The 448,990-nt window shown below is 42.9% G+C and overlaps 1 protein-coding gene and 2 long non-coding RNA genes across 4 annotated transcripts; 1 reads left to right on the forward strand and 2 right to left on the reverse strand.

Annotated features, from left to right (window-relative positions):
* Positions 1–9,813: 9,813 nt before the first annotated feature.
* On the reverse strand, positions 9,814–21,971 carry LOC141990685 (uncharacterized). The gene is made up of 4 exons (XR_012640236.1): positions 21,845–21,971; positions 16,656–16,870; positions 15,591–15,617; positions 9,814–11,034 (listed from the first exon to the last, which is right to left on the reverse strand). It is a non-coding gene; the product is annotated as an uncharacterized LOC141990685 (long non-coding RNA).
* A 140,915-nt stretch (positions 21,972–162,886) lies between these two features.
* On the forward strand, positions 162,887–165,205 carry LOC141990686 (uncharacterized). The gene is made up of 3 exons (XR_012640237.1): positions 162,887–163,252; positions 164,345–164,405; positions 164,945–165,205. It is a non-coding gene; the product is annotated as an uncharacterized LOC141990686 (long non-coding RNA).
* A 3,921-nt stretch (positions 165,206–169,126) lies between these two features.
* On the reverse strand, positions 169,127–445,944 carry SLC6A11 (solute carrier family 6 member 11). Of its 2 annotated transcripts, XM_074958192.1 has the most exons (16): positions 445,789–445,944; positions 442,927–443,039; positions 349,797–350,029; positions 345,425–345,559; positions 345,133–345,273; positions 343,413–343,503; positions 307,509–307,641; positions 279,778–279,912; positions 217,986–218,089; positions 198,775–198,899; positions 195,442–195,554; positions 193,275–193,412; positions 177,831–177,933; positions 176,934–177,034; positions 176,049–176,219; positions 169,127–169,341 (listed from the first exon to the last, which is right to left on the reverse strand). In XM_074958192.1, the coding sequence occupies exons 2-16, from the start codon at positions 442,953–442,955 to the stop codon at positions 169,189–169,191; spliced, it is 1,905 nt and encodes a 634-aa protein (XP_074814293.1). In that variant the 5' UTR covers positions 442,956–443,039; positions 445,789–445,944; the 3' UTR covers positions 169,127–169,188. The 2 variants fall into 2 exon arrangements, with proteins under 2 accessions (XP_074814293.1, XP_074814294.1); XM_074958193.1 differs by lacking the exons at positions 442,927–443,039; positions 445,789–445,944 and adding an exon at positions 350,461–350,816.
* Between the last annotated feature and the right edge of the window lie 3,046 nt (positions 445,945–448,990).

A 448,990-nucleotide genomic window follows, 5' to 3' on the forward strand; every position in this document is an offset into this window, starting at 1 on the left:
AAGTACTCCTTTTCTTTTTGCGAATACAGACTAACACAGCTGCTACTCTGAAACCTGTCATATTTTTCATGGCATCTATAGTTATAACTAACTTTTTTTTTTTTAAATTCTCAGTACAAAGTAAACACAAACCCTCAAACCCCCTTCCTGTTATTCATGCTCTGCAATCCCCCGCCGAAGGCCTTCACACAGATGTTCCAGAAATGGTTTTTCCAGCTCATGAAAATTTCCTAATTTCAAAATTTTTTCCCCATCCTGCATTGGGACAAAAAGATGAATTCTTGAAAAATTTTTAAAAAATTGTGATTCATTAAAGTCGTTTTGATCAACTGAAACATTGTTAAAACAATTTCAAAACGTTCAATTTAGATTGTTTTTACTAGTTAGCTTAAATTTCTAAATGAAAAGTTGGTCCAAACCCCACAACCAAAATTTTTCATTTAAAAATATCAAAACAGACCTCTCCACAATTAAAAAAAAATTCTTTCCAGCCTTTTTTAGAGTTGAAAAATTCATTGACGCTGACAGTTTTCCACAAAAAGTTTCAGTTTCAACAAATCAGCATTTCCCAATGATAAAACGTTTTAGTTACTGAAAAATTCCTAACCAGCTCTATTTATAAGGCATGTATAAATGCATAAAGTGGTGGTAAGTCACTGATGTAGTACCTGATAGTATCAAAAACACATTCTTCCTTGTCAGAAATGTCTGAGTTAAAAGCCAAAATGTTCTGCTATGTAACTGAATTTCACAAACTACAGTTAGACTATAGCTATTTGTGAGAAGTGACATCTAGAGAAAAAAAAATGTGTTGACTCCCAAAGGGTCCATTTGAAATGAGTGGAAGATGTGACAACTAGTAACAGGATTTCAGCAAGAGAAATGGAGGACATCTTCCAGGGGTTTTTCCAAGATAAGTCAGTTTGTGTTATTTCAGATAAGGTCCTACTTTTGCTAATCTTTGGGAAAGCTGCTTTCTTTCTGCAGCTGTGTCAGCTTTGTTTTTGACCAAGCTGCCAAAATAGGCACATTTTAATGAGTACCTCAACCATGATTTCTCTATTCTGCTGATCCTTCAAAAAGAAGCAAGCAAGCAATTGAAGTGTGTGTCTAAACATCATAGAGGTGTTTACTCACCATTTACTATATGATGGTATTTTCTGATCCTCTGAATTCAGCGCTAAGAAAATGTAGGGTAAATAGCATACCAGATTAATGCCGCAGTGCTGGAAGAAGTTACTAACATGGTAGCCTCTTTCAATATCTTTAATCACTGGTGCTGAATGTTTCTTGTGTTGCAACCTGTCAAAAGAGAGATGAAGGTTTGGGAAACTAGTCAAAATGCAGTGATGGAGATACAACCAACCATGGGGCCATATACACTAAAGTTCTTACAGTGGGCCAAAATCTGCCTTGAAGTATGTATGAGTAATTCCTATTGATTTCAGAAAGTATCACCTGCAACTATCTGAGGACAGAATACTGAATGATAAGACCATGGGAGTTTTGCATGAATAAGTACTGAGTAAGGGCTTCAGTATATGGCCCTAATCCCTTTTCCCCTCCCCATACACATTTCTACAGTGACAAAATGAATTTTTAGTTTTCTTGAGCAAGTAGTTTTACTAGCCCCCCCAAAAAAAGTATGGCAGATACTATGTTTGTACGGTATTTAGCCTGTCCAGGGCAGCAACCTTCTTTTACTGGGCTTACACACTGGATCCCTGATCCTGACTGTCCTCTTGGCACAACCATCATACACCTAACTTGTTATGGATGCTACTGGGAAAAAATAATGTTAATATGCTTTAGAAGGACTTCTAAAGAGGAAGACATTCATGCATGTCAGTTCTAGTCATGAACTTCCTTGACATTTGCTGGAAAGGACAGCAAATGTATCCATACATTAGCTCGGCTCTTCAAGACCACATAGCTGCAAGATTGGATTATTATTGCCAATTTAGACCACTGATTTATGTGGAGTCAGCTGCTTCTTACCTTAGAACAATAGTGAATTAGTCTCCATTTTTATATGTTTACATTCCACAGCCTTCTCAGTACATTTACTGGAGGAAGGTGGGGGAAGTAAAAGAAATTTGATCTGGAGGTGGTGTCTTCGCAAAATGTTTGTCCATATCTATTGGATTCCAATAGCAATTCAGAGGGCTGATTAGACCTACAAGGTAGACAGGTCTCAAACCATTAAGACTTTAGATACCTTTGGGCATATCAGCCAGGCAACTGCTTCCCTCTATGGGTCCTTTAAGGAGACACAAAGGCCAAATTCTCTGCTCGTGTAAATTGGTGCAACTGCATTGAAGCCAGTGGAGAAATGCCTGTTTACACCAGAAGAGATTGTGGTCCAGAACATTTAATTCAGTTTTTCCAGAGCAGATCTCTCCTTTTATAGGAGTTCGTGGGAGATTCAGCCCACATGAATTCTTACCACCACTCAGCACCCTTCAGTCTCAAAAGTGAAATATCCCTTGATCTTATTACAGCCTATCCAAAAGAAAGACACGAAGATGGCATGCTCAAGCTAGCCTCAGTGGAACAGTGGTTGGCTGCTGTCTGGAGGAGCCTTTTGTATGTCAAGAGTAATACCTTCAACATTGCTCTGTCTAAAAACTGTTAACATTCAAAATTGAGACCTTTGTTTCTAGCAGTCATCCCTGGTCCTCCTTTCTACTAGGCTATGTGAAGCTCTCTTAAGAGGGTTAGTGTTTGAGCTCTACAACAGTGTTTCTTCACTACAGAGCTTCTCCATCTTTCTCCACAACACAGGAGGGGATTGCTTGGGCTGTAATTAGATGGCATGTAGGGCCCTATTCTCCTCCTGAGGGATTAAAGTAATTCCCATTGCAGTGGAAGAGTAAGTCCCATATGTTATATGCTGATGCTCAGGGCATCATTGCAATGTTCTGAAGGTCAAACAATGTTCACAGTGCCTTCTAACATTAATGAATCAGTGATATACAATCTGTAACAGCTGAAGAGAAACTAATATCCATTGCATTGTTGTAGATTTGTCAGTAAAAGGAAGACTGCATGCCTTTTTCCTATATTCTTGTTCCTTAATGGATTCCCCAAAGCAGAAGGCATAGGTGGGTGGATTGATAGGCTATTGTTTGTCCTATCCCTGGGCAACAAATCCACCCAGCATTTGTGAACCATCTGGCCATAATCTATCTTCTAAACGTTTTTTTCCCTCTCCGTAGACTCTCAAGATTTTTGGAGAATCAGTGTTTAAAACATGTTCAAACAGCAATGTAAACACTGATGTTCAAGACTAGGGAATGTAGATAGAGGGGCTCTCTCATAAAATTGCCTAGTTACTATGATACACAAGTAGTTATGCACGGGCTGACAGATTGCTCAGAATCATCAGTGACTTGCTTATGAGTTTTGATCTAGTAACTACATTAACTGAATGTTTAATATTGTTGCCCATTAATTGTGGTGTTCATGTTGTGAGTAATAATCGGATTGTCCTGTTATTCTCTAATAGGCTGTTTTCCTTTCTATGTGGTCTCAGATGATATTAATATTTTAGTTGATGTCTACTTCCTCTAATTATACCAGGGAACTAATAACACTGGTTTGTTGACATATTTGTTACTTCAGGGGCATATAGGGTCAGATTCTTCCATGGATCAGAACCTTACTCCATGGCTAGCCCAATTGCCTTGTGTGGTTCTAGGCTGAATTCAAGCTATTCTGGTTGACTTAGTTTTTTTTATTAATTTGGGAGCATATTCTGATAATCTTACTCAAGCTGAGTGGTCCTTTACTCCTTGAACAGTTTTAACAGCCAATAGCTGAATTCTAGTTATTCTCAGCAGATCCCCTGCAGAAACCTTCAGAATATGCAAGGCACAAAGGTGGCTATAACAGTGTAAATGTCTCTACCACCACCCCTCATGACCCAGGATGGTGCTGCAGGCACTCTCCCTCAGTTTCTCTCTGAGGTTCCTGGAAAGAGTCTACTCACAGCAAAAGTCTAATAAAATATTGTCCCTCAGTGGAGAGAGAATTTATTCAACAGTTAAGCTCCCAGAGTGAGCCCCCTTTCACTCAGCTGTAAATTCAAGTTAAACAGCCCTTCTTCCTGGGACTATGTAGTTCCAGTCCTGCCTTCCCTGATAGCAAGTTCACCCCTTTAGACCAGAGTTTCACAGTCCTCCTTCTGGGACTGCCTCCTTTCAGTCCTGGCCTTCCTTGGCTTACAAATTCACTGCTTTATACCAGGGTTTCACAGCTGTCCTCCTAGGGACTATGGCCTGGACCCACAAAGGACATAGGAGCTATGACACTTTGTTTCAATGCCTAACTTTTAGGACACTTAAAAAATCATCACAGAAACACTATGATCCACAAAGCCTGAGTTAGGCACCAAGGCTCACTATACAAATAGGGAGAGACAGGTGATTTAGAATGCGAGCCACAAAGCCAGCATGCTAGGCAGGGAGCCATCTAAGCTAACCAGTGGGAGATGCTGACAAGAAGAGTGTGTCTTAAGTCTCTCCCCTCTCACAGAGATAGGCAGGGAGGCACCTGGTGTTACTTAGCAAGCCACGAACAGGAACCCATTACGTGGAGTCAGCCAACTTAGGCACCTAGGCAGTGTCTTGTGTGACTGATCTCATTAATGATCTGGAGGATGGTATGGACTGCACCCTCAGCAAGTTTGCATAGGACATTAAACTTGGAGGAGTGGTAGATATGCTGGAGGGTAGGGATAGGATACAGAGGGACCTTGACAATTAGAGGACTGGGCCAAAAGAAATCTGATGAGGTTCAACAAAGACAAGTGCAGAGTCCTGCACTTAAGACGGAAGAATCCCATGCACTGCTACAGGCTGGGAACCGAATGGCTAAGCAGTAGTTCTGCAGAAAAGGACCTACTGGTTACAGTGGACAAGAAGATGGATATGAGTCAACAGTGTGCCCTTGTTGCCAAGAAGGCTAACGGCATTTTGGGATGTATAAGTAGGGGCATTGCCAGCAGTTTGAGGGATGTGATCGTTCCCCTCTGTTTGACATTGGTGAGGCCTCATCTGGAGTACTGTGTCCAGGCTACAAGAAGGTTGTGGAAAAATTGGAAAGTGTCCAGGGGGGCAAAACAAAGTTATTAGGGGACTGGAACACATGACTTATGAGGAGAGGCTGAGGGAACTGGGATTGTTTAGTCTGCAGAAGAGAAGAATGAGGGGGGATTTGATAGCTGCTTTCAACTCCCTGAAAGGGGATTCCAAAAAGGATGGATCTAGACTGTTCAGTGGTAGCAGGTGACAGAACGAGGAGTAATGGTCTCAAGTTGCAGTGGGGGAGGTTTAGGTTGGATATTAGGAAAAACTTTCACTAGAAGGATGGTGAAGCACTGGAATGCGTTACCTAGGGAGGTGGTGGAATCTCCTTCCTTTGAGGTTTTTAAGGCCAGGCTTGACAAAGCCCTGGCTGGGATGATTTAGTTGGGGATTGGTCCTGCTTTGAGCAGGGGGTTGGACTAGATGACCTCCTGAGGTCCCTTCCAACCCTGATATTCTATGATTCTATGAATGGGTCAGGTGCCAGCCTCACACTACACAAAATGGCTGGAGGAGGAGGAGGAAGAGATGGCAGTGGCAACCACCCTATAAAACTTTTAGCCCAGAGATAGGAGCACTCACCTGGAATATAGGAGAGACAGGTTCAATTCTCCCCTCTGCCTAGAACAGATTCAACAGGAGAGAGTGAGGGAGCCCCACATCAGAATATTCCATAGTTCAGTAGTGAGAGCACTGCCATGAAGGGTGTGGGAGACGCATGTTCAAATCCTCTCCCTTCCTCTGGCAGATAATGAAAACTCTTACTTAGAGACCTTGAAAGAAATTATATTGCAGCAAAACAAGAAATAAGTATGTTACATAGGGTTGCAAAAAAAAAAAAAAAAAAGCTCACAGCAATCATCCAGGGAGAAGATAGTCCTCACCCATTGAAACACCCAAGAGTTATGTGGGAGGAAAACTGAGTTTTTATCTCCTTGCTGAGCTTTCCTGAATGATGTAGGAATGCAGCAGGGTTCATCCTCATGCAGAAGACCTGATGGTTCCGTCCCAGAAACCATAGCTCTCACAGGATCTGCTGGAGGCACAGGGTCTTTGCACTGGTTCCCTACTCCAGCTCCTTAGTAGAACAGCTCTATTGGAACTGCATTGCCAGGAACTTTCCATCTGGTTGCTGTTCCAGAATCTCCGTATAAGCAGGAGAGTTAGGATGGATTTCCCAGGGTAGGGTAGGAGGCATGAAAAAGCTAATATGACAGGAAGCTGCATGAACTTTTCTGCACTGATCCCAGACAGGGAACCACACAGATCTCACCCACTCCTGTCCCTGGATGATGCCAAGATGATGGCTGACCTCCTTTTCCCTGTGGGACAAGGGCGATTTGGATACGGATAAGACTCAGTCTTCACTCCCCAGGGATTTATTTTCACTCTGTTCATTTAACCAGAGTATGCAGTAATGTGCATTTAATATAAAATGTTCCTGGGCACTAAGCAATACAAAGAGGGAAATATGTTAGAATGCTCTTTGCACCAACACTATGGATACTCTCAAGATCTGTGACAGTTCCATTGTGGAAGCTGAAAATCGGTTTAAACTGGAAGCTGTTAGCTGTAGGCCTAAAGGAAAAAAAAAAAACAGTTGTTTTGTTAAGTACAAAGCAAACTAGTACTTGTGAATACAGTGACATCAAGGGTTTTGATAGCAGCCAACACACCACTTTTAATACTGTTAAACACTACAAGCTACAGCATTACATTTTTAACAGTTCTCTACACAACAACATGATCGAATGATCAAAGCAACAATCTGTTTCCCCTAATTGTGAACTGTGCAAACAGCGCCAGCATGCAGTTTGACACAAAATAAACTGCTGGAAACAGAAAACTAACTCCTTTGACAAACAGATGGGAATCATGCTTCCATAAACAACTGAATATTTGGATCAGGCCTCTGTGGCTGTATTTCTAAAAACAACTAGCCATGGTTTCCGACAACATAGTTGCATGTCAAGGCTTTGAGCCACAACAATTTGGACTATACCTCAATAGATCTCAGCTCAGCAGAATTAAATCTGGTCAGTACTAGGACAGAAGCTATGAAAACAGGTGCTATACTATGTGGTGCTAATAATTCAACAGGTGGTCCTGAATCCCTACCCCAGGCTGAGGGGAGGTGTGCCAGCTGAGTCAAGATCCTGATCACCTGCATTCATTCAAAATCCCATGGCAATCTCATGTCCTCCTGCCCAATGTGGGTTATAGTATTCCACCTGCCTAAATATCCCATCATTTCTACTGGATTTGGCATTTTTCATCACCTGCTGCCCTACCTTGCTGCATAGTTTATTCTGTTCTGATAAGCAGCTGCTGTGTTCCTCCCCAGAGGTGTCTGCATTTCAGTGATTGAAGAAAGGAGACACAGATTTGAACATGATTGTATGAATATAATTAAGAGCAACATTTGGCCAACTTTTTGTAAAGAGCTTTTTGAACCCTTGGGATGAAAGACACTATTATAAGTAATTTGTTTTTAATTATCTTGTGATTAAAAACAGCATGAATATGGGTCACCCTTGTAGCTATTTTCTTTCCCCCTCTGAAGCACAGTAACACAGGGTCACACTGTAAAGAAATCTTTACATCAGTTAAACTTGGTTTTTGACTTGGAAATATTGAGAAGTTATAATTTAATGTGGTGTTTCCTAGGCCTTATTTTATTCAAGCACAAAATGGGAAAGCTGGAAAAATACCCAGTGGCCCCTATCCCCATTACTCATTCAATTGGTGCCAAAGGTGGTTGCAGTACATTACTGGCTCAGTAACTGAATAGAGATTGAACTGAAATTAGACTTTGGTCAGAGGATTCTTAAAGCATAAATCATGATGTGATGACCGACCAGCTTCATCTCAGCAGCACTTTATATTATTTGACCTCTTTTCCCCACTCTACACCATAGGCTGAATTTGTAAGGGACACAGTGCATATGAGTATGGGAACAGGGCAGGAAGAGTGCTAATTTGGAGGACAGCTGGATGAACCTTCCCTCCCTTTGAACCCACTGGAGTTTTGAGGATTACTGCAGCCCTAAGTTCCTCCTGAAAGTTCCTCATTCGGACCACCTGTGCTGTGAAGCCTAGCTTTGGTGGACACTACTGGAACCCAGGTTTGGTTTGAATAGATTAACAAATATTTGGGGTCTGAGCAAATCCCACTGAAGTCAATAGAAAGCCACCCACCAACTTCAGTGGGCTTTGGATCAGGTCCCTAATGATAATTGCATTGGAGCCCAACAATGATGGATGCTACTGGAGCCAGCATTTGGCCTTAATAGATTATAACAAATAATCTAATGATTATCACAATAGCTCTTTTTGCATTTCTATAGCATACAAGTGCATTCATAATGTTTCATTACATTTTCACATCCCAGAAAGAGAGAGTTGGCTAGAGTTTTAAAAAATAACTCATTTTAAAAAATAACTCACAACAGTCTTGGCTCTCCCTTAAGGAGAGCTATTTGACTTTAATATGTGGAAGGGAAAGAGAAATTATTGTATATAGAAATGTATGAGCAATGCTAACTATAGCAGAGACAAGAAGAGATGCAAGAATATCATCATCATGAGATCAGAGTCTCAAACAATGGCGACTAGAGAGTATCCAGGGACTATTAAGAGATTTGCATGCTGAGGAAGCAGCAAGAGACTGTTCTGTCAAGCGCACTGGCTAGGAACGTGATGGCAAAGCTAAAATTAGCAGCTTGTCTATTTCCTGTCTGTCATAAAAATAGGTTCTCAAAGCAGACGATCCCTTTCCCAACTCCACTCTGGTGAAAACCATCCAGATGTCCTTACCACAAAAAAGCAGACCTTTGCGGATAGGGAAAAATCAATCCATAAGAATTGGATAAAGAAATTATCGTCAAAAGCAAATATTACCATTTACAATCACTATGTAAAAACCCAGTGCCAAGTTCACCCCAGGGTCAACTGCGGCTTTGTGGAACAGTGTGTAGTGCTTCCACTCCTCCCAAAGATCAGTAACAGAATGTGACTCAAAGGTTCCCCCATTCCAAAGGGGACGTACCCTCTGCCAGCCATATACATAGTGGGACATACATCCCCCAGCATAACTACACAGATGTCACAGAGAAGGCACTCAGGTGCTACAGTGACAGGGAGCAGTATAAAGCCCCCAGATAGATGTACTGGCTGGCACAGAGACAAGGGTCCACCCATTCCCCACTCCTTCACCTGCAGTCCCTGTCCACCTGCACAGGGAGGGGTGTAGCAGCTCCCCAAAAGCCATTCCCTCTCCATACTGCTATTCGCCTTCTGGATGGTCAGTACAAAAGGAATAATAGGGGGCACCTTTTGCTTTACTCTGCTTCCTAGACACACAGGATGGGCTGCTATCTGCTCCACAGAGCATACCTCCATTGACTGAAGTGGACTTACCCCAGAATTTCATTTGGCCCATTGTGAAAGGCATGTTCCACTCCCACCCCCACTCCTTGCAGCCCAGTGGTGGCACTATAGGTGTGTCCCACCATGGCTTCCACCCCTCTCCCCAACTGGGGTATCAGTAAGTTCACTTTGAAGGATCTGTGAAGGGAAGTCAAAATAAACCAAATAGCAGGTCCCTTTAACAAGGTCTCAGAGAAGGTGCATTTGTTATGCAGTTCATAAGGCCCTTACCTCAGGATCCTGGTTCAGAGCTTCCAAACTTAGAGAGGGCTGAAATCAAAGATTCCGATCTCCTCGGCATTGCCAACCCCAAGTGTTCAAAAATCATGAGCCAGGCTCACCAAAAATCATGTGACTGGCTTTAAAATGATGAGATTATGTACAAATAACAGGTTTTGTGTTTTTTTAATTTCCTTTCTACTTTTTGAACCAGTAGGCTGCACTGGGGTCACATTTTGAAGCTTTCTCTACAGTCACAAGGGCTAGAAACTTACCTTTTCTTCAGGAATGAAAGCTGAAATCACCACATCTCCACTTGACTTCAGGAGCTGGGGCCTTAACAATAATTAGCTTGAGACTCATGACAAAATAATGAGTTAGCAACACTGTCTCCTCAAGCTAATCTCCTAGCATCTGAAGGCTCACCACCCCCTTACAACCTGCATGGCTACTAGTCTCCTCTCTTGCGCAACTGCTTGTTCTTATTTAAATAGCCCGAGGGCAGGGAAGGGGTTGATTACCCTTGATTACGTCAGGCTGTCTAGATTGTAAGTAAGCACCAGTCAGTCCATTCAAGGGGTAGCACACTCCTTCAAACCCATGTACTGTACTTCATTCAACTGTATTGCAAATTCTCCTATTTCCCTTTTTCAAAAGGTCAGCTTTGTAATTGATTATTTCACTTTCTAATAGCTTGGAAAAAACCCCGGGAGAAGCTGGTTTTGGTTCATTGATCATTGTGCTCTTGGGTGTTATTGGATCATGCTAATGGCAGATCTGCTGAAAAATCCACTTCCTCAATTTACCAAGATTCTTATACTGTTTAATTGAATAAAACCCATTTATGTCTTGCTGTTTTGAATCTATATGAGTATATGTGAGTCTATATGAATTCAGTGCATAACCATTAGCATCAGTAAGAGTCCCACATTCACACAGTGTGAAATTTACCCTTGTGCAGATACCTAGCACACTTAAATCTCACGTAAGCTCTCAAATGAATTTAAATGGGATGTAAGTGATGCATAAGCTTTGTTCTGCCCTTCAGAGAAGGAATGAATTTCACTCAGTCAGAGAAAAGTACATCTCTGAATATGAGTGCTTCTGCCCTATGCAATTGAGCCCTAAATATTTTATAGCTTTCCATACCAATAACCAGTATATGCCTGATGTGTAACCATCTTCCATGTCAGGTCTTCCTCTGGATGTCAGACATCGAGAACACAAACATCACTGCCAGGGGAAGGAGGGCAGGAGATCTTCTTTCAATGAATTGTTTCAGAGTAACAGCCATGTTAGTCTGTATTCGCAAAAAGAAAAGGAGTACTTGTGGCACCTTAGAGACTAACCAATTTATTTGAGCATAAGCTTTCGTGAGCTACAGCTCACTTCATCACATGCATACGTAAGAATATCCAGAACTGTAACAGTTAATACAAAAAAAAGTTTTGGAAGGTATAAAAAACTCAGAATTCAGGGTTTACACTGACCTTGAATATTAGGCAATAAAATTAGTCCTTCTTGGGAGGCAGATTATCCCACTGTGACACCAGGGTACAATCTAGACTAATGAGTAGCTATGTCACCCCTGCACTGTGACCTGGGGTGCCCTTTACAATGCCTTCCTGTTCACAGACAGCCTCTAGCATGTCTGTGTGTGTGCGCTGCAGCCAGCCAGCCACACTGTGGCTCTTACCAGCCTTAAAATTACTGCAGTGTGACCCCAATTCACTCCCAATCCTAGATTTTCCCCCAGAAATGTATGTCCTGTACTGCCCAGCCCTCTCAGTGACAGTACAAATATATTGTCTCTTATTCCTTGAATGGAATAATATGCACACAACTTGTTACCCAAAACTGAATTACCCAGACACTTCAACTTGAACACATTGATTATAGTTAATAAACTTGTTTTATCTAAAGAGAGAGATTTGAAGTCACTACAAGTAATGAGGCATAAGTCAGAAATGGTTACAAGAAAAATAAAAAGTAAATGCTTACTAGTGCCTAATTTAACAAATGATATTAGATTCACAGCTAAGTTTTCTCACCACATGCTTCCAGCAGTCTTACTGACCAAACTCTTTAGGTCAGGGCCCCTCCTGCAGAGTTCATTGTCTGCTTCCTTTGTCTCTTCAGGGAATGTGATGGGCAGAGATAGAAAGGGGTGCTTTGGGGGTGTTTCTCCCTCCTTTTTATACTTTCAGTCCCTCTCTTGAGAAACATTTCCAGGTGAGAACCAGAAGCCAAAGATTCTATGTGGAAGGATATTTCCTGAGGTTTTTTTCACCTGTTTGAACTTCCTTTGTCTTCCCTTCCTGCTTAATGACTCTGTTTACTGCTTAAATGTAAATTAAGGCAAGCACACATTCCTTTGTTTAGGATAGACCTTGTGATAAATATAAAGGAAAGGGTAAACCCCTTTAAAATCCCTCCTGGCCAGAGGAAAAATCCTCTCACCTGTAAAGGGTTAAGAAGCTAAAGGTAACCTCGCTGGCACCTGACCAAAATGACCAATGAGGAGACAAGATACTTTCAAAAGCTGGGAGGAGGGAGAGAAACAAAGGGTCTATGTCTGTCTGCTGCTTTTGCCAGGGATAGACCAGGAATGGAGTCTTAGAACTTTAATAAGTAATCTAGCTAGGTATGTGTTAGATTATGATTTCTTTAAATGGCTGAGAAAAGAACTGTGTTGAATAGAATGACTATTCCTGTCTGTGTGTCTTTTTTGTAACTTAAGGTTTTGCCTAGAGGGATTCTCTATGTTTTGAATCTAATTACCCTGTAAGGTATCTACCATCCTGATTTTACAGAGGTGACTTCTTTACTTCTATTAAAAGTCTTCTTGTAAGAAAACTGAATGCTTTTTCATTGTTCTCAGATCCAAGGGTTTGGGTCTGTGGTCACCTATGCAAATTGGTGAGGATTTTTACCAAATCTTCCCCAGGAAGTGGGGTGCAAGGGTTGGGAGGATTTTGGGGGGAAAGATGTGTCCAAACTACGTTTCCCAGTAAACCCAGTTAGAGTTTGGTAGTGGCAGTGGAGATCCAGGGACAAAGGATAAAATTAATTTGTACCTTGGTGAAGTTTTAACCTAAGCTGGTGAAAGTAAGCTTAGGAGGTTTTCATGCAGGTCCCCACATCTGTACCCTAGAGTTCAGAGTGGGGGAGGAACCTTGACAGACCTGTTTGCCAGAAGCTGGAAATGGGTGACAGGGGATCACTTGATGATTACCTGTTCTGTTCATTCCCTCTAAAGCACGTGGCATTGGCCACTGTCAGAAGACAGGATACTGGCCTAGATGGACCATTGGTCTGATGCAGTATGGCCATTCTTATGTTCTTTGTATGCCAACTTTTATTTCGGCAGCTCTGTGGGGTTTGGAACATGTATTAACACCACCATACAGGGGAATCTTACAACTTCACATGCAATGTTGCCAAATGTACTCGATTACTGACCAGCAAATTATGAGTTTTCAAATGATACTTTATAAGGCATACTTTGTACAAAGATTTTTACAATAGTGTGCACAGCATGAACACAGGGGTATACTGTCACACTCACATCTGCCTATTATAGGGTTCTTGCACCTTTCTCTGAAGCATCTGGTACTGGCCACTTTCAGAGAAGGGATATTGGACTAGATGAACTGTGGGTCTGATCCAGGCTGGAAATTCCCATGTTCTAGTGTCAAGACAAATGCTGGGTAAAAAAGCAAGTGTGTTTTCAAATTTCCTTAACTTCTTCGCTTATTAAAACAAAACCTCTTGGTGTAGTTAGCACCATTTTGCTCTTCGTTAGCATTTTGTGTTTCCTTGTCAGGTTTTCCTGCACTAGTGCAGTGCTGCAATGTTGAGGCTGCAAATGCTGCAAGGGAGCATTCAAAGACAAATAATATCGTTTTCAGTATTTTTAAAAAAAAAACCCTGACACCCTTTTAATATTTGTTTTTCTGATATATTTAATCTGAAAAAAATCTAAATTACATCAGAGGGTAAACGCCAGAGAGGGAGAAGAGCTATGGTAGCTGAAGGATAAGTTGGCACAAGAACAAAGCGGGGTAAACTGGTCATGAATAAATTTAGGTTGGAAATTAGAAGAAGGTTTCTAACCATCCGAGGAGTGAGGTTGTGCAAGAATCTCTCAGTTGGAGTAATGAGGGCAAACTTAACTAGTTTTAAGATGTAACTTGCTAAATTTACAAATGGGATTATAAAACAGGATTGCTGATAGCAGGGGACTGGACTAGGTGACCCCATGTAGTCCCATTGACTAGAGGGCCCATCTAGGGGGTCCCAGCTAGACCCATGTCCTGTGTAACATACATTTTGGATTGATAGGCTATTTTCAAAACCTCCTGAGGGATTTGAAATCCTAATTCCCATTAATTTCAATGGGCACTGAGCTTTGCAAATCTCATTCATATGCTCTGACATTGTCCCTCTTTAAATCACCCAGAAGGCTTACATTTCATGGCTGAGCATGTCTTGCTCATTTCTCAGCCTTAGCACCCTAACACGGTAAATGTCGAAAGGCGGTGTGGAATGCCTCCTTCTGAGCCAGTACTGAGCCAATACCCAGCATTGTGTTTTGGGAACTCTGCTGTGGGAGGTGTCATTCACATACAGCAAAGACTAAGAACCTGACCAATTATGGTCAGTGTGTTTTCCTTTCCATTGCTCTTTTCACCAGAGAAAGAATGTTAAGCTCCAGCATTCTGGCCAAACTCCAGTTTGGGTAATTACATGCGGTCTACCTATATATTCTCTGAAGCTGTGATTGTTCTTCAGTTCCTGCCCTAAAATCTTGCTAGCTATAGGCAGATGAGGCAACTGCTACAGCAGCAGCTGCCCAAGGTGGTGGATTTCTGGGAGAAGCAATTTTTTTAAAATGCTCAAACAACAAAATTTATTATTGTCTACATGGCTCTGCAGATGGGTCTATGGGGGTATGAATTGCAGGTCACACTAACTGCTCCATGTAGTCCCCTGCTGGCGTGAACTAAAAAGTACCTAGTTCACACTGATGTAGTCCACAGGGCTGTGTTAACGTACAGTAGGTACCCTTTAGTTTGCACCAGCAAGGTCTACATGGAGCATTGAGAATGCTACACATTAGAGTGCTCTGCAGTTCAGAGCCCTGTAGACAGCCTGTGGCACTAATGGAAGTGTGACGGGGGGGTAACACAGTGAAGTTTTGCCTGGAGCAGCAGATTGCCTTGAGAGGCCTCTGTGCATAGGGTTGCTTTATCATATTGAATAGTTGTTTCATTTCACCCCCAGGTTTGGCTGTCTTGCTGCAGTGGATAAAGTGATTCATATATGTATTGGAAGTAGATTGTAAACCACTGTGGGATCCTTCAAGATGAGAAGTCTTATCGATAAGGTATTCATTACTCAGGGTGGATTGCTCCCTCCTGAGTAAAATCCAGAAGAGAAGGTTACAAGAGAGTAAATAGCCTGGCAGATCTCAGATCTGTATATTCCATGCACATAGTTTATTATGCCTGGGTGCCAAACAATGATCAGTTAGTTACTAATACATGTGTTAAATTGGAAAATATTCTTCATGCAACATAGGAGCTATGTCCAGGGCCTTTCATCAGAGGAGCATGAAACAAATGGACAGATTAGCCACACCTGCACATATGAATTTTGAGATTATCAGAGCAGCGCATGCCTTTAGTCTTTTAGCGCTAATACAGTATTGTTCTATTTCAATCTAAGGTTGTCAATACTATTAGAAACTGCATTCCAATACGGCACACCATGAAAAAACTATACATGTAGTTTTAGTAAAACAACAACATATAGGACAGACTCCCTCAATGTAAGTCTTTAGAAATGACTCACCAAGCTGATCTGCATTATGAACTGATTCTAGGAAACAGGCAATACAAAGTAAAAATCTGAACAAATACACCCACCAATTAAGACGTATTAATGTGATTAAGTTGCAATATGAATGAGACAAAAATAGTATCTTGCCCCTAGAAAATATCACACAGATTGATGGATGAGATAAGATTGACATGAGAGGAAGTCCTGCCCTGTCAGTGCCATTGGAAAGCTCCCCCACCCCCCTTAACTGGCAGTGATGAACTCACAGGAAATGACACTACTTATTAGATGCTGAAGAAGGGATTTGGGCCATATACTAAATCCTATTGACTCCCTTCTTGGGTAAGGCAGGCCTTCCTATTGGGGGTCGGAGGTCAAAAGGTGATAAGCCACTCCCCAGAGGGTAAAATTTTAGAGCATAACACCATTTCCTGTGACGACATCATTGCCAGTTAAGGTGGGACTTCTGATGGCACTGAGGAGGGTGGGACTTCTTGTTAAAGGGGAACTTTCTTTGAACACTTCCAGTGAAGGGCAGGATTGCCTGTCATCCTTATCTCACCCATCAATCTTCATGACACTTGCTGGTTGCAAGATACTGCTGATCAAAAGGGATTATACAAAAACAATAATTTCACCAAGTTATCATTCCCAGCTAGTCAAAGGGAGAAGGCTAGAACCGATAAGGAAATGCTTTCTATACAGCTTAATTCACAACACTAATTACATTCCTTTAAGCTTTGCTGAGTTGCTGTGAATTTAGTCAATACTTATTTTTAAATACCTTTTTTTAAATCAACATCTCCCTAAACAAACATGCTAAACCAGTGCAAGAGGAAGGATTATCTTGTGGTTAGAAACAGTAGCATTGGCAATTCCATATGGACTCCATGAAGCTGGACCAAAATCCTGAAGCAAAGACCGTGGATTAAGCTTTATAATTAACTAGATAGGAAAAATTAATAATACAATCAGTACAATAGTCCCAGTGTTATTTTGAAAAGCAAGCCAATGGTTTTCACACTGCCTCTACATTTTCATTGTTTAATGTATCATGGTGTAACTGGGTTCACTCACCGCTTTAGCGCCTTCTTGTGGCCGATATGGGAATTAGCTTTGGTAGCCAGTGCGCCCCCTCCAATGGTGCTCTGCCCATCACCTCTTCTGCTCCTGGACTCATGTCCCTCCAAGGACCATGGTATCCTCTTCAGTGACACAGCCCTCTGGCCGTGCCATGCTTGATGTTCCACAGGTGTAGCTAATTATCTGAGGTGCAAGGCCCCTAGTGCTCACTAAAGGGAAGGACAAATAGCACGATCTTAATGTTCGATCCTGAGAGCAGTAAGACTCTTCATGGACAGTTGGCATGCCCAGGAGGAGCTCACTGCAGGATCAGAGCCTTAGGCAGGTGTAGTGTTGGCAGATATCAAGTAAGCCTCCTCCCCACAGCTCTGTCATACATGTCACACTCCTGTTATTCCAATTCTCATTCCATTTTACGAATAGGGAGGTTTCATCTTATGTACAAAAGGGGCATTGGGATGAGAGTAAGTCAATTTTCTCTTAGACCTAATGTGGACATGGACTTCAGACTAGGATACATATTTTGTAAGATCAGCTGATACTAGGTGAAGGAAGAGTGTTAACAGTAGACTACTAGATCTTGCTGCAGTATGCTGCTCTGTGTTAAAAAACTGTGTTTACCATTCAGCTGAGGCAGAGAAAAAAATATCCAAAAACATTTTAAATGTTAAAAGAAAAAATAAGTTACAGTAGATGTTAAATTGCACTGCCTTCCAATGGTGTTTCCCATGCACTTGCTAATACAAGGAATGGGGGAAATCAACGGGGGATCCTTACCCTGTAATTTACTAATGGCTGCACACCGGAGTACTGCAGCATTTTGGAAAAGAAAGAACAACCTGCTTTGACATCCTGACTCAGGAGCAAGTTGGTGGTACAGAAAATGTATACACACAGAGCAAGAAGTCAAGTATACAGAGAGTTGGTATGAAATCTCAGAAAAGCCAGGCACAAAGCAGCTGCAATATCTCAGACTAACTTCCTTTTCTGGGCATGGAGCACAGTTGAATTTGCTAAGCAATCAGCACAAATGCACAGTAGACATCTCCAGGGGGTGGTAGCACCTGCCTTTTCCTTGCTCTTTTGACTTCGCTCTGCTTAGCCATCTGTAGAAATGCACCTTCCAGGTCTACCAACTTTTTTGTCCTGTATAAACCTATAATATATCTAAACACATCACTAAACACCTTGGTTGTGCTCCTATGCAATGGAATATGCAAGTACTATCTAAGCAACTTTATCAGCACCCCCCACTATTAGAGTTCAAGTCCCACGCAAGCACCTCCAAGCTAGTGTCCAAGTCTCATGTGAGCAACAACACATGGCAGCATTCAGGTCTAAAGAAAACACGCAGCACATTGTAGCATCTGACTTTTTGACTGGCTTAAGGGATAACACCAGCCATACAGCTAGTCAGTTTGGGTTTAAAGGTGCATCCTAACTTATCTCCTGCCACCAGGATCAGTTGAACAGGAGTCAGCTCTTCCCCCGTCCTCCAGACACTATTTCCTTAACTGTCTCCACAAACACATGCACCAATTCAGAATGCATTGCTTATTCTCTCCCTCACCCACTGCAGGACTCAGTCCCAAGAAATTTACAGGGCATAGGAGTTTGTGACAGATGGAGGAGAGAGGTCAGTAACTGAATCTAGGGGCCCCAAGCAATTGTTTTCACAGGCATCCCCATGTTTGTCTAAACTGGTCTTGATCACGGCTGCGCTTTATACTCGACTTGTCCCTGCAGCTGGCCATGTCTCCCTGTATTGTGGTGTTCTCTACTTGGGTGAATACAGAGGATCATTCTTTCATCACCAGGGAGTATTTGGCCTCATCTAAACTACTCATGTGACACTACATGATAGTAAGAGAAATGTGGCAGTGGGCAGATATTTTAACATATGCCAATTATTTTGCTGTACTGAATATATAGTAAATTCAAGTTTTAAACACTATTATAATCCTTAATTAACCAATAAACGATCCAGCAACTTAATCTGCATCCATTCTTCTTCTTATCTGAACTACATTAATAGTGCACTAGTTATGATGCAAATTGTCTTAGTATGATGCATAACAGTAGGCCAAGACTTTTGAAAGTGACTCAAGATTTTTGGTGCCCAACTTTAGAAAACTTAAAGTGGCCTGATTTTCAGAAAGTGCTGAGCACCAACTTTCTGAAATTCAGGCTCCTTTAAAGCATCTCAGGTTGAACACCCAAAGTCACTATTCACTTGCGAAAATCTTGGCCATGGTATTTTAGAAAAGGCAGCAAAAAGACAGTTGATCTACGTAGCATATGGCTTTGAAATAATGCTTCTAAAATTCCCTATTACTGGTCTGATGGCCTTTTAAAGGTTTAGATTCAAAACTGGTCTTGCAAATTATTTGGAGAAGTCAAAAGAGCTGCTTGTTAGAATGGTGCATGTTTGGGAAATCCACATGAAATTCTATAAATCAATAATTTGAAAATAGTGCTCATTAAGGCATCTGCCCATATGAAGATAATCTCTCATTTGCTGTCATAAGAGAAATAGTTTTTTTTAAAATGCCCCTAATGTCCTGAAGATATGACCTAGCTTGAAACAGAGGGCTGATAATATTTACTAGCTGTTTACATGAAGAAAAATAAACCAAAAAATATAAGCATAGAAATTTGCTTTGGATTCCAAACTGCTTTCAGCCTTTGTGGATTTGGAACTAACTTTCTCACACACTACCACTTTCTTTGAACAACAATGAAAACAAAACTAAAAGTGAACAGTGTGATCCTATTCTATAATCCTAGTCCTGGAAGCCAAATATTTGAGGACTAAACCTGTCCTCAGATATGCACATGTGTATCTCAAACAATAATTAATTGTATTTTTTTTTTAAAGGAGGAACAGGAATGCACAGAAGCCAATGGTACATATCCACTGTCACACAGACCTTGCAACTACACTTGCTTCTTTGAAAGAACAAGTGGGTGGGACTGGAGGCCTGATTCTCATTGATGCTAAGGGCCCTTTACTCCAAGAATGCAAAGGGATCTCAAAGTGAGTTGTAAAGTAGGTAATAATTTATTGATACCTAGCTTTTCTACAGTGCATGTCATCAATAGATCTCAAGGCACTTTACAATCTATATGTAATGTTCTAGCTTCTGGGAGTTTTGTAGGTAGAAGAATTGTAGGTGTGGTTCCTAAATCTCTTGTTTCTCTTGCTATATTCATTTTTCCAGTAGCTTCCCCTGGTTATTCTGCTCCATCAGTCTCAAAAGCAACAGTTGGCAAATTTTACTGCTTTCTGACAAGATTAAATAATGCTAAGCACCTGCTCCTCTTGTTTACTGTCTGCAGGAGTTTATTACCACTTCATGAATGGACTCAGGATCCGTATTGCATGATTAATAGATGATGTCTAACACACACCGCTCAGATTCCTAGTCCAATAAAATAAAAATGAAGGATCATATTTAATATCCTATTTAAAAAACCCCCAAACCAGCCATCTTTGTCTCATTTTTGCATATTAACAGAAACTAATTCAGAGAGGGGTGAGTTTATGTCACAGGCTATAGGAATTAATGGTATTTTTTCTCTCTCTTTTGGGGGGTGATTTTCAAAAGCACTCAGTACTCACCACACACTTTTCATGTCGATGGGAGTTTTAGCATTATCTTCAGTGGTAGCAGCATTAGGCCAAAGAGTGCTTTTGAAAACGATTCTTGGGTTTGGCATTCCTCCCTAGTAGAGCAGTGTGAAATCTCCTTCCCTTTGCACAGCCAGGACTCATGGTCCTCAGTACAGCTGGTTGGGAATTTTTCTCTGAATCATTTATTCACCAAAAATGCCTATTCGTCAAAAATGAAACTGTTCATGAAACAAGCGACAAAACTTCCAACTCAAATTTTCCAACTCACAGTTTATTCGATGAGGAACATATTAATTTTCCACATTACCAAAAGTAGACGATGATCTTTGGAAACCCTAAAGACACTTGAATAAGGAAAGTGTTTGGGAGACGTATGTAGGTAAGCTGGAAATGTTTCCAAATCCCAGTTAGCGCAAGATGCTGAAATAAATATTTTCTCTTGTGCCTAAGTGTGTACTGTTTAGATTGTGGATCACGGCAATTTGAAGTGTCAAAATGGGATTTTTAGGTTTAATAGTTAAGAAGCATGAAAAGCTATTTTCCATCATAATGAAACATGCAGCCATTCTCAGAGCTGTGTTGGGCATGGACCCATGTCAGGTGGCTGTTACTGCTGGAGATAAACTGTGGTGGTGGGACCATGAGGCATCTGGTGTCACCAAAGATTGTGAAATACTCCTCGACTGTATGAGTAGGGCTGTATATCACCCCTAGTGCCACCCAAGATCCCCTGTGGAGTAGCCCATGAAGGAGAGTTATTCCCCGTAGGCTCAGCGAGTGAAGCCTGCTAAGAATGGCCTAGATATTAATTCCACAACCACAAAGCATCAAAGCAATGCACCTGCTATTTTATCATTATCCATGTTAGCTACCTTCTACTTGCCTCCATATTGATTAGCTATCTTTGGGAAACGAGGCTGGTGCTGGAGGGATTTGGCTAGAACTGTTTATTATTGCTTTTTTCTTCCATTTGGACAGAAATGTGTGTGAGGAAAAAACCCAACAAATGCTTTTTGAAAAAATGTGGTCATGGTTGATAGTGTCTGCGCTGCTTGTCAGATGCCTGTGATTACATGTCCAGGTGACTTAGAGCTTAGAAACAAGGATGTAAATTAGCTGGCAGATAAGGAATGTTTAAAGCAAAACAAAATGTCAGAACAGCAAGCCACGAGGACAGTAGCAGAAAGAAAAGGGTTATGGTATGTGGTGCTAACATGTCATGAGGGAAAGCAGCAAACAAAAACTGGGGAATATTAAAATACTTAAAATTATCATAGTAAGGAAATATCATTTGGAGGAGTCGAGAGAGAATCGTAAGACAATAATAAAGAGTGATTATACAGAACTGACAGGCACTGTCATAGGAAACAATAGCAATCAGAAGCATTGCTGCAGAGATGTTTTAATAATGCAAAGGTCATGGTTATATTAGAGGTACATTATGTACTACACTGGCCAACTGGTCTTGGAAAACTTCCTAACAATGTTGTTTTGGCAATATTATCAAAGTCAGGATGAATGCACAAGCTCGTCCGATGCCTGCACTTACCTGATCCTGAGGATAGGCTACTTCTGATTATAATGAATATTGTATAGAGATGCTTCATGTTCCAGATGCTTCATACAACAGCATTGCATTGCTTCCTTTGAGGGACCTCCTCTTTATTAGCATACCCTGGAAAATTTACAAGAATATAGCTGAAGAATATATACCTAAATGCTGGGTGAAAACAGTTTACAAGGGTGAAAATCCCTAATGGAGCAAGCACAGATAAATTAATTTGCTGCAAATTACATTTTTTTTGAGCTTTTCACTTAAAACATATGCTGAAGACAAAGGTGGGATTTTTCAAAGCCCCTGAGAGGTCCTGATGCCCAATTTCTACTAAAATTAATGGGAAACTATTATCCAAATCCCCTATACAGTTTTGAAAATCTCAGCCAAAGTCGATCACATCATAAAGTAATGAAGTTAGCAATATTTCTTATTTTTCTCTGTTTTCTTGTTTACTCCTTGATTCGTCCCTTTTAATATTTGTTTAGGTGCCTATATGCCACTGGCATTCCAGGAGTTTGAAAAGAATTCAGATCCCCATTAATATATCATATTTAAACCATGCTATTAAAATACTAAAAGCAGCTCAATGAGCAGGGAGGAAGTATTTCTGAAATAGGAGGCTTTTAAAGCTCTGTTTCAAACAGGGCAGGTCTGGGTTCCTTCTTATGTTTCAAGGTCAGCATTCCTCAGGCTCAGTGCTATGGAGGTGTAGATCTGAATGAAACTCTCAGTTCTCAGGGTCCTAGGACTTCCGATATTAGGAAGTGAAGCAGTACATACCAGCAGGGGCCAAAACTCTTGAAGGTGTTTACCACTCAGAACCTGCCCCAGTGCTGACAGTCTTCCAAAGCAGTACTTCCATTAAAGTTGATAAGAGTGCTGAGTGCAACTCTGTGGCAGGATCAGGCACAATTATAAGCTGCTCAGTTAGTAACTAAACTACAACAAGCTGGGCTACAGCAATCTAGACCAGCAGGAACCTGCCAGTCACCACTTTTCCAATGACTCGTGTTGAGCCATCTTTTGGGATAACTTAGGAAACATTTTCCTTAAGATGTTTCTCTCCCTATGAGCTGTTCTTATGAAAAAGTGTAGCTTCTTCCTTACATGCTAAGAGTGGGTAAGCCCTTGGCAGGCACTAGATTTACATTACCAGACCTGATTGCCTATGCCGTACTGGGAATGAACATGGAATACTACACAGAGGGGAACTGGCTTCTCAGAATGCCATGGCTGACCTATCATTAGACATGCAGAGCTGCCAGGAAGCAGCCAACAAATCATGAGCAATAGCCCCTCTCAGAGTGTGAGCAGTCCATTGAAACCACCACGGACAAAACTGCCCTTCGGGGAGGGAGAATGGATATGTGTGAGCTGCAAAACTCATTTTTAGTTTTAACAAGCATTTTAAAAAGTTCTGACAAGGAAGAGAATGTAGACTCTTCCCCCAGAGACGGGCACCATATATGCACTAATTATAGATAAAACTAAAAAATGAACTTTCATGTTATTCTTGTTAACTACTTCATATAATCAGTATTTATGTCTGCAACCACTGGGCCAAGTTTATCTGGCAGCAGGAGATCTGCTTGAGAGGACAGCGGAATCTGGCTCTTAGAGATGGGATTTATGAACCTGTAGAAAGAAGGATTTTAAATCAGTATGCATCTTTGTTTCATGTTTGTGTACCAGGGCTTTTCCTTAATAAAGGGGGAAGCTTTAGAGCATCTACACCAGAAATTCTTTCAGTTTTCCTACATCAGACCAACTTGGGACATTCCTAGAAAACATTATTTTCTTCTGAAATTTTTTTCTTGTAATACAAATCATATCTAATGTCTAGTATCTCATGAAAACACCTAATCTTAATTTTGGGCTGGTATTCTTTCTATTACTGTTCTACTAGAAGCAGTTAGCAGGATGTTCAATAGTGCTCTAGGGAGTTTTATTGGTTCATTTCCTTTTCTAAACCTAGTCTGATGTTGTCAGCATTGCCTTGCAGTTCTTCAGAAAAATGTGCATACAGCGTACCAGGTATTTGGGTTTTTTTGAGCAAGAGATCTGATTATCTCTTCATTTCCTTATACAGTCAACATTAAGAGATAATGAAAGACTTGATGCCTGTATTAGATTAACAGTTGAACTATTTAAGGAAAGGTGGAGGAAGCAGGAGTAAGTGACTGAAATGAAATCTTCGAGCTATATGCTTACTGTAACCACTATGCTCTACTGTCTCATCTCTGTTCTCATTTCTTCTCTTGGGGGGGTCTATAATGCCCTAATTCACTGCCTATGTAAGGGAATAATTGGACATGTCAACTCTTATGCATACCTTCACTTACAGTGCAAGGGTAGAGCATGCTTGCCGTTGTGTGGCCATTTGAGGCCTCTCTGCATGGCCCAGGTAAGGATTGCCCAGAAGCTCAGCCTTTGCATTTGGGGAACAAACAGCTGCTGCTAGTGAGTAGGGCTGCCTTCCCCACCCTCACACACATCCTTCGAAGCAACTAGTCAGACCATATCTCCGACCCATTCCCTAGGAGCAGGCTCCCAGAGCTGGCCCGTCACACAGGAGGAGGAGAGGAGAGTACACTCTACCTTTTAAATGGGTTTAGTAAGTTATTCTCCCCCTCAACGCAATGGGGACATCCATCCAGCAAAGCCCACACGGCTCCTGATGCTGCCTCTGGAGTGCTCTGCCTCAGGGAAAATTATTTGGTGGCCTCAGAGTGTGGCCACGAATTCTAGCTGGTGGCTGCTGTCACATTTTTTCCTAAAATACTTCATTAGCTTCAGGAAAAACAAATAAATATGCATGCATACACATCCAAATCATATTTATTTATTGCTAGCTAGTAAGTCTGCTGAGAAAAGTAATATTAACAAACATACAAGTATAACTTTTCACAGCAGACTTACTCAGCTCTGGCAAGCCTGGGGGCAAATTAAGCCCTGGATGGGTGGTCAGGGGAGGCACCAGGGGGCCGGAGCCTGAAGCCTCATGGCCTGGGGATGGGCCCTGAATCCACGTGGATGGAGCCTGGTGCTGGAGCCAAAAGCCCCGTTGCCAGAGCCTGCCATCCCAGGGGTGAAGCCCAGAGCCTGAGCCCTGTTAGGATATAGATATTCAGGCCTGTCTGTAAAGGCCTGTACTCTAAGAATTTAGGTGTATTCTTATCACTTGGCTAGTTAGGGGTATAAAAGAAAGAATCAAAATCACTGTCTGCCAGTGTAAGGGCCTTCTCTCACTGTGACAGGCTCAGGCCCTGGTCTTAGGCTAAGGCCTCTGGCTAAGCAGCAGAGGCAGCCATAAGCTGGGAAGCAACCGGTCACAGCCTCACATTCCAAACTGGTCACACTGAAAGAAGGTGCTATTGGGCTGTTAGGAATTCAATCCTGTCCTGATAATGCCTGTCGCCTCCAGAGAAAGGGAAGTGCCTAGAAAACGTAAAAGGAAACTTAGTTTGATAGCATCCTGTCTGGCAAGAACTCACTTATCAATACTGGGATGCGAAATCCTCACTTCTGTATTGTTTTGTCATTATAGTTCCCACTTTGCTATTGTTTGTCTGTATAATCTCTGTCTGGTGCTGTGATTGTTCCTGTCTGCTGTATAATTAATTTTGCTGGGTGTAAACTAATTAAGGTGGTGGGATATAATCATGTTACAATATGTTAGGATTGGTTAGTTAAATTTCAGGAAAATGATTGGTTAAGGTATAGTAAGCAGAACTCAAGTTTTACTATATAGTCTGCAGTCAATCGGGAAGTGGGTGGGTGAAATGGGAACAGGGAATGGGGGTAAGCAAATTGGAATCATGTTTTGCTAAAGGGGGAAATGGGAGTGGGGAAATTGGAATTATGTTTGGCTAAGGGCAGGAATGGGAACAGGGACACCGGTGTAAGGCTCTGTGGTGTCAGAGCTGGGAAGGGGGACACTAAGGAAGGAAACTGGAATCATGCTTGCTGGAAGTTCACCCCAATAAACATCGAATTGTTTGCACCTTTTGGACTTTGGGTATTGTTGCTCTCTGTTCATGCGAGAAGGACCAGGGAAGTAAGTGGGTAAAGAAATAAGCCCCCTAACAAGCCCCACCGCCTCTGGGAAGGTGGGGAACTCCCCGGCTGCCTGCTCCTCCAGTTGTGCCCCAGGTGTCTCCAGAGGGGGGCAGGGCCCAACCCCTGCTGGCAGCCTCAGCAACCAACACCAAGGTGGTGCATCCAGGAGCAACAGGGAGGGGAGGGGCCGCTGCTTTGCTCCCCTTTTCCCCCTCCCCCCCCTTCCCCCCACAGCCCAGGAGGCTGTGGCCGCAAGAAAAGACCCTGGTGGTCGCATGCGGCCATGGTGGCCACATTTGAGAAACACTGCTCTACGCCATCCTTTACAACAGACTGTACCTGACGGGATTAGTGACTAACACAGCTCGTTGAGCTTTAATTAGACTGGGACAAAATTTAACTTTCACTGAATCTAATGAAACGTTTCACCACCGTTCAATTGGATGATGTTTCTGAAACCCCCCCCCCCCACCTTAATCCAAAAGAAAGCACCCCCTTTAGGGTCGGAGAACATGTGAGCACCGAGAATGCGTATAACTGAGCACCATGCAGTACAGCTGGGAGGAACAAGGAAAGAAGCCCAGGAAGGCCAACAAGAGAGGCAGCACTCAAGTCAGTACCAACATAGGAGGGTAAAGCATAGCCTCCAGCCAAGCTAGAATCACAGTGCCTTGGCCATATCATTATCGCACAATGCAGTGAAGTAGCACAACAGACAGAACAACACCTTTATTATCTCTTTAGCACCTGGTCCTGAGAGATGCTGAGTATTCACAAATCCCATTGAACTCAACAGGATTTGAGGGTGCCCAGAACCTTTCAGGACCTAGCTTTTAGCATGGCAGGTAATGGCAGCTACTGCAGGAATCAGCAGCAGTGCCGAAAATGACTATGCTCTTGCAGGAGCCAGACTAACCAGGGAGGAATGAAGAATGCCAGGGCCCCTTACAGCTTCCAAGAAAAGAGCAATTCCTACAGCAGTCAGAGTAACAGCCGTGTTAATCTGTATTCGCAAAAAGAAAAGGAGTACTTGTGGCACCTTAGAGACTAACCAATTTATTTGAGCATAAGCTTTCGTGAGCTACAGCTCACTTCATCGGATGCTTCACTTCACATCGATGAAGTGAGCTGTAGCTCACGAAAGCTTATGCTCAAATAAATTGGTTAGTCTCTAAGGTGCCACAAGTACTCCTTTTCTTCTTCCTACAGCAGTGTAATATATATGGTAATGTTGGGTGAACAATAAGGGAAAGTCAGATGACAGTCTCACAGCTTTAGTAAGCAGGAAGACAAACTGAATGCCCACTCTCTTGACAGTCTATTAACACGGGAAAAAATTGTAAACACAATGGAATTGAAGAAAACCAACCAATCAGAGTATAGATAAGTTACATGCTGAGGTGGGCTATCAGGTCTTGGACAGCGGCACAGACTGCTGTTATAGTATGCAGAATCAAAAACAAAGTAAAAACAAACAGGTATTGGTTTGGGTCCCTTCCAGTGCACAATTAGAAGCTGAATAAGTAGGTATTTTGGTCCCTTTGAAGGCTTGAGCTATCAGACCCCAGGAAAAAAATAAAATGACCTTAGAATTTTCTATAATCTTTAGTCACAAAATCAGAATCCAACATACAAATGGACTGAGCTGAAAAAAAGCCTGTAACAGCCTCCACTTTGCGAGTGGAAGCCTGCAGCTGACAGATGAGATGATGAGACACAAAGCCTCATTCCCACTCTAAGTTTTGTCTATTAAAGAAATTTGGGTTGCATTTCTTTCACGCTTAGCAACGTGCAACAATAGAACCACGTGGTCGAGTGTCCTTACGATAACCAATGCTGGGTACTTCAGAGGAAAGGGTAAAAGCCCCCTAAATGAAACCAATAGTGCAGCATTGTATCTGACCCCAGCTGATGATTAGTCTATCTTCTAAAATTCATTGATAGCCCTTTTAATTTTTATCCTGCCGGGATGTTTTCCGTGTTCACTAATTATAAATCCTTATTTGAAAGCATTTGTCTCCATAATATCCTGTGGCTGTAAGGATTTCCCAACTAATGCCTCTGCCATATCTACTTTTTTTCTTCATTCCAAACTGAAAAGTCCTAGTCCGTTTAGTCTCTCCCTTTATGGGAGCTAACATGCCTCTCTAATCATTTGGGTACCTTTTTTCTGGACCTCCCCCATTTTTGCTAATGAAGTGGCCTAAATTACAGTGCAGTACTCCAAAGACATGCTGCTGATTTATATAATGAAACTGAAATATTTTCCATCCCCTTCTTAATGTAGCCTACCCTCTAATCTGTTTCTTTGACCATTACTGCACATTGCGTAAACATCTTCACTGAGTTATCCACAACAACTTTTTCCAGAGTTGACAGCAAAGTCAGATTGTCCTTAGCCTAGTGCGCATTCACCATGCTCCTCCTGTTTAAGAATGACCCTTTGGTGCACAAGTTAGATGAGCCAGTACTTGACACAGGAAAATAACTGACAAAAGGAAAGCGTTTGCTGAAGATTCCATTTTCCTCACTCATCTCCTTTAAGGAGGTTCTTGTGGTGTGTGTGTTAAGAACTTGATCCAAAGCCTTTCCATTTGATCCAAAATCATTATCGTTACTAGAGTTGGTTGGAGACAGATCAACAAAACCATTTTCTGCTGGAATATGCAGTTCAGTTGAAATCAAAATGCTTTGAGAACTGGGTCAATTTTTCAATTTTGTTTTGGAAGAAGAATGGGGGAAAACATTGGGTCAGTGTTGAAGTGTCCCATTTTGACACATTCAGAACAAAACATTTCCATTTTGAAATGACTTTTCATTTTGAATGTTTAAATTTTTGTTATGTTTTATAATGCAAAATACAAGAAGTCAGAATTGAAAGAAAACATTTCAATCAACCCAAAACAGAATTTATATATACATTTTTTGAATGTTCCTTTTTGGAGAATTTTGAAATTTTTGGTTTTTGCTCAGATTGAGAATAAAGGCAAATGTCAGTAGTCATGTGAGCCTTCGTGAAACAGGACTTCCATCCACCGCACAGCTCTAATCGTTCCCTTCTCTCTCAGTGGGAGAGTCTCTTGTCACTGTCTCTTTGGGCATGTCTACACTCGGCATTTAAAGCGGAAAATGTCCCTTTTTTGCGCAAAAAATGTGGGAATGTCTACACTTGCCAATGACTTTTTGCAGTGAAACTCAGAAGTTTCACCGCAAAAAGAAAACCACCTCCATGAGAGGCGTACCGCTCTTACCGGTGATGCTTTTGCAGTGATGTGCAAGTGAACACACGTTCTTCCTGTTTACAGCTTTTAGCATCTGCAGGATATCCCATAGTGCCTAGGTGACCACTCTGGCCAGCAGCTCTGCTACTCTGATGCCAGATAATCCAGACATCCACCCCTCCCCCTGTAAAGTCCAGGAACTTTGAAACTCCCCTTCCTGTTTTCTTGGCAAGTGCTCACTTATCATCAGGTGACAATGCCTGCTCCAGGGAGCAAATGGTCCCTTACCCTCTGGAGCAATGCTGAGCTACTGGAGCTGATCAGTGTTTGGAGAGAGGAGGCTGTGCAGGTACCCAGGATGCCCCACAATCACCCCCCTTTGCACAAGACCTATAGTCAAAATGGCGAGAGCTGCCCTGTGGGATAGCTGCCCTCAGTGCGATGGAAGTGCTGCAAATGTAAACACACCCTGATGCCTGTGGAAGTGAGTGAGTACACAAACCAGTGCTTTTCTTTCACTGGTTCACTATCACCGTTGAAACTGACAGTGGGAAAACTCTGCAAGTGTAGCCTTAGGCTATGCCTACACTACTGTGGTAAGTCGACCTGCGCTATGCAACTCCAGCTATGTGAATAACGTAGCTGGAATCGACGTACCTTAGGTTGAGTCACCGTGGGGTCTACACCGTGGGGGGTCGACAGGAGAAACTCTCCCGTCAACTTACCTTACTCTTCTCATTAGGGGGTAGAGTACAGAGGTCGACTGGAGAGCAATATGCTATTGATCTAGCGGGTCTTCACTAGACCCGCTAAATCGACTGCTGGTGGATTGAACTCAGAGCATCGATCCCGGCTGTAACGTAGATGTAGCCTTAGACTTAAACTCCTTTATACATACCCCTTTGCTGAACACTGTAATGGAATACACAAGCCAGGGCCAAGCTTAAGGTGAATAACACTGGCTCTTCTAACAGGAGGAGGGGGCGGTGACCAAAGTGGCACTTTGGGAGTAATAATCCTCACCAATCTGTAATGCAGGACCCATGCAGGGAGATCAGAATGACCTTGGAGAGACTCACCCTACAGATGAAAAAGAAACATTAAGCCTTGAATTTTGACATTACCAACGTCTCTGTTAACAATTTTTGACACAATGAACCAGATTAATCTCTGCTGTAACTCCACGAAATGGAGACAATCAGGTATCCACCTGGCCTCTTTGTGCTTTGAAGATATTGAAAGACAGCAGGAAGACAAAGGAAGTCATAAGTAGACGAAAGGAAAGGATACCTAGCAGGCCTGTTTGTTTCTTGTTTAGTTCAGTAACACTTATTTGAACTTACCATTCAAAGAAACAGAGAGAGGAGGGTTGTTGTAATGCGGAGCTGTCCTGCAGTAGTGGATGCTGTGTTTGAAATGGGACTGGGAAGTGAGGGGATGTTTACACTGTAGCAGGATGCTGTTTATACTGTGGCAGGACAGTGGGGATGCTGTTTTTATAGTGGCAGGATGCTGCCTTTGTAGCGGTGTGACACTCTTGGTAACAGGCACGTGCTGAGAGTTGGCACCAGCTGAGACATCCCAGCTGCCAAGTGGTTTTGTTGTTGTTCTTATTCTTTGCAGTGAGCCATGGAGGGAGAAGGCCTAACCTTTTGTTCCAGTTATATATCTTGCATTTCATGTTGTTTTGTTTTATGGTTAACAAATTGCTGGCATCTGGAGTCACAGCAGTCCTTGGCCCTGGAGTGATGTTTCCATCAGTGCTCCTCTTCCTCTTTGCATAATAATACAAGCCCCAAATTCTGCATCCCTAAATGCTGTGTCTTACCGTCATAAACTGTGATTATTTTATGTCCTAGCCAGTCCTCTGCTTCTTTAATTTATTTTGCCACATGTATGATATATTGACCAGTTATTCTACTAAGTTCTATCACTTCAGAAGCTTTGTTTCAGTTTTGTCTGCAAAAGTATGTTATCGGAGAGTTCAAAAGCACAGAAGGAAGACATCCACTTTGCCCATGTTGAGTCATTATATTACCACATAGCACTCACCAAGCTTAAGCCATTCTGTACCATTCGTTATATCAAGACATATGATGGCCTTTTCTTGGTACTCATCAGTACAGTAACCTCTGTGAGCTAGGAAAATATAATCCATATTGAACAGATGGGGAAACTGAGGCACAGAGCGATTCAGAGACATGTCCAAGGTCAGTCAGAACATCTGTGGCAGAGGTAGGAATTGACTGTAAGTTTTCTGAGTCCCTGTTCAGTGTCTTACTCACAAGACCATCCATCTGTCCCCACTAGCATCAGCTCACAATGAGTTATTTTACTTGATCCACTATGACATTCAAGGCAGAATCATCACTTAGTAACATGAGCCCACTAACACCTAGCTACGTACTCAGCCTCTTTATTTTCTCATCTATCTGGCTCAAAACCTTCACACAGGAGAAATGACCACATAATTCATTTTAAAATAATGAGCTCCTCCGGTCAGATAGAGTGCATGTGTATTTTCAGAATGTAATTAACATTTTTAGTATCATGGAATTAGATTTAAAAAGACAGAAAACTATTCATTACATTTACATTGTTTAGAGCCAGAGAGTTGGCTGCAAACACTAAGTGCTGAGCACACTTGGGAAAGGAGAACAAGGAAACCTCTTCGTCTCCCCACTCCCAGAACCCTTTTTATGCAAGACTGGCCTTGGCAAAGTATAGCATGGCCTTAGTGGCACTGTAAATTCTGCTGGCTAATAAGGCCCACAGTGGATGTTCTGGTAGTCAGGGACTGCCAAAGTATAGGGATGCCCTGGCTATGCCCCCTTTCTCCCAGCCATGCTGGGGGTAAAAAGGAGGTGGTGACCATGTGCCACTGGAGACTCACCTCCATGGGTAGCATCCTCCACTGGCCAGATCTTCTGGGCTCAAGTGTTCTTTGTGCCAATGGACCTGCCCATTGCAGACAAAACAGACCTGAAACCCAGGTCAATAACCACCAGGAAGTGAATTTATCCTTCTCCTGACACCTATTGTACCTAGTCCCAGAGTGTGTCAAAGCACTGGGGCTGATTGAAAGAAGAGGCTAACTAAGCAAAGTAATGATTTTTAATTTCACTGAGAACATGTAAAATACAGGCCCTTGGAGCTAAATTCTCCTTGCAGCTGACCTGGTGCAATGGAGAGAAGGATTTTGCCCTTAGTATGAAGGGAAGGTATTAGTTCTGCCCATTAATTCCTTTGGAAAGAAGAACTCATCAGACCTTTCACACTGACAAACTGATGCATGACAACTTTATGCCTTTAGCAGTTAGAGCTGGGTTTTAATAAGGAAATCCAGCACTTTGATTTTTCTTCATTTTAATAGCAGGTATTAATTTCAGTTTGAGGGATTGGGGGATATGTGCAGTATTTACAGTGCATAGTAAATCAAATCTGTTCTAAATATGAGACAAAGAGGTGGAGCTTAGCTACTACTGTCCCCAGTTTGGTACTGGTCACAGAGACAGCTAATCCAGGTGGCTCCAACCAGTGGCACATTTTCCAGTGAGAGATCAGGCAGCATGCACTACACCTAGACCCTGTCAGTGGTATTTACAGGTGTGCTCTCCTAAAGGCACCGTCCACTACAGATATTTCCAAACCCAAAACTGTTCATCAAAGAGATTAGGCCACAGGACTCTGCTGCTTCTTACTCCATTTCCCTCCCCTTTACATTTCACCTGCAATTCTGAATCAGCTCTTCCACTCGTCACCTGTCACTCTCAGTGATACAATTAGAGCTGTGTGAATAATGCATTTTTCAGTTCACTAGCAATTCCAAATCATAAGTAAATAGAATTCATTTCAGGTCAACTCAAAACCTAAATTTTCAAAATTTTTAGTGAGTCAAAAAGTTTTTAAAAAAATTGTTCAGCAAAATGTTGTTTCTTTTTTAAGTTTTCTAAAAGAAATAAAAGTGAGGTAATTTCAAAACAAAGGCCATTTTGAATCAAGAAGTTGAATTTTTTTTTTGAAATGTTGAAATGAAATATTTTGACTCCTCCCTCCTCCCCCCCCCACTGGAACAATTTGCCAAAATTGACACAAATTCGCAAAATGTTTTGAGGGACCCAAATCTGCATTTTTCATTAAAAATAAAAGGTTTGGTCGTAAAATTTTGCCCAGCACAATTTACTGGCAGAAATGCTTGCAAAGTGAATTTCATACCAAAGCATTTGAACGTTTTCTGTGTCAGGAAACAGATATAATACCATGAGATTTAGGATACTGGTTAAGTGGTAACTAGACCATTGTCTACACTCTACAAGTATCTATATGGGAAGAACTTTCTGATAATGGAGAGCTCTGTAATACAGCAAAGGCAAAGCAAGATCCAAAGACTAAATCTAAAGCTAGACAAAGTCATGCCAGAAATAAGATGCAATTTTTCTTTTAACCATTGGAACAATTTATCTAGCTCTGTGGCACATTTTCTGTAAACTGAAGTTTTTAAATTGAGACAGGATGTTTTTCTAAAAGATGTGCTCTAGTTCAGATAGAAGTTATGGGCTTGATGCAAGAATTATGGTGTGAATATCTCTGGCCTATGGTATGCAGGACTTCAGACTGGAAGCACAATGGAGTCCTGGTCCACGACTAAGTGCTACCGTAATACAAATAAACCATCATAATAGTCCATACTGTTCATAAAATCTATTACTACAATAATGTAACACCACTCATTAGAATTTTCACAATCAATCCACAGAACAAAAGAAGTGAAAAGATATTTGTCAAATTCTGAGAACAAGAAATTGTGATCTGCTCATGGTTGCATCAAGTCTATTCAATGATTCACATACACGCCACCCCAAAAATGGCAGACACAGAAATTAACTCCTTCCCCTCCAAAACAAACAAACAAACAAACAAACAAAAAACGGATAATGCACCAGGGCCAATGGGGCAAATTTTCAGCCATGGTTTGTTTGTGTGACCATTATTGTGCGTTCATTTTGGCACCAATCTGTTCACAACACATGGTCACCCATTTGTGCAAAATAGATGTACGTCCACAAGCAGTTTTGTTCACAGAAACACAAACCAGAGCTGCAACTGTGGCCATAACTTTATCAAGCAAGTCTTCAAACAGAATTTCCCCAAACTGGGTCTTTATCATTTGTAATTTTTTTTTTAAATTGCACCTTACAATGAATGCCTTGGGTTTGGGATAGCAAGTCCTTTCTGGTTTCATCGGCTTACGAATGACAAGCATTTCTGCCAGAATACTGAAATAGTGACAGATGGCAAGTAAATGAGGGATAAACTAACCTGCTAAATAATATGACATGAAATTTAGCGATTAAATTCCCATCTGGAATGCCTTTACACTTAACTTCGGGGGGTTGGGTCTGACTTTACACAATGTGCTGCACGTTTCAGAGTCTGCAATGTGATTTCAAGCACTTGGCAATGGACTAAGGCACACATGACTGCTCGCCTGATATTAGAACCTCAGGGACCACATAAGGTAGCAATTACATATCCTCACAGGGTGCTCATTGCTTTTGGGTTTTAGGCACTATTACTGCAGGAAGCTGAACAGCCATGCTGCCTAAGAGATGTCTCCTGAAGAATATCAACACTAGTATTATTCTTCCATCCTGATTCCAGTGTTTCTTGGCATTTCACATCTTGATTACATTTTCATTTACTGTAGGTGATTTAAATCTATTTTATGACCATCTTAAAACTGCACAGGTTCTAGTTAGTTTTCTCATGAATCTGTAATACAGCATGCGGATGCTAATAAACCTGACAGACACAAAGGTTGACATATGCACTTGTGTTTTATAGCTTGTAAGAAGATCAACATCCAGTGCTGTTTATTTCAAGGAGAAGCAGCATTCTCCAGTGGTTAGGGCAGGTAATTGGATTCCTAGTTGGATTTCTTTCCTGACTCTGCCACAGAGTAACTCTATGACTGCAGACATGTCACTTGACCTCTCTGTGCCACCATTCCCCACCTCTAAAATGTCGTTTATAAAACCCAGTTTTGTAAAGCATCATATATATGCAAGACGATAACCACTGCGTGTATTCTGGCTGTAACCAACAACATACATAATTTCCTAAAACAAACAGCATTGGCCAGCTTCCTTGGGCAACCATGCAGCAAGCACACAGCTGTGAGAAAAAGCAGAGTCTGTCAAGAAGCAGGTGAAATGGGAGCCAAGATAAAAGTCACTATAAAGGTAAATGGAGTGATATAGCAAAAGTCATGCATTGTAGGGTTCTCCTAAACTGGAATCCTGGTTTAAAAGTCTTGTACCTTAAAGCAACATATTAATAATCACTAATGGGTTTGGACTTTGCCAGTATCATCATATATTAGACTACTTCTGACTTCTTCATCTGTATCCACATCCTAATACGTGTGCTGCTTCAACCCACCAGTTAAAGATTCTTGCCACTGAAGATGCAACATATTTTGGCCCAGGCCTTCTGGGAGCACTCATTTTTGTAGTCTCTGCAGTGGTGGGAAAGAGTACAAAGCATGTAGGAGCACCGATTCAGAACCACTTTAAAGAGGTTTGTGTGGTTGACTGTGCTCCTTTTCTTATGGTCCAGTGCTGCAGGCAAAACTTCTGTTGAAGCCTTGTGGAGAGTCGCAAGGAGCTACTGACACACAAAAAGTTTGGCAGGAGAAGGGAGGGAGTTGGAGCCGATAGCTGAATGTATCCAAATTTTAGGAGAGGTGAGGATTTGTATCAAAGGATGAACAGAGATTCAAGCTAGTTTTATTTTTCAGGCTGCTCTGCCATATCTAGCAAATATAGTAATAATAGAACAAGACATACATAAATCAGCCATGATTAAGGTGGCTTGAAAAATTTCTTACAAAATTCCCATGTTAGCAACATGTACTGAATATACCCAATAGCCAGGATCAGAGGGGTCACTCAATACTCCAGTCATTGGCTCGGGCCAAGGTCTGGTTTCTTTGCATGCAATGTGATAGGAACAGCCAACAGTGCTGGTGCTGGAAAACTGGATCAGGCTTATAGACCAGTAAAGTCAATGGGAGCCTTTTCATAGACTTCAATGAACTTTGGATCAGACAATAGGGCCCTGGTCTATCAATCAAATGAAACCACGGGACTACTCATGGTAGTAAAGTTTAGCATGTGCATAAGTGTTTGCAGGATGAGAGTCTATGTGATGGACACAGTTTGAGCACAGGACTGGGAGCCAGGAACTCCTGAGTTTCTAAATCCAGCATTGACATGGTCCCCAATCTGTGCCTCATTTTCATCATTTGCACAATGAGGGTAACATCATCTAACATACATCAGCAGGGCTTTGTGAAGACTGAGCTCATGAGGCCTCTGACTCACACAGTGTGCATTAGGAGTAAGTCCATTGAAATCAGTGGAGTTAAATGAGCATACAATATGTGAAGGCAAGAAGAGAAACACTCCCTGAGCTTTTAAAGCAAGTACAAAATATTCTTATATTTAAGGTATTACCCCTGCAATTGCTAATTACTAGTGCTACTATTGAGGGGCAGGATGATTTGTTTTAGAGAATTTTGAAGTTCTAAATATTTTATATATCAACATTTGATTGCTCATCTCCTTCACATTCTTATAAACTAGTATGGGTCTTCTGATGGGAACATTATGGAGCCATTGTGTTTAGATCCCCCAGTATTTTCATTAACCAATGACACTAGCTTTTCCACGAGCACTTTACTTGTCATAGGGGCACACTGTTTAGAGAATGATCTTGGTATGTGTTATTTAACACACCTTGTGTCTTACTAATGCTTAGCTTAGACAGCTGTCCTTGCAACTAAAAGGTTGAAAAATCAAACAATACGTATTGTGGACTGGAATCCAATGAAGAAAAGTGTGTTTTAATAACTGAATTATATTACTCCAATCAGCCTGTAAATTGTGTTTATTTTCCAGGGTGTAAATTTATGTAGTACTCAAAAAGGTTGCTTTTCATATTGACATAGTTGGTTCAGAAGAACCAAAACTATTTTGTTAAACATCAGCTCAAATACAACTGTTAGGAAAGGTATTATAGGATCCTATTATAAGTCAAGAATGGGCTTTAGAAATAATTTATTTTCTAAATATAATTGGCTTAACATTAGTTTATACCCAAAATGTTACATGATCAATTATTACAGATAAGTGCATTATCTTAAATAGGATTTTGTCTTGTACCATTGAACCATATGTTTCCAATGTGGCCTTGTACACAGATAGATACATTTGCATAGACAAATGCACCTAATCTGGAAACTCTTGACAAGATGTAGAATTATCTTAATTGTTATTAATAATAGTGAGGGGCTAACAAATGGTGAGCAGCTCCAACAAGATAACACGGCACCTCCTCTTACACAGTAATTTTATATACAATACTGTGATCATGAAAATGAAACTCTACTGCACACTTAAGCTGGCTATTGTGTGATCACCCAGCAGAGGATTCCACTGAAGGGCTAATGGCCATAAACCTCATTACCTGCTTGTATCTCAGGTAACCCTCAAAAACAGAACACATGCCCTCCAAGTACAACCACAATGGAATATCTGTATTTGCCACAGCACGCCCAGAAGTGTCACTATCAGCAGAAAGAGCATCCAAAAGCCTGGTTATGCAAATTGTTACTTTTGATTAGTTCTTACTCAGGTGAATACTCCCAGTCATTGGATCTACCAGCCTGATTAAAAACTACGTGTGAGAGCAAGTGTTTGCAGGGTCCGGCCCCTTGTCAGATGTTTTCTTTAATAAGGTCAGTAATTCATAACTGTCTCTGAAAAGATACTAGGCTCTAGGTTCTCCTCTGCTCAGTGCATGTGCAGGGAGGGGGTGCCAGACTGCCAGCTCCCTGATTTGGGTCGCTAGTTTGCAGCAGCCTCAGCATAAGGGCAAACAGCCTAGAGGCTGATCTAACATACACCATGCCTTCTACTCACACTCTTCTTCCCTGAACATGCCCCCACCCCACAATACACTCAGCAAGGGTGTAAAGGCCATTGGTGCAGGAGATAGCTCTACCATCTTTGTTGGCTAAGAACTCCCTTGTGCCAATGGCATTCTGTGCTGACCCCTGGGGGCAGAACTTGGTCCTCTATTTGCTTAGAAATACCTACTTTGTCCGCGGTAGTAAATGGAAATCTAATGTTTGTTTTCCACAAATCAATATATTTTACTAATAATTTTAGGATAATAAAGCTGCTCTGTTGAGTGAATACAGCAGACTCCTTCACATCATGGAGTTCAAATTATTGACAAATAGAGTCCTACACCATTAGGTAATGTCTGCACAGCAAAAGCTGTGCACGGGCTAGCCTACCTAGCCACCTTGAATCCAGCTGGCCCGGGTAACAATAGCAATGAAGAGATCTCGGCACAGGCTTCGCTGTGTGCTGTACAAGCCCAGCACAGCTTGCTAATTAACTCTGATGCCGGTGCTGTGCTGTCTTCACTGCTCCTGTTTCCTGAGCCAGCTGGGGTTTACTAGTCCATGCACAGACCCATAGAGAGGCAGTGTAGTCCAATGTATTGAACACAGGACTGGAAGTCAGGAGCTATTCAGGCTGAGCTAATTGCATCTAGCCACACAAGCAAGTCTTTGAGACTCAGCTTTATAACTGGTTTCAGAGTAACAGCCGTGTTAGTCTGTATTTGCAAAAAGAAAAGGAGTATTTTAAATAAATTGGTTAGTCTCTAAGGTGCCACAAATACTCCTTAGTTTTATAACTGTAAAATAAGGGTTATAATACTTGTTTTCCTCTCTCCTGCCAGGAGCGGGGAGACTGAGGAGTACAGGCCTTCATTAGTTAAATGTCCGTAAAGTGCTTCAAAGCTGCAAAAAGGTGCTTCCTAAGTGCTAAGTCTTATTGTTATAAATGGGGATGAATAAAGTTATTAATGGGATGTTTGATTTCCTCAGTCAGCTCCAATAGCGAGAGTAACATAAGATTAATAAGCTCCCGCAAAACAACTGACTAAGTGTCCCATCCTAATTAACTCCAATGTACACCTGCTGCTGAGCCCCAGGAAAGGGTCACACACAGTTCCTTGCTGTGGTGAATGTAGCCTGCTTTGCTCATGCATCAAATAAGCCCCATTGATTCCTGTTTATTCTCACTGGGGACATTTGGTGATTTGTGCTGCGTATAATTGTCTAATCACTATTAAATACTTTGGGTGTCAACTCGCATGGATCCAATGACTCCAAGAGTCCTGGGCCAGTTTACAGAAGCCAAGGAGCTGGCCCTGGATCTCAAAGCCTAAAACACAAAAGTTTATTCAAATGTTGTTTCTTTCGGGGGAAATTCCTCCCGTGCAGAAAGCCAGTGAAAGGTCTGTGCACAACTAAGGCACTTAATTCCACCCATAAGAAGCCTATCATCCTCCATCTAATTCCTGACTGCTCTAAATAAGTGAGTCAGTAGCAGTGCACTGCTTTCACCTACGTGTCCTCCAGCAAGTCACTTTGCTTGTCTATTTCTTCCCACCCACCCCCTTTAAAATGGGAGTAATATTGTGACTATTGCACAGAGCGGTTGAGAGGGTTAATCAGGTAATACTTTATAGAGCATGGTGAGATCCCCAAATGAAAGTGAGGTTGTTTGTATTATAATTAGCAGCATGTGCTCCATTTGGAAACAAAGAGTTGATTGGCTGGCGCCTCACTGTGGTGAAAAAAGCAAATTGCCGCTTTGTAACTGTTTATGGGCTGGTACCTTCTGTTCGCTCCTTCAGTGGCTTCCAGAAATTCTGTTAAAATGAAACAAGCCACATTTCCATTTAAATCACTATTTTACCACACAAGTTCAACAAGGAAAATAACTACATCAGTTGACAATAAGCAGAGATTTAATTGCTGTGAGCACTGGTTTCTTAATAGATATAAGTGGCCTTCCATTTGCTGTTTAGGTGACAGGACTGTGGAATTCAAGTTGACCTACTAAATGTAAGTGAAATCAGAACATTAACACTTTCATAGAATTATAACACTTTTGCCCAATGACTTGCAGCCTGATACATTGTTTGATTAGCTGAAAATTCCAGGACAATTTTTTTAAGGAGAGAGACTATAGTTCTCTATGTTTAAATGAAAATTGTTTTTTTTTCCTAAAAGATATGCTCTGGGAATTATTTTGTGGAAGTTCTATGGCCTGTGTAATGCAGGAGATCAGACTTCTGGCCTTAGAATTTATGGGGAAAATGTCATTGTTATCTTGGTCATAAAATGAAGCTCTTTTCAGTAATGCATACAGTTACAAGGAGGACTTCAGAGTATAAAATAATGTGTTAGATAGAATAAGTGGAAAAAAGTGCCATGGAATTCATATAACTTGCTTATTAGTAAGCAAATGCCCATCTAGCGTGCAGCATATTATATACAAAGAAGAATAAAGGAGACAGATCATCATCAAGAGGACTCAGAATATGGATTTTGCCACTTGCAGAGAACCCGTGACTGAATGGTAGATGAACATAATTACAGGATTCTTTTAGAAATGTAGTTACGTATTTAATTTACTGCTTACCCTAGATATGTGTTTTTGTCCCACAGAGGAACAATGCTTGTAGAGTTTGGTAATATAGCACCACTCACATAAAACATTTCCCCAATTGTTTCAGAATGGAACTACTATTTTAAAATAAAAGTGCAGGGCAAGGAGGAAAAATGTAATATTATAAAGAAGTCCAATTACAGATCAAACAACAGACAAGATTCCAAAGGCAGCTGCAGTGGGGTCACTATACCACTGAAGATGTGTTCAGTATTTATTAACACATACAGCTGTTGGTAACATCTTGCCTCTTTGAATTTCACCATTCTTGGATTTATTTGGGCTGTGCTTTTGGGCCTTCTTCTTGGCTCCAGGATCTGACTTCAGGCCTCAGTTTAGCAAGGGACTTAAGTACATGTCAGTCTTTAATGGACTACTCATATGCTCAAAAGTAGGTAAGTACTTAAGCATCTTCCTGAATCGGGGCCTCAATTATTTGAATGATCTTGTTTCAGGAATGTTATTGACACAAGTGAGCACTGGTCAGCGGGCCACCTGAAAGAGTTAATTCTTGCATTACCTTTCAAGTCACCCTGGGGTACTTCAGTACTATACAAAATCTTTCTCTCTCTTTTGTCTGCTGGTGTTTGTCACTGAACTCTAGAGCATGTGAGCAGCACATATCATAAACTTGTATGATTAGTCTTACATTTCTTTTTCCCTTGCCCAATTTCATAACTTTCTCAGTGGAGGTTTCCTTCTATTTTCAGAGGGGCGGCTGACTGATGTCTGTAAGCTTAAGTATTTTTTTATTCTTATGGTACTCAGAACTGAGACAGACACCATGCTTCCTGTTCCTACTTGTGTCATTAGCTATCACACACAGTTTTCAGATTGCGTGAAGTATACAATACAGTGCTGCAGTGAATGCTGGGGTTTGTTACGGAGTTTCCAACAGTGACTGAGGAGCATAACTTTCTTTAAAAGTCATATGTGTCCCTAAGTCACGTCTAATAATAGCTATTATATTAGCTTTTATAACAGCATAATAGGGCAAATCCACACCCCAGCACTAATATTTTGGATGGGTGCTAGGGAGATCCATGGGGGAGAGGGGTCAATTATTACAATGATGAGAGCTATAGAAATCCCTCAGATAGACACAATGAGAAAAAGAAGGAATTCTCCTCCTGATACCTCGGTCTGACAGAGGAGCTACTATGTTGAGGCTTCTCCATCCCACTGACTAGCGCAGACCTAACTCATTCCTGCCCCTCTCCAAATATGCCGTCTGATGAATTTACTGCTCAGCGAACCCGCACTGAACCGAGCTCTGTGCCGCATTGGGGTGTACACCACCAACACTGTTTGGGCAAATCACATTCCCAGCTTGTGCAGGGGAAAGACCCCTGCACACACCTCCCAGGTTGCAGTGCAGGATTTACCCCAATGTGCACAATTAACAGAATGCATCCCAATCTGAATCAAACAGGGCAACTGCTTGCATTGGGTCTAGCTATTTGGATTTGAGTTAGGAATTTCCTTAACAAAAACCTAGTTCTGGAATTATTATTTAAATAAAAAGCTCTAATCCTTCAATATGAAAACATTCCCCCTCCCCCCCACTGGTTCCTCCATCTCCAGAATCAATATGAAGGCAACAATTTTTGTGGCTTTGTTGTCATGGAAACCATTTCTCCAGTCTGATATGCCTTAAAGGGTTTTCAGACCTCTTCTTGTCAGCAATTATCATTCTGTCCTACATGCCGAATATTCTGCCTTTTAATTTCATGCTGTGAACCTTACTCCATTTGTGAATGAAGTCTGCCCGAATACAGCCAAAACAAAATGCCAGACCGCTCTAGTCAGACCACTGAAATAAAAGGTACACACACTGCTTCCTCTGAGTAAACACTGAACCAAATGGCCCAGAACGGTGGCAAGAGGCCTCATGCTGCTGCAGGTGCTGTCTTCCAGATAAGACGTAAAACTGCAGACCCTGACATACTTGGAGTACTGTGAGTAAACAACATTTGTTAGCTACTACTTCTACTTGCATTTTCTTTCTCTTCCTGTCCTATGGTTTGTTGTTGTTGCTGTACTACAGAGAAAGGCTGGTTTTGAGTTTAAGGCACAGGATTAGGGTCCCGAGCCAGCAAGGATTACGCACATAAACAAAGGCGGCAGAATCTGGCCCAGGAGTCGGGAGATCTGCATTCTGGGAAAAAGACTTCTTGGGTGACCTTGGGTAAGTTTCTGATCTTCTCTGTGCCTCAGTTTCTCCCCATATCACCTGGGGATAATACTTTACATAGCTACCTAACAGAGATGGTAAAGGTAGAGCTGGACAAATAATGGCTTTTTTTGGTTTGTTGACTATTTAGAAAAGTAAAGAAAAATATCATTTCAGGGCAATTAAAACATTTAGTTTTGAATAAATCCACGTTGACCATTTTCAGACATGTTTGGTTTTGTTAAAAATAAAACGAAAGAAATTTTGAAATGAAAAGTTCTTTCAAACTGAAAAAATCAAAATATTTTGATTTTTGTAAGCATTGGTTTTTGCTTGTTTGTTTTCTAAACAAACAATTCAGTGACACTGACATGAATTCGTTAAACATTTCAATGTTACTGAATTTGCATTTTTGCCAAAATTTGCCCAAAATAACTTCAGCCAAAAAATCCACTCAGTTCTAGTTGAAAGGCTGAGACAATGTGAAACACTGTGACATCAGATGGAACGTTTTATTTAGATGTCAGTGTGTTATTAGCTATTATTGGTATTATAATATTGCAGTGCATTAAGCAGCTGTCATGTCAGAGGTAACTGTACATTTTATTGGTAGTTGGTATGATTCCTTTTTAAGTCATAGGGCCAAATTCAGAGGTAATGTGGCAGGTGCCTAAAGGATTTAGGAGCACAAGTGTCATTGAAAGTGTCAATAGGACTTTTGCAAGTTTCCCTATAAATGGCAGTAAACATCAGAAAGGCAGCTCACAGCAGTGTAAGTCAATGTAAGTGGGTATTAGTTACGTATCAAGAGGGCAAAAATAAGAGTTATTACTAGAAAAAGTAACCAGCAGGAGGATATAAGAAGTTGCCAGATGTTGTAAGATGAAATGGGGAAGGGGGAAGAGGGCTCCTTTATCTTTTAGTCTCCTTTGGTTTCTTTTCATGCTAATGCCCCACTTTCCCTCAAGACTAACCTACTAATTATCAATACTAATTTACATACAGATGAATCTGGTAAAATGCATTATCTTCCAACATGACAGGTGCCATATACATGCAATATAAATGCAAGAAGATTCCTTTATTACCTCATTAGTAATGTGTGCCTGACAGGTTGTGGATTCAAAGAGCTTGTCTGATAGAAAAATATATTGTGTACATTGCATATTACACTGAGAACTTTGTTGTACAGCAGTGACCATATAAGAAAATGAACAGTGACTTTTAATTCTTTCCCTTTTTGCTTAGATTGCATAATTGTCAATTACATTTTTCTATAGCTTGTCCAGTAATTGGCAGCATACACCAGTCTAAACTTATGTGTTCCTGTGAACAGAACTGATGTTTGAGGAACAAAATACCTGATTATTCAATGTGCTTTTGCTCCACACTCCTGGAGGAAACTCATATACACATTGGTAGTTTCTGTGTAATTAAAAGTCAGCTAATAAGGCCAGCTCTGTAATTTGTGTCTCCTTTTTTAAGTTGAAGTCAAACTGTCAAAAATGCCTAATTGATTTAGGAGCCTAAATCTCATTGAAGGTCAATTACATAAGTAACTTTTGAAAATAGGTCTTAGGGGTTTTGAAAAATTTACCCTGGCTCTTTGCTATACAGTACAAGTTAATCAAACAGGCATGGCTAACCAAAGGGAGGGTAGCAGAGTGTGAACAGGGAATGAGCAAGCTAGCATTTCTACTGAATACACACTATTTCATTTCACCAGGATGTCTTTTAAAGCTCCCAATGATGCTTTTTAATTTTAAAATGTCAGATTAGGCACCTCTCTTTTTTCCAATGAGTGCCTTGATTTACAGAATGGTTTTATAATCAGAAATCCTATACTTTTATATAAACATTGATCACTGTACATCCCCAAAGCTGAATTCCCATTGAAGAACCTTTCACAGTCCCATGTTACTATTTGGTATCATGAAGATGCCTATTCTCCTAGGCCTGGGAGGCCATTTACCACAGTAAGTGATGGCCCTAGCTGCTAAGTCCCAATTCAGCAAACCATCCTTATCCAGAAAAGCACGTAACCATGTGTTTGTCTTGAAGTACATGCTTAACTCCCACTGAGGTGCTTAAGTTTGTTCCTGAATGGGGATGGATTGAAGTATGTGCCTAAGGGCTTTGCTGAATCAGTGCCCTAGTGACTAGAGCCCTACAAGAGGATGCTACTACAGTATTCCTATTACTGTCCCACAGCAAATGCTGCTTTTAAAATGATTACTAGTGCTCAGTTCCTGTCCCACCAAGAAGCAGGTTTCTCATAAATTCCCATGTAATTAAACAGTGTTTTTAATTTAACAGAAAAGAAAATTAGCTTTTCCTTAAAGGTAATTGCCAATGAGTAATGGCTGGTTTGAAAGCTATCTAAGCTGCAATGTTTCTCATGGATGAAAGAGTGGCACCGACAGCATTCCACACACCCGGTCCCTAGCAGCACTGAGCAAAAGCCATGGGGCTTCACAAAACTGGGCAGCTATGGCTGATGTCGGTGAATGCTGGGATGATTGGGGATTCTGGGTTACATGGGTGGGTGCTAGATTGGTGCTAGAAGGTGGTTGGGGTGGATGGTTAGGTGGTTGGGTGCCAGGATATCTGGAGAACTGTTGCTGGGCGCCTAGGAGGATGAGAAAGAAGATGGCAATCAGCTGGGCACAGGACAGGTATAGGAGCTTGAGGCCAGTAGTGTGCCCTCCTCTGCCCTGCTTCCATCAGTACTGTGCCCTGCCTCTGCCTCCTCTGCTCTGCTGCTGTCTCCTCCTCCCCGGGCTGCCTGCAGAGCAGGCACTGCAATGGGGAGAAGTAGCCACAGGGCCATTCTTGCAGCCCAGCCTGATGCAGGAGGATTCAGCTGGGCTGTGGGGAGGCAAGACGCATTGTCAGATGAATGAGTGTCAGGCAAGATTCATGAAACTTGGCTGCTGTGAAACCATCCTAGAGAGAAGCCTACAGCACTCCCTGTGCAGCAACTGGAATCCTTCCTATCATATCCTTCTCCTGAGGATGAGATAGACACACACCGCTGTAATTTACAGACAACAAGGACTCAGGAAACCTTGTTGTTAGGACAATGCACCATTTGGTGAGTGCCTCAGATATACCCGCAGTGCAGGATGTGGGACATAATAATGCGCACCTTAATGTGAAAGATTCATTTGCTTGCTAATCCACCATTTCATGCTTATGTTGGGAGTATCGTACATCTGCTCTCCATGAATTTCAGATAACTACATGCAGCAGATGGATTTTGGAAGTTCATCCCTACAGGATGAATTCCACTGGGTATTCAAATTCCTTTAAAAAATACTAAGTCCAAGGCTCCAGGAATGTAATTTGAGAGTCCCAGAGGGGGAGTATTACACTGCACTACATACCATGTATAGATAACCGAAGCCTGATTCCCTTTAGCCTGCATTCACACCACTGCACAGGGAGGGCATTCTGAGCGAGTAGCATTTGCATTGGTGTAAACAATTGCCTGAAATGCAACTGAATGGGGAACTGGGCCCATGAATGCAGTACTCCAGCAGAGCAATGTTGGTGGAGGGGGATGGTAGTTTTGATTTTTTGCAGAGACTGCTGCTAGCATCTAAAAACATACATTATTCCACTTAGGACCCAGTAACTAGAGTCGATGGGAGTTTCACCCATGTTGGATGCATGATAGGCCCTCATTTATGCTATGCATGTGGCCTTCAGATAGCAGGGCAAATAGAATAGCTCAGTTAAAGCATTGACTGCAACAACAGTCCCTAAGGTGATGACGGAAACACTCGCAAGCCACGATCTTTCGGAGTTATTGGCAAGTGCTAGTTAGTCTTTTTTAATTTTTTGGCTGTTGGTGCCTTTTTCTCCCATTTGTTTAAAAAATAGTGTTACTTGCGGAAAACTCGTAGGCCCCGGTCCTACAAACCCCTTGTGCCTGTACTTCTCTTTACAGACAGGAACAGTGCCCTTGACTTCAACAGAACTCACTGCATCCATGCATGTGCATTGGTGTTTGCAAGAGCAGGGCTTGAGTCTCTTTAAAGTGAAATCTCTCTCTGTACTTTTATTAATTTTGTTCATTTCTTACGTTTCTTATGACACAAAAATCAACAAAACTTTTCCAGTGTACTATGTTGTTCCCCTCCTGCTGTGGGATGGCCTGCCCTTGCAGCAGAAGAATGAACCACTGCATTCTCCAGTGCTGACAGGACATATATCACAAGTTTCCTCATGGAAGAGACCAGGCGGGGGAGGTAATATCTTTCATTGTACCAACATCTGTTGAGAGACAAGCTTTCAAGCTTACCCAGAGTATTAACTCACCCTCCTGGTCTTGCTAATACCCTGACACCAACAGAGTTACAACAACTCCGCGTATAATTTTTCTCAGTGACAGTCTGATGGCTTTTGTGTACCATGCCTTTCGGGAATTACATTCTGCCTTCCCAAATTTCTGCTATGCTTTCAGCTGCATTGGAAGTTTTTCCCTCCCGTTCTTAAAACAGTTGCTTGACATTGACAGGCATTATTAAATAGCTGCTGTATTCCATCCCGGTCATGGGTGAAGTATTCCCTTTTCATATCATCATTATTTATAGTGCCTAAGGTATGCATAATCCCTCCATAAAATTGTAAAAAAGCCTTGAGGCCTGCTAAAAGGTGTATCATCAATGTCTATTTAAAACAATAAGAAGTCACTCTGGAGGACATTTGCACCCAAGACTGATACCTTTTTATAGGAGGTCATTTTGGGCCAAAACTACATGATAATCCCCTAATTAATGCTTTGATAGGAAAGAAAAGATCCTTGAAGTTGCTATGAGCTGGACAGTACTTTAATTGTATAAAAAACATGGCCCCAAAATATAGAAAATCAGGAATTTCCCATTAATTAATTTATTTATTATAATAAATAAGGTTGACGTTCTCCCCTATGTTTTTTTCTCTGAATGCTTAAAACACATTTTATGTCCCTTTGCATGGAACTAATTATAGGAATGGGGCTTTAATTATGCACAAGAGTTTGGGGTTTCTTTGGTTTCAAACTCTGATTTATTTTCAATCTAATTTCTTCGTACTTCGCTTGAGAGAATGGGCCTGATTGGATCTCCCTTACAGTGATATAAATGAGGAATTACTCCATTGAAGTTCATAGAGATACACTGGTATAAAACCAGTGTGAGATCTACATTGGGCCCATTAACTTCCCCACTAGCTTCATCTCTCTGAGACTTACAGACAATGAGAGCAAGAAAACTTAGGATAGATGAAAGGTTAGCCTCTGGATCAGCATATGACCGCTAGGTTATGGAATGCTTTGAAATACAAACACTGTCATGAGAGACGTAAAACATGCCACTTCCCAGGAGGAAAAGGAGAGGAGATGGCAAACATAGGTGGCTAGTGCTCCACAGAGAAGATAAAGTCTGTGTGGCTCACATCCCCTGTTATTTTCAGGGAGAGGATGATTACAATTTGCATTCTGCTCAGCCAACATCTGCTGCCAGCACTGCTCAACAGTCCTTGTATTTACTTTGTATTTTACCTCTGAATGTTGCTTGATGACATTTCCTTCCCAAAGCCTTGCATTAGCGAATCCATTCCCAAGCCAAGAAGTATGCTGACTTGTAGCTTTTGAATCTACCCCTCACACAGCTAGTGTCAGATCATTTCCTTGGGCAGGCACCCTTGCATCATCATGCTCATGGAACTGATACCTCTGCCTATGTGGGGTTCTCTAGGTCAGAAAATATATTCACCTGCGTGTCATGCTGTCCGGAGTAGTTCATGACCGAGAATGCCAGCCTCAGGGCAGACTGTGAAGAAGCAGGGCAGAGAACCCAAACTGATGGTGTGTTCTATAATTAGATGTCATCAACCCAAATACAAGTGTGAACTCCTAAATTAGATGGTGAAGGAACAGGCCTAGAGACAGCGGGACCAGCACTGTCCACCAAGCTGGTCAGAAAAGGAAGGCACATTTGGAAATCAACCTAGCAATGTCCTGGCCAAGGGCCCATTTCCTATCTTTCCCCAGCCTTCTCCTCCAAAGGGCTCCCTGTCCCAGGATTGGGCCTCACCCCTGGAGGGCATCAGCCCTTAGGGAACACTGTGGCCACTGGCTGCTCCCCCTAAACTAGGTTGTGCATGTGGGATTCCATTGCATTTGGCTGGAGGCTGCTCCAGGGAACCAACACCAGTGATGGTGCCCAGGCACAGGGCTCTCTTAAGCCTCTGAACTAAGGGGAAAGCACAAGTGCTGGGTCCCCCATGCTCAGTTTCTCTTGTTAGGAACAAAAGGATTCCTAGAAAGGGTGTCGGTCCACTACTAAATGGAAATGGCAGAACTCTCAATAAAATGCAGATAAGGCAGATGTGTTGAATAATACTTCTGTCTTGTATTTGGGGAAAAGCCAGCTGATGTAAAAGTTTCAATTCCAACAGTCCCTCAGGAGGTTGTTAAACAAGAGCTACTCTAAGTTAGACATTTTAAAATCAGCATCCAAAAGTTTTAAAAGAGCCAGCTGGGGAACTCTCTGGACCATTCACGCTGATTCCCAATAAGTCTTTGAAGACTTGAAAATTCCAGAGGACTGGAGGAAAGCCAATATTGGTCCAATATTTAAAAAGGGTAAACAAGGTGACCTGGGTCATCATGGGCCTGTCAGTCTGACATTGATCCAGGGGAAAATAATGAAATGGCTGATACTAGACTCTATTAAAAAGGAATTAAAGAAAGTGATATAATTAATGACAAATCACATGGCTTTATAGAACACAGATCTTGTCAAACTATTTTTTTGGCTGATAGAGGTAATATTGTTTATTTAATATAGTGAGACTCCTGTAAGATATTTGACTTGGTACCACTTGACATTTTGATTAAGAAACTAGAATGATAGAAAAATCAACACCGTGCATATTATGTGGATTAAAAACTGATTAATCGAAAGGCCTTAAGATGTAATTGCAAACAAATGCCATGAAGCCCCTCTCTTCCCCCTCTTCCACACTTCCTGACTAGTGCATGAGTTAGTGGAGAAGAGCACATATTGTAGGTTTACATGAATAAAATACTTTGAGATCCTCCAGGACATAAAGGTGTTCTATAGATTCAAGGCTGTGTGTTTTGTTGTTCTTTTAAATGGTGATTGATATATTTCCATTGAAATAGTCTTATTTCCATTCAAACTGCATTTTTGTTGGTCTAATCTGTGGACATAAATTTTGCATTTTCTGTTGGCAGCTGAAGACATGTTCCGGGGGACTAATCTATGTTCTTCCCTCATTTACTTAAACTAGCAGCAGATTCTGGAATGTTGAGATCAAATCTCTGCTTCTAGGGCAAGGGGCTGAGAAGCCGGGCAAGGGGCCGAGAAGCCAGGCAAGGCTGCTGGAGCTTTTGTTTTTGTGCATTGTTTTCCATACCCACCCTTAATACTTCTTGCTTGCATAGGGTAATTAGATACAGATGTTGTTTGTTTATCCATTTGCCTTTTATTTTTTGCTCAGTATGTTCTGATGAACTTCCTTTTGTTAGTCACATTTTCTCAGTCATTAAGCATCAGTTTCCAAGCTAGCCTGGAATTTATTTACTTACACACTCAAACACAAATGAAGAAATGTAGAAAGAGCTTCCTTGCACACCTTTCCAGGAGTGCAAGTGATTTCACCTTATGATTGTTTGGTATTTATGCTGCTGCCGAGAACCGAGATATTGAGGTTACACAGGAGCACACTGCTACTGAAATGCCCAGTGACCTCTGTTCCTCAGACATTTTCAATCACAGGGCACCACAATGGATAGGAAAGTTAGGTTAGTTGAAGTATACAACAAAAATCAATAATGAATAATGCTCTGGGATTACTGGACTAGTGTCTGGCCAACCACTCCAGCTGCATTGCATGGCTCATGAAATGCAAAGAAGCCAAAAAGACTCCCTAATGTGGCAGCGGAGGATTTGTCCACATTAGGGAGCTCTCAGCTGCTGCACAGCCAGTGTAGATGACTGTACACAAACACCCTCCTTACTCCACCCAAGCATAGGGGGCATGTCAGGGAAGGAAGGGATTGTAGACAACAGAGCAAACTGTCCCCTGGTAATCCATGGCTGACATACTAGTCCCTGGGTGGCAGGTACAAGCAGGGGTGTCTTAGAGCAGCCCTGAGGGTTTGGGGTGGGTCTAGATACCATGCCTCTCACAGGACAAGTTTTACAAGCACTAAGGGTTGATACAAAGCTTACGGAATTCTATGCAAATCAATGGGCACCGGATCAAGCCCTTAGCAACTCTATTAGAAAAAGGGCACCATCAAATTACTTCAAACACTGGAAGCTGAACAGAGGAGATGTAATGTAATCTATGTGTATATGTTGTAGATCTCTATTGGTGACTGGGTTTTGTTCCTCACACCACAAAGCAAGTGGTCATCCAACAAATATAGGCTGGGAGACAATCCTTGCAGTCATTGGTTACAGGCAGTACTGAAAAAGAGTGATGGGTGTACAGACACTGGAACATCATAGATAAACTAGCTGCAAACATTTAATATCATGTGAGTGTTTGATTTCCTTTACGAACAGTGGCTGGAAATGGGAAGAATACAAAGGTTCTACCCACTCAAAGGAAATCAGCTGGCAGGCAAATATTGTGATACTTGAAAGGAAGAGCGGAAAAAAGCAGGAGGCTGCATTTCAGAAAGAATGATAACTGGTTGAAAAGGCTGCATTTTTTTTTTTTTGGCTAATGTAAACAGCACACTGTGTATGAAGAAGATAGATAGTAGGAATCTGTACGCAAACCTGCAGCATGGCTAAGTGCAAGCACATGTAGTAACAGATTCAATTTAACTATGGCTGCCACGTTTTGGCAGCAGCAGGCAACTATGTGGAATGCTAAATAGCAAAGCAAAGAGTTTATGAAAAGGAAAATTCAAAAGGACAGAACAAATTGCAGCTTGATGAGGAAGGACATGATGGGGGTAAACTTTCCATTAGCAAAAATGGGAACTGCTTGTCTAAATCTGCACACACTGAGCCAGAAGTGTCTGAGGAAAGAAATGCTATTTATAATCGTGTTTTCCCAGAAGAGGTAAATACACTGAGGTGGGAAAAAACAGTAAAAAAGAAAAGTCAAAAGAGAACCTGCTTAATTTCCTGTGTGACATATTCTTCCAAAAGAAGAGAAAGCCTCAAAAGATGGGAGAAGAATCTTGAACTGTAAATCTAAGTAAGGAAAACTTGTTAGCCTAAAGATTCAAATCATCCACTTGCTGGAAAATTCTGATGTACAAGACAAAACAAAAAAGACTTCACTCTTATGAAATAGAACTTACTTTAAACATGTTTCAACTGGATAGTGCGCCAACAGCACACCCCATTTGTGAACTAGCACATCATTTGGCTTGCAAATGGTTCATTAGAGTAGTGGCAAAGAGATGCAAAAGAAGTGGCATTCAGCACTGTGCAATGGTTTAAAGCTATGCTGGGAATAGCTAGCACCCTATGTTGCTAAAACAAAGCTCAACAAGGGCACTTGAAGTCCTGTTTAAGGCCCTGATTCAGGAAAGCATCTCTATTCAGCACAGTGCTTAAGCACATGCTTAAAGTTAAGCATATGCTTAAGTACTATCCTGAATCTGGGCCTAATTCTACCACAGTGGGGTAGCACACTGGCAAAAGCACACTGTAGATGGAGCAAAACTGGGTTAGACTATGGCTTTAATTTCTCCAATAAAGTTACATATATAGAATCATTGAATTCCTTTGTGAAACCTGACTTGGTCTTTGTTTCTTTCAGTACACAAGAATCTATGGCTTTGTCTCTATTCGCTTATCTCTATGCATATTGCTGTTGGAGATTCCCCAAACTACTATATCTCCTTTCTCCATTCCTTATCCCAGGGTGGTTCAAATACGGTGTATTTATAAAGAGTGAATAATAGGTTAATGTGCTACTTTGTGTTCCCTTTAGTGTCACTCACTATTACATGTGACTGTTAGTACTGTTAGCAACCTAATACGGTTCAGGTCAATGAGCCATTTAGTGAAAGCCAGTTTTCCCATTTGCTGAATTGATGAATTAGTCTCCACCATTTAGCGCTCCTTGTTTGCGTTGGAAGCATGCCGGTTCGGGATCCAGGTCCTGATAGTTTCTTTGGCATATGTATTTTATGGCTTAGAAAACATATTCCAGTGAGAAGTGCATTTAAGATGTCAAGGCAAGCACTGTTATAACTGTCAAATACCATTCAGTATCCTGGGAAATTTTGCTTGCTGATCCAAGCTGGTTCTCCGCCTAGAAAACTTCTCAAACTACCATGCAAAGTCATTTTATAATTAATATCCAATATATGCCTTCTCCTCAATTCAACTCTCCTCCATTTTTGCCCCTTGCACTTCTCCTTTCCCTAGGACACTCTTTCCCTTTCTTCTGCTTCTCTGCCTCACCAGTGGAAATACAACTCCCTCTGGGGGGAGGGAGGGGAAGAACATTCCTTAATATCAGTTTTAGAGGAAATCTTCAAAAATGTTTTGTTTTTTTTTAAAAGGGCTCTTACTAATAAATTATCAAAAGAATTCTCCACACTGAAGATTAATACCAGCTTGGTGTCAAGGGGAAGGAGAAAAGTCTATTATATTAAATAAACTCTTGGGAAATATCGAACAGCCAAATTGCCACACATGAAATTTTTTTTTCCAAGCTAGACAGAAGCTGATATTTGAGAATTCTGAAGTGGCATTGCTGGACTCCCAACTGGAATCAGATTTAAAAATTTTGAATCATCTCTCTCATAAAGACATCAAACACTTACAAAATGTTTTGACCTACAGGCTGGAGCTGTAGTGACCCCAGTGTCCTACCAACCCATCCAGTCACAGGGTGTATTATTGGTGGGACCTTTTTATTAAAATAATTTGTTTTCATTGCCAAAAAACCTGACCTTTATTTTAAGTGGTTTAAATTCACCAAGTCTAAAGGTAATCTCCCTGAATTCCTCTTTAATTCCCAGTTAAACATTATGGGCTAATAGCAGTAAGGTAGAGAGTACATATCTGCAATTGAGAGTAAAACACATTACAGAGCTGTGATAATTATCAAAAAATCAAGCATATTAAACCTAATCTAGTCAGAGTTAAGGTCAAAATTAAAATAAATCCAAACATGTTAGGGTATGAAAATGCTATATTAAGGCACCCAAACATCTTTAACTTCACCCTATATCTTTTAAGTCATATTAGCTTTGCTTTTTGGTTCTCTTTTCATATTTCCCTTCCCTCCTCACTACAGACTAGCCATCTGCATATTCATCTTCCCAGTAATTTTAATACAAGGAGAGGTACCAAAAGTGAAACAATTTCAAGCTAACTTAAATAAACAAGACTAACACCAACTTTCTGCCCTCCCCCTCCATTTCCCTCCACCCCCCAAAAAACCCCAAAACAAAAAACCCACCAGGAGCGTCTTTATTCTCTGGGATATGAATAAGATTTTGTCTGATCTATTATCCTGAAAGACATAAAAATTTGGCCCTATATGTCTTAACATGCTTATTTTGTCTACATTTAATGCCAAATTTGTAAATTATTTTTAAAAGGTATTTAGGTATCTAGTGGGATTTTCACAAATGCCTAGCTGCCTAACTGCCATTGAAATCTGTCTTATTCTTCTTTATGCTTAATTCTGGAGAATGAGAAATGAGATAAGAAGTCAAAGAGATGGGACACTGCCCTAAACTTTCCCTGGATTTGGTTTCTATCTTTCACAAAAAGCTTCCCATTCTGTATTTGTAACTCATTGCAACTTGTCAGAAATCCTACTGCAAGTACCCAAGAATCAGTGAAATGTAGATTGAGTGAAACAAAACAATTTGTTTCATATGCATTGACTTATACCCAGAGTTTCATGGATTACATTCACCTATCCATCCTGCATATCACTGCACTGCAGACATATGGACCTCTGTCTCCTCTCCACATATACTTCTAGTTCCAGACCTTCCACACACCCACACATTTGTTCTACATGCCCTACAGACTCACTGTTGCACCCCATGCCATCTATAGACCCCGGAGTTAAAGTAGACAGGAATGGAGGGGTAAAAGAGAAGAGAAAACAGATTCCCCCTTCTCTGGTAAAAGCCTTGGCTGCTGTGGTATGAAACCCACCCCTCCTCCTGCTTTAAACTCTGGACAAACCCTATACCCATCCCCATGTTTTCTGGACCATGTATTCCATACCCCTCTTCAGATCCTCTCTGCAAACGTCCTATGCATGAAAATGGCAAGGGGAAATGTCCTGCCTGTCCCATGTCACCATGTCAAATCTCTGCTAAAGGCCTGTTTCTTATCATAGAATCATAGAATATCAGGGTTGGAAGGAGGTGATCATCGAGTCCAACCCCCTACTCAAAGCAGGACCAATCCCCAACTAAATCATCCCAGCCAGGGCTTTGTCAAGCCTGACCTTAAAAATATCTAAGGAAGGAGATTCCACCACCTCCCTAGGTAACGAATTCCAGTGTTTCACCACCCTCCTAATGAAAAAGTTTTTCCTAATATCCAACCTAAACCTCCCCCACTGCAACTTGAGACCATTACTCCTCGTTCTGTCATCAGCTCCCACTGAGAACAGTCTAGATCCATCCTCTTTGGAACCCCCTTTCAGGTAGTTGAAAGCAGCTATCAAATCCCCCCTCATTCTTTTCTTTCGCAGACTAAACAATCCCAGTTCCCTCAGCCTCTCCTCATAAGTCATGTGTTCCAGTCCCCTAATTATTTTTGTTGCCCTCCGCTGGACTCTTTCCAATTTTTCCACATCCTTCTTGTAGTGTGGGGCCCAAAACTGGACACAGTACTCCAGATGAGGCCTCACCAATATCGAATAGAGTGGAACGATCACATCCCTCGATTTGCTGGCAATGTCCCTACATATACATCCCAAAATGTCATTGGCCTTCTTGGCAACAAGGGCACACTGTTATGTGATATCCATAAGAAGGCAACTGGGTATAAATTATGGGGGAGAATTATAACAAACAAAGGGTGGGGGCAAAACCCAAAGCTTTTGCCATTCTGGATTTTCCTGTATATCCTATCTACAGCTGGTTGGAAAACACTCATTTCTTCTACAGAAAATTGAGAGGAAAAAATCCTAAAACATTTTTCATTTTGGTTGAAACATACAGTGAAAAACGTTAAATTTTTCAGCTGAAAAACAAAACATTTTCAATTTTCTGTCAAAATTCAGTTTTCTGACAAAAAAGTGACTTTTTTCAAGCAAAGCAGGTATTTTCTATAATTTTGATTTTGCTGAAAGCCCAACTTTCTGCCAAGAAAAAAAGTTGATGAAAAACCAGCCCTAATCTTGTCTTCTGTGTCTTTTACGTACATTTTCTGGAGCAAGGCTATGTTTATTCTGTAGCATTGTAGAGCACTACCCCAATGATGCTAAGCAAACGCTTAATCCTTAAGACAAAAATGATCCTCTATCATGTATATCCCTCTCTGTAGACCCTGCGGCTACCCACAGACTTCTTCACCCATTTGCAAATCAAGAAATACATGCCACTTTGAACATGTGTCCAAATGTTAACTCTAGTGCAAGGGTAGAGAAAAAATGATGGCACTCATCTGACATAAGAACAAGCTTTGGGACACAGATACGTCAGCTATTAGCAGCAGCCATTTCTTATTGGAGGGTACTCACACACACACACCCTTAAACAATGTCTGCGTTTTTGACTTATCTGTGAATTCACTGAGTTACTTGCTTCATTATTTCCAACATCATACCAGTTAAAGGTTGTGTGCCCACTTGATTTAGAACTGGATGTTGGCAAGTTCTGTGAGACTCTCCCCCCACAAACGATCTAGCCAGGAGCTACCCTTCCCACCACTTTGATGGTAGTTAGAGGGGCTAAATTAGCACTGAGCTGGAATGGACTATCACTGCTTCCGGCAGCAGGACTGAGGCAGGCCTTGAAAGCTCTAGGCATGACCACCAATCTTTTCTGGATATACTGTATTGTTGGTACAAAAAAAAAATCACTGTAAATTACTCGAGAGATAGAAAAATTCCTGCTTTCTTATGGCTATTATTTTCTTACCATTACCTATGCTCTATCCGGAGGTTTGTATGGGGTAGGGATGTGGAGAAGTAAGCAAGAAATGACTACACATTTCCCATTATTTAGACGCAAGACAGAAACAGAGTGCCCAAGTAAAATGAAGGTTTTGGGCTCCCCATGCACAAGGCTATATCGTCTGACCATTGTGCCCCCCACCCCACAAGGTGGGATGCCATATTGAAATGTCTGCACAAAAGGAGTATGTGTACATTTAGCTCAAGTCACTGTGTGTCTCTAAAGCCCTGTGCTACTATAAGCAGTTACCTTTCATTTAATCCTAGAAGCTGCCGTCCTAGATGCACTCTTGTTCAGCCTGTGTGTGTCTGGGGTGGGGAGGCAGGAATTCACACTGGCGAATAACGTCCCCTTCGTTGTTTTTGTTTTAAATGTTTGTTCCATAATTCATCCAGTTTTTGAGTTACACGTAGAATCAACATCCTGGCCACCTGCTGTCTGCAAACATCCCTGGGAACTTTTAGTAAGTGCAGGTTCCAAACTGACTGTGCTAGCCCAAATGCCAGCATAGGGTCCCAGTGCTGCAACAGGCTCCACAGAATGGACACCTGGCACCCACACAGACCCCTCCCCTTCTAAAAGGCTCTGTGCGGGTGCAGGGATCCATCCATGTGGAATCCATTGAAGGGTGAGGACCTTTATTAGCGATGACTGAAATCCTGATTCCATTGCATGGGCCTATCCAGCTTCCCCCTGAAGTTTCAGTGCAATATAGTATTCTTCTGCACATCTTGTCCCAAACGATCAAGCAGTGTTTCTTTGCACTGAAAACCATCTGCTGCTATGGACCTGGATGCATTTCAGCAGAAAGTGAAGTGTCATGTATAGATGTCATAGTAACATCTATCGCACAGCTGGGTGCCTTAATACCCCAAGCTAACATTTGTAATGAATGCACATTGAGAGGCTCAGATAAAAGGTGGGGTGGAAATGTAAAGTATTAGTTGTTATATTCAAACCAGCTTTTAAAATTAGATCAGTTTTAGCAATTAAAAAGTTACAAATCAGACTGGAATCTAATTTTGCAATAAAAAAAAAGATGAACTTGGACTGAGGGCTTTTACTCTAATTTTCATAGCTGAGCTAAAAACCCTTGTTTATGAAGGAAATTCTGGCAGTCAGAACGTGTGCATGTGTGTGGCACCAAAAATGTATTTGATTTGACACTTGCTTTAAGTTGTTGAATGTCCCTAACTGGCACTGAATTCAAGAGGGGGTTAAAAATGCTCAGCAGCACCATGCAGAATGCAGCCCTCTGTCACTACACCACAGAGCTAGAAGCCCCATTGCTCATACACAGAGCTCTCACATTTTCTTCTTCAAAGTGGTGAGAGACTAAATCCTAGACCAAAAGGGCCAGTGGCACTGGGGTGAGATGAGATGCGACTGGCAGAGTGACAGTGACCACTAATGGGCAGCCAAGTGGAAGAGTAAAAGCACACAGGAATATTAGAAGCACGAGACTTTGGTTTTAATTGGGAGGGGAAGCAAAGGGCAATTCTGATGCTCAAGGCAGCCTCTGTTGATGAATACAACTAAGCCTGCAATTTAAGTTCTAGTTTAAAGCCAAAACATGCATTTTTGCAGGGTTTATTGTATCTAATATGGTGCCACAGAAAAGTTGGACTAGGATTTCCAGTGACACTAGGCTGCTAAATCAAGGGGCAGGGGAAGAGGCAGCAGGGAAATATTACTCTGCTTTTTTGTGGTGAGGATGCTCTGTTTGATGTCTGGTGCTTCTGCTCCTCACCAGTATGTTTCATAGGATCTGCCCATCATTTGTGCTCTTCAGTACAATAATATTGTACGTCCCACCCCACTCTTAAAACCAAACCAAAAACACTTAAAGTGTTAGGCTTCCTCTCTCCATCTCCACAACCATTTGTGTGTGTGCTCTGCTGAGGACTGAAAGGGTTATTAATGGAGTTAGGGTGTAGAGCTGGGACCTGGAACTCATGAGTAAAATTCCCATCCCCACAGGTGGCTTTCTATATGAACTTCGCTGCCCCCATTTGCCCATTTGTAAAATGTATAGTCTACTGCTTCACCAGAGGGACATGAATGTATGTAAGGTGCTTTGACATCTTTGGCTGAAAAAAAGAATCACTCCATAATTGTAAATTATTGTGAGAATTAGAATGAAAGTATTAAGAAATCATGTGAGTTCAAAACTTTCTTCTTCTCCAGCATCTGCCAGTGAGAGCCAACCCAGGAAAGAGAGTGGGAGACAAAGACATAACTAACTCATAAGAGACAGTAACTTCTATACGCCAACCAAAGTATTAAGCAGCAGCAAGCTAGGGCAAGAGACAAATATTCTACCCTGTGTGGTAGAAAGTTATCCATCATGCTTGAGATACCATACCTTGGTTAGCTGAGATCAGAATAAGGGAGTAGGAAAGAGACCATTATGGATACAAGATAGGAAGTGCTGGGAGCAAGCCAGCACTGGTTAGAACAGGGCAGCCAGAGGTTGGAACAAGCTCTGGAAGCAAGTTCTATTAGGTCTTACAGTGCGAGCAATGGCCCTTTGCATAGATGTGAGAGATGGGCAATGCCTCTTAAGTCACCCCAAGGTGGCTCTCTACAGCAATGCTCTCAAGTCTATTTCAAACATGTCAAATGATGTCCGATTCCACCACCACATGCAACTCCCATGGAGCCAGTTAGTCTAGAGAGACTCCAAAAAGTCCTGTACTGATTTAGTACAGAAGAGATGTTCTGTGAGTAACCATTGCTTGTTGTGGTAAGACAATCAGCAACATATCGAGAGCTTCTTGCCTCCATGAGATGTACTATCCTACAGAGGTCCCCAGTCACAGTAGAGAGTTTGGTAGGTCTGCTATCAAAAGGGAAACATCTGAGAATCCCAAATATATTTTAGATCTGGGCCAAATACTGAATTTGCCACACACCACAGCGGAGCTACGGTTTCATGCAAGTGTGCCCAGTGATATTACTAAGATGTATGGCACAGCTGACACTCATCAGTTAAAGGGTCATCAGAAGATCCTAGATAGTTCCATGAATTACCTAGATTCAGCTGTGATGCTCAAAAGTTACATACATCATTTCCAGTAAAAGGAGTAACTTCCAGCAACTCTAGTTCACAATTTCACCTATTAACTGCCTGGCATTATCTATGGATAAAACACTTCTAACCAAAGTCAGTTCTTCATGTGTGCCAGGCTTGGTAGTTCATTGCCTCGGTGTCTCTGGGCTTGGGGCGTCAATTATGAAAGTAAAAAAATTTGCTTCAGCCCCGGTACCTCTTTCATCTCTCAAGAGAGAGGACTACTTTATACAGTATGGGCCCAATCCAGTTCCTAATCAAGGATTCCCATTGACTTCAGTGGAATAGAATTGGTCCCTATAAGCCATATGTACATCAGTAAGTTAAACTTTTCAGACTGTCAACTTCTAAAGAGTGGATCCAAGTGCAAATTCTTTTCCAATAGTACCGCTGGTGGTTTGTTCCATACTACTGGGATTGCATCCACTCTGAGAATGGGGCTCATTCTGGAGCCATAGGAAGTACTGAACACATGCTTGCGGAAGACACGGCATGGAGGCGAGGTCTAAGTACAGAGGTGATTTCTGTAATGATGATTGTGATGTTACATTCCATATTCTTTATGGAAATATGCTTATAATATGAATATGGCATAACAGATATACTTTATGCAAGATGGGTCTTTTAAGGTATCATTGGAAAGGTTATGATTTACTGAATGTGATTATCCAATTTGTATGCATGTATCATTTCTGTATCTAAAGTTAGGAATATGGACTATGTAACAATTACAACTGGGTGTGTATAGGGAAGACACCCACCAGACGCTAGGCCATCAGATTTGATAGACCATCAGGAAGGATCAACAAGACCATGAATCTCTCTCCCTCCTCGGAGGCATCCGGGGACATAACCGTGACACTACTAGGTCAGGTGGTCTTGTCACCTGATACTAAGCATTATCTGGGACTTCTTGTAACTTTCCACTGAAAGGGAAGAGGGGGTCAAGTTTGGAAAACAAAAGATTTACATAAGGTGGGAATCCTATTTAAGGGTGCGGAGAAAGGAAAACAGGACTCCTCTTCTCCATGGCCTGTCTGCCCAAGAAGAAAGGCTGCAAAAGACACCTGAAGGGATGGCAAGGGGGGAGTCCAGACTGAGACAGGGGTCCAGTCTGAAAAGAAATATAACTGGAACTCTAAACCACAGAAACTTTGCAACCTACCTAAAATAACATTTAGGGTAAGAAATTATATTTCGGAACCTGTTTCTTAAGTATATTGAGCTTAGCTTGTGTATTTTGTTTTGTTTGCTCAGTAATCTGCTTTGTTCTGTCCTTTATCACTTATACTCACTTAAAATTCACCTTTTATAGTTAATAAACGTATTTCTTGTTTATAACATAACCCCGTGTGTACAATTCATAATTGGGGGTGAGTGGGTAAGAGGCTGTGTGTACCTTCCTCCACATTGAGGGAGGAGGTGGATTTCATAATATATCTTTGGGTCTGCACTCCAAGAGAGGTGGGCACCTGTGTACTGGGGCAAGTCTCTTAAGCTGAGCCTTCCCAGAACTGATCTCAGCGTCTGTTTTGTTCTGCAGTTGGATGTGACCCTGCCTGTTTGTGTGCGTGCACTGGAGGAGGCTTAATAGCTTGGCTCAGCAAGACAGGTAAAAAGGGTGCCCACGGTGGCATAACTGACAGGGTCAGTGGTATCTCAGCACATCAGGTGACATCCTAAGGGGGCAATTTGTCACAATGATGATTATTAATTACTGGGTATTTTGGTAGGGGTCCAAGAGCCCAAAGACTGCACCCCGCTATACAAACATAAATCAATGAGGAGGGAGACATTAGCAAGGTTAATGTTTGGGATGCATTGATATAAGCTCCTTTCAGCAGGGCAAATAGTGGTGAAAAGGCCACCCACAAGAAATTAAGTCCCAGATGGAGGGCTATCACCTAGCAGTAAAAGTAGAGCCCCAGTAAAAGTGGGGTAGGGTTGAGTCTACTACTATACACACAGCATAAGGCAAAAGGGCAAAGAAAAAGAGCGGAGCATTAAGTAGATACACAGGTGTAACGGCATGAAATATTAACAACATGCATCAACTTCACACGTATTAAAGCATACCTCCAGGTGCATACCCCAGTTCAACAGTGATGCCACTCAGGCACAGCCCTGCACTGGTGCTGTGAGGAGCTGCAGTCCTGCCTGGCACACAGGGAGCATATCCATCGGTACACCCTTAACCGGGCATGACTTAATTCCTGCTGTACCTTGGCTGCTCCACAGGCGGGTGCTGAGAGGGGCTGAGCAGGATTATACCTACTCACCACCCCTGAGGTGGCACTGCCCGCTGCAAGGATAGTAGGAAAGGAGCAGCCTCTGTGCTGCCTTGTGCACAGGAACTGCAATTGTGCCTGCCCCTTATGTAAGCTGTGCAAGGATTATGTAAGGGCCATGTACACTCTGATCCCTTAGTAAAATGGAGTTACTACATAAAACAGCTAATATGGTAACTTCTGAAAATCACTAGAGTCAGCACCATGTATGCTTCATGAAGGGTAAGTGGATATTTTCTTGCCCACCCACAGGCAAGCTTTGATTTTAGAACCTATGAAGTGTGTTTACGCCAAATATTATTGAGTAATTCTTGCTTTTCTTTACCACATGCTTGTAATGCTGTGCTCCCTCATCCTTAGATCCAGGATTGCACAGATTGGGAATGCTTGGGAGAGGTGGGAAGTCTGGGGGCATGTGTATGTGTTTAAGTTAAATAGCAGGGCATCTAACAAATCCAGTCCCATGTTATTGGAAAACCACCACAGGAAACTCCAAATGTGACTGGAATTTACATACTCGGAAGGAGAGCTAGTAATGTAGGTGCAGAAGAGGAGTTATTCAATAAATCCCACGGTGACATTTTTCTTTTTTTGCAAAGAGCGGGTGTTCACCCCAGTGTCCTACCCAACTTCCAGCCTGAATAATTACATTCCTACCCAGCTAAGTCTCCTCCTGCTATTTCAACTGGATGGTGTAAGTGTTACTCTGTTCTGAATGGTTCTCAGCAGACCTCTTGATGAATGGGGATATGTACATATCAATTATTACTGCTGTGGTTATCAGAGGGCTTGTTCTGAGGCTAAAGACTCTGCAGGGTAATGGACTGTTAATAAGCGAGTGGGTGCACATAATTTGAAGCAGAGAGTTGCAGGGCTCTGGGGATAAAATAGGGTGGATGTGGAGCTGTATAATCCAAACAGAAGTCAAACGAAATATTATTGCTCTCTGCTGAAGGCCTCCTTGAATGGCCAGGTTTTCAGTAAGTGCTCACCGTGGAGAATGGGATAATCCTAAATGCTCTCTCTCTTCCGCAGTGACTGAATTTGGTAGCTCACAGAGGAGAAAGTCAGCAATGTGAACACAGCCGTGGATTATAGCGCATAAAGTACAAAGGAAGGACTGGGCTAGGAAGATAAATCAGGGTGTTATAAAACTTGGATAACGCTTTTTAAAGTAGTGGTCTGGAACTCCATTAAGGCTCCGACAGCTGAGAAGTCACCTGATTAAATTGTCAAATGGTCACACTATTAAAGAGCAAGGGGCTTGATTGCCAAGTTAGTTTGTGTACAATTTGACAGTTTCCATGACAGTCCATGTAAATTGGGGAATGATACATGCAGATACCCAGTCAGACATTTACATCTCACCTATGTCATCTTAACTTCTCCAGCAAAACTGCCTCCTATTAGTAGTTTGAAGAGAAAGGTGGATGGGTATAAAAGATGAGCCACCATCTCACCCATAGACACTCTCTAGGCACACTGTGTGAGGCTGAAGGGGTTCTGTGAGTGTTCTGTGGCTAAAGAGAAATAGGCTGCAGAACTGACAGTAATGTGAATGCTTACTACTGATATAGCTCGTTTCCTCCAAAGATCTCAAAACACATTAACAAAGAGGGCAAGGACTATCGCTATTTTAGGATGAGTAAACTGAGGCACAAGCAAGTGAGGCGGTCTCCCCAGTGTCTCACAGCAAGTCAGTGGCTGAGCCAAGAACAGAACCAAGTCTTCTGATGCCTAGACCCACTGCCATGTGCACTGGACTCCACTGCCTCCAAGGGCTCTTTTATAGATAATGACAAAAGATGAATCCTTGCTAAGATTTGAGTCAATCACCATGACTCTCTGAGATCTGGACCAAACACAAACTGGGACAAAAGGTCCTATTAAGCCAGTACTGATAGTAAAAGGGGAAATGGCTCCAATTCTTATTTTCCCTGGAGCTGTAATGGTACCATTGCCATGTGGAAATCTAAATTAGCCACTGGACCAAATTACACTCATATGCACAATTACACTGACTGCAGTGAGGTTTCAAGTGTGTAACAGTGAACAGAATTTCTTGTTTTCTCTCCCTCCCCAGCTTAGACCATAGTGCATGCTTAGCTAGCTATTTGCACTTGCTGACAGAGTGATTTCCAAGCAGGCATCACTTGAAGAGAAAAGAAACCTGGAGATTTCCATGTATGCTTTAAATTAGGAATACAGCTAGTTGTCCAAGAGAACACAAAGGCGACGACAGACACAAATATTACCTTGTCCTGGCCAGCTAACCTCTCTCAGCCATAGTAACTGTTCTGTAATATATTGGTCTGAATGGTGCACACAGCTGTACTAGCAACAAGGACAAATGTCTGAAAAAAGAAAACAAACACAACACGATCACGCTGGATAAAAATGCAACTGACACCACATGAAGCTAATCACCCACTGCAGCTGTTGTGCCTTGGAAGAAAACCAAATGAAGAGTTCTCTTAAGAGGCCTTTTGTTGTCATTTTCCTTCTAATGTTAACCTGCTTTTGAAAGCAGGGGGCATTTTCGGTCAATCACATTAGAAAAGTCCTGAACGTGGTTTGACACGAAAAAAATTGCCAACTACATTTTGAGTGAACTAAGAATGGGCCTGTTAAAAAAATCAGGCATCCAAGTGTGTGTGCAAGATGGGTACCTAATTTGCAGGCATAATTGTGATTGCACATGCAAATTGAGTCATTGCTGCTGCAGATAGCTGATTTTAGCTGTAGGCATGCACAGCTGCCTGGTTTGTGCGGTCACAATAACTGTATTGATATTTTGAACAAAACCTGTGCACCTCCAACTCCCACACAGCTGCACACCCATGCCCTGAATCTCTTCTTGCTTCTACATTTTACTCCATTGACTTTACTGTAAATACTCCTGATTTACAACTAAGTCAGTGAGAGGAGAATCAGGTCCCTGAAATTAAAAACAAAACCCCCACACCACAGAAACAGGCCCACAATATAGGAGCAGTTTGAAAAAAAAAATGGAGGCTAGGACAATTCACCAGGAAAATAAATCCCTTTTTCTTGATCTACCTAAGATCCAAATAGTTTGGATCCTATGGATCCATAAGATCCATCCAGTAGTTTTCCTTACCAAAATTAAAAAGAGCAAATAGGCAGCCAGTTCTTACAAAAGGTGATGCGCATTCTATTTCTAGAGTGACCCTTTAAAACAGTGCAGTCTCAGGACCATAGGCATGAAACAGCAGTGCACTGGTCTTTTCAGATTCTTTGTGATATGGTCACATACGCACTTCTGTTTCGCACAGAGATTGTGCCCTCTACTAATGCCATAGCAATGATATTTGTTGTTTGATGGTATGAGTTATACGATGATACTGTGTTGCTCTTAAGTCGGATTTCTCTGGAGTCATTAGGAATCTCCCCTAGCACCACTGTCAGAGAAATCCATTCTGCAACATAGTTAAAGTGATATCAACACTAAAATTCCTCTTACTCTCCATTAGGAGCACTGATGGGAGGAAACAGAACACACTATATTATTTAATACCTTTCAGACCCAGTAAACTGCTAATTAGTGGAGGGCAGATTAATAGTTCTCATGAATACTGAATTACTGTAAAGTTGCTTTGGGTCAGCAAATTCTCTAGTTAACCTGACACAGAAAACCAGACTTCAATACCCGTAGATTAGACTTTAACAGAATCCATTTCTATGGCATCAGCTTAATACTCCTCCTTCCCCAATAAAACTTTTTATATTTGCTGTTTTGTAGGTAAAATGGATTTGTTTACATTAAATTCAAGAAATTATCTCGGGTGGGGGAGGAGAAAAATAAACTTTCCTTCAGTGGTTTTATCTGGTGGTTAAAAGTTTAGGAGTCAGATTTTTCTGAGGCCGCTTCATGTCTTCTGGGCATGATTTCACATCGATCAATAATTCTAACCATGTTTTTGCATCCAGTGTAAATTGTGGGTTCAGGTAGTAGGGAGATATGTAACTGCCTAATGCACAAGTTAGGTACCTTTAGGAATCAAGTATGGATGGGATATAGGCTTCCACAGATCACCATGAGCACCATAATTGCACCTGTAACACTACACAGCAAGATGAAAACTTTTCTTGTTTTTATTGACAATTTTCTGAGCACTCAGATGATAGAGCAAAGGGTGCTGATAAATGCAGAGATCAGTGAGACAGCTAAGATTGGATAAAACTGTGACCCCGTAGTTTGGTAGTGACTTCCTTAGATAATATCTCCCATCTAATAGATGTGTGGACTGAGTTTTGAAGAACTTCAGACATTTGCCCAGTTCAATCAATCAAGGAAGTCATCATCTGAGGTGGGATTAGTTCCCGCCTCCTAGCACTGTGCCTAACCCATTAGACCGGATTGTCTGTCATATTTCCAACGGTCAGATCCTCATCTAACAATCTAGCCTGAGGATGGGGCAGTGCATATCTGGGCTGCCCCAAGAGAGGTGTTGCTCCCTTGCTTTAGAGGGGTAGTGAACTGGGTCAGGCTGTTCACTTCCCTGATCACCGTGCCAGCTCTAGGGGGCGAGCTGGCACATTTTGGGGGAAGGGGAGGGAGGCAGAACAGAAAATGTGCTTGCTCCCTACCCCAACCCTGTCCCTCAGAGCAGCAGCTGTTCTCCCCTCCTATGCAGGTTCTGGCGATGAGGGTAAGCTGTGCAGGCTACGAAGGAGATGCTGACAGCCTTTGGCTCCCCGGTCAGGGCTCACAATTGAGCCCATTGCAGTTAGGAAAGATCCACATGAAATCATGCTGTGGCTTTATGGATTTTTGCTTTCAAGTTACTCAGTAGATATAGGATATAGCAGAGGAAACATCCACAAAGTCAAACCGAGTAACCAACAGGACTCATGTTGGAAATGTAAAATCATTTCTATTTGCACCTAACAGATGCACCCAGGGCAGCGTGTTAGCGGGTCTTTAGATATTGATCATGACGTTAAATCACACACAGTGCACAGGTTACAGACACATTCAGCCACACTGGTTAGCACCACAGTTGGAATTGCTGCTGCTTTGCAAGTGGTTTGTTAAATTCTGTCCACCCGGGTCTGAGAGAGAGAGAGATTTGCATCTGTTTAGTAGAGGCAGTACCTTACAGAAGCTGACTCATGGGTGGGGTAAAATGTACAGGGGGAAGAGTAGGAGGAGGAGGAAAGCAACAGTGTAGGTGAGTGAACCAGGTGCCCATGTTGCAGGTTTTATTGCACAGAGGAGACCAGCTAGTGTAGGCTTGAAACTCAGCTTGTTTGCAGGGCCAGATGTAAAGAACAAGAGGACTGTGTGGGCTTCCCTCCCCTGTGAAAATTATGCAGATGACAGTCGATTTGAAAATGAAAACACAAACAAACCTAGAAGACAGATTAAACCCCCAGCTCCCCCAACAACCCACATGCAGCTTAACAAATCAAACTGCCAGCTAGCTCTGGAGCTGCCTTTTCTGGGGTTAATTGCTTGCCCCCTAACAAAACTTTTATTAGCCGCTGTTAACTAAGCACTGCAGAATCACTTATTTCCTAGACAGAATCAGCTAACTAGTGATGGCTGGTCAGCAACCTGTGTGAAGTGAACTGGTGATGGCAGTCGCATGCCAAACAGACATATGTCCACATCACTGCTGGATTTATGAAGTGACACCCTGGCTAGCAGTCTGCGTAGAGAAGCCAGAGACAGAGAGGCCTGAGGGGGCATACAGATGAGCTACTCCATCACCCTTAATACATGGCTCAAGTTGAGGCATGCTGGGTGGGGTACGTCCCAAGATCTTGTTGCACTTCTTGGACTAAATACAGGCAATCCTGCAGTCCTGTGTCAGATAAAACTCACTGAAGCCAGTGGAAGTTCTCCCTCGAGTAAGGACTGAGTCCCAGATCCTGCAGTTAGTTCTGCATGGGCAGACTCCTGTGCCCCACATGGAGCCCCACTGAGTTCACTGGGGCTCTGCCTGAATGCAGGGACGAATCTGTGCAGTGTCAATTCCAAGTGTGGAGCTTTGACCCAATACTGTTAGTTATTTCTACTGTGCCATGTGAGCTCAGTGGATAAACACGAGGACTTCAGCCTACTAGGCTGTTGTTCCAGGACTTTCCCTAAACACTCCATTCACTGTTAAAGAGGAAGAGGGGCTATTTTCTGAAACCTTGTCAACTGATACATGAAAACTAATTTTTATAAAAAACTTAGTGACTGATAAATTAACTGAAAACAACATAAGTCCAGCACAAATCACTCGGTAGAATGGATGGGAGTGATTGGTATAAATTGATCTATGAATTGGGGAGAGTGGCATAAATCAGAGACAACATCAAACCCTGCTACTAGTGGAAAGTAACCATTCAACCCACATAGAAAGTAGAAGAGAAAACAGACGTCGTTCCTTACTTCATTCCCATGTAGCTAAATACCGTTAACTTCTGACATACTGGTATTTCACTCAGAAGTGTCACAGTGAGATCAGTATTTCAGGTACTCACGTATTTCTGGTTTTGGCTAACAAATAGCATTTTGCAATAACACAGTAGGATTCAGTTTTGCAGGTTACCTGGATATTCTCATTAATAAGGTGAAAATATCCTCTGAAAACATTCAACAATGCTCCTGAATACAAATTATTTCATGAATATGTAAATCCTGCCTCAGTGTGACACTTTGCTTGCCTGGAAAACACTGATAGACTAAAGAAATTAAACTCCATCAAGGATGATGAAAATTTAATTTAATATTTTTCTAGCATTAAAGAGGGAAGCCTGAATTTTAATAGCCATATAACATGCTTCAATACATAGTTCAACCAAAATATCCATAATGTTCAAACAAACTTGGACAAATACTTTGCAAAATAAAATGAAGGAGCTGAGGGTATGTCTACACTACGAAATTAGGTCGAATTTATAGAAGTCGTTTTTTTAGAAATCAGTTTTATATATTCGATTGTGTGTGTCCCCACAGAAAATGCTCTAAGTGTATTAACTCGGCGGAGTGCTTCCACAGTACCGAGGCAAGCGTCGACTTCCGGAGTGTTGCACTGTGGGTAGCTATCCCACAATTCGCGCAGTCTCCACTGCCCATTGGAATTCTGGGTTGAGATCCCAGTGCCTGATGGGGTAAAAAACATTGTCGCGGGTGGTTCTGTGTATATGTAATCAGGCCCTCCCTCCCGCTGTGAAAGCAACGGCAGACAATCATTTTGCGCCTTTTTTCCCGAGTTACCTGTGGAGACGCCATACCACGGCAAGCATGGAGCCCGCTAAGCTCACGGTCACCGTATGTCTCCTGGGTGCTAGCAGACACGGTACTGCATTGCTACACAGTAGCAGCATCCCATTGCCTTGTGGCAGCAGACTGTGCAATAGGACTGGTAGCCATCATTGTTGTGTCCGAGGTGCTGCTGGTCACCTCTGTGAGGTCGATCAGGAGCGCCTGGGCAGACATGGGCACAGGGACTAAATTTGGAGTGACTCAACCAGGTCATTCTCTTTAGTCCTGCAGTCAGTCCTATTGAACCATCTTATGGTGAGCAGGCAGGTGATTCAGATGGCTAGCAGTCCTATTGCACCATCTTATGCTGGGCAGGCAAGAGATGAGGATGGCTACCAGTCCTATTGCAACATCTTCTGCCGAGCAGCCATGAGATGTGGATGGCTTGGAGTCCTGCACTGTCTGCTGCCAGCCAAAGATGTAAAAGAGAGATGGAGTGGATCAAAACAAGAAATAGACTAGATTTGTTTTGTACTTATTTGCTCCCCCCCACCCCGTCTAGGGGACTCATTCCTCTGGGTCACACTGCAGTCACTCACAGAGAAGGTGCAGCAAGGTAAATCTAGCCATGTATCAATCAGAGGCCAGACAAACCTGCTTGTTCCAAAAAGAACAATTACTTAGGTGCACCCTTTCTTATTGGAACCCTCTGTGAAGTCCTGCCTGAAATACTCCTTGATGTAAAGCCACCCCCTTTGTTGATTTTAATTCCCTGTATGCCAACCCTGTAAGCCATGTTGTCAGTCGCCCCTCCCTCCGTCAGAGCAATGGCAGACAATCGTTCCGCGCCTTTTTTCTGTGCGGACACCATACCACGGCAAGCATGGAGCCCACTCAGCTCACTTTGGCAATTAGGAGCACATTAAACAGCACACACATTATCCAGCAATATATGCAGCACCAGAACCTGGCAAAGCGATACCGGACGAGTAGGCGATGTCAGCGCGGTGACGTGAGTGATGAGGACATGGACACAGACTTCTCTGAAAGCATGGGCCCTGCCAATGCAGGCATCATGGTGCTAATGGGGCAGGTTCATGCGGTGGAACGCCGATTCTGGGCTCGGGAAACAAGCACAGACTGGTGGGACCGCATAGTGTTGCAGGTCTGGGACGATTCCCAGTGGCTGCGAAACTTTCGCATGCGTAAGAGCACTTTCATGGAACTTTGTGACTTCCTTTCCCCTGCCCTGAAGTGCATGAATACCAAGATGAGAGCAGCCCTCACAGTTGAGAAGCGAGTGGCAATAGCCCTGTGGAAGCTTGCAATGCCAGACAGCTACCGGTCAGTCAGGAATCAATTTGGAGTAGGCAAATCTACTGTGGGGGCTGCTGTGATGCAAGTAGCCCACGCAATCAAAGATCTGCTGATATCAAGGGTAGTGACCCCGGGAAATGTGCAGGTCATAGTGGATGGCTTTGCTGCAATGGGATTCCCTAACTGTGGTGGGGTCATAGACGGAACCCATATCCCTATCTTGGCACCGGAGCACCAAGCCGGCGAGTACATAAACCGCAAGGGGTACTTTTCAATAGTGCTGCAAGCTCTGGTGGATCACAAGGGACATTTCACCAACATCAACGTGGGATGGCCGGGAATGGTACATGACGCTCCCATCTTCAGGAACTCTGGTCTCTTTCAAAAGCTGCAGGAAGGGACTTTATTCCCAGACCAGAAAATAACCGTTGGGGATGTTGAAATGCCTATAGTTATCCTTGGGGACCCAGCCTACCCCTTAATGCCATGGCTCATGAAGCCATACACAGGCAGCCTGTACAGTAGTCAGGTGGTGTTCAACTACAAGCTGAGCAAGTGCAGAATGGTGGTAGAATGTGCATTTGGACATTTAAAAGTGCGCTGGCGCAGTTTACTGACTCGCTTAGACCTCAGCGAAACCAATATTCCCACTGTTATTACTGCTTCCTGTGCGCTCCACAATATCTGTGAGAGTAAGGGGGAGACATTTATGGCGGGGTGGGAGCTTGAGGCAAATCACCTGGCTGCTGGTTACACGCAGCCAGACACCAGGGCGGTTAAAAGAGCACAGGAGGGTGCGGTGCACATCAGAGAAGCTTTGAAAACTAGTTTCATGACTGGACAGGCTACGGTGTGAAAGTTCTGTTTGTTTCTCCTTGATGAAACCCCCCGCCCCTTGGTTCACTCTACTTCCTTGTAAGCTAACCACCCTCCCCTCCTCCCTTTGATCACCTCTTGCAGAGGCAATAAAGTCATTGTTGCTTCACATTCATGCATTCTTTATTCATTCATCACACAAATAGGGGAATGACTACCAAGGTAGCCCAGGAGGGGTGGTGGAGGAGGGAAGGAAAATGCCACACAGCACTTTAAAAGTTTACAACTTTAAAACTTATTGAATGCCAGCCTTCTGTTTTTTGGGCAATCCTCTGTGGTGGAGTGGCTGGGTAGCCGGAGGGCCCCCCCGCCACGTTCTTGGGCATCTGGGTGAGGAGGCTATGGAACTTGGAGAGAAGGGTGGTTGGTTCCACAGGGGCTTTAGCGGCAGTCTGTGCTCCAGCTGCCTTTCCTACAGCTCAACCATACACTGGAACATATTGGTTTGATCCTTCAGCAGCCTCAGCATTGAATCCTGCCTCCTCTCATCACACTGCAGCCACATTTGAGCTTCAGCCCTGTCTTCAGCCCGTCACTTACTCTCTTCAGCCCGCCACCTCTCCTCCCGGTCATTTTGTGCTTTCCTGCACTTTGACATTGTCTGCCTCCATGCATTCGTCTGTGCTCTGTCAGTGTGGACGGACAGCATGAGCTCAGAGAACATTTCATCACAAGTGCGTTTTTTTCTCTTTCTAATCTTCACTAGCCTCTGGGAAGGAGAAGATCCTGTGATCACTGAAACACATGCAACTGGTGGAGAAAAAAAAAGGGACAGTGGTATTTAAAAAGACACATTTTATAGAACAATGGGTACACTCTTTCACGGTAAACCTTGCTGTTAACATTACATACATAGCACATGTGCTTTCGTTACAAGGTCGCATTTTGCCTCCCCCCACCGTGTGGCTAACCCCTCCCCCCTCCCCATGGCTAATAGTGGGGAACATTTCTGTTCAGCCACAGGCAAACAGCCCAGCAGGAACGGGCACCTCTGAGTGTCCCCTGAAGAAAAGCACCCTATTTCAACCAGGGGACCATGAATGATATCTCTCTCCTGAGGATAACACACAGAGATAAAGAACGGATGTTGTTTGAACGCCAGCAAACATACACTGCAATGCTTTGTTGCACAATGATTCCTGAGTATGTGTTACTGGCCTGGAGTGGTAAAGTGTCCTACCATGGTGGATGGAATAAGGCTGCCCTCCCCAGAAACCTTTTGCAAAGGCTTTGGGAGTACATCCAGGAGAGCCCGAATGCCAGGGCAAATTATTCATTACACATGCTTGCTTTTAAACCATGTATAGTATTTTAAAAGGTACACTCACCAGAGGTCCCTTCTCCGCCTGCCGGGTCCAGGAGGCAGCCTTGGGTGAGTTCGGGGGGTACTGGCTCCAGGTCCAGGGTGAGAAACAGTTCCTGGCTGTCGGGAAAACCGTTTCTCCGCTTGCTTGCTTGCTGTGAGCTATCTACAACCTCCTCCTCCTCATCATCATCATCCCCAAAACCTGCTTCCGTGCTGCCTCCATCTCCACTGAAGGAGTCAAACAACACGGCTGGGGTAGTGGTGGCTAAACCCCCTAAAATGGCATGCAGCTCATCATAGAAGCAGCATGTTTGGGGCTCTGACCCGGAGCAGCCATTTGCCTCTCTGGTTTTCTGGTAGGCTTGCCTCAACTCCTTAAGTTTCATGCGGCACTGCTTCGGGTCCCTGTTATGGCCTCTGTCCTTCATGCCCTGGGAGATTCTGACAAATGTTTTGGCATTTCGAAAACTGGAACGTAGTTCTGATAGCACGGATTCCTCTCCCCATACAGCGATCAGATCCCGTACCTCCCGTTCGGTCCATGCTGGAGCTCTTTTGCGATTCTGGGACTCCATCATGCTCACCTCTGCTGATGAGCTCTGCATGGTCACCTGCAGCTTGCCACGCTGGCCAAACAGGAAATGGAAATTCAAAAGTTCGCGGGCCTTTTCCTGTCTACCTGGCCAGTGCATCTGAGTTGAGAGTGCTGTCCAGAGCGGTCACAATGGAGCACTCTGGGATAGCTCCTGGAGGCCAATACAATCTAATTGTGTCCACAGTACCCCAAATTCGACCTGGCATGGCCGATTTAAGCGCTAATCCACTTATCAGGGGTGGAGTAAGGAAATGGATTTTAAGAGCCCTTTAAGTCGAAAAAAAGGGCTTCATCGTGTGGACGGGTGCAGGTTTACATCGATTTTAACGCTGCTAAATTCAACCTAAACTCCTAGTGTAGACCAGGGCTGAGTGAACTTTGCCAGTTTCGCTCCACACACAGATACTGACTAACAGAAGACAGTTCGGCCTAGAGTTTGAAGCACTTGCCTTTGATCCTGCAGTACACCTAGTACTTTGTCAGGCATCCAGCACTCAGGGCAACCCCATTTGGGTAGGCTCAGTCATAGCCTGAATCACATGGCTCTACAGAGCGGTTCCACTTTAAGCAGACTGAAATTCCACCACACTGCCAAGTCCTGCTTTAACAGTTGGCAGGGAAGACCATTCGGCTCCCGCATATGCTTCAGGACCTTTAGGAGCAGCTAATGTGGCCCCAGATTATACAGGTATTATAATCAGTACCCTGCCTCCCGTCTCATTCTTTCCTCACATAATTACAATCAGGTAGCTTGCAAAGCACAAGACAGGGATAAACTGCACAATTATCCAATGGAGAAAGAGAAGCTAAATTCCTAACTGGTCTATGTACTTGTGGATTATTTCTGACCTCACAGATGTTTGCATCTCCTTCCAGTTTAGTGCCATCTGCAGATTTCTTTAACTCCTTGTTCACTCCCTCTTGTAGATTATTAATGAAGAAATTGAACAGCAAATAGAAATGGTTGCTAGAATTGGAAGGAATTTCAGATAATGCCCATCACAAAGTCAGTGACTGATAAAGCAAAGGGATGGATTTCTTAATCTGCTGCAAACCAAATTGAGCCTTGCCTACAATGGAAAATTAATCCAGATTAACTAAAACGTATGAATTTAAACCAGATTTGGCCCCTATTAGACACTCATTCATAATAAAAGTGGCTGTTGTTCTGTTTAGTTCAATCCTAAATGAATTAAGATAAATCAATTCAGACAAGGGCTTAATCTTGTTTAACTAATCCGGTATAATTATTCTGGTATAGTAAAGCTGGTACATTTCCTCACATCAACAAGGCCTGAGAAAGGTAGTCTAAATACCTAAACCTTCAGTGGAAAATAGATGATTAGGTAGTAACATGGTTGCCCTATCTCCGGGTGAGCAGGTAATTCTAAACATATCACATTTTTTCATAACTATATTAACCTCTGTAGATTAGGAATTTGTCACACAAAGTGAATGCTGTGAAATCAGGGGAAGTGATACTGAAGCACCACTGACCTAGGAATAGGCCTGAGACAATAGTCTGCAGCAAAAACTTTTCAGTATCTGGAGAATAAACACACATTAACATTTTCAGAGTAGCAGCCGTGTTAGTCTCTGTCGTGGCACCTTAGAGACTAAGGTGCCACAAGCACTCCTTTTCTTTTTGCAGACATTAACATTGTTGTTTTTATTTCAAGGAATGTGTTATTAGAGAGAGTGCTCAACTGATGGGAGCAAAATAGACGATTTACATTACTGTAAATGCCTTGAAGCATTTGCCACTCTTGTGCTCAGAGCTTGCAATAGGTCATGGGAAAGTAATGCACCACAAAGCATAATGTTAGCATGAAAGGAAAGGCCTCTGCATGCAAGACTTTTTTTTTTTTAAATATGATTTTTTTTTCTTTTCTGTTTTTTCTCACTATAAATTGCTGGGTGGTTTTCCTAGATTAAAATGTAACTATATTGTGAGCACAAATGTTCTGGAGAAAGAGCCAGCAAGCTAGGGGTGGTACTGTGATCAAGCTAATTAATTAAGCAGGATGCACCACCGCTGCCACATTTCTTGCAAAACAGAAACTCCTAATGGCATAAAGGCAGTTTCTTACACACAAATCTCCAAACCATGCAAGATTGTCACTGATGGGCATGTGCCCCCTAATGTCAGGGAATTCTGGCTAGTCCTCTTTTAACTTTAAAATGAATGGTAACTGACTGGTGATCTATCACAGCAGCTTCCCTCTTGCTTCTACTTCCAGCTTTTGTGATGGCTTGCCTACCTTACCTCTAGCCTGGGCCCTAGGCTACCTGCATTATAGTCAGGTGTGTATGTGCCAATCTACAGAGGTGTTTGGGGGCACTGTAAACTCCACAGTTGCTGGCAATAGGTGCTGGTAAAGAAGAGTCTAGTGGGATTTTCCCAAGTGCCTAGGTGCCTAACTCCCACGGGAGTTTAATGAGATTTAGGGAGAATGGCACCTGGGTGCTTTTGAAATTCCTACCAGGCTCCTAGCTGCATCTTTAGGTACCTAAATACCTTAGTAAAGCCAGCCCTAAATCTCTCGAATCCTGTGCAGTTGATAGCAGAGAATGAAAGGCTGCTATGCTGCTGTGTGAAGTTAAAGTTGGGGGAGGAACCCTCCTAACACCTCCTGTGCACTTGCCCCTTTGCTCTCAAGGGAACAGACTGCAGGCGCACTGGAAGCTGGGTGGAGAACAGGCATGCCAGAGGAGACAGGGCCTTCAGGGCAAAACTCATCGTGTGAAGCAGTGCTAAGCTACATGCTCCGGGACCTATTCCACCTAGGAGACAGGGGGGATGTGGTGACCAAACAGCAGGGTTTCCATTAATACAGAATCAGGTCCCCTGGGATCCTGTGGCCTGCTCATTACTTTTTATCTTATGCTTCTACATGTGCAACATCCCATACTTGAATGGTGGAGGATAAAGTCCCAAGTGGTTCAGCAGAGGACTTAGTCTGCATATTGGTACCACCGCTTGAGAACAGTAGCATTTGTAGCCATTGCATTAGCAAAGCATGAAAATTCAACTTCAGCATACGTGGTAGATCACAAAACCTCCCTTTCGCAGGCATGTTATATTGAATTATTTTAAAATTCTAAAACAAGAATGCATTTGTCTGGAAATCATGTGGCACTAGAGATTTTCAAAAAGCTCAGCATGCAGCACCTCCCAGGAGACAAGTATGGCCAATGTACTAACTTTTTTGAAAACTTGCTCATTATTTACATGCCTTTATAGGAGCAGCATTCCTTTGGAAATCTAGCCCTAATGTGAGTGCTGAGCTTGTTTACAAAGCTGGAGCCTAGGGCTCAATTCTCCATTACTCTGTACTGTATGCAGTCCACTACCACTATGAAGAGTAGGTGTCAAACACTAACCTTCTGCTATAGCAATGTATTACACTCACCTTGTACCAGTATAAGTCACTGTATGAGGTGCAGAGCAACAATGAATCAGTCCTATATTGTACATGCAGGATGCAGCGCGGGCTAGATCGTTACATTAGACTATTACATAAGTCACAGGTGATTTAACATTCTGAAGATCTCACAGAACATTGTAATGCTGCTAATTAGAGAGGGCAATTGTTAATGTTCCTTGTCTTGTCTTGAATGGTCAACAGGTTTTCATGTGGCTGCTGGAAAGTGGAAATCCAGTTTATCAATGAAATCTTCACACTGGAACTCTTCATTTAAGCTGTGGTAATTCATCACCTTAGTGCAACAGCCTTCCTGGGGATGGCTGGGACTCAAACTGCAGGCAACAGTAGTGCCAAGAGAGTCAATAACAGTCCCATTATACTTGCTATTTCAAGCTTTAATTTTTGACAGGGTTAACAGTATTTCCCTCTTCCTGGCAGCATTTGAACCTGGTTTGGTGTTAGACTGAAGATGAACAGATGTTCTTGTTTCTGTCCCATCCTGTTTGTTTTAACTGTAAACTCTGTTTATTGAGGTTTGTGTGATACACTAAGCATGGGGCGCGGACAAAGTTTAAAGTGCTAAGTTAAAAATACAAAGTGTAATGGCACGGTTTCCCTTTAATAATATACAAGTTGTTTATACTGAGAGAGAGAACTTTAAAGCCAAAACATCTGGAACAATGAACAGAGTTAACATCATAGCATGGGACTTTCTTAATCAAATAAGCTCTTCCTGCTTCAAGAACGTTTCAACTACAGTTCGTGTGTGTTCAGGGGGGAATGAATCCTGCTGATTAAATCTGAAATCAGAGCAACGTAATGTCAGGGCAGGAGGGATTTGTGTCAGAAAATCCCTAAGGGAAAAGTAGTCGCAGCTTCTCAGCACCTCCTACAGTGGGAATTTTATTGTGCCCCTTTTTGCTACATTGCAATAAGTAAAGCAGCCTCTTAGAAAGTAAGACCTCAGATCCCAATCCAGCAAAGCTTGTGCATAAATTTAAGCATGCACATAACCCCACTGGAGTTGAGCACTTTGCTAGGTCAGGGCTGCAGTGCAAGGTTTCTACAGGTAGGCCACGTAAGGTGAAGCCTGCGTGTAATACATCGTGATAAATGTTAAAGAAAATCATCATACGTATGCCCTGGAAGGCAGGGGGATATTTTTCATCTTCAGAACCCTACGTGCAGTACCTGTAATTTTTCTTTGCAAACCTGTATGATGTCACTTGCAAATTGACTTGGCCCATTATGCATCCTATTAATTCCATAGGATCGGCAATTGTATTTTTCACTTTCTATAATCAAAAGCACAGATAGGGCATTGAAAATTAATACAAGAGCTATATATAATATATACACATACACACACATACATTTACACACACACATATACTTGCTATTCTCAGCTGGCTTCAGTCATATGGTAATTTTACTTTTTGTGAAAAGATTGGGCCAGGAGCCTTAAAGGCCAATTGAAATAGAAGATTTTTCCAATTGATAAATTACCACAGAAATTTTCTTTTACATTCATTCAAATTAAAGTGTAATAGGAAAAGAATTTTGTATGGTTTGTTTTCTTAATCTTGCTGACCAGAAAGGTCACTTTGATGAAAGCTCTTTGCATAAAACTTGTAGTTCAGTAGCGTCGTATGATGTATATGTGGATTTGTTGCATTGTGTTTAGTTTAGCTCTCTCTTTGGCCTGCTTTTAGCCTTGCAATGGAACATCTTAAAGGAAAAGAAAATGTAAATGTCATCTCTAAATTACACAGGGTCACCGGTGACCCTTGTTGATAGAAATTATTTATGAAGCAGTTAAGGTGAGAAGTCAAACATCATAACTTATATTGATGCACAAAAGGTTAAAGCAGCAAGCAAAAATGCAGAGGCATGAGACAAGTGGACATGCCATATTTGTGGTGAAAGCCATATTGAGGGCATATATGCAACAATCCAAACCATCTCTGGGATGAAGAGATTACTGCCTTCGCTTGGGCACAAAAAGCCCTTCCAGAGCTGGATAAAAATGAACTGGAGAAATAGAAAAATGTAAATTTCCAGGATCAATACAATTAGGCATAAAAACCAGCATTCAGAACAGAGTTGTTTAACATGCATGGCTATGAAACAATCAACTGATGAGATACTGCAAAGAGCTAGTCACTGGATGTGACAAGCTGCTGTAGACCAAACCAAACAGGCTAAATTCTCTGCCAGGCAGAAGAATATGACTACTGCTACTTTTAGGAGATTGAGATATCTGTTTTGGAAGAGCTACTAAGAGTATATTAGTCAAAATGCTTATGCATCATATTTTCTTTAAACTTTAGTAGTAAAGAAAACCTTTAAGAACCAAAATTCCTTGTGACTGGATACTTTCGCTTCATCTCTGAACGGCTGTAAAACTTTCATGTATATTTAAAAAAATATACTGCACTGATTACTAGCTCTAAAACCCCTATCAATGTGTGACCCTCAAAAAGGTATAATTATAAGGAACCCCAAAGCTTATTAAAAGCATTTCCAAATTTTCCTGGAGCTCTTTGGTCTGCATATCTCATAGGAACAGACTTATGGTGTTTGGTTTGGTTCTTGTTCTGGGGGGAAGATACTAGCTGCTGTACATTTCATCCAAAATAGTTTACTTGGACCAGATTTTGATTCATTTACAGTAGTACAAATATGGGGTAACTGACTTCAATTGAGTTTGTCTGCAATTACACCCATGTGTTAGCAACACCAGAATCTGGCACTTAGTATTTAGTGAGTTTAGTTCTATATCAAATAATATTTTGCAGTCCTAATTATATTGAAAATTATACAACTACACAGTAGTTTAGAATTACTAATACAGCATTTCATGGTAAATTGGTATATATAATTTGAGTCACCAAATTATAGTGTTGATAAAATAGACTAAGTTCTGTGCAAGGTATATTAAATATCAGCCAACTTTCAGTCCAAAGTGAAGTTTTCTTAGTCATCCATGCAGCATCTTGCACCATTCAATGAGGCAAAAGGCTGCTTAAATAGCCTCAGAAAAAACAGCAAAGTGTGGTACACTTATCACTAAAGGGATACACGTATCTCTGGGGGCAGGTAGAGGTTGTCCAGCGGGTATATTAACTCATCTAGCTATTTGCCTAGTTTTACAACAGGCTACATAAAAAGCACTATCGAAGTCAGTACAAACTAAAATTTGATACTGTGTGGTGTTTAGATGTTGCTTGTAATTATTAGAATTAATACTACAACATTTTGGCAACGAGGATGGATCTTCTGCCTCTGAACCCACCTGCACCCTTTCTACAAAGCCCAGGTGAGCCTCCAATTGCTTTTACTGCCTGGATCCATATGTTTGAGACTTATCTGCTTGCAATCAGTGCTACAGAGATTTCTGAAGTAAGAAAGCATGCTCTGCTAATCCACTGCCTTGGAGCAGAAGGACAGCATATATTTTACACTTTTCCCCTTGCAGACGATAAATATGAGACTGCACTCACTGCATTAAAGAACCTTTTTGTACCAAAAGTGAATGTAGTAGCTAATTGCTACAGATTTCGCCAGCGTGAGCAGAAACCACGGGAGACTATAATGTAGTATATTGCTTCCCTGAGGAGTCTGATTGTAACTTGTGACTTTGGGAATATGGCAGATGAGATGATTAGAGACCAGCTCATTGAGAAAACAACCATGCTTCATGTAAGAGAATGTTTACTTCTAGAACCACAACTTACACTAGAAAAAGCAATAACCATTGCTACTCAGATTGAGTCAGCTACAGCTGAAGCCAAAATAATGAGCATGGATACAGGAGGCACAGTCCAAGCCGTGACACTTTGCAGAAAAGTTTCAGAGTAGGAGCCGTGTTAGTCTGTATCCACAAAAAGAAAGGGAGTACTTGTTGCACCTTAGAGACTAACAAATTTATTTGAGCATAAGCTTTCATGAGCTACAGCTCACTTCTTCGGATGCATGCAGTGGAAAATAAAGTGGAAAGATTTTATATACACAGAGAATATGAAACAATAGGTGTTACCATACAGACTGTAACAAGAGTGATCAGGTAAGGTGAGCTATTACCAGCAGGAGAGCGGGGGGACCTTTTGTAATGATAATCAAGGTGGGCCATTTCTAGCAGTTGACAAGAACGTGTGAGGAACAGCAGGGGGGGGAAATAAACAAGGGGAAATAGTTTTACTTTGTGTAATGACACATCCACTCCCAGTCTTTATTCAAGCCTAAGTTAATTGTATCCAGTTTGCAAACTAATTCCAATTCAGCAGTCTCTCATTGGAGTCTGTTTTTGAAGGTTTTTTGTTGAAGAATTGCCACTTTTAGGTCTCTTTGGTCACTCGATTACAGACCTAAAATCACTACTGCACATATTCCAAAACAGATAAAGTGCATGGTAAATGTTTCCGCCATACCCTCAGGCAAATCACATTCTATTCAGCTAATGTTGGACACTGGCTCAGCAGTATCTATACTACCTGATTCCATCTATCTGCATTACTTTAAAGATGTGCCTCTTACTGAACCCAAGCTTCACTTGGTGTGCTATTTGAAAAACCATATTCCAGTACGTGGCTGCTTGTCAGTAATAGTTACTTTTGGTGATTACTGTGTAACTGCAGAGTTCTACACTGTTCACAAAGGCACTCCTATCCTTGGCAGAGATTTATTGGCTGCTTTAAATCTCAGGGTAGTTAATGGACGAATTGATCTTCATCAGCAAAGCACTCTTGCAGTACACACACCTGTTTCAGCTGGGACCCAACACCAGGTTGAGGAGAAACTTGGCTGTGCTTATGGGTTTCTGCATAAAGTTAAAATGCAGAATAATGTGATGCCTGTACAACAGAAATTATGGTGCTTACCATTTTCAGTCAGGGAAGCTGTTTCAGAGGAACTTAGAAAACTTGTTCAAAAGGACATTATTGAAGAGATCGACTCCTCGGAATGGGTTTCACCTATAGTAATGATGCAGAAGAAGGGTGGAGGCATTCGCCCTTGTGTGGACGTAAGGGAGCAAAATAAAGCTATTGTGATTGACAGCCATCCTCTTCCTCACATAGAAGAAGTATTTGCAGAACTCCGTGGAGCAAAGATGTTTTCTACTCTTGATTTGCAGAGCGCATACCACCAGGTTATGTTGCATGAAGATAGCAGAGGCCTCACAGCTTTTATTACACATGAGGGATTATTCCATTTTAAATGTGTTCCATACGGTCTCGCATCAGCCCCAAGTGCCTTCCAAAAATGATGTAATTGATTCTGAAGAATCAACATGGAGTTCACTGCTATTTGGATGATATTATCGTGTTTGGAAATACTTCGGAGCAGCATGACAATAACCTGCAGTCTGTACTAACTGCATCACCACAGCAGGCCTCCAGCTCAATAGGTCCAAATGCAAATGTAGACAAACTGAACTCTCCTTTCTGGGGCATACAATTTCACAGGCTGGACTAAAACCTGATCTGGCTCATATCCTGGCAATTTCAAATGCTCCTCCTCCAATGATTTGCAAACCTTACGTTCCTTCTTGGGTCTTACCTCCTGGTATGCAAAATTCATTCCCAATTATGCTTCTGTCGTTGAACCATTATGAGAATTACTACGGGGAAGTTCAACCTTAGTGTGGACAATGGATGCACAAGCTAGTTTCGAAACGGTGGAAGACATAGTCCAGTACTTGCACTATTCAGTCCTTCATTGCCCACAATTGTAACGACTGATGCTTCTGATTAAGGAGTTGGGGCTGTCCTCACACAATTTCATGAGGACAACACAGAGAGGACTGTTGCATTTGCTTCAAGGACACTAAGTAATGCTGAGAGAAAATATTCTACAGTCAAAAAAGAAGCACTTGCTTGTGTCTGGGCTACTGAAAAATGGACAACTTACCTGTGGGGCCGCACGTTCAAGTTGCACACAGACCACAGCCCTTTGACGACGTTGCTTACCATGAAAGGACTGGGAAGAGCAGGATATCGTATTGTTAGATGGTCTGCAAGACTACTCTCTTTCAATTATGAACTGGAATATAAGCCTGGAAACCAAAATGTGGTAGCAGATTGCCTCTCTCGCCTGCCTTTGCCTTCACCAGATGGTCCACCGGAGGATGAGGATGTAGTAGTTGCGCTTATTACAAGCACTCTTACTTCAGTTACAAGAGAACAATTTCAAGCTGCTTGTTCAGCGAGTCCAATTCAATAAAAACTACAGGAATTTCTGGCAAAGAGATGGCCCAGTAACCCTAAAAATCTTGACCCAATTTTGCTGCCTTATTTTAGAGTTCAGGATGCACTTTCTTTGCTCGATGGCTGTGTGCTACGAGGTACACACCGGCTACTTGTGCCAGAATTACAGTCAAAACTCATACACCTGGCACACGATATTCATCAAGCAATTGTCAGAACCAAACAACGACTACGGGATCTGTATTGGTGGCCAGGGATGGACTCTCAAACTGAAGCACTCATAAAATCCTGTGTCACTTGCCAAATGCATGATAAGACAGCAGTGACATATACCCCGCCATTACAGCCTGTTCCTCTTCCTGAATCTGCATGGGAAAAAGTGGCAATTGACATTGTAGGACCCTTTAATACTGCTCCAATTGACTGTCGTTATGCCATCACCTTAATAGACTATTTCAATAAATGGCCTGAAGTAGCATTTACATCGCAAATCTCTTCTGCTACAGTAATTAAGTTCCTCTCCAGTTTTTAGCAGGGAAGGTAACCCCAAAGAACTGGTTTCAGATAATGGTAGTCAATTTACTTCCCTGGAGTTTGAAACTTTTCTAGCAGAGAGGAACATTTTACACAGAAGGTCATCCCTTTAAAGGTTTGCATTTTAAAAAATAAATTCCTGTTGAAGTTTGTTAGTACCTTGCCTGGCCACTATAACATACAGACAATGACTTGTTTATTATTTCTCTATATACTATACACTGAAATGTAAGTACAATATTTATATTCCAATAGATTTATTTTATAATTATATAGTAAAAATGAGAAAGTCAAAAAATTTTCAGTAATAGAGTACTATGACACTTCTGTATTTTTATGTCTGATTTGATAAGCGAGTAGTTTTTAAGTGAGGTGAAAGCTGGGGTAAACAAGAAAAAGAAGTCTCCTGAAAGAGGTACAGTAGTCTGGAAAGGTTGAGAACAACTGTCTAGAGACACTGGCAGAGCAACTACAAGCATGATATTTACATAAAGCGTGTGGTCATATAGCTCAGGCCTTGATCCTGCAATGAACTCCATCTTTGCAGAGCTCTGAACATTGCAACACTGGGACTTGAGAGAGTTCTGTGTGTACTTGAAATTTTACACTTCGACAGAAAGTGATCCTGTCATAAATATAAAGGGAAGGGTAATCACCTTTAAAATCCCTCCTGGCCAGAGGAAAAATCCTTTCACCTATAAAGGGTTAAGAAGCTAAAGGTAACCTCGCTGGCACCTGACCAAAATGACCAATGAGGAAACAAGATACTTTCAAAAGCTGGGAGGAGGGAGAAAAACAAAGGGTCTGTGTCTGTCTGTGTGATGCTTTTGCCGGGGACAGAACAGGAATGGAGTCTTAGAACTTAGTAAGTAATCTAGCTAGGTATGTGTTAGATCATGATTTCTTTAAATGGCTGAGAAAATAGCTGTGCTGAATAGAATGAATATTCCTGTCTGTGTGTCTTTTTGTAACCTAAGGTTTTGCTTAGAGGGATTCTCTGTGTTTTGAATCTAATTACCCTGTAAGGTATTTACCATCCTGATTTTACAGAGGTGATTCTTTTTACTGTTTCTTCTATTAAAATGTTTCTTTTCAAGAACTGAATGTTTTTTCATTGTTCTAAGATCCAAGGGTTTGGGTCTGTGGTCACCTATGCAAATTGGTGAGGATTTTTACCAAACCTTCCTGAGGAAGTGGGGTGCAAGGGTTGGGAGGATTTTGGTGGGAAAGACGTTTCCAAACGACGCTTTCCAAATAAAAATAAGCCCAGATAAATGTTTGCTGGTGGCAGTGGAAGTCCAAGGGCAAAGGATAAAATAGTTTGTACCTTGGGGAAGTTTTAACCTAAGCCGGTAAAAGTAAGTTTAGGAGGTTTTCATGCAGGTCCCCACATCTGTATCCTAGAGTTCAGAGTGGGGAAGGAATCTTGACAGATCCTAATTTCAGTTCAAACAAAATACAGGTGATCAAAGAAACAATAAAATACAAACAGCACTCAAATATTAATGCAAACAGATACTTTATCCAGTGATTTCAAGGGGAATAAATATATGATCTCACTATGTTTAAAGTGGCTCATTTGGAAATATGGTGTTTTTCAGAATGAATATACAGTGGAATATATCTACCTTTCCCCTTTAAATCTTCAGACATTACAAATGGGTAATCTGCACATGCTGGATAATGCTTACAAAGGGCCTTGACTTCCTCAACTCGAATCCAAACTCTTAAGGAAATGAATTATATAAAATATCCTATGAAGGTGGTCAGAGATGATAGCTTAGTGGTACTTGAGGGATATTTATAGAATATAAATAGAATTTATAGAATGCTTCCTATTCAGCAATTTACAGAGATGGTTCTTGTAGAGAGTTTGGTTTCATTTGTAGTCATGCCAGGTTGTTATCTTAGTAGAAACAATGCCTCATATGTCTAGCTTAGCTGCCCCAATAATAAAACTTAAAATTTGTTGCAAACAATACTGCTTCTGTAAAATGTTGCATTTAAACTTCAGAGGTGACCTTGGGAGCACAGCCTCCCTCTTTGTTATTGGCAGCAGAATGGCTGTGCAGAATTAGAAAGCGTCCAAGAAGAACTAAGGAGGACTTTATGTGTGGGGATAAAGGGCCTTAGGATCAGGGCCATACACACAGATGTGTCTCTTTCCTCATTCTTGACCAGCAGCAGCAGGATTCTGACCACTACAGTTGGCCATGTGGACCTATTCTTCTGAGGCAAATTTTCACATAGTAAATGAAACTCTAAGACCACGTGTGACTTTCATTGAAGGCCCAATATCTAATGTGTAAGAATGAAGGAATTTGATTGCGGGCAGCTATGATAACAAAGCTATGATGCACTCCACCACCGAGAAAAAGAAGAATTGAAGGAGTGGCAGGACAGCAAGAAGAGAGACCGAAAGGAGAACGTGGCGCACCAGAAAGAAGCCATGGAGCAGCTCTTAACAGTTATGGAGCGCCAAGCGGACATGCTGCAGGCGATACCAACACTTCAAACCTAGCAGTTTTGTGCCCACCCTCCCCTGCAGCCTCTGCTGCAAAACTTTTTCCCATGCGTTCCCCCCTCACACTGCCAACACACTGTTATCAACCTCCTGGCTCCAGTCTCTACTCGCAGCATTCCACTCCTCCCCCGTCACAGTCCAGCAGTGTGGACTCCCACTACCCACTGCACTCAACACCCATCCCTCTGCAGTTTGGCCCTGCTGAAATCCAGCACCCACCGCATCGTACTCCAAAGGAGAAAGTTGGGTATGATCCCTGGACATACACAAATCTGTAGCTGTCCCGGGACCCCTCCTTCTCTTGATACCTTCCCCTCCCCCATACTCCTCCCTGCTGATGATTTTTTTTCGTTTGACTCTCTCCTCTGGTTGTTGTCTTTCAATAAAAGAATTGTGTTTGTTTGAAAGCAATCTTTATTCTATTAAATGAAAGCAAAAAGGAGCACTGCAAAGCAACATACAATTATGTTAAGGTCTCTTCTTGCATCATGTGCACCAATCACCTCCTAGCATTATCTCTGAAAACTCATGGCGATCGGGGGAAGTCCCGGACAACTGGAAAAAGGCTAATGTAGTGCCCATCTTTAAAAAAGGGAAGGAGGAGGATCCTGGGAACTACAGGCCAGTCAGCCTCACCTCAGTCCCTGGAAAAATCATGGAGCAGGTCCTCAAGGAATCAATTCTGAAGCACTTAGAGGAGAGGAAAGTGATCAGGAACAGTCAGCATGGATTCACCACTGGCAAGTCATGCCTGATTAATCTAATTGCCTTCTAAGACGAGATAATTGGCTCTGTGGATGAAGGGAAAGCAGTGGACGTGTTGTTCCTTGACTTTAGCAAAGCTTTTGACACTGTCTCCCACAGTATTCTTGCCAGCAAGTTAAAGAAGTATGGGCCGGATGAATGGACTATAAGGTAGATAGAAAGCTGGCTAGATTGTTGGGCTCAACAGGTAGTGATCAATGGCTCCATGTCTAGTTGGCAGCCGGTATCAAGTGGAGTGCCCCAAGGGTCGGTCCTGGGGCTGGTTTTGTTCAATATCTTCAATATCAATATCAAATGATCTGGAGGATGGTGTGGATTGCACCCTCAGCAAGTTTGCAGATGACACTAAACTGGGAGGAGAGGTACATACGCTGGAGGGTAGGGATAGGATACAGAGGGACCTAGACAAATTGGAGGATTGGGCCAAAAGCAATCTGATGAGGTTCAATAAGGACAAGTGCAGAATCCTGCACTTAGGACGGAAGAATCCCATGCACCGCTACAGACTAGGGACCGAATGGCTAGGCAGCAGTTCTGCAGAAAAGGACCTAGGGGTTACAGTGGACTAGAAGCTGGATATGAGTCAACAGTGTGCCCTTGTTGCCAAGAAGGCCAATGGCATTTTGGGATGTATAAGTAGGGGCACTGCCAGCAGATCAAGGGACTTGATCGTTCCCCTCTATTCGACACTGGTGAGGCCTCATCTGGAGTACTGTGTCCAGTTTTGGGCCCCACACTATAAGAAGGATGTGGAAAAATTGGAAAGAGTCCAGCAGAGGGCAACAAAAATGATTAGGGGACAGGAACACATGAGTTATGAGGACAGGCTGAGGGAACTGGGGATGTTTAGTCTACGGAAGAGAAGAATGAGGGGGGATTTGATAGCTGCTTTCAACTACCTGAAAGGGGGTTCCAAAGAGGATGGCTCTAGACTGTTCTCAGTGGTAGCAGATGACAGAACAAGGTGTAATGGTCTCAAGTTGCAGTGGGGGAGATTTAGGTTGGATATTAGGAAAAACTTTTTCACTAGAAGGGTGGTGAAGCACTGGAATGCGTTACCTAGGGAGGTGGTGGAATCTCCTTCCTTAGAAGTTTTCAAGGTCAGGCTTGACAAAGCCCTGGCTGGGATGATTTAATTGGGGATTGGTTCTGCTTTGAGCAGGGGGTTGGACTAGATGCCCTCCTGAGGTCCCTTCCAACCCTGATATTCTATGATTCTATGAAGCATTGCAACAAATATTAGTGGCTTTCAGCTTCAAATTGCTGCTTCAAAGCATCCCTGATTCTTTTGGCCCCGCGCTGTGCCCCTCTAATAGCCCTGGTCTGTGACTGTTCAAACTCAGCCTCCAGGTGCTGAGCTTCTGCGGTCCAGCCCTGAGTGAAGCTTTCACCCTTCCCTTCACAAATATTATGGAGTGTAAAGCACGCAGCTATAAGCATAGGAATATTGTCATCAGGCAAGTCCAGCTTCCCATACAGGCATCCTCAGTGGGCTTTTAAATGGCCAAATGCACACTCCAGTCATTCTGCAGTTGCTCAGCTTGCTGTTGTCAAGTTTTCCCGTGTATGGCTTCATGAGCCATGGCATTAAGGGGCAGGCGAGGTCTCCCAGGATCACAATGGGCATTTCTACTTCCCCTATGGTGATCTTCTGGTCAGGGAAGAAAGTCCCTGCTTGCAGCTTCTTGAACAGGTCACTGTTCTGAAAGATGCGTGTGTCATTCATCTTTCCCGACCGGCCTGCATTAATGTCTGTGAAACGCCCACAGTGATCCACAAGTGCCTGGAGAACCATTGAGAAATACCCCCTTGCGATTAATGTACTCGGTGACTAAGTGATCTGGTGCCAGAGTTGGAATGTGCGTGCCATCGGTCGCCCCTCCACAGTTAAGGAAACCCAATCGTGCAAAGCCATCCACAATGTCACGCACATTGCCCAGAGTCATGGTCTTTCGGAGAAGGATGCGATTAATGGCCCTGCACACTTTCATCAGCACAACTCCAACGGTTGACTTTCCCACTCTGAACTGGTTAGTGACTGATCGGTAGCAGCCTGGAGTAGCCAGCTTCCACAGTGCAATCGCCAAGCGCTTCTCCAGCAACAGGGCAGCTCTCATTCTCGTGTCCTTGCGCCATAGGGCTGGGGTGAGCTCATCACACAGTCCCATGAATGTGGCTTTCCTCATGCGAAAGTTCTGCAGTCACTGCTTGTCATCCCAGACATGCATCACAATGTAATCCCACCACTCACTGCTTGTTTCCTGAGCCCAAAAGTGGCGTTCCACTGTGGTTAGCACCTCCATGAATGCCACAAGCAATCTCGTGTCATAGCTACTATGTGCGGCGAGATCAACATCGCACTTCTCTTGACTTTGTAGTTTAAGGAATAACTCCACTGCCACTCACATAAGTCACATAGCTTGCTTTGTTCAGAGGTGGTGGAATAAGCTATACCAATAAAAGCACAGGTTTGCCAATATAAGCTACCTCCACATCCCAAGCACTTTGCTGGTATTGAATACTGGTTTTCCTATACTGGCAAAGCACTCCTAGTGTACGCATGGCCTCAGCGGAGGCCTGTAGGTGCTACCATAATAATAATTACTACAAATTAATCATACTATTGCTTCCAGGAGCTGAGCCTCTCTGCCCCTTGTGCAATGCAGAGACCCCTAGCAATAACTGCTTTAAAGGGAAGACAGAGAGCTGAGTGATGGTGAGGATACTACAGCCACCTTTCCTCTCCCTAAGCCAAGTTGTGAGGTTTGCTATGGGCATACAGCAGAAGGGATCGTTTGTTCCATACACTTAGGACATTTTCTACACAGCACCCACATTTCAAGTTTAAATACTCTAACATTTCTTTCTCTCTTTTTTTTTTTAAATTAAATAAAGAGGGAGATTGTTTCTCAGTGAGAGAAGGACAGCATGGCCTGGAGCAGATGCTCTCTAAGCAGCCCTGTCAATACACTTCAGCCCTGACTTGCAACACACCTGCTCCATGCGTTTCTTTCCTTCCATTTGGCTTTTCCAGAAATTAATTGCAGAAAGAAATTGCAAAGATTATGAGAACATTGGCAAATGGACAGCAAATGAACTCAAAAAACTTGAACAAAGGACTACACACAGGAAGTTTGTGGTTAAATCTGTAAAACTGAAGGCCAAAGTTATAACTAAATTAGATAAGTTAACAGAATGTAGGTCCACCAATGGCTGTTAGCCAAGATGGCCGGGGATGCAACCCCATGTTGGAGGTTTACTTTCCCTAAATCTCCAACTGCCAGAAGCTGGGACTGGACGACAGGGGATGGATCACTTGAAATTGTCCTGTTCTGTTCATTCCCTCTGAAGCATCTGGCACTGGCCACTATCAGAAAAAAACAACAGGGCTGGATGGACCATTGGTCTGATCCAGTATAGTCATTCCTATGTCATGACAACTCATATGCTCTTAAAGAGAGTCACTATCACTTTAGCATCTTTCCATTGCTCTGTTTTATGCACTGTGGAAGTGACAACTTGGTAGTTTACAGATGTCCTAGGTCAGGTGCTAATATTGCAGATACTATTTAGAGCATCTTGTAGATCTACACATTCCTATACAATGCCCTGCTATACCCTTATGTCCTTGAATAATTAGTTTTGTATAATAGCATGAAGGACCAAGCTTTGCATCAGACCCCTGATTCCACATGGAATTCCCTGACTTCCACGACACTCCATAGGTTTAGGGTGTCCATGTGAGTAAATTCTGATGCAGCACCATAGCCCATGGTTGTAATTTGGCCAAGACACCAGGTCTCGTAAATTGGTATCAGGTTGGAAGTTAACACATAGGGCATATATATGCATAATGTACCATGGTATGTATTTTATTTGACAGAATAATATTATAGCCGCTATCTCAGCAAAGCTAACCTTCCTTTGCTGATGTCAGTGCAACTAAATGATTGGGCCCAGACCAAAAAGGTATTTAGGTTCCTAACACTCATTGATTTCAAGGGGAATTAGGAGCCTCAATATCTTTGTGGATCTGGGCCCTGCTGCCTTTTCACCACCGAGGGAGCTGAAGCTGTGAAGCAAGGATCCCAATGTTAATTAGGTAAAGTTTTTTGTGATTGGTGGGAGGATGAAATGAACACAAGGTCATTTGTTCCATTTACTGTTCCTTTTACACAATTTTAAATGTTTCTCTATTACTCAAAGGCCTGTAAGAGGGGGAACATTGTTATCTGGTTTATTCCAAGCAGACTCAAGCAATAGTCAGCAGGAGGAAAAGAAAGAAAACCCCCTTGTCTAATTATTAAAGCCGTTCACCAAGCTTGGAAGATGTTAGTTTTCTTAAACAGCCTCCATTGTAACAGCAGTGCTATAATTAGGGGGTTCCTATAAGAATCAGAAAGGAAGACAATCACAGATGTTAGTGATGAAAAAGTCCTAGGAGATTATCTAGTTCGTCTACCAGATCTCCTCACGAAGGGCCTCAAACTGCCTAGAGCAGTGATTGGAATAGAGGAGTATACATGCAAGCAAAGAGGTATAGAAGCCAGAAGGACCTTGGCGAAGAGAAGAGAACATTCACTTGGAACCCAGTCAACCTCCCTGCCCCCTCCTCAACCACTGAAATCAATGGGTGGTTTTCCTTGGGCTCCAAAGAGAGTTGAATCTAGTCCAAAGAGACATTGGATCAAATTCACCACTGGTGAAAGAAGCAGCAATTCCACTGAACTCAAAGTGGCACCCGCTTACACCAGTGGTGGATTTCCCCCAGTCTTGGGAGCAAAGGAAAGAGAATCACATAAGTAGTGAAAATGAGACAACAAGGCAAAGATCATCACTACAGCATTCATCTTTGAGATAAGTCCCCACCTCTCACCAGCTCTTGGGATTTTATCAAGAGTGTGCTGACGTTTGGCGATTCTTAAAACCTCAGCTCCTGGAATCGTCACTGTGAGAGAATGTCAGTTTTCATATTTAAAAAGTAGATTGCTAGCCCTCATAGTTGCAAAGAGGAAAATATGAACCTTAAAGATTCCACCTTCAAAAGTGAAATACTAATTTGAGGGGTTTAACGAGGGGTCTTATTTTTAAGACATTCACATTTTTGGAGGGGCCTTAGTCATGATTTTTAAATGCTTGTGGTTGGCAATTCTGGTCCCCTTTGGCTGGATGCACCACCTGAGAAAATCTAATTTTTCACAGCACATAAGTGATCAATTGAATTAGAGAAGCACATTTTTTTAATTTCAAAAGGAAATTTAATCTAAATGAAACAAAGTTTGTAATCCTATTTCCACACGATACTATGTTTATGAAGACTTCTGCTTCAAGTGAAGACCCTCTTTCCAGCACTCTGCACACTGGATTACAGTAATCTGTGTACTCTCAGAAGTGGAGATTCTCCCGATTTGCATTATAAAATACACCTGATCTTCTAAAGAATACACCCATGCAAATACATATTTAGGCCATTAAGGCGTTAGACTGGGATTCAGGAGGTCTGGGTTCAGTTTCCAGCTCTGCCAAAGACTCCCTGTCTGACCTTGGCCAAGTGGCTTCATTTAACAGGGATAATACTCCTGTCTGTATTTTTGCCTATCTTGTATTTTTAGATGAAGTTCTTGGGGGCGCGTGGGGGGGGGGGTTCTTACTATGTGTATGGACAGCACTCAGCACAACTGGCCTCTTCATACTCCCATAACACAAGTACTAAATATAAATTTGTGAGCCTCTGGATGTTTATGGAAGTGTTTTATTCTTAGATCCAGAATCCAAGATCCAGAGTCACAGATTACTTTCCAAAAGAAAAAAGAATCCCATGGAGAAAAAAAGTTATCCCATGGAGGAAAGCAAATATTGACTTGAAGACATTTCATAAGAACTAACCATGATTTGGAATCATGTTTTTACAATATCCCAGAACTTTGTTCTCTGCCTTTGGAGCAAATGTTTACACAAATAATATGACTCCAGAAGAAGGAGGAACGTCTTCAGAGCATTTTTGTATGTACCTCCAACTTGGGAGGGTTTCTTTACACTTGAAACTGACTCATTTATGATTTAATGAAGATTCATTGTACACAAGGCAATATGCGGGAAAGTATTTAGCTTTTTAATTGGAAGATGACTTCTCTCTAAGCACCTGGGGCAGGATTCCATGCTGACTTTCTCAGAGTGGCAGTCCAGAAGACAGTGAAGGTAGATGGGGAGTTGCACCCTTCTGATCCTGCACTGCTCTGGGGGCTGGAGTGGCCTCTGGTATAACTTAGAGATGGGGTTGTCTGATGAGCAACCGAACTGCACAAGATTTCCACAGCACTTGCCCCCAACAAGCCCAGGCCCCATTCCTGGCAAATTCCCCTACCCCAGGGGATAAGAGGAGTCCCCAAAGGTCAGCACAGAAAGGCTGAGCCAAGAGTTGAATGCTATCCAGTAGACCATCCTCCTTGGGCAGGGGCTAAAGCAGGGGCCGCAAACTCAAATGACCACGAGGGCCACATGAGGACTAGTACGTTGGCCCGAGGGCCGCACCACTGACCACCCCACACCCCGCTGCCCCGGCCCTACCCCCACTCCACCCTTCTGTGAGGTCCCACCCCTGCCCCACCTCTTCCCACCCCTTCCCTGCCCCCATTCCAACCCCGACCCTGAAATTGCTTTGAGGTAGGGGTCAAAGTAAGTTAGAGGACTTACTGGTACGCCGGAGTCCTGAGCAGGGGGCATGGCCTCAACCGGAAGAGGTGTGGTCTTAACCGGAAGAGGCCAGGCCTTACATCCCCGGGGTCTTTAAATCTTGATTTAAAGGGCCAAGGTTCCAGCTGCAGTAGTGGCGGCTGGGAGCCCGGCACCCTTTAAATCACCCCCGAGCTACCAGCTGTGGAGGCGGCTGGGAACCCCAGGGCTTGGGGATGATTTAAAGGGCCCAGGGCTCCAGCTACCACTACCGCAGCGGAGCCCCGGGCCCTTTAAATCACTGAGGAGCCCTGGGGGCTCCTGGCTGCCACCACTACCCCGGGGCTCTGGGCTCTGGCAGAGCTTTAAAGGGCCTGGGGCTCCACTGTGGTAGCAGCTGCCAGAGTCCCGAGCCCTTTAAATCCCCACCTGAGCCCTGCTGCCTGAGCCCTGGGGTAGCGGCGGCCGGGCTCCGTCGGGGATTTACCGCCCCGACCCTTTAAATCCACTCCGGAGCCCCACCGCCGCTACCCCAGGGCTTTAAATTGCTGTCTGGGAAAGCCGATCCCAGTACGGCGCACCGGCTCTTACCTGCTTACTTTCACCTCCGCTTTGAGGCCAACCAAATGATTACCACCACAAATTAAGTCACTTTCACAAGCTCATGCCGCACAGGAGGCTCAGGCCTGCTGGTTTCAGTTACATGAGTGCAGTTTTCTCAGCATGTACCTCATCTACAGCAATATCCCAGCTCCAAGTGTATAGTTCTGAGCACACACTCTCCTAGCCACATAAACCTCTTTACACCTAGATGCTGTGGCCAAGATTTTCCAAAGCAACCTGCAATTTTGCATTCCTCAGCTAGGACCCCTTAAAGGAGGCTGATTTTCAGAGGATGAGGGCTCACTTTGAATACCAGGCCATTGTAAGCTGGGCACCCCCCAAAAAAAGATCACATTGAAAATCTTAGCCTGAGATATTAACAAGCAACTCAAAGGTGATTTAAGTTTACCATATCTTACACACATGCATGATCCATCTTACCTGAGATGCAGTCATAGGCCAATATGACAGAACACCTGCTCCTGACCAGTGCTGCCTGAAGATAATTAGCCTTCAATTTTCACTTGTTACATTTCCACCTGCCCCTTCTTGCAAATCTCAGAATTTGCAGTTTGTTCACATAGCTTGCTTTGAACCCTACCCACCTCCCACACACACCAGGGAAAGCAGTAATTCTGCTAAATAATTAACTCTTCACTTGCTAGCCTTTTCATTTGTGTCTCAGTCAGATTTAGACCACTACAGAACACAGCATATGAAGTAAGCATGCTGAAGGTACATGGAGCTTTTCCATGACCCTTTCATGATACTCCTTGGTGCCTTTGGAATGTACAGGGATACCTTCTGCATTACCAGAACTCTGTAGCTCTTCGAAGTGGCAAATCAGCACAAGGGCTTCAGAGATGCAAACACAGCCATCGTACAAATTACAAGTAACACTACCTTGACAATGTAGAAAAATGAATTCATATTCATCTCTCTCAAAGTGGTAAAGACTATTGGGCCCATTATGCACTGATTATAATATGCTACAGTGAAGGGTTTTTTTTTATTATTTAAGACAATGATTACCTTGAGTTTGACAGTTTCTAACTTCATTAGAAGTCACAGATGCTGGCATCATTATTCTGATTAGTTACCTTGAATTGCTTTTTAAAAAGAGAATCATCATCAGGGATCCATCATCAGAAGAAGGAAGTGGCTCCTTGTAGCAGAGCCAGATTTAGAAAACAAACTGGAGCATGAAATGGGGGGAGAGAGAGAGACAGGGCATCGGATGCTGGAGAGGAGATGATCCCACCTTCCTGAAACATGTTAAATAGAGGCTATTACATTGAAAGGCAGGAAATGGTGGAGCAGCTGGAGCAAGTAACTGCTAATAGATGCTAATGCTTAGCAAGCCAAATGATCCTGTAGCTGCAGAGAAGGATTTATTTATGGTAAATTACCCCTCCTGCTTTCAAAGCCCTCCAACTGGCAGGTGGCTTTAGGGCCACAATAGCACGAGCTGGTGATGTGTGCAATTCGTGTGCATTCTGCCCACTAAGGATAAAGATGATTCTAAGCTCTGGCATTTGTTAATGTTTGTGGGTTGATGTTTTGTCACCCGTGCCTCTGTAGTGAGGAATCAGGAAATCTGTGGAAAGCCAGGACAGAGAAATGTAGGAGGGATGGGGATGCCTCAAGGGAGGCAGGGCAGTGCACTGTGCTGTCAGTAGCAAAACCATTCTCCCCACCTTGGAGTTTAATTGCTTTGTCCTTGCATTCAAGGGCCCATTCGACCATGCTCTCTGGCTTCTTCCTGTAGTATGCTGTGGCACTGTTCTGTAAAATTAGTCATGCACAAATCACCAGAGGGCCTCCCAATGTAAGGGGTCTCTCACATGATGCAGGCACACTCAGGGCCCGCAGGCTCAGAGGGCTGGGAAGTTAGAAGTGTAAATATCTTTGTGGATCTGGGTCAGGCTCTGTATCTAATAAAGGGTCTTGTGGTTTAAACTCCATATCCCTGGTCTCACTCTGGGTACCTGAAGTACAGAGGCAGCAGTGCACTCACAAAGACGATACTCTTGGCTGCATGAGTGTGCTAAAAGGCTGACCCTTTCACTCCGCTAAAGTTGCTGGTGCCAGCCTGCCTCCGCTCCCCCGATTTGTCTCCTGCTCTTACTCCCATGGATGGGATTTGGCTTAAGGACAGGCATGGAAGAAGGAAACGCAGGGGTGTCAATGCTGGCAGCGTTGGCAGAATGAAGAGGGTAGGGGATTATTCACATAAGTGATAAGTTACAGGCCAGAGCAGAGCTATGTAGGGTTTAAAAAGACTTGATTCTCATTGGTCTAAAGCTCATTTATGCCACCCTGGTGATTCAAAGTGTTTGTAAAGGCAAAACTGCCCACTGGTGAATACCCAACATAGAAGCTTCCCAGGATGGTCATGACCAGGCATAGCCAGCTCTATGCCATTCTCCTCTCCCTTTGCACTCCCTGGGGACACATATGACCCGAGTTCCCTTGTGCTCCTGCAACTGTGGGCTGCTGCAATGGTCCCAAAGGGTTCTAGACAGCCGAGTATAAATTAGAGCTGCTCCAGTTTATGCCAGGGGCTTTGCAGGACCATTTCTGCACTACAGGTAGCTTGGCCTGAATGGAGAATTTGACCCAATAGTTTTAAACCGGATGCAGGGGAAACAGTGAGCAGTAGAGAGGCACAAAAAGGGTGTGCTCTGAGCATTGGGCATGGATTATAATCCTACTGGCCATATTTTTATATGGGGCCCTAGTGGTGATGGTGGTAATTGACGTGGCAGATGAATATAGCATGGACCAGTGTTTGTATTGTTGGGAAAGAAAGGAAGGATCAGATTTTGCATAAATTGTGGAGGAAGAAGCTGCAAGATTTGGACATGGAGGAGACAAAAAGAATATGTCCACACAGCAAAAGCTGCGCATGGGCTAACCTACCTGAGTTAGCTTGAATCCAGCTGGCCTGCCGAATGCTAGCAGTGAAGACAGCACAGCGTGGGCATCAGAGGAGGCTAGTGATCCATGTAGGTACTCAGAGTCTGTGCCAGGCTTGTATTACCCACACTGAAGCCTGTGCTGTGCTGTCTTTGTCAGTATTGTTAGCCATGGTAGCTGGATGCAAGCTTGGGTCGGCTAGCTGCTGCACAGTTTTGACCGGGTAGACATACCCAAAGATGACCGCTCAGTGGTGAGCCTGGGAAGGTAGTAGGCTTACCAAGTGTGACATGAAGGGGGGTAGTGGAGAAGGTGCAGGAGACCGTTAATTGGCCCAGCATAGCCACTTATTCATCCCTGTGGTAGGTATTTATGCCACCCTGACAATGCAGTGGGGATGGGGGAGTTGTGTCAATACTTTAAGAGTGATCTAAAGAGGGAAAATAAAAAGTTACGGCTGTAAGCACCTTTCATAGCTATTTATGTCACAGTGAATTACAGTGGTTGACTACCCACCTGCTGGGTGTGAAATAAGAACGGTCGACCTTTAACCTTGACCATAGCACTGCTGTCATTGAGATTGAAATACACAGAAAAGATGTCCATAAAGACAGGAAACTCATTAAGCACAATGTTAAATAATGTGACAGGTTTCAGAGTAACAGCCGTGTTAGTCTGTATTCGCAAAAAGAAAAAGAGTACTTGTGGCACCTTAGAGACTAACCAATTTATTCTCTAAGGTGCCACAAGTACTCTTTTTCTTTTTGCGAATACAGACTAACACGGCTGTTACTCTGAAACCTGTCACATTATTTAACATTGTGCTTACTGAGTTCCCTGTCTTTACGGACATCTTTTCTGTGTATTTCAATCTCAACGACAGCAGTGCTATGGTTGAGATTAAAGGTCGACCGTTCTTATTTCACACCCAGGTTAAATAATGTGAACAACCATCCTACATGAGCTATGGCTTTGCCTCTCAGAGCAGCCAATCAAAGAGCAATATAGCATTCAGCCTTTGTTCTCTGGCCGATAGCTCCTCTCCACATAGTTCTCGTCCTCTATATGCAGAGAGATGAGAAGAACAGGAAGAGCTAAGTGTTTGACTCTTACTGTAGTTCTCTGAGAATACATCCCGATTCTGCACCCTGCAGCCCTCTAACACTGGGGCTGGCTCAGAGCACATTCAGCCCTCAGTGTAAGGGCTGCTCTAACTTGCATCCACCTACCCACAACTCCTGTGGAAGAGGCGACTCACTGCTGTGCAACCCTCTCAGCTGGTTATGGCATAGCAGGCTCTTTCTCAAGTGGCCCCTGCTGATTGCTGCTTCCGCCTGGCAGTGTTCTTCCTCTTCTCCTGACTTGGCCCTCTGTAGATCACACTTTAGTCCCATCCCTTCTAGGGTAAAAGAAAGTCCAACACAACCAAGCATCCAATCAGTCTACCACCCCCAATTCTGGGCCCAGTGGCCCATACACCATTTTCCTCAGGGCTTCCAGTAACTTATATTCTCTTCTCAGGGGTTTCATGCCACCCTACCAGGGGCTGGTAGGGGGTTCCCAGGGCTGCTATCTACACTGGGTTCTAGTCCTAGGACAGGAAATCAAGGTTCACTCTGCTTGTCTCCTTGCTACCACCTCCATGGGCTTCTTCCTATTAAAACCTTCCCTGGGTGTTCTCCTCACCTGGCAAGAGCCTTCCTGTTCTCTACAGCTCCGTTCATCCCTCACTATCAGGAGAGTAACAGCAAAGTTTCTCCCTACAGCCCCTCTGCTCCAAACCCGCAGTCTCTCCCAGCTGGGTTTCACCTTGAATTAGGCCTGGCCAACTCTCCCAGGTGCAACCAGGTGGGTTAATTCGCCTCTTTCACCATGTGTGGTTAGGCATCCCATCACAGCCCCGAAGAGCTGTTCCAGCATTCAGTGTTAGCCAGGGTCCAGTGGGACTCCGGCAAAACCTGTATGCCAGTGGGTGCAGGAGATTAGGTGGCACAGAGCTACAACAGCTCTATACCAGTCAGAAATTGCCACTACATGGGTAGAATCCTGAGGGGGAGCCAGACCTAGATTTCCAGTTGCTTTGCACCACCGGAGCAGACTCAGGAATAGGGTCCATACATTCTTAGGTCAGACTCCCATGGACCTAACATTTTAAGCTGTTAAAGCCAGTAGAGTGCAACAAAAATTGAAACCTATGGGTCAAGTGTTGCTAGTGGGTCCATAAATGCAAACCCCTATTAGCCGGAAACGATGTACTTTCAAAAGGCAACTCCTTTTCAGCCACGTGGCTCACTTTACATTTCTTTTTAAACTGACTTCGTTTCAGCTCCCAGTGTTCAGCTTCATTATCCTTCCTTAGCAGCAACCCCAATCATCTTTTATCAAACATATTCCAGAGAAGCAGCCTCAATAACCTTCCCATCAAGACATCTATTAATTCTAGCAATTTGGTTTCAGCCTGTCAAGGTTCCTCCCCCACTCAGAACTCTAGGTTACAGATGTGGGGACCTGCATGAAAAACCTCCTAAGCTTATCTTTACCAGCTTAGGTCAAAACTTCCCCAAGGTACAAAATATTCCACCCTTTTGTCCTTGGATTGGCCGCTACCACCACCAAACAAATACTGGTTACTGGGGAAGAGCTGTTTGGACACGTCTTTCCCCCCAAAATACTTCCCAAAACCTTGCACCCCACTTCCTGGACAAGGTTTGGTAAAAAGCCTCACCAATTTGCCTAGGTGACTACAGACCCAGACCCTTGGATCTTAAGAACGATGAACAATCCTCCCAACACTTGCACCCCCCCTTTCCAGGGAAATGTTGGATAAAAAGCCTCACCAATTTGCATAGGTGACCACAGACCCAAACCCTTGGATCTGAGAACAATGAAAAAGCATTCAGTTTTCTTACAAAAAGACTTTTAATAGAAATAGAAGTAAATAGAAATAAAAAAAAATCCCCCCTGTAAAATCAGGATGGTAAATACCTTACAGGGTAATTAGATTCAAAACATAGAGAACCCCTCTAGGCAAAAACCTTAAGTTACAAAAAAGATACACAGACAGAAATAGTTATTCTAGTCAGCACAATTCTTTTCTCAGCCATTTAAAGAAATCATAATCTAACACGTACCTAGCTAGATTACTTACTAAAAGTTCTAAGGCTTCATTCCTGGTCTATCCCCGGCAAAGACAGAATATAGACAGACACACATACCCTTTGTTTCTCTCCCTCCTCCCAGCTTTTGAAAGTATCTTGTCTCCTCATTGGTCATTTTGGTCAGGTGCCAGCGAGGTTACCTTTAGCTTCTTAACCCTTTACAGGTGAGAGGAGATTTCCTCTGGCCAGGAGGGATTTTAAAGGGGTTTACTCTTCCCTTTATATTTATGACACGCCCCCCAAATCTCAGCTAGGGTGAAACACTGGCTGGGATTTCTTCCTGGAGCTCTAGGAAAAACAGAGTTAATAAGACACATGCATCTCTAAATATACTACCAAGTACATAAAGACTAACAATATTTTCCACATCTCAAGGACGATTTTAACCAGTTGATTCCGGGAAACTTTCACGGGAGAGTGCATCAGCCACTTTGTTAGAAGCTCCTGAGATGTGTTGGATGTCGAAATCAAAATCTTGGAGAGCTAAACTCCACCGAAGAAGTTTTTTGTTAGTTTCTTTGACAGTGTGAAGCCACTTCAGTGCAGCATGGTCGGTTTGCAGGTGGAAACGCCGTCCCCAAACATATGGGCGTAGCTTTTCCAGAGCATAGACAATGGCGTAACATTCTTTTTCAGTGATTGACCAGTTGCTTTCCCTCTCAGACAGTTTTTTGCTGAGGAACACTACAGGGTGGAATTCTTGATCAGGTCCTTTCTGCATTAAAACTGCTCCCACACCACGCTCGGACGCATCTGTGGTTACTAGGAACGGTTTGTCAAAGTCTGGGGCCCTTAGTACAGGGTCAGACATGAGTGTCGCTTTAAGCTTGTTAAAGGCCTTCTGACACTTTTCGGTCCACTGAACAGCATTTGGCTGTTTCTTTTTGGTTAGGTCTGTCAGTGGGGCGGCGATTTGGCTGTAGTGCGGTATAAATCACCTGTAATAACCGGCCAAGCCTAAGAAGGATTGAACCTGTTTCTTTGACTTTGGGACAGGCCACTTTTGGATAGCATCCACTTTGGCCTGTAGGGGGCTGATAGTTCCTTGACCCACCTGGTGTCCAAGGTAAGTCACTCTGTTTAGGCCTATTTGACACTTCTTAGCCTTAACAGTTAGTCCTGCCTCCCTTATGTGCTCAAGGACTTTTTGTAGATGTTCCAGGTGGTCTGCCCAGGAATCCGAAAATATGGCCACATCGTCAAGGTAGGCGACTGCATATTCTCCTAATCCCGCTAGGAGACCATCTACAAGTCTTTGGAAGGTGGCGGGTGCATTTCGCAGCCCGAAAGGGAGTACATTAAATTCATACAGCCCGAGATGTGTGGTGAAGGCTGACCTTTCCTTGGCAGATTCATCTAGCGGTACCTGCCAGTACCCCTTGGTTAAGTCCAAGGTAGAGATGAACTGGGCCCGTCCCAGTTTCTCTAATAGTTCATCTGTGCGTGGCATTGGATAGTTGTCTGGGCGAGTTACAGCATTTAGCTTACGGTAGTCCACGCAAAAACGTATTTCCCCATCTGGTTTGGGAACTAGAACCACTGGAGATGCCCATGCACTTTCAGAGGGGCGGATTACACCCATCTGTAACATATCCTGGATCTCCCGTTCTACAGCAGTTTAGTTTGAGGAGACACCCGGTAAGGTTGGACTCTAATTGGGCGAGCATTACCTGTGTCAATGGAGTGGTATGCCCGTTCAGTCAGTCCTGGGGTGGCTGAGAATGTTGGCGCGTAGCTAGTGCACAGCTCCTGGATCTGCTGTTGCTGCATACGCCCAAGGGTCATGGAGAGGTTCACCGCTTCCACACCACCAGCACATTTCCCTTCGTAGTAGACACCTTCAGGCCACTCAGCGTCGTCTCCTCCCTGGGCTGTAAACTGACAAACCTTTAAGTCTCTGGAATAAAAGGGCTTTAGAGAATTAATATGGTACACCTTAGGCTTTCGGTTGGAGGTGGGGAATGCTATGAGATAATTAACAGCTCCCAGGCACTCCTGGACCGTGAATGGCCCTTCCCATGATGCTTCCATTTTATGGGCCTGGAGCGCCTTTAAGACCATGACCTGGTCCCCTACTTTGAAGGAACGCTCTCTGGTATGTTTATCATACCAGGATTTTAGCTCTTTTTGAGCATCCTGTAAGTTTTCTTTAGCAAGGGCTAAAGAGGTTCGGAGGGTGTTTTGTAGGTTGGTTACAAAGTCCAGAATGTTAGTTCCTGGAGAAGGTGTAAATCCCTCCCATTGCTGCTTCACCAACTGCAATGGCCCCTTAACCTCACGGCCATATACAAGTTCAAATGGGGAAAACCCTAAACTGGGGTGTGGCACAGCTCTGTAGGCAAAGAGCAACTGCTGCAACACTAGGTCCCAATCATTGGAGTGCTCATTTACGAATTTACATATCATGGCCCCCAAAGTTCCATTAAACTTCTCCACCATGCCATTTGTTTGATGGTGGTAAGGAGTGGCAACCAAGTGATTTACCCCATGAGCTTCCCAAAGGTTTTTCATAGTTCCTGCCAGGAAATTAGTCCCTGCATCTGTGAGGATGTCGGAGGGCCAACCTACCCTGGCAAAAATGTCTGCTAGTGCCTGGCACACACTTTTAGCCCTGGTGTTGCTTAGAGCTACTGCTTCCGGCCATCGGGTGGCAAAATCCATGAAAGTCAGTATGTACTGCTTTCCTCTGGGTGTCTTTTTCGGAAAAGGACCCAGAATATCCACAGCTACTCGCTGAAATGGAACTTCAATGATGGGGAGTGGCTGGAGAGGGGCTTTGACCTGGTCTTGGGGCTTTCCCACTCTTTGGCACACCTCACAAGACTGGACATAGGTAGAAACATCCTTGCCCATTCCCTCCCAGTGGAATGACCCCCCCAAATGGTCTTTGGTCCTGTTCACCCCAGCATGGCCACTAGGGTGATCATGGGCTAAGCTCAAGAGCTTGGCCTGGTATTTAGTTGGAACTACCAACTGTCTCTGAGGATGCCAGTCTTCCTGGTGTCCACCAGAAAGAGTTTCCTTGTATAAAAGTCCTCTTTCTACAACAAACCTGGATCGATTAGAAGAGCTGAGAGGCGGTGGGTTGCTCTGTGCCACCGTCCAAGCTCTCTGGAGGCTTTCATCTGCTTCCTGTTCGGTCTGGAACTGTTCCCTTGATGCTGGAGACATCAGTTCCTCATTGGATTGTGGACCTAGGCTTGGTCCCTCTGGAAGCGATATAGGGGATGGAGCTGTTTCTGTTGACTGTGAACCGCTCTCCGCTGGTGCACTACGTTGGGATTCAGGCTCCGGCTGAGCCTCTTGTGTCGGGTTATCGGCTGCTGCCAGTTCAGGGTCGGTGGAGCCCTCTGGTGTTGAGGTTGCAAGTACTGGATTCAGTGCTGGCAATGGGTCTGGTGTTGGTTGTTCAGCTGGTTCCGGTTCTGGGACTGGTTCCGTCTGGGTCTCTGGGACTGGATCCACTACTGCTGTTGCAGACATTGGTCTGGGGTCCGGGTCCATCACCTCTGACCGAGTCCTGATAGAAGTTTCCAGAACAGAGCTAGGCCTCACGGCTTGTTTAGCCTGGCTGCGGGTGACCGTTCCCACCCTCTTGGCCTGCTTCACATGATTGGCCAAGTCTTCCCCCAACAGCATGGGGATGGGATAATCATCATAGACTGCAAAAGTCCACATTCCTGACCAGCCCTTGTACTGGACAGGCAACATGGCTGTAGGCAAATCGAAAGAGTTGGACTTGAAGGGTTGAATCGTCACTTGGATCTCTGGGTTGATTAAATTGGGGTCCACTAAGGAAGCATGGATAGCTGACACTTGTGCTCCGGTGTCCCTCCACACGGTGACCTTCTTCCCGCCCACACTCACAGTTTCCCTCCGCTCCAAGGGTATCTGGGAGGTATCTGGGCCTGTGGACCTCTGGTGTGATTCCGGTGCAATGAACTGTAATCTGTTGGGGTTCTTGGGGCAGTTGGCCTTTACATGCCCCAGCTCGTTACATTTAAAACATCGTCGAGCTGACGGGTCACTGGGGCGAGGAGGGTTGCTGGAGAATGGGGTGGTGGGACGATAAGGGGTCTGGAGGGTTCTTTGGGAGGTAGGTGGGGCTTTGGGCGGCCCCCGGTAATAGGGTGTGGTCTGGGGTTGTCCCTTCTGGTCTCCGCTCCAACTGCGACCAGTTTTTTTTCTTCTCTGCCACCTCCACCCATCTGGCTCCAATCTCTCCTGCCTCGATTACAGTTTTGGGCGTCCCATCTAGGATGTACCTTTCTATTTCTTCAGGAACACCCTCTAAGAATTGTTCCATTTGCATTAGGAAGGGCAAATTTACGGGCGATTCAACACTTGCTCCGGATATCCAGGCATCCCAATGTTTCACAATGTGGTAGGCATGTCGGGTAAATGACATGTCTGGTTTCCACCTTAGGGCTCTGAACCTCCGACGAGAATGCTCGGGTGTTATCCCCATTCTGACTCTCGCCTTGGATTTAAACAGTTCATACTCGTTCATGTGTTCTTTAGGCATTTCAGCTGCCACCTCAGCTAAGGGTCCACTGAGCTGCGGCCTCCGCTCTACCCGCTCTGTATTGGTCAGTAGAGATGTTGTACCCAAGGCAGGCCCTTTTGAAGTTTTCTAGGAAGGCCTCAGTATCATCGCCTGCCTTGTAGGTGGGGAACTTTCTGGGATGGGAAGTGGTACTTGGAGAAGGATTGCTAGGGTTTGTTGGGATATTCTGCTGAGCCTTTATCTTCTCCATCTCCTCCACATACTTCCTCTCTTTTTCCTTCTCCTCCAGTTCTTTGTCCCTTGCTTCCATAGCTCTCCTGTGAGCAGCCGCTTGGTGTTGTTCTGCCTCTTTCACTGCCTCCCTTTCTTGTTCCTTCTCCTCCTTCTTCAGCCGCATGAGTTCTATCTGTCTTTCATGTTCCCTTTGTCTTTCCTCAGCCTGAAATCTGGCTAATTCCAGCTGTAGTCGAGCCGCGGATTTTGTCATTCTAACCTCTCTGTTTTTAACTAACTTTACACCCGAAGTTTAGAAATAAACAAACAAAACTTGGCTGTAAAATTTTGCTGTGCTGGAATAGAATACCTATTCTCTGATAGTGATTGTCAGCCTACAGAAAAAGACAATTCCCTTGTCTCTGCTCTGGGCCCAAATCAAAGCAAAAAACTTCCAACTACTTGGAAACCTGTTTACCCAGCCCAAAGAAAAAACAAGTTTCCTTTTTAAACTTGTGCTCCTTGTAAAAAATCAAAATCCAAAAAAAAAAAAACCCCTGCCACTTTTGTCTCCAGGCAAATGGGTAGAACACCCCCCCTTCTATTTACTTTTAGGGAAGAAAAAAAAAAAAACTCTGGGTTGGAAGACTGTGAATTTCCCTGCAGGAGTTAAGTACCCTGCCTCCAGGCAAAGAAAACCTGCAATTCACAAAGATAATCCCCTTTTGTCTCTGCTTGGCCACAAAGCAGAGAAAAACAAGCTGCTTTCTGGACTTCCTTTCCAAAGGAAAAAAAAAATCTCCTTTTTAAAAATCTGTATTTCTAGTTCAAAAAATCTCAACTGGATCTCAAAATGATTTCAGGTTAATCCCACCACTATGCCACCATGTCAAGGTTCCTCCCCCACTCAGAACTCTAGGGTACAGATGTGGGGACCTGCATGAAAAACCTCCTAAGCTTATCTTTACCAGCTTAGGTCAAAACTTCCCCAAGGTACAAAATATTCCACCCTTTTGTCCTTGGATTGGCCGCTACCACCACCAAACAAATACTGGTTACTGGGGAAGAGCTGTTTGGACACGTCTTTCCCCCCAAAATACTTCCCAAAACCTTGCACCCAACTTCCTGGACAAGGTTTGGTAAAAAGCCTCACCAATTTGCCTAGGTGACTACAGACCCAGACCCTTGGATCTTAAGAACGATGAACAATCCTCCCAACACTTGCACCCCCCCTTTCCAGGGAAATGTTGGATAAAAAGCCTCACCAATTTGCATAGGTGACCACAGACCCAAACCCTTGGATCTGAGAACAATGAAAAAGCATTCAGTTTTCTTACAAAAAGACTTTTAATAGAAATAGAAGTAAATAGAAATAAAAAAAAAATCCCCCCTGTAAAATCAGGATGGTAAATACCTTACAGGGTAATTAGATTCAAAACATAGAGAACCCCTCTAGGCAAAAACCTTAAGTTACAAAAAAGATACACAGACAGAAATAGTTATTCTATTCAGCACAATTCTTTTCTCAGCCATTTAAAGAAATCATAATCTAACACGTACCTAGCTAGATTACTAACTAAGAGTTCTAAGGCTTCATTCCTGGTCTATCCCCGGCAAAGACAGAATATAGACAGACACACATACCCTTTGTTTCTCTCCCTCCTCCCAGCTTTTGAAAGTATCTTGTCTCCTCATTGGTCATTTTGGTCAGGTGCCAGCGAGGTTACCTTTAGCTTCTTAACCCTTTACAGGTGAGAGGAGATTTCCTCTGGCCAGGAGGGATTTTAAAGGGGTTTACCCTTCCCTTTATATTTATGACACAGCCTCTATTATACAGTGTTGTGGAGTTAGTTTTCCCAGTGAGCTCACATATACCTCTGTAGTCCTCAATCAATTTCATCTTATCTTCTACCTCCCTAGTCAACCTATGTTAGATTTACATGTTTATTTTATTTTATTTTAGGCAGCTCCCTCTTAATGTTCTGCCTCCACTCAAGTCACACAGTTTATATTTTCCTGTATTTCACACATCACATTTCTGTATCTCAGTTTAAATTACATCAATATTTTGTATACTGGTAGCACCTAAAAGTCCCCAAGCAAAATTTGAGCCCCAGTGCATTAGGCACTGTACAAAGAGAACAGTTAACAGTCCTTGCCTCAGAGAGCTTAGAATCCAACAGACATGTCAGATAAAATGTGGCAGGGGAAGTGGAGGCACAGAAAGGCAAAACCTCTTGCCAATGGTTATACAGCTGCTAAGTGGGAACAGAACCCATGTCTCCTGACTCACAGTCCACTGTCCCATCTGCTAGGCCCCGCTACATCTCACCTATACACATCAAAAACCTGATGTTAACACATCATCATTAAGGCTGCGATCTAGTCACGGGTATTTTTAGTAAAAGTCATGGACAGGTCACGGGCAATAAACAAAAATTCATGGCCTGTGACCTGTCTATGACTTTTACTATAAATACCCCTGACTAAATTGGGGGGGGGCAGGGAAGGGTGCTGCTGCTGCGGGGGGCATGCCCGAGAGAGGGTTGCTGGGGGGGAGGGGGCAGGACCAGCGGGACCAGCTGCCAGGGGCCCTGGAGCTGCTGCGGCCACCCTGGGAACCGCTGCTCAGGTGGTCACTAGGGCCAGCAGCCAGTGTGGCTGTCCACGGGGCCAGCTGCTTTGGTGGCTCTGGGGTCAGCCACACTGGCTGGTGCAGAAGTCATGGAGGTCACGGAAAGTCATAGAATCTGTGACTTCCATGACCTCCGTGATAGACACAGAGCCTAATCATTATTAAGGTTGCAAAGTCAAGCACTGAAAAGTAAGGAAATACCAGAGTTAAGGCAGCTTGGGCAAATGATATTCCAGACATTGCCTTGGACCGAAATACAATTTTTTGAGTTTTTTGTTTCGGTGAAGGAGGATTCAGGAAAGATTACAATCCATATTCAGTGGAGACCTCATCTGAAAGAAATCTTTCCTGAAACCCCTATTCTGGCCTTCAAACAACTCCCCAACCTCATCATCAGAAGCAAACTCCCCACAGACCAGGACATACCTACTCAAAAGCAGCACCAGACCCTGCTAGCACAACAGATGTAAAACCTGCAGACATCTCTCCACTGCTTCAGTCAGGGCTGTTCTTAGGTATATGCAGCATACACAGCTGCATAGGGCACCATGAAATTTGGGGCCCCAAATTGCCCCAAATTTTATGGTGCCCTAGGCAGCTGCGTGCTGCATACGCGGCAGCACCAGCCCTAGCCCTAGCCCTTGGCCGGCCCCCCTGTGGGCTGCGCCCACTGCAAGGGGCAGGTCCGTCCCTAGAGGGGCGTGGGGCCCCGGACAACTCCCTCTGCCCCACCTCTTACCCTTCCCCCTGCTCCACCCCCATTCCACCTCTTCCCCCAGCGACCCTGCACTCACCGGCAGTGGCAGGAAGCAGAGCAATCCGGCTCCAGCCCGCTCTACTCCGCCAGCTCCCGGCCGCATTGCTCCGCTTCCTGCTGCTACCAGTAGTGCGGCGGGGGGACCCCTTCCCCCAAGTCCCGTTCCCTGAGCGACATGGCTGAGGCTGGGCAGGGGAAGCGGAGCGGGCTGCTCCTGGCCCCCCACTAATCCCCTGGGTCACTCTGGGCCTGTGGGGCCCCCAAAAGTGCCCCCCCACAGCTTCTGCCTCCCAGACCCTGGGGGGGGAGGGAAGGCCTAGGGCCCCACACAGCCCTCCCATGGCGGGGGGCGGGGCTGCGTAGGGCACCCAAATGGCTAGGGATGGCCCTGGCTACATTGATCAACACTCCACCACAACATACCTTTCAAGATCCATGGATCCTACACATGCCTATCACAACACGTGGTGTACCTCATCCAGTGCACTAGATGCTCCAACAACTACGCGGGTGAAACCAGACAATCACTACGCTTTCAAATGAACTCACACAGCAATGATAAAAGACAAAAAAACACCCTATCACATGTGGGTGAACACTTTTCACAAAGTGATCACTCTAAGTCCTCATTTTCAAAGGAAACCTGCACAAAACACTTTCAAAACACAAGACTGGGAGCTTAAATTCATAACTCTGCTAGACACTAAAAGTCATGGACTGAACAGAAATACTGGATTTATGGCTTATTACAACAGCCTGTAACCCACTTCCCCTCCTCCCCCTTTTTTTGTCCTATAACTGCAGAGGTAGTAATGAGCCACTCAACCTTGAATAGTCCCTTAGAATATGTGCTAACTACCTATGCTAAACAATCTGTTCCACCTTGCATTTCCCTGTGACACCTGGAGTACCTTTCCCAGAGCTGAAGGAGAGCTCTGTGTAGCTCAAAAGTTGGTCTCTCCCATGAACAGAAGTTGATCCAATAAAAGATATTATCTCGCCCATGTTGTCTCGCTAATTGTCCCAGTGGTGATTTGTGATAAGAGGCAGTGTAGCCTAGTCTTGATATTAGCAAATCCTCATTCAGAAATATTGACCAGAATTGCGCTAATTCTCCTAGTAAACATATAGTTAGTATGTCTCTGGTTTATTCACCTATCAGAAGGGTTCATGTGAATCACTGGTAGAGGTATATAAGCCATATCCTCCCCTACCGTGTTCCATGTATATCAGAAATAAAGGGCCCGATTCACCATTGTCCTTCACCATGTGCAGTAATTTGCACTAGCACATATTCAGGTTGAATTGCTATTGCTCTGCAGTTGCTTTTCACACACATTTTGCACTGATGTAAATGACTTCATGCAGAGGTAAGGAGCCAAGCCCCAGAAAACATGTGCTCCTATAACTTCAGTGGTGTGATGCCAGTTTATGTATGCTGAGGATCTGGCCCATCTCATATCATTCTCTATCATTGTGACTGACATACACATAGGGCCAGATCTCCAGCCATTGTAAATCATTATTGTCCCACAGACTTCCATGGAGCCACAATGATTTATCTAGCTGAGACTTTAACAGCATCTATCTGATCCAGACATTTCAGGCCAGAGGTTAAACCCACTGGCATAAGTGCATTCAGAATCAGGCCCATAGCTTCCATATGGAAAGTATTATATACTATGTGATCCCTAAAAAATTCAAAATATGTTCAGCTAAACTGATGATCCTAATGCCCTTAAAAATCCCAAGGGCATTTATTTAGTAAGAAAGAATTACTGGAAGCAAAGGAAAGAAACATCTTTGAAATCACAGCACAAAATTCATCCAGAAAATTAGATCAACAGCTAAATGCACGGATGTGCAAATTCTCAAGTGGTCTACTTGATTACAAGTGTCAGTAGCATCAAAGTTCAATAGACTATTAATAGACTGCAAAAGTTCCAAATATTCATTGCTGCAGCTGACTATATTAGGATGCCATGCCAAAAGCTGAACAATTCGAATCAGAGTACTTTAGATTTCAGAGGAGGGATAGCTCAGTGGTTTGAGCATTGGCCTGCTAAACCCAGGGTTGTGAGTTCAATCCTTGAGAGGTCCATGTGGGATTTGGGGCAAAAATTGGGGATTGGTCCTGCTTTGAGCAGTGGGATAAAATTGGGGATTGGTCCTGTTTTGACCAGGGGATTGGACTAGATGACGTCCTGAGGTCCCTTCCAACCCTGGTATTCTAATGAAAGAGAAATGTTTTCAATGAATACAGAATACCTGTTCTGAAAAAGGAATAGTATTAAGGCACAGAATCTCTGCATCAGTGGAGCTATATCAATTTAGGGGGGAAGGATAGCAGTGGGGCAAAAACTGGGGATTGGTCCTGCTTTGAGCAGGGGGTTGGACTAGATGACCTCCTGAGGTCCCTTCCAACCCTGATATTCTATAATTTCTATAAAAAAGGAATAAATAGGAAGATACACACACACACACAAAAATAAAAGGATCCTGAAAAAGAAAATCTTGGTAAATACTACACCATTCCACTGGGTTCAACTGATATGAGACACAGAACTAATACTTTAATAACCAAAGCAAGTGCGTTAATCTCTCATCTGGCTCAGTGAAAGACACTACTTAGCACAGTGGCCACTCTGGATTTGATAACTCTAAGGACTCAAAAATAAAAATGGGATCAAAGTATATGTTTGAAATACACACACTAAAATAAGAGGTGACATCTCAGCAGTTAGGCTTTCTTCAGGCTGCAGAAAAAAAATAGAAAAAGGTTAATTTCAAGGTTAGAACTAACCTTGTTCTATTTTTTTCCAAAGCCCAAAGCGGAGCTTATGGCCAACATGTCACCTCTAATCTTCTTTACTATCCACACTGTTGGTTTTGTATTAACCTTTTCCCTTAAGTTTTGCAGTCAGAATTCTAATGCAGAGTGGATTGTGTTACTGTGTTAAGCAGCTTTGGCTTGATTTTTTTAAATCATTAGTCAACCAGGCATAGAGAGTTGGAAATGTTAATGACAATATTATCACCCACTTACCTGCAAGTGATAAAGAAACAAACACAAATAAAAAACAGAGGGAGTCACAGCAGATTTGCACTGATGAACCACTTCGGTCATTAGTGAAAAGCAGAGATGAGGACAGTATTGGAGAGAGTGGGCATGACTGTAGTTCACAGGGAATAAATAACCTAGGGTACAGTAATTGTGGGCCATGTATCTGAAATGTAAATGCTGTACCACATAACTGCATTTTCATACAGCTGGTCTTCAGTCTAAAGGAAACATCTGGAGATCAAGAAGTCCTTCAAGTTACAAATATACAAGGAAGGAGAATTGTTTTGGAACTTGATAACAAGTTGTTCATTGATCATACATCTATTACAGTAAAGTTACACCTTGTTGCTGATGGCTAAATTCAGAAGCCCTTACTCAGAAAACTCCCTCTAAATTCAAGATTGACCTTCTGTGGGATTTTCCTGAGTAGAGACTGATTAAATAGTGAGTAAAGATCTCAGGATTTGGCCTGGGAATTTACTATGCAATTGCAAACTTATTACAGTGCATACTACAGAGTTTACAGTCATTTTGCTACCGGTGAATAAGATGGATTGAACTTCAGCCCTCAACTCTAAGATTCAGAATAGATCCATTTATTATTAAATTAAGCTACCCTCCTCAGCTGCCCCTCCTCCTTTCTTCCCTCACTGGTCCAAGACTGAGTTTATTCCAGTCATCTCAGCATATTTCACTCTCCACACCACTTCCCTACCTTCCCAAGAGGTTTTCTGCATTCAGTAAGGATTTCCGCAGAGTCCAGGATTCTTTGGATAGGATGACATTACAATGTGGCTATTTGAGAAACCTAGGGGATGTAAAAAGAACAGGAGTACTTGTAGCACCTTAGAGAGACTAGCAAATTTATTTGAGCATAAGCTTTTGTGGGCTAAAGCCCACTTCATCAGATGCATTCAGTGGAAAATACAGTGGGAAGATATATATATACAAACACACAGAGAACGTGAAAAAATGGGGGCTGCCATACCAACTCTAACAAAAATAATCAATTAAGGTGGGCTATTATCAGCAGGAGAAAAAAATCTTTTGTAGTGATAATCAGGATGGCTCATTTCAAACAGTTGACAAGAAGGTGTAACAGTATTTCCCCATGCTAATTTTCCCCCTACTGTTACTCACACCTTCTTGTCAACTGTTTGAATGGGCCATCCTGATTATCATTACTAAAGTTTTTTTCTCCTGCTGATAATAGCCCACCTTAATCAATTAGTTTCATTACAGTTGGCATGGCAACCCTCATTTTTTCATGTTCTCTGTGTTTGTGTGTATATATATATATATATATATATATATATACACACACACACACACTATACACACACACACACACACTATATATATATATTTTTTTCATGTTCTCTGTATCTATCTTCCTACTGTATTTTCCACTGCTTGCATCTGATGAAGTGGGCTTTAGCCCACAAAAGCTTATGCTCAAATAAATTTGTTAGTCTCTAAATGTATGTCTTCACTACCTGCTGGATTGGCAGGCAGCAATCGATCCAGTGGGGATTGATTTATCGCGTCTAGTCTACACGCGATAAATCGACCCCTGAGCGCTCTCCCATCGACTCCTGTACTCCAGCGCCACGAGAGGCACAGGCAGAGTCAACAGGGGAGTGGCAGCAGTCGACTCACCGCGGTGGAGACACCACAGTAAGTTGATCTAAGTAGGTCGACTTCAGCTACATTATTGACATAGCTGAAGTTTCATAACTTAGATCGATTCCCCTCCCCCCCCCGCCCCCGGAAGACTAGGGCTAAGGTGCCACAAGTACTCCTTGTTTGTTTTGTTGATACAGACTAACACGGCTACCACTCTGAAACCTAGGGGATGTAGGCATGCTGGGATTTTGGAAGCGTTGGTGAATAGTTTATTGATGCTGAATGATTGCACCAGGGGTAGAAGATGGTGATGCCTGGAGGAGGCTCTTCCCAGACAGAAGTTTCGAAGGATGAATGAAGGTGCACAGCAGAGTCTGCCTGCACTAGAGTAGATGCATGAGAGTGTAGAGCAGGGAAGGATGTCTGCTGCATTGGGAGAATATGGAGAAGATGGCTGGGCAGAGCAGGGTTTGTACTGATGGGGAGAAGATGGTAGGTGAGAGCTATGTGTGGTATATGATTCTAGTACAGTACCTTAACTTCTGACCCAGCTGGCCAGTCTGTCCCTGCTCATGGCTGAAACCCATCTCTAAGTACATTGGAGCAAATGTAGGAGCGCTTTAGTGAAGACCCTCCTACCCGAAGGGGACAGCTTTTCCTGTTGGAGTAGTTAATCCATCTCCCTGTGAGGCAGTAGCTGTGCTGGCAGGAGAAGCTCTCCCGTTGTCATAATACTGTCTACACAGGGGGTTAGATCAGTGTAACTGATCAGTGTAACTATGTCCAGAGCCCTAAGCGATGTAGTTATACCAATATAGGTCTGTAGTGTAGACCTGGCCTAAGAACTTAAAGATTTCAGGAACTGTATTTCACCTACGGCTGCATATACACGCTGCACGTTCATGTTAGATATGTTGGTAAACCACTATGTCTGTTGCCTATGTCTGTTTTTTATATCATTCACAGACTTTCCCTCCACCACACCTCATTCATAATGCTGACATACAGAACAGTTAGGTGGTCAGCTTTTAAAAAGGCATTTGTCATTGAACCTTTAGGTATGGCAATATTGTCTTTAACATTCATCACATCATTTTACATTATGTCATATGGCAGGGCATGCGGTGTCCTGTGATGACTCTATACAATACAGCTCTAATGACATAATGCAATGTTTCACATTAGAAATGTACTGCAATACAGTGCAAAATGAGATAAATAGTTAGAGATTCAAGTCATTGCCTACATTACTCTTCCTATGGTGGCCCACACGAGATGCAGACTGTACTGCAGATTATTTACTTCAGTCCTTTGCTAATTATTGTGTTTTATGAGGAAGTCAAGAAGAATTCTATTTTGCAAATGCTTCTCATAGCTCCCAGGCCAGGGTATATAAATATAGTCTGCAGACAAAAAACCTAGAGGGCAAAACTGTCAAAAGCAGCATCACTACACTGCTACTAATGTAGCCATGCAAGGGGATTGCCCAGAAGCATATCTGGGCCTCTGTGTGCTGCTGAAGGATTTTATCTTGTGCAATATAATTGAGTGAGAAAAAGATGAAGGTCAGAAAAGAACAATATCTCTAGCTACCTAACATCATTCCCATCTTGTACAGAAACCGTTTCCTTGTTGTTCTCATGCAGTCCTATGGCGAGGCTCTAGTTTGCAGTGGGGATGTGCAGAACTGCTGATAGATCAGCATAAATGAGCTACTGCATCTCAAGACATAGCAAGCTGGATTCTCCTCTTACTTACAGGGGTGTAAATCAAAAATAGCTCTGTTGAGGTCAATGGGAGGAGAATCAGGCCCAGGGAATTCATCTGCCCACGCCTAGTTTTACCACATATGCACCAGAGAGATGCCACCAATGGATACAGTTGATTTGAACCCTCTCTTCAGTGACCCTGGAAGGACCTATTCAGCTAAAGGAGTTTCCTGGCAATGTAAACTAAAGCTGCTCCTTTATATTTTTAGAAGGAAAAGGTTTTAAAGATTTTCTTAAAGTTATTAGGGACTGGATGGCTCCAGGTCTTCATAACAGGCAACAAGATTCTTCAAACCTGTTAGAGTAGTGGTTCTCAAACTTTTTTTTTCGCGCATCACTTGGAAATTGCTGAGGGTCTTGGCAAACCACCTAATGATCTTTCCAAATGTTAGCTAACTATTGTAAAGCACATTGGATAAAAGCGCTCTATATATAAAAAAAACTTAATAAACATTATTTGTTCTACAAATAGAAGCACACAACTCAAATTTTAATATCAATAGTCTTACCTTTTTAATGCGATGGATGTGCCCTCTCTCCCACACCGCATCAGCCCCCGAGCTGGGGCTAGGAAGGAGGGGGGTCTCTCCCCCGCTACAGCAGCCACAGAGCTGAGGCTGGGAAGGAGAGCCATCTCTCCCCGGCAGCCCTGGAGCTGGGGAAAATCACCTCTTTCTCTGGCCACTGGAGCCCTGCACATCCCAAATTCCCCCCACCCCCTCTTCTCACCCCCCTGCCCCCTCCCACCTACCCCTAATTCCCCCCAAGGCCACCACCTCATATGTGCATCTTCTCCAGGGTCCAGGCACCTAATTAGTGGAGCCATGCCTGCGCAACTCCACTAATTAGGTGGGTGGCCCTTCATTCTCTGGTGTGCAGCCGCCCAGGCACGCACCTTTGAGGGAACTGTCTGCGGGCCATCTGAATGGAGCTCGTGGACCACAGTTTGAGACTCTGTGTTAGAGAATGGCTCAAGTCGAGGATAGGTTGACAGTGACTGAAAGTTCTCAACAATTAATGGATCTTCCAAGTGAAATGGATTGTTACAGTTCAATTAATAGCAGACAGGTGTCTCCAACTGAAGACTATCATTGAAACTGGCATTATGTTGGCAGTTTCATTAAAGACACCAAGGCTCAAATAGAATTCTGTTTCCATGCCTCTCCCCTTAGAGGTGGGCACTCAACTCAGGGTGGAGGGATGGGGAAATTTCGATCACAGCAGCCCATGGAAAGATGGTTCAGTGGATAAATAAATGGCTTCAATCTTCTAGCTTGTCAAACTAACACGTCCACCAATTTCATGATCTGTTTGAGGATTGCTGGGTTTCAACCACTACACTATTTAAAATACATATGAACGAAGGACAAATAGCTACAGCCTACAGCTAAAACTACATTGCACTGTAACCAAACAGGGCATATTTGCATTGAATACTCTCCTGAACCAACCATACAAATAGCCACAGCACACAATTCCTACAGCCTCTGTTTGTGTACCCAGTCTTGCAACATGCCAAGAGGTAACAGTGTCACAATGAATACCTGAAGAAGCTACACTGAAAACATGCTTTTCACTGAGTTACAACCACATTGCACCAATTACCCAGATTATGTCCCAAACTACATGTTAAGATGCTGGACCAAAAGCAGCAGTGTGTCATTTATAACATTTACCTGGGTATCTACCATGTGTTACTGATCAGCAATTTTCCTATTTTCCTCATGGGAAATATGTAAAGAAAGCAAGCAGGGAGCTTGAATCCAACTTCCCTTCTGTCAGTGTAAATCAGAAGTAACTCCACTGAGCTCAGTGGAGTAAGGGAGTAGGGAGAGGAGAGCTAGGCCCACGGTCAAAGAATTATTTTACCTGTACCGTGAGCCCTTTTATTTAGCTGCTGTATTACATGTCATCAAAAAACTTTGCTTGAGCCATTTTTTTGAAAAAAGAGGCAGTAGCTACAGTGTCTTTGCCAGTCATGTCACAGCACAAACATCTTAAAGCTAGTGTGAAGGGTTGCCTAGCAACAGCACTAAGCCTGCTGGGACGATCTTGCTCCTGATTCTAACTATTATATTTTGGAGCCTAAGAATGCTTGTTCTTAATAATAAAGGACACCCTCCCAAGCATACTTTTACACTGTATGCTTTAATTACTGCTTTGCTGGTATAAAAGTCACTCCTTTTCAAAATGTATAACTATTTTGTCAGTGCTCTCAGGAGCAATGTCTAGTGATGGGCCCATGAAAATAACCAGATGCCTCATTGCTCCTCCTAAATCCAGATAAGAGTCACTGCTAACAATGAAGCCATTGCTGAGTGTAGCTTCCAAGATCACAGACAAGGGAACAGTTAAATATAATCTTTACTTCTGCTTTCTAGAAAGCCAGTCCCACTATATAGTATCAGACCTATGTCCTACATCTACAGAACAGGGTAAATTATTATTAATTTATTTTTAAATCCTGACTTTCAGACTGCAAAGAACTAAAATGATCAGGCAGCGAACAATAAGGCCAGTCGACGGAGGAAGAACTACTCACATTAGTAAGGATTTCAGGGTCTGGAGTACACTCCTGCGTCCACTGAAGTCAATTGCAATTGCATTGTCAGTAATATGGCATAGTGTCAGCAGCGTTACAACGGGCATGCGAAACAGTGAACGCATATTCAGATACAGAAAAATCAAACAAAAGGATTTAGCTCAAATCTAAACAAGAGGTGGGGACAGAAATAGTCTTTATTCTTTAAGAATGAACAACATTGTTTCTGGCCTAGAAAGCTGTGTATTCAAGTTCCACTGTATTCTAGTGAGGATATTACTCCAGATTCAAAGGCACAAACACAGTGCCTTCATGAGGAAATTGCTGCTCAGCTGGAGGTATCATTGGGATGAGAAACTGATTTCACTTCTGTTTGTTTCTGCTGGGAGCTAACAATGCTGCGGACTTTGGGGGAAAATAGAAGACAGAGCTCGTGACAATTTTTCTATTACTGAAAGGTCAATGAAAAAGGTTAACATTTGGAATTTCAACAAAAAGTGCCAACAAAATGTTGACTACATCTTTGCATCTTTTTTGTTGCATGTTTTAGCCAGCTCTGCTAGGTAAAAAACCCAGTAATCATGGCCAACGTTCCCCTGGAAAAGCTGCAATTCATTGTTTTGAGCAACCTTGCATATTAAACAGAATTTAGTACAAAGCAATTCCCGTCTCTGTGGAATAATAATGATAAAAACAATACAATGAGGCATTTGTGAGGATGATGAATTAGTGTCAGCACTGAATACGGAGATGTGGGTTGAGACTCCAGTTCATCACTGCAAGCTCAGCAGTTTCTTAGGCTATGTCTTCACTATGAAAAGAGGTGTGTTTTTTTACATCAAGACACCTAATGATGTAAAATCCTAACAGAAGCAAGGCACAAGTAGTTTTCCCCTTGACTAGCCACATCAAGGGAAACCTTAGGAGGACGGCATAAAGTTGACCTTGACTCCCTACCCCAGGTAAAATCTACCTGTACCTTGTCTCCACTAGGATTTTACATCAAGATAGTTATCTTTATGGAAAGAAAACACACTTTTTTTTTCAGTGAAGACAGCCTTGATGAGATTGACATTTTCAACTGGTCAAAGGGCTTGTCTATGCAGGGAAGTTAATTTGGATTCAGGTAGGGCATGAATTTAAAGCAGAATAGCTATCCCTGAGTAACTCCTTGTGCTGATACTTTTATTCCAGAATAAGTGTGCCTTTTGTGTGGATTAAGCTAGTTCAGAATAAAGCACTCTGATTCTGGAATAAGAAAATCCACAAAGTTAGTCAGGGAGAGTTAACCAGGAATAGCTATTCTGTAATTACTCTCTATGTAGATAAGCCCTTAGTGATCTGTTACAGTACAACCTGAAAAGATCAGACAATTCTCCTCCCTATGTATAGGATTCCAGTGTCTTTTTAAAGGCTTTTAAGTGTGGTCAGTAGATTACTCCTCAGTCATTGTGCTGGGTGAGTAGTCACCACACAAGCAGATAAACCAGCACTGTCTCTAGGAGATCAGACCATTTTGCTGAAGATAAGACAGGACTGTGTGCCTTTCAGCCTATAAAGGGAAGATGCTCACTATGGAAGCAGCTATGTTGAGGACAAGGCTTTGTGAAGCAGTCAAAGAAATGCCATCAGCACTTCACAGCACACTTTAGAACTCCTGCGTTTGCCATGCAGTGGCTCATGGCTGCATATTGCCAGGTTTTCATAACTGGACATCTTTCAAAGGTTTGTACTTGCCACAGGGAGAAAGAGGCCTTCAGGGGTGCCCTGATGGCAGAGAGGGAGGTAGTAAAGTTGCCAGGACTTACTGCTTATTGTCAAAATTGATGCTTATTTGGGGATCACTTGAGAGCTTTACCACCCATCCACGGTTACCATGACAACATTGGTGTCAGTGGCTTCTATCAAGTTCTTTGGTGACTCCCCCAAAGAAAATGCACTGGAATTTGATTGGAAGCTGGATTTGATTGACAGTTAAACTGTCTGCACTGATGTCATAGCTAGCATCCTGACAGGGATCTAAGTACCCAGTTTTGCAACATGCTAAGTGCCTTCAACTCCCACTGAAATCAAGGGGAGCTGAGGCTGGTCACCAGCTTCTTGGAGGAGCTCAGCACCTTGCAGGATTGGATCCTAAACCAGTAACATAACTCCCATCCAGAGCCAAAGCCTGTTTGACAAATTCAGAGAGAGAGGATAGGTGAGGTAGTATCTTTTATTGGACCACCTCCTGTTGGTGAGAAAAAAGCTTTCGAGCTCCCCAGACCTGAAGAAGAGCTCTGTGTAAGTATGAAATCTTGTCTCTCTCATCAACAGAAGTTAGTCCAATAAAATATATTACCTCACTCACCTTGTCTCTCTAATATCCTGGGACTAACATGGCTACAACAACACTGCATACATCAAACTCAGTAGTCATTTGTGGTTTAGCCCTTCAGTGGGCTTTGGATCAGGCCCATGAAGTGTTACTTATCATCCAACATGACTTTCCAATATGTAATTTGCAGATATCCAACCTGTAGGGTGCTCTGGTTCCATTTGGGGAATGATGAAATGTGAGGCAGCTGCATCCTAACCAAAACACATTAAACCCTTTGCTGAGTGGTTCAAGTGGACACAGATTTCTCACATGCAGCCTGACAGGTTTTCTGAACTACAGTCTCTACAAAGGAAACCATGAATCAAGAAACACAACCCCTTCAGAAAAATAGGGAACAAGGGTGCCAGAAATCAGACTGGAACCAACCAACCTTCTTCCACACTGTGTGCTGGTCTTACCTCACCCAGCGTCAGACTCTGCCACTGCCTCAGTTTCCCTAGCCTGGTTCACTAGTGCTTCCTCCTCATGACCCTCTGTTAGGAGTAAGGCTCTGCAGCTGCACCTGATCAGTTTCCTGACAGCCTAATGAGCACAGCTAGATAGCCCGACAGAACAGCCCACCTGATTGGCTGAGCAAGATAACAGGCTGGCTCTTAAGCACACCAGCAGCTCACTGGCTGCTCAGAGTATTTGCCCAGGGCTGCAGTAGCTCCTGTGCCTGCTTGTGACCAGCCCTGACCCACTCCAGCTAACCACAGAATCATAGAACCATACCTCCTATAACCCCCGGCCAAGATCCAGGATTTGTTGTGTCTAAGGCATCTAAGTAGCTTCCATGACTTCCCTAGGCCATCTGTTCTATTGTCAGGAAGTTTTTCCTCAGATTTAATCTAAGCTCTGCTACTCTGTAGTTTGTCTCTTTGTCTCTTCTCCCATTGTCTCTTCTCCTGCCCTCAGCTCTGATTCCTGAGTTCAGCTCTGACCCTTGTCTTTGGCATCTGGGCTCCAACCAGTAGGCATGACCACCCATGTCCCAGTTTCTGACACCTGACATCTTCTGGTCTTTCAGCCACCTGTTCTTGCATGTGTTGATTCTCATGCCTTCTATCAACTTACCCCTCTAGCCACACCAGGATGCGCACTCGCTATGTTCTCGCCCTCAGTGCTAGGCAGTCCATTTGCCCTGTTGACCCAGGACCAGAGAAGCGAGACTTCCTCCCCGCCTTGCTGGGTGTCCCAGCCCAGACCCCTAAGCAAACGTGTGCGTTAACTCCCTTCCACACTCATCCGCAATATTCTGTCCAGGCTGCTGCTGCTTTCTACAGATACAAAGGGAATTAGGAGACCCTGCTGAAGAGAATTAGAGCTCCTTCAGCCACCTTTGTATCATGGTGGAAGGCCTGGTGCTTGTTCTCTCTCTGTCATAGGGGGAGAAAAAGATTGGTAAAGACTTCCTCTCACCATGTTTTCTCGAAAGCATTAGCGGGACAAGTATTAAACATTCCCCTAATGGGAGCTCTGAGCCCACAGACCCTCTAAGATTTCCCAGAAACCAGGCCTTCTTCACAGACACACATTTGGCTCTGGAGTCCACTGCTCCTACTCCAGCATCCAGGGAACATGGCTCCTCCTGGCAACGCCTCTCAAACCCCAATGAAATGATCGGCAAAGGGAAATATTCCACAAGGGGGGTGGGGGTGAAATCTCTCACTGCATTAAGTCCCTCGCACACTCCCTGTGGGGCATGGGGTCAGTAAATGTGCATTGTACTTCTCCTATTACCTTCTCTTCTTCTTGCCCCGGCCAACCCCCAAGAGGACTCTCTAGAGGGTTCAGAGCAGAGGCAGATGGTGCTCACAGAGATGGCTGATTTCCCCCTCTGCCCTTCACAAGCAAAGCGTGACATCTGCACCTGGAGGGTCCCTTCAGCACCTAAATCCCATGAGGCAATGGGAGCTTACGTCCTGCAGAGGCAGGTTCTTAGGCATGAGAATTCCTTTCATATGCTGGGTGGATATAAACCTGAGGAATGGTAAATAACCACTACACGCTGAGACAAAGATCAGAAGCCTCCTCAGATTTACACTTATAGCTGTTCACATGGCAAACTCAGAGCAGGGGAAAAGACAAGAACAGCATTTCAGTCAAAGGTGCCTTTTTGTTACAGCTGAGCAATTAATTGGTTTGGCGGCTAACAAAACAAAACCAAAATCTGTAAAAAAAATAAAAATAAAAAATTGTTTCAAGTCAAAGATTTTTTGGGTTTTTTTCTTGCCAAAACAAAAGCTGCAAGAATTTCATTTCAGGCCAAAAGAAACATTTCATCTGACCCAAAACAAGATTGGTGTTTGTTTGTTTTTTTGCCCATTTCATTTTGTTTTCATATGTTTTACTCTTTTGTTGTTTTGTTTTTAAAATAATCTAGCAAAATCCCAAAATATGACTTTTTGTTTCAAAATGTTTCAACATCTCCATTAGAAAAAGCTGAACCAAAATATTAAAAAAAAAAAATTCCCCCATATCTTTTTGGCCAAAACTATTTGCTGAACTCAACATGAATAGTTTTGATCAACCAGAAATTGCATTTTTCAGTGACTAAACTATTTGGCTGAAAAATTTCACCCAGCTCTACTTTTTAAAATTGACCTGCTTTCTGCCCCCTGCCCCCAGTCACTCTTATTCTTTCCTTTGTCCACTTCCAGTGTCTCTCTCTCAGCCTCTGGTGCCAACAGTAAGAAGAACTATTCCGTGGGACAGAGCCAGAGTTATCCATTCCTATTCCTAGCCCTCTCCCTCCTCATTATCTGATCCTCGTACACATCCTGGTTTAAGCACTGAGGCAAGATGTCTTTCCAGTTTTGGAGATGCAGGTGGCAATATCGAGGCCTACATCCAAGTAGATTCCACTGTACAGGAGACTTCATTTAGAAACTGTTCCTCACCAGGAGATTTTTCATTCAGGTTAATTGTGGACAGCAGCATAGCTGCAGCACTGGACGGTCCTGCAGCTCCCTCAGTTACAGTCTGTGCTGTCCCACTACTCAGTCATGAATTTTGACTGAAATCAAAATTGGTTTCTGAAGGGCCAACTGGCTCCAAATGTGGCTTCTCTAAATAGCAGCAATCAATCAAAACAGAGATGGGAGGGTTGGTTTGGGTTTTTGTCAGTTTTTCAATGAGGTACTAGAGAAACATACTGCTCATTAGTACTATACACTTGTAAGTGATGTCCTGAAAGGTGAACTGTTCCAAACAGGCCTAGGTGTGTAAAGACAGATGAGTTACAGCTGCAGGAGGAGTGTCTGACAGATGTGAGATAGACCTATAGATTTTGTGGTGTACTCACACCTGAATGAGGTGTTGGAATACATTCCCTCAGTGAGCACTGCTTCAGCTTCCCTTAGGGAGTGTTCAGATCAATGGGAGGCCCATCTTGATAGCCCAGCATCACTAGCCTCTCTGTTTCTTTTTCTGTTTGTCTCTGTCAAAATGCAGCCTTCCCTTAAGTGGTATTTTTCAGACCTCCTAGTTCACACTGGGAGCAGCTCCACCATGGTAACACAACGTTTCCCTGAGTGTAGACACGGCCCAAGAGGTGCGGCAGTGACAGAACGTGAACACAGAGGGCCAGATTCCGAGCCCTGTTAGAGTTACCTTGTGCTACTCTGGCAACACAAAGCGGCCTTGAAGGTGGCAGACTGAGCAGGATGGGTCTAGTATAGTGACTTCTACGTTGCCCCTTCCTGACTGGCCCAACCTAGCAGATATGACTGGGGAAAAAAGGTGTCATGGCTGGCATTTCCCCATGTGCTCTGACAATCTCCAGCTGCCAGAGCCACCCCCCCGAGAACATAATTTAGAACCACCCTGAAGACCAGATCAATGTGATTTAAAGCACTTATCCCACCCTGAGCTGAACTGGGAGCCAAATAGCCAGTCCCAAGGACCTGACCCAAAGGTCATTTGCAGTGATGATGTAAACACTTGGAAACTGAGATGAGACCAACTAAATTTTGCATAGGAACAAAACTGCCATCTGATGTGAATAACTTTCAGTTATTACACCCTTGGATTTAATCCCGAACATTAGCAGTATAAGGCTTTACAGCCTATTTGCAATCTCCTCAATCATCCAGTCCACTGTAACCTTCATTTTCAGTCCTGAACAAATCAGGGCAAGCAATAATTACCCAAACTGATTTCCCTTTCCATCATCAAGTGGACTTTGTATTCTCCTTGGATACCCACTACTCCCAGAAAAGCGTATATACTCCTTACCTGAAGTATTCGCCCATTGGGCGTGCAACCCTTACCACAAGTGAATTAGTTATCCGTGCTGCATGTGTCACCAAAAAGAGTTCTTTTCCACATAAATTCCAAAGTAAGCTGGTGGACAATTATCACTTTGAACAAATATTTCCATCCAGGCACAAAACATTGTGGAAAAAAGCAAACTTCCAATAAACAGAAAATAGATGATTGTTGCAAAATGACAGCTTTCACGCTGTTTATCCCAAAAAAGGATCCTTAGAGCTTATGTAGTATTAAATAAATTGGCCACTGGTTAAAAATGTAAATTCTTTAAATACATAAAAGTCTAATGAAAAGGCTAACATTTTCCTTTTCCTGCTTCCCACTTTCCCTTTTTATCTCCTTAGAAGAAGGCGTTGATTATAATTACAGTGGAGACAGAAATGTATGCTTGATTTTATATATATTATATATGGGGGGGGGGGTGAATTGTTTTCTAGCATCAAAAGGTTTTTTTTTTTTTTAAATGTACTGAATATATTTGGAATTTAAATGCACACAATTTAGAGACACACAGACTCTGGAGATGAGGAAAAGGCTCATTTGAGATTCCATCACCTCTTTCATGCTCTTAAGATGAAGACTAAAATAATCACATTAAGGGCCCAATCCTGCAGCCCCTGTGCCTACAAAGTTCCTATTGAAGCCAGCCTGCATGGGGACTGCTGTGGGTAATTTTCTGCTTTTCATTGTCATGAACTTGCCAGTCTGACTGCAGGGTGATCAGCTGGTTTCCAAGTGCTACAGCGAATGCTCAGTCTCTTTATTACCCTGAAAGCATTGTATGTGAGCCCACCTATTAATGCACTTGCTGCACTGCAAACATCTGACTTGGTACAAGAGCAATTAATTTCTGGCTGAACACTCTTATACTTCCAAATCTAGATCTTATTTTTTTCCTAACACGTCTGATTCAGTTTGTTACTCATGAATGTGAGGCACTAGTAGTACTAGCACAGCCAGTCATTTATTTGTGTGGAAGGTGGATTGAGAGGGACCAGCCAGGGAAAATTCAGCCTTTGAACTATCTGCTCCCTACATACAAGGCCGGATTCTCCACTGCCTTCCAGAGTCATGTACTCTATATTATTCTGATGTTGTGAGAGTGTAGTGAATAGGGCACTGGATTAGGCACAGGAGGTCTGGGTTATGTTCCCAGCTCTACCTCCAAACATGCTATATGACCTTGGGAGCATCACTTCGCCTCTCAGGGCATGACTCCCAGCCTGGACAGACAGACATGCACTAGCTCTGCTCCTGCTAGCATGCTAAAACCAGCAGTATGGCTGCTGTAGCATGGGCGCATCTGTCTACGCCGTCTGGGAGGCATGCTCCCAGCTGCACCATAGACATATCTTCAGAGTCTGTGCTGACACAAGGACAACATTCCACTCAAATGCCCCAAGAGGAAATCCCCCCTTTTCATTAGTATTTCTATGCAATGTATTCAGCCAGGAAAAAATGTAAGATGTTTCTGTGAAGATATGCATTTCTGGGAACAAACCTCAGTTATGACCCTGACTGTTCCAATCTAGGGCTTATCCTCAGAATACAAAGTGCTAAATGTGGTTTTAAGTTATATACAAAAGAGGAGGATTAGGATGAAGACGCCAAAAAAAGTCTCTTGGGATTCTAACTGTTCGAAACACCCCATTTTCAATTTACAAAAATTCTATTCACAGATCATACTACTACTTTTGTTTATGCTTTATAATGCAGTGATTAATTACACTAGTTTATAATACAGCATCTATTACTAATTGCAGTGTGGTGTAATTAGACTGTGGTTATACTTTGATACCTATAATTACTACTAGTTCATATAACCAGACATTTAATTGGATGAATGCATTATTTAGAAGTATTATTCTGTTTGTTTCATAATTAATACATTCTACTACAATTACTCAGTAATAATAATTGTTCACTATGGGGCTTCTTGCACCTTACTATGAAGCGTCTGGTTCTGGCCACTGTCAAAGACTTGATACTAGATGGACCACTGATCTGGTAGAGCAGATCCAATGTTCCTGTGCTGTACTTTTTGATAAGCATAGCTGGTACAAAATCCTATAATCAGACATTTAACTGCACTTATAGTTTGTGAGTATGGTGTCACTGCAGTGTAAATAGTATCCAATGTATTATACACTTGTGCCCCTGCTTTCTCTAGTGGTGGGACAAAAATCAGTTGCCCGGCTCCCAACACACCTCTACTCTAAATTCAGATTCTAGGTTAGGAGCTCAGGTCCTTCTTTAACCTTCTTATTCAAGACAGTATGGCAAGAATGTTATTTTAATCTCTATCACACACTCGTCCACTTTTTCTGCAAAGCACTTCATCCTATTTCCTCTGCTTTAAATTATTATTCATTTTTAATCAGATGTATGAGAGCAAATAGTCCAACAATGAAAGACAAGGGTATTGACAACTTCAGCTATATGCACAGCTCTACCTCTTACAATTCATGGCAAAGGAATCTCAAATATTCAAAATGGGTCTTGGCTCAGGTCTGAGGTATGTAGATTTTAACCCTACAGTGGTTTGGGTTCATTAGAAATGTTTTGCATCTGTGAATTGCACATTGATTCTGTCTATGAGCATGTTGGGCTTATTTGGATGTCCGCAAATACTCTGAATCTACTCTTCACTCAACTTGGATTTTGACTGGAATAGGTCACCTGAGGGAAGTTAAAGGGTATTTTCTAATATTTCTGGTTCTAGTGAACCCTGTAGAAACATATACCCACACACCCTAATGAAAACCCAGCCCTTAGATATTTCCGATGAGCTTCAACAACAGGAAAACCAAGTTCATGCAAACCCAAACTTTAATATTTTAGTGCCTGGTAACACAGAAAACACTTCTGTCATAAAAAATAGTAATTACAGTCATTTTGAACATTTGTCCAGCTCCATATATGTCCCTTCTGTATTAGAGAAAGGAAAATGCCAACTGAGGCAAAATATTCTATAACAATTAACCCAGATACTGGACAGGGACGAAACATCATTCCATGGGAGATGAGACGACTGACTATACATCAATATTAAAGGGCCTCCTGCTGGAATAAAGGGGCACTACCACACCTGGGGATGATACTTAGCTTGACAAACACAGGCTCTTAGGAGGAAACTCTTGATAAAGGATTTTCAAAAAGAAGGAGAGTAATTTTATTACTACCTGACACTCTTAAATATTTTAGGAAGTTTCTTTTAAAAAACAAACATACATTTTCAATTTATTTCCCATGAATTTAACTTGAAAATGGATTCTGAAAACATTGCATTGCACACTGAATTCCTTCTCAGTAAGTTTTGGAGTTTGGGCAAAGTAGCATGAAAAGCCAGGCATTTTGATCCCAGCACAACAAGGCATGATGCCAGAGGCATTTGTGGAAGAGAGCCTCAAATTTCTACACCCTGGAGTAAAGTGTATATGTCATACAGGGCATGTTTACTTGCTGGCTGGGATGGAGCAGTGCAAGCTCCTAAAACTACACCTTACTTATCCTTGGAATAAACCACACAAACTAAAAGAAAGACATCCTGATACATTTTTGGAAATTAAGGATTTCTGGGATACATTGAACAAAAGGCAATTTAGAAAATGCTCACCTTGCTGGCTGAGTTATGACTTTAGAGAGGCAGAGTGTGATGGAGACACCTTTTGGAGTTGTGGGGGCAAAGAGATCTCAACTTGGAGCAGCTGATGCAGTGTTCTGCATGGCCCCTATCCCGCATCTCATTGGTTCTGTGTCCACATGAAAGAATAGGAAATTTTAATATATTAGGCCATACTATCTAATTGTATCTATGATCTTCTTAGATGTGCTGTATGGGCCTGATTTTCAGGTTGCAGGCACCAAAATCAGTACACAAAAAGTATCATCACAATGGGAACTGCTGGGTTCTGAACACTTTTTGAAAGGCTGGCTGCAATAGTGAGTGCTGAGCGCTTGCAAATTTGGCTTCAGTGCCAGCCTTGCAGCAAAATGGTTAGCAGCAGCAGGAGGATTCTATTGTATCCATCACTGCTCACATGTAGAAGTGGTCTGCAGTGCTTATTATCATCTATGGCTGGCCTGGAGGTGTAACCATTCCTCACTAATCCAAACCAGGCATTTTGCATCTGCTGTTGAACTGAGGGTGCAAAGCTGGCTATGTGCATCTCTAACTGCTTGGTGCCGGGTCACACAAGATACACAGAAGCGCACATCTTTGGGTGCAATTCATTTTATGGGTGGGGGGTGAGGAAAGGCAAGTGTGCAGTTTGGAGCTGACTGGAATTTAGAATTTCAATGATGTTTCTTGAAAATAATGTAATCAACAATAAATGCAATTTATTATGGAAATCCCTGGGAGTTTAGCCTGAGTTTTTAAAAAAACACACACTGAGAAAGAACTCTGCATTTGGCATTGTAATAAATAAGTGTCACACTGATTGAAATTAAACACGTGCTTAAGTGCTTCGCTGGATTGGGGCCAGAGTGTTCAACTCCATGAAGGATGATCTCATCCTTACTACCCAGTACAAAATTGGTTACAAAAACTACTCCACTCACACAATGTCCAATATCAGACTGAATTTTTATTACTAGCCAATAATTGTATTGCTGGTATTCTCACAAAAGACCTATTCAAACCATATTGTGTGGCTTCCCACCCCCCTTTTAATACACAAGATCCTAAGAAATTTTATCAGTATTGTTAGGGGCTAGGGAGAGGAGGGGAACAAATTGTATGCGAGTGAATGCGCTGAAGTGTCCTTGGAGCAATAAACTCAATCAAATTATAGCTTGCAGGTTTTGTACACTTCCATGCATGGTGTCTGAGTGAGCAGGCTTCTGTGTAGATTCAGAACGATGGCAAGAGCTGCTCCTGTTTAGCTGCCAAACAAAGGCTACAACTAAACATCAATTTTTCCTCTTTCTGAAGGCGAAGAAAGATAAAGATCCTCCATGCCAAAGGAAAGTATAGATTATTTGTAAGCAAGGCAAGGCAGAGTCAATGGAAGCTTTTTCTATGTAGCTCCTGTTCTGTGGAATTCTGTCCAAGCACTGAGCAATCCCAACTTTCCACAGTCCCTTTTGTAGAATGCTAAGTGTGTGTGGGGGGGGGGGGGGAGGAGGGGGGCGAAATCTTGTAGATACAATAGGATACAATCAAAAGTGTTTATTTTCAAGAAGTTCCCCCCCCCACCCCTCTTGATTTTATTTTGAAAATACTTTCTGCCACCATTCACTGGTGTGTAGAAGGCAGCAATGGGCTCCCATAGAGACAGTTAGATGGAGACAATATTGAAAGATGATATGGAAGGGTGTGCAACTTTTATGTGGGTCCGAGTGACTGAGTGCCTGTGGGCTTGAGATAAATTTTAGCACTCTGGAAGGACTCCCATTCATTTCACTGACTTCCAGGGGCTGTAGAGCAGACCCTAGGAATCAAAAGGAAGCATGCACTGGTGTAGCTTACATGCTGGACTAGAAGATGATGTAAGATGTCCCAACTTACACTCCCTTAAATTCAGCTCTCAATTTGGCTCTATGTGTCCACTCTTCCAGTGTCTGTATTTGCTTTTTACCTTCTCTAGCTCTGGCTCTAATTCAGTAAAGCACATGTATCTGACTCCAACAGAACTTAAATGTGTGTATAAGTGCTTTGCTGAATAGGGATGCACAGGTAAGCATCTGCTTGAGTGCTTTACAAAAGTGGTACCCTAATGAAGAGCATATGAAAATAAATAGCTCAACACTTAAATGTGGCTTACAGTGAGAAGTAAAAATAGAGAACCATATATGCAAACATGTATATAAATAAAAAGTTTAAAGTCACCTAATGCATTTGATTAGGGCACATTCCCATTTAGCAAACACAAAAGGAGGCTGTAGCTCAAGAATGCTACATTTCGTAGTAAACGGAGTAATGTCCCCTTTACTGTTCAGCAACTATACACACACATTCCACTGCAAAAAATGCCAGGCTTGTACTATAGGACAAAAAACAAAATTCCCAGTCTAAGGACTAAGATAAAAATAATCTTTATTTCTTTTAAGAAAAATCCAGTACGGTATTCCATGTGATTTCATTTCCTGTGAAATCAGGAAATAAAAGGTTTTTCCATCTTTGTATTGGAGGCCCTCACCCCCAGGAGCACCCCCTGGTGGCCTTATGCAACATTGCAATTATGCCCAGGTCCCTTACCAATGAGGTCCTCTTGATCCAGAGTCAGGCCTCTTAGGGTCTCTCCCTTTAGGCCAAGGTCACCACAGAGATCAAACCATGACAACCTTTCCTCAAAACAGGATATAATTATTTTGATCTACAGCTTCTGCTGCTGCCTGGTAAAGTCTGTCCATTGGAAGGTGGTTTTGCTAATCTCTTCTCTTTCAGAGCCTTTCCTACCTAGGAACGTTCTTCCTTGGTTTCCTTTCCTGGTGAGTTCCCTCACCACCTCCCACTGAGAAGCTTTCACCCTAGGAGCTCTCTTTGTGTCCTGGGGACTGTTCCTAGAGAACAGAGGCTCCTGGAGAGAGGGAGACCCCCACTGGGAGTAGCTTCCTAGCCAACTCCACTGAGCACGTATAACCCTTTATAAAGCCCAGCTCTTCCTTGACTAATTACTTCACAGTCACTCAGTGGGTTAACTACTTCCAGGTCAACCTGAACTGCCTCATTGCCCCTTGTGGAGCATGTCACAGGTAGGCTGAGCTCCTGACCCCTTCGGAGGGCCAGCAACTCTGACAATGTTCTTTACTGCTTTCTGTTTTGGGTTGAAAATGATGTTGCTTTTCAGCAAAGTGGCTGTCCTCTGAAGTAACCTCAGAAATACTAGTTTTGAGTTGAGAAATGGGGTGGGTGAGGTAATCTCTTGTCTTGGACCAACTTCTGTTGGTGAAAGAGACAATCTGTCAAACTACACCCCGCTCTTCTTCAGATCTCTCTAATATCCTGGGCCCAACACAACTACAGCATCACTGCAAACAGTTTTGAGTTAAAGCTTTCTTGATTACAAAGATTACTTGTGTAATCTATGCATCAAGTCCTGTCATCACTCTTTGGGGACGTGGAAGATCTTAAGAAGCTGATCCAATGCCTTTTGGATTCAACTGAAGGACTCCCACGGACATCAGTGGGCATTAGATCAGACTCTAAATGTAACAACTGCTTTTCAAAGGAAGAGGGTGAAGACTGCAGAGGCCATACAAGAAAAGTCAACACCCCATATCCATCATTCTATATGGTGGCGAACAGGCAGCCTTTCCCATTTCCTCTGGCCAAAGATATTTAGACTGGTGGTAGTTGTAATTTTTTTTAGGTTCAGCCTAAGTCAAAGGAGAGGACTAAGGAAAAGGGACATATCTGAAGAATGATGGTTCCTGGATCTTTATGACCAGGGAGATTTACCAGAAAAACAAAACAAAAACAAACAAAAAACTACACATGCTTATCCCTAGGTAAACCAACACCCTCGCCAAATTTTGAAAGCACTGGGCAGCTTAGAGCGTGTGCCTTAATTAGCCAGCCCCTCAGCATGGTGAAGGGAGGGCCAGCTTGACAAGAACTGCCCACATATTCTAGGTCTTCAAACACAGAGCTCTATGGAAAAATGCCAGCCAGCCAACTTTGAAGAGCCCATGCCCTGTACCTCCCTGAACATGGCATCCTAAGCAGCCTCATGCATCTCTTCTACATGAAGGTTGCCCTAAAGAGTTGTGTGCACACCTGCCACTGTGGTTAATGGTGGATGTAATGCCCAGCCCCTTGGCTGAAAACAGCCTCCTCAGTAAGCACCATAGCTAGGTTTGCCAGCTGCTAAAAAGGCAGGTTTGGTTGTTTTATTTCAGCCTACTTAAATAATATGTAATGATACTGTAGATAAAGTGCAGGCAAGTTATTACTGTAGAGCAGCAGACAGTTCTCTCCCCTTCAGTAAGCCCTATGGAAGACAGGTCTAAGTATAGTGTGCACTGGTCAGTAATTTCCTTCAGCCAGACAATCAAACTGCTTCCAGCCACTTGGGCTCTGAACAGCTGTTCCCTAGCAACTGGGGAGTCAATCCAGGAACATATGCTGTGCTTGCCACTCTCTTCATGCAGCCCAGTCATGGACTCACAGGCTCTATGGAGGGCAGAAGACTAGAGTGAGAAGAGCTCACATTCCCAGGAATAAAACATTCCAATGCTCTACTTTTGCTTAGAATTGAAGGTAGGGCATGCGTATCACACACCATTCCAATAGATGAGGATTATAACTGCATCCTCCTTAGGAAAGGTCATTTGACCATCTCTCTAGGCCACATACCCAGCTGGGCTAAAACAAAGCATCATTGGACCAGCTTCTTGGCCCAGACTAAGGCTGTTTCGCTCTGTAACAGCCACCCTATGAGTGCTCTTAGGGGAGAAATCCCTGAGTAGCACGGAGCCAGCAGTGACAATTCTATGTCACAGTCGTCCCCCCGACCCCTCCCCACAGTCTGTACTAAATGAGGCTGGGGCCATTTCAGCTCTCAGCTGCCCAAGACCTGGGCCAGAAAGATGGTTTAGATCTTACTGGCTTTCCTCAGTGGCACTGAGCACAAGTTCAGTGAGGCTGAGCAGCTGATCCATTCAATGGACTAGCTAAGAATCTGGCCTTTGATGCCCACACTAGGCCCCATAGCACTCAGCTGATCTTTCTACATGTACACATACAGTTACCTTTAACTTGCTCTACTTCTCCCCCACCCCCCAAAAAAGCTGGAGATAAGTTTGCCCTTAAAAACAACCCCATATAGCTCTGATACCCACTTCAGTTTGCTTTGGCAGAAGGGGACCCTGACTGGTCATTTTACAGAGGAGAGAAAAAACTTGAAACAAAAGAGTTAAACACAAATGCCTAGGAGACTATGGCAAAAAGCATCACTCAGCTAGTACGATATTGCAGTTTATCAGCTGATGTAAGTCAGCATGACTTAATTTACACCAGCTGTTGGACAATAATGCAAAACTGCTACAGTTTATGGCAGCATAGAAACCTACCTAATCTTCAGTTCCCACCAGAGCAAACAGTAATGAAAGTGTAACTGGAAGACAGAGTGTATGTGTTGCCCCAGTCATATAGGTACAGAACCCCCCTCCTGCCTGCCTCTGCCAAAAAGGGTTATTGGTTTGGTATGCTAACACATTAACAGTATGATCAAGTATATTCTACTTCAGTATAATTTTATGCTAAACAGTTCCCCTGTTACCAGTATACATGGCCATTTGAAGTCTTCATGGAATCTGAGAAAAATTATTAAAGATTATAGTTTTAAAATTTACAGACAATTGGAACAGCTGTACAAGTTGGCATTGTTTTTACATTCCTTATAGACACCATTTCTAGACTGGGCTCTTGTTCAATTCAAGATGATCTTGAAAGCCCTGAATATGGCTATGTATTATTTATACGCAAGTGTCTAGCACACAGCTGATGCTGAACCTGGTTTTCAGGGACTGTATCTCACTCTGTATCCCTGATACCACTTAAGTTGGGTTGAGAGTCTTGTTATTAATTTGAACTCCTGCTGACCAACAGGTTCCTTCAGCTAGGGCACCGGCCTTTGGAATTGCCCCTCATGAAATACATCACAGCCCATGTCCAGCAGTGGCCTCGGGGCAGGATGTAAGGTTCATTTATTTAAATTACAAGTTTTACTGACTTGTTTGGTTCTTGGTTTCTGTTGTTGCAAGAAGAATATATAATTTTTGTTTTGATCTTGATAATTGTGGCTCTCTTTCCATGGTGAGAGCCACTATAGACATTAGTGACATCATTTTCTGTTCTTGTTACAGTTGCTAATAACTGTATTATTTTAATTTTTTCTCTCACTTGTCATGACGAATATTTTGCCTAGAACTAAAAATGCACAATTTTGTTTGGCAATTTTAGATGCCATTTTTTCAGAAGTAGCTCTCCATCAAAATGTTGGTAAACTATTTTGACCAATACAAAGCTGAGATTTAGTGCGGTTGACTTTATAACGGATTTGAGTTCTTTAGTAAACAAGCAAATCATTTTGACAAAAGGCTTTCCATCAAACAAGCCATTTTCTAAGAGTTCAATATCATTATTTGTGATGATACCTGCCTAGCAATACTCTTACAGTATTGACAATACCAGCTGGAGAGTACACACACACACACACACACACTTGTTTACTTCATATCCAGGAAAATTCAGAAATAATTTCTTTTCAAATTGCTTATCATTTTTCCAGTATCATCCATCTGGAGAGAATTGGGAAAGTATAAAACATCTCTCAAGCTTTCTGTTTAATTGCCTTAGGAAAAAAAAACTAATGAAACAAGCATTGGAAACGTGTGGTGGGAAAATGAACATCTCTAGGTTTTAAAATAAGCTCTTAACATTTAAAACAAAACAAAACAAACAAACAAGGCACTACAGTCATGGTCCTTGCCACCATGCCAGAAGGAAGCAAGCTAGAAGCAAAGCTTCTTTTTTTAGTTCAGTGTTTAACTTCAGTGGAACTATGGCAAATTTATACCAGCTGAGGAACTTTCCTTATACCTGAAGTGGGGACAGCAGGTCAGGGGGACAGAGAAAGGGTCTGCCTGCGATAGCAAGAGAGGATGAGAAGGGTGGGAGAATATGTCCAACGTTTGTATCATTTATACAGACGCTCATTTGCATGGGCTTCTGGACCAAACTTCCAAGCTTTTTGAAGTTCTGACATATGGATGAGTCAGAAGTGATTACTAGCCACCCTAGAAGCATTTAGTTTTTACACCTTAGAAAAACAGAGGGCAATGCTACATTGTAAAAGTGTTGTAAAGATTATTATCTCAGAGAAAGAGGCTGCAATAAGCTTAATACAATGATCGTTCAAATGGAAGCATTACATACATTAACTCTATTTCACATAATAGTGGGTTTTCCCAGGGGATCTCAGGGGTTATCCTTTTTGAAGACTATTCTGATGAGAAGATCTGGAGTGTATACCAACATCCGTGCACGGACATACATCCATGCTAAAAGTGTGCTCGGTTAATATGGACCTCCATGCCCTAGTATTCTGCTGTATGCCACTCCTCCCTTACCATCTATGGATGTAATGCTATCAGGTACAAGGGAACCAAAACAATCTTTGGTCTAATACAAAGAAAGATTCATTGTCCATCAGCACCAAAAGAAAGGGTTATACACGAATGGAGATACAAATGTCCAAGAGACCTGGAATTCCTACTGAAATTCCAAAATAACTTAGAAACATGACAAAAGAAAGATTCAAGGCACTGACTTACAGAGAAAACTTGGAAGAAACATGCCTTAATGACGGGAAAGATCCACATCCAGTTCCAGTCTCTTCTTCTGATTTCAGTATGTTGCCTTTGAGTTTCTAAGGTTATGTCTATAGCAAAGAAGATGGGGGGGGGGAGAGGTTTAACAAGGGCTGTTTGCTGAAAGCTGCTGCAGCAGCAAGAAAAAGAACATTTGTAGAGATATCCATAAAAACTGAGACTAACAAGAGGGCTGCCAGCATGGGAATCTTGTGACTTGAAGTCTTTCCTGCCATCCAACAACTGCTGCCACACCAATTCTGTCTCTATTTACCTATATTTGGGTGCTTCTCCAGCATCCAGTAAGAGGTTCCAAATGTGGATGGTTGTTGGAGGAGAGGAGTGGGGACAGCTGCCAACCTAGGTATTTCCTGGGTTTGCCTTACAAGGAAAAGGATGTGAGCAATATGTACCCAACTCCAATAGCATATAGGGTTTTGGGGTTTTTTGTACCACTACACTCCTGTACAACCAGTACAAGAAGAGTGGTGTTGGCAAGGGGAAATTTTTGCAGTGATCATTAGGACTCACCACGCTCCTTCTTGGCCAAAAAGCATCTGGAAGGTTGTGCTTTGGTTCCTCTGACTTTAGCTGCCTACCTATCACAAGTGTTGTGTCAGTGACCAGCTAGTCTATTGGCATCTGCCAACTGTCAATGGAAAGAATGTTGCCGAACCAATCACATTGTTTTAGTCACACCCACTGTGCCTGGCATTTACAGCTGCCTTGATTTGTACGATACACACTACAGAATTCAGACTAGAATTTAAAAGCCTTAAAACAGTTACTTTACAAGTGTGGACCTAGTTTACTTTGTAGTCCATGGCCCAGCCATCCCATGCCCTACTTTCCAGTGGGAGGTCAGGATTCAGTTCCCCTTCCATCTCTTATTCCTCCCACGAGAAAATCCCTTTTCACTTCAGGAGGCAGTGTTGTCTGGGATGAGGATTGTTTCTCATTAAGAGCGTGTAGAAGACATGGCATAATGAGCTTCTAGGCATTCCTGTAATAATAATTTTTATTTCATTTGTGGACTTAGGATGGGTTTAAAGGAGAAATGGTTGCAGGACACCTTGTGAAGCAAGTGGTTAAAAACTTTGCAGAGTGTGCAGTAAAACGTGCAGAATAAAGTGCAAACATCCTTTTGAAAGGGCTTCTTGGCAACCCTGCTATTTTAGCTATCATGCGTCTCCTCTGGAAAATGGAATCTGCTTGCCGGCAGAGCCAGCAGTAACGGAGGTGGGGGAAAAAAAAAGAAAATATAGGATTAGAAAATGTATTTCTTTGCTTTTATGCTGCCACTTTGAATCCTCTCACAAATCCTGAAAGCTTGTCTTGCATGTAATGAACTGGATGGATGATAGTTCACCAAGAGTAATGCTTTGAGTCCTTTAAACACATTATTAACAGTTAATGATTTCTAATTAAGGTTGATGTAGCAATTAAATGATTGACTCTCTTTCAAATAGCAAGTCAGGATTTTTCCTTCTCTTGTCCATATGATCAACATAAATTTGGCATTTTGGTTGATGGCTTGACTATTGCGGTGGTAGTGAGAGCATTATTAATGTGCAAAATGGTTCATGGTAGAATCTTAAATTACAGCAGGGATGTATTGATTAAATGAAAATAATTGTTGTTGTTGAAAATGAGCAATGGTAGCTTTCTCTGAGACCTATCATGAGGTAGGTAATTTAATCTCCTGAAGCTAATTGCAATCTGAAGTCTTATTGATTGAGAATCTATACTTCAAATGGCAAAGAAATCATCTATTTGAAAAGGACTTGGAGATGCTGTGACAGTCCCTTAAAGTATAATCCAACTAAATTATACTTTAACTCAAGAATAGAAAATGCAAAATTTTAACAGCGAGGGTAATTATTGGAACAGCTTAGCAAAGGATGCGGTAAATTCATTGTGATTTGGAGCCTCTAAATCAAGCCAGGATGTTTTTTCAAATATATGCTCTAGTCCAACCACAAGTTATTGAGTTTGATGTCAGAAACTGGGTGAAATCTTCTGTATGTGTTATGCAGGAGGCCAGACCAGCTAAACATAATGGTCCCAGCTGGACATCTCTATAAACCTAAGAAAAATTACAAGGCGGGGGGGGGGGGGAGAGAAGAGAGAGAGAGAGAAAACACTTTAAATGGTGCTGATGAGGACCAAATAGCTCACGGCTTATAAACACACTATACCTCATACCGTCCCACTGAGCAGGGCTGTGGCATCTCACTAAACAGATGGGGGACCTATTGTATTATTTCAATGGAATATATTGGACAAGAGAGTCAGAAAGTGTCAACATTAAATAGTGTTAAACAAGGTTCAGTGTTTGGCACACCAAAGCCGCAGCCTGCTTAGTACCATGGCAAACACTAGTAAATACACAAAAGAAAAAACAGTTAAAATCTTTAAAAAGTATAAAGACTTACTTTCAAAACCTCCCTTTTCCCTCTAGCTGGAGGGTTTTTAGAAGGAAAATCCCTATTTGACTGTCTTAGCTAGTAATAACTAACACTCTTTTTGGGGAAACAAGAGAAAAGGCTAGTTGAGATGGGCTGAGTCCTAGTTATTGCTCTTGCTGTCAATCTGACCCTGTTTCCTAGAAGGCAAAAAAAAAAAAAAAGACACACAGAACAGCAAAGACAGAAAATGCAGCTTTTGTCTCTGGTGTTGACTTTCACTGCAGCCTCATTGCTGGAGAAACGCAGGCACAGCAGATGGTCTGATCAGCAACTCCGCGACCTGGCAACTTGTACCAGCGTTGAGCTGTGATGAGCATTGCTGTAAGCCTGTGACCAGAAATGTAGCTAAGAAGCGGAGTCGCAAAATATGCAGTTTTGACTGGCTAAGCCAGACTCTTATTAGATAGCACTGGAAAAAGGAGAGAGAGAGAGAGGGGTAAGAGAAGACAAGGAAGGAAAAGGACACATTGTAGGAGGGCTCGGGGAAAAGACAGTCTCATGTCCCAGGTGGTGTTTGGGATTTAGCTGGAGTCAATGGAGGTGATGGCATCATCTGGGTCCCTCTCTCTGGCCCAGTTTGGTCAGGATGATGAAGGCACAATGGGGTCACTGGGGATCCTGAGGTCCCAGAAGATGGTGGGGTGACTGCCATGATAGTAAAGTTTGCTTCTTCCCATTCTCGTCTTTCAGGCAGCCAGCATTTGCATCCACCCGCCCCCCCCCCCTCAAATTCTCTTTTTGAATAGCTCATCCCTTCCTTATTTTGTCCAGTGAGGTCTAATTTCCAGCACACCAGTGGTGGTTCACTGATTTCTGGTCCCACATTACTGTTTACCAGGCATCATCTGAACACAGTCCTGGAATTATATCAGTAGGCCTTTTTATTTAGCTTAATTCAGTCTGTCTCCCTTTTGCCCCTTTTCCCCATCAACATTTCTTATTAGAAGTTGTTGTGACATTTTATAAATATTCTAGCAACTGAGCTCACATTAAGGTAAGTTTGTAGGCCCAGTTATTGCAACAGACCTTACAGCCCTCTAAAAGGCTGCCACATTAATGCTGAGGTGATGCAGAATGTGGAGCTCTTCCATTTGAGTTAGAACTGATGTCATAGGGCACTGCAAGATGCCATCTTCTGGATGAGGGAAACCAAGCTCCTAATTACTTGAGGTCATCAAAAGAACCACCACCACCAAGCTTTTAGCACTAGATCTCTAAGCACCTTAAAAGGATGGTCAGTGTCATTATCCCCATTTTACACATGGAGAAACTGAAGCACAGAGGGGAAATTGACGTGCCCAACATTTTCCAAGAACAGAACAGAACCCAGGTCTCTCAAGTGCCAGTCCAATACTTGAACCACTCACCTACGCTACCTCTCAGGCATAGGGACCATTTCACCCAACAGTGAAATACAGCCGTCTCTAGTATAGAGGGTGGGAGCAAAAGAAAAACAACAACAACAGTGACAGCAACATTATTTGATCAAGTTCTCATGGACAAGGGAACAGCATCTTATCTAGTCATCGCTACAGGAGACAGACAAGATGAGGGGTAGAGCCAGACCTTGGCCTTACACCTCGCATTGCAAAACGTGCCAATGGATTGAAGATGTGGCTTTAGATCTCACGTAAAAGATGGCGACATAGCAATTAAAGATACCTGTATACATATACTGCAGGTGGGATGTAGAAATTACATTTGGGTTGCTGTATTATGGACACAGGAGCATCACCACAGTTTATCTACTGTCATGCACATGAAGATGGAATTGGGTCGATGCACTCCAAAGAATGCCCGTGAGATAACTATATTATATTACTAGCCTCTCTTGTGCCCCTGTTCCCCTTCACACCCAGGGGAATTTGGCACTGGTGAAAGGAGCCAGCTTGGCACATGATGGCTGAAATTATCCATTTGTGTGTAAAGGATAAAATCCCCACCCGACCCCAGAGTCTCAGCAAGAGACCTATGCACCATTAAAGGCATCAGGGCTGAAGTGGTGAATTAGTCCCATATTGACCTTCTGCACCGAGTTGAATGTCAGCTAGAGTCTAGTCAGTGCTCTCTACAGCCATGACCCTCTGGGAATCTGATCCCCAATCAGACCTTCACTTTAACTTTGCAAGCGTTCTCATGCTTATCTTCCCATACAAGCCATCACATTCCCTCCCATCACCCATCAACTGGGAAAGTGTGGGAACAACAGTGTCCCACCAAGGATGCCCATGGCCCAGCACATCATGGTATCACATCCATCTTCACCAACTGCACTAGATGAAGGAAGACGTTAAAAAAATGACACAGAGGAGTTTAAAGGTCAGCTCCTCAGCTGATGTAAGTCACTTCATTGCCTTTACTGAAGGCCTGTGTCTGCAGACCTAGCTTTTAATGCTTCAAACTATAAAGAGGGGTCTAAATGCTGTACCTCTACTGCCAGATATTACCTGTCAGGGCAAGCACCCAATGAAAGATGTTTCAATTAGGCAAGCTAAGGCAGAAATAAATTAAAGATTGAGATTTCACTTCCATGAGTGACAGGTTATTCAAAGTGTCACAAAAAGTTCAATGCGAAAAAAGGCTTATCCAATTTGATTTCTTAGCTGGAGAGTAGGCCTCATTTGAAACGTAACCAATACAGGGTGTCTTACAAAAACAATGGTAATGCACTGGGCAGTGCATGCCGTGAGGTATCTGTGCCTGCAAACCTCTTGCTGCTGAAGCGTTGTATGTGCCCTGTAACAAGAATACAGTGACTGAAAATATGGGGCAGGCGGGGGGGTGGGGGGGAAAATCAGGCTTAAAACCCTACTCTCTGATCCAACAGCAGGCATTCAGTCCCCAGATTCGCATTGTCTGCAGTTTAGACTTCATGCTGCATTACCTCAAGCTGAATAAGCTGTGTCCCATAGCATTTCCAATCGTGCCATAGCAAAGTGACTGAGCAAACCAGTTCCAGTAAAACTGGCCCAAACTTTTCCTTTGTTCTCAAACTTAATTGATCCAGAAACTTGGAGATTCATAAAGATTTGGTTAACTTTTACTGGGGGGGGGGAAATGAGGAGGAGGCAAATATGGAGTATTTAAATTCCATGCACCTCTTTACTTCCTGGTTTGACCTAGAAATGGGCCCTCTGGACAGGAATGAGTTCGCCCTGAGAAGTGAAAAGGAGCAGGGAAGGAGATACTGCAAACAAATAGGAGCACCAGTAATATGACAGGTTGGCACATGGCACAGAGGCACTGCTGTTGTACAGGTGCAATGCTTTTGAGCTCCCCAGTGACCTTGTCTAGGGAACTGGGAGCAGCAGGTATAGAACAAGTTTCCTCCTGTAACTCACATTCCATTGATGAAAAAAATCCTTTGTGGACGGTCCCATGGAAAAGACTGTGGCCAAACCACACATATTATAATGGAGTATGGAGATTACCATTGTGTCTAGAGGTTGCATTCCGCTAAGCACTGTAGAAACACAGTCCCAAAGAGCTTGCAGTCCAAGGCCCAGGTTGAGAGCAGCTCCTGCATGCCTGCACAGAGGAGGAGCAGGTAAGACATCTCCCACCCAGCATGGCTGTGCAAGGGCCACTCACAATAACACTGAGGAGCGCAGGGACTGTTTGCTCCTACTCTAAAAAGCGAGCAGGGAGGAGGTGGGGCTTTGCCCCTTCCTTCTCTTGGCTCCATCCAGTGACAGTAGGGCCGGTGGGCTGGGAGGGAGGAGCAGCAGTCTGCCAACCTAACGAATGGAGCAGATTGCTCACTTTGTGCACAGAGCTGCCCTGAAGAGGTTGTGCCTGCTTGAGGCACAATTACTCCAGTGCTTCTCCTGGGACAGTTGGGCTTCACACAGCGTGGTGTCAGAACCCCTCAAACTAGCGCTAAGTCTTTGCATGGCAGATATGCTATAATACTGTATACAGATGAACCCCCATCAGAGAGACTGCTAAAGTAGTAGATAAAAAGGTATTAAGCAGATATTAATCTGACTATAAATGGAGGCTGCTTATTCATTCATCATTCTTGACCATCAGTTTCTGGCCCACATGCAGTTTACAATAATGCAGTTAAATCTACTGATCAGCCAATACAATCAAGCTTCTAATCAAGAGAGTAATCAGAATGCTCTTGAAATAGACCAACTTCATGTAAGAAATTAACAGGAGAACTTTTTATAGTTTAATCAAACTATGGCACTATTTCGATTTAATGAAAGCTAAAGTCCTTGTAAGTGAGCTTAGCAGACAAACTCATATTCATTTCCTAGGTTTCAGAGTAACAGCCGTGTTAGTCTGTATTCGTAAAAAGAAAAAAGAAAAGGAGTACTTGTGGCACCTTAGAGACTAACCAGTTTATTTGAGCATGAGCTTTCGTGAGCTACAGCTCACTTCATCATCCGATGAAGTGAGCTGTAGCTCACGAAAGCTCATGCTCAAATAAACTGGTTAGTCTCTAAGGTGCCACAAGTATTCATTTCCTATTAAACATATGCACAAAAGGAATTGCCACCCTTTGTGAATATAGTAGTAAAACAAGCCAACAAAATCAGGACACTTGCAGTTGCAACATACTGAAACAAGTGACAAATGCACTTCTTAAAAAATGCCTGCTGGTGTCAATGCTGCCTCAACTTTGACTCAACTTCTGAGTTAGCAGCAACATGTGCTTATTTCCCAGAGATGAGAACTTTTTACCCCAACTTAGTATTTGAAGGAGTTTATAAAACACAAGGAGTGGCATTGACATTCAATCTAACCAAAAGAACAGCTCCAATAACTGCTCATTCCACACCCTGATCACTCATTCCACTGGATTGTTTGCTCCTGATAAACACGAAACAAATTCTACTCAGTGCAGCAACAGGTCTCAAACTTTTTGTAGATATAAACAAAACACAAATGTGATTAAACAAAAAAATGGCACATTTCAAGAGCTTGGAAGGAGGACATTCCCAGAACACAGGGCCATCGTATGAAAACCAGAGTGTGTACTTTTTTTTTTTTTTATGATTGGAGGCTGTTGGGGATGGATTGAGAGAGCAAGTCTCTGCACTGAATACTGTATGAAGGTGTTGAATGCCTATGCCGGTGAGAAGAAAGCAGATGGATGAAGAGCAGCTGGCATAAGGTGGGAGTGGTGACGGTAGGGAAAAGAAAGCACTTCAAGGAGCTTCCTAACACACAGTCACCATCATCGATCTAGGCAATGTGAAGCCTTGGGTTAGGTGCACCAGGGCCTTACACTAGTCCTGAACCTCCAGATTGTAGCCCTTGCTATTTCTGCATTTATCTTTCTTCAGCTGGACAGGAGATTGCAGCTGTTCCTCTCAGGTGAGAAGCTTCCCATTGAAAACCACGCTTTCAGCCCCTCCACATTCAATTACTGCATCTCACTCTCCCTGGGGCCTCAAGGAAAATGTAATTCAGAGCACCCAACAGCTGCCCTCAATTTATGAAGGCCATCATGAGCTTGTCACGCATTGCTCAGCGCTTTCCACTCTCTCCTCATTCATCTCCAGACCCAATTCAAAACTCTAACCCTAATCTACTCAGCCAGGAACGGGCACAGACGTTGCCATCTCAGACACTACCTTCCCCTCGGAGACCACCAAGGTGGCTACTCCTCATAGGATCATTGCGGCTCGGGCCACTCAGAATAAGGCTCCCATGGACCCAGGTTGGGTTGGTAGGATCCCGGCTACTGAAGGTCAGACTGAGCCCAAGCCTGAACGTATTCAGAACAAATTGCAAGATTCTCTTTTTGACAGGAGCCTTTGCTCCAGTAACAGCAGCCTTCCTGCACTCCGTATGTGGGAGGAGGAACTGGGATTCTGCTGCGGGAGAGAGAGGCGATCTCTCCCTTGTACAAGTGATGTTAGGAGGATAGACACGGGTAAGATGGAAAATAAAGAGAGAGATACCTAAAAGCATCCACTTAAATGAATGGAGTGATTTTGTGGAAATTGAGCAGCCTTCTTGGCATTTATCAAGGAGCCCATCTATTTATATGCCACAGAGAACGCTCATTGATTTTACTGAGATGAGCTTGGTAATGGGATCCAGAGCCTTTCCTCTCGATCACTGGTTCAATTGCAGGTCAGTAATTACCAAAAATTGTATTCCGATGGCTGTTCAGCTGCCTGGGTGAAATAAGTGTCCACTGGACACTGTTGCATCATGCTGTGCCTGCTCAGTGAATAAGCAGAAAATTGCAGTCTTTTGGGTGATCAGTCAGGGATTGTTCCACCAGCAGCAAAGTTCACTATTGAGAATAAAACTGAAATAAAGAGTTACCCCAGCATGCAGAATACCTACTAGCCTGGTATGTTATAGGGCTTACATGAATTCAGAGTATTTTGTGTGTCATATGCGGGCTACCTGGGGTCTCTGTTTCACATATTTAGGTAATGAAACTACAAGCCCTGAAGTTGTTTTGGCAGAACGGGAAAAACACCGGCCAGATAATTGTATTTCCCATGAACACCCAGCTAAGTATTGGTGTCCCTGGAAGGACACCGATGATCTCAGAAAAGTTTGATGCAGAGAGTCAGTTCCTAGAGTGCAGCCGAACTGCGCCAAGCATTGATCAAGGATTGATTTCCAAAGAGTGCTTAAAGCTCACTTTTGCATTCCCCTGAACTTGATGCTGCCATTGTGTGCACCATGTTAGAATAATCTGGGGACTGCTCTAGGGAAGTGTTTCATAGGGGCATCCCAGGCATGCCCCTTTTCCTCTATTTATATCTGCTGGGAAAAAGGGAGAGAGGAATGGGGTGAAAAAATCCTAGATAGGCTCCCCATTAGAGGGGGAGCCTCCAGTGGTGTGGAGTTTAGGGCCAGATTACTCTGGCCTTGGGACTCAGAGCACCTCCCCGACCCCAGAACATGACAGACTATGTTGTTTAGAGAGAATTCCCCTATTAATTGCAATATGACACTTCTGATAATAGAGCCCCTATGACGAAGGCTACAATTCAGTCATGGATTCTGTAACTTTCTGGGGCCTCCGTGACTTCTTTTGGGGCAGGGCCAGAACAGGGGTTGGGTCAGTCCCTCTGGGGCTAGAGCAGCAGCAGCCAGACCTTGCCGCAGGAGCAGTAGCGGGGCTGGAGTAGCCCCAAGTCCCCCTGCTCCCCATGGTATTTCTAATAAAAGTCAGGGACAAGTCTCAAAGGCTTCCATGAATTTTTGCCCATGACCTGCCTGTGACTTTTACTAAAAATACCCATGACAGAAACGTAGCCTTACCTATGAGAAAGGTATCTCTTAATTTAGTTCTGTGATAGATATCAGTTCTATGCCAGGTGTTAACATCTAGAGTAACAGGACTTGGACCTCTCTAGAGGGCAATGTTTCTAAGGTGTCTGAAGATGTGTTAGGAATGCATCAAAACAATTTTTGTGACTTGGTTGTTACCTAGAGTTGCTTTTATGCTGAAATATTCCCAATTAATCAAAGATTATTAAAGATAAGGGAGCAGTAAAACCCAATTTAGTTTTTAGGTTCAAGCAGCTAGGTCAGTTACAGAAAAAAATATATTTAGTAGAGGACCACTAGCAACACTTTGAATGATAAACCAAACTTTATTCAAAAGGAAAATTACCATTTATACAACACTACAGTCACACTTACCTATTTCATCTTTGAGTGTAACAGGTGATCAGTCCACTGACGGAGTGAAATACACCTTATAATCCTGGAACCTAACAGTATCTTTTTGATGTTAATTGGAACTCTCCTGCAATTTAGCAGAACTATGCCTTTTATAACAGGAGTTAACATTAAACTGCCCCTTATCAGAATTATATTTCTTCCACCTCCTTACTAGCTCTTTATATTACACATTTACGTTAACATCCCATATCCTCCCCATACAGTTAATATAGATAATATTTTAATAAGACATTTCATAATTCTTAAAAGCCCTGCAAAAGCCAGTTAAAACCAAATCATAGGTTTCAGAGTAGCAGCCGTGTTAGTCTCTATCTGCAAAAAGAAAAGGAGTACTTGTTGCACCTTAGAGACTAACAAATTTACTTGAGCATAAGCTTTCGCGAGCAACAGCTCACTTCATCGGATCATAGGGTATTTTATGGCTTAGTCCAGGTCCTTGTTAACTTCAGTTTTCCCCATCTTATCGTCTCTCATTTAGCTCTAACTTTCTCACACTAGCAACCTCAGTATCCCATATTCCTCTACAGTTAGGCTAACTGTAGGCCAAAACCTAATTTCTATTAAAAATTGGCTTCAAGGGGGATGCACCTCCTGGTTCAGACACTATGCAAAGATACTAAAGACCACATTTCAATGTGATTTGGGTACCTAACTCCCTTTAGGCTCCTTTGAGAGTCCAGCTTTAGATGGAGTCATACACCAGACACAAACAGTAATGAAGTCACATTGGCATTTATATTGCCTTTCATTCCAGGCTACGGACTAAGACAGAAATCTTGAGAAAGGCCAGGGAATGACTGAAATGTAAATTTGTCATCCTGAAGGGTTCTTTTCAGTAAATGAATTTCTCTTTATCCTTTCTTTGTGGTTAATAAGGAACAGATCCAATAACTAGGGCCCTACCAAATTCACAGTCCATTTCGGTAAATTTCACAGTCATAAGAGTTCATAAATTTCATAATTTCAGCTATTTAAATCTGAAATTTTATGAGGTTGTAATTGTAGGTGTATGGACCCAAAAAGGAGTTGTGGGTTGGTTGCAACGTTATTGTAGGGGAGGGGGGTTGCGGTACTGCTACCCTTACTTCTGTGCTGCTACTGGTGGCCAGGGGCAGCAGGTTTGTATAATTTTTGGTGGTGCCCAGGACAGGTCCAAGTTCCCACCCCCATATATTGGCTTACACGGCAGATGTATTTTTTAAAATAACGTAAAAATGTGAGGGCTCTGGAGTGGGGCTGGGGATGAGGGGTTTGGGAGGGGCTCAGGCAGAGGGTTGGAGTGCAGGGGTGACGGCTGCAGGGTGGGGCCGGGAATAAGGGGTTCATGGTATGGTAATGCCACCCTTAGTTCTGCGCTGCTGCCTGCAGAGCTGGGCCCTCAGTCAGCAGCTGCTGCTCTCCAGCTGTCCAGCTCTGAAGGCAGCACAGAAGTAAGGGTGGCAATAACCTTGTGACCCCCCCCCGCAACTCCCTTTTGAGTCAAGACCCCCCAGTATGAGAAATGCTGGTCTCCCCTGTGAAATCTGTATTGTATAGGGTAAAAGCACACAAAAGACTAGATTTCATGGGGGGGAGGAGGGGGAAGAGACCAGATTTCATGGTCCATGATGTGTTTTTCATGGCTGTTAATTCGGTAGGGCCCTACCAATAACAATGGAGACAACAAAGACACAACAAACAGCAGCCATACATTTCCTAAAGAATATCTGATGCTTTGAGAGCACATGCAAGTCCGGCCTGATTTAGTCCTCCTGGCACTCAGGAATACTAAGCCTAATGTGCTGGATACACTTTCACGACAACAAACTAGAGTAACATATTGTACTTCCAATATACTTTACGTTTCATTTTAGTGACATCCAGTGGCTGGTTAAATGGATCCTGCTTGTGGGATCCCTCAAGATATGGCAGATAATGTTCAAACACTTTTTATACTTCGAGCTTTTAAAAAAATGCTTTGCAAGATCCCTTAGTAACATAGCTTGAGATCAGAAGGAAAAGCAACAAACTAAAATGTTCAGAATTGGGAGCCTGAAGTTATATACTTAAATCCATATTTATGGCCTTAAATAAATGGCCTGATTTTCAGAGTTGCTGAATGCTCAGAGCTACCATTTAGTCACCTGGATTTGCAGATGCTTAAAACCGCTGAAAAAAGATACGGATTTTGGTGCCCAACTTGAAGCACTCAAGTGTGCAAATGTTGGCCTGATGGCTTCAATAGCCATGTTTATGTATTTGTCTTCCCAAATGCATAAACTCAAGAATTTGGTAAGACATGAAAGCTATATTTCTGATTTGTGGATGGCAATCAGCAGAGATCTGCTCCAGAATTCATTAACATAGGCCAAGCACTTTTACATCAGAGTCCAAAACTATCACTCTGTCATACTTTGGGATCTTTTTGCAACCTTCATGGTCTTGAGTAAGGGAATGTCTATACTTAGAATGCTACAGCAGAACAGCTGCACTACAGTAGTGCTTTAGTGTAGACACTACCTATGGGATTTTCTGGTCAGTGTTGGTAATCCACCTCACTGAAAAACAGTAGCTAGGTTCACAGAAGAATTCTTCCACTGACCTAGTATTGTCTATACTTGGAATTAGGGCAACTTAACTAGACCGCTTAGAGTTGTGCATTAACCTGATTTAATTTTCTAGTGTAGACCAGGCCTAGAAACCTGCTTCCATATATCTGATTATTAAACAAATTAATTCTTAATAGATTTTAGGATAAAATCCACCCCAGTGCAATTGCCACTGAATGGAAAATGATTTAGGGGGAGAATTAAATTTCTCCCATAGAAGTTTGCAAGAATGAATGTTACCACTGTACTGTCTACAGTAAGTTCAGTGAAGACTTCAATAGCATTAATGAGGCAAAATGTAAAACCTGTAATAATCTTGGGCCTGAGTCCCTATCACATTATTTTAGTTAACACCAATGTAATTTGGTGTAACAGTGATAAATCAGACCCAGTTAGGGTAGGTCATCCTGTACCTTCCCCACCAACAATTCCCATATAATACAGAAACCTTATTGCAGGGGATGTGCCAGGGCAGGAAAGGCATATCAGAAATAGGAAGGGGTGAGGCCACACAGCATTGCAGGAATTTCAGCCAGAGCTACTTCTCATAGGCACCTGGAAAAAGGCGACCTAAATTAATCCTCTGGAGCCACCCAAAAGCCATAAGGGCACAAAGTTGGCTTAAAGCCACCTTTACCTCCCTCTGTGGCCTCTTAAAGGTACAACACAAGAGCTTACCCTGGAGGCTTCAAAGATGATCTAAAGAAATGCTTCATAGATGAGGCAAAAGAGGTCACGCAGTGATTTGAGAAATGTTATTAATTCACTGAGGCAATTGACATAAAAGGCTCATGTCCCTTGAAACTGGGAATCTGGAACATTGTAACCAATAACAAAGCCCTGGCGAATGTTGACTGCGGATGGTAACGCTGAAGATATAAGAGGTTAGCAGTGAACTGCCCATAAAATATTCATTCCAGCAATCCTAAATGCGTTTGTGTGCGCTTTGGATTATTGGGATGTCATTTTGATAGAGCTCAGAGAGACATGGAGAAATGTGAGCATATAATAACTAGCTTTAAGGACAAAGACAAGACGTGTCCAAATGAAAATGCAGGTACCCAAATACACTGTTGCTCTTATGAAAGATTAGGCTCTGTCTCTCCTATGAGTGATACTGTTATATCCACTGAGAGGTCAGAGAAATAGTGGACATGTAAAGAGATAGGAATTCACTTATGACTCATCCTATGCACAGTAATATACAAATATAACTGAAGGCTGCTCCTCTTGAACTTCTGGAAAATAGCCTTAAAGTCTTGCATAGAAATTATAATTCCTGGAATTCATTTATCTGTTCTAAGGGCTTGTCTACAGAGGGGAGTTATGGAATTAATCAGAAATAGTTATTCTGGAATATGTGGACACACTTATTCCGGAAGAAGAGTGCCTTATTCCATGGACTAAACTAATTCAGATTAAGGCACTCTTATCCCAGAATCAGAGCATCCACACATGCAGTTAATCAGGATTAGTTAAGATGCTTTAGATTCATGCCCTATATTCCAGTTTAATGTTCATGACTAGACAAGCCTGAAGCTTCCAACCACCTATTGTTTATCCATCTCAACTACAGAGATGCAATTTATAGCCTCCTTAGAAATTCAGTTACTTAATTTTAATTTTCAAAACCCGCTTTGTGATGTTGATGGAAGTTTGACAGATCACTGCCTATTTTATAACAGCACATACTTGGCCAATCCATTAGAATAAGAGTCATAGCTCACATTACTGTACAGGATTAGTCACCGCAGGTGGTGCATCCTTCTGGACATTCTGGGAATTAGCTCTTTCCTGGTCTGAATCCCACTTTGGCTGCTTGCTACACACATGGCTGTCTCTCCAAATCAGGGTGCTCCCTCTTCACAACTTGGCCCTGCAGCCAAGTCACTACATGTTTCCCCCTTCCCAGGGATTCAAAGTCTTTCCTTTCCAGCAGTCTTCCCATTCACTTCCCTATAGAGCCACTTCCCCAGTGGCTAGTAGGAGATCCCAGGCCTGCCCTCTAATCTGGGTTCCAGCTCAAGGACCCTCTAACCAGCAGCCAAGGTCTGTGGCATCTTGGATCTTACTGCCTTTCCTTATCTGCTGGCTCCCCTCTTCTCTGGGTTTGCCAGCCCCAAAACACCCCTCCTCTCAGGAAGTAACTAGAGACTACTTTCCTCTGTAGCCCCAAACATACCTCCCTTCACTCAGGGAGTCTCTGCAAACTACTTCCCTGCAGCCCCTTTCAACTATCAGCTCCCTGGCTTTATAAAAACCCCACCTGTTCTTGCCCAGCTGAGCTTCCCCTAACTAAGGTGTTCCTCTCAGCCTTACTTCCCCTGGTTTGCAGCCTAATTGGTTAATTGGCCCCTCTGGCCCACCCTAACCCCTTGAGGGCAAGTGTGGGGAAGACACCCTATCACAAGGCCTGAATTCCTTTTGCACATAGATTTAATGCTATATTTCTAGAATTGGCATATATGCTAGAGGTCATTACCAAATTGCAAGTAATTGAATAGTGGTGTTCATAAAGATGAATTGGGGTTTGGGGGTGAGGGGAAGGACTGTGAGCCATCTAGCACATGTAATCATTTTGGAAGGCTATTTTCCTTAACAACCAACATCAGCTGTTCCTACTTGTCCAAATCCTCAGCTGGTGTAAATTGGCATCATTGCATTGTGGCCAACGGAGCAACACTACTTTACAGAAGTGTGTGTTTTCAATTTGTAGAGAATCCAGTTGCCCCACTTCATGTGTTATCAACTGCACAACCTTCAAAGCTAGTATTTTACATTAAGAGTGTGTTAAAATACATAAGCTACAGCCTCCCTAAAACTTCAAAGCCAGTTGCTGGTCTGAGCTCCAGGGGCCTTGAACATCTGTGGTGCAAAGCAGCCAGAGGGTGGGATTAGCCATCTGAGTGAGGCCTCCCCTTGGCTAAAAAGCAGCCTTGGGTGAGGAGCTTCTATAGCAGCTCCTCTACTCATGGGAGGTGGGGATGTGGAGGAGAGGAGTATCTCCATATGACTGAAGAGCCTCAGGTGACAGAATGACTCCTTGGTTATGGGGATTTTGAATTAGCTCCAGAGAGTCTAGGAGAATGTTTTAGGGTCATGATATAATCTCAGATTAAACAAATCCAATGACACCATGGTGTCAACTGGAGATTCAGTCTACCATACTGAAGAACAAATAGATCTGCTGAACTGTATGGTATATTGAGAAGGAGATCAGTGAGGATCTAACGCTTAATGTGATTTCTTTCAGAGGGGGGAGTACATGTGAATGAAGTGAGCCTGAGGCAGATCTACTGTGCGTCAGTGAAGCTGCCTCTGCTAAGCATTGAACAGCAGAGAAGTGCACATCAACTTTTCAACATCAACTAGGGGAACGGAAAGACTGAGCTCAGGCCTGAACGTTTGAAAGCGAGCATGTGTGTGAGGACAGAACAATCAGATTCTGATAAAGCAACGCAAGAAAAAACAGATATTGGATTATAGATTTTCCACTTGTTCTCTATAGTTAATTCATGTTGCATGAGCCCCACAACAGGACGAGTTAACAGCCTGCAGTTTTTCAGTACACAAATTCACTATGACTTCAATGGGTATTTAGTGTGTTCAAAGAATCCAGGATCTAGCCCTTGATGCTGCTCACTTTACTGCTCCGTCTTATTCTCCACCCGCTTTCACTAAGCCTAGCCAAGAGTTGCAAACGTGAAAGAAAATCAGTCTGGGCTTCCCGGTTGCTTTTCTCAAGCAGATGTGTAAAGTTGTTTTTCTCGTTGTGCTGCTGGGCTTTTTCTCCCGTGTCTGCTCTCAGAAAAAATGGAGGCCAAACTAGCTGAGGTTCAGAGAAGTGTAATAGAGCTAATCTCTGCAGACCTAAAACCTTTGAAAGTGGACAGGAGTCACTGTGTTAACTCCTGGAACACTCTTCTCTTGACTTTCATAGTGGGGAGATGGATTGGGAAAAGGGTTAAATACTTTGGGGCTAATGTTCAAAACGGTGTGCACTCATCTATACCCACTCATTTGTGTGCCTAAGCTGCACACACAATTGCCATGCTAGCATGTGCAAATTAGGTTTGGCTCATGTAAATATTTGATTTGCACATGCAGTCACAGTGCAGCTAAATGTATTAAAGCAGTTACACCTGTGGGAGGGGGCTCAGGACTGGGGCAGGGAGTTGGGGTGTCGGAGAGGGTGGGGGCTGCGGTGGAAGGTGTTGGCTCTGGTATGGGGTCAGGGATAAGGGGCTTGGGGTGCAGGAGGGGACTCTGGGTTGGGGCTGAGGGGATTGGAGTGTGGGAGGGGGCGCAGGCTCTGGATGGGGGTGTGGGCTCTGGTATGGGGTCAGGGATGAGGAGTTTGGGGTGTAGGAGGGGGCTCTGGGAGGGAGTTAGGGTGCGGGATGGGGCTCTGACCTGGGGCAGGGGGTTAGAGTGTGGGCTCTGGCCGGGCGATGCTTACCTCAGGCAGCTCCCGGTCCATGGCGCAGTGGGGCTAAGGCAGACTCCCTGCCTGCCCTGGCTACTCATGGCTCCCAGAAGCAGCCAGCATATCCAGCTCCTAGGTGGAGGGGTCAGGGGGCTCTGCATGCTGCCCACGCCCACAGGCGCCAACCCCGGCCAATGGGAGCTGCAGAGCCAGCCCTTGGGTGGGGGCAGCGCACAGAGTCCCCATAGCCACCCCTGAGCCTAGGAGCTGGACATGCCAGCCGCTTCTGGGAGCCACATAGAGCCAGGGAGCCTGCCTTAGCCCTGCTGCGCCGCCGACCAGACTTTTAGTGGCTCGGTCAACACCGGCTGCCAGGGTCCCTTTTTGACCAGGCATGCCGCTTGAAAACCAGAGTGCAGCCAAAAATCTGTTTGTGGAACATTCATGAATAGCGAACATCTGTTTTGCAGTATTCACTAGTTCTATTTGGGTTCTTATATTGCACCACAATCATGGAATCTAAACATGTAAGGAGGGTTATTATCCCCATTTTATAGATGGGGAACTGAGGCACAAAGAGACTGAGTCAGTTGACCAAAATGCAGTCGGGATGAGAAACCTCACACCAGCAGGAAAAGGGTTCAAGAGAGCCTATGGATCCAGCTAGCCCTGCCCCGCTATACCGGCGGCCAACACCAGCCCTGGAGGGGAAGAAAAGGAGGGAGCCTGGCTCAGTTCAGGTCTGACTGGTGAAGAGACAGTAGCTAGCTGCCTCTCAGCATGAGGGAAGCATCTCAAGGAGCCTGACAGCCAGGAGAGTTACTGAGACAGAAGTACTGCATCCCTGACTGAGGAGCACCCAGCAGTGGGGAAAGTGTGTGTTTGAACTGCAGAGAAATTGTGGGGTTAGGCCCTTCCACTCTTATGCTTGCCCTGCCAAGAGGGACCTGAGGCTGTGGCAGGATACCACAAAAGGTCCACAAGAGGGCACTCCTTGAGTTGAGCCACTACAGACTGGGCTATAAGGACCATGCCCCAAACTGAAGAAACAGGTAAGGAGTAGGCCAGCGCAGCAGATAGAGGAGAAGGAGGGCCTAGCTCCCCCTACCACACCTCTGTAATGACTGAGGCACCTCTGCCAGGGAAGCAAGAGGCTGGAAGTCAGGTGTGCCAACCACTAGTCTGCCAGGCCCAGCCATCCGAGCACCCTATTACACAAGATCACACAGAGAGTCTGTGGCGGGGTTGGGAACTGAACCTAAATCTCCAGAGTCCCAGTCCAATGTCTTAACCACAAGGCTGGGTTGTTTTTTTTTTGCTACTGTTTGGTACAGCTTTTATTATATATGCTTATGTACAGCTCAGGTTATGTGATAGTATTGGCTTGTATTATATGTTCATGTCAGATATATATATATATACACACAAATTTTTACTTCAGGGCTCTTTCAGTTTTCTGTAGCACATTCTGCTTATTGTACAGCACTATGCTGTCCAATGTCAGTATGTATAATAATAATAAACACAATCTATTTACTAGTGACAGCTGACCTGATGTTCAATTTCCATCACTCTGTGATGATGCGTTTTCCTTCCATTCTGCATCTGGGAAAATAGATATGGCGCAATGTCTTAACGCAGATGTTTGTGAAACATCAAATGTGTCACCTTTTATTCTTCCACAAGTCCAGCTAATGACTTCTGGGATGTGAATTTCCAATACAAATGTAATTACTGAAAAAAATGCAAGATTTGCTTTAAAGAAAAAAAAAGTTTTAGCAATATCTTACATTTTCGAAAACAAACACTGCCCAGATTTAGACAAATCTAGTTTTGACAAGGCCCCAAAATAACCCATGTCAGACTCAGAACTTACATCTACATAAAGATGGTTAATGAACCAGGAAAACTGCAATGCACAGGAAACAAATGCCAAATATTGCTCTCAGCTCTTTCTTGTGAGAGTCAGTGGCTGCTGTAGGAAGGGAGTTCTAAAATAAATAGGACCACATATTTACTGCAGTTGGAACATTCCAAAATGCCAGAAAGTTGTCAATCTGCATGTTGGAGTCAATGTGCAACCTTGTCAAGAGAAATACAGGGTAGATTTGGAGCTTTAAATAGCTTCCATCTTTTACAGTTGTTTATAAGCAGTAATGAAAGGAGGGCCTCTTTATGATTGCAAATCAGGCTCTTTATTCAGAGCTGCACTGTAATTACCATTCCATGTGAAATTTGTAAGGAATACATATTTATGTCTCACAAAGACAAAATATCTTACTCAGAGGTGACAAAACAATTCAGATTAGTTAAAGATTTTCAGGGCCCTGTTCCAAGATTAAACTTGGAAACATTCTGAGATTGTGTGTGTGTATGGTTTCCATCAAAAATTGATGAATGTAAGTGATGCAATGCAGTGTTGATATTTATCCTACAATATGGTGCACTGCTTGGGAAATGTGCTTATCTAATCAACTACAGAATTCCCAGGGCAAACTCGGAGGGCCTTACTCTGTTTTTAATTATTTACTCAGAGGAATGACCTCACAATGTGGCTTATACAAATTAGCAATGAAACAGAACAGAACAGGGCACCAAAGACCTAATCCAATGCCTGTTCTAATGGGAGACATTCGGTTGACTTCAATAGGATTTGCTTTAAGCCCCAATACAGGACTTCTGCTTACAGTATATTTCCTAGTGCATTGTCCAACCCAATTGTAAATGGCCAACGTGATGGACCTCCCACAATTTCTTTTGGGAGGGTATATCACAGTTCAATTTTGTTGGGAAGTTGCTGACATTTAGGAATTAAAAAAAAAATTTGCTTAGTTTCATCCCATTACACCAGCCATACATACACGGCGAGTTATATGAGCCCTTTGTGCCCATGTTCCACCAATATTTATGAACCTGGGCCCGGCTCCCTCAATGTTTGGGCTTACTGCGCTTTGGGGGGCCCGGTGCTTTGGGGGACACAGGGACCAGGGTGGCCTAGGGGATTAGCAGGGGGCCTGGCAACAGCAGCAGCAAGCAACCCGGCCCCAGCCCGCCCCGCTCCACTCCACTGGCTCCCGGTGTCACTCGTGGGAGGGGGTAGAAGCCGGAAAGAGGCGGGGCAGGAGTTTGGAGGGGAAGGGGCTTGGGGTGGAATGGGGGTGGGGAGGGAGCAAAGCAGGGGTGGGCTGGGGCTGGGTCGCTCGCTGCTGCTAAGCCCCCCGCTAGCCCTCCAGGCCACCCTGGAACCCAAATCCCCCTGAAGTGCAGGGCCCCCCAAAGCATGGGGCACTTGCTTAGACCCGTTCTGAACACCACCAAAACTTATACAAACCTGGAGCCCATGGAGCCATAGCCCTGTGCTTGACCCTAAACAATTCATACATATCCCAGCCATCCCTGATAAAACACAAGAGTCAGCAAAATGAGATACATAACATTCATTTCACCTATAATTGTGCTTTGGGAGCTAAACTGATCCATTGAGTCAGTCTTTGAAACGTTTCAAGTTTGACCTAGCGGACCATAACTGCTTTCTCTGAGCTCCCTAACGTCGCTGTCTCTAATGACTCTCTGTAAATCGCTATATTCCACTGGGTAATATCGGTAGAAACATTTTAGCTTTCAGTTCACGCTAGCCATATAGCTGTGGTAAAGTCAATATTGGCACCATGTATGTACAATTAGTCACTGCATAAAAAATTTAGCTGCATTTCAGTGGTGCTTTATGAAGGGGTTACAGTAAGGGGGAAAAGGGTGGCAGAGCTCCCCCTCTCCCTTACTTGAGGGAATGTTCCCTACAACACCCCCTATTCCTTGGCTGGTGCAGTGAGGGCTCTTGGTTCAAATCTACTTTTCTACCAGGTGTATGCATATGATCCTGCAATAAGAGTCCACCTGCATGGAGTTCCACTGGTGTTCATGGGACTTGACAAACACACAGGGTCCACCAGTGTGGATCCAATTACAGCATTGGTGCCTTCACTTATAAAGTGCTTAGGGATCATTTTGGATAAAACCGCATATATATGATGCGCCTATGTTATTTTATATTCCCTATGAAGTATAGAGTTTCTGGGTGCTACAGTTAATTATGTTGAGACATTTAGCCCATGTTCATTTTTGACTTATTTGGGGTTGGGGGGAGAGGGGAAACATCTCATATAGTCCTAATGAAGGCTTGACCCATTTGACATTTGTCACCATTCTTGGTTTGAGCACACACAAGAGCTAGCATTTTTTCTGAAGCTGCATGCTGTGAAGCCTGAGTTTTAGAACAGGTGAGAAATACCAGACATCCCTCCACCACAATAGTAAGCACAGGTATTTTCCAGGCAATGCTGAGCACCTCACTAATACTTACAAATGCCTCTTTATTGATATGTTAAACACTCTTGAATGTGATAATATGATTGTGGCTTCAAAAATTAGTTATGATAACTACTGCTCCATAATTAAGATGGGTATTAGCTACATTCTGATACAGGGTCTTCTCCACTGTCAGACAGTAGGAGGGAATGTGAAGATAACAGGAGTATTTCTGCTTTGGAAAAATATCGCATTTTATTTATTTTTTTCCTCTTAACTAAGATCCTCGGCTTGATATGCTGTTTAGTTGCAGAATGTAGCAGTTTCTTTGCAAAGAAGCTACATTCTTTATTTACCTCTTCTATCTTATGGAGAAAGTATCAGTGCTCTGCTCCACAGAAATGCTGCTAAAATTCTCTATCTGGAGGAAATTACAGCATCAGCTTAAAATAAAAGATTCAGAAGCGGTTTCCACCGAAGCTTAGCTGCTCTGAAGGGCCTCCAAGAACATGTTTTTTGTGCATGTTCTTCATCTCTGTCCTTGGTATTTTTACTGGTTTTCGTAAACTTACAAGAATGATTTTATATGAGCGTGTCACTCTGTTCACGCTGAAAATGCCTCTTTAGCAAGGCCATGCCAATCTGATCCTGATGCCTCAATGAGTTGCTGGTGAACAATGATGAATTTTTTTATACCACATGCTGTCAAGAAGAAAATCTGAATGTAACTCAAGCATGCAGTTTGAAATATAAGAAAGCCTGCTTGCTCTCCCCTCAGTCCTGAGTCATTTGTTCGGCGGTAGAACAAATGATTTTCTGCTGGCCTGTGCTGCCACCTAATGCTATGGAAAACAAGCCTTTTGACAATATGGCTCACGCTAATACACCATACATCGGGCACGCAAGGCCAGATTTATATCTTGCACACTCCTAGATGCCCCCAGTGGGTGGGCAGTTGGGGGGACCCCGGCTCCAAGCTCCCCCCCTCACCCCCCTGCAGGGGCTCAGAGCTCCAGGGACCCCCACCCACGGTTCGGAGCTCCAGGGGCCTCCTACCACCAAGCTGTGGAGGGCCCCGCCACCACAGCAGCTCAGAGCCCCCCCACCAGCCAAGGGGTCTGGGAGCTGTGGGGTACCCCTGCTGCCCATAGCAGCTCAGAGCTCTGGGGGCCCCCTGTGGCCTGCAGCAGCTGGGAGCTGTGAGGGACCCCTGCCAGTTTTAGGTGCCCCGCTGCACAGCCCCACCACCACAACTGCCCAGTGCCCCATCTAGACACCTCACTGCCCAGCACCCTACCACACAGACCTCCCCCACAACCCGCCCCACTGCCCAACATCCCCCACCCCGTGACTGCCCAGAGACCCCCCCACAAGCTCCCTGGCTGCACTCACTGGCCACACTGGGAGGTGACCTTGTCAGCTGGGCTGTGTGGGGCAGTCTCCCCCTCAGCCAGCCTGGCCCCCTGCCGGGATCAGCAAACTTCTAATGTTTAGGTGCCCCTAGGCATGTTCCTACTCTGCCTAATTAGAAATCCATCCTTGCAGGCACTTGTAAGTACTAGAAATAATTGGTGATGGATTTGACTCCAGATTGACCCCTTTAAGCAGCAGGTGTGGAGAATGGCTATACACAGTTGCATGGGGATGTCAGGTTTAGGCTGAGCTTAACCAACCATCAAGTGTCCCAGTTTCTCCCCAGAAATGGTGCTGAAAGGATATTGGTCTGGAAGAAATTTCAGTGTCTGCTTCACATGAGAACGGGTAATCACTGGTGCTCCCCATTCCACACCTGCCTGGAATGGTGTATAACATTTCGCTTCTGTCAGGAGCTATATTAGTTTTCTTAAGACAGATACAAAAAACACTTCCCAAAAGATAGAAGAGAAGGTGGGAGAAGGAAGTGGAGGAGTCTCTGATATGTACAGGGTTTGCCTGGAAATACCAGGAAGAAGGCCCAAGGGAGCTGCAGTTCCCTCTTCGCTATGAGGGGTCCTACAGAGGTGACAACCCTGCCGACTTACTCTTGATTGACCTGGCTGCAAAGCCGGTCTCTGTGTTGGCCAGCCTGACTCCATGCTGGCCATAAGAACTAGCAAAAAAGGGGTCTGGGCTCTTAATCGTGCCCTAAAGCTGACTGAGCCATTGACCTCTCTGCTGGGCCTGAGAAAGCTTCCCAGACTGCATATGCTCATCTCCTGCACGTTCCCAAGAGACATCTGCTCCATTAGGACAGGCTGTTGTCATGGTAAGCCCCAGGGGTGCTGCAGCACCCCCTGGCTTTAAGTGGTTTCCATTATATGCAGGGCTTACAGTTTGGTTCAATGGCTCGCAGCACCCCCACTATAAAAATTGTTCTAACACCCCTGGTTAACCCTTGAGGTATCACCTACAGCAGAGCGTGGGAGGAGCCATTTTGAAGGACAGAGGCCTCAGAGTTCCTTGTGGGGGGGAAGAGGGGGCGAATGGCATGGAAGGGAGTTGTGGTGATAGATGATGCAGTTGTCTTGGTAACAACAGCTGCCATTTCACCTAGACAGATGTTTCTTGGGTTGGGTCCCTCAAGACAGGGATAGAGAAACAGGAAACAGCCACCGGTGAAATGGTAGCAGCTGCTAACACAGTTACTGCCATTACAACCTCCCTCCCCACTCACCAAACAAAACAAAACCCTTCAGGGTGAGTCCCTGCACTTTACTGGTGGGGGAGAGGGGAGACTGGGGTGGGCAAGGAGGCGATTTTCACTGAGCGCATAGCAACTGAATTCATTCCCCATCTCTCCTCTAAAAAACACAAAAGTGGGGAGAGCCCAGTTTTTAAGCCACAGGACCCTCAACAGACTTAACCGATGACATGACAAAAACTCATTGACCTAATTTATTCCTCAGTCTTAATAGCGATTTTAAATGGGATAATGGCAGGTGTTCCCTATGCTCTAGAATGCATGTTTCTTGGAACTCCTGGTTTGGTTAGTCTGATCGTTTGCTAAATATCAAATGTAAAAATCATAGTTGTTTTTATCTGGCTGCCAGTTATGAGGTGTTGCTTAATACCTTTGCTACCAGATAGGTTACATTCTTGTTCCAATGTCTAGTTTTCACAATTGTTACTTCCTGAGACTCTTGCATTTTTTGCTGACTAGGATCAATAATTTCCAATACAATACAGTCTATTTTAGCATCCAGTCAATCTGCAGACCTTACTAACCCTCTTGGGCTTCAAAATCATTCCACTAAATAGACTAGTGTTTGAGATTCTACACTGCATTGTGTGAAAAGACAAAATATCAGAGTGCAGGAATCAGGGTGTCTCATTTTCTTAACATTCACCACTCTTGAGAAGCAGTTAAAGGGACATGTAATTTTATAAAAAAAAAATACTAGTTTACAAAATACTTCCTCAGTTAATAACACCACTCTAGATCGTATGCTGTACCTGCCAATATTTAAACACTAAAATCCAAAGACAACTTCAGAAGCAAACCTGCAGTCTGACTGTTGAAAGCACTGAAGATGAGATCAGTGTAAGCTTGTCTCTCTCACCAACAGAGTTGATCCAATAAAAGAGGTTACTTCACCCACCTTGTCTCTCTATTGAAAGCACCGGCATTCTGGTGAATTCTAGGTTGTTTGACATGGCTGTCTTAATTACTTGGCCCTTTGAAGTAAAGCATGCAGATGTGGCAAAGGCTTACTCGCATGCTTAACTTTTAAAGACTTATGACTAGTTGTACTGAACCTAATGAAACCACTCATTTCCTGACCATTTATCCCATGTGTAAGTCTTTGTGTAAGGGGCTGTCCCCTTACTAACATTCAGTGGGGGTGTTTTGGTTGGCTAGCTCCCAGTACCAAAAGGGGAGAGGCCAATGCTCCAGGTCAGCCTGATTGACAGACAGGCAGGCTAATCAGGGAGTCAGGCGGGTCCTGCCCTCCATGTGAGCTGGAATTGCCTGGGTCAGACAAAGTGGGGCTCAGCTAGGGAGACAGCAGGGGCCCAGCTGAGCCGGGGAGCAGAGCCGTGCCAGATCCAGAGGGGCCACAAAAGCAGCCCAGGAAACAAGTCAGAGTTGGAGCAGATCCTGTGCTGGGAGCAGAGGTGCAGCCACAGAGCCAGGTGTGGTGAGCAACTGGGGCCAGCCAAGGGGGGACCTTGGCCAAAGGGCCCAGAGCAGAGAGACACCCCCAGCCAAGGGTCCTTGCAGGCCAGACTGGGAGGGGGATCTTAAACCAACGGGGGGGCTGACACTGGGAAGAAGGGTCCCACCGCCCAAAGCCCAGAGGTGTGTGGCCACCACCATTGTAAGTGTCCAACCTGCAGCACCCCTGCAGCACAGCCAGGGCCTGAGAAGAAAGCCTGGGACCTACAAGGAACAGACTGTGAAATGCCTGACATTCCAGAGACACTGTTTGTAATGTTCCCTGCCACAGAGCAGGGTGATGTTTTCCTTTAACCTTTCCTTGTTCTTTTTTAAAATTAATTGTTAATTAAACAACTTGTATTTGCTTTAAATTGTATAAAATGATCAGTTGGTAAGGGAAATGCCAGGTGCAGAGAGAGAACCCCAGAGTGGGGACACCCTAGCCTGTCCTAGGTGACCACAGCAGGGTTGGGGATCGAGCCCCCCAGGAATCCCAGGCCCAGCCTTGTCAGGGTTACGGGGACTCTGCCAGACAGGAGAGTGGAAGGGGAGTCCTCAAGGGCAGGGAGGCCTCTGGATAAAGGAAGTGGGAGCAAGGACTCAGATCCTTTCACTAGCCCACTTCACTGGGGTAGTGCAGAAGCCAGGAAAGTTCCCCACAATAGCGGGACCATTTCCCCACTTACATTTGCGGGATCAGGACCTAATGCCATTTTCAGGCTGTTAGCTATTTCCCCATCCTCTCACTCACTGAGCCAAACCACCCCTAACCCCTGCATTCTCTACCCCATTTACTGTACTAAGATGTTCCATTGGCACATGCAGACATCTGTATGGCAAACCACATGCATAATGCAAAAGTACCGAGGGAGTGCAACGGGGTCAGTACCCACCTCTCGTGAATGCCCTTCTGATTGGGTGTATCTGTGTTCTTTCAGTGGTTTGCGGTGGGGAGGGGGTTCAGCAACTCAGCCCTCTGGCTGAGTCACACACACTGTGAACAACAACAGACCCCTTCCAGGGTATATAGTCCACCTGGGCCTCTCTCTCTAGCCCTCCCTGGGCTCAGTCTTTAGTAGTCCTGACCCTGGTATAGGGCCATATCCCCAGGGCTTCCTCACGGGAAACACTATCTTCCTGCAACCCTCGCTGGGCTCAGTACCTACTCAATCCCCAAAGCCAGCCAGGAGCTCCCTCGATGCTCCCCCAGACCCTGCCAGAAAACTGTCTGTGGTCCTGCTGCTCTTTCAGCCAGGCACCCAGTCCTTTCTTCTCCAGCTCCTTTTATATGGCCCTCCTAGCCCTCTGATTGGCCATTCCAGCAGCCCCTCTGATTGCTTCCTCACAACCACTCTAGGGCACTTGGAGGACCTCTCCACTCCTCCTTATCTGGGATGCATGTGGCAGAACCCTGCGGCCTCCAGTAGGGGGCCTTTGGGCCTAGTCCACCCCATCACAGGGAGGCACAGATTAAGCCTAAGAATGGGAGAAACCGGAGAAATCAGCATTTGGGAACAGATCTGGATGGAGACCCTCTCTTCCCCAGCAGGTCCTCACTCCCCTTATATGTTGTTTCGTTGGTGGGGAGAGAGAAGCCCAGGGATCAGTAGGCCCATTTACTCCTCCAGCAACTTGTAGCAGGCCTGTTCCTCCTCCAACATTTTCATGGTGCATCTCCCTCTTCTCTTTTTTCCCTCTCTCTCTCCCACTGTGCCTTCCCAAAGGTCCCAACTTCTTCTTTCCATTCTTCTGTGGGATCTTCCCCTTCCTTGACCTTACCTCCCTTGGCATCCTCCTCCCAATCAGTGCCTCCTCTCTTTCCTTCCCCTTCGCCAAACAGGACGGCGGCGGCTGCTCATTAAGTCTGACGAATCCATTCACGCAGCTGGTGGCTGTCTCCGCCTGCTGCAGAAGCAGGGATGATGCAGTGAGCAGAGCAACTTCTACAGGAAGAGCAGCAAGATGCTGCATGGGGAGAAAGAAGAGAAGCAGCCACAGGAGCAGCAGCCCCTAGAAGCTGGGAGGAGATGCAGGAGGAACACTGCCTCAAGACAGGTTGGCATCTCCATGGGACCCAGGCCAGAATTCTGGGGCTCAGGCAGGGATGGTTGGCAAATATGCCTTGGGTTATTAAAATGGAAAAAGAAAAGGAGTACTTGTGGCACCTTAGAGACTAACAAATTTATTTGAGCATAAGCTTTCGTGAGCTACAACTCACTTCAAATGGAAGGTTTTTTTTAAAGCCCAGTTCAATGCCATTCATTCCTTGCTGTATTTCTCTCTGCTTAGACAATGAAAACAGAGCAGTCTACTTCCATTATCATCATGAGTCTGTTTCCCCCTTCGAGGTTTTCATGCATTAGCTCAATGCTGCAATGTTTGCAAATTCTGCAAGGGGCTATTTAAATCCTAGCAACAAAACCAATTCTACAGGAAAACAAACTAAAATTAAAAGAGAATTCATGGGCAGTTTTCTGTTGATGTTCAGATGTTTCTTTTTTCAAACCTAATTTTGGGAAGATATTTAAGCAGATTGACCCCCTATTAAAAAGAATCACTATATTTCTATAAGGCACACTAAAAAACACTGCAGGAGCTCTTTGTGATGCTCTGCAGCAACAGAATGACCCACTAATCCCACAACTGAATTTGTTCCTACTAAGAGCTCTTGTGCTGATTCACAGATGGGGTAAGTAAACCCCAAAGCAGCCACATTGACTCCTTCCACATTAGAATAAGCTGCAGGATACAGTGTTTTCCAAATGGAGAAGACCTTAGATAATGCAACTAATACAAGGCCATTTAGATGGAATATAGGTCTGCTCTGATCACTAACCACCATCGTTAAGCATGGCATCCACTGAATCACATGGAGGCACATGTGCAAAATCAGAACTAGAAGTAGGCGAGACAACAAAATAGAATGTTAGCATTGTCTTGCCTTTTTCTAGGTCTGGTTTTGCACATGTGCCTGCATATGATTCAGTGGATGCCGTGCTTAATGATGGTGGTTAGTGATCAGAGCAGACCTATATTCCAAACAAATGGCATGAACCCAAGCTGGAACTGCCCCTGGGGTTGTCTGTGTGAATATGTGTCGCTTGCTCTTTTGAGCATGGCGTGCCGCTAATTCTGCCTTCTTTGCAGACTGTTCACCCTTTGGGAGAGAAGGGAAGAGCGAGCCATCCATGCACAGGATAAGAGAACAGTGGGTGTTTTTATTAAAATAATGATGGATTAACCCAGGCTTTTCACTAAAAGGTTATAATTTACAATAACATTTGGGAAAAGCTGCCAAACGTGCAGCACAACTCCATAGTGAGTAAGAGCCTAGGAACGGATGGGATGGATAGATGGTTAACTACATTGACTAACTTAATATCCATTGGCAACTCTTAGAGGAAGGCAGGCCCAGTTATACTGCAACAGACCCACTCCTACAACCTGCTGGTTGTCACTATGCTGCACACTCCCTCCACAAGAGCAACAGGGATCCTCTTAGTCAAAAAGCACAGATCCCTATCCCTTGGGCAGAAGGAGACTCATCATTAGGCGTTACAAGTATAGGTCCTCTGACATGCAGTCATTCAGTTTAATCTCTATGTAGTAGAAGGCATACTTAGCCTGTACATTATGCATGATAATATCATGAGGAACAATTATTGGCTAGAACATGTTCCTGGCTTTTAAACCAGATTTTTGTTCCTCCTATGAGAAAATGTATGAGATTTTGGTTTCTGTTAATAGGTGATGGCAAACAAGCTCAAGTCCTTCTTTTCCATGGAATGGACAACCATCATGACAATGGTGGTGTCCACTAAGAGAGGAGGGCAGAGATGCAGAAAAAAAGAATGGAAGACCAAGAAGCAATGACTGTACTTAGTACCCAACCAGTAATACCACCTAGCAAGGAAGTGGAAATGGCAGGCCACACAGTGAGTTTGTTGTAGGAATTTTAAGAGAAATCAAGGAGTGGTCACAGTCCATAGGGTAATAAGATGAAACAATTGGGGAAACTGACATAAAGAGTGTTGGGGAAGAAAATCTTTAGGCACATCACCCATCCTCTTGCTTCAAGTGTGGAGCCCAGCTGTTTGGTCTTTTTAGCTGTGGTAAATAGTTTATACTGGTTTATGTTTTCAACTTCATGAGGAAATGGGCTAGAGACTGACTTTTCTTTGTAAATAAAAGCATTTCTATTGCTAGCTCCCACACATCCGTGCAGACCACAGGGTTAGGAATGCCAACAGCTGGCTCAGCATCCATCCCTCAAAATGAGTCCCAACCAACCCCTTTTAAGGATTCAAAGAACTATAACCAACATTGTTTTCTCTGTATTTTCATGCAGCTTTACGCTTCCATTTTCCAGCCATGCCTGGAAGTGTAAGTGTCCATAAGCCACCAAAAAGGATGTTCCCATGGAATTTCTGGTCCAGGCAGACCTTTTGGGCTTTGCAGAACATAACTATAAGATTCAGGTAATCCTCTGACCATGTGGGTTATTACCCAACCCAACCCAACCTTCCCACTCTTTTGACACTTGCCCATGGCACAGTATATGTGCACAGAACATATCAACCTCTGAGGATGGGGAGCAGCTTATCTATCAGAACTTTTAATCAGCCTGACATGCAAAATTATCAGCCTGTGCTAAATTATCATCTCAGCAGGAATGTGGGACAGTGATGCAGGAAAAATTCTCAGGATAGAGGAAGTTATATTTGGAGTAGAAAGGACAATCGAGTGGATGGGGCACAAGACTGGGACTAAGGAGACCTGGACTCACCCACAGACTTTCTGGGTGAGTTTGGGCAAGTCAGTCAACCAATCTTGTGTCTCATCTGTAAAACACATACCTGACAGGGGTGTTGTGAGGATAAAATACATCAGTGACTGATTCTGAGGGCCATATAAATACCTAGTGAGAGACATTGATATAAACCAAGGACATCAGATACAGTTTTGCCCGTTTCCTTTAATTTTAAAAAATGAATAAGGAGACAAAACTTTGTGCCATTCGAATACCAAATAGATTTTTTTTGTGTGTAAAACAATACATAAACCTTGGTGGTTGTTCGGTTTCTGGGTTTTGTTTTGTTTTTTCCTCCATAATACAGCAAATACTCAGAAAAGGGCAATATTGTTTCTACTGCATATAAAAAAAAAAGTCATCCCTATGACATAATTGCTTTTTTTCCTTCATATTTTGTTTAAAAAAAAAGTTCACAAATACGAGTAGGAAATTTGCCCCCCACCCCTCCAAAAAAACAAATGAAACAAAAAAACCCCAACCCCACACATCTTAAAAAACAAATCAGTAAATTGTTAAATGGGTCAGGTATTACAAGCACACATTTACAAGCACATCACATTAGTAACACTGTATAATGCTTTAGACCATGCCGAACCATATGTATGTGTATAAAGCTATTGGTGAAATGGTTCGTAGCAGCAGAGTAGGAAGGTTCCACAGTACCTGTAGAGAGATTTGGATGAGTATGACAGTCCAAAGTGGATTAACAAGCTAAAATGCATGGCTCAGTCAACAGCCCTGAAATGTGCTTTGATTTAAATGGCTACCCTAAATTACCTGGAATTATCATCTCATTTCTATGGGATGGACAGTTGGTGTAGTGGCTAACTTACAAACTGGCACATTTCAACAGTTACTCTTGCAAACTCACATAAGTAATCTTGACTTCCATGAGTAGCTCCATTGAAGTTATTGGGTCTCATGAGAGTAAGGACTCTTTACACAATTAAGGGTTTGCAGAGTCAGGCCCTAGCAAAGCAGTGGACTTGGGTTTCTACACCCTTCACCACTATTAGGAAATGAGTAGAGACTAGACAGGATCATTTGGAGATGCTAGATACAGAATGCCTTCCTAGGCAAGGTGACCCACAGATTGCCGGTTGTTTTTGATGAGCTAGTTGTCTGGTCCCTTCAGTGGGGGAACAAGAATGAGGATCAGAGAAGGATGCTGGACAGACTGTGTTTCTCATGACCTGCTAGTACTGCAGAGAGGCACTAATTTCTGAACTCTGGGGTGTACATATTTCCAACATCAAGCAGTAGGATGGACACGCATGTCAATATTTTCTACAACTAGCTCTAGCTGCAATTTTAATTTTGATGACATTTCTCTTCAGTAAATATCACAGCCAAGGGTTTCAAAAGTAACTAGTGATTTTGGCCACCTCAATTTTTGTTTGCCCAGCTGGAGCTTCTTAAAGGAACCTGATGTTCACAAGGTACGTGCTCAGCACTCTCTGAAAGTCAGGCCCCTTTAAGATGTCTCTAGTTGAGCACCCAAAAATTAAGGCATCCAAAGTCACCAGTCCCACAAAAAATTTTGGACTACAGTTTTAGGCTGATACAAGAACCGTTTTCTCTTCAATTCTCAGTCCCCCTGCCCCTGCAAAAAAGGCCATTAAAGTATATAGATTACATAATCTGATTTGAGGATATATGATTCTACTGAATATCTTACAGGAGCTATACAAATTATCTTAAGATCACAATAAATTGTCAAATCTATGCTATACATCTCTATGTAATGTTAAAATGAACTAGAAACTATGAGTGAAATCCACCCTTGTGCAGTGGGCTCGCATGAAGCCTCTGTACCACGAGTCCCAGTTAAGCTTTCCCTAATAGTTCCCTGTGCTGGGCTTCCGGGCATGGGTGAATTTCAACCCGTCTGAGCAGGAGATGCTGTGACATTGCTCCAATATTCTGTTATGCTGTTGCTTGCACATTAGGTGAGGCACGCCTATGTGACACAGTAAACTCACCAGTTTCCCACCCAGCCACTGAGTCAGATGTATCCTGTCAGCCTGAGGGGAGAGGGAAAAGAAATTGTATAGTAGTGGTGTTTGCAATATTGACAGAGGGAGAGAGCACAAGATAGTCTAGTGGTTTGATCTCGGGACTGTTAATTGGACACCCCTGTGGCCCAATCATCATTTCAAAATGCAGTTCCTACTCCCTTTGTAGTTTTGGGCAAGTCACATCCCCTGTCTCAATTTCCCCATCTGCAAAATATGTCCTATATAACTTACCTCACAGGGCTGTTGTGCAGGTAAGGAGCCAACTGCTCCAGTTGTGTTCAGTACTGTTTCAAAAGTGCTTTGAAGATTAAAAGAGCCATATAAGTGCTCTATATTGTCATAATTTATTTCTGGATTTCATCTGAAGGGGGAAATCTCTATAAAATGAGTTCCATTTCTCCTCAGATCCTCTCCAGCTAAGGAAACTGTCCTAGGGACTCCCTTTCTGTTTTGCAAGCAAAGACAAACACATTTCAGCTCAGGGAATGGGAGAAGTACAACAAAATGTAGGGAATTTTAGCTAGCCAGAGACAACATGGAATAGCTTCAGATGTTCCAGGAAGCAGCATAGGTGAGATCAGACACCACTCACTTCACAACACAATTCAGAGCTCTTTAAAAAATAGCCTCTAGATGTCTCCAGGAACTCCCATTGACTTCAGTGGGCTTTGGGTCAATCCCACATTCAGATAGAAAGATGATGCAGCTGAGTTACTAGTCCCCCAAAACTCCCTCCAATATAAACAAAAGGTCATTGTGACCCCCTTTATAGACATACATTAGTAGCTGAAATGGTCTGAAATGCTTACAGATTAGAACAGATATATTTATACAATACCATGCTTTCCAAAAATCCAAGTAGAAAAGTTTTACAGCACATTATACAGGTCCTTCTAACGTCTATAAAACATTTACTGAAATCACCATATTACAAGTCATCACTAACATACAGTACTATGCTAGTTCTTTTTTCTTTTATATAATCATTACTTATAATAATAATAATAATAATTAAAAAATCATTTAAAACGAGTGTACAATGTTCACTTTAAAATTAACTGGTTAATAAATTTTGTGCAAAACAAGCAGCCTCTATAATTAAGTGAAGTATTTATTTATTTATTTATACAAAAAACAACACACACAAAAAGAGAGTTCTTTCAGAAATGTGTCTCCTTTTCTGTGATGGCTGAAATGTTGCCATCGCCTTTCAGTTTGGCATCACAATCATTTACTGTAGCCGCGTATGCCCCTGCTCCAAGCTTTCCTCTCATCTTCAGATCTGGGCAAGGTATGACCAGCTTCCTGAATCTCTGAAACATTGGAGAAAATGGAAGACATTATCTCTCTCTCTCTCTCTCAGACAGAAACACACACGCATGCAGCCAGAATCATCATCATCTCCTCATAGCAGGAATGTCTATAGAATCTCTTTTCTCTGCAGGCCCATTTCATTCCACTGGAACCCTGTGTGAACCACTTAATCGGTGTAACAGGCTACACATCACACCACTCGCTTCCACAGCATTCCAATCCAAGGGTTCGAAGATGACAGCAAACCCTCACATGCTTGATCAAAAGCTTAGTTTCACAATAGATGCAGTGCAATATTCATTCCTCTGCAGAGGGTGAGCACAAAGATGAAGGCTCCACTTATGCAGGTGAATTTGATGCAGTCCAGCAAGATGCAGTGAGAAAAGTATTAGATCAGATCTGCAAGAGCCTTTCATAGGGAGTCTGAATATTGAACAGAAGCTACAGTTGAAAATGTATCTGTGTTTACCTAAAAATATCCTTTCTTTAAGAAATAAGGTCCACAGATCGGTTACAATGGTACTTCAGCCTGCTTGCAGCTTTGGGACAGAGTCAGACCTGTCACTCATTGGCAGCAAAGGAATGCCCTGCCTCCTAAGTTGCCTTCAGGTGAGAGAGTTTCCACAGCCAAGATAATTCCAATCTGCTTTACTGAATTACTGATAGTGCTAAATATACTTTGAGGAAAAGCACAACAATTTCTCATAATGCAAAGCATGATAAGTCGCACCTAATGATATGTCAAATTCCATCTCTATTCTGAATGACCCGTTTGTTTCAGGGTGGGCCAGATCGATGGATTTTATTACTCAAAGAGAGGACATTTTTCAGGTTGGCATGGATACATTTTGCATGCTAAGATTCCCAGATCCATTACAATGCGATTTCATTAAGTATGGCTCCAGGAAGGGAAGCAGGATTATTCTATAAATATGGACATCTGAGACAAGATGGATTGTATATAACTCTCCTCCGTCTTCCCCCGAGCACTAAGCTATGAGGAAGACTTCTGCCACCGAAAAAAAAAAGGAAATGACGAAATGACATTGGCTAAGATTGGATGATCAATACACAGAATTCAGTGAAACAATGACCATCTAATAGATCTCAGTACAGGAGACATGACTTCTTTGCCCTGAGATTGTCAGTGCTATTAACGACTGGACTTTGATGCTTAACCAAAGAAGGAATATTTCTTGAATTCACTTAGGAAATGAATGCTACGATAGCTATGAAGATTAGCTGTCTGAATTAAAGAACAATGCTGGGTCAGTCTTGTTAGTGAAAACTCCCAACTTCAAATAAAAAAAAAAAGTAGCCATCGGGGGCCTACTCTAATGGATAGGAAGTATAACACCACCTTCTGCTTGGTAAAATCTGGATAGTGCTGTAAGGAGTAGAATGGGGTTCCATGATCGTCCTCTATGATCTTGTTAGAATAAGGCTGATGCCGTAAGGAAGCATTTCATGTGGGATTGGTACAGAGCTACCTTTTCTTGAACATACTGAGAACATTATTCAACAGAGACTTGACCCTTTTGCTTGGACACTCTTATGACCCACAATAAAGCCCTCCTGGGGGAACTCAAGGCTCCATTTCATTGATTTAACATGGTATTAAACTATGGACTTTGCACCAGCCATTAGAATCAGTTCTATTTGTTGCCTTCTCTTTGGGGTGCACAACAGCAATAATCTCTTTATCCAAGTATATGTTGTAAAGCTGTCTGGTCCAGGAAAGAGCACTGGGTTTTGCAAAAGTACACCTTCTCTGTGAGACAGAAACATCCAACGATCCAATGCTAGGTTAATCAGGCCTGAAAGCCATAACCTCCACAGCCAGTATAACTCTTTGTAAGTATCACTGCCACTCGCTCCCATCTTTTGGATTCTCCTGGGCAGTCATGGAAAAGGTGTGAAGACATATAGCAGGGATCTTGCCCAGCTTTGCAAATGTCACCTCACATCTTGAGTCCTGACACAGAGAGGCCACAGGACACTTAATTTGCTGTTCCAGATGCAGAGAGGTCAAACACCAGCCCACCAAACTGACCTACAAAGAGTGAGATGTTTCTGGGTGTAGCCGTCACTCTGTTAATCTGACTTCTGCCATATAAGTCTTGGTGTTAATCTTCCCCTTGATGGGCAGTGCACACAGAGATAAGAAACTACTCCCCGCAAACAGGAAAATTTCTCTCTGGGGTAGAGCTGATTATGGTCTTCCCAATTATTATGAGAACCCTCTCAGACACGTTGACTGTCATGACCAGAATAGGCCTGTTACCCCTGGACAGAGCAGTGATTTCAGACCTCAGTTAATCATTGCCTTCTAGCTGGTGGATGCTGTGCTCCCTCTTCCTAGTACCCGTTCCCAAAACTGAATTGGGAAGATCCCTTTAAAAAAGTAAAAATCTGATTGTCTGCATTCACCATTTGGGGGATGGGAGAATATACAGCTGGAGCTGGATCTTTGCCAACAGATGAGATGGAGTCAGATGGCAAGGTGATACTCAGATTTACTGCATAGGTATCATATGAACCCTGAAATTTTGAAGCATGCTTATGTATGAGAACAGAATTCCCAATAGCTCCAAGAATTGGATTTTTGTTTCTGTAACACCACTTGTTTTCCATTATGCATATCTTCACCTTCTGATAGCATTCTTCTGAGATGAGACCTTGTACATGAAGATAGTCATCTCTTGCCCAGGCCTATTACTGCCTTTCATGGCACCACATGTCTGTTTGTTTGTCCTGAATCCAAGATACTCCAGGAACGGTATCAGTCTGGGGTTTTGCCTCAGCATTCTAGCTGTACAGAACCCTGATCGTAAAAATTGTCTGGGAGGTGATATGTGAATTTCCTTCTTCCCTAAAGTCAACATTATTACTACCAAGATCCTGGGGAGAGACCCTGGGAGCACATGTAAAATCAAACAGTTAACGATCAAAGTTGGGAAAAGAAAAAGGCTACCATCCACCAGCAAAACATAAGAATTGTCCAAGGATGGTAAATGGAAATTCTTTGAAGACAAACTTTCATGAGGAAGTTATTTAGATGTTTTAAATCAGGTCCTTTTCTGCTTGTCTCTGATTCTCTGAGTCTAGAAATAGGATCGGGAATGGGTTGCAATGTTCTGTTCTGAAATAGACGATGGATGATTTCATTGATGGTGTCTCCTGTCCATGGGTTGCTGAGACTGGGACTGGGGCAAAGTGGTTCCTGAAATTCTTGCACAGCTCCATAGGATAACCTCTATGGACCAGGTCCTTATTTGATCAAAGCTATAAGTAACCCTTTTGCTCTCAGACTGAGAGAGACTCCCAATTGATGCCTGGCTAACTTGACACAGCCGGTTTAGAGACATGCTGACCCTGACAGGGTGAGGCAACAGAAGGCCGCTGCTGACCCTGTGCTTGTTCTAGCTACCACTTGCAAAGAAGTAGTTCATGGACTGCTTCAACTTGCCATACAACCTGTATATTCCTTTCTATAGTCTCAGGCAAGAGTCAGGAGTATAAGTTGACTTTTCTGATTATTCTGAATAGCCTCAGCTCTCTATAAAGTTTCCCATTGTATCAGTAAAATAGCTGTGAGTCTGATCCCAAGGAACAATGCCCCACATATGTGAATGAAACCGACCTGAATCCCACTTTTCCCCCCTTTCAAGGGAGAAGCCCTAAAGCATACAGTTTTTAGGTTGCAAGGGATCATGCTTGTAGTACTGGCTGCCCATGTTAGCACTGCTTGGGAAAGCAGGTGGGGGCACTTAGGGTGTCCAAAGACCATTCATATTTGTTGTTTATTTCTCATTGTTGGTCTGATGCCCCCAGAGAGTTTTCATGCCGAAAGGAGGGGACTAGACTTGACTCCCAATGTGAACTACCATATCGTGAGGCCACTCTTTCAGATAACAATCTCTCCCAGTTAGAACCACCAAGTCCCTGATTGCCAGGAAAACTAACCACATCAATCTGTGATAGTAAATTTTGACTGGCACACACTAAGGAATCATCTGGACTTACAAAATGGTGGCCAGGGTAGAAAGAATCCCCTTACTGCCTCCTGGTTCTTCCACCCCCAGGTTGTTATCCCTCTCATCAGTCCACAGCGACATGCTGGGGAGGGAGAAGCAGAGGTGGAGGCAACCTTCAACACAGGCTGGGAACAATAATCTCGACATTAGGGCCTGGTTATCCAGAGCAGCAGCTGGGCATTATAGCCCAATAATGATGACTGCAGCAGCAGCTGGGGATGACAGCCTTAAACTTTCCCAGTTTTTCAGATGTGGCAGGAAATGCCTATCCCATTATTCTACCCTCTTAGGGGCATGGAGGGACATATAGCCAGTGATGAGCTGCCAAAATCTTAACAACTGGTTCCCTTCTCACTCCACAAGGGGGTCGTTGCCCACCCCCGCCCCCTGGGACTCCTGCCCCATCCACCCCCCTCCCCTGTCCCCTGACTGCCCCCAGAACTGGGCAGGAGGGTCTCGTGGGCCACCGTAGTGGGTGCCCACCCCTCCCCTAAGAGCAAGAGGGACCTGCCGGGGGGCAAAGTGGGGAGTCCTGGCGATGCTTACCTGGGGCAGCTCCCAGGAAGCATCCGGCAGGTCCCTCTGGCTCCTAGGGGTGGGGGAGCGTAGCTAGGGGGGTAGCAGGGGGAGCGGCCACTCCCCCACTGATCACATCAAAAGTGGCGCCTTAGGCGCCGACTCCATGGGTGCTCCGGGGCTGGAGCATCCATGGGGAAAATTTGGTGGGTGCAGAGCACCCACCGGCAGCTCCCCCCCCGCCCGGCCCCAGCTCTCCTCTGCTCCGCCTCCGCCTCCTCCCCTGAACGCCCCACCCGGCTCTGCTTCTCCACGCCCCCTCCACCCCCCGGTTTCCTGCGAATCAGCTGTTCGGCGGGAAGCCTGGGAGGGCTAAGAAGCAGGCTGTGGCTTCCCGCTCAGGCCAAGCGTGGTGGAGGTGAGCTGGGGTGGGGAAGCCTGGGGGGGGCGGCAGAGAAGCAGGGCGCGGTGGCACGGTCGGGGGAGGAGGCGGAGGCAGACCGGAGGTGAGCGGGGGCCGCGGGTGGGGTGGGGCGGGGCGGGGTGGGGAGCTGCCGGTGGGTGTTCTGCACCCACCAAATTTTCCCCTTGGGTGCTCAGTCAGCTCCTAAGGCGCCACTTTTGGCCGGTTAAATTTAGAAGCCCTTTTAGAACCGGTTGTCCCTCGCGGAACAACCGGTTCTAAAAGGGCTCCTAAATTTAACAACCGGTTCCAGCGAACCGGTGGGAACCGGCTCCAGCTCACCACTGCATACAGCTTTGTCTCAGGCAGGAGCACACCTCCGAAGTGCCGTTTACAATGCACAGAGCACTGTTCTCTGAAAGTGTCTAATCTTCTCTTGTTCTTTCTTTGAATGTATATTACAGTCTGATTCTCTAATGCCGATGTGCACTATTGGTCTTCCTCCCCTAAGGAGGAAGACTTTCCTTTGGAGGACATGGGAGGGTGTGAACACCCTGAGGAATCAGCACAAGTATAGGGCCTGCTTTATTCTGCATGAATCTGCTGTGCTGCACTCTGTGCGGGTGAGCAGGGAACCAAGCGTTGAGGATTATCCCCAGGCTGCACTCCGTGCAGGTGAGCAGGAAACCGAGCGTTGAGGATTATCCCCAGGCTGCACTCCCTGTGGGTGAGCAGGGAACCAGGCGCTGAGGATTATCCCCAGGCTGCACTCCGTGCGGGTGAACAGGGAACCGGGCGCTGAGGATTATCCCCAGGCTGCACTCCGTGTGGGTGAGCAGGGAACTGGGTGCTGAGGATTATCCTCAGGCTGCACTCTGTGCGGGTGAGCAGGGAACCAGGCACTGAGGATTATCCCCAGGCTGCACTCCATACGGGTGAGCTGGGAACCAGGCACTGAGGATTATCCCCAGGCTGCACTCCCTGTGGGTGAGCAGGGAACCGGGCGCTGAGGATTATCCCCAGGCTGCACTCCGTACGGGTGAGCTGGGAACCAGGCACTGAGGATTATCCCCAGGCTGCACTCCCTGTGGGTGAGCAGGGAACCGGGCGCTGAGGATTATCCCCAGGCTGAGGCCAAGGGGTCCCCAGCCAGACTGGCTGTGAGAGAACTGCTCTCTGCCCACAGAGCCAGCCAAGCTGCCCTAGTAGAGACACAATACAATGGGGAGCAGGAAACACACACTGTTCCTTTTGTCACTGGCTTTTTTCAGCATCACTCTGTCCCTAAAGCCCGTAAGGGCACCAGATACTACAAACACCTCAGAGGGGGAGGCGGAGCTGACAGGATCATCTCCCTGAAACCAAATGCAGCCCTCAGACACAGCTGGGAATTAGATAGACACATTATTGAGCTGAATTGTTAGTATAAAAACATGAAATAAAGTTTGGGATTTCCCTTAGACAAGCTCTGCAGCAGGGAGGGCTCAGTGAGCCACCAGCCGCTGTGGAGGGAGAGAAAACTGGAGGGAACTTCAGGGGATGGGGCATAACCCTTGAGCCAGTGACCACCAAATATATTTCTGCCCCCAGCCTGCAAAGAGGTGGACATACCATTATGATGGATCTGTGGACCATAGCACGAAGAATGCTCCTTTTTTGTCTGAGCTGTGCTTAGTCATCAGAAGAGAAGGGTTCATGCTCCTTTACCCACTTCTGCATAAATAAATGTCATTCCAAAAATATGTCTCACCTCTAGAATGGTTCCCTCTGTCTTCCACAACTTAATGCAGATCCACAAAGGAATACAAACCATGGATGAGAGGGCCATCATCCAGCCTATCCCATAGCCCCAGTCTGGGTACGTATACACGTTGTTGTATTTCAAAGGCTTATATTTCACCAGGAAAAAGATGAAGATTCCCTGAAATAAAGTGAGAAATACATTAGGTATGTTTGAAGCCACACTGTCTAGGGCAAAAATAAAATTACTGCACAGGCAGTCTACTGTCCTCCGGGAATCTGAAGTAGTGTAAGCTTTGAAGTCAGAGAGAGACAGACACCAATATTCTTTTTTTATGTCCATCTCAAATAATTTACATCTCAGTTCCTTCCACAGAAGCGAGCCACCTTTCAAGTTTAAATCCTATTTAACTTTCACTTGACAATAAAACTTGCACTTTGATGGCAAAGCATAACTGCAGACCAGAGATTAAGTTTTGGGTCTGGTAATCTAGGGTGTTAGGAGAAATGAGCAAGATGGTTTCAAATCTATCACTATTAGAAAATAAGGGCAACAGTACTGGTCTTGAGCCAGTCTCTACATTTGCACCCACAGTTTTGCATGTGAAATCTTTTGCATGTGAAAAAGCTCATATTTGTATGCACAAATCTCAGATGTCCAACTGAGGAGTTTGCTTTTTCCTGTTACGGGAAGCATTAGAATTATGTGCACAGGGAAAATTAAGTTAACATTGATTCTTACCAAATCTACTGTAAGCTTCTTCAATTAAAATATATGCCAAATGCCATAATAATTACTTTACTATTTCTGAAATTCATTAGCCTCAGACATCTGGAAAAATAATCTGCAGAAAACCTACATATTCCCGACCAATTTATTCAGATTAATACTTACAGCACAAATACCAGGAGTTAGGACCATCCAACACCATTTAATTAATGACAATGGTCTGTACCCGATCATATCTTCAATGTTATCATAAAAGCGATTGCTGCCTGCCCAAAAAAAAAACCAAACCAAAACTGAATATAGAATGTTTCTGTGAGCGATTGCAAAGACTAGGATTATTTAGCCTGGAAATGAGAAGAGTTAGAAGGGACATGCCTGTGACGAGGCCCTTCCCGGGATGGACATACATTACATTCAGTGTGCTCCCTGAATACCGGGATGCCAAGGCTGGAAAGGAAGGGCAGTGACAGGGATATGCGTCTGCCCAGTGGGAAATAAGGACCAACCAGCTGCCAAATCCTAATGGCTTCTGGTCAGTATCAGTCTGAGCAGGGCCCATTTAAGACATAGAGGGTGCAGCCTCATGCCTAAGGCCCCTGGTCCTGGGGACGTGTGACATCAGAACCTCAGCTTTCATTTTACAAAAGTACTTTTCTAGCCCTTGTCGCTGCAAAGAGAAGCTTAAGAAGGTGGCTTGCATGCAACCAAGGCAACCGTGTCTGCCTGAGTCTGCAGGCAGCCAGAAACAAGAGCTGGGACCCTGCTATTGACACTTTTGCCTCTCTGGCCAGGGAGTGAGGGGGACCCCCCGCTACCACTCCTGGAACCCCGGAGGGAAAGAAAGCCCTGCCCCTGCTCCTGCCTCTTTGGACGGGAGAGGTCCCCTCCTGCCACTGCCACTCCTAATGGGAGGCGGAGCCATGACACAAGGGCAGAGCCATGGAGGCCCCTGTCATGGTGTGACAAGGGCCATAGGTCACTTTAAATCTGGTCCTAAAACTAAGGCCATAAGTGTATGACTTCCATAAATACACAATAATGTAGCAGTCTTCAGTAACTCACCGTAAACCCAGCCTATGCAGATGCATTCAAATATAGCCACAAAAAGAAGGCACATTCCACTGGCTGCATAGGAGTCAAACAGCTGGAAAACGTACATTCCACCCTTAAACACAAAAGACAGAAAAGGGCAACCAAAATAGACTGTGGAGGTCTGATGGGAATATTTCAAAGCACAAATATGATTTTAATTGCACAGTCATTCTCGTTCAGTAATGAGGGATGATAATTTGTCAGTGATTTGTCATTGTGAAGGCTCTTTTCTCCTACTCTCTTAGCCTGTTAAATACTGCACATTTGCATTAAGATAGTAAATGTCTTGGGGGCGGAAGGGAGACGGGAACAAGGTCCATCAGAATTAACGTTGTGTTCTAGCTGAACTTAGAATAACGGAGCATGACATTTCATCCTTTTCCGAAATGTTCTTCACATTCCATCCTATTTTCAACTTCACTGTTGCAGCACCAAGATTCAAATGACTGAAAATGCTTTTGATCTCCTAAGTCCTGCACATAAATATGCAGATTTCTTCAAATGTCTGTTACACTACTGTGTAAAAAGCATTAGCTAAATCCTGAGAAAACTCACAGAACAGTAACTCCTATGGAACATGGTCTCATAATCAGGTGCACCCACTTACACAAGGTTTGCATTTAGCTCAAGATTTTTTAGATGCTTTGCTCATCTAAGTCTTTATCATGTAACAACGATCAATTAATTAATGGTGACGTACTGGTAGGCTTTTGTTTAATTTCTTTCCCTTTCAAATGAAAAGCGGCTTTTCTAATGGTTTTAAAATAGAGCTTCCTAAATAATATGAACATTGCAGAAATAGAGCGTGACAGGCAAAGAGGGTCCAACTTCAGCAAAATCTTCATTTGGCATCTACAAAGCACAAGCCAATAGAAGTTGTTTTTTTCTGGGCTTTGGTGGCATACAAGCAAGGCTTAATTTGTGCCAGGGCCAAACCCTGGCACCTCTATGCTTGACAGTTCATAGCCCCGACACCTCTGGGTTTGCTGCATCAGTTATGAATGTAAAAGAATTGCTTGAGCCCCAGCACCTCTTTCATTACAAATTAAGCATTGCATGCAATCCATGCATAACATCCCTTTAAATGGTCCTCCCTGATTAGCTGAAGTATGCAGTACAACTGTGCCAAGCTAACATGGCACAAAGAAGTAAAATTCACTAGCCTGCCTGTAATTTTTCCTTCTCTGAAGTGGTCACCTTGTGCTCCATGATCCCTTACAACTAAGCTATTCCTCCTCATCCTCTCAGAACAAAGGCTCTTTTGTTTTTTGTAACCCCCTCTCTCTACTATTGCTGGGACAATATTTTTTGGCAAATAATATTTTTGCTGAAAAATACATTTTTGAGGCTGCAAAACTATTCGTGAATTCAGGTTGAATTCAACTAAGTGGAAATTAGGGCTGTCAAGTGATTTAAAAAATTAATCATGATTAATCGCACTGTTAAACAATAAAATACCATTTATTTAAATATTTTTGGATGTTTTCCACATTTTCAAATATATTGATTTCAATTACAACACAGAACACCGTGTACAATGCTCACATTATATTTATTTTTGATGACACATATTTGTCCTATAAAAACAAAAGAAATTGTGTTTTTCAATTCACCTCATACAAGTACTGTAGTGCAATCTCTTTATCATGAAAGTTGAACTTACAAATGTATAATTATGTACAAAAATATGCATTCAAAAATAAAACAATGTAAAAATTTAGAGCCTACAAGTCCACTCAGTCCTACTTCTTGTTCAGTCACCCAGACAAATACGTTTGTTTTCATTTGCAGGAGGTAATGCTGCCCGCTTCTTGTTTACAATGTCACCTGAAAGTGGGAATAGGGAATGGCACTGTTGTAGCCAGTGTCACAAGATATTTACATCAGATGCGTTAAAGATACATATGCCACATATGGCTTCAGCCACCATTCTAGAGGACATATATCCATGCTGATGATGGGTTCTGCTCAATAATGATCCAAAGCAGTGCAGACTGACACATGTTCACTTTCATCATCTGAGTCAGATGCAACCAACAGAAGGTTGATTTTCCTTTTTGGTGGTTCAGGTTCTGTAGATTCCGTATTGGAGTGTTGCTCTTTTATGGCCTGGTCTACACTGTGAGTTTATGTTGGATTTAGCAGCGTTAAATCTGAATTAACCCTGCACCTGTCCACACAATGAAGCCATTTTTTCGACATAAAGGGCTCTTAAAACCGATTTCTGCTCTCCTCCCCAACGAGGGGATTAGCGCTGAAATCAACATCGCTGTTTCGAATTAGGGTTAGTGTGGACGCAATTCGGAGGTATTGGCCTCCAGGAGCTATCCCACAGTGCACCATTGTGACCGCTCTGGACAGCACTCTGAACTCGGATGCACTGGCCAGGTGTACAGGAAAAGCCCCGGGAACTTTTGAATCTCATTTCCTGTTTGGCCAGGTGAGCTCATCAGCACAGGTGACCATGCAGTCCCAGAATCGAAAAAGAGCTCCAGCATGGACCGAACGGGAGGTACTGGATCTGATCGCTGTATGGGGAGAGGAATCCGTGCTATCAGAACTATGTTCCAAAAGACGAAATGCCAAAACATTTCAAAAAATCTCCGAGCCCATGAGGGATAGAGGCTACATCAGGGATGCAACACGGTGAAACTTAAGGAGCTCAGACAAGCGTACCAGAAAACCAAAGAATCAAACGGATGCTCCGGGACAGAGCCCCAGACATGCCGCTTCTACGCTGAGCTACATGCAATTCTAGGGGGGGGCCGACACCACTACCTCACCCCTGTCCGTGGACTCTGAGGATGGGATACTCTCCGCCATGGCTGAGGATTTTGCAGATGGGGAAGATGAAGAGGAGGAGGACAAGCTTGGGGAGAGCACACAGCACACTATTCTCCGCGACAGCCAGGATCTTTTTATCACCCTGACTGAAATACCCTCCCAACCCAAAGAAGCCAGAGAAGGGACCTCTGGTGAGTATACCTTTTTAAATATAATACATGTTATAAAAGCAAGCATTTTTTAATGATTAAGTAGCCCTGAGGACTTGGGATGCATTCGTGGCCAGTACTGCTACTGGAAAAGTCTGTTAACATGTCTGGGGATGGAGCAGAAATCCTCCAGGGACATCTCCATGAAGCTCCCCTGGAGGTACTCTAAAAGTCTTTGCAGAAGGTTTCTGGGGAGAGCAGCCTTATTCCGTCCTTCATGGTAAGACACTTTACCACGCCATGCTAGTAGCAAGTAATCTGGTATCATTGCATGACAAAGCCTGGCAGCGTATGGTCCCGGTGTTTGCTGGCATTCAAGCAACATCCGTTCTTTATCTCTCTGTGTTATCCTCAGGAGAGTGATATCGTTCATGGTAACCTGGTTGAAATAGGGGAATTTGATTAAGGGGACATTCAGAGGTGGCCGTTCCTAGTGGGCTGTTTGCCTGTGACTGAAAATAAATCCTCCCCGCAGTTAGCCACACGGTGGGAGGGGGGGCCATTGGCACTGAGCTGTTTGTGTTTGGCTAGCAGAGATCTTCCTTGATACCAGCCAGGCAGTGGCGGGAGGGGAAAAGTGATCATCCCAGAGAATTGGATGGGGGGAGGGGGTTAGTTTGGTTTCTGCTGCATGTTAACAGGAAAACTGCAGCAGCAAATGGCCAACTTAATGAGCTTTGCTTGGTATGGGAAAGGAAGGGGCTGCTGTTATGAAGGTTGCAGAAGCCGAAAGACTATGGCTTACCATGGCCGCCTGCAAGCCGAATTCTGTTGCCCAGCCCTGCGTGTGTGATCTCTAACACCAAAGCCACAGGCACTCAATATAAGATGCAAAATGCGACCTTGTACCAAAATCACATTTGCTATGTAATGTGAATACTGTTGTTCACTGTGAAAGCATATAGCCATTGTTCTGTAAAATGTACCTTTTTAAATACTTCACTCCCTTTTATTCCTCCAGCAGCTGCAGATGTTTCAAGCCTCCCTCCTCCGTCCCAGAGGCTATCTCAGATAAGGTGGCGAAAAAAATGCACGCGCGATGAAATGTTCTCTGAGCTCATGCAGTCGTCCGGCACTGACAGAGATCAGTAGAATGTGTGGAGGGACACAACAGCAGAGTACAGGAAAGCGGCCGATGAATGTGAGGAGAGGTGGCGGCAGGAAGATCAGAGGAGGCATGAGGAAATGCTAGAGATACTGCGGGATCAAACGGACATGCTCCGGCGTCTGTTGGAGGTTCAGGAACGGCAGCAGGATCACAGACTGCTGCTGCAGCCGCTGCTTAACTGCCCTCCCTCCTCCCCAAGTTCCATAGCCTCCTCACCCAGACGCCCAAGAACGCGGGATGGGAGGCTTCGGGCACTCAACCACTCCACCCCAGTGGACAGCCCAAGCAACAGAAGGCTGGCATTCAACAAGTTTTAAAGTGGCCTTTTCCTTCCCTCTTACCCTCCTCCCACACCCCACCCGGGCTACCTTGTGAGTTATCTCCCTATTTTTATAATCAATTAAGAAAGAATACATGTTTTTTAAATGATAGTGACTTTATTTCCTTTGCAAGCAAGCTGTGATCGAAGGCGGGAGGGGGGTGGCTTACAGTGAATTACACGGGGCAGATTTCCATCAAAGAGAAACAAAGAGAAGTGTCACACGTACCCTGGCCAGTCATGAAACTGGTTTTCAAAGCTTCTCTGATGCGCACCGCTTCCTGCTGTGCTCTTCTAACTGCCCTGGTGTCTGGCTGCGCGTATTCAGTGGCCAGGCAATTTGCATCAACCTCCCACCCCGCCATAAACGTCTCCCCCTTACTCTCACAGAGATTGTGGAGCACACAACAAGCAGCAATAACAATGGGAATATTGGTTTCGCTGAGGTCTGAGCGAGTCAGTAAACTGCGCCAGCGACCCTTTAAACGTCCAAATGCACACACTACCACCATTCTGCACTTGCTCAACCTATAGTTGAACATCTCCTGACTACTGTCCAGGGTGCCTGTGTACGGCTTCATGAGCCAGGGCATTAAGGGGTAGGCTGGGTCCCCAAGGATAACTATTGGCATTTCAACATCCCCAACAGTTATTTTCTGGTCTGGGAAGTAAATCCCTTCCTGCAGCTGTTTAAACAGACCAGAGTTCCTGAAGACACAAGCATCATGAACCTTTCCCGGCCATCCCATGTTGATGTTGGTGAAACGTCCCTTGTGATCCACCAGTGCTTGCAGAACCATTGAAAAGTATCCCTTGCAGTTTATGTACTGGCTGCCTTGGTGGTCCGGTCCCAAGATAGGGATATGCGTTCCGTCTATGGCCTCACCACAGTTAGGGAATCCCATTGCAGCAAAGCCATCTAGTATGACCTGCACATTTCCCAGAGTCACTACCTTTGATAGCAGCAGCTCAGTGATTGCGTTGGCTACTTGCATCACAGCAACCCCCACGGTAGATTTGCCCACTCCAAATTGATTCCTGACTGACCGGTAGCTGTCTGGCGTTGCAAGCTTCCACAGGGCTATTGCCACTCGCTTCTCAACTGTGAGGGCTGCTCTCATCTTGGTATTCTTGCACTTCAGGGCAAGGGAAAGCAAGTTACAAAGTTCCATGAAAGTGCCCTTACGCATGTGGAAGTTTCGGAGCCACTAAGTATCATCCCAGACCTGCAACGCTATGCAGTCCCATCACTCTGTGCTTGTTTCCGGGGCCCAGAATCGGTGTTCCACGGCATGAGCCTGCCCCATTAACACCATGATCTCCAAATTGTGGGGGAACGCGGTTTTAGAGAAAAGTGTGTTCATGTCCTCATCACCGCGCTGCCATCACCTCCTCGCCTGGTTTTTCAGGTGCTGGTTCTGCATACACTGCACAATAATGCGCGAGGTGTTTACAATGGTCATAACTGCTGTGGTGACCTGAATGGGCTCCATGCTTGCTGTGCTATGGCATCTGCTCCTGCTCGGGCAATCCAGGGAAAAGGGTGCAAAACGATTGTTTGCCGTTGCTCTGGTGGAGGGAGGGGCGACTGACAACATGGCGTACAGGGTTCGCTTACAGGGATTTAAAATCAACAAAGGGGGTAGCTTTGCGAAAAACAGAATGGCCCCCTCAAGGATAGAACTCAAAACCTCAAGGTAGAACTCAAAACTGGGTTTAGCAGGCCGTTGATTTCATGGAGGGAGGGAGGAGAAAAATGAATACAAAACAAATCTGGTCTATTTCTTGTTTTGAGCCACTTCATCTATCTTTATACATCTTGATGGCAGCAGACTGTGCAGTACGACCGCTAGCCATCGTCATCTCCTGGGTGCTCGGCAGAAGACGGTGCAGTATGACTTCTGGCCACCATCTTCTGCTGGCTGCAGATTAAAAGACAGTGCACTACCGGTAGGACTGAATCGCCATGAGATGAAACTTAAAGGGGAAATGACCTGGCTGAGTCACTCCCATGTTTGCCCAGGCGCCCCTGATCTCATCGAGGTCAGTTAAAAGAGCACCCTGGACTACGTCGACGATGGCTACAGTCATACTGCACTGTCTGCTGCCAAAAGGCAATAAACTGTTGCTGTGTAGCAATGCAGTACCGCGTCTGCCAGCACCCAGGAGACAGACGGTTAGCTGAGCGGGCTCCATGCTTGCCGTGGTATGGCGTCTGCACAGGTAACTCAAGAAAAAAGGTGCAAAACGATTGTCTGCCCTTGCTTTCACAGAGGGAGGCAGGGAGGGAAGGGGGGCCTGATGATATGTACCCAGAACCACCCACGACAATGTTTTAGCCCCATCAGACACTGGGATTTCTACCCAGAATTCAAATGGGCTGTGGAGACTGTGGGAACTGTGGGATAGCTACCCACAGTGCAACGCTCCGGAAGTCGATGGTTGCCTCGGTACTGTGGACACACTCCGCCGACTACATGCACTTAGAGCATTTGTGTGGGGACACACACAATCGACTGTATAAAAATGCTTTCTGCAAAACCGACTTCTAAAAATTCGACCTAATTTCATAGTGTAGACAAGGCCTAAGACTTCTGAAAGCATGCTCCACACCTTGTCGCACTCAGATTTTGGAAGGCACTTCAGATTCTTAAACCTTGGGTCGAGTGCTGTAGCTATCTTTAGAAATTTCACATTGGTACCTTCTTTGTGTTTTGTCAAATCTGCAGTGAAAGTATTCTTAAAACGAACAACATATGCTGGGTCATCATCCAAGATTGCTATAACATGACATATATGGCAGAATGCGGGTAAAACAGAGCAGGAGACATACTATTCTCCCCCAAGAAGTTCAGTTACAAATGTAATTAACACATTTTTTTTATGAACGTCATCAGCATGGAAGCATGTCTTCTGGAATTGTGGCAGAAGCATGAATGGGCATACGAATGTTTAGCATATTTGCCATGTAAATACCTTGCAATGACAGTTACAAAAGTGCCATGCGAATGTCTGTTTTCACTTTCAGGTGACATTGTAAATAAGAAGCAAGCAGCATTATCTCCCGTAAATGTAAACAAACTTGTTTGTCTTAGTGATTGACTGAACAAGAAGTAGGACTGAGTGGATTTATAGGGTCTAAAGTTTTACATTGTTTTGTTTTTGAGTGCTGTTATATAACAAAAAAATCTACATTTGTAAGTTGCACTTTCAGTACTTGTATGAGGTGAACTGAAAAATACTATTTCTTTTGTTTTATCATTTTATAGGGCAAATATTTGTAATAAAATAATAATATAAAGTGAGCAGTGTACACTTTGTATTCTGTGTTGTCATTGAAATCAATATATTTGAAAATGTAGAAAAACATCCAAAATATTTAATAAATTTTAATTGACATTCTATTGTTTAACAGTGCAATTAAAACAGATTAATTGTGATTAATTTTTTGAGTTAATCACGAGAGTTAACTGCGATTAATCAACAGCCCTAGTAGAAACATTTCATTTTGGCCAGTTTCATGAAACAGCATTCCATTTTGAAATTTTTCCAATTAAATACACACACCCAGGAAAGACACCCAAAAATGGCCAAACTGAAACAAAAAACTCAAAAAGAAAATTGCTCTGAATCCACCATAAAGTTTCTGTCCATTCAAAATGATTTTTGGCGGTGGGGGTGGGGAAGAGAGTTTCACTTTCACAAAAACAAAAATTAAAAATCAATTTTATGAGTTGCCATCTTAGGTTTCAAAAGGTGATAGAAGCTGCTGTAATATGCAAGCTCCATATGTCCTTTAGGACTAACCCAGGCTCAGCTGCTGGGGATCCCTTGCTTATGCTTAGAAATCTTGCCCTCCCAAAGTCAAGCAGCATAGAGCTACAGTTTCTCCTTGTTGGGGACTTTTATTCCCTTCCCCTAGAGCGCAAGCTGATGGAATGAGTCCATAAGCACATCTCCTCTTCAGGGGTGTTGGGGTGTATGGGGGGCAATCAACAAAATCTTTGTTCTTTGATGTTTCACAATGGCTCATTTGGTTTCAGTGAGCCTTATTGTGGGAAGGGCCTAATACCTTCAGTGTTTTACATGAGTTAATGCTTCTTTCCTGTTTGGCGAGTTACCATTACAGAGGTTTATAAGGCAAACACTAAGGCCAGGTCTACAAACTTCCACCGGCAGAACTACATCGCTCACAGATGTGAAAAATCTACACCTCTGAGTGATGCAGTTATAGTGACCTAACCCCCAGTGTAGACAGTGCTATGTCAACAGGAGGGCTTCCCCCATGAACACAGCTACTGCCTCTCACAGAGGTAGATATACTATGCTGGTGGGAGAAGCTCTCCTCTCAGCCTAGTAGCATCTTCACTGAAGTGCTACAGCAGCACACCTGCACCAGTTTAAGAGTAGATCTACCCTTAATATAACCTTATAACACAGGGTACAGATGTTATAAGTGAGATCAATATATGTAGCATCCTACAAGCATTTCATAAAATCTAAACACTAAACACATTCTTATAAACTTAACATCTGTTTTAAACAGTGCTAACACACAGGTGAGCCAGAATAATTTCCAGCTATATATTGGCCAGTGTTCACGTGAGTCCTCAGGGCCTTGGCATCAGCTGGCACCTGGTCTGCCAGTGTCACAGTACTTACTAAAGGAAAACATATTTATAGAAAGTATGGGGAAGACTCCTCTGTATATTTAAATAAGCAGTATCAGAGATTACCTGAAGCATCAAATCATTCTACTACTCTTCTGACCACGTCTCTGCAGAGACACAGCTTTAAGGAACTGAGAAATGTGAGAATGCTGTAAAGAAGGGCTAGATGTTGGAAGAATATTCTATAAGGTCTCTAACACAGAATTGGACCTTCAGGAAGCTTGAATTCAAGACCCACTCAAAAGCTCAGTTAAAACAAACTCCAACACATCCCTAGTTGTCAGACAAAATGGGTTTCCTGATCTTTTAAGAACACCATTAGTACCACATTCTCAGAATCCTCTGAAATGCCCAGATTTGTGGATAGTTTCTAGATTTGAGCAGTAAGTCCACAAGTTCTGCTGATTATTCATCCTCTACAAGGCAAAACCTCTCAGGTTCCTTGCCAAGAGTCTCAGATGCTGTAGGTCGGCAGTTTGAGAGGATCCTGGCATAGACATTTCTCAAGGACTAGGAGATTCAGTGACACTGAACTGACATCATTAGGCGTTCGAGAGACTATGGGTGCCTGGGCCACTACATTTCTTCTAACTGCTTGAGAACGTAGCATCTTAAATGCCCTATGTTGTGAGTTCTTTGCAGCAGAGTCTGTCCTTGATCAGGGCTTAGAAAGCACCCCAGAGGCAGTGGGCACTACTGTAAACCTCCAACATAAACCATGAATAATCCACAAAACTTCCCACTCCAGAAGCAAGTGAATTTCACTTGCTTAATTTAGTAGTTTTAACTTGTACTTTCTTCTTGTAGCATGGAGCTGCCAGTATGCCATGGAGGTCCAATCATTGCTTTTCATGCCACTGGCAGCCAAATCCAGAAGGAATCTTAAAGGATAGAGAGAGAATCACCTTCTTAACTACTTACAACTCTAGTAAGTTTTAGTGATGAGCTTCCTCAGATAACCATTTGACTAGAATTGAATGGGGTCTTTCTGAGCTCCCTTGGAGGTGCACTGACTCTGGAAAATCCACTAATAAATAAGATAATATGTAGCGTATAGAGGTGCATCACCACTATGGAATAGTTTCCACAACCAGTCACTATCATACAAAGTATTAGAGTCCCTGGCGGACAAATACTTGGTGCTTCCAGAAGAAATACACATTGCGAAATCTTTTTTGGGGCAACTGGACTAGAACCAGGAATGTCTGGCAGAATGCCCAACGGTGGGCCAGATCCTGAGAGAGTACTAAGGATTTCCTTTCTGTAAACAGATGATGAAGACGAGGGAGTCAAGCAATTGGAAGGTTTGATCAGTATATGCAGATAATATCTCATGTGAGTGGGCTATCAACAAGTCCTCTGTTACTTTCCTGTCACAGACTGGCCATCAGAGATACCATCAGACTTGTAAGAAAGCAAGGCACAGGAGAAACTATAAAGAGCATTGTCTGGAATTGGTAACTGGTCCACAATGTTGAGAAGTGCAGGAATATTGTGACCAGCTTCCCTGTAGAATGATGAAATCTCTTTATCAGTACGGCCTGGACCCTATGCAGAAATGGGCTTGCACATGGTTAGTCCTTCACTGCCTGCTTGCTGGTCCCAAAGAAGAAGGGGTGACAGAATGGAGGAAGATGAGAAATTTGGAAATTTCTGAGAAGACTCTCCTAGATAGTTCTGAGCACCCAACTGTCTGATGAGGATTTTTTATTTTCATTTGGAAGGCTTGAAAACTTTGGCAGTAAACTCTGTTCTAAGGGGAAAATGGTAAAAACTCAAGTAGTTCTCCCCGTTCTCTGTCTTTCTTTTTTGGTCATGGCACCAAAGACTTGGATTAACCACCTCAGAAACAGTAGCACAACCTTCGATCTCCTGGGTTACCCAGCCTCACAGTCATAAAGATTCTGCTACTTCTTCCACTAAAAATTTTGCTGGTGCCCCAGTCTCTGATCTGCCCCTTGAAGAAACAGGGAAGTGCCTTTTTGATGAAAAAAGCCCATATGTTTATAGATGTCAGGAATAAGGAGGAGGGAAGAGCAATACTAGGCATAAGCATTCAGGCTTGAAGCCCCTTGCTCAGACAATAATAGTTTGTGGGCTTTAAAGTCTTGCTGAAGAAGTTTTACAGCTACGTCACAAAACTGTGCCCTCTCTTTCCTTCATGCTGACAGTTTGGTGCAGGATCACTGCCATTCTGATTGTCCATTGGTGCTGGCAGGTCCATGGTGCGAGCAGCTAGATACTTCCTGCAGTGTTGCTTGGGTGAAAGTTGCAGCCATATCTGGGATTTGTGTATGTATGTGAGGTGGGGTGGGAGGGAATATTCCAAAATTCCCTGGTCATAAGCAACAAAGATAATCTACATCAATGAATTCAGGCCAGCAATGGCCACTGCAAAATGGGCATTTGCTTGGCGGATTCGCTCCCGAGGCTGTCTGGAGGGCTGCTCCATTCCAAATCCCCCAGCATCTAGAAACGGAGCGTAAAATTCACTCTTGAGCAATGAATTTAACATTAATTCCCAAATCACCCATTTAAAAGGTGCTTAGGCTTTGTGCCTGCTCTCTGCACAAAGGGGTGAAAGATTAGCTGGATGGGATGCTTTAGAGGCTGCTTCCATATCAGGCTCTGCCTGAGAATTCAGCACAACAGCACCACATGGTGCTCCTCGCTGCGCCGTGCAGCCAAACTCCCAGACAGCGACCGCAAGCTTGCAGCTGCCCGTCTGCTCCTTCTGCTTCTTCCCCAGTGCAGCAGAGACTCCTACAACCCAGCACACACCGAAGAGATGTGTGAAAATGCTGCCATCTCTCTCCAGCCATGAGAAGGGGAGCCAGTGAGAGGTGGATTGCTTAACCTGGCACACTAGAGAGGCCCTACAAGTCAGCCCCAAGCAGCTGACCTGGCCCGCAGCTCTAACAAATCAGACAACCCGGTTGGGTGCTTCCTGACTCCCAATCCCTAGGAGAGGAAATCTGGGGCTAGTACGTGTGAGGAAGAGACAAAATTGGGCTTAGAACTGGCCATGGAGGAAGGGGGCACAGGTGCAATTCGGGAGCAGGTGCCATAAGGGAAGAATGGGTGCATGTTTAAGTCACTGCCCTGAAGCTCCGGTGACGTGGATTCAATGCCTGGCTCTGCTACAGACTTCCTGTGACCTTGGGCAAGTCACCTGAAGAAGGAAGCTTGAGAACCACTACTCAGTGTGCTTCCCAAGGGTCCGTGGAGGTATTCTGGATGGCTATGTTGTCTGTGAGCCACAATCCAGCCCATCATCCGCCTTTCAATTACAACACACACTGTATGCATGCTTATAGGGAAGTGAAACTAAGGAACTAAACAGTCCTCTGAAAATTTATAAAGTGTCTGGAAGTTATTTAGTGCCAAAAGAAATGAGAAACAGGAGTGATAATCAGCAGTGCCATCATGGGCTTTAGCGCACTGAGAACTCAGAATGAGCAGACTGACTTGACAGCCTGGATTCTCTCCACGCACCAAGGATTCACTCTGTGCTGTGAATTTATTTGGTTACCTTTAGCTTTTGCTGAAGGTACCTTGTGGACATTAAAGAACAACTTCATGGTGTCACTCAAGTCAAGGATCAAAAAAGCCAAAGTGGACTAGAGCTCAAAAGTACAAGCCTCCCAAGCTAATGTGTCAGCTGATATCAGAATGCGGGGCAACTTCCCCAAACAGTGTACACTTGAACAGAGGCATTTAAACAACAGCAAAAATAATCCTTAACTGGTCACTACAGGGACTTTGTATTAGAGAATAATAAAACAAATTTTTAAAAATCACTTTTTTCCAGCTATATTAAGCTAATAATTCCCTGACACATGGAACCATTAATTAGCCTAATAGCAGTAATTTGATTCAGTATGTTCTTCAAGTGTTGACATGCTGAGGCACAGACTCTGGATATCTGTTCCCTAACAAACTTGTCATTATCTGTAGAAAATGGCCAACTTCTAAAGCACTCTCACTTTGTTATTCTTCCAAAGAAACTGAAAGGCTAAGAAATGGTGATTGATGGCCTCTCTCCTGATGTTTGCAACATTCTAAATCACATAATACATTAACGAACCTCTACTGCATATGCATAACTGCTCTTGGGTAGCTATTAATTTGTATTTTATTGGCTGCCTGGTTCAGTTGTAGTGTACTCAGTATTTTCACTGTATTTATAATTAGTTACAATACAGATAAGCTAGGACACATTGTAACAGAAGTGATCAAATAATGGTTTTACAGTAAAGCATCATGATTAATGTTGACATTCCAGTTGATCGGTTGAAAGTTTGCCAGAGGAATCGGATTAAGATAACCATTTCTAGTCAGATACAAGGGCAAATGCTATTTTTTCCTTGGTTTACTGAGCATCATGAACTTTCCCAGTAGTTAGTAGGAGTTCTTATTAATACACCTGCTTTGAGTACATTAGACAGCAACCATAGCAACAGATTTACTAGCTGGTGACCTACTGAAGAACTGAGTGGTATGTCTACACTATAATTGGAGGTGTGATTGCAGCTCACATAGGCATACCTGCGCTAGCTTTAATCTAGCTAGCAGAGCTAAAAATAGCAGCGAAGACCTGGTGGCACAGACTGTGACATGGGTCAGCAACATAAATATGTACCCAGGCCTCCAGGCAGCTCACGCTGAAGCCTGTGCCACCATGTCTTTACTGCTGTTGTTTGCCATGCTAGCTAGAGTAAAGCTTGCATGCATATGCCTACCTGAGCTACAATCACACCTTTGACTTCAGTGTAGATATGACCAGGGAGCAAACCAAGCTCATCATCCACTTTCTCCCAGTTCAAACATAACTTTACTTCCTGGAATGCCTTCAGTCTGTATTAGCAACATCAACGGATGCATTAGAAATGCCTAGATAGCCAGATTAAACAGACTAGATAAATCAAAACAAACACACACACAAAGAGTGGTGCCAACCAACATCCTTTAGGGATGGAAGTGATAGTATCCCTGGACCTGATCCAAAGCTCCCATTGTGGGCTTCGGAGTGGGCACCACCTGAAGAACACATAGTTATTGTTTCTGTGCATTGGTTTGGCCATGAGAACACTGAAATAATACACAGAGCGGACAAATATATCATTGCACAATCCAGAGCTACATGCAAACCAGAGGCTCTTATATGTACAAAGGCTGCAGCTCACCCTCCTGACCACCACACCTCCTTGCAGGAGAGTCAAGAGCAAGAAAAGGTCTCAGCTCCTAGCCATAGCCATGCAACTGCATCTCGTCTCTGGGTCAGGGTCATTACTTGGTACTATTTCTGCGAGTGGTGTGTAACAGCGATGAAGACCTAGTGGCACAGACTCCGGCATGGGTCAGCAATGCAAATATGTACCCAGGTGGGACTCCTGCTTTGGGGAAGGAAGAGGATTAGGGAGGAGAGGAATGCTCAGCCTGACAGTGTATGGGTTAAAAGACAGTGAGGCTTTCTGTGTAAAAGAACTCACTGTCAGAGACTGTGAATCGAAGTAGGTTTTTAAAAACCCCAAACCCTTTCACTTTTCCCAAGATTTATTTATTGCTGTTATCTTGACCAGCCAGAGAGTAGATCTCTATCATCTATATTCACTAAAGTAATAGCCATGACAAGCAAGAACACATTTACTATATGGTCAGTACCTGATTTGAGTGATGCCTTGAAGATATTTTTAACGTCAACAGGTTCCTTTAGCAGAACTTCAAAATGGCAAAACCAATTTGCAGCACATGGGGAATTCTGATCAGCGGGGCACGACTGAACAGGCGCTTAGAGCTGCATACCCAGGCCACAGTCCAACAAAGCACTGAGGCACATAGTGAACTTTAAGGACGTGAGTAGTCCCACTGACTTACAAGGGACTATACATGTGCTTAAATAAAGCATGTGCTTAAGCTACCACTAATTTCATTTTTAGTTTTTCTCAGTTATATATACCACTGCTCTTATTCCCAAGAAGGTGGCTGGCTTTTCCTGGCTGTCAGTAACAAATACCCTCATATCTGATTGGTTCAGCCCAGAGTGATCAGGGAGAAACAACAATCCCTGTGGATGGATGGGAGGTGTAGAATAGATGGCCTGCCAATGGCTATACATCACTGATTACAATATTTGCTGAGCTCCAGGTGCAGTTAAAGATTTGAACAAAAGTTAAGAACAGTCTCTTAAACGGTTTGTACTCATTTGAACAACATTACAGTTTTTGTTCTTCTCAATTGCTCAAGCCTGGAGTATGTCATGGTTAAAAATAGCCAACTTGTTTCCTTGGCTGTACCTTTGAAATGAAACAAAGGGCATCTTACCTCTGTTAACATTATTAGGCCAACGAAGTATGACACAATCGAAAGAGCAAGAATCAACAGTTCCCTTCTGTATCCTCTTCTGAAAATCTTTGGGTACATATCCACCACAGCTGTCACAAGGCTTTCAACACACACAAACTGAAAGAAATAACAAAAAGCCCAAATAAGATACATATCTCTTCTACTCAGGGGAATTGGATTTGCTAAAAACCCCTTCAAGTTCCCTCCTATATTCTCATCAAAGAGGGAGACTGAAAAATCCCCAAGGATACTGTTTAAAGTGAAGAACAAAATTTCAGAGTCAAAAAGTCCAAACCTATGGATTTCAAGGCCAAAGCCAAATTCCAAAAAGTAAAAACTATCATAATCTCAGAGTGAAATTCATTGTGGAGCACAGGCCCAGCACAATATTTAAGTCTTTAAAATATGTGCTTCAATGGGACTTAAATGGTGCCCCGATGCTGAGATGAGCGTACATGAGGAATTGCACACTCAGTGCAACTGGGGAACTGTCACTTAAAAGAATAATAAGCAGCACTTAAGCAGCACTGTAATCTTCAAAGTGTTAAGCTATTTATCTTCAATAGCCTGCAGAGGTTGGTAAGTGTGTTTCTCTCCATTTTTACAGATGAACTAAAACTAAGCAGAGTGGTTAAATGTCCCAGCACAGGCCAGACAATGTGTCACTGAAAGAACTGACAGCAGAACTCAGAAGTTCGTAATTTCCAGTCCCTTTTGTGTTCTGCTACATAAAGTTGCGTCTTGGAAATGTGTAGACCTTATGAAACATTAATTTTAATGATCTGAAGTGCAGTACAAAACAAAACACCACATAGCTTCACTGTACAGCATACAATCATACTTATTTCCTGAATCAGATATGCAGCTTACTTAGATACTATGACAGGTTTCAGAGTGGCAGCCATGTTAGTCTATATCAGCAAAAACAACAAGGAGCCCTTGTGGCACCTTAGAGACTAACAAATTTATTTGGGCATAAGCTTTTGTGGGCTAAAACCCATTTAATCAGATGGATGGAGTGAAAAATACAGTAAGCAGTATATATATTACAGCACATCAAAAGATGGGAGTTGCCTTACCAAGTGGGGGGGGGTCAGTGCTAACAAGGCCAATTCAATTCAGGTGGAAGTAGCCTATTCTCAACAGTTGACAAGAAGGGGTGAATATCAAGAGGGGTGACTATCTGGTTTGGAAAATTACTTTTATAGTGCTAACAAGGTCAATGCAATGAAGGTAGACATTGCCCAGTTCCAACAGCTGACAAGAAGGTGTGAGTATCAGCAGGGGGAAAATTACTTTTTGTAGTGATCCATCCACTTCCAGTCTTTAGTCAGGCCTAATTTGATGGTGTCCAGTTTGCAAATTAATTCCAGTTCTGCGGTTTCTCACTGGAGTCTGGTTTTGAAGTTTTTTTGTTGAAGAATTGCCACTTTTAAGTCTGTTATTGAGTGTCCAGGGAGATTGACTTGCTCACCTACTGGTTTTTGAATGTTACAATTCTTGATGTCTGATTTGTGTCCATTTATTCTTTTGCGTAACGACTGTCCGGTTTGCCCAATGTACATAGCAGAGGGGCATTGAGGCACTCATTACCGTACAATATGTCTGGTGAAGCAACTCTTGTGCAATTTTTCTATAATTACATAGACTTGGGCAATGGCTATAGTGCTGTCACTTTGCTGCATTACCTATTTACATTTTTCTTGCCATCATATCTTGAAATATGAAGGTATAGCATAAGCACTTTCATTTTCAGTATCTTCTTCTCAGTGATCAAAATTGCTTGCATGTTGGTTTGAAAAGAAACACATACCATTGTCATTGTTTTACAATTAGTGGACTTGAACAGTATTGTAAATTCTAACTGAATGTTGATGAAATTGCATACCATCCTGACATTAATATTAAAAGCAGAACTCAGATGAATCATTGCTTACAATTAATAATAAAGGAATCTTCAATATTGTACAGGTTTGCTTTTTTTTTTTTAAATCAAATAAGAAACTTGAAATAGAGGCTTTAAACAGTGCCAGATCCTCATCAGGTACAAAGTGGCATAGCTCCCTTGACATTAAAGAAGCTATGCAGCTGTACATATGCTGATAATCTGACCCAACATTTCTTTTAAGTGATGTTTGATTCATACCTGACTATCTAATCCAAGGAATATTAGCATCATGAAAAACAAAGCTGCCCATAGAGGAGAAAGAGGCATCATGGTGACAGCTTTTGGGTAGGCAATGAATGCAAGTCCCGGTCCTGAAAAGGAAGCAAAGAAATGCAATTGCTTATACTTTAACATTCCTCATGTGATAAATCAGATGTGAAGAGCTAAATAAAAGAGAGCATGCTAGACTTCAGTTAAAAATGCACTGCTATAAATGCTTTAGCAACTGTTGGATGTGGGGGGACGTACTCTCCACCAGCCTTATACCAGGCACAGATTACTTCCCTTGAAACGTCAGCTCAGCTGTGCCAGATGGCTGATTGCAGGGGCAGAATGAAGGCTCCCCCCACTTCCTGCCCACATGTGCAGCACTGGGGTGAGGGGGTTGTGGTTCTATAGAGACAGCTCTGTTCCTTGCACCCTCTGGCTCCCCTGTGCAGGCGAACAGCCAGGTCACCATTTGGCGGTAGCGATTCTGTGATAACCCTGCTCAGCATTAAAAGAACAATTTGTCTGAAACTATACGAGTGGCACCATGGCAAGTGTTAAGAACTGCGTGTCGGAAGCCATTTGCAGCACACAGCAAGCACAACTTCTGTTGGTCCCGCAAAACCTACGAACATTGCTATGTAGCCTTGAGTGCCATCTGCTGGCACATTATGTATTAAGTAACCTATATACAGACATCTTTTTTATAGAACAGCTTGAACAGCAATGATCCCTTCTCCAGCCTAGCTAAATGTCCACCTGCTCTCTCCCTCATGCTGTTTTTCACCAACATCTCGACATTTCCTTCTGCTCAGTCTATCTCTTGTCCTCACCCTTCCGCTATTGCAGTCTCTTGCCTCATTAAACTATTCACCCATTCACTCTTGCCTCATTAAACCACAGACACAAAGCTAGTGCAGCACTTATGCATTCCTGCAATGATAGCAGAGATAGTGCTGCTATAATCAGACCATGAGCATACTACAGCTATTTCACTTAATATGGTATTTTACAAGCCCCTGTAATTTCCAGTGGTATTTCTATTCTGTTAGCCTTGCACTATCTAGTTTAGTCATTCTAAACCAGTCATCCTAGGGAAAAAAATAACATATATTTGCCATAGCAATATCAGTGAATGTTACTAGCTATACAGGTTTCTTGTTATACTTGACCCAGTTCCTTAAATTCATTTTCCGTCCATTTCTCCTTCTGACCAATCCATCATTAGACCATTTCTCCTCCTGGAGAGACCCAACATTCACATTGTTCTGACTGGGTGCTAAGTGATCCTTAGAGAGTCCGTGGCTTTCCAGACCTAGAACAAGAACTACTACACTGCCAGTCTTAGTTGAGATTCCTCCTACAAGTTAAGCCCAAGCAACAATACTTGGTGAAATGTAGAGAGAGAATCGTCCAGTAATCTTGAAAATCTCATGGGCTCAGCATAGTAAACAAAGACGCTCTTTTCTGGATGGTATAGGCATCAACCAAATCCCCTAACTGCATATTTCCTGATGAATGATCATTGATAGCATTAAGAGATGCAATCAACTGTTAGAAATATAGAGCCAGATCCTCAGCAGGTATAAATCATAGAATCACAGACATGTAGGGCTGGAAGGGACCTCGAGGGATCAACTAGTCTATCCCCTCATGCTGAGGCAGAACCAAGTATATTAGATCATCCCTGACAGATGTTCATCTAACCTGTTCTTAACAGCCTCCAAAGACAGGGATTACACAGCCTCCTTTGGAAGCCTGTTCCAGTGCTTAACTATCCTTATAGTTAGAAATTTGTTCTTAATATCTAAAATCAATCTCCTTCACTGCAGATTAAGCCTATTACTTCTTGTCCTACCTTCAGTGGGCTTGAAGAACAATTGATACCCATCCTCTTTATAACAGCTCTGAACATATTTGAAGACAGTTATTATGTCCCAACTCAGTCATCTTTACTCAAGACTAAACATGCCCGTTTTTTAAAATCTTTCCTAATAGGTGAGGTTTCCTAAACTTTTTATCATTTTTTTCTCTCCTCTGGACTCTGTCCAATTTCTCCACATCTTTCCTGAAGTATGGTGCCCAGACCAAACACAGTGCTCCAGCTGAGGCCTCACCAGTGCTGAATAGAGTAGAATTACCTCCTGTGGCTTACATACATCACTCCTCTTAATGTGCCCCAGAATGATATTAGCCTTTTTAACAACTGCATCATTTAACATTGTTGATTCATATCCAATTTGTAACCCACAGATCCTTTTCAGCAGTACCATTGCCTCACCAGTTAATCCCCATTTTGTAGTGGTGCATTTTATTTTTTTCTTCCTAAGAGTAGTACTTTGCACTTGTCTTTATTGAATTTCATCTTGTTGATTTCAGACCAATTCTCCAGTTTGTCAAGGTGGTTTTGAATTCTAATCCTGTCCTTCAAAGTGCTTGCAACCCCTCCCAGCTTGGGTCAGCCTCAAAAATGTTAAGCATACTTTCCATTCCATTATCCAAGTCGTTCATGAAAATATTGGATAGTACCAGACCCAGGACAGACCCAGGTGGGACCCCACTAGATATATTCCCCCCCCGCCGATAACTACTCTTTCAATATGGTCTTTCAAGAAGTTGTGCACCCACCATATAGTAATTTCATCTATACCACATTTCTCTAGTTTGCTTATGAGAACTTCATGGTATCAATCAATTTGTTCAGCAGGACTTCAGTGGACCTACAAAGATTTGCACCAGTTGAGGATCTGGCTTGTTGCTCTTTTGATAATGATAAAACTGATTCTTTTATAAAAAGAAGCAAGCAATTCAGTGTATTTTGGTCCATCTAATTTACAAGAAATCTGAATGATTTCTTATATGGAAAGTTTGTGGAGAATTATCTCATCTGTATAGCTCAACTGGGGTGGGACAAAAGTAGACAGAATGAGAGGCTAGAGTGGGTTGTGGAGATAATGTACTGGAAATTCCCCATGACAATCCTTGGCTGTCCAATTATAGCAACTTGTTGGCACAATGTAGCCAGGATTTGGCGTCTTAACTTCCTGGATTTTGCTGCTTTCTATGATAATTTTAATGTTATTCACACATAGATATGTGACCACAAAAGTATTACATTGATACCAGTGCACATTTTACAAGCAGTCATTCTAATTAGTAGCATTGCCGTTAAATAACAGCATCTTTCTAAACTGTACACAATGCAGCCTGGATCAATATTAACCTATCTAATTACTGGAGAGCAAGAGAGTATCCCGACAAACTTTATGAACACCAACAATCATGCATATGTATACCCACATGAAATCTTCTTATGAAACTTACCTGATTCTGCAACTTCTGCTATGGGCACCCCTTGTTCATAAGCCATGAAACCAAGGACTGAAAAGATAGCAAAACCAGCAACAAAGCTTGTGCCACTGTTCAAGCAGCAGAGCATAATGCAGTCCCTGAAAAATAAGCCAAAAACCTTCATTTTATCTTTAGTGGCTGGGTTTTTTTTTTAAACCAGACTTCACAGTAAAACAAACATAACCCAAAACTCCAGAGACACATCATTAAGCTCTAATCCTGCAAATACTTATGCATGTGAGTAATCTTATGCCCAAGAATAGTCACACTGATAAATTTACTCATGTGTATATCTGTCAGCAGGATGATGGCTTCCAACTCTTGCTGTAATTGTAGCTGGTTAAATATGAAGTCTGTTGTTCCTACCCCATTCTTTTTGTTTCTTTTTTTTTTTCAGTAAAACCGTAAAAAGATGTGGAAGAAATGGACACCTCAAAAGGTTTGGATGACAATTCACTTCATTAGCTTTCTAGAATGCATTTTATTCCAGAGGATCCCAAAGCCCTTTATAAATTATACATGTACAGCAGTCACTTGCCACCAAAAAGAAGCCATACTGGGATGAAAATGACAGAGGCATTTATGCCTCGTGAAAAATATAGCAAAGGACTCTGCAGCAAAGCCCTAGTCTTACAAAATGTGCCATGAGATCTTCAATGGTGTAGACATGACATTAGTCAATATTTCAGTATATAAAGCAAATAATTATCTGTTCCAGTCCAATGACCGTTTGGTGACTTTCCTAAAATGACAATTGTGGCCAGGTCCCCAGTGGATCAGCAATAGAACTATGCCAATTTACACCTGCTGAGAATCTGGCCTCCAGTCTGTTTCAGAATCAAATCTATTTCTTAGATGTCCTCATCACAAAAATCACCACTGAGGCCCTTCTTGGCAGCCTCAGAAAAGTCTAGGGATGGAATGAGCCTAGAGAGTGATCTGTTCTCTCACACCCTACATGTGATCCCTCAATATCAGAGTTGAGGTTTTTAATGGGGTGGTGTGGGGAAATATTTCACTAACATGTGAAATGTCACAATAGTAAACCACATTTAAAAGGGAGAAAATCCTTTGGGAAAATGTGTTATATTTGCTCAAAGCTCAGCTGAGAAACCTTGTTCACCCTATTTTCAGATAGCACTTTAGCCTTGATGAGTGCTAAGGCAGATATGACTTATCATGACATCCACTCTTTTAAGAGCCATTTGCTGTGAGAAATGGTTATGTAGTTGAGAATCTACTAGCCTAAGATTTCTGACTGAAAGTGAATTAGGATCCTCAAAGATCGATGCACACACGGCAAGCCAGAATCTCTGCCAGACCTCTGCCTTCTCCTGATTTTCTCAGCACTATAGGGATCTGAGAAGCAGGCCTTCTACAAGCACAGATGACCCAGATAAATGTCTAAAAGGTTTCATTTCTGCATAATTAATGCCACACAACTTTCTCACAGTTTCATGGGGCCCTCCTGAAACCATTGAGATAATTAGTATATGTTCTCCAAGCCCTGGAATTTATTTAATCACATACAACAAATATATCAAAACTTATTTGCCAATCTCTCTAAAACTTATTTGCCAATCTCTCTTCTTTCCTTTTTCTCAAAGATTTTTATCCTACCATCATTCCTCACTGATCAGTCTTCAAGTTTATGGTTACTTTGATAATCTCTCCATATTTCCTGATGTCTGTTTCATAGACTATCCTGTATTTAATTGCAGCAATAGATAACACTAAGTGCTTAAGTATTGCCTATGAGCCATAAATCTCAAAGCATGGTACAAAGGTGAATAAATATTAGCGTCCCCATTTTAGAGATGGGAAAACAGAAGCACAGAGAGGGTGGCTTGTCCAACATCACACCGCAAGTCTATGTCAGAGCTAGGAATAGAACCCAGCTGCCCTGGCCCCCTGCCTGAGCCTATCTCCACTGGGCAACACTGCCTTTCACATCTGGCCTCTCTAACACCATCTCGACATCAGGCTGAGTGGACTTTTTTCAAATTGGTTCTGACAATCACTTGAATTCTACCTTGTTATTCATTTATTTTTAATATCATGTACATGCCTGTGTTTATAGAAAGCCATCCAGTCATACATTGTGAATGGTGGTATTATGCCCCCAGGTACTGGCTCAGAAAATCAGTAATTACCACTGGAACTGTTTGATACTTTTCAAAGAAATCAAAGAAGGAATACACTGAAAAGCAGTTTCTCTCGGCTTCTGTCTCCAGGGTGGGAGCACTGTGTACTGTGCATACTTGGAAGTGTACAGACTGAAGGGGCACTTCACAAGCAATTCTTTTCAGTTTACTCAGACACTGAGTTGATCACTCTGGAGAGAGCCCAATCTAGGCTCTCTCACCTGAAGGGAAAAGGCAACTCAGTGCACAGCCTTTGGTGGAGGATGGAAGAAATAAAGATGACGTTTGGGGGAATTCCTCCAAAAGGGAAAAAATCAATTTATTTAATTAACAAGAAGTACTTGGAATACATTTCTCAAAATATATTTCATCTTCAAGACTAAAGAACACTTTTGCACTTGGATTATTATTGTTTATTATATATCCTAAGAAGTCATAAGTATTTGTGGTGCTTTACATACAAACAAGAAACATAATGGGCTAGATCCTCAGCGATGGAAATCAATTTTCACCAGATTGCAAATGTAAAGTTCCATCAGCTGTGGATCTGGGCCAAGGTCCCAGCTGGAGGACTTTCCAGTTCTTCTTCATCTGGATCATAACTTGTACTATGTAGAATACAGCCCACAGAACTACCATAAAACAAAACACACACCTATCTTTAATCAATGCACATCTTCCCTGAATCTAAAAAATGAGAAAGGAGCTAATTGGACACTCAACCTAGTTAGTAAGCCTGATTGTCTATACATATACATTGGACGGGGCAGCGAGTTATATGGGCCCGTGGTGTTCAGGCTCCAGCAATATTCAGGGCCCAGAGGCCTGGCTCCACCAATGTTCGGGGCCTGGTGCCCCCCCGCGTGCCTCCCAGGGGCCCCGTCCCTGCCTCTCCCCTGCAGCACCATGCTGTCTCCACTCTGCTGGCTCCTGGCATCAACTGCTGCCGCATGGTCCTAGTGCCCCCCATTCCTTAGTGGCAGGGCAGGCTGCCCTTACCCTGCCCTTCCACCTCGGACCCTTCCCTTTTCTGGAGAGACCCTCCACCAGCACAGGGGGCCCCCCTTCCCGCAATCACTGCTCCTGCCCCACGCTGGGCAAGGGGCAGCCACATCTCTCACCCCAAGTCAGGCTACGGTGAGGGGCAGCAGCAGGGGAGGAGGCCCCATGTGATGGCAGCCCTCCCCCCACCAGCACCCACCACAGGGGAGGCGAGGGGACTTCCTGGACCTGAGAGGGGCCCTAGGAGCATGTGCAGTGGCAGTGGTGGGGATGAATGTGCTGCCGGGGGGAGAGGGGGGCCCTCCCCCCTCAGCAGAGCTCACTGCTGCCAGTGGGGAGAGCACTGGAGGGAGTCCTCCCCTCTGGCCCCAGCCCTGGGGGCAGCCTGCCTGCACCCCAAACTCATCCCCAGCCCTGCCCCACCCCGAGTCCGCACCCCCAGCCAGAGCCCTCATCTCCCCTGCACCCTAACCCTCTGCCCCAGCCCTGAGCCCCTTCCTGCATCATGAACCCTTCATCCCAAGCCCCACCCTACCCCCAACCCTCTGTCCTAGCCCTGAGCCCCCTCCCACACTCCAAACCCCTCATCCCCAGCCCCACCTCACAGCCCTCACTCCTGCACCCCCTCCCTCAGCACCCCCTCCTACCCCCAAACTCCCTCCCAGAGCCTGCACCCCTCATCCCCTCCTACACCCCCAGCCCAGAGCCTGCACCCAAACTCCGTCCCAGAGCCTGCACCTCTCACCCCCTTCCCACTCACCCTCTCCTGCCCCCAAACTCCCTCCCAGAGCCTGCACCCCGGCCCTCCGCACTCCCTACCAGAGCCTGCACCCCTCACCCCCTCCTGCACCCCCACCCCTTGCCCCAGCCCAGAGCCTACACCCAAACTCCATCCCAAAGCCTGCACCCCTCACCCCCTGCCCCAGCCCGGAGCCTGCACCCAGCACCCAAACTCCAACCCAGAGCCTGCACCCCAGACCCCCTCCCCCACTCAAACGCCCTCCCAGAACCCAACCTCTCACCCCTTCTGCATCCAAACTCCCTCCCAGAGCCTGCATCCCAATACCCTGCCCCTGCCCAGGGCCTGGACCCCAGACCTCCTCCCCCCACCCAAACTCCCTCCCAGAGCCTTAGGCAGGTGGGGAGCAGAGTTTGGGGCGGCAGGTTGTGGGCACCACCAACATTTCTACAAACCTGCCACCCCTGACATTGGAAACATTAACCTTCGGGTTTGTGTTTAGATTTAATCTATCTATGCTTTCTACCAAGCCTATAATCATAGTATCGGACCACCTTTTATTGAGTGTCTCAGGCACATTTGACCACATTTGGGAAACAAACAGTCATTCTGAAGAATTCCCTGAATTTAAAGTTGCAAATCTAAGTCTTATTACATTGTCATGTAACACATGCTGCCATATTCAGGTATACAAAACTCTTAGGACTGAGCGGAGATATTAAGTAGCTTATGTGACATGGACAGAGGTGGTGGGTGGATCAAAGAGACATGAAAAAAACCCCAAAGCTACATATATCCCATTTCCTCAACTCCACAGGAGCACTAACCAAACACAACAGATGTATTTGTTCTGATTCACAGTTACATTGCTCAAGTTTTGTGCCACTGTAACTGCACTGAAATCAATGGTGTTATACTGAAGTACAATTGGAGCAACACAGCATGAATATTACACTGACCTAAAGGACTCAAACCCAAAAACCTTCTGCATCCTCAAGCCTCAAAACGTTCTGGGTGCGAGTGGCTCCCTGCCAAGATCTGCTCACCCTCATGCAATCAGCCTTGGCCCACGAGATCCCTCCATTGAGCAGGAATCCATAATTAAGGAATCCCATCATAGCTAAGATGGGGTAACTGAGTGTACATATGTCTCCCTGGGCCTCCAAGGACTACAGCCTATAGCATGTCATGATTCTCCTCGGCAGGACATTTTGGCCACTTTAAAACTCAGCACCTCATCTCTTGTGTTTTCTGGTGGCCTTTCACGTGGACCACAGTGCAGCTCTATGTGGATTCTAGCAATGTGTGTGGCCACTCCAAGGTGCCACACAGAAAACCCCTTGGACTCCTGCAACCCCTTGAGACTCCACCTGGCCCCTGGACAGTCATTGCCTTAGATTTAGTAGTAGAACTACCCAAGTCCAGTGGGTTCATGACCATTCTGACAGTGGTGGACCACCTCACAAAGATGGTACACTTCATCCCCTGCATTGGCCTACTCTCCACCTTGCTCTGGGTGGATGAATTGGTCTGCCTCCATGGCCTCCCAGAGCCCATTGCCTCCAGCCCCAATGCACAATTTATCCCATTTCTGGTGAGAAACTCTTCGGATTGTAGGTATCTGTTCCTGCCTCTTCTCTGTCTAATACCCTCAGACAAATGGTCAGACAGAGAGAACCAACCTATTCCTGGAGCACTATATTTGATGCTACATAGACTTCCACCAGAATGACTGATCCTTGCTGCTATCTCATGTAGAGTTTGTGCACAATAACACAGAACATGCGTCTATGGGGCAAAGCCCGTTTTTTTAAAACTACAGGTTCCACCCTCAGTTCTACCCAGAGCTACCCACAGCCTTGGACTGGATAAAACAAAGACATTAAAACCAAGATGACCTAAAAGTTCACCTGGAGGATGCCCAGAAGAGCTACAAACAATATGTGGATTGCCAACAACAGGAGAGTCTGGCTCTTGATGAAAAACCAACACACGAGCAGGCCACCTCGTAAATTGATTACCAGTTCCTTAGCCCCTACCAAGTTTGCCAAATTAACCCAGTCACCTTTGAACTAGACTTGCCCCATTCTCACTGAACACACCTAGTTTTCTACATATCACTCCTGAAGCCACACATTCAGGAACCATTCTCTCACCGCACTGATACATAAGAACAGCCATCCTGGGTCAGACCAAAGGTACATCTAGCCCACTATCCTCGTCTTCCAACAGTGGCCAATGCCAGGTGCTTCAGGGGGAATGAACAGAACAGGTAATCATCAAGTGATCCATCACCTGTCGCCCATTCCCAGCTTCTGCCAAACAGAGGCTAGGGACACCATCCCAGTCCACCCCGGCTAATAACCATTGATGGATTGATGGCCCTCTCCTCTATGAACTTATCTAGTTCTTTTTTGAACCCTGTTATAGTCTTTGCCTTCACTAATTCCTCTGGCAAGGAGTTCTACGGGTTGACTGTGCGTTGTATGAAAAAATACTTCCTTTTGTTCATTTTAAATCTGCTGTCAATTAATTTCATTTGGTGACCCCATATTTCTTGTGTTATGAGAAGGAATAAATAACATTTCCTTGTTTACTTTCTCCTCACCAGTCATGATTTTATAGACTTCTGTCATATCCCCCCTTCGTCATTTCTTTTCCAAGCTGAAAAGTCACAGTCTTATTAATCTCTCCTCATATGGCAGCCGTTCCATCCCCCTAATCACTTTTGTTGTCCTTTTCTGAACCTTTTCCAATTCTAATATATCTTTTTTGAGATGGGGCGACCACATCTGCACGCAATATTCAAGATGTGGGCGTACCATGGATTTATATAGAGGCAATATGCTATTTTCTGTTTTATTATCTATCCCTTTTTTAATTATTCCCAACATTCTGTTTGCTTTTTTGACTGCTGCTGCATGTTGAGTGGATATTTTCAGAGAACTATCCACAATGACTCCAAGGTCTCTTTCTTGAGTAGTAACAGCTAATTTAGACCCTGTAGGGAGCCAGGGTGGCTCCCCTCCGAACCAGAGGGTAAAGAGCCACCCTTTCAGCCGGAGTGGGCGGGGCCAGGCCAAGCTTCCGCCAATCCCCGGAAGGGGAAGGGTGGGACAGGAAGGACAAAGGGCGGGGCCCTCTGCCCAGTGAAGAGAGCACCAGGGAGGGAGACAGACACAGGGTGCTCCCTCGCAATCCTGCTGCTGACACAGGCGAAGCCCTGGGCAAGGAGGAGCTTGACCAGGAGGAAGGCCTGTGGCAACCAGGGCTGCCAGCCGCTGAATACCCAGAGGACCTGGAGGGGCCTGACTGCAGCCCGGGCCAGCGTGAGTCCAATACTGAGGGGGAGCGGGAGTGGCCCGCAGCAGAATACTCGGACGAGATGGAGGGACCGGAGCTGCCCGCAGTGGAATACCCGGAGGAGATGGAGGGACCAGAGCGACCCGCCTGAGAGACCGGGTAGGAAGTAGCCCAGGGGCCGAACTACACCGTGGGGTGGGTGTGTTTGGTCAGCGGGCGCGGATGGCCCCGCTGACCCAGCGGCGGGACTTTCGCCTCCCGCCACTGTCAGGGCCCTGGACTGGAATGCAGTGGAGTTGGGTGGGCCTGCGTTCCCCTACCCTGGCGCTCCCCTGCCTGAGGGGCGCGCTACTGACCCTTGCCGGCGCTCCCCTGCCTGAGGGGCGCGCTATTGACTCCGGCCGGCACACCTTCCCCGCTAATTCCCCAACGCCCGGAAGGTGTGGCTGAGGCCTGCCCCGGAGACCATAGCTCTCCATCGCCCCTAGGGGCTCGGAGGACTGATTGACACCTGTCACAGACCCCATCATCTTATATGCATAGTTGGGATTACATTTTCCAATGTGCATTACTTTGCATTTATTTACATTGAATTTCATCTGCCATTTTGTTGCCCAGTCACCCGGTTTTGTGAGATCCCTTTGTAACTCTTAGCAGTCTGTTTTGGACTTAACTATCTTGAGTAATTTTGTAACATCTGCAAATTTTGCCAGCTCACTGTTTACCCCTTTTTCCAGATCATTTATGAATATGTTGAACAGCACTGATCTCAGTAAAGATCCTTGGGGGACACCACTATTAACCTCTCTCCAGTGTGAAAACTGACCATTTATTCTGACCCTTTGTTCCCTGTCTTTTAACCAGTTACTGATACATGAGAGGACTGTCCCTCTTATCCCATGGCTGCTTACTTTGCTTAAGAGCCTTTGGTGAAATACCTTGTCAAAGGCTTTCTGAGTCCAGTTACTCTATATCCCCTTGTCCACATGTTTGTTGACCCCCTCAAAGAATTATAATAAATTGGTGAGGTATGATTTCCCTTCACAGAAGCAGTGTTGGCTCTTCCCCCCCCAACAAATCATGTTCATCTATGTGTCTGATAATTCTGTTATTTATTATAGTTTCAAAGGGTATGGAACAGTCTTCAGATAAGGAGAGATTAAAAACACTGGAACTTTTCAGCTTGGAAAAGAGATGACTAAGGGGGGATATGATAGAGGTCTGGAAAATCATGAATGGTGTGGAGAAAGTAAATAAGGAAGTGTAATTTACTCCTTCAGATAATATAAAAACCAGAGGTCACCCAATGAAATTTCTAGGCAGCAAGTTTAAAACAAACAAAAGGAAGTACTTCTTCACACAATGCAGTCAACCTGTGAAACTCATTCCCAGGCAAAAACTATAAAGGGATTCTAAAACAAATCAGATAAGTTCATGGAGCATAGGTCCATCAATGGCTATTAGGCAAGATATCAGGGCTGCAACCCCATGCGGTGGGTGTCCTTAGCCTCTGACTGCCAGAAGTTGGGAGTGGACAACAGGGGATGGACCACTTGATTGCCTTCTTCTGTTCACTCCCTCTGAAGCATCTGGCATTGGCTACAGTTGGAAGACAGGATACTGGGCTAGATGGACCATTGGTCTGAGACAGTATGGCTGTTATGTTCGGAAGGGCTACAGTCCTGGAGAGTGCTCCTGTGAACTGATGGAGAATATTCACACTCCTGTTCTGGTAAATGCCTTCCACAAAAAACACCCTGGAGAACCTGGCTCACTAGTGCCCAGAGGGAATGTTAGGGGAGGGGGTGATGTAAGGGATTGTAGGTCTCAAACATGGGCCCACAGGTCCCCAGGCAGTGCTCAGACCACAGCCACCACCCAGCTACTCATCCGAATGACTGGAGGAGGAGGCCAGGGAAGCTCCAGCTTGCAAAGGGCTGCACCCATAAAGCTGGAAATCCACACCCAATTGGCTGGAAAGCTCTAAACCAGAAAGAGGTACAGCAAGTTGTCTGAGCAACTAGAGGAATCCCTGGCTGGCTGCTACTATGGACCCTGCCTACTTGTCTGACTCCCGAGCCCTGCCTCACAGCGTGTTCCTGGTTCCTGTCCTCCTTATCCCAGGCCCTGGTGTGTTCCCGGTTCCTGCATTACTCCAGGTCCTACGCCCTCTCCCTGATGCTGAATCCAGTTCTGACCTTCAGCTTGGCACCTGGCTCTGGTTCCAGGCTCCTGACTCTAACCATTAGGCATCACCACCGAAGCTCCAGTCCCTACACCCAGTTCTGGAGCTTCCAGCACTAGTTAGCTCAGTCCCTCTTTTTCCAATTGACTAAGTTCCCCTTGTGGCAGCTGGGGAATAACTTAAGGCACAGGACTGCCCAAGCTATACCTCCATGCCCTCTTTCTCCACCTGCTCCCCGCCATGTCCTGGTACATCCTCTGTACCAGGGGCTCTTGTAGGAGGAAGAAGGGTAGGGGCCAGGGCTAGCTCTGCACCTGGTCAGGTAGGCTTCTGTACTGGGGTCATCCCCATGAAGCTGTTTTTGGGCTGTTGTGCACCAACATAACTGTCACAAAGTAGTAGCAGGGCAACCATGAATTGCGTTAACCCTTTGTTCATCAGGGACCCAGTAAGTGCTCCTATCCCGGTGTAACCTTAAATTTGAATTTTCAGCCTCATGCAAATGAGTTTTGAGAACTCCAACAGCCTCTTTAATTCCTTCCTCCTTTTCCTCCAAAGAAATCAATAGAAATGTAAAATTTGAATCCAGCTCAATGACTGTTTTGTTTTTGGAAATAGTATTTGTGCAGCCAACAAATTTTAAAACAAGCCTACACTGGAAGCAAGTTTATCTAAGGTTGCCAGCAGGAGAGTGGGGTGGGGGGAGGTATTTTTCATGCGTTGTGTGTATAAAAAGATCTTCTACACTTTCCACAGTATGCATCCGATGAAGTGAGCTGTAGCTCACGAAAGCTTATGCTCAAATAAATTGGTTAGTCTAAGGTGCCACAAGTACTCCTTTTCTTTTTGCGAATACAGACTAACACGGCTGTTACTATGCCCCTCTGCCATGTACATTGGTCAAACTGGACAGTCTCTACGTAAAAGAATAAATGGACACAAATCAGATGTCAAGAATTATAACATTCATAAACCAGTCAGAGAACACTTCAATCTCTCTGGTCACGCGATTACAGACATGAAAGTTGCGATATTACAACAAAAAAACTTCAAATCCAGACTCCAGAGAGAGACTGTTGAATTGGAATTCATTTGCAAATTGGATACAATTAACTTAGGCTTGAATAGAGACTGGGAGTGGCTAAGTCATTATGCAAGGTAACCTATATCCCCTTGTTTTTTCCTACGCCCCCCCCCCCCCGATGTTCTTGTTAAACCCTGGATTTGTGCTGGAAATGGCCCACCTTGATTATCATACACATTGTAAGGAGAGTGGTCACTTTAGATAAGCGATTACCAGCAGGAGAGTGGGTTTGTGTACGTGTGTGTGGGGGGGGAGAAAACCTGGATTTGTGCTGGAAATGGCCGAACTTGATTATCATACACATTGTAAGGAGAGTGATCACTTTAGATAAGCTATTACCAGCAGGAGAGTGGGGTGGGGGGAGGTATTTTTTCATGCTTTGTGTGTATAAAAAGACCTTCTACACTTTCCACAGTATGCATCCGATGAAGTGAGCTGTAGCTCACGAAAGCTTATGCTCAAATAAATTGGTTAGTCTCTAAGGTGCCACAAGTACTCCTTTTCTTTTTAAGTTTATCTAATTCTTCCTTCAGTTTTTATCCATGTCTTTGCCTGGAAGGTATCAGTGCTCCACTGAAATCCAAAGTGATTGTAAATGAAAAGAAACCATCAAATTTGTATGAAAGCTTCAAGTAATCCCAAATGAGAGTGTTTTAAATCATCTGAATAATTCAAGGCATGCACCTATCAGCTACTCCACATACTGAAGGATGGAGAGTGCTGCTAAGCATTCTCTTGGCCCTTGTCTGAAGAGGTCCACTGAATCCTACATGGAGTCCCGATAGTTCCCCATTATCTCCACTCATCTCCTTGCCTTTGAGGAGCACAGATGCCACCCACCATCCTTCCACTTGTCAACAGACCGGGTCTATTTGAAACTGGTCAGTGCCACTCATAATTTCCCCATTGCTACTGTGCAGTCATTTACCCCTGGGCAAAGTGGGTGTAAAATGCTACCTTATCATGACAGTGACACCACACACCCAGTGGTTCCCCAGCAATAGTATGCTAAGGCACACAGGGCTTGTCTACACTTTTTGGGGGAATGCAAGAGGGTTACACTAGTGTAGGTGCATTAGTGTTAACCTCTAATTTAGACATGATGTACCAATGTAAAATGTGTCATGCCACAGGGCGGCTTACTCCAGTGCAAAGGGGCTGGGTGGATGAGGCCACACAATCATAAATAGGGCTGCAGATTTATCATTACACTTTTTAAAATAAAAAATCATGGTGCAGCCATTGTAAATTTAGTAAAAGTCACAGGTTTAGTGACCGCGCCATGATTTTTGATTAAAAAATCCCCTAACAACTCTAGGGGGCACCGACTCTGCATAGCAACCCTAATCCCAGCCTGCTGGGGAGAGGAGCTGGAGGGACGGGGGCGAAGAGCAAACCTTCCCCACACTCAACCCGGGCAGCGGTGGCTCCTGGGGCTGGGCCCTGGCATTGTGAGGGAACTCGAAGCTCTCACTTTGGGTCCCACCACCCCTTCGTCATACATGGCACTGCAACCCCACACACCTGATCAAAACGTCTGAAGCAGAAAGCTGGACCCAGCCCCACAGGAGCTGCCATAGTGCGGGGAGTCACAGACACAAAATAGTCACAGATAAACAGGATTATGCTACCCATGATTTTTTCCTGACATGAGAAACCTGCATCCTTAATTGCAAGGCATTTCTCCTAGAAGCTAGTCGCTAGGGACACTGCGAAATTATGGGCCACCTCTACAGGTACAGAGCAGGTGTAGTGGGAATTGGACCATTTTCCCTTTCTCACTGCCAGGGTCAGGGGTCGTTAAAGTGAAGCCTACCCGTGAGAAGGTGAGAACTGATTGGGATAACTTAGCCTACTAGACATTCAAGATCCTAATATGAAACCACAGTGTAGGAGCCTGATCCTCCCCTCATTTACACACTATTAGCTTCACTGAGGTTACTCCTGATTAACTCCTGTGTAAATTAATGGATGATCAGGCCATCAGTTATTTTATCACTGTCCTAGTATAAATTATAATACCAAATTTGTTGGGATTATAAAACCCCATTTCTTATTCAAAAGGCCACTGGCAGTGGTTATCCAAGTTCCCCAAGATAGACAAATCACAGTTAGATTGTGAGATATGGGCTCTTCCTCCCATTGGCTACTTTCTCTCTGACCTCCAGAGATTATCTTTATGAATTACGTGTTTCATACCAAAAATGTATAGGAACAGAAAAATACCCCTGTTTGGTACAGGAAGGCATTGATCACACACGTTCAGGGCTGTAAATTCAATGGATCCTTAATGATGTAACAGTTCTTTGCTGCATTTCCAAACCATACCCATGGCCATTTCACACTTTAGCCCGTTTCTTGTCACAAATAGTCTTCTTTGCCACTACCCTAGTAACCTTTCAAACGACTTTGATTTCTGTTTAACTTTTGTGTGTGTTCTATCAATCAATAACCCACCCTAAACAATGAGGCAATAAACTGAGGGAAAATGGTGTATATTAGAAATGATGGAGTAATCTGCCTCTAGAAACCTTACTATGCTGTTAAATCTAAAGCAAAGTGTAACAGTTCAAACTGCTGAATTATGAGCATTTCCTCAAGACAAAATTTTGTATTGAAGAACTTTTCGTTATGCAATGCAAGGGCATTATGGGAATTACTCTTTTCTGCTGAAGAGTTAAATAAACTGCTCTGCTCTGCCAGCCACAGAGGCAAGAAGACTTGAGGATGGGTAACAAAGTTTCCACTCTGGGGACCTGTTTCTGGAAGCTAAGCGTTCTGTAGTTTGTGCTCAGTTTGTAAATTTTAAAGAAGTACCAAGAATGGATTTGTGTGGTATGACAAAGTTCCTCCTCTACCTTGGTGGGTCTTGCGCTTATTGGCGGATTTGCTCGCCTCGGAGATTCACGGCAGCCCTCTGTTTGCCGTTTTCGTGAACCCACAGTCCAGGTCAACTCCTCCTGTGTCTGACCAGGAGTTGGAGGGATGGGGGGAACCCGGGCCTGCCCTCTACTCCGGGTTCCAGCCCAGGGCCCTGTGGATTGCAGCAGTCTACAGTGGCTCCTGTAAGAGCTGCGTGACAGCTACAACTCCCTGGGCTACTTCTCCATGTCCTCCTCCCAACACCTTCTTTATTCTCACCACAGGACCTTCCTCCTGATGTCTGATAATGCTTGTACTTCTCAGTCTTCCAGCAGTACGCCTTTTCACTCTCAGCTTCTTGCACCTCTTGTTCCCAGCTCCTCGCACGCACACCACAAACTGAAGTGAGCTCCTTTTTAAATGCAGGTGCTATGATTAGCCTGCCTTAATTGATTCTAGCAGCTTCTTGATTGGCTGCAGGTGTTCTAATCAGCCTGTCTGCCTTAATTGTTTCCAGAAAGTTCTTGATTGTTCTGCAACCTTCCCTGTTACCTTACCCAGGGAAAAATGGACCTACTTAACCTGCGGCTAATATATCTGCCTTCTATCACTCTCCTGTAGCCATCTGGCCCGACCCTGTCACAGTGAGTATGGAAGCCAGTAACCATGAATGAGGCTAACAAAAAGTGATGCAGACGCTCAGAGCTGAAGGAAGGAAGGATGGCCCACTGGTTAGGTTGCTAAGCTAGGACTCAGGAGACTGGGGCTCAATTTCCTGCTCTGACATAGCCCTCTAGTACAAGCATGGACAAGCCACCTAGCATCTCTATTCCTCAGTTGTCCATTTGGAAATCAGAGATAGCAGTACTTTCCTACCTGATAGGCTGTTGTAAGGATGAATCCATTAAAGATTGTGAGGTGCTCAGATATTACAGCATGGGGGGCCATAAAGTCCCATAGGGAAAACTATACTATAACTGCACTACAGTTTTAAAATCAGGGGCAGCAGAATTGGGATGGCAGGGGAGGCTAGCACCTCCACAATGGAAATACTGTGGGAGCTCTGCCCCCACGTAAACTTGCACATACCTGGGGAGCGGGGGGGGGGACGAGAGCAGAACTCAGAGGGGCTTGAGCAGGCATTGAGGGGGCTGGGAAGCAGGGAGCAGGACCTGGAGGGCTGGAATGGGCCTGGAAGCAGGTAGGAACCCTCAGGACCCTCCTTCCCAGCCTGGAGCCGGTTGCCTCCTTCCCCCACGGAGTCTCAGCGCCTCCTCTCACTCCCCCTCTTACCTCTCCCCCGCCCCATTCTCAGGGAGCTGCTGTGCCCCCCACCCCTATTTAAAATTGTGGATTTGTTTAATGTGGCAAAAACCTTATTCTCTTTCTTTATATGTGGCTTGGATATTGCCATCATTGTGATGTGAATCTTTGCACTTCCAGCAGGCACCAAAATGTAAACAGAAGCAGGAGGATGCTGGCTGTATCCCCGACCACCTGAGGTGGCGCTGCAGAATCCATTGGCCAATGGCAGCCCCCTTCGGGTCCACAGACTGCTCTTGGTCACAAGCAGTGTCTCTGTGAGGTATTGGGATTGACTGGTGAGCAGTAGCACACCAGCCATACCGGGTAGAAGAGAATTATTACTAATTATTGGTATTACCATTGTGCCTAGGAGCCACAGTAGTGGATCAGGACCCCGCTGTGCTAGGCGTTGTACAAACACAGAACAAAAGAGTTCACAATCTAAGTATGAGGCAAGAGACAACAGCCGGAAACAGACAGACAGATGGGGGACTGCAAGGAAACAATGAGACCATATTGGTCAGCAGGCTAGGCACAACAGGTCTCAGCACAACAGCGGCCTACCCACGGACCAGTTTTCTGTAGGCGTCACAGCACAGGAGAGTTTTAAGGATGGATTTGAAGAATTTGTTATTGTTGATAATTATGTTGCTTTTCCTCATTGGCAACTGCCCCTCACAATGCCAGTGAATTGATTTCTTTTGCTGGTATACCTACAGATTTTTCTGTCTTGTTTCTAGTAAAGAAGATGCCATTTAAAATTATATCGCTTTTCAACCGGGTGTCTCTTCTCTCCCATTTCATTATTTTACACTGCAACGCTCCCTCAGAAAAGAGAGAATCCTACAGTAAAATGTGTTGCAAAAAAAAAAAAAAATCTGTCAGCACATGTTGTTCCTGGGCTTTGCACTGGCATGGAAGAAGTCAGTGGTTTGATATGGTAATATGCTGTCTAGAGCATAATTGTGCCACTGCCCTCTATTGGATAGAATAAGTACTGTTTAATGACATTGCATAGGCTCTTTACTTTACGTTCTTCATTAGCTCAGGGGATAGTGGTCTGTGCTTTTGAATAGCACTGATTGAAAGCTAAGTCAAACCCACCGGACAGCGATGTGATATGCAGGGTTTCTTCACTTCATCATAGGCGTTCATTTCTCTTTTATCACCACAAAATAAATCATGTGTAATTGGCCACGTTCATACTTTTTCCTGAATCAGGACCAACTGAACTTGAAGTCACACAGTATAAGGTGTATACGAAGCCATAGCCTCTACTTCTTAAGCAAATGGCTTTCTATATTGTCTTCCTCTCTCTAACCTTTGGAATGGATCTGTCATAGAATCATAGAATCTCAGGGTTGGAAGGGACCTCAGGAGGTCATCTACTCCAATCCCCTGCTCAAAGCAGGACCAAACCCCAATTTTTGCCCTGATCCCTAAATGGCCCCCTCAAGGATTGAACTCACAACCCTGGGTTTAGCAGGCCAATGCTCAAACCACTGAGCTATCCCTCTTTAACTTTAATCTTCAAATCATTACCCCTTTTAAGTCATCCATGGACTACCACAGGAAGAACCTACCTCCATGGAGGACTGTACACTGGTCCAGGTGCCATAAGTAATGTGCTGTGGTTGTTCATGAGTATTAACATTTTGTGATTTCTCTTGAAGAGTCATAATTAGCCTATGTAAATGAAGAGTCCAGAGGGCCAAGGAGCCTCCAGTGTGGTTTCAGTCTCCTTACCCTACTATCATCAAATTCCACGATTTCAGAGACATTGGGGAGCAACTAGTGTGCTAGAGACCTTATTGCCCTCAGAGTGAGCCTTTATCCATTCTCTTAGCCTTTATCAAGCACTGTACAGCACTGGATTACAAAAATACAATGAGTGCTACTGCAGCCGTTGGGGCTGTGACTGAAGTAGTTTTTATAAGAGATGTTGCAGGACAGAATGAAAAAGAAAAAGCTGTACTTTGTTTGGCCAAAGCATTACTCCACACTACTGAGAAAACAATTTCATCACCCACAATTTTCCACTGGGGACATTATGTTGATTTTGAAGGTACCTGGCCAGACCCTCAGCTGATGCAAATCAATGTCATTCCAAACCTTCAGTGGAACTACACCAATTTATACCAGCAAAGGGTCTGGCCCAGAGAGCAGAGTGGATAACCACCTTTGTTGCCTAAAAGCTGTGAGCAATCTCACATGTTTGCAAGGCAGTTTACATCAAGTCTCTTTTGGGTAATTTAGCACTCACTCAATTTGTACAAAAGCTGGTCTGCTTTTATTCCCTAAGCATCCACATTTCTCTAATGATCTTTTCTCTCCCACTCTCTTTATTGGCGGCCATTCAGGGCAGCGTTTCTCTCATCAAAAGGCATGGCAGGACTGAGCGGGCACAGCATGCACTTTCTAGAACTGCCTCCAGTACTTTCCTGCAAGGTTTGTTCATGCACTGTAATCTAGGATTCAAATTCTCCAGGGTTTTGTTGTTGTTGATAATTATGTTGCTTTTGCTTCATATCATCATTAGTTGTCTTTATTAGTATTAAAAAGGCCCTTAAGTTCTCACTCTGAATATCTCTTCAGCAATAGCACATTTATAGTTTAATGTAATGCCGTGTAGTAAAAGCTGCTGAATCAGACACAGACTAGTCCGAGATCCGTTCTGGGACTGATCCAGAAACCTGACTGGGTTCGGCTATGTAAAGTTACAAATTAGCCACCCAACACAAAAGCAATGGCCCCCTGTTTACTATATAAATGCAAATGAGTGAATTAAGGAATTTTTCTTTTCATTGCTCTAGGTGTATAAGCCAAAGTGGGAAAAGTAAGAGTTTATATTAGGAAAAGCCAATTAGACTGCATTTTAGATGCTACTATATGGAGGTAAGATATTGTTACATTCTCTCTCTGTAATATTGTGGTTTGCTGCATTGAGAAAACCACTTTAGTGCTGTTCCTTGAATTAACTGTCTAATTACACATGGATAGTTCATGACTGGGGAAACAGTTTAAAAAGTTGAGTTCAGAAATATGACATGTGTCTTGATCTGTGTTTGAAAAGTGACTGGCCCACCAGGGGCATTGGAACAATTTGCATAGTGGGGGTGCTGGAAGCCATTGAACAAAACTGTAAACCCTGCATGTGAGGGAAACCATGTATTTGATTGTTTTTAATACTTCAAGCCAGGGAGTCCTGCCACACCTCCAGCACCCGTAGTTCCAGCACTCCTCTGGCCCACTGAGGGTGTGATAGGTGGTGTGCAGGGGCGTGCACAAGGGTGGACAAGCAGGGGCATCCCCCCCCCAATCAGCGAGGGCACAGAATTCCCCAAGTTGGGGTTGCAGCAGGGAGATTGAGCTCCTCCAGCCCTGGGGCATGGCCCCTCCAAGAGCGGTCAAATGTTTATTCCTGCACACACCCCTGGTGGTGGGGTGTGTGTGTGTGTGTGTGTGTGTGTGTGTGTGAGAGAGAGACTAGAGCTGGTTAAACAGAGTCAATTGCATAATTACTTTGAAGAACTTCACAATAATTTTCAAATAAAGTATTTGTAATTTTTTTTTCATTTTCTCCCAGTTTACAGATTAATTCACACATATTCCTGAATATAGGTTCACTTGGGGGTTTCTTTTTTCTGTCAGTAATTTTTCTTATTATTTGCATCAGTTTGTGTGTAACACGCATTAATATTAAAGCCCTGATCCAGGCAAGTGTCCTTGCTCAAGACAGAATGTCAGCACATGGTTAATTTAAAGCATGTACTTAAGTTCCATATAAGGCTATTATTTTAGGTTACACCATATGCTAGGCAGAGCACATTAAAAGGAATGAATCTCTCACTAGTATATAATATTTTTTTACTTCTCATTACTACTCGAGAAAAAGGGCAAGCACCTAAGCTCCTCTCTATGGGGCTGATCCTACACCCCAGTGAAATCAATGGAAGTTTGCACAGGCTCAAGTACCATGTGGGCACATATCTACCTTTGGCACTGATTCAGGAAAGCACTTAAGCGTGTGCTTAAGCCCCACTGAAGTCAACAGCAAAACTCCCATTGATTTAAAAAAAGAATACCAGTGACATATTAGGCCCTTTTATTGTGCCTTACCTAGTATCCAGTACAACTTCAAGAAGAACGGCATCCAAAGGGTAAGCCAAGCTCACTTGTTTTAATGGGAGTTTTTTAAAAAGCAGATATATGTATAAAATATTTCAGTATGACTTTTACAATGCTTTAAAATAGAATTAGACCAATAAGGGTACGAGCTCCAATACTTTTATGGGATGTCTGAGGCTGTGCAATGCCCACTGGTGTCCATAAGAGTCACACAATTCAGACCTCCATGCACATGACTTGAAAAACAGACACCCGCTTTCCCCCAGACTATTCTTACCCAAATAAGGCCTTGATTCAACAAACATTCATGCATGTGCTTCACTATATTCATGAGAAGATTCCCACTGATGCCAGTGGGGCTACACATACAAATGAAGCTAAGTGCATAGGTGTTTACAGGCTTGAGGCCTACATTAAAAGCAAATGTGTTACCTGTAGCAGTTGTTATTGTAGTTGTTGTAACTCCCCAGGGCTGTCAAGCATCCCAAGCAGATGGCGTAAGAGAAAAATATCTGCGTGCCAGCATCCACCCAGACCTGCAGGCAGAAACCAAAGGCGTTATCAAAGGGAAAGAAGGAACCGTCGTTGTTTGTGCTTTCAGCTTGTTTATTTTCTCACAGGCAACTACACGAGGTAACTGTAAATATCTCTCAAACTTTGTTTACATTCGAAAAAACATGGGCTTGATTCTCCTTTTAAACCCACTGGTGCAAATCAGGACTAACTCAACTGAAGTCAAATGGACTTCACAAGTGTCTAACCGTGTAAGTAAGAGGATACTTTGGCTTTGTGCGGCAGATCCTCAGCAAGTTCAAATCCTCACTGCTTCATTGAAGTCAACGGAGGTGTGACAACTTATATCAGTTGAGGGTCTGTCCCCTGGCCTCCTCCCTATGGGATAGCTAGGGACTTTTAAAAAAAATCATTTAAGATTAATTAAATACATACCCAAAATGCACATCATTCACAGATTCATGGAAATTGAACAATGAGTCAGGGGAAAAAGCAGGCAAATAATTATGATGTGTAATTTGTATTGAAGCTGCACCTGGAAACCCCAGTCATGGATCAGGACCCCACTTTGCTAGGCGCTGCACAATCACAGAACAGACAGACAGCACCTGCCCCAAAGTAGCTTTAAATGGCTAGCTTGGCAACTCAGAAATTGGAGCACTCGCGAACACAGGAGGCAGTGTGATCCAATGAATAGGGCAATGGGCTAAGAGTTCAGAGAGCTGGGTTTATGCCTGAATCTGCCACCAGCTTGCTATGTAACCTTGGAAAATCACGTGACTTGGGCAACTCTATGCCTCAGTTTCACCATTTGGGGATAATGAGATTTGCTTGAGATTGATGGATGAATGAAAAGCGCTATATAAGAGATAAATATTATTATTATTATTATTATTAGATTTTAAAAATAATTTCTATTACAAGTGTGGCACTGGTTAGAGATAACTCATTTGCCACTTAGCCTCTCACGAATAATGTTACATCCCAAACTCATGCAAGTCATTGCCATTTAATCACAAGACAACAATCTTAACTCTGACCCAAAGTGATGACTATTCTTTCACCAATAATCTCAAAATATAAACAGAACGCAAAATCTTTTTTTGAAACAAAAATCATAACAATTATGTATTCATACATACAGCCTTTGGTTGTATATGAACTTCCTTGGTTGTAGATATACACATTACTTAATACCTGATAAGAGTAATTTCTTTATTATGTGGGCAGTGTAAGATTTATCATGTTCTGAACTATCCAGTTCCTTGCTTCTGAGTGCTTGGGTTTTGTAAATGATATAAACAGGTGAGAATATTTAGCCTTAACTGATTCTTGAAATTATTTTTACTTGTTGTTTGTGGAACTTTTAATCCTTCATTCATCTTTTTCTTTACATCACTAACTCCTAACTCCCCAGTGACAGCTACCCATTCCATGGGACAGAATGCTCAGGCTCAACACATGCAATAATCAGACTAGTCAGAAGTGTGGATTGTGGCGGTGGGGCGGGGGAGGGGGGGTTTCCTTCCATGTTTCTCTGTAAGGACAAAGCAACCAGGCAATTCAACTTAAATTTATGTACAGATCTTGCTGAGCACAACCTTTTCACCTTGGGGATACTCCAAGTATTCCAGATATTAATTACATGCAGGAATTGTTCATATCCAACGTCAGCAAGCTTGCCAAAGGAATAATTGTTAGGACTTGGAAATCAGCAAACAACATTAACACCATTGGATGGTGAGAGAAGTTACATATACAGGGTTAAAACTGTAGCCCGTGTGGGCAGTTTTGTTTAACCACTACCAATATGATCTGGATTTGCTCTGGTGACCTACAAACGAAAGCTTACCTATCCTGGGCCAGTTCCTTAGCATAGCACAATTCTTGAGGGGAGTTAAAGGTGGCCTTTACATTTTCCCTATTCTGGGCTGTACATACATGCTGGGCAGCTGTCATAAATGATGCAGTCTTCAAATGGCCCCCAAAGGCTGAAATGGCAGCCAGAAATCAGTGGCAGGTAGGGGAGTTCTGGTCATTTGTCAGTTGTGGTGGAGCACTGCAGGCCCTGTTATTCTGGTTCTACGTTAGCAGGGAATCCTCCTGTGGCCAGCTGTAAGTCTAGAATTTTCCAGCAGAGCTACACAAAGGAGCCACATCAGCAGATCTTGGCTCCTGTGTCCAACCCAATGAAGTACGCTGCACACTTGGGAGTTAGTGTTTTATATGACTTCTGTGAGGACTTTTAATCACAACAATTGAAGTGTTTTGCAGAGAAGAAACCTGACTAAAAACAAGATAATATAATGTTGACTGTTATGTTTTGGGGGCTGTAAGGTTGAGGCAAGAAGGGATTCAGATAACACTCAAAGATTTCATGTATGGACCAAGCCAATCACAGTAACAGAGCCAGCGCTAGGTATAAGCAGACTAAGCAATTCCTTAGGGCCCTGAGCAGCTCATGGGGCCCCCCTATTAATTATTAGTATGTATTGTGTGGAGGAGGATGCCAAAAATATTCCTGCTTAGGGCCCCCAATGGGCTAGCACTGCCTCTGCATAGTAATCAAAGGCACAGAAATACATAAACATACAAGGGACATATTTATTTGACATGTGACTGAGGGAGGCTTTGGTTTCTGGAGTTGCTGGAAGTTGGAAGTGTTTCTGTTTAGGAACGGCATTAGGGTCACATTTGATTTGCATCAGTGGTTTAAATGGTTTCATTGCTGTCATGCTGAATAAGATACAGCTGATTACATCTCAAAATTTCACCACTTGGTAGGGAAAAACTGCACAGGGAAAGCCTTTTGACAGACAGGCTATTTAATGAGATTGGAAGCTTCCAGAAAGCTGAAAGTAACATAAGTCAACTGAAAGAGAATGAGTTTCTTAAGTCTAAACAAAACCCAGGAAGCTGGATCAGTAGATGTAGAATCTGACCATTACCATTTTCCCCTGTTTTAGTTGTTGCACAATATTGCTCAGTAGAGGGCCAAATGCAGGCTCAACATTACACAACCTTCAATGCATATTAACCCTTCCTGAGGGCTCGCGTCAACACCACAGCGGCCTGACTGTTCCTGAGGAAGGCCAGCCTTGATGTGAAAGAGGGACAGATAGGCACGTAATACGAAGTCAGGACCACAGAGCTGCTTGGGAAGTGAAGTAGGGAGAACATCCCTCTTCAGATAAAGTTAGGGTTCCAGGCCTGGTTAGAATACACAGCTCTGAGAGACATCATGCCCCAGGCCAAGGCCTGGCCCTGAAATGGTGGGGGGGGTTTCCTTTGTAGCAGCTTCAGCCCTGTTTTCTAAAATGGCACAATATAGACAGTGACAGCTAACACTGAGTCAACATTGAAATATTCGGGAACACTTTAAATGGAGTATCCTGTGTAAGCCAGACTCTGTGAACTCTGTGGAAAGCTTGACCTAAATTCTACGTTAAGGCCCCTTGGGTTTTGCAGACCTCTGGTGTAAGACTGCAAATTCTATAGTGATTCCAGGTAATTTTTTTTAATAAGCTTTTAAAATAAGCTTTTTATTGACTTAAATATTAAATTGAATAACATAATCAATGCAGTTTCCCTTCACTTATACAATTTGATATTAAATTTAATTTGATTTATGCTGTGCATAAATCTTCTGTGTTCAATGTGCTGCAGAATAGGGCACTGAAAATGCATAACTGCATTGTAGAACTTGCCGATGGGGAAATCGGCGGCTTAATAATGTAGCCAGGGTTTCTGACACCTAGGAATATGAGATAGGTAGACTGGAGTTGTGGATTAAGGCTCAGACCAGCAGTGAAAGATTTAACAATGTCACCATTGAAAACTGCCATAATTAGGTTTCAGAGCCAACAGCCTTTGAAATGAATGGGCACTCTCAGAGCAGACTCAGGAAGGCAACACTACATCAGTTCACACTTGGTTCACATTTTAAGGTTATCTCTGTAACTGTAAAGTTAAAAACCTTAATTATTTTACATGCAGGGGATGGTTTCTGTGTTAGACTCTGCAGTCATAAAATCACAGAAAACACAAGGCCTTGTCTACAAGGAACTGATGAAGATTTCGTAACAGTAACTGGATACAAGTCTGTTATTAAAAAATCTACTCAACTGGTTTTAACAACTGGGTAACAGATACCCTTACTGCATTCTTAACCCTCAGGAAACATGCTTTATTCTAAATACTGGTAATATTAGCACTTGGAAGAATGTATTGTAGTACCTACAGTAATGTGATAACAATTTATAATAATGTGAATAAATAATAAAGACCCTAAAAAGCTATTAAATGCGTGAACAAATTCCAACAGCCTGCACTTTATACCATTAACCATTCAACAGCTGTATCACATGCCACAAACAGTAGCAGTCATTACAAAGTCAACATTTACCTACAGTTACCATGTAATTGTAACCCAGTATTTTCCCCTTCACTGAGAATAGCAAATACTGCAACGTCTTAGAGATCAAAGTATGATAACTGTAAGAAAATATTAACAATTTGATGGCAAGCACTAGACATGCCTAAAAAAGGCCCGTGACTTTCATTAGCTGTAGCCTAATACATTCTAGTATTCCTGTTAGTCTCTTCAATATCTCCCAAGCACATCTGGATTGTCCCTTCATTCCCAAATTGCTTTTCTGAACTTCACTGAAACTTCCCCAAATCTCTCGGAAGCTTCTCGTATTTTCTGAAATGTTTTTCAATCCTCTAAGGTAAAAATATTCCTCAGATTTTCCAATTCACTTGATCAGTTGACTCCAATCTCCTCCTCCTCATCTCTGATACTTCACCAGCCCACTGGCTGCTCCCCTGTGCAATTCTAGCTCTTCACAACATTCCAACAGCTCTCTTGGCTTCATCCATGGCTCTGCCATAATACAAGCCACAGAACTCCCCCAGAGTAATTTCTAGAGCAGATCTTTTAGAAAAACATCCACTTTTGATTTTAAAATTATCAATGATGGAAAATCCACTATGACCCTTCATAAATTATTCCAATAGTTCATTACGCTCACCGTTAAAAATGTATGTCTTATTTTCAGTCTGAATTTGTCTAGCTTCAACTTCTAGTCATTGATCAAGCTCTACCTTTCTCTGCTAGACTGAAGAGCCCAACAGTAAATATTCATTCTACATGTAGGTACTTACAGACTGTAATCAAGTCACCTCTTAACCTTCTCTTTGTTAAACTAAATAGATTGAGCTCCTTAGGTCTATCACTATGAGGCATGTTTTCTAATTCTTTAAGCATTCTCATGGCTCTCTCCTGAACCTTCTCCAATTTAACAGAATCCTCCTTGATTGTGGACATCAGAACTAGACGGTACTCCAGCAACAGTTGTACCTGTGCCAAATAAAGATGTAAAATAACCTCTTTACTCTTATTTGAGACACTCTCCTGTTTATGCATCCAAAGACTGCATTATCCTCTTTGGCCATAGCGCTGCACAGGAAAGCCATGCTCAGCTGATTATCCACCACAACCCTCAAATCTTTTTCAGAGTTACTGCTTCCCAGGATAGAGACCTCCATTGTGTTAGTTTGACCTACATTCTTTGTTTCTAGATGTATACATTTACATCTAGCCATATTAAAATGCATATTGTTTGCTTGTGCCCAGCTTACCACTTCCCCCAGTTTTTGGCAGCCTGGTGTTTCATCTGCAAACTTTATCAGTGATGATTTTATGTTTTCTTCCAGGTCATTAATATAAATGTTAAATAGCAAAGGGCCAAGAATCAACCCTTGCGGGACTCCACTGGAAACACTCCCTTTTGATGATTCCCTGCTTACAGTTATGTTTTGAGACCTATCAGTTAGCCAACTTTTAATCCACTTAACATGTGCCATGTTAATTTTATATCATTCTAGTTTTTTAATCAAAGTGTGCAGTACCTAGTCAAATATCTCACAGAAGTCTAAGTATATTTCACTACACTATTACCTTTTATCAACCAAACTTGTAATCTCATCAAAAAAAGATATCCAGTTAATTTGACAGCTTCTATTTTCCACAAACCCACTCTGATGGTCATTAATTATATTAACCTCCTTTAATTCTTTATTAATCAGGTCCCCCATCAGCCACTCCATTATCTCACCCAGGATCAATGTCAGCCTGACAGGCCTATAATTACCCAGATCATCCTGTTTACTCTTTAAATTTTGGCAGAGTTAACTCTAGTTATAACTCGAGTGTTACCCCTAATTCGACTCTCCACTACACAGACAAATCTTTAGCTCAAGTTAAGTGGTTCTTTAAGATTGAGCTAGCTAGCCCACTGGAGGGTAGTGGGTGAGGGGATTTTGAAGCTCCAACGATGCTGATGTTCCAGCTAGCAACTTAGTGGAGAAGCAAGAGCTCGAGTTACTACAACTCAGCAGCAGCTAAGCCAATCACTCTGTGTATCTTCAGTGTTGTTTTGAAGTGTAGGCCCTTTCACTGGAGCTTGGCTAACTTGAGGCCAGTAACTCAACTGTACTAACATGAGCTAATTGTTGCAGTGAAGACAAGCCCTTGGATACAATTTCAGCTTATGACCCTACCTCTCCAGACTCCCCCACAACACACTTAGGGTATGTCTAACACGGCAGTAAAAGACCCTCAGAATGGCTACAGCTGGTCTGGATCAGCTGACTTGGGTTTGGGGGGCTACAAATTGCAGTGTAGACATTCAGGCTCGAGCTGGAGCCAGGCCCTAAAACCCCATAAGGATGAGCCTGGACTCCAGCCTGAGACCAAATGTCTACACTGCAATTTTTAGCCCCATTCTGTTCATTCTCTCTGAAGCATCTGGCACTGGCCCCAGCTAGATGGACCATTGGTCTGACCCAGCATGACCATTCTTAGGTTCTTTTGTTCTGATTAGAGCAGGAAGAATGAAATTCTTCTTTTTTCTATCTGTCTCCCTACACTACATTAGCCCTAAGGCTAGCCACTGGCATGTGATGAATTCTGCAGATGAGACCAGAACAACCCGAGCGTTAATTACAAAGAGCTGGCTGGCACGCAGGTGTTTGAGCTTGTATTTGCCAGATAGCCGTCCAGCAGCAATATTGCCCAAAGCTGTAGAGAGAGAGGGAGAAAGAGAGAGAGAGAGTATACAATGCTTTATTCCCAAAGTGGGGTGAACACACCCCTTAGAGCAACTAGACGCAGCAAATTCTTTTTGTACAGTATCGCACATGAGAATCACGTTCATATTTTGCCACAATTTGGTGTCAAAACCATGGTTCGCTAATGTTTTAGAAACAAGCACTGGATATTATAATGTTCCCTGAATTTTGGACGGTTAACTTGAAACACATGGGGTCTGATCTGCAGAAGTGCTGAGCGCTAACAGCTGCATCTGAAGTCAATGGGAGCTGGGCTTTTAATAAAGGAAGTGCGATACAATGCTAAGTTCTATGAAAAATCAGGCCACAGGCATCTCAAAATGGGGAGCCAAAATTAGTGGATATTTTTGACCTTAACCTCTCTCTGCCTCAGTTGCTCATCTATGAAATGGTGATAGTACCACCTGCTTACCTCACACGGGTGCTGGAATATAAAGGAATCTGTGAAGCACTTAGATACTACAGTGATAAGTGCCAGAGAAAAGCCCAGGAGAAAATTAATAATTCTGGCTTCAGAGCAGAGTTTGAATGGTGTACAGTAAATAAAGCCTGGGACCACGCATTGAACTATGCGGATAAAACAAAATATTGAATAGCTGCTCAATCAGTGAGCATCATCCAGCCTGTGCACTGAATGAGGCAGGGATCCGGTGAAAAATTAGTGTGTAAGTGCATAATTACAGACTGTATCACAATGCATGGTCAGTTGCCAAATTAACATTGCACAGGTAACTTTAAGTCTGACATTTCCTAACTTTTGAGAGCTTGACTTTGGAACCTTAATTACTTTTAATGTTGTTTGTGTGTAAAAATGTTGAGAATGAAAGTCTCTCATTTTACTCAGTCTGTGCATTTCTATAACCATTGCTATCTCAAGTTCATTCATTTTAACAGCTTTTGGGGCAGTACATCTGTTCACAGAACTACGGGTGATACTTCCCAGCACTTACTGCTGCTGTACAAGAGATGGCACCGTGCAGCGCACGTTAAGAGAATAGTTTAATAGAAGGGAAGGCACAGAAATCAGAATTTTCACTGAAAATGTGCCAGTGTGCCTTCCTCTTTCTGCTCTCTGTGGGAAGCTGTGGGCACTCCCACTGTACATGATTTCGACATTTTCAGACTACTGTCTGAATGCAGGCTGTCTTTTGAAGCCGTAAGTAAACCAAAAGGGTATAGAGTGTGTCCTTTGGCTTTCCCAGCACTGCATACAGCAAGAACTATTATTCAATTACAGTAGACTCCTACTGTGACCACATAAAACCTGTCGGTCTTGTTATTATTGACTCTAACTGGCACTTCTATGAGCTTTTACATTTGTTACCTATAGCCACCCGGAACTCAAAAGATGTAACACTATTTCACACCTTTGACAAGAAAGAAAAATCAGAGAAATTTGTTTCAAGCTGATCTTTATGACTAAAATAAGAGGTGTGCAATTAACTAAGTGGCAAATGATCATATGAAAACTTTCACCATTCCATTTCAGCTGAAATTTTGGATGGTTTCTTATTTTTCACATCAGAGCACATAAAAGTGAAAATGACACCTCCATTCAGAATTCATTTCGCAGAACATTTGGAGCAGAAGTGTCAGCGGCCCATTGCCTGGCTGTTAAAAATCTGGCTCCTGGAAACGGTGTTTATGGTATGTCCCAAGCAGGGTAAACACATCTCACAGACTCCACTGGCTGAATGTTTGATTCAACAAACCCAGGAAAAAGAGAAGAACTGGTTGACCACTCGTGTATCGTCTCTCTCTGCTTGTGCACTAGATTACATGCAAGGACAGACATCAGTCTCCTTTGAGAGGTATTAGTTTCCTGATTTAATTTCCTAATTTTCGTGCCCAACAGTGATAGGAGAGGCATAAGAACATGACCAGAAGAGAATATGATTTTTGGAAATTATGTACTCAGTATGGCAATACAGTGAATGTTGCTAATGAACTGCTCTCATCCCCATTCCACCCCTATTTCCCTGTGCAAATTTCTATTCCTGAACCCACCCCATTTGGAATGTTTCACGTATATGGTAACAGTAGTCTGAGAACTGGTTCATATGTCTCTTCTGATTGTGCCATGAATTGCCTCTCCCCTTTTCTCCTCAAGTCAACAGATGAGAACACCACCAAACACAATGCCAGTGTATTTTTAAAATAAGAAGGTGTGAGGAGAAAAGGAAAGATATGGTGGCATTTATACCAAACAAATGGGCAGAAACATCATTGGCATCAGGTTCAAAGGAGCAAGCAGTGTTTAGACAAGAAAGTATTTGCCTAATTGCACACAGAGAACAGCAGCAGGAGGAGTGAATACAGCAGCAGCAGGGTTAGGCTAATTTACCCCAAGCAGGACTGCACTGCTGTTAATGTAATCATTACTGAAACAAGACCTAGGTACTGCGAAAACAACAGCTTCAGCAAGTGCAGTTTTGTATGTATGCTGCCTTCTGAATTTGTAAACTCTCAGTATTTGGACAATACATATATGCAAAACTCAACACATCCTTAAGTATGGAGCCATGACCAGCACCTCCATTATATGCAATGGAAGTTCTACACTTGAAGGTATCTTCCACTCTGTAAAGTATAATTAGTGGTGTACTTACAAAACTTAACATATATGTGTGTGGGTCAGAGTGAAGGTTGTTTATGAAATGTGGAAGAAGAATGTTTACATGTTTTTGACCAAATGTACAGACTGCAAGGGTAATGAACTATTAATGTAATTACCTTACCTAGGCCTTTCCTTCTTATTACTCCGTAGGGTTTATTTGATTTTTTGTATTGTAATGTTTGTGTTACACAGTTTACATAAGGGTTATATTAATCGCTGGAGTGACCTTAACGAAAAGTTAACACAACTTTTTGTGTGGAAATTTCTTATTTCTGCACGCGCGTACACACTCACACAGTACCTGGAAACCTTAAGGGGATTTAAAAAGAAAAGGGATTAAATTGCTGAGCTCTGTTGGAGTGCGGGAGGGCCTTGAAAGGTTTTAATTCCCTCTTTCCCACTGTTTTTAAATTTGGAAGAGTTGTGAGCTGTTTCCCCACATCCGATCAAAATTTCCAGACTTCTCTCTCCGCCAAGATTTCAGAAAACTGCAAGGGAGAAGTAGCAGAAAATACTCCCCTCTCTTCTGACCTCCACAGGAGAAGGGACTTTCTGGGCTCTCTCTTCTGCAAAGTTTTAGACATCAAAGTGTTGTCATCTAAAGTTCTAAATGTTCTGTGGAACATTTTAACCATCAATCTATGGTTTGACTTCCGTGATATCGGTAGAAACAGTTAAGACAAACAATGGTCTTAACTAATTTATTTTTTACTTCTTGAATGTTCTAACTCGTCTACCATATACAGCTGATGTAAGGAGCATGTCTAAGGCCTCGATTCAGCTAGGTATTTAAATATGTTTATAACTTTAGATACTTGAGTAATCTCATTGATTTCATGTGCTTAAAGTTACACATGTGCTTAAGTAACTTACAGAGTCAGGCCCACAACATGGAGATTGGAACATTTTGAGTTTTTGCATTGTGCAGGAGAAGGATCTGCAAAAGTATTAGAACAGGAGGATCAAATTTCCAAAAGTGGTCCTTTTTTCTTTTGGGTTTTCTCACTTTGCAAAGTATAGTTAGAAAGTTTAGCACCTTCCACCTGGTACAAAGAAAAATCATCATTACATTTCAAATTACATTAGAGCAGCATGATAATTTGCAGAGTAAGAGTTGACACAGGAGCAGTAATTCAACATCCATCAACTGTGTTTATTTCATACATTATTAGAACAGAGTCAAAATACTGTAACTATTTTACCATAAAACAAAATTTCTATATTTTTAAGGTTGCTTTGTTTGTCTTACTTGATCTTTTCCATATGGTAAAGATGACAGCATGAGCTATAAGGAACTATATAAATTGAAGGCCCTGGTCTTGCATGTGTCCTATTGAAGTCATTGGTATTGCTGCCTTTCTTAACATTAAGCACAGCATGAAAGTTTGCAGGATCAGAGCCTAAATATGTACCCAAAAATACATATTTGAGAAAGAGGCACATTTTTTTCATCCTTAACAAAGGGATTGAAAACCCACTTCAAATGCAATGCTCAAAGCATCCTTAACTATGGAGCCATTAACAATGACTCCATAATAAGGTACTTAATCTTAGAATATGGAAGAACTCACAACCATTTCTAGTTAAACACAGAACTGGCTCTATACAACATAATGTTCCAAATGCTAAAAGTCCTTTATTATCCATCTTCTTATCAGAGAATGAGCAATCTTTTTATAGTTTTCTTTTAATATAAATTATACATTATTCTGATGAGTCTTTGTATTATTTACATTTTAAAGAGCACTTTTCCTTTGACTAAAAAATCTGAATAATAAAAAAAGTCTTTACTGTCAGGGTCTGAGAAAGAAAAGTTCAAGGTGAAGGAACAAAGCAGCCACAGATTACTGGAATAGTAAGAACGCCTGAATGAAACTACGTATTGTAAAAGGGGTGTTAGAATTCTGCTGGAGCACAGCCAGGTTCAGTTCCATGCACCTTGAAAGGTTTAGCTTTCATGCTTAGCTAACTCATACAACATGGGGAGTGACTGGAAAGATGTGAAAATTCCTTTCAACTGTAGAACCGTGTGAGATTTCAAGCTCTAGAATTATTAAGTCATCTTCTAAAAACTGAGTGCTTTGCAGTAATAAGCATGGGGGTAGTGGTTTAGTTCATTGGTGTTGTCAGGACCTATTGTAACCCTCCTAAACCACATCAGTATCAAAAGTATTGTATGTGATATAAACAAATGAGAGGTAGTGTGATTAAGTAGCAAACATGGGAGGCAGCAATAATGTGATCTAAATGAGCTGATAAAGGTTTGACAGGTAGGAAAAAGGATTTGGTACAGGGGAGGAGGATAATGTACCTGAGACAAAAAGACAGAACCATGGAAGATGGAAAAGGCAAGAGGAGGAGAAAGAGAATTACATAATCCTACCCCTGTGCTTTTAGGGTGAAAAACAAACTACCCCTTCCCCCCCCCCAAAAAAAACCCCCCAAAACAAATACAAGGGCCCAGAGAGCACAGAGACAGCATTATGGAAGTGAAGAGAGAACGTGTGAAGAGTGAGAGCCAAGGCCCAAAATGCTGTCAGTAGAAGCTGGAACCTCAGATTAACAAAATAACCAACCTGCACATCTTTATGGCAATTTAGGTTTTGGATGTGGCTAATCCTGACCAGATGGAAGCAAGGAGCCCAAAAGCCTTTTGAAAAGGGTGTCACAGTCACCTCAAAGGGAGCAGGAGGGAGGTGGGACCTCCTTCTCCAACCAGAGGAGTGGAGCCAAAGTAGCGGGAAGTGTATATTGCACCTGTTGGAAATGATGCTGCAGATACTGCCCTGGACGTGCTTCCCTCCTCTCCTCACCACCTCCACCCAGCATTCTGAGTTAGTCTGAGACTGGCCCTGGGGGCCTGCAAACAACCCCAGTGCCCCTCTGCCCTCAGTCAGAATAGAGTCCTGAGTGGTTTTGCACAGATACAAGTCTCTTCTTTAGAAGTCCTGAAATACGTATTTGGAAAAAACATGATGAACTTTCTGCGGTTTCCTATATCTTTGGGAAACCGCTGAAGTCTCCAGCTCCTCCCATCCTTTATTTAGAGCCAGTTTGGGTATATTCTACTCTATCCATTGGGGATGCAGCCAAAGCCTGCTGCTGATTTTACTGTCATTTACCAGGTAGCCATTTACCAGGTTTGACAAAATGGGAACTGAATTTGAAAACCAAGGTGACCTTGCTGTTGTAACTCTGCAGAAAAACACCTGGTGCTCAGGCTGTCTGAACACCTGTAATTCAGTGGAGAGTCTGACAGAGAAGGAGAAGTTACTGTGATATTTTTGGGCTATGTTTCAAGGTTTATTTTAACACATATTCATACATGCATAAATATACATACACTGTGGGTATATCAGCTCTGCAATCACTGGGTGGGATTGCAGCTCGTGTGGACACACCTGAGCTAGCTTTAATCTAGTTAGAACGGATACTGAGCAGTGGAGCACCCGGAACCCTGAGTACTTTACTCAGCTAGTTAGCTTGTGTTGAAGCCCGCGCTGCTGTGGCTTCACTGCTCTGGTACCCAAGCGAGCTAGGCTAAAGGTAGCTCAGGTATGTCTATATCAGCTGCACTCGCACCCAGTGATGGCTGGATCACTAAGTAATTCACAAACATCATTGTTTCTCACTGCTCTTTTTTCATGCTCTTTTTTTTTTTTGCCATATTATGTAATTAGTTTCCAATAGTTGGCTCTTCTGCACTCTAGGACCATGGGCTTACCTCCACTAGACAAAAGCTATCGTGGCTGGTTTGTTTATAAGACCAGCTTTTCCAAGTCTCAGTGTTAGAACACAAGAAGTGAAAGCCTGGTGCACTGAAGAAAAATGGCAGTACTTTGTTTAGCCCAACAGGTTCAAGAAAATTAACAAGGACACCAGCAACAAAAGACTATAATGCTCAACTTAAGGTAACAAGCAGACATGCTGATCTTTCTCGGAGCCTTTTTAAAAATTTCCCCTTATTACCTTTCTATCCTTTATCATCACCTTTATAGCCTGAGATTTTGTCTACATATTCATCATCATGATGGAAGGCAGACGGATAAAATATAAAATAATCATTAGTGCACAGTCAAGCATGCTACTGCAGATATAATTCAAATTCAAGCAATTTTGGTGGGCTCATTCATGGAGAATATTTGTCCAAATTACAAAGCTACCCACACAGGTTGGCAAAACATGGTATAATTAGCAGTGTCTTCTCAAGGGACACCCAGGATCAGAAGTGGAGGGCTGTTCTACGGCCAGACTGAAGTGCATTGGAATCGTTGGTTGTAAACTCCACCATTACCATCGTGTGTTGGATGTTTGTACAGACACTTTTTGCACTAGCTCACATTTCACCCATCAGTCTCATGCTTTCAAAAGCAGAGTCCCGGTGCTCATGACCAGAGAAAAAGTGGAAATAATAAGAAATTAAAACTGGCCACATTTCCATGTTCAGACCTGAGCCAAGCTTAGTTTCAGATACTTTGGGATTCTATTTGCATAGGTCTCATAAAAATGCAGTGCTGACGTCAATTGACATCCTATTTGCCAGTCTGAACATGAAAACTAAACCAGTTTTTCTTTCTTCTTCATTCTTCTTCTTTGTACCTGGGACATCTCCACTGAAATCAACTGACATTCTGCCTTCAGTTACAGCCAAGCAATCCACTGAAATTATTTGAAATTCTGCCCTCAGCTGTACCTATGCAACCAAACTGAATTAAAATTCATTTCAACTGAAAGTACCATTCTGCTCTCAAAAATAACTATTTAAAAGTAGGGCCTTATTTCTCAACAGAGTCCGGCTTTACAGATTCCAGGATGAGTTTCCAGGGTGGCAGCTATGGGGAAAGCGCCCCACCCCGCAACAATCTTTCTACTAGTAAACTAAGTAGATTTTATTCGGAAGACAAAATGAGCCCATGATGCAATTTTTCATATCACTTTTCAGAGTAAAATGGCACTTTAATTAAAGGCTCCTATCTAAAATTCTAGAAACTTACACATATTTCATAATAAAACACCACTGCACTGACATGCACAAGTAAACCCCCAGCCTACTACAACAAAAAAATTCTTCTGCTTCAATCCACTTATGCCCCATTGAACGGACCAATTTAAGGCAAGCTTGGGAACCAGGCCTTGCAATGTGCTCCAAGGTCATCAAATCAACGTTCTGTTGGGCCTGTTGTGGAAGTGTGGTGCATGTGGTGTAAATTAAAGGCCCTTCTCTGAACTGCCCTGCCACCGCCAAACCCCCTCTGCAGGGCTATCAGCTCCAAGCACTTCCGCACCATGCAAGAGAGGTTAGCTAGGACCCAAATGACATTATAGGTGGAAAGTAACACTTTAAGCTGGGGATGGAATTAACACTGGGCCCTCAGTAGCAGCCATGCAATCGCAGTTGAATCAATGGAATTGTGAAGCAGTAGCTCAGGGCGAAGTTTGGCTCATCAACTTCAAACAGAGTAATGAAATTATCAGATCCAAATGCGCTTCCACCAACCATGTTTCGAAACATAAATAAACTCATTTAATCCCCCCACCAAAACAATTCATGGCTTTTTAAACGCATATATTGTCTTGTTACCCTTTTAACTTGCCAGGAGGACTCACTAAATTGGAAAATAAAACAAGACAAAATATGAACTGTGTATTGTGGATAAACGGCAGGAAAAGTGCTGAGTTTTGGATACAGGACTGAGTTTACTTCCTAAGTTTACTACCCAGAGGTTTTTAAACAACACAGCGTCTGTAAGCAGAGCCTTCATTAGAGAGCAAAACAGAACTTAAATGGCCAGGCAGAAAATGGCTGAATTAAGCTCTTTCTTTTCTCCCTCTTTAATGGGAGTGATTGTCAAAAGATTAAAAGTAGGTTAGGAGAATAATAAAACAGCTATGTTTCTAGTGTCTACCTGACAACAGCTTTTGTACAAGTGAATAATTACATGAAAATCGCTTCCTTTCCACCTCTCTTTGGGATTTCTGTGGGTTGCTAGGCAGTCACTCTCCTACCTTCTGCTAATGTTACTTGCAGACGCTGATGAATACAGTATATTCATTCTGCGAAAGGGGAGCTGAGGGGGAGAAAGACCTAAATACTCAAGGTTTTGTTTATTCATTGCTGCCTTCAGAGGCCAACACTATAGTTCAGATTACTTTACACATATTTAAATGCTAATTTGCTCAGGCATGATTGGTGGCAAAGTACCTCCCCTTAAATGGAGCAGGCTCTTTTCCTGGTGTAGACTTCATAGTGGTAGTATGTTTTTGTGGTGCCAACCAGTGTTGAAAGTCAGCTGCTGGAGCTCAGAACACCAAAGTTATTTCTGGAATTAACAGGAAGGACTCTTTTATTTACTCTGACTGCCTCTCATGACCAAGGCCCTGGGGCACCTGGAGAAATTACGACCCATCGTGAAATGTATTGAAATTTCTACTAGAACTACCTGGGTCAAGTCTCAGTGGGCCTTGGCATAATGCCCATCAAAATGCTGTCCTACTGGTCAGCCTGTAAAAATAGGGTCCACAAGGGTTTATAGGGCAGCTTCACTAAAACAATATAATCTAAAATCACCTTTCTTATCATGATACCCATTGGGATCACTAAGGTTACAGAGATTTCATTTTGGACTGATAGTGTGGCTGTTTAAGGGGTTGTAAACCAAGGGTGAATATGCTGATCTCAAGAGTGCTGGCTCTGCAGTCTTTGGTCTCCAAGCCCTGATTGCAGGTTTCAGTGCTTGAAGTTCATTTCATTTGATTATGGACTTGCTGGTTGGCATCCCCCACTTCTAGTTATCTCGTCAGGGCACAACAGGAGCCGGCAGAAAACCTCTAGGCTTTGAATTCTATAATCAGATCAAGCATACCCTGAGCACAAGATTGAAATTTGCAGAACTGGCATCCCCAGTTAAAAGATCCTCCAATGATCTGAAGGTTTAGGGCATCCTCCAATTGTAGCCAATGATTTTAGTTTATTGTTCATTTATTGTATGGTTATGATTAACTAATGTAATCATTGTATGCTAAATAGAGTTAAATTGTAGGATTATAGACAGAGCCATCCCTTGGGTATGGCAAATTAGGGCAACCGCTCCGGGCCCCGCGCTTTGGGGAGCCCTGTGGGCCAGTGCAATTGGCCATTGCTGTTGGTCCCGGAAGTGACGGGTCGGTCCTGGAACTGATGGATTCGTCACTTCCGCCCCAAGCCCCGCACCTCCCTAGGGACAGCCCTGATTACAGAAGTATAAGACTGATCAGTATGGAGAGGGAATAATCATGTATTAGGTATCTAAGTAGGGTTGAAATGCAAGGCCTGTAGGATGAGACCTGCAAGATTTTAACTTAGCTATTTTAGGCCTTGGAGCTAAGAAATGCTGACATAAATAAGTGACAGAAGAATAACCCAATGCCCTAGGATTATGGGAAAAGAGGTGCCATGGGGTAATACTGCAAAGAATTAGCCAGAATGTAGGATTCATAAAGGTTTATGCGCTTGGCAACATTCAGGGCACACCCGGAGTGTTGTGTAGGAGTAGTGCACACACAGCTCCTTTCAAGGGCATCAACCTTGGAATCTCGCCAAGATGATATGAACCATGGGAAGCCTCCCAGGACTGGGCTCAAGGCCCGAGAGCAAGGAATGCGGTAGATAGAAATTGGTAAATAAGAATGTTAAACAAAGCCAATGTATTCCTTTTATCTGTTGGAGAATGTAATGCGCGGGGGGAGAGAGAGAGAATAAAGGGGAAGGTGGAAAGCTGACAGGCAGAAGCCCGTTAGAGACCAGCCTGCTTGCTTGCTAAAAGCTGTGTTCTGTCTCATCATTGAACCGCCACAACTGGCGCCCAAACGTGGGGCCCTCAGCACTCACCTCGCCCGGCAAGGGTTTCAGACGCGTCACTCATCCGCTTCGTGGATCCCGGTGAGTATTTTTCGTTGTGGTAAGTATGGGAAGCTCCCTCTCTGCTTTGCAAGTGCAACACCGCAATGAGCTACAGTATTTGCTGCATAAGGCTCATCATGACTGCCCCACTCGAGAACTCACTCTCCTGCTACAGGAGGTGAGTGCCCAATGCCCGTGGTACCCTGAAGCCGGAACCCTTAAGCTAGCGGACTGGGAGCGGTTGGGCCAGACATTGCACAAAGAGCCTCGGGCGCCCGTGCAGGCTTTACATGCCTGGCACCTCTGCCGCGACGCGATACAGCGTGTCGCCCCGGACAGGCCCTCCCTCGCGAGGCTGGTGATCTCGCCACGCCCGTCCGCTCCTGCAGCCACCCCCCCCTCCTACCGATGCAACACGGTGTGTCACCTCAGAAAGACCCTCTCCCGCGCCAACAGAGGGGCTGCCGATCCCGCCACCCCCGTCTGCTCCTGCAACCATCCCTCCCCCTGCTTCGCCCCCAGTGCCTCTATTACCACCGCCTCCCTGGCCTTCCCCACCGGAGCCGGTGTGTGATCACCCTCCGCCCGTGAGGCCCCATGCTCCGGGGCCCCCCGGGGGGTCGTCTGCGTCTGCTCAGAGGCTTTCGCTGGTGCAACAAATGGTTCACGCAGCGAAGACTCGCTCAGATCTTACAGCAGAGGAGCTGGCTGATCTGGTCTCAGTTTGTCCGGTGACCTGGCAGGATGATGGCCAGGGCAACCAGGTTGCAGACTGGGTCAGTTTGCCTTACTCGGTGATCAGAGAGGTAAAGAAAGCAATTCGCGAGTTCGGCCTGACTAGCACGTATGTGCGTGGTCTCATTGAAGGGATAGGTACTGGGTACACCCTGATCCCTGAAGATTGGAAGGCGCTGTTGCGCATGATGCTGACACCTAGTCAGTATGTTATTTGGCTTAGTGAGTATCGGCAGATGGCGGAACGCCAAGCCCAGGTATATAGAGAGCAAGGTGTCATTTATGAGCACTTGGCAGGGGAGGGACAGTTTGCTACTGTTCAGCTACAGTCTCAACTCCCTCAGGCCGTCTTCCCCATTATTTCCGCCTGCGCCCAGCATGCTTTCCGGAAGGTCCCGGATTCGGGCAGGCCTACTAAAAGCTTTGCCAGTATCCGTCAGGGTGCATCAGAGTCCTTTATGGATTTTACCAACAGATTGCAGGAGGCTATCCTCCGACAGGTGGATAACCCTGCGGCAGCTCAGGAGATCCTGTTAAAAATGGCGGTTGAAAATGCGAACGAGGATTGCCGCCGTGCTCTCCAGGCTGCACAAGCCTCTGGAATTCTAGAGCTGTCGGACATGCTGCGGGCGTGCCAAAACATCGGAACCCAAGCCCATAAAGCTGGAGTTCTGGCTGCCGCCCTGCGAAAAACCAGGAAGGAGGGGAATCGTTGTTACCGCTGTGGTAAGGAGGGTCACTTTCAGCGGGAGTGCCGCTCATCGACGGCGCCCGCCCGCCCCTCAAAGAAGTGCCCCAAGTGTCGGAAGGGCTATCACTGGGCTAATCAGTGTCGTAGCAGGTCGGGAAACCGCACGACGGGTCCCCCCCGAACCCAGGGCCAAACGGGGGTGTTTCCCACTCAGACAACTGTTCCTCTGCCTTACAATCCATAGATTCCATGAGGGCGGCGACTGCCGGAAGTGCAGGGCTTGATTTGATTATGCAGGAGGATGCTGATTTTCAGTTGCCAGGGGAGGTTTGCGCCATACCTACACAGGTGACGGGACCTCTCCCTGCCGGATTTGTGGGTCTGGTTCTCCCTCGCTCACACGCTGGGAAACAGGGTTTTTTTGTCATCCCAGGAGTCATTGACGCTGATTACACCGGCGTTATTAAGGTTCAGGTGTGGACCCATCTTCCGCAATCGCTCCCGCGTGGACGGTCAATTGCACAATTGATTTTAGTCCCCTATCAGGTGCCAGCCGCAGAGGATCGAACCCGGGGCGGGAACGGCTTTGGATCGACGCTGTCTCAGTCACCGTCTCACAATACGTCCTCTCCACTTGTTGCTCTGACAATGTCAGTCCGCCCCTCAAAACCTCAGTTAACACTTCTCTTAAATAATGTTCCTTTTACAGGGTTGGTGGACACTGGAGCTGACGTTACGGTGATTCGTGATCCGGAGTGGCCGGTCGGTTGGCCAACAGTTCCTTCTAAAGAGTTGTGGGGGATCGAGGGTAGCAAACCCGGGCGCCAAAGTTTGTCTTGGGTCACGGTCTCTAAACCAGGAGGCTGTGCCCTTGCTACAATCCGCCCTTTTGTACTCCCTGTCCACCTCAGTATTTGGGGCCGCGATTTACTTACAAAGCTGGACACCACCCTCGATATTAATATATAATGGCCCAAAATCCTCCCTCACCCACCTTGCCATCCGCATTACCATTGGTATGGCAATCCTTAGAGCCCGTATGGATTGACCAGTGGCCGCTCCCTCTAGAAAAGCTGAAAGCGCTTCATTCACTTGTACAACAATATTTGCATGCACAGCGCTTGGAGAGCTTTACTAGTCCTTGGAATTAGCTGCTGTTATTTTGGCCTTTCAATTTTTTGCTGATTGTCCCTTTAATTTGATCATGGACATGCATTATGTTTATCAGGTAATTGATCATTTACCCCTTGCCCTCATTACCCCTCAGGTCGATGCGGACCTTCTTCGCCTGTTTTTGTCCTTACAGTATTTCATCACCACTCGTAATTTCCCTTATTTTGTTGCTCATATTTGCAGTCATACCCCTCTGCCTGGGCTACTCATTGAAGGCAATGCGCGCGCCGATCGCGTGTTACGTGGTCAGGTAAATTCCCTTTTTTCTGACCCCATTGAAAGCCATTCCTTTTTTCATCAGTCTGCCTCTGTTTTGGCCCGGCAGTTTCATATTCCTGCTGATCATGCACGTTCTATTGTTCATTCCTGCCCCCACTGTGCCGCTGCTGCCCCTACCTTTTTTTATGCCGTTAACCCTAGAGGTACCGCAGCGAATCAGCTGTGGCAAATGGACGTCACTCACGTGCCACAATTCCACCCCTATTCGTTTTTACATGTTTTCATTGATACCTATTTGGGATTCCTTTGGGCGACCCCACAGCGTGGGGAAGCCACTCCCAAAGTTATTCACCATTTGCTAGCCTGTTTTGCTGTTATGGGTCACCCGAGCCAGATAAAAATGGATAATGCCCCAGCCTATTGCTCCACAGCACTTTTCATCTTTTGTGCCCAATGGGACATCCGTCTCAAACACGGGATCCCTTATAATTCCACAGGCCAAGCTATTGTTGAACGTGCAAATCGCATGCTAAAAATCTTGCTCGACAAACAATTAAAACAAGGGGAGCTGCGTCTCCGAATCTTAGGAGACATTCAGCAACAATTGCATATCCTTTTGTTTACTTTAAATAATTTAACGCTGAACGCAGATCAGCAGACCCCCGCAGATCGGCATTTTCACAAATGGAAAGACCGCGTGTCTATTACCATCAGCTGCCCGATCCGCAATGGTTGGGCCCAGTGCCTTTAATCACTTGGGGTCGGGGATATGCTGCTGTGTTTCTCCCTGCAGGACCGTTGTGGGCTCCGGCCTGGTGTGTGCGACCGGCACTGAAACAGCATGGCGTGGCACCAGGGCTGTCGAACCCCATACCGGATTTTCAGCTGACCTTGGAGGAGACCGCGGTGCCTCCCGGGTTGACAACGGCGGGACGGAAACAGAAGAGGCGTAGCGTCCCAAGCCAGCCCGTGACATGGGGAGCAGTAAAAGCATTGGTCGCCGCAGCTCAACGAAGACTGGCAGCAAACCAACAGCCAGAGACTCTTGAGACTTTGTTTGTGGCGATTCTCGCCCAAATTACTGCTAATTCTGTACTGATTGTATGCCTTTTGTGCCTGCTATTTCCTGGAGGGGTTGATTCGGGAGCGCTTTCTCCGTTACAGGCCCGAATGACATATAACCTATGGGAAAGATTGGCTTCAATAGCAAATGTTACCCACTTTTGTTTATTTGATTTTGTAGCAGCTGAAGAATTGTTAGGTACGTGCCTTATTCCAGTATGTCATCACCCTGAGGAAATTGGGAATGAGATGATGCTCGCCGCTTACTCGAACCTCTCTTCCCAGTACTCTAGTATGGCTAATTGGGGCCCGGCCAATCACACTTTACCTTCTTAAGCTTATTTTTTGCTGCTGCTGTGTACAATGTATTCCTTTTTGTTAAGGCTTTGTCGAGACCCGCCCTGGCAGGCTCCACGAGTTATGACCTTGTCTGTCCGGGAGTTAATTGGCTTGCAAATGCAAATTGATGGCTACCATGAGATGGCCGAGCACAAATAAACAAAAAAGGAGGGGATGTAGGATTCATAAAGGTTTATGCGCTTGGCAACATTCAGGGCACACCCGGAGTGTTGTGTAGGAGTAGTGCACACACAGCTCCTTTCAAGGGCATCAACCTTGGAATCTCGCCAAGATGATATGAACCATGGGAAGCCTCCCAGGACTGGGCTCAAGGCCCGAGAGCAAGGAATGCGGTAGATAGAAATTGGTAAATAAGAATGTTAAACAAAGCCAATGTATTCCTTTTATCTGTTGGAGAATGTAATGCGCGGGGGGAGAGAGAGAGAATAAAGGGGAAGGTGGAAAGCTGACAGGCAGAAGCCCGTTAGAGACCAGCCTGCTTGCTTGCTAAAAGCTGTGTTCTGTCTCATCATTGAACCGCCACACCAGAAGATTAATATTAAAGCATAAAAATGCTGTAAAGGCACATCTGTTTCTAACATGTGCCTTAACCATACATGATTCAGGCTGTGCGCCAATGCTAATGAGAGTAAAGAGAGCCTACACAACCTGTAGAAATCAGGGTCCCTTAAGTTTCATGGGGACATCAGGCCAAGAAAGAGAAAAAGAGGGTTGACACTTTTATGGACATGCGCAGAATGTAGGTATAGACAGAATCACATTATAAAAAGAGGGTGGCCAGAGCGGGAAAATTGAACTCCCTATGGGAAACTCCAGCAGGAACCATCCCTCTACTGATGTTCAATCCACGAGAGACCCATCAGACCTAACACTATGGTTAAGGATGTGAGTAGAACTATATCTGCAACTTTTGCATAGGTCTTTATAGAATTTCTATATGCTTGGGTAATCATATCTTTAATTGTAACTTTAATAAAACTTGTAAAATAGACTAGACTTTGTACTTGTGAATGTATGTGTGGTCACTACCCTTGGTCTGTATGTGTTCCTAGAGACTCTAAATCTAAAGCAAGTAGCAGAGATGACTTTCATTCTGTTAAGCTTGAAACTGTAGCAGCCAGAGCTGAACCCACGGGGGTGTAATACCACATTACAAAATTCACTTTAAATAAAATAAAAGGCTACACAGTCCTGCAGATAACTGAGTTGTTAAAGTATTTTGCAACAGATCATGCTGTTGCCAGTTTCTTGTGCTGCTAGCCCCATATAGGACAACCCCCACATTCGTCCAGTTACTCAACTGCACAATTCCTGCAGAACTCAACGCCACTAGAAGACATCTCCCTTCATCTGTGTAATTTCTTAAAGTTAGTGATGGGCGAATTTAAGTAACATTATCCTGAATTAACTTTCACCCACACTTTGAAGCATACAAAATTCAAACATTTTTAGAGCTGCAGGGAACTTCATTTATCTACCCCCTATCTCACACCCACCACTGGGAAGTTGAAAAGCCCAGAGGTTTGGGGAATCCATCCCAAGGTCCGTTCACCAACTCCTATTGTGGAGCCTGGCACTTCTGGAAGCCTCTCTGTTGGGCTGCAATTGGTGCCCAATCCAAACAACATAGCACACGGTGCAATGTATGATTATAGCTCCACCTGTGCAGTCAATACCCGTTTACTACCAGCAGGTTTAATACAAAAACAACCATACATGCTGGGCCCTTCTGTTTCTGACAGGGGAAACACACATTGAGCTTCCTCCCTCCACCAACAATAAGAAATATATGCTCTCAGGGGCCAAGCTCTGACTACGTTATTCCATAGATCAGGGGTTTCTTGCACCCTCCCCTGAAACAACTGGTTCTGACCAGTGTCAGACACAGAACACTGGAGTAGATGGGTCATTGGTCTGATCCAGTATGGCAGCCCCTTTATTCCTAAAGTGACTTGTTGGTGTTGTAGTGTGGAATCCCCATGGAGGGAACCAAGATATAGTGGAAAGGTGTAACAAACTATTGGGTGCTTATCCTAACAGAACCAAATTCTTGACCATGACTATGTCAATGCTTGGAGCTAGCGGTGAGATTCCCAGCTTGCACAGACACACTCACGCTAGCTCTCATCCAGCTAGTGCCCTAAAACAGTAGTGTAGCCAGGATAGCACGAGCAGCAGTGCCATGCCAAGTACAAACCCACCTGAACCCCACAGGCACACACTATGAAAGGATAGCCCATGCTACCTCACCTACCCTACTATTTTAGCCTGCTACCTCACAGAGTTAGCACAAGTATGTCTATGCAAGCTAGGAATCAAACCTCAGCTTCAACTGTGGACATACCTCAAATCAATACACTAGCTTTTCAACTTCCTTGCCATTTCACGTTTCTAAACATCTCCCAGGGAAAACACCCTTCTCAGCAATGGGAAACCGATCTCAATACAAGGCTTCATCGTCATACACAGTATTTATAGACAATGGTCATATAATTGGCTAGAATGCATATGGAGGTAAGTTGCCTCATATGCAATGTGGATGCAGATTTTCCCAGCAAATATATATTTTAAAATCAGGGTGGGCTCTGACCCTGCATTGTTTGATTTTGCTTTTTCTGGCACATAAGCTAATTAGATGGGAGCTATGGCTGATCGTATGGTCCCTGTGGGAACCTTTAAGACCCATGATTTACTCTTATGAAAATATTTACGTCCTTATGTTAAATGAACTGAAAATTGGGTGGCTGTAGCAGAACTTAGAAAAGTATCACAATGAAGTGAAACAAAAATCCATTTCTTTTCTTTGGAAAGAAACATTCTAGATTTTCAGTCAATGAGGAATGTTCTTAGAAGAGAGTGTGTTGATGACAGAGGGATATATCATTGGTACCAAATCCTTGTGAAGCATCGGGCCTTTACTGAGAATCAGTTCCTTTCACTGCATCATCCAAAACTTTATAGCTTTGTTCAGTTCAGATCACCAGAAACAATCTAATTAATTCCTCTGGGATAAGAATGAGACCAGTTTAGCTCTACATTCATTTATGGCAAGTATTCAACCAATCTGCTTTGACAGGCAACTGACCTTTATGGGACATTTTCTAGCTGCCTGAAGAAACCTTAAAGAAATACTGTAAGAAAGACAAAGCCCTTACTTATTCGGTAGCAGCTTTCTATTGTTTGGTTGATTTCAGTAAATGCACTATTTGGGCTGGCAAAGGTTAAGGGAACTGACGGGCGCATGAAATTGAAAACCAGCTGCATCATAGGCTTTTCCACCAATCATCTTCAAAGCAGAGCTGTTGGACAGATAGCAACAGTGCCTGAGGTCAGCCCTCCTTTGACTTCCTCTGCCTGAGCACTTTCAGCTGATTAACAATGGTTCATCTTACAGCATTACAGCCAAGCTGCTGGATTCCTCTTCTAGAGCACCCATCCATCCTGCCTGTGATGTATCTCTGTTGAAGTGTGGCCCGATGCCATCATGCAGGGGGCGGGGGCTGGGGAGAGGGTTCCCTTGTACGCTCGAATGATGTAACACTTCAGACACATGGTGTTGGCAGATATTGAATCCTCTTGGCTCTGTACATGATGTAAAAACACTCCAAAGATTGCAGCTGACCTTTCCTCTTCCTCCTCTCCATTTGAGGAGTGTCTTCAGTGCCCTTCACATGTTGCCTTTATGTCGATCTTTAACTTTTGGATTATTGACGTTTGGGCAGAGAGAGGATAACTCAATTTCCTGTGAACAACAGGTATTTATTTTAGAAAGAAATGCAGGACCCGTTCTTAACATGGATTTGTTGTGTAGCATTCCTCCTCTAGAGAAAAGGCCCATAGCTCCAATGTTCTTCTTGTGGAGGAGACAGTTATCAGGAAGTATGTCATAGGAGGGCTGGCCCTTTAATGGGAGTTAGGCCCAGCCTCACTGATCAGCTACCTCCAAGCTGAGACTGATTAAGTGATTACAAAAAACAGTGAGTGGAAAGGAGAGTTGCAGGAGGAAGGTTGGCTCCGGAGGCTGGCTCTGGAGTAGGGGGAGAAATGCAAGGGGAATGGTCTCTGGGCCCTGGCAGACCATCCCAGGTCAGGAAAAAGACTGGGTTTCCATGGGGAATTTATGTTGAACTGTTTTGTGTTTGAAGAATAAACTGTGCTCTGAAGGAAGGGCTTGAAAAGACTCTGGGTGCGGTATGAGTCCTTCCAGGGGCCAGGGCTGGGGAAACAGGCCAGCAGATGAACAAAGACCATTTAAATTAAAATGGTACAGAGTTGAGAACCTCAGACAGCTGTGAAACAAGGTTTAGTTTCCAGGATGGGTAACTTCTTATCTTGGCTATGTTGGACAGCTTCAAGGTTTGCGTTTATTGATCTGGAAATTTACTTTTTATATGCATGATATTCCTCAGTTCCTGTGTATACTGTGAGGCCTGTGACCAGCCACTGGAGTTTCAGTATCGTTATGCTCAGTGTCTCTAATGTACCACCCTGCCTGAACATGAGGGTACTGTGACTCCTAACCAAAATCAGTTGTACAGCCTTTTGTATGCAACAACATGCAAACCCAGCCTATTTTATTTTATATGCTAGAACAGTGCTTCCCAAACTTGGGACGCCACTTGTTCAGGGAAAGCCCCTGGCGTCTGGGCCGGTTTGTTTACCTGCCGCGTCCGCAGGTTCGGCCGATTGCAGCTCGCACTGGCCGTGGTTCGCTTTGCCCGGCTAATGGTGGCTGCAGGAAGCGGCGCGGGCCGAGGGACGTACTGGCCGCCGCTTCCTGCAGCCACCATTGGCCGGGCACAGCGAACCGTGGCCAGTGGGAGCTGCGATAGGCCGAACCTGCGGATGTGGCAGGTAAACAAACCAGCCCAGCCCGCCGGGAGCTTTCCCTGAACAAGCGGGGTCCCAAGTTTCGGAAACACTGTTCTAGAAGGTTTCTTTCAGGCCAATGTGGTGGAAATCTCATAGAGTACCTTCCCTTCCTTAGCTTGTTCCTTTCAAAGGCCATGTGATCAAATACACAGATGCCAGGTGTGATGTAATACTGATGAAGCAGATCCTTCTTTGGTGATAGTTTTAGAGGATGTCTCAGTGGCATTTTGATTACGCTAAAGAAGCCTGGCCTCCTTGGCCGTTATGACTGGTGCCTTTTCTTGAAGATTCTTCATCAACATCCTCGCTGTTCGAGGGGACAGTGGAAATATATAAAGGAGCACATCCAGCCATGGCTGCAAATCATTTAAAAAATGCAAATATATAACTCATGCATTATAATTCAAATGAAAAAAATAAAAATCATTAGTCCTAGAAATTAAGTAGAACTTTTACATAAAAAACTTGCTAATTAACCCAAATGCTTAAACACTCCTGCTTAGTTTAGGAAGTTTTCCTTTTTAGGATGCCTAAAATCTCCAGAATTCAAAACAGAAATAAAACTGAGATACAATAGCACAAAGGTCTGATTTATAGTTCACTAATTTTAATACAGTCCTATGCACAGACTGAATACAATTTCCCACAGAATGTTTTTTATAAATTTCTTCAGTTAGGCATTACCCAAGTACCAATGATGAATGACAACATACCATAGGAACTTTGACTAAAACAAAATGTGAATGGGAGTAGATATATGTAGGAAAACATATGGTACTTACTGATGTTACTAGAGCATTACAGAAGTACTTGCACTGGAAACCTATTTCTAAGAATCACACTTACTGAATCAGGTAACTAACAATACCCTATGTAGTATGTTTCCAGCAAAAATTAACACATAGTAGTGTGTTACTATTTGGCAAATAATTTTGAACAAAAAATTTGCTCTTCTATGAAAATTATATTAATGGAAAATAACACTTTGCTCCTTGTTTCACCTAACAATGAAAAACTAAAATTGTGTACACTTGACCAGGAAGGGCATGTCTTCGCTGGAATAAAAAATCTGCGAGGGGGAGGGTCTCAGAGCCTTGGCTCCAGCGCACGACTAGATGTCTACACTGCAATTTTATAGCCCTGCAGCCCAAGCCTGGTGAGCCCAAGTCAGCAAAGCCAGGCCAGCTATGGCTGTGCTGCAGGTCTTTTATCAAAGTGTAGATATATCCAAAGACGATATCCAAAGTAAACTATTTGTATTTAGTCAGATGTGAATTATGAGGGCAGCAACATGTTAGGTACTAAGAAGACCTGTTCCATTTGTAATGTTCAGATGATAAGCTCTTAGGTTCATTAGAAATGCTGCACGCTATATTAACTTTTTTTTTTGGTTAGTTTTTTGTAACCACATAATTGCCTAAAATTTAGGGTAAAATTTTCAAACGCTCCTAAGTGACTTAGGAACCAAGTTCCATTTTCAAAAGCGAGTTTGGCGCTTATGTGCCTAAGTCCCTTTGACTTGCAATAGGACCTATATCCTAAGGCCCAGATTTGCAAAGGTCTTTAGGTGTTGCTTCACTCAGTATTGCAACACCTACCTGACTAAGGAGGCAACACCTAACTTTCATTTTTAAGTGACTTAAGCCCTTAGAAGCCTAAGACTCACTGACAGTCAGTGAATTCGTATGTGCCTAAGTCACTTTTCAAAATGAGCGTTAGGTGTTGCAATACTGAGTGGCGCAACACCTACAGATCTTTAAAAACCTGGGCCTTGGTGCCTAAATCACTTTGAAAGGGGGACTGTGGTTCCTAAGTCACTTAGGCCCCTTTGAAAATTCTACCCAAGTCACCTCCAAAATCCTTAATGTTCTATATTGGTTACAATGTGAAAGTTCTTCTGTGTGCTTTCTGCTCCAATTAAGGGCACAACCCTGAAGCCCTAATAAATGAATTGACCTATGAATATGAATAAACCTAAATCAGGTGACTAGTTCCACTGAAGTCAACACTAACATTAGCCAATGGGACTCCTTGTGCGAGGAAGGCTTACTGGGAGTAAGTGTTGCAGGATAAGCCCTAAAGATGTAATACCTCTTTTAAAGAAATCGTAGCTAAAAGATTAAGGAGGACAAAGGAAACAATTCAGAGCCGGATCCAAAGCCCATTTAAGTCAACTTAAGGCTCCCACTGATTTCAATGAGCTTTGGATCAGGACCTTTGAAAGGTGGGTGTGCTATCCCTATCAGTGAGCTTTTAAAATATCATTTTACATTTTGTTTTAAGTAATGCAGCATTTTACAGGAATGGCCAAAAACACTACCATCCTTTTACCACCACGTTTGGGGCTATTAAGTGATACGCTACAGTCAGGATGAAATTCTGGCCCCTTGGAGTCAATGGAAATTTTGCCATTGTCTTTAATTGGGCTAGGATCTCACCTGAGTAATTTTGACAGGGTTAGAATTTTCTGAAAGGAGAATACATTTAAGAAGCTTGCTCACGTTTCCCCCTTTCCCCCACCAGAGAATGTCTGCTTCCTGAAACTGAGAGATATTTAATGAGGAGCTTCTCGACTTTTTACAGCCTTCTAGCAAGTTGTAGCAAAGTCAGCAGTGGAATTCTTTCTGGGCTAGGATCTTTGTTGCAACATGACTCAGCATTGAGGACAGCTGGACTTTGGGCAATCCAGGGCTCAGACTGGTATGCAAAAAATATTTGAAAGGGGGAATATACAAATTAATGTGGCACTTGGTAAATTATGTGCTGGACTACATCCCTATTCAAAGTAATAGGGAATCAATCATTTTGGAATCAGAGCATGTCAGATGAATCTTGGCATCGCATCTAAGAAGGAATATCATTCTGTCTTTGGTAGGTGTATTTTCCAAATTCCAATTCCATGCAGTGAGTGAAAATCAGAGCAGGCCATGCACATGCTCACACAAATTTACTGTATCCTGGCTCATTTCAGAATCCAGTACAAAATCTTCTTCCTAACCTAAAATCTTCCAAGATGTAATGAACTGGCAGGAGGTATGACACACTCTTAATAGTAGCACGTGTACTGGGATAATCCTACCAAATGTAACACCCTGTAACAGAAAGAGATAGAAGGCCAGATTCTGATCTCACCTACCTTGGAGTACATCTGAAGAAACTCTACTGAAGTCAGAGTTAACTCCATATTTATATCATTGTAACTGACACCAGAATCTGGCCTAGACAGCCTATTTGTAGCTCAGACCTTCAGGCCTGAGAGAATAGGTATAATAAACCTTATCCAAGCATACCTACGATCAGAAGTCTGCCTTTGGATGCATTCAGAGAAATCCTGTTGACTTCTGAGGGAAGAATATTGCCGTTAGGTGGAGTATTTGTGTCAAAGGACACACGGTCATACTCTCTCTACATGTGCAATAGTTTGATGTTCCTAAAACGGAGGAGTCATTACTGCCTTAGCTGATGCATGCACCATTTTTGTGTCTAAATTTACCCATCCACAAACCATGTCTTATTTGGGGGAGTAGTAAAGGGAGAAGTTGACAGACAGACAGACAGACAAAGAGAGAAATGATGGACAGGGGACGAAACAGCTCTCTTAGAAAGGGTTCTCCTTGATCATTTCATGTTTGTTGTTGTTTTTCCTACAGTCCAGAAAACTACATGGAATACTGATGAGGGAATAACTAGACCAGCCTGTGATGATTGTTTTTGGGTTAAACACTTGATTCACATTTTCTCAGATTAGGGCACATGAGATTACCCACCTGCAGCTATTTTGGGGAGTACAGTCTACTGGAAAATAGAAACCACTCCCTTTTCTCGGTAATGGTTACCTATGGCTTCAGTTTCTAGTCACACAGCCTTCCTTTCCAGTGACCACTGTCTTCTTAGCAAGTGATTATAAGTAAGCTAGTGTCAGTCTCCACTGACTATGCATGGAAAGTGGAAAGAATGGCAGTTATCAGAGCATGGTTTTCTAACTCACAGCTCGGCCATTCTCCAGTAATTGCCAAAGGCATAAAAGCCCAAAGGCAAATTAAGCAGAAGCCTAGAGTGCTGACTCCCCCAGAAGTAATGAACAGATTTCCTCTTTTAGATTACACAGGCTTATTGCCAAGGGTGGGCACCTCGCAACTGGGTTCGGGCCCAGCTGCTGGAATTAGGCCATCGGCAGCTGCAGTTCAAAAATTCTGAAACCACTTGAGTTTATTGTAGAATTAACAGAGTACAGTTCAGCTCTTTCATTTCAGTTCAATCTCCTTGAAAACTCCTGCACCAGCTGTATTTGAAGAAAATAAGTATAAGTATGTGGATAGTTTTGGACCCAATCCTGACCCCTTGATTTCAGTAGGAGCACACCTTGAAGTTTACATACGCTGTGTTTGGAGGGTGTAAGTGATGCTTAGGCCTTGAGCTGACCCATTGCACAGAGGTGTATTTCCCATGATAAGTGACTATTTCAGCTTAGAGAGTACAAAAGGACCAGTCTATAGTTCATCCTTTACATATAGTACAAGAGGCCTGTGTTTCTAGAGCTGTGGGACCGAGGTTCTTATCCTGGCTCCATAAGTGTATGTGGTTTATTATGGAGAGATGGTGGTCTCCCCCTATTTAAAGATGCAACCATTGCAAGGCTGATTCTGCTGCCTTCTGTACTTCTCAGTTCTCAGACTTTCACATGTTCAGGGCTAAGTCTCATTGGCAACTCGATTTTCTTTATATTTGGATTAAATTAAGCGAGTAGTATTTGAAATGAAAATGCTTTAAAGTGCCTTTGCTAAAATAAGTATTGCAAAACACCCAGTGCTGTTTCATGTCACTCTGTCTGCTCAATGAAATCACTGCGTTTAAAATATCAGGAGATTTTGCTATTGGCTTACGGAAGAGGTAGTTTTTAAATGTTTAAGAAGTTGCTATTATTTCAAAACTAGCTACAACTTGTATTCAGTTAAGCTCTTGGAGACAAAAATAAGAAGCTTATTGTTACCTGTGAGCTCTGGATCAGCCTGCTGAAAGGAAATTCCAGAGTCTGGTGAATGATGACGACTCCTGTATTCACCCCAGAATGCCCCTTTGACCTAGATCAAAGCTGTTAACCAAACCCTAAGATGCTAAACCCATGTTTTATCCACTAGACCACAGTGCCTCCAGTGAAACTGCCTCAAGTCTCGGCACTTAAGCGAACTGTAATATCGGGCTAACAATGCTTACTTATCTTTGTAAAGTGCTGTGAGATCCACAAATGTAAAATGACAGGTTTCAGAGTAGCAGCCGTCTTAGTCTGTATCCGCAAAAAGAACAGGAGGACTTGTGGCACCTTAGAGACTAACCAATTTATTTGAGCATAAGCTTTCATGAGCTACAGCTCATTTCATCAGATGCATTCCCATGTATACATCGGATGCATCCGATGAAGTGAGCCGTAGCTCACGAAAGCTCATGCTCAAATAAATTGGTTAGTCTCTAAGGTGCCACAAGTCCTCCTGTTCTTTTTACAAATGTAAAAAGCACTCTAACTGCAAAGCATTATGATTAGCCATTATTTTCAGATAAAATATGCCTCAGTTACTCTAAGTTGAGAGTTTGGCTCAGGTTTACTTGTTTGGCCTTGGCTGTAAAACCCAGAAAGCTGTGTTCCAGTTTTGGGTCTAGTACTGTACTTATTTTGCTATGATTTGTTGGTACCTGTTAATAACAATCAGAGTGAAAGTAGGCTGTGCATATGCACAGCTAATTTAGCTATGGAATGAACATGTGCATCTTATCAGGTGTGCATTGAATGGGGCACGATTCTGAGGACCCATTATGAGCTCGGCCAATGCCTCTCACTCCTGTTTAATATAACGTATACACACCCATCCTTGTGATTCAAAGTTAAAAACTGTGGGTCATACCTTAGCTGGTGTAAACTGACATCGTTCTACTAAAGTTATTGGATTTACACCAGCTGAGGATCTGGCCCAGTGTCAAAAGAAAATATGAAAGATGTAATACAAACAAGCAAACAAACAAAATTAGAAATCCCAAACCAAACACTTGTTTCATAAACCTGTCGAGGACAAGTAACAACATATTTACATATCACAATTACAGAAGCAAGCACGCTGATAGTTAAGGAAATTATAAGTTTTTACACTGACCACATAATAAACCTAAACATAATACTTATCAGTTATAATATAACCACCTTAAATCAGACCCAAAATAAATACCCATCTTACAAGAGTAATCTCAAAATATAAACACAACACCGAACCCTTGTGAAAAATAAGTGCAAAAAGTTACATTGCTATATAGGCATTGCTATCACATGCTAATACCCCAAAATGGAACTCCACATAGATATGTAATTTATTATAATGTACTATTGTTTAAGGCCCTTCATTCAGCAAAGCACTTAAGCACATAAATAATCGCATCTGTATTCAGCAAAGTACATAAGAACATGCTTAGCTTTAAGCATGTGAGTAACACTACTGATTTCAACTGGGACATCTTAATGTTTGAAAGATTGGTTAAACACATGTTTAACTTTAAGCACATAAGCAGTAACAATAAGTCCTCTAGTCAACTGGACAACTTGTGTGCCTAAAGTTAAACGTGTAAAGTCTTTGTAAATTGTGGCCATATACTTTTCCTATTACACTGCTTACTCTTCTTCTTTTCATCATTTAATATTTATATTACCCCTCAGAAGCCCCATTAGGAATGGGCCAGGTGCTGTACAAATACATAAAGATACAGTCTTTCTCCCAGAGAACTAATAATCCTTATAACATTATTCTCCAGAAACAGCATTTATTATTTTACCAAAAAATCCCATTTTCAATTGATTAAAATAGTAACTGAGATTTCCCATTTAACATAACTGAGTTTATACAACAAAAATCATGGAGGCAAATTTACATTAGGACATGGTAATGGAATCAATTTAAAATCATAACTATAATTGTAGATATAATATACATTACAACTTTATTTGGATAGATGAACTATATCATTAACTAATGAAATAAGTTAAATAATAAACTAGGATTCCTGGCTCTTTCCATGGCATATCAGATTCATTTCTAATCCTCACACATTGCAAAACACCAGTATTTCCAAACACCTCCTTCTGATTACCATCTTGCCTTTACCCTTTCGGTTTGGAGCCAGTTTTTCTACATAGCCCAGAAAAGATCTCTCAGGGAGCATGTACTTTGAGCAGCTGTTCCCTGGCTCCTCACCATCTAGTGTCCATCTGCTGAGTGGACATGTGCACAGTGGAGTGAGATGGCTGTGCAGGAGGAAGGGAACATACCTTCCAGTTGCCTTCCCCCATTGCAGCTTTTATTGACCTTTTGTACTATCCACATACATAGAACAGCAGAAAACAAACAGGGTTAGTTTATGAGATGTCACCAGAGACTAAAGATGGGTGATGCACATTTAGCAGCCAAAATAATCATATTCTCATTGACAGGGTGGGAGAAATTGCTCCCTCCCCCTTCATTTTAAGTGGCTTCTTGTAGCATGTGTTAACCCCTTATGCTGTGACACTCTGGCTACCTTTTCCAGACCTGAAGAAGAGCTCGGTGACGCTCAAAAGCTTGTTTCTCCCACCAACAGACATTGGTCCAGTAAAAGAAATTACCTCATTCTCCCTGTGTCGCATCTATCCTGGGACCAACACAACTACAACAACACTGCAAACAACATATTGTCACAGGATAGTTAATTGTGTATCTGGTGCCTCATCATAGAATCAGGGATTGCTGCTGTTAGAAGACTTTTGTCTTGTCATCTAGACTGCATACCAGCAAAGCACATAAGCATGTGTTTAAAGTTAAGCATATGAGCAATTCCCTTAAATTCCATCAAATTCAATGCAATTTAAGCACATGCTTAGAGTTAAGCACATAGTCATGTGCTTTGCTGAATAGGAATGGATTTAATTAAGTGCTTTGCTGACCTGGGGCCATATTTCCTAAGAATTTTCTTCTTCCTGATGCTTGATTTAAAGGCATTTCGTACACTTCATTCTAGTATCAGGAAAGCAACTTTACATATAACTCCTTAGAAATGTACTAGGCTATTGCAAAAAGAGTTAGAAGATACAGTGGATTTTCAGCAAATATTAAATAAAGTTCCACGTCTGAGATTTTAATAACTTGGAACTTTTGAGCCATGGAAATGTATGACACTGGGATCTTTTGAAAACTGTGAAAATAAAGTCAAGTCTATTTGTGAATGGTGTTTTGGAATTGGCTAACACAACTTACAGGAATTAGTGTCTGGTACTCTGATTTTTGTGATTTATACACTTGACTTTGTAAATGATGGTCAAGAGTTCAGTCAATTTTTTTTCATGTATTATAAATATAGGAGCTAATCTAACAGAACAAGTCAGTGATACAAGAAGCACCAGTGAGTTGAAAGGAACCATTGGGATGACAATCGAGGAGAAGACAAGAAATGAAAGGCAAATAAAACCTCTTCTGCATAGTTTAAGCATCCCCAGTCTCAACCTCTGTGGATGCCTCTTCACTATATAAAGCACACACAAAATGAGTTTAAACAACACTGCATTTGTACTTCCCATGTACGAATTAGCAGAATAGGTTGCATCTTACTTGTCTTTCTTAGACACAATACTTTAAAATGAATCATCAAGCCTGGGAAGTACATGTAAGAATCCCTTAAAGCTGCTTTGCACTATAGCCTGGGAACACCAACAGTGCTGGTAGATCAGTCATTAATTAATAGTTTTCGGTTATAGAGCATATACACATAGCAGATCTACTAATTAGACAACTGTACACTATACCCCTTTACTCTGTTCAGCTACAGCCTGCTCTTACCAAGTCAGAGCACATCTCAGAACTGTACAGTTATTTCCAGATACATCCAGATGCCTAAGCCCCAAAGCGATATATGATCCAGGGAAAGATAGTCATTCCTCCACCTAACTTGCCTGCGGGGCCTGATCTGGCAAGTACACTCAGACCATGCCTTCTGGATTGGGCCCCTACAGATGAGTTTACACAAAATGGCTGAGAGGAGAGGGTTGAGAGGGGGAGGAGGAGCTCCCTCAAAACTTTTAGCCCAGTGGTTAGGGTACTCACCTGGAATGTGGGAGACCCCTGATTCAATTCTTCCCTCCACCTGAGGGAGAAAAGGGATTTGAACAGGTGAGTGTCATAACAACTGGGCTATGGGGTATTCTGATGTGTGTGGTGGGGGCTACCTACGTCTCTCCTGTTGAAGATGTTCCACTCTGTATAAATAATAAGCAAAATTCTTTAGAGCAGGGGGACTGGATCCTGGGTCTCCCACATGAGTGCTCTAACCACCATGTTACAGAGTCATTCACATGCTTTCTTATGCTCTCCTCTCCACCCTTCCCCCTGGTCCAATCTTAAAGCTGTTACACTGTGGATAAATAATGAACGATAATAATAATGAATGTGAGTGGGCAACAAAATGGCAGATGAAATTCAATGTTGATTAATGCACATTGGAAAACATAATCCCAACTACACAAATAAAACGATGGGGTCTAAATTAGCTGTTACCACTCGAGAAAGAGATCTTGGAGTCATTTTGGATAGTTCTGTGAGAACATCAACTCAATGTGCAGCAGAAGTCAAAAAAGCTAACAGAATGCTGGGGATCATTAAGAAGGGGATAGATAAGACAGAAAATATCATATTGCCTCTATATAAATCCATGGTACACCCATATTTTGAATACTGCATGCAGATGTGGTTGACCCCGTAGCCAAAAAGATATATTGGAATTGGGAAAGGTTCAAAAACGGGCAAAATAAAAATGGTAAGGGGTATGGAACAGCTTTTCAACTTTTAAAAAGACGGAGACTTTTCAGCTTGGAAAACAGATGACTAAGGGGGGATATAATAGAGGTCTATGAAATTATGACTGGTGTGGAGAAAGTAAATAAGGATGTGTTATTTACTCCTTAGAACACAAGAACTAGGGGTCATCACATGAAATTAATAGGCAGCAGGTTTAAAACAAACAAAGGAAGTATTTCTTCACACAACGCACAGTCAATCTGTGGAACTCTTTGTCAGAGTATGTTGTGAAGGCCAAGACTATAACAGAGTTCAAAGAAGAACTAGATAAATTCATGGAGGAGAGGTCCCTCAGTGGCTATTGCCAGGATGGGCAGGGATGGTCTCCCTAGCCTCCGTTTGCCAGAAGCTGGGAATGGGTGACAGAGGATGGATCACTTGATGGTTACCAGTTCTGTTCATTTCCTCTGAAGCAACTGGCATTGGCCACTGTCAGAAGACAGGATACTGGGCTAGATGGACCTTTGGTCTGACCCAGTATGGCCGTTCCTATGTTCTCAGTAATCACACTATTAATCCTGGCTATTTTATTATTAAAGAAAAAAAAATTAAAAACCAGCAAAAATGACAGAGTGCAAGTGATAAACTGGTGACTTCCATTATAATCTCTTCTGTATGTCTCTCTGCGGAGAGCTTTTAACTGAGATTACACCCTGGAGAGTGAAATGCCTTGGCGGAGGAGGGGACACCTTTCACTTAGAAAGTTAAGATCAGAGTAGATTATTTCCCAAAATTATTGTGAATTCAGTGTTAGTATTTTATTGGATACTCAAAACTGTTTATGTATGGGCAAAATAATTTAAGGGCAAGTGAAGCTTGTCTAGTTAATAATAACCTAAACTGTTTATGTTTGGGCAAAGGAAACAATCTTAACTAAGCCCTATGAAATTGAAGAAAATATTTAAATTAGTAACTAAAAAGAAGTCATTTAAGGAGCTTTCTTAAAACAGACCAATTATGAGTATTTAGAATCTTAAATCAAATTAAATCATGCTATTTTCTATTTACTAATGTTTAGTCCCAGTCTCCCCACCAGGAATAGATGGCCTAACCCGTTTGATGATTAACAGGAGAAGTGGTTAGTAATTTAAGTTACAACAGCTTTTTCATATCCCAATAAAACCATTACCAGCATGTACAGCTAATCCCTTGTCAGCGACTTAGTTAACTTTCTCTCACCAATCCATGTTGGAATTTTGGGAACGTTTTGCTTAGGTTAGTTTCTTCCTGTTTTTCTTATCTGTCTATGGCAGCTTGCTTGTAGATATGGACAACATGCATTGTGGAGTGCTTGCTGTCGAAGCAGAGTAGCAGGGTGTGTGTGTGTGTGTGTGTGTGTGTGTGTGTGTGTGTGTGTGTGTGTGTGTGTGTGTGTGTGTGTGTGTGTGTGTGTGTGTGTAGGGAGTACTCACTTCAGAATCTTTTATACACGTCTCATTCCTGTTTTCATGAAATTATAGGAAAATATACCTCTCTCAGGCTTGTTTAGATTCAAGTTAGTTTCAGTCACTCTCATTGACTCCATGCCTTCATGGGTAGTCCTTAGTAGTCTCTTCATCTCATGAATATGTAGTTTATTAATGAATAAGCAACATTTTTTTAATCACCTTTGTTCTTCTTTGTGGCAGGAAAACTGAATTAGAGTTAAAACGAGCTTTGAAAGTTTTTTTTTTTTCTTTCTTCAGTCTATTCTTGGAGATATTCTTTCAATTTTACTGGAGTTTGAAATGAAATGAAATTCTGTTTTCAAAAGACCAAGCACTCCTGTTCTTTATAAAAAAAAAAAATTAGTTCTCAAGACAGTTCTTTAAAATTAAATAACTTTTAGAAAGTCTTGTAGCTTAAGTTGTTGACATGACAATATTTGGAACAACAATTTTTCTTGTCTTCCTGAATTGGGCGAGGATTTGCTTGTGCACTTCCAGTAATTAATTCCCCATTAATATAAATATTATATACTTAAATGGCTTCATATATTAATAATTAGATTAGCAAGGTAATTAGATTCCATGTTGGTAGATAAAGCATTTTACCATTTACATAGAAATGATTTTTTAAGTTATATTAGGAGCTTTGCATTTAGCTAACATATTTGCAAGTATGCATTTCACAAAGGTGTGTGTAGTTTCAACACTGAAGAAATCAACAACATTTTAAAACATTTCCAACTATAAGTTCTTCTTGGAGTTTCAAAAACACAAGCAGAGATTTTCCTTTAAAAAAGGGGGGTTGGAATGGCCACTTGACAACCTACATTTCTGGCTCTGATAACACACCCTACATTCCTTTTTACAATTAGACCTCAACCTAAAGCATGAATGTTTTACATTGTTTGTCTTCTTGATGTTTGCTTGTCCTTGGCAAGGAGCAGAAACCTCCTGATACATCTTTGATTAGTTTTAATATTTTGTAACCTAACTAGTTAAACATATGTATTGTTGGATTTCCAAGCAGCCTGGCTATCACATACTTATAAAAATAAGTCATAATAATTGTTTTCATATAATTTTTCACCAATATTGAGGTGTCTCCCTAAAGGCCAGCGAGCAAGCATGACTCTGTTGCCTGGTAGTTAGAGCACTCACCAGGGAAGTGGGAGACCCAGGATCCGGTCTCCCTGCTCCAATAAATTTAATTATTTATCCAGAGTGGAGCAACTTCAACAGGAAAAACAGAGAGCCCTGACATCAGAACATCCTATAGCCTAGTGTCTAGCACATGCATCTGAGAAGAGACAGATCCCTGTTCAAATACTTTCTTCCTCTCAGATGGAGCGGGGATTTGAATTGGGTATCTCCCACATCCCAGGGAGTACCCTAACAACTGGGCTAAAAGTTATGGAGCTCCTCTCCCTCCTGCAAAAATGGTGGGTGCCTATCACCAAAAGAGGGTTTGCAGCTGAGAATCCCAAGCCATGGGAGGAGTCTCATTGCAGCCTGGATGGGCCTTGGTTAGGACACACCCCTTGCCTTGGCACCTCCCACTGTCTAGCTTAGGCAAGAAGCCTCCTAGCTTGCTGGCTTTTGTGAATCCTGTTCTCAGGCGCCTAACTCTCCCCACTCATTCTATAGGGAGCCGAGGTGCTGAACTCAGGCTTTGTGAATCCCAGGGATTTTCTAGGTGCCTGGAAGTTAGGTGTGGTGATACTGAGCATCACCATGCCCTAGTTTCCTAGCTCTTCCCAATGGATTAGTGAATGAGCGATTGCTGTGTTCATTGAATTTTACTTTCCAGGTACTTGTGCAGTTTTTATCCCTCCCTCTCCTCTCTTCCGATCTGCTAAGCCTCAAATAATAAATCAGTGTTTGGATTGTTATTTCATTTCTAGTTGTGGGCAGGAGGCACGTGGGATTCTGGAGCAGCAAGGTTGGGCTTTCTAAGGAAAAACTGCCATTGAAAGCCTCAATTTTAGAGAACACTACAATGAGGCTGTGTAGTCTGGGACCTGAATTCTATTAACCGCTCTGCAAACTGAGTTGCTCTGTGTTCTGGGGTGAGTCCAATCCATGGGGTAAATGAGTGTAGCCTGAGGATGCACCATTTTTACAGCTGGTTTTGTGCTACCAGAGTGATGCAAGCTTGGATCTGACCCACCATCTCAGAAAAAGCAGAGGGAGGCACTGCTCACTTGCTCCCCTTGCACTGAAGAGGGTCTCGTAATTTGCTGTTGCCTTATACCATCGTCAGTGCCAGGGGACAAGTGAGCAGTGTCTCTGAGGCACAGTGCCTCCCTCAGTTTTTTCTGGGTTGCTGCAGCTTATGCACCCTCCCAAGCTCCAGGTCATACATCAAGAAGAACACAATCTTGCCCTATGGTTCTCAGGATATTATAGATGAGACTTTAAAACAAACCCTAGATATCAGTGGTACAATATTTGTTTTCCAAATTAACTTTTCAAAAGCTAATATATTACAGCGAAGAGACAAGCTTCCCCTGCAGCTATAAAACTCATTTGCTTTATGACTTTTTTTAATGCATTTATTTATGAGAGTCATCCTGGGAACTGATGCTGCTATCTGTTAGATCAGGTGGGCCTTTTCTGGAACTGGATTTCAGTGTTAGAATTTATAGCTTCTCACCAAGTAATCTGGAAACTGTCAGGCAGATTCTCAATCACTTGCTGTGACTGAGCAGAATTCCATATAACCTAGAATATGTTATTCTTAAAAAAATTACATTCAAGAGCTGGGACTGATTGCACAAGCCATTGCTCTGGGCTTGCTATGACAACGTCCCAGATTCCTGGCACATAACTTGGCTTTAGAGGACAGTGTTCATTAGTGATCAGGTGCAGTCTTAGCTGCACTGGTATAGCCAAGGTTCTGCTCATTGTATGCCCCTCCCCTCTCACTCCCTGCCCATCTCCTGCCCCACCTACTTACTCCTGCATGCCTGAACCCAAGATCTGAGCAGTCCATACAAGGGTCTTGTTCCTCTTTGCATCTTTGCATGGGCCTATAGTGCAAGTTACAATCTAAACCACTGATAGAAGGTCAAAAATAGAGGACACTTGAGTCTTTCAGCCTTCCCATGACATCACTTCCATGAATGCATTAAACAGCTGTAGCAATGGTGTCTCTATCTTGCTATCTTGCAAATCTATTCTGTTACTCAGTTGCTACGACGACTAAGAATTTCTTCTTTCTATCTAGCCTAATTTGTCCCTTCCTCCCCACGTGCAACCAGCCCCTGGGTCTAAGAATGTTGATTTACAGTATTTGTATTAGTTTACTCAAGGGATATTCATAGTGCCAAAAGAAAAAAAGGCATTAGTGTATTACTACTTGGGATGAGTGAACTGGTTGAAATGAGGTAATACCTGATCCAAATCTTCACTCCAAACACATACAAAACCATTACGGTGGGGTACAAAGTATACCATTTTCAATGTTCACATGCCTCTTCACAACTGGTTCTGAACATAACTGGAAGTATCAAAATACTCAGCCGAGGGCTGCTGTCATACTCTTTTCCAAACCGGAATCTGGAAGTATTTTAAGATTTTTTGACCCTGTTTTGCAGACTCAAGGGGTGGCTAGATAGTTTGGACAGGTTCAAATGAGCTTCTAAACTTCTGTATGCACAACTCTTTTAAATTAATCTGTCCCTGATTATTTCACTGGTTAGTACATCAGGCCCCTTTTAAGAGTTAGTGCTGCCTGCTACTGTCATTTAAAACAATAGTCAATGACAGAGTATGCTGTGAAAAAGTACTTAAAAATAGGTTTCAGAGTAGCAGCCATGTTAGTCTGTATTCGCAAAAAGAAAAGGAGTACTTGTGGCACCTTAGAGACTAACAAATTTATTGGGGCATAAGCTTTCGTGAGCTACAGCTCACTTCATCGGGTGCATTCAGTGGAAAATATATATGTATATAAATCTCCCCACTGTATTTTCCACTGAATGCATCCGATGAAGTGAGCTGTAGCTCACGAAAGCTTATGCCCCAATAAATTCGTTAGTCTCTAAGGTGCCACAAGTACTCCTTTTCTTTTTACTTAAAAATAATCATTGTTGGACTGGTTATTGGATCAGTGCAGCTGTGGTCTAATGCAGTGGTTCCCAAACTTGTTCTGCCACTTGTGCCCGGAAAGCCCCTGGCGGGCCGGGCCGGTTTGTTTACCTGCTGCGTCCGCAGGTTCGGCCGATCACGGCTCCCAGTGGCCGTGGTTTGCTGTGCCAGCCGCTGCTTCCAGCAGCTCCCATTGGCCTGGAGCAGCGAACCGCGGCCACTGGGAGCCGTGATTGGCCGAACATGCGGACGCGACCGGTAAACAAACCGGCCCGGCCCGCCAGGGGCTTTCCCTGCACAAGCGGAGGAACAAGTTTGGGAACCACTGGTCTAATGGATCAAGCAAAGAGCTAAGAGTCAGATGACCTAACTTCTATTCATGGCTTTGCCACTGATTAACTCTATGACCTTGGGCAAGTCACCTTGACTTCTCTGTGACTTGGTTCCCTCATCTGCAAAATGGGTGATTTACACAGGCAGGTAAGTATGGTTAAGATCTACAGGTGAGCTGAGCTATATAAATGCAAAGTATCAGCATTATTATTATTAGTGGTCTATAAGCATTGCAAAGGGATGTGCTGCACACCTCAAAACATTCAGGAAAGTAAATATTGGCTAATTTTGCCTACGTTTATTTATATAGTACTGAGACTGTGGTGAAGATCAAAATATAGCAGAGATCATTTTAGCTTGTAATTCCCAGTCGATTATAAAAAAAATCACATTACCTCTCTTCTATTTCTCCTCCCTTGCTCCAAGAGGCGTTTTGTGTAATGCACTGCAGATATATGGCAGAAGTAAATTACTACCCCCAGCATGCTGACTCAGCTGATCTTCTTGACACATTGTGGGGCGGAGCCAAGACTCCACCCATTCCCATTAATGCCTCCACCACCCAACGGAAGGCAGGGGCTGTGGAAATAAGCAGGTTCACAAAGCCTCTCACTTCCTCATCCCTACACTCAAATGCACTCCCTCCACTGATGCCACAAGGCTGGCAGGAAATTCAAACAGCTCCATGCCAAGGAGATGATAAAAAAGCATTAGGATGAAAATCAAGGGATTGATATTTGCATTGCAGCACCTGGATTTCTTGGTGCCAAACAGAGTGGTGTGAATCTTGTATGAATTCACATGGATTGGGACCAATATTTCCTTTTTGTTGATGTGTAATGCAATGGTGAGTGTGTTACAGGTCCCCCTCCATGCCAATCCATGGAATATATGAGTCGTTACAGCCCACAGCTACAGCCATGGCTCATGGTTTTAGCTCTGAGGGCCCCCAGCTCAATCCCTGGTATGTCAGCCAAGAGCGTGGCAGTCACATATACATTCTTCATTTTTTTATTTGAAATTCCAGGTTTAAATTGGCAGAGAAATATAAAGGCAAAGCCCAGTCAAAAGCATCAGGGACTCGATTCTGCCAGTTCGTACAGATTAAGCTGCTACTCCTTGGTCCCAAGGCTAGTTTTACTTCATAACAGTGTGGCAATGTAAGTTTCACATGGTTTCAATATAAAAATGAATAATCAATCAGGTCAGTTTCCCTCTGAACTCAGGTCAGGTTCCTTGGAATGGTTCATGAACCCTTAGATGATCCCCTGCAAATTTCACGTGGATTTTTAGTATTGGATAGGCTAATTTCAGATAGCCTAATTTACACAGAATAGCATCTTCCTCCACAAGTAGTTCCATGTACTTCAGTGGGACTCATTGCTGATTAGAGAACCACTCAATAAGGGTATCTGAATTTGGCCCATAATGATCATTTCACTCAGCTTTAGTGGTAATCATCAGTGCAATTTTGCACTCATTGCTTAGTACATCATGGGCTTATCGTTTATAGGCAGAAATACAGTTGGCAAGCCAGTCTGCTTCAATTATTTAAACAAGAGAATCCATAATAATGAAACTACAGTATCAGCTAAATGGCCAGCAACTGAAAGTAAATATTCAAGATAACTAGCATCGAAACACACTCAATTGCAAGTATACAAATGTGTCTTGCCCCTTCCAAGTTGCTCTCTCCGATCTGGATGATGACTGACAATTGCTGCCATTTTTGGTGATGGAAGGGGAAGCCGGTTTTCACATTCACAGGAGGGCTGACTGCCAGTGACCTAATGCTCCCCATTTGCCTTCCTTCTTTCTCTCTCTTTTTCAGCCTTCCTTTACACTCAAAACACACATATGAATATTTATATAGATATATAAAGGGTAAGAAAAGGATGGGGTGGGGAAGTAACAGCATTCTGCATGCACCCCTACTTCTGTGTTCCTATTAGCAAAGAGGGCCGCAGCAAAGAATGCAACTGCAGACAAGCTGTTCTGCCAGGGGAACGCAGCAACCATAGTATGTATATTTAAATACTTGTTTTGCAATTTGGCCTCTGAGCATGCTAAGTAGAGGTTAGTTTTGGCCGGGAATTTTCGGATGAAACGTGTTTTTGTCAGAATATGCAGATCTGTCACAACCGAAACTGGTTGTGGAAAAGGGGCAGATTTTAAAATAGTTCTGATTCGAAAAATAGTTTTGAAATTGTCTAAAAGTCCCGTTTTGACATTTTCAAAAATTAAGCCTTTTGCTTCCCCAGTTTGAAATTACTTTTTGTTTTGACATTTTAATTTATAAAATAAAAAATATAATTTTTAATTTATGCCATAAAAAGGTTTAAAGGGTTGAAATAGAACAAAATATTCATTCCTAAATTCTCCAAATGAAAATTTTATTATTATTATTATTATTGGTTCAAGGAATTTTTTTGAGATTTTAATTTTTCATCGAAATTTGGGACAGGAAAAAATGTTGAAACTATTTCCTACCCAGCTCTAGAGAGGTGAATGATATAACCCTTTGTCCTTCACAAGTAAAGCTCAGATTTTCTGCACACCATGATCCATTCATCGAGCACAGTAATCTTTTCATTCCTTTCTGTGGCATTTCCTGAAGCATTAACAAAAAAACTATCATCAAATTCTAAAGTACCTATTCATCTCCTGTGTTTCTCTTTTGTTCTTTAACACCTATATGCCTGCTCCAGCCACGGCTCACAGGCTGCATCCCCTATTCTTACCGCCCTTATTCTTAATGTGCTCAAGAGCTTCCAACTTTTTTAACTTCCATGCCTCACCTTGCATTACTTTATATCCAGTCTGACTGGTTTTGGAAGTAAGTTTCATTTTATCTACAGCAGTTGCCTTGATAAATGCAAGTCCAAGAGAGTTTCTACTTTCAGAGAAACTGAAAAGCTGGACTCTGAGAAGCGACAGCAATTCTTCAGATCTCCCTGACAGTGCTTGTTTATCTATGCACAAAATGGCCTTTTTTGCTTGTGCAACCATTGAAATGATTTTGAAAAATCTCTCCCTGTTACTGCAATATTTTGACCTAATTCAGTTTCATGTCTCCCTCTAGTGGCTTGTCCCATTGACTACACAGCCTATTACTACCTCCAACTGTTGAAGCTTCTTGTTAGCTCAAATAATAGATTCCTGTGGTTTTGTTACTGCAGCTTCAGGGTTCAGTCCCTGCGTTCAACTGTGGGATCTGCACTTTGTGTGAATGAGGCCACTATTCGATACATTATGTTTTGCATGAAGAAGAATCAGATTTGTACATTGGAAGAAAAATCAATGTCAGTCATTCATGCAAATGTATACAACAATGAATAAGGAGTTAGCTTTATAGAGTGCCTTTATCCCATAAACTCTCAAATATACTTAAAAATTCTTTACGATTGGAAGTAATAATTAGTACCGTATGCAAATACCAAACTGTAATAAACGTGTACATTAAAACACAAGGGTATTTAATTTGCAAAAGAATTCTACTTCAGCACTAACTGGGTATTGGAGGGACCATAAATCTGCTCACAGGCCTGCTGTGGGGGCTTCTTCCTTAGGGAAGCTGGGAACAATCTGCCCCAGGTCTACTTGTTCTGTGGCCTGTCCTTTGAGCATGAAAATTCTGTAGCATCACAGTTTGTTCTGTTGTGTGGTTTAAAGCACAAATAATTTGTAATACTAGGGATAAAACATGGGAGAATGAATGGTTTTGCATTACCCAGATTATGCACAAATGTAGTGTAGGAAAAACTGCACCATAAACTTCCAACAGGCTGTTTAGTTCTTATCTCATAGTAAAAGTCTGACATCAGTGGAGTGGCAGATGTATAACTGAGAGCAGAATTTGGTTCAATAATGTCAATTCTTTTGTAATTAGGATTTTTAAAAGAGCAGTTCCATGTTAAGTAGTGTTGAGCAGCCTATACATTTGTATCAGCACATTTTGGGGGGCGGGGGAAGAGATTTAGCTTCCAGGTTAACATGAAGCAATATTGCTTTGCAGGGGTGTTGAAGCTGTGATGGTCCCAGGCTGTTAGAGACACAGGATGGGTAAGGTAATAGCTTTTATTGGAAGCTCGAAAGCTTGTCTCTTTCACCAATAGACGTTACTCCAATAAAACATATTACCTCACTCACCTTGTCTCTCACGAACAAGTGTTGTTTGTCTGGACAAATACAAGTGTTTTCATGGGCAAATTTGGAGATACATATTTAGGTATCTAGCGGAGGCCCTTCTGAAACTCTTACTGCTTGTGTCCTTGCACAAGTTTCCAACATTTCTATTCTCCCTCCGAGAATTTACCGTGTCTCAAAATTTGCTTGGATGTAAAACGTGCTGCTAGAGCAGCCCTGCCTAGGATGTCTCCTCCTGATCCAGCGTGCATTTCAACAGATGTGCCTGCCTCATTCCCCTTCTGTTGGCCCAGGAAAGGAACCGTGTCTCAGTGTTTGACACAAAGCCTGCCTCTGGGCATAATTTGTTCATCTACACCAGTCCAGTAGTTCCCCCCAAACCCTCAGTATAAAACCATTCTTGACAAAGCCAGAGTAAACATATAAAGGTACAGCAGCTTTTTCCCATTCCCATCTCCAGGGACATCACCCCCAGCTCACCCATCCTGGAGTCAACAGCAGCACTGTGTTGTCAGGTCCTTTGGCCCCTGATTCAGGGCCCCACTCTCACTGGTCACTGGCAGGCCCCGACTCCCTGCCTGCCAGTGACCAGTGTTCTCACAGACCTTTACAGGAGTCTTTTCCCTGAGGGCTCCTCCCCTACTGCTTTCATTCCTCTAGGTCCCTGCCTGGGAATCCTACCCCTGCTGAGGGGGATTCGCCCTCTGCAACAATCCTCTTGCTTCTAGGCTCAGCTTCCTCTGCCCAAGCCAGACCATCCCTTTTTCTTAGGGGCCCCTGCCTGAGATTCCCACTTGTCAGGGGTCCCCAGCTTTGGTCAGCTCTGCCCAACAGCTTTCCTCCAAGTGCCTCTTGGGCAGTGCACAGTTACTGCTCTCCTTCCAAACTCAGCTCTCTCCCCAGCAACTCCTGCCAGCTCTTCCTTGCTGCTTTCCTGCCTCTCTCCAAGTCCTCCCAGGCAGCTTTCACCTACCCATCTCCTGCTTCTCACAGGCTTTGACTCACCCAGTCACCTCTTCTCTGTGGCCCAGGTGCCATCGCTTAAGCCCAATTGGGAGTCAACTGACCAGTCATAGGTACACTGGCCTCTTCCCCCTTCAAGAGCCAGTGTCACCCTATGACCACCCCCAATGAGGCAAAGAATACAGGAAATACAAGAAACTGGTCAAATAGAGTAGAAACTCAGAGTTACGAACATCAGAGTTACGAACTGATCGGTCAACCACACACCTCATCCGGAACCGGAAGTACACAATCAGGCAGCAGCAGAGACAAAAGAAAAAAGAAAAAGGAACTATGGTACAGTACTGCATTAAACGTAATGTACTAAAAAAAAATAAAGGGAAAATTTTAAAAAAAGATTTGACAAGATAAGGAAACTTTCTGTGCTTGTTTAATTTAAATTAAGATAGTTAAAATCAGAATTTTTCTTCCACATGGTGAAGAGTCGAAGCTGTATTAAGCTAATGTCAGTAGTAAACTTTTGAAAGAATAACCATAGTGTTTGGTTCAGAGTTACGAACATTTCAGAGTTATGAACAATCTCCATTCCCGATGTGTTGGTAACTCTGAGGTTCTACTGTAAACAAAACATACATTTTTAGTGGGAAATGGGATCCAATATGGCTGCAGGAGTATAACTGAGTGCAGAATATTGTCCTCTTCTCTTCACTATTTTTTTCCATTTAAATCTTTGAAAAATTGGCTGTATAAACTTATGCAACCAGCATAAATGCAGTAAACAGCAAAGGTGTAGCTGACTCTGGCAGCGTTAAATGGCTCAAATTTTCAGGTGGGTGACCTCTTTTCAAACCAGGCTTCCAAGGAGTTATGTCCACCCTTTTCTTCAGAGCTAATGATCTTTTCTTACCACTTCGAAGGACGTGTTCAGTAAAAGGTTGATCCATTTATTCTTTATTGTGCAAGTTTCTCTCTTTTAATATCCCAGATGATTAAGCACTGCAGCAACTGGATATTTTGGAGGGGATCTCCCCTTTAAAAACCTCATTTTAAAGCATAGAGCATTTTGAGTCCTTCCCATCAGTACTCTCTCTTTGTAGGAAAGGAGGAGGTTGAGAATGCATTCCAATCAATTGTCCTTCACTTGTCAAGTTAGGATCTACTCATGCCCCATTGCTAACCTCGGCAGCATATGATGAGGACTCAGAGACAGGAAATTTTTAGGCACAGAGGTGCCATCATCAAGAGCATCAGCATGGGTAAATATATACAAATGCAGTTTTACAGTCTGCTGCCCATGAATCCAAGCAATTGCCATACAAAGAGAGGTTTCAGAGTAGCAGCCGTGTTAGTCTGTATTCACAAAAAGAAAAGGAGTACTTGTGGCACCTTAGAGACTAACAAATTTATTTGAGCATAAGCTTTCGTGAGTTACAGCTCACTTCATCGGATGCATTCAGTGGAAAATACAGTGGGGAGATTTATATACATAGAGAACATGAAACAATGGGTGTTACCATACACACTGTAAGGAGAGTGATCACTTAAGGTGACCTATTACCAGCAGGAGAGTGGTGGGGAAAAAACCCAGAAGTCACCTACTACAGGACAGGCCCAACAAAGAAAATAACAGAACGCCACTAGCCATCACCTTCAGCCCCCAACTAAAACCTCTCCAACGCATCATCAAGGATCTACAACCTAGCCTGAAGGACGACCCGTCACTCTCACGGATCTTGGGAGACAGGCCAGTCCTTGCTTACAGACAGCCCCCCAGCCTGAAGCAAATACTCACCAGCAACCACACACACACAACAGAACCACTAACCCAGGAACCTATCCTTGCAACAAAGCCCGTTGCCAACTGTGTCCACATATCTATTCAGGCGACACCGTCATAGGGCCTAATCACATCAACCACACTATCAGAGGCTTGTTCACCTCCACATCTACCAATGTGATATATGCCATTATGTGCCAGCAATGCCCCTCTGCCATGTACATTGGTCAAACTGGACAGTCTCTACGTAAAAGAATAAATGGACACAAATCAGACGTCAAGAATTATAACATTCAAAAACCATTTGGAGAACACTTCAATCTCTTTGGTCACTCGATTACAGACATAAAAGTTGCAATTCTTCAATAAAAAAACTTCAAAACCAGACTCCAACGAGAGACTGCTGAATTGGAATTAATTTGCAAACTGGATACAATTAACTTAGGCTTGAATAAAGACTGGGAGTGGATTTGTCATTACACAAAGTAAAACTATTTCCCCATGTTTATTTCCCCACCCCACCCCACCCCCCAGTGTTCCTCAGACGTTCTTGTCAACTGCTGGAAATGGCCCACCTTGATTATCACGACAAAACCAATTCCGCCCCCCCACCCACCCTGCTGTCCTGCTGGTAATAGGTCACCTTAAGTGATCACTCTCCTTACAGTGTGTATGGTAACACCCATTGTTTCATGTTCTCTATGTATATAAATCTCCCCACTGTATTTTCCACTGAATGCATCCGATGAAGTGAGCTGTAGCTCACGAAAACTTATGCTCAAATAAATTCGTTAGTCTCTAAGGTGCCATAAGTCCTCCTTTTCTTTTCATAGAAAGAGAGACTCTTTTTCTTTCTGGTAAACATTATATAAAAGGTGCATTACCTTTCCTACACAGTTTCTTGCTAAAACCAAACAGAGCCATTTCTATAGTCATCTGGAAATACATATTAAAATGTAACATTATTCATTTACTCCCACCCTTAAAGCTAGAAGAGAATTCTGTTATTTGCTTCTATCACTAAAAACATATCTTACATTCAGCCTCAAGATGGCAATGCAATTGTAATAGTTGCTTGCTTCCAGTGCTGAGAGTTGAATCTCATCAGGTATTTTTTCCACTGCTAGAGATAAATATCAAGAATGGTGTTATTACTGTAAATATTGTAGCTAAAACATGGCAGCATTTAAAAATCTGGACGTTAACAGCTAAAGGAAGGTAGATAAATACTAAACTATCCTCCCAGTTTGTACAATACATGATTTATTCCAATAACATAATCGCTCTGTACATTTACACAAGATCCTAAAACCTGTCATATACCCTGACTATAGTAAGTATAATTAGATAACAATCATTAACAACTTTGCTGAATCATATTTTCTTTAAGTATTGCTTGTGCAGAAGTTTTTAGGTATACAGACATTTAAATAAATAATGATATGCTATTTTTGACAGAGGGAGAGGACAAAGTTTTTTTTATCAGGATAATAAGATAATAACCTGTTTCAGAGTAGCAGCCGTGTTAGTCTGTATCTGCAAAAAGAACAGGAGTGCTTGTGGCTCTTTAGAGACTAACAAATTTATTTGAGCATAAGCTTTCCTGGGCTACAGCCCACTTCATTGGATGCATGCAGTGGAAAATACAGGCCCAACAAAGAAAGTAACAGAACGCACTAGCCATCACCTTCAGCCCCCAACTAAAACCTCTCCAGCACATCATCAAGGATCTACAACCTAGCCTGAAGGATGACCCATCACTCTCACGGATCTTGGGAGACAGGCCAGTCCTTGCTTACAGACAGCCCCCCAACATGAAGCAAATACTCACCAGCAACCACACACCACACAACAAAAACACTAACCCAGGAACCTATCCTTGCAACAAAGCCCGTTGCCAATTGTGTCCACATATCTATTCAGGCGACACCGTCATAGGGCCTAATCACATCAACCACACTATCAGAGGCTTGTTCACCTGCACATCTACCAATGTGATATATGCCATCATGTGCCAGCAATGCCCCTCTGCCATGTACATTGGTCAAACTGGACAGTCTCTACGTAAAAGAATAAATGGACACAAATCAGACGTCAAGAATTATAACATTCAAAAACTAGTCGGAGAACACTTCAATCTCTCTGGTCACTCAATTACAGACCTAAAGGTCGCAATTCTTCAACAAAAAAACTTCAAAAACAGACTCCAATACGAGACTCCTGAATTGGAATTAATTTGCAAACTGGACACCATTAAATTAGGCTTGAATAAAGACTGGGAGTGGATTTGTCATTACACAAAGTAAAACTATTTCCCCATGTTTATTTTTCTCCCTCCTCTGTTCCTCACATGTTCTTGTCAACTGCTGGAAATGGCCCATCTTGATTATCACTACAAAAGGTTTTTTTTTCCCTCCTGCTGGTAATAGCTCACCTTAACTGATCACTCTCGTTATAGCGTTCATGGTAACACCCATTGTTTCATGTTCTCTATGTATATAAAATCGTCCTACTGTATTTTCCACTGCATGCATCCGATGAAGTGGGCTGTAGTCCACGAAAGCTTATTCTCAAATAAATTTGTTAGTCTCTAAGGTGCCACAAGTACTCCTGTTCTTTTTGAAGATAATAACCTGAAACTCAAAAACTATTGGACCAATTTCCTAATGAAGCACTGGAGGTTTAAACAGTATTTAAACATATACAGTATTTATGTCAAATTTGCTTCCACTTTGAACATTTGCTTTACCTGAAGAGTAAGCTATTATTCTTATTTATGACTGTTCACTGAGCACCAAAACATATAGCTAAATAAAGACATGGTCCCAGCTCGGAACAGTAGGGACACGGGCGACAAATGGGAGAAACATGAGATCATGAGTTATCTTTGTACTACATCACACATCTGGTTGCAGGTTTTGTTAAGGTTGTGTGTGCATGTGCATGTTATGTTACTTTGGTATTAGTTAATTGCTGTGAACTCGTATCTTGGTGGTTACATTTTATATACCACGTGTTTGTGTGTGCCCATATGGATAGACATGTACACATGTAGATATATACAGTAGAACCTCAGAGTTACGAGCAACAGAATTACAAACTGACCAGTCAACCACACACCTCATTTGGAACCGGAAATATGCAATCAGGCAGCAGCAGAGACAAAAAAAGAAGCAAATACAATATAGTACATTACTGTGTTAAACATAAACTAGTACTAATAATATAAGGGGAAGTTTTAAAAAGATTTGACAAGGTAAGGAAACTGCTTCTGTGAATATTCCATTTAAAAGCAGCATTTTTCTTCTGTATAGTAAAGTTTCAGAGCTGTTTTAAGTGAATGTTCAGTTGTAAACTTTTGAGAGAACCACCATAACGTTCTGTTCTGAGTTACGAACAACCTCCATTCCCGTGGGATTCATAACTCTGAGGTTCTGCTGTATTTCGCTTACATATACATACACACATGTTGTGAGTAATATTTTTTACTTGTGAATATATTTTTACACATTCCCTCCAATCCACCCAAATATTTATTGTGATTTTTTTTTTAATTTCCGGACTAACTGAATTTCCCCTTCTCTTTCCTTCCTGTCACCGCCTCCCTCCATACTCTGGACTTTTCTGTCAATCTCACCTTCTGATATTGCCAAGTACAGTCCTTCTGGGTCAGCCCCACCACCAGGCTCTCAGACACATTTTACAACAAAGAATCCACTTGCTATTCACTGGCGTTGTAGCATCCATCAGTTCTACCTGTCTGCTTTGCATTCCTATGTCTTCCTTGTTCATTCTGCTGCTCGTTACAGAGTATGAGAAGGTGCAGAGGCTTTGATGCATGGAGCAGAGCAGCAGTGGGGCAGAGAAAAATACCAATGAAAGTCAACTGGGGGCATTGGAAGCTATTGGCCCCCTTCCCCTCACCACATGGCCCCCTCTTATCAAATGTGAGACTGAGACAAGGGCTGTTCATTCTATAAACAACTCTGTTTTATTGCAAGATATATAACTTCCCATCACTCAAGAAACATCAGATGAATTTTAAAACTCATTCGAGCTGCACTGAGACAGTTCAGGTCCTGTAGATGTATCTAAGCTGACACCTGTCCTCTTCCTAAATACTTTGCCCTGCCATTCATTTATTTTCATATGCATGACATTTACATGTATTTAAATGCGAGGGAGATTACAAACTGCATTCCCTCCTCATGGACAAGTATAATAATGCACAATACACTCCCAAATCAAGGGTTAATTAAATTTGTTCAGCATTGTAGGACGCATTTATTGTTCAGAGACGGTTATGTGACTCTAGATATGCTGACATACTCCTCCCTAAAGATACTGTTCTCAGCTAATTTCTATAATGAATATTTTCATAAAAATAATAATAGCAATTAGAATGAATAAAACAGCAGGTGGACAGCCAATAATTAACACACAAGCATACAGTAAACAAGTGGTGTTTGTTTTTCTCTGCTTCTCTTATTTTAGGAATCATCAGCTTTAGTGCTAATGTAAATTGCTAGGGTAAGATGTGTGTCATAAGATAAAGGACCAAATGGAGCCAGGCAATCTTGAGTTCTAATCCCAGCACTGACACTAACTCCCTCCATGGCCTAATTTTTCAAAAGTGGCTAGTGATTTTCAGTGGCCAAACTGAGATTTAAAGGGCCCTGATTCTCAGAGAGTAGGTGTTGAGCTTCAGATTTCAAGGGGACTACTCCGACGCTTAATGTTAAGTGCATCAGGGCCAGAGTGCTCAGTATCATGTTGGCCTGCACCCTATTCCCTCTTCTACTTTAGCTAGAACTCCTTGCAATTCTTGTCCATAACAGATATAGAGTCAGAACATGTGTGGATGGTCACCAATACACATTTTGTTACTGATGCCTTTACATATAGGAGATACAGAGTTTTTAAAAAAGTTTTAGACTCTGATCTACTGCTTCTCAAAACAAAGGCTTCACTGAAGTACCAATTCTTGTTCAATATAGCAGGGCCTACGGTTTCATTTAATTACACATACCCTGCCCATGGAGCACAGCTTACTACCTAACTGAAAGAAAAATTAATGGGAAGAGTATCATTTTGTGCCTATTAAGGCATTGAGTCTATCGTTATTGTCAGTGATCGCTGTCTGAATACAACAGTGCACGTTTGGTGACGTAATGGCTGTTGGGATCAGTAATGGACTGCAAAAATTTTTCCCAGCGTTGCCAGCCTCTACTAGAAGCAGGTTTCAGAGTAGCAGCCATGTTAGTCTGTATTCGCAAAAAGAAAAGGAGTACTTGTGGCACCTTAGAGACTAACCAATTTATTTGAGCATAAGCTTTCGTGAGCTACAGCTGTAGTGAAGTGAGCTGTAGCTCATGAAAGCTTATGCTCAAATAAATTGGTTAGTGTCTAAGGTGCCACAAGTACTCCTTTTCTTTTTACTAGAAGCAGTATCCAAAGTTGTCTGACAGCTGGTGGAATGAGCTGGTGGTCTCAGCCCAGTTCCCAGTGTCCGTGTCTATAGCCTCTACCACAGTTGTCACCTTTTCTGGCAGATTCAGCAGAGAGTTTTCAGACTTAATTGATAACACAGACCAAACTACCCTCTTCTTTCCCAGAAGCAACCCCTCCAACTCAAGAATTAAGGGCTTGTCTACAGTTAACACGCTACAGTGGCACAGCTGCATCGCTGTAGCACTTCAGCGTAGACACTAACTACATTGACAGGAGGGGGTTCTACCATCGGCAAAAGTAATCCACCTCCCCAAGAGGCAGCAGCTAGGTCTTCAGAAGAATTCTTCTGTCAACCTAGCGCTATCTACATGGGGATTTAGGCTGACCTAACTACGCTGCTCAGGGTGTGGATTTTTCACACCCCTGGCCATTGTAGTTAAACCAACCTAATTTTCTAGTGTAGGCCAGGCCTCAGACACATTAGCAGGAGACTGTGAAGCAGTTAATAGAGAACTGACACCCCCAGGGCTTTCACTGCAGCCCTTCACATTGGCACTCAAAATTCACCTTACTGGTGTTTATTTAAGATGGTTAATCAGAAACTGCAGCTATTTGAAACCTGAGATAGAGACCTCCCCTCCCACACCTTTACTACAGCCATTTAGATCAAACCCCAGCACTATTCCATGGGACAGAGAACCCATATTTTGGATCTGTTAGAAGCTCTGCTGTTTACATATGCTTGTCTCTTTCTAAAGAAACACCTGAGCAACTGGACATCAAAGCCAAGGAATGCTCAGGGACAACTGATAATTAAATGGCCATAAATTTCATTAACGCAGAGTTAACATTGCCCCGTGCTGGCTAGTGGTCTTCCAGCATGTGGAGAGTGGCTAAACTTACACCTCTGAAAACCAGGAAATACAGAGTTAAGCTACATGCCACCCACCCCACAATGCAACCTGATCTCCTCCCCCTAGAGCTGGCAATAGCCACTGGGAATGGTTCAGTAAGGGGAGGGGATGCCATAATCAGTAGACAGGAGGAAGTTCTGAGGGTATGTGCTGTTACTCGAGTTGTGCTCCACAGATTTGAATTCCATCATTTATCTGCATGCATTCCAGCTGTGCTCACTGTGTTAGGTGCAGCTGTTCTGAATGGTGGAGGGATTAGATGGAGCAGCTTGGCAGATCAGTGACTGTAATATGAGGCGAGATGCATTTGTACCTTGTGGGATCAAGTGTGTGTCATTTGAGCACTGAGTTTTGTAGATCACCTCCACAGAGGTGTAGACAAGTGTTCTCTCACTGTGGGGATTGTCAGCTGTCTGGTGGCATACAGGACAGTGGTCTCCAGGGCTTAGTGAAGACAATGTCTCAGAAGGTATCTGTAAGGGTAGAGTGCTAGTGTGTGTATAACTGGCATACTGGGGATTGCTCAAAGAGGACAGAATTAAGGTTGCGATGTGGGTGTGGCTTGTACCTTAACGTGTCATTTCCTGGTTTTCAGCAATGTAAGTTTAGCCACTCTACATCCTGGAAGACCACTAACCATCACTGGGAAACCTTCACTCTGGGTTAATTAAGTTTAGGAGCCCTTAATTTCCTTGCTATTTAAAAAAAATGATTTCTCAGCATCCCCATTTTCCACAGTCCAACTCTCCCACTCTTCTGCCTCTGGCTCCTTGGCAACAATTCAGCTAGCTACAGAATGCACTGGCTGCACATTATCCTGCCCCTTCATCATCTTCTCGTCTCCCCTCTCTCTGTGCAGCACAGCCTGCTTCTCCCTCCCCAACCATCCCTTGGCACCGAGATGCAGGCATCAGCATGAATCATAGAATCATAGAATATCAGGGTTGGAAGGGACCCCAGAAGGTCATCTAGTCCAACCCCCTGCTCGAAGCAGGACCAATTCCCAGTTAAATCATCCCAGCCAGGGCTTTGTCAAGCCTGACCTTAAAAACCTCTAAGGAAGGAGATTCTACCACCTCCCTAGGTAACGCATTCCAGTGTTTCACCACTCTCTTAGTGAAAAAGTTTTTCCTAATATCCAATCTAAACCTCCCCCATTGCAACTTGAGACCTGCAGGTGGAGGAACAGGGTAGAGGATGCAGGAACAGTGCAGGGATTAGTATGGAGACAGTGAGGACAGATGTGGGAGGAGGCATGGGAGGAAGGATGGCTCAGTGGTTAGCGCTTGGGACTGGGGAGATCTGGGTTCAATTCCCTGTTCCATGACTGACTTCCTGTGTGACCTTGGGCAAGTCACTTAGCTCTTCTTGCCCCAGTTTCCCATCTGTAAAATGGGAATGTACTATCCTAATTTCCTAGTGCAGACCAGGCCTCAGAGAGACATAGAGTGGTCCATTCATTTGTCCAATGAGATGTTCTCAGGTAAATGAGAACACCCCATGGAAATGAATGCTGCCTGAAACAATACCTCTGAAAGGTGTGACCGGCTCCATTCATCTCAGTGGATAGTCTCACCCCCCCTTCCCAGTGCCCTGTGGTATACGTCAGACATGCCCATTCTCAGCTCCTCAGCACACTGGTTTTGGTTTATACACCAAGCATGCTGTTCTCAGCTCCCCATCCAGATTGGCAGGACCCCCCAGATCATGGCATACAGGAGCCAGGAAGAGGGGCTTAGACTACTCTCCCGCAAGGGTCAGCCCTTCCTGCAAGACCCCAGCTCACATGGGGAATAGAGAGAGGGGCTCAGACCGCCCCTCCAAGAGAAGCAAGGCCCCCAAGATCTTGGCACACACTCAGGGGTCAGAGAGAAGGGATCATCAGACCCCCCCCCCAGTATCCCAGCACAAATGGGGGAGGGGATAATGTGGGGCTGACAGGCCCTTGTGTTTCCCAACTCAGCCAGCCATTCACCCCATATTCCCCCTTCCAGTATCTCCTCCCTCCCCATAATCTCTCCTTGCCACAACGGAAAACCTCTTCTTCTATTTCTCCCACTTCTCCACCCCCTAATCCTCCCTCCCCTCTCTGCATTCTCGTAACCCTCACACTCCCAGTGCTGCTCCCATCCCCACCTGTCCCTCACTGCTCCCATCCCCACATATTCCCTAGCTCTGCACCAAACAAGTTATAAGAATCTAAAAAAGTTCTGAGCCCCTCATGCTAGGGGGCTGCCTATCAGGAATGCCTTGACTATTAGCACACTCAGGTCCATTGTTCAGGAAACACAATTACATTATCCTAATTTTTTCATCTTTCCTCTAGTTAATCAATGCTAGTAGATTAATCCACATTTTGCACTTGTCTTTACTGAATTTCATCTTTTAGATCAATTCTCCAATTCTCCAAGATCATTCTGAATTCTAATCCTATCCTCCAAAGTGCTTGCAACTCCTGCCAGATTCATGTCCTCTGCAAATTTTACAAGCATACTGTCCGCTCTCTCATCCAAGTAATTAATGAGGTCAATGTAGAGTGACTGAGATCAGTTGGGGGACAGTCAGAGCCAGAGTTTGAGTCCCAGATGCGCACACAGAAAAACTGATTTGATAAAATGCTGGATTCTTTTCAGAGGACAGTATCCCAGGAACTCCTTGCTCAAATGACCTCAGATTGGGCCCACAAACAATACCCAGCACCTTGATGAGGCACAGGAAATTGAAGGACAATCCAAATAAGTATTTAGAACATTTAGAGTCATCCTTTAAACCGAAAGTGCATCTGAATCTTAACTAAAGCAGAGCTGGCACTCTGCTATGACAATGTAAAAGTGTATAAGCTTTACAGATAGAAGGAACAAAAGATGGCATTTTCAGAGCATGAGGACCCAGCCATACTGAAAAGATAGAATATAAAAATGAGGTAGAGAACTCAGCACTTGAAAGCTCAGAGGAACTGAAAAGACAGATGAATAGCTGCTTAGAAAGCTATAACAAACCATGGAATGCAAATCACACAAAGACAAAAGATGCAAGAACTTCAAACTAAACTGCGCCTTGAAGAGAAACTTAATTTATTTAATCCACAGTAAACATACTTGGCACTGTGGTTCAAATACTGCTCTCCTAACACAGAAACACAGTAGTCTCCCTGGAACGGTACTTAAGCAGACTTCCAGCTGAAGAGGAAAACAACCTTTACGAGCACACATGCATTATACTTGGAAATTGTGGAGTAAATCCAAATAAACAAGAGTAAAGACAAAAACTGGAAGCACGAATGTGAAGTTTAGTCCCATCAATTTCCTCTTGCTCCTTTGAAAAAGATTCCATAATTATCTAGTTTATGGCATTTTGTTTCACAATGCAAGAATTTCATACGTTGCAAACATTCATTAATTATACATTGCCATTAATATGCATAGTGTCAGCATCTCTCCTATTCTTTGACTACTAAAAAGGCTGCAACCAAAGGAGCACTTCCGAACTGGATGACACTCCAAATTCCATTTTAAACACTCCATCCTAGAACTGACCGGAGGACAACAATTCCATCCCATGACAACTTTCGAGGTTTCTGGTTTTGTTCTGCATTAGAAAGGAAACAAAACCTTTCAAATGCTTTTGTGGAATGGAATTATGTGAAAACATCTGGTTTTGGCTTGAAAGTTGGGCTTTTACTTTGGGTCCCTCTCTTGGGAAGTGGCCAGAGATTTCCATGAGGACCCCAGAAACCTTCCCCATCCCAGTCGATACTTCTCTGGGAAACGTTCTGGCTTTGACAATACAACATATTTCTTTAAAAAAACTATGTTGTCAAAAACTTCCAACCCACTCCACTCCATTACACCATCTTGCCATATTTCTCATTAGATCTCAGTCTCAATTTCGCCCTTTTCTCCTAGTCTATAAGGAGGGGTAGGGGCTGCATTTTTAAAATAATGCGGGATGAAGCATAGATATAGATTGATTGCGATCACTTTGCAATGGGGGGAAAGTTCACGTGTGAAAGTGTAACACTGAATACTCCCCTCCCAAGACATTCTAAACAGAGCCTAGATACACACAGCAGAGTGGGAGACAGACTACTGGGCCACACGTGTCTTTTAAGAAGGTTCCCTGCGTTTCAAAGGCTTCCTGAGAACCATAACACCATGTGTGCCCAGCAATTACCATGGCAACAGTGGGTTTCTTTACAAATGGAAATGGTATAGCAAATAGGCATGTAAAAACCCCTTGTAAACTGACAAACAAGCTACTCTTGCCCTGGGTTAAAAGAGCTTGCACACACCCTCTTTCTATTAATTTTTTCCATGAATAAACAAGGGATGGGGGACGTGTGTTCACAGTGGCATGTGAGAAATCCATGTACATGCACAAATCCTGTTAACAGGCCTCCCATGCACCCCTTGGAAAACAGAAGCAGCAATGTTTAAGCAGCATGCCTGCCCCCTCTCCTCATTAGATTTGTGCAGCCCTGGTGGTTGGTAACTCTGGCTCCCTGAGGAATTCGACACTGGGGGAAAGTCATTGTGATGTATTGCCGGAGAAGAATGCAGAATGTGCACTCATTATTAAGACTCTTTGAATAACATCAGTTGTCAAAAATATTCAGGAAGGCAGAACAATGCTAATCAAAGCTGGACAAAGCAAACTTTTCAAGTTCTCAGATAAACATTTGACAGTCAGATTTGTGAACTGACTTTCAATTGAGCAAGCTTACTAAAGTCATTGCAATATATGGGTCTATTATACGTGGTGGAGAACTCAGAGAACAAGGAGACCAGAACTTCATGGGACCCTAACAGTTTTCTCAGTTAGTCCACCCTCTTTTATCGGACAAATAGGCGTGTCAGATTTTATTTCTGTTGCTCTCCCTTCACCTCCCAATCACTTGTGCTTAGAATAGCAAGAAGTATCTACTTTCAGTAACAAGAAGTTCAAAATCGGCAACTCGATCTATTTTTCCAAATGTCTTTAAATGTGACTGTCCCATTCTAGTTGTAAGTTCTTACCTAGCCATACTATTTCATTAGGATGATTTTTCCATGCTTCAGAAGCTACAGGGAAATAACTTGAAGGCTCATTGTGTTGTCATGTCAAAACATACTTTTGCTGAAAATGTTTTACAGTTCACCGGACAGAGGGGAGTACTTCAAAAAATGAACGTTGACAAATAGTACCAAACCTCTTTTTCAACTCCATTACATCTTTGGGTCCATCTAATGTCATAACCACCTCCAGGAGTAACATAGTCTAATGTTTATTATGCTGTCAACCCTGGTAAGTGAAGCGCTGTCTGCAACCTGCCAGCTATGTAGAGCTGTGTCATTTTCTCTCTTAGATACCAGGCAAATGACATTCATAATTGTTATGTTCCGCTAATCTGTCATCGAGGTCTCAGTTTAACCCAGCATTTATATGATGATCTCTGCTTTGGAAGTGACTCAAAAGGCACACTCTCTTCTTTCAAGAATTTATTGCTGCTTTAAAATGTTTAGAGATTTTTCATTCTTCTATGCCGCTTTATTTGCAAAGATACCAAATATGTCAACCCATTTTTATTGTTTTTTAATTTTTAAAAAGAGAAGCGGATTGTCTAAACCATTCCACGGAGGTTTATTATTTGGAATACACACTAATGGTGCACAGTGTCAAAAATGCTCAGTCTTTGTCAAACTCTGCTCCCATTGATTTCAGTGGGGGCAGAATTAGGCCAGTGTTGAACACTTTTGAAAATCCAACTGTGACATGCTAAGGTACCTCTAAAATGAACATAAACAAACGACCCCTCTACCCCTCCACACACACAACTACAGTATACTACAACTACTACAAATAATTATTTTTAATGCCGTTGGGAATTTCAAATTGAAACGCATCTATATACAATCTGCTGTATTTTTGTGTTCCAACTTTGAATGCAATGAAAAATTGGAAGCACCAAAGATTTCCACCTCAGAGATACAATGAACACAGAGCAAGTTTTGAACATTAGTTATTTGATCCTACCTGTGGGTCAGACAATCGGGATAGGTCAGGATACAAGTAGAATTTTATTCCTTCAGAAGCGCCTGGTAATGTTACTCCTCGAACCAGAAGAATCAATAGCATGACATACGGGAACGTAGCTGTTACGTATACCACCTAGCGAGAAGAAGTAAAACATCAGAAAATGTGTTTTTTTCCCCAAACAAAAACAAGAAGAAGGTGGTATTGTTTCTCTAGTAGTAATCCAGATATAAATACCCGCACAATCTTATGCACCCCCTGAGTGATACTTTGAGACCTCATACCCTTACTGGTCTTCTGCAGAGGGAAGAATTTCATCCCCAAGCATATTCCTTCTTCAGAAATTTAGGCTTGGCAGGAAAATGGGCAAACACTTAATCACAAAGAGAGCTGGGCGAATAATGGATTTTTCAGTTCACTGGCAATTCTTGGGGGTGGGGTGGGGGAATAGAAAAAAATTAATTTGGAGTCAAAAAGATTTTTGTTTGTTTGTTTGAAATTTTGGAAAAAGCAAAGAGTTGAAAAAATTATTTCAGGTCAAACAAAATGTTTTGTTTCAATTTTGACCATTTTAAAACATTATTGACTTTTTTAAAAATACTATTAAAGGACATTTTGAAACAGAAAGTCAATTTTTGCACTGACAATACTGAAATGAAACATTTCAATTTTTTATCTTTTTTTTTTTAGCGTTTTTGTTTGTTTGTTTTACTGAAATATTTTGGTGAATTTGCAAACTGTTGCTGAATCTGCCTTTTTTGAGAAAAAAAAATGGTCAAAAAATTTCGCCCAACTCCAGTCACAAACATTGGTTGGGACATTCTCTCCAAGTAAGTTACTGTGGCTCACTACAGAACAATTAAACGAGATATGGTACAGTAGAGAAATGAATTGACTTGCCGGAAAATAATGTGCTGTATTACATGTTAACTATGCAGCAGCCTATATTGGAAACAATGTTACTCTTATTACTGGTACTAAATGTGTTTGGAAAAGTGAGAACAATAGTATAACCAAGGGAAGAAAATGTGGATTTCCCCCCCGCCCCCACCTCTCTCTCTTCAAGAGTCTTATACAGTCTGGGTTTTTTTGCAATAAATTACTGAACACAGATCATGAGAAATCACAACCCATACAAGTAGCTGATTAATTGGTAAAACAGGTATAATATTTTCCTGTGAACAATCAAGTCTCTAAAACCCACTTCTTCAAACAAACCCACTGTGGTAGGAATGTGCCTGCCCCATAGCAACCCTCCCTCCCCTGGCCATCTGGGGCTCTCCAGGAATTCTCTGCCTCAGTTTCCTTCCCAGAGGTGCATCTCCTCAGTTCTCCACTCACTGGTCTGTGAGAGAGATGTGACTCGCCCTCTGGCCAAGTTACAAACAAAACTTGACACTCTCTTCCTCCTCAATAAACCCACACCCTCTCTCTGCTAACCTGCCATCCTGGGCAGTATTTTGGCTTATATTTGTTTGTTTTGTTCCATTTAGATGATAAGATCTTTGGGCATGGAAAGTATCTTGTGTCTGTAAAGCACTATGTATATTTGCACAGCAACACGTGTTTTATAACAAAATCATGCCAAGCTTTTGCTTCGAGATTTGAAGAATTCTGTGTAATCCTCCTACAAAAGGTAAAGTTAAGAATGAGTTTATAAATGAAGCTTCCAGGACACAGAAATACCTCCAGTCCTGAGCTTTAAGGCAATGCGGTAAGCTATACAATGAGACAAGCACAGCATCACTCCCTGCGATGTGCACGGGGCAGCTCCAGCACCATCATAGAAATGTAGAAATGTATGGCTGGAAGGGACCTTCAGAAGTCATTGATTCCAGTTCCCTGCTCTGAAGCAGGACCAAGTAAACCTAGATCATCCCTGACAGGTATCTGTCCCATCTGTTTTTAAAAATCTCCAGTGACCAGAGATTCCACAACCTTTACTGGGCAGCCTGTCCCAGAGCTTAACTACCCTGAGTTAGAAAGTTTTTCCTAATATCTAACCTAAATCTCACTTGCTGAGGATTAAGCCCATTACTTCTTCTCCCACCTTCGTGGACATGGAGAACAAGTGATCCCCATCCTCTTTATAACAGTCCTTAACATATCTGAAGACTGTTATCAGGTCCCCACCTCAGTCTTCTCCTTTGTCAAGACAAGACGAAACATGCACAGTTTTTTAAAAAAACTTTTCCAGGTAGGTCAGGTTATCTAAACCCTTTCGTTATTTTTGTTGCTCTCTTTTGGACTTTCTCCAATTTATCCACCTCTTTCCTAAAGTCTGGCACCCAGAACTGGACACAGTCCTCCAGCTGAGGCCATCTTCCTGCCCTCTCATCCACCTTCCCTTAGACTCCTCTCCATGGCTCCAGGGTCTGCACTGAGACACAGGATGGAGGCTGAGCAAGCCAAAGAGAAGGACTGGGAAGAGCAGCATTGGGGGCATGGGGCACACATGTTACCTGTCTCTAGTCCCATGGACAGCTGTATTATGTTCTCCATGAAGTCACCCTTAGAGGTCTTGGGGGTGATGGCTGGAGGGCGTCCAACAGAGCCACACTGCCACATGGGAGAAGGCAACGAGGGCCAGAGCCTGTGTGGAGGCACAGGGCCTCTGCTTGAATGGTCGAGGCCTCCTGGAGATTGCTTAGGATCTCTCAGGTTTGAGAGAGAGAACTGCAGCCTTTTCAATTTGGGGGTGGGTTCTCCAAGAGGGGATGATTCCCTCTGCAGGAGGGGACGATCTGGGCCAACGATGGCTGTTTAATTATTTAATCACGATGTCAGCGTAATAAATTCCTCTTAAACAGGCATGGCCCAAGGTCTGATCAAAGCACTAGGAGACTGGGAATCCTGAATTCTAATCCCGGCATTGACACTAACTCACTCTGTGGCAGTAAATTACTCAGGCATAGATTTTGAGACGCGACTAGTGATTTTGTTGCCTCAGACTTGGGGTGCTCACACAGAGACAGAATGGGCCTAGTTTTCAGAAAGTGCTGATCATCCAACCCCTAAAAATCAGTCCGCTTCCATGTGTCTCAGATTGGGCATCCAAAAACGGAGTTTCTTAAAATCACTAATCCTGTTTGAAAATGTAGGCCATGTCTTCTGCCTCAATTTCCTCTCTGTAAAATGGAGATGACACTAATACCCCCCTGCCTTTCAGAGGAATGCGTGGATTAATTAAGGATTCAATAAAAATGGAAAGCCTTGTTCACGTGCTAAGTACGGTTACTGTTCACTATTGATGGAGAAGCCATCTCCCAGGACCAAGTGATTCAATGTTCACTAACCCGGTACTTCAAAGGGACAAAATTCCATACAGCTGGTTTTTCATAATGAGGCTGACAAATAAAAGGAATAAAAGGAAATAAGGATGAAATGCAGTGAATGAGACTGATCCTGCAGCTCTCTCCTGGCTTCAGCGACAGCTCAGTGCATGGAGAGGCTACAGGATCTAGCCCAACAAGGTTTCTGTGCTTTTTTGTGTATTCATTTCTGCAATTTCAGTCTCTGTGCACTGCATTCCCTTCCCTCCTCTCTCCTAAAATTAATGGCTGCTGTTAATACCAATAGTCACTTAATCAGGTCAAATGGCTGACGCTGGGGTCACTGTACCTGAATTGAAAGAGTAACATTTTCTTGCATCCTGCTTCATTATGTCATATTACTTCACAATCTGTCATCTCATGCAGCCTGCCATTGCACCATGTCATTTTACATCAGCATGCAGACTGCCCTTTCAGACACATAGATATTCTTCCCAGGGTGCATCAGCCTATCTTCGCTATACACACAGTTTTCCACTGAGGATGCAATTACAGCTCCGATAAGTCTGAGCTGCAAGGAGGAGGAGAAGGAGCCATAGAAATTCATACTTCCACAGGCAAGGGAGGAGAGAAGAGAAGATCAGCCAAGGATACCTCTGCATAACAGCAGTGCAGTTATCACTCCCCCATACAGCCATCCTGGCATGGAGCGTAAAACCCCAGAGAATTGCCTTGCCTTGCCCTGCCCAGAAATGCCCTCACTGGGGCCTCTGGCATTGCTGAATGTATTGGAAACCTCACCCCCAGCTCCTTGATTTTCAGTCCCTAAGAGCCAAAATACGGCTGTACCTGTGCAGCAGCATTAAGGAAGGGAGGGCTCTCTGAGGTCTCTCCTCCCCCTACTACTGCCTTGCAGGGAGCAAGGTACATAGCACATCATTTCTACCACATGCCTATGAATCCAATCCAAACCACAGGTAAGAGGATAAAGAAGAGGAGTGCTGATAAGAGCAAGGCCTGTGGACAGGTGGGAAGGATCTGAGGTGTTTACAGGCTGTGGCAGCCCTTTGTGCCAGTTGGTATTGCTATTAAAATAAGAACAAGGGCGACTTTGGCACTCAAAGCGATGGAACTGTTGGATTTCCGAGCTCTTTTGGGCTGAAATGGCCAGTGAAAGATGCTGGATTTGTGTGATGTGCTGAAATGGGGACTGGGATAGGAACCCCCCAAACTTAGTTCCATTACAGGCTGTCGTCAGATTTTCAGCTTGCATCTCCAAGCCTGCTGAGCCCCTGGACTCCTTGGGGTTCCTGTTTTGGAATTCTCGTTATGTTCTTGTTTATCATGCTGTACAGCACCCAGGGAAGTGACAGGGGGTGGCTTTAGAAATCAAAGTGTTGTTATTATCATCATCACATCTGTAGGCATTAAAAGTTTGCCTGAAATTGTTTTCTTTTCTTTCAACACGTCAAACCAATCTGAATGTAAATGTGAACACAACTGTTTCTAATTACGTTGAACCCTGTTTTAATTGACTTTAATTGCTTGGTGTGTTAATTAGCATGTCGATGCTCGGAAGGCTTTTTCCATCTCTCAGCGATGTCGGAGCCATGCTGGTGTCTGAGCACTTGGGAGCAAACTAAACGTTTCTGACACACCTGTGTCGGCACCAAGTTCTTTTATTACAATATGACAAAGGGCCAGAGTGACAAAGGTATTGAGGTACCCAAAGATGCAGTTAGGCACCAACTGGGATTTTTAAAAGCTCTTATGCAGGTTGGGCGCCTAACGCCCATTGAAAATCAATGGAACTCAGGTTGCGTCTACACACCTCTGCAGTGCAGACTACAGGGTGTGTGTGTGTGAACTGCTGGGTGCACCAGCATGCTGCGCTGTAACTCCCCTGCACGCAGGGCTGGATTTACACCTGACGTGCCCTCCACCCCCAGCCTACAGCTGACCTTCATGTTTTCTGTAAAAAATGAAACTTTTAACCCACTTTTAACTTTTAGGAGCCCCTAGGCATGTGCCTACTGTGCCGAATCGGAAATCCGGCCCTGCCTGTGTGGGCACTGCTGGTGCGAACTGAAAAGTACCTCATTTGTGTTAACATAGTCCTCTGGACTAGCTACCTTGTTGCACCAGCAGTGTCCACATGGGGCATGCGCTGCAATTTACACCCCCGCAGTGTGCACTGCAGGGCCATGTAGACAAGCCCTTAGGCTCTGAAGTGCCTGTATATCATTTGAAAATGTGTCTTGGGTTCCTAAATTGCGGAGGCTTAGATTTTTAAAGGTATTTAGGCATCTAAAGACTTCAATGGTAGTTAGATACACAACACCACATTTTTTAAAGGTATGTAGGAGCCTACTGGAATTTTCAAAAGCGTCTGGGAGCCCAACACCCATTGACCTCAATGCTTTTTAGGCACTTACAAGCTTTTGAAAATCCCACGAGGCACCTATCTGCACCTTTAGGTGCCTAAATACCTTTGAAAATCTGGTCCTCAGCGACTCAGAAAATTTTACTCTAAGTGAAAAGCTAGTCTTTGGGATGGCCAGACGAACAACCACCGCACACAGATTGTGATGCAGCAGGTTCAACTTGTGAGAGATGGCAATAGGGAAAACTAACCCCAGGAGGAAACATAGATTATCTGTTGAGAGAGAGGAAGCAGCACTTAGCACACTGAATTTAGCCACACAGCCAGAAAAGTTAAAAATAGACTGCTCAGGCCGCAGCTACAACAGAACATGTCAGCTTGATGTTCACATGCTCCATCACAACAACTTTTATCAGGAAGAATCTAAAATAGGGAACTGGCTGCAGTGAACTTTAATCCTGTGCTTCGCTCTTGCTGTGACCACAGCTGAACTGCCCTTTGGTGGGGAAGGAAGAATTTTCATACACTGGCGAGTTTCATTACCTCTTGTCACCACAAGATAATACAATTACGTTCCTATGATGTCAATTACATTAAAACTTCAGATGGTTCCAGTTGCTTCCTGTGTAGATCCTTACTGGCCATCACTGCAGGTTGGATGGTACAGAACACAAAACAAAATGCCAGATCGTGGGAAATGAGATTGTCTGAACTGCATTCTGTGTTTTATTTACACTGTAATACAAGGCTCTTTACAAAATGAAAGTGTTCAAGTTCGCTTAGGCCCAGATTTTTAAACTTATTTAGGTGTTGCTGCCTGCAGCATTGCAATGCCTAACTGATTCAGGTGCCTACATCTCATTGGCAGGGCAAGCTCCCCCATCAATATGCCTCAACCTGGCTTTTGAGAGATGCACCTTTCCGGGCAACGTAGTGGTTCAGGCTCCCTGTCTACTGCGTCCTTCCCCGCTCCTGCGAATGCCAAAAAGGGGTGCCAGTTAGCGCTCTTTGTGGCGTACTGTAGATACCTCTCCTCTTATACTTGGATTGACACTACTAACGTATTTCACACCGACTACTGAACAGTTGGCAACTGGTGATGACCTTCAGCGCTTGTCTACACAGGGAAATGGCCCAGCAGAACTATAGTGGTACAATTATACCCCTAGAATTATACCCAGTATAATCATAGAATCATAGAATCATAGAAGATCAGGGTTGGAAGGGACCCCAGAAGGTCATCTAGTCCAACCCCCTGCTCAAAGCAGGACCAATTCCCAGTTAAATCATCCCAGCCAGGGCTTTGTCAAGCCTGACCTTAAAAACCTCTAAGGAAGGAGATTCTACCACCTCCCTAGGTAACGCATTCCAGTGTTTCACCACCCTCTTAGTGAAAAAGTTTTTCCTAATATCCAATCTAAACCTCCCCCATTGCAACTTGAGACCATTACTCCTCGTTCTGTCATCTGCTACCATTGAGAACAGTCTAGAGCCATCCTCTTTGGAACCCCCTTTCAGGTAGTTGAAAGCAGCTATCAAATCCCCCCTCATTCTTCTCTTCTGCAGACTAAACAATCCCAGCTCCCTCAGCCTCTCTTCATAAGTCATGTGCTCTAGACCCCTAATCATTTTTGTTGCCCTTCGTTGGACTCTCTCCAATTTATCCACATCCTTCTTGTAGTGTGGGGCCCAAAACTGGACACAGTACTCCAGATGAGGCCTCACCAGTGTCGAATAGAGGGGAACGATCACATCCCTCGATCTGCTCGCTATGCCCCTACTTATACATCCCAAAATGCCATTGGCCTTCTTGGCAACAAGGGCACACTGTTGACTCATATCCAGCTTCTCGTCCACTGTCACCCCTAGGTCCTTTTCCGCAGAACTGCTGCCTAGCCATTCGGTCCCTAGTCTGTAGCGGTGCATTGGATTCTTCCATCCTAAGTGCAGGACCCTGCACTTATCCTTATTGAACCTCATCAGATTTCTTTTGGCCCAATCCTCCAATTTGTCTAGGTCCTTCTGTATCCTATCCCTCCCCTCCAGCGTATCTACCACTCCTCCCAGTTTAGTATCATCTGCAAATTTGCTGAGAGTGCAATCCACACCATCCTCCAGATCATTTATGAAGATATTGAACAAAACCGGCCCCAGGACCGACCCCTGGGGCATTCCACTTGACACCGGCTGCCAACTAGACATGGAGCCATTTATCACTACCCGTTGAGCTCGACAATCTAGCCAGCTTTCTACCCACCTTATAGTGCATTCATCTAGCCCATACTTCCTTAACTTGCTGACAAGAATACTGTGGGAGACCGTGTCAAAAGCTTTGCTAAAGTCAAGAAACAATACATCCACTGCTTTCCCTTCATCCACAGAACCAGTAATCTCATCATAAAAGACGATTAGATTAGTCAGGCATGACCTTCCCTTGGTGAATCCATGCTGACTGTTCCTGATCACTTTCCTCTCATGTAAGTGCTTCAGGATTGATTCTTTGAGGACCTGCTCCATGATTTTTCCAGGGACTGAGGTGAGGCTGACTGGCCTGTAGTTCCCAGGATCCTCCTTCTTCCCTTTTTTAAAGATTGGCACTACATTAGCCTTTTTCCAGTCATCCGGGACTTCCCCCGTTCGCCACGAGTTTTCAAAGATAATGGCCAAGGGCTCTGCAATCACAGCCGCCAATTCCTTCAGCACTCTCGGATGTAACTCGTCCGGCCCCATGGACTTGTGCACGTCCAGCTTTTCTAAATAGTCCCTAACCACCTCTATCTCCACAGAGGGCTGGCCATCTCTTCCCCATTCTGTGATGCCCAGCGCAGCAGTCTGGGAGCTGACCTTGTTAGTGAAAACAGAGGCAAAAAAAGCATAAGTCTAAGTCCCTGTGTGGACACACTATTCCAGAATGAAAGTGATTTTTATTTCTTTATTTTTGCATATCTTTTGTTGCACAAAAATAGTCACTTTTATTCCAGAATAGAGTGTCCATTCAAGGAGTTATACCGCATAACTCTAGGGGTATACTTATATCACTAGAATTCTATTCGTCAATTTCCCCATGTGGACAAGCCCTAAGATGCTACCAGTCTGGGCTAGATTTACACTAAGAACCTACAGGAGAAGGGTCCAGATCCCATTATCATCAACTCCTGCACCATCCTGTCCCCCCCCCCAAACTTATTTATTTTATAAATTCAAACTCCTTTCCAAACCACTAACTGTTGCAGATAATTATACCATACTGTGACATAGTGCAAGATTTTTCCCTTTCCAATATTAACATGTGCAGCAAAACTGTCAGTTTTGAATATGACGACGTTTGAAAGGGTTTTTTTGCTTATTGGGAAATCACACACAAAAATGGAGAGAACCAGCCAAACATCTAACTTCACTATTTGCATTCTCTATGTTGCCGTTTTATTCACCATCATCTGCTTTTATCTGGGTATGTTTATCCACAGAGAGCAATCTGCTGCAGAATTGTGTTGTGAACCATTCTTAATCAGACTGCTTACAAATGTAGATTTTTTTTCTTCCTAAACTCTGATGAGTCATACATGATTGCAAACAGTTTCTCTTGGAGTAGAATGCAGTACAAATACCAAGCAGGTAAGAAAAGTGACAGTAATGGGCTCAGAGAGAGGAAGATTATACATCAGAGATGGGAAAAATTCACTTTGAGTTTAAGATGGTGAGCTAGAAAATAAAGGCCAGCAAAGGACATTCACTGAAATTACATAAGAAACTTGTTAACTGTGCAATGTTCAGAAAAAGCAAAAACTTTCTACGTGTGCCGTGACATCATCAGAGAAAGATGCACAGATGCTAACACTGCACTATGCATGGATTATTGGCTGTGAGGCCACAGTGTCTCTCAGAAGTTACAGGAGATGAACAGGGAAACCACGATTTTGGTCAGTGCTGCTGACCAGGGCTGGTTCTAGGAGAGGGCAAGAGTGGCAGTCACCCTGGGCACTAACTTCCAGGGGGCATCATGTCACTTGTGCTGCTCAGGTGGGTGCTCATTTGGTTTGCTTGGCTGCTTGGGGTTGGGGGTCCATCCTGGATGGCAAAATGGCTAGAGATACTCTTGCTGATGACTGAGACTCTGATCCTGCACCAAAAATCTTGTGGGCACTGGGAGTCTGCCAGCACAATCCCAGCTGCAGATCCTAGGTTAAAACTGGAATGGTATGAAAAGGCACTAGGGGAGGACAGTGACTAGGCACTGGAGCTAGAACCCAGCCAACAACATGTAGTGAATTATGTATTTGACCAATTAACTTGTTTTGTATTAATGAATTTTCTATAAATAGCATACAATTTCCCCAAATGTATGTTACTATAAATTATTTCCCAAATAATTTCTGCCTACTGGTTTGTCTGTAGTGTCCACAGGCTGCTAAAATCATGATCAAATGTCTTTCTAAAAGATGTGAAACTGTAAGTATTTGATATTCAAGCTATGGTGGTCAGTTTTGATTGACCCCATAGATCACATAGTGTATTCCTAACTTGCATTTACAAATTCAGACTTAATTTTGTATGTATATTCTTCAACAGTTGGTTAAAATTCACTGTTTTGACAAAGATTCCTGCCACCAAACTTGTTCACTAGAATATACACAAAAAGCAAACATAAAAAAGGACACACACGGTTAGAGAGATTTCCCTGCAAACTTGAACAAACTTATCTGACTTTTTTGTGTGTGCAGTGTTTGCCTCACCTTCTAATCATAGCATTTCCTCCTTAATAAAGAAAAATGTTGAAAGGAGATGATGAGATTCTAATGAGGATCAGTTCATGCATTATTCATGCCTCAGTAATATCCAATATATTAAATGTTCTACTATGGATTTTCCATATTTAAAAGAAAGGAAAACTATACACGTTTTTACTATTATGTCATGGTAACATGAAAAAAAAAATCCATGACATAAGAAAACAGAAATGTTGGCAAAATGAGACACTTTTTCTAGGTTGCTGCTACCAAAGATGCTGATAAAATAATTTTCAATTGTTTATTAAGGCCCAAATGTATGTCATTGTGCATGCAAAAATGCATCTGTATAAACTACATGAACAATTAATCGCACACACAACTGTGACAATTGTGATAATTGTGCAGGTAAATAGCCAATTATATATCTAACTGGCCTTTTGCATGTACAATTACCACAATAAATGAAGAACCACAACAAATGTGCACTCAGATTACACTCATGCATTTTGCAAATGCAATTTTGAGCATGCAGTTCTAAAGAAACTGGGCAGAAAAATGCAGCTCAGCTGGAGCCTTGAAGCTCAGATCTGAATCTATTGTAGTTTCAAACTTTCCTCTAGTTCTGGGGTGTTCATAGGTCATGTTCCATTTGGGTTCAATAAAGAAACAGATCTCTGTCAAACTCAGAGTAGCTGGAAAGCAGACCCAGGGCTCTTCTGTGGGGTGAATTCTAATTAAAACAGCCACCTAAGTGAGGCAGCTCACTATAAGCGGAGTAGGTTCCACAGGAGACAGGTAACTACACAAAACTGCTCTACCTAGTGGACAATGTTATAGGTCAGCATTAACTCCTGGGGAACTTGTTCCCCAATTTTACACAGGGGTTAGCCAGTGGATCTACGTAGTAACAGACCTACTAGCCATATCCCCAAAACATTCATGTAGTCATATGGATGGAGTCTGCTCTGAAAGACTTCGAACTTCCCCGTGATGGATCCAGTGTACTTTCTTACCTGTTCAGTGGGACCACACTGCTTCGGTTTCCTACCAGGCCGTACATACCCAAAGAGGAGAATTGGTAGATTATTCCCTAGATGATAAATATTTCGGGAGGTAACTCAGGAACAAAATATGTTGCCCTTGATCCCTTACCCAACGAGTGGCATTGACCCTGCATATACCTTGTATATTATTAGCACAAGGGCTCCAGTCTTTATTGATTTACAGGTTTTCATTGGCTTCTGCTGGCGCAGGCCCTAGCTGAAGACCGGTGGTGAAAGGTCTGCCCGGAGTGGGGTGGGGAAAGTCAAAACAGTGCAAGGTCCCCAGAACGCCTGGTTGACCTCGGATCATCCGCACAGCACCAAAATGGCCAGGAGGGTGCCTGACTGAGAAATTAAGGGATATGTGCTGACCCAGAGCATGCCTCAGGCAACCTCGTCTGCTTCAGTGAAGCCCCAACAGTGACATAAATCTGTCAGAATCTCTGGGGAGGGCATCAGGCCATACACCAGGTGTGAGCTGCCCTGTGACGCCAGTCTTCAGTACTGCACAGGGTGCAACTTCCATCCCTACACACATGCCAGCAGGAATCAATGAAGTGCTCCCCAGTCCCCAGTCCTTAAAAATTATATTTTGAAAAAGTGGCATTTAGTGGACACCTATCTCAGGAACCACTGTCATCAAAGAAAGCCAGTGAATATAAAAGGCATGCGTACAGCTGATTGCAAATACTAATCTGCCCCAGAGGGAATTACTAATTTGTTAAACTATTGTGCTCTCTCAAACGGCAGGTGCTCTTAATGCAAAACCTGTGGAGCAAAAGAACATCTGTGGTGTAACATTTCTAATTTCAAAATGGAAGATGGATGTGGCCTCTAGCAAGAGGAGCCATCATACGTTGGCAGGCAGGTATAGATCTATCAGTGTAAATAAAAAATAAATCACACCACTGTAAGCTCATTAGTAGCCCTGGCACCCACAGGGGTTTTAACCTGGAAGGGCTACTCACTTAAATTAAAAATGATCTCCCCCATAAATGAGTGTGTGGACGTTTTACTGTAGAGTGGCATGTGAAATGCTATTCATAGGTGCCCTACAGATGCAATTTATTGCATTTCCTAAAATCTACTGTACAAAGAGGAGGAAATGCCAACTACTATAGTTATGGGCACGGAAGAGGAGGATGGGTATGAACGGAGATGCAACAACAGCAAGTTTCATCTGCTATCTTGGAAAAGCTCAATAATTCAAGCAAAGCTGAAATGTTTAAATATGGAGAACCGCCATCAAGCAGGAAATCATCACAGCCCCAAATACCTCAAAATCAAATTCTGCTACTTAAGCAAGTAAAAGTCAACTTGAAATCCAAGGGATGAATTTTAAATATCAGTTGGGACTAATAAATCAGTTGACTGTTGTTTTTTAAATGGTCTTTAAGGGTCTTTAAAAAGTACAAGCTCTTCTAAACCAAAGCTGTTACTAGGCCAAAAGCTTCCAGGATTTCCAGATGCTGAGCTCAGTTACACCTATGCAGAGAGACCAGTATCTAGCCTAGACAGCTTTTAACAGGGGCTGTGGTTCTGGACAGGGCTGGTAAAGAACAACCCCAGCTATCTCTACTAGTTCGACTTTCAGCTAGAATTTACAATGGGCCAAACTCATCCCTCAATATCACCAAGCAAATTTTCAGTCTTCAGTGGGGTTACACAGATGAATATGAGGGACGAATTATGCAGCATGTGAGTTTGCTTTCTAAAGGCCAATTTTACCACTGGATGTGCACATGCAGCCCCCACTGAACTCCCCCGAAGGCAAAGCTCTGCCCTGGCTGTCCTAGCTGGAAGCAGGTTTAAAACCCATGAACAGATTCTCTCTTCACAGAATCACAGAGTTGGAAGGGACCTCAGGAGGTCATCTAGTTCAACCCCCTGCTTAAAGCAGGACTAATCCCCAATTTTTGCCCCCGATCCCTAAATGGCCCCCTCGAGGATTGAACTCACAATCTAGGTTTAGCAGGCCAATGCTCAAACCACTGAGCTATCCCTCCCCCCCAAAGGTATGTTTGCCTCCCTGTCAAGGAATTGAACCCCTGTCTCCTGCGTGACAGGTGGGGATACTAACCACTATACTAACGAGGAATTTGCTAAATCGTGCCCTACAAATTGTGCTCCTCTTCCTTTGATTAGGCAGCACTAAAGGGAACTGCTTGCATCTCCTCAACCAGCATAGAGCACTTCCCCCCGCCCCCAGCATGGAGATGTTTGGGGAGGTATCACAGCCAGAGCTGCTGTGGCTCCAGCTATTCCCAAAAGGTGGAGGGTCTTTTGGGAGTCATTGCCAACTGACATAGGTTAGTTTAAGCCCCAGGCTATGCTAACCTAGTCAGGGGCTTTAACTAAGGTGGAGCCAGTAAGCCACAACAGTTTTCCCCTTCACCCTACCTCTGTGCCAAGCGGGCCCTGGCTACAGCACAGGGCATAGCCAGTTTATTTTTGAATGAGAGCGGGACTTAGTTAGCAGAACACATAAATACGTTTTTGTCCCGGTATATCATTTTCATATTTTTGGTCTAAATACAAATATTAAAAGCCTGAACCATCAACATTTAAAGAGAATTTTCTTTGCAATTCTGCATCAGCCACAATCCCATGTTCAGCCTCTCTCTATATAGTCCATCAATCTTCTCAGCAATCAGACTGACATCCAGTGGTCAGTGTTAAAGTCTCAGCACTCAAAAGCCATTACCACTATCCTGTGAGATACCACAGCGTTTCTTAATACTTTAGAATAAGAAATATCTCACAAGCTGCTGTGCAGTGAGTGCTGGTAAAGGGTAATATTTTAATGTCACCCTCTGTAGATAACACAGACATCACTGCAGTATCTCAGAAATCCACTCCCTCTGCATTTTCTGCGATCATGAAATGGGGTTGTGTGTTGAGATAATTCATGCTTTTACATCATAATATGCAATCTATCTTTTATTATTTAAAGAAAGGGCATTCACTTGTCTACCCAAAGGAGGAAATAAAATTGGTCTTGTTTCTTCCTCTTAGGAATCCAGGTCCTTTTCACCTGTTCACTGTTGTGAGATGTATTTACTGTAAAATGTTTGCAATCACAAGTGTATCTTCAATAGCTTCACCACTTAAAATATAAACAAATATCCTCGTCTCCCTCCTTCCTTTGCATTTCAACTCCCTGCACCTATTACATTAACCATAGTATTCTTGTGGATCACACCTTTATTACGTCAATGGACTGTCTGAAAAGTACCTCCATTAGTACAGCAGTTGTTCCCAATTGCTCAATCACCTATGCCCTGGTTGCTGAACTTCCCAACCTGAGCGAAGGGCTAGTAAGATGCAGAGTAAATATGAGGAAAGGAAGGTCTTGTGGTTAAGGCATTGGGCTAGAATTCAATATGGTTTCAGCTCCCAGCTCTGCCAAAGATTTTCTGTTCACCCTTGGGCAACTCACTTAATCTCTTTGTGCCTTAGTTCCCCTGGAGATGACACTGCTCCCATCTTCTGTCTGTTTGGCTTATTTAGATCGTAAGCTCTTTGGGTCACACACAGACTCACACTACATGTCTACATAGCAGCTTGCACAACAGGGCTCTCTCTGACCTTGGCTGGAGGCTCTAGGCAGTAGAAGCATAATAAATAATAACACTGTATAGCATTGAATGTCTGCTACTTCAGATAACAAGGCACGTACCTGCCACCCACAGGAAATGTGGACATTTTACCCCAACTTCAAGAAATATTAAGTTATGTCTCACTTTGTGTGATCCATTGAAACAGCAGAGCCATGTGTGCCCCTGTAAAGTGCCATATAGCACGATCGTATATGCTTAGGACCTGCTGTCGATTTTTCAACGTAGGTATTTTCCAAGTGCTCAGTAGAAGGGAGTAGCAGGGGTTTTGTGGCCACCACATCACTCTGGGAGTGCCAAATATTTAGAGTAACCAATGTAGCAATGGAAGCTCCAGCACTGAAGCTATCTTTGTAGCTCAGGTAGAAAGGTATGTCATTAGGCTTTCGCAGCTCTTTACACTGGTTTTGTATTGCTTCCATTGTAGCGGACTTCAGTGAGATATACAGAATTAAGGTTTGTAAATCTCACAAGAGCAACACTGTAGACAAAATAACCAATACAAAGAAATCCAGTACTCTGCAGAAAAAGCTAATGGACTGGCCTGTAGAACTAAAGGAATTGAGCAGCGCTCCCACCAGGGAACTTTGATGTATTTCTAATCCATGTGTAGGGTACTCAGATACTAGGAGGATGGATATCACAGAAATCCCTGTAATAATGCTAATAATGGTCCACATCTTCAGCAAATGGAGCTATGCCAATTTACACCAGGTGAGGCGCTGGCCACCCTGTATATTCACAGGCTCATTCTAAGTAATTTATTTCACCTGACCAAAGGAAAATCAAATAGAAGTATCTTTAAGAGAATCCAAACAATAAATGGCATGCTGATGTGAGTATTCCTGAGGTTTATATTCCAGTCTTGGTACATAACATTTTACGTTCAGAACTCCTAGGGGGAATTCTTACTGCTTCTATTAAAAATGGGTCTAATATTCCTAATATGTAAACTAAAGTCTATAGGAGGCATATACTCAAGGGTGCTGCATGTGCGGAACAAGGCTGTCAATTGGCCTAACTCTGCAATCTTCGTTTTAACAATATTGGCTTCATAGAACCGAACAGAGAGTTACCCAGCAGAAATATAAGTTGTACTTCACCCGCCAAGCCCCCCAAAATAACCACCACCAACAATGCTTTAGCACCTGAAATGCCATGCTACCTACAGATCGCATGTGCCCCCTCAGAGACCTATTGTCTTGTTTTGTAGCTTGGCTCCCATCTTCCGTCTGACATTTTTCTGTTCGGTTTTCTGTTTGCATGTGTTTATTTGTGGGGGAGGGGTGTGGAGTAATTGATTGGGGAGGAACATGATTAACTACAAAGAAATAACATGAGGAAGAAACGGAGTGAAGCGATTCAGACACTAAAATCTTGTTTGCTGGCTTGAAGTTTATTTTTTAAACAAATGTTAAAGTGTCTGAAAGTTTTATAGAAAGTTCGGTCCAGGTACAAGTTCATTTATGGTACCTTTACTAAAACAATATGCTTTTCCTTGAGGCAGATGTCTGATTTTATTTCATTGAGTTTGTCTACATCTTAATATTTTCAGAAAATACTTTTCATTTTGTTTTAACAGTTGGGTTGTTTCTATTTCATGCCCTGGCTTGGTACATTGCATTACACCTTTCCCCCAGCCTTCTTACATGGCCCTGGACGCCAAGCTATCCTCCTGTCACAATTAGGGTATGATACATTCCCACTGACTTCAATGAACATGGAGTCGGCTCTTATCTAATATAAGACTATGTACACACTGCAATTACGTCGGTATAAATTATTCGCTCAGGGATGTGAATTAGCCACCCCCGAGTGACATAACTTATGCCGACTTAAGTGCCAGTGTGGACAGTGCTATTTGGGTAGTAGAAGCTACCACTGCTCAAAGGGGCTGGATTCATTAAGCCAATGGGAGAGCTCTCTCTTGTTGGCTTAGAGCAGTTCCAGCAGAGAGCTTACAGCAGCGCAGCTACATCGGTGCAGCTGTGCCACTGTAAGCTCTCTAGTGTAGCCGTAGTTCCACACTTAAAAGTTAGGTTGACATAGGTTCCTCGGGTCAGGGCTGTGAAAAAACCACCCTGCTGACTGACACAGCTATGCTGACCTAACCCCCAGTGCAGATGCAGCTATGTTGGCAGAATAATGAATTCTTCCATCCACATAGCTACTGTATTCCTACACCAATGAAAAAAAACTCTTCCATCTGTGTAGGCTGCATCTACACTTCGGGACCAAGCCGGCACAGCTACAGAGAAGTAGCTATGCTGGTATAGTCTCTGAAGTGTCGACATCCTCTAAGCCAGAGTTCCTAGTAAAGCTGGACCTCTGCTACTGAAAGCTAGTGGCAAACAAATGAAACAGATATTGCATTATCTTGATTTAATATTACAATTTAAAGCTGTCCACAATCACCAGCCACAATTTGTGAAAAATGCTCGCCAGCACTGCATACAGATCTCCTTAGCTCCTTAGCTCAGAGATGTCCTTAAATGCTCAGAGCTGCACAGGGGAGGGGGGGAAAAATCTCAGTAGCTGTTTTAAAACTTCACACAGAGGCAGTTGGAAAGCAGAAACTCTGCATGCATCTCATGAACGTTCTACTTTCCTCCTTTGAATACAGAGATCAATCTTGGACTGAGTGCTAAAGCCTCACCATGAAGAGCTATTCTTTGCTACTACTTCAGGCTGAAACAAAAGACACTTCAGGAGATATAATCATTGCTGCCTAGTTCCTTTTCCTGGGCCCTTACAATGGGCCCCACTTTTTTTTTCCACACATCTTTCTCTTTTATTTTCTTCTTCTGTCCCTTTACTCTTTCTTTCTGCCTCATTGAATCCATTAGAGTCTTTATATAGTCTTCTATTGAAAAATTCATTTTCTGTGTGGGACTACTGACTGAGTCTTAACTGCTGGCAAGCAGAGCTTAACTCCTTCTGATGGGAGGGTAGCTGACTGATGGGCAAAAGGTATGGAGAGCTATTTCTGACCTTTATGTTTTGGCACACACAAGATATGTTGCTAGGAGTTTTCAGGGAGAGCCTAGTGGATATTAGACTCAGAGGAAGGCAGTGCACAGAGTTTAGTTAAATACTTTGCTCCAATCCCTAGCAAATTTGTATCAATTTTCTTCTTGTTTTGGCTGTATTCTGGTCTCTCTTACACAATTATAAATCAGCAGTCACTCCACTGAAGTCAATGGAGTCAGAGCAGTGTAAAGCTGATGTGAGATCAGAACTGGGTCACTGTAGTCTCAAACCGAAAGCCTTTCTGCACAGCAGGATACTGAGGTCAACAATTTCAAAGACACTAAAATATGGGGCAGAGTAAAGTCACCGCAGTCTGCTACCAACCTTTCTAATGGGACCAATATATCCCTGCGCCCAACTTAAGAAGATTAATTCCCTTTCAGTAAATTAGAGGCCAGATCATGGCCTTATGCAGATATACATACAGCTGGGGAGAAGTTAAAAGGCACCTTCCTCTCCTTGCACAGCCCACTCCAATCACAGCACCCTAGACAAGGTGCTGACATGATGGAGCTATGGCCCTGACTGGCACATAGAATGAGATCAGCATGCAAATAGGGAGTATGCTGGACAGCATAAAGGAATGTAATAGTGGGCGTTCTCCCATGTGTGCTGGGAAGCTGCATGAGGGCTGTTCCTTAAAAGAACACTAATACAGATCTAGATTCTGCCCAGGGAGATTCATTTCAAGATCTGAACCCTAGGGAACAGCAGGTGGAAATTATGTGAAAGCTAAGCTTTCAGATCCTCCAGTGCTGAATGCCTAGTACAAGAAATCAAAAATGTCACATTTGCCTTTGAAAACAAAGTCACTTCTTTGAAAAGGTAAAGCAAAAGGAGAGAGAAAAGAAAATGATTTTTCTTCCCCTAGCACTGTGTCCTCTGTTATGCTCGTCCAACCTGGATAATCAAATAATTTGACGGGAAGAACAGAAAGATGCCCATAAATCACCTCACACTATCCAGCTGTGCTTGTGAGTGAGGAAGGGGAGAGGTTATGGAGAGGACTGGAAGGAATTTGTTGAATTCTGTAGCTAAGGATGGCTTTATATTCCGCCAATGCTGGGTCTGACAGCTTAAATATTGCCTTGTAAAGTTGACAGGTACGGATAAACTGCTCGTCTAAATTCATGGATTTCCCTTGACAAGAAAATAAAACTTTAACCAGATCTAGTGGAGTTTCAACTTCATTTGTCGAATGATCTGTGAGTCTTTAAAGGTTTGGAGTTTAATTTATTAGGATAAGCACTTGAAAGCTCAGATGCTCATCAAGTATGTATCTTAACTATCTAGGTCTGTTGGGTCTGTTACCCTGGACTGAAAATCTACCTAGGACCAAATCATACTAATCAGTGGGACTTCTTGAGGCGTAAGACATTATTCAGCCTGAGTAAAAATGCAATGATCTGGCTGCTAGAAAGTGTGAATTTCACCGAGTCTGACCTGAAACCATTAATCTGAATAAGCCCACTTAAGGGATTCATGAATCTTTACCCTTATCTGAGCTTCATGTTGTGACAAACCCCCCAAATCAGGTGCCATTAGGAAGTTTTATGGTCTCAAACCAAGTTTGCCAACCCCAGTCAAGCAGAACACAACAAGCTTCAGTCACAGCCATTAATCTGAGGAGCTGCTCCAGGAGACCTGAGTTGAATGTCACAGGTTTAGGTATTTATGCATATAGAAAGCAGTAGGGAAAGTCTGCACTTTAAGGAAAAAATGCCAAATTCTGCCCTCACTTTCAACCCAGTAACCAATGTTGTTACTGTAGGTAAAAGTGTAACATAGTTCCTTTAGGGGACAAGGAAGTCTTTTGCCCTGTTAAGGTTTCTATACCTTTTTCAGTAATGCCATGGTAGGAAGTAGAATACAAGAATGACTAATAAAGGTCAAAAATAAACAATTCAGCAGTTCTCCTGTCCTTAAGTTTTTGTGTGGTAAGTGCACTGCAGAGTAAGCCTCTAAGGGATCTTATTAAAATGAGTTGCAAACAATTATGTTAACCAAGCAGGATCCTTTTTAGAACTGTAATGCAAAACAGGAAGGTAATGATAATTAGGGAAAATGTGTTATAAATATTTAATGAGAAGATATTTGTGTAATAATTATCTATTCTATTATTCCATGTTTTGACTCATGGGACTTTCTTAATCAATCCACTCACACATTCTATGATAATGTGAAGATCTTATCTATCCAGTTGTTAGCTGGCTCCCATCTGAGTGCATCAATTGTATACAGTAACACCAGAGAATCTCACAGGAAGCAGTATGTTTCACCAGTGTTGATGATGAAGGTTTTTCTTGTAGACATTTGCTGTCTGCTGAAGAGGTGGTTTTCCCTGCCCTTTCTTGGGATAGCATAACATTTCTGTTTTTATTTAGTTTAGTCCCTCAGAGTCAGCCCCGCTGAGTTTTGTAATCTACCACCTCTTGCTTCTATTTGTTATGGTGGATGATCACACCACTGCATGGATTAAGGTAGTGTTTAACGTCAGGTAACTCAAAACAAGCGGTGGGAGAACCTCAAAAGGTTCTCAGGTTAAGTACAGTCTGGATAAGCAGCTAAATGTTCAGATGGTTATTCAAACCACTCCAATATCTAAAATAGGGCTGATGAACTCATAGGAACAAGCTCTTTTGGGAGATTTCTGTACCTTCCAGCTGGTCCCTGAAATTCCATAAGAGGTTTTCACAAAGTGCTGTACTTTGCCAGTTCCAGTCCTGGGTCAGAACCTAGAGGTGCAGGGGAACTGCAAACCAAAGAAGGATAGCTTTCCATTTGGGTTTGACTCAAGTTTTGGGCAAAGGAATGGGAGAGGTGGTATTTTATTTTATTTGAATAATTGAATCCATCCAAACTCATGGGTCATAATCCCGGTGGTTATGTGAGTATTGTGATACTCAGAGCATTAACTCACCCTCAGATTTCAGTATTGCACAATAATACATTTTTAATTTAACACTTAACATTGGGAAATTCTGACTCTTTGCTAAATCATACGTGGCAAAAATACAACCCATAATTTTGCAGACAGATATCATGTTTTTTTGTTGTTTTAAAACTCATTAAAAAAGGTTTCTCTGCCCACAAGCAGTTTTCCACCCACCATCAAGATTTCTCCAGACAAGTACCATTAAGACATATCATAATGGACTGTGTCAATCATATCCCAATTTGCACTATGAAGCACATCAAGAGAGCAAATTGGCATGAATACGAGATTTTAATGCATTTATTTACTGCTTTGTAGAGGGCAGGGGCGTGTTGGTTGTTTGCTTTTAGCAATTTAGTATTTATCTGATCACATGATTTATTGCCTTTTCATTGGTGAGTCCAGTAATTAAAATGATCAATCATAAACCAAAAGCAAACACTGAGCCATTAGCCAACCCAGCAACAAGCAAATTGATATGGAATTAATATCTGTAACAAAGATCCTCCATCTTCAAAGCCTTGTCTTCTGGGATAACTAGCTACAGTACTGCCTTATGAGCCTGATCTGAAGGTCACTGATATCAATGGGAGCCTTCAATGGACTTTGGATCAGGCCATCAGGTTTCATCAGAAGTATTCCAAGGACTAGTTGCTAGAGATGAAATGGCTCATCTATCTTGGCTCCTTGTAGCATACAGGAAAGATTCTACAATATCCCATAAATTGATCTTGCATGTGACTGAGGGATGCTTATTGCATTAATTACTTGAAGAGCTAAATTGTGTCTAATCCTCACCATCTAAACAGAGTCCTTTTATCCAAGCCTACTGCTCCTTGTTGTACTAGATTCACTTTTAAATAGTCCTTTTCCTCCTGGTCTGTTATTGCTTTTCAAATATTAGGACAGGGTATTATACATAAGAATGCAAAGCTGGAGGGGTATCTCAGTGCTCTACAGTTCAGGCTTGAAACACCACGAATGCCTGGAACCAGATTAATTTTTGCAGCACTGCTTCAGCCCTTTCTCATTACAAGCTCACATACAGCGTAGAGAAGAGGGGCTCTTTATAGGGCATTAAAAACAGTGGCATATTTTAGAAGACGATGGGTATGTCCAAATGTCTTCGCCCAAATCTTCTCACTTCCAGCGTGGTTATGCAGCAGGCTGAACACTAGCTGACTATTGCTTCCCCAGCCCGAATGGGTGTATCTCAGCGATGCTGTATGATGAATAAGCACTCTAGCAATGCAATATATTATTAGTAATATGTCTTATTAATGGTAAGGTTCCTTGAAGTTTCTCCAGCTGCGTTCACAGAATCCTATATGTTAGGAATAGGAAGCATTATTCTAATTATCAACTCCTTGCCGAAAGCAGGAAGGATACAGCCTTGTTCTCACAAACGGTATGTCTACACTTAAAATGCTACAGCAGCACAGCTGTAGTGCTTCAGTGTAGACACTACTTACATCAATGGGCTCTCTGATCACTGTACATAATCCATCTCCCCGAGAGTCAAAAGCTAGGTTGACGGAAGAATTCTGCCATCAACCTAGTGCTGTCTACACCAAGGGTTAGGTCAGTATAGTTACGTCTCTCAGGGGTGTGGATTTTTCACACCTCTGTGAGATGTACCTTTACCAATGTAACTGCCTAGTTTAGACCAGCCCGAAGAGATTAAGTTAGGACTCAAGTGAGAAACGTGGTTCTTTCACATCTCTCTACATAGCAAAATTTGTAGATGACGAAACTTATTTAGGAAAGTTAGGACCAGAAAGGAGACAAGCAACAGAGACATGATAAAAGTACATAAAATATTGAATGCTGTAGAGAAGATAGATTGGAAGCTTCGGATCTCCTTCCCTCATAGAACAAGAGCAAGGAAACATCCAATTAAATGAAAAGATGGGAAACTCAAAACTGATTAAAGTGGATATTTTTTTCTCATAACATGTAACTAGACTGTGGAAATCACTGTCACAGGAAGCCATTGAGGCCAAGAACTTAGCAAGATTCAAAAAGGAATTTATAGGGATAACAAGAATATCCAGGATCATCATCATTAATGAAAACAAACATTTTGGAAAAAATGCTACACCAATCTCTAACTACTAGAGACCAGAGTAAAACCTAATTTGGAAGGCAGATTACCCCACATTTGCCTACTGCCGGTTCTTACACTTTCATCAGAAACATCTGGTGGTAGACACTGTTGAATAGAGATTACTGGACTAGATGGATCTCAGATTTGACCCAGTGTGGCAATTCCTATGTTTCTGTGTCTCGTTATATTGCCACCTTTAGCTCCTTTTGATCTTGCTCTATTCACTGCATTATTAGTCTGTAAAGTATGTAAGCAAGTAGTCAAATAACAGCAAGCTGATCTAAAGGTAAATTATCAATGAGCCAGATCCTCAGTGAGGGTAAAGAGACATAGCTCCATTGATGTCAATTCTAGCTGGCTGAAAAGTTTTGAACAAGTTTTCCCATTAAAACTGTAGTTTCATCAAAATAGAAATGTTGTGTGGGAATGTTGCTATTTTAATGAAATTTTGAATGGAAAAAAGTCAAGATGTTTAGTTTCAAGAAAGTTGAAAATGTTTCATTTCAACTTTATCATTTTGACTTTTATAATGTAATATTAACGTAAATATTTTAATATCTTTATATTACAGCTGTCCGGAAGATGACAATTCCTTTTTGTGACAACTTTCAAGGTTTCAGAATTGGTTTTCATTCCATGTGGAACACAATCAAAACCTTTTGAACATTTTCATGAAACAGAATTATGTAAAAACATGACTTTTTGGATCCAAAAGGTAGGTTTTCACCCTCTCACCCCTTCTCCCTTTCGCTCCACAGCCAGAGAGTCCATCCTGAACCTCAAAAATCCTTCTGTTGAAAACTTTGTTGAAACTGATACATCTCCCTGAGACATTTCAACTCTGATGAAGCAGCATATTTCATCAAAAATGTTCCAACCAGATCTAATTCATAAATATTAAATATATTAATATAATATAAACATCAAAAAGTTTCAATAGTCCCAAACTGAAATTTTTTTGAATTTTTATCTTGTGGGAAATTTTGAAATTTCAGCATTTTTTTTGTTCTAATTCAGAAAGATCTTTCCCCCCCACCCCAAAATGTTGGCATTTTACCACAGAATGGAAATTCCAATTCCCAGCCAGCTCTGCTGTCAGGGAAGCTACACTGATCTACACCAGCTGAGACTCAGGCCCATAATGTAGTTATCTAATATTTAGTAAATATGGTGGTAGGGAAGCGACTGGTGTTTTATTTGGGGGCGGGAGTGGTAGTATGAAAGAATTGTACATTCTGAAGCTATACCTAAGATATACTTTTAAAAAAAATACAAGTCTTGTTTTGCTTTAGAGATGACTGTTATTAGTGACTGAACTTGGAAGTGTCCTAAATTTTCCCAGCACATATGGATAAAAATGAGCACACACTATGTGTAAGCCCATGTCAATGACTAAAAATGGAAGTTCTTTGAAAGAAACTTAAAACACCATTATAATAGGAATAAAAACTGCAACATACCCAGAAACCACTCTGTCATCCCTAATCTACAGCATCATAATGAAGTGCTGACAGCAACACAGTGTTGTGGTGTACCAACTTGGCCAACCAGTCAGTGGAGGCAGTGAGAAGACATGCATTCCCACAGTCCTCTGTTAGAAGAAAGAACAATAATTCTCAGAGGGCTGAAATCCTTCAGCCACCCCATCCTCTTACATAACAAAAATGCATCACTCGCCTAGAGAAGACACTGGAAAAGAGTCTCCGGTAAAGGGCCTAATTATTAATCAGAACTAAGGTATGATACTGAAAACTCGTGAGGTGAAATACTTCCATTCCGAGTAAGAGCAGCAGCAATGGAGGGAAAGGGGCAGTGCTGCCTGTGAGCTACATCCCACAGACATTCTGCCCGTATAGGCTCCTACACTGGAAGTCTCCTACAGTGCCTTACTGCCCATTTCACAGGTAGCAGTGAGCACCACAAACTACAGCAAATGCACTCGGGTACAGAGGATCTGAACCCACCCTACAGCCACCAGAAAATACCTGCCTGTGGCAGTGATGTATCAGCCTGGCAGTAGATATGCCCCCAAACCTAGCGCTCCTGAGGAAATTATAGTTCTAACCTGCTGCTGCATATATGGAAAGAGTCCCCAAAACACAGTCCATTGTTATCATAACAGAGCAACAAAAGACACTGTTTTACCATAAAGCAAGAGCTGGACTTTTGATATTATTCATTAAATTTTCATATGTGTCTACATATGCAGCTGCCTAGTTGTTTGTTAACTATTTGAGCACAAAAATGCTGTATATAACCGAAGTGTTGCGAGTCTGTAATGAGCCTTTGCCTCCTAATTCCTAGAGAATTCCAGCTTCAACTCTTTTTGGTTTCAGGCTGAGATTTCTAAAGCCATATAGGGGATTTGGATGCTCAATTCCCATCAAACCCCCCTTTCCCCCCACACTCAATATCTTTGTAATGGCTTGGCTATTTGCTTAATTAACAGGTTACCAAAACATTTCAACTGAATAGAAAAGAAATGACTTTCCATCGGGCTGTCATCAAAATGGCCCTCCCACAGCCACCCTCATGCTGAACATGCTTATCAAAATGTCACCTAAATAAAACAATTCCTTCCTTCTGCATATTAGCATCTCTTCTTCCTTTGTAACTGCGCTCTGGTATGCGCCATGGTATTAAAACAGCTTTCTTGTCTATCAGCTAGACTAATCATTTTCACAGGTTAAGTCAGAGATCCATTTCTGGAGAAATAGAGGAAGCTAAAGGAACATGCCCTAGTACATGTATGAAAAACAATAGAAAGCAGAGATGTAAAAGACCTGCTGTCTGAGGTCACCCAAGCCTTCTGCCTGCCAGTCCATGCCTGTTCCCTATAGTATAATCGAAAGTGTTTTGCATAGTCACACAAAATAACTCCCCATTGATAGGGCTTTCACCCCCTCCCTATGGATTGATTGCTCTGCAACCTAATAGATCTGATTATCAGGACATTTTTCCTGACAGTCAACAAACTCACCTTTGCTCAATTTCATCCCATTCATTGTGCCCCCCTAAACCATTCCTGTACCTCTTGGTGTACATGCTTCAAATACACGTGGACATTTATTGCTTCATTCCTCCCTCCGCCATCCCACCCCCACCACCACCTCTCCACACTTTTAGTTCTTTTCATCTTCTCTCTAAAACCAGGCCTTCCAGACCCTTAATAGTTTTGTCTTCTTTCTATGAATCCTCTCCCGTTCCTCAATATCTTTCTGTTACTGAAGTACTCCATGCACTATTCCATGTGCAATCTCACCAGTGCTAGATGGCTTCCCTAGTCTGTGAAGCGATGTCTCTGTTGCATATTTAGCAGAGACTTGTTCTGGCTTATAAGGCACAATATGGTATTGCAAGTTCTCATCTAATTGGTTACCCATCATCACCCTTCGGTCTTTTCCAGTAAGACTGCTTTCAACATTTCTTCCTCCCACTTGATATCTCTCTTGGGGATTGTTATTTCCAGAGGTGTTAGTTTTCACTTTTCCAGATGAATTCAATTTTCTTATATGCTGCCTATGTTTCTAAATTCTGTCGGTGTCTTTGTTTTATTTCCCTGTCATCACTGATGCTTGCAACACCTTCCAATTTAAGACCAAATTCACATCTTGGATGCTGTGTGCCCATCCCCCTATTAAAATTCACCCAAGCCTTGCAACTGAGGTTCAGAATTTGGCATTGGTCTCATCTGTAAATTTAACACAGCAAAGGTCTATATAGTCTGATATGGTGTGTTCAGGAGAAAACATAGCTTGCACTTTCTCACCCAAAACAGAACTGGCAAAATGCAAGGGGCCTCATTCTCCATTGCCTGCATCTTGTATAGACATTTACACCAGTGCAAGGTGGATGTAAAATGCTCCCTGAAACAGGGTCGGTCACCTCCTGAGTGCCCCATCCTGGCCTAGGGTGGCTCTATGGTACTCTGCCTCCATTTCCTCTTCACTCACACTCCTCAGTAACTTCCACAAAGGCGTGTGTCCAATAACACCCCCCTTCTTGGGGTTTGGTCTATTAACTTAACATAATCTCATTCTCATGCTGGGCAGAGCCCCTCCACCCTGAGATCCATCTTCCTATTCTCCCAGCACTTCTGAGCCTGGAGTTTGGCCTTCTTTGCCTTCTCCTCAGGCCTCCTCCCCATTGGTGTCTTCACCTTGCTGACTCAGGGACCAGCAGGAGCCGTTTTACTCTCTGCAATGTTTACATCTGGCAGCAATCATCTGTGGCATCTCCTCTCTCCAGGTCGCTTCCTTATGTACTGCAGGCTTGATTGGGTCACCTGACCCACTGGTCACATGACCTTCATTCTCCTCACCTATATTTGTCACAGGTAGACTGAGACCCCTCTCTCCTTATGGGGCCGGCTCCCCGTGACACTACTGTTCTGATTTGGTAGCATTTTACACCCACTTTGCACAGGTGTAAATGACACCACACAGCTCAGGGTAAGAGAGAATCAAGCCCCACACATTTACAGGTTTCCTTTTTGGAATAGGAAAGTCTTCTCATTTTCCTCCTCTTCAAGCTAAGTACCCTTAGTTTTCACATGTATTCTGAGACTACAAGTCCTGTAGTGCCCCAGAGGACACAGAGCATTTTCAGTCTTACCTTTCCAGTTGACTTTGTTCCTTTCCAAATGCAAAAGTAGCAGATAGTCCAAGCAGCGAGGAGACATAATGCCAATTCCCAGCGGAGATTCCCAATATGTTCAATTCCATCGGATATGGCTAACACCCTGCGTCTACAAAAAATTGTGATAGTGAAATGCTAGAATATTAGCAAAACTACAAACAAAATAATTATACAGCATTTGGGTAAAAGGAAGGCTGCTTTAATTGGACACAGAACTGGCAACTGCCTACTGAGAATGCACCATGCTGAGAAAGAAGGGCTTAGAAGTAGTAAGTGCAATGTGATTCCTACCTCTCATTGCTGCTGTTATTATTATATGTATTACAGTAGCACCAAGAGGCCCCAACCAAGACCAAGCCCCATTGTGTCAGGCACTGTACAAACATAGCAATAGAGAGCTTCTGCCTGTAACAGCTTCCAATCTAAATAGTCAATTCAGACAAAGGGTGGGAGAAAGGCAGTATAGTTTTCCACATTTGTAGATGGGTAACTGAAAGAAAGCGAGTGGCTTGCTCAAGTTCATACAGGAAATCTGTGGCACAGCCACAAATAGAATCCAAGTCTCCTGAATCTCAGTGCACTACTTTAGCCACAGGACCAAGCTCCCCGACTTTTCTTGTCTTGGGCAGGCAGCTGCCATTTTTATGTGCTCTGATTTTTAGTAGGAAACAATAATGGAATCACAAATCATGCCAATTCTCTGTTTGCCAGCCCCCTCCCCCACCCCATACCCTGTAAATAAAACATAACACTCTGTGATACAGTGAATAAAGAGGTTACGAGTAGGAACAAGAATTTCTTTCTGCACAAGCGATCCATTTCATGAATCCCTTTAAGGGATTTCATCTCCTTTTAAAATTAAGAGAGCATCTATGGGGAATTAAAAGACTTTTCTAAAGGAAGCTGAATTTACCAGACCAGTGAAGGCTGACTCTGTCAGTGTCTGAAGTCAGCAGTTGAGGTTGATTTAAAATGGCATTTTGTATTAATTACATATCCATAGATACCAAAGTGCTTAGTGAACTCTAAACTGCTTCTAGCAAGTAATTAGCCATGTGCCCAACAGCATAGTGCAGAATAATTACTCTCAACCACTTAGGTCCCTTTTCACCCTTTTATTAAGCTTCCATCAATTCTGGTCACAGAAACAACATGGGGTTCTGCAGCTCGGCATATGTGATGTAAAACTGGAGTGATACAAGAGTATCAGGCCCAGGGAGACCAATCATTATTCACATTAAATCTGCCAAGTGGGAAAGAATGGACTAGTTCATTTTTCCTTCTTTGTATACCTTTCATCTGCTGCCTTAAAACTTCTATGCATTTATTGAACAAAGCTTCCTTGGGGATCTGCACTCAATGTTATCTGCAATCTTAGAGACATTCACTAACCTACCTCTCAGCGGCACCGTGAAGATTAATTAATTTAAAGTTCATAAGTACTCTCATTTCCTGTGTTAAAGACACTAGATTCAATGTATCATTATTAATTTTTTTCAACTATCTGTCTATGCGTAATGCCGACAGGTCCTGGTCGTCGGCAGCTGAGATTGAAGCTGGAGCTTAGTGAATGAGTCTCTAATGCATGAGCTAAAAGTCACACGGCTCTTAGCTAAGGCTGGAGCAGACTCAGCAATTGCTAGCTGGGCTAAGTGCCATCTAGAGGGGGACAGAGTGCCACACCAAGCCTGCATGGGTTACATATGTGCATTCAGATAACTTTGGATATGCTTCCCTAAAGCCAAATATTTTACATTATATAACATTATTCCTTTTTTTAAAAAAATCTACATTAAAAACCTTTACTCTGCTCCCTGGTGCATCCAACCCAGTACTGAATGAGGCAGAGGTCTTGGGGGAGGGAAACCTGTGATCATGTAATTAAGGACTGTATCATAATGCATATGAACAAACGGGGTGAATTAAGGTTGTACAGACAAATAACTAATATTTAACAGTTTTATTTTTAATATAATTTCCTATTTTTAAAGGAAAAAAGTTAAAAAAAAAAAGAAAGACTTTTTGTACAACTAATGACTTCTGCATCATGCATCATGAGCAGGGTTCGAACCCTGACCATTCACCACCATTGCTCAGACTGATACAATTTTAACTGAAGGACTAAGTACATTAGCTGACAGCAGGAGAAGGCCGTTATCCCAGAGAGATGACTCACTTATGCCATGCACTGTCTCTAGGTGGTGGTTGGGGAAAGCCTGACCCAGCTCTCTCTCTTTTCCCCCCAAAATAGGCAGGCTCCTTCCCCATGTGGTACCTCTGCCCCCCCTTCCCACTGCCACCCTTAGTGGTGGGAGACAAGATGTTGGAGCCATGTACTGGGTCAGGTGCTCTGGTTGTGAAGACAAAAGCCTGTCCAAGCTCTCACCCATCCCACCCCTCACACTGTTGCAACAGCTGCTTCTGCAGCTTGCACGTGTTCCAGGTTCCGTGTTATACGGCTGTTACTGCTGCGGCTGCTTTGATGGAGGCATGGACCTAGCTTCTTAGAATGCTCCTGTTTAGGTATTTTGGTGCACTAACCAAATTTTCCTCAGAAACCCAAGAGAGAGAAGGGAAATGGTCATTTTTAATCATTTTTTAATTCAGCGAAGCCTTTAATTCAGCTAAGCCTGGATGGAGTCTTATGGGTCAAAGAAAAGTAACTTTGCCAGGGCTTTCTTCCTGCTGAATTTCAAAGTCCTGCTGAAAACAAAGAAGATATTAGAGCTTCTCAAAAAATTGCAAGAATCTTTCATAATGGGAAGTGTTAGCAGGGGTGAAAGTAATATTAAATTCTTACCAGTATGGAGGCCAAAGGGGCGGGGCCTCGGGTGGAAGGGGCAGGGCTCGGGGGGTCAGCCTGGGGCTTCGGCAGCAATTTAAAAGGGTCCGGGGCTCTGGCCACTGCCACCGTAGCAGGAGCCGGAAGCCCCGGGCCCTTTTAAATCACTGGACCCGGTGCAGCTGCCCTCACCCCCCACCCCAGTCAGTGGCCAGGGGGCAGTGGGGAGAAAAAGTGGCAATGACGTTAAAGCGCTGCATTGCTGTCCCTTGTGCCTCCCCGGTGGCCCTCCCCCGTACTGGTCCACTTTCACCCCTGAGTGTTAGGCTACCAAAACGGGGGTCACTACCAGCTCACTCTCTCTCTCAAACAAAGCAGTACTCGATGAAGGATGTGTTTCAGTCGAAGAGGGAAGGATGAAGTCAAGAGCAAGAACAGAGGAAAGGTTTTGAATTTATCAGCACACTGGAACTGAAAATGAGGCCAGTGCTCCCTGGCTCTAGAGCAAAGCCTATTTGCTGATTAAAGGCCCATTTAAAGTATCCAGTTCTCAACTGCATAGGAACAGCTGTGGTGCATGCTGCATTAGGTTCAGTGTGACTTCCAGCCTTGTCTCCTAATCCTCCTCTAAAAAAAACCAAAAACAACAACCCAGAAGTGTGACCTTAAAAATTAATGCACCATTTTACAGGTAGGCAAGTGGAAGATGGGTATAACATGGTAACAATTGCCCAAGCAATGATCAAACATCTGCTGCCTCCTGGCATACTTCATGCTATGAATAAACATGCAGAAAATCATACTAAAAGGGAATATAGCCTTGTGATCAAGGAGGCTTCTGTTGCCATTGTGGGGTTTCACATAATATATAAGAGCGAGACCTAAAAAAGTTGTGCAAATGAGGGGAGAAGCCTCCAAAGTATATTTGACATATTCCTTTTCCTGGAAAAGGGATAGGCCATAGTGATACTAAACATTCTTAACTTTGCTCATTGCCTTCATCCAGAGCGCCCTCATATCAACAATCCCTAACCCTCCAGCTAGACTGCTGTTTTCCCAGGGTTGAGGAGGAAGTAGCTCGGACACATCCAGCTGGTAATATCAATCAAACATTCCTCCAGAACAGACACTGAATTTCCAATGCCCCAAGGGCAAGAGCTACACAGCACACTGACACGGCTCTGCCATGTGTTTAAAAATGATCTAATCAAGGAGCCTACTCTGCAGTATATACTGAATAACATGGGAGATGGGTTAGTTCCTTGAGAAATGGTTTGTTATGACACATAGTTGTACCTCACCCGCAACATTCTGGTTATGACTGGAATTCACTGCAGGATAATTCCAGAGCCCCAGATTTGCTTGGACCAGCCTTGGATGAAACAAAGAATCATCTGTGTCATCATGCTACTGCAAGGACTCTTCCTCCACATCTATCGCAATTATCCTTATGTATCATTTGGGTTGTGGCAGAACCTAGGGACAGTCATAGACCAGGACCCCACTCTGTTAGGCACTGTACAAACATGTAACAAAAGGCATTTACGAGCTAACTGATCTCAAGCTTTCCTTTCTCACAACTTTTTCAAATTTAGTAAAAGCATTATTGAAAAATAAATTTAAAAGCACTCAATAGCCTGGGCTTGATCTTGCTGTGGTTGCACGTGTCCATGCTCATTGTAGTCAGTTGGAGACCTATGGACCAATTTCAAACATGATGTGGGAGAAAACTGGAACCACTAGAGTTGCTATCTCTGACTCTAAGTCTGAATTTGGCATTATTAGGTGAGTTTAATCCTACAAATTTTGCTTTTTTGAGTTTTTCTCAAAACAGAAAATCCAGATCTCAAATTTATCAATTTGAACAACAAATCAAAGCAATTCCTCAAAATTAAATTGCTCTTTAGCTCTGAAGCTTTTTTTTTTAGCATCTTTTTAAATTAATGATACCTATTCTGTATTTCCATGGCCAAACATTCACATGCTAGAAGGTGATTTCTTATTGCACACAAAATCGCTGGTCATGAAATGCAGAGGTGATGCTAGCCCCTTGGGGGCACTAAGCAGGAATGTCCCCTTATCCCTCAACCACACCCTAAAAATACTAATTGCATGGTTTCCACAAACCAAAAGATATACCAACCCAACACCACATACTAATACACTTGCTAACAAGTCCACATTAAAACAGATGAACAGTATTTTGGGGGCAATATTAAATTGGGAGCCACTTCGGCAGCTTTGCTATGCTTATGCCTAGCATCACCACTGGTGAAATAACTGCTGCACTGAGGGAAGGATTTTCAAAAGTAGCTAGTTTTGGGTCCTCAACCTGACACACTTTAAAGGGGTTGTTTTCAGAGGGTAGGTGCTCAGCACTTTCTGAGTATTGCGTCCCTGTAAGGTGTCTCAATTTGAGCCCCCCAAAACTGAGGCATCTAAAAATCACTTAAATCACTATCAGGCATTTGCAAAGAAGAGTGTGGAGAATATTTACGGCACCAGTGTGATTAGCCATGCTGCTCCCATTTTAAAAAGACACATGGTGCCAATCAATTTGAGTAACTAGCATTTAAATGAGTATTCAAAGCTTTTCCAGTTACATCAAAATCTTTGCTTTGTCTGTTCTTTGTTTAAACAAAACAAAGATTTTTTTTCCCTTAGGAAGCCACGAGCAACAAGCACAGAACATATAATTAAGCCACGAAGTACAATGTATGCAAAGAATACATGGGAGAAAGACACAGAAAGCCTCACACAAGGTCTAGCCGTGATTCTCTCACCAGGCACAACACAGCTTCCCCTAGTTCCAGCTCCTTAGCTCTCTTGCTGAGACTCTGGCTTAAATAATGGCAGCAAAGCACAGCTTTCAAAAGAAGGAAGCATTCAGGACTGAAAACTGTCCTGGTAAAATTTCAATTCAGCCTAGCTGCCACCTTTGGCTAGATCTGCTCATATTCTTGTATTTTGCAGTTTACATCACTAAAAAAGAGGAAGTATTTTATGTCCCATAAAAATACATATTGGCTTGATTCTCAACTGCATCTAAGCAGAGCTCGTGCAGTGAACAGGGGGGCTGCCACAGTTCCTTTATTATTAATTATTATTAGTATTAATCATCTGTTTTAACATAGCACCTAGGAGCCCCAGTCGTGGACCAGGACCCCATTGTTCTAAACACTGTGACAAAGAACAAAAAGAAAGTCCCTGCGGCCTGTCCTAAGTTTCCAACCCCAGTGTGAGTTAAAACTGCAGCGGATCCTGCGTAAATCCTCTGGGACCTTATGCAGCCAGCAGAGAATCAGACATGATGGGATCTAACTCTGCCACATCCCCTCGTCTCTTCTGAAATATCCCCTCCACTCCTCTTTCCTCCCCAACATGCTGCTTGGGTTCTTATTTGAGTGGAGGGGTGAGGCTGCAGTAGAAGAGATTGGAGTAGGTTGACTGAGCCAGCACTGTGCCAGGAAAGGTTCCCCCTAAACAGGGGAGATTCACTAGGCATTTTAAGTTCACTTTGCTCCATGCAAGTAAGAGCAGGTTACTAACTTACATGCTAGTCATTCCAATTGACTAGCAGCAGGCATACACCATGTACAAAGTAAAGTTGGGGGACCAGAGAATCCGGCTAGTAAGTGCTATAGAATAACACCATGAACTCTTTGCTGGATTCTGGTACTTGAAGCTGATGTTACTTTGGCCTCATGGTATCCACACACTCAATGTTTGAATCTGCCACACGTAGCCACATTTAAGTACCTACGTTCTCAAATAGTCCCCTTGTGTCTGTGGAGTAATATACTACTCAGTGTAAGGCTTGAAGACTGACTCAGAGACACAGAGGTTTAATACACAGGGACCTGGAACACAATAGGGGTAGAATCACCTACAGAAGTACGTACAGCCCTATCTAAACTCAACTTGGGTTCCATCCAGTACAGTCTCCCTAAACAGCACAGCCTCCCTATTTTGTGGTCCATGTCAGGACCTTGAAAATCCATAGCAAGGCATGGCCTGACCAGTTCTCAGAAAAAAAACAACATCCCACCATTCACTCCAACCAAGTCAACCAGGCTAGAACTCTGCCTGCAATTACAAGGTACAGACACAGCTAGAGAGAGCCTGGCTTTGATCCCAGCATGCAAAACCCTGTAGCCAAGGATAAAAACTATAATAGTGGAGGATATACTGATTCACTGTTATCCATTTGAAAGCTGTAGGTGCAGTGTAACAGAGTAAAGCAAGATAGTCTGTTTCAATGCATTGTGTTATAATGGAGCAGCAAGAAATTTTGGGAAATTGAATCTGGTGATGCAGTATGGCTATTGCAATTTCTCAAATTCCTATCTAACCATCTTTGCTATTTTTCTCTATATACTCTCTTTCCTTTGATGTTTATTATCTTTTGTGAAATTAAACAACCAGTGAGATACAGGAGATACCCATGAGAAACACATAACAGTTTTGTGATGACCCCTTTAGACAGTAATTATACAATCTGATTTCATTTTACACAAGCACAATGCAAACAACTGCTACACAACACTCAGAGCCCGATTCTCAGCTGGTGTAAAACATCACTGATCAATTGACTTCTGTGGCGCTGCTCTACTTAATCCTCACTGAAGTTCTGACTCTCAGTGTAAGACATTGTAAATCACAAAGCTGACAGTTATAATTTGAGTTCATGTCACATGGTCATGGATTACATTAAGATTTAATTGTGCTTTTAATTATGTAACCTACTGAAATCTTTGCCTGTCTGCAAGGTACCTTGGGTGACTGCATTAAGGAAATAATAGCCCTAAAACTAATAAACATTCCCTTAGCATGTATCCACCCTAAAAGACCTCAAAGCTACATGCACATAGAACCACTGAAAAGTAGACACCCATGCAGTGGAGGGCAGCAGCTCACTGGCACAACATAATAACCGAGAAAACATTCAGCCAAAGACACTGGGGGAAAACCCTGACCTTACAAAGAACAGTACCACGGGATCCTTACGGGTAGATTTTCAAGAGTACTCAGCACTGGCCTAACTCTGCTCTCAGTGAAGTCAATGGGAGTTTTATCACTTACTCCAATGGGACCAAAATTAATCTAACACTGTGCATGTCTGAAAATCCCATTCTGTATGTCACAGCAAGAAGAAAGGACCTCAGATTGTGAGCTACTGGTAGTAACGCAGCAGGGCTCATCTGTTTTCAGTCTGATTCAGTCTGGCAGAGGTAGCCCATTAACACCATCCTGAATATAGGGGAAATGCTGGGAACAGGTGGAGCTCTCCGGACTGAAGGAACTCAGGTCTGAGACAGAGGGGTTCTACAGAAGGAACCATAGGAACAGCCCAGCTTGCGGAGAAGGCTTGGGATGGTGTTCACAGGAAGAGGGTGAGAGTGATCTTGTGTAGTCTGCACAGACTATGGCTGGAGCTGGTTGGGAGTACCACTTGATCACAGTGCATGAAATTCAATGATGGTGAAGGCTTAGGAGTGCTATTCAGGAGATTTTGGCTGGAATTGGTCAATTCAATAGGCCTCTCCTGATTGGAATTTGACCCAGAATCAAAATAGTCAGGGTGGACTCGGATCCTGTGATTTGCACCCAAACACACAAATCCAGAAATGTGAAGGTGTGGGGTTTGTTCTCTGCCCACCTCTAGTTATGTGTGTGTAACTTGGCTAAATTACAATAAAGAGGGAAGACTTTACTTTCTTTTTAGTGTATGCAAGGTGTAAACCCCAAATAAGTAGAGGAATTGTCCAGGCACATGACTAAGAATAATGGGATCAAATGAAGACAAGGTAAATTTAGAATGAATATTAGAATAAATGGTGAACTCCCTTATGCTGCAGGTTAACAACATCACAAGAGGAATGTTGGCTGACCTGACACTGGCATATTTAAAACTAGGCTGGGCAAATTAACATAATCTGCATTACAGTAGCACAAAAAGGCTCCATCTAGGTCTAGGCAACATTGTGCTAAGCACTGTACTGGCATCTAGTAAAAGGCTGCGGCAGCTCCCAAGAGCTTATATTATTAGCTTGTCAAGATGTAATGTGTGGGAGAAACAAGTGATGAGGGGTAGGGTGGGAGAAGGAGGCTAGGGAACATGTTTCTAGCAGAGAAAAATGTCCAAGAGGGACCATTCTTGTGTTGGGAAAGGAATGTAGACAGCCCAGGATCTCTCTCCCATCGCTAACTTCTATAAAGTCCCTGTGACTACCGGTTATCTCTGTTCTTGCATCTTTTCAGTTACCATGCTTTCACACCTGTGCAATAGCAAAGCTCGGGAAGATAAAACGCCTGAAGGAGGGGAGGCATTTATACACTTACTGAAAATGTATTTAGGGTTTTTGTGTATGTGGTTTTTTTGTTTGTTTGTTTGTCTTTTTGGGGTTTTTTTTGTTTTTTTGAGGGGTTGGGGGTGGAAGCTACCTTACATTTAGTAAATCAGCAAAGAAAACCACAAAGAGAAAAAAGAACGTTCCAGTGCTAGAACTGGCAGAGATGGGAGGATAGGTGATTATGTGCTAACCTCCACTTTTCACAGCTGAAAAATAACCTCTTCATCCCAATTTGAGCACTGTGATTTTGAAAGATGGATAATGTGTTTACTTCAGCTTCCAGGAGTGCACTTCTTCAGGGCACTACATTTCTCAGGAACACTGCATTTTCCTGGGAAAGGGATTCTTCAGTAAAGCTTTCTAATGTGCAGGAGATGGAACTTGAATAGCAGGAGATGGAACTGCTGCCAACATATTGTGGAAAGGAATGTCCCAGGCCACTTATTGCATTATTTCATGGTTTGGAAAAGCTGAGAAACAGATTCAATCTATTTGGGAAAACCCCTTAGTGTCTACTCATTGCTTTAGAATAGTTTACAAGGTGCTTTTCCTTTACAAGTAATTGGGGCAGGAGGCTTCTTGGGTTCACTTACTTATCCGTATCTCTTCACCCAGGAACACAGCAAGAATTGTATATTCATTCACAGCCAAGTTCTCCAGAGCCCAGCCCAGCTCACTGCTCTGGGAGTCGAGGTTAAAGAAAATCTACCCACCAGGCCTGTCACAGAGTTGTTGCCCGAAGGGCACTCCCTCAGGGCATAAGGTGGCCATGCTTCGGTTTCCTCCCATGGGGTGCATCCCCTTGATCTTCTCCTCATGCCTCGGTGTTGGTGATGCGGGTTGGGTGATGGTGATGGGACTACTAAAAGTCCAAACAAAAGGTTCTTCTTCCCCTCTGGCGTTACTCTGTAGTTCCTTTGGTGCTCAGTTCTTGGCCCCTTCTGGGCTACCTTAAACTCTTGCCCTGCTCTATTTCTGAGCACCGGCTCCCAGGCAGCTAATTACTGCACAGTGGGGATGGCCCCTTTTCTCCTTAAAGGGCCAGTCACCCTGTGACAAGGCCTTGGAGCAAGAGTGGTCCCAGCCTTTGCCTGCCTTGTCCCTAACCTTACTGAGAAGCAGCAGCGTGCACGGAGCCACAATGGAGTTGGATGTTACTCTCCACCGACAATGCTCAGCACCTTGTGTATCCTTCCCCCATTCAGCAAAACAATACCAGTCCCTCTGTGCCCATGCAGGATTTTCTCCCTAATGATATGTACTTTGCTAATTCCATCTCTCACACTCTCTCTCTCCAGAGCCTAGGTACTTTGTTATTGTTTATTTATAGCACATCTCACATTATTTTGAGTACAGCATGTAAAAATGCACTTCTGGTCCATGTGTGCATGTTTCTCCTTGCCATCTACAAGATTTTAATCTGTCAAGTCCCTAACTTCAGATGTCACACAAATGGCTGTAATTTCTCATTCAGCTTTCTAATTAGTCAGCAAGACTCCTCCTTAGCTGGAAGGCCCAGTGTTAAACCAGAGAAAGAGACCTGGATGGTTCCAGGAATTCCAAACACACTGAAAGTCCAACAGAAACATTTGTCAGCAACACACCGGCGAGTAAAGTGACATTCGTCGCATTACACATCAACCAAGCAGACGCTTATCTCACGCAGGGTGCTTGGGCCAGGTTATTGACAGAAGAGGGCTCAGCCTCCTCCATAATCACAGACCAGGTTTATAAACAACGCACATTGTAAGGATATTGCCCCAGCATTTGCACTTTCCGACTTTCTCACAAAAGGAAACAGAGGCCCACTTGACATTGCCCCTCCTCTGCTCCCAGGTGCACCACCAATGTGAACAATCTCTGCTTGCGCTTCCACTACCTTTTTGGGGCAATTGTTTTTATGACTGGAAGCAGCATCAGGGAATCTCTGAGGCTCTGGTGCTGTTCTGCTGGTCCTATCAGAACAACATGTTCTACTAAAGAGCACTGGAGCCTCTCTGAACCGGAGCCGCAAGTAACAGCAGCCTCTCTTCTATGCCAAAGGGAAACTAACAGGGAAATGTAACTCTCTGTGTATCTGAAGGGTGTAAACCACAGGGAGAGCTGGGAATGGTCTAGGATGACCCAAAAGCTTATTGCTATGAGTAACAGGGTGAAAATGAGCAAAGGGAACTGGAGGACGTGAGTCCAAAATAATCTTCCTAACCATCAGGTCTGTTAGAAAACGTAATGAGTGAGATTGCCAGGGAAGCGGTGGAAGTTCCATTGCTTGAGTCAGTTAAACTAAAATTGAATAAAACAGTTCAGAATAGCCTGTAAGGAACACAGGCAGGGAGGAGGGTAATTTCACCATTGCTGGATTGTCAGATTCCAGGATTTGTAACTCTTTAAATGGGTAATGGCATTCATGCTCTAGGTATTAATCAGGATGTTGAAAAATACTTAAAATTAGGGGTCAGATTCTCCATTGCCCAGCACCTTGGATAGTCACATGAGCCAGTCCACATGTATGTAAAGTGGATGTCAAATGCTACTAACAGGAAATGGTAGCAATTTACACTCACTTTGCACTGCAAAAGGCACAGGCCAATTAAGAATCTGGCCAAGGCATGCAAATGCTGTTACAAAAATAATACACCTTCAACAGTAATAGTCCAGATCACTGTATCTACTGGAACCTGTACTATTGGGAGCCACTGCTAGCCTCTACTATATTAAAAATAGCAATTTAGTTCAAAACTGAAAGGATTCTGCCATTCTCACTCACAATGAGTTAGTGTTTTATGGTGTGGATGGTCACAAAGGGATTACTCATATGTTAAGGTGCTACTCAACATAAATAAGGATGGCAGATTATAACTCCAGCACAGTTCATCTCTACTCATGTAAAACTCAGTGAATCAAGGAAGAGGACAGTTTTTCAGGTTATATTTTACTCAGCGGTAACTTCTGAAAATGTACCAGTGATTGCTTACCTTTCAGCTGGCTTGGCTTTGTCTGCAATGTACACAGCTCTGTAGTGGTTTACCATTACTAGTATTTGACAAACATACAATCTGCGGGCCCTTGATTTCTCTTTAATCTAGCTTATTAGGCTGCTCCAAATGAGCTCATAAGATCATCATAGACATAATTAGGAGTGGGGAGAGGAATAAGAATAGATGATTCGAAGAAGGAAGTGATGTTTTTCCTTCTGGCCCTGAGTAGGGTGAGACAAGAAAAAAAGTAGGTCTTCGTAGTTCATTTACGTAGATTTGTATAATTCTGTAAGGTACTCTGGTACCACACTGATGAGCACAGTACATATATCTAGCTAGATTGCCAAACCTCCCTTCAGCCTGTTGCTGGACCACAGACTGGATCATTTTCCAGAACTTCCTCCATAAGCCTGCTGCCAGGGGTTGCTTAATATCAGTGAACTCTGCACCACCAGAAATTGACTGCCACTATTACAGAGATCCCAGCTGGTCTGATAAGCTGGATTTCTTGCTTCAGTTATGAACCTTGGTCTAACTCTTGCGTTAATTGGTTCTAATATCGGAAGTACACAGTGTATGCTTTTCCTGTTACGTGGTTCAGCTGCCAAAAATATTACCTTCCTCCCATTGGTTCAAAACCATAGGACCACATTTCCACCACAGTGCTTGGAGGTATTAATATCCAATATTTTTATTAATAAAAATAAAACATAAATACCACACACAGGCTTTATCCCCTTTGTGCCAAAATACTGCAAAGGCGATGGAGAGCTGTCCTAAAAAGGCAGCTGGGGATTACCCTGATGGAGAGGGAATAGTGGTGTAAAGCCAGTAGCCTCCACTTGGGCACAGGATCATATCAGAGGTGGAGAGGGGTGTGATATGGCCTGAAGGGATGGTGCCAGACCATAGTACATTCCAAAAATCCTTGGCTAGCAGAGCAGTCCCTAGAAAACTGTTGTAGCTAGTGTAACTGAGCAGCCTTTAGGCTGCTCTAATTGATGCAGGAGGTCAATTTGGCCCCCCAGACAGCTCCACAGTGAGAGGCGCAGAAAAATGCCTCACAGGCACCTTCCTAACACTGCCACTCCCTGGCCAGATCTTGCTCCTAGTTCAACTTGACAAGACAGGGAGATCTGGTTTGCTGTGTGGAATAATTCAGTGTGGCTGTCACTGCTCAAAGGATGAAAAAGCACAGGAGCCCTCAGGTCAGGACTGAGATGCTTTGGCAGAGATGTGAAAAGAAATTTTCACCAAGTCTCCCAGTGCTATTCATAGTTCAAGCCAATGTTATTTGTTATTAATTGTGAGCACCAAATTAATTAACTTTTTTTTTAAATAAAAAGGAACTTGAGTATCTTGGTTAATAAGAACTAAACACTTTTTCTGCTGGTTCCTGCTTTAGCCTCTGCAGTGATCAGATGCAGTAACATCCTTTGAAATGCCAACTTTAGGGGCTTGATTCACACTACTACTGTCCTTTATGCTGCTTGTGAGGTGTAAAGGGGCCTTACAAGGGCTATAATGTGCTTGTAAATTTCCACCCACTCTATGTCCCTTTTACAGTGTCCAAGTGGCATAATGTGGCCTTAGCATAACTGAGAATCAGGCCCCAACCCTATGAAGGTGACATACTAGGTATAAGAAACAGTATTGGATGTGCATTTTGCACTATATGCCTGATACATTCAGCAGCAATGAAGTGGTTACTTCCCAGCACAGGGTAAATAAAAATGCATCCTTCTTAGTGAAACTAATATGACCTTATTATTACCACAGCTGTCTATATAAGTATTTGCTTCAGGTTATGGGGCTGTCTGTAAGCGAGGACTGGCCTTTCTCCCGAGGTCTGTGAATACTCACAAATACTCACCAGCAACTACACACCACACAACAAAAACACCAACCCAGGGACCAAACCCTGCTACAAACCCCGGTGCCAACTCTGTCCACATATCTATTCAAGGGACACCATCATAGGACCTAACCACATCAGCCACACCATCTGGGGTTCGTTCATCTGCACATCTACCAATGTGATATATGTCATCTTGCGCCAGCAATGCCCCTCTGCCATGTACATTGGCCAAACTGGACAGTCTCTATGCAAAAGAATAAATGGACACAAATCTGACATCAGGAATCATAACATTCAAAAATCAGTAGGAGAACACTTCAATCTCTCTGGTCACTCAATAACAGACCTCAAAGGGGCAATTCTTCAACAAAAAAACTTCAAAAACAGACTCCAACGTGAAGCTGCAGAACTGGAATTAATTTGCAAACTAGATACCATCAGATTAGGCCTGAATAAAGACTGGGACTGGTTGGGTCATTACAAAACCTAAACTTAATTTCCCCAATACTCATTTCTTCCGACTGATACTCACACCTTCTTGTCAACTGTCTGTAATGGGCCACTCTCTCACCACTTCAAAAGTTATTTCTCCTCCCTTGGTAGCCAGCTGTTTATTGACTTATCTCGTTAGACTGACCTAACACTTGGTAAAACAACCCACATCCTTTCCTGTATTTATACTTGCTCCTGTATCTTTTACTTCATTCATCTGATGAAGTGGGTTCTAGCCCAGGAAAGCTTATGCCCAAATAAATTTGTTAGTCTCCAAGGTGCCTCACTCTTTTTTGCTGATACAGACTAACACGGATACCACTGAAACCTGAAAAGGAATAGAATCCTTTGAGAAGTTCCTTCTCTAATCTTGTAAAATTAATCTTGTAGTAATAATACTAAAGCAAAAATGGAATAAAGTAAAATGGGCAATGAAATGCAAACATTCTTTAACATCGTGATACTGCAATGAGTGCTCAGCAAGCACTGAAATAACCCATCCGCCGGAGAAATGTGGACACCACCAACAGCCTACTTGTCTGCTGATGAAAGTCCGTGGCAAAGCTTCCATTGGATTCATGGGCAGCAGAATCAGGTCCCAAATATGCATTCTTGGTATGAATAACAGATTTTCAAAAGTACCTAAGAAGGGTATGTGCCAAACTCCCACTGATAGTCAAAGGAAACTGAGTAGCTAGCACCCTTTGGTTCTTTCGAAAATGGACAGGTAAAGGATCTGAAATCCATGGGATGTACATGTTTCCTTTAGAACGCTCATTCTCTTTTACTTCTTCAGAATTCCGCTAGAATGTGGAAGTTCTGCAAGTTCTGTGCTGTGCCGCTGAGGGAATCTACACATTCAAAGGCTTACGAGAGTACTCCCAAATAGGCTATGCCAGTTATCAGTGGTACCCTCCAAATGTCCATACTCCATGACTACTAAATGGGCTAATGTATGGTACTTATTAGAAATGGATCAGGACCTGCAAATAAAATTCCATCCAAAATGTATGAATTCTCCTTTGGAAAGCCACTTAGCTGTACAATTCTTTCCAAAGAGGTAGACAGAGCACAAGCCCTAGGGGTGGTGTTAATGGGAGGCAGTCACATGGCTACAGCATCGTGTACAGCTCTGAAAAATTTACCTCAATGCATATTTCTGTGACTTATCTATGTCATTTGAATATTATGAAATACTCCAAACCAGGCTGCCCTTCCTATCAGTCAGCACATCTTGTTTTCCCTCCGCAGCCCTGTTATGATGGAGTTCAGCATGTGGCTGTTTTTATTTTTCACTTTACAGCATTTAAAACCTTAAGGATAAGATTAACCTCCACTTCAGTGCATCTTATCGGAGATTCATGGCACTTGCTGAAATGCCAAGCGTTCTTATTCAAGTCTACGTCTCATTAAAATCAGCACTTTATTTACTTGGATGCCATTCTACATGAGTTCATTAGACTTGCTTTAACAGGGTGTATTGGAGTAGGGCTAGAGCTAGTCTCTATTCTCAGACCCTCCTTGAGCTTGGGGAAGGATCAGAAAAACAAAACCCAAATCTGCCCAGAAGAGCCTGAAAGTTTATACAGACAGATAAAATCATGGAAGATCAGGGTTGGAAGGGACCTCAGGAGGTCATCTAGTCCAACCCCTTGCACAAAGCAGGGCCAATCCCCAGTTTTTTGGCCCAGATCCCTAAATGGCCCCCTCAAGGATTGAACTTGCAACCCTGGGTTTAGCAGGCCAATGCTCAAACCACTGAGCTATCCCTCCCCCCAAGATATACAGATGCACCAGCAGTCCAGACAAAATGGGGAGGAGACACGACAGGCATGGAGATCAATGTTGAAAGTTACTCAAAGAAATACATCTGGAGAAGGCTTTGCAAAAGAAGCAGGATTTAGAGAGCTGCTTCAAGTGCAGCGCTGGCATGAAGGGGACAAAGGGAGTGGCCAGGAAAAAAGACTGTGAGCAACACAGAGAACCAAAGGGAAAGCTAGTGGAAATGAAAGTAGAAATATACATGGGCACATATAGATATGATTGAAGCATTAGCTGCCATTGATTTGCTCCTGATCCATCCAGTCTGGCTTCCACTCTCTTTAATCAGTTCTCACCAAGGTCATAGTAACTTCTTCCGGACCAAGTCTCCAGGCCTCATCTTCCTTCATTTCTCTGCAGCATATGACTTTTCTCCCACTCATGGACATCCTGCGGACTCTTGGTTCTCTCCCAATATCTCCTGTGGCTCTCTCAGCATTTTTGACAGCAGTTCCTCTTCCTCCCCATGTCCCTTTCCAAAGGAATCTCTCAGTGCTTAAATCCCCTCCTTTTCTCCAGGTGATCTAAGTTGCCCCAGGGGCCACTCTGGAGCAGCCCAGAATTGGGACAGCACAAAGGTGTCTTAAAGCAACCTGACCCCTCTCTTTGGCAGGCTGCAAGTTTTGTGCTGTGCCTCTGAGGGAATCTACACCACCTCACCCGAGGTGTCCCTCTGCTCAGGAATGATTCCACATAATGGGGAACATAGGCCAGAGCAGAAACCTCTGAACTGGGCCAATGAGAGCTAAAACAATACCTCCCGGGGAGCCACCAAGCAATGTGCTGCAGCCTCCTACAATAACCACGCATTAATGACAGCTTTTTATCTTTTGCCAGCATAGCACACCAATGTGAAAAGCATGCTGTGATTGGCCAAGAATCTCTCTCTCTTCAAATCCATCATACCAGCATGTCCTGCCTGCATTCAGAAGAGTTCTAACAAAGAAAGTCAAACAAACAAATTACAAACAGAAGGTGATGGATCAAACTTTAGCACAGGGGCACTGGCATACTTCTCAACCCCTGGACTCTGCAAGGAGGGGCCAGTGACCCTCAAAATAAGCGGCAATGAGGGACACTACTCTTTGAAATCAGGGGCACAGAGAAGGACATCCTATTTTTTATTACACACACTGTTTTATTAAAACCATTTATGTGCAAGCATGTAAATAGCCTGTAATTTATCATAATGAAACTAAACAATGATTCTGTGTACTAAAAGCATTCTTTTTGTAGAAAGTCTCTATTTACAGTAAAATAAAAATTCCATTTACTGTAATGCTCATTGTTGTGTTTTGTGTCAGAGACCCCATCTCTCCTCCCGCAACAGACCTCCCCACTGCTGCAGCCTGGCCTAGTCCCCAGCAGCCTCCATGTGCTTTCTCAGCTGCATTCTGCCCCAGAAGGAACCAGAGAGGAGGCACTGTTGCATGCAGCAGGGGAGGAGACGGTATCCACCACTGCTGCCGACAGTGATTGTGTCCAGGTGCCAAAGTGGGATTTTGCTTAGGCAATGAGAGACCTCTGGACAACTGTAAAACCTGGGGCCAGATGTGGGATGTCCCACATCATGCAGGACACTTGAGAGGTAGTGTCCCTCCAAAGGCAGGGATGAAGAAGAGCTGACAGGCAAGAAGAAAAAAACAAAAACCAGAAATGTTATCCCTAGTCCAGTGGATTAACCATAAAGCTGGGATCTGGGAAGTCTGGAGTTCTGTCCCCACTTCTGCTGCCGACTGCCTTTAATAAAAGATCATACTTCTGTAGCACTTTGCTCACCTTTTACAACACCACTGAACATTATACAAACATCATTCAACCCTTCTGCCTCAGTATTCCCATTTGTAAACTGGGTACAATATTGAACGAGGGTGAAATCTAAAGACATACAACTCATATTATGTCCACAACTATGTAGGTTGGTATCATTAGCCTTATTTTACCACCTTGGAACCTGAATCTCAGAAAGGGTCCATCTACATGGTCCCATTGCAGTCTGGCAGCTCAGGGAAGGATAGTCACTAAAACGCAATCCATCTCTCAGGATCATCCCATCCAAACACCACAGCCCTGCAGCAGAAGAGCATGTTTTGAATTGTGATGGAGAACAGCAGCACTCACTCCCACAGACCAAAAGTATTTTCCCTTTGTTTCCATGAAATTGGATGTAGTCACTCTCACCTGAACATGTTGAGGTAAGACCAGGGGTAAGCATCGAGAAGCAGCCAGTAAGAGTCTTGATAGGAGGTGTGAGTAGCTGCTTAAGAAGGGGAATAACTAGTAAAGGGCCTCAGATTCAGGAGGAACAATGTGGATTCCGTCCTAGCCGTGGAACAATGGACCAGCTCTTTGCTGTCTCACAGATATTCGAGGGGTTGTGGGAGTTTGATAATCCAGTCTACCTTTGTTTTGTAGACCTGGAGAAGGCATACGACTGTGTTCGACATATCTTGTGGGAAGTGCTGTGGGAGTATGAGTTGCCAGTGCCACTTCTGTGTGTTATCCGGTCCCTCTATTCTTGGAGTGAGAGTTGAGTTCGTATTCTTGGCATTAAGTCGAGTTTGTGCAAGGTGAGCATTGGACTCCGCCCCGGGTGCATCTTGTCCCCACTCCTGTTAATGATTTTCATGGACAGGATATCAAGGAGCAGCCAAGCTGTGGAGTGTATCCAGTACAGGGACTCGGAGGTGGCATCTCCGCTGTTTGCAGCTGATGTTGTCCTTGCTTCTTCAAACTGTGATCTCTGATGCTCACTTGAACGTTTCACTGCCGAGTGTGAAGCGGTTGGGATGAGAATCAGCCCCTCCAAATCTCCTGGAAGAAAGTGGACTGTTCTCTCCAGGTGAGGGGGGGGGAGCAGCTGCCCTTTGTGGACGAGTTCAAGTATCTAGGGGTCTTATTCACGAGTGATGGCAAGCATGAGCGTGAGGTCAACTGGCAGATTGGTGTGGCAGCGATGCAGACACTGTACCGATCTGTGGTGGTGAAGTGGGAGCTGAGTTTTCAGACGAAACTCTCTGTTTATAGGTCATTCTACGTCCCAGCCTCACTTATGGTCATGAACTTTGGGTAATGACCGAAAGCACGAGATCGCAAGTACAAGAAGCCGAAATGAGGTTTCTCTGCAGGGTAGCTGGGCTTATTCTCTGAGATAGGGTGAGGAGCTCGGCTATGCAGGAGGGCCTCGGAGTACAGCCATTATTTCTCCAGATCAAGAGGAGCCAGTTGAGATAGTTTTGGCACCTGATAAGGATGCCCCCTGGAAGGCTTCTGTTGGAACTCTACCAGGCACATCCCACTGGGCAGAGGCCCTGAGGCCAACCCAGCACACCCTGGAGGGATTATATCTCCTGGATGGCCTGGCAACACTGGGGAATCCCCCAGGAGGAGCTGAAACCTGTTGTGGAGGAAAGGGAGGTCTGGTTCTCCCTACTCTTCATGCTGCCACCGTGACCCTCACCAGGAAAAGCGTTATAAAGGAAAAAGAAGAAGGGCCTGAGAGTGTTGGCAAAAGATATGGGGGAGAGAAATGGGCCTGATTTTGTTTACACTTATACTGATGTAAATCAGTTAAGTAAATGGAGATACACTGATAAAATAGGTGTAAGCAAGAGGATAATTAGAATTCATGTTATGGTTTGTTGTTTATCTTGGTGCATTAGGTATCTCCAAAGGGGTTTTCTCTCCACATATTAATCTGTTTTTGTAATTGATAAGACATAGGGCTGAAACCTAAGCATGAGTGCTATAAATTAATATTACCACTCTGTTTCCAAATCAAATGGCACTTGCTCTCACCCCACTGAAATATTTAAGACAGCTTGTTAAAATTTTAAAATGTTAAAATTTTTTATTTCATTCCACATTGAAGGGTACATGCAACATTTTCCCCAAGTGGCAGAACTTAAGAGGTGACAACTGCACAGTGCAGAGAGCTCTCCAGGAATGAGGTGGTAGAAAGCTCTTCTGCCCTACTTGCAATATTCCTGTAGATTACACCATGCAAACTGGTTGTTACAAACATCTGGAGAATACAACACATAAATCAAGGTGGATCAAGCTTTCAAAATGTTGCAGAACTGTTGCCAGAAAAAAAAGGACTGTTCAGCATTTGTTGGTTACTTCTTCTGCACAGCAGGAACCCCATGCTGAGCTGCTCAAACTGACTGAGAACGATATCCTGGCAATTATTCCAATTAATTTCCTGGATCAACCAACACAGAAGTTATACTTGGGAAATACTCTTTATGAAAATATCAGCCTCATCACTACAGCTCAATTGTGACTCTTGTCTTTGCCTGCACTTTTTCAAAAGCCACAAAGCAGATCTCAAGATTATTTAATAACATAGGACTTTTTTATTTTGTGCAATGAAACAAATTATGCTAAGGACAGGTGTGTTGAATGAAGAGGGGGTAGCTCCTTTTACGGACACCGAACCAGCCAGTTACCTATAAAGTCCCTCTTGGTGGCTGTTCTCTGCTTGCTTTACCTGTAAAAAGTTAACAAAGTCCCCCAGGTAAAAAAAAAGGGGGGGGGGGGGGCACCTGACCAAAAGAGCCAATGGGAAGGCTAGAACTTTTTAAAATTGGGAAAGAAGCTTTCCCTTTGTGTCTGTGGTTGTTCTCCGGAGAGCGGAGACACAGAGCAGCAATGCTGTATGCAGCTTTAAGCCTGGTATGATCATAAATCATCAGATCATATCTAGAACTACTTATCTGGAACTCCCAAATGTGTAAGTAGATCAGAAATGTTTAGAAAGATGTGGTTAGGGTTATGTCTGTTTATTTCTTATGGCTAATGGACTCCACTGTGCTTAATCCAGATGTTTTTGTTTGCTTGGAACCTTTAAGCTGAACCCCCAAGAAAGCTATTTTTGGCGCCTAATTTTTGGAATTGCTCTTTTAAACTTTAGCAAAAGCCTAAGTTCCAGATGTACTTTCTTTCTTTTTTGTTTTTAATAAAATTTTCCTTTTTTAAGAACAGGATTGATTTTTTTGGTGTCCTAAGAGGTTTGTGCATGTTGTTTGATTAGCTGGTAGCAACATCTAATTTCCTTTGTTTTCTTTCTCATCTCTTCCCTGGAGGGGTGTGTGTGAAAGGGCTTGAGCGTACCCCACAGGAAGGAATTCCCAAGTGCTCCTTCCTGGGTCCAAGGGGGTTTTTTGCATTTGGGTGGTGGCAGCGTTTACCAAGCCAAAGTCGGAGAAAAGCTGTAACCTTGGTTGTTTAATACAAGCCTAGAATGACAAGTATTAATTTTTAAAATCTTTGAGGGCCCCCACCTTCTGCACTCGAAGTGCCAGAGTGGGGAATCAGCCTTGACAACAGGTATGTTTTGAATGTGACTGTGGTGCCTAATGTTGATTGCAAAGTTAGTTGGGGACACCGCTAGTCAATCCTACCTGATTGTGTCATTCCTGAGTCTGTTAATTTCAAGAGAGTGAGTAAAACTCAGTAGATGCCCCTGACACCTTTCTGGGTAACTGTAAGTATCAAATTTAATGACGTACAATGCCACCCACAAGTTTAAGTCATTCCAAAGATCTTTAAAACCCATTCCACAGTAATTCAGGTCACTTGTACTGCACTACTACTCACTTGCGTGGGAGACCAAAGGAGAAAAACCATTTACAGGAGGGGAACAATCTAGCACAAATTATTAAATGTTACTTTTCAGCTTGTCCTGTGCAAAAGGCAATGGCCCATTCTTTTCTTAAAGAACTAAGACAGCCTCAGTGTGATCTACTAACAGGGGAAGTGTTGGTTTCGGGCAGCACTTAATCAAAGCAGCACACCTTGCAGAATACATACAGTTATTAGGTTCTCAGAAACAAAGTACAGAAAAACTCAGCAATTTTAGAAGCTTTAGCACTTTGGTTAGATGCAGGTGTTAGAAAGAACATGATCAGGATGCATAACAAGGGTAGGGACTATCTCTTCATATGTGTTTGTGCAGTGCCAAGCAGAATGGGACCCTCTCTTAGTTGAGGTCTCTAGGTATTACTGTAATATAAATAATACTAATCCTATATGGAACTGATCCAATGCCCACTGATGTCAATAGAAACACTCCCATTGTCTTAATTGTGATGTGGGTCAAGCCTTGACTGAGCTATTGATCAGCCAAATCTTGTTGTGCCGAGGGTTAAGGTTTGTGATTCCCCGATCTTTCAAGGATTGCTTTAAAATTTCCTAGGTGCACACAAACGGCTTCTGAAGAACATTCCTTTTGTCAGGATGTCTAAAGATCTGTTTAGAGAAGTCAGGAGATATATACAGTCTCAGTACGTTCAGTTCACAGCAGTAACTGGCACTCAATAATACTATTGAGAGATAGGTGGAAAGCCATATAATTAAGGTATGTCCATCACAGTTTATCAATACAAAAAACATTAGCCAGTTGTTTCTAAAATTCTCAGTTTTATCACTATTTTGTTGTTCTGCTCTCTCTACATGTGATTGAATTATTACTGAGTAATTATATGCTCACAAGCACTTTACCTTGCTTGCAAATGAAAATAAAACAATTCTATTAAAATATGGCATCATGTGACTTAACTTTGTTGTCAAAAACTTACATTTTTTGCCAAGATCAAAGGCACAACTTTCCCCATACTTTGCCATGGCAACCACCCAGGCACTGTGAATTCCAATCAGAGATTACAAATAATTAAGGCTACCAGTCAGTCATGGATTCTGTAATAGTATGTGACCTCCGCAGCTTCCGTCTCAGGAGGTGGGGCTCCAGCTTCTGAGATTTATTGTTTATGCCCGCATCCTGTCCAGGACTTTTACTAAAAATACCCAGGACAAAATCTTAGCCTTACAAAGAATGAATAGTCGAAGTGAATATTTTTGAACTACATTTGGACTGAAATATTATTGCATGAAGTATTTGTGACATAGTTTTGAAAAAATAAGAAAGAAGTACAACTCGAAGTCTGTGAATCAATCGCAGTCAGAAAAAGGAGCTAAATTTGCTGATTTATGAAGTATCAATAGATTGTTCTGCTCTAGCAAAGAGTTCAAGGTGCTAACAATACCTGGAAATTGGCATTTCTATGTATTATATGCAGGTCTGGGAGCACCAACTATTATTTAGGTTGCCCATAACTTCCTATTATAAGACCCTGTTTTCAGTTGCTTATACCTTTGCCAAACTTTAACCATTTGCACTGAAATTTTCCACACTCACTGTCTGACTCAGGCTAAGATTTTCTGGAATGTTTCAGTCAAAACAGTGTAGACATTTCTGAGAGAGAGGCCATGAAAATATAATTGCTTTGCAATGTTAAAAAAAAAATCTGGTTTTTTTTAGACGACTCCATGATTTGGAGCAGGGAGTTAAAATTTGGCAAGGTGGGGAGCCTTTGTGTCAGAGATGTGCCTTTTGCCATCTTTGTGAAAATCCACTCCAATTTAGGCAAATTATAAGCGGCTGAAAAACTGATGTTCACACATGCTCAATAGAGACCTCTTAGAGTTTAACAGCTAAAATCGCTGAAGATTCTATCTTCACTGAGCATGCTCCATCCTGTCACAGCTCCTACATGTTACTGAGGGAGGGCAAGGAATGGACTGGGACAGGAAGCCTGGTGAGACTGGGACTTGAGGAGAGGGAGAGAGGGACTGTGAGTTGGGGGCTTGGGAGTGAGGGTAGCAGAGGCTGCAGCTCTGGCGGGGCAAGGAGATGGGCAGACGGTGGGTGTAGTGAAGGAGAGGCTGGGACGGGCTAGACAAAGTGACTGGGACTAGGAAACAGTATGGGGGTAGGAAACAGGGGGAGGAGGAGGAGAGAGAAAGAGCTGATGAGGAGCCAGGGTGCGTGGGAGTGGGGTGGGGGGAGAACTGGGATTGGCTGGGCAAAGAGACTGCAACAAGGAACCAGGGGAGGGGGATCCTAGGACAAGGAGCAGGGGCGGGGATAGGAGGAAGACTAAGATTGAATAGGAGCCTGGGACGTAGAGCCAGTAAGGGGGAAAGGGAGCAGGGTACAAGGAATGACCTGAGGGAAAGACCAGAGAGAAAGGGAGAGACAGATCAGATGAGGAGCAAAAAGAAAAGCACTGGGACTGGCTAGACAAGGAGACTGGGAGTGGTGGCAGGAGAGACTGGAACTTGGATAGGGAACCCTAAGGAGGAAACTAGGACTAACTGGGCAAGCAGACTAGGATGAGAAGCTTGAGGAGTGGAGACTGGAACTGGGTAAGCAAGGAGAATGGGACTGGGATGAGGAGCCAGGGATGGGTAAGAGAAAGGACTGGGACAAATTGAATGAGGTGGAGCAAAAGGGATTAAGCTTGAGGGTAATGGGTAGACGACTCTGTGCCCACTACACCACACTCCCCACCAGAGCCTGAAATGGAAGCCAAGAGTGCTGAATCTTATCACTCCTCTGCTGTCAGCAAATCTCTCTGAAACCCACTGGCAAAGTGTCCCATCACCGTCTAGTGCTGGTCCACATAAAGAAGTCAATCCACTATCAGTTACTCCATTAGCTCAAGAGGCAGAGGTCTTGTGGTGGATCTTAAGGTTGCACCCCTCCTGATGAACCATGTTGGAGTCAATATGATGCCACATGATGGAATTTCTGCTTTTTCAGTTTGCTTTTTTAAAAACCTAGGAAATTACATATAAAAACACTATATTAAAAGAACATCAAGGTTGCAAAGTCAAGTACCCAAAAGTTTTTACTCATTTTTCCACAGAACCCTGCCTCTTTCAGTGCACAGCATCATCCTTCTCTGGGAATGAACCCAGCCTATGTAGTGAAGGAAAGTGTTGGATGGCCTGCTCCATTTGGGGTAGGAGTTGGAAGGTGTGAAGTGAATGAGGAGGGGGATTGCAGCAAAAGACATGATGGCCTTACGATCAAGACAATTGAATGCTTTCCTGGGAAACTGAATTCTATCCCTGCCTGTGCCCGAGTGTTCCTGTGTGATGCTAGGCAAGTCACGTAAACCCAGCTTTTCACACATGGTCACTAATTGTGTGTTTCTTATTTTCTGGGTGCCAACTTGAAACCTTGGGGTCTGATTTGCAGGAGTACTGAGCACTCACAGCTGCACCTGAAGTGAATGGGAGCTGTGTCTGAACACAAAATGCTAAATAATGCTGAGTACTCAGAAGAATCAGATCATAGACACTTCAAATAGGGCACCCCAAATCAGTGAATACTTCTGACTGTAATCTCCAGATGTAATCAAACCAGATGAAGAGCTCATGTGAATCAAAACAAAAGACCATTTTCAAATGGCCTCCTGTGAACTGGACAGAAACCAGTGAGTCTGGCACAGCATAATGTTCTCCTCAAGACATGCACAGCTAGTCCTAGTCCTGAGAGGCGCTGAATGCCCCTGGGTACTCAGCACCTCAGGATCAGGCCCAAACTTGTTAATGACTTTTCATAGGATTGTGGGGATTAGTAACAATGCAACTCCCACCACTATTTGCACCCTGAAAGGAACCGGAAAAGCCTTTTTTTTTACTTTGTGAGGAGTTTTTTGTTTTTTTGACTTTTACCAAGAGCAGCTCCTTTTCTTTCCCTTTGACAAAAAGGGTTTTTTCTCACTAGGCTTGACTTGGAAATGCTGAGGATGTGCCACCCCCTCCAGAGAATGACAGGCTAACAACCAGGCCTTCTTTGGCTCAGGTCTGGGTTGTTACTCAGCCAATAAAGGAAACTATTGAGGTGGAATCAACCTCAGTACCACAGGACTTGTCTGCACAGCCCTCTTCCCAGGGCCCTGAAGCTCTAGTTCCAGACCATGGTAACAGACAAGAGCAGTGGAAATGGTACCCATAGGCTCTCTGGACTCTCCCATATGTTTGCCAGAAGATTTCCTGGCCTGCAGGGATTGAACAAGCAAACTGAATCCCCTCTCAGTTTCTGAATCTCACCTGCTCCATCCTTCCAGGCTGATCCAGTGTCTCCTGTGGGCCTTTCACCTCTATTACTACCTGAACCTTTACCAGCATGAGCATCCAACTGGATGAAGAGCAGATGCCAGAAACCCCACATGTCACTACCTCAGAGATGTAAGAAAACAAGTTCTCTCTGGAGCACCTTGACTGGGATACCTAACCCTTTGAAAGAAACACCTACGCTTCAAAGTAAACTGGGCATGCTCCGAACATCTTTCACAGCCCAATGCTGGAGTTTAATGGGGATCAGGTCCCTGAATTTGGACTGAGTCAACTACCCAGCTTGGAGGAATGCCAATTCTGATGACATGTAAAACATATTGCGGCATTATCTAGGCCATGGTTCACAAGGTACTTCAAAATGGTGAGAATATAAAGCCCTCCTCAAGCTCCTAGACTCTCCCAGTGCTGCAGCTCTGACCTCCTTGGTCAAAGTTACAGTGAGAAAGCTACAAATGCAGGTGAAACCTCAAAATCAATACCAGGGATGGTCACCCTTGGCCTAGCAGAAAAGGGGACATAAGATCAAAGCTCCCAGATTCAGAGTCATTTCTCCACTGCCTGGCCTGCTACATCTCCAGCAGGATCAAACCCTCCTGGCTATGTGAACATAGATAAGCAGCAATCAGTTACTGGCTCACAAGCCAAGATATTAACTCCCACAGTCCTTTGAAGTTTAATGCCACATCACAGAATGGATCATCATCAGCAGGGACTGAACCTGAGACCTGTGGTTCTAAAAGCAAAAGCCTCTACTGCCTGAGCAAAGAGACCTCTTTCTACCAGCCATGCCTGCAGCAGGCTCATTAACCCATCACCAGAGGGGAACAGGGTGCTATACTGAGTTACACAAAGCAGATCTCCCCCACCACTGCCACCACCGTCACTATCAGAAGTAGAGAGTCTGTACCTGACAGAATGGTAGGCAGACACAGGGTTTACGCTCAACTCTGGGAGAGGTTAACTTCATCACAGTGTGAGTCAGAGCTGCTGCTGGAATGTTTCCTTCCCATTCCACTGCTGGGTATTCCCTCTATCACCAATACAGTTAGATGGAGTTACTCCTGGGCTCTGAAGCAGGAGATCTAGGAATGCCCAAGGCTGTTTTTGCCATTCTCAAACCCACTGAAGATTCCTATCCATTTCCAGCCTCAAAGCCCTGTGCTATCTAACAAAGATCCAGGCTTCTGATATGGATGGGTGTCTTCTTTGCAAAACCAGAAGCAAAGCCTTCCCCAGCACTCCCAAGGATCCAAAGCACAAATACTCCCTAGGATTCTTGTGCACATGGTATATTCGCAAAAAGAAAAGGAGGACTTGTGGCACCTTAGAGACTAACCAATTTATTTGAGCATGAGCTTTCGTGAGCTACAGCTCACTTCTTCGGATGCATACTGTGTATGAAGCTACAGCTCACTTCTTTGGATGCATACTGTGCATACACAGTATGCATCCGAAGAAGTGAGCTGTAGCTCACGAAAGCTCATGCTCAAATAAATTGGTTAGTCTCTAAGGTGCCACAAGTACTCCTTTTCTTTTTGCGAATACAGACTAACACGGCTGTTACTCTGAAACATGGTATATTTGTTACACCTATTCAAAGCCAAGTCCAACTTCAGCCCCTGTTACTAATATCCGCTGATATCTGATGCAGCTATGTTCTGCTCTTCAATATATAGCAACTTGTGTACCCTCTATAAATATTAGCTTGAATATTTTTAGCTTAAGTATCTTAGACCCATAACAGTAACTTGAGAAGTATACAGCATTATGCAAATATGAATCTCTAATACTGTAACTTTTCAAGCCGGATAATTTTTTTCTTACATAAACCCTTGTTAGTATAGAGAACAACAAAACCATTGTGGTAAGGAGATCTGCCTATCAAAGGATAGTTATTTAAGGATGACCATTGAAGCATCTGCCTGTGAGTTGAAAATTGTACTTATCTCTGTTTTCTCTCTCCCCCACATCTATACATTTGTCTACTTCCCTTTGCATGCTGCTCCACGAATACATAACACCCTAATTCGTTCTCTTGGAAAATCACATGTGCTGAACACAGCTTGACCCTGCACCATTAAAGGTAATGGGAGTTTTCCCATTGACTTGAATGGGCACAGGATCAAACTCCATAGGAGAGGGGCGGAGCACAGAAAACCCGCTTCTTACTGTCTTATTGAAAAAGGTCCTGCAGATTATTAGTTATTTAAAAAGAGAGGATTGGATTGTTTAGGAGATGGTATCTGGATAAGGAATCTCTATCTTCTAAAGTTCTACTTTGAAACCAGCCTGAGTCAGTATAGACCTAAGTTCCCAGCTGATAGAGACTCTACATGAGTTGGAAATGCACACGGCAAGAAAGCAGCATCATTGTGAATATTATTTGACACCCTTGTTGACAGTCTAAATCCGGACTGGATGATTATAGACTGAACAACCCTCATTCCAAGAGGTGGCTTCTCCAGAACACAATGAAGCATTTCGATGAGCCAACGTATATTTATTATTTGTATTGCGACAGCAACTAGGAGCTCCCAACATGGACCAGGACCTCACTGTGCTAGATGTTGTGCAAACACAGAACAAAAAGCCAGTGATTTACCCATGCTGTAGCTGTTCAGAGCAGCACTACAGCCCCCGAGCAATCTAGACAACTCCTTTTACAAGCACAATATAGTCTAATATTTACAAAGCAAATCAGTACTGTGTAAACAAGACCTCTGGTTAAGTACAGTTATATTTCTGGTATGAGTCACAAGACACCTATCTGTACAATTTCACTAAACTTGTAATGGATTTACTACTTATTAACTACTATTCTCTTTGCAAACTGCACTGCAATTTTGAATTTATAGATCACTAGGTCATTCTATATGCATGTAATTAAATGCCTGAGACACAAAGCACATAACGGAACTGTAATCATCTGGTCATTCTAAATCTAATAACAGTCCAGCCATTAGAAAATAACCACAATTCTTTGGGTTTTTTTAAACAAATATATTCCTAAATTTGTTGGTTGGTTGGTTGATTTTTTACCCAGTTCCGGATCATGTCTCTGCTAACTTCTGAAACCATGCAATGCTTCATCTACTTAAATTTTAACTAGACAAACATCTTCCTCAGCAGGATTATAGCCTGTTCAGACTCCAACGGAGAAAGCTGTGCCACATCAGTTTTACTTGGCCAGGGAAAACATGTAACAGTTTAATTTTATTAAGCTCTTTTGGCTAGTAAACTGTTAGCATTATCAGCAGCTTATCTACACACCACAACAGAGGAAAAGCAGCTCTAGAGAAGTAACAAAAGGTTACTTAACAGATGTGGTATGCTCACAGAAAGCATGGAGGTTACTTTGGAACAGTTTATCTGATGTCACAAATCAAGTATGGGTTTACTACAGTAGAGAGACTAGGTAATTAGGAACTTTCTTCTAAAATAATATTTTAATTATGCCGTCATATGTTTTTGCTTTAAAAACTTTTGAACTTATATGCACCCCTTCCAATTTCATAATTGGCCTCTAACTCTCACCTAAAGCCACAGACCCAAATCTCTCCAAACTTCAGAATATTCAAAATCCATTGTGACTCAGGTCCGTGTTAAACTGTATTATCGTATTTATCTTTATGTTTAGGAGGCAAAGAACAGAATAACAATGTCTGCATTTCTGTCATATTAGCAAGGGAGCACTGTCTTTAGGCAGTCCAAAGCAGGGCGTTTCATAACAGAATGTAACCACAGGGATATAAGCCACAAATCTGTTTTAAGGCCTTTTATACTGATCTAACGAAACTTGCCAATTTGTATTGATAATTGAGTGACCCATTGTGCATTGCTGAACTTTGAAATTAACGAACAAGCAAATGGAAAAACAAGGCAAAGGTATCACAAATCATACTTTATCCATTTACTAAGATAGTTGTACAACAACTTACTTTTAATTATCCTACACTACCAGTAAATGTACCATAATGCTGTTTGCAAAAATAATGAAGCCAAGACTTCTCCCCACTACTCTACTATGAAATCTTTCCTGAGAAGTGGGTAGGTGGCTGTATTTTGACATACGGTATAAAGTAGGTGGATTAGTGAGATTCTAGTAGAAAAGACTACTCATCTTTTCTTAAATAAACTCTTGAAAGCATGGAGAATTACTCAAGCACTGTGGTAAGGAGATCTAATTATCAAAGAATAGTTTTGAAGGATGGCCACTGTATCTCTGGTCAGGGTGTCCAACAGATGAACCGTCCTTTCACAGCTTGGCTGGTATTATTTCCACTATGTCCTGTATGTACCATCCTCCTGTATGTATCCTCCATGCCACCTCTCTCAGCCTGCAATACTTCTCAGTTTCACATTCCACCTGCCTTGACAATAAGTCGGGGGCAGGTGTATTTGTACTGATGTGACTGTGGTACTTCAAGGGTGCAGTAGTCATATACAGCAATTGAAATGAACCTCTACAACAAATACCACATACTTGGACAATAGCCCCTGCCATGGAAAGCTCAGATAATTCACCATGGTGAGGCTAATTGAGCCCAAGCTAAAGACAATGGCACATGCTGACATGAAAGGTTTCAGAGTAGCAGCCGTGTTAGTCTGTATTCGCAAAAAGAAAAGGAGTACTTGTGGCACCTTAGAGACTAACCAATTTATTTGAGCATGAGCTTTCATGAGCTACAGCTCACTTCATCGGATGCATACTGTGGAAACTGCAAAGACATTATATACACAGAGACCATGAAACAATACCTCCTCCCATCCCACTCTCCTGCTGGTAATAGCTTATCTAAAGTGATCATCAAGTTGGGCCATTTCCAGCACAAATCCAGGTTTTCTCAACCTCCGCCCCCTCCCACACAAACTCACTCTCCTGCTGGTAATAGCCCATCCAAAGTGACCACTCTCTTCACAATGTGTATGATAATCAAGGTGGGCCATTTCCTGCACAAATCCAGGTTCTCTCACCCCCTCACCCCCCTCCAAAAACCACACACACAAACTCACTCTCCTGCTGGTAATAGCCTATCCAAAGTGACCACTCTCCTTACAACGTGCATGATAATCAAGGTGGGCCATTTCCAGCACAAATCCAGGTTTTCTAACCCCCCACCCACCCACCCACACACAAACTCACTCTCCTGCTGGCAATAGCTCATCCAAACTGACCACTCTCCCCACAATGTGCATGACAATCAAGGTGGGCCATTTCCAGCATAAATCCAAGTTTAACCAGAACGTCTGGGGGGGGGGTAGGAAAAAACAAGGGGAAATAGGCTACCTTGCATAATGACTTTGTTAACCTATCCAACTATACTCTCAGCCCAGCAGAAGCAGCTGTCCTATCTCGGGGCCTCTCCTTCTGCCCCTCCACCCCCACGAACATGATACAGTTCTGTGGTGACCTAGAATCCTATTTTTGACGTCTCCGACTCAAGAAATATTGCCAAAATACCTCTGAACAACATACTAATCCACAGAGGCCTCCCTACCAACATTACAAAAAGAAGGATTCTAGGTGGACTCCTCCTGAAGGTCGAAACAGCAGACTGGACTTCTACATTGAGTGCTTCCGCCGACGTGCACGGGCTGAAACTGTGGAAAAGCAGCATCACTTGCCCCATAACCTCAGCCGTGAGGAACACAATGCCATCCACAGCCTCAGAAACAACTCTGACATCATAATCAAAAAGGCTGACAAAGGAGGTGCTGTTGTCATCATGAATAGGTCGGAATATGAACAAGAGGCTGCTCGGCAGCTCTCCAACACCACTTTCTACAAGCCATTACCCTCTGATCCCACTGAGAGTTACCAAAAGCAACTACAGCATTTGCTCAAGAAACTTCCTGAAAAAGCACAAGATCAAATCCGCACAGACACACCCCTGGAACCCCGACCTGGGATATTCTATCTACTACCCAAGATCCATAAACCTGGAAATCCTGGGCACCCCATCATCTCAGGCATTGGCACCCTGACAGCAGGATTGTCTGGCTATGTAGACTCCCTCCTCAGGCCCTACGCTACCAGCACTCCCAGCTACCTTCGAGACACCACTGACTTCCTAAGGAAACTACAATCCATCGGTGATCTTCCTGATAACACCATCCTGGCCACTATGGATGTAGAAGCCCTCTACACCAACATTCCACACAAAGATGGACTACAAGCCGTCAAGAACACTATCCCCGATAATGTCACGGCTAACCTGGTGGCTGAACTTTGTGACTTTGTCCTTACCCATAACTATTTTACATTTGGGGACAATGTATACCTTCAGATCAGCGGCACTGCTATGGGTACCCGCATGGCCCCACAGTATGCCAACATTTTTATGGCTGATTTAGAACAACGCTTCCTCAGCTCTCGTCCCCTAACGCCCCTACTCTACTTGCGCTATATTGATGACATCTTCATCATCTGGCCCCAGGAAAAGAAGCCCTTGAGGAATTCCACCATGATTTCAACAATTTCCATCCCACCGTCAACCTCAGCCTGGTCCAGTCCACACAAGAGATCCACTTCCTGGACACTACAGTGCTAATAAACAATGGTCACATAAACACCACCCTATACCGGAAACCTACTGACCGCTATTCCTACCTACATGCCTCCAGCTTTCACCCTGACCACACCACACAATCCATCGTCTACAGCCAAGCTCTGCGATACAACCGCATTTGCTCCAACCCCTCAGACAGAGACAAACACCTACAAGATCTCTATCAAGCATTCTTACAACTAAAATACCCACCTGCGGAAGTGAAGAAACAGATTGATAGAGCCAGAAGAGTTCCCAGAAGTTACCTACTACAGGACAGGCCCAACAAAGAAAATAACAGAACGCCACTAGCCGTCACCTTCAGCCCCCAACTAAAACCCCTCCAACGCATTATTAAGGATCTACAACCTATCCTGAAGGATGACCCAACACACTCACAAATCTTGGGAGACAGGCCAGTCCTTGCCTACAGACAGCCCCCCAACCTGAAGCAAATACTCACCAACAACCACATACCACACAACAGAACCACTAACCCAGGAACCTATCCTTGCAACAAAGCCCGTTGCCAACTGTGCCCACATATCTATTCAGGGGACACCATCACAGGGCCTAATAACATCAGCCACACTATCAGAGGCTCGTTCACCTGCACATCCACCAATGTGATATATGCCATCATGTGCCAGCAATGCCCCTCTGCCATGTACATTGGTCAAACTGGACAGTCTCTACGTAAAAGAATAAATGGACACAAATCAGATGTCAAGAATTATAACATTCATAAACCAGTCGGAGAACACTTCAATCTCTCTGGTCACGCAATCACAGACATGAAGGTCGCTATCTTACAACAAAAAAACTTCAAATCCAGACTCCAGCGAGAAACTGCTGAATTGGAATTCATTTGCAAATTGGATACTATTAATTTAGGCTTAAATAGAGACTGGGAGTGGCTAAGTCATTATGCAAGGTAACCTATTTCCCCTTGTTTTTTCCTCCCCCCCCCCCAGACGTTCTGGTTAAACTTGGATTTATGCTGGAAATGGCCCACCTTGATTGTCATGCACATTGTGGGGAGAGTGATCAGTTTGGATGAGCTATTGCCAGCAGGAGAGTGAGTTTGTGTGTGTGTGTGGGTGGCGGGGGGGGTGAGAAAACCTGGATTTGGGCTGAAAATGACCCACCTTGATTTTCATGCACGTTGTAAGGAGAGTGGTCACTTTGGATAAGCTATTACCAGCAGGAGAGTGAGTTTGTGTGTGTGGTTTTTGGAGGGGGGTGAGGGGGTGAGAGAACCTGGATTTGTGCAGGAAATGGCCCATCTTGATTATCATACACATTGTGAAGAGAATGGTCACTTTGGATGGGCTATTACCAGCAGGAGAGTGAGTTTGTGTGGGAGGGGGCGGAGGGTGAGAAAACCTGGATTTGTGCTGGAAATGGCCCAACTTGATGATCACTTTAGATAAGCTATTACCAGCAGGAGAGTGGGGTGGGAGGAGGTATTGTTTCATGGTCTCTGTGTATATAATGTCTTTGCAGTTTCCACAGTATGCATCCGATGAAGTGAGCTGTAGCTCACGAAAGCTCATGCTCAAATAAATTGGTTAGTCTCTAAGGTGCCACAAGTACTCCTTTTCTTTTTGCTGACATGAAAGTAAATTATGTCAATGCAGAGCTCTCCCTTGGGAGCTGGTCCTAATAATTGGCCTAATAAGTATTTTCCATGTCTAAGTGCTGTGATTAAGACTCCATACATTGAACAGCTTCAGAATAAGGTCCTGTCTGCAGATTACTGTGATTAGAACGTGCCATTAAAATACTTAGTAATGTTAAATAGTGACATTGTTTTAAAAACAATGCTTTCAATCTTTGCATGTCCTTTGCATGTACACTGTCTTCCACAGAACAAATGTACAGTTATACATACCCTTTGTTAAATTAACCATTACTGAAAAATACTCAATTTAATACAATTCAAAGTAAAAAAATCACTAAAAGAAGCCTTCAGTTTGTCAATAGATATTCACTATCACTATGTTAGCTAGTAAATCAGAATCATGGAGATACAAGACACTCAAACCATTCCTATTATTATTAGGGATGAGTAAATAATTGTAAGACTCTTCATTGTAAAATAATGAAAGACAATAGCTAAAATACCAATTGTCATGCCAGCTTCCTAGAGATCCCCTGACCCGCTTACTTAATGCTCTGGTAAAGGATCTGCATTTTAAGTAGAGCCACATATTAATTTATTTTTTATTGTTATCAGCTAGATTCTGTACTGCACATTACTGGAAAAATGTGAGGATTCTTCCCATGAGATTGTGGTATAGTAAAACAGGGAGTGTCCTGGTAATGAGAAAGCTTTTACACCAAGTACCTACACAAGAGAAGCACCAAAAAGAGGATAGATATTTAGAAATTCAATCATCCTCCCTAGCATACTCAGAAGAGGAGGGCTCCCTAGCTGGCAAGACAGAATCTCTAGCCAGGTTCTTAGAATATTAACCAGTTCGTGAACAAGTAATGTATGGTGTAGTATCTTAACAGACCATTGCAACTTTGCCTTTATGAAAAGCTTGTAGCAGTTATCTCAAATAATGTAAACTGGGCATCTCTTACAATAAAAAGATGCGCTGAAGAACTAGATAACAAATATTTTAAATCACCCGCTTTCTCCCCCATCTTCTAGCAAATATGGGTTTGATACTACTCTCTCTGAAGTCAGTGGCAAAACTCCCATGCACTGTAGAGGCGCAGGATTGAGCCCTATGTCAAAATAATGTCTCCATAGGAAACAGAAAATGTTATTCACAGAACAGAAAGTCTCCTTTCCATTATCCCATAGCAAGTAAAACTCTTACTCTGACCTTCTTGCTATATGTGAGAACAGTTTCCAGTTGAGCTTTTCACATCGCTAAGGGCTGCAGGCAGGTGTGCTGGAACAATTTGTATAGTGGGGGTGCTGAGAGACATTGACTCAAACTGTAAACCCTGTACATAATGGCAACCACTTCAAGCCAAGGGATGCAGCCGCACCCCCAGCACCAGCACCTATGGCTGCAGGAGTCAGACTTAGCTGTGCATGGTCAAAAATACTGGAAGGTAATCAATACTTGAATGGAAAGGAAAGTTTATGTACACTTACTCCCAGAATTCCATGACTGGAGACGTGGCATTTTGTAAAGAGAGTTGACTGCAGTTGCTCATATTAAGTTTCTGAAATTCCACACAGTTTTCTATAAAAGAACAAAAAAAAGTTTGCTATGATATCTGCAATACACTTGTCTGCTTAGAGTATGTTCATCATGTAATGCCACCAGTCTAACTGAACTGACCCTTAGCAAACAAAGGCTTACCCGGCATTTGAAAATAGTATGGAATTGTCAGTTCTGTTACAATGTACTTTGGTTGTTGAGTCACACAGACTCATCCCAGGAAGATATTCCTGCACAGCATGTTACATTCACCTACTGTACTTTTTGAATAAAAAGCTACCATTGCAAGAGCCAATGCAGTGTTTGAGGCAGAAGAAGCTTTGAATTGGTGTGATTGCTAGGGAGTTAAAACATACAGCCAGCTCCAACTGGCTAACTAAGGTTCAAATCCCAATGCCAACAGTTGGCTCAGGAATCACTTTCTGCCAGCAACATATGTCCACTGGCCTTAATGTGGCAAGTGAGAAAGTTACTCTCTGGTACCCTGTTAGGGGAAAAAAAGATGACGAGATCAAAGCATCTCAGCATTATTGAGTTGACACATACTATTCGAACAATGATCAGTACTGGCTAGGTGTCACTGCATGGAAGAGAAAAAGGACACTGAAGCCTACCACCACCAGTTGGCCTGATCCTGGATTCTTAACACATCCGAATGGACTTCAGAGAGTGTTTTGGGTGTGAATGGAATGCAGGATTGGGCCCAGTGGAAGTGAGTCAAAGCCATAAAGCCACAGTAGGGTGTGAGGATAGGGTGAGGGCAAACAGTAATATAAGGGGTGGAATGGGAAAAAAATCAATGGCATGAGAACTACAACCAATACACTGTACAAGAGGATGAAAGTATTAGTGGGCATTCATTTCCACTAACCATTATGATCTTCATTTCAAGTGAAATGCAGTACTTAAACATTCAGATTGATAAAAGAATATCCATGTTAGAATAAACCTTCCAAATACAGGGCCCTATCCTGCAAACCCTCACTCACACAACAGCAGTCAATCACACAAATAGTCCTATTTGTGCAGCTAAGGGTTTGCAGGAGTGGGCCCAGGTACAGTCAGAAAATACAATACAACAAAGTTATAGATCTCTGAATAAAAAGTTCAGATACAAAGATCCTTACTCAATTTTTCCCTCAGTATTTAAGCAGGCAAGACACACACTGGTTTCACTGGGGGTTTGTCTGAATAAGGACTGATGAAAAACTGAGAGCCATCTTGTGCCATCAGTTTTTAAGCTGAATTCGCTGAGTGTAAAAAAGTGAAAGTACGATACGGTCCTGAGTCGTGATCCCAAGATTTAGCCCATAGCATCTTTCAGAATTAAGAAAAGCCTAGGGCTTCTGATCCTGTACAGTATCATTACATTTTGACAAGAACAAATGTCTATACAATGTTGAGAAAAAAAAAACAAACAACAAAAACAAGCCACCACAAAAGCATGAGCAAGGTTCTACACCAGGACTCTTCAGGAAACGCTGGTAAATATTGTGGGCCAAATTCTCTGCTGTGTGATTTTCACATGTCCATTGATTTCAATGGAACTAAGCCAATTTCTACCAGCAAAAAATTTGGCCCCTACAGTTTAATTTAGCAATCAAGTACTTGCAAGTATTTCTATAGCTATTAAGTTTGCTGGGGACATACCTGTATTCCATTCATGTCCACAAGTGGCCCAAGGGAGCTCTGTGGTAAAGCAGTTAAATAGATAGAAGATAGCCCATGCTAAAATGATGATGTAATAAACATTTAAATGTGCTTCAATAACTTGGGTAGCATATCCAATACCTGGAGAAAAAAAAATAAAGAAAAGAAATTAATTACAGAAACCGTTTGCTTTTCAAACCAAGACCATACTTTTTTCTGCATATCTTAACATTATTTTTGCTGAAACATATCATGCATTAAAAAAAAAAAAACCCAAAGAACTGGTTGTTACCTTCAAACAGCGGGCAAACTTTTCTCCAACATGTAATACCTCCTTCACTAGTAAACTGTCCCAGGGCGGTCTCCAGGAAAAATACTGGTATTCCACAGCAAATAAAGAAAACCACATATGGAATGAGGAAAGCACCTACAAGCAAACATCAATGGGGAGCTGGTTAGAGAAAACAAAGATCCTTGAAAGAAAAATGAAAAATTTGCTTTCCTTAACAAAGAAAGGATCCTACAAACCCTAACTCCTTTGAGTAGTACCACTGAAGCCAATGGAGGAAGCACAACGCATGGGAGAAAGGGTCAGGCCCTAAATTCTGAAACTTAATTTCTATGGGTTAGTCTATTCACTTTACTCCTACAGTATTGTCCAGAGGACAAGACACCTGCATCTAATTTCCAGCTTCGCCTCACACTTCTTGTATGATCATGGGCAAGTCACTTATCCACCTTGTGCCTCAGTTCTCCCTCCATCTTTAAAATGGGAATAATACTTCCCTGCCTCACAGGTTAATTGTGAAGATAAAATCCATTAAGAATTGTGAGGCACTGGGTACTATGATAGTGAGAATCATATAGATAGACAGAGAACCAATGGGACTATTTACAGGATTTAGCCTTTGATCAGAAGAAAATATACACCAGAAATTAAAAAATTTAACTTCACACACTAGAAAAATAACAAAGCATCCATGCTCTTTCTGAGCTTCCCACAGGAAAAATTAAATATGAAATATGTAATATATAAGTACAGTAAGTGCCAAAGAGTTATACAGTAGTAAATACCATTCTTTCCTTTATTGACTAAGGTATAGCAGAAATAGTACACTACTGTAATTTACAATTTGAAAACAAACACTCCTTTAATGTTTAGTCATATTGAAAAATATTTACATTCAACACCTGCAAAAATGGAATGATAAATATTATCAGAATGGGTTATACATTAACATACATTAACAGAGGTGAGAAAGGATAACTGTGTTAGGTCAAATTCTGATCTCAGTTGCATTTGGTCCAATCCCATGGATTTTATTGAGAACAGAACCCATGTAGCTAAAAACAAGATGAAGCTTTTTCACTGCAAAGAGAGCAAGTGAGAAGAGAAGACACAGAAAAAGAGCTCCATCCAGCACACTACTCTGCTAATGAGTCCAGGGGTGAGTTATAGCACACAAAGACCGCAGGTTTAGACCCAAGCAAGGGAAGAAGGAAATACATCTGGAGGAGGAAGAGATACCAAAGATGGCTAATAAACACAGTGATGGATCAGACGATTCATATTCAAACCAGGTGAACTAATACTCAAAGGACCTAATTTTCTGCCACCTTTACTCACATGGTGTAGTGCTTGTGAAAAGTTCCATTGGCTTCAGGAGGGCTACTGGCAGAATAAGGCACTACTCACCATGAGTTCGGAGAGCAGAATGCAGGTCTCAGCATATTGCCTGCGGTTCCTGAACATACAACCCTGGCATACTTTAATTGGAGCTTCATTTAAGACTAAATGAAATAATTAAACCAGCACGAGGTCCATTTCAAAGTGACAAAGTTAAATTCACAGTCGCATTCCCTTTTTTAATTCAGTATGTATTTTAAAATATTGCCACCCACAGCACGCACTACTCCACCTCTCCTACACACTGCAGAGCTTTAGTGGCAGTGGCATCTCCCTGAACCAGCTCTCTGAAAATGCAAGTATCTTTACTGACTAGCCTTTTTAGACTGTGTCTCCAATAATATGTGCTTACTTTCTGAATCTTCACAGCCAGCCAAATGTTTCTGAACTTTGTTTCAGGACAACTTTTTAGTTGTATAAATAACCAGAGATTCTGTGTTTTAATCATAAAAAAGCAGAGGAAATTACAATGTTGAATTATGTTTCATTCACTTGGATCTAGAACAGGAGACAAAACAAAGTATGCTTGCTTTTCAGAAGTATAGCATGGCATCATGTGGACCTGCAATTTCAGTCTGCAGACCCATAACTAAAGAGAGGTCTCTTCAGGGACCATTGCCTCTCCCAACCTCTAATGCATGGTTTCTCCAAATACTTAATTCTGCAGATCCCTCCAGTAAAACCTCCACAGTTTGAGAATTGCTGGTCTGGTCAAATCCTGCTTGGCCTACTCGAATGCATAGTCCTGATGACTTTAGCATAAGTACCTGTTTAAGTCAGGAGTGTGAGATTTGACTCTCTGGGACTGATTCTCCTCTCACTTACACCAGTTTTATGCTGATCTGACTCCACTGACTTCAACAGATTTACACCAGTGTAGCTGAGAGAAGAACCATGCTTTCTATTCTCCACATAAACTATCAGTCAGCCAACTAAACAATAAGTGATCTAAAATTATAAAAGGCAATTTATCTTACTGGACAATCAACTATCACCAATAAGCCACATTCCCATGCTTATAAACAAACTGAGATAATTAAAACGGCTCTTTCACAAATCCTGACCTGCATTTTACACATAGATGCATGTATAAAACAAACCAAATTTTGATCTCAGTTCCAGCATCGCACCTACGCTCAGTGGGGTTGCACAAAGAGCTGAGAGCAGATTGGGTGAAATCCTGACCCCACTGAAGGTAACAAAGTGTTGCCATTGGCATCAATGGTGCCAGGATTTTGTCAGATTTTTTTCATTACATTCTGTCTTTAGGATGCTGGAGTTTATTATTTGTTTTACATGTGTTTCCATCTAATTACACAGCAAACACGACTGAAGTATTTTCAATGTGAAGCTAACATTTATGAAAATGGAAATTTCACATTTTGACTAGCTAGAATATGCAGATATACTACACATGTAAGTAACAAGTATATAAAGGGTACCACGGGAATAAGGGTGTGTTCAAAATGTTATTTCTCAAAGTTTTCTTCCACCTTCTCAGAAAAACCCTTGGGACAATTCTTACAAATTAGCATCAAATATGTTCTGCATTTCATGCCCAGATTGTTATCTTTATATAATAAAAGCACTACCAGAAATCAACATGCACCATCTTAAGAACAGCAGAGTTATTTTTATCTCATTTTTGCCAAAGTGCAGGAATAAAAGGAACTAAAGCCACATTATAAAGCCAACATACCTACTACTGCACAGTAGTCTTTAGAAATGTACCAAACAAAAATGGGTCAGTATTATCCCTGGTGTTACTCAGAGGAGTGACAATGGAGATAAATTTGGCATTGTTGGCAGAGAAAACCTACTGATGAATAGGTCTTTTTATGCATGTGTACATATCAGCTACCAAGCACATTGCTTTCTTCCTAAGCTATCTGCTTTTACTACTGTTTTAGGCCTGAATTGGAAGAGTGTCTGTATCCAGCTGACCATATTCCTAAACTACTTTTTATTTTGATTAATCTTTGTTCCACTGGTAGCTATATCACAGGCTTAGTGTTTATTCATAACTGTATTATATCCTATGTGTTTCATACAAGCTATAAATAATACGTAAAATATGCTATGTTTTGCATAACCTGAACTTGGGCTTTTCTCCCTTAAGTTACATTCTATTATTGTCTTCCACAACTTCATGTATCTAATGTTATTTCTAATATTTAATAAAGTGACTAGTATCCTTTCTGCAACTAACAAATTCAACGTCCTTTCCTACCCTATCTGGGGAGAAAATAAGCGAACAAACTTGGGTGCAATTGATTTAAAGGGACTCTGATTTAACACAGAACAAACCAATGATGCAGGTATGATAAGAAAACAATCCTCCTAGAAGTTCAGTCCTTGATTGCCATGTAGCCATTAAACCATTAGAAAAAAAAAATAAAACCAATTGTACTTTGCTAAGTACCTTGTTTTGGAAAATAAACAATTACTTTATATTGTAGCTTTTCCTAATAGGATTTTTTTGTTTGTTCTTGTTTTGTTTAGTTTTTGGGAGAATAAGCATGTGTATATGTTTACATGCACAAAAACATATAGTATGTAGTCCCATTTTAATAGTGTACTAGTCTCTTTTTCATGAGATGTTTGTACTAAAATGGGACCATTTGGGTGCAAATAGTTTTGAGTCACATTGGCCATTTTTGTACAATGTGGTTTCCACTTAATTTCACAAGATTTTGTAAGTGCATTACTGTCTTCACAAAAACATGACATTTCTTAGATGCAAAAAACTTGCAAAAGGAAATTGCAAAACATTTTCCAAAAAAATAAGTAAAATATTCCATAATTTTACACAGCCACACAATCCTTAATGCTTCCATAGCGGCGTGAGCACTGAAGTCCTCTTATAAACACCCATTTTTTACAACCAATGCAAGAAGTCACCTCAAAAGCATTTGTTTACTGTTTATTTACCATGTGTTTATGGTGAGCTGTGAATCTACATGTGATGCCATCTTACCTCCTCCATTCTTGTAGCAAAGATATGGGAATCTCCACACATTTCCCAACCCAATAATCTCCCCTGCCACAGAAAGCACAAATTCAACCTTATTGTTCCAGTGGCCTCTTTCGTGCACTTTCTTATCATTGCTGTGGACCAGGTTGGTACTTGAGGCTTCAGGGTCCAAAGTATCTTCTGGCTTGCCATTAATTATGGGAATAGTCTTTTCGGCGGTCATGACTCTGTGCAGCCTGGGGGGGAAGGGATAAGAAAGAAGTATGGATTTTTAAATCACTTTCACAAAACAACAAATGACCACTCACAAATCCCTCATCTGATCTTTGGCTTTGCATGTCCTATAAATATACAGGGGTTTGCTAGAAGGTGCTAAAAGTGAAGGAGATGCCAACTTTGCTAGATCAGACAAGTTCCCCCTACCCCAAAAAGGTGTGGGATCATTTAGGTGCAGTAAGGAGAATTAAAGACCCCCAGACGGCCACCTTTCAGAAATCCCTCCCCTTGCTAGGATCCCAGCTCTGCAAACCTCTCAGCCATCACTGAGACCAGCCCAAGCACATCTGACCTGCAGCCTCATACACCTTCCAGCTCCACACAGATACAAGGGGGAAGGGGAAGAATGGTTCCTGGGCCCCCCGGAAGAGCAGGCGCCCCCACTACTCACCCAGGGCTCTGCGTGTGCTGATGCGAGAGGGGCAGGGTCGCTGGGTCTCGGCTGGGCTCTGAGCGGATCCCCGTGGGCTGCCACCGTCCGCCCTGTTGCACTGGAGCCGAGAAGCTGCAGGCGCCCGGCGGCGGCGCAGGCAGGCAGGGGACGGAGGGTGCAAGGAGGGCAGGGGTAAGGGGCGCCTTATCCTCTCTCTGTCAGCTGCTGCCCGGTTCCCGGCTGCAGGGGATGGGACGCTCCCTGCTACCCACGCGGCGGAGGAGAATTTGCAACTGCTCAGCCTTTCCGGGAGCGATGGTATAACACCCGCCTCCCCCCTCCACCCAGTGCCGTCTGCCCACCGCCTCCTCCGCCCTGCATCGCATCTGGAGCATCCCAGCCCGCTCGCTCCCCCGCCCCTGCCACTGACCATCAGCCCCCTCCCCCCCCCCACACACACTCTTTCTAGCTGTGTGTGTCGGGCGGGGGGTGTTTCCGAGCTCTCCAGGCAAGGCAGGTAGCCTGCACCCAGCCCCAAAGAGCAGCCCGGGACAGGAGGGAGCTGTGAGCAGGTAGGGGAAGGGGAGCTCACTGCAGTAGCTTCCAGCTGTGCTTGTCAGGGGAGAGCCGCGGTGGTGCTGGCAGCAGTGGGAAGAGCTGTAGCCCACAGCCAAACCCAGTTCTGGAAGGGCTCAGAACCCCAGCCCTTGCACCAGCTGCTGTTTATTATTAATCAGTTACTACTTGGGTGATGCATCCGATGAAGTGAGCTGTAGGTCAAATACGCTCAAATAAATTGGTTAGTCTCTAAGTTGCCACAAGTCCTCCTTTTCTTTTTACTTGGGTGAAGGGAGCACCAGGGCCAGTTAGGCCCCCATCCTACCCAGTGGGGTCCCCCACAGTTAGCAGGCATCCTCTGCTCTTTAGAGTCTTTCTGTCCCTGGGCAGTTGGTATCCAGTGCTGCCCTCATCTCTTTCTGATCCCCCCCCGCCCCCACCATTCCTGCCACCCCTTACACCTGGCACAGCCTCCATCTGCCTGGGCAGCAGATGCTGGTCCTGTTCCTTCTCAAAATCTCTCCTCACAACTCATTCCTCATGGGCACAGCTTCCCTCACTGCTAACCTGCGCTCCAGCTTGGGGCGATGGTCCCACCCCTGCCTCTGATCTTTCTTAATATACCTTTTATTAATACCCAAATCTAACAAAGAATCATAGAATGGTAGGACTGGAGGGACCTCAAGAGGTCATCTACTCCAGTCCTCTGCACTCATGGCAGGACTAAGTATTATCTAGACCATCCCTTCCAGGTGTTTGTCTAACCTGCTCTTAAAAATCTCCAATGATGGAGATTCCACAACCTCCCTAGGCAATTTATTCCAGTGCTTAACCACCCTGACAGTTAGGAAGTTTTTCCTAACGTCCAACCTAAACCACCCTTGCTGCAATTTAAGGCCATTGTTTCTTGTCCCATCCTCAGAGTTTAAGAACAACAATTTTTCTCCCTTCTCCTTGTATCAACCTTTTATGTACTTGAAAGCTGTTATCATGTCCCGTCTCAGTCTTCTCTTTTCCAGACTAAACAAACCCAATTTTTTCAATCTTCCCACATAGGTCATGTTTTCTAGAACTTTATCATTTTTGTTGCTATTCTCTGGACTTTCTCCAATTTGTCCACATCGTTCCTGAAATGTGGCTCCCAGAACTGGACACAATACTCCAGTTGAGGCCTAATCAGCGTGGAGTAGAGTGGAAGAATTGCTTTTACCACACTCCTGCTAATACAGAATGTTTGCCTTTTTTGTAACAGTGTTACACTGTTGACTCATATTTATCTTGTAATCCACTATGATCCCCAGATCCCTTTCCATAGTACTCCTTCCTAGGTAGTCATTTCCCATTTTGTATTTGTGCAACAGATTACTCCACTTAGGAAGGAACACTTTGCATTTCTCCTTATTGAATTTCATCCTATTTACTTCAGACCATTTCTCCAGTGTGTCCTGATCATTTTGAATTATAATCCTATCTTCCAAAGCACTTGTAACCCCTCCCAGCTTGGTATTGTTCGCAAACTTTATAAGTGTACTCTCTATCCCATTATCTAAATCATTGATGAAGATATTGAACAAAAGCGGACCCAGAACTGATCCCTGCGGGACCCCACTCATTATGCCCTTCCAGCATGACTGTGAACCATTGATAACTACTCTCTGGGAACGTTTATCCAACCAGGTGTGCACCCACCTTATAGTATCTCCATCTAGGTTGCATTTCCCTAGTTTGTTTATGAGAAGGTCATGTGAGACAGTATCAAAAGCTTTACTAAAGTGAAGATATACCACATCTACCACTTCCCCCACATCCATGAGGCTTGTTACCCTGTCAAAGAAAGCTATCAGGTTGGTTTGACATGATTTGTTCTTGACAAATCCATGCTGACTGTTACTTATGACCTTTATTATCTTCTATATGTTTGAAAATTGATTGCTTAATTATTTGCTCCATTATCTTTCTGGGTACAGAAGTTAAGCTGACTGGTCTGTAATTCCCCAGGTTGTCCTTATTTCCCTTTTTATAGATGGGCACTATATTTGCCCTTTTCCAATCTTCTGGAATCTCTCCCATCTTCCATGACTTTTCAGAGATAATCGCTAACGGTTCTGATATCTCCTCAGTCAGCTCCTTGAGTATTCTAGGATGCATTTTATCAGGCCGTGGTGACTTGAAGACATCTAATTTGTTTAAATAATTTTTAACTTGTTCTTTCCCTATTTTAGCTTCTGATCCTACCTCATTTTCACTGGCATTCACCATGTTAGACATCCTATTACCACCAACATTCTTGGTGAAAACTGAAATCATTAAGCATCTCTGCCATTTCCACATTTTCTGTTATTGTTTCCCCCCGCCCCCCACTGAGTAATGGGCCTATCCTGCATTGGTCTTCCTCTTGCTTGTAATGTATTTGTAGAATGTTTTTTGTGACCCTTTATATCTCTAGTTTGATCTCATTCTTTGCCTTGGTCTTTCTAATTTTGTCCCTACATACTCCTCCCTTTTTCCTGAGCAAGCTGTACCCTTCTATTCCAATATTGCAGTCATGTGTATTATCCCACCAAGTCTCTGTGATGCCAACTATGTCACAGTTGTGTTTATTTACTAGCATTTTGAGTTCTTCCTGCTTATTCCCCATACTTCTTGCATTAGTATATAGACAGACATATAAGGTACTGATCTGATTCCCCCGTCCCCCAGTTCTGTCTTCTCTCCCCCTTATCCCTGCTATAACAGCTCATGCTCCCCCCAGATTTTGACCCTTTCTCAGGTCTCCATGTTTTTGATTTACCTGTGGGCTTTGGTCACCTGCCCCCTTTGAACCTAGTTTAAAGCCCTCCTCACTAGGTTAGCCAGTCTGTATGCACATATGGTCTTCCCCTTCCTCGATAGGTGGACCAAATCTCTGTTTAGCAGACCGTCTCCTGGAACAGCATCTGGTGGTCAAGGAAGCCAAAGCCCACCTGGCTGACACCATCTTCGCAGCCAGGCATTCACCTCCAGGATGCATCTGTCTCTGCCTGGGTCCCTACCCTTGACTAGAAGGATCAAAGAGAACAGCATCTGTGCTCCCAACTCCTTCACCTGTACTCCCAGAGCCCTGTATGGGTCATACCTCACAGTATCATTACTGCCCACGTGGATGAGTAGCATGGGGTAGTAGTCAGAAGACTGGATGATCCTTGACAATCCCTCCATAATGTCTCGGATAGGGGCCCCTGGCAAGCAGCATACCTCCCGGGATGCCATGTCAGGGTGACAGATGGGTGCCTCCGTCCCCCTCTGAAGAGAGTCACTAACCACCACTACCCCACGTTTCCGCCTGGGAGTGGTGGCTGCCATCCTCCCAGCCTTGGGGGCACATGGCTTCTCCTCATCGCTTGTTGCCAGGGCAGCATATCGGTTTTCCATCCCCATGGTGGATAGGTTGGGACTAGGGATGGAGCACTGCCTGCTGCCAGAAATAACCAGCAGCCAGTGTCTTCCCTGTGAGAAAGCCATATCCTCCTCCCCCTGGTGGTGTGACAGCAGTCCTATGATAGCTTCTTCAGCTTTGGCTCCATATGAATGCTTTCAAGGACTTCCTTGTGGGCATAGATGCTCCTCAGCCTAGCCACCTTCTCCTGTAGCTCTCCCACCTGCTTCCTGAGCGATTCCACAAGCAGGCATATTTCACACTGGATGATCCCCACAGCCTCCCAGCCTGGATGTCTGTGAGTGGGAAATCTAGGCCACAGTCTCTGCAAATCCACACCAGGATCTGGGTAGAAGCATCCATGGTTAGGTTGTCTGTCTGGATACAGGCGTAGGTGGAGGAGACAGGAGCGGCATTGGCACTGGCGATGCAGCCCTTCCTAACCACAGCGATTTTATTATGTCTCCTTCCCACAAACTCCCTCCCAAAGTCCCCTGTTTGCGGTCCCCACTTTGCTAGCTTTCCTTGGTCGCTTAGCGTCTGTCTTTTAAGGCCATCTCTCCTAGGTCAGCCCCACCCCCTCATTAATCACACGGGGGAGGGTGATCACAAGGCTGATTGAGGCTGATCAAAGATGATCAAGGATAATCCAGGGAGCAGAGGCTCAAACAGTCCCCCCCGACACACAATCCCAACTGACTCTGTAACTGAAATAACCTGAAAGAGAAAGAAAAACACGAACAGCCAAACAAACTCACTCACCCCAAGAATAGTACTCACACCTTGTTCATTCATCAGAGGGATCTCCTTCTCCCACTCTCAAACTCCCCTGTTTGCCGTCCCCTGGTCACTCATGATGGCCCATGAGTTCTATTCTCCTCCCGCCTGTCCCTCACACTCTAGGGACTACTGAATACAATGCCCATGAAAGATACCAGATTTGCAGCATGAGGGAACAAAGTTTTCTATTTATCCATAGAACGGACACTGCATGGAGAGATGCACTGCAAACTCCTCCACCCTGCCATGTGCCTAACCTGGAGGGGCCACCTTCTGGGATATAAAGCCAGTGTAGTCTCCAGTCAGGTCTTGGACTCCCTATTGGCACTGTTCAAATTAGGGTCAACTATGACGTGGACAGTATGGGCGGCTGGTGACCCAGCTGTTGGAGGAGGCTAGCCCCCGACCCTTCCCTTTGTGCCTGAGGCATCACCCCTCCCCCTCCGCCCCCTCTCTCCCTCCCCTTCTGCCCTTCCTACCTACCAGGAGCTCAGAGCACCCCACCATGACTCCCGGCCCCAGCGCCGGGGAGCTAGGGGACAAGGCCCCAGCCCCAGTGCGCCAGGCGGTCCGAGCGGGCAGCACGGCCCCAGCACCAGATACCAGACACCAGACAGATTGGGCCAGGGAAGACCACTGGAAACTGCAGGAGGGAGCCTGGCTTGGGGGCGGAGCATGGGCGGGGCCACACTAGGCTGTTCGGGGAGGCACAGCCTCCCCCAGACTACGGTACCCACTGCCTATGGTGGACAGCTTTCCACTAAGAACTGGACTAAGGTTAGTCAGCATCAGTGGCCTGAACCAGTGCCCACTGAAGGCAACAGGAAAACTGAGATGCTGTGAGTGTTTGCTCACGGCTGAAGTGGTTAAGATTTGAGCTGGTGACCTCACAGTGGTAGGTGCTGTACCCCATTCCTGAGCCATTCAGTCCCCTATCATTTTCAGGGTTCAAAGAGGGAGTTAAACTGCTTGCCCCCGTGAATGCTGTAGTACAGGCACAGTTCTGTATTTGCAATGCAAAGCTTCCCACATTTTTTAACTGACTTTTTCACTCTGCCCTTTTTTGAAAACTTCATCTGAGTGGGGGAAAAAACTGTCTCTGGAATGTAAGTTGCAGCTCACTTCCTCTACTGACCCAGAATTTCAGCTCACTCTTCTCATCATGAATGCATGCCCAAGTCCAGCAGGAGCTTTGCACATGGCATGCAATCACAGCTGAACTCACCGACTCGATGAGAGCAAATCTTGCAACAAAGCTGTACCATAAGACAGGAGACTGGTGTTCAAGGTTTGATTTATCTTACAATCTTGCTTGCTTGTAGCAAGATGATCTTCTACACTAAAAAGATTAAAACTGCATTTTTCATGCAATGGCAGATCCTGGGCCCAGCACACTCCCCAAATAGCCTGGCTGTACCTTGGGGAAGACTGGAGGAGGAAAATTCCTCCTGCCCGTTCTCTGCTCCATGGCTGCTAGCTGAGCATCAAGGCAGCAGCAGCCTTCACAGCTGTTGTTACTTCCAACCTCCTCTCCACAGGGAAAAGGGCCAGTGGATTCACTTAAGGCCATTGTTTAAAATGATGCATCAAAACAGGAGTTCCAATTCCATCCTACCACTATCAAGGAAACCACGCCAAGGCCTGTATGTGGAGAACAGATATTTCTCCTACCCAGGCAAGGGCAGTGCAGAGTCCCACGTGCCATACATTTTTAAAACAAAATACATGAGAGTATAACATGCCCCAAGCATGCTGGGAAAGAGCCACAGAGAACACAGCATTCACACAGAGTCTTGCCATGGAGTTAAAACAGACAGCACTGTCCTGGAGCAGAGCACACCACACCCAGACTGTCCTGTGACAGCTGGAACTCACTGTTCTTCCAGTTGTGCATAATGGACAATACTGTCACCTGCTCCCCACCTGGACACACATGCACTTCATGCGAACCAGGAGGCGATCTCTCTCACCTCAGTGCACTGCCCTTATATGTGGGAGAAGGCATATTTTAAAATTGCTCAAGGCAGATTTACATTTTGCTTCCCTTGTACACCGTGGATACACACATTTTTGCAGCATTTTTTGGGGTGTGGGGGTGTGGAGGGGAGGCAACACAGCTTCTTTCATGCCTCCATTGCTAGGACACTGCACAGTACTATGTTCCTAGGAAAGAGAGTGGAGGCCCCGCCCTGCACTGTGCACACTCCTACCTGTAAACTTTTTTACTTCTGCTAGGCAGGATCTATGAGATGAGACAATCTATCCCTGTGCAAAGGAGTATTCTCATTATGAATAGTCCCAGGGTGAACAGCATTTCAGTCTGGAGAGATTTTCATATGTCAGCATGGCTGTCTCCAGAGACAGATTAGTGGTCAGTCATACAATTTTAGAATTGAAGGGACTTGGCCCATTTGGGACAAATTCTGCTTCCTATTATACCAGTGCAACCCTATTGGCTTCAGTGAAATCCCATTATCACTATATAACTGAAAAAAAAACCCTAGCCAATTCTAAAAGATTCATTTTAGACTTGGTGTAAGCAAAATTGTCCAAAGACCTAGTGCAAAGATCTTGCAGGATCAGGCTTTTAGTGTGTAAATGGCTACTCAACACTAAGGAAAAGCAGAAGCAGAATTTCATTAATGATACTGATCTGACAAATTACGTGGGATCAAAAGTCTGAGGCAATTTCAGAGTGTATGCTACAATGTGATTGAGCTTCTTTGGCAAGACCATCACAGATTGTATTTAAGACAAACAGCAATAACCTGTTTGACTCATGTACAAGCAATTTGGCACAATGGAAAATAAGAGGATTTATGCATTGCAGTGGATAACAGGCATTTTAAATTAAGCACCAATTGATTGTTAAAGCTCTATTTCCAGAAGCTTAACAGCTATTGTTGTAGATAGGTATCTTTCCCATCTCTAATCCATTCATCACAATGGCAGACACACTCAGTCTAGAGTTCTAGAAAGCCAGGAAAATCTCTGTTTCATCTTTTGTTGTTTTCCTGTGGGCTCCTACAGCCTAAAAGATTCCCCCTTTTCTTCCTACCTCACACTTTCCACCCTCAAGGCCTTGCCTCATTTTCACCATCACATCACCTGAGCAAGACTAAATACAACTCCATTATTAGCATGTCAGCCTGACCCCTCAGCCGGCAAAAGGAGCCTGTGTTGACTTCATAGCACCCCTCTTCCCGGCGTTAGGCCTGATTCTTGTGTATGGCAGCTCAGTAACATCCTGTGCTACAAAGCAGGCACATTTTTCCAATTTTAAAAATACTAACATGTTGGAATAGCTGTTTCTATTTTAATTCACTGAAGCAATGTTAATAAACCATAAAAAAAAACCCACACACAAGGTTCTTTATACTTCCCTTTGCTTCCTTACAAAGATGAGAGCCCTGTTCAGTGTTTTTCAGGGACTCCTGCTCTGCAGACTGAGGGAGGGTGTGGGGTAGGATTGCCATATTACAAGGGACATCCCTTATATTAATAGAAAATTGCCTCTCCTGTACTAAATCAGCATGGGATGCCTTTTATACTGTATTTCAATATATTATAATTATTATCATTATGCAAAGCCAGTTTCATTACCTTATCTTCCAACGATAGAAAGTTTGTAAAATTAGATGATGTAGTAATGCACAATCGGTCCCATGATTTACTAAACCAATGTACTTACACTGCAGGCCCCCAAGCACTGCCCGAAAAGAACTGAAACACATTTACCTAAAAGACCACCCTCTAAAAGATCAACAACAAAAAAATCCAGTAGTCAAGGGTGTCCACGCAGACAGGGTGATAAAGGGCAAAAGGCAATGTGGTGTGGGGAGGGAAGGAAATAGCTATCCAAGTAAGCAATTATGATCAAAAGTAGAAAGCACCCTTGACATAACAATATTTTAAAATGTTTTTTAAAGGAACAGAGAAAGATGGATTTCAGGGGAAATGGGTTCTATCCTCTAGACCCCTCCCACAGCAAAGGCCCTGCCACCTACTCACATAGGATGCGATGCAGTGATGGGAACCTTCAGCAACAAGTGGGGTCAGATATGCATCAGGCCAAGTTTAAGAAAGATGTCTCAAGCATAGCCGGGGCCTATACCATTCAAAAATCAACAGGGCATCTCAAAAATCAATGGGCAGCCAAAGAACACATGGTAGGCCTCCTTTGGAAACTGTAGTTCAAGCTGGTGGGGCACATGTGCTGCAGAAGGTGCCAGCAGTGGAGAAGTCCAGCTGCAAGGGAATTACAACAATCCAGCCCTGTGCTCACATGGGGGAAATGTTGCTGCTGTGAGGTTTTGATGTGCCAAATACGAGTGCAGCCTGGTTCAACTGGAAAAAGAAAGAAACACTATTGAACCATGTCCAACCTAGGGGGCTTTGTGTAGGAAGGGTGAGCTTCAGCATGGTGTCTAGAGACCTCTTCTGACTTTGTATCGGCTAATGAGTCCCTTCCGTAAGTGATGAACCAAAGGAAGAGAGAGCATCCTCATGACAAAGAGCTTTACCCAGCAGCAATATTTCCATTTCCCCAGGCTTAGCTCAGGGTAAAGTAGCTCCCATGCACCCAGCTGGCAATATTGTTCAAACTTTCCTCCAGAACAGAGGCTGAACTTGCAGTGCCCATGCAGAGATAGAGAGTTATGTAGCATCAACGTGCTGAGCCCATGTTTGCTACAAGGTCTCATGTGAGAGTTGGACAACCTGGGGAAAAGGATAAATCTTTGAGGAAAGCTGCAGTTCAAATCCTCTGCACATATTCTCAGCCAGCTGCAGATTTCAGAATTTTTAGCATTGCTGATGCTGCAAGAAGGCAGAAGAGTGAAGGCCAGAATGCAGTGGCTGCTCTCGGCAGGAATGGAAGATCCCAAATCCTACAGCAATGTCTCTTTCCTACTGCATGGGAGGGAGCAGGGAAACAGAAGAGATTCTTGGTGCACCATAGGATTGGGATCTATGTGGGCAGAGAGTTAGAGCATGGTGAGCGGACCAACCCATTGCAGAGGAACCACTGACTCCAAATGGGGGGAGTGGACATGGTGGGCTTCAGCATCTGCAGTAACCCATGGATCATAGCTCACTGCTGAAGTTCCCAGTGCCCTACTTCCTGGTGTGGAGGGGAAGGCAGTTCCTCTATGCAAAGCCCATTTACTCTGGCTTCATGCTGATTTTCATAACTCAGGTTGAGTTTGTAATACTGGCAGTTTAAAAAAAATCTTCTTCTGGTTTGCAACCTGAGCTACTTAATGATATTGAAAGAAAGTAAACATAGAAGTAGTTATACACACACACACACAAACACACAATCATTTTTCTGAACATCACTGAACTTTATATCAGTTTTTCCTAAAATTTAGAAAACTCAGATGTCATTTCAAATATTTAAAAATGTGTAACTAGTCTTAATATACTATGCTGTATCTAACATTAATTACTAGTCCTGATATAGTATTGATTATGCATATACCTTAAAGGGGTTTACCAAGATGGGTAATTATCATCCTCATTTTTCTAGCTGGGTAAACCAAGACACGGGGGGATTAAGTGACATGTTCAAGGTCACACAGTAAGTGAATGGCAAAACTTGGAACAGAACCCAGTTTTTCTGTCTCCCATTCCAGTTCTTGATCCACTGGGTGATAGCATCCAGTTAACTGCCTCCTAATTAAAGTGGCAGTAATACGTCACCCCAGTATTGTATTACTTTGTATATGATTTGGGATCAAAGGTGTAATGTCCAGCAGGATACAATTTTCAGACAGCAAATCTTCCAATACATCAAGTCTGATCAACACACCAAGTCCAGTGAAAAAGAGCTGGACATAACCCTCTTCATCATTTAATATCACCAGACCAAAGATCACCAGAATGGTGCTACACAACAATGTGAGGATCTCCCTCCTTCTACCCCAGGAGCTAAGGGCCTATCCAGCACTCCCCGCCCAGACACAAAGGATCACGCCTGAGTCTTGAATATGAATTCCCTCAACCACTGTCCTAGGAACGGTACAAATACATCCTAAGGGACAGTCTCTTTGCCTCCCTCCCCCCCCATGCATAGAGTCTAAATAAAGAAAGGTTGGGAGGACAGACAGAAGCACAGAGAAGTGCCTGACATCATAGAGCAGCTTGGTGGCAGTGCTGGGAAGAGAACCCGCCGACCTGAGTCTAGACCAGTGGTTCCCAAACTGGGGTTCGTGAAATGTCAGAGGAGGTTCTCAGGAAAAAATTCCCTAATGGCGGACAGAGCTGTCCCTAGGGACCCCGAGGCCAGCAGCCCAGAGCCCCTGGACTTCCAAGAGCTAAGCAGATCAAAGCCAGCATATCTATCACACTGCAGAGATTTAAACTTCAAGACTCCTTATAAGAAATGCAAAGGGAAGTGGATATTTTTTGTTGTTTTTACAGTGATGATGAAGAACAAGTTTAAGCTTTGTTGTAATGTGTGTGGTTTGCCTGGACTGCTCAAGACCTGAATGCTTGTGTAGGAGGAATTCTTGATTTAAGTTGGCTTTTTAAATCCCTGCATGCTGTTTCACATCTGATACTCCTTGATGAAACCTAGGAGCCTTGTCATATAACAGGCTTATTCAAAGTGATACAAGCGACGGAAGTGAGATCTCGGAAGAGTGTTGCTGTTTTCATAATGTAATAAAGATACTGTCATGATAAATAATAATTAATAATACATAGTAATCAGCGCATCATAAAAACCAATTTTATATTTCCAAGATCACTGCTTTTCTAATTTATACTCAGGTAAAGGAGAAAATCCCTGAAAATATTCATTTTTACAAGGGGGTTCACGAGACTTGACATTTTAGTGAGAAGGGTTCGCGGGTTGTCAATGTTTGGGAACCACTGATCTAGACCATTCTGCCTCCTCGTTATGCATAGCAATGTAGTTGATACTCAGGAGACAGGATGCATTCTGGCATACTTCCACTCAAAAAACCAAAAGACACCTAGAGAAAGTTGCTACCATAGAGGTTCTGCTATTTAAATACTACTCAGAAACCATAGCTTTCTATCAGTAATCTGTGGAAATATGATTAACTCCTCAGCTAGCATTTCTGATACATACATACATACATATAAATTCCATCCCCCCCACACACAGTAAAGGCACTAGTTCTTCAGTCTGTGGCAGTAATTTTGCCCTCTAAATGTTTGTTAATCACTCTGTTTATGCAATCCTTGTGACTAAAGTCAAACCATTTTTGGTGGAAATGCTTCAGTTTTGGCCATGCTGGAGAAGAAGCATTCGATGCTGAAGTGGCAGTGGTTGGAAGAAAAGGTGAGGCACTGTAGTGCTAGTACATTCAGAAATACCTAGTCCATCTTTAATGGGATTGGTTTTTATCACTCTAGGATACTGCTGGTATTCATTACAGTGATGAATGCTAAATTCCTACAGAATGCAAGCTGGCCTGATGTGCCTAAACAGACACGCTGCTACTGCATCAGCTCCTTTATATACGTTACAGATGACACCTCAGAACAAGTCCGCAAATAGGCCTTTCTTCTGGTGTCTCTTGGAGCATTGCTAATTAAGAATTAATTGCCTTCAATAAGATTCCAGCAGAGCAGGGAATGTGATATTGTGGATACTTCTGCCAAATTTCATTCCTGTATACTGCTAGTGAGAAGTATGGAAGAGGGGTTTGGGGTTTTTTTTTTTTTTTTGGTTTTTTTTTTTATAGTTGTGTTGACTAAATTTAACTATATTTCCCATGTTCAGATTTTTAAAGTTACTTTAGTACTGGATCACAAACTCCCTTTATTAAAACATTTTCTTAACAGTTGACTCAGCACTGCTTCAATACCTGTAAATTTATATTCAGTGATGCAAGGAATAACAAGCACTTTAGCTAATAGACCTGAAAAACATGAGTTGAATTTTATTAAAAAAACAGAACAAAACGACTACATTATTCTGCTGTAATGGTTCACCCTCCTATGCCCTACAATAGCAACATCACTGTGTTTTGGGTGATAAACAAGAGAGCATGCTGGAATTTTACAATGTGTCGTCCTCACTAAAAATATCATTGTGTGTACAGCCTCAGGTGTGAATTTCTTTGTGTCTATCATATTTCAAACACTTTTAACATGTAGCAGCATGTGATGTGTAGGGGATGGAGGCACTAAATTACCATAGAAGGAGGCAGTAGCTGCTACTTACTAATTTCGACTCAGCTGAGATCAGTTGGAGAGCTGAAAGAAGAAGATACATTTCTAAAGTGGATCACGAATAAGAATACCAGAAACATGTATAATTTGCTGTTGGTTGGACAGCTATTTTTCCCCATATCAAGTTAAAGCTAAAAAGGAAAATCAATAATTAAAGTACATTGTTGCAAACAGCACAGATTATCCTTCAGTTTACAAAGCTCTGAGCTGCTAGCAGAACAAAAAGCAGCAGGTACAGATGCCTACTTTGCTGGCACATATTTCAAAAACCAACTACTGATGAGTGTGGCGGGAAGATAAGAGAAGACACACATGCCCAATTTGCTGTCCTCGCTGTCCAGCAATGGATGGTGTCTACTTGATTGTCAGGTGAGAGGAACATGAGTCACAACAAACAAATTTGCTGGCAAAATCTTGTGGGGGGAAAAAAACCTCTCAGAAACTCCTGTTAATGGTTTGAACTCTAAATTGTCAGAAAGCACATGATTATTATTCAGAACATTGTAGAATATGTCCAGTTTACCATTCCCATGTAGAAAAGGTCCTATGCATAGCAACGCTGGAATTGTTCCTGATGTCAGTGGGATTTAGGCTCCTAAGTGCCTAAATCCCTTTTGAAAGTGAGCCTGAGGCATTGCAATGCTGAGCCCAGCAATGCCTAAATGCCATTAAAAATCTGGACCTAACACTTTTAGAATTATAGAGGTCTAATCATCCCTGGAAATGGTCTGTGATACTAAAAGAAAGTCATTTCCATGATGGGCCAATGTGTAATTTTTTTTTTATTTTTTGCCAGAGAAATCAACATTGCAGAGGAAAGTTAAAGATAAATAAATCTAGGGGGACACTGAGAAAAGGCAAGTCAGAGACTAGGTAGACTTTTGCAGTAAATAACATAAAAGGTGAAGGTTAAGAATGTCACCCAAGGGACAGATAATGGCAAATGTCCCAGGGCTCAATTTGTGCATGTTGTCTAATATTCAGCCCTGGTGTAATTCCATTGGCTTCAGGAGAGCCTATACCAGGGATGAATTTAGCCCATTGGCTTGGAAGGAAGGAAGATGGTTTAACTGGGGTTAAGAATTGTCATTCTGATGATTTATGGTAGGTACAATGTCCTGGGTATCAATTTTTAAAAGACTCCATTGGAAGTCCTAATTTCAGCTTGGCAGATTACTTTTCGTGAATGTTTTATAGCTAGAAGAGCTACTCCTGCACCCTGATTAGAACTGTGTTTAAGCTAGCAAAGTCATGAAGCAAAGATGAATCCTGGCATCAATAGGATTCATTACGAGATGTCATACTTGTTACTTATCCCAATGAAGGGGCAATGGAGAGGTATTTATAGTGTAACAGTATCCATGTAAATGAATTTGAAGAAAAGCAGTGGTACAATTATAAGTAAAAGTTATTAATCAGCACCAGGATTTATTAATGTAAGTTTAGTGTCCATAGTATTTTACACTGTAAAGTCAGTGTCATCATCAATTACAGATGTTAAACATAAATTATGTTTAAAGGAGGGGGAAAGACCCATTGAGAAGAAGAATTTAATTGACCTGAGGTGACAGCCAGAATTTATCTATTTATTTAGCATATTACAGGACCCAGTGTAGTTTTGTACTTGCAGTTTTCACCCAGTGCATCATTTTGGGGCCAGTCCTGGAGCTTCTCAGCACACAGACCTCTCCTAATAATATCTATAAATATCTATAAGTGGAGGGTTTGCAGATTTGGGCCATAAGGGTAAAGTTTTCAGTGGGATTTAGGAGCCTATGTGGCTTAGGCACTTAAGTGCCTAAGGGGGAACTTTTCAAAGGTACAAATGGCAATTAGGTGACTAGCCCCCTTTGACTTTCAAAGAGCATTAGGTGCCTCACTGACATTTGTGCCTTTGAAAAAACGTTCCCTCAAGTTACTTAATGACTTTGCAAATTTTACCTGAAGTGTTTTCTTCTCATCAGCAAAGGGTTTCCTTTGGAGGAAGAAGCAGGTCCTCCTTATTTCTCTTTTAAAGGCCTGATTTGCAGAGGTGCTGAGCACCTGCTGTTCCCACTGATTTATCATTAGTATAATTATTTAATCACGTTGATTACAGTACTGCCAGGATGTGCCAATCAGAGGACACCATTGCACTGGGCAATGCAGCAAGACAAAGTAAGAATCAGTTCCTTCACTGGAGAGCTCACAGTCTAGGTTAAAACACAAAAAGCACATGTAACATAAGATGGAGAGAGAAGAGAAGGAAGACAAGGATAGCAGTGACGGGACCAGGTGAGTCACATAGACTAGCTGTGTGCACAATCTCAAGGGATTTTTTAAGGTCTAAATAAACAATGAATATTAATGATTTCAACAATCCCTGCTAAGCACCTGCCTGGTTATCATCATATAGCGTCAGTATCTGAAAATCAAGGGTGAAATCCTGACCCCATTGAAATCACTGGCAAGGACTTCACTTCAGGTTCTTAAGCCAAACCTATTATTCATACTGTAAAATATTAAGATTGGCTCTAGAATGATTAGTCTGGAGTTTCTGAACTCATTAGCACTTATTCCAAAGTTTAGTAACTGCACAGAAGATGTTTCAGAGTTTAGAAGCCTGGAAAGTCTGGAATTAACTGATATGGGGCTTAGAAACTACAGAGTTTACAGCCACTTTCACAGTCAATCCAGAGTTTTAGATCTTTATAACTTCTAAACTCTGTAATGGTGACTTTGAAACTTAAAAGTTCTGTTGTGTTAGGCACAGACTGCAGCTTCGCATATTGTAATAGGCCATAGTGGCCAGAAGCTTAACTATGGCCATTGAAAGCAGGTTCAAGTTAGAGCAGTTTTAAGGCCACTCTAACTTGCACATGGGATGCAGTCAAATATAGACTGATTTCATGATTAAAGCAGGAAGAGAAAGGTCATTGATTAACCTCATATATTCCCCAGATTCATCTCTTCTGGCATAAAACCAAGCGTACAAAATTTCAGACCAAAGTGAACTGTAACAAAGTTGGAGGGGGCTTCAAGATCAGGCTGAGAAAGGAAACGGTTTCACAACTTTTAATTTTGGAGACACTACAATGGCTCCATATCCATCACTGCTTTTATCTTTCCATCCAAAGTGAAATGACCTCTGTGTGTGCTAAGATTCCATTAGCCCAGGATGGAAGTACTCTGGGGACCTGAGTCACATGCTTGTGAGCATGTATTATTTCAAATCCAAACCCAGATTAGCCCTGGGAGGTTGATTGTCATTTCACTGGGGGGTGAAATTCAAACCCTGTAGAGGGCCATATTCTGAGGACTTAAGTGAAGAATAAACCAGATGGTGACCCTCTGCAGAGGAGAGAATTTCACTCTTGTGCATTAATTGGGTCTGTTCATAGAGCCAAGCATCAAAGATGTCACAGCCTGAATGTCTCTCTCATCGTTCAAAAAATTTGCAGTATAGTGTCAAAAGTCTTAAGTGTTACTAAACCCAGTGTATAGAAGGCCAAGAGGATTCTAAACTCTTGGTCTCCAGGTATTCATAAAAGAATGCTGCCATTATGTCCCAGGTCTTTTCAAGGACTTCTTGTCTCTTACATTCTGTAAATGTCACTGAACAGCAGGACATAAAATATGCATCAGTTTGAACCTCCCCAAAAGTTAACATATCCAGTCACATCAACCTCAAATCTACATTGGATGTAAAGAGTAGCACAATTAAAAACGAGAGAAGAAATTTTATTCATCCGATGTTGGAACCTATCCCTAAGTTAGAAATTTATAGTACTGCAATGTCTTATTTTTTAAAATCTAGTTATTTGTGGTAGATATAATGAATGCTGCAAATGTAAATGACTTATCTCAATCTTCCAATGCAAAAAAATGCAAATAAATTAGCATTAATGCAGCATTAAGGTGAAGAAAACAAGTACTCAAATGTCAGTACAAAACAAAAATTTAAGTTGTGCCAAAAATGTGACAACTTAACTAGTGCACATTGCATGTAGAGCATCTATTAACTACGAGAACAATATATTAATGTTTCTATTTTACAAGGGCAGCAAGAATGGAAAAAATATACTGTCAGTGTGAAGAATAAATACAAGATTCCTGAATTTCAATATTTCACAATACTAGATTTTTACATTTAAGGTTCCTGTTTTAAAAAATAAAGTACAAGAAGTATTTAGCTACTATTTTCATGTAATTTCTTACATCCAGTGGTATTTTAAGTTCTACATGTCTCCAGGCCTGCTATCTCTAACACATATTCTCAACAGACCTTATATACTTTGCTTCTTCGAAGAGGTCTGTAAGATTCTTATATTGTCAGCTTGCTGAGCTTACAAGTTACACCTGCTTCAACACCACAGTAAGGCATCCTTAACTAAGGTATGTTTAAAAATATGTTCTATATTGCTGAAAGCCAAGCACCATATATACAATCAGAGGAACTAGGTTTAACCCAATGGGAATTGTTTTAACTGCTGTTCTCTCTCTAGAAGCAGCACTGTTTTATTATCCTTGGCTTTATTTTAATAGTGTGTTTCAATGGGACCTCCTACCACAGTAAGTTATTCCTGTGCATAAATGCTTGCGGGATCAGGTCCTAGGCTGATACTGTTATGCAATAAGTGAAACCTTGTTATGGACTGAGTTAAATCCCTCACTGAGAATAATGGGTGTGAACTTATCCTTCAGTCAACATAACTGTAAGCCTAAGCCCCTACCTAAGACAAAAAGTGTGCATGAACCCACCCAGGCTGACTATATAGTTTTCGTAGGTAGGGGGTGGGGGAGGAGAGGCAAAACTGAGGACAGACAAGAATGGAAAGAGAAGGAGAAGCAAAAACACCAAGCAGGAGCATGTAAGCACTGTCACCCTGGAAAAAGCTAACAAGAGAGCTTTTGGGTCTGTTGCTGCCTAAAGAGGACTGGGGGCTGTAAGCAAAGAAACTGCTGTTTCTGTTCTTGGTTCTTTCTGCATTCAGAGACACCAGACTTGGTGGTACATTCCTTGTAAATGAAGAAGATGGCATCAAATCAAATACCAGATTCCCTCAATTTCTACTTTCAACTGGAACATCCCCAGGGCTTTGAACAGTTGCTCAGATTGAAAAGGGGTAACAATACTAATAAGTATGTGTAACTGGTTTCAGATATTTTGATTTAAATGCATTTGTAATAATAAATATATTTCTATTTTTAAGCTGCATACATGTTATTAAGAGCTTAAGGCGGGGTAAATCAATTATTCTTTTGTCAAGGTCCAAATTTCTTGGTTAAGGTATAGTCACAATCCAGACTCTAGAGAAAATAATACAAAATAATAATAAACATGATAATAGTAAGTAAATAAAAAGATTTCATGATCTGTTCAAAGGCATCTGAGAGTCTGGATTTGGCCCACAGTCTGCCTATTGATTACTCCTGGCTTAAGGACTCAATCAGGCTTTGCCAGGAGACTTCAATAAGGAGAAGGGCATTGTTACCCTCCTCTTTGTGGGAAATATACTGCACTAGGTCTATACAGTGAGGCTAGCCAGCACATTGGACTGCCAGAGCCAAGGGTCCACCCACTCCCACCCCTCTGAGTACATCTACACTGCATCTGGCAGTGCAGTTTCCAGCTCGGGTAGATGTACATGCACAAGCTTTGATTGAGCCAGCATGCTGAAAATGGCAATGTGGCCACAGGGGCACGGGCAGTGGCTCAGGCTAGCTGCCTGAGTATGTACCTGGGATCTAGGCTGACATTGTACTCTTGTGGCTAGCCTGAGCCGCCACTAGTGTAGACATAGCTACACTGCTATTTTTAGAACTCTAGCTTGAACAAAGCCAGCATGTGTTCGTCTACCCAAGCTGGAAATTACATCTCCGGCTGCAGTGTATATAAGGACATAAGACTAGCTAATTGTCTACCTAGCCCAGTATCCGGTCTTCCAACAGTGGTCAGTGCCAGGTGCTTCAGAGGGAATGAACAGAACAGGGCAATTATTGAGTGATGCGTCCCCTGTCATCCAGTCCCAGCTTCTGGCAGTCAGAGGTTTAGGGAGACCCAGAGCATGTGGTTGCATACATGACCAAGGTGTTGGACCTATCCTCCATGAATTAAGTACTTTTGTGTATATGGCAAGAGGAGGAACAGGAGGAGATGTAGTAGCCCACAGATGCTGCTCTCCAACCCAAATCTCTGGGTAGCCAACACAAAAGAGTAATAGGGTGCTTCACACAACACACAATCGCCCTGTAGAACTCCCATGCAAGGTCAAGCAAACTAGACCAGTCTGCCTCTGTGTTGTTAAACAGTTTTGTTTTTGAATTGCAACAAAGGTGGCTCCTCAGGACAATTTTACCACAGACTGGCAGTCACACAGGGTTTGTAACACTGACCTGTAATGTGAGTCGGTGATTGTGTTGCAATGGCTGAGCTCAGTGGGACTGCTGTGACAGCCTTAAGGCAAGACACCCGTTGGCCCCTCTGGGTTGGCTTCTCCATGGTGCTGTGCTGTTCATACAGCTCTTGTGTGTACGTAGCTCTTTGTACACATTATTTCTTAATCCTTTGCTTCACTGCTGCTTTGCTAACTGCATCCTGAAGTTCTAAGTCCTCTTTTCTGTTTCCCAGTCAGAACTCTGGCCAGACACAAAAACAACCCATCTACGTGTCCATCTGATTGAAACAAAATTTGGCTGCTGCCTAATGGCTTGCTCAGGAAGTGTTTGGGTTGCATTAGAATGAAGGGACTAAAGAAAGTTTCTGAGCTGCATTCAGAAACTTATGTGAAACATGAAGTACTATAGTGAATGGCATCAAATCTGTATACTACTTCATAGCAGAAGCTGTCAGGAAGCAATTTTATCTCCAACATCTACTACATTATTTTATTCCCAGCTCATCCAGGTTTAAAATCACATATTCTGTATTTTTAAGCTATTTTACATTCATATGAGAGACAAGACTCAAACATTCAAGGTAAAAAATAAAGTATCTATTTCAAGAGATAGGAACATCTGGGTGTAGAAACCTCTAGCATTTTTCTTTTTTTAGGTTTTGAGGTACACAGGATTATTTCAAGTTTCATTAAATATTTTCTCCTTAATTTAAAACATTATTTTATAATACCCATTTGATTTTTAAAATAGGAACCATTTCCTCACCTGTTGTAAAATGGCTTATATTTGCTGAAAATCTGGCCAAATGTGTATTTTTAACAGTAGGGAAACTCTTACTATGGAGAAAAAGACTCATTTGAAAGTTAGTTCTCCTTCTGCTTCTGGGCCTACCAAGTAAATAAAATAATAAGTGATCACCACCACCCCAGGACCTCCTCACTCACATTCTGCAAGAAATAAAGGACACTTGTACCTCCAGAGTTCCAACTTCTGCCCACAGTCAGAAATCCAGGATTTCTGTATGGATTCTAGGTTTGGTAAAAGAAGTTGTCCCATTGCTACATATTTCTCTGAGTTATTGTTTTTGGCTTTCAAACAAAAAGTATAAAACAATAAATCCTTGGATGTCCAGCCTTGGTATCTTTGGTAACTCATTGGGAAAAACACATCAAAACTCTAATGTGTGCCATGGCTTGGCACAAAATGCTCTTTAGTCATGATCTCTTTTATATTCTCCTAAAAGTCAAACACTCACAGAAAATTATTTCGATACCAATTCTGTTGATTTAGTATAAAAAGGAGTAACAGATACACAAAAGAGTCATTCAGGCTGCTGGATAATAGATTTGTGTGATTGTAGCAGAGAGAGGAGAGTTAAAAAAAAAAGGAGCAACACAAAATGGAAAGGGATTGAACAAGAAGATGCTCTGATAATTTTATTTCCCACCTCCCCATTCTACAACTAGCTTCCCACACTTCTGTATGTGCCAAAATCTTAGAACCAGTTGTTTCCCACTTTGCATCGTTTACTGAAAGATGTATACCTAGGGCCACACAAGTAGATATTTTGACAGGACCCCAGAGCAGTCTACATCCAAAGCTGGGTCCTGATTCACTTGCTCATCTTATTGGTACCCACAGCAATCCATGTTTGATTAAATCAGCCAGAAGGCAATTCCTTATATTTTCATTTTTTAAATTATAGAAGCACAACCTGCAAGTGCTGTATTTACTCTGGTGCCATCACATTCTGAAATGTCTCAGATAATGCAGGTCAGTCGGTTACGGGGGAATCTCAGAGCCTATTATATTTGTTACAGGAGATCAGATGCGTGTTCAGTACTTGGTTCAGAACAAGCAATCCCAAAAGACGTGAAGTTACCTGAGATCTTTATGCACCAGAATTTGTATCTGTACAGTCAAAGAATAGGCATGTAGTCCAGAGTCATGTACCATCTTCTAATTATCTTATACATTTTACTAGAAATGTGAAATAGGAACACAGGATTCTTGCCATATCTTATAAATGAAATGCTGTTCTGTTTCCCTTTTGGTAACAAAGGTTCTAATTGGCAGACTGAAATATGTAACAACAGTCCTGTAGCCTGCCTGATATAAATGTGCGTTCCACAGAATGTCAAAATGCTTCAAATATTCTTCTGCACAGCAAAGGTATGGAGCTGAAGACAGAGTCAGGTGGAAAACTCCAGTGACTTAGATATGGAAACTTTGGAACAAAAGAGGAAGGCCATTAGTATTCAATAATTCAGTACACAGAATGATTTCCAACTCACAACTATTTAAAAAGTGTTGGGGTGCATGTCCCAAAGGACTTTTGGGAGCTGTGCTGGGAAGTGAATACCAAAATCAATTATGAACTTTGGTCTTGTCAGCATCAGAACTCAAACATTTTGTGGTTAACCCATCACTATTTATGTTTTAATTCTCCTCCATCACCTTCCCTCCCTAAACTTGAATTACCTGATAGCATTTGTGTTATTAAATGCATATTTTAGTACATCTCCCATCTGGAATCTCACTTAGCCAGGCTCCAGACAAAGTCTCATAAATTTTTTTTTTTCTAAAATAGGACGCAAAATTAATTCCCAGATTTCCAGATCCATGGAGTATATTTACATTTTGGACTAGACAATAGATGAAGTTTCAACAGTGCCATCTATTGGGAATGCTCTTTCACATAAAGCTAGGCAAAATTTTTCAACTGAAGTTAAGCCATAGTGTCCAAATCACCACATCCTATATATATATATCCCAAGGGCAGGAGGCCACACCTTCCAGTTGACACATTAAAGCATCCAGGCATGAATCAATCTGGTCTTTTACATTTCTTTCTCTGTAGGCGTATGCCTTTATTAGAGTGCATTGGAACACAGGATTTGCCATAGTGGATCAGACTACTGGGCCATCAAATCCAGCATTATGCCTCTGGCAATGGCCAATCCTAGATTGCTTCAGGCGAATCCAAAATTTGTATTATGATCCAGGCCAATTATACAATGCTCTAGGGAGGAATGAAGACAGACAGGCATAGAGAACATGGTATTCTTCTCCCCAAATCCCTGTCTTCCAATTCCATTGGGTGCTCAGATTCCGCTGCAATTAAGCAACCTGAAGGCCACTCGTTTCTTCCAAGGGAAAACCTTCAGAAGGGCCAGAAATCTTTATGTGTTGCAATTTGTAGAATTTCTATCATCTGTGTGGCTGGAGGAGAGATTACCCCCCGCAGAAGATGCTACTTCCAATACCTATGTTTTTCCTGAACTCCATAAAGAAAGCTCATGCATCTCAGTACATCCATGAGGGCTAGGGCATTCATGCATATGTCCAGTGTCTACCCACCATTCCCTTGCTTCCTCAGTCTTCACAGCAACACATATCCTTCAGAAGCCATTTCCAAAAGGCTCCATACTTATGGCATTCCCCAAGCTCCACTTCAGAGTGCAAGGGGAGAACCCACCTAATATAATGGATGTGAAAGTCAACCCCATTATACACATGAAAATCCACACAGGATTGCTACTTTTTCCAGCATCATATTCCCTCAGTCACCGAGACCCATTCCTCCCTACACAGCCCCAATATGGCAGTGCCCCCAACATATAGAGAGGGTTTACATTCAGCCAGTTTGGGAAGAGTGGACAATGCTATATTAATTACTTACTTTAAATGTATTTATTCTGATTGGTTTAAAAATGTGCTCATCCATTGCTCTGAGCACAGTAAAATACCTTTAAAAAACTACAAATCTTACGAGTGAAATCAGACTTTGCTTTGTGGCCAGTCATCCCTTCAAAATGAACTGAAATCACTACCAACTCTTACCTTGGCTCCCTAAACCCTCTACCCTTTCTAATTCATGCAATCTGAAAGCTTAGAACAACAGACCCCCACCATAACCACTTACACTTGTCAATTACTGGGCACAATGAGCATTTAAAAAAAATAATCAAAAGAAGAGTGGGGTTGGAAGCTAGATCAGTAACCTGAAGTCCCTAAGACACACATGGACACTCAATCATACCATCCCACCCTCTTTCACATTCTGCATTCAGATATCCCCTATTATTTTTCCCCTTTTTCCTACCTTCAAGAATATCTTCATTCTTTCCCCAACTTGCCTTTAAGAGTATCAGAACATTGCTATAAATCTTCTCCTGGCATTTTCATTCCAGTGTCTAGAACTAAGAGGTTTAGAGAAATTTTGAAAAACCTCAACTAAACATCCAAACTTTTGGATACATATATGCACAGCAACTGAGATTTTAAAAAATTACTAGTGATTTGGGGAAAAAAATCTTAATTTCAGAAAGCACTGTGCACTTGACCTCTGGAAATCATGCTCCTTCAAGGTATGCCAATTTGGGCAACCAAAATGAATAGTCATGTTTTAAAATCTTGGCCTAACCATTAAAAGATTCATCTATCCCTCCAAATGAGTCATCTAATCCACAATAGGGACAGACATTTGAGTTTCACTTTCAAAAGCTTAGTCGAAACTTAGCTGTAGTTTTGTCATATTACTCAAACATCCTTTGAGCAATTTCACAGAAAGTTGGCTGAAAATCCAATTAAGCTTAATCAACACTTCATTGTTTTAAAAAAAGCCAGGAGAATGTTGCCATTCTGGCAGGTAATGAATGACACAGGAATGCAGTTAAGTAAATTGTGTTGTGACAAATGGAAACTAAAGCTTGTCCACACTCTGAATCAATATACATTTAAACGTAGTGCCCTAACAGGCTCTCGTCCAGGGAAATATTTTCCTAAGATGGTGCAGCCGCCTTGAGGGATGTCTGAGGAAAACATGATGCTATGCCAGGGCTTAGGAAAGAACAGTGTTTGAACATGTTTGATTCCACCCATTCTAGCTGACCTAATCCGTTGCAAAAGCAGTGCAGCAGCGGCCATGTTTAAGCTGTGTTTTAATGACAGCTGATCAAAATAAATTGAAATTTGAAATTTCAGATTGAAAAAATAGGTCAAAAAAGTTTTGCAAAAAATGAATCCTTTTTTTTTTACCAGCTATAGAGTTGGTATTTAAAATAAATAAAAATATTTTTTTTAAAAAATCAATAAAGAAAGGGACTAAACTTTCATGAAACTTCTGACCCATTTTTTCAGCCAGGTCTGGATTTTAATTGACTTTTAAAATAAAGCTCCATTCTGAGTTCAAATGGGACCTGAACAAAAATTCTTGTGCTTCTTCTACTTCCCCATTAAATAAACCAAAGTAACAACTCCGTGGACAGCGTAGGTGGTGTTCAATGGCTTAATGATGGGTGATCACTCATTACCGAGTATGATCAACTTCCATGGGAGTTATGGGTCCTCAGGTGGCTAATAAGGCCAATCCTTGAACCACAAGTTCTATTACAATACAGGCAGATGTTTTCAGGATCAGCAGGAGGCTGTTGACCATGATTGGAAGTGAGTATCTCCTTTCTCTTGTACCTCTTGTCCTCTTCAGCTTGTCGGCAAGCAAGTTTAAAATGCAGAGGACCGTCACATAGGACTTCACTCCAATTTTAGCGATCCTGGGCAAGTGTCTCCCAAGTATCAATGTCAATATTACATCTTTTTAGGTTGTCCTTCAGCAAGTCCTTATAACGCTTCCATTGTCCACCCACGCTACAGTGCCCTTTTATCAGCTGAAAGAACAGGACCTGTTTTGGGAGGCAATGGTCTGGCATCTGGACAACGTGACCAATCCAGCGGAATTGCTGAAGGATGATCATTGCCTCAATACTGGTGGTCTTTTTCTCTTCCAGAACACTAATATTGGTGAGCCTGTTTGGCTTAACATGTGAACAAAACAAGACAATATCAATGACTTCTTAAAGTCCTGCTTCTGCCATGCCACGTGGACTGTGTATAAAAATTAGGGCTGGTCAAAAAAATTTCCATCAAAACTTTTTTTGATAGGGAAAATTGGGTTTTTGACAAAATGAAAAATGCCATTGAAATTGTCTACTTTCCTTGATTTTTGTTGTCATTATTAGTTGTTGGAAGATTGAAAACCCAAAATTGATTTGGTTTGTGTTGTTTGTCTGTTTTTGACATGAAAAATTAAAATTCTTCAGTTTTCAATGAAAAGTCAAAGTTTTCCAAGGGAAAAATTTGAATGGTTCTAACAACTCCTCCACCCCCATTTATTCTTCCCCTTCCCCTGACCTCTGTCTCCATAGAGAGTGAGCTCCACAGGGAACATTCTATCCCCTTTCAAGAATATTGGGAAAGCGCCTATTAGATCATGTGTGCTGTCATAAAATGAGTAATAACAACAAATAATGACTAGAACTAGCATCAGTCTCTCAGACTAGCTCACCCCACCAAAAACCCCATTTATCCATTTCAGTTCATACCTCCTGAGGCCTCCCAATGGATGCAACACTTTATTTTCAGATAATTATGCCTTGCAGACAAAGGTAAAGGAAATATATATTTTCAACATATTGATTTAAATAAGTTAAAATGATTTCTGGACTATTGTAATATTTACTGTGCTGCAAAAATAGTTCATTTTATACTCACTGCATATTTCTGATGCAATGTTAAATCAAACTTGTTAAAATATTTCACCATGTTCATTGCATTTCACTTTAGCTTTCAGACTGCTGAGGTTCTTGAACATCTGAGGACCTTTGCACTTTACTTTGCCCATTCTAGCATGACGACAACCTACAGATTCATGCTATTTGACATTTTTCATGTTAGGTAGCTTACTAAATATCAGACTGTCAAGGTTATAAAATACTTCGAACTGCAAAGCAGATTTCACATATTGCATTAAAAGAACAATAGCAAAACCCTTCAAACCAGCAAGTGAGCATGCCCCCCACATGCCAGAGGGAGGGCCACACTCCTGTTGTGCACCAGCCAATAACAAACTCCCTAGGTCTGAATGCCCCTGAACAAGCCAAACTCAAGTCAGGGTCAAACCACTTTTGCAATCAGCCCCTTTTCTTGATAACTGGCCAAATCAAATTCACAGATACGAAAACTCTAATCACTGTGAGGATGGGGAGGGCTGTTTTGTGATATGGTCTGGATCTAGATCTGAGTTTTGCAGTGTGAACTTTTCTCTGATTATAATGAGCCCCACACTTAAACCAGTTTTTCATCTTTGACTTCAGTTAAATTAATCCTGTTTTGCACTGGTGTAAGTAGCAGTACAATCAAAGGCTCTCAGCTAGACATCTGATTATTTCTACATATGCATTGTAAAGAACTGATGGAAAGTCCAGTCAGCATCAGAAGTGATCCCCATGTTAATTTATGTAGCAAACATGTAAATACCATGGCTAATTGCTGTAAGGGGTGATTCATAGACCTAAGCAAAATGTTGGCAATGAATCCGGAAACCAGTCCAAACTTGCCTGGTTTCATTACAAACTCTAAACTCAGACAAGATTTGCTGAGGACTTCCTTTCAAGGGAAGGTCTGATTAATCATTCTTTGTCAAAACCCGGTGAAACTCACTAGCTCAGATTTGAAGCAAAACTCAGCCTATGGATGTTTTCACACCCCCAAAAAATCAAAGTGAGACTCAGGGAGTTGAAAACAACTACAGAACTAAACTCTCCAGTTCACCAGTGAGAGACTGAAAGTCTCTTGCAGGTGGAAAATCAGTGCCTTCATTCCCCACTTGGGCTGAATCTGAAATTCATTAATATATCTTCCAATGATCCACTCTGGGGTATATGACCAACCCTTCCCACTGCATGTAGCCACAGCCCTGCTCTCTTTACATTTGGCCAGCTCAGCTAATCACTCCTCTAGCAAGCAGGTTGTCTTGACACCAAACATCTACATGGTCCAGCTGTCAGCACAGTCAGGGTGCTTACTGCATTGCATAACACTGGGCAAGTGGAAGCTCATCATTGACTTGTCAAAGTCACAGCCCCCAGTGGATATGTCTACACTGCACTTAGACACCCACAGCTGGCCCATGCCACTGACTTGTGGGGCTCAGGCTAAGAGATTGTTTAATTGCAGTGTAGACATTCAGGCTGCAGCCCAAGATCTAGGACCCTCCCACCTTGTAGGATCCTAGAGCCTGGGCTGCAGCCTGAGCCCGAACATCTACACTGCAATTAAACAGCCCCTTAGCTCAACCCCTGTAGCCTGAGTCATATGGCACAGGCCAATCACGGGTTTTTAATTGCAATGTAGACATACACATTGAGAACTGAAAAAAAACACCCTGATCAGCTCTCACTGCATCTCAAAAATCAGTTGGCAAGATCTTCAAAGCCATTTCAATAAATGGGAATTGGACATTTAAAACCCTCAGACAACTTTGAACATCCCACCCAATGTTACTAATATTAGGGCTAGTAAGTCACTAACTTGCTCACTATATATTTCCCAAATATGAGCATTAGCTGGCCCTTATTTTAGCAGTCCTACAGAATGCTGGAGACCTCATGCAGCAAATGTGCACAGCTGTGCACAGGCCACCACAACCCAAGCATAGGTGAAGCAAAGACAGAACACAAAACTAAAGCCAGAGTAATAAGGGGTATGGTGTAGATCTTCTACCATGTTAGGCCAAAACCTCCTGATAGGGCCACTTGAGTCCCTTGAAGAGGTTCAAAGCAGGTTTTGTTTGTTAAAATAATTGTCAACAATTCTTATTCACAAATGAGTAACCTTTATCAATGAATGTTTAAAGGTAGTTTACTCTTCTCTAGGTTGTGGTGTATTGAAAATCTATGTTAAAATTTTAAGATATCACTAAGTTGTTGGGAGTTTTTCTGGTCCTATTTGCAGGCTAAGGGCTCTGTAGGAAAGGTGCAAGCTGGGTCTGGCTAGCAGCAGTCAGTCTGGAAAGATCCAGCCTTGAGCAAGCTGGGGTGAGTTGTGCCTCTCTGCCTTACAGACAGCCTGCTTTCTCTCATTCTGTTTTTTTGGTTCTTGTGTACGAAGGTTCTGGATTTTAAGAAATAAAGCTGTTTTACATTGCAACTTTCCAGAATCAATATTTTATGCTTTTTATCTAATTTCTCTGTTTTTATGCTGTGAATATAACATAGGCAGGGCATTTAAAGCAGCTTTCTCACCACTACACCATCAGCAAAAATTGCCATTGGTAGGGTGACCAAGTTTTGAAATGCCTGGTCACTCAATGCACTTAGACTCACAACAGTATGGGGGCTACTCTAAGCTACACTTATTAGTTGTGTCCAAACTGCAAACAGAAGGATTCTAGGATTGGCAGTGGTTAGCCTTTCAAACCATGCCCCCTTCCTGTGTTACACAGAAGACGCGCAGTGCACATATCCCTTCCATTAATGCCACCTCTGTGGGATTAGACTAGGTAATGTTTTTGACCAAAGTTCTCCAGCAGTGTGATATGAAGCAGCTGCAAAGAATCCTGAGGATCTGGTCCACAACTTTTACACAAACCCCTGGGAAGTGAATGCCCCAAGTTTCTCACAGCTTGAGCACTTACTGACACTCGTTGCATCGCACTAAGGCAAATCATTTGCCATATTAAAAGTATGTCATAAAATGATATATGCCCACAGAGTCATTCCATTTTACTAACTGTGCTGTTTGCTTTGCCTTCATTTTATTTTGAAAAGCGAAGGAAGAAATCTCTTCAGTCCACAGAGCTTTTGTTGTTTCAAGACAATGGAAGTTTAGGTCTGACATGAGAAAGATTTCCCTGGTACAAGCACCTTGTGCTGTTTACTTTCCACATATGGAGATTCAAGGGCAAGTACTGCTTTCCTTGCTTCTGTGGCTCTGTAGCTACTCTTCAATAAAGGAGGAGAACCTAGCTGCCATCTCTCACTCATAGAACAGTGAGGGTGGGAAGGAACAACCCTCCCTCACTTTGACTTAATTTTAAAGCAGTTTTAAAGGTGCTCTCGCTTTTGAAGAAGGATTTTGCTCTGTGATTGGATGTTTAAAATTCTATCCACTTTAAGCTTCTTTTTTTTTTCCAATCAATTTCCCCCATTCAAGATGTTACAGGCTGACATTTCTTGAAAAGTCCATTTACCTGGAAAAATCTTTATTTGCAGCAATTATACATTAAATGTAGTTGTTCCTTAGCAGCTGCAAAAACAGGTCATATCCCTCCTGTTTTCCTTGAAAATTGTCGGCTAGAATACTAAGAGCTAGAACGGAATGCTGGTAACTGCAGTAGAAATGACTAGCCACATGGTGGTATTTAACTGTGTTCTTGTGATAGGCCTTTATTATACTGAAGTCTTTTTCTCCCCTTCTACACATGAACGCTTGCTTTATTATGGAAAATGGGTTTCTCAGCAGGAAAACAATGGCAACAAAATGGGCCCTGGCTCAGCAGCCTAATGTTGTGAGAGCCAAGTATCTGGTTAGAATAGGATTGGATATTCCCTAAAATAAGTTCATTAACTGTTTGACCTTTCCTACTAGCTAGGAAGATAGAAGTATCAATGCAAATTGAACAAAAATGCTGGACCACCTAAGATGTTGCTACATCAGCTTGTCAGTGGAAATTGGTTACAAAAATAGAAACCAGCATACTGTTGCATAACTAAGTGGAGCTGTAAGATCCAAGCAATGAAACTGACGAAAAGTCATTAATATTCCCAAACACTGTACTGGTAGGTACATCCTTGTTTAAAAGGGCTTTATCTGCTGAGTTACAGTACAGACAGTACCCTTTGCTAAAGCATGCCTAACCCTGCTGTATTCCCAAGTTGACAGGTTGCTTCTGTGTTTACCATATTTTACAAGTCACTAAATGTTACTGGTAAAACAGTAATTATTCTGTTTGTGCTCAGAAGTTTTTTTAAAAAGCAACAGCATACCTGTGGATTCATTAACCAGAGTGTAAGAGCCCCAGGTTCCTACCACTAGATGCTAATAACACCACGTTCCAGCCATTTTTCATACCTAATAAAGAAAGATATGTGGAAATATTTTTTTTATCTATATTGCATGTTTGATTTGTTTTCTGGGAGCTTTAAATAGCCCAAGACGGTGCCCTTGTCACACTAGAAAAAACAAGTACCTATGGGCCTTGTTTTGTGCAGGCTTTGTCCTGCCGTTGCATGTCTATTGTCTCTCCCCATGGTACAGCTAATTTCAGCCCCAATCCTGCAAGGACCAACATACTTGCTTAGCTTTAAGCAGGTGAATAGACCCATTGACTCCAAACTGACTTTAAAACCATTTTTAAAAAATCCAGCTGATACAACACAGTCACCATAGATGTCGCCTATTCTGAATATAAGAAAAAAACAAACAAACAAAACTATTGTAATCTCTGATACCACTGTGCAGTGATAAATAGCAAATGAGAATTTTTAATGGCAACCACTATACATTTCTATATTCTCCCCATGTGTGGGAAGAGAGACCAGATTCATTACATTACATATACATATATGTGCAAATAAAATGTTATGCATCACTTTACTTTTCAAAGAAGGTCACCACAATTTGTGAATGGGAAAAAAAAATCAAAATGACTTTATTTCAGCATAATCAGAGCCAAAATTACATGGTTGCCCATGTGCAACTGAAATAGGCAAATATAGTGCCCATCTTTAAAAAGGGGAAAGAGGGGAACCCGGGGAACTACAGATCGGTCAGCCTCACCTCAGTCCCTGGAAAAATCATGGAGCAGGTCCTCAAGGAAACCATTTTGAAGCACTTGGAGGAGAGGAAGGTGATCAGGAACAGTTAACATGGATTCACCAAGGGCAAGTCATGCCTGACCAACCTGATTGCCTTCTATGATGAGATAACTGGCTCTGTGGATATGGGGAAAGCAGTGGACATGACAGAGCTTGACTTTAGCAAAGCTTTTGATACAGTCTCCCACAGTTTTCTTGCCAGCAAGTTAAAAAAGTATGGATTGGATGAATGGACTATAAGGTGGATAGAAAGTTGGCTAGATTGTCAGGCTCAATGGGTAGTGGTCAATGGCTCGATGTCTAGTTGGCAGCCAGTATCAAGCGGAGTGCCCCAAGGGTCGGTTCTGGGGCTGGTTTTGTTCAACATCTTTATTGATGATGGGATGGATTGCACTCTCAGCAAGTTTGCAGATGACACTAAGCTGAGGGGAGAGGTAGATACACTGGAGGGTAGGGTTAGTGTCCAGAGTGACCTAGACTAATTGGAGGATTGGGCCAAAAGAAATCTGATGAGGTTCAACAAGGACAAGTGTAGAGTCCTACACTTAGGACAAAAGAATCCCATGCACTGCTACAGGCTGGGGACCGACTGGCTAAGCAGCAGTTCTGCAGAAAAGGACCTGGGGATTACAGTGGATGAGAAGCTGGATATGAGTCAGCAGTGTGCCCTTTTTGCCAAGAAGGCTAACGGCGTATTGGGCTGCATTAGTAGGAGCATTGCCAGCAGATCAAGGGAAGTGATTATTCCCCTCTATTTGGCACTGGTGAGGCCACATCTGGAGTATTGCGTTCAGTTTTGGGCCCCCCACTGCAGAAAAGATGTGGACAAATTGGAGAGAATCCAGTGGAGGGCAACAAAAATGATCAGGGCCTGGGGTACATGACTTACGAGGAGAGGCTGAGGGAACTGGGCTTGTTTAGTCGGCAGAGGAGAAGAGTGAGGGGGGATTTGATAGCAGCCTTCAACTACCTGAATGGGGGTTCCAAAGAGGATGGAGCTCGACTGTTCTCAGTGGTGGCAGATGACAGAACAAGGAGCAATGGTCTCAAGTTGCAGTGGGGGAGGTCTAGGTTGGATATTAGGAAAAGCTATTTCACTAGGGGGGTGGTGAAGCACTGGAATGGGCTACCTAGGGAGGTGGTGGAATCTCCATCCTTAGAGGTTTTTAGGCCCAGCTTGACAAAGCCCTGGCTGGGATGATTTAGTTGGTGTTGGTCCTGCTTTGAGCAGGGGGTTGGACTAGATGACCTCCTGAGGTCTCTTCCAAACCTAATCTTCTATGATTCTACAAGCAGGAAATTTGTACTATACAACTTGTCTTTGGGGGGAGGCTGAATTATTAGTCTGATGGGGATTATCTGGTCTGTATGTGGCAAATAAATTGTGTATATATGTTTGCCACAGAAAACACAGCACTTCTCAACAGTGAATAATTATTTTTAGAACCCAAGATCAAAACACTCAAGCAGTGGGAGAAAATTTGGATATAGACTTTGCAATTTGACCCAACTCTAACTAGCAGTGAAGGGACCAAATGGCTGAATTCTACTTTGGTAATTTGTTTTGCACTGGTGGCGTAGAGCAAGGGTGCTGGAACTAGCGGGTTCGTGGGTGCAGCAGCACTCCCTGGCTTGAAGTCGTTTCCATCATATACAGGATTTACAGTTTTGTTCAATGACTTTCAGCACTCCCAGCATAAAAAATATTCCAGTGCCACTAGTGTAGAGGGACCTCCAGCAAGCAGAACCAGCCTTCAGTAATAGCTGCAACATAAGAGGATTTCCTTGGATGGTGTAGAGCCGACTGGATGGCTTCATGCCACCCCACCCCCATCATGGTTCCCCAAAGAAATGACTGAGGAAAGTGGGGGTGATGCAACCAGGGCATAGCTGTGCTCTGGCTATTCTCAGTTTCCCCTAGGGGACTTCGGCAACGGAGGGTAAGTTAGAGTACCCCTCAGTTACTTTAATGCCGAGTACTGCACAAAGTATACAACAACATGCAAAAGTGGCTTAAAACTAATCTTGAACTCTCAGATCCTGCACCACACAGAGCTTGAATAGAACACACATTCTCCCACATGATTTTTGAGGAGCAGAAGAGTATGTTGGAGCATATCAGTGTAGGGATATGGAAACAAGGCAGACAGTTTCAAGTCTAATATTGTTCTCATCCTTTTTGAAGGATATACACAATGAGCTAAAGAAACCCAGACAGTACCAGTTGTACGAACAGCCCACCAGTCAGTTTTTCCACCTAAACATTCCAATAGACATCTAGAGAGTTGAACATTCTTATAATTGCCACTATAACTCTCCCACTTACTTTCCTCCCTCCTCCCCCACACTCTTAATATGTAACCGAAAATAAATATGTAGCATTTTTAGTCGCTGGGCTGCTGTTTACCCTATAAATTACTCATGAGATTTTACCAGGAAAAATTCAATGGAATCTGTTTTTGCTTCTGTCTTTACATGCACACAACCATGCACCCTTATCAAGCTAACAATATTAATGATTTCTCATTAAAGCTACCCCAGAGAATGTAATTGTCTAGTGTACTCTCCAGGCTGATCAGGAAAAATAAATGTTTTCCAAAGGTTCTGTAAAATATATTTCTGCTGTGAAGTAGATCATCAGCCACAAAACATTCATCCTTGGGTAATTATTAGCCAGCTAAATACAAGGGAGTGTTTTGATATATATCCTTGACAAATTTTTGTTTGTATTTTATTGAAGCATAAGTCTTTTCTGAACCCTTAACACTATTCACAAAAGTAAGGTTTTTATGAGCTCAGATATCAAGAGGGTAGAAATCTGGCTTTTTTTTTTTTTAAACCTGACAATTTTCTTGTTAACAGGTAAATTAGGTGAAGCTATTTTATATTTAGAGAGAAAAACCTCTTTCAGTCAGAAGGGAAAATAGCCAGAACAGATTTAGTCTTTCACCAGAAAATTACTAAGTCAAAAATAGCTAGCTAAACTAACGCTCAATAAACTGTATGAAAAGCGTCGTTCTGAAATATCACTTTTCCTTGTATTGTTGTATTGTTTTTGAAGGGCAGGGCTTTTAAAGTTTGCATTTGTTATTTTTAGTTATGTTTTATTTGCATTTGATTTAACCCTCCTCCTTTAAAGGAGACCGTATTAACAGTAACCACAGGAATCACTGGATAACAATCTTTGGCACATGACAGGTACCTGAACATTTTGTATCCCTGTTGTTCTCTGTTAGGTGACTGGGCTTTCTTTTTTAATTAATTTGTTTGTCTTATCAGTATTCCTGTGCCTTTTGTGACACTTACCTCGGCCTTCCTACACAACTCTTAGCCCCATAATTCCTTCATACCTCACTTATTCCCTCCTACCCTTGCCCCCACCATTCCACTCACTCAGCCCCCTCACCCGATCCCCTGGCACATCGTGAAGTAGAATTGTGGGAAGCCAAGAGGCAGTGAGTGGACAAGTTGGGCGCAGGGAGAGAGCTTGTTGCTATGGGGATATGGTAAAGATGCAAAGGGGCATGAGGAAGAGGAAAAATGCCAGCAGTTTGTATGCAAGGCCTAGTGTGGAGGAGGCAGCTGTACATGGAAGGTTTGGGGTTGGCGGAGCCTAGCAGCTTCGCACTAAGGCCCTGGTGCCAGTGTGGCTTTCTGGCACACCCTGGGAGCAGAACCTTGGGGAGTCAAGTGGCTCTGAGCTTGGGCCCTTGTTCCTAGACCAAGGCCAACAGCACACCAGAAAAATCATGTCAGCCAATTGGGGAGGAGGTGGAAACCTTGTGTCATACTTTCATGACTCCTTCTGCCTGCAGCGAGTGACTCCTGGGAGAGCCACTTCTAGCCCCTTTACCAAAGGGAGGGTCCCTGCTCAGTGCAAAGGGCTGAGGAAGAGCAAAGGTAGAGAAATGAGGGATTCATGGGACTCAGAAAAAACTGCAGAGACAGCTAAGACCTACAGACTAAGATCCTGGCCTTTACAGTCCTGGGAGAAGCAGCAAAGGTTAAAAAGGAGCACTCCTCCTGCTATCATCAGAACAGGTTTGCGTATACACCAAAAGGGCAAGGCCTTAGCAACCACCAAATATTAAAGCCAATATTATGGTTGAGAGTGAGTGTATAATTAAGTTATTTATTTGGATCTTTTATAAAAGAGTAAACTTCCTTCTTCCGCCAAAATCAGGGGGAGGGAGTGATTTTGTTCTACAGTGCATATTGTGGGACAGGTACAGTGCTAATGTTCTGTATCAAACAGGACTTGGGCAATGTTTCCTATCCAAATCCACACTTAGGCTGTGATAATCTCATGTTGTTGTACACAAGGTGGATGTATATTTTGATAACTTGATCAGGTTTATGTGCATACTTGTCCCCAGGCCCTCGCGGCAGCAAGTTCTAGTCTCCATAGGGCTTTATGATGAGTGATTATTTCTCTATCACAAAAAATCCTTTGATCTATCTGAAATTGAATTCCAGGGCTGTATTCTTCCACATGCATCATATTTAAGGTTATTTGTGATTACAGCTGAGTTCTGTTATGTTGTTTGTTTATTTTGGTTTTTCTGTTTTGCCAAATTTGCTTTTGCACAGCATGATGCCACTCACAGTAATGTTACTCTTTCAAACTTAAAAACATGTCCAGTTAAAACAGCAAAATTTTGAAAACACAGCAATGTGGAGACCAAGTATTTTCTATTTTTAAAAAAGGAAGGACATTACAATTTATTAAATATGTTTTTAAAACAAAGCTGGATACAATAAGTGATTGATTAGGACTAATATAAAAACAAGTTACTCAAATAAGGACTTATCTGAGGTATATTAAACCAGTTATAGGTTGTATATCTGGGATGATGAATAGTTTATAATGGTAATGACTCTTAGCTATTGTGACAAAGCTCTGTCCTTGCCTCCATGGGTCCCGCGTTTCCTGGCAGATTTCAGTAGCCTCAGAGGCTCACTGTGACCTTCCACGTAACCCTTCTCTCTCTAGAGACAAGGGTCACAGTCTACTGAGCCATTTTCATCATAAGCCAGCGAGGGAGGTGACGAGAAGTTATCCTTCCTTGCACAGTCTCTGTTGTCTCCCAGTCTCAGTGATCAGGGGGCAAAGACGGGGGGAGCCCAGGCCCACCCTCTACTCTGGGCTCCAGCCCAGGGACCCTAATAGTATCAGCTATGGTAGCTGACCTTTTAGAAACATGACATGTACAATTCCCTGGGCTACTTCCCCCATAGCAGCCCTCACTTCCTCAAGCTCCACTTCACCCTTACCTCAGGGCCTCCTTCCTTGTGCCTGATATGGTGTGTACTACTCAGTCTCTCCAACAGCACAACTTCCTCCCACAGCTCCTGACATGCACACCCACCTGACTAACTGGGAGGCTTTTAACTAGTTTCAGCCAGCCCCTGATTGGCTTCAGGTGTCCCAATCCACCTAGCCTTCTCCCTGCCTTCTGGAAAGTTCTTAATTGGCCCCAGGTGTCTTAATTGACCTGGAGCAGCTTCCATTTCACTTATCCTGGTACCAGGGATTTGTTTAGCCTGGAGCTAATATATCTATCTCCCACTACTTTTCTATAGCCATCTGGCCTTGCCCCGTCACACTATGTATACTAGAATAAGATTTATATCTATGACAAAGCTGTTACAGTTCAGGAGAGACTTAAAATAATTTATAATTTAACATAGCTGTGTAATTATATCTAAAACTGTGTTGCTGACATAACAGGTGAAAATGTTAGCATAGGCCTCATATTTTCCATTTGAGATTTTATAAGACACTAATTTTCCTTGTAGACCACAAAGAAAATAACAGTACTTCATTAGTAGATACAACATTGACATCGTCAGAGTTAATACGAGTGACCTGGAAAGGGGAAGTCCTTTCCCCCCACCCCCTACTCCCTTTTTAAGGTTGGGGCAAAGAAGGAAAGCATGAAGGGACAAGACTAATAGCTACAACAGATGACAAGACCACAACAGGAAGATATAAAGCACATGGGGTGAGATTGTCAGAAGCATTCAATGTTGGCCTAACTCTATTCCGATAGAAAGTCGATGGGAGTTTGACCATAAATTTCAATGGCACAGATTTAGGCCACGACTGGTTGTTTTTGAAACTCCCACCCAGAATGCTCGACTGTGGTATTAGCAGAAAGCTGTGATGGGGGATGTAATGTACTCTAATACAGAGAGGCCACTGGGAAAGAAGGAAACCAGTGTACCAGGAATTACAGACAAGCAGACTGACTCAACACATCTGTGTGATTGAGAGAAATGCTATCAACTCCTTACATGTGCTGTCTTTGACCTGGGCATGTGACTTTAAGATATTCCAGTGATAGAAGATTTTACCTGTAGCTTCTACTTTGATCCCGGAAACTCTTGACTTGGATCTGGGCCTAAATGAAAAAACTCTTTTGTTCCACAAGTTTTAGAGGTCTTGACAAAAAAAAGTAAGGAAAAACACTTATATGTTCTGAACACAAGAAACTTGCTCCTTTCTGATTTGTACTATTTAGCTAAAAATACTGTGGATACCTTCCCAGAGTTTCACAGATACAAAAACCTAGAACATTCCTCAAAGTTGCTCCTCTGCTGGGATGGCTCCAGTGAAAGAAAAGAGATCTACTGCTCATCTTGGGTACTTTACCATCAGCACCAGCAGACCAGAAATATGAGCTAGAGCTTAGCAGCATGCTTTGGGCTATGACAAGAGGACTACAACAGAACACCAGTGGCTTCCAGACCTGTGCAAGCCAACCATTTGTTCAGAGAAAAAAATAAATTTTTGCCAGTTTTGCTAATACATTTGCCATTTGAAATTTTGCTCACTTTTTCATGTGTTCACACAGTTTGCCAAAATTGTTTGTTCATTTTGCTGTTATTTTCTTGGAAAGTTTCACTCATTGCAAGACAAGAATAGATTTTGCTAGCAGGAACAGCTTTATCCTTAAAGCAAGTAACAAGGACACAACAGGACTTCTTTAGCATTTCTATAGGAGCACCCTTCAAACATCACAAAATCGCTATCATGCAGGTATATGTTATCATGCAACTCTATGTGCCATGCTCCAAAGATTGAGAAAAAATTGATTTTTTTTTAAAACACAAAATGGCATCTACTCTAGCCTCCTGGCAGCCAGGGTTGCTGTGCCACTGCTCTTCCTTCACCGCACTGGCAGCAGCATGCTCTCTGTATGCGGCATCCTCTTCCTGTTCTCAGGGCACCTAGGGACCGGCAGCACAGCTCTGGGAGCAGGCATTGCAGCTGCACTAGAAAGCAGAGTCAGAAGGATGTGTGTGTGTGCAGGCTGCAGAGCCAGAGAGGGGTATATGTGAGCACATGTTGCAGAGGCAAAGGGCTTGCAGTATAGGAACAGACAGGTGTATATGTGGGTTGCAAGTAGCAGTGTAGTCAAGGGTAAACACCACTAAACTGAATTTACCCACGTCTCATTTGGGGAGTATGCAGTTTAGATAAAATTAGTTTACCCACTTCTTTTTTACCACTATCTCACTGGTTGTAAGGGGAGGAGGAGTGGAGTTACATGATTAAGGAGAAAGTCCCTGTTTTGGGGAAAGAAGGAAACATTTTTGAGCCTGTAATCTTCTGTTACGCAATTAGCTAAGTGACCAGGGTGCTGCAGCTAGCACTGTGTCACAGCCATATTAAACCGCACACTGTTTACTTGCACCCACTTCACCAAGCAATCTAGATCGCTCTGAATCAGTGACCTGTGCTCTTCTTTATTGATCACTCCCCCAGTTTTTGGGTCATCTGCAAACTATCAGGGATGATCTTATGTTTTCTTCCAGGTCATTGATAAAGACGTTAAATAGCAGATCGCATAGAACTGATCCCTGCAGGACCCCATTGGAAACAGTCCTGTTTGATGACAATTCCCCATTTACAGTTACATTTTGAGATGCATAGACTCATAGATACTAAGGTCAGAAGGGACCATTATGATCATCTAGTCTGGACCTCCTACACAATGCAGGCCACAGAATCTCACCCACCCTCTCCTGCAATAAATCTCTCACCTATGTCAGAGCTATTGAAGTCCTCAAATCATGGTTTAAAGACTTCAAGGTGCAGAGAATCCTCCAGCAAGTGACCCGTGCCCAATGCTACAGAGACCTATCAGTTAACTAGATTTTAATCCATTTAATGTGTGCCAGGTTAATGATATATCATTCTAATTTTTTAATAAAAATGTCATGGCATACCAAGCCAAATGCCTTAGAGAAGTTTAAGTATGCAATGTCAACACTATTACCTTTATCAACCAAACTTGTAATCTTATTAGATACATATAAAATGATTCCCAATTATCATTCCGATCTTTCTGATTAAATTCTTTCTCCCAGTTGATTTGACTCATAATTGTTATTTTATATATATAAAGTTAATTTGACAGGATCTAGTTTCCATAAACCCATGTTGATTTGCATTATTTACATTAACCTCCTTTAGTTCTTTATTAATTGAGTCCCTTATCAGCCGCTACCTTATCTTGCTCAGAATCAACGTCAGGCTGACAGGATTATAATTACCCGGTCCTCCTATTTACCATTTTAAAAATGTACACAACATTAACTTTCTTTCAGTCTTCTGGAACTTCCCCAGTGCTCCAAGACTTATTGAAAATCAACATTAATTGTCCAGTGAGTTCCTCAGCCAGATATTTTAAAATTCTTGGATACTAGTTATCTAGATCTGCTGATTTAAAAATGTCTGACTTTACTAGCTTCTGTTTAACATCCTCCAGTAATACTAGTGGAATGCAAAGAATTTTATCACCATATTATGAGACGATATCATCTGTTTTCCCCATCTACAGAACAGAAGTATTTATTGAACACTTTTGCCTTTTCTGCATTTATTATTGCTAATTGTACCTTTCCATCTAATAAGGGACCAATGCCATTGGCAGCCTTCTTTTTGCTCCTAATATATTCTAAAATCTTCTTTCTTATAGTCCTTAACTCTCCTTGTGTCCCTTGGCTTCCTTTATCAATTTTCTACAATTCTTAATTTCTGTTTTATATTCATTACTATCAACTTCCACTTTCTTCCATTTGTTATATTTTGATTATTAATAATCATCATTATTATTAACAGCTGCCTTCACTTCCCCTCTGAGGCAGGCTGTTTTTTTTTTAACCAGCTCAGCCTTCATGTTCGATTGTGGCTTTCAGGGCATCTAGTAAGGTGTTCTTAAATGATTCCCAATTACATTCACATTTTTCTGATTAAATTCTTCCTCCCAGCTAATTTGGCTCATAATTGTTTTCAGCTTTTTTTAAAAATTGGCCCCATTAAAGCACCCTGTATATATATTACTGGACTGAATTTTATTCTGTTTGCACATTACAAATGTGATCAAGTCATGATCACTCGTACTTAAGCTACCATTAACTTTTAGTTCTGTGACCAGTTTCTCTTTATCTGTTAGGACAAGGTCTAATAGAGCATTCGCCCCTGTTGGCTGAAGCATTTTTTTAATTAGGAAATTGTCAGATATAATGTTGAGAAATTGCACTTATGTTTTAGTACTGGCAGCATGGGATCTCCAGCATTCACTCATGATCATACAGTTTTTCCCCCCTGCATATTATAGACAGGTGTGTAAGGAATTGGTCATCCTGTTCCCTAATGTGATTTGTTGGTCAGTATCAGGCACCAACTAGTACCCCATGTTGTACTTTATCTGTTACAACATTGATCCATAAGCATTCAAATAATTTTCTTCTGAGTTATCAGTCACTTGGAAACGGTAATACCATTTCTGACAAAGTGCGACTCCCCCTCCCCTTTTGCCCACTTGATACTTCCTATATAGGTTAAAACCATTGATTTTAACATTCCAATTGTGTGACTAATCCCACCAGGTTTCAATAATAGCAACTAGATCAAATTTATGCTCATAAATGAGCAATTATAATTCCTCTTGTTTGTTACCCAGGCTCCTAGCATTAATATACAGGCAATTCAAGAATTTCTTCTCTTCATGTCCTTTGGTTGCGTGATTAATTTTGTTCTCAGCATCTTGATTTTGTGCTGAGTGCTCATATCTTCCCTCGTTTTACCATCCTCTTTTGCTATTAATTTAACATCCTCCTAACTACTCTAGTCAGCCTGTCCCCAAGGAGATTGGTCCCCCTTCTACTGAGGAGGAGGCCATCCAAACTATACAGCCCCCGTCCCCATGGAAGATGGATCAATGTTCCTCAAAACCAAAGACCTCTGCCTTGTGCCACTTACCTAACCAGCAGTTCACTTCCAGAATCTTCTGCCTTCTCTCTTCCTTTGCTCGTGGAACAGGAAGGATCTCAGGGAAGATTGCTTGGACATTCTTCTTCTTCAGCATGCTTCCAAGTTCCTTCAAGTCATCTACTATCTGCGAGATATCTCATGACAGTGTCATTAGTGCTGATATTAATCATCACCAATGGATCCTTGCCCATTGTTTTCAGAAGCCTATCCAGTCTTAGAATGACAGGTTTCAGAGTAACAGCCGTGTTAGTCTGTATTCGCAAAAAGAAAAGGAGTACTTGTGGCACCTTAGAGACTAACCAATTTATTTGAGCATAAGCTTTCATGAGCTACAGCTCACTTCATATGAAAGCTTATGCTCAAATAAATTGGTTAGTCTCTAAGGTGCCACAAGTACTCCTTTTCTTTCAGTCTTAGAATGACAATCCATGTCTTGGCTCGAGGAAGGAAAAACACTGTCCTGTTGTCAGCCCGTCCCTTGCAGAATGTTCTTTCTATTCTTCTAAGTGTTGAATCTCCAACAAGGATTGTCTGTCTTCCTTGGATGGCTGGAGAATTCTTTGTCAGTAAGCTTGATTTTCTTACAGGTTGGGCCAAGCTGCCATCCACATGTGTCCCATACATGTCTCCATTCCCTTGGATCTCCTGGATCTTGAGAGGTATCTTATATAGTTTGCATGTTGAGGACATGGTATCCATTTGAAACTACTAATTGCATGGAATTCCTCCTGCTTGTCTTCTCTCTGGTGGCTACAGTCTTCCTATTCTCATCTGTCTTTAGTTTTGTATAATGCCATCATGACCTCTTGTGTCTGGTGGTCACGAACTGCCAATCCTCCTTTCTGACTCCCTCTCTCACCAATTCCTTTGTGGCAAGCTCTATTCTTCCCTGAAACTGGGGTACTGGTGTTTGCCAAATCAGGTTGTCCAGAAACTCCTCAGCTTCCCTGATTATTAGTAACATCTCAATTTGCCTAATCCTAATCCAAGAATAATCTCCTCCATCATAGCCACCACCTTGCACCTCGTGCATATGAAATCCCTTCTGTCTTCAAGCAGGAAAGAGAATACAGCACATCCATTGCAGATCACTATCACAGTTTCATTGCTGGCCATCTTGAAATCACATGTAGTACTGCACCTGAAAGGAAAGCCTCTCTCACTCCTGTTCCAAACTTCCTCTGACACTTCTCTGATAGCTACCTCTGTTCTTCACTCTCAAGTTCACCTAGCAAGAGCTTTTTATACCAAGTCTTCCCTGCTTAGCACAGCTGCACCCCTCACCACCAGAGAGTGATTAACCAATCAGAGACTTCAAACAACTGGGCTGGTCAAAGGTCCAAGGGCTGGAGCCTCACAGCCTTTATCAAGGCACTGATCAAAGGCCCAACGGTTTACGGATTACTCAGGGGCCTAAGACCCTTCTACACAGCCTGTACACAGAGAAACTAACAATCTCAGGCAGACCAGACACACTACTCACAAAGTCCTGTCACCTCCAACCACAGGGCTGGAGCTGGAGCTACTCCCTCTGAAACTCCCATTAGCTGCCTCTGTTCTTGGCTCTCAAATTCACTTAGCAAAAGGCTTTTATACCAAGTCTTCCCTGCTTAGCTCAGCTCCACCCCTCACCACCAGGGAGTGATTAACTACAGATGAAGTGATCAACAACGTAAGGAAAACTGCACAGCCGTGATGAAGTCAAGCTATGGCCTGGATGTCACCATCACACCTTTGTGATCTCACAAGTCTACAGGACGACTGTGAGAAGGGGAAGCGAGAAGAGTCTTGTGGGTACCCACCAAATTTAGCTGACTCACTTTATATACAAACTCTGTGTGCATGGGTGTGGGTGTGTGTGCAGGTGCACATGCACGTGATATGACGACAAGCCAGGGAGGACTTCTTCAGTTCACCTCCAACAGCAAGGACAGTGGAGGCCAGTGGCTCATGCTGGGATACAGGCACAGTTGTCAGCACTTTAAAAAGCTTTACAATGAACAATTTTGCCACGAGATTCCTTGCTACTAGTGGGTGTTGGGTGCATTCTGGTGAATTTTTTACACTTCGTTAATGTTCGTATAGTCCTAGCTAACTAATGTTTAGCTGCCTTGCCTGGGTATTGTAATTATTATCCCCCTTTGACAGATGGGGAAATGGAGACAAGAAGGTTAAATGACATGGCAGAGGCACTGCCCGCTATGTCTAGTTGCCAAACTACTTTAGAAAGTAAAAGCGAACTGTAAGCAGAATAAAGGGCATGCCCTTCTTCTAATAATAATACACTGTTCTGAGCTCAAAAAGGATTCCACCTCTCCTTGATGGTCATCACTAGTGACAGCAGGTGAATTCCAGTGACCGTTCAGAGAGAGCCCATGCATCATAGTTAGCAGTGAGCTGAAGTTGTTTGTGGGGTGGGACAGGGCAGGGGAAACATTTATCTGAAAATGAAAGAACTTGCTGATCCCACTAGTGTAGTGGGTGGAAACATTCTGGACTGATTTTATCCAGTGGCTGATTTTATCATTTATAGCTCAATAGCATGAATTGCACGTAACTGCACTCCCTTCTACTACCTCCCCCCCACCACTGCCTCAGTTTAGCATTTGCACAGTTGTGCCAGCTCTGATGCATTCAGATTTACAGTTTCATCCAGGGATGACCTGATGTGAATCTAGTCAAATCAGGACCTTTGTTTAGTTTTGATGAATTATATAATTATAAACAAATCCTGAAGATGTTTCGAAAACATGGGCAGAAGCCTTTGGTCAGCAATAAGTACCAGTCATGATGCATCATCCCTTCTTCCCTGTGTTTTGCATAACTGCACATAGACTATCATTTGAAATTTGCAAATAAACTAACTGGAGCTTGTGTGTTTATACGAACTAGTTCATCACCCTCAACCAAAAGGAGGCATTAGCCCCATCTTCCAAATAATGCTATGGCTATCATCGCATCAACAAAATGAAAAGAGAAAAACCACCATATATTTCCTTCATTTAGTAGCTTAAAATATGGACCCAAATCAAACGAAGCAAGGCTTTAAATGAAGATATTGCGTTTCTTAGAATTACAATGATAACCCTGTTAAATATTAAATCGACTACATACAAAGCAGCACTAATTTCTATTGTTGGCCAAGACTGAAATGTGTGTAGAATAGCAATGAGTTTGCAAAAGGCATCACCGCAGCACTCTTAAAACAGACAAATTTCAAGCTCACTGTGTGGAAAGAGTCATTGGTGCACCATAATGTTAGCAGAGCACATGGTTTCTTCATCATCATTTAATATGGTCTCTCCAAATTTTTGTTCATGTAAACCAAACATGTGGCACTGCATTGAAAGAAGATGTTGTGTGACTGTAGTAATTCAGTTCTTGTACAAAACTAAGTGACTTAGCTTTTTTGCAGAATGAAAGGAACTTGTGTTCTGCAGACACTTGTAAAAAAATACAAATAGTAAGAGGTCTTAATTCTAATGGAAGGTATGTGAGAATATGTGTTATATTGAATGTAATAGATAAGGCACTCACTCCTTGAAAGTGCTATGCTAGGAATTAATTTATTTGGCCCGTATGCAGTTTTCTAACATGGGGCGGACTGGACAAGCTGGACATGGTTAAACTCCATGTTATTTTCAACAAGCAGTTTTTGAACAGCATTCTGACATAGACTGATACCTGGCTGCTCACACCATGTTAGAAACAGCTCAGCAAGAACCATGTCTGAGCTCTGCTTTGAAAGGGTTTTCAAATAGGTCTCCGACCTGGAAGTGTGTTCCTCGCGCTACCCGCAGCTGATAAGGAGTTTCTTTTCATTTAAGTTACAGGTATCTGCAGAGAGTCCCAGCTCAAGTCCTCCGAGGCACGGAAACCTTATGTTGTGTGAGAGAAAAGCTCAGGCTCGTGCCATTAGAAAGAAGTAACAGGTGTGATTTGTAAGTTAGCTGAATCTGCTAACCACAGCAGAAACCCTGATTATATTAAATTTAACTTTGTATCAAGTAGCGTTTCCCTATAGTGCGATGATTCAGGAAGCCTATGTTTCTTACTCATACTAGCTAGGCCTCTAAGGGAACAGGCCCATACTGGCTCTGCTGCAGAGCTGCTCTGCTCCAGAAAGTATAATCCCTATTGGAGCTCCTGGGGAGCAGGGATGCTGTGACACCCTTTAGAATGATGCAGTGTGTATATTACCTTCCACAGCCACTTGGCTCTGGTGATGGGCATCCTCTTCACCCTGTTGGGTGACTTGCACCCATGTGAGTGCCAGCAGGGAGCTGAGAACACTAAGGAACACCTGAAATTGGGGGTGGCTCCTGCACAGCCCCTTGACCGCCTGCCCCCACACTTGTGCACCCATCCAAGAGCCAGCCACAGTCTGCCCTATATTTCTAAGCTGGCTAGTTAGCTATTCAAAGGGTACGATAGTAAGGCCTGTGGTGTAAAAATCTAGACAGAATATTTCGGCAAACATCTGGACAGAAGCTAGAGACCCCTTTGAAAATGGTGCCCACATGGTACTTACTTGGGCTGTGTACACAGGTTCTGTGGCATTTGTGCTTGCTCTTTCACAGGCTGTTTGCACCAGACAGTGATTTATGAGCTGAACATTTTTTCTTATAGTATTTCAATTGGTAGATGCTCGTTCTGCTGTTAGAACTTTTCTTCAGCCTGCAATTGGCTCCTTGAGCAATATAGCTGTACATCAAAGGCCTTATTAAAAAAACAATCAGATGTAAAAATGGAACCCTGTACACTCCTATTACTACATATATGAATAAGGGGCCCCATTTTGTCCTTACTGAATTCCGTGGGCGCATGATGACCTAAAGCCATATACCTACAAGTAAAACTTCAACCATTAGGCTAGGCACAATGCAATTTTTATTTTTTAAATAACTACAACAGGTAATATTAATACACGATCAAATGCACTAAGTAAATATCCTTAAATCAAACTCTAATAAGTTCCCAAGCCAGCATTTTTCTTTCTTTGGCTGTCTCTTAATTTTGATTATCCTTGAAAATATTTTTCATTGGTTTGTGTGTGTACGGTGAAATCAACATTTACCCAATATTTACTGATAAAAACTCAAACCCTTCCAAGCCGAATTATAATCCACTTCACAGGACTAAATTTAAAATGCAGCATGGCATGTTGTTATGACAAAATCAAGCACTGACCCTACATTACTTGTGTGCTTCTGTACAAACCTGCTCACTGACTTCAACGGGACTACTCACGTGGTTAAAGTTAAATGTGCTGAAGTGCTTTGCTGAATTAGTGCCTCTAGCCTCACAATGCAGAATTTCTGTAGTTGTTATACTTCTCCAAACTGCAGAAGATGTGTGCAGCACCCACTATCGGAAAATTCCTGCTATGGCACCTCTTCTGCACAGGTTTTTGTATTGAACAAAGAATGCATATGGTAAAATCTGGCTCTTTTCATTGGCATCCATGGGCTACCACATGCCTGTTCAGGTAAGAGAAAAAAGTATTTGGGAGTGGGGAGAGTGGCCATTCAGACTTTGAGCTTGCTGGGTTAAGGTACCTGTAGTCTCGTGTGTGGAAAACCATAGCACTACCTGGGGAGTGACCTGTACATTCTTCTGATATCCCTAGATTTGAGGGAAATCCTGTGGATTATCAAGCTGTTTGCATTTTCCAGGGCATGTGTATGCTGGGAGTGTCCCTCAGTCATGGATTTGATTTCAGGTCCACAGACTGAACTGAGGGATACATAATTATTTGAATTCTGTAGTACTCACAATACGTAAAGACTGGTATCCTTACATTTTCATTATGTTTTTCTTGCCTTTCTGTGATTCTTTTAGTATATAACTGAATAGTTGTAAATTTCCTTAGCTGCAAATCAGACAAATTGTTGGCTACTAGAATAAATAATATGAGATTAAATAATAAGAGGCCTGTGAGTTCAAATTGTATTGCAGCACCCCTTTGATTAAAACAAGACCTATTTTTTCCTTGCATGCAAGAATGGTTAACTTCTTGCCACAGTTGGTTTTGTCTATAAAATATAATGTCACTTGCTATAGAACATTAAGAACCCTTTTCACTGGAAAAAGTAGACCATAGTAAAAACTTGATTATGAATTAAGGACCACACTTTGTTTGAAGTCTTTGCTAAATATATAATCCAGGTGCTGCTGGAATAGTTATATACATTTCTGTGCTGAAATCCAATTAGCATCAAAGCCACACAGGAGATGGACTTCTGCTGAATACATCTAGTCTCTGAAGTTAGCAGTGAAGCAGCTAATTCACTTTTTAGCCAATATCCAAATTGCTGTACCATGCACAAGCAATGAAGGCTCCCTCTGGTGGCTAATTTGCCTACATGTTGTCTTTGTTTTTGAGAAAGATTCATACATTCCAAGGCTAGTAGGGACCATTGTGATCTTCTAGTTTGACCTCCTGTATAACACAGGCCACAGAACTTCCCCAAAGTAATTCCTGGAGCATATCTTTGAGAAAAACATCCAATCTTGATTTTAAAATGGCCAGTGATGGAAAATCCACTACAACCCTTGGTAAATTGTTCCAGTGGTTAATTACCCTCAAATATTAAAAATATGTGCCTTATTTTCCAGCTATTGGATTATATTATACCATTCTCTGCTATATTGAAGAGCTCATTATCAAATATTTGTACTTATAGACTGTAATCGAGTCACCTCTTTGCAGAGGTTTTCAAATAGTGGGTCAGGACCCCAAGTGTGGGTTGTGACCCTGTTTTAATGGGGTCGCCAGGGCTGGCGTAGACTGCCTGGCTTTAGTCCTAGGCAGCAGGGCTCAGGTTACAGGCCCCCTGTCTGGGGCTGAGGCCCTTGGGCTTGGGCTTTGTCCCCCCACCACCTGGGGCGGAAAGGCTTTGGCTTTGCCCCTCCCCCCACATGGGGTGGCGGAGCTTGGGCCGGCTCAGACTTCGGTCCCCACCCCCACCTGGGCTCCTGTAGTAATTTTTATTATCAGAAGGCGGACACAGTGCAATGAAGTTTGAGAACCCCTGTGAACCCCTGCTTCTCTGATCTTACCCTAATATATCAACATCCTTCTCGAATTATGGACACCAGGATTTGACACAGTAGCAGTAAATTAGCAATATTCATCATAGATTAGTGTATTTGGATTGCTTCTTGAGTAACTTATTAATATATGGTGCATTTTCCCCCTTACTTTGAATAATAGATGATTTTTACTTTGAGGGATGTAGTAAGACTCAAGCGGTCAGATGATTGGTGCTACCTCTAGCCCCAGGGATGAATTCCCCAATAGAAATGTATTAAGACTTTTAGTTTTAAACTAAAACATAGAATTTTTAAAATGCTACTTAAAGAGAAATTATACAACCTGTCATTTCAAGACCTTCAAAAACTGAACTGGCACTTTAATTCCACCTCAGTTGCACATAGAGAGAGTAAAAAGTAAGCTTCCAGCCATTCCCATTTTGCAGTTCAGAGTTTTGGAGATGTCCTCGTAAAATGAGATTTGAAAGCCTATTAGGAACACTGCAGGAAAGCTGTTCTCAGTCATATAGTCCAGTTAGGCAGATATCCCTATTAAAAGCTCACCATGATGACTATATGTATTACAGCAAAAATGTAACTTAGCACCTAACATCAAATTGCCCTAGAACTGGCTATGCTATTGCATGAGTCTGATCCTGCAGCTTTTTTCTCAGGCAAAAGCTCTGATTAGGAGTGTGCCTGCATAAGCACCAAGACATGTTTGTTTTTCACTGAGTATCTAAGTCTGAGTTTTGGTTTAAGTGCTTAGTTAAGATATTGTAAATGGCTAAACATATCCTGCATCTCATTGAGCTGCTTTTGTATAAGAGACTTGCAGGAAGTCACAAGCAAGTGCTCCTAATTCAGATAGGCTGAGGCAATTTTAATAACTCTGCTGTGTGTTTTGCTTCAGGCTAAAGTGATGGTGACAGCCTATGAGGTGAAATCTAACTTAGGCTGACAGCACCTAGTGTCTGCACAGCTGGAAATGAGACTTGCGAATAGAACTCTGTGTGTGTGTGTGTGTGTGTATGTGTAAAATGCCTCTAAATGTTGGATTATTTATATCAGGCTTATTGGAACCACAAAGAAAATCAACACCAAAAGTAACCCAGGCTTTAATAGTAACAGCTTTGGTTTACAAATATCTTTGAAAAGGTGAGTGAACTCTATTGGCTCACCTTTAATTTCTTGTACATTTTCAATCTTGCCAAATACTTCAGTACATGGCTTGTCGTAGAATCTTTCTATGATAAATAATATGCAATGCTTTCTAATTCTGCGATATTAATTTGCAATGCTTTTGCCCTTATTCAAATAGTTCATAGCTATCCAAATCTGTAAATTATTATTCCACTAGTCATCCTTACCTTCCCTGCCCATATTGCCCCTGTTAGGAATTGCCAGAATGCGGTTAAAGGAAACCTGCATCTTTAAGAAATGCTCTTCTGTCAGTTTGTCTCATCTCTTAAGCCAGTCTCTCCCAGCATCCCCACCTAGCCTTTATAGTATAGGCGAAAGGAAAATCAGACATGGTTGCTAGGATACTAACAGAAAAGGTAAGTCAGCAACAGTAGGAGTAAAACAAAAGGATTAAAGTCACCACAGATTTTGAGTCACGGAATAGAAATTTCTAGAGTGAACAACTGCCACAAACTCATGCACCTTCATTAATAAGAGAAAGAACTACATGGAAGCTGCACCTCACACTGTGGAGGAGCTCCTCATAAGCCTCTGCAAAGCTACCTCTTTATCCACTTTCAGATTCCTCCTTAAAACTCTCCTTTGCCACAATGCCAACAACAACAAATATCCTGACGACACTTAGGCAGTGGGTGTGCTGAGACCACTGCCTATCATGCTGACTAGTATTGTCTCACTCTCTTCTCGTGCTCCCCTGTCTTTCTGTCTGTATCCATCTGTTGTTTCTTGTGTTATATATTCCTGTGAATGATGGGAGACTTAGAAAGCATGAATCACATCTGCCACACCTCGAGTGTAATCTCTTTGGGGCAGGGGACCATCTGTTTGCTCTGTGTTTGTACAGTGCTTAGCATAATGCGGTCCTTGACCATAACTAGGGCTCTTAGGTGCTATGGGAAGACAAATTATGCATAATCTTATGAGTTTTTAACACATTACTTGAGTGCTTTCATAGACTGAAGATTTCAAGGCCAGAAGGGAACATTGTGATCATCTAGTTTGACCTCCTGTCTTAACAGGCCATAGAATTTCCTCACAAAAAGTTTCTAGAGAATATCTTTTAGAAAAACAGGCAAACTCCATTTTTAAAAAAAAGAGTCCTTTAAGATGTCAAATCATACTTTGCTTGTTCAGTAGTTTTCTTAACTGCTTTGTGTGTCTGAAAAAAGATCCAGAATTAAATCCTTATTTATAATTCCTTTTGTATTTTTATTTTATAGTCTACATATTTCACGGGGGTCCTGGAGCTTGGAAATGCTGCATGCCCTTCAGGGTGAATTCTATTGTGTAACATTGAGTTCCTTGCTTCCTGAAAGACAGATAGAATTTTAAAGCTTCAGGAAAAGAATGAATTTTTAACTTAGAGGTGGTACAATTCTTCTCTCACACCAGTTTAGTTGAGCTATTCCTGGCTTACACCACGACAAGCCAGCTGAGACCCAGGCCTATGATGTGAAATGAAATTATTTGCACCCTTTCATTTCTCCTCCTATCTTTTCCACACAGTTTCATGTTCCTGACCCACTCCCACCTTCCTTTTTGTCCTACCTCATGCAAGCATGGCCAAACCCAACAACCAGAGGGCCACATTAGTGATGAACTTCATGCTTAGTTTCCTACAGAACTAGCCAATATTTTTCTGACAAATTAGAGCTATGAAAAACTCCATCCTCTTTGTGTTAATCTGGGAAGCCTGCTCAAGCATCTTCCTCCCTGGCAGATTGTCATCTCCTCATGCCTTTAAAAAAAAGTGGACAGGTAAATATGATTTGAAAAGGTCTCCACTCCAGTCTTCAAACACCACTTCCTCCCTTGCTGAACTGTAATACCATATTAAGATATACAAAAATGGCTGCTTTTCAGCTTTGAACAGGGCTTGACAAAACCCATTGATTTCACACGGTTGTCCTGTACCATAGCAAGTTTGAACAAACCCCAAAACTTAAGGAAGGTGTGAAATCCCTGTGAACCAGCCAAGAACAACACTTGCTAAAACCCATTGCCAAGTTCGCCCAGCTCTTGTTGTAACAATGGTTACAATGGGATACAGTGGTTCCCCTTGTTGTGCTTCAGGTCATGGGGATGAAAAGAAATTACAAAGTTTTGTTGTGTGTGTGTGGGGGGGGACATAGATATATAACTACTCTATGCAGTTAAGAAATAAAGCATTTACAATGTGTACTGTCTCTAGAAATGGTCTGGAGCTGCAAAATTCATATCCAGATTATGAATTACCCAAAGTTCAGGAGTTTGGGTTCAGCTCATTTTATATTATGATGGGGTCAGCTATGAAATTCAGATCAACATTTTTGTTTAGAATCTTTAGATCCTAATTCTCATTCGTAAATTGAAGGATGGACAGGTTTTATTTTGGCTTTTCTATAGATTTTGTTTTAAAGTAAAGTTTGTGCTGATCTTTGAACTCTTACATTCTTATCAAGTTCTGATCTGTTGTAGGACATAGAGAAGAGCCTGTTAGTATGTTATTCCACACTGCACAGGTGTGATAGGTTTGCATTTGGCTATCTTGCTCAGGAAAGTCACGTCATATAATGTGTTGCAGTCAAACAGAGGTGAAAGTGCTGAGAATGCGCCTGTTTCTAGCATATGCCATCTCTCTCATTCACCCGAGAAAAAAATTCAATAGGGAAAAAATGTTGAGTGTTTGTGTGTGGAGTGCTTTTTCTTTTACCATCTGCTATAATTCACACAACTCTGTAGGCAAGTTTCCAGTTAAAACCCTGGAGAGAATTCAGCCCTTCTTACATAAGACATGCAAAGGATCTTGCCCATTTAAAAGGAAATAAAGCTTTCTGCATGTGAATGTGTGTCTATAATATACAGTAGTTAGTGACAGGTAAGCATTCTGTAATTGTCGCCACAGCACTTTAGTACTATTGGTGGTGCAAGTGCCCACATAATGACCCGAAGTAGGTTTAAGGTGCAGATCTATGTTGGGAGCTCTTGAGGACCACTCTTTAGGAAGGATACTGTGTGACCACCCTTCTGTAGTCTGCCTTCCTTCCACTTGGGTGGGGGCCCCCTGAGCAGCCTTGTGATTAGAATAGTTCAAAGACTGCAATTGTGGCCATATGCACCCACCCAGGAGCCTGCCACAATCTGGCCCCTGGAAAGCTCATGTGCAGTCATCCTTTGTAAACTATCAGTCTATTACCATTAACAGTTGTTTCTACTATATCTTTTCCTTCTACATATTGCATGAAGTGCTGTCCCTGCTCTAGGGGAATCAAACATAGTAATGATTCCAAATCCTTTCCCCTGACTCTCTCAGTCTTGCTGTGGCACTGAGCTCTCAAAAGCAAGGGCAATTTGTAAGACTGATCTCCTTGGGAACTTAAAAAGAAAAGGAGGACTTGTGGCACCTCAGAGACTAACAAATTTATTTGAGCATAAGCTTTCGTGAGCTACGGCTCACTTCATCGGATGCATTCAGTGGAAAATACAGTGGGGAGATTTATATACACAGAGAACATGAAACAATGGGTGTTACCATACACACTGTAACGAGAGTGATCAGGTAAGGTGAGCTATTACCAGCAGGAGAGCGGGGGGGAAAAAACCTTTTGTAGTGATAATCAAGGTGGGCCTTGATTGTCCAGCAGTTGACAAGAACGTCTGAGGAACAGTGGGGGGGAGGGGCAAGTCGGGGGGGGGGGAATAAACCAGGGGAAATAGTTTTACTTTGTGTAATGACCCATCTACTCCCAGTCTTTATTCAAGCCTAAATTAATTGTGTTCAGTTTGCAAATTAATTCCAATTCAGCTGTCTCTCATTGGAGCCTGTTTTTGAAGTTTTTTTGTTGAAGAATTACCACTTTTAGGCCTGTAATCGAGTGACCAAAGAGATTGAAGTGTTCTCCGACTGGTTTTTGAATGTTATAATTCTTGACATCTGATTTGTGTCCATTTATTCTTTTACATAGAGACTGTCCAGTTTGACCAATGTACATGGCAGAGGGGCATTGCTGGCACATGATGGCATATATCACATTGGTAGATGTGCAGGTGAATGAGCCTCTGATAGTGTGGCTGATGTGATTAGGCCCTATGATGGTGTCCCCTGAATAGATACGTGGACACAGTTGGCAACGGGCTTTGTTGCAAGGATAGGTTCCTGGGTTAGTGGTTCTGTTGTGTGGTGTGTGGTTGCTGGGGAGTATTTGCTTCAGGCTGGGGGGCTGTCTGTAGGCAAGGACTGGCCTGTCTCCCAAGATCCGTGAGAGTGATGGGTCATCCTTCAGGATAGGTTGTAGACCCTTGATGATGCGTTGGAGAGGTTTTAGTTGGGGGCTGAAGGTGATGGCTAATCGCATTCTGTTATTTTCTTTGTTGGTCCTGTCCTATAGTAGGTAACTTCTGGGTACTCTTCTGGCTCTGTCAAGGCTCTCCTGAGCTTCTGTTATGATTTTTTTTAAAGACCCATCCTATACATAGAGCAAACTCTGCAAGAAGTGGCATTCGCTGGCTGGGACTTTAGAGAAGAGTTTGCTCATAACAGTGCTCTGAGGATCCTGATAGTCAGTCTTAGTAGAGGAAAGTTGGAGTTAAAGTGGAGTATATTTTTCCCATGAAAATTCATAAAGAGCTCTTTCTATTTCAGTCCTGTTATCAAGCTGTAGCTCAGACTGTGGATGGGAGCAGTTGTTGCCCTCAATGCACTGTAAGTTAAAGAGTGATGATTGCACACCAGCTTTCTAAATTGCAGCTACTGGAATAGTAGAATGCACCTATATGTTTTCCCACATTGCCTGGAATTGTCAGTATTAGTTTTTCTTGCATGGCCGGACATAACTTTAAAAGCTTCGAAGAAAGGGTTATTCTGTGGGGAAGGGATACAGAGGCAAAATCAGTCTTGCTGCTTTGGAGAAAAATAGACTTACAGCTGGTATTCTGAGGCAGTTAGAAAATTGTAGACCCGTTTCAGCCTGAAACGTCTTCTGGAAGATAAAATGGAATGGATTCATACCCAAAAGCTAAAGAGAGAGAGCTGTAGTAATTTGTCAGGACTGTGGCATCTCCACAAGGCAGACTTTTACAACAATCTTTAGGACTAGATTCTGCCTTTACAGCACAGCCCCTTTTAAGAGCTGGTGTGAATCTGACACCACCTCAGTGGGTGTTGGGAAGCATTCTGCCTCTGCAAGGCACCATGCCTCCCAGAACTTCCTGCCTGCTCTGGGAGGAGAGTATTTTCCATGCAGCTGACCAACTCCAGGGGCTTGAGGGCCAGGATCCCTGTGGATTCTCAGCTCTCCATTCTGCTTTCCAGTCCCATTCTCTGCCTACCCCACATCCCTGGATCTTAAGCAGGGATGAGAAGAAGGGGATTCTTTGTCTACATGAACAAATTGTACCAATTTAACTAAATTGAGTTAGAGGCTGATTCTGAACTGATTCAAGCTAAGTTAGTATAAGGTGTTCTTAAACCAAAATGAGTGTCCATACCAGGAAGTTGCTCTGATTTAACTAATCTAGTTAGCCAAGGCCTATGACTCCACTCGAGCAAGACTTGGCCACTGTTATTTCCTTCCATTTGCTCTTATGTAAGAGAATGAGCCTATGATTTTTCTATTTTTAACCAAGGGATAACTGCAGTAAACACCCCACTTAGCCAGGCAAGCTACTAACATCACAAAAACAGCTGCATAAAGAAGGCTGGGAAAATATTTGGAAAATTCTGAACATGGAAAGACAATGAATGTAAAGATATGCCAGAAATGAAGTGTTCTAATCTTTTTTGGCTTCCTGCAATGCCTGATGGATTGGAAGTATAGAGGCTGTAATACTACAAAGAATGAGACCTGTGAAAGAAGAAAAAGCTTTGTTGTGGGAAATCATCAATGCAAGAGGCAGCGAGGTCCAGTAGACAGGTCTTTAGACTGGGCCTCAGGAGATTGGGAGTCTGATCCAGGCTTTGCCACTGGCCTGATATCACTTAGCTTCTCTGTACCTGTGTTTCTTTCCTTTGTCCATCTTGATCATTTAGACTGTATGCTCTTTGAGGCAGGGTCTCTCTCTTACTATGTATTTGTACAGTGCCTCTCAAAACAGGGTCCTGATCTTGACTGGTTCCTGTGGGCACCAATGTAATATCAAGAAAAGTAACGTACCAGAAAGAATAAATCAAGTCAGATATAAAACAATAGGTTGGCGCAGAACAACTTTCATGGAGAAATAATCAAAGGCCAAGAATTATTGATTATGCAGAAGGCAGGAGAATTCAGAGCTTGTTTAAACTGACTGTGCACAAGCAAGATTATCTGCAGATGGACAACCAAAGAAATTACTAGGAGGGAATAAGAGATGGGATTTTAATTTAAATAAAACCAAGACATTTTACAACTTTCATGTTGTCTCATTCGTTCTTACTTGAATCTCATCTGCTTGCATTTCAGATCTGTCTAAAGCATGGCTCAAGTCTTCAGAAGTATGTGTGCCTGCCTTATGCACATCCAGAACCCATGACTTGCACTCAGGTTAAGTTTCCATGCAAGAGTAGGCATGTGTGGGAGTGCACAAATCCCCGGTATCACACCTGTGCATAACTCAGAGTGCCTCTGGGTTCAGTGGAGATCAGGGTTCAAACAGTAAGGTGCTTCACCGTTGTAGGTCTTAACCAGGATTTGATCTCAACTTTTAAAATTGTCAGCTCACAACACTCTATTGGAGGATTTTGCACTTTGGGGCTTGTATTTCTATAACAGTTTAACACATTTTTTACAATGATGAGGACTTTTTTTTTTAGTCTTGCAACTACTTCTCCTAATCTGACTGAAACAGCCATATATCCAAAGCCAAATTTTGTTGTCACCTAAAACCAAGCTCAGCTCTAGCGGTAGAAAATGCCTGTAAAACAAAATGAAAACAAATAGCACTAAAACTAGCAACAATGCGACCTAAATTACCTGAATGCCAGTGAAGAACATTGAATGAGTTTGAATAACCAAGTAAAATTTTTGTATAACAGCTGTGGGGACATGACCCTGTTACAACAATGTGGAATTACAGATAACTGAGATTGAAATAAATCAACGCTGTATTGTATAATGCACCCTCCCCCACAAAAAAAAATTGAATGACAGTGTCATTAGAAATTAATTCAGGTATTGAAATTCTGCCATCAGATCGGAAAATTTGTTTTTCTACATACAGCTTTCATTTCAGAGATAGCAGAAGTTGTACAAAATACTGAGGCTGTTGCAGCTCGCAGTCTGTGATGGAATGAATGATTGATATAATGTGGCTTTGTGGGGCTTTTTTTTTTTTTAGCTCAAATAATGTTATTCACTTCCTGTAGAATATACTAAACTCACAATGCCTCAGCAACTCCTCAAAATACAAGGAAAAATATCCAACCCATTAAAAAATATTTATGGATGAAGCACAATTGTTTATCTTTCAAATTTCTTAAGTGAGAAATCCGTGAAATTCATTGTATCTTTATTTAGGAGGCAGGAGTGATGCTTTTTAAAGAGAAATGTGGGATTTGTTGACATAATTTACTTACTTAATGATCCATGTTTCATTAAATATTCTGCATACACAGTTTCCTCAACTTTTTTTTCCAAATTACTCTGAATTATTTAATATAGAGATGAAAAGTTGTTTGATAGTCTATTATACTTCTGGTTAAGACATGTAATTTAAGGAGTGTTATTAACAATATAAGTAGAGGCTATTGGTGCTCCAGTCTTTGTTTGGTAACCCTAGTAATTCAAGATTCTGTAATTCTAATTAAGACAAGAAATTTCAGGTAGTTTTTTTGATAAATGTAGTAGGGCTCTCAAGCAATTAAAAATAATCATGATTAATTGTGCTGTTAAACAATAATATAATACCATTTATTTACATAGTTTTGATGTTTTCCATATTTTCAAATATATTGATTTTGTAACACAGAATACAAAGCCTACAGTGCTCACTTTATATTTATTTTATTACAAATATTTGCATCATGAAAGTTGAACTTACAAATGTAGAATTATGTAGAAAAAATAACTGCACTCAAATATAAAACAATGTAAAACTTTAGAGCCTACAAGTCCACTCAATCCTATTTCTTGTTCAGTCAATTGATAAAACAAACAAGTTTGTTTACATTTGCAGGAGATACTGCTGCCTCCTTCTTGCTTACAATGTTACCTGAAAGTGAGAACAGGCGTTCACATGGCACTGTTGTAGCCGGCATCGCAAGATATTTATGTACCAGGTGTGCTGAAGATTCAAATGTCCCTTTATGCTTTGACTTCAATTCCAGAGGAGATGTGTCCATGTTGATGATGGGGGTCTGCTCAATAACGATTCAAAGCAGTGCAGACCAATGCATGTTCATTTTCATCACAGTCAGATGCAACCAGCAGAAGGTTGATTTTCTTTTTTGATAGTTCAGGTTCTATAGTTTCCACATTGGAGTATTGCTCTTTAAGATTTCTGAAAGCATGATCCACATCTCGTCCCTCTCAGATTTTGGAAGGCACTTCAGATTCTTAAACCTTGGGTCGAGTTCTGTAGCTATCTTTAGAAATCTCACATTGGAACCTTCTTTGTGTGTCAAATCTGCAGTGAAAGTGTTCTTAAAACAAACATGTGCTGGGTCATCATCCGAGACGGCTATAACATGAAATATATGGCAGAATGCGGGTAAAACACAGAGCAGGAGACATACAATTCTTCCCCAAGGAGTTCAGTCACAAATTTAATTAACGGATTTTTTTTTAACGAATGGAAGCATGTCCTCTGGAATGGTGGCCAAAGCATGAAGAGGCATGCAAATGTTTAGCATATCTGTCACGTAAATACCTCGCAGCATTGGCTACAAAAGTGTCATGCAAATACTTGTTCCACTTTCAGGTGACATTGTAAATAAGAAACAGGCAGAACTATCTCTCATAAATGTAAACAAACTTGTTTGTTTTAGCAATTGGCTGAACAAGAAGTAGGACTGAGTGGATTTGTAGGCTCTAAAGTTTTACATTGTTTTGTTTTTGAATTCAGTTATGTAACAAAAGAAATCTATATTTGTAAATTGCACTTTCATGACAAAGAGATTGCACTACAGTATTTGTATGAGTGACCTGAAAAATACAATTTTTTTGTTTATCAAAATAATACAAAGTGAGCATTGTACACTTTGTATTCTGTGTTGTAATTGAAATCAATATATTTGAAAATGTAGAAAAACATCCAAAATATTGAATAAATTTCAATTGGTATTCTATTATTGTTTAACAGTGCAATTAAAACTGCAATTAATCAAGAATAATTTTTGAGTTAATCGCATGAGTTAACTGCAATTGACAGCCCTAAAACATAGTAATTTTAATCCAGAGTATGTTTATAATATATGATCCTATGATCCAGATGAAACCCACCTTACTCAGTTTAGCATGTGTCCAGAAAGCCCTATGTAGGAACAAAAGAAAATTTAAGTGGTTTAAGCTTTTCTAGATAGTTGGGATCTCTTTTTCCTAATCTTGTTCCATTCTTTTAGGGGGAAAAAATCAGAATATAGGTTTGTCTTCCATACTTGGTACAAGTAAATACATTATACAGATTTTAGATAGCTTGGATAGCACTGAAGGCACAAACTGCAAACACAAAATCTGAAAATGAATAAAAAGGGTTGCAAAAATGCAGTGAGTTTGTAGTTTTTACATGGATAAATTTTCAGCAATATTTGATGTCTTGTGGAAGCAAATTCAGACAAAAACACGGCTTTTAAATAAATAAATAAACAAAGAGCCAAGCAGCCTACTCCATACTCTTAAAGCAGTTCTACAATACTATGGTATACTTAAAGGGATATATCATTACAATATTCACCTACCACAGTTATTATGTATTGTCATAGACAGATGAACAGACAGAAGGTTTGGGGAAGCTTGCTGTTTGCAGCCATGAAAGGAGAATGTGCTTCCTGTAGTTATCAAATCCTTTGAGTGTAAAGGACAAATGATAAGGAAAATTAACTCTGACTAAATGTTAAGAAATACAAGTTTTCCTATTGTAATTTCTTCAGTTTTATTGTTGCAAATGCATTTTCCAATGAGTGTGGATAGTGAATGTACAGGCTATTAGGGAAGTGAATTACTATCATGCTAAGTATATTATCTGAGGTATGGTGATCACTGTTATTGACTCTTATTTTAGACTGAAAGATAAAATTAACAATTGTCATACAGATTTGGATTAATTAATAGAAATTGTAGAAGCACAGTAAGTGGCTCCTAAATAGTTTATCTTAGGAGACATTTTAAAGGGAACAGAATACAAGAGAAATGTGCATTGTATATTTTGATGGATGAACTGTTTTTGCAAACCAGAGTCGAGATGTTTAAATGGAACCTTGAAAAAATTTTGTTCTGCAATTAAAAACAAAAAACTAAACAAGAACACCAGCAGCACACAAGTGAAAAACTTCAGGAGTCTCATAAGTGTAAAACTACAATATTTTGATTTTGACTAAAATCTCAAGGGTAATTTAGTAGTAAAGGAACCCTGCCATATGCATCTCTGAAAGGTATAAAATTATTGCTGGGGGAAAACAAAATACAGAATTATTAAACCATTTTAAATTATTCAGTAAATAACACCACTCTACTCAGTCAAATGCTTTTCAACAGTAATCAAGAGCAGGTGCAAAGGCGCTTAGTGTACTGTTTCCCAGGTTGGTAATGTTGCATAGGGATTCAGTCACTGTTGTCTGACAATCCCACATAGGACAGATATAATTTTGTGAATTATTTGTTTCTAGATGCCTTATTAATATTTTTACGAAGTCTAGACTTATTCATGAAATGAGTTGCTGATTTAATGCATAAATCAAACTTTGGAACGGAGGATCCATATTTCAAAAGAGTTCCAGGTGAACTCTTTCAATGGTGGCTAGGAATTCCGGCTGAGGCAACTAAAATATTTCTTTGATCTCCCTCTGAAATATGGCCCCTCTTCATCCCACAGAACACAGGTGGGAGTTTAAAGTTATGCTATTGAGAGAGTACAACAGCAGTTACAGTAACAGCAATTAAAGATTGACTGGAAAGCAAAGGTAAAACACTTTCATTAGGAAATGGGTATCATTATTATACATCAGTGTTAGAATTTTAACAAAGTGGGTGTGCAGAAGGCCTAACTATGATTTAAAGTGATGGCTTGTCTGTTCTGGAGCTTTAAAAGTAAGTTTCCCCCCATCTTTATGGGCTAAATGCTGGTATTCTTCATTTTTTCTCTACTATGGGTGAACATTACATTGCAGCGTATCCGAGTACTAGCTACCCATAATCTCACCTGCCTTACCACCCTGTGATACAAATTGTACCCATTTTGGGGAGGCTAGAATCTGGACAGAAAAAAAGGCCCACTTTTTCTAGCATGCTCCTAGATGCAGACGCCAGGCAGAATTTGGTTCCTTAGCAACTCTTCTAGGAACCACAGTATAGAAAAGCCTTCTAAACAGAAATAGTCTAGTATGTTTAATGTTAAATATGCAAAAGAAAGAAGTAATCTCAGTTGAAATCAAGAACCTACTTTCAGCTTTGAAAGAAAATAATGTGGAAGGCCAAGATGAAATTTCAAACTTACTTTAACTTAATTATCCTTCATTTATTACAGTGTTTGACCCTCTGTGTACATCTATATCTCAATGCTTTAATCCCATTAATAAATTGTTCTTGGGCTGTCTGCATATACTGATATTTTTAAAGAATAACGTAGAAGTACACAAGCGAAGGCTAAGTGAAATAAATATTTCAGGAACATAATTAAGAGCCAGTGATCCTCAGTACTACAAATGAATTCTTATCAAATCCATTTTGGAACCATTTAAAAACATTCTGCTTCCCCTAAGAATGCATTTATTCTAACTTTTCCCCAAACTGTATTTGTAGAAGTTTTCACATAGTGTAGTATTAATAGAAACCATTCTCTAGCTGAATTAAGAATGAGCAAAAATCTCTCTGGAAATAGGTTTCTGAGAGAGGTTGAATGGACTAAGTGTCTAAAACAACACACTTCAAAAAAAGAGAGAGGAATAGGCCAGGTCCTTTTGGGAAAAAAAAATCCTTCAATTTGGTAGAGGAGCTAGGAGTCATTAAGATCACACAGAAAACAGAAATCTGGCCAGAAATTCAAATGCCACAGTACATCATAAATAAAGGGCTACAATTTACTTGGAGAACTCTTAGCACCCCATCTTTGGTATCAGTACTTAGTAGAACTACAATTAAAACCTTGCAGTGGATACATTTACATTTGATATTATAGATCAAAAGTTCTCAAACTATGGGCCTCCCTTGCAAGGCATGGATATACATCTGGGAAGGGTCCAGAACAGCTATGCTCTAGCACTTCAGAAATAAAAATCTGTGCTGGATGCACTCCAGCCACTCTCACAGATGGGCTTATGCCTGATTGATGCCTGCTGCATTAAATACCTCCCACCCCCAGTTACTTAAAATGTTGTGCTCTAGCCCCACCCCTTTCATTTTAATCCCACCTTCTGTATTAATGAGCCACTGCTCATCCCTGGACAGCAGGGCTGGGCAAATTGGACTTCGGTTCTTTTTCTGGTCTACCACAGCTGACCATTTCCTGCTAGGTGTCCCTATCATGGCTGGCTCAGAGCTCTGCAGAAGTGCTTGATGCCACCTTCCTCCCTGTTCCCTGGTGCCAGAGCTTGGATGCTTGCACCAGGTAGGAGCTGCCTTGGGCGCATGATCCCTGTGGCTGGTCCAGGCAGGACCTGTGGGGATCCAGGGCCCCACATGATTCCGACCTGTGCTGCCTTCCCCTTGGTGCCCGTGCAGTTGGAGAGGACCAGTAAGTTGGTCCCTGGCCAGTGGCCACCCAACTTTGACCCTGGGAACTGGAACAGCCAGTCATGGCTACTGGCTCAGCACCCTCATTGACTTCTTGATGCACTGGACCTATGCTGGGCACTCAGTGCTGGTGGACCTGTGAATGCTACATTTTGACCCCTATCCTCATTCCCAGGGACCCTATGCCCACGTGACTGCCTGCTTTCTGCCTGTGAGCCCAGCACCATGAACTCCCATCTTGGAGCTCAGTGGAAGATGACTTCCATCTCTACCTATCTATACTGCAATCTTGAATTCTACTACAGCAGAACCCTGTTTATCTGATCCAATTGGGACTGGGGCCAGATCAGATAATCAAAAATTCAGATAAACTGGAGAATGGGAAAGCGCAAGGCTGTATAGCCATTTAGCGGCCACAGGAGCGATCACCCACTTCTAGACCTGTGTGGCTGGTTGTTTGGTTACTAGGGAGAGCTGGATAATGGAGGGTCATATAAATGGGGTTCTACCATAGTTTGTACAGCTAGGAAACCGGCTCACTCCTCCCACTGATAAGGTAAGACTGGTGGATGCTGAGACAAAAGAGAGGGGGAGATGGGAAACACCCTTCTTGTCATAAACAAAGTTCATTATTCCTCATTATGCACTGGCAGCTGTTGTTATTTGTATGTCTTAAGGTAACTTCTAGGAACCCCACGCCTCTGCTCCAGAGAGTCCAGTATACATGATGAGGAAGGGTGAAAAATAAAATGAACAGAATTGAGCAAACACAAGTCACAGCTCATGATTTGCCTAACCAATGTAGCTTGGTGTTGTACAAACCACAAATAGTCTATGCCAGAGGAAGCTTCCAATCTAAGACTGACACAGAAAGCACTGGAGATTTAAGGTAGCATTTTCAACAACACTCAGCATTGGCCTAACTTTGCTCCCATTGAGGTCAATGGTAAAACTCCCATTCAGTTAACAGGAGCAGAGTAAAGCCAAAGCTCAGCACTTTTTGAAAATCCCACCCCTGGAGAATGGGAATAATTTGATACATGTAATTGTTCAGTGACAGCACTACTGTGATGAGCTTTGGTGTCAACAGGATTCTCAGATGGGCATTTAATAGGGGCTGGCATGGTTGCACAGTGAGATATTGTGGAGTTTGCACCAGAGGTAAGGGGCAGCATGGAAAAAAGACACAGATGAGAGTGGGAGAAGAAAAGAGTGATGTGACTGGCATGTTGCAGAGAGCGATAAGAAACAGGAGATATGTAGGCAGGGGCAGAGTTACAAAGAGCCTAGAAGGCAGGGAGAAGAATTCTGATTCTGTAGGCAAAGTTATGCTGTAAGTGCCTAATTATTTATTAAGTCATTTCCAATTTGTTGCTATTCAGAAGAAAGATGGAAATGGGCCTTGCAATTAAAAATTCCATACACAAATATATGTTTATATGTGCCAAATACCACCTGAGTGTGTAAAAGTGGGAGCAAATCAGGACTATGTTCTTTTAAAAAATGAATCCATCCAATTATTTTTTTTCCAGTTAAGACACGTTCTAACAAATGAACATAACAGCCATGATCGTATTTTAAGGTGATATTTATAAATCTACGTTAATCAGCAAGGAATCAGGGACTGGTATCTTAGAGGTTCAGTCCAAACAAACTAAACAAAACAAGCTTCTTAGGTGTTCCTTAATTCTTTTAGGTCAGCCATTCACTTCAATATCACAGGCATTGTCTAAGAGAGCTATTCTCTCATTGCTGTCACCTTATAATTTGTCAGTAACAAGATTTTCCTATTTGCTTACATCCCTGTGTTTGATATCTTTGAAACTGATCAGAATTTGAAACACAGAACACTTCATTGAGTTTACTTGCTTACCAAACCATTGGGGTTCCAAAGAAGATGGAGCTAGGCTGTTCTCAGTGGTGGCAGATGACAGAACAAGAAGCAATGCTCTCAAATTGCAGTGGGGGAGGTATAGTTGGATATTAGGAAACACTATTTCACTAGGAGGGTGTCGAAGCACTGGAATAGGTTACCTAGGGAGGTGGTGGAATCTCCATCCATAGAGGTTGTTAAGGCCCAGCTTGACAAAGCCTTGGCTGGGATGAGTTCGTTGGTGTTGGTCCTGCTTTGAGCAGGGGATTGGACTAGATGACCTCCTGAGGTCTCTTCCAACCCTAATATTCTATGATTATATGATTGGTTGGGCCTCCTTGCCAAACCCTGGGAGATTAGGGTTTCACATTATGTGGCCCAATCATCAAGTTGATGGTGGAGGGAGGGGAATTAAACATTTTGAAGTTCATGGAGCCAGGGAAATGTGAATTAGAAATCTAATGTGTGTTTACTTGTGCTGCCACTAGGAGTAAATTGTGAGAGATTGAGGGGAATGCCCAGGGCTCTGTCCTTGGCCCTTTGTCATTTTCACTTTCCACCTGTATCTAGACAATCTCATCTACTCCCCAAACTTCTATTATCATCTCCACATTGATGACTTGCAAACCTCTCTGTCCAGCATTAGCCTCTCAGTTCCTATGTAGGCCCCAGATTTTCCCACCAGATTTTCCCAGCTGTAGCTAGATTTTCAAAAAAGCTCCATACCTAGTATGTTGAGCATTGTTGTAAATCTGATCTCTTATTTTGGTGCTCAAATGGGAGCTGAGATCAGGCTCATGAGGATTAGCTGGTCTCCCAGAGGTATGTTATAGGGGAGGGAGATACTGCTAATCTTCAGTGGTTAACGCGGAAGATACCACTGATTTAGGAACTCACACCTGCCTTTCCTTCTTACTTTATTATTCAAGTATTTTTATGGTAACATTTGTTCATTCTGAGTATCCAATAATCTATTAACTGTTTCCAAAGCAAAGATTATGACAGTTTTATCTCCAATCATACAAGTGTTAATTCATGCCTAACACTAGCATTTAATTTCAGGAAGGGGAACTACACAAAAATGAGAAGGGTAGTTAAACAGAAATTAAAAGGTACAGCACCAAAAGTAAAATCCCTGAAAGCTGCATGGAAACTTTCTAAAGACACCATAATAGAGGCTCAGTTTAAATGTATACCCCAAATTAAAAAACATAGTAAGAGAACCAAAAAAGAGCCACCATGGCTAAACAACAAAGTAAAAGAAGCAGTAAGAGGCAAAAAGGCATCCTTTAAAAAGTGGAAGTTAAATCCTAGTGAGGAAAATAGAAAGGAGCATAAACTCTGGCAAATGAAGTGTAAAAATATAATTAGGAAGGCCAAAAAAGAATCTGAAGTACAGCTAGCCAAAGACTCAAAAAGTAATAGCAAAATTAAGTATATCAGAAGCAGGAAGCCTGCTAAACAACCAGTGGGGCCACTGGACAATCAAGATGCTAAAGAAGCACTCAAGAGTGATAAGGCCATTGCAGAGAAACTAAATTAATTCTTTGCATCAGTCTTCACGATTGAGGATGTGAGGGAGATTCCCAAACCTGAGCCATTCTTTTTAAGTGACAAATCTGAGAAACTGTCCTACATTGAGGTGTCATTAGAGGAGGTTTTGGAACAAACGGATAAACAAAACAGTCATAAGTCACCAGGACCAGATAGTATTCACCCAAGAGTTCTGAAGGAACTCAAATGTGAAATTGCAGGACTACTAACTGTCATCTGTGACCTATCATTTAAATCAACTTCTATACCAAATGACTGGAGGGTAGCTAATACGACACCAATTTTTAAAAAGGGCTCCAGAGGTGACCCCCGGCAATTACAAGCAGTAAGCTGACTTCAGGACCAGGCAAACTGGTTGAAACTATAAAAAAAGAACAACATTGTCAGACACATAGATGAACATAATTTGTTGTGGAATAGTCCACATGTTTTTTGTAAAGGGAAATCATGCCTCACCAATCTACTACAATTCTTTGAGGGGGTCAACAAGCATGTGGACAAGGGGGATCCAGTGGATATAGTGTATTTAGATTTTCAGAAAGCCTTTGACAAGGTCCCTCACTGAAGGCTCTTAAGCAAAATAAGCAGTCAAGGGATAAGAGGGAAGGTTCTCTCATGGATTGGTAATTGGCCTGCTAAACCCAGGGTTGTGAGTTCAATCCTTGAGGGGGCCATTTAGGGATCTGGGGCAAAAATTGGGGATTGGTCCTGCTTTGAGCAGTTGGTTGGACTAGATGACCTCCTGAGGTCCCTTCCAACCCTGATATTCTATGATTCTATGGAAAACAAAGGGTAGGAATAAATGGTCAATTTTCACAATGGAGAGAGGAAAATAGTGATGTCCCCCAGGGGTCTGTAGTGGGCCCAATCCTATTTAACACATTCATAAATTATCTGGAAAAAGGAGTAAAGAGGGAGGTGGCAAAATTTGCAGATGATACAAAACTACTCAAGATAATTAAGTCCCAGACAGACTGCGAAGAGCTACAAAAGGATCTCACAAAACTGGGTGACTGGGCAACAAAATGGCAGATGAAATTCAATATTGATAAATGCAAAGTAATGCACATTGGAAAACATAATCCCACCTACACATAAAAAAATGATGAGGTCTAAATTAGCAGTTACCACTCAAGAAAGAGATCTTGGAGTCACTGTGGATAGTTCTCTGAAAACATCCACTCAATGTGCAGCGGCAGTCAAAAAAGCGAACTGAACGCTGGGAATCACTAAGAAAGGGATAGATAATAAGACAGAAAATATCACATTGCCTCTATATAAATCCATGGTACTCCCACATCTTGAATACTGCGTGCAGATGTGGTCATCCCATCCCAAAAAAGAAATACTGGAATTGGAAAAGGTTCAGAAAAGGGCAACAAAAATGATCAGGGGTATGGGATGGCTTCCCTCGGAGGAGAGATTAAAAAGACTGGGACTTTTCACCTTGGAAAAGAGTCAGCTAAGGGGGGATATTATTGAGGTCTATAAAGTCATGACTGGTGTGGAGAAAGTAAATAAGAAAGTGTTATTTACTCCTTCTCATAACACAAGAACTAGGGGCCACCAAATGAAATTAATAGGCAGCAGGTTTAAAATGAACAAAAGGAAGTATTTTTTCCACACAACACAGTCAACCTGTGGAACTCCTTGCCAGAGGGTGTTGTGATAGGGTTCAAAAAAGAACTAGATAAATTCATGGAGGATAGGTCCATCAATCACTATTAGCCAGGATGGGCAGGAATGGTGTCCCTAGCCTCTATTTGCCAGAAGCTGGGAATGGGCGACAGGGGATGGATCACTTGATGATTACCTATTCTGTTCATTCCCTCTGGGGTACCCGGCATTGGCCACTGTCAGAAGACAGGATACTGGGCTAGATGGACCTTTGGTCTGACCCAGTATGGCCACTCTTACGTTCTTATAAAGTTGCATTTTTCCTTACAAAAAAACAGAACAAACCCCTGTTATCACACCACTGTTCTCCAAATAGCCCCAAGTACTCCAAGAGTAACAAGAAACTAATAGCCATGAAGGTGTATTTATGGTGTGTAAAACTTTCTACATCTTCAGTTTTATGGACACACTTTTTATTTAGCTTTTGCCGACTGCCCCTTTAAGTTCTGTATCAAACTGTACAGACCCAGCATAAGTTTTAAGGATCATGGCAGCTGTTTATCAGGAAACCATTCCAGTATCACCCGTGGCCAAGGTATCAACTGGGCCATTCTTCCATGAATTATTTGACAGCTAACATACGATACCAGTGGTTCCCAAACTTTAACAACCTGTGAACCCCTTTCACTAAAATGTCAAGTCTCACGAATGCCCTCCTAAAAATGAATATTTCCAAGGATTTTCTCCTTTACCTGAGTATAAATTATAAGAGCAGTGATCTTGGAAATATAAAATTTGTTTTTATGACATGCTTATTACACACTATTTATTATTACTTATTATTTATCATTACAGTATTTTTATTACATTATGAAAATGGCAACACTCTTCCAAGATCTCACACTCATAGCTTCAATCACTTTGAATAAGCCTGTTATAAGACCAGGCTTCTATGTTTCATCAAGGAGTATCAGATGTGAAACAGCATGAAGGTATTTAAGAAGCCAACTCAAAGAGTTCCTTCTACACAAGCATTCAGGTCTTGAGCAGTCCAGGCAAACAACACACATTACAACAAAGCTTAAACTTGTTCTTCATAATATTTTTTAAAACAATACTAGCTGCCTATTTAATTTTAGAAACAGCAAAAAATATCCACCTCCCTTTGCATTTCTTATCAGAAGTCTTGACGTTTAAATCTCCTCAGTGTGATAGATATGCTTGCTTTGATCTGATTAGGTCTTGGAAGTCCAGGGGCTCCGGGCTGCTGGCCCCGTGCTGCCCGGGGTCCCTAGGGACAGCTCCGTCCGCCATTAGGGAATTTTTTCCCAAGAACCCCCTGTAACATTTTGCGAACCCGAGTTTGGGAACAGCTGTACTATACTGATCCATTAGCTGGCCCTATTATTTTCAGTCACAGTAATCTGAAGATCTGCTGCCATATCAGCATTAGCTCATTTTAATATCTCTAAATTAGATGTAGTTCAATTGTGTGTATTTAGGGATGGGGAGCAGCAGTCATGCTTTCAGGAGGCACTGTGCCTCCTGCAGAGATGTTGCCTCTGAAACTTGCCACAGGGCCAAGGCACTTCCACAAGACTCCTAACTCAGTGCTGTGCCCTATTCAAAGATTTTAAGTCCAGAAGGGACCATTGTGCTCATCTAGTAGGTGGTACACCCTAGCCCTGGATATCAGTGAAATCCATGGGCATAAGGTGTTTTTCTAGAGCATCTGGTGTATTCAGTGGCACAATTTTTAGGAAGGAAAGGAAAGCTGTTTGCATTTCAAGCAGTCACTGAGAGACACCATTAGTTGTTTCATACTTAAGGCTGTGTTCAATTTTTCTGTTTAGCTAAAAATTTAATTTAAAAATGACAAATGTGAGATGAATATAATCCAAGCTAGCAATGCAAGCCATATGTCTGTTAAATCCGATAAAATGGCTGGTCATGTTTATGAATCAGCATTTGTTTTTGTAGTTTTATTGCTTTACAGTTATAAATAAAAATTCAGTTTTTGCTGGCATATTGTACTGGGAAAAATTGAGTAAACACCAGAGACTAGCTCTTCAAAGAGTTACTGATTATGTTGCAGCACCTGCTCTGCAGCACAAGCTGCCAAATGGCACAGATACTTTGTATAATATGTTTAAATTATTTCAATCTGGATTTTTAGAGGTCCATTAACTAGTGACGAAAATACCACCAGATAAACAGTTGCAATCTGTTTTTAGTGTCCCACTAATGACTCAGATATACAGAGTATTTTATATTAATTAAAAATGTAACTACACTAACTTCACAGAACACAATATTATTACAGCATAATACCTTTCCAAGACAAATAGCTGTATCCCTCACCATCTGTACAGTACCTCAATCAAGCATAATGAACAATCCCAGACATGTCCTGGAATGTAACTATGTTTATTTCACCAGTTATATCTGAAAATTTTACCAGGATGAAGAGAGATGCTTCTTCTAGGGCTGTAATTTGAATTGTGTATTTACATCCCAAGACATTATAAAATAGATTTTGTTAGGAACAATTACAAAAGGCATATAAAAAAGACAGAAAATATAATGCCACTGTATAAATCCATGGTGTGCCCACACCTTGAATACTGGTCCAGTTCTGGTCTCCTCATCTCAAAAAGTATATAGAGTATCTAGAAAAGATTCAGAAAACATCAACAAAGATGATCAAGGGTATGGAATGGCTTCCATGCGAGGAGAAAGTAAGAAGATTAGGGCTGTTCAGCTTAGAAAAAGAGATGACTAAGGGGGATATGATAGAGGTCATGAAGGGTGTGGAAAAAGTGAATTCAGAAGTGTTATTTACCCACTTTCACATACAAAAACCATGGGTCACCTGATCAAACTGATAGGCAGCAGGTTTATTACAAATGAGAAGAAGTACTTTTTCCACACAATGCATGACTAACTTGTGGAACACATTGCCATGGGATGGTGTGATGGTCAAGACTATAGCTGGGTTCAATAAAACTAGATATGTTTATGAAAGGTAGGTCCATCAATGGCAATTAGCCAAGATGGTCAGGGGTGCAACCCCATGCTTGGAAGAAACCCAAGCCTCTGACTTTCAGAAGCCTGGAGTGAAAGAGGGCTGAATCATGCTCTAATTCCCCTGGTTTATACACTCCCCCTGAAGCTCTGGTATGGGTCACTGTCAGAGCATACTGGGCAAGATGGACCATTGGTCTGACCCAGTATGGCAGCTCTTATGCTTGTAGCCAAAAGGAATGATTATGACTATTCAGGCCATAGAATTTTACCTACTAATTCCTGCATCAAGCCTAGCATCTTGTGGTTGAGCTACAGCGTATTGTTCAAAAAGAAATCCAATTTTGATTAAAGATGGCAAGTGATGGAGACTCCTCTGCTTCGCTGTGGTAACTAGAGCTGTGCAAAGTCACATTTTTGTGAAACTTCACTGGAAATTTATCATCCTTGTTTTCATGCCATTTTGTGACCCAGAAATGTAATTTTTCATATCAAAATCATGAGAAATTATTAAGATAATGGTAGCACCTAAAAGGGCACATCCCACAGAGAAAGACAGTCCCTGCTGCAAAGGTCAAGGGCAGGGGAAAGGGATAAAACAATTATTGGAATGATAACTAATAAAATGCACACCAGTTTGTTTTGGTCATTTTTTTTTTACACACTAAGTACTCTCCCCACTCTCCCATACTTCAGTATTCTTGGCTTTCTCTTATCCCAGCATCAGTTCTGTCTCCCTGCATCTTATTCCGAATATGCACCTGAGCAGTTCACTCAGGAGATAAATAACTAAAGTAGATAACAATCAGCTAGTTTCTATAGGCATCAATCAAGAAGTGGATGCTCACAAGTGGAAACTACATCAGACTCTCTGCTGCTGCCTCCCTGGACCTCTTTCTAAGGTAGCAAGTCAGGTGGCCTCTCCCACAGTCCCTCTAAGTTCACCCATCTTTCCCATGACCCATGACTCTCAGGGCTCTCCCCTGGAATCCCCCACAAACCAAAAGTACCAACTTTTGCCTTCTTTGGGCTTGACCCTTCTTCCCTCTTTCATTTCCATTACTCAGTTCTTCAATGGAATGTCTCCTGGAGCTTTCTCCCTGGAAGTCCCAAACCTACCCTTTTGTCAGGACTCACCACCAAAGCTTGCTGCACCCCCTAGGGGGTGCTCTGAATCTCTCCTGGCCTCTTGCCAGACTTCTCTACTTCAGGAAGGATCCCTGGACATTCCTCCTTGACTCTTCCAGTCTCTCTAGTCCCAGAGAGTGACTGTTGAGTTCCTCCCTGCAACCCCCTTCTGTTCCACACTTCCCTTCTTTAAAGTCTTCAGTTCTCTGCACAGGAAACATGCTTTGTGGGTCTAAATCCCTGCTCCTTTGAACAGAAATGATTTGAAAGCCCTCAAACCTTCAAAATGGCTTCCTAACTCTACCTCCATAATGGAGTATCTTCATAATTTAATAAGTCAGTCAAATCCCATGAGAGGTGTTAGAGATCTCTAGCTTTTCAAAGTATTTTTTATTACAAAATATTACTTAAAAGGAACGTGTGTGTGTGTGTGTGTATGTGTGTACCATTAAGTGTATATATATGCCATTAAGTGTAATTTCAATGATAAAAGTCTCAGAAAGTTAAGATGAAAGGGCGAACCAGCCTGGTACTTTGCAGAAGTGTTTTGCCATGTCTTGTGAAAGACCTAGCTTGGGAAGGCCTTTTAGACTCCCATTCCCCTGACATTGTTACTGTGGTGAAAGTTTGATCCTGGGGTGATGTGAAGGGGGACTGTGTTTATCTATTCAAGCTGGTATCAACTGATTTATGAAGGATCTTGACTCTTGGCTAGAGACAAATCTGCCAGCACTGGAGGAAAGAGAAGATATGGTCTGGGAAAGATCATCAGTGATTCCAGTGACCATGTAGATTTTATCTTCGCTCTTATGTATATGTAACCCCTTTACCAGGTGAAGCCAGCAGCGACCAGGGCCAGGTTCAATATTTAGGGGTTCCTCTCTGTCAATACAACACCAAACCGGATCGAGCCCCAACCCAGTAACCTGGGAAAATTATAACCCGGGTGCCTCGAGAGGCAATACTTCCCCACTTGCAAGCACAAAGTCTGAGTATAGAAAAGAAACATTTTAAGAAAAGGAGGGAAGTAACTCAGCATTAACTTGAGAAAACACTGCAAACAGGGTTCATAAACATAAACCATGAGCAAAATACCCACTCTCAAGTAAGTTGGGCAGTGTCCTTTTCCCTTCAGGTTCTTAAGTCCAGCAACCCAAAAGTCCCTTTCATGTGCCCAACCCTTCTCTGCACCCCCTCACAGTTGATGTCCTTCATCAGTGCAGACCTAGAGTTCTGAGGTGCATCTGCAGAGTTCATCTCATCCTGGGTGGATGGGGGCAGAGAGTAAAGAGGCTTCTTACACACTCCGGTGCTCGAGCACTTGCTCACCGCCCCTCTCTGTGGGGCTCTGATCTGGCCCTCCCCGCCAGCCACTTCCAACACCTCTGCACCAGCTGCCTTACTGGCCAGTTGTCAGGTCTCTCTGCCTCACCAGCCACTTGATCACCAGCCAGCTACCAGTCACCTTCTGCTGCCACCTGCCTCTCTGCTGTGACCTCTGACATCAGTTTCTTAGTAATTTTCAGCTCTTAGCAGACTGGGCAGTAACACAGCCCTGTCTCAAGTGATTTAAGCTCTCTAGTTTCAGCTTTGATTGAGCAATTAAAATAGCAAAGAGGCTCCTAATGAAGTCTATTTAGCTCTATTCTTTGAACTTTGGAAGGAACAGGTTAAACCACTCTAGGGAGAACCCTTGGTGAGGGTTTGTAGCCTCCTGACTAGGACATCTGTCCCCACCCTTCATACTTTCACAGGGCTCTGGCATTCGAGCCCCTGTCTTAACAAGGTTCTTTCAAGTGAGGGTGACCCCCTTATTTGGGACAGATTAAGCACAGTCTGGCTTTCCCGAATTCCTACAATAATTACAATATTGGTAACTGTATTTCACTACCCTACATTCAGTATTAAGATGATTTGTAACTCAACACCAGCCAAAGTTGATCATTTTGACACCGCTCTATCTGCTGAATATGTAAGCAGAGCAGGAGCAAACTGTATTTACATAAACACACCCAAAGTCTCTCCTCCTCCCAACTAGCTGTCAGGGAAGCATTCATTCAGACCCTGCTTACATCTGGCTTTTCCTAAGAGCACACAAAACCCCATGGACAGTGTAATTAATCACTGGTTAGCTCTAGAAACATGCCCCAAAATGAAAACCTGGGGAAGTTTGTATTTTTAACACCAATTCATTTCCCTAAATTCTTTCAACCAAATAGGAGACAAACATGTCTAGGGTATATTTTATTGCTACAAAGTAGTTAACATGATCAAGGCATGTAGTTTTAAGACTATGGTGTCAGGATAGTATACTTTCAGTTTCACAATATTTTTACCTGATGCAAAATGTGTTCTTTTGGGAAAAAGGGGAGAAAAAGTCTCATTCTAGTGTAGCAAGTGTATCTTCCTATTAACTTTATGGACCTGCTAAAGGAAAGGAATTATTTCATTGTTTGAAAAAGATTGACATTGGTTCTTTATTGACTTGGGGAAATTATTTTCTATGGCTGGCTGCTGGGTAGGATTGTTTGAGACTTAAATTAATTGTAGAACATCCTAACAGCCATACACAAAAGGTTATGACTGCTCCATTAGTCAAATTCTATTGCTGTTTATTTTAGACAATATTTAATTTTTCTTGGATTTATTTCATGTTGATGTATTGAAGGTCACAACCTTGAGGTATATGCAATTTAAAATTATCATTGCTGATGACAATTCCAACTTGAAAATAGGTAATGACCCATGCAGGAAATAATTAGTTAAGAATTAAAACCGTGGAAAATCAACCGCAAAATTAGCCACGCCTATTGTATTACGCAGGCACTGATAAGGGCTTCATATTTAAGACTGAGCCAGGATTTCAGTTTTAACAAGACCTTCTAGAGATGAAATAATAACTTGATTTAAGAAAATGAAAAGTGAGAGTATTCTTTTAATGGTCTGTTCATTTTTGACCTTCACTATACACTTTTCTGGACTTTTGCATGGTGTTTCTCACCAACTTTTAGAGTCCTTTTACACAAAACATATAACACACAACTTAAATTCTCACATGTCAAAATCCCCCTCATTTGAGCTACAAACCCTCTTTCTGGAACCTCTGTGATGTTCTTTAAAAATAATGGACAGTTTCTTCTTAAAAAAAAAAGTCTTAACAAAGCTGCTATTTCCCCATATTATGTTGAAATGCACAAATCAACAGGACCTGGACTAGTTACATCTCCCATGATGCACTGTGGTTCAGCCAAACGGTGCATTATGGGAGATGTAGTACAACCAGGAAACCTGACCTAGAGAGGAAAATGAGGCACGAAGCACTCAAACTACAGCTCCCGTGAGGCATCAACTCAGCTTTGGTGAGCACAGACTCATGTTGTACTGACCCAAAAATGAAACATTTCTATTCCGTTTGACAAACCAAAATGTTTTGATTTGGGTTAAACTGATCCACAACAAAATATTGGCTTTGTTGTTCTCAATGGAAAATCAAAACATTTCAGCAAAATCTACTGTCCCACAGAAAACACTGATTTTTGTGGAAATTGTATTTTCCATAACCAAATCCAGTGTATAAGTCATTCTATTCAGTAAGAAATTTTTCTGTATTAAAACACACACACACACACACATATATGATTTCCATTTAATCAATGTTTTGTATGTTCCTTACAGTGAAACCACACACATATAAAAGTAATTTTTTATCCACTGCATCTCTTTGGCACACAGAACTTGTGTTTGCAAAGCTCCCTATTGATGTGCACAAAAATGGAAGCCCTCTGTAAAATTTGGCCCTGTAATGTTACTTTGGGGAAAATTCTGTAAAAACGTGCATCCCCTTCCTTACAGGGGGATTTAACGGAATTTAGATTAGTGAAGGATTTGGCCTGTAGTTGCTAGTGCAATACAAATGAAAGCAGAACAATGCTTGTGCATAAACCAGAGTAGTTTTTTGAAGCATGAAAAATTGCTGAGGAGTGAAACTAGATAGAGAAAAATTAAAGGCAATTTTTCCATTCCCCTCCCCACCACACTCGCGACAAAGAGTAAATGACAGTAGAAGGCAATATGTAATGTCGCTACGTATGATTTCTTAAACCCACTGAAAGTCACTAAGTAACATCAGCTTTGAGTAGCATACCAGCTTGATGTCACTAAGTATACAAGGTGTTTGGTTCAGAATGCCTGAAGTAGAAAAGGTTGTTAGAAAGTAAGTGGAGCGGAGAGTTCTAAGGCTAAATTAGGGGAGACATCAGTTCAACATACTTGAAATCTAATGGATTGTATGGCAATAAATATGTTAGAAGAATGGAATGTTAGCCCACAAAAGGTGACATACAAGTTTATATTCCTCCTCTTCCATCCTGTTGCATCTTTTCATAAATGTCTCTAACTTCTAATCCTTGATTTGTGATTTTTTGTTATACCTGAATAAAATATTAATGACCTATGCCCAACTAATCAACAGATAAATAAGGAATATGGGTGTGAAAGCAAGTCTATATTAAGAAAGATCATATTGTCTGAAACTTCATAGTTCCTCTTGCAAATACTTATCAGTAGAAGATAAGCCCTTAAACCGGGAAAGGTGGGATTTGTTTTGTTTTGTTTTTTTAAGTGTGAGGCTGGATACAGTATGTTGATTTAACATATGGGGACTATTCCTTAGATAGAGAATCAACGCAGATAAAATAAAAAGTGATCCACAACTTCATTCACTCTTCAAACACCACACTCATTCAGCTACTCAGCACCATTTGAGAACAAACCTTCTTGCAGAGTAGGTGGGTAGTTCAACTTCTAATATTCACCAAGGAACAGAACAATGATGCCTTCTTATCTCCCATCCAAATTTGCTCCTATCCTGAGGGACCCAACAATAACCACTACAATGAGCCTGTTGATCTCCTCTCTTTTATACTTTAAAGTTTCTTTAAGCTTTGAGACAAATTATGCTCCAGAATGCACTGCAAATTGGAGGAAAAAAGCCTTTCCTAAAGCTTCCCAAACTGCCTCAAGAGATCGCACACCTCTTGCAACAAATGCTAATCTCACACGATGGTCTCTCACATGCTTTTGCCTTTTACCATCTCCTGGTATGCACATTGTGCCTTTTAAACTTTGAGGAAATGAGATCATCAGGCTTCGCTTCCGAGCAGGGTATGTAAATGAGGTTGGAAGGATGTAGCAGACCATTCCTCCTCAAGTGGAGAAGACAGCAGGTGGATGGAGCGAAGGTTAGGGAAGGAGCTACCTATAATTTCCTGTAGCTTTAGATAAAATTTTAGTATCCAAACATATGGAAGCTTCTTAAATTGAGTTTCCAGTCATTGTGACATTCACCCATCTCTAATCACTGCCCAATGCTAATTCAATAGTAGCAGCATTGTAGTCTGCAGAAGCATGTGGAGACTTGCTCCACTGTAACAGACAATGTAGACACTCTCTAGTATTCTGAGGTTTTAGTGGTGCAAATTCTCATACTTTGGAACCTGACCCTAACATCTCCCAGAGAATAAGGCAAGAGTAATTTGTTTTGTGGGCATTAGAGTAAATGTTTAGTGTAGGGTTTTGTTTTGGGTGGAGGGGGTTGTTTCTAATTAAAGGGTTTAATGGTATAGACGCTCTAGAAATTAAATAAATAAATATGCCTCTATCCCTGAGTTTTCACAGTCACACAACCTGGTGAGAAGGGATTTAGAGTTACAGATGACGTTGTTTATGGAACCTTACTTTTGAATTCAATCGTCAGGTAATTGTTGCCTTTAAAACATTAGCCTTGACTTAAAATTTCCTACCTTTAAAATGTTCTATGCCTATGACATACTAACATACATTTTACAAAAGTAACTAGTGATTTTTGGGTGCCCAGTCTGAGGTGTTAAAAGGGGCATATTTGTCAGATGCTCAGCATTTTCTGAGAAGCGGGTTCTTTTAAGATGTACTCAAAAAACGTAGGCCATCAAAATCATTATTCGCTTTTAAAAATCTTTGAACATCATGTTTAGTTTTTCTTAATAATTGATTTGTTTACAACTTTGAACTGAAGTTTCTTGATCGAGGAGTAGATTTAACTTTTTAGTAAAAATATGGGGATGTGCACATGCTTTTAGGATTCAGTGCTTTTAATTATTGACTAGAACAGAAACTATTATAATGCAAACTTCTTATTTCAGTCAGTATGTGTCAATACAGTGTGTGTATTACATAACCACTGTAGAATTGCACATAGAAGAAGAAACAGAAAGGTCTTATTTATACAGGTGGAAGTTATTGAACTGACATTTGAACCAAGCAATTTCCCCTCCAGATAGATGACCCAAGGAGGAGTGGGGAAGGGCAAATGGAAATTCTCTTATTCTAAGTCTGTCTCCCATTCACATTTACCATGTGCTTATGCCAAGAGCCTGGAGGACTTTTAGATTAGGCCTCTAGGCATTGCATTCTATGATTTTTTTCCCCAGTGAAGAATGTAGTTAAAACTTTCTGTTGACTTTGCTTTCTTGGAATATTTAATTCATGCATGGCAGGCAGCGAGTTATTCGCTGCGTTTGAAGATTACATTTTTAATTTTTTTCACTTACGCTGGCAAGAACAACCCGCTGCAGATGAAGAGGCAACCAGAATTTAAAGATCACCTTTGGTCCAGGCTAATCCTGTTCTCAACGCTCTTGTACTGATTCTGGAGTGTAGCGGGAGAGCTTTCTATTCCCGCATAAGAAACCCAGCTTTCAGAGTGACCTTAAAACTGTTCCCTCTTACTTGTGATTAATAGACATAGGGCTAGATTCCCTCTAAACTGGTCTCCATGGGGGTATTTCCCCTGGTGCTGCTGCATGCATTCCCCCTGGGATTTGGCCAGCAGAGGGCTGTTGGCGCCATAGGAGCTCTGATGGCAAATGTTCTGAATCATCATGGGTGGGATTTTGAAAAGTACTTTAACTTGGGAGCACAGTTCACATTGAAAGCCAATGGGACATGTGCTTCTAAGTCCCTTAAATGAGTCTGACAATCCCACTCCACATCCCCCTACTTGTGTTGACTACTCCTTTTCTCAGCATGTTGTCTGCCACTTTAGAGGCACAGCTGACCCAACTGGCAGGCATACATTGGGGTAGAAGAGTTATGATGGCTATTCGCTGCTGCAGCCTCCTCCCACAGCGTACATTCACCTACTGGAGTTTCTGCAGCGGTCTTCAGTACACCAGCTGGCCCTGGGTTCCACTCAGAACTAGCGGGCTTAATTATATTTGGACAATTGCTGTTCTTTATGGCTCATTCAGCACCTCATGTCCAATCTCTATTGTTCTATTTTCTCACTCTTGCAGGGCTTGGCTCTCTGTTTATAACTGTGACAGAACTGTGTAGCTCAGGAGTTTTCCTCTTTCACCAACAGAAGTTGGTCCAATAAAAGATATTACCTCACCCCCACCCCCTTGTCTGTATGAAGAACTAGGTATGATACGGGCAAGGAAAATCGGGATTGTGAACCAGGACAGAGCTGTGGTGAGGATCAAGGGGAATGTAGACAAGGCACTGTATCATAATTCTTGGTAGCTCCCAGGCTAATTAGCCACAAGCCCTGCTGCCTGACGTTACCACACAAGGGGGCTTGTGGAGTCACTGACACCTGTGCAAACAGAATGTAAAATGCTCCCATCTGTGCAAGCAGAGAATTCCGAGTGGGTAGCAAGTTACACCCACTTAGTGATGTAATTGACTACACAAGGTGCAAGGCAGTGGAGATTCAGAGCCAGGGTCTGTCTAAATCCTGGAAGGGATTGCTGACTACACTACAGCTCAATCAAATAAAATCAGAATCACATATTCAACCACAAATATAAGCATAAAAACAATCATGTTCCCGTGTCAGTATTAAAAGCAATGGGGTACAGTGTTCCATTTGGGATACTGTAACACCTGGAAAGTCATATTAGGACTTAAAGGTGTGGGAAGAAGCACTGCTCCTAAAAGTTTCAATCGAAACTAATGAGTTAAATTTCTGAGTGGAGAGAGCCCTACAGTAGAATCTGAATAGAGACAAATACGGAGTCATAAGGTAAGTAGTGTTCAGGGAGATCAAAAAGGCAACCACTAAGTCTAATGGTTATTGGCTCAGCTACCTACATATAAACTGGTCAGGTGTTACAATGGGGGTAGGCTTAGAGAGGCTGTGTGTCTAAATGTGTATTCCTTGGAACAGTTAGCTCTGGAGCATGCAAGAGGAGAGGCTATTCCTGACTCTATCCTTAGTAGCACACAAGAGGGATTTCAAGAAGTAGATCTAGTTGAACCCACTTATTAGCAGTGATCACAATATAACAGAGTTCAGCATCCTCAAGGGAGGAATCAGATCAAAAACTAGCACTAGATTCCCCAAGCTATTGGTAATCTGTAAAAGGTCCCCTAAACAGGACTACAGGTTGTTATGGTGGAAACAACATAGCCTTACAGGACAATGAAAACTCCCATTCAGGAAATGAAAACAGAGGAAACTGTGTTTGCTTTGGAAAGGGCAGTGAGCCTCAGACCCAGGGCCTTCCTACATGGTCTGAATTTAAAGAAGTGACACCTGAAGGACAGCCTCAAGTCCAGGCCTTGATCACAGGGGCAGAAGGGCACATGGAATCTCCTCTCCTGTGCCCCCTGTGCAGGGACCAGTGCCTGAGCACAGAGACTACCACATCAAATGAGGCAAAGATGGGGAGAAAGCCTGGCCCCTCCCGCTCCCTCATGCACCTACCTATGGAGATGGCCAGCTGCAAAAGAGACTTCATACTCAAGGAGTGGCAGAGAGCATATGGTCTATGTGCCGGGGAGCATCAGGGGAGCCTAGGTCTCCCTGTAGCACAAAGTTTTCCTGGTTCATTTTTTGGGTGGCTCAGCTGTGCCTAAATAGCACAGTCTTGCCCTAAATGACTAGACCAGTGTCATGGAGACTTTGAGCAGTGCTTCTCTTGCGGCAGAGGATATACCACTGCTACTTAAGCTGGACCGTGACCATATAGACCAACATCCCAAGAGAAATAATGAGTTCAAAATGACTGCCAGTATTTCAGCGGGGAGGCTGGAGGGGAGGGCGCCATTGATAATATGTAATCATCTTCCCCTGTCCATCACTACATGTAAACTGGAGATGTCTCAGGCATTTTCCAAGCAATCAGCCAAGCCACTCCACCCATCTGGCCACTCCAGCTGTGTGGGACTTGAGGGTATGACACCACCAAAGCCATATCAAAAGAGACAATGTAGCAAATAAATGCTACTTACGTTAACAGCTCATGGTAATCACTAATACACACTAATTACTTGAACATGATGTACTGTAAAGAATAGCAGTAACTGTGGCATCTGTCATAAAACAGAGACCCTTGTGAAGTAAGTGAATCGATGGACGTCTGACATGTTGTCACCGCACAGACTCCCATAATCTTCTTGTAACACTTTTCTTAGGGCAGCTTCTCCTTGAGCAGATATTACACAATTCTATTTACCTCTTATGTCGGTGTGTTTTTAAAGGCTTTTGAATGTGAAAGCCTCCATGGGCTGACTAATGGGGATAGGAAAAAAGGCACAAAGAGTTCTCTCGAGTTATTTTCATTCTGACTCCTAGATGATTTATAAAACTGTGCACACTGTGAGTAGTTGGAAAGCATGTGCCTAAGCTCTAAGGAAGAGCAAAATAACAAAAAGCAAACCATGCCAGAAAAGGGAGACTTCTCCTTAAGTGAAACAGATTCCTTTTTTAATGAATACTTTGTTAGTTTCCCATGTCATTCCCACATCCAGTCTGTCCTAATAGGAATTATAGGTATGGTAATCTCATTAGAACAATTAAAAATTGAAGATTAGCAAACACCGTCCTTAAAGACCGTACGTCAACGTAACTTCAGAATCAATCTCTTTATATATAAAATCAACTCCAGCCTTGGCTATTTTTAAAGGACAGTCAATTACCTCTACCACAATTTAGTAGAGAGAAACCAGCATGATTCAAGTCAGCTCCAACAGAGGTCTTATTCTTTAGGGAGATCAGATTGGGTATGGACTTGAATATATTCAGCTTTAAACTCAACCAGGCTGTGGGAGTCTGTGAAGGACTCATCATGCATTCTAGACACACTGTTGCATACAAATGCCAACAAACAGAGCTGCGGCATAGTGATCAGCAGATTTCTTTTGTATCCTAACCAGTCATTTCTTTTCATTTTTTAAACCATACTACAAAAAAGCGAAGTTGAGCAATGCAATTATCTTTTTCTGTGGATTATCCTTCAAATGTTCGTGTATTTTAACTGTAGGGGAGAAAACAATCAGGGCACTGATAGCTTTTTTTCTTGCTTAAAGCTATGCACAAGAGACTTCAAAAGACCAAAACGTCTTGTTTGACTATTTCGATAGATGAGAACTTGCTGTTGCGATTTGTAGTTTGGCTAATTCCCCACCGACGAAGAGAAGAAATTACCTGTACTGAGATTTTTAGAAGCCTCTGTGCTGAGAGGCTGTTTCCCACAGAAACAGATTTGTTTTGTTCTTTATTAATCTAGGTTTTAGCAGGCCCAATACCCAACGTGGCCAGTCTCCTGTACCATGCTTTTAGATATGACACAGATAAAACATTTGTCACAGTTTCAGCTACAACAGGAAACCTAAAAGATTTCAAAACAAAGGAAGAAAAATGGACCTTCTTATTCACTCACTGGGCATGCTCCACTAACATTTTACATCATGTGATTACTTGTTTCCAAGGCAACAGCTATGCTGCGGAGTACACAATGTCCCATATTTAAGCAAGTGTTTTTTTATGATCATTGTAAAAATGCCAACAAATCTATCATATTAATTTGTGACAATATACTGATACATGTTTACCAATATCTCATTTTTAGCTCATCATGAGCACAGTCCAAGATATTACAAATCTAAGCTTTTTGGTACAGCAGTGACAAGATATTTAATGATAAGACCGTTAAAACAGTCACTAAATTATATTGAAATGGAATGGTCTCAGTCTGCTAGAGAACAAGGATGCTGCACAGCTATTGTGCCTGAATTATGCCTTTATCTTAATTCCCTACACCTTAGCAAAGAGATTATTTGCATGATGATTGATTTATATTCAATAACCATAGAGTGACTATGCAAATACCTCTTCTCTGATTAGCCACTGCCTATGGCAAACATGGCTAGAACACCTTGTCACCCATCTATCCCCAGATATTAAGCACAATATAATAAGGAATTACTCTTACTAGGAGGAGGAGGGCCCTGAGCAGCAGTAGGGTGATGTTGAGAAGACGGGGTTAACTTGGACAGGGTGGAAAGGAGGGAAGAATTGGAAAAGACCATGTTTACATTCACATTGGTGTGAATTCTGAAGGCTGAGGTTCATAGAAGCTAGAGAAGACAGTTGAGTATGGTAGTAAGTGGAGAGGGCTCCCACTTCATTTCCCTGACTTAATTGACTCCTATGTCTTCAGCCCTGGTGTCAAGTTCAGAATGCAGTTTTTGCACTGTAAGCCCCCAAGCTTTCTAAGTACTCTAGCATAGATTCTGACAGAGTTGTGGTAAGTTCTTTGCTCAGTTACTGCAGGGGCTACGCTATTTTAAATGCATTTGTTTTCCAACCTGTCAATTCTTGTTCTTTGAGCATTACTAATAAAGCCTCATTTCACAGTTAAATCATACCTTGGCAAAGGGACTCCGGTGGTAAGTGGTTCTCTGCCCAGAAACAGTGTCAGCAATTCCATGAGCACCTCTTTCTGCCCGAAGAGCAGAAGTGTTCTTAATGAATGCACACAGTGCTTGAGATCTGACAGGCACACTCTATTAGTACCCTGCAGACAGTAAGCAGCACTTTGATGTAACCAGAAGTTGAATGACAGCCAGTGCTGAGTGCAGACAATAGGTGTAATCTGTTGTCATAACTCTACTCAGAAGTTAAGCAGCCACATTCAGTACTAGCTGAAGCTTCTGACGGGTCTGCAAGGTTAACCTATGTATGATGACTGTGTTGTACTTTCCCAGCACAGAGGCAACAAAAGTGAGGATGACAGTGGAGAGGGCCACATCTTATTGTAAAGGATGTCATCTCCTGGCCAACTTCAGATGGAAAAAAGGCACATCTGGAATCTAATGCGGTTTGGGAATCTAAGAACATTGATGAGTCTAAGACCTTGACACTGCAAATTGTTTAGAAAATAGGTAGGCAAACACCCTCAACTGCGGGAGCAGTTATAGATTCTACCCATTCCTCACAATACTTCTCCCAGCCAATCTGCTTCACCTCCACTTAATCTGGGTTAAGTTTAAACCAGCAGCTTTTCATCAAAGTTGCAGAAATTCGGACAGCATGGAGACTCTGGAAACATCTGCAGGGTTCTTTTGACTTCAGTGGGAAATAGATTGAGCCCTCTAAATCTGAGTCAATCAAAATGAGCCTATGGGCCTGATTCTGATCTCACTTTCATTGGTGTAAATCAGGAGAAAAGACTGGAGTTATGTGGGTATAAAATTATTGTGAAGAGAATTGGACTCAGTTGTAATATTCCATGTAACAGGGGAGAGCCTGAGGCTAAAATAACCCTGATTACAGAAAAAGCCCCAACTGAGGGAATCAAGTGATTCCAGTATATAATACCCAGGAGACTGCAACTGTCTGTAAATACTGCAGGGAGCAGTAAGAAGGCCTCATTAGGGCCCAGGCACCAGCTGAGAGAGCCTGAGGAGAAGGGCAAACTCCAGGCAGGAGGTGCTGGGAAGCAGAAACACCAACCAACCAACCCTCAGAGAGGAGGGACTGTGCCCAGCTGAAACTGGGATGAAGCTCTGAATTTGTGTTCTATTTTAAAGACTTTCTTATTTGGACTTCCAGGAAGGAGACACTGAACTTGGGTTAGAGCCTCGTGGGCTTTTGACATGGTCTCCCACAGTATTCTTGCCAGCAAGTTAAAGAAGCATGGGAGGGATGAATGGACTATAAAGTGGATAGAAAGTTGGCTAGATTGTGGGGCTCAACGGGTAGTGATCAATGGCTCCATGTCTAGTTGGCAGCCGGTATCAAGTGGAGTGCCCCAAGGGTCGGTCCTCGGGCCGGTTTTGTTCAATATCTTCATAAATGATCTGGAGGATGGTGTGGATTGCACCCTCAGCAAGTTTGCAGATGACACTAAACTGGGAGGAGAGGTAGATACGCTGGAGGGTAGGGATAGGATACAGAGGGCCCTAGACAAATTAGAGGATTGGGCCAAAAGAAATCGGATGAGGTTCAACAAGGACAACCTGCACTTAGGACGGAAGAATCCCATGCACCGCTACAGACTAGGGACCGAATGGCTCGGCAGCAGTTCGGCAGAAAAGGACCTAGGGGTTACAGTGGATGAAAAGCTGGATATGAGTCAACAGTGTGCCCTTGTTGCCAAGAAGGCCAATGACATTTTGGGATGTATATGTAGGGGCATAGCCAGCAGATCGAGGGACGTGATCGTTCCCCTCTATTCGACATTGGTGAGGCCTCATCCGGAGTACTGTGTCCAGTTTTGGGCCCCACACTACAAGAAGGATGTGGAAAAATTGGAAAGAGTCCAGCAGAGGGCAACAAAAATTATTAGGGGACTGGAACACATGATTATGAGGAGAGGCTGAGGGAACTGGGATTGTTTAGTCTGCAGAAGAGAAGAATGAGGGGGGATTTGATAGCTGCTTTCAACTACCTGAAAGGGGGTTCCAAAGAGGATGGATCTAGACTGTTCTCAGTGGTAGCAGATGACAGAACGAGGAGTAATGGTCTCAAGTTGCAGTGGGGGAGGTTTAGGTTGGATATTAGGAAAAACTTTTTCACTAGGAGCGTGGTGAAACACTGGAATGCGTTACCTAGGGAGGTGGTGGAATCTTCTTCCTTAGATATTTTTAAGGTCAGGCTTGACAAAGCCCTGGCTGGGATGATTTAGTTGGGGTTGGTCCTGCTTTGAGCAGGGGGTTGGACTAGATGACCTCCTGAGGTCCCTTCCAACCCTGATATTCTATGATTCTATGATTCTATGACTCAATAAAATGGAGCATCAGGAGGGTATTGTTTAACCTACCTTGGAACTGAATGAGTTCTTACTGGACCTGCAAGAGGGGGCTAACGGGCTGGGTGACTGCAAAGTGACACCTGGCCACAAGGGGGGACTCAAACAGCTACTCCAGTATGTCCCATTACAATAATTTGAGAAAATTAGCAATAGATTGGCTCTCCTAAACCAAACTATGGCTTGTTTACACAGGGAGTTAGTGTGTAGAGAACTAGGGTGTGAAATTAAAACATACTAGCTATTCTGCACTAACTCTCCATGTGGACACACTTCTTGTGCGCTGAATTCCCTCAGGTGGTTTAGCTTAATACACTTCCAAAGTGCACAAAGGCACTTTAGGAGTGTCCACAGGGGGACTTAATACATATCAAGTACTGCAGGCTTTTCCCTTGTGTAGACAAACCCTAAGGTGATCAGAATGTATCAGTGTACTGTATGGCAGTGAGACTGGTCTGGCACCTTACCACCCCTTTCGGGCAGAGGGGAAATGGGGTGTCGGGACCTTGCCACTCCCAAGCTTACGTGTTCACCTCTCTGGGGGTGGCCTGATGCGACCTAATGGCCTCTGTCCACACAATCACCCCTTAGTCAGGGTAGTGTTCCCTAATGTCTGGAGTCCATATAAATTGCTCCCAGTGTCAGAGCAGTGCAGTGCAGTGCCTGGGGCATGGGATATGCATCAAAGCGAGAGACTGCGTTCACTTTACGGAAATCAATGCAGAACCTGACTCTTCCGTCCGGCTTGGGAACTAGCACTATTGGGCTCTGCCATTCGCTCCTTGACTCTTCGACTACTCCCAGGGCCAACATCACCTCAAGCTCTTTCTGCATGGTCTCCCACATCTTCCTGGGGAGCAGGCAGTGATTCTCCCTCACTTTGTGGCTGGGGATTGTGGTGATCTGATGGCTGGTCAACATGCTGTTCCCTGGCTGCGCTGACAAGACAGTGGGGAAGGCTGATATCAACTGTCATACCTGTTCCTGCTGTACCAGGCCAAGCTTTTGGCCTATGGCTGCCGCCCCGGCTCCGCCGGTTTGCTGGCCAATGGCCCCAGTTGGGGTTCTGGAGGGTATGGGGCGATCATCAGGCCTTCCCGGGCTCTCCAGGCCTTGAGGAGGTTCACATGGTAGACCTGAGTGTCTTTCCTTCACCCCGACACCCGAACTTTGTAGTCGAGAGGCCTATTCATCTGGTCACCTCGAAGGGGCCTTGCCACTTTGCTAACAGTTTAGATTCAGAGGAGGGTAACAGCAAGAGGACATGGTCCCCAGGCTCAAAACTCCTCATCTTCACCCCCTTATTATATTGAGCCTCTTGACTACGTTGGGCCTGCACCAGGTTCTCTCATGCCAAGGCTCCCAACTCTCGAAGCCGCTCCCATAGATGGAGGATATATTGAATGGATCCTCTGACCCAGGTCTCCTATTCGTCCCATGTTTCTCTCAGGAGATCTAAGATTCCTCGGGTTTCCTCCCATAGAGGAGTTCAAAGGGGGAAACCCTGTGAAAGCCTGAGGCACCTCTCGCACAGCAAAGAGGAGTGCTGGGAGAAGCTTATCCCAGTGCTGAGGGTCGTCTTCCACTAAGTTTCTCAGCATTGCTTTCAGGGTGCCATTAAATCTCTCTACCAACCCCTCTGGTAGCAACCCCTCTCTCTACCGCCTCTGGGTACCGTGTTGCATAGTCGACCATGACAAGGATGTACTTGTGGCCCGAGCTGCTCTTTTCCAAGGGCCCCCCCAAGTCCAGGCCAATCCTCTTGAAGGGCATCCCAATCACCGGCAAGGGCACAAGGGTGGCTTTCGGTACCCCTTTCAGGCTGGCCTTCTGGCACTCAGGGCAAGAGGTTCAGTAATCCCGCACCTCTGGATGGATGCCCAGCTAGAAGAATCTCTGGGCCACCTGTTGCAGCATTTTCTCCCTCCCCAGATGCTGGCCCAAGGTACTGAGTGAACCAAGTGGAGTAAGTTCCTCCAGAACCACCGCAGGACCAACAGTTGGTACAGGTCTTCTTTCGATTGGGGCTCCTGGACCACGCAATAGAGTAAATCATTATGGATCTCAAAATGGGAGCCTTGCTGTCAGTGTTGGGGTGGGTCTTCCTTCCTCCTCTGGATTGCTAAGCAAGACTGTATGAAGAGGACACTCCGAGGATAGGAGAACACAAGGATGAATCAACTAGCCCCATCTTTCTTAGGCACACTGGTAGTCCTCCGAGGCCACACCTGGGGGAGGACTTGGTGCATGTCTTAGCAAGGTTGCCATCTGCTGGAATAGCTGCTCCCGATGTTGCTGTTGTGGTTTGCTTGTTGTTGGGCAGTCAGCTCCCGAATCAGCGGCTGCTGCTGTTCTTGCTGCTGCCCCACCTGCAGTTGCTGTTGTGCCACCTGCTGCTGTTGGTTGTCCAACAGCCATTTCAGAAACTTCTCTGGCTCCATCTTGGGTGTCTGGGTCCTTCTTTCAGGCCCTGATCGATGCCCACATTCTCCACCAGTTGTGACTGGCCTAGCACCTTATTGCCCCTTTGGGGCAGAGGGGGAAATGGGGTGTCGGGACCTCGCCACTCCCAAGCTCGCGTGCTTGCCTCTCTGGGGGTGGCCCGATGTGGCCTAATGGCCTCTGTCCACGCAATCACCCTCAGTCAGGATAGTGTGCCCTAATGTCCGGAGTCCATATAAATTGCTCCCAGTGTCAGAGCAGTGTGGCGCAGTGGCCCAAGTCCATATAACCCCCACCTAGCAGCGGGGCCTCTACCGTTTTTGCAGCCCCAAGCAGTGAAAAAACCTGTTGCCGCTGAATTGCCGCCGCGGATGGCAGGAGAGAGAGAAGCTGCCACCGAATTGCCGTAGCAGCGGAAACTCTGCCACCCTGACTGCCACCCCAAGCACCTGCTTGGAATGCTGGTGCCTGGAGCCGGCCCTGCCTAGCAGGCGGGTAGTGCGCCCTAGCGGCCAGAGTCCATATAAGTTGCTTCCAGCATCACGGCAGTGCAGCCAAATGGCCAGAGTCCATATAAGTGACTCCCTGCATCAGGGCAGTGCGTCCCAATGGCCAGAGTCCATAGATCACCCTTTGCAGGGGGGGTAGAGTGGCCTAGTGGCTGGAGTCCCTATGATTCCCCCCTCGCAAGGGGGTAGAGCAGTCTAGTGGCTGGAGCCATATGATTCACATGCTAGGACGCCCGCCCCTCCCAGGGGGGCAGGTGGCTGGGAGTAGGGGGACCCGGGCCCATCCTCTCCACTGGGTCCCGACCCAGGGCCCTGGTAGTGGCAAGTTCCTCTTGCCACCAGCTCGGCTGGGATCCGCCCCAAACATGCCGAGCCTCACTTCCTACCCTAACCTCCGGGTCCTCCATGTCGAGGGGTCCTCCGGTCTGTTCCCCTGCTGTGACATGCTCCGCCAGGGCACATCCTGGCTTGGCTAGCTTCCGGATCCTGGAGCACAGACTGTCCTTCCTCAGAAGCTAGCGGTATGCCTCCTTCCCCTCCAGCGGTCAGCCCAGACTGACCAGCTCTGCAGGCTTTTATACCTGTTCTCCAGTTGGACCATTCCCAGAAGAGCCTCAGGGGCGTGGCTTCTCTGCTAGGAAGGAAGGGTTAAACCATGCAGTACCAGAGCGGGGCCACTCCACCCCGTCACAGGCAGGTAATAATATCTCCTCTATTAGAGAGTCACTTAGCTACACTCTGTCATTTTCCTATACCAGATTTGGACTGGCTAGAGAGCTTGCTCATACACACCAGATGTGTTCATCATGAGATCCTTTAATGCTCTGCCAGGTATGGCTGAGATTCGTTTAAATAAGGTATATTACACACAGTGCCACTTAATGGCTGAACAGTATAATACAATTTAGCATTCTTTTATAGCCTTAAAATCCATGTGCATTAAATGTATTTGTCTAAATCCTCAGCTGGTGTTATTTGTCATAGATCTATCAGTGAATTTACACCAGCTGAGGATTTGACCACTGTTCCCTTGCCTTTGGTGGCTATTGTTGGTAACATTTTTCAGAGTGTCAGAGCAGTGCAGCACAGTGGCCCAAGTCCATATAACCCCCACCTAGCAGGCAGGTAGTACGCCCTAGCGACCAGAGTCCATATAAGTCACTCCTAGGATCAGGGCAGTGTGGCCCAATGGCCAGAGTCCATATAAATCGCAGTAGGGATTATACTAGTTTGAATTACTTATAGCAACAATCTGGGTCAAAATGAGTGTCAGTTTCTCAAAATTAAGAGAATCCATTCAGCTCAAGGCCTAAATTTTTGACACCTATTCTGTATCTGTTGTATTTCAACGTTAGAAGTAGTCTTCCATCTAGACAAGAAGGTCACTGTCAGACAAAAAAAGAAACAAAAAATACAAGGTTTCATCAGAAGTATGACTGGTATTATACTTAAACAAGTTAATATGCAGCAAAGAAAAATCCTAGAGTTAATTTCCATTTTTTATAAGCAGTACTGCTTGTATTTGTAGATCACATTCAACTGCAAATGCCAACAGTTTCCTGGGCTTATCTCCAATTTTAAAAATATTCTTCATCTTTCTTTGTAAAACAAATTCTGTCTTCCTGGACTGTCCATCTCAGCCTTTGAGTCTATTAATTTTAAAAGAAAGTCTGCCTTTTGACCGTGCATCTTTTCTCTCAATCATTCATGCTAAGGGTGGAATCTGAGCTCTCTCTTCTTTGAGGCTATGATCTGATGAGGAGCCCTAATCTCAAAGTTTCAGATATATCCCAGCACACACTAATGGAGGGTTTATCAGTGACATTCATCTCTCTAGATCTGGGGCTTCAGGAAAGGCTGAAAGGAAGGGTTGCTAAGCAAGACTATATGAAGAGGACACTCAGAGGATAGGAGAAGACAAGGATGAATCAACTAGCTCTTGCGCTAAAATTGACATGGTCGCAAAATCACATTTTAAGATGCAAAAGAAAAATACAGCTTGCAGAAAAGTATAGTTTGTCTGTAAGCTCACTGTCAAAAGTAAAGCCCAAGGCAGGAATATGTGCTAAAGCAGTAAGGTACCGCAGGTATCAGATCACACTGAGATGGACACTTTTTTTCCCCATAAAGAGATTGAGGTATTTTAATATGGAGTGACCACAACTAATGCTTATTGTTTCAAAGTAACCACAGGGACTCACTCATGACCACCATGCAGAGGTTGCTTTCAGATGAATGACAGCTGCAAGGCGTGTGCATGTGTTCTGAGATGCAAATCTCATTGGGCCAGAGAGACCATCACAGTAGTAAATATGTCATTGTACAGCCTTTCAGCCTTAAGACACCCCCAAAGCTTTATAAACTAGTGAATTGAGATTATGCAACTGAAGCACCTAGGAAGTCTTAGAATTAAAATTTTAGGGTGAGAGCGCAAGAGAGACTGAATGTTAGCCAGGACATTGAGTTTGTCCCAACTTGTGTGAAAAGTGCCATGTGTTCCTTAAACTTCTACCGGGAGAGCAACCCGAGACCTGCAAAAGCACCTCTCAGGAAATACCTTAGCTGAAAAAAAGACACAGCTAACTTGGCAAATGTACAGGATTACCTGACACCCCATCCTGTCAGAAAGACTTTCAGAAGCCATTGTAGGCCAGATTTTTTAAAAATGTCACAATCCAGGGCAACTGCACTTGTATTTCCCCCACAGTAGTCCAGCAAGGCACTCGCTGTCAGGCTTCCAGCACCCCATGCTGTTGCCTCTCTTGGGTAGAGAAGACACACACATTCACCCCCTCCCCCTTCTAAGTGGGGTATCTCCAGGCTGAACCATGATGCCTTTACTGTGCTGTTCCCAGCAAAAGACAGACTGCCTAAGCAGACCTGTTTGCTTTCTCTTCAGAGTCTAACAACTGCGTAACTGCTACAATTAAGATACCATACAGCTCTTTCTATGCAATTTTATTCTTAGGATAAAAGTATCACAGAGAAAACATCTTAAAAACAATATGAGAGAACCCATGCACTTGCTCATAACCTTCCCAGAGATCACTCTAAATCTAACATGCGCTCTGCCAGATAAATAGTCCTGCAAACCCCTCAGAGGGGCTCTCTCCTATGGTCACAAGTTCGTAACAGCCTCAGCACAGAACTAGCACCCTCATGAGAAGTTTATTCTCTCCTTTATACAGTTTTAGGTCTTTGATCTGCAGTTTCTGAGTAAGTAATCAGTAGACAATGGTTTTCTCTCCCCAGGTGTAGCTTCTAAAGGCTTTCCAAGTACATCTTAGGAAACCCACTTCACATGTATTGTCCCAAACAAGTCTTGGTAGTTCCTATCGTTTCCTCAAGGTGTACATTAGTCAGTCTCCTAGAAAAGCTACATACAAAAACACAAACAATTTCATTTCAATACAATGGACCCAAAGGTATTAAACTTAATTCAATAAAGTTTAACTTAATTCAGTAAGGTTTGTCCAAGAAGTTGCTCTTGGTCACACTCAGCATGCACAGTCAAGACTAACTTTTCAAAACAGCTCAGCTACCATTTAGATACTTTAAATAAAGACCAAAGTTTCGAAAGCACTCAGCATCTCCCATTGCAACACTCATGGCTAGATTTTCAAAAGAGCTCAGCAGACAAGGTCTACACCATAGATGTTAATACATCTATTCTAGACGTCCTAAGTAAGCTAAATTATTCCAGGAAACAAACACAAGCGTACACAAGTGGCCAAATTTTCAAAGTGCTTGTCATTTGTTTTCTGCAATAACTTACTGCAGCTAAAATTTTAAATAATCTAAGTGTTCTACAAACATTGATTAGAGCAGTTAACAACATGCTGGAAAGAAGTCTGTCCACTGAAGATAAAATAGCACCACCAAAGATATGAAGAAAAAAAATACTAACTGAAATTTCTGTGTGAACTTTCTTTTCATTTCTTTTTATCAATCATTACAAAACGCTTGGATGTATCCATTCTTCAGACTCCTCTTTCCTGTCCTCAGCATTCAGTGAAAACCCTTTTGAGAAAAGGAAAGAGAGGTTGAGATGAAATAAAACAGAGATTTGAATCCAGAGTTTTTACTTCCACGTCAGTCTGAGGGTGATATTTAGGAATCATATTCCCATACATTTCTATATGTTTTAAAACCAATGCATAGCATTTCTAAATTTGCCAAATCACTAGGACTTAAACTTTTCATTCCTAGGAATTGTCCCTTTGGTGGTTGTGTTTGTCTTAACCTTGAACATTCAAGACTTGATGGAAAATTCACCCTCATCACAGTCAGTAGGGTTACAGCCTCTTACTAGTGGTATATACGGCTCCATTTGCCTTCTTAATATTTAGTATATTTACTTTTTCCTGAATAGGAACATTTGGGTCTGATGGAAAATCTTTTCCAAGTTTTAGATGGAGTCTAGCAGCTTACTTCCTCTCAAAAGGAAAACACAAGGAGACAGAACTCAAAAGCACGTACACTGTTGCACACTAACCCACAGTTCTGGTGCTTTTCTTGATGTACAAATTGAGTCCCTGGTTTTTCACAGTTAATTCTGAACAGGATTTTCTTCTGAACCAATCTCTGTTTTAAAACAATGAGATTTGTACTATGTTGTTACAAATTTCTCTGTTACAATACAATACTTCTCTGTTATGTTTCACATGTGCTGCTTTATGTTATGCTTTGACCTCAAAGTAGTACAAAAAGGTATAAACATTTAAAGCTTCAATACAGCTACAACTACATGGAGGAACTTTATGCTTCAAAAGACTCAACAAAGTAATTCATCCTGTAGATGGTTCACTGCTTTATGTAAAGCAAACAAAATATATTCCAAAGATTAAGATCAATAGTCTTGAATTGATTAAAATCCCATCAAACTATCAAGCAGCCATTTTTCAGCAGTAAACCAGGTTCTATTTAAAATTACAATATATTAATGTTTAGCGACAGTAGCTGACTATTTTGGGCCTACACTATATTACGTGTTCTATATGGATTTACAGCACCATAATTAAAGTTTGAAAATGTGTCCAATACACTTTAATAATGTATTACCAAAAAGTTGCTTGTGATATAAAAATGTATACCTTTGGCTATCCCAGTTTCACCCGATTTCGTATCTCAGGTCTGGTTGCATAAATCATAAGAATGACCACACTGGGCCAGAACAATGGTCCATCTAGCCCAGTGTACTGTCTTCCGGCAGTGGCTGGTGCCAGATGCTTCAGAATGAACAGAACAGAGCAATTTATCAAGTGATCCATTCCCTGTCATCCAGTCCCACCTTCTGGAAGTCAGAGGTTTAGGGTCACCCAGAGCATGGGGTTGCATTTCTGACCATCTTGGCTAATAGCCATTGATGGGCCTATTCTCCATGGATTTATCGAGTTCTTTTTTGAACCCACTTATACGTTTGGCCTTCACAACATCCTCTGGCAATGAGTTCCACAAGTTAACTGTGTGTTGTGCAAAGAAGTATTTCCTAGGGTTTATTTTAAATCTGCTGCCTATTAATTTCATTGGGTGGCCCCTAGTTCTTGTGTAATGTGAAAGGGTAAATAACAATTCCTTACTCATTTTCTCTACATCATTCATGATTATTTAGACTTCTATCATATCCCCCCTCAGTTGTCTCTTTTCTAAGCTGAACAGTCCCAATCCTTTGAATCTTTTCTCATATGGAAGCTGTTCCATACCCCTCATCATTTTTGTTGCCCTTCTCTGTATCTTTTCCAACTTGTATATTGTTAAGGAAAAGTTAGCACATGTGACTCCATTTTGGTTTGGGGCCCACCATTGTTTAAATGCCAGCACATCATACACCAGGAGGAGTAATCCTTAGATACTGAATCCCTGTGAAAATCCTCCTCCTTGTCTCCAGCCTGCCTTGATTCCCAGTATCTGGTTTTTGTCAGTCTCTAACTCCCTGTCTCTTGGCCTTGATGTGAGGCCTCCCATCCTGATAATAAAAGTTACTGATGCATGGCTTTAGAACCATGCTGTGTAATTAACATACTGGTATAGCATGAGGAATGCACCAAGCAGGGATAGGTGGTAGATAAGAAAAGGGTTTGTTTATTGGCTAAGGTTTCCGATGCACGAGGGCAACATGCTTTGCTAAAAGGTATATAACCTTTGTATAATTTGCATTCAGGGTCCCCTCCTGGCTAGCAGGGGGGCACCACGCTCGAGCGTAATAAACTTAGTGTCTTTTGGGAACTCTGCAGTTGTGGACTTTATTTCTGTGCCTCAGCCTAGATTCGAACTGTGCGTGACCTATCAGGTATAATTCGCAGCATTGGTGTGCGTGTCCTATCAGGTATAATTCGCAGCACTTGTGTGCGTGTCCTACAAGGTGTAATTCGTAGCACTTGCGTGCGTGTCCTACCAGGTGTAATTCATAGCACTTGTGTGCGTGTCCTATCAGGTGTAATTCGTAGCACTTGTGTGCGTGTCCTACCAGGTGTAATTCGTAGCACTTGTGTGCGTGTCCTACCAGGTGTAATTCGCAGCAGTTGTGTGCGTGTCCTACCAGGTGTAATTCGCAGCAGTTGTGTGCGTGTCCTACAAGGTGTAATTCGTAACAATATATCTTTTTTGAGATGGTGTGACTAGAATAGCACACACTATTCAAGGCATGGATGTCAGGCCCACTCGAGACTCACCTGGAACAAAGCACTCCCTATTCACACTTTTCAAACCACCAATGAAGCACACGGTCAAACTGTCAAACTGTCACCACAACAGACACTCAGATACTCACCAACACAGCCTCCTTAATGCAGCCCTTAGCGTACCTCCTCTCAGGCAGATCCCAGGCAAACTCCCTCTGTTAGCCGCTCTGCTGTTCGCTGCTCAGCTGGTTCGCAGCTGACTGGCTGACTGGCTTTTATACAGTGGGTGAGGGAACTGGGATTCTTTAGTCTGCGGAAGAGAAGAATGAGGGGGGATTTGATAGGTGCTTTCAACTCCCTGAAAGGGGGTTCCAAAGAGGATGGATCTAGACTGTTCTCAGTGGTAGCAGATGACAGAACGAGGAGTAATGGTCTCAAGTTGCAGTGGGGGAGGTTTAGGTTGGATATTAGGAAAAACTTTTTCACTAGGAGCGTGGTGAAACACTGGAATGCGTTACCTAGGGAGGTGGTGGAATCTTCTTCCTTAGATATTTTTAAGGTCGGGCTTGACAAAGCCCTGGCTGGGATGATTTAGTTGGGGTTGGTCCTGCTTTGAGCAGGGGTTGGACTAGATGACCTTCTGAGGTCCCTTCCAACCCTGATATTCTATGATTCTATGATGTACCATGGATTTTTACATTAGCATTATGATATTTACTGTCTTATTATCTATCCCTTTCCTAATGGTTCCTAATGTTCTGTTAGCTTTTTCTGACTGCTTCTGCACTTTGAGCCGAGTATGAAAACAGTATTCAAATGCAGCTGGACCTGCAGATCATTTACTACTTTAACTTTTGGACACTGGTCTGCAGATGGACCCTGTACCCTCACAAGTCATTACAATTTCTTTTGGAGGGATATTAGCAGAAGTAAAGCAGCGGAGGAAGAAGAGAGACAGATTTTCTTCTCCAGATTCTAGGGAAGGGGTGGTTTGCACCCAAGTGGTTGTTAGCAGGGAGCAGTTCCTGCAGAGAGGACTGCACAGAGACTGTCAATGATGTGTCCATTCTGCAGGGGAAGGGTTCCTGGTGCTGTGTGCTCCCAAATGCCCCTCCCCCCCCCAGTATCAAAGTAAAGGCCAGGAAATCTGGGCATGTGTGTTTTACATTGGTTATAGACAGAATAAGTAATGTATAATTAGCAGGACTCTCTTCCTGAAGAATCAGAATATCCCTCCCCTTCTTCTGCTCCCTCGGGCACCTTACCAGATTTCTGAGGTTTGTAAAATGTTATCACTAGCATCTTGGCTGTTGCTTCAACATTCTAGGATACATCCAATCTTATATTTTGCCAGGTTCTTTCCATCCCTTCAGTTTTTAACTGCTCTTGTGCAACATGCTTTTGGCCTTATGTTTTGGTATGTCGCCTTTGGAGCTTTAATTCCTTAGGACTGATGCAGCCAAGCATTTCCAATGTGGGAAAACAAATCCAATCCAGATTGGTGCTGAGCGAGCTTGAGAAACGCCCCCTTGTGAACAAACCTGCATAAAAAAGTATTTTGAATTCAGCTCTAGTCTTGTGAGCTTAATTAGATAAACAGATATTCAGAAGCACAAGTCTCAGGCTGGAAAAGAACTTGAATAAATGAATACAAAACAGCCACAGATACCTGAATATTTCAGTAACAGTTTATCATTCAACCCATGTTCTCTCTTTTTTTCTGCTCCTTTATCTCCCAATGTCTCTAATTCTTTTTCAGGACAAATATACAACAAAAAGTCAGAGCAGGGGGAAATGCACAAGAAGAAAACCCACTGAAGGTAGGCCTGCTATTATTATTCAGTGACAATGTTTCTCTTTATAAAACATTTGGAAACTTTCAAGAGTTCTGCGGAGATTTGATTCACCAGTGCATTGCTCCAGTTTTAAACCAGTATAGTTCCTTGAATTTCAGTGGAGTTACACTGGCATAAAATGATAGTAACAATAGAAGTGTATCAGAGCCTTACTGTTCTGTCCAGGTTCTCATACTGTGTCCCTCTCTGTAGTATTTGAGTTCTTACTGTACTAGTCCTAGTAATTCACACTTATTCTCTATTTCTTGTACCTCTGGCACTAAGTTTGCTGCATTAAGCTCCATTTCAGCAAAGCATGTCAACATGAGCTTAAGTCCATCTCTGTTTGGCACAGCTCGTAATGTGCTTTAAGTAATTTCCTGGAAAAGATGGATGTAAGTATATAAAGCTTATGTGCTATGCTCAACCTGTGCCTTAGTCTTATCCTTTCATGGATATTAGTGATCACCTTACTGCTATGCAGGTGGTTAAAGCTTGCTGGCACATTGAATGAAGTTTATTTGTACTGAAAGGCATGTGATACGATTTTTCTTGTACCTCAAGTGCAGATATGGTCAAATGCACTTCAGAACATCTTAAGATTCCTTGATTGTAGCACAAAGGGGCACTTAAGAGAGGCATTTAAACTTTTAGGTTTAGATGCTCTGTGTATTCATTTGACAAAGCCAATTATTTTTCTGACTCTGTCTTGTCCAAAGGAAAAGGAGACTTTGAAATCTACGTACAGGTTTGGCTTAAATAAAGACTAACTTAGACTTTGCTTGTTTAGAAGAGCTTGGATAACTTAAAATAAACTTCCAAAGAACATCCCCAGGTTTTTGCTTACTTACCCCAACATTTATTGCAGTCCAAATTCTGGTTGACGTTCCTGGGAAGGGGTCATATTTCCTTTCTTAGCTACTTATCCCTGAAAGAGAAAGGGCATCAGGTGCAGAGGGGGTATAACAGATAGTGAAAATAGCTGCAGAGCAGGACCTAGCACACCCAATAGAAAGATTTGGAGACTTGAAGCAGATGAGATTCACTAAGTGGAGGAACAAATCCATGCATGAACTTGAAGTGTGGGAGAGAGATTTCATGCTGAACATAACTATGGAATAAATTGGGATTTCTCAGAATAGGATAGAACAATGGTGAAATCTGACTCAAAACCCAGTTTGGCCAACTTCGTGCCATGGATGATCAGTTTCTGTTCACACTCATCTTTAGAGAGACGTTGTTATTTTGCCTAAATATGGAAAGTCATATCAGAAAAAGCATTTGTGTGTGTAGTCAAGGCCATTCATGCCAATAGTGCTGGCATATCTTGCCTACATATCCTGCCTTTTTCTATTTAGGAATAAGGGTGCTAAGGCATGGAGAGCAGTGGAGGAAAGAAGAAGCTAGAAAGGGCATATGCTCTGCAGAAATGGCACTGTATACAGGTGATTAGTGATAGTGAAGACTGGCTGCTGCATAACAGAAAGACATGAAAGAAAGAATAGTGATCCAAGCT

The sequence above is a fragment of the Natator depressus genome, chromosome 7 (assembly GCF_965152275.1).
Source record: "Natator depressus isolate rNatDep1 chromosome 7, rNatDep2.hap1, whole genome shotgun sequence".
Lineage (NCBI taxonomy): Eukaryota > Metazoa > Chordata > Testudines > Cheloniidae > Natator > Natator depressus.

Bases quoted from the DNA above. Each gene is read 5' to 3' on its own strand.
- SLC6A11 (XM_074958192.1), bottom strand. From the start codon at position 442,955: ATGAAAAGAAAGTTCACACAGAAATTTCA. The intron at 350,030-442,926 runs GTTAGTATTTTT...CTTCCCCCCCAG, and splicing joins AAGTTCACACAGAAATTTCA to GCTGCACAGAGTCATGACCG. The intron at 345,274-345,424 runs GTAACAACCAGT...TTTTTTCTCCAG, and splicing joins AGTTTGCCCGCTGTTTGAAG to GTATTGGATATGCTACCCAA.